This window comes from Equus przewalskii, chromosome 4 (assembly GCF_037783145.1).
Source record: "Equus przewalskii isolate Varuska chromosome 4, EquPr2, whole genome shotgun sequence".
Lineage (NCBI taxonomy): Eukaryota > Metazoa > Chordata > Mammalia > Perissodactyla > Equidae > Equus > Equus przewalskii.
In genome coordinates this window covers 74,085,622-74,635,864 of record NC_091834.1, presented here as the reverse complement: position 1 = coordinate 74,635,864, position 550,243 = coordinate 74,085,622, and the positions used below count along the sequence as shown (strand labels likewise).

At 38.7% G+C, this 550,243-nt stretch overlaps 4 protein-coding genes, 1 long non-coding RNA gene and 2 pseudogenes across 29 annotated transcripts; 5 read left to right on the top strand and 2 right to left on the bottom strand.

The window, feature by feature from the left end:
• Positions 1 to 37,562: 37,562 nt before the first annotated feature.
• ASZ1 (ankyrin repeat, SAM and basic leucine zipper domain containing 1) lies at positions 37,563 to 96,445 on the top strand. 3 transcript variants are annotated; one of them, XM_070616356.1, is made up of 13 exons: positions 37,563 to 37,709; positions 38,529 to 38,628; positions 40,096 to 40,218; positions 42,091 to 42,202; positions 78,796 to 78,907; positions 79,446 to 79,580; positions 81,697 to 81,821; positions 82,839 to 82,914; positions 83,943 to 83,999; positions 84,884 to 84,993; positions 91,455 to 91,560; positions 92,597 to 92,710; positions 95,999 to 96,445. In XM_070616356.1, exons 3-13 carry the CDS (start codon positions 40,140 to 40,142, stop codon positions 96,149 to 96,151), a joined length of 1,179 nt encoding a protein of 392 aa, XP_070472457.1. In that variant the 5' UTR covers positions 37,563 to 37,709; positions 38,529 to 38,628; positions 40,096 to 40,139; the 3' UTR covers positions 96,152 to 96,445. The 3 variants fall into 3 exon arrangements, with proteins under 3 accessions (XP_070472457.1, XP_008517805.1, XP_070472456.1); XM_008519583.2 differs by lacking the exon at positions 37,563 to 37,709 and adding an exon at positions 37,930 to 38,119; XM_070616355.1 differs by lacking the exons at positions 37,563 to 37,709; positions 92,597 to 92,710 and adding an exon at positions 37,930 to 38,119.
• A 29,386-nt stretch (positions 96,446 to 125,831) lies between these two features.
• On the top strand, positions 125,832 to 172,684 carry WNT2 (Wnt family member 2). Its single transcript, XM_008519584.2, has 5 exons — positions 125,832 to 127,158; positions 129,259 to 129,485; positions 134,759 to 135,036; positions 152,513 to 152,777; positions 168,104 to 172,684. Exons 1-5 carry the CDS (start codon positions 127,076 to 127,078, stop codon positions 168,331 to 168,333), a joined length of 1,083 nt encoding a protein of 360 aa, XP_008517806.1. The 5' UTR covers positions 125,832 to 127,075; the 3' UTR covers positions 168,334 to 172,684.
• A 6,226-nt stretch (positions 172,685 to 178,910) lies between these two features.
• On the top strand, positions 178,911 to 179,826 carry LOC103550609 (heterogeneous nuclear ribonucleoprotein A1-like; annotated as a pseudogene).
• Positions 179,827 to 206,921: 27,095 nt separating this feature from the next.
• ST7 (suppression of tumorigenicity 7) lies at positions 206,922 to 464,681 on the bottom strand. Of its 23 annotated transcripts, none has more exons than XM_070616362.1 (16): positions 464,294 to 464,569; positions 326,311 to 326,393; positions 314,324 to 314,483; positions 304,648 to 304,702; positions 303,886 to 304,001; positions 302,440 to 302,515; positions 300,248 to 300,316; positions 298,174 to 298,328; positions 295,874 to 295,971; positions 267,813 to 267,927; positions 244,134 to 244,206; positions 242,567 to 242,669; positions 227,225 to 227,375; positions 218,068 to 218,160; positions 215,174 to 215,313; positions 206,922 to 207,272 (listed from the first exon to the last, which is right to left on the bottom strand). In XM_070616362.1, the coding sequence occupies exons 1-16, from the start codon at positions 464,442 to 464,444 to the stop codon at positions 207,177 to 207,179; spliced, it is 1,734 nt and encodes a 577-aa protein (XP_070472463.1). In that variant the 5' UTR covers positions 464,445 to 464,569; the 3' UTR covers positions 206,922 to 207,176. The 23 variants fall into 23 exon arrangements, with proteins under 23 accessions (XP_070472463.1, XP_070472472.1, XP_070472468.1 ...); XM_070616371.1 differs by lacking the exon at positions 464,294 to 464,569 and adding an exon at positions 408,309 to 408,442; XM_070616367.1 differs by lacking the exon at positions 464,294 to 464,569 and adding an exon at positions 401,833 to 402,282.
• Positions 334,411 to 353,742, top strand: LOC139082895 (uncharacterized). Its single transcript, XR_011539239.1, has 4 exons — positions 334,411 to 334,718; positions 338,282 to 338,477; positions 344,022 to 344,242; positions 348,556 to 353,742. It is a non-coding gene; the product is annotated as an uncharacterized lncRNA (long non-coding RNA).
• A 26,738-nt stretch (positions 464,682 to 491,419) lies between the features above and the next one.
• On the bottom strand, positions 491,420 to 549,520 carry CAPZA2 (capping actin protein of muscle Z-line subunit alpha 2). The gene is made up of 10 exons (XM_008537009.2): positions 549,299 to 549,520; positions 514,955 to 515,018; positions 511,083 to 511,134; positions 509,543 to 509,606; positions 504,657 to 504,863; positions 502,989 to 503,068; positions 499,248 to 499,326; positions 497,021 to 497,092; positions 493,543 to 493,605; positions 491,420 to 492,846 (listed from the first exon to the last, which is right to left on the bottom strand). Exons 1-10 carry the CDS (start codon positions 549,335 to 549,337, stop codon positions 492,706 to 492,708), a joined length of 861 nt encoding a protein of 286 aa, XP_008535231.1. The 5' UTR covers positions 549,338 to 549,520; the 3' UTR covers positions 491,420 to 492,705.
• LOC103562071 (RAB11-binding protein RELCH pseudogene) lies at positions 529,394 to 530,963 on the top strand (annotated as a pseudogene).
• Positions 549,521 to 550,243: the final 723 nt, after the last annotated feature.

Here is a 550,243-nt window from a genome sequence, read left to right as displayed (position 1 = left end):
CCTAAATTTTAATAGTAGAGAAAATAAGAGCAAAGAGAGAAACCGAATTGCGCAAAGTTAGACGCCGAGAAAGAACTTCAGCATTTCTAACTTGATTTATTGCTTCAAATCCTGTACCCATGCTTTCCTGTCTCCAGTATGACACAAATGAAGCCTCCGTCTTCATTATTGACTTTTCCCAGCTATGTGATTGAACTCACTCCATCCACTTTCCTACCCCCACTCTGTTGTTTGCTTTACAGCTGCTAGTGTGACCCATCAAATGTAATACACACATTTTGAAATGAATTGGTAGTCACTTTCTCTTTGTTATCAAAGAGCATGTGACAATAAAGGGATTAAGAATTAAGTTCCAAAGATCATAGAAGCTGACTGAGTGATATGGCTCAAAGAGACCCCAGATATTTGTCAATGAATCCCCTTCCTCTGGAAAGAAGTAATAAAATCGTGACTGTTTCTTCAGTTCTTACTATTTGCTAGGCATCATCTCGTATAAACCTTACAACAACCATGTGAATAGGTATTATGCTCCCCAATTTTCAGTTGAGGAAACAGACAAAAGAAATTAGGTAAATGCCTAAAATGTTAGAGCTAAGATTCGAACTTCAGTCTAATTTCAAACCATCACTCCTATCAGTGTGTAATATTGCTTCTAATCAAATCATTCCTCATACATTCATATACTATCACTTACACACCAGCCCAGTCTTTCAAATCTTCACATTAGTTTCATGAAATTGTAATTCCTAGATCTATCCAAGACTGAGACAAGAAAGCAGAAATCTACAAAGTAGCTACTGAAGTTATATATTTTTAATAAATAACATTTAATTATAATATTCCATGTTAAGTGTGTTCACACGCATGCACATAGGAAGACCCTAGATTTTTATCATAAAAGATTACATCCCAAATTTGTTCTTGGTATAAGTAAGACTTCACCATTCTTCAGAACGTTAACACTGTTAGCAGACATGAACAAATGAACTAACTGGGACATGATGGTCAAGATTTGCATCTAGGCACATACCTAATGTGGGAATATAGACTCATGCACCAGAAAAGTGTTCAAATGTAGCTGAAGGTCATGGCTAAAATCCTAAATGTGGCTTTGAGATGTCAGGAATAGGACAGAGATCAACGGGCTGGGACAAGAGTGGAAGGTGGTAATAGGAAACAGCACAGCTCTTCTCTCCAACCTGCCCAATATCAGCTCATACAATTTTATTATAATATAATTGCTTACATTCGTTGAGCCCTTACTATATATGCCAGGTGCCGTGTCAAATACATAGTATGCTTTGCCTTTTTTAATCCTTATAAACACCTTCATGGGACAGGTAACTTCTTTAATATCCATATATTACAGGTAAAGGAACTGAGGTACAGGGGCCAGCCTGGTGGCACAGTGGTTAAGTGTGCACGGTCTGCTTTGGCTGCCCAGAGTTCACCGGTTCAGATACCAGGTGCGGACATGGCACCACTTGGCAATAGCCATGCTGTGGCAGGCTCCCACGTATAAAGTAGAGGAAGATGGGTACGGATGTTAGCTCAGGGCGAGTCTTCCTCAAAAAAAAAAAAAAAAAAGAAGCTGAGGTACAGAAAGTTTTGCAATTTTCCCAAGAAAGCTGCAGAGTTAATAATAACAGAGAAAACTGAGATTTGAACCTAAACAGCCTATTGCCTGAAGCCAAGCATTTGACCACTACCCATACTCCTCCAACAGAATTTCCTAATGTTTTAAGCATAATTGATCTTAAATATAGAAGATTAGGTGGCCCTTTGGGTGGCATCATTTTTTTTATTGTGTTAGAATACACATAACATGAAATTTACCATCTTAACTATTTATAAGTGTACAGTTCACTGTTATTAAATACATTCACATTGTTGTACAACCATCGCCACCATCCATTCCCATAATTCTTTACGTCTTGTAAAACTGAAACTCTAATGCATTATACAATAACTCCCGATTCTCCCCTCCCCACAGCCCCTGGCAACCACCATTCTACTTCTGTCTTTATGATTTTGACTACTCTAAGTACCTCATATAAGTGGAATTATACAGTATTTGTCTTTTTTGTGACTGGCTTATTTCACTTAGCATAATGTCCTCAAGATTTACCCATGTTGTAGCATATTGCAGAATTTCTTTCCTTTTTTAAGACTGGATAATATTCCACTGGGTGTATATACCACATTTCGCTTATCCGTTCATCTGTCAGTGGACACTTGGGTTTTAGCTATTGTAAATAATACTGCTGTGAACATGGGTGTACAAATTGTGTGGCATCATTTTAAAGGTATATTAAAAAGGAGCCAGAAGAGGAGGAGGAGGAAGAGAAGAAAAGGAAGCCAACATTTATTTAGTACCTACTATATGTTCGGCAATGTGCTATATACTTCCTACAAATGATCTCAATATATGAATGCTTATGAGAGACAACCTTCCTGTCATACGTTACTCACTCTGCCAGATGATGGCTGAGGTTTCACCATTAGATATTACTAAAGAAAAATTTCACTATACCTTACTTCTTCATCATGTTCAATTTAATTTGAGTGTGTTCCTCAGATTCTTTCCTGAGAACGAGCTTTAACAATGATAAGTAAGTAGTGACCATGAGTGCAGTAAAACCTGGAAAAGTAGAGGAGAAAGGAAAAAAGTCACCCCTATAAGGAAGAAAAGCTCACCAAAAAAGAGAAGGGCAAGGCCTTGTGAGCTTCATGTGCGTAAACTGGTTCTGCTTATAAATTTACCTAAACTAGAAGGGTAAGAGCAGCTGAGGCTCTTCAAAGTGTGCCGCTGTGATGACCAAGGATGTAAATACACGTTATAGTCTAACAAAGATGTTTCAGACCCAGAGAGAGGTGTCCTGGTAGATGATTAGGTCAGATTACCATTACTTTTACTGCTTCCAACATTATGTTTGGTCTGACAATTCTGTTTATAAACACACATGCAGACCTACTTCTATTTATATACATACATAACCCTTCTTCCCCACAATGTCCTTGAAGACAGGAATTGTGTCTTTTATTTTCCTTTTACTCATCTCTTATTTAGTAATATGGTATATACAATCAAACAACAATTTTCTCTTGGGGTTACTGACCTGAGTTAACATATGTTCCTAAAGGGAAAATCTGAAGATGTTCGAGAGATGAATTGTTAACACAAGAACTCAATACTGAGGCAGGTATACAGAATGAGGAAGCATCTCCCCCCTTCAAACCTTGGAATCTACCGGTGGTCATCAAAGTTCTCTGAAGATGGTAGCAGGTAGAGTGGAAAGAGCTTGGGCTTTGAGGCAATAAAGAGCTAGATTTTCAATTCTGGCACCACTACCTACTTAGCTGTGTGGTCTTGGGTAAGTTACTTAAACTTTCTTGTGCCTTAGTTCCCTGTGCTGAAAATGAGGTTAATAATACCCACCTTATGCACAGTAGAGAAAATATAAACAGCAATGTTGTATTATAATCATCAAAATTGCTAAGAGTCTGGAACTTAATTATTCCAACTACTAAAAAGAAAGGATAATTATGTAAGATGATAGAGGCGCTAATTATCACTACAATGGCAACCATATTACAATATGTAAGTGGCTCAAATTAACATGTACACCTTAAATCTACACAATGTTATATGTCAAATATAGTTCAATAAAAATAATAATAAAAAAACATACCCACCTCATAGGTTTGTCAAATAGATTGTCAGGTTCTTTCTACCTCAGCACTATTGACATTTGGGACTGGGTAATTCTTTGATGAGGGGTGGCTGCCCTATGCACTGTAGGATGTTTAGCAGCATCTCTAGCTCCTACCCACTGGATGCCAGTAGAACTACCTTTCCCCCCCAAGTTGTGACAACCAAAACTGTCTCCAAAGATTGCCAAATACACTTGGAGGGGCAAAATTGCTCCTGCTTGAGAATCACTGGATGAAATTAGTTAAATGTGATGCATATAACAGACATAAAAGGCTTAGAACCTAGTAGGCACTCAATAAATTATAGAAATTATAGTTACATATGACTGGTGATAAATCAGTGTAGCATTGCAAAATGGAATGCTATTGAAAACTAAACTCCCTAAAGACTGTCAGAATTCTCAGGAACATTGGATTCCGTCATTCCTTCTGAAGTTATTTGCTTGTATTTGGACTGGATGAAAAGGAGGAAATTCAGGGGTTCTTCCAATTATAAGATAATTTTGATTTGGAGGCAGAGCTAGATTTTTGTGTAGTGGAAACGTCCTTACTCTTTTTGCATTGAAATAACATTTGAAAGCTGTTTTTCAGTTCCTCTCACTTTCAGATCATCACCAGTGGTACAGTCTTAACAACTGTGTCCAGATGGGATGTGGCTCCCTGATGGGTCTTCTGTAACTTAAAGGTAATTCCTCATAAAAAATCTTAAAGATCCTCAGTCTGTACAAAATGGGGACTTATTAATGCTACTAATGAACTGGAGCAATTCCAAACAATATTCAGAGTACAACTTTGTCATGAATATAAAAGCTAATAAATCTGGAATTTTCTAAAACTGCTGTTCATGAAAGGTTATTTATATTGATTCTCTTTTCATTTTCCTACTGAAGCTTTTTAGAAGAAGAGAATTCATAGCACCAGATTAAATTTTCATTGGTGATATCATGCTGAAAGCCAGATGCTATTTATAGAATTAAAATTGTGGTTTTATATGTTTGAACTCTAAGAAGAAAAGTGGTGGGGTTTTTTTCTTCAGATGAATTCTATACTAATTTATATGCTATTTAGAAGACTTACATTTAGAAAGTCAGTCAAGTACAGTAAGTGGAACGTAGGTTATTCACTTATTTATAACTATTTTCCCCAAAATAGATAATTTGTAATAAAAACATGTAAATCAGGAGGACATTCGAAATAAAGAATAAGAAGAGACACTGGATGGGAAATTGTTATTGCACCTGGGAAGTAAAAGTAATTCTGAGTGTCTTGGCCCTCAAAGTCCAACAGGTTGTGTTATTCTCATGGTCTGATATCTGATAGAAGTCAAGATACAAGTTCACCGGGAAAGAAAAACCATCCTCCCTCCACCCCAATCCTGGAAGAGTTTTCCACTCAAAGGTTTGTAGAATTATCACTGAGTGACATCATGAACAGTATTTTCAGCTATAATTTTTTCAGAAACATTTATTTTATGGCCATTTCTTATGCCAATCCATGATTAAAGCCAAGGACGCAGCATGAGGTCAGCTACTCAAGGAAGGCTGTTCAGCCTGGGAAAGCAGAATTTGAGAATTCCCAGGTTCAGTTTCTTTTCCAATTTTCTTTGACTTACCTTGTATAGACAGAGTCTGTGAGATCTTGTTGTTTCAGGATACTATGCTGGCCATTTATTGATCTTCAAGCTCAATGTGATTGGTGAAACTATCGTAATTAATCCATGTGGTCAAAAGGACAACCAATTCCTGGTTCAGTGACTAGGGCTCATTGGCCTCCACAGCCTGGATCCCTGTGTCTCCCAGAGTAACTGGAACTTCCTCACTTCAAAGACTGTTGAGAAGCAATACTGATGAAATGATGGCAAAACACTCTGGAACTCTTATTTGCATGTGCAAAAATTACGTTTAAAGGTATGTATGAAAATCATCTAAATCCTTTCTGGAACAAAGCATATCATGCTAATTAAAATCAAATTGACAAATACGTATCATGATTTTCATCTAAACAAATTTGACTGTTACAAAGTTTTACCTAAAAATATAGAAATTGTAATATTTTTGTAATAACAAATTAAATTTAGCATGATCCTATCTTTGCAAGAAAAAATATATATGTTGCATATACTTGTTTGAGGCATAAATTACATTACAGATCTCAGGAAAACTCCGTGAAGTTGGCATATTTTATTATCATTGTCATTTCATTTTAAAAATGAAGAAACTGAGGTCCAGAGGTTAAATGGCATGCTCAAATTCAAGAAGTAGAGCCAGAATTTGAACAAACCTAGTGGTTTGGCTCTGAGCTGAGCACTTAATCATTGTACTCTGCATGTAACTGGACCATATAGAACAGTTCTGTTTTTTTAACTAACAAGAGTTCCCTTTTACAATTTTTCCACTTGATTTTCTGATTAGGTGAAAACAGGGACTTATCGCAAAGCAGATTTTTCTTTTCTTCTTTTTCTTCATTTCTTCAGAATCCATTGAGTAGATTCATCATTATAGGCATGTGAACTATGCAGGGAGGCATGGGGAAGAAAAAGGAGAACAAGATCTTTTCTTCTATTTCTTTTGAGATTCAACATAGTTAGAATCTGTTTGAATTGAGATGACCCCAGTTGAAATGCTCAAATATGGATACCAAGGAAAACTCAACACACCATGGGTGGAAAGGGTTAATGGCAACGCCAACTGCTTGGTAGGAGACTGGCTACCTTGCAGCTAAAACCAGAAGCTTGCCTTTACCTACCCATCATGAGAAGCTGGGTGGACTTTGCAACTACAGGAGAAACTTTGCAAGTCCAAGTATAATGTACATACTACTGGCTGAGACTAAAGCTGGGGAATGAGCTTCATCTTCCTCCAGGAACTGCTGTGACCTGTGCAGAGATCTGCTCCAACAGGGCAATAATCATAGCAGTGGACTGGGATGTATCAGACTCTGTGGGAGGACCTATTTTCATCAGTGACATAATGTTGTGAAGACAGATGCTCCTGCAGCAGAAAATAGTGTAGACATGTGACAGTGGTCCAGTAAGATCCTCCATGTTCTCCATCTCTTTGGTGTTTGTAAACAGAGATGACCCCTTTGGATAATGAAAACCCTGGGGTTCTTGGACAGTTGGGGGGCAAAGGAAATCCTTTTAAAAAAAGTTTCTGGACTTCTTGGTAACATCAACATTTAAAAGTCAAAAAGAGGGGCCAGCCCAGTGGCGTAGTGGTTAAGTTCACACACTCTGCTTCAGCGGCCCAGGGTTCATGGGGTCAGACCCGGGAGTGGACCTACACACCACTCATCAAGCCGTGCTGTGGTGCATCCCACATACTAGGTAGAGGAAGATTGCCACAGATAACAGGTTAGGGCCAATCTTCCTCACCAAAAAAAAGTTAACAAGAAATGTGACCTTATTTGTATCCCAAGAAGTAGGTGAAAGGAGACATACATGTTGCATAAAAATGTTTGCATAAGCATTGAAAAAAAAAGCCTAGAAGGATATATGTCATCATCTTATGCCATAAATTTCTAAACTTTTTAAATAATTGTTTTTCAAAACAAAACAAAAAAAGAAATGCTTCCTATGAAGTAAAGTGACTTTCTGACTCCATTCCACAAAAGTTTTTGAAAAGCCTACAGTGTTGCTCTATGCCAGCAAAGGGAAAAAGTGAACAAGACAGAATTCTGCTATACCTTTCAAAGGGCTTCCTAGATCTGAATTGTTACTAAAACTGACAAAGCGAAGCATTAGTTGCCTGAGCCCAAAGGAAATTACCCTCATCAATGTCTCTTTCATTTATTCTGGATTCTCCTTGGCCCTGCAAAATCCACCTAACTCCTTAGTCTCCTTCAGCTCCCTTTCTTTTGCCCCCACCTCGACCTGCATTCTGCCGCCATTGCTGGTTTTAGGACTGCAAACAAAATCTTCTCAGGAGATCATTATATGTAGTCACAAAGATGCCCTGTTGGGAGTAGAAGAAAAATACTTTCTTCAGATAACTTTAAACATTTGACCCATAACCAAATCCCTCCACTATTAGTTCATTAGAAGTCAATATTCTTAGAAATCCTATGAGTTTTATGTGTCCTTTGTAAGTGCCACGGTTACACTGCATTTCGTTTTTTGCATGTTAGGAGCAATAATTTTTAAAATGTTAGATAAAACACAATTTTTAGAACACATTTTCCTTTAAAGAAAAAAACACTAGAAGCCTCCAAAATGGAGGTGGCTCAGTCCTCCGGTTCTCCGGAGGACCGTGGGAACTTCCCATTCATCTGAGGCCAGGCTAAGGCAGGTGAGGAACAGCAGCAGCTTCTCACACCTCTGTCAACGCAGAGCCCTCCCCCAAAGCAAAGCCTGAGCTCCTCCTTAAGCCCCTCAGGGCCCACAGAAGTACTTGGCTCATTTCCTGTCAGACGACCTGCATGCCATCAACACTGCCCGGGAACAAAAACCTTGACCCTTCCCGCACCTGCCTAGTGCTTGGCACTGTGGGAACCCAGCAAGTGACAGCTCCCTGGAGGAGAGCCAGGCGGGGGAGAGCACCCAGTCCCACGCTGCAGGCTCGTGGGCAGTGGGACAGCACGGCTATGTTTTTCAAGATGCAATTCTGCCATGATTCTAATTGTCTTTACGAGTTCTTTTTGTTAATACCTATTAAGCAATAAAGCAAATGACTCTTGGAAATTATTTGTCTGGTCAAAAAGGGGGTAGGGAATAACAGCCTATTTGATATTACATTGTATCTTGCTTGCTTTCAAGAAAGTGAAGATAAAAGAAAAAAGTGATGCAAAATAAATTTAGATTTAAAGATCTGGGAAAAAATGTAGACCTCTATTCAATCACCCGAATGTGTTTGACACAAACCCAAGTGAATGTGAGGCTGGTAACAATCCGGATATTCAAGAAAAATGGACTATTTTCTGGAATCTGTTTCTGTGTTCACTCCTAATTAAATTTAAAATATCCTTTCATTTGGCTGTGAAGAAAACAAAGTTTAGATCGTCTTGTTTTAAAATGTATTGTCTATCAGACAGCATAGCATAGAGGTTTAGAGCTCCTCCACTGGGAGTTGAGATTTCCTCATTTGTAAAAAGAGGGAAGCAAGAGCTTTCATTACATAGGGTTGTTGTGAGAATGAAATGAGTTGATATAAGTAAAAAATGTAACAAACTACCCAATGTAGGATGAGTGATCAATAAATGGTGTGTGTGTGTGTGTCTTTCAAATTTCACATCCTTACATTAGTGACTCACTGAATGCTGAACTGGTTCTTCTGATTTTTTTTTTTTAGTTGAAAGAATAAAATGTGTCTGGAGTAATAATTTTTTTTTTTAAGATTTTATTTTTCCTTTTTCTCCCCCAAGCTCCCCGGTATACAGTTGTGTATTTTTAGTTGTGGGTCCTTCTAGTTGTGGCATATGGGACGCCACCACAGCATGGCCTGACCAGCGGGCGCCCAGGATTCCAATTGAAACCCTGGGCTGCCGAAGTGGAGCGCACAAACTTAATCACTCGGCCACTGGGCCAGCCCCCTGGAATAATTCTTTTAATACACTTCTCAACCAGTTTTATTTTTTGTTTATTTACTTCCTGCAAAAGTAAGGGAAAATAAAACTCAACAATAAGAAAACAAACAACACAATTTAAAAAATAAACCAAACATCTAAACAGACACAGTACCAAAGATCTACAGATGGCAAATAAGCATATGAAAGATGCTCATCATCATTTGTCATTAGCTAATTGCAAATGAGAACAACAATGAGATACCACTGCTCACCCTTTAGAATGGCTGAAATCCAGAAACTGACAATACCAGTCACTGGTGAGGGTTGCTGGTGGGAATACAAAATGGTACAGCTACTTTGAAATACAATTTGGCATTTTCTTACAAGGCTAAATATAGTCTTACCATACAACCTAGCAATCACAGTTCTAAGTATTTATCCAACTATTTGAAAATTTATGTCCATATAAAAATCTTCATGTGAGTGTTTATAGTAGTTTTATTCATAATTGCCAAAACCTGAAAGTAAATAAGATTATATTTCAGTCAGCCAATGGATAAACAAACTGTAGTACATCTAAACAATGGAATTCTACTCCGTAATAAAAAGAAATGAACTATCAAGCCATGAAAAGACATGGATGAGTCTTCATTCATATTGCTAGTGAAAGAAGCCAGTGTGAAAAGTCTACATGTTGTATGGTTTCAATTTATATGCATTATGGAAAAGGCACGACTGTACAGAGATGGTAAACAGATCAGTGGGTGTCAGGAGTTGGGGGTGAGGAGGGGAAGGGTAACACAAGTAAAGCACAAGGAATATTTTTAGGGCAGTGAAACTATTCAGTATAATACTGCAATGGTAGATACAAGACGCTATGCATTTGTCAAAACCCATGGAACTTTACAGCCCAAAGAGTGAATTTTAATGTGTGTGAATTTTTAAAAAATCATTTAGGAGACTGGGGATGGGGGGATCTCCAGAATGGAATGCAGAAGGTGACAAAAGAATCTAACTGTATTGCAAATGTTTGAAGCAATCTCACTTAAAGGCGTTATAGGGGAAGGTTCTGGACTACATAACTTTGGAAATGAATGCAGTCTGTAAAACTAAAGGTAAAAGAGCCTCCATAAGCACTCCTCTAGTTGAAAACTAGTATCCCACGGGGGTATAGGTTAACAATTCTGAAACCATTATACCTGTACACTGGAAATGAAAAGTTAAGTAAATAGATAGTGGATGGTGGAAGTCAGGTTTCTCACTGTTGGACTGGGAAGTTACAGATAAGCCAGGGGAAGAAGTTAGAATGATCCACCTGATAATGGATTAGAATTAGACACTCCAGTATAAACTCATGTTTAGCTTTATAAAGATACAGATGGTTACATATAGAAATATTTACAGACGTGTATGCACCCACATATTTTCTTGCTCTGTCAGCTAAGATGGCCTAGAAGCAACAACATCTCAACAGCAACCAACACACTTGGCACCCAGATCTTGGTTTCTAAGACCGTTCCTCAATAAAAGGAACCAAGCTTCCTTTCAGGACTGGGCAGAAAATGTACTAAATGAGCCTGGAGCATCTTGTAGTGCCAGAAAGTAAAGAAGCGCTAAAAAGTAAATAAATAAAAATAAACCCCACAAAGATGGGGGGTCTTTTAAAGGAACATGAGTCAGGTGAGAGAGCCCCCCAGTGGTCAAAGCTGGAACAATTTGAACAATAAAATAATTGTAACAATTGAATTATAACCCAAGTATACGGTAAATATCCACGAATCCATGCTGACATAAATAAATGATTGAATAAATAATGGAAGAGAATAGATAAATTTCCTGTACAGAAGAATTCCAAATAATATATGTAAATACTTAACTTTCAAGGAGGTAGAGCTCAACTCCCCACTCCTTAAGTGTGGGCTGTGCATGATGACTTCCTTCCAAAGAGTACAGTATTGACAGGAGAAAAGAGTAACTTTACAGAGAAGGAACCTGACAAACACTGTCTCAGCCAGGTGATCAAGGTCAACATCAGCACTGATAAGTCATGCTGGTAGCATGTACCCTTGACATTGTGTGATGAAAATGGCACTTTATCTTTGTGGTCCTCCTCCTCAAAACCCATACCCCTAGTGTAACCATGAAAAAACATCAGGCAAATCTCAAACTGTCAAGGTCATCAAAAGTAAGGAAAGTTGGAGAAGCTGTCACAGCCAAGAGGAGCCTAAGGAAACATGAGGACTAAATATAAGGTATTAACGTGGGTGAGATCTTGGAACAGATAAAGATCATTAGGTAAAAACTGGGGAAATTTGAATGAAGTATGGACTTCAGTTAATAATGTATCAATATTGGTTCATTAATTGTGACTAAAGCACCCTACTAATGGAGGATGTTAACAACAGGGAACACTGAATATGGGGTGTACAGGATCTCTCTGTAGAATCTTCACAATTTTTCTGTAAATCTAAAACTATTTTAAAATAAAATTTTTATTTAAAAGATAAGAGAAAAGTTTTTACTCCTCTTTGGTGCATTTTCCATGCAATGACAAATTGCTAACAATTTGAAACTTTAATAATGTTTAATATTTAATACTATCTCAAGCCCAGTCAGATCCTTTTATGTCATGTGTAGCATTTTCAAAATTAATACTCTTTATATTTATTTTTCTTAATTAACTATTTCTCTTGCAAGGTTGACCAAAGGATCTAGGGCTTATAGAATGAATTGCATAAATCTAAAAAATTGGCTTCAAATTGGGTTACACCATGACCTTAAAACTTTCTACTCCCAGTGGAAAATAAATCATGTAAAAGACAATAGTCAATGAATATTTCTTAAAAATAAATCAAAATAAAATGAAAAAAGCAGCTAAATTTCTTGTTCCCAAAAAGCTTGCAAGAAAAATAAAATCTTCATGTTCCCTTGTCAACTCAGGACCATCAAATTGTCCTGCAATATTCAACAAGCTGTAGCTATTATTAAGAAAATGGAATTCATCATCCATGCCAAAGTTTCAAGGTAATATTAGCTAGTCACTATGAAAGTTGTATGGCTTAAAAATAAAAGTGAATTTGACCATAGTGTAGTAAGAAATTTCTATTCCCATTGTATTATATAAAAACATTTGGATTCCAGAAAACTATTGGATTAAAACAGATTCAACTTGAAGGTGCTATTGTTTATCTTCTCTAGGAAAATATTTTACTTAAATAATTCTGTTCTATCTGGGTGATTCCCTTTCCATCTCTCCACTCACTCTGCTGTCTCATTCTTCTATAGTTAACATTACTGATTTTCAGTTTTAAATTTTACATAAGATTGCTATGAACTAACAAGATCTGTCACATTTCACTAAAAAAAAAGAAGCATTTTGGAAATAATAGTTGAAGTCATCCAGCCAAAGTTTTAACATCTCTATTGGAAAATGTGTAGTAAAATATGTTTTGAAAATGAAATTATTTTTCTTTGTGGAACAACTAATATTTTAAGACATTGAGGCATAAAATGATCATCTTTGTTCCTTGATTGCTCCTGTCTTGTTTTCCAATCTGAACCAAGCCCACTATGCATCCAGGATAAATTAAACTCAGGAAATTAATTAGTACTGAGTCCCGAAAGCGCTAAGTCTTTTACGGGTTTTTCCCCCATTTAATTCTCTCTATATCCGTATGAGATAATTATTATTATGCCATTTTACTCTTGAGGAAAATAGAATTTGAAGGAATACTTAACTAGCCTTACATCTAGTACAGGTAGTCCTGGATTAGAGCTCACTGATGCTAAGACCACTCTCTTTCCCTACATCATTGTCGGGTAACATGTTGTTCAGTAAACTGAAATCATTGAGAATAGGAAACTGTAGAATTAATTTTCTTTAATTTTTAGCAAGTGATCTTAAACTGAGAAAAAATTTTTTTTAAGATTTTACTGTGTAATACCAGTCAAATCATTTAAACTGAAAGAGTCGCCTGTCTTCTTAACATGACACACATTTTTGGCATTCAGCAAAGGAGACTGTGTGGTTGCTCCCTTGAGTCCCAAGAGGTCCAGTTTACAGAGCAAAGGGCAAGGAGTGAGAGAATCAAGGAGCAACACCCTCTTCTTACCCTTCCCACACTCAGAACAAGCCCAGTTAATTACCTCTCATTCAAAAATTCAGGCCAGAGCTCAAGCCAATGTCCAGGGCCCACTGTTGGCAGAAGGGAAAAGGTTAAATTATGGGTTTGGAGGGGAATGGAAGATTTGTTGCACTTAGACGTGGAATTCCCTGTGGTTATGTGTAAATAAGGATACATACTGGGTTTTATTTTGTAACATTGCACAGAAATATTTAAACTTACAGTTTGCATTTAGTATAAATTAATTCTAATTTCACCACTCCTTGGTTCCCAATTCATCTCCAGAGCTGCTTCTTAAACCACTCATATTTATGAGAGTACGTCAAATCCCTCAGGCATACGGGAGCAGGATAAAAGGTCCATACCTAATGTTGAAATAACCAAATTTTCTTTCTAACTACTGAATCACCACAAGTAACTGTGTCCTCTTCATTTCTTCCTCTCCTTTTCATGATAAAATAATTTCACAGAAAAGGTTGGGTTCATATTAATTTGGCGGAGTAGGGTATGAAAAACATTATTCTACTAATTAGTCTAAGAAAATGAAGTTATATCAGAAAAGAATACCTAAATACATACATTTCAAAAAGTAAGCAAAGGTAATTCCTATGATGAGTTCACGCTTCTAATGTGCTTCACTTCGACGCACTATATTAGAAGGAGAATCACATAGATACTCAATTTGTGTATTCAGAGTGGGGAGACCTCTCACTGGGCAAATTTAAGCTATATTGTCTAATAGAATGATTTAGTATTGATATCAATTTTAACCCCTATGGCAATGAATTCCAAATATTTTTGGGATCTTCATTATTTTTTGTCCCTAGCTTAGTTTCAAGAAATAAATTGTGGTAATTCTCACCCAGTGTTTATTCCTTTTACTAAAGCAGGAGAGTCACACAGAACACAATTCTCCTCTTCGTGTGTCTCATAGTACAGGGAAATATGCAGTTAGTCAGTCAGTCAGTCAGAATGAGTACTTTTTCTCCTCCCCAGTGTCTGGTTCTTTGATCTGACAAGTGTAAAACAAGTAAAAGTTAAATTATAGACATTAAGTTAGAAGTTAATATTAACTTTCAATCTTATATTGGAATAATATTCTGACCAAGGTAAAGCATTGCAATTAATGCATTATAATTACATACAGCACCATTTTGGCATATAACTTAATTTAACTCACTTTAGTGACTATTTATCAGGTGTCTACCATGTATGAGGGCCCTCACACGGAAAGTCTGGAGGGTCCTATGGCCCAGACCTCAGATGATGCACAGTTCCAGAGAGATGCTGATAAGACTGAAACCCTGGCCTCTTTGAATGTCTAACAGACTGCCAGCTGCAGGGCACCATATTAATATGTGGAAATAAGACACAGTCTCTGCTGTCAACAAATTTATCGTCAGCAGAAAAAAACCCACAAAAATATCTATTATATATGATAGAATGAGAGTCATTCTAGAGATGCAAATAGCTATGAGATTCAATGACACCCAAGTTATTTCCAGTTAAGAATTAGGATGTCTTCAAGAGGAGATATCATTGAAGATGGATCTTGAAAGATAAAAAGCCACTGACATATTAAAAATTAAAGAAAAATAAAGAAACAGCTTGTTACCATTGTAGATTTTGGTGCCACTTAAACTGCAAATATATTGAGTCCTCTGTTGTTCACCCAGTTTTTATTTAGCTCATTGTTGATGTGAATAATCACTTTATTATCTGACTATAAAACAAAAAAGATTTCCTAAGTTGCTAGTCCTTTCTTTAATAAATACAAATAAAATAATTACAAAACACACACACACAGAAAAGAAGCCATTGACAGCCAGAGATGGGTGAGAAAGGCATGAGCAGAGACAGGCATATTTGGGAACAACATTGTCTGGTTCTGTTTTAAAAGTAGAGAAAGAAGTGGATTGGAAAATCAGATTGCGACTACGTACATCGGAGTCACAAATAGCAGGATCCCACTCCTACTATTGTTGGCAAAAAGAACTCAGTATGGGATCTTGGGCAGGGAAGTAACATCGTTGCACTGCATTTTAGGAAGATACAACTGGAATAAATACACACAGTGGCCTAGTGGAGCAGGAAGAGATGATGTAGGAAATCAGTGAGGAGGTTGTCACGGCAACCCTAAGCCTGAGGATTCATCACTCTTTGACTAACCAGAAGAATTTCCTTTTTCCTCAGTCCTGAAGACCACTTCCTTATAGTCTCCCTCCGCTTGTTTCCCAAGCCATAAGCTTACCTTCAGGGGTGATCAGAAGATGTTCTTCTTTGGTTCCATATTTTGAAATACTCCTTGTTAAGACCAGGGGGATTCCTCATCAAAGGGAAAACGTTTCTTCCTCATCCCGCTTGGTTCCTTTTCGAAAACTAGATCTTATCCTATCACATATCCATTACACAGTCAGGAAATTCAATACCCATTCACAATACCAGGAAGCATTTAGTCTAAGACCACGAAGTGACAAACCTTATTGCTCCCATTTGCTTAATAAAGTTGTGTTAAAAGTGACTCAAGACAAGGTTTTTTTCCCATTAAATAAATGAAGAAGAGAATTAGCACTTCCCAGAATTAGATTATTTTTCTAGTTTTTCCTTTTATTAAAGAATCAGTTTTTTTCAAATGTACTTCATCTCCCAGGCTACTTCAATAAATGGATTAAACTTAGATAAATATACGACTTTGTAACAACAGCTAACACTTATAAAGCACTCAATGTGTGCAGGCATTGTTCTAAGCACTGTACCACATACCTTATAAAGCACTCAGTGTGTGCGGGCATTGTTCTAAGCACTGTACCACATACCTTATAAAGCACTCAGTGTGTGCAGGCATCATTCTAAGCACTGTACCACATACCTTATAAAGCACTCACTGTGTGTGGGCATTGTTCTAAGCACTGTACCACATACCTTTGCTTGACTATTCAAAAAAAAAAAAAAAGATTCTTACAGATGAGGGTCACAGTAAGAAGAGGAAAGAAGAAATCCCTAACACTTTGAATAAGCAATATGGGCATTTATCTTCCCAATGATAGAACCTATTCAGTTTTTCCCTGCTCCTGTGGTTCCAGAACAATGTCATTATTCAAGTAGAGAAGGCAAAAATCCAAGCTGCCGCTTGACTTTTGATTTAACAAAGGTTACAAGCAAGCTATCCTGAGCTGTTGAATGACATAGTTTATCATGCCATCTAATATTTTGAAAAGGGTGTTTTATTATTTATTAAACAAATTTAAACTTACAAGAGAACATTTTAATATACCTTCTAAAACTATATTTAAACATTCTCATCAGGTACATACTGCAAAAAAGAAAAACATCTCTATTGCATTGTACTTGGATTTCCTCCAATTATGTTTTAAGAGACCCATTCCTTGATCAATAAAACTGAAAAATATGCTTAACCACTCTGCGTATTGAAGTAATGACCGAATAGCTGTATTAAGATATGTATGGAAAATAAATGCATAAACATATCCATAATTGAATTAGAAAACCAATATAAAAGGAGTTTAACTAATCAGCAATATCCAAAATAAGAGAGGATATTTTAGACACAAGACCTCAAAATATAAAGAATATTCATATTTTTCAATATAATCACTGATTTATAAACTTAATTAAAAACTTGAAGTACTAATTTCATTTGAAATTCATTAAGCCAAATATGCCTGTAAAAAATTAAAATTTATACTTAGGTAAATTATTTTCAACACAGAATAATTAAAAGAGAAAGCTAAATAACTTGCTTTGTAAATATTTCAGAGAAGTATTTAAATTGTTAGAATCTAGTCCAGGAAGAGATGCCTTTATTTTCTTCTCTCTTTCTCACCTGCCCTCTGCTGGCAAAAAAGAGAAAAGTGAAAAGTCAGGAAGCTTCACACACAACGTACTGAAAAAGCATATTTTTAAACAACAAGTGTATAGTGTTACAAAATTTTTCATAAGGCCAGATTAATTTGCCATCCTATTATCTCATCACTTGTATGGGAGTTAAGATTGGAGTAAAAAAAAATAATGTTTGGAACTAGAAAATATTTCACTATTTAACATCGTCCAGGTAAATGACCACGTTAAAATAAGAATACAAAACATCTAAAAATGTCAGCATGAGAGACGCTTTCTGTCATTTCTATCCTCACATCATTACTGACAATGTCAACATGGACTGGATGAGAATTCCATTAGCAGTAGTCATAACTGGTTGAATGATCATATCCGAAAGGGTCTGATTACTGGAACACTATGAGCCAGGGGAGAGGTTAGTAAGAGTGTCTGCAGGGCCTTATCTCTAGTCCTCCATGAGTAACATTCCCATCAAGGCTGAGAATGAAGCTTAGTGAATCCAATCCATAAAGATCTCAACAGACTGGACATTGAACCAGTTCTACCAGGATAAAATAAAACAGGAATTACTACGCAGTTCTGAAAGTTACACAAGCATGAGGTTCATAGCAGTCCCATTTGTGAAACAGGCTTTGACATTTCAGTTATTAGCGAACTCTAAATAAGTCTCCAGTATGGTCAAGTGCCAAAAAAAGTTAACAATAAGTGTCTTCACTGAGCGCTTAGTGTGTGCCAGATCTATATTGAACACTTCACATATATTATAAAACCCCAGAATAATACAAATTTGGATCTGTGCTTGACTCCTTTATTGCCCAGCTCTAATTCTTAAAAAGGGATGAGCTAGAATTCTTTTTCTGGGGGAGAACGATTAGGAAATGAGAGTCTCTCAATATTTTAAGACTTTCTCAATATAAGATTTAATTTGTAATGTGCAGCATAAGCTTCAATATCTTTACTATTGTGCTTATTGTTAAAATACAGACACAGTGATGGTACAATATGACAGCCCTGCATTTTAGTAACTGGAAGTTTTAGACCCATTTATGGCCTTTTTTTTTTTTTCACTTTTTAAGGTTAACTTTTTTCGAAATTTAATACACAGGCAGAAAAGTGCACAATTTATATGTATACACTTGATGACTTTTTACAAAGTGAATACCCCCAAGTAATTACCACCAGATCAGAGAATACCAGCCAAACTGAAGCCTCCCCTCCTGCCATCTCTCAATCGTACCTTGTCCCCAACGAAACTACTGTTCTGACGTCTATCGCTATTAAATTTCTTCTGCCTGTTTTTGAATTTCACATAAGTGGAACTCTACAGTATGTACTCTTTTGTGTCTGGCTTGTTTCACTCAAATTATGTTTGTGGTCTTCATACATATTGTGATATGTAAAAGTAGCCCGCTCATTTTCATCGCTATACGGTATCTCATTGAATGTGTATACTTCATAAATTTATCCATTCTATCCTTAATGAACGTTTGGATGATTCACAGTTTTTGCATTTATTTTAGGAATATCTAGGAGTAGAAAATCTGGGTCATGGGTTTCGTCTATGTTCAGCTTTAGTAGAAATTGCCATGGTTTTCCACAGAGTTAGTACCAATTCATAATTTACATTCTACCTACAGCATATGGGAGTTCTAGTTTTTCCATATCCGTGACAATACTTGGCATTAACAGTTTGTTTGTTTCTTAATTTTAATCATTCTTATAAGTATATAGTAGTATCTCATTGTGGTTTTTAGTTGCGTTTTCTGATGATTAATGATTTTCTTTTTTCTTTCTTTTTTTTTTTTTTGAGGAAGATTAGCCCTGAGCTAACGTCTGCTGCCAATCCTCCTCTTTTTGCTGAGAAAGACTGGCCCTGAGGTAACATCCACGTCCATCTTCCTCTACTTTATACGTGGGACGCCTACCACAGCGTGGCTTTTATCAAGCAGTGCCATGTCCGCACCCAACCTGGGCCCACCAAAGCGGAACCTGCGAACTTAACTGCTGCGCCACCGGGCTGGCCCCTGATGATTAATGATCTTGAGCACATTTTGATATGTTTATTGGCCAATAGAATGTGTTTTTTATGAAACACTTGTTCAACTCATCTGCTCATTTTTTCCATTAGATTATGTGTTATCTCTGTCTTATTGATTTTCAGGAGTTCCTCATATATTCTGGAGGCAAGTCCTTGCTCAGAGGGAATATATTGCAAATATCCTTTTCCCTTCAATGAGTGAACTTTTCTGTCTCTAATGGTATCATTTGATGAAAGAAGCACTTAATTTTGATGAAGTCCAATTTATTAATCTTTCACTTTACAGTTAATTGCTTGTGTAGCCTTTCAGAAATGACAAGTGTCTTAAGGGCAAAATCTGGGCTTACTTCTCTAGCATCTTGTCCTCTCAAGTCTTGGCTGCTAATTATCTCTAGCAGGGAAGAAAGGGGGTAGGAGATACATGATGTTGTCTTCAAATATTTGAAAGGCTGTCATAGGCATGAAAATATTAGGCTGGTTCTGCATAGTCTCAAGAAATAAATAAGACCCTGGGCTGGAATGTAAAAGAAGGAAGATGTAGTATCAACATAAAATTGTATGTGTTCTGGGGCCGGTCCGGTGGCGCAGCGGTTAAGTGCACATCTTCCCCTTTGGTGGCCCATGGTTCGCCGGTTCGGATCCTGCGTGCGGACATGGCACTGCTTGATAAGCCATGCTGTGGTAGGTGTCCCACATAGAAAGTAGAGGAAGATGGGCATGGATGTTAGCTCAGGACCAGTCTTCCTCAGTGAAAAGAGGAGGATTGGCAGCAGTTAGCTCAGGGCTAATCTTCCTCAAAAAAAAGAAAATTGTATGTGTTTTGTGCATTCTGTCTATCACTGGAAGTGTTAAAGTACAGATTGATGGACAGTTTGTTGGAAATGGAAATTGTAATAGATAGCCTTTATGCCAATCGATACGGCTTTTAAGAGTGGGGCTACAGTGTGTGATCTAGAACAGTGTAGTTGCCCAAATGCCACCAGCTTAAAGAAGTAAAGGTTGAACTCCCATAATAATCCTGATTTTTCTCAACAGAATTCACGTCTATATAAATATTTATTTGCAACTATTTATATTTTCAGTCTTTATGAACTCCACCTTTTAAAGTAGTACAGTAATTCCCTTTACTTTAAATTTTCATTTTGAAAGTTTTTAAGGGAAAATATCTACTCCTAATATGCCAGGATTTATCAAATAAGATTCTATATATCCTAAGTTTAGCCTTCAGGATTTGACTCCAGTCCTTTTTCCTTTCTGCCTTCATCTATCAGAAGAATTCTCTACTTGTTAATTGATAACACTACAGCAAATGTTCTTCAATTCTCTTTTTATTCTGAAATGCCATTCCTGCACATTCTCCTATAGCGTTATGTATTTCTTGAAGTTCAGTGAACTATATGAATAGTTCAAGAGAGCACATACCACTAAGGTAGCAGTGTACTGTACTGCTTAAGCGATGGACCCTTAAACAATAGATAGACCTAGTTCAAATTCCATCTCTACCACTGACTAGAACATGCTACTTAAACTTTCTAGGCCCCAGTGTTCTCATCTGTAAACTGGAGATAACAATATTACCTACCTCATTGGCTATTGTGAAGATTAAATGAGATATTGCCCATAAAATATTTAACATAGTGCATGGCTGATAGCATACAACTTGTTGTTGTTTTTTGTTTTTTTTTTTTAAAGTACATATAATGGAATATTATTCAGCAATAAAAAATGAAGTTCTGATACATGCTACATGGATGAACTTTGAAAATATTATGCTAAGTGAAATATGTCGGACATAAAAGGACAGATTTTATATGATTCCACTCATAGGAGGTCTGAGAGGAGTCAAATTCATAGAGACAGAAAGTGCAATAGATGTTACCAGGGGCTGGGAGGAGAGGGGACTAGGGAGTTACTGTTTAACGGATGCAACATTTCTGTTTGGGATGATGAAAAAGTTATGAAAATGGATGATGGTAATGGTCGCACAACTTTGTGAATGTACTTAACATCACTGAATTATACTACTAAAACGGGGTAAATTTTATGTATATTTTACCACAATAAATAAATAAAAATTTAAAAAATTTTAAACAAGACATCATTTTTCACTTCCCATAATCTCTAGGGAAGGTCTCAGCGACTCTCATAGGCTCATATCCTACAAGGATAAATTTGGATTGTTTCTAGTCGTACACTTTATCTTACACTTAACCATACCAAAGTTCAAGTTTCTTTTTTCTGTCCTCTCTCCCAACATTTTGGACTTTAAAAACCTCTTCGTTAATTTTTTTCACATCCATAGAGCATTTGTTAAGTGATTGTGAGCTCAGAGATTTAATATAAGCGCCTGACCTATAAAATTTTTAAATTAACATGCACTTCTTACTGAGACAACTATCAAACTTTCCTTTTTAAATAAGTAACTGTCCCAAACCTTTGCTGTTTTATTCAGTTCCTAAACAAAACAAAACTTTTGCTCCAGCCCTATAGTGTATCTTAAGAAATAGTTTCTGGTGTGTGGGTGTTTTGGGGATGTGAGTGGGGGATGGTGGGGCACAGCAGAGAGAAGGAAGACATTGTCAAAGGCATGTTTTTTTCTAATGTTAATAAGTTACATCTACTTGTTCCTCTTTTTTCAGATAACTATTTATCATTTCACTGAACTCAACTTGGTGGGGTAGCATGATTTCCCATTACGTAAATTGCACCGTTCATCTCCAAATAGATGTTTGTTTAAATGCTCAACAATTATACCATTCACTACAAATTCTATCAGCTTCCCTGACCTTGAAGTAAAAGTAAGCAATCTGTAATCAAAAAGGACCTCCACTGGAACGCTTTGTGTGGATCGATTACACAGAAGTTATTTGTAATGATAAGATATACATATTAGTCACAATGGTAGTACATTAATGTGTGCTGGGAAAATGAAGTCCTTCATGAGCACCATCTAGCCAAATTATTTTGTTTCTTAATCTTCTTTAGTATTTCCAATTCCCAGTCAGACATTTAATAATATATCCTTATTACTATATATATTTTTTAAAATCTTGTGTGTACCTGTAATTTGCTTCACAAAAACTATATATTACTTCCAGTGCTTAACAGTCACCTGCAAAGCTAGAGGCTTTTCTGGAATAGAGAAAATGTATGATTTTCCATGGAACTTAGTTTTCTGTTATCATAAAGTATTCCAATTTTGGTTTTAATGATGTAATTTTCATTAAGAGTAAAAAGTACAAAATATTAAACCTAATTCTACTCAGAGGAATACATTCTTAAATTTCAGCTGCACATCCTTGGGCTTGCAGTTCACACGGCTGATTACAAAAATTTATCTATGTTCAGCTTTAAAATACTCTCAACGTAAAGAACATAGTACAAGAGCAACTGAGCCTATCCCGAGATGCTTTCACGCTGGGGATTTAATCCATTGCCCTATCCATTTACATGAGCAATTGAGGAAACTTCTGGGAGAGAATTTATACTAAACAGAGAGCTGAGGAAACTCTCTTGATCCAATTAAAAAAAAAAAAAAAGAAGGCAGTGTACTGTGGTGGTTAGAAAATGGAATTAGGAGTCTGTTTTAGGTCAGGTTCCCTAGAAGAACCTGAGATGAGTTTTATCGAGGTATTCTCCCAAAAGTGAAGGAAATAGGATAGGTCAGGAGAAATAAAAGTTTGGCTCAGATAGAACTAGTTTCAGTTTGATTTTACAGGAAAGCTCTGGAGCACAAATTGCACCACAGAATTAGCTTTGCCATGAGGCAAGTGGTCAGCTCTTTGTAACCCCTCTAATTCAGTCATTGGTCAAGACCTACTGGTAGGGTAGGAGGAGTCACAGTCTCCCAGGACAGAGTAATTCACTGAGTTATGAGCCCACAGCCATATTGGCTGGTGGATGGGATGGCCAACAGGGTAAAGTGGATCCAGTTGTGGCGTTGATAACTACTACATGGTCCAATTGATCAGGCTTTGAATCCCATCATGTAGCTATTAGCTATACAACACTTGAAAAGTATTTAAGCTCTCTGACCTTGGGTTTCTTATCTATAAAATTGGGTGGAATAACACTTATCTCTCAAAGTTGTTTTGAGAATTTAAAAAATGCATAAACAGCACTTGGGCTGGTGCTGCTCAAAGTGCTCAACAAATAAATCCTTTCAAAATGCTAAGAAGCTAGAAGGCAGGAGTGATGGAAAGAATAGCATGGTTCCTTTCATTAGGACAGGGCATTTGGCAAAGCTCTACAAGTAACAAAATATTTTTGGGGTCCGCTTCCAGCAAAGCACTACAAAATAAAGGTATTCTTGCCTGTTTTTACAGATATCCGTGTAATCACCAAGTCTCCAGTGACTCAGTGGTAGCACGCAGGGAAAAAGCCAAGGTGGTGGGGCAACTGCTGTGATTCTTATGAGAGCATCAGCCTTGTCCAGAAGATATGGAATAACCAGCAGCAGTCTCAGCACCCAGCAGAAGGGAACTAGAATGGGAAGAAAAGAGAAAATGGTTGAACCCGTGCCATAGCTGACCAAACTTGTTTGTGAGGACATGTGAGACACTTGGGGCAGGGCACAAGACACAGGTTCCATAGTAACAAGGGTGGTGGTGGTGGTGAGAGTTAGCTAAAGAAGAATAGCAAGAGATCCCCTCTAGGGACTACTGCTCTGTCATTTTTATTGATGTTGGCCATATTTGACTAGCTTATAGGTACAGGTCAAGGGTGACATTTATGATTGGCATCAACTTCAGTAGTCTTGCCTGGAGCAAAATCTAGGGTCTTAAGATATGTCATGGAATAAAACACAGATGACTGCTATAGGAGCTTATATTCTAGCAGAAGATAAACATAACACATAAGCAAATAAGATATTGTAGTATGTTAAAAGGTAGTAACTGCTATGGAATAAAAAAACATGGAGTAGGATAACGCACGTCAGAGGGTGAAGGAACAGGTTGGAGTACTAAAAGGGTGTTCATACAACATACAGCATGGTGACTACAGTTAACAATACTGTAGTATATATTCGAAAGTTGCTAATACAGTAGATCTTAAAAGTTCTCGGGCGGGCCAGGTGGCACTGCGGTTAAGTGGGCATGTTCCGCTTTTCGGCGGCCCGGGGTTCGCCGGTTCGGATTCCGGGTGCGGACATGGCACCGATTGGCACGCCATGCTGTGGTAGGTGTCCCACATATAAAGTAGAGGAAGATGGGCATGGATGTTAGCTCAGGGCCAGGCTTCCTCAGCAAAAAGAGGAGGACTGGCAGTAGTTAGCTCAGGGCTAATCTTCCTCAAAAAAAAACAAAACAAAACGAAAAAAGTTCTCATAACAAGAAAGAAGTAAAATTTGTAATTATGTGTGGTGATAGACGTTAAGTAAACTTCTTGCAGTAATCATTTCTTAATATATACATATATCAAATCATTACTTTATACACCTAAAACTAATATAATGTTGTATGTCAACTATATCTCAATAAAAAAAAATAGGGTGGTCATGATAGGCCTTAAGAAGAGGGCAAAATTTGAGCAAAGACATAAAGGAGGTGAAAGAATTAGTTTAGTGGATGTCTTGGGAGAGCATTTCATTCAGAAAGCTCCGCTACAGCAAAGAACTTAAGTCAGAAAACGATCTAGTGTGTTTAAGGAACAGCAAGGAGAGGAATGAGCAATGAGGAGAGTGGTATGAAATGAGGCCACAAGGGTAACATGAAGAAAGAAGCGATGTGTGCAGTAGGGAATTCAAAGCAGAAGGACAATTTGCAGGGTTGTTGCTGACCCTCTCTTTTGTGAGGACACACTGTCCAGATTAGAAGAAACCACCACCATTCAGTTGTTCTGTTATGGAGCATAATGTCTTGCCTGCACTCACCTTTTGTTGTGTTTTGCTTACCAGGTTAAACTCACCACTCTCTCTCCCATCCTCTTGTGCTAACTGCTACCCAAGTTGGTGACATCCTTGGGATTTTCCTACAACTAGGACATTTTTCTTCTTAGCCTTTCCACCTCTCCACTCTCCCACCAGCACCTCCACTTCCACGCTCTTCTGGTTCAAGCGCCTTCCTCTTACGCATTCTTCACCACACTGTTAAGTGGATCCTGCAGTCTGACTTTGGAGGCCACTCTCATTAAAATGTAAATGAGGGTATACTTTCAACCAGCAAATAACAGTTCATCTTTGCTATCTAAAAATGGAGAATTTGATTAAATGACTACATGCCAACAGATGATGTTTTAAATATGGTAAATACATTTCCAACATAATAGTAAATATTCCTTCTTTGTGTTTCTCAAAGCCTTTCTTGGTGTCAGACAATATTGGGACAGCTATGGAACAAAGAGACTTGGGTTCAAATCCAAGCTCAGACGTAGTGATTCTTGTTTAGGTAGTTAAACTTTCTGAGCCTCAGTTTTCTCAATTGCAAAATGGGGCTAACACATAATTCTCAGGGTGACTTTCCGACTTAAATTAAATAGCATGAATAAGGCATAACATACTGTAGATGCTCAATGGTAATTCCATTTCCACCTTAAACACGTTTTCCTCAGTTCACCTTGCTCATCACATTCAGCAGAAATCCATGAAGCTTCAGAAAATCTATTCTTTAGCTCATTGAATATTAATAATTCATAGGTATGGTCAATCTGGATACTATAAGAACATGAGAAAAACAACGGCCATAAAGCCAGGTCAGAGCAAGGAGACAGCTGCTTCTTTCTCCCAAAATATAATAAATACCGTTGCAAGAACCCTTGTTGGAAGATCTGTTTGTTCTCCAAATAACAAATTATGAGAGACATGTTTCTGAAATTTTTCTTGGAGGCCCTGACATTCCATCTATACTGCTGGTTTATTTTGATGTGACGATTCCAAACATTGCTAAGCCAAATGCATGCAGGTTATAGTTAGCTTAAATTACTGTATACATATAAACAAACATAAACTTTTTAAAATAAAAATGATATGTACAAGAGGTCATTTTCTTCAAGTTCGTGAAAACTGTTTTATGAGCATTCTACAGCAGCAATGACTGCATACATCCATTTTCTAGAGTTAAACTGGTATCTTCTATATCTCTGTGACACTGAAAAAGGAAAGCTATTTGACATGGTAGTATGCAAACAGGAAGTCTACTAAAGTGAAATAGTCATCTCAATTTTGTTTATTTGCAAAATATTGTAGAGATTTTAAAAATCAATGTTGCCTATTAGAATGCGAAAAAAATTAGTAAAGAATAAAACAATTTAATTTGATTATAAGAAACAAAATAAAGATTAATTCCAATAGGAAAAAAATTGATATAAAGGATATGAGGAAGTTCTTAATTTCTTTCAAGCAATAACAACAAAGTGTACAATTCATTTCTTGCATAGAATTTACAATTACTTAGGGTAATACATTATGCAAAATAGAGCCATAGGAAAAGCGTCAAAATTTCATAAAATATGGTAACTCAGAGGCCATTGTTGAGAAATTAAAATATATTTAAATGTTCAATTTTAAAGTTTTAAACCTTTGCCTAGGTGGGAAAATTTGTAATGTAATACTGGCTTCAATTCTTCTGTAAATTTAATTTAAATTTATTCTAAAGTAAAAACATCTATGCTTGCAGGTAGCTAATGAAGTAAGAATGGTCTTCTTCTATATAAATCTGAGTTTTGGTCTCAGATCTCTTTGACACAACCTTGATCTATTACTCCCAATTATCAAAGGCAAATGACTGCACCTACCTTTGTCTATTTCACACAGGATTTATGAAGAAATTACAGGTATGAAGATACCTAGAATTCTTTGAAAAAGTGACTTCACAAATTTAGGTTAACTGTGGCTAAATAAGAAAACATAAGGGCACTAGGAAATATTTATTTTATCTTTTAGGTAAGATTTTGCCTATTATAATAAACAATGTGTCATCCATAAGACTGTTAGAAAGTAACACGAAAGATCACTCATGCAAGAAGGCACAACTTTGAATCTGTCCAAGGCTTTATGTCCACACTGTCATGGAGTGGCTGAGAAGAGATGGGCTCTGGTGGCAGACCACCTAAGTTGATTTCTGGTTCTATTATCTTTTAGTTGTTTAAACTTGATCAAGTTTCATAACTTCTCTGAGTTTCTCACTTGTAAAATGGTGATAAATAACAGTACCAATTTGGTAGGGTTTTCATAAGAATGACATGGATTTGTGGCAGTCACTGTTGGCTGTCTAACCTTACACTCATCCTCAACCTCCTTTTCCCTTCTCTTGCTCTACTATGAAGTCTGAAAAAGTATACTTCCCAACCTCCCTTGCAACTTGGGTGCTAGGTGACAGTGCCAGTAGAGGTGACAAAAACAGAAATCTGTTTGAGCTTCTAGAAAAGCTTTGGCTTCCCTGATAAAAGGGGAGAAAAGTGGCTGGGAACATCCTTTCCTTCGTTTTTCTTGGCTTCAACACAAACACACTGCTTGAAGCTGGAAGAGACATCTTATAACTATGAGGACAAGGACAAGAAAATGGGACAGATGCCACCAGAAACCATTGTGCCACTGAACCAATGCCAGTTGCCAGACTCCTTTTAACACGAAAAAAAGAACGCTTTTTTTTAAATGACTGATAATGAATGGGGTTTCTTTCTGCTAAAATTATTCCTAACTGATACAGAAGTAATACATGTAAAATGCTTGGAGTAGTTCTTAGCCATGGTAAATGCTCTACAAATTTTAGCTATAAGTATTATTTTCCAGTTAATTACTTGTGGTATGTCATCAATTTAATATTCATTAATCTGTCATATGTTATTTGTTTGGTTTGGGTATCTTCCCATAATTTCAACAGTTGTAATATTATGTAAAATTCATTGTATTTTAAACACATGATAAATTTGATCCATTTCTTACAGCAATTAATCTGTCTAAAAGCCCACTTTATGCTGTCTACTTTAAGCCAGGAGTCCATTATATCTGTTGAGCTCTTCTTGGTATTCATCAATATGTTACTAATTTGAGTGCTCTTTAATCAAGGAAGTTTTAGAAATGATGCTCTAGAATTTCATCATTAGCTACCTTTTAATCCATTTTTTTAAACTTGTCTTTTTTTGCAATGTTTTTAGCACAAAAATGTTCAGGCATTTATGAGCTTCTACTGCTTCCCAGGAGTCTACGCTATGATGTTTTGTTGGAAGTAAGGGTTAACATATTCTTAAGGCACTCTCTTCTGCCATGCCATCTGCAGTGCAGTCGCTTTATGGGTACATATTAAAAATCAAGGAAGAAAAAATAAAGTAAAATGAAACTACCTGAACATTAAAAAACAATCTAGAAAGGCTGCCTTTATAAGCAAAGTAAATAATTGAGTAAATTTCCTAGTTAATGCAAACAAAAAACAGATATAAAATCACGGAAAATTATTCCAGGAAACTAATCATTCAATCGTGAACCTTTATCTAACTCTCTATTTACCATCCCCGTTTATAGATTATTGGCACTGTCTACATTATGAAGTGTAAACCAATGCTCTTGATTTCAATACCCATACATACGTCTATACACACACACACACACACACACACACACACACATCCCTGCTTTTCCATTCATTTTCCCCCGTTGGAGTAAATTTAATCAACATTCACCCAATTTTTCAGCCCTAAAATGTGGATGTCATCCCTGACCCCTCTTTCTATCTCATCCACTTGCCACCTATTAGCAGATTTCATCTGCTGTCTCCGCAAAACATATATATCCTGAATCTGGCATCTAGCTATCTCCAAAGATAACCGCCTTTGACTTAGTCTCCCATGTCCTTCTTCTACAATCATTTTCAAATCTGGGCTACATATTAGACTATTTGAAGAAATAAACACAACACACAAAAATTTTCATTAACCGTTACTTCCTTGTAGTACGTTGGTTAGTACTTCTTAATTCATTTTCATCATTTCTTAACGATTTTTTCCCTCTTTGTTTAAGGATTAGTTTTGTTCTCTAATCTAACCATATTCCTTAAGGAAGAAAATAAATCCAGATAAGAATCCACTCCTGTTTTAATAGCTTAACTTCAACGTTCTAGTTTTTTACTTTTTCCTCCTGGATACAGATAACTGCCCAAGATCCAGCCCCCAATATCTTTCTCCAACAACCTTTTCCAAGCTTGGCTACATATTAAAATCACCAGAGGAGCCTCAAAAAATATCAACTCCTGGGCCCTACTCCCTGAGATTTTGATATAATTGCTTTAGACTGGGGTTGTCTGGAATCATCTCCAGAGAATTCTAACATGCAGGCAGGATTGAGAACCTAGATGGTCGCAATAGACTCTCAGCTGGGGTTCCTGATTCTATTCTTGCTCCGCTACCAATAGTCTTTTTCTCCTTGTAGCCAGAACCACCTTTTAAGATGGGAAATCAAATCCTCTAACTTCTTATCACACTAGGAATAACACTTCAGAGAGGCCTTCTCTGAAATCCCCATTTCAAATTCCCTTTTGACTCCATTACTCTCTATCCCCTTCACTTGGTTAATTTTTCTCTATAGAACTTAACATTACCTAACATTTAATTATATAGTGATGTGTTTCTCTTACTAAATATAAACATTCTGAGGTCCAGGATCTTGCCTGTCTTCCTCACAACTTCCTCCTCCATACCTAGAAAACGTGGTAGGAACACAGTCAATATTTATGGAATCAATTAGTGCCAATATATATATATATATATATAATAATATAAAAAAATCATTTATCTCTCCCCTTGACTGTATTGTGCACATGAATTTTAGTAATTGTGCCTCCAAAATTATCTCTAAAAGAGGCAGTTAACCCCACTGGATCCCAGACAGGATTAAGAATTAGAATCCCAACAGAATTTTTTCAAATTATTTTTGAAATTAATACCTCACATATTACTATAGAAAATAACCAAGAATTGTAAAAATGTGATAACATTACATTTAAAACAAATTCCCCACAAAATAGAGCATCATCATGGGTAATGGTAAAATGAAAGATATTAGCTAGTCATCATTAACGTCTGAGTCAAAGCTTGAAAGTTAAAAAAAAAACCACCCAGGAACTAGGGAGAGCCTAAGTTTGAGTAATGTTTATTTCTCAGATCCAGCCGGTTTCCTGCCCTCTTTGTTTTAACAGTCTCCTGTCATCAGTGAACCAAGCAGAACACCATAGTCAGTAACAAAGTGGGTAAGTGGCTTTCTGACCCACTCCAGGAAGTCACCCTAGGGGAATTCCCAAATCCCTTCAGACAAAACCAAATTACTGATTTCTTATCTGGCCAGGAATGAAACCTGTGATTAACCTGTAAATGAATCAAGGTTTATTCCGTTTCGAGCATGATTTACCATCAGAAGATGAAATCTGCTTTGGAAAAGAGTGCTTCAGAGACAGCACTATAGTGTGAAAAACAAGTATCCCTCTAGGGAGAGAGGGCTTCTGTGGGCATCACACTTCCTGAGTTAAATCTGAGCCCCACTCCAGAGCCAGAGAGCCTACTGTGATTTCTGACCATCCCACTTAGCACTTGTATGATCTTGGGCTGTTTACATAAACTTTCTGGACTTCGATTTTCTCATACGTAAAATGGAGATAATAATAACACTTATCTCAAGACGTTATAGTGAGGATTATGTGAATTACTGGATGTAAGGTGCTTAGAAAAGTGTCAGGGCACAGGAAGTGCTCCGTGAGTGTTAGATAGTAACGACTGAAGGCATGGACTGCAAAGCTGTTTCCTGTGTTTGAATTCCAGCCATGCCAGGTAGGTGACCTTGGGCAGGTGACTACCTCTCTGTCTCCATTTCCCCTTCTGTAAAATTGAGATAGTATTTACCTCAATAAGTTTGTGTGAGTATTAAGTGACTTAAAATAGGTAAAGCCCTTAGAACAGTAACTGACATATAGGAAGTACTATAAAATGAATTTATTATTCTTAGTATTATTGCTATTATTTTCTTAGGTTACAAGTCAGTGCAAGATTTTTCAGACATTGATCTCTTCCAGGTCTCTCGTTTCTTTGATCATTATTTCTCAAGCCCCTTTGTTGCTTCCTTTACTTTGGTGGTTTCATAAAAGAACAGTAATTCCCTAAGGATATATTCCCAGCCCTCTGATCTCCTCATCCCATCTCTTCTCCTTTGGCAATATCATCGCTTTAACATATCTATTATTACCTCTCAGGAAGATGATTTCTAAAGCTGGACCCATGGTCCAGACCTCTCTAGGGAGCTCCAGACCTGATCTGGACATAGATGTTCCTTACGCATTTCAGACTGTCTCTGTGCACAAAACTTGTCTGTTTCCTCAAAATGTTTTCCTCTTCTTGTCATATTAGCTTTGATCCTCTCTCTCCTTCATCCTTTATGTACAGTCACCAAATCCTGTTGATTCTAATTCACAATAAATTTTTAATGCATCCTCTCCTCTTCATTTTTTAAAAAAAAATTTTTTTTGAGGAAGATTAGCCCTGAGCTAACATCTTCTGCCAATCGCCCTCTTTTTGCCGAGGAAGGCTGGCCCTGAGCGAACATCCATGCCCATCTTCCTCCACTTTATATGTGGGACACCTACCACAGCATGGCTGCCAAGCAGTGCCATGTCCGCACCCAGGATCTGAACTGGTGAACCCCGGGCCACGGAAGCAGAACGTGTAAACTTAACCGCTGCGCCACCGGGCCGACCCTCCTCTTCATTTTTCATGCTACTTCTCCAGCTCATAATTACAGTAGCCTTTCAATGGCCTCCTGAAATCACCTTCTGAAACTAATACCATCTGTAAGTCAGCATGAAAAGGAATGAATTACAGATATATGCTACAATGTGGGTCTTGAAAACATAATGCTAAGTGATATATATGGTGTACTGGGTGAGATAGTATCTCCCCAAAATTCCTGTTCACCCAGAACTTGTGAATGTGATCGTGTTTGGAAATAGGATCTTTGCAGATGTAGTCAAGCTAAGATGAGGTCATACTGAATTAGGATGAGCCCTAAATCCAATATGACCAATGTCCTTACAAGAAGAGGGAAATGTAGACACACAGATACTCAGAGACACAAAGGAGAATGCCTTATAAGTACAGAAGCAGAGATCATTTAAGTTATGCCTCCACGAGCCAAGGAATGCCAAGGATTGCTGGCAACCACCAGAAGCTATGAAGCGGCAAGCAAGGATCCTCCCCTAAAGTCTTCAGAGGGGGCATGGTGCTGCGCTGGTGACACCTTGATTTCAGGCTTCTAGCCTCCGGAATGATAAGAGAATAAATTTCTGTTACTATAAGCTACCCAGTTTGCGGTAATTTGTTATAGTAGTTCTAGGAAACTTATATATATGGTATGGATATATCACATTTTGTTTATTCATCAGTTGATGGATATTTGCGTTGTTTCCACCTTTTGGCTAATTGGAATAATACTGCTATGAATGTTTGTGCATATCTATGATTCATTTTGAGTTAATTTTTGAAAAGACATGTGGGTTAGATAGGTTCATTTTTTTTTTGATCTGTGGATAGTCAGCATCATTTGTTGAATATGATCCGTCCTCCATTGAATTTCTCTTGTATCTTTGTCAAAAATCATTTGCCCTTACTTGTGTGGATCTATTTCTAGGTTTTCTATTCTGTCCCATTGATCTGTGTGTCTATTCCTTCTCCAATACAACACAGTCCTGATTACTGTAGCTACACAATAAGTCTTCAAATCAAGAAGGGTAATTCCTCCTACTTTATTCTTCTTTCTCAGAATTGTTTTAGTTGTCTAGTTCCTTTGGCTTTCCACATAAATTTTAGAATAATCTTATCTGTCATAGTGTATTCAGGCTGCTATGATAGCATACCATAGACTGGGTGGTTTGTAAACAACAGAAATTTATTTCCCACGGTTCTGGAAGCTGGGAAGTCCAAGATAAAGGTGGCTGTGGATTTGGTTTCTGGTGAAAGCTCACTTCCTGGTTCACAGAGCATCTTCTTGCTGTGTCCTCACGTAGTGAAAGGGGGCTCTCTGGGGTCTCTTTCATAGGGGTACTAATTACATTCATGAGGGCTGTGCCCTCATGACCTAATCACCTCCCAAAGGCACCCACCTCCAAATAACATCATTTTGGGGATTAGGTTTCAACACATGAATGGGGGGCGGACACAAATATTCAGTCTATAACATCTATATTTACAAAAAATCTTGCTGGGTAAATCCCAAAGTTTTACAAATCAATTATTTGCGGATAACTTTCAAATTTATATCTCCAAGACCAGCCTTTCTCCTGTGCTCTGTACTTGAACATCCACTTGACAGCTACCCTTGAGTGCTTGGTTTTGAATACGTTAATTTTGAGATGCTCTTTTCATCTTCAAGTTTAACCTCTGGTCTTCCTCCACCTAGTAAACGGCACCACTACTTAGCCAGATGCTCAAATGAAAAACCTTGTCTATGAAAGAGTTTGAGTGCTTTAAAAATACACACGCACATGCATACATCAGAAAATATCTTTTGTCAGTTTAAAAACATTTCAATGTTCAATTGCTGTTAGAGTAAAATGCAAACTCCTTACTTAAGGCCCACAATGCCCTTTCATCTCACACCCCTTCCTTCATGAAGCTCCAGCCTCAGGCCTCCTTTGTGGTCCAAGCAGGGCAAGAACAAGAACGAAGGTGAAGTAAGTCAGGCACCTAGCGTGCAAAATATAAGAACTTACAGGATCCCGAGAGTGAATGCCTCTTAAATTTTCCTCCCTAGGGTCCTCACATGCCCTACCCTTGTCCCAGGCTTGGGTCCAAGCTTTTTCCTGCATTAGGGCCTTGGTACTAGCCATGTCCTCTGCCCAGAAAGTTCTGCTCTCCTACTTTTTATGGCTGGCTCCTTCTGGTCATTCATAACTCTACTCAGGTCTAACTACTTTATCTAAAATAATAATAATAACAGTAGCTAAAATTTATTTACCACTTACATTGAGACTGGGCCTATGCCAAGCCCATTATGTTATTTAATCTTGAAACAACGCTTTAAGGTGGGTGCTATCATTATCTCCGTTTTACAGATAAGGGAACTGATGCAGAAGAAAGAGGCTAAGTAAATTGCCCAAGTGCACACAGCTACTGATAGTAAACGATCTGTTTAGGAAATAACATGAGTGGTTTGATTCCAGAAACTAAGCAGTTGTTTATTTCCTTTGGGTCACCTACAATCTGCAATAGTCTTGTTTGTTTACTTGCTTATTATCTTTCCTCATTAGCATGTGAGCTCCATGAGGCAGCTTGGTTCGTCTTTGATGTTGTCTCCCCAAATCTAGTTGTGCCTGACTGTGCTCAATGATCCATAACGTTTATTGAATGAAAGCCTTTAGAAAGACAGATGTGGCCCCAAAATAACCAAACTACTGAAAAATACTTACCTGTGAAAGTCTCTGAAGTAAATATTTCAAAATCTTACATCAAAGATTCCCTAAGAAAAAAAAAATTATTACAAAACTTTCAAGACTTTCAAAGAATGGTGCATGGCTACATTCCTTCTAAATCATCTTGAAGTACATAAATCTGCCCTCTTCCTTGATGGATCTGCTTTTCTGTGGTGGCAAAGATAATGACTGTGTTTTCATGATTTTTCTTCTGAAAGTTAGATGCATAAAATTGAGTTTAGGCCTCTTTCAATTGGAGTTGTTTGCATTCGTTCCTTGTTCTCTGAAAGTTTGAATCATTTCTTCTTCCTATCTCTTTTGATCTACTCTTTCTCCTCCTCCAACCTTTCTCGACTGACTCTTTCCTTCAGGGCACCTGCACTATCTAGTTGAGAAAGTGTTTTGGTGTCCTGAATGTTCTAAATCTATGATGAGATCTGACATTATATGGAATTTAAAGGAAGAATTCTTGTGGCTCCTTTGTCGACTCCCCTTTGTCTGATGGCTTTCTGAAGGTGTGGGTGGTGGTCCAAAGGGATGTAAAGGCATACCTCCTTTTATTGCACTTCGCTTTACTGCACTTCACGGATTTGCGTTTTTTACAAATTGAAGTTTTGTGGCAACCCTGCATCGAGCAAGTCTATCAGCACCATTTTTCCAATACTACTTGTCTCTCTGTCACATTTTGGTTATTCTCACAGTATTTCAAACTTAGTCATTATCGTTATATTTGTTATGGTGATCTGTGATCAGTAATCTTTGATGTTACTACTGTAAGTGCTTTGAGGCGCCATGAACTACGCCTATATAAGATGGCAAACTTAATCTATAAATGTGCGTATTCTGACTGTTCCACCAGCCTGCCGTTCCCTCATTTATCTCCCTCTCCTTGGGCCCCCCATTCCCTGAGACACAACAATACTGAAACTAGGCCAATTAATAACCTTGCAATGGACTCAAGCGTTCGGATGAAAGGAAGAGTTGCATGTCTCTTACTTTAAATCAAAAGCCAGAAACTATTAAGCTTAGTGATGTTGCAAGCCAAGACAGGCCGAAAGTTAGGCCTTGTGTGCCAAGTTATGAATGCAAAGGAAAAGTTCTTGAATGAAATCAGAAGTGCTACTCCAGTGAACACACAAATGGTAAGAAAGCAAAACAGCCTTATTGCTGATACGGAAAATGTTTCAGTGGTCTGGATAGAAGATCAAACCAGCTACAACCATCCCTTAAGCCAAAGCCTAATCCAGAGCAACACCTTAACTCTCTTCAATTCTATGAAGGCTAAGAGAGCTGAAGAAGCTGCAGAAGAAAAGTTTGAAGCTAGCAGAGGTTGGTTCATGAGGTGTAAGGAGAGAAGTCCTCTCCTAAAAACTCAAGGTGAAGCAGCAAGTGCTGATGTAGAAGCTGCAGCAAGTTATCTAGAAGATCTAGCAAGATAAGTAATGAAGGACTGGCTACACTGAACAATAGATTTTCAATGTAGACAAACACCTTATACTGGAAGAAGATGCCACATAGGACTTTCATAGCTAGAGAGGAGAAGTCAGTGCCTGGCTTCAAAGCTTCAAAGGACAGGCTGGTTCTCTTGTCAGGGGCTAATGCAGTTGATGACTTTAAGTTGAAGTCAATGCTCATTTACTACTTTGAAAATCCTAGGGCCCTTAAGAATTATGCTAAATCTACTCTGCCTGTGCTCTATAAGTGGAACAATAAAGCCTAGATGACAGCACATCTGTTTACAACATGGTTTACTGAATTTTAAGCCCAATATTGAGATCTACTACTCAGAAAAAAAGATACCTTTCAAAATACTGCTGCTCATTGGCAATGCACCTGGTCCACCAAGAGCTCTGATGGAGATGTACAATGAGATTAATGTTTTCACACCTGCTAACCCAATATCCATTTGGGAGCCCATGGATCAAGGAGTAACTTTGCCTTTCAAATCTTATTATTTAAGAAATACATTTCATAAGGCTGTAACTGACATAGACAGTGATTCTTCTGATGGATCGGGGCAAAGTAAATTGAAAACCTTCTGGAAAAGATTCACTGTTCTAGATGCCATTAAGAATATTCATGATTCATGGGAAGACGTCAAAATATCTACCTTAACAGGAGTTTGGAAGTTCATTCCAGCCCTCACAGATGACTTTGAGGGGTTCAAGACTTCAGTGTAGGAAGTCACTACAGATGTGATAGAAGTAGCAAGAGAACTAGAATTAAAAGTGAATCCTGCACATGTGACTGAATTGCTGCAATCTCATGATAAAATTTTAATGCTGCTTCCTATGGATGAGCAAAGAAAGTGGTTTCTTGAGATGGAAACCACTCTTCGTGAAGATGCTGTAAAGATTGTTGAAATGACCAGAAAGGATTTAGAATATTACATAAACTTAGTTGATAAAGCAGTAGCAGGGTTTGAGAGGATCGACTCCAATTTTGAAAGAAGTTCAACTGTGGGTAAAATGCTATCAAACAGCATGGCATGCTACAGAGAAATTGTTCGTGAAAGGAAGGGTCAATCCAAGTGGCAAACTTCATTGTTGTCTTATTTTAAGAAATTGCCACCGTCACCCCAACCTTCAGCAACTACCACCCTCATCAGTCAGCAGCCATCAACACCAAGGCAAAACCTTCCACCAGCAAAAGGGTTACCACTGCCTGAAGGCTCAGATGGTTAGCATTTTTTGTCAATAAGGCATTTTTTAGTTAAGGTATATACATTATTTTTTAAGATATAATGCTAACGTATACTTAATAGACCACAGTATAGTGTAAAGACAACTTTTATATGCACTAGGAAACCAAAAAATTTGTGTGACTTGCTTTATTACGATGTTCGCTTTATTGTGGCAGTCTGAAACAGAACCTACTATATCTCTGACGTATGCCTCTATTGTGGCCAGTAGGAGTCCCTCTCCCAGGGGAGGCATGTTTGACAGTGGATTTGACAGCGGGCAGCGGAAGGGGTGACCGGGGCAAAAACCTAGTCTGACTCGGCATTAAATTTCCGTTCTGCTCCCGCCCTGAGTGCAGCATTCCTTAAAGAGCAAGAACTTCATCAAGCAAATACCCTAAAAAGAATGAAGGGTAAGTCCCTAAAAGGCATTGGAAGCACCGGCCAGCCAAGAGCCTGACTCCCAAAGCACGGCGGCTGGGTCAGCCGCGCCGCCCCGCAGACCCGCAGGTTTTCTTCCACGCGGGCCTTCGGGGTGGCGGGAGGGGGCGAGGGGCGCTGTGCGCGGCCACGCGCCTGCGTCCGAGGTCCCCAAACCCCCGCGTCGCCCGTCGCGCCTTCCCGCGCAGCCCTACGCGCTCCGCCAGTGCGCAGGCGCCAGGGGAGCGGGCGCGCGGTGCGGCGCGAGGTGGCGTGGGTAGGCAGCGGCCGGACAGGCATGGCGGCGGCCAGGTTCCGCGGCCTAGCAGTGGCTGGTGGTGGCGAGAGTAGCGAGAGCGAGGACGACGGCTGGGAGATTGGGTATCTCGACCGGGCAGCTCAGGTAGCAGAGGAGACCTTGTTTTGGCCGCACCTGATCGGACTCCCCTGGCCCTCGAAGGCCCGGCCTGTAGAGACCTCTTACTTCTGCGCCTGTGTTCCCCTAACTTTTTCCTTGTGGAAATGCAGGCCTTTGGCCTCCAAACAAACCCGCGAAGTTTTCCTCTTGTTTCCCTTCTGTGCTTTCCATCACACGCGCTTCCTTCGGTCGTCGATGTAGCTCTTGGCTTGGGTTTGGACCCATTCCGACCCAGTGCCTTTAAAGATCATTTTAGACGTGAATTCTTTACAAACTTTGTATGTTGCCCCTCCCCCCAAAATGTACCTATAAGCAAACATTGTTTCTTGATACACCGGCAGTGGAAAAATGTCTAACAAGGCTTCTTTATATATATAACTTTCTGCTTTTTTAGAAACTGAAAGAGCCGTTGCCTATTGAAGAAAAGAATGAAACATTTAAGAGAGCGTTGACCGCAGGAGATGTTGCATTGGTGGAGGAGCTCCTGGATTCTGGTGAGAGACCAGGGGTAGTACCCAAGACAGTTGTGGAAGTTCCCAAGTGTTCCTTATGTTGAAAGGTTTGAGGTGCTTTTCTAACGGAAGCACAGTGAATTAAGTTAATCTTTTAAGGGTCCCGCGTATCTTACTTGACTCTTGTGTTCCCTTTGCCTTATTTTCTTTCTCTGCCCTCCGATTTGGAATGCCACCCTATTACCTTCCGTCAGTTCTTCCACCTCCTTCAGTCTGACTAATCCTACGCTGCTCTGAGAATTTACTTTGTTCTCAGCGTTTACTTGGCCGTGACATTATTATGTGTTTTTCAACAATTATTTCTAGTTGTGTCCATTTTTGTGGATGTTCTTTCCTTGTGCTGGTTGTGTGTGTATGTGTGTGTGTGTGTGTGTGTGTGAGTAGTGAGGCCTGAGGTAGGAATCAATATCTGGATATCTATTTCAGCTTTATGCCTATTCAGTGTGGCTCCTTGGGAAAGCCATTTAAACTTCCAGACCATCAATTTCTTATATAAAACAACATAATTCTGTCCTGGGTCACACGACGTTTTTCTGTGGATCAAATTAAATACTATTTTTTTTAATTACCTTGACATAAAAATGTGAGTTGTTGATAATGATGATTGAAATTATCCAAAGGAGTAACAGGCATTTACCATCTAGATATAAAACATTCACGCACAAAATAGTAAATGAGATTGTATGTAGCAAAATGTTTTTCTTCTCTGCTCGAGTTGCTGCATGGTTTAGTGGAAAGTAAATCATTTTGGAAACAGTACAGTTCTGGGTTTGATTACTAGCCCTGCCACTTGATGGCTCTCATCATCACCAAGTTACCAAACCTTCCTAAGCGTCAGTTTCCCCCTTTTTAAAATGGGGATGCAGGGGCCAGCCCGATGGCTCAGTGGTTAAGTTCACATGTTCTGCTTCTTGGTGGCCTGGGGTTCGCCAGTTCGGATCCCGGGTGCAGACATGGCACCGCCTGGCAAAAGCCATGCTGTGGTAGTTGTCCCACGTATAAAGTAGAGAAAGATGGGCACAGATGTTAGCTCAGAGCCAGTCTTCCTCAGCAAAAAGAGGAGGATTGGCAGCAGACTTTAGCTCAGGGCTAATCTTCCTCAAAAAGAAAAAAGACATTTTACTTCTGTGAAACCTTTTCCAACTCCCTTAGAGAGAAAAAGGTAGCATGTAAAGCTGTTAAAATATAGATATTTTATATAATATAGAAAAACATTTGTCAGAGCAGGTCTCTTTGAACAAAGTGCCTATAGTGAAACTGAGGTTAGCTAATTTTATTAAAGTTCAAATGTATCTCTTCTATTTTTCTGAAGCCACTATTACCAAGAAATTCTCTTCTATTGTAAACTAAATCGTGATGTTACTATGCACGATCCTTTAAGCATATTTTGGTGACAATGATTCCTTTTTGGTAGAGGAGGCTTTTAAAAGCTTGTTTTTATATTGACAGGCATTAGTGTAGATTCCAGCTTTCGGTATGGATGGACTCCCCTTATGTATGCTGCTAGTGTTTCCAACGTAGACCTAGTTCGGGTCCTTTTGGACAGAGGTGCTAAAGCAAGCTTTGATAAGGGTAAGATATTTAAAATATTTAACATGTGAAAATTTACTTTGTATATATCTCTGTTTACAAGCCTAATTATCTTCTGTTTAGGGGTGGTGATACACACTTTCCATGCTCTGTTTTTGTATATTCACTTTAAAATAAACCTTTTCCTTGAAAAAAAGGTAATATTTAGGGTAAGATGTTTGAGATAACTGGTTATATATACTGTGATTTTCTTGATTCCCAAGCAGCTGTTATGCAAAGTGAAAAAGTTAAAGCAATTTTAAAAAACCTTCCTGTAGTTACATTTTGTAAATTACATACAAAATCAAAGAAGAAACCACAGATATTTTGAAACACTTTCTTTCCAAAGAGGTAGTTTCTCTTTATATTATCTTTATAACTGGTTATGTTATTATATATTATATACTTGTTATTATATAGCTAGAGGGTTTGGGTTATTTTTAGGGAAAAATGCATTGAAAGAAAACATCAAAAAGCTGATAATTTTGTGGAAAATTACTTGATAATCAGTCTTTGGAATTTAAAACTCAGCTCTGAATTATATCTGTTAAAGTTGTTTCAAAGATAGTTTATTAAATCCTTATGTTTCTGTCACTGTTCTTAAATAATTTCTACTCACTAGTGCTTCGAGTGCTTTTGAAAAATAAGAGTATATGTGCAAATCTAGTTTAATTATTGTTAAATATATATTAATATCATTATGTTGCATTACTGATTACTTAGTTTTAACATTTCCAATTTCACATTAATTTTGTACCTACATTAAATATTTTTAAAGCCATTTTTACTGTTTTCTCATTTATATATTTTATATAAGTTCCCATCTCATCAACAGTTTTATGTTTAATCTGCTGTTATGATAGATTTTTCTTTTTATTATGTCATTTAAAAATATCACTCAATGAAAGATATACTTAGGAATGAGAATTTTGAAAGTGTATAAAATATTCTCAAAAAAATTCATTAATAGTTTTCTTCCTCTGCATGTAATCAGAGGAATACCTTACAGTTATAAAACACTGTATATTTTTCACAGCATGTTCACATAAATTCTTTTATGTATCCCACAATAGCCCCATCAGGTAGAGAGGGCAGATATTAGCTTCCTATCTAAAATTAGTCTACTGAGATATTGAGATACTACTGGAGTCACAGTTTATCAGTGACAGAACTGGGACTAGACTCTGTATCTTTATACTTGGTCAGTATTGAACCACTAATGTAAACCGTGGCTGCCATGATCTGTTTTGCATTCTCCAATTCTAATTTGAGAAGTGTTTTTGTTTATTTAATCTACCCTGATCTCTGTTGATGCCATAGGAGCCAAGGAAAGAAGAGTTTTAGGAAACAGGGTGAGCTCAGAGAGATCGAGTAGAAAAGGACTGAAAAGAAACCAGTAGATGTGGCAGTTAGGTCATTTTCACTAGGATGGTTGGGGTGTAAGCCAAATTTCAGTGAGTTGTTGAATGAATGAGAAGTAAGGAAGTGATATCAGAGAATATCAGTTACTGTTTTTCAGCCATGAGTTCAGCAAAGCAAATTTTAATCAACCAAAAACTCTTCATCTCCGGGCATTATCTCTACACAGAGTCCATGCTCTTAACTACTTTCCTATTCTCTTGAAGAAAAGGGAATAGGGAAAGGAAAGTAAGATATGAAATGTAGATAAACTTTGGATATTAAGGCAATTCATCCCTCATCTCATTTTTTGATGAAGGAAAACATAAAGTTATCTACTGAGAGCAAGAGATTTGGGAGTAGGTTATAGAATTTTAAGAGTGCAGCAAATATTTAGAATCTTTTACATGGTAAGAGAAGTCAATTAAATACACTTCTTGATGTGCGGGGGGCTCCTCGTTTTTCTATTCACTATAGATAAGCAAACTATTTTGATAACTGCATGTTCTGCTCGTGGCTCAGAGGAACAGATCTTGAAGTGTGTAGAGCTACTACTTTCAAGAAATGCTGATCCAAATGTTGCTTGTAGGTAAGAGCCTTACTATCTGTTCAAAAATGATGGATACTTTTCTTTGATTATCAGCCTGTTGAACATTTGATAGCATGATTATTTAAAAATAAACAATGTGTGTTTATTTGGCTATATAGTTGTTGAATGGAAATAGGTCATAAGATCATGGTTCCAACTGTATAAAATTATCAAAGGAAGGGCATGTCATGAAGGTAGTCTCAACTTTTAATTTTTAGAGGAACGTGCTAACAATTGGAAGTGGGAGGGAAAGGAGTACAATAAACTCTATCATTTCCTGTGAATCATACACTGAAAAGAATATGATTGAGCTATAATAGTAAAGCCTCTTAACTTAGTATTCTCTTTATGTAACACTTACCTGCTAAACAGCTTTACACAAAAACTAAGAATTCCAAAATAATATATCAAAATGAGGTCATTTCGCTAAGACTTTTCTAATTAATTGTGTTATAGCATATATTTAATAGTGCCTAGATGCCTAGAAAATAAGCAGTAAATGTTTCTTGCATCTGTTGAAATGTCAGTATTTAAAAAAATGAATCAGATTGGTTAAAATTTCTAGCTAACTGACTTCTTGTCTGGCTCCATCTTCCTGTTAAATATCTTTTTGTTTTATTTAATCTTGAAAATGAAGAGTAGGAAGTAGTCTGTCCGACAGAAATATGCTTAGCATGAACAGAATTATTCATAATTCACTATTCAAATAATGATCTAGTGCCTGATATATAGAAATAACTATGCTTGACTCTGGAAGTTTTTTCTAGTTGAGTTTCCATGACACCTGGACAGAAGCTTTGGAAGGTACTGCACAGCTCTAGATAATTTCCAGATCTTTTTTAAGATGCAAAGATTTTGATTTAGTAGAGACGTTCTGAAGTAAGATCTGTTTTGTCTCCCAGTGGACATTTGACAATGTCTGGAGACATTTTTGATTGTCACACCTGGGAAATGCTACTGGCATCTAATGGATAGAGGCTGGGGATGCTGCTAAACATCCTACAGGACATAGGACAGCCCCTCAGAACAAAGAATTACCCATCCCCAAATGTCAGTAGTGCCAAGGTTGAGAAATCTAGTGTGAGAAAAGTCAAGGCTTATAGAGTAGATAATCAGTATTTAACAAATAAAGAGTTAAAAAGATCTGGGGAAAAAACTACCTGCAAATTTTTAGCAAATAAATTGACAGGAACTTTTATTCTGTTGTATATGGTATAATCCCTAGTTAGGTGTAACTTTTGGATTTGATTATACCTTGGAATTGTGAGCTCCAGGATGCCTAGCTGAGGTAAACTTCGATAGGTGCTGTAGTTTTGATTTGAACCTTTAGAAGTGGCTTATGATAAGATTTCCCTCTCTGGTCTCAATGGAAAATTGTTTTTTGCTGGTGCTCTTCAATTTTGTTTTTCTTAACCACTTCTACAAGGTATAATAGATAAGGAAGTCTTTACATTCCCAATTACTTCCTGTATTGTAAACACTGAAAGAGAAGTCAGTTAAGCCAGTGTCATAGGTTCTAGACTATTCTGTGTCCTTAAGAACTAGAAGGTATCTTTTAGATACATAGGGTATATCTGGAAAAAACATATTCCATTTGAAATGAAATAACACAAGGTTAGCATCTCAGGCTAAGGCAACCACACAATTTCGGAACTGAAAGCTGATGAATTTGAATGAGCATAAAATTTAGATTGGTTTGTGCGCAACTAAGAGAATTTTACAGCATGGTTGACGGAAAGAGCAGTTTGCATCTAATTAACAAATGTGAGAAATACCTAAAAAACTATTCAACTGCTTTTATTTTAATGCTCAAAGCATAAAGCAATAAAATGATTGAATTGTGTTTTCTCGTGGAAAATGAGGATCTTGACTGAGCAGAAAGGAGAGTAAGTTATGACGGAGTGCTTTTAGGCTTCAAATTTTATAAGGATGGCATTAGTGAACATGGGGATAGCATGCTGGCAGTGTAAAAGGAAAAATCTCAGGACACAAGGAGAAGGCAGTGAGATTGTGGGGAATTTTACAGATAATTCATTAGCAGTGACAAAAACCTATTAGACGATTGGGAGTTTTATTTTCTTGTACAAAGTGCCAAAAGATACCAGGGATACATGAGGGAAACTACTATTCATATATAAAGGAGAAAAACATATTTAAATGAATATTCTTTCAAGCTGTTGACCATAGCCTCTTTTGTTAACAGTTCTTTTGCTGAGAAAAATTACCTCTCAAGAGGAGCACGGGAGAAGAGTCAGCCATAAAACATAAATGGCTATGAAAGCTAGTCATGTACTTGCCAGTTGCAAGGAAAGTTGACCTGTAACTTTTAGGGTTTTTTTTTTTTTTTAACTTAAACGGGATCAGTAGTCTTGTTTTGTGAAGTGAAAGTAACAGAAAAGTCTTAGAGATCAACCTCTAAGTTAGACTGAAGTCCCAGTTCAGATATATAAGGTAGCATGGAAGCTGTTCTGCATTCTATGGACGTAACTCAAAAGACAAGGTCTTAGTGAGTATATAAAAAGGAGAGAAAAGAAAATGAGGATTTTACCTGTATTGGAAGCAAGATGATGCTAGATCTTATAATAGAAGTGAATCACTTAAATCAAATGTACCACTTGGTTCTGTTTGCACTAAAAGTGAATAAAAGAATGAAAATTAAGAGGAAACTGTTGAATTCCCTATACTTAATTAATTAGAGGTCTTGCTGAATGGTACTAAGGAAATTCTATAATATTTGGAAAAACTTTTTCAGCGTATAATTTACATATAGTGAAATATTAATATTTTCAGTGTATAGTTGGATCAGTTTTGACAAATGCGTACATTCATGGAACTCATACCCCAAGACGGAACATTTCTGTCATCCCAGAAATTTCCCACATGCCCCTTCCCAGTGCACTGTATCTTATTTCTACCACTGTAAATTAGTTTTTGCTATTCTAAAGTGTTATGTAAATAGAATTATGAAGTATTTTTGTGTGTCTGATTTTTTTCACTCAGGATAATGTTTTTAAGATTCGTCAGTGTGTGTATCAATAGTTTGTTACTTTTTATTGCTGAGTAGCATTCCATTGTATGTATATTACTTTGTTGTTGTTGTTGTTGTTGTTGGGAAAGATTAGCCCTGAGCAAACGTCTGTACCAGTCTTCCTCCACTTTATACATGGGTTGCCACCACAGCGTGGCTGACAAGTGGTTTAGGTCTGCACCCAGGGTCTGAACCCATGAACCCAGTCTGCCGAAGTGGAGCGTGCAGAACTTAATCACTACTCTGTGGGGCCAGCACCTATAATAATTTTTAAAAATGTAAGGAAGTCTTCATGGCCTGACAAAAATCGCTGACCAAATAAGGCAGAGAATTGATTGCCTTTGACATTGAAAGAAAAGACGGAATAGTATATAAAAAGGCTCTAAGATTGTTAGAATACTTCAGTAGGCACAACTGAAAGTGTGTTAATGCTCAGTGCTAAGGCAGCTTGAGAGCTGACCACATATAGCGGATGTGTCTCTGTCCGGAGCAGCTCCGAGTATCAGGTTCAAGCACCTGTAGTCAGTCCCGTGGCTTGTCTTCCCCAGTGGTTTTCATCTCACTCCTTTTTTGCACCCTCCCCAGGTTCCTTGTATCTTTTCCTCCAAAGTTTCCGTAAAACTATTAAGTCCTACCTATCCCTCTCTCTCCCTCCCCTAACTCTCTTTTCTTTTCCTTTGAAATTTTTTTATTGTGGTAAAAAATATATAATCTAAAATTTGCCGTTTCAACCATAATTAAGTGTACAATTTACTGTATTTTTCAACTGTAAACTTTCGCCTAAGGCATCTGAGGCTTGCAGTCTTTTTGAGCAATACTTGCTTTTCTAGACTGAGTTCCTAGTTAACCTAAATAGAGGTGAGCACCTTGCATCAGTTCTTCAGAGAGCTGTGACTACCTGCTTCTCTGTTTTACCTACTGAATCGCTGTTTGGGAAATCATGTTTAGTGTTTAGTGTTTGTTTTGCTTCAGCAAGCTGTTTGTGTATGTGTGCTGAACATCAGTATCACCATGTGCTCTTATATGATTTTCGGCTTTTCTTTTACTTCTTTATCCATTCTTGTTCATTGTTATGGTGAACATTTAACAAGACTCAAATTTATTATATAAAGATTATTTAAAAGGCAACTCTCATCTGCTTTGGAGTTTTATGTTGCTCCCAAATTTTATATGTAAGTAGACTTTCAAATCTGCTGATACCTTTTGATTCCTAGTTGTCAGTTTGCAAAATTTTCTTAGTTTCTTCCAACATTTCTTCTGTTTCATCTTGAAAATGGCTAATGAGAAAAACATCAATTTAATATGGTATCATTAAGGTATCTCCATCTGCTGTTAAGCATCATTATGCATCTTCTAAATTTTGGATTGATGCTTCAGTTCTGGAGAAGTCTCATTCATTATCTCTTCAAATATCACCTCTGCTCTTTCCTCTCTTTCTGGCTCTCTGATTGTATATCTGTTAGCCTTCTCACTGTATCATCAATTTCGTTCTTCTTTATTTTCCGTCTCTTTGTTTCACTGCCACATTTTGGATAAAAGCTTCTAATCTGCCTTCTAGGTCATTGAATCTCACTTCATTTGCTTCTGATTTATTGTTAAACTTATCAATTGAGTTCATAATTTCAGTTACTTTTTTATTTCTAGAAATCCTGTTTGATTCTTTTTAAAATTTTGTGTCATTTTTTTATAGCTTATTCTTCCCTGGAAATATTTTCAAGCTATAAATTAAAACTTCTTTAATATGGTGAACTAGATATAACAGTCTAGATATAACAGTTACAATGCCTGAAATCTTTATGGGTTTCTTTCTGCTAGCAACAATTTCTCATGCTTCTTAGTCATGACTAGGTGCTCGTCATTAGATTTCAAAGCTTACTTGTGGGAGTAGTGTGAGGCCTAGGATGATCCATCAGAGAGGATTTTGTGTATTTCTGTAAGTCGCCTAGGGCACTATCAGTCTAGGACTTATGTAATCTAAGTTCAGGAGTTGAAGTTCCCTGGACCATTTTGGTGATGTATACCTAAAGAGCTGGTTTATTTCTGGTTTGTCCTTACCCTGAAGGTGTAGCCCTTAGAATCCCAGCTTACTGTGTCTTGAGTATGGTTTAGTAAACCCTCTACTTTGTACGGGCCCAAAGCTTCGAATTTTGTTCCTCTTGATGTTCAGTGCTGCCAAAGCTACACCTCATTTTCCCCTGGGGTTCTTCTGGACTGGACAATGTCCTCAAGGCAAAAGCAACCACAAATGCTAAATTTATTTACCTCTTTGGATTTTGCCATCCGGATTTTAGTTCAGTAGTTCTTTATATCCTATTATTAGTTCTTCAGTTTTTAAGAAATTTTTTAACAATTTAGCTGTTTCAGATGCCTTCACAATTTTGGTACAAATTATCTAGCTTGCTGTTACTGGAAGTGGAAATCAGCATCTTCTAAATTTTTAAATTGTTTTTTACTTATATATCTTCTGTTAGCTCTTTAATACTTTGTATTCCATGCAGACTTCTATTAATATTGTTGAAAGTACCATTGATTTAATATTTAATGATTAGCTTTCTATATTAGTACGCATAGATCTACCTTGTTTTTTTATTATTTTTCCTTAACTTTTAAAATTCTTATTTTTCCTCCTGTAGGAGTAATGGTAAAACTTGACAACTTGAAAGCCATTTTTAAATTAACACAAATCACATCATATGTCTCTTGGATCTTGCTAATGGCAGTGCTTAGCACAGTGTACTATGTCTAGCAAATATGAGAATTTAATACTGTTTTATTCATTTGGCTTTAGAATTTGTTTCTGGGGTTAGGTTTTTTATTTTGTTTTTAAATGAAACATTTATTGAATGCTTTCTGAGTACCAAGCACTGTGTTAATTGCTCTTAAATATGTTATCCAACATAATCCTCACAACTCAGTGATAGATGGTATGTTATTTTTGCAGAACACAAAATTAGTGCCCAAGTATTTTAAGCCTTTGAATGTAGCAGAGGTTCAATAAGGGAATTTATAACAGTTTCATCCAAACAGGGTCTGCCATTGGAATGTATTCATCTTGTCTATATTTGGGATTTTTCAACACAACCAGTTTAAACAGCATTTCTTTTCTAATTGTTGCAAATATTTGTGTTAAACTGTCTTATATCTTTGGACTTTTTCCCCTCTTTCCCTAAATTATTGTAGGTAGTTGAATATTTTGACTTAAAAAGTCCACAGATTACAAAGCGAAGTATGTGAACAAAAAAACATTATCACTTTAATTCAGCTTGATCATATTTAACCCTGAAAACAAGGTGGCCTGCAATCAGATTAACTGGAACTTGGCAGTTCAGCCATAGTATGGACTTATCATTCCTTATTTTTCTTTTTATATTGATAATGCAGTCACAAATGATTATAACTTATTAAAATTTTAAAAGTCTGTGTTAGATTATTGGATACCTGATAAAATTTGAAACCCTCTTCAATCTAGCCTTAAATTTGGAGTTGTCATTTTTATTGTTAGAGTAGTAATAAGCCTTTAAAAAGTGTATATAGGGCCAGCCCTGGTGGCCTACAGGTTAAGTTTGGCATCCTCCACTTCAGTGGCCCGGGTTTGATTCCCAGGCACACACCTACGCTTGTCTGTCACTGGCCATGCTGTGGCACCAACTCACAAAAACAGGAGGATTGGCAGTTGACATTAGCTCAGGGTGAATCTTCTTCAGAAGGAAAAGAAAAAGAAATGCTACTCGTTAAAAAAATAAAAGTATATATAATTAACATTCCTGTTTTTAGGAATTATGTGGGTTTTTTCCCAGTTTGCTTAAATCTTTTCTTATATTAAATAAATATATGTTTTTTCTTTACATTCATAAGACAGTTCTTCTGGCAGAGAAGTCTGTTATATTCACATTGCTCAGTCATGAGATAGGGGTTTTGTAAAATGATGTGGCATTTTAAGTTTAATAGATATTTTATTACTGTTGATAAGACAGCACACATTAACTAATATCCAAGGTTTTGACGTAATCATTGTGTGATTGTTAACTTGTTGAATGTTATTGCCTGTTTTAATAAACAGAAAATGCTCTGGGAAAAATGTTGCTTTCTTTCTCAGAATATAAATTTAGTTGTAAATGTCACTGGAGCAGTTTAGTAGATTGAGGTGTATTGATTTGTTTTCTAGTTGTAAGTAAGTATGTGACATATCTTTGCTCTGAAAAATGTAGGCTGAAGTCACAAAAATATTTTCAGAAAAATTTTTTTAAATATCTTATTTAGAAAACATTACTTGAAATTATTATTTTGTGATTTTTTTCTCCTATAATTTTTTATAAATTGCCTGTCTATATCCTATGCTGATCTTTTTATTTACCTGTCTTTTTGAAATCTACATATAGGAGTTGATCTTGTCTTTGTTAGGAGTTTTACGTGTATGCAAACAGTGACTATATCATAGCGTTACCTCTCATGTTTAGGGCATTAGCATTAATATTGCCATTCGTATACTTGGAGATCTACTTGGTCCTTTTGAAAGCACAGAATAGAGAGGATAGAGGTGAGAAAAGCTAGTTGATGAAAGCACTTGACACTAACTGATTTCTCAAAACACATGTGCAAAAATCAAGACTTTAAAAAAAAAAAACAGCATTCAAAATTCTGACTTGTCTTTGTCTTATTGGTGTCTAGCACCAGTGGTAAGTCATATGCTGGCTACTAAAGCTTCCACCTGGAAGAGGCCCATGCCATTTCTTCTGTTTAACTGTAGTCACATGCTCGTATCTAACTTCAAGGGAGTGAAGAAGTACAACCTTACTGTGTTCACAGAAAGAGAATCAGCAGCGTTGGGTAGATAGCCTTATGATTGACCATGTTACCCCAAATCTATTTTCTTTCTTTTTTTTTTGTCGTCGTCTTCTCCCCAAGCCCCCAGTACATAGTTGTATATTCTAGGTATAGGTCCTTCTGGTTGTGCTATATGGGATGCCGCCTCAGCATGGCTTGATGAGCGGTGCCATGTCCACGCCCAGGATCCGACCCAGCAAAACCCTGGGCCGCTGAAGCAGAGTGTGTGAACTTAACTACTCTGCCCTGGGGCTGGCCCCCAAATCTGTTTTCTTCGTGGCCACAGTAACTATATTTCCTTTTTATTCTATGCTTAAAGCAATAAGTAATTTTGAACTTTAAACATAAATGTGTACCAAGAAAAATTTGTGTTTATCTCAAATTTTTCATTCCCTTTCATATATAATTTGTCCTTAATTTGTTTTAGTTTGTAATGTCTCTTAGAGTCACTGCACTTTTGATATTTATTATCCCACTTTAGGGGCTACTTTTTTTTTTTTTTTTTTGAGTAAGATTAGCCCTGAGCTAACTGCCGCCAATCCTCCTCTTTTTGCTGAGGAAGCCTGGCCCTGAGCTAACATCCATGCCCATCTTCCTCTACGTTATATGTGGGACACCTACCACAACATGGCTTTCCAAGCCGTGCCGTGTCTGCACCCGGGATCTGAACCGGCGAACGCCGGGCCACTGAAGCAGAATGTGCGAACTTAACCACTGCGCCACCGGGCCGGCCCCCTTAGGGGCTACTTTGATGGTCTCCTAATTGGTATTTTTGACTGTACTATTTCTGTACTTTAGTCAGTCTTACATGCTGTTACCGGTACAACACGTTTCTTTTGTCTGTTAGGTAAAATCCAAAACTCTCCATAATTTGATCTCGCTTTATTTGCTTCTCACTATTCCCTAATGTCTAACTTGTATTTCATTTATAGAATTTCAACACTATTCTTCAGATATATGGTCACTCCTGCCTCTCTCTTTTTCCTTTTGTTTTTCTTCAATTTGGAATCTCCTCTCCTCTCCTCACTGTGCAAATTATGCCTCAAGGGCCAGATTAATAGTCTATTAAGCTTTCCTGTTATTACAGCCTCAAGAGTGCTTTTTGTTCATAAGCTGTATTTTGGGTGGGTGACTACCTTGTTTAGCACATTTTTATACATCTCATCTGTTGTTCTCTCATTGTTTTCATGTATGAAAGTCTTGATTTCACTGTGAGACACTTGACTACCATGATACGATACATATTTTTTGATTCCTTCACAATTCTTTTGTGTGATATTTATCAAGTTCTTACTGAATTTAATAGATTTGAAATAGAATGATCATTTGTCTGTTTTATTTTCAAAACTTAACTGAATCATATAATTTGGGAAGTATTGAATATGTTAATCCATTTATACCAAAGAAAATATGAAGCATGACTTGGAGCTTGAAGATCTGCGTCCAAATATTCTCTCAACAGTTTGTCCGAGCTAGTATAACCGTTAAGTATTTTTGAAATCTTCGAGGCTCAGTTTCTTCAGTGATTGACAGATGTGATACCTAGCTAGCTAGCAGGGCAGCTATGAAAATTAAAACAAGATAATGAATGTGAAAGTACTTAACATGCTGCCATTTCATAGTATGTGCTTACCAAATACTACATTTGCTTAAATTGATAATACGTCCTGTGCTGTGTTATGAGAGCCACAATTTCTAAAATGCCCATTTCTGATCGATTTATAAAACTAAACTAATAAGTATATATACTATTTTTCTTTAAGCATTTATCATTTTAATAAAATGCACATAAATACATAAGTGTATTAATTCTCATCTGTTGTTTTGACTGAACATTAAAAATGATTATTTCAATATTAAAAAGTCTGTATTGTTGCAGTAGGTCAGGAGTAAATGAGAGTTGGGGATGTGGAAAGAATGGATATAAACTACCCTTTCTAGTAGCTTAGTAAGAAAGAGAGAAGAGATATAGGACGTTGGCTAAATGGGAATGTCAAGTACATTATTGACTTGAAGAGTTAGTCTTTCTACTCTCTTGTAACTGCTGAAAGAATGATTTTTTTTTTTTAAGTGAAACTGGAGTTTGCCTACCACTCCTCAAAAAGATTATCCAGGTAGCGAATATAATTGTTTCTAATGCTTTGTAATTAGAAATTATAATCCTTCCTCTTCAGAAGTCTCTTTTTGAACTTTGGTATTGATTAAGTTTAGGTCACCATATATATTTTTATAAAAAAATAATTTGAAATAAAAACCAGCCATATTTCATGTATTGTGACACATTTTTTTCCATATATTAGCATCTCTGAAATTGGTATGCCTCCTAAAATTGATTGTGTCTTACATCCAATGAAATATAGATTTGTTACTTATCTATTTTAGTAGTTTCGTCTTAATTTATACTTTTTGTATTCAGGGATGTCCACTGGTACTAGAAGTCTTGGAAGAAGTGAACAGTGTAAAAATAACATTTAAAACTTTCTCTCATGTTTTCCTAGCTTTCAAAAATTAAAATGTTTTTCTTACTTAAATATACTCTCTTTCAGCAGTTTCCCACCAGAATAGGTTACTTTCTTTATATTAACGGTCTGTGCTAAAGAATTTTAGAAGGATGGTCGCAGGTGCAAGTGAGGTATAAGACATAAAGAATTAATATGTTTCTCCATTATACTACCTTGTATACACATATAGATGATATTTTCATTAATAAACCTAATGCTTCAATTATATTTCCTTTTGAAAAATTTTCCCACATTCCAGTGTTGTGGCAATGACCTCATGAATACCTATAGATAGAAGTGAATCCATTCTTGCTAGCATAGTATCTCATGTTAATATGTCTCTGTGGAACTGTGCAATAGTTAGGACCTTTATTTAGTCAAGAATTTACTGGATCCTAATCTTGTCAAGATATTAATTTTTAATATCCATTGGTACTTATTAAAGCCAATAAAAGACTTACTAAAAGTTAAGAAAAACCATACAAAACTTCTGTGTCTCAAAGCTATAATTCATATAGTCTTTGAAAAGCCGTTTTGCCTAATGATTCTAATTTTGCTTTAAATATGTTTAAATAAAATAATGCAGTGTGCTTAAAGGCCCCCTTGTATCCTCCCCAGTCATATTGGTTTCCCTTCTTTCTTTCTCAGAGACAACCAGTCTTGTAATTTTTGTATATTTTTCCTGCCCAAGTTGGATTATATATATATGTATATATATACGTAGTCATCCGTTTGCATATATATACAGATATAATCATCCATCTGTCTGTAAACCTTATATAATATCATTTGGCATGTTTTTTATTCCACCTTTTTATTGAGATCTTATTTACAAAGTGAAATGCACAGATCTTAAGTGTACAGTTTGAAGTGTGACAAATAAATGCACCAATGTAGCTCACATCCTTTTCAAAATATATAACATTTTTCCATTACTTTATAAAGTTCCCTTAGTCCTTTCCAAAACAATCCTCTGAATCCTAAAGGTAACCGCTCTTATTTTTTTTCTACCCTGGAGTAGTGTTTTGTTTAATGCATCACACATTGTATACTTTAGTGTCTGCATTCTTTCACTCAGCATAATATTTTTGAGATACATCCATGTTTTATGTATCAGTTCATTTCTTTTCATTGCTGAGAAATAATCCAAAGTTTGAATATATCACAGTTTTTAACGTTTTCCTAGTTTTCTTTTTGTTATTGATTTCTAGCTTAATTCCGCTGTGGTCAGGGAACATATTCTGTATAATTTAAGATCTTTGAAATTTGTTGAGACTTTCTTACTGGCCTAGCCGATGGTTAGTTTTGCAAATGTTTCATGTACACTAGAAAAGAATGTAAGTTGGCAATAGTTGAGTCTAATGTTTTATGAGTATTAATGAGGCCACATTTATTAGTTCTGTTGTTCAGGTCTTCTAAATGACTACTGATTTTTTTGCTTGCTTGTTCTATCAGTACTGTGATTTATATTTTGGTCAACATTTACTTCTATGTTTTAAGGCCACCATATTCCCGATGCAGTGACCTTTTATTCTTAGGACGTTTGCTCATCTGTATATTTAGTAATGCTTCTTTATTATGATGTACTTTGTCTAATATTAGTATGGCTGTATCAGCTTTCTTTTAGTTAATGTTTGTATATCTTTTTCCATCCTTTTGCTTTCAACTTTTCTGTGTGCTTTTATTTAAAGTAAGCATCATATAGTTCTCTTTTTTAATCCAGATTGATTAGCAGTAGTTTCCTTATAATTGGCATATTTAGTCCATTTGCATTTAGGGTTCATACTGATATATCTGTTTAATTTAGTTAGTGCTCTTTTTTTCCCAAGATTGTTTCTGGATTAATCTTTTTATTATTCAGTTTCCTGTCTTGCTAGTTATTTGTTCTTCTATTATTCTTTGAGTGGCTACTCTAGAGATTAGAACACACATTCTTTACTTATTAGAGTCTATTATGAATTAGTACTTTTACCAATTCTTGGACAATGGCAGGAATCTTGGAATATTTTAACTCCTTTTGCCCATCCCACTCCCTGCCTTCGTGCTCTTGCTGTCATGTATTTTAAATCTATATGTATTTTAAACCTCACAATACATTATCATCATTTTATTATTGCTGTCAATTGTGTTGTTGTTATCAACTTTAATTTAGATTTACTCACATATTCATCCTTTCTGGTGCTCTTCGTTCCATTCTATATTTTCATGTTTCAATCAGGGATCATTTTTCTTCTGAAAAATCTTTCTTTAATGTATTTGCTGGTGACAAGTCTGTTTTTGTTTGAAAACCTTTTTATTTCACTTTAATTTTAAAAATTATTTTCATTGAGTGTAGACCACTAGATTAGAAGTTACTTCCTTTTGGTTGTTTTTTTTTTTTTTTAAAGATTTTATTTTTTCCTTTTTCTCCCCAAAGACCCCCGGTGCATAGTTGTATATTCTTCGTTGTGGGTCCTTCTAGTTGTGGCATGTGGGACGCTGCCTTAGCGTGGTTTGATGAGCAGTGCCATGTCCGCACCCAGGATTCGAACCAACAAAACACTGGGCTGCCTGCTGCGGAGTGCACGAACTTAACCACTTGGCCACAGGGCCAGCCCGCCTTTTGGTATTTTAAAGCTGTCATTTTGTTGTCTCCCGCCCTCCATTGTTTCTGTTGAAAAGCCATTTGTTAGTCTTCTTGTTGATCCTTTGACAGTATTGTATTTATTCTCTGGTTGTTTTTAAGATTTTTTTATTGGTCTCTTGTTTTGGACAATTTTGCTCCATATCACTAGATATAGTTTTTTTTTTAATTTGTTAAACTTGGGGTTCATAGAATTTCTCAAATCTGTTGTTTGATATATTTCATGAGTCTGGGAAAATTTTCAGCCAGTATGTCTTCAGATATTGCTTTTGCCTCATTCTCCCCCTTCTCTCTAACTGGGATTTAGACCCATATCACGTATGTCTCTTAACACTCTGTTCTTATTTTCCATCCTTTTGTCTCTCCGTATTTCACCCTGGGTATTTTCTCCTGGCCTATCTTCCAGGTTACTAATCCTCTTCTGCTGTAGTTAATCTGCTATTAAACCCATCTATTAACTTCTTAATTTCACTAATCCTATTTTTCAGTCCTAGAATTTCTGCTTGCCTCTTTTTTTAAAATTCAGGTCTCTAAGTTTTTCCCTTGGCTTCTATTTTGTAGAGCATATTAATTACACTTATTTTAAAGTGTGTTTCTGATAACATCTGTAGATCTGTTTTTGTTGTCTCTCTTTTCTTTTGGTCACTTGGTTCTATCTCCTAGAATGCCTAGTAATTTTTTATTGAATGCTGGATTTTATGTATAAATATTTGTATAGGTCTATTTGCTTCCAGAAAATATTTAATTTTCTTCTGACTGGCAGTTAAAATTTTGATCTACTCAGGGTTTGGGATGGTTCAAGGCTGGGTTTCATGATTAGTCTATGTCCCCCATAGCCTTACAGTGGTCTCAACTCAAACTTGGCTCTTTACCTGAGCCACTCTACCTCTGAGGGTCTTGAATGCCAAATTTTGTTTCCCCAGCTTTATGGGAATGCTGCAAGCCCTTCTTAGCTTTGCAGCCTCTTAGTAGTCCGTTTGTAGTCTTCCTCCCTCCCTCCTTCCCTACACTTATTTTGTGTATTTTAGGAACCTGCAATTGCTTTAAAGGTAAAAGCCTAGCAGAAGATCACTTTTCCTCAGGGTCACTTTTCTGCTTTTCCCTTTTTTCCAGACTCTTAATTCTTGAAGTTCTTGGTTGATAACCCTGAACTCCAATTGTTGTCTCTCTAACCCCATGAGAAGGCCTAGAGGTATTGCTTTTTGCTTATGCTACCCAGGAATTGGCAAATATCTCCAGTGAAAAAGTGGCAGAGAACGTAGGACTCAATTCAACAAATGCTTCTTTTCTCCCCAAGATCTTGGCTTCTTATGTTCTGGTTTTTCTGCACTGCCTTCAGACATGTTTTGTATTTTATCAGCTTTTACAGCCTTTGTTAGAGGGAGGATTGGTCAAATAAAATTACTCTGATAGCTGGGAATGGATGTCCGATTCTTAGCATTTTATCATTGTCAAAACCTCTTTTATCATAGTTGTTCCATTAATCTCCCAGCTAAAAGCTGATTGTTTTAAGCAGAACAAAAACAATAGATAATACTGAACTGTATAGTAAAAAATGTGATATGAAGACAAACCAATCATTTTACCCTTGGTACAGAGAAGTGACATAATATGTCATTATGAAGGTACATTTTTTCCCATCAGGTTGAGAGTTCTGTTTCTACTTTTCCTTGTATGCCCTCTAGTGGAGGTTTTATTGAAATAACCAGAAAGTAGGATGAATAAAAGGCTCTGTATCATCCAGGAAAAAACACTTGTAATTATGGTAACGTAATATGTATAAATTTTATTCTTTTTAAACAACTCTTGACCGTTTATTTTGAGGAAGTTCGGTAACTGAAGGAAAAAAACAACTTAATATCACTAGTAAATTCAACTGGATTTTGTTAGACAATATGTTATGCACAAGGAGATGTAAGATAAAAGACCTAGTCCCTGCCTCAAGAATTTAACAGTATAGTAGATGAGATTACAAGGCTATAGGCATTTATGACATAGTAATATTAGAGGTAGTAGAGGGTATCTCTCTAGGAATAGAAATTAGGAGAATTTGAGATGACAATGACAAGTGGAAGCTTCCTAGAGGTTTAGCTTTTGAACAGAGGTTTAAAGAATGAATAGGAGTTAGCCAACTGAAGATGGTAGAAAAGAATATTCAATGTAGAGGGGTGTGCATGTGCAGGCCAAGAAGAATGAGAGAGCACGTTTCATTCAGGCAATTCTAAGTTACGTAGCCAGATCATATGATGTTAGAATAAAAAATGCCTCAGAAGGGTCGGCCCGGTGGCGCAGGGGTTAAGTTTGCACGTTCCGATTCTCTGCAGCCTGGTGCTTGCCAGTTTGGATCCCAGGTGCGGACATGGCACCGTTTGGAAAGCCATGCTGTGGTAGGCGTCCCACATATAAGGTAGAGGAAGATGGGCACGGATGTTAGCTCAGGGCCAGGCTTCCTCAGCAAAAAGAGGAGGATTGGCAGTAGTTAGCTCAGGGCTAATCTTCCTCAAAAAAGAAGAAAGAAAGGAAGAAAATGCATCAGAATTTGGCAGTGGCTGGATAATAACCTGAGTAATCCATGCTAAAAAATATTAATTTCATCCTAAAAGCTATTGAACAATTTTAAGAAGAATGAGCATATTAGTATTTTATAAAGGGTTATTCTGACAGCAGGTTGAAGATGAATTGGGACCAAGAGGTCCAGTTAAGATTCTTTTGCTCTTGCCAAAGCCATGGATTATATATTCAGAATTGAAAATAGTAAGTAATTTTGCCTGAATTTGGAGAACATTAGTTCCACTCTACCTCAAGATAGTTTTCAAAATTTATTTTTATTTAAAATTCTTCTTATAAAAGGTTCCTGTTGAAATGTTTTAAAAATATGTAACTTAGAAAGTGAAAAGTCTTCTATTTTTCCTATTCTATAGCAGGTTGTTATATATTCTTGCAGCACTTCTTCCATGTGTTAGCATTTTTCTTTTGTTTTCTTTTGTTTTTAAATGGAATTATACATTATATACTGTATTGCAGTTGGCTTTTTTTAACTGAACACTGTTTTATGGACACTATACCTGCCAGTATGTATAGATATAGTTGTCTCTTTGTAATGACTGCATAATATTCCATTGTATGGATGTGATATCATTACATAACCTAGTATTTTATTAAAGAACATTTGGATTGTTTTTAGTTTTTTAGTATTACAAAAAAATGCTATGGTGAACCTGTCTGGCAACTCGGGTAGGTTTTCTATAGAATACATTCCTAAAGTAGAACTGCTGACTCAAAGATATATGTATATTTAGGATTGTGATAGCTGCTGCCACATTGTCTTCTGAAAAAGTTGAATCACTTTGTGCTACCTCCAGCAATATTTGAGAGGACCCACACAGTGATATCACTGGATTTTTTTCATGTTCTAAATTTTCCAATCTGATTTGTAAATAATGATACTTTATTTTAGTTTGCATGCTTTTCAATAGTACTTAATTGATGAGTCTTCCATGTTCTTGTTAGTCGTTTATAATTCTTTGTCTATTAATTGCCTATGACCTTTGCTATTTTTCTATTTGGTCATCCAGATATTTCTTACTGATTTATAAGACCTTTTTGTATATTGGATATTTTAGCTTTTTACTGTCACGTGTTGAAGATGCTATTTATAGCTTTTTATTTATGTATGCTGTTTTTTGTTGTTTTTTAATTTTTATGTTGTGATTTCTATCTTTGGAGAAAAATTATCAGAAAGCTAACTTCTCAAGAAGTTCGGGGCTCAGAGAGTGTAGCAGGTTACTTCTTTTAAACTTCGAAAGAATAGATTACATTAATAAAATTTAAATAGTTCCAGAGCATAAAAAAAGAGAAGCCTTTCAGTTCTTTTTTATAAAGCAACCATAACTCTGATTCTGAAATTCAGTAAAAAAAAGTTATCCGGAGGCCGGCCCCATATCCAAGTGGTTAAGTTCACATGCCGCACTTCAGTTCACCAGTTCGGATCCTGGGCACAGACCTATACGCCTCTCATCAAGCCATGCTGTGGTGGCAGCCCACATAGAAGAACTAGAATGACCTACAACTAGGATATTCAACTATGTCTTGGGGCTTTGCGGAGGGAAAAAAAAGAGGAAGATTGGCAACAGATGTTAGCTCAGGGCCAAACTTCCTCACCAAAAAGAAAAAGAAAAATTTATCCACTCCAACAAACTATAATTCAATCTCAATTATGAATATAAATATAGAAATTCAAATCCTTAATGAAGTATCAGCAAAATGAATGTTATCAGCAAATTAAATAATATACAATGATCAAATGGAATTCAGGTCAACTGTGGAAAAATGGTTCAATATTAGGGAAATAAATTTTATAAATAGGTTGAGATTTTTTTTTTTTAAAAGGGGGTATCATTATAATAGATGCCAGAAGGGCTTTTTTTTATAAAAGTTAAAATTGAATTTCAGTTTTCGTAACCTTAGTAAAATTCGATTAGATGAATAGTTCTTTAATTTCATAAACATATATCTGAAACCAAAGCGAGTCATATGCTTAATGGAGAAACACTAGCAGCATCTGCATTAACATCATGAACAACTCAAGGATGCTTATTATAAGCTCTCTTTTTGTCTTAACATTATTTTGGGAACTGTAAGGCAATTCAGTTATGCAAGAGAAGAAAATAAGAGATACAAATAATAATAAAAAATACCTAATAATGACAGAGCATTATTTCATGCCTAGTACTATTCTAATTATTGAACATTATCTCATTACCACAGATTATGATAATGTCACAAATAGGTGCCACAAATGTAAAACTATTACTATGCCCATATAAAGTTGTAAAAACTGAGGTAATGAGAATTTAAGAAACTTGCCTAAGGTTACACAACCAATAAATGCTGAAGGCTAGATTTGAACTTAGGCAGATTGACTTTACTTATACTTACAAATATGCTACCTATACTCTAAACAAGGAGTTTGAAAACCTCTAAGGTTTTATTGAAACAGAGCCATGCTTATTCATTTATGCATTGTCTATGACTACTTCTATGCTACCGTGGCAGAGTTGAGTGGTTATGACACAGCCCTATATGCCCCATAAAGCCTAAAATATTTACCTTTTGCTCTTTACAGAAAAAAAATTGTTGACCCCTGTTCTAAACCATTGAACTATGTTTCCTTTGATCAAGCTATTAGGCGTTTTTTATTATGAAAGGAGGGACAAAATTATAATATTTTAGATTATATGAATATATGCCTGGTAAACCAAGATAATCAACTCAGAAACTGTTAGAAATAGTAATCTTATAAAGTGAGATAGGTTTTTTAATAATATAAAAAATTCAGTTGGTTTCCAGTTTACAGCTTGAGAATACAATGATATAAGAGATCCCCGTCTCAAGAGCAAAAAGCATAATTATCTAAAGGTAAGTGTACAAGAAATGTGAAGGACCCAAATGAAGAGAAGTTTGAAACTACACTGACTAAAATAAAAGGAGATTGAATAGATATGTCATGTTCTTGGCTGAGATGACTCAGCATTAAAAAAGACATTTGTTTTTTATCTAATTAGTTTGTAAAATTAAACATCTTATTCAGAGTGCCAAGGGGATTGTTTTAACTTGAAATAATTCTGAGAAGAAAACATGACCAAAAAAAGACCAGGCATTTTCTAAAGAATAGGTTTATGACTTCAAGATGTTAAACTGAACATATGCTAAAGTCTTGCCCTTTCACAGCAAATTTTAGATATCCATAAAATTCTATTTGAAAAAAGAAAGGGAATTATCTCTGGAATTGGAAAGGAGCAACTCTCTAAAGAAAGAAACAGATGGGAGCCCTCTCTGCAATCCCTAAGAACTGCGTTACTGATAGGCCAGGCCAGGCTTGCTGGCTTGAGTCTTCTGTGCTGTAAAGACCCCCAAGCGTGGAAGACTCAAGCCAGCAACCCTGGCCTGGCCTAGCAGTTGACAGGCCAGGAGATGGCCGCACAACCACAAATCACCAAAATTAAAGAACGTAAGCAGCATAAACAGGGACAAGAAATTCAACAAAAGAGTAACTTAGACTAGAGAGAGTGGGAAAAACAGAAGACTCTAAAAGTTCTTTATTTCTCTGAGGCTTAAAAGAAGAGTTTGCCTCCACAAAATTACAGGTAGGAATTATGAAACAAGTACAGTGAATTATGAAAAAAGAAAGTATTGCTGAATATTAAAACTAAATATACATGAAGAATAGCAGATGGGACTCAGCTGAAGAGCTGATTAGTGGACTGGAAGATAGATGTGAAGAAATCTCCTAGAATACAACACCAAGTTCACAAAGGAAAAGGTAAGAGACACGGAGAACCCCACCAGAAGTTCTAATATCTGTCTAAGAAGAGTTCTAGAAGGAGAAAATGGAAGATGGACTATATTTGAAGCAGTACTTGCCAAGAATGCCTCCAAACTGAGCACACAAGGCCTTAGGATTGAAAGATCCACTAGACACAAAACAAGATTTGTATGCACACAGAGATATATAATGTATATTTTTTATTAAAAATTGTATAGACACATCAGAATGAACTTCAGAATATCTAGAATATAGGCAAAAATCCTAAAAGTTACCTGTAAAAAAGACAGTTTATCAAACAACTCCCATCAAAAAATGACCATCTGGGGGCTGGCCCCGTGGCCGAGTGGTTAAGTTCGCGTGCTCCGCTGCAGGCGGCCCAGTGTTTCGTTGGTTTGAATCCTGGGCGCGGACATGGCACTGCTTATCAAACCATGCTGAGGCAGCGTCCCACATACCACAACTAGAAGAATCCACAACGAAGAATATACAACTATGTACCGGGGGTGTTGGGGAGAAAAAGGAAATAATAAAAATCTTTAAAAAAAAAAAAAATCTTTAAAAAAAAAAAAAATGACCATCTGATATTAGACTTCTTATAAGAACTATATGTGGAAGAAGACAAATGGTCTGAGGAATAAACTTTGAACCTGTAATTCTTTATTAAGCCATTTTGTCATTCAAGAATGAAGGCAAGGGCCAGCCCGGAGGCATAGCAGTTAGGTGTGCACATTCCGCTTCAGTGGCCCAGGGTTCACTGGCCCAGGGTTCGCTGGTTCGGATCCCAGGGGGGACATGGCATCGCTTGGCAAGCCATGCTGTGGTAGGTGTCCCACATATAGAGTGGAGGAGGATGGGCACAGATGTTAGCTCAGGGCTAATCTTCCTCAAAAAAAAAAAGGTGAAGGCAAAAATAAAGACATTTTCTTATATATGAGAACTTAAAGTTATCATCTTCAGCATGAGTATTACTGACATTTTAAGTGACACTGTATTGTATATTGCAGGATATTTAGCAACTGTGGGCCTCGTCCAACAAATGCCAGTAGCTCTCTACAGTCATTTTGGTAAACCAGAATGTCCCCATGTATTTCATAGAAATGTGTTCCCGGTCAAGAACCACTGTTCTCCTAACTCTTAAAAGTAACATCTGAAAATTTTGCTGCAAAAAGAAAAATATGAGGCAAGCCTGGTGGCATGGTGGTTAAGTTCACCTCCTCCACTTCAATGGCCTGGGTTTGCAGGTTTGGCTCCTAAGCACAGACCTCCACACTGCTCTTAAAGCCATGCTGTGGCAGTGCCCCACATATGAAGTAGAGGAAGATTGGCACAGATGTTAGCAACAATCTCCCTCCAGCAAAAAGAGGAGGATTGGCAACAGATGTTAGCTCAGGGCCAATCTTCCTCACCAAAAAAAAAGAGAGAAAAAGAAACCCAGAAGAAGTAATAGGATGCAAGAAATAATGTCGAACAAAGAAATTAATAAAGATATTAGTAAATCTAAATAACTACCATCTGAAAAAAAACATATTTATGATAAGATGATAAGTTTTACTAAATTTCCATGATAACAGGTTTGGTAGTTACATGGCTGAGGACAGAATGAAGCAAAACAAAAGTAAACTTCTCTCTTCAAATGAGACCAAAGTTATTGATTAACTTTAGTCTTTGTTAAATGGTAAGGTTAAGGGTGTTTTGAAGAAGTTGAGAATGATTTAAAAGTAAGTACTAGAAGAAAGTAAGGAAGTTATAAGCTTTCAGATCAAGGGGTGAGGGCTGGGAGTAGGGAGTAGATAGAACAAATAGAACTTGATCAGTCTGACCAGGCTGAAAAGGAGACTTGGAAACATCTATTTACCATGAAATCATGGTAGATAAAAAGCACAAAAATATAGTGTCAGAAATAAGTTTAACCATGCCAAAAAAAAAAAAGGTAAGGGGCTGGCCTGGTGGCACAGTGGTTAGGTTTGCACATTCCGCTTCAGTGGTCCAGGGGTTCGCCGGTTCGGATCCCGGGTGCAGACCTACACACCACTTGTCAAGCCGTGCTATGGCAGGCATCCCACATAGAAAGTAGAGGAAGATGGGCACAGATGTGAGCTCAGGGCCAGCCTTCCTCAGCAGAAAGAGGAGGATTGGCAGCAGATGTTAGCTCAAGGCTAATCTTCCTCAAAAAAAAAAGTCTTAAATTTGTTTATTGGCAAGTCAAAACTGTATGAACAGCATGATATTGTTTATATTTTAAATTGTCATTTTTTTCTGCATACATATGTTTATATATGTAAAATTCGTTCTTTTTGTTTGCTAAGATCTGGAAAGACACCCAGCTCATATCAGTGATTATCTGTAGTGTTCTAAGGAAGAAGTACATATGTATGAATTAAGTAATTTTTAAAAATCGCTGCATCTTGTTATAAAGAAGACTACAGATATAAAATTAGCCTTATATTAAAAATAAATCACAGTAATTAAAGTGTAGTATTAGTGGAATGCTGTCTATTGCTGATCACTAGAAGTAAAACAAAATAGAAGATCTAGAATGAAATTCAAGAATATATGAAATTATCATATATGATTAATATGGCATTTCAAACTAGCAGGGAGAAAATGGATCATCATTTCGGTGCTGGGGATTTGAATAGCTATTTGAAGAAATAAAAAGTGTGGGTTCCAACCTCACACCAAAATAATTTCATATGCCTCAAAATACTTAAATGTTAAAAAGTACAAAGCCACACCTGCTTAATAAACACCAGATGAAAATGTGGATGAATATATGTTGGATTGGCAAAGGCCCTTATAAACATGATGCAAGGATATCTGGGAATGTGGCTACCAGTTTGTTCTCAACTCCAAGCTACTTGCCTTTTCTCTGCCTCAGGCTGAGAAGGCCTAAGGCAGATGGGTGCTGATGAGATATCAGCCTCTTGTTCCTATCCTTGCAAAACAGACAAGCTCCTTTCCTCAAAGGTGGGATGCCATCAGCAGTAAGCCTAGAGGGAGAGCAGCTCATCCTGTAAAAGCTTGACATGAGGAAATCTGTGGACCTGCATGAATGTGTTAGGTTTCCAGACTCCTAAAGACTTGGAGCTAAACAAATGGGCTGAGTAGTCTCTGTCCACAAGGTTGGGAGAGTTCAGGAAGATAGGAAAGCAGAGAGAATTCTCTAGGTACTTCTGGAGGAAGCTGATAGCCTGTGCTTAAACTATATTTCCACTGCACAAGGAACTTGTTAGATTTTCAAAATCTGTAAGGATTTCTGCCATTAAGAGTATTCCAACAACTGGACCTGAGCCCTAAAGAGCCAACAGAAAGTGAAAAACTTCCTAGCAGCTAAAGAAAGGATTGATAATTAAAATATTTGCCTAGTACAATAAAATTGCTGACATAGAAAGGTGAAAACTTGAATTAAAATTTAAGAGCACATAAGGAGATCTAAATGGAGCATGAAAAATGATCTCTTAAAAAAGTGATATTTGAATTCAAAATTCAGAGAAGAAAAAGGAACATCTGGAATATTGATAATAATAAACACATTCTGGAAAAAAGAAGTGGTTCCTGAATTGAAAAACTGTGAAGACTGCTTATTGAAAAAAAAAAGACTGCATATTGGAAAAATGCCTGAGTTGTTGGTTTTTTGTTTGTTTGTTTGTTTTCCTGAGGAATATTTCCCGTGAGCTTACATCTGTTGCAAATCTTCCTCTATTTTGTATATAAGCCACTGATGGGCCAATGGTGTAGGTCCGCACCTGGGAACTGAACCCAGGCCACTGAAGCAGAGTGCGCTGAACTTAACCACTAGGCCACCAGGGCTGGCCCAAAAAGTTCCTGAGTTGTAATTTGAACAGATGAGAGAAAAAAAGACATACCTAGGTGTATATTCTGGTTAAAATGTGTAAATTTCTCAAAGAGGAAATTTTTACAAGCTTCCAGGCAGAAAGAAAGAAAAATTTTTTTTGAGTTCATGATAGTTTATATCAATGTGAAATTCCAGTTGTAAATTATTTCTTGTCTGTCACCACATGGGTAATCCCCTTCACCCCTGTGCCCACCTCCCATGCCCCTTCCCCTGGTAACCACTGAATTGTTTTCTTTGTCCATGTGCTTGTTCATATTCCACATATGAGTGAAATCATCTGATGTTTGTCTTTCTCAGTCTTGCTTATTTCACTAAGCATAATTCCCTCCAGGTCTTTCTGTGTTGTTGCAAATGGGATGAATTTGTCTTTTTTTCTGGCTGAGTAGTATTCTATTGTATATATACCACATCTTCTTTATCCAACCATCAGTCAGTGGGCACTCGGATAGTCTCCATGTCTTGGCTATTGTGAATAGTGCTGCGATGAACATAGAGGTACATATGTTACTTTGGATTGTTGCTTTCAAGTTGTTTGGGTAGATACCCAGTGGTGGAATAGCTGGGTCATATGGTAGTTCTCTTCTTAGTTTTTTGAGGAATCTCCATACTGTTTCCCATAGTAGCTGCACCAGTTTGCATTCCCACCAGCAGTGTATGAGGGTTCCCTTTTCTCTGCACTCTCTCCAACGTTTATTTTTAGTTATTATAGCCTTTTTAACAGGCGTAAGGTGATATCTTAGTGTAGTTTTGGTTTGCATTTCCCTGATGATTAGTGATGTTGAACATTTTTTCATCTGTTTATTGGCCGTCTGTATGTCTTCTTTGGAAAAATGTCTGTTCATACCCACTGCCCATTTTTCGATCAGGCTGTTTGTTTTTTTGTTGTTCAGTGTTGTGTGAGTTCCTTATGTTATGGAGATTAACCTCTTATTGGTTATATGATTTGCAAAAAATTTCTCCAAATTGGTGGGTTGTCTTTTGATTTTGATCCTACTTTCTTTTGCCTTGCAGAAGCTCTTTTGTCTAACGAAGTCCCATTTGTTTATTTTTTCTTTTGTTTCCCTTGTCTGAGAAACATGGTATTCGAAAAGATCCTTTTAAGTTCAATATCAAAGAGTGTACTATCTGTATTATCTCCCAGGAATTTTATGGTTTCAGGTCTTATCTTCAAGTCTTTTATCCATTTTGAGTTTATTTTTGTGTATGGCATGAGATAATGGTCTGCTTTTATTCTTTTGCATGTGGCTGTCTGGTTTTCCCAACACCATTTATTGAAGAGACTGTCTTTTCTCTGTTGTATGTTCTTGGCACCTTTGTCGAAGATTAGCTGTCCAGAGATGTGCAGTTTTATTTCTGGGCTTTCAGTTCTGTTCCATTGATCTGCGTGTCTCTTTTTATACCAGTACCATGCTGTTTTGATCACTGTGGCTTTGTAGTATATTTTGAAGTCAGAGATTGTGATGCCTCCAGCTGTGTTCTTTTTTGTCAGTATTGCTTTAGCAATTCGGGGTCTTAGGTTGCCCCATGTGAATTTTAGGATTCTTTGTTCTATTTCCATAAAGAATATCGTTGGGATTGCATTGAATCTGTAGATTGCTTTGGGTAGTCTGGACATTTTAACTATGTTTATTCTTCCAGTCCATGTGCATGGACTCTCTTTATGTCATTATCTGTTTCTTTCAATAATGTCTTACAGTTTTAATTGTATAAGTCCTTTGCCTCCTTAGTTAAATTTATTCCTAGGTACCTTATTCTTTTTGTGTGTGATTGTAAATGGAATTTCATTCTTGAGTTCTCTTTCTGTAAGTTCATTATTAGAGTACAGAAATGCAACTGATTTTTGTAAGTTGATTTTGTACCCTGCAACTTTACTGTAGTAGTTAATTATTTCTAATAGTTTTCCAAAGGATTCTTTAGGGTTTTCTATATATAAGATCATGTCATCTGCAAACAGTGAGAGGGTTACTTGTTCACTCCCTATTTGGATTCCTTTTGTTCTTTTCTCTTGCCTAATTGCTCTGGCCAAAACCTTGAGTACTGTGTTGAATAAGAGTGGTGATAGTGGGCATCCTTGTCTTGTTCCTGTTCTCAGGGGGATGGCGTTCACTTTTTCCCCATTGAGTATGATATTGGCTGTGGGTTTGTCATATATGGCCTTTATTGTGTTGAGGTAATTTCCTTCTATCCCATTTTGTGAAGAGTTTTTATCATAAAAGGCCGTTGGGTCTTGTCAAATGCTTTCTCTGCATCTATTGAGATGATCATGTGATTTTTATTCCTCATTTTCTTAATGTGGTGTATCACATTGATTGATTTGCAGATGTTGAACCATCCCTGTGTCCCTGGAGTAAATCCCACTTGATCACGATGTGTGATCTTTTTGATGTGTTGCTGTATTCAGGTTGCCGATATTTTGTTGAGGATTTTTGCATCTATATTCATCCACGATATTGGCCTTTTTTGTGTTGTCCTTGTCAGCCTTTGGTATCAGTGATGCTGGCCTCGTAGAATGTGTTAGGAAGCAATCCATCTTCCCTAATTTTTTGGAGTAGCTTGAGAAGGGTAGATATTAAATCCTTTCTGAAAGTTTGCTAGAATTCCCCAGGGAAGCTGTCTTGTCCTGGGCTTTTACTCTTTAGGATGCTTTTGATTACTGTTTCAATCTCTTTCCTTGTGATTGATCTATTCAGATTCTCTGTTTCTTCTTGGTCGAGCTTTGGAAGGTTGTAAGAGTCTAAGAATTTATCCATTTCCTCTAGATTGTCCATTTTGTTGGCATATAGTTTTTCGTAGTATTCTCTTATAATCTGGTGTATTTCTGTGCTATTATTTCTCTCCTTCTGCTGACTTTGGGCTTTGTTTGTTCTTCTTTTTCTAATTCAGTTAGGTGTAATTTGAGATTGCTTATTTGGTTTTTTTCTTGTTAAGGTGAGCCTGTATTGCGTGGAATTTCCCTCTTAATATGGCTTTTGCTGCATCCCATGTGAGTTGCTATGGTATATTTTCATTTTCATTTGTCTCCAGATAGTTTTTGATTTCTCCTTTAATTTCTTCAGTGATCAATTGGTTGTTCAATAGCATGTTGTTTAGTCTCCACATCTTTGTCCTTTTCTCAGCTTTTTTCTTGTAATTAATTTCTAGCTTTATAGCATTGTGATCAGAAAAGGTGCTTGTCATTACTTCAATCTTCTTAAATTTACTGAGGCTTGCCTTTTTTCCCAACATATGGTCTATTCTTGAGAATGTTCCATGTGCACTTGAGAAGAATGTGTATTCTGCTGTTTTGGGGTAGAGTGTTCTGTATATGTCTATTAAGTCCATCTGGTCTAGCTTTTTTAATTCCACTGTTTCCTTGTTGATTTTCTGTCTGGATGATCTCTCCATTGATGTGAGTGGAGTGTTGAGGTCCCCTACTATTATTGTGTTGTTATTAATGTCTTCTTTTAGGTTTGTTAATAGTTGCTTTATATACCTTGGTGCTCCTGTGTTGGGTGCATAGATGTTAACGTGTCATGTCTTCTTGTGGGAGTGTCTCTTTGATCATTATATACTGCCCCTCTTTGTCTCTCTTTACTTGTCTTATCTTGAGGTCTACTTTGTCTGATAGAAGTATTGTGACACCTGGTTTCTTTTGTTTGCCATTAGCTTGGAGTATCATCTTCCATCCCTTCACTCTGAGCCTGTGTTTGTCATTGGAGCTGAGATGTGTTTCCTGGAGGCAACATATTGTTGGGTCTTGTTCTTTAATCCATCTCACCACTCTGTGTCTTTTTATTGGAGAATTCAATCTGTTTACGTTTAGGGTGATTATCGATATACCAGGGCTTAATACCGTTTTATCGCTCATTTTCCAGTTCCTTTGTTTCTTGTCCTGTGTATTTTAGTCTACCGATCGTGTTATGTAGTTTTTTATGTTGTATTTCTTTGTTTTCTCCTTATTTATTATTTGTGTCTCTGTTCTGCTTTTTTGTTTAGTGGTTACCCTGAGGTTTGTATTCAAGATCTCATGGATAAGATAGTTCCTTTTCTGCTGGCTTCTAATTTTCTTAGACTAAACCCATTCAGTCCCATTCCTCTTCCCCTAAGTTGTTTTTCTCACATCTTATTCCATCTTATGTTATGAATTTGTAGTTAAAATGACAATATTATCTTTGTTTCTGGTATTTTCCTTCCCTTTGTCTTTAATGCTATACTTGAGTATTTGCTATCCTGCTCTGATTCTGTCTACCTATTTAACTCCTCACTCTGTGCTTTGTAACCTTTTTCTCCCCCCCCCCCTTTTTTTTTTGAGGTATGAGGACCTTCTTCAGGATTTCTTGTCGTGGGGGGTTTCTTGGCTATGAACTCCCTTAAGCTTATGTTTGTCTGGGAAAGTTTTTATTTCTCCATCATATCTGAAGTATATTTTCACTGGATAGAGTATTCTTGGCTGAACGTTTTTGTCCTTCAATGATTTGAATATGTTATTCCAGTCTCTCCTAGCCCGTAAGGTTTCTGCAGAGAAATCCACTGAAAACCTGATGGGAATTCCTTTGTAGGTTTTTTTCTTCTGCCTTGCTGCCCTTAGTATTCTTTCTTTGTCATTCAGTTTTGCCAGTTTCACTACTATATGCCTTGCAGTAGGTCTTTTTACAGTGACCTATTGAGGAGATCTGGCAGCCTCTTCCACATGGATTTCCTTCCCTAGGTCTGGAAAGTTCTCTACTCTTATTTCTTTGAACAAGCTTTCTACTCCATTCTCCTTCTCTTTTCCTTCTTGAATACCTATAATTCTTATGTTGCATTTCCTAATTGAGTTGGATATTTCTCAGAGACTTTCTTCATTTCTTTTTAGTCTTAGTTTTCTCTTTTCCTCTATCTGGAACATTTCAACATGTGTATCTTCGATTATGCTGATATGCTCCTCTATGGTGTCCACTTGGGCGTTCAGGGAATCCATATTTTATTTCTTTATTGTGTCTTTCATCTCTAATATTTCTGATTGATTCTTCTTTATAGTTTCAGCCTCTTTTGTGAAGTAGCTCCTGAACTCATTGAATTGTTTCTCTACATTCTCTTTTACCTCATTGAGTTTTTTGATGACAGCTATCTTGAATTCTGTGTCCTTTAGAGTACATATTGCTACGTCCTCAGGACTGATTTCTGGGTACTTGTCATTTTCTCTCTGGTCTGGAGATCTAATATAATGTTTGATATTGCTAGAGGGAGTGGTTCTGTTCGTTTGCATCCTGCGGTTATTTGGTCACAGTTACCACCCATCGCCACTGGATAGGAGTCAGCAGCCACGTATTCTGAGCCCTCTGTGTTCAGCCAAAATCCCAGGGGTTGGAGCCGTGCTGAGTGTGTGGGAGGAGGGGCACTTTCTCCTGCATGCTCTCGGGGTTTTCTCCTCTGCTCTCACTATCTTCTCTCCTGGGTTGTTGGCTTGTTCAGGTCACCCCCTGCAAAAGCTTTCGCCCCAGTAGAAGGCTTCCCTTTAGGCTGCAAGGGCCCTTGGGAGTCCTTGATGTTCCCACAGACAAATGTCCCTGTTCCCGTTCCTTCCCTCTTGGAGGCCTCCTGCAATCCTGGATCACAGTCTTTAGAGGGAGGGCGAAGTTTTCTCTTACCCCATTCCACCTCCTCCAAGGGGGGCTCCAGTCTCTCTGCCCTGCATCCTATGGCTGTGTGGGTCTCCAAAGTCTTTGGTGTTGTGTTTGGTTGTCCTTTGTTGGATTATGGATTTTTTTTGTTGTATATTGGAGGGGAAGGATTTCTGAGAGACCTCACTGCCATGATGCTGACATCACTCTAAGAATTAAATTTTAACAAAGGAAAGTAAGAAGATGAGTACCATCAGAATTCTCATGTGCATAGCTGAAGCTAGAAAAGAATTAAATTACATCTTCACTTAGACAAAGGGCTGCAACCTAAAGATCTTATTCTCAGCCAAGCTATGTATGCCTGTCATAGTGAAAGAAAGATGTTCAAGGATATGCACAAACTCAGAAAGTACATTTCCTGAGTGCCTCATTTGAGGAAAACACTTGAGAAGGACTCTAACCAAACAAAAACAAACCAGAACAGAGACTTCATGAAGGTGGAGGATGAAAACAAGAGGAAGCAATGAAGAGGGATGAACTTTGATATATGTGTATTTAATGAATAATATTAGACTATCTGGGAATGTGAAATAGGAGTGCTAAATAAGGATTCTGGAAACAGACAAGACCAAAGTGTAAATAAAATTCTAATAAGTACTAAATTATGCCAACAAAATCTGAGAGCTATAGTTTGCAGAGAGTTCGAGGGCACTTAAGAGGAGGAAGGCAACTAAGAGTATTCAAAAGATTGTATCCTATTAGAGGAGAATCCCAGGAGAATGATGCCATGGTGGTGGAGGAATTAGGTGGTAGTCTCATTAGGAGAAATAGGTCTTACCTGGCTTACATACAATAGAGTCAAGTGTGTTTTACTAAGAACATAGGAAGATGGTAATATTTAGTGACTTTTTTTTTTAAAGGAAAAGCAGAGTCGTCTGCTTTTCAAGGGGAAAAATGTAGTGGATAACAAAAAAGAAGAAATATTGTCAATTATATCAGTCATTACACTAAATGAGAATGGATTGAATTTATCAACTGGGATAACTGGTTTAAAAAACAAAAGATAACTAAATGCTATTTAAAGAAAAGTTGAAGAAAAAAGAATATGAAAGTCCCTTTTCAGGTAAGGTTAACCCCATAGAAATCATAATTGTCAATATCAGATATTACTAATATTAAAAGCAATAAAAAGAATAAAGGAGAACTTTGTACTATTAAAGGCAAATCAGTGAAAATATAACATGCATAGACCTGTACACAGTAGACTACATGGCTGCCAAATCCATAAATGAAAACCTATTAAAATTCAAGGAGAAGTAGATCAAAATACACTTATAGCAGGCAATTTCAACACACCTCTCTCATTAGGCAGATATAGCATATGTAAATGTAATGATATAGATGCATTGAATAATATAATCAATAAATGTGGTGTATGTAATAGATAAGGAGAAAATCCTGCCTATATTAAATGTAAGCATGACACAAAACATAGAAGCAGACCGTTATTCTAGTTACTATGTGGGTTGGGGGCTTGATACAGAGACAGCTCAGGGTCATTATTCTCAAGGTACTTAGAGTCTAGATGACAAAATAGATGAGCTGAACAAAGACTTTTTCGCCTGATAGGTGAGCTGATAAAAATAAGCACCGAGTGCTGTGAGAACACAGTGGAGAGGGGGATTTATATCTGAGATGAGGTGGGGCATCAAAAAATTGGGGGGCATTTTGGCTTCTAAGATGAATTCCCAGAGGTAGATTATGGATAAGCCTTTGAAGAGAAGTAAAAGGACATTTCACCCAGAGAGTACTTTGAATATAGGACATCCAGAGGAGAGAGAACTTGGAATTCATGACCTGCAGATGTGACCAAAGTTTATTCTTAGATTGGAGTAAGACTGCAGGTGCTAAAATGGTAGAGAGGTGGACAGAAGACTTATCATGAAGATTCTCACAGGAGTAACCTTGGAAATTTTAAACAATGAATTGCCATGAATAGATTTGCAAATGTGAAGGAAAGACTGGAAACAAGGAGGCCAGTTAGGACGCTGTTGTGGTTATCCATGTTAGAAGTGAGGAGGACCTGGACACATGAAAGGAGAGAGAGAGTAACGTAGACAGATACAAATGATGGGAAGGAGGTAAAAATGACAGGAATGCTGACTTATTAGAAATGAAGGCTCAACAAGGAATCATGGACAAATTCCAGGTTTCTGGGTTGGGCAGTGCATTGACTGTGATGCTGTTCACAGAGATAGGTAATATCAGAGAGTATTGTGTGTTGGAGGGAAGATGGTGACTTCAGATTTGGATTTATATTGATTTCGAGTTTTGTTGGGGTACCCAGGTGGCAGTGACAGATAAGATCTGGAGCTCGGGAGCAAAGCCTGGGCTATTAGATACAGATTCAGCAGTCATCAGTAAACTGTCAGTTGACAGTGAAGTCATGAGAGTAGGTGAGGTCGTTCATGCATGGTGTTTGTGTAGAGAAAGGGAAGATCGTTGAGGACAAAAGCCTCTGAAATACATACTTTTAAGTGCTAGAAAAATAAAAGGAGTCCAAGTGACTGTTGACCTTTGTCAAAGCAATTGTGTGTTAGAAGGAGCAGGCAGAACAAAATTACAGTGATTTAAAGAGAGAATGGGAAGTAAAGAATTCTTTACTTTAAATCTCAGGAAATAAGATGGAAATTAATATTGGAAGCAAAGTTATCAGTTGCACAAATAGTTACTGTGTCACTTGAGTAGACCAGTTATTATAAAGTTTTATAACTTCCCTGAACAGTTCATAAGATTTTCCTAAATTCATAAGAGTTTGTAAAATTGAAGAGTTCATTTAGATTTCACTAATCTGTAACAGGAAACTACATATGTTACAAGTTTGTATAGATGTAAAACCACTGGATGCGTTGTTCTGTCCCTTCTCAGAATTGTCATGCAACATTATTGATGGTATCAGTAACTTTAATAACTGTTTAGAGGCTGAGTAATGTACCTTCTAGGTAATCTAGACTCTGTTACAGAGAGTTTGCTGTTCCATTCAGTAAATTCAACTTTTTTTAGAAGTTAGAAATCAATGCAACATTTTTGGGTAATGATCTGAATCTTCTAAGTAAGCAAACTATATTATTCTAGTAGTTTCTTATCTAGGAAGAAGTAGCGTCTGTAAGAAGGCATTTATGTCCATGTGAATGGACATAGAGACAGCAAATGATAGCCCTGCTTGTTTCTGAGATTCTAAGAGAAGCTGATATTTAGAAGAACCTCAATTTTCGGCACAATCTCAGAACAAATTGCAGTACCAGTTCAGAAAATCTCTGTTAAAATTTTCAGTAATAAGGTTCAATCAAATGGGACACTCACACTTTCATGCCACCTTCTGTGGATATTCTGTCAAATAGTGTCACTTCCTTGAGATTATACTTCAGCCAGCTTACTTTATTTGGGTTCCCAATTTTGCCATTATGTAGACTAAGTTTATGAAATGTATCCCATATTTCATGATCAAATACATAAAAATAGAGAGAAAAAGAGCTTTAGATTTCTCTAAATCAGGATAGATTGAAAAAAGAATAATTCCTAGGAGATTCTTTTGGAGGATCAACAACTTCAATCACACATCAACAGTGATCCTTCAGCAAAAAATTAGTTATTTCTGAATCTGTTTTCTCATCTCTAAAGTGAGAATATCTACTTCATAAGGTTGTCATGAGCAATGAATGAGATGACCACCTAGCACAGCACAGTTTTTGTTTCTCCAAATTAATAGACAGTCAATGCTGAGGTTACAAAATTTTGATGATTGTGTTTTCTAAATTGGTGTTTACTTGTAAGTTGTTTTTTATATGGGTTGAACTAACATAATCTAGACTTCTATAAATTATAAAGAAATGACCCTGTCCTTTTGAATTTTTAGTTCTGAGCCATTATGGTTTATCATGAGTTGGGGAAGTTGAAAGAATAATTGTAAATAATGTTATATGTATTCCATATGAAATATCCTACATAACCCCAGCCTTTACATAGAAAAGAACAACTAAATACTGCGTAAGTTATTATACTTAATTTATTTTAGTAATTTTCCAACAGCAGTAAGCATGTTAAAATATTGAAAGGTCACTCTAAAAGATTTTACTTAGTTATAAATAAAATACTTGTTACTCTGGATAGGTGACAAGGCGAAAGTAATCTAGGACTAAATAAATGTATAATTATATAAGAAAGACTGGCTGAGTTTTAGTATGTTTAGATCACTCTAATTCCATTTCAGTGTGATGGTATTCTACTTAAGATAGAAAAAGAATATTATTCTGAGTTCTTAGAAATACAAGAGTGAAATGAGAAATTGTATCAGTATTACTGAATAATATATTCAGAAAAATATTTTAAGCTGAAAATATTTTATGACATGAAAACAGGATTTTGGCAGTCTTATAACTTGTCAGATCTTTATAAACCTGTTTGATACATGCTAGCATTGCAGTAGAACTCGTAAAACTTCCAGTTTATGCAAAAGATGTATGCGTTCAGCTGTCTGGTTTATGTTTGTTCTGTAGTTAAATCAGCAGCAGCAGCTTACCTGATATGTAAATGCCAAGTGGACAGTGACTTGGTTTTATGTATTGCTGTATCTCTGGCACTTAGAATAGTGTGTGGCATGTGTAAGTGCTCAATAAATGTGTTTTGAATGAATGAATGATAACTAACACCTAGGTGTTAGGTAGTTCACATGTATTAAATTATTTAATCCTCATAACAACTTCTTGAACTATGTACTATTATCCCCAATTTATAGATGGAGAAACTGAGGCACAGACAGACATTTGCCCAGTGTCACAGCTAGTAAGTAGTGGAGCTGAAATTTGAAATCAAGTATTCTGATTCCAGAACTCATACTTTAAACCACTATACTATATTTCCTCTTATAATTGAGACATCTGAAGACCTGTGTTTGGGCTAGAGGCATCTGAATCCAGATCATTAGTGAGATGATGACTACAAGTCAAATACACACAAATGGGGTGCAGTTTTAGTAAATAGCAGTAGATTTCCCCGTTTTCATATTTTTGGTACTATTGTAAATGGTATTGTTTTATTAATTTCTATTTCAGGTTCTTTCTTTCTATTATGTAGAAATACGATTGATATTTTTATATTGACCTTATATCCCACAACCTTGCTAAATTTATTTATTAGTTCTAGTAGGTTTTTTGTAGATTCTGTCAGATCTTTTGTATAGACAGATCATGCCATCTGTGAATAAAAACAGTTTTACTTCTTTTTCAATTTAGATGCGTGTTTTTTCTTGTTTTATTGCACTGGCTAGAACTTTCAGTACATTACTGATTAGAAGTAGTGAGAGAAGACATCTTTGTCTTGTTCCTCATCTCAGGGGAAAGTGTTCACCCTTTCACCATTAAGTATGACGTTAGCTATAAACTTTTCATAGATGCCTTTATCAGGTTGAGGAAGTTCTTTTCTATTTTTGCATTGCTAAGAGTTCTTATTAGAAATGGATGTTTGATTTTATAAAATATTTCTTCTGCGTTTATTGAGATAATCATGTGGCTTTTCTTTTTTAGTTCAAATGTCAACGTAACCTCACATTCCTAGGATAGCTGTACTTGGTTATGATATATTATTCTCTTTTATGTATTTTTGGATTCTTTTTGTCAAAATGTGTTCACAATTTTTACATCTATGTTCATTGAAGATTATTGGTGTATGGTTTTCTTTCCTTGTAATGTCCCTCTCTGTTTTTTGTTATTAAAGTAATTCTTGCCTCATAGAATGAACTGGAAAGTGTTCTCTCCTTTTCACTTTACTGGAAGAGTTTGTGTAGAATTTGTTTATTTTTTTCGTTAACTGTTTGGTAGAATTCACCAATGAAGCCATCTGGGCCTGTTCTTTTCTTTGTAGGAGGGTTTTTTTTTTCTTTTTATTTTCAGATGTACATCATATTTCAAATTCTGTGTACATTACATCATGTTCACCACCCGAATGTAGGAGGTTTTTAATTACTAATTCAATTTTCTATAAATATAGGACTATTCAGGTTATTTCTTTAGGAGTGTGCTTTGGTAGTTTGTGTTTTTCTGAGAAATTTGTCCATTTCATAGTCTAATTTATTGATATAAATTTGTTCATAATAGTCCCTTGTGCTTTTAAATCTGGAGAAACTGTACTGATGTCCCCTCTCTTATACCTCACTGGTAGTTTGTGTCTTCTCTTTTTTTTTTCCTGATTAGTTTGGTTAGGTTCGTCAATTTTATTGATCTGCTCCTCTGAATAAGAGTGTGCAGTATGAAGGTCTAGGGAAAGATGGAGGGAACGGCACTTGCACAGTCCCTGAAAAGGGAAGAACTTGGCGTTTTCAGAAAGAAGAAACTGTAAGTGGGCAAGAGTAGAAGCATGGAGAGCAGTTATGAGGCTATTGCAATAATATGGGTCAGAGAAATATGATGATGACTTGGACTACTTACAGTGGCTAATGAAGTGATTAGATTCAGAATATATTATGAAGGTAGAGCCAATAGGACCTGCTGATGACTTATATATGGAGTGATGGAGAACAGTCATGAATGATGCTTAGTCTTAGGCCCGAGTTTTGTGGTTAATGATAGCTTTGTGAAATAGCAAAGATTGGAAGGAGCAGATTTGGGCTGTGTGAGGGAAGTAGGGTGGAGGGAGAGGCATCAAGAGGTCTGTTTTAGACTTAGTGAAGAATTTGAATGATTAGTTGTAGGAAACATTCCAGGTAAAAGAGGCAATGTTGACAACTACCTTAGCATATAACTTCCAATAAAACATTGAAATTGTGATGTACCAGGAAGTAGAGGAAACAGATAAATGTGTGATTCTTTTTGTGCCAAAGACATTGGTGTGAAGTGATTAGATTCAGGATATACCTTATGTTAACAAACCTTATAGAAAAATATCCTATTTATAGGTAGTGTATGTAATGTGAGTAACCAAGATGAACTTCCTTAGTGAAATCAAAACAGAATTCTGCAGTTATTTAATTTGTTGTTCTTTTGTGAACATCTTTGTTTATAAATCAGATATTTGAGGCAACTCAGGAAGATTGGGTCCAGAATCCCAGACCTCCTTTAAAACAGACCATGATACTAAGTTTAGCCCAAATAGAACTGATAGAATCTTTCTGGTGACCTTTGTAGTAGGTCCAGAAGCTGAGTAACTTCCAGAAGTAGAGGGATTGAATCTCTAATTTTGGGAAATGATACACTAGAGGGAAACCACTATGTTCTCCCAGAAAATAGTCTCAGAGAGTCTGGCTAACCTATTGGACTGATCTCTTTCTTGATTAGAGTAAGCGTCCAAGTCAGGGTAAAATTGTTTCAGTCCTAAACTAAAGTAGAATCATAACAGAATATATTAAGAAATAAGAGAAAGTTTTATACTTATGCTTTTATTAAATAAAATATAATAAGCATTTAGTATGAGCAGTCCTGAGAGGACAGGGACCTTATTTGTGTCATTCATTACCATGTTCCCAGCATAAGCATAGTGTGGGTACTCTGATATTTTACATGAATAGGTAAGTTAAGGAGACTTCATATCAGAAAGTGTGGCTTGTTTAGTGATTTTTTAAAAACACGTTTCTTCACTAGAGGGTGCTGTGTAAGCACTCAATACTTTTAAAAGTGCAGTCTTCACATTTATTTACTGAGAGACTGGATTTTTAAATTACCTGACTTATTAAAAGCTTTCATTTCGTTTTCTTTGCTTTCAAAACAGTACTGATGGTATTGTGTATGGTAAAATTCATGAAATTGAGTAGCTGTCAATGGCAGCATTAACACAAGTGTTTCTTTTTTTCCTCCTTTTTAGGAGACTTATGACTCCAATCATGTATGCTGCACGGGATGGTCACCCTCAGGTTGTTGCTCTCCTTGTTGCTCATGGAGCAGAAGTTAATACCCAGGATGAGAATGGTTATACTGTAAGAATCACTTTTACAATGTTCCTTTTTATTTCTAAGACATTGATATCTTCTTATTATCAGTAGTCCACGAAAAACGATTTTAAGAAGTAAAAATTACAGAAGGCCTGGGATATAATACTGTTTGGTGAAGAAAAGCCACAGCTGAAGTAGAAAAAGGGAATTATCTGACACTTGGTACTCCCCCCTTGACAAAGAAGCTGTAACACACAACAAAGCCTGGGCTCTAGAATACACACAGAGTGCTTTTTTATGGAAAACAGTTCAGTGATTGGCAGGTAAATCATTTTATTCTATAACATCACTTGACTGTGTAAAACGTTACTTGGTTTTATAAAATCAGTGAGCACTGGCAGTCTGCTTTGCGATTACAACTTTGGAAATATGTTTACGTTATATCGTGAAATAAAGAGGTTGGATCATCTCATTAATTAACCATGTTCACTTTTTTATTGTGCCATAAATACTGTTGAAAAGTTTTCCTCTTTGTCTCACACTCCCTCTGTTTAAAACGATCTTCGTTTTCCCTCACTTACAGGCATTAACATGGGCAGCACGTCAGGGTCATAAAAATGTAGTTTTGAAATTGCTTGAACTTGGAGCTAATAAAATGCTACAAACCAAAGACGGAAAGACACCAAGTGAAATTGCAAAAAGAAATAAACATCTAGAGGTATCCTACATATTAAATTAACTTTTTTATGGCATGTTACATTATTATTTGTAGAACTTTGTATTATTTGTTAGAATTCACAACTGTGATAATAGTGTACCTGGCTATTATTAAATTTTTAAATATGTAATTTTCCTCCAGCCAGGTAATGAAAACTTTATTTTACAACAGTATTCATCCTTTACCAAATAAGAGGCATTTGTAATGTAGTAATTTAAAAGCTATGTAAAGGGATAATAAAGACTTAGTTTGGGCCCTAGAAATAAAATTGTAATAGGTTATTTGTTTAAACATTTCACACTGATCCAGATTTTTAAAAATTAGTGTATCAAGAAAACTTGAGTAAAATTTGAAAATTTGAACATGAAATTAAAATATTTTTAAATTTTTATTAACACATATTAGACAATTTAAAAATTAAATCCTTTAAGCTACATTTACTCCTATATGTGTGACAAGGTATATAATAAAGTGATAACATATTTGAATATATGATCTATTGTCATTCAGATGTTAAAAGTCAATAATAAATATTTTTCATACATTACTTTACTGATATAAACCTTTGGTCTGAATATTAAAGCTTTCAGCCAAAGGTCTCTAATTTCTAAGCAAGGATCAAACATAATACAACTGTAAAAGTAAATTATATAGTCCAAGAGCTTCTAAAACTGAGTTTCTGAATTTAAAAGCATATGACATTCCAAAGTTTCCACCTTTAATAATCAGACCTTGCCACTTTTACTGCATGTAGGATAACCCTCTATTTTTTAAGCAATCGGATAAACATGCCTATCATTTTCTAACTCAAATCTGCTTTTCCAAAATTATTCTAGAGTAAATACTGATCGCTAAAACCCTATGAAACTTCCAAAGGAAATCTACAGTTTTTCTTCTAAGCTGTGAAAATCTGGAAACTTTTTATTAGTTTACTGCATTATTAAATGTAGAGTAGATGACACCACATTTGACATATTAAGAAATTTATGAACATCAAAGATTATTTGGAGTCATAAATTTTTTCTTAAAGTGAGATTTGATTTTATATTTTGGCTGATTATGTGACATAACTTTGACTTACTGAAAAGTTAGATTTTAAAACTAAGGAATTTTACCATATCTCTTTGAGTGTACAGTTGGGATTTGTATATATGTTTAGTCATGCTTATTACTTTATACCTACTTAACAGTGTATTTAAAGTACTACCTTAGTGCTTAATCTTTCTGAGTCACTTACCAAAATGGAATTTTTATTTTTGTTTTATATCTTGTGTGTGTGTGTGTGTGTGTGTGTGTGTGTGTGTGTGAGGAATTTTGGCCCTGAGCTAACATCTGTTGCCAATCTTCCTCTTTTTGCTTGAGGAAGATTGTCGTTGAGCTAACATCTGCACCAATCTTCCTCTGTTTTATGTGGGACACTGCCACAGTGTGGCTTGATGAGCAGTGCTAGGTCTATGCCCAGGATCCAAACCTGTGAACCCTGGGCAGCCCAAGCGGAGCACGTGAACTTAACCACTACACCACTAGACCAGCCCCTGTTTTATGTCTTACTGAAAATATTACTAATTATCTTCCTTGAATTTTTACCATTTTGAATTATATGTACTTTTGTTTCTTTTCTGATTATTATTTTAGGTCAAGGAAATATTTACTTGATTTTATAAAAATTATGCTCAGGGGCCAGCCCGGTGGCGCAGTGGTTACGTTCACACGTTCTGCTTCTTGGTGGCCCAGGGTTCGCTGGTTCGGATCCCGGTGCGGACATGGCACTGCTTGTCATGCCATGCTGTAGTAGGCATCCCAGATATAAAGGAGAGGAAGATGGGCACGGGTGTTAGCTCAGGGCCAGGCTTCCTCAGCAAAAAGAGGAGGACTAGCAGTAGTTAGCTCAAGGCTAATCTTCCTCAAAAAAAAAAAAGTTATTCTCAGAATAATAAGTTGTGATTACTCTGTCCTTCTCACCTTGCAAAAATTTCCTGTATGGATATAAAATGATATATATAAAATAATACATGTGAAATAACATACAAATAAAATAATCATTTAGTTTATGTTAAGTGTAACATGATAGTATATAATAATAACTATATTTGAATGGCTTGTTAACTTTTTTCAGATCTTCAACTTTCTTTCTTTGACTTTAAATCCATTGGAAGGAAAGCTTCAACAGCTAACTAAAGAAGAGACTATTTGTAAGCTATTGACAACAAAGTCTGATAAAGAAAAAGATCACATATTTAGGTAACATAGCATGTTTTTGTTCAACAGAATACCCATAAATGAGTAAAAAATGTACATGTTTTGATTATTTGTAATAAATGTGATAAATTACTTAAATATATGATATTTTAAACTTTTACAAGTGTTTTATGGATTTTACAAGTATTTTATGGAAATGTCTGGATTTTAAGTGCTTTGTTCTCCAGAATTTTAGAAAATTTTTATATATGTGTACTAACAGTAATGAGAATGATTTTTTACTTTAAATAAAATATCAACAATAAATTTATTTCTAAAAGGTTCTAAGATTATATTTTTGTTAGTGTTCAAACTAGACTGCATCTTGCTTTCTAATTCTTGTTAGCACATTTCTGGTAAGTTAAAATTTTTTTTGTCTGGGGCCAGCCTGGTGGTACAGCAGTTAAGTTCGCACATTTCGCTTCTTGGCAGCCCAGGGTTCGCTGGTTCGGATCCCGGGTGTGGACATGGCACCGCTTGGCACACCATGCTGTGGTAGGCGTCCCACATATAAAGTAGAGGAAGATGGGCATGGATGTTAGCTCACGGCAGGTCTTCCTCAGCAAAAAGAAGAGGATTGGCAGTGGTTAGCTCAAGGCTGATCTTCCTCAAAAAAAAAAAAATTTTTTTCTGAACATAGTTGTTCAATATACATGGCCACAAAGTTATTCTCTACTTACCCACATTTAAAATTGTTATTAAATTTTTACTTCCTGCAGTTAAAGAAACTTTCACGTACAGATATCTCACAAGGAACATACATGTCGGCAACTATTTTTACTCTTAGGAAAGATGAGCTATGTTTTACTATCTCTGTTTCCTCTGTTTAGGATATCTTCACTCAAGAAATCTGTCTTATCACTTTTGTATAACATAGATGTGTAAATTTGCAAATGTATTCTGCATAGATTCATTCTTACTCATTCTTATTCTCCTTTTTTCTCTGCATTATAAATATATATTTATTGTTTGTGCATTTATAGTCTGTTCTGAAATTGACATTGCTATAAATATGTACAGTTCATATACAGCATTTGGAGATCTGGAAATATTTTTACATGGTCTTGGACTTGAACATATGACAGATTTATTAAAGGTAAGATTTTCTATAGGCTATATTGACTTAATGTATGTATGTTTATTTGTTGGTTAACATAACACTAAATATTAATTCATAAGCATGCTTATGAAAGAGTACCAAATGCACTTTTCTCCATAATTTGTAGTAAATCCCATTTTAAACTTATAAGCATTTCAAAAATTTATTATTTTAGAAATTTACATAAATTAGAATCTGGCTGGATTTAACAGCTTTTACTCACCGCCTGAAGCTTCACAGAACTCCTCCTTGTACACCTAAGCCCTTAGTTTGTTTCTGCAGTTGCTTATCTTCCTGTATAGACTATTATTATAAGAGGCATGATTTTAAACCCAATAAACTTGATATCCTTCTTGCCCTAATGATTATTAACTGAAATATGTTACCTAAATCTCTCTCTTTTCTTTTCATAAGGTTGATAATAATACCTAGTGTATGGTTGTCATGAAGATTAAATTAGATCATATGCCAAGCACTGGTCTAGGTACTTTAGGCATGCATTATGGGATTTGAATAGGTGACGGTTATCAGCCGTTTAGCTGATACTGAAGCAGTAAACCACTGTTTAAGAAGGCTCTCCTTAGGAATATGCACATTCTGTTTAGGTAGTTCAGAATTGGACTTTATTGTACAATCTTGAAACTTCTTCCCGTTTGAGAAATATTGAGTAAAACTAAATGTTATTGATTTTAGTGTGATACAATTAGAAATTTAAAATATCCATAAAACAATTTCTGTCAAATTTTTGAGAGTGATTTATCTTTTTATGTAAGCAAATATAAGTTGTAATCATTTTCTTTGACTCTGGAAACCTAGCTATGTTTATACATTTTGGGGTAATTATACATATTATTGTTACTGCCTACCCAGTTGTGTAGTTCTATACCTGCATATCCTATCCCCTCTAGGAGGCTGAAAGTTGTTTAGGAGGGTAGCATATAACTGACAAACTTGTGTACACTTGCCTACTTTCCCTTCTACTGTTTTATTTATATTGAAAGGTGGCATTGTTTTCCTTTCTACAGGAAAGGGATATAACTTTAAGACACCTTTTGACCATGAGGAAAGATGAGTTTACAAAGGTTGGTATCAAGTTCAAAAACTCCAGACATTCTCTTTCATATTTTTAAAATTGTGGATCCTTTTATTTTCTACTTTTAAAATCCTAGAGCTGCAGACCGAGTGATCTTTTGCTAGGTCCTTGATTAGATATGATTGTGAATAACCATATCTAAAGTCTTCTGCTACAGTATTAAGTTCCTTTAAGAACATTTAAAGACTTAGAGGTTATTTTTCTTCAGGTTAGTCATGACATCTCAACTAAAACTGGTGCTTTATTTCTAAATGTGATATAGATTTGTGAAACAGTGTAAAATAGGTTGCTTAGGAATAAGAGGTGGGTTTTTGTGTATGTGGGTATGAACATGTATCATGAAAATACTCCCTTTTCCTGGATTCTCAAAATGATCAAGACTTATTATTTTGCCATCTAATATTATTAAGTAACAATTTGAAAACAGCTCTGGGAAATATTAGAGATATTTTAATAAATAGGATTCCTAAAAAGTATGATCTTCCTGCATGAATACATTGAAACTTGAAATCTTTAGTATCAGTAAAAATCAAATTACACTAGCTAAATTCAGGATAGAAAATTTCGTTAAAGGTAGAATACAGACAATTTGTTTTGCTTTTGAAAGATTATATATTAAAATCTAATGATTTGTTTTTAGAATCCATCACAATTGTTATGTATTGCAAAATATTGACTGTAGTTTCTGTATATGTAGATATTGTAATGATATAACCTTGTCAGTCAGTTACAAGCAAACCATATAATTTTTCAGTATGTTTGTTGTTTTTCCAAGATATGAATCAATCAAGTAGAAAATGTCTTTAGTAATTTTGGATATTAAATTATTCAAATATAACTGTGTTATTGCATCTTAAAATTATTTCTACTTAGAATGGAATTACCAATAAAGATCAGCAGAAAATTCTGGCTGCTCTTAAAGAACTAGAGGTAGAAGAGATAAAATTTGGAGAATTACCTGAAATGGCAAAGTTGGAAATCAGGTAAAATTAATTTATTGGTTTACATTAATATTCTTTAGAACCAACTGTTCTTTTTTAGTTTAATTTTGATAACATCTGAGTCATTTTATTTGATACCGTCATTTTCCTAGGGAAATGGATAGTTCATTTTGCAATTATACCATGTTCTGAAATGGGAGATTCTTTATCAAGTTAATCGTTAAATGTCATTTTATGAAGAAGAACAATGCAGCTTCTCGTTAAGTCACATAAATATTTTTTGTTTTATTTTTCGTAGCATTTTGCTAAATGAACTATATAAGAGATCCCATTATTTTAATAGTATAGCTCATATTCTCTTTAAATCATTTTAAGTGTCAAATTGAAAATTCAAAGTAGTGATATTTTTGCCTAGGGCAATAAGAAAGCATTTCTTATGTACCTCAGATGTATTTTCTCAGCTCTATTTTTAGCTTTATTCTTTAAGAAATTATGTTATCAATATATAAAGTTCACTTACAATTATTAGAAACTTGTCAAGCACTGATTATTAGTAATATTAGTAATCTAAAATCTATTTTGAAAATAATGGCATTTGATTTTATTAATATATTGCAGAGCAGTAAATGATTTTTTTAACTTTGTATTTGAAATCATTATAGATTCACAGGAAATTGCAAAGAAATGTACAGAGAGGTATCATGCACCCTTCATCCAGTCTCGTCCAGTGTTAATATCTTGCAAAACTATAGTATAATATCAAAACCAGAAAACTGACATTGGAACAACCCATATTGCTTATTTGTGTTTCACCAGTTGTACATGTGCTCATTTGTATATGTCTATCGCTCCATGCAATTTTATCACGCGTGTGGCTTCATGTAACCACTACCACAATCAATATACTTATCATACCATTACCACAAGGCACCCTCATACTACCCGTTTATAGTCAGACCCACTCCCCCATCCCTAACTCCTAGCAACCAATAATTTGTTATCCATCTTTATAATGATGTTACTTCATGAATGTTACATAAATGGAATCCTACAGTATGTATCCTTAGTTGATTGGCTTTTTTCAGTCAGCCTAATTTCCTTGAAGTTCATCCAAGTTAAATCCGATGATTTATAATACCAACAAATGCAGCAGTATCATCAGTGGTGTAACCTGCCTAAAACTAACACTGCAACTCTGGTAAACATTGATTGAATACATGAATAATAGATTTCACACCATTTTAGAATTTAGAGACGTCTTCCAGGAGATAATTTAGATGGTGCAGATTTCTTTAAAAACTTTATTGCAAAGTTAAATTATTTCCTTTTCTCTTAATATATTTCCTTATAACAAGATAATCTATATTCAAAATAATACCTCATCATTGTTTCAGAATAACATTATAGCTCTTAAATGTGTAAATACATTGTAAAGAATTTCGGTTGTGAAGACAAAATCAGCAAACCTTCTTGAATCTCTTTGTTCATTTTCTTTACTTTTTTAATTTATTGTTTCTATGAAGGAATATTCTAAGTTCTATATTACTGACTTGAAAATTAAAGTTTTTAATATAACTTATTTGTATGGTGGCAGAGTTGCCTGTTTGACTTTACTTTGTGGTATTTAATAGACTTAAAGAATGTGCAGAATCCTGAATGGTTCACTTATTAAAACTGCTAAATTTTTTAAAAAATAAAACTGGCAGACATATATTTCAGGAATTTGACCTTTTTATTAAATCATAGACTTTGTTTACATGCTGTTATGGAAAAGGTTTTACTTCCCATTTGTTCAAAGTCATTCTTTAAAGAAGAAATTAGTCATTAAGTCATAAGAAAACTAACAGCAGGAAAAGTTGAACTGATTGATTATAATCTTCTGGTAATGCGACTTCAACAATTTAGCTACTGACTTATTTTAAGATAGTTTTGTGTGTTAAATTTTCTAAAATAGTCTGTTACAAGAACACATATGCACAATACATTTACTTTTTCGTACACTTAGCCTTAGTATGTTTGCAGAATTAGAGAATACACTTTAAAGATATTAATAACCAGTCTATTACTATTTTGAGATATTTTGAAGAGAAGTAGTAAGCTTTCATCCATGTCTTTACATATTCAACATTTTCTGCCCAGATCCCTTCTCTGAGCCTGACAGCTACTTGAATGTATAAAAGGTAGCTCAAAATTATGGCTATTAAGGAAACTATCCTCCCAAAAGAAAAATCTGTATAGATACAAAATTTTATGTAAAAATATATCGTTCACGTCTGTTATTTATAAACATTCTAAAATTGGAAACTCTAAATATTTAACATCAGGGGAATAGTTGAATTATATTGCATCAATATAATTATTTTATTCTGTTATTAAGATTATTTTGAGACTTAATGTCATGGGAAAATACTCAAAAGTAAAAAGCAAATGTAAAATGGAGTGAGGTCTTACGCCTGTTGTATATATGCATATGAAAAATACTGGAAGAAAATGTGTACTACAAGAAAACATTCTGGAAGAAAATAGTACCCATCATTATCTTTGAGTGGTTAAGAGTATTGGTCATTTTAATTTTTGCCGATATTCTACAGTGAGCACGTAGTACTTTTATTTGCAGTACCTTTCAAGTATAAATTGTATCCTAATACTTGACTTCACTTTTTTAAAATCTGGCCTGTTATTTTAGTCAGCTTACACAAGGTTATGCTGCAGTAACAAATAACTTCTAAATCTAAATGACTTACAATAACAAAGTTTCTTTATTTTTTTTTGCGGGCATGGGGAAGGTGGAGATTAGCCCTGAGCTAACATCTACTGCCAATCCTCCTCTTTTTGCTGAGGAAGACTGGCCCTGAGCTAACATCTGTGCCCATCCTCCTCTACTTTGTATGTGGGATGCCTGCCACAGCATGGCTTGACAGGCGGTGCATAGGTTCACACCCAGAATCCAAGCTGGTGAGTCCAAGCGGAATGTGTGAACTTAACCACTGCACCACCAGGCCAGCTCCAACAGTTTATTTCTTGATCACCTATATCATGGGTCATCTGCAGTAGATATACTCCCTGTTATTTTTCTGAGAACAGGCTGGAGAAACAGCCCAGGACATGCTGCTTTTGTGGCAAAGGGAAAAGAGAGCTGGCAGAACTAGTCAGTGGCTCATAAACCTTCTGTTCAAAAGTTACACAGTCACTTCCAGTCATATTTTATTTGCGGAGGTAAATCACATGGCCAGGCCTCATGTCATTGAGGCTTGAAGGATAATCTTCCAGCTGAGAGAGGCCTGGTAGTATTTGGTTCAGTAGAAAAGACATGATTCAGTCTACCGTCCCTATACCGTATCTGCTTATTTTGAATTCTTTAAATAAGTATGAAATTATCAGCACTGCCATGCAGAAGTATGTAGGTGGTATACTGTACAGCTCTAGGGTGGGGAGTGGCGAGCCATTCACATAGTATGTGATAAATGGCACACTACAGAGGTGTGTTTTTTTACAACTTGCCTATCCATATTCAGTGGCCCTGAAAAGTATATATTGGAAGAAAGGTATATATTTTCCTTCCATTCATTAAGACTATGTAATTTTGTTAATATTATTTGCTTATTTGAACTGAGTTGTTAATGTACCAGTCTTTATTCAGAATAAGAGCTTATAAGTTTATATCCCACATATATATGTGTGAATTGCCTACCTAGAATTATATACCTGCTGTCAGTTGATATTTTGAGTGATAGTTCTCAGTGGATCTTAATTTCCTTGGGCTCATTAAATAAAAATATATAGGACATTAATGAGTTACTCATCTAGTAGTGATTGCTTTTATTTATAGTAAATAAAATTTGAGTATTTAAAGAGCACTAAAATCTAAGCTATAAGTGTGTCTTAGATAAATATCACATGGAAACAAAAATTAAGTAATGACTGCTGTTTGAAAAAAATGTGTTCAAGTTCTGTTCTTTCTGAAAAATCAAAAAGAAAAAGGAATAAAGAAGAATTAATTATATTTATTTTGAAAATGCTTTTATAAATACCACTTTTGCTAAATAGAACAAGAGCCTGTTTAAATTTTGTAATTTCACTATGCTTTTATAAAGCATCAGACACTTTTCACTTTTGGTGACTTGATTATATATGTTATGTTCATAAAGTTTAAATCTTTATTTTATTTGAACTGTTTATTTTTCAACCTGATAGCTAAGAAAAAAACTTGTTTTAAATGAAAATACTATATAAGTCCTAGCAATGTATCTTAGAGAAAAAGTTTGCTATTAAGTTTCATTGGAGGTTGACTTTCCTTGCTTTTTATAACCTTTCCTCCTGGAAACAGCATGAAAGAAACTTTGTATAGTATATAGTTGAAACTTCTACCTATAAGAATTTCATTTGGAGTCAGAAGTACCTTTTGGTCCCTTAGTAGTAGTTTTTGTGTGCATTTTTATTATAGTATATACTGCTATGTGACTCTCCAGAAAGGTCATCTCACACTGTTGTCAACTCTTGATATTAATGACCTACTTAATTTTCATCATTCCACTAGAAGGTAACATCTTATTTTTATTGTAATCCCATACTTATTATCCACTTAAATTTTGTTTTTTCTTTTTCTCTGAATTACCCATTCATATCCTTGTTCTACTTTTCTATTGGGGTTGTATAAGTTTCTGTGACGCTTTCTCTATAAATTGGCCTCTGTCACTGAAACTAATCTAGTCACCAGTGTCTCTTCATTGCCAGAATCAGTAGACTTATCTTAATTATTTAATATGCTTGACTTTTTCCTCCTTCTTGAATCCATCTCCTACGTGGTCTTTTATAACAAACCTTAATTCTTGATTTTCTTCTTCTCAGGCTACTTTACCTTTGATAGCTTTCTTCTGCCCCTGTCAACTCTCCCTTCTTCATAATATGTATCCTTTTTCTCCATGACCATGGTCTTGATTTCTATTGGTGACCAAGTTACAGACACTTCTAATACTACTGTGGTTTGTGCCTACATTCACAATTGAAGGAAAGACTGAATTTCTTTTAGAGGTTAGTGAAAATAAATATGTGATTTTTTGCCATCTGAGTTCACCATCTCCCTGAATTCTGTCTAGCCTCGTGAATCTGTGGACCTCAGGGTAAGTATCTCTACAAGATTGACATTTTCTGCTGCTTACTGGTTGTTGTCCCCTACTTGTCTACATATCATTGCCATCAGCATCATTATTAAGTTTGTTTGAATGCCGTCTATGAGCTAGACAAACTGCTAGATGCCTTTTCAGTCTTTCTGACAGTCCTTTTATCTCAATTCTAGAGATATGGAAATATTTGACTGAAGATTAGGCTTGCCCATGATCATAAAGCTAATAAGCGTGGAAGCTAAATTCAAACTCAGGTCTTCCTGACTCTGAAGTCTGTGTTCTTAATTATTATGCCATAATGTTTTCTCTTCACCCCACTCCTTTCCCCACAACCCACTCCCGAATTCACTTCCCTGCTTGGTGGCACCACCATTGAAACCAAAAAACTTAGACTCGTCTTAGACTCTTCATTTTCTTTTACAAGCAGTCTATCACCAACTTTTCAGTTTATCTCCTAAATGTTTCTAAACCACCACTCTCCCCTCTCCCCTCAGTCAAACTGCTGCTGCCAGATTCTTAGTTTAAGCTTTCCTTCATCATCTCTTAGGGGGATTTTTCTATTAGTCTCCTAATTATTCTCTCTACTTCCACTTTTAAGTTCCTTTAATCCACATCACTCCCCAAATAAACTTTTCTCATACAAAAAATCTGATTTTCTACTTTCTTGTTTAAAATCCTTTAGTAACTCTGCATTATTAAAAGAAAATTCAATCCCTTAGCATGTCACAAAAGGTCCTTAAAAATGGTGACATCCAGCCTCTTTTCTTACTACTTCCCATAATTGTGCTTTAGTTATACTTTGGTGACCTCCTACCCCATGCTTTTGCACCTGCTATTCTCTCCATGCAGAATCCCTTCTCTTCCTTACCTACTTGATGTATTTATTCCTAAGCTCCAGACTCAGTTCAAGTATCATCTCTATGAAATATTACTAATTTCCTATTCCTATTATACTAAGTTCATTGTCTCTTGAGTTTTAGAAGTTTCGACTGTGAAGTAATATTAACAACATCTACCTTACAGGAGTTGTTAGGAGGAATTAAAAGAATAATAAATGCAAAATAACCAGTGCAGTGCCTTCACATGATACTCAAATATTGGTACTTTTATATTCCTTTTTAATTTGTCCCTGTGAATAACAATGCTATAATTGTATGTTTGCCTCTCATCCTGAACTTTGGAGATCCTTAAGATTGGAGACTTGATTTTCCTTGTATACTCTATGTCTTTTTTGGTTGCTAGTACATATTATCTGTACTATACATATTTTTTAAAGAATCTAGTAAATATTATGACTAGACATTGAGTAACTAGCCCAGTAGAAGAATTAAATTGCTTGTATTAGTGATTCCTGTTTGTTTGTTTGTTTCCTCTCTTTAGTGGTGATGAGTTCCTCAACTTTCTTCTGAAATTAAACAAACAGTGTGGCCACTTAATAACAGCTGTACAGAATATCATTAATGAGTTGCCTGTAAATTCTCACAAGGTATTATACAAGAGTTATTAAGTGAAGTAAAGTATGTATTCCAAAGAACATTCCAGATAAGTTAATGATAATAAACAGTAGTGATCTGGTAAAATTGTATCTTTCTTCTACAAAATCGTTTAAGATCTAAATAAGTCAATTTGTTTAGGATTACTCCTTTACGCACTAGTTAATTGAAAAACTTTGTGTTCTAGCCCTCAAGACAAGCAAAATGAGTCAGAGCAAAAATTAAACTGATCTGTGTATGGAACTTACCGTTTGTTCTTAAAGGGAATTTAATTGTTTAAAATATAAAGTGACAGGAGACCCAAGTGAAAGCTGAAACAAAACAGTGTGTTGAGTGTTATTAAAAACCATATCAATACAAGGGTTTTTTAATGAAAGAAATTTTAAATAGGGAAAGTGTAAGTGACCTGTAAATAGAAGACTTATTTTGTAGAGTTTTTCATGTGATTTGCTTTTAGCTGTTTGTCTATAGTGAAAAAGTTTTAATACACTTGTTTTCATATGATTTTTATATAACACTATGAGAATCATGTCATTCTTAAAACCTTCATGAATTTATTTGTTCACCACAAAGATTCTTATTACTAGTATTAGTTTCCATAACATTAAATATGTAGTCATGCATCACTTAATAATGGGAATACATTCTGAGAAATGCGTTGTTAGGTGATTTCGTTGTTGTGTGAACAGAGAGTGTACTTAAACCTAGATGGTATAGCCTACTGCACACCTAGGCTATATGGTACGAATCCTCTGTGACCTGTGTCGTATAAGTGGTCTGTAGTTGACCGAAACATCATTGTGCAGTGCATGACTGGACATAAACATTTAGTAATGCATTCAGGAAACTGATTTGACTATTTATATAAAATTACTGACTTCTTTTTGGTGTCAGGATTTATCCTGAACAAAAACTGCTTTTCAGTTAATATAGTTTAATGTTTAAGAATGTTGTATAATTTTTGTGGATATAAACTTGTGAAAAATTGTTTCCCATTCTTTAAAGTGTAACTTTTGAAAATATTAACAGATAGTACTAGAATGGGCTTCTCCCCGGAATTTTACTTCAGTTTGTGAAGAACTAGTTGGTAAGGTCGAAGATTTGAGTGAAGAGGTCTGCAAACTAAAAGACTTAATTCAGAAGGTATATATTTAACATAAAAAGGGGAATAAATGATTTATAGCATAATATGCTAAGACAATGAAGTAATTCTGACAAGAGCAACTTAAGCTTCTTTAGACAAGTGGAAAAATGACAGTTTCCATAAGAAGAAATATACATAGGAAACAAATTTTTTTGGTCATTAAAGAAATGCATACTAAAAGAACAATGATATGTCGTCTTCATCTTGTAAATTACATGGGGAAAATATATTACCCTACCTATTACTGGTTAGAGTTCACCAAACTCATATTTTCTTGTGAGACTGGTGTCACACCCCTTTGAAAAACAGTTTGACAAGATGTGCCAAGGACCATAAAAATATTTATATCTTTCAATAGTAGTTTAATGATTCCAAAATTGTATGTACCATAAGTGTCCTATGCTAGAAGAATGATTTAATAAATTACGGTACGTCCGTTTGTTATAATGATATTCAGCCAGTTGAAAAAATAATGAAAATCAAATATCAACATGTTAAAGATATGAAGTTATATTTGTAAGTTTTACTTATATTTTAATGTGCAGATGAAAAATTACCAAAATGAAATGTTTATTAGCCCTGTTAATGAGGTAGGATTGTGGGTGAAATATTCCTTCTCTTTTCTAGACTTTCTATAATATCTTTTATTTTGACTTTTTTAGAGGGTATGGGCTTTTTTGGTTCTTGTTTCTATACTTACATAGAGGTATATATCTGGATTTAAGGACAGGTTATTTTTTCCCCCTTTAAGAAGATTGGCTATAACAAAATCTAAGCTTGAAATAGGGAACTCTGTTGAAGATAGGTAAAAAGGAAAACATTTTCACTCAACTAGAGAAATCTCTTCTGAGTTTTCCAAGTCTATTTAATAAATATATTTTATACCTATAAAGATTTTATAAAATATCTGATGTGTACATTAGATTATGCATAAATTTGTATAGCCTCAACCCATAAGTTGTTTAATATTTTCATTAATATTTTATCAAAAAAATTATTTTCCTCAAAATAAACTTTATGCACGTTCCAGATAATTTGTCATTCTAACTATTAACATATGTTCAATCAAAAGGAATCTTTTAAAAAAGTGAGCAGAAAATTGTGAAGCAAATTCTACAAAATAACAGGAGAATAAAGACATTTTAAACCAGTGAATGAATAATATATTCAAAAATTCTTGTAGAAGATGACTCCTTTCCACAGAAAGAGCCATCTTAAAAGTTGTATTCTCTGACAGTTATTCACTTAACAAACATGAGAATGCCTGCTATTTGCCAGGCAACTGCGCTACACATTAGTCTCCTAATTATTCTGTCTACTTCCACTTTTGCGTTCCTTTAATCCACGCCACTCTCCAAATAAACTTTCTCGTACAAAAATCTGATTTTCTACTTTCTGAACTTGGTGACAACATGAATATTAGAATACCACTCATCTTCACTACCTTCACTAATTCATTTAGAAGAATTGAAAGAAAATGGTATTGATTTTACTTAGCATGGTGTTTTTCATGGGGATCCGAGAGAAATTTGGAAAGATTTATATAAAGATACTTCCTGCAAAGCATCAACCTTTAATGTTTAGGAAATTCCTTAAAACGTCTTTGCCTCAGGATTGGTAATTATTTGGTTTCTCCAAGTAATTGGTAGGGGTGGAAGATTGAGATATAATTACAGAGACTAGATTTTTCTTAAAGGAATGAAATTAAGAAACATTGCTTTGGAGTGACTTGGACTCAGAAACATAAACAATTCAATCAGGTACCATAATATTTATTTTAATAATGTGTACCTATAAAGAGAAATTTCAGCTTTCTTTAGCTAAATGGAATGTCTTTGTTCTGTGGCATTCTCTACCTTTAATTTACACACTTTTATATAAGGACTAGCCTTGAAAACACATTTGTTGGTTTAAAATAATGGCAGATACAGTTCTTTGGTCAGGAAAGTCTTAATTTTAGAGCTAGTTCTTTGGTTTTTCTGGATTAGTCTTAAACAACTAGTAATCACCATAATGAGATTTGATTTAGAGAACTATGAGAGCTTCCAGATTTGAGAGTATGTTATCATGCCTGATAGCTTATGATATTTCAGAGTTTACCAATAATTGAAGGGAATTTTTTTAAAAAACAACATGTGAGTTATCATAGATAAGTGTATGAAGGTAACAAAGAGAGAGGGTGGGAGAGGTCAAGGCTGGACTTTAGCACCACATCACTCTCTTTCAAACCAACACACTGACAGGCTCCTGTCAGAAAGGGTCATTCTAAGTAATTGGTTAATAAAAGGAGTGACTGTCTCAGGATTCAGTAAATGGAGCATCAGTGTCAAAAAGGAATCTGTTGCTGAATGAAGCCATTTGGAAGTTAGACCAAGAATACAGTATTACTGCGATTGGCATTGAAGTCTGTTTTCTGCTATAAATTTAAAATTAATTTTGCAGGCTTTTTTAATTAAATATTTACACTGTAGATTTTAGAAGTAGTTATTCTTGCTAATGTTGAAAGTATTTATGTCACCACTCCAGCACAGGATGTTTCTAGTAAATATCACTCTATAAATATGCCTGATTCTTTTTATCTTTCAAGGATCTTTTGGTTTCTGCTGTTCTGCCTCTTCTGCTCCTCCCCCAACAACTCTCATCTCTCTCCTTCTGTCTCTCCCTCTGATACATACACATACATGCACGCACATGAGTTGGGCAGCCTGCTTTAGAAAGAAAGATCTCTGGGATTTTAGAAGCTAAGTCATATACTCTCATTGCTGAAAAGTGCTAAAAAACAGTGTGTAAGATTTTGTTAACATTTCTTCCTGCAATTATATTTAAATAAAGGATTAAACTTGTAGCATTAGCATCAAATCTTCCAGTTTTTAAATCTCATGTATTATAGGTATGCTGTAAGAATGGTTCACTTTTTTTCTAAGAAATCACTTGGTATACAGATTTAATACAGAAGAAAAAAATAAGAAGTATCATTCTTTATAGGTAGAAATAGAAACTTTAACATTAAAAGAACTTTATATCTTGACATTAAAACGTGTTTTTAAAATGTAATGATCTATGAAAGTGTTGATTTTTAATGTGAAACTTGTAATTTACTGTAATGGGACCCTGGGGAAAGAGTGTCTTTCATGTTCACTTTAAATCTTCCGTGGGAATCTTGCATTAACTACATCTAAATCAAGTGAATTAACATGGATATTATGATATTTTCAAAATTCAAAGACAGTTTTATTTTCAGTGTACTATACGTTAATTCTTTTCTTTTTTCCCACACTAAATATTAGCTGCAAAATGAACGAGAAAATGATCCAGCCCATATACCTTTAATGGAAGAAGTATCTACATGGAATAGTAGAATTTTGAAGAGGACAGCAATTACAGTCTGCGGATTTGGGTTTCTTCTTTTCATTTGCAAGCTAACTTTCCAGAGACAATAACCCTAATATTTGTTTTGAGTAATTATGTGTATCTTATTGAAATTACCTAAAAATGTTGCTTTTAACTATTTGTGGCACAGTATAGCTACATTCGTTGCCAATACTCCATAGGAAAAATTATGATAGCATAGAGCAGAAAGTTTTTCTTTAGAAAGTGCTTTGTCAGTTTGACTTAAAAATAGAATTTGTTATATTTTTATGTTAATTTTGGTCAAGCAGTAAATTATAAGTGATTCTTAAGTTTGATCCTTTGACTCTAAATCACATTCAAAATAAAAGTTTTATCTAATATTCTTTGACATTTAAAAAAGTGTATTCATTTGTCATGGTGACTCTCAGAGAATTTGTAAAGTGTTCATAAATTAGTAGCTTTCTTTTAGTCCTTGTTTTTCCCTTCCACTACTATATAATAAGGAATTTATTATGTAACTTTTTTAGTTATAGCATTATTAGGAAATTATTAATTTTCAAAGTATTCCAGAGAATGTAAAGAATAAAAATAAAATGTAAAATTTTTGAATTATGGAAATTATGGATTAAAAAACTAAGAAAAATTTTTTAAATGTAAATTTAAAAAGCAGAAAACTTAGAGAATAACATGGAAAGCAAAAGTACATTACAATTTTTTATGTAATGTACTTATGGGAACATATGACATGTACTATGTGTAACATTCTTAAGGATGTTATGAAAGTGAATGGCATTTGACATATAATTTCCCATATCAATCTAAAGAAGTAATACACGATTTCTTTGTTTTTTTTCAAAATCAAAATAAGGATATTCATATTTTAAAAGTGAAGGTAATAAAAAGGCAGGCCAACTTTAGCAGGGAATATAGCAGTTAAATCTTGCTTGACATAGTACCATACTCAGAACAGATACACTTGATCTACAGCTGTTAAAAGGTAAACATAAAGCAACGGGAAGAAATTGTGCAAAAGACGAACAGCATAAGGAACTATAATTAGTGGCAATTTTTGCTCTTGGTTATACCAAACAGCAAGACTCGAATCATCATTCTTTTTCTGAGAATGTCATTGGAAGGAACTGGTGTCTGACGTTTTAACCTAAGTGCCATAACAAGACATATTTTTTTCTGATATCCCTCATAAGTTGGTTCAGGACTTAGAACTAAACTGGAATATGGATAGGATAATGGGTACTTCTTTTAACACAGATCATGTTTCACTACTAGCACAGTGCTTAGACAAATAGAAAGTGTTTAATAAATGCTTTTAGTTTCCTTAAAAAAAAAACTGTAGGAAAATGACAGACATACTACCTGATTATCCACTTAAAATAGTCTTTCACCTTAGTTCATCTTAAAGATGGCCATATTTCTTCTCTGGGCTGGATGGGTCACTATTTTTTTCCTCTAACCAAACCAAACTATAAGCATCTCTCAAATTTTAGAACAAGCTATGAAAGTGCAAATTGATAAAATACTCACTTTCCTTACAATAGTAGCCTGACAATGGTAATCTGCCCCAATGTACTTCAAATATAATTAGCTATTCAGGGGAAAGAGTATTGTAAAGTCCATTGTACCTGCATATTCTGAGTATAATTTTCAGATTACAGATTGACAATAAATTGAGCAGCATTTGTTGTGATTAGTTAAATTGTTTCTTCATGGGTAAAGTATCAATAGAATAAGATTTTCCTCATGGTTTCAAGTTGGTTATTTTTTCTAGAGTAGAAGTCTCTTCCTACTCTATGATTATTTGACTTGATTACAGTGCTTTACTCTGAAGGGGTATAACTTCTGGAATATTCTTTCTTTTACAAGATAGCTCAGTACAAATCATTTTTCTTGTTTTCTCAAAACAAGTTCCACAGAGACCTCCTAAAACCACGGATAGAAATGCTGTAAACCAAGTTTTAATTCTGTGTCCTTGAAAGTAGTACAACTTTATTTTTTATTAACTGGTATTTAATTTTTAATTAGTTGGGATCAGAAATGTTCGTATGTCTTTGGAATCAACTTTGGAACCCAAAAAATCCATTATAAGCACCTGTTGGGATGCAAGTATCTTTCAAAGAGTGGCATACTTACTTGCCACTATCCTTAAGTGTGGAGAGAGGTGCTTAGTTCTGCCTGGCAACCCTATTACTTTTCCCTGATACATTCACTAACCTTTTCACATAACTATTTTATGCTTCTCTGTCCTCAGACTTCTAAGACCTCCTCCTCATCTCACTCTTAATGATGGCCTTGTTTCTTATTGCCCTGGGAAATGGAATCAGTTAAAGAAGAACTTCCACACTGAATTTCCTTTAGTTAAGAAGTCAACACACATTTTTTGTAAAGGGCCAGATGGTAAATATTTTAGACCATATGGTCTATGTCACAACTTCTTAACACTGTCATTGTAGTGCAGAAGCACTAGAGGCAATACGGAAATGAATGGATGTAGCCGTAGTACAATAAAACTTTATGTACAAAAACAGGTGGTTGCCCAGATTTAGCCCACCAAGTTATAGTTTGCCAACCCTAGCCTAATGTCGCACACTTACAACTATGAGTTAATTTTTGTTTTTATCCAGTCTGACAGTCTCTGCCTTTTGATTGAATTGTTTAATCCACTCACGTTCAACATTATTATTGGTACAGTCATGTGTCGCTTAAGGACAGGGATACCTTCTGAGAAATGCGTCATTAGGCGATTTCATCATTGTGCGAAAGTAATGGAGTGGAGTGTACTTAAACAAACCTAGATGGCATAGCCTACTGCACACTTAGCCTATATGGTACTAATCTTATGGGACCACTATCATATATGCGGTCCATCATTGACCAAAGCATGGTTATATAGCACATGACTGTTCGTTATTGGTATATTGGTATATTGGACAGAAATATCTGTCATTTTACTTTTGTTTTCTGTATGTCTCATATAGAAAAGTCTCTTTTTTTTTTTTTTTAAAGATTTTATTTTTTTTTCCTTTTTCTCCCCAAAGCCCCCCGGTACATAGTTGTATATTCTTCGTTGTGGGTCCTTCTAGTTGTGGCTTGTGGGACGCTGCCTCAGCGTGGTCTGATGAGCAGTGCCATGTCCGCATCCAGGATTCGAACCAACGAAACACTGGGCCGCCTGCAGCGGAACGTGCGAGCTTAACCACTCGGCCACGGGGCCAGCCCCTAGAAAAGTCTCTTTAATGATTTTGTCACCATATTTTTGAGTTATTTTCTTAGTGGTTGCTCCAGGGCTTACCATATACTTCTTCATTTATAAGGATCTACCTGGGATTTATACTAACTTAATTCTGTTGAGTTAGAGAAACATTACTCCAATATAACTCCATTCCATCATCTTCCATCTTTTTGTACTATTGTTGTTGTGCATATTACATCTGTGTATGTTACAAATCCAACAATAGTATTATAGTTATTACTTTATAAAATTTTATGTATATTAAAGACTGAGAAAAGAAAAATGATTAAGTTTATACTTATAGAGTGTTATATTTACATCCGTATTTATCATTTCTGGGTATCTTCATTTGTTCCTGTGAGTTCAAGTTGCCATCCTTACTCCAATACAACTCTGCTCCCACCCACCTCCTTTGTGCTTTTATTTTCAAATATAATACATTTTTATCAGTTATAAGCCCAACAGTACAATTATATATATATTCCTTTATCCAGTTGCTTTTTAGATCATTAAGAGGAGAAGAAAGATGCATTTATATTGTCATTTTATAATTACATAATTACCTTTATCACTGCTTTTTGTTTTTTTATATCAATTTAGATTTCCATCTGAGTTTACTTGCTTTCAGTCTGAAGGGCTTTAAGTATTTCTTATAAGGTGGATCTGATAATTAATTTTCTAAGCTTTTGTTTATCTGGAAATGTCTTTGTTTTGCCTTCATTTTTGAAAGAAAATTTTGCTAGATGTTAAGATTCTAGGTTGAGAGGGTTTTTTTTTCTTTCAGCACTTTGAATATGCTGTCCCACTGCTTTCTAGTCTGTGATTTTTATGAGAAGTCAGCTGTTGACCTTATTGGGATTCCTTGTATATAACAAGTCATTTTGCTGCTTTCAAGATTTCCTCTTTGTCTTTGGCTTTCAGCATTCTTACTATGATATGTCTGGGTATGGATCTCTGCGTTTATCATACTTGGAGTTCACTGAGCTTCTTGGATGTGTAGATTAGTGTTTTTCGTCAAGTGTGGGAAATTTTCTGGCATTGTTTCTTGGGATGTTTTTTCTATTCCTTCCTCCTCAGTTTCTGGTATTCCCATTACACGCATATTCGTAGACCCAAAAGTGTCCCACATTTTTCTCTTCATATTTTTTCATTCTGTTTTCTCTCTCTTCTTTAGATTGCATAACTTCTATCCATTCATCTGAAATTCAGGTTAACTGATTCTTTCTTCTACTAGTTCAAATCAACTGTTGAGCCACTAATGATTTTTTTATTTCAGTTACTGTACTTTTCAACTTTAGAATTTCCATTTGGTTCTTTTTTTATGATTCTGTCTCTTTATTGATATTCTGTCAGATCAGACGTTTTCTTCACACCTTGCTTTACTTCTTTAAGCATAGTTTCCTTTAGTTCTTTGAACACATTTATAATGGCTTCCTTGACGTCTATTAAATATGACATCTGGTCCCTCTCACGGTTTCTGTTGCCTGCTCTTTTTCTTGTGTATGGGTCACGCTTTCCTGTTTCTTTGCAGGTCCCATAATTTTTTGTTAAAAACCAGATATTTTAGATAATATAGCAATTCTGGAAAGCAATTCGTCTCTCCCTCCCCCATACAGGGAATTTTTGTTATTGTTGTTTGTTTGTTTAGTGACTTGGCTGGGTGAAGTCTGTTTCCCACAAAGTGTGAAACTCCTGACATTGCTCCTCAGAGAGTGTAGTCTTGGGCATGCACATAGTCACCCTGGGATGACAGTGGTTTTTGCATGGCTCTTTTTAACTGTCTCTTTCCCTGATCTCTCTGATAGGCTGTCTGCTTCATTTGGTATTACACCCAGCCCTTAGGTTCCAAAACTTACTGGTTGGTTGCTCTGGGTTTTTTTTGTTCCCCCCCCCCCCCCCAAAGATTGGCACCTGGGCTAACAACTGTTGCCAATCTTTTTTTTTTTTTTCCTGTTTTATCTCCCCAAACCCCCACTGTACACGGTTGTATATCTTAGTTGCACGTCCTTCTAGTTGTGGGATGTGGGACGCCGCCTCAACGTGGCCTGACAAGCAGTGCCATGTCCGCACCCAGGATCCGAACCCTGGGCCGCCACAGCAGAGCGCGTGAACTTAACCACTCGGCCATGGAGCCGGCCTACTCTGTTGTTTTTTGACATGCCCTGGGGCATGAAGTGCTCAGTAGTCTGGTAGAATTAAAATTGGACAGGGGTAGTTTATGAGGCCAGATTTTGAGGTTTATTCTGACTGGGGAGGACCCTTCTTAGCTGTGTCTTTCCCTTGTTCTCTCTGATGAACTAGGTGGCCTACAGTTTATCTTGTTACTCCTACATAAGAGGAGCTGCTGTCTTCAAGAGTGCCCTTAGGCTTGATTTTCTCCACATTCTCTTTGAAATAAAGTCACTTCTTTTGGGGAGTACTTTCAAGCTCTCCTTTCTTACGGACTGCTTCCCTCCCCTGGGCAAAATCTCTGTACCACTACTCTGGGTGCTGGGTGGGGCAGTAGCCTCTGGTCTTCTGGGTTTGCTTCTTACAGCTTTCCCCTCTGAGCGAGCTGGCATGAGGGAGAACAGGCCCCAGTATTCTGTCTTGCCATTCCTGGGGTAGAGTCCTCATCCTATGGGGCTCAGTGGAAGGAGAGAGCCCTCAACCTCTCAGCCAGACTCATCAGAATTTAGCTGCTTGACCTTACAGTTGGAGGGGATAAGAAATGCTGGTGGCTTGCCCTTCACATGAGATATGGCAACCCTTATTTGGGAGCTGAGAGAAGAGGGAGCCCCGTATACTTGGCCACTTCTGCCCAGAGTGGCACTTCTGCCAAACTGAGCTGACTGGGGTGCAGGGATATGGGAGGAAATGGGTCATGGCTCAATGTTCTTACTCAGTTTTAGTAGATTTTCTTGAATAAATGTTTCTTCATTTGTTCGGAGCCCTAACTCTTTCTAGAGACTTTAAATAAAGGTTGTATGTTTGTAACTTTCTATAGCTTTGCTTGTTTTGCTGTATGTCCATGGAGCTCCTCACACTTTCATCCCAGCAGTGAAACTCCTTAACCAATATTTCTAGGGTATCTGCTGTGTGCTTAGTATAGTGCTTGGCCCAGAACAGTGTGCAACATGTTAAAAAACAAGCAAACAAACAAAAAAAATTAGCTAAATATTTTTCGTGCAAGCTTTAAACTAGTTTGAGGTTAATATCATAGAATGCTGAAAATTCTAAGAGCACCCAAAGCCTATTGGAAGCAGAAAAGAAAGACCCCTAGGTTTGACCAGGTTACATAAGGGCTGGATAAATGATGAGTAAAGCAAGGCTACACTCTCAATTTTGAAAGCTTTCCTGTGGAAGATATTTCAGCTAATACCTAATTTAAATTAATTATATTTCTTGAATATGGGAAGCAGAATATTTAAAAGTCTAAAAGGGTATCACTCAAACATGAAGCCAGCTATAGTTTCAAGCACAAGAATCAAAATTGAGGTTTTATTTTTTTTTTATGGTACATTTTTATGGTGCCAACAGTTTTTTGATCTTAACCATTTAATGAAAGTTAATCTTTTAAGCACACAGATAACCTTGATGACTTCTGTTTCACACTCCGAGTCACTCTGTCACTGCTTAATAATCATTTCTAGCTCTGTGGGGGTGGAAATAGGGTGGGGATTTTCTTTTTGGCACATCCACTAGTGAGTAATACATTTATTTCAAGTGCCAATAAAAATGTTATACTGGACTTATGTGACACATTTGTTAGTTATTAGAGAGATTAATTCTAAACCATTTGAGCAGTGATCTATTATATTTCTCTACCTGTAAATTCAGATTATCTTCTCAGTATTCTAAATAGAATGAACAAATTTTTAATACTGTATAATATTTTCAGAGGGAGAGTAAAGTAAGGACATTTTCAGGAATGGCACGATCTCTGGATTTCTCTCACTAAGACAGTATTATTTACCTTACTCTTTTCAACTGATCTTTCATAATTGTTTCCATGAATTTTTTTTCTCTCTGGAATCTTCCTAACACTATAGTCCTTGTTTTGTTTTGTGTTTTTCCTTTTGAAGTCCGCGTCTGTTACTGTTACCCTCTCAACCCTTAAAGTTCCCCTCACCTCTACACTGACAGTGGATAGAGCAGAAGGTAGCCTGGGTTCTAGCCCTGTTGTCAATAACTTGTATATTCTCTGAGTCTTGGTTTCCTCATTTGTAAAACAGATTATCTTTAAGACTAAATGAATCAGAGTAATGCCATCCTCAGAAATGGATCCAATTTGGAATTCTGAAATTAGAGCAAAGCTGGTAGGGTCTTTATATAAGAAAATCAGTGCTTACTAGACAAATTAACTCCTCATAAGTGGTTTAGCTTTTAATCTTACATTCATAAATCTGATATGGGGATTGTTCTTAATATGGTTGTTGCCAATATTTTATAATAGTTTTGGGAAGCTTACCAGTAATGACATTTCAGCTCGTTAAACACTTACTGAAGCTTAGTATGTATAAGACACTATACCCATACATTACATAATTTATATGAGATCAGAAAACCCAAATACTTTTTCTCTTATTAAAGAGAGACCATGAGATTACTATTATTTTAAGTAAACTTTAAAACTTAAAAAAAAAAAAAACACTTTGTAAGACTATTTCATAGGAAAGGGTGTGGTTGAGCATTTTTTTTTAAGTTTCCACAGTTGAGAGTGTGGTGATAGATTCATTTATCTTTCCTTGTGGGAGTAGAACTCAACCTTAACCAATGCCCTCCTACAAAAAACAGCGACAAAGGGAAAATCAGTGAAGTTCCCAGTGTGTAAAATCTTTTAGAAGAGATTTAGACCAGATTTAAAGTAACCTTCTACTCATGATGGATTCAAAGTTCATTAATGTTAAAATAAGTTTGAGAATTGTATATATGCAATTTCCCCTGCCCCCAAAGTAAGGTATTAAAATAAGACACCTAGAATTTTCCAGTAGTAATACTATAGCTAACTATCCAGTTAGTGATACTATTACAATTAACTGTTATGTTAGTGGTACTATTATAATTAATTATCAAGTTAGTGGCAGTGTTAGAGTAACATGTGTTGTTAGCTGTCACATACCAAAATTGGACTTAAAATATGGAAACAAAAGATTAGAGATATTATTGAAAGCCCTTAAATCTATTTCTAGATGAAATAGGAATAGCAACATAGAATGAAAGAAAAATTGTGGATTTTGTTCTTAGTAAGGTTTTGTATCTTGAAGTCGATGCTGTGATGTGGCTCCCAGATCTCCCTTTAAGAATAAAGGACTTATTCCCCCAGCTGCTAGAGTACAGCTAGCAGACAGGCCTCTTTGGGAGTTTTCTCTGCTAGAGAATTGCGTCCCCAAAAGCGTCTCCTATTTCCAGGAATGAATAATGAACTTAAGGGTTTAAAGGCCCCAGTTTCATGGGCCTTCATCCCAACTCAAAGCAACTCTAAGGACTAGCCTGCTTCAGAGCTCCTGGTGGGCTGACTGAGGCCTTCATTGAGGCTCTGTCACAGCCCATCTTCTCCCTCTGCCCAATCCTGCTTCCTTCCTTTCTCTTGCACAAGCGGTGCTCTCCAGAGCACTCTTTAATAAACGTCCTGTATGCTAGTCTCCGCCTCTGTGTTTGCTTTCCAGGGAACTTAGCTTTGTCGCTGACCAGCAATACCTTGCATAAGTCGTGAAATATGGTCATTATTAGTAATCATTTTCTCTAGAACTTATTTTCCTAACCTGGAAAAGATCATTCTGAGATAGGGTTGTTGTCAGAGTGTTAAATGCAGTGAGAAAAGGGGTTGTGGAGTTTTATAAATAATACAGACTGTGGCCAGACAAACCTGAGTTCCAGTTTCAGCTCTGCCACCTATTAGCTGTGCAGCTTTTAGAAAACCACCTCAGTAAGCCCTCCAAGTCTCTGCCTTCTCATCTATAACATGAGCATAATGATAACAATCCTACTAAAACTAATTCTCCTTAATTGAGCATTTACTATATGCCAGTCAGCTAATTTAACAAACTTATATTTTAATAAACCTGTAAGGTTGTTATAAGGATTAAGTGCAATAAGATGTATAAAGGATTTTCAACAATGCCTAGTATATGGTATATACTGAATAAATGGTAGTTGGTATAATTCCTATTGTTATTATTCATCATGAAGCATTTGTTACAGTGCCTTGCACCAAAAATGATACTCTACATAGAGATAAAAATGTCAGATTTTTCTGATTGCTGCAACTATACTTTTGTTTCAGAGAAATATATTCTATCATATAGTAACATGTAGTTCAAAATAGTTAAGTTCTCTAAACTGACACAGATGTATTTGGAATCCACAAGACAACAGTTAATAGATCAAGCAGAGAATAACTTATCTGGGAAGACTCCTTGTTTCCCTTATCTCTTTAACAGATTGTACCACACTCAAATGCAAAGATGTGCAATCAGCTGCAGGTTAGGGAAAAAGCACTGTCAATAGAGCCAAGTTTATTAAAGCCTTTTGTGGTAGTGGAAGGAGCTAGAGTTGCAATTCTTAGTGTTCCATAGATGAAGACTGGTGGTAGTCTGAGGAGGTGTACGGTTCAATCTTGGTCAGACAGTCAGCTTGATACCTACCCTAATACACCTTCACCTCCTCAAATCACAGAGAGGACCTCATCTCACTGACATGTTTTATACACTAGGAGGGAGCACCAGAGTTTATCCACTTGAGAGGTATACATTTTCTCAGCTTTTCATTCATTAAATTCATCTGATTTTAAAAATATTTACATACTTCATGTCTACTTGAAAACTAATACTAAAAGCATGGAAATATCAGGGTTATTGCTAAATAACCTGAAGTGATTCCATTTTAAGCACAGAGAGGGAGCTGCTACCAAATACTTGAAAGCCATGAGATGGAGCCATACACTAAGAACAGTGAGGCTCAAAGAACCCTCTCTGTCCTGGAGCAGCTATACCAGCTCTGGATGGTCTAACTCTGCAGTGTGAAAAAAATAAAGCCCAATTTGATTGAGCCACTGTAGTTGAGTTTTCTGTTAATGGTGCTAAAGGCATTCCCAACTAATACAAGTTTTACTTAATGTTGCCTCAATCTGCAATTTGCTTTTTCCACCAACATTGTTTTCAGATGTATCCATGTTAAAAAATGAAGATGTAATTACTTCCTTTTAACTGCTCTGTAGTATTCTATGTCATCCCACATTTTACCTACCTGTTCCCCCACTGATAGAAATTTTAGTTATTTCTGACTTATTCTTCTGAACAACATTGCACTGTACCTACTTGTACGTGTATCTTCATGTACATGTGACAAAGTTTAACTATATTTGGCAGTGGAATAACTAGTTGTAGGGCACAAATAGTTTCAATTTCATTAACTATTGATGTTGCCAGATATTTCTGTTTGCTCATCCCAATCGTCTCTCCACCCTGCCTCACCCAGGGAAGCTGAATCTATGAACTACATCAAAGGACCTTTCAAATCCTGATTGAGTTTATCCAATAGGAAAGCCCAGCAGAATATCTGAGGGAGAGTGAGGTCCAGGTATTTATTCACCTGGCTCTACTCCCTGCACGATTGCTATCTGTGTCCCTCAACTGCGGGAGGCTGCTCCTCCTAGGACAACCTCTACAAGATTCACTCCTGCCTTCCAGGAACCTCACTCCCTCCCCCTGTACCTCCTGATCTGGGGGTGGTAACAGCTCCTCTGCCCACACCTTGAATAATGGTCTCTTGGTAAATCAAGCCTCCTTGAATTATCACCGTCTGTTTCCAGGTCAGAGCCTGACTGCATCACTGCTTTCTTGCTCTTCAAGGAGGCTATGTTAATTTACAGACCTATCAGCAATGCATGAGAGTGTTCATTACCCCATACCATACCAATGCTTAATATTAACTGACTTAGATTTTTTCCTATCTGATGGAATCAATAAAATTGATTGTTTTTGTTTTATTTTATACTTCTGATTACTAGTGAAATTGAGCTTCTATGTTTATAGGCCATTTTTTCCTCCCCGTAAATTGTTACCGTTGTTTCCTTTTTTCTACTGGATTGTCCTTCTTGACTTTTAGTCCTTTAAATATTTGAAATACTAGTCCTTTATCTGTAATATGTCCTGAACTATCCCCTGTCTACTGCTTATCTTTTGTCTATGGTGTTCTTTGTTGCCCAGACATTTTTAAAATCTACTTATATTTTCTTCTGTGTCAGAGTTTTACTTTTCATATTTTGGACTTTAATATATCTGAAAATTATTTTTATGCACAGTATGAAATAGGAGTTTAATAGTATTTGTTTCCTTATAGTGAACCAATTTTAACAACACCATTGTTGAATAATCAATCTTTTCCTTCTTGATTTGAATTGGTGGCTATTTCCATGCCTAATTTCTAATGACTTATGGATCTGAGTTTTATGTTCTATTTCATTCATCTATTTGCTGCCAATACTATCCTGTTTTAAATACTAAGACTTTAAAATATGTCTTAATACCATGTAGCACAAAAGTAATTTACCATTACATTTTAGTTTACTTATTGCTGCCTTAGAAATGTAAGTTATTTCCGTATTTGATCTTGAATCTAGATCAAGATTCTGAACTGAATTGTCTTATTCATTCTAATAGTTTGTCCATTGTTAGTTTTAGGTTTTCTATGTAGATTTTCAAATAATGAAAATTGTACCTCTCTTTCCCTTTCTTATACTTCCTATTTCTTTATCTTAACAGAACAGTTTAGTACGTCAGTCCTATAGTTAATAAAAGTAGTGATAATGGATGTTCTTGTTTCGTTACCTTGAGGACTACTTCTAATATTTTCTTATTAAATATGATACATTTGCTGTAGGTCTGGTAGATTTCTTTCAATTAATTAAAATTTTCTCTTATTGCTCTTATATAAAAAGTTTTTCCAATATAATTCATGTCAACTGTCAAATTTTATCAAACATTTCATTGTTCTTATTTTGGAATAATCATGTTTTTTTCCCTTTCATTTGTTTATATGATGAATTACGTTGACAGTTCTTTAAAATGTTGACGTATTCTCACATTTATTGGTCATGATTTATGTACACACATGGTTTGATATTTATAATATTTACATCTATATTCATAAATGATACAGTATTTCATTTCTTGTATTGCCCTTGTCTAGTTTTGTTATCAAGGTTACAGTTGCCTCATAAAAATGAGTTGTAGTTCTACAACTCCTTTTTTTTTGAGGAAGATTAACCCTGAGCTAACATCCGTGTCCATCTTCCTCCACTTTATATGTGGGACGCCTACCACAGCGTGGGTTGCCAAGCGGTGCCTTGTCTGCACCTGGGATCCGAACTGGGGAACCTCAGGCTGCTGAAGCAGAACGTGCACATGTAACCACTATGCCACCGAGCCAGCCCCTCTTAATTATTTTTTTAATTTTTTTTCTGTTTTTTCCTCCCCAAATCTCCCCAGTACATAGTTGTGTATTTTAGTTGTGGGTCCTTCTAGTTGTGGCATGTGGGATGCCGCCTCAACATGGCCTAATGAGCGGTGCCATGTCAGTGCCCAGGATCTGAACTGGCAAAACCTGGGGCCACTGAAGTGGAGTGTGCGAACTTAACCACTCGGCCACGGGGCCAGCCCCTCTAATTATTTTTTAAATCTTGCTGAATCTATAATTATTTCCCTTTTATCCAAATAGTGTATGCTTTTATGGTTTTTTTCTGGCACTATCTTGAAAGAGGCTCATCTATTTTGTTAACCTTTCACAGAACCAGCATTTGTTTTTGTTGAACTTTTCTAATGAATCTGTTTCATATTTCATTAATTTATGTTCTTATTCATTTTCTTAACATCATTCTTCTTTTATAATATGCCATTTTAAGCTAGTTTTCATCTAAATATCACTTTAGCTACATCCCGTAAGTTATGTCATAGTATTTCTATTCCATTTGAAACATTTTCTAATTCCTATTATGAATTCTTCTTTGATCAATAAATTATTTAGAAACATTTTAAAATCTCTAAACATGTCCATTTTTTAAAGTTATAACTAGTTCCTAGCTTAACTGAATTTTGAACTGAAAATAAGGTTTATCAAAGAGCGGTTCTTTGGTTTTTGCTAAGACTAGTTTTGTAACTCTTTATGTGATCAGTTTTTATAAGTATCACACATAGTTTAAAAGATTTGGTATTTTCTAATTCTGGAGTACAAGTTATCTATATATCAATCACATAAAACTTCTGTGTTGTTCAAATCTTACAGCCTTACTCATTTTTTTTCTCTTCTTGCCTTATCATGGTATAGATTGTAAAAATGACCATAAAATCTTTTCCTACCTTTGTCCATGCCCTTGCAGTGGGACATGTCCATCAAAAACATGAAGTCTCTTTCCTAACTCCTTGTATCCAAATTGGCCATGTGACTTTTTGGGGGCCATGGGACATTACCAAATGTGATGCAAGCAAAGGCTTTAAAAGTTCTTATGTGTTAGGATTTCCTCTCTTGCTGCTTTACTGATTTCCTATCACGTGAACAAGTTCAGGATAATTCAATAGACAATGAGATAAACATGGCTGAGTTATCCCTCAGTTTAGCAAACTCATAGACATGTGAGTGAAGCCATTAAATATGCATGATCCTAACTGAGACTAGTGGAAAAGTTGCCCAGCTAAACTGGTAAACTGCTGATCTGAAAAATAGTGAGAGAATATATGGCTGTTGTTTTAAGTGTCTAAGTTTTGATTGTTGTTTTAAGCTATGTGTTACATAGCAAAAGCAAATTGATACAGTCAGTTACTGAGAGAGATGGGTTAAAATCTCTCACTAACATTATGGATTTGTCAATTTAACCTAGTATTTCTGTTAGTTTTTGCTATGAAGATTTGAGACTGTATTGTTGGGTGAATTTAAACTTAAAATTGTCATTGTCTTCCAGGTCAACTATATCATTCCTCATTATGTGATCAACTTTTTTGTCCCTACTGATGTTTTTGCCTTAAAATCCAATTTGTAGAGGATCACAGAGCTGCCAGACATGTGAGTTAAAAAGCATATAGGACCTCCAGCCCAGCCATCTTTCAGATGAATCTGGTCCCAGCTGCTACCTGACTGCAAGTAGTACACCTATATGAAGATCCCAAGCGTGAACCACCAGCCTAAGTCCAGTCAACCCACAGAACTGTGACGGATAATAATAAATTGATGTTTTAAAGCACGAAGTTTTGGACAGGTTCTGGTTCAAGATGGCAACATAGGAGGCTCCTGAACTCACTTCCAACCATGGACAGACTGAATCTGCAGGTACATATAGAACAATTCCCTCTGAATGAAATCCAGAAACTAGCTGAATGACTCCTATGCATCAAGAAAATGAGAAGAAACCCACATTGAAACAGGTAGGAGAAGCTGAGGCACAATCTCACCATAAACCCCACTGTCAGCACAGTAACACAAAACCAAGAGGAAACTCACAACTCCCAGCTTCTCCCTGAGGAGTGAAGGTTTTGGAACCAACACTGGCACCCCAACTTTTAAGACTTCCACCTGAGAGAAGAGCCCCCAAAATATCTACATTTGAAAGCTAGTGGGGCTTGTGTCTATGAGACATACAAGGCTATAGCAAACTAAGAGACAGTTCTTAAAGGGCTCATGCAGGCTCACTTTAGCTAACTCCTCAGAGCCCACAGCAGAGGCAGCAGACTGAAACGTCCAGTTGTTCTCCAAAAGAGGCTTATTTGCTTATCTTAAAATCTTTAGCCTGAGGAGCAGGCTTTAATTCATCCAATCAGAGGAACATAAAGAAAAAAAAGAATGAAAAATAGTGAATATAGCTTAAGGGACTTATGGGACAACATCGAGGGGACCAATATTCACATTATAGGGTCTTAGGAGGAGAAGAGAGAGAGAAAGAGGCAGAACACTTATTTGAAGAAATAGTGGCTGAAAACTTCCCTAACCTGGGAAAGGAAAAAGACACTGAGATCCAGGAACCCTAGAGTGTTCCAAATAAGAGGAATCCAAAGAGACACACACCAAAGCATACTATAATTGAATTGTCAGAAGTTAAAGATGAGGAGAGAATCTTAAAAGCAGCAAGAGAGAAACAACGTATTACATACAAGGGAACCCCGCCCCCTCGGCCCCAATAAGACAATCAGCAGATTTTTCAGCAGAAACTTTGCAGGCCAGAAGAGAGTGGTGAAGCATTCAGAGTGCTGAAAGAAAAACACTGCCAGCCAAGAATACTCTACCCAGCAAAGTTGTCTTTCAGAATTGGAGAAGAAAGAAAGAGTTTTCCAAAAACGTAAAATCTGAAGGAGTTCAGCACCACTAGAATAGCCTTACAAGAAATGTTAAAGAGGCTTCTTTAAGCTGAAGCAAAAGAGCACTACTTAGTAACAGGAAAACATATGAAAGTATAAATATCACTAGTAAAGGTAAATGTACAGTTAAATTCAGAATAAAGTAATGTAACAGAGGTAGTTTAATTACTTATAAATCTAGTATGACAGTTATGCAAAAGTAGTAAAAATAACTGTAACTACAATAATTTGTTAATGGTCACACAAGATAAAAATGTAAATACTGGGGCCGGGCCAGTGGTGCAGCAGTTAAGTGCACACATTCCGCTTCGATGGCCCAGGGTTCACTGGTTTGGATCCCGGGTGCAGACATGGAACCGCTTGGCAAGCCATGCTGTGGCAGGCATCCCACATATAAAGTAGAGGAAGATGGGCACAGATGTTAGCTCAGGGTCAGTCTTCCTCAGCAAAAAGAGGTGGATTGGCAGCAGATGTTAGCTCAAGGCTAATCTTCCTCAAAAAAAAAAAAAAAAATGTAAATACTGTCATCAAAAACAAAACTTCATAGAAGAAAGTAAATATGTAGAGCTTTAGAATGCATTTGAACTTAAGTTGTTATCAACTTAAAATAGACTTAAAAATATAAGATGTTTTATGAAGGCTCACAGTAATCACAAAGCAAAACCTATAGTAGATACACAAAAGATAAAGAGAAATGAATCTAAGCATGTCACTACAGAAAATCAGCATCACAAAGGAAAAGAGCAAGATAAGAAGGAAGGAACAAAGGAATTTCAAAACAACCAGAAAAAAATTTAAAAAATGGCAATAAGTACATACCTATCAATAATTATTTTTGATGTAAATAAATTAAATTTTCCAATCAAATGAAAGTGGCTGAATTGATGAAAAAAAAAGACCCAACTATATGCTGTCTAAAAGACACTCACTTTAGGGCTGGCCCAGTGGTGCAGCAGTTAAGTGTGCACGTTCTGCTTCGGCAGCCCAGGGTTCGCCAGTTTGGATCCGAGGTGTGGACATGGCACCGCGTGGCAAGCCATGCTATGGTAGGCGTCCCACATATAAAGTAGAGGAAGATGGGCACGGATGTTAGCTCAGGGCCAGTCTTCCTGAGAAAAAAAGAGGATTGGCAGATGTTAGCTCAGGGCTAATCTTCCTCGGGAAAAAAAAAGAGACACTCACTTTAGCTTTAAGGATACACACCAACTGAAACTGAAGGGATGGAAAAAGATATTCCATGCAAGTGGAAAACAAAAGAAAGCTGAGTATGTTATATCAGACAAAATAGACTTTAAGACAAAGACTGTAATAAGAGACAAAGAAAGCCATTATATAATGATAAAGGAGTCAATCCAATAGGATATAACATTTGTAAATATTTATCCACCCAAAAGAGGAGCACCTACATGTATAAAGCAAATATTAACAGACCTAAAGGGAGAAATAGCAATAAAATAATAGTAGGATAGCCTGCTTAAATAGCCCACTTTCATCAGTGGGCAGATCATCTAGACAAAATCAATAAGGAAACATTGGACTTAAATGGCACGTTAGACCAGATGGACTTAATAGACATTCACAGAACATTCCATCCAAAAGCAACAGAATACACATTCTTCTCCAGCACACATGGAATATTCTCCAGGATAGATCATATGTTAGGCCACAAAACAAGCCTTAATAAATTTAAGAAGATTAAAATCATATCAAGCATCTTTTCTGACCACAGTGGTATGAAAGAAGAAATCAATTACAAGAAGAAAACTGGAAAGTCCACAAATATGCGGAGATTAAACATCATTCTACTGAACAACTGATGGGTCAAAGAAGAGATCAAAAGAGAAATAAAAAAATATCTTGAGACGAATGAAAATGGAACTGCAATATAACAAAACTTAAACTTATGGGATGTAGCAAAAGCAGTTATAAGAGAAGTTTCTAGTGATAAACATCTACATTAAGGAACCAGAATAATCTCAAACTAACTTTACACTTCAAGGAACTAGAAAAAGAACAAACTAAGACCAAAGTAAGTAGAAGGAAGGAAAAAACAAAGATCAGAGTGGAAATAAAATAGAGACTAAAAACACATTTGAAAGATCAATGAAACTAAGAGCTGGTTTTCTGAAAAGATAAAATAGACAAACCTTTATCTAGACTCACCAAGAAAAAATGAGATAGACTCAAAATCAGAAGTGAAAGAGGAGACACTATAACTGATTCCACAGAAATACGAAGGGTCATAAGAGACTACTATGAACAATTATATGCCAAGAAATTGTACAACCTAGATGAAATGGATAAATTCCTAGAAACATACAACCTACCAAGATTGAATCATGAAGAAATAGAAAATCTGAACAGAACTATTACTAGTAAGGGATTGAATCAGTTATCAAAAAACCTTCCAACAAACAAAAGTCAGGACCAGATGACTTCACTAGTAAATTCTGCCAAACATTTAAGGAAGAATTAATACCAATCCTTCTCAAACTCTTCCAAAAATTGGAAGAGGAGGGAACATTTCCAAACTCACTTTACAAGGCCAGCATTACTGTGATACCAAAACTAGACAAGGACATTATAAGAAAAAAAATTACAGGCCAATATCCCTGATGAACATAGATGCAAATATCCTTAACAAAATATTAGCTATCCGAATTCAACAATACATTAAAAGGATCATACACTATGATCAAGCAGGATCTATTCTAGGGATGCAAGGAAGTTTCAACACCCACAAAGCAATCAGTGTGATACACTATGTTAACAGAATGAAGGATAAAAATCATCTCAATAGATGGAGAAGAAGCATTTGACAAAATTCAACATCTATTGCTGATAAAATCTCTCAAACAAAGAGGGTATATAGGGGATGTACTGCAACACAATAAAGACAGTGTATGACAAGCCCACAGTTACCATTGTACTCGATGGTGGAAAAATGAAAGCTTTTCCTCTAACATCAGAAATAAGGATGCCCACTCTTCCCACTTTTATTCAGCTTTGTACTGGAAGTTCTAGCCAGAGCAATTAGGCAAGAAAAAAAATAAAAGCCATCCAAATCAGAAAGGAAGTAAAACTGTCTCTACTTGCAGATGACATGATAATATATATATAAAACCCTAAAGACTTCACCCAAAAAGTGTTAGAACTAGTAAATGAATTGATAAATTAAGAACTAATAAATAAACTTATAGGATAAAAAATCAATATACTAAAGTCAATTGCATTTCTATACACTAATAATGAACTAGCAGAAGTAAAAATTAATAAAACCCATTTACAATTGCATCAAAAAGAATGAAATACCTAGGAATAAATTTATCCAAGGAGGTGAAAGACCTGTACACTACAAACTATAATACATTCATGAAAGAAACTGAAGAAGACACAAATAAAAGGAAAGATATTCCATGCTCATGAATTGGAAGAATTAATATTGTTAAAATGCCCATACTACTGAAAGAAATCTACAGATTTAAGGCAATCTGTATAAAAATTCTAATGACATTGTTCACAGGAATAGAACAAACAATCCTAACATTCCTATGGAATCACAAAAGACTCCAAAAAGCCAAAGCAATCTTGAGAAAGAAGAACAGAACTGGAGGCATCACACTTTCTGATTCCAAGATAACTACAAAGCTATAGGAATCAAAAAAGCATGGTCTTGGCAAAAACCAGACACACTGATCAGTGGAACAGAATAGAGATCCTAGAAATAAACCTATGCATATGTGGTCAATTAATTTACAACAAAGGAGCCAAGAATATACAATGGGGAAAGGAGAATCTCTTCAATAAATGTTGGGAAAACTGGACAGCCACATGCAAAAAGAAGGAAACTGGATCACTATTTACACCATTCACTAAAATTAACTCAAAATGGATTAAAGACATGAATTTAAGACCTGAAACCATAAAACTCCTAGAAGAAAACAGAGAGAGAAAACTTATGGACATTGGTCTTGGTAATGAGATTTTGGATCTGACACCAAAAGCAAAGGCAACAGAAGCAAAAATAAAGAAGTGGTATTACATCAAACCAAAAGATTCTGTACAATAAAGAAAACCATGAACAGTGAAAAGACAACTTATGCAATGAGAGAAAATATTTGCAATCGTTTATGTGATAAGTGGTTATATCCAAAATATATAAAGAACTCATAGAACTAAATACAGCAGTAACAAAAAATCTGAATAATAAATGGGCAAAGTGCCTGAATAGACATTTTTCCAAAGAAGACATACAAATGGGCAACAGGTCCATGGAAAGGTGTTCAACATCACTAATCATCAGGAAAATACAAATTAAAACCACAATGAGATATCATCTCATACCTGTTAGAATAGCTATTATCAAAAAGACAAGAATAACAGGTGTTGGTGAGGATGTGAAGAAAAGGAACCCTTTTGGGTATGAAGGTTCCTCGCAAAACTGAAAGTAGAACTACTGTATGATCTAGCAATTCTTCTTCTGGACATTTATCCAAAGGAAATAAAATCACTATCTTGAAACGATATGCATCCCTATGTTCATTGCAACATTATTCACAATAGCCAAGACATGGAAACAACTAAGTGTCCAACAGCAGATGAATGGACAAAGAATACACACACACACATACATACACACAATGGAATATTATTCAGCTATATAAAAGAAGGAAATACTACCTTTTGTGACAACGTGGATGGACTTTGAAGGTATTATGCTAAGTGAAATAAGTTAGAGAAAGACAAATACTGTATGATCATATATATGTGGAATCTAAAAAACAACTTATAGATACAGACAACAGACTGGCAGTTGCCCGAGGCAGTGGGGCGGGAGTAGGGGTGGGGGGTGGAGGTGGTCAAATGGTATAAATTCCCAGTTATAAAATAAATAAATCCTGGAGATGTAATATACAGCATGGTGACTATCGTTAATGATACTGTATTGTATATTTGAAAGTTGCTAATACAGTAGATCTTAACAGTGCTCATCGCAAGAAAGAAAAACAATTTGTAACTATGTGTGGTGATGGATGTTAACTAAACTTATTGTGGTAATTATTTCATAATATATAGTATATAAAATCATTATGTTGTATACCTAAAAATAATACAATGTTGTATGTCAATTTTATCTCAATTTTTAAAAAGCAGTAATTTTGGGGATCGTTTGTTATGCAGCAATAGATAACTGGAAAAGTTTACTTATTGTATTATTTCTTTAGTGGCTAACCTAGAGATTTTATGTATTCTTGACTTAGAATATATATTAAATATGGTTTCATAATCATTTTTAATTAGTTCAAAATATTTTCTAATATTCCTTGAGACTTCTTCTTTGACCCATAGATGATTTAGAGATATGTTGCTTAATTTCCAAAAGTTTGGAGATTTCCTTGATTTCTTTCTCTTACTGATTTTCCATTTAATTTCATTATGATCAGGGAACATACTTTGTATGATTTCGATTCTTTTAGTTTGTTAAGGTTTGTTTTATTTCACAGCATATGATCTATCTTAGTGAATGTTCACTGGAAAAGAGTGTATATTTTGCTGTTGCAGAGGGATATATTCTATAAATGTGAACTAAATTCAGCTGGTTGATGGTGTTGTTGAGTTCTGTAGCTTGCTGGTTTTCTGTCTACTCATTCTGTCAACTACTGAGAGTGCTGACATCTCCAACTATAATCATATATTTGTCTTTTTTCTTTCAGTTCTGTCCATTTTTCCTTCATGTATTTTGAAAGTCTGTTGTTTGGTGCATACACATTTAGGATTGTATTTCTTGGTGAATTGACCCTTTCATCATTATGTCGTGTCTCTAATTATCTCAGGAAAATTTTCTTGCTCAGATATGTACTTTGATATTGATCTATCTACTTCAGCTTTCTTTTCCTTTTTTTTTTTTTTTAGGAAGATTAGCCCTGATCTAACATCCACTACCAATCCTCCTCTTTTTGCTGAGGAAGATGGGCCCTGAGCTAACATCCATTCCCATCTTCCTCTACTTTATATGTGGGACGCCTGCCACAGCATGTCTTGACAAGTGGTGTGTAGGTCTGCACCATTGAACCCCGGGCCACCAAAGTGGAACGTACAAACTGAACTGCTGCACCACTGGGCTGGCCCCTGCTTCAGCTTTCTTCTAATTAGACTTTGCATGAATTATCTTTTTCTATCCTTCTGCTTTTTGCCTAGCTATATTATTATATTTGAAGTGAGTTTCTTGTAGACAGCATGTAATTGAGTCTTGTGTTTTTATTCATGCAATCTTTTAAAATTTTTTATGCTTGAACCATATATATTTTATATAATTATTGATATGTTTTGATTTATGTCTACCATTTAATTATACTTTTCCTGTTTATTCTGTTTTTCATTCCTCTGGTTCCCCTTTCCTGCCTTCTTTTGGATTATTTGAACATTTCTAATTTACTATGTTTTTTGTTACATCTCTTTGTACAGTTTTAGTGTTTGTTATAGGGATTATGTTATATATACAAAACTTTTTACAGTGTACTTAGAATCAACATTTTATAACTTTAAGTGGAATGTAGAAGGTTATCACCATGTAAGTGCCTTTCCCCACCCCACTTGATGCTGTAGTTTGTGTACTACCTCTACATATCATGAAAACACCATCAGACAGTGTTACAAGTTTTGCCTTCAACCATCAAACATATTTTAAATAACTGGAGAGAAGTGAAAGTTTACAGTATTTACCCAGATATTTACCATTTCTCTTGCCTTTCCTTCATTCCAGATTTTCCAAGTTACCTTCTTGTATCATTTCCCTTTTGTCTTAAGAACTTCCCTTAGCATTTGTTTTAGAACAGGTCCAGTGACAATGAATTCTCTTTGTCTCCCTTCATCTGAGAGTGTCTTTATTTTACTTTCATTCATGAAGGATATTTTCACTGCATATAGAATTCTGGACTGAGGGTTCTATTCTTTCAGAGCTTAAAAAAATATTTCATTCCCTTCTGCTTTCATAATTTCTGGCAAGAAATCTACAGTCATTCAAATCATCATCCCCTGTAAGTAACGCATCCTCTGTCTCTGTCAGCTTATAAGATTTGGTCTTTGCCTTTAGCTTTCAGCAATTTTTTATGATGGGTCTTGACATGCATTTCTTTGGGTTTATCCTATTTGGGATTTGCTGAACTTTTACAGTCTCTAAGTTTATGCCTTTGACAAAATTTAGGCATTATTTCTGCAAATATTTTTTGCTGCAATGGACTGTTTCTCATCTCCTTCTAGGATCCCGTGATGCAATGTTACATCTTGTGGAATTCTTCCAGAGATCCCTGAGGCTTTGTTCATTTCCTTTCAATCTTTTTGTTTCTTCTGTTGTTAGGGTTAGATAATTTCTCTTTATCTCTCTTCAGATTCACTCACACTTTCCTCTGTCATCTCCATTTTGATATTGGCCTGATCCAGTGAGATGGATATGATGGATATTTCACCATCTCACTATAAAAGATAGTGAGTACATTTTTCAGTTCTATAACTATGTGGTTCCTCTTTCCATTTTGTGTTTCTTTGCTGTTATTTTCTATTGTGCATTTGTTTCAAAAATATTCATCCTTCTTTGAATATTTTTATAATAGCTGCTTTAAAAGTTTTTGATAATTTCAACATCTATGCCATCTAGGAATTAGTGTTTCTAGATTGTCTTTTCCTATTTGAGTTAGAATTTTCCTGGTTCTTTGTATGCCAAGTAATTTTGATTGTATCCTGAACATTTTGAATATAATTTTAAGAGACTCTAGGTCTTGTTTAAATCCTATGGAGAATGTTGATATTCTTGTTTTAGCATATAATCAACCCAGTTGGGTTCAGGACAAAATTCTGACCAGCTTTCTTGGGTTCTTGTTCTAATATTATTTCAGTTTTCAAAGCCTTTGTAGTGTTATTCATGCCTCCCTCACATATCTAAAACCGAGTGGTTTGTCTGGGACCTGGGAGGTGGTCTCTCCCGTAGTTCTTTTCTCAAAGTCTTTGGTGTGATCTTTAGAGTCAGATCCACACGTGCACAGCTTGGGAGGTAAACTCAGGAGTTCACATATAATTTTATGGGATCATTTTCCCAATTTCTTCATTCTCCAAGACTTTCCAAGTATTTTATGGCTCTCAAGGACTCCCCTGTTTGGTCCTCTAGCCAGATACTGTGGCTTTAGTTATCTCACTTTCCCATACACTTCCTGTGACTGCACTCATGTTTGGAACCACACAGCAGAAGAGAAAGAGAAAGAAAGAAAAAAGCAATGGAAGTTCATCCCACCTTCTTGGTACCAGAGTTCCTCTGTTTGGAGAGGAATTTTCCTATCTCTATCTTGAAGGCACATGTAGGCTCTTACTGCTGTCCTTGTCACTACTGCCAACATTAACACAGTACTTCCCAGGGGTCTGAGGTGTGAGAGAAACGGAGTAGAGATGCTGCAGGGATTTCTCACACTCTCTCTGAGTATGTTAAGAGTCCATTTTGTGTTCCTTGAATGCAAACTAGAGAACTTCTCTGGAGAATTTTCCTGTAGGTCTCTCTGTCCACGCAAGGTTTCCACTTCAAGGGTTTGGCTGCCTTGAGTCCAGGCTGCAGGATGCCACAGAGAATAAAATAAGAAACTCATCATCATTGTGTAGTATCTGAAATTTCAGTCTTCCTCAGTCCACCTGCTACCACTTTACTTTTCAGAGTCCTCAAACTGCTTCTCCATGTATTCTTTCCAACTTGTATAGCTGTATTCAGTCAGAGAGACAGGATAGAATATACTTATTCCATTTCACCTGGAATCAGAGTCCTCTCCTGCTTTTTGTCCTGGTGATTTCATATATTTTCCTTCTACATGTTTTAAACCTCACAAGATATTGTAATTGTTGTTCTAACATTCAATATTATTTTTTCCCACAAATTTACCCTTCCCACTGTTCATTCTTTCCTGCAATTTTATAATACCATCTGGTATAATTTTCCTTCAGCCTAAAGAACTGGCTTGATACTTATTTTCTCAACTTTCGTTTGAAAGTATCTTTATTTCTGTCTTCATTTTTGAAGCATCTTTACAATGATTACAGAATTCCAGTTTGGCAGTCCCCCCACAGCCCCCCTTTTAAAAGGTGTCATTCTACTGCCTTCTGATTTCAATAGTTTCTGTTGAAAGGTCAGCCATATCTTATGGTTTCTCTCATGAAGATATTGTGTCTGTTGTTTTGTGCAGCTTTAATATTTTTTCCATATCTCTGTCAGCAATTCACTGTGATGTGCCTAAGTATGGTTTTCCCTTTATTTATTCTTCATCAAGTTTGTAGAGTTCTTGAATATGTGGTTTGATTTCTTTGACCATTTTGGAAAATTCTCAGTTGGAAATATTTCTTTAGTCTTATTCTCTCTCTCCTCTTCTTCTAGATCTCAAATTACAACTAGGTTAGACATTTCCACTCTATATCTCTAATTTTATTTTCTGTATTTTATATCCTTTTAATTCTCTCTGTGCATTAATCTGGATACTTTTTATTGACCTCTTTTCTACTTTACTAGTCCATGTGTGCTTATAGATAGTTCCTCAACCCATCCATCTAATTCTTAATTTCAGTCATAGCTCCCCTTCTCCTCCCTCAGTTCTAGGATTTTTATTTGGGTCTTCCAAATGGGTTCCAGTTCTCAGCTGAAATTATCTGTTATCTTTTGAACTTTAAACTTTTAATTATTTTAGAGTCCTTCTCAGATAAATCAAAATTCTAAATTACTTGTGGGTCTACTTCTATTTTCTGTTGATTTGCTTGGTAGGTTTTTGTTTTTTGTAATGTTTAGATTTGATGCTGGATATAATGGATGAAAATTTGTAGAGACACTGAATGATATTATCTTCCTCCAAGGAGAGTTGAGTTTTCTTTTGGCTTGTAAATAGAGTACCCTGGGCTCACTTTGATCCTGTTAAGAGTTGGTTTTAGACTTTCTTGGGGCTGTTCTGTTTCAGTTTTCCCTTACTCATGAAGTGTTATTCCTTATTCCCAAAATAAGAGGAAGGAGAAGAAACAAAAGAAGAGCTCCTCTTTCAATTTTGAAAGGTATTTTCACTGATTATAGAATTCTGTGTGGACGATTTTTTCTTTCAGCATTTTAAAGGTGTTGCTCCATTGTCTTAGGACTTCCATTATTGCTACTGAAAAGTCAGTTGTAATTCATATTCTTGTTACCCTGTTTTTAATGTATCTTTTCCCTCTGGCTACTTTAAAGATTTTTCTCCTCATCTTTGGTTTTAAACAGTTTGGTCATGATGTATACAGGTGTGATATGCTTTGTATTCATTCTGCTTGGGGTTTTCTGACCTTCTTGGGTCTGTAAATTAATGTGTTCTATCTTATTTGACAAATTTGGTGCAGTATTTATTCAAATATTTTTGGGTCCCAATTTCTCTCTCCTTTCCTTCTAGAACTCCACTTGCACATATATTAGACTGTTTGGTGTTGTTCCACAGATAGCTGAGGTAAAATTTATTTAATTTTCAATATTCTTTCTCTCTGTTCTTCAGATTAGATGTCCTCTATCTTTAAATTCATTGTCCCTTTCTCCTGACAAATCCATTCCATTGTTATGCCCATTCAGTAAATTTTTCATTTCAGACTTTGTACCTTTTGGTTCTAGATTTTCAATTATTTCTTTTTCTTTTTTCTGAGGAAGATTCACACTGAGCTAACATCTGTTGCCAATCTTCCTCTTTTTATATATGGGCTGCTGCCACAGCATGGCCGCTGACAAGTGGTGTAGGTCCACACCTGGGAACCAAACCCAGGCTGCCGAAGTAGAGCATGCAAAACTTAACCACTAGGCCACCAGGGCTGGCCCTTCATTTATACCTTACAACTTCGATTTCTCTACTGAGATTCTCCATCTATTTGTTCATTGTGACCATATTTTCTGTTAAATACTTGAACGTAATTATAAGAGCTACTTTAAAATTTCTTTCCTGCCAGTTTCTACATCTGAGTCATCACAGAGTCAATTTCTTTGACTACTTTCTCTCTAGTATGGGTCACATTTTTCTGGTTTTTCACTTGCCTATTTTTTATTGTATGCTTGATACTCTAAATGATACAATGTTATCTTTCTTTAATGAGTGTTGATTTTATTCTTATAAATTCCCCTTGGCCTGTCTGGTTTGTTTTTATTCTTTGTTAGAGCATGTGATAGGGGAAACAAAATTTTGAATTTTGTCCTACAACATGCTTTTGCACTAAAGCATGACCCTTACTTTAAAGGGGTGGCCTTTCTAGCATCTCAAGTGAATGCCTGAAATGCTTAATGAGGTCTCTCCACCCCACTGAGCTGGAACTCCAGTGTCTCTCAACACTGCATGACATGAGGATGGCAATCTCTGCTAGGCCTTGTCTTGTCTATATTAAGTCCAGCTCTTGGCCAAGGACCCTAAGTGAATCTCCATGTAGACTTTTGGGGTCCCCTTTTTCACAGCTACCTATTTTTAGGTATGCTACCCTGCCAATTTCAGCTGCCTCAACAGCCCAAAACTCCAGTCTGCCCCTCCTTAATTAATTGAGACTACTGCTTTGCTTGGGTTCCACTTTCTTGCACCACAGAAAAAAGTGCCCTTCAGCAGCAAAACCGGGACGAGTATGGGATAGTTTTAGAGCACACCTCATATGTCTCTTGTCTCTCAAAGATCACAGCTATGTGCTGCCTATTATCCAGTGCCTGAAAAGATTTGCCTCATGTAGTTTTGTCCAGTCTTAGAGTTGTTTTTTCACTAGGAGAACAAGATAAGTACCTATTACTCTCTCATGGCTGGAAGCAAGTCTTTGGTGCACATGAATTTAATTGCACACTGAGATTTAAAGCACTGATATTAGAAATTTTCCTAAAAGCAGTTTCTGACAAAGAATTAGTGTGTGTGCTTCATAAAAATTTTAGGAGTGACTAAAATGGAAAGGGGGCAATGAAAAGCTTTTAAGCAAACTTCAAATTTCAAAGTTAACCTATGTTGTTATGTATATGATACTCTTTAGTTAGATACACTTAGCATGTAAAAAAAGTTTGAATGATGTATATTCTATGTTGTTTGATATGTAATCTATGTTGTTATGTATATGATACTCAGAGATTTAGAAAGAAAAAAAATATCTTTTTTTTCTTTCCCATCCTTGATCTGTCCTGTTAATACATAGTGTTCTCTCTTAAGGTCACTGAATCTAAACTGGAGATGCTGGACCTTTGAATCATTGGTTAGTGAGTAGCTAAACTAAGAGTCATTGCCTTAGGAAGAAGCCAGTTCAGACTGAAAGACAAATGACTATTTGGTCGAAGAAGTAACTCTCCATTTTTAAAGGGTGGAGATGGTTTGGTAGTAAATTAGTTCTCTCTCTGCCCTGGGAGATTAGACAAACAATGGATCTAACTAAGAAAATAGACTGACTCATTTGGCTACAATGCTATACTAAAGTTACAAGCAAACTAACAGTAATCTCCAGAAAGAGAATTGGGTTCTGTATACTGTAAATGAGTTTTACAGTCAATTCTGAGATTTCTCATTGAATAAACCAAAAATCAGACATTAAATTCATAGATCTAAAGGCACTCTGAAGCCTTTTCCTTACCTCATCATCTGCTATATAGCAAGGCTGAAGTCATATGCAATTTACTTCATTATTTATTAACCCTTCTTTAGAATGGTAGTTTTTATTGCAAGAGAAGTGACATTTGCAATAACTTTCTTCCCTCCTAATTTTCTTGAGCATTTCCCAACTTCTTCTAGTAGTGAACTTCAAAGTGAAGGGCCCATCAAGAGAACAGGTACAGATGAGGAGGGAGGAAAGTCAGACCTGTTGGGCAGGAAGAGAAGTTGCACAGGCTAATAATGGGTCATAAGTGAACAAGGGTGGAGAATGTGAGGGAAATGGAATCACAGATCTGGAAGAGACAAGTCATCTGGTCCAGACTCTAGACAGGTCAGGAAGGGGTGTTTGGGTGGGTCTTTTTTCACATCTGGATTTAGCTTCTCTTGAACTTTTTCAGCCTTTTGCCTTTCACCAAGACTCTGCAAGTCATGTGGTACTTCTCTTCCTGCCCCAGGATGAAGTCCTTTGGAGTGGATTTAATTAGTTTTGGGGATGGTCTGTTCTTTTTCCAGGAGGTCTGTTTCAGGTTTAGGTCATTCCATTGGCCTCACCAGCAACTGAAGGGCAGATCTCCTGGCCACTCAGTAATCCCCTGGGTGGAGAGGAAGGGCCTCTAAGCTGACGGTCGTGCTCCATATTTGTAACTCCCCTTAGCTGTGAGGACATGATGTGCTGAGGTGGGTGGAACTTTGAGTTGAGGAGTTTTTTAGGTAGTTTCAGGTCTCATTGTCCATGAGAGAAAAACACACAACTGCCTACCTTTCCCAACACACACATCTATACCCCTACATTATTCACTAGTAGAAGTGAAATTTTGGCAACTTATGGTTCCTCTGGGGCCACTAACCTCTTCTACATGTCCCAAGTGTCTGGATTTACTGTAAGAAACTGTGCACAAAGGAGGGCGGAAGTAAATTTTAGTTTATTCTGCTTCATCCGGGGAAGAGGTTTAGAAGCATAAGCATAGAGGTAAATGAGATATTTGTTGCTGTTTGGTGCCTATCACATCACCCCCCTCCCTACCTCCCCCCCCCACCCCCGCCTCCCGCGCCACCAGCGTGTGCACACACTGCGAGCAGAAACGCACCCCCCACACACCCCGCGCCCTCCCTCACGACCGGCACAGACTGACCAGAACTTCCCCTGGGTCGCGGCCCAGCGATACGAGCGGCCCTGGCGCAGAGCCCTGCTCTTCCCGAGTCGTGGGTGGCGCGGTGCTTGTTTCCCTCCCCTCCCTTTCCGGACCCAAACGGGGATGTATCTGGGTCAGCCTGGGAGGGGCCGGACCTGCCAGGGACCGGCGGGGTGGGGGTGGGGGTGAAGGGAAAGGGGCTGGCGATGACAGCATCTTTCAGGTTTTTGGCGTTTCTAAGCTTCGCCCCGTCCAGCCTCTCACCGCGCTCGCACCCGGCGAGGGTTGATGCTCAGCCAGTCCAGGCCGTAGGAGTGGGTGTGGGGAGAGCGGGTCCTTCCTATCTGGACCACCACCCCTCCACTCACTTCGAACAGTGCGGCGCCCACCCCCACCCCCACCCGCAGCCCCGCTCCGACACACACACACACACACACACACACACACAAATCCCGGTTCCCCAAGGCACGCTCCCGGGGCGGGCTGCGGGTCCCTCCGCCCCAGGAAAAGAGCAATGGAACAGTTCACGGCCGCCGCGAGTTCCTGGTCTTCCTTCCTTTCCGGTGATAAACGGCGGGGCTACAAGCCAGTTGCTGCTCAAGATACTCCACCCGCGGGCCGAGACTCTCTCTCTCTCGGCTTTGCGGGGGCCCAGATCCAGCATCAAGGGTCCGTTTACCTCCGCAAGGCGCAAAGGCTGAGCGCCCGGGCGGCGGGAGGCGAGACCAGTGCTGGGGCGCAGATCCCCCGGCGGGCTCCTCGCTGCCTCGGTTCCTCCTACGTGACCTTTGGCGCTCCACAGCGCATCTTCCCCGGACGCTTTGGCCGAGGACGGCTAGGGTGAGGTCCGGAGGGTCTTGGACCCTCCTGGCTCCCCTCCCTGAGAGCTCTGTGTATAAGCCCAGCACCAAGGAATCAAGGCCATAGGTCTTCATTGCCCTGAGGCCTGGCTCCTCCCTCCCCAACCCTTCCCTGCGCAGATTCGGCAGCCCCAAATTTACAAATGCTCGCTCTTCCTCTCGGAGTTAGGGAGAGAAGCGGAGCAATGAGTTGAAAATCATCTCTAGATTCTTGCATCTTCTCCTTCATTTCCCCACATTGCACGCTCAGGGTCTTCTGTTTAACAGAGGGTCGCCTTGACTATCTGAAACGCGCGGTCCTGTGGGCAGAGCCTACTGATGCTCTTTGGCTGGGAGCTTCCCGAAAGGTGCCTGCCTCCACGGGTGCTCGAGGCCACGCAGAGGTGTTCTTCCTTCCCTGCTTTACCTCACCCGCAGACATCTCTTGCCATCATTTCATCCACCCTCGTATAAAAACCCGCGCCCCCCCCCCACCTCGTCCCCGCGCAGCGCCCCCTCCCTCGGCTGCGCCCAGGCGGCGAGCTGAACGGACAGGGGCGCGCGGGAGGTGCGCAGAGCTCTCCTGCTGCCCGCGCTCACCGCGCCTGGGGAATTGGGCTGTGGGCGAGGCGGCTCGGGCTGGCCTTTATCGCTCGCCCCGCTGGTCGTTTGAAACTTTATCAGCGAGTCTCGCCACTCGCCGCAGACGCGGGCGGGGGGCGGGGGCGCGGCGAGGCGCCGGCTGCCGTGACGAGGCGCTCCCGGCGCTGAGCGCTTCTGCTCCGGGCACGCATGGCGCCCGCACACGGAGTCTGACCTGATGCGGACGCAAGGGGGTTAATATGAACGCCCCTCTCGGTGGAATCTGGCTCTGGCTCCCTCTGCTCTTGACCTGGCTCACCCCTGAGGTCAGCTCTTCATGGTGGTAAGTCCACGCACACGGGCGCGGGGGAATTTTGGAGATGGGTGTGGGGACCGCGCTGGCCACATAGAGCGTTCCCGGCGGCGCTTCCCCGCGGCCGCAGCAGTCGTGGATTCGGGCCCAAACCCCGGCTACTACCCTCTCATCGCCCCATCCCGAGCCCCTTCGCTTTTCCTCGGGAGTCTATTCCAGCTTTGACAACTCCAAAAAAACCCCACATTACCCCTCACATGAGAGCTCAGATGTCTGGTTTATTTGGATCCAGCTGAGCGACAGCAAAATCAGCCAATTTCTTATCCCGTTGAGAGACGCGCTAGCCGGGTCTCTAGCTCTCTAGCACAGACGTGTCTGTGTGTGTGTGCGCGTGTGCTTGTGTGTGTGAGGGAATTCACCTTGAAAACTACAACCGTCTCCTCCACCTCCCCCGTTCCCTCCCCCCAAAAAACTGCCTCAAGATAACTGTCTGGCCAATTCAGGCAGCCAGGAGCAGTAGAACCCAAAGCGTGTGATTTTCCATTATTTCTCGTCCTTCCACATTCCTAATGCTTCACCCCAGTGGGGCGGAAGAACATTTTGCTGCCTCCAGGTAGCGACTACAGCCTTAATGCGAAGCTCCAGATCCCAGGGGCTCTAAGATGTTACCCTGTTCAAAACCAGTCACTCCAGAGTAACGTTGCTATGTCCTTTGGACGTCGATCTGCAGTTCATTTTGCTTGGTGAAGGAACGTTGATAGTAACAGGTCTTATCGTTAAAAGTTCAAAAGAGAGATTCCTCTCCACCCAGCAACTCTTCTCCGTCTCCCGACCTCCTGATCTTGAAAAGAGATGGAGTTGAGAGCTCTGTACCTTGTACCTAAAAATTTGCGACACGTGTTAAAATACTGATTCAAAAAGACCTGTTATCGTGGGCTTTTTAAAGAATCCAGCAAAAGTAAGGAGTCTCAGCCAAATGAAAGACTAGAGCAGGGAACTTTAGGAAGATACTGGAGCTCTTCAAAAGAGCAAGGCAAAGCGTTGATGGGAAGAGGGGTTCAATCCTTCTAAGCCGCTTTGAACAGGAAGGCGTTTAAGCCTTGACATTGCTGACACAGGATCAAAGATTGATTTATCAGAGTGACCATTTTTCAATAAAATGACTATTTCTGTTTCCATGGGTGTATAAACATTATTTATTGCCCAGGCTTTTTGTCACATTGTCTCTCAGCTGTCATTTAAATATATTTTTTGGAAGTCACAGCTGTAACGATTTTATGATCATATAAAATAATGAAAATACAAGAAAAAGACATTCTCCTTGTTTGATCGCTTCAAAAGACACCTATGGCAGCTTGGGTTATATAAAAGGTACCTTTCTAAACATTTCACAACTAATAGAGAACATCTGGGTAGAGATGATGATGTAATTTTTTGTTAAAGTTTCTTTTCAAAAGTACTTTATGGAGCTATAACACTGTTTGATTCTTCCAAACATTTAGTGTCCTTAATAACAATAGAATTTTTTCCAAAGGTTCTCTATAAAAGCCAAAAAGAGCTGGAAAATGGAAATATTTAAAAGATTCTTTGGTAAGGAAAGAACAGCTTGTCTGTGAGGAGATACCATCAGATACCAACAGGTGTTGATTAGACAGATACAGACAGTTTCTTAAGACACTTAAACATTAGGTCAAATAAATGGGAGCGAGAAGCTTCTAAAGGTCAAGCCGAAGCCAAGTCCAGACACATTGTGTCACTGAGATCAGAGCCTTCTTGGGAAAAGTCTTGGAGTCACTCTTCCCAAAACATGTTGCCCCTCCCCCTTGTTCCATCCCCTGACTGCAGACCTTGCCTCTGCCACCCTGGCCAGAGCATCCTCTGGTGGCTCTGGCTTCATGTCCAAGAGACAATCATTACACCATTTAGGGGTAGCTTCTACTAGGTCACTCACCAGGCCTGTCATACCACTTCTCCACTGGACTAAAATTAAATAACCTTTGCTTTCTAATATCCCAAAAAGAATAAGGAATTCATCTTTGAAACGTATTTTGAACTCTTCGGTCTCCCCGGATTCACGGCAGCAGGCCCCGCTGTTTCTGCTGTCCTCACCTCTGTGCTGGCTCTTCCCAGGTACATGAGAGCTACAGGCGGGGCCTCCAGGGTGATGTGTGACAATGTGCCAGGTCTGGTGAGCCGCCAGCGGCAGCTGTGCCACCGACACCCAGACGTGATGCGTGCCATTGGCCTGGGCGTGGCCGAGTGGACAGCAGAGTGCCAACACCAGTTCCGCCAGCACCGCTGGAACTGCAACACCCTGGACAGGGATCACAGCCTCTTCGGCAGGGTCCTGCTCCGAAGTAAGTCTCCCACCTTCATGCAGCTCCCCAGGCTCTCCCCTCACACACCACTCCTTACTGGGTCTTCAAAGTCTCTGCTCATCTTTTCTTGCATTTGATTCAGTCAGAAGCTTGTTCTCTTGGGTAGCATTGTCCCTGTTTTGTAGAAGAGGACTAGAGAAAATCAAAGAACTTGTCTAAAGTTTTACAGGAGGCCTGACATAGATTAGGATGTAGTGCCCCAGGCTGATGTCCTTTTACTCTTTGCTCTGTCCATTGTGTCGTGTCACAACTCTGCCTGTCCCTTCAGGTTCAGATTTTGTCCCTAGGAGAAAGGAGGAAACAGCCAGAGGGCTCTTTTGCCATTTTTTCACTCTTCTTTCTGGGACTTGAACTTAAAGAAGGATTTGAGCTGAAGATCAGGATGGAATGCCCAAATCTTTTATTAGCCAAAGATGCTCATTATTACGAAAACACAATGTAAGGGTTTATGAAGAAGCAGAGACAAATCTTTGTTCACCACTTTTGACCTTCCATTCAGCTACTCGGCCTTGGGTCACTGTGTATCTAAATTCAACATTTTTTTCAGTAGATTGTAAATTCTGTAAGGCAGGGACTAGCCTGTCTTCCTTGCACCTTGTTTGATACCTTGTATGTTGCAGGCACCATTCAGTCATTGAATGGTTGAACGAATGAATGGATGAACTCTTAGTGAGTACCTATTCCAGATACTTTTTTTTTTTTTTTTGAGGAAGATTAGCCTGAAGCTAACATCCGCCACCAATCCTCCTCTCTTTTTCTGCTGAGGAAGATTGGCCCTGAGTTAACATCCATGCCCATCTTCCTCTGCTTTATATGTGGGACACCTGCCACAGCATGGCTTGACAAGTGGTGCATAGGTCCGCACCTGGGATCCAAACCGGTGAACCCGACCGCCAAAGCAGAGCGTGCGAACTTGACCACTCTGCCACCAGGCCAGGGTTTCCCAGTACATTTTAGGCAGGATTTTTATGGAGGGTAGGGGTGAAAACCAGGAATAGAACTTTTTGTCTTTGGGTTTTTTTTTTTTTCACTTACAAGGAGCATCAAACATTATCTAATTACATAATAAACTTCTTAAAAGTTCTGAATATGGGAAGTGGCTCCCTAGCTGGTACACAATCAGAAAATTAACTGAAGATCAGATTTTCAAAAATATCCATCCCCTAACCTGGCATTCTTATCAACATTCTTCAAGAAGTAGCATGGCCCATTTGTTTCTGGGAAATCCGACTGAAAACGTAACAGGTTCTGTGCGAACACCAGAAACAGGAAACTTCAACTTTTTTTTCCCACCTCCCCCCATTCCTAAGAAAATCATCCAGACTGTGCACTTGGTAATGCTTAACAGAGGGTGTTCCTATCATGTAATCATCACAGCCCTAGGGTTTTATGAGGCCAAATGCATAACTGAATGCTTCTAAAATCCCCCAAGGGCGTAGTACTCTCACTCTTAGTGTATCCCTAAAGTTAATTTACTGCGATATTCTGCAATTTAATTCTCCAGTTTAAGAACTATATTCTTCTGCATTCCTTTTGGAGTTTCGATATGACATCGCAAATTTTTGAAAGGTTAATAGTCAATTTCAGCTACATGGAATTTTAAGACTTCACCTAGATTAGCTCACCAGTGAATCAATTAAAGTGCTGGACCTTGTCACAGACAGTTTGCAAATATCTAGCACGAGAAATCTTTGGATGTATTATGTACAGGCTCTTGGTATTTAAAACGTATCAGGATTTTTCCTTTTCAAAGCGCTCACAACCATTTTCCAATGATTACAAATTAAGTGTACTTCTCATTTACAAAATGATCACTTCTAGATTCTGTCTATGGAAATCCATTAAGATGTCTCCAGATTGAAAAAAAAAAAAAACCTTTAGATCACAAATCAAAGGAAGCAATTTTGACCACTGATCTTAAAGATAGTATATCTCCCAAAGCTGGGGATTCATTCATAAAATACTTTAAATCTTGGCAGTGTTTGTTTCTTCAGGACTGTAGAGTTGCTGAGAGAGAAAAGGTTAGAACTAGAGGAAGCTCAACTAGTTTGACTTTGGGCCTCAGGTAAAGAAGAGTTTCTAACTGGTACTTCCTTCAGAGCTCTTTCGGATCAAGCAGAATGCTTTGTCAAAGTACTCAGAACTTAAAACACTCATGCTACACAATTTCTTTCCATTCTTCACAGAAGGCCAGACTTCTTCCTGGACATTTATGTAAATTTCTGTGACTGTCAATGATGATTTTGTGTTGCTTATGGGAGGGCTGAATTTGGCCTAAGGTGGCTACTCCTGGAAATAATCATGAAATTCCAATGAAGCTCTGCAAAGAGTTTTAAAATTAATTGCTTGGAGGGAAAATCACATCTTAGAGTTGTGAAGAACTATCCTTTGGATCCCTCAATGACCTTATAGATGAATAGGAAAGGCAAAGGGCAACACATTTACAGGGAGACCATAAAGTTACTAACATCTTCCATAGTTACAGAGAAATGGAGAACTTTTACCTCTTTTGCTTCAGAGAACTAGAGTGAGAACAATTTTTAGGAACCTTTGTAATTCATTCACTCAACAGATTATGACCACTCACAGGCAGAGAAACTTAGACAGAACTAGTAACCCCAAAAATATTCCTGTAAGAATGTACCTCCAGAATTCCAGAGTAAGCCTTAAAAAACAAAAAAGGTGACTAGGTCTCATACTTGTAAACGTAAAAATAAAAAAGGCAAGTATTTTAAAAGAGTTGAACAACCCATAACTTTCCAGAAAGCCTACTTCTAGTGTTTTGCCCTCCCAAGTAACAATCTGCCACCCCAAACAAAAACTGTGCCTATGCACTTGAGACATTGCTTGACTTATCTCAATCCAAAAATTAGAAAAACTTCAATAGTAACACATCAGGAAGTATAAATATCACCATTTATATTTGTATTTTGATTCATATTGTGATGGCTTTAAAAAGAATCAGTTTTTCTAAGAAGAGGCCCAAAATCAAAATTTGTTTTGTTACGAAGCCAACTCTTGAAATGTGCTACTATTTCACACATAGCATTTTCGTGATTCATCTAAGACACTTAACTGAAAACATCTTAAGGCCATATCTACATGATACCAGAACATCTGGAGGTAAATGAAAAGTCAATGTGCTAAATTTTTTATTTAAATAAATAAACAAACATCTAGCTATTTAGTCACGTGTTTGAATAATAAATGACTAGTATTTAGAAGGGCAATATTTTTGCTTTGGAAATTATTTATGAAATAGAGCAGATTTTAAGGGGTTTTTCTTCTTTCAGCCAACTAGTTAATGTAATTGTTTGCAGGTTATGCCAGAATGAATTCTGTGCCTAGACAATTTATTCCTCCATTACTTTCAAAAGACTGTCTGGTCTCTGACATTCTATCATCCACATCTTCCATACCTTTCCCCTAAAAGACCACCTCATAAAATTTCTCTTCTTTCTCCTTAAAAAATAAGTCTAGTGCTAAATACCTTCATCATTTGGAAACTTTCCCCTATGTGATATCTCTCATTGTGGGCACTGAACTCCAAATCCCAAACCAGGCGTTAGCACATCAATGGGATAACTGTGGACAAGGTATTTTCCTAAACTGTAAAATGAGTAGAACAAAATTTTATTTATCTGAAAGCCACTACCTGAGATGAAGCCACATTGGCATCTATTAGTCATCATCTTTTATAAAACATCTCAATTCCACTTAGAAAACCTGTGATCCTTATAATATGATCTGGGACTCTTTAAAACAGCTCCCATGACCATCATATTTCTCTCTGGAGAGTGCTACCTGCTACCTATGGCAAATATTCATATAATTGATTTTACCTAACTACACGGCATGATTGATTCCTCTTTTGATGGTTAGCGGTTTCAGGGGAGATGTTTTTTGAAGGCTGAGGTAAGTGCCATATAATATGGTGTAGATATGTTTTCCTGATTTTTAATAATGAGACTAGCAGAGCAAATATTGCAAGGGACGTATAATAAATTTTAGCACTGAATGACAAACGGAAACAAGCAGGGCTTCGATGCGAAAAGGTGGTTTGTTCTCCCAGCTGTGTGGTTCAAAAAGTCACACTCGTCTTGACATATTGAATCACCAAATGGCTCTCCGTTTTCTGCCTTGCATTGGCATTAGGTTGTTCAGCTTCTATTTTGATTGTTAATATATTTGCTGCAGCAACCATTAATAAAAAGGCATGCTAATAACAATGAAATATAGCTCCATTTGAAAAATGAGGTGCACACAGACCCTAAAGAGCCTTATATCTGTCACTATACCACAACACTGTGTTATGAGTTACTACAGATTATTAAAATAATTTAATGTAGTTATTGCACTGAAATATGTACCTTTCAGCCTGTAAGTGAAAGTAGCCTGTGCTCTAATAAAGAACAATTCTAAGAAAGCACCCCAAAGGGTTCTTGCCCAAGTCTAATTATAGGCGGTAAATTTGTTTCCTTCCAGAAAAACCAAAGAAAAGCTTTTCACTGTCTTTTACCCAATACCAGTGATTAGTGCAGGTGTTCCAGAAGAAAGTAAATTCACCTTAATAGTTAGACATAGTATGTAACTCAAGGATATTGCATATTGCCTTCAACAATCTCTCAATTACTTGTGAATGTTGATGCCAAGCCAAAGCTCTCCGGTGTTAACGCGCACGCAGGTCTGGTTACTGCCTGAATTCTCTTCCCACCTCAGCCCTTCGATTTCTTTGAATTCAGTATTTCGATCTTGATCATTTAAAAGCATATGAGTGTTCTCAGTAATGCCAGGAGGTTTGGAAGATTTTTTCAAAGAGAGCTGTAGTAGCATGAATACCACAATATGAAATTCAGACTGTATGTTACAGATAAAGAAACCAAGACCTGGAGGTGTTACGCTCCTCTCTTTCAGGGCATAGAGGATTCGAGGTTAAAGCAAAGCACACGTATGAGACTGATGTGAAGCCAGGAGCTGGGAAAGGCGGGCTTTGGCTGCATCTTCTTTTATAGTCTATATATGTGCTTTAACGATAGTTGTCATACCGATATCTAACTTGACAAAAGCTTATGTTAGATGGAGATGGTTCATACTAAAGAAAGAGCTTTGGCTCCAGAAAAGAAGCGTTCAAGAACACCAATATCTTTCTGTCTAATGGCGAAGTATGTCAGAGGCAGAACAAGCATTCAACAGCCATCATGTGCAGAACTAGCAATTCCAGACCACTTTTAAGAAAAGCATTTTTGTTTCAGGTAGTCGGGAATCTGCCTTTGTTTACGCCATCTCCTCAGCTGGAGTTGTATTTGCCATCACCAGGGCCTGTAGCCAAGGAGAATTAAGATCCTGTTCCTGTGATCCAAAGAAGAAGGGGACCGCCAAGGACAGCAAGGGCACTTTCGATTGGGGTGGCTGCAGTGATAACATTGACTATGGGATCAAATTTGCCCGAGCGTTTGTGGATGCCAAGGAAAGGAAAGGAAAGGATGCCAGAGCCCTGATGAATCTTCACAACAACAGAGCCGGCAGGAAGGTATGGACTGCAATGGTGCTCATTTTTTAGACTGCATGGCTTTATAAATCACTTAAGCCAAGCTTATCTTAAACTTCCCTAGAGTTGATAGAATGCTATATAGTCACAACTTCCCACTGTCCCCCAGCCCAGAGCTGTTTGTTCTAAAGAATATCGCCAACTGGGTTGAAATATCCCCACCCACACTCCACCTTCCTTCCCACAGCTGAACTGAAGGAGTCCATCCATTGCTTTTGGCATTGTGTAGAGTCAAGTGTTTTATGGTCCCTCTGGGTACTGTATCATCTAGACGGAAGATATAATCTGTGGGTGAGGATAGCGCTTCATCCCACATACCAATGGGACATTGAATTCTTGTATCTAAGGGATATCAAGACCCAGAACATCTTCACTCAAACTTGTGAAAGCAACTCACCAGGCATGGCTTATTGACTTCTTCTAGATTCAGGGATGCTCTTTTTAGAACCAGACTCAGCTCTCACTCAAAAAAGCCCCACCTTGGGGTTTCTGGTACTAGATGAGTAAGTGGACCAGGGGAAGACATGGCCCCAAAGGGTACTCCGGCACCTTAACCTCTAGTCCTGACTAACCTCCTGGTCTGTGGGTATCTGGTCTGTATTCACTCCCTAACCCCCATTTGTTAGATAAGGAAATAGGCTCTCAGGTGCTCAAGATCACATGGAAAGTGAGTAGAAAAGTCAGGATTAGAACTCAGGTTTCAACTCCCAGCCCAGGTGTGCTTTGGCCTAGGATTAAACCATCTCAATGCCAGTGTTCAGATCCATTGATGAGCCATGTGTTTCTGCACGGTGGCATGACCAGAATAACTAGAGAATCTGAATGCTGCACATTATGCCTTTGTGTAAAAAGAGTAAACTGGCTGGGCTTCTCAAATACTTAAGGTCAGAACCATTTTAGAATAATCTAATTGCCAATGAGAAGAGATAACCATAATTTGTCTTTTATCAACACAAAATAAAAATGTGCTTGATATTAATATAGAAAGAAAGATCAGCATAAAATTGAAAGGTCCCCAGGGGGGCTTTAATAGGAGAAAGAATAGAAAAGAATGCAGATCTGTTTGGATGAAAACTCTTTTACTAGGCTCATGGAGAGAACAAATCTCATTTAAAGGAAGTTGGAAGGAAAGAACTCTTGCTTAGCACATGGAATAAGATGAGTGTGACCTGAACTGTTTACAAATAGTACCTTCCTTGAACTTTAAAAATCAACATCCCTTATTTTCATGAGTCTATGAACTTATAGTGACTACTGCCAAGAATATAGACTATGGTTGTGCAATCCGACAACTATTGGTAATTACTGCTTGTGCAATGGTTTGGATAAAGAAAGATTTACATTGACCTTTGTTTTGACATTGATACCGCATGTATAAGTTATAAAGTGTGGTGTCTTTGATAGGAGTGTGCTGCTTAATTATTCAAGCTGGATATATAGTTAGATCTCTGATTATTTGTAAAGATAAAGGCGTATGGTCGTACATTGTATCCAAAAGAATGTCGCCTCATCAAAATAAATGTTAATTTTGCTTAATAGGTCATTAGATATTAAATGCTTCAACTCTTCAAGACAATAGATCTTAATTATTATATTGTAGGTTCTGAATAAACATGACTTTTCATGTAAGTCACATGATTCCTCACTGGGTAGAGGTGAACAGCTGTCAGGCCTCAGATATTCTCCTGCCTACTCTGCAAAACTTAGGAGGCTACTTTTGATTGGAATAAAAGTGCACACACTGACTTTTTAAAATGTGGCTTTAATTAATGGTGGGTGGGCAGACTTTTTCAAGGAGATGCATGATGTCAGTGAATATGAACTTTAATGAGAGTAAATGTATTGAGATAAACATGCGTCTCTAATTCTCTTCTTGCGGTCGTTAGACCCCCAGTCTCTACTCCCCCTTCGTACCAGCAGAAGGTCGGTGGAATCAAAATGAGAACAGGCTGGGCTTGCGTTTGAAGGCAGGGCTCCTGAGCTAAGCCTCCAACTGGCCTGGCTCTAGAAAACTCCAGCCTCCCAGGGCTGACAGCAACATCAGTTTATTTTTATTTCTTCTTGTGCTTTTCAGTATTTCCCAAATTGTCCAATATGAACATCTACTTTTTAAAATGGGGACAGGGGCCCAATACATTTTAAAAGAGAAACCATCTATTTCAAGATTGTTCTGTTTAGCCAGCGCTGCAAATCGGAATTCAACACTGCCATTTACAACAGGCCCTAATTTCTCCCTAATATTTGAGCAATTTAATTCATTTATTATAGCAGCTGGTTAGAGCACCCTCATGTGTCTCTGTACTGTAATATCATTTTAGGTCTTCTGTGCTGCTATATTTCATTTTAATCGCAGCTTCAATAGAATTTGTAATGGTGTCTCTTGCCTTCATGTTTACTTGAAACTCATCTTTGATGAGTTTAGTTTTCTACCTCCAAGCAGAACTATTAATAGGTCCTAAAAAGATAAATCCACCTTGTTCAACACAAATATTCTACCAAGAAAGACATTCCACAGCTTCTCTCAGCAGTTCTTTTCAGGTCTAAAGAAGCCATGCTATGAAAACTTCTAAATTATACTTGAAGATGGGTTTAGGTAAATTATAAGCGAAAAGTATTTGGTCAATATTCACCATTTGTTCCCTTTCAGGACCTTGAAAATGGCTTCTAAATTAGTCCACTCTTTCCTCAGGATGAAATAATCACAACTTCTTTTACCTTTCCTAAGAGAATCTGTATCAAAATAATCCATGTATCCAATCGAATACGGCCCTTCAATCGTTGGACAGTTCCATAATAAGAAATTCCATAAAAACACTTTGCCCTAAAGGTCTCTCTCACTATAGTGAAGATAGAACATGGCATTTGAATTGAGACCCACCTTGTTTTTAATCTTGCAATACCAGTGGCTTTGCTCATGAATTTCAGGCTTTCTCTTATGTACAAGGGTGTTATATGGTGCTGGGGTTGAGACACGTGTAAGGCAAATAGCACAGGACCTGGCATGTAGTAGGTACTCAGCAGAAGTTAGTTCCTTTCCCTTGAGTGAAGTGAAGGTTATCTGTAACTTAGGGAATAGAGCTAGGCACAAATCAAGTTTGAACTCCTACTTAGGATTCAATGTGATCACTCCATGTATCCATAGGTTCATCTTTGGTACAATTTAACGTTCTAATAAAAAACAGTAGACAGTATTTGCTAATGTACAAAATACTGTCAAATGTTTTATAATTTGATCTCCAAAAACTCCTAGAGGAATAAAAAACAGTATGAGTATTCCTATTTTTCAGATGAGAAACTGTACCTCAGAGGGATGAAGTGGCTAACGTAGGGTCACACCATCATGAAGTACTGGGTGTGGGGGTTCAAACCCAGTTGTGTCCACCCTTCGGTCCTTATCTACCTTTCCATCTTGTCTCTGTTGAGAATTTCTGAGAAACACACACACACACACATTCTTTCTTTCTTTTTTTTTTTTTTAAAGAAGCAGCAGCTGCCCTTGCAAAGTAGTTTACTGATGATTTTTCCCCTTTGTTGAGTGTCTTTATTTTACAAGTTTTCTAAAAGGAATACATATTATTTTTTAACAACAAGGAAAACATTGTTTTAAATGCCAAAAACATAACTGCTAGTCATTGTGAGTATGCCCAGAGCAACTTAGCCTTATTTGGTGGATTCACCAAATTTCAACTAGTGGCCCTATAAGTTTACGAGAACTATTCCTATGTGCTATTGGACTGAATTGTGTTCAACAGATAATTTTTTAAGGAATTACTTTGGGAAAAGTTCTGTTTTAGGTATGAAGTCATACACGGTAAAGAATAAGACAAAGAAGCCCTGACCGTGAGAAACGAAATTTTACTCAAGGAGACAAGTGAAATACAATTGGGAAGCAAGTTCTGTGCCAGGTGGTACAATAGAAAAGTCAGCCAGAGGGCCAGTTAGCTGAGGAGAGAAAGGCTGTGTCATAAAAGAACCGGGTGTTTGAACTGGAGATAAAGATTTCCCATGGTTGAGATAGGGAAAATGCTTTCCAGGATGAAAGGACTACAAGCCAAAGAAAGATACTGGAGCAGAAAGAACATCAAAGTTGAGGCATGACGAGGGCTCTAGGATGGAGCTCACGACTGACAATCGATAGGAGCTGAGGCTGCAAATTCGAGTGTCAGCCGGATCTGGAGAGCCTTGCATGCTGTGCTGAGACATTTGGATGTCGCTGTGAAGCAATAGGAAGGTATTGAACAATGAGGGGTGGGGGAAATTAAATACTTAAGTTCCATTTTCATACCTTGTTAATTTCTCTAAAGTCCACTTTGAAAGAGCAATAGATTTCAGAGTTCAAATCTTCTGTAATATGTCTGAATTAACTTAAAATAGACTTACTAGGAAAATTATGAGAAATTTATACCTCTCTGAATTTTATTTTCAGCCCTAAATATACATATAAGGACTGATGTAGATAGTGAGCTTCCTGGTATTTACTAATAAAAATTAGCATATGGCAACTGTGTTGATATTTATATTTTTAACATAATGTTTACATTATTGGCTACTTTACTCATTAGAGGTTTTTGCTATTGACGTCATCGTGACTGAGGCAATACGGAGGCTGGGGCTTTGGAATCAGAACACTGGCCCTAATACTTGAGCATGACTTTGGACAGGTTACCTAACAAGGATTGCTATATAAAATGCATACACATATGCACCAAGTTTTAAGCAAGCCTAAGAGGTAGGTACCATTATTATCTGCATTTTGCCTATGTAGAGACTGAGGTCCATGATAAGGTGGCTGGAATTAGCAAACAAGTTGAATTTTTTTGCTAGTTGGAATTCAAACTTAACTTGGCATCCTGTGTTTTATATGGGAGGAGTTTGCAGAGTGAGGGGATCCAGAGTTTCTAGCTCCACTCCCTGCCCAAACCTGCACCACTCAAGTTCAGTGCCATGGAGCGCTGGGGCCTGCCTCTGAGCTTGGCCCACTGGGGCACCAGGACAAAGCAGATGCTTTTATGTCCCATCGACAGAAAATGCCTCCAAAGTCAGCAGAAACAGATATTGTACAGGGATGTAAGTACAACCTTATAGGCAAGCAAATCTAGGGCTTAGTAAAGACTTCTAAGAATACATCCTGTGATGCCATCTAAGATACATAATAAATAACGGGTCTGAACCAAGAGAACTAGGCATGATTAAAAAGACACCACTCTTTTTTTTTTTATTGCAGTAACATTGGTTTATAACATTATATAAATTTCAGGTGTATGTTGTAATATATTTTGAATTCTGTGTAGATTACATCATGTTCATCACCCAAAGTCTAATTACAATCCATCACCACACACGTGTGCTTAATCACCCCCTTCGTCCTCCTACCTCCTCCCTTCCTCTCTGGTAACCACTAATCCAATCTCTGTTGCTATGTGTTTGTTTGTCTTTGTTTCTATCTTCTACTTATGAGTGAGAACATACGGTATTTGACTTTCTCCCTCTGACTTATTTCACTTGGCATAATACCCTCAAGGTCTATCCACGTTGTCACAAATGGCCGGATTTCATCATTTCTTATAGCTGAGTAGTATTCCATTGTGCATATATACAACATCTTCTTTATCCACTCCTCCCTTGATGGGCACCAAGGTTGCTTCCAAGTCTTCACTATTGTGAATAATGCTGCAATGAACATAGGGTGCATGCATCTTTATGCATTTGTGTTTTTAAGTTCTTTGGATAAATACCCAGCAGTGGAATAGCTGGATCATATGGTAGATCTATTCTTAATCTTCTGAGGAATCTCCATACTGTTTTTCATAGTGGCTGCACCAATTTGCACTCCCACCAGAAGTCTATGAGGGTTCCGTTCTCTCCACATCCTCTCCAACACTTATTGTTTCCTGTTTTGTTCCTTATAGCCATTCTGACGGGAGTGAGGTTAAAAAGACATCACTCTTAAAAAGTAAGGAATAACAATAGAAAAGAAAAGAATAAAACTGAACTACAGAGCCAGATTGCTTTAACCTCCTGTTCATCCTAACCTCCCTTAACTTAAGGTTGAGAATCTTTATAAGATACAACTTTCACTTAGTAGATATTTGTTTTCTGATTGATCTCTTTAGCTCATAAAATTAAATGCATTTTGAAAAATTAGATCAGTTCTGCAAGCCTCACCTCTGTCTTGTTAGACCCCAAAATAGTATGTGCTTGATACTATAGATCTTCATATAGCATATGAATCAAAAACTAACCAGAATTCAAGTCCCAAAGCAGAGAATAACTCTTAAGAAAATTGTTACAGTTCCACGTACAGTTCCATTATTCTTAGAAAATGTTTTTTAGACTAGCCTCATTAGTCAGTAAGAATTATTAAATGTATGGTTAGTCAACGGTAATGTTCTTGAATTCCACAGATATAAATTCCACACCTTATATTTCCTAGCTAAGCCCACCGCAGTATTGCTTTTAAAGAATGACAGTGCTTGAGAAATCCCAATGTCTTATTTAATAAATGATTGCATAAACAAGCCAACTGCACAGTTTGCTAATAAATATTCCTTGTTTTCCTAGTTCCAGAGCATGTATGTTTGAAAGATGTAAGTTGGTCTGATTTTCAGTAACTCTTAGAGACGTGGACCTGTCAAAAGGATTTAATTGTTAATAAATGTACTTGGCTTTCAACCAGCATCTGAAGATTAAATAATATGTTTTTAATGTGTGTTTCCCTCAGGAAAACTGATATAGGACCAGAAATATGTTAGTTGCTTTGTGGCATAAACCCAACTAAAAAGGGAAATACTCACATTTCTTTGAATGCTCAAGTTTAACTAAATAATTTAGTTAAAATACAGCATATAAGGACCTAAAACAAATGTGAAGCAGGATTTGTAAGGCAAGGTCAGTTGTTAAGTTGGCATACGTTTCACCTAGGGTAAGGTGGACTGCCCTTTTCCTGATAGGAAGAGGATTGGCACAGCATGATGTGGGGTCATAAACTTAGCAAAATGCAGGTACCTACAAGAAAAAGTTCTCAAGTTCTGCAAAGCAGTCTTACAAAGACATCCTGGCATTCCTTGGGCTCAGTCTTCAGAAAAGCTGACTTGAGAAACCAAAATTTCATTCTCCTTGAGAGAATTTTGTCTTTATAACTGGAAAAATAATTCTTTGTAGACTAACTAGATATGCAAACACTGAGTGTTAAAATTTTTTATAGAACCCACTGAACCCAGAGAACATGAACCCTTAGGGGTTAGCAAACCCTGGTATGAGCAACACTTGCAGAGTGATTTAAGGTACCATCTTGGTGTCACACAGGCTTGGGTTACATCCTGCCTTGGCCACACTGCCCGTGAGACCTGGGGCAAGGCCCTCAAACTCTAGGTGTCTCCATATCTGCACCTGTAAAATGGGGATGAAAATAGTATATACTTTATACGCTTGTGTGGATTAAATAAAATAGTGAGTATAAAATGCTTGTGTAGATTTAGCAAAATAATGAGTATAGAGTGCTTAGCATGGTTTGACATAGGGTAAGATCCTAATGAATGTGATGCCTCAATATTATGCTTCAGTAAGTTGAGGCAGATAAATATAAAATAGAATTGTTCTAGCCTGCACAATGTATGTATTTCCTCTTCCATAACTTTTTCTTTTTCTTTTTTTAATATTCAGACTTCTGTCTCTGTGGTATAGAACGCTAATATTTATAAGTTTCTTAAATTCTAAGAGTAGAAAATAGCTTCTCCAGACCTGAAAGCTTAAAATGCTCAAAATCAAAGGTTTAAGGGCCATCAAAAATCTGTTAAGGGCCAGCCTGGTGGCACAGGGGTTGGGTTCACATGTTCTGCTTCGGGGGCCCGGGATTCGCCAGTTCGGATCCCAGGTATGGACCTATGCACTGCTTGTCAAGCCACACTGTGGCAGGTGTCCCACATATAAAGTAGAGGAAGATGGGCATGGATGTTAGCTCAGGGCCAGTCTTCCTCAGCAAAAAAAGAGGAGTATTGGTGCCAGATGTTAGCTCAGGGCTAATCTTCCTCAAAAAAAAAAAAAAAAAAATCTGTTAAGATTTTAGCGCTGTAGCAATTATGAGCTTATTGAAGATTTTCTTTATTGATAAAAGTTATATATTAAGCTAAAAATGGTTTATATGAGGCTAAACACCAAAAGAGTACTGCTGTCCTTAGAATCAAATTTATTTGTCTTTTTTAAAGTAGTCATTTCAAATGAGCAAGTATTTATTGATGCCACAGAGTAACCATTAGATGGGATTAAGCAAATAGTGAGGGGAGAGGTGTTGATGAAGGATTGTGCTGGCCAGTCTGATGATAAAAAAGCCATGAGGGCTGTGAGATGTGAAAAGAGGAGCATGAGTAGGCTGAAATGGAATCTTGACAGCAGCCTGCTTTAAGAGTCAAAGAAGAAATAAGTAGAACAAGAGACTCTTTAGAAAAGGCTCAAGAGACAAAATAGAAAACAGGACCTAACTGTGTCAGGGGCTACGGCCTAAGTTTCTGGAAGAAGCGCTCAGCATCACTCACTGGAGAGAGACAGCAGTCATCGTAATGGATTCTCCCTCGAGTTCTGTCTTTCTGTTGTAAAAACAGCACTCTCACAAGTGAAAGTTACAAACTGAGCAGTGCAGAAATGTCTATCATAAAATGAGAATTTTCCTCCCTCACAATCCTTGTCTCCTTCCAGACCATTTCACACACAAATGGACTCAAGGCTGTGGACAGGATGCATACCATTTCACCTCCTCCTCCCTAAAACCTCATTAAAGTTATAGCAATGGAATAAAAATGGTTTAAATCAACAATAAAGAGAACGGTCAAAGAAATGAGAGAGCTCATCCAATTTCTGGAAAGTGAAAAGCAAATGAGGAAATTGTACCAGATAAAGCAGGATGGAGAAGCCTCAGTCTAGAAGAATGGAAGCAGATGGGGAAAAAGTAAAAGCAGAGGAGGCAACAGGAGAAGTGGGAACCAAGACACCCTGAGAAAATTTCAGTTACAAATGAGCACTAGAGAGACGCACAAGTCTGAGAATCGGAATTAACTGACAAACCCAAAGATGGAATTCCACACCCAGCCCCTCCCCTCCACCCTGAGCAGAACTCCTGAAGTCTGGCATCTAACCTTCCAAGCTTTCTGGAGTTGGAGTCTCCAGTGTGACAGCCAGTATCCTACCTACTCACTATAAAGATAACCTCTCTGGTCCACAAGTGCCACCCAAACAACCAGAGTTCCTAACTACCTTATTATGACTTCATTCTTAAATATGAAGAAACTGTCTAAGGTTGCCATATATTTGATTAAATTCAGTAGCACAAAAGACCAAAAACTGCAGAAAAAAAATGACAAAGGAAAAAAGCAGTAATTCAGGGATGAGAAGAGAATTTTTTAAAAACCTGATTAGTCTCCTCACAGAAATTCAAGGATATATCAACATCCATAAACAACAAGAATGGATGGCTTGAAAAAGTGACAACTAGAGAAGAGGAAAGAACTTAGAAAGCCAAAGAAATCTCCCAGAAAGTAAAATAAAAAGCCCAAAAGACAAATGGAGCTTAAGGAGATCCATAAACACCACCCCTTTCCCACTTGAGTTTGAAACCAACTGAAAAATGGAAAAAGGAGGTGGATAGATGGAGTAAGAACGTCTGTTGCACTACTGAAAAGAAGCTGCACTGAAGGATGTAGCTTCAAATCTTCAAAGTGCTTCCTAGCACTCCACCCTGAACAGGGCAGACTTACTCACCCTGTCCCAGGCTGTGCATCAGGGCCACTACAGGGAGCCCTTTCTGGAGAGTAGATGCTGATCATAACTCATCTTTTCCACAGGTTGGCAGATCCCCAAAGAGAAGGAACCTGGGTACGCAAGCCCTGCTCCTTCCTCTAAACTCATCAGTTGGACAAGTCACTTCTCCTTCCCTGGGGAGAAATGAGTAAGGGGATGGAAAGAGCCATGAATGTTACTCTAATGGAATTTCTTCCTCAAGAAGCTAGGAAGAGAGTATTAAAAATATAAGAGAGAAAATGTGAGACATGGAGGATTGACTCAGAAGGTTCAGCAACTGATATTAGAATGCCATGAAGAGACTAAAAAAAATGGAACAGAAGAAAATATTAAGACAATGTTTCAGGGCTGAAGGACATGAGTTTCCAGATTGAAAGGGCACACTGAGTGCTGAGCAAGAGCAATTTTTTTAAAAAATCCTAAATATATCATTGTGATATTTCAGAACACTAAGGATAAGGGAAAGTTTCTAAAACCTTCATAGGGGAAAAAAATACAAAGTGAAAACAAAAATCAGTTGCCAAAGAATCAGCCAGAATTTCACACTTCCCATCTGTAGTACCAGAGGCCAAAGCCTGTAGAGCAATACCTTCATAGTTTTGAGGGAAAATTATTTTCAACTCAGAATTCTATACCCAGCCACACTATTAGCCAAGTGTGAAGGCTGAATAAAGACATCTTAGACATGCAAGAATTTAGAAAATGTATCCCCCATTCACCTTGAAGGAGTTACTCAAGCAGGTGCTGCAAAGAGAAGGAATAAACCAAAAAAGAGAAAACATGGCATCCAGCAGAGCAGTATGTCCAATCTAGGAAGGCATAATGTTAGGTCTCCGCTGTGTAGCCAGTCCAGGTTGGAAGAAGAAGATGGAAGACCATGGAGTCCCCCAGGAAATGAGAAGAAGTGATCAAGTAGATGGAATGATTGTGAGAATGGAAAGCATTAGGTTATAATAAATGCAATTGGGTAGCAAGTAAAATGAGAAAACACCAAACTTCACTCCAGGAACATTCTTCTTTGGCACTGAGGTTGTGATATTGGACCAGAGATTATAAAATGCAGTCCTGGCACAGTCCTTGGTTGTGCAGTTAACAGTATTACATAAACGTTTATGGTTTTCAATTTTTAGAATCACTGTCTAGGCATTGTGGGAGACTGAACTATAGTTATGGAACTTGAATGCCGTCATCTTTGTCGCTATAAAAGGACAAGCACTGCTGACGTAGAAGGGGAGGAAGGAAGAGGGAGTGCAAATATCCTCATCGCATAAGAGATATCACCTATGACTTTTGCAACAAGAAAGGAGGTATAAGCTTGCTCCTGGAAGTTGCAAAGATCACCAGAATCATGATACAACCATGTTGGGAGCTGGGGTGACAGAAGTGAGGGCTGAGTTAAAATCTCACCCTCCCTAAGAAGTCTAGTAGGAAATATGGAGTGTCGATCGGTAGGTAGATAAACAGTGCTGTGCAGAGCTGCTGTACTTAGTCATGCCAACACTGCCTTGCACCCCTCCAGAGGGCTCCATTCGCCATACTCTTGCTGTGGATTTGTCCAGTAATTATGGCAATTTTCTGGTGGACGTCCAAAAAGTAAGTGTCTTATGGATGGGATGCTTTTTTCTATTCCTCACAAAGTCGCCTGTCAGCTAGCACAGAACCACTTGTAAAGATTTGGGTAACCACCCAAAGAGTTAAAAGAATTCATTAAAAGTGACCACTTCTGGGGCTGTGCAGACTGGGAGGTGAGGGGGGAAAAGAGGGAGGAGAAGATACAGCAGAGGGCCATTGCTTTTCACCCTTATCTTTTCTGGACTATTTGATTTTTTTAAAATCATGTGCACACGTTTCTTTAATTAAGAAATACGAAAGTAATAATTAAAAAACAAACACAAAAAGCCTCAGTCTGTCTGGCAGCCCTTGGGATGTCCCCAGGTCCTCTGCTTTGCTCACTCCCCACTTTACCGGGCAAGTAAAAGGTCTGCAACTGCTCCACCAGCGGCCTGTGTGGGGAAGCCCACCAGCCCCTCACCCAGCGCCTCCCTGAGACCCCGGAGGGGCAGCCCTTCACGCAGGACCCACCTGTCCAGGTTGATCTCTACTGGTCACCCCCGTCTTTCATTCCCTCCAAGGAAGCACTAGCACAAATTGCTGCTTGCCGCAACTTTTCCCTGGAGGCCAGGACGTTTTCGAGACACACGGTAGGACTCAACTTCTAATTCAATAATCAGATAGCCCTTTTCCTAGAAATGTAATGCCGCCCCCTCCACGGCATTTCTCACCTGCTCTGGTCCTCCGTGGGCCCCGGACTCTGGCCATGGGGCGGGGACTTCTTTCCACCTCCGCTGTGTTCCCGGTTTTGGACGCGGTTCTCAACCCTGGCTGCTTATTAGAAGCATTTGAGACCCGAAGTACCATCCAGGCTGGGCCCCACCCCCAGCCCAGGTTCTGACTGATTCAGTCTGCGGAGGAGCCGCGTCGGCGTGAGGGAAACGGTCCCCAGATGAATTTAATGCATAGCCAGAATGAGAACCACTGAGCTGCTCGCTCCAGGCGCCAGGGACAGTCCCCAATTCCTGTTCTTTCGCTGTGCGGAGTAGTTTGACTCTGTTTTTCCCTCTTTCTAGACCATGCAATTCCTCAGACTTCAGCCGGATTGTAAAAGAACCTTCTTTCCCTTCCTCCTCTATGTATACATATACACGCAGCCCTTTGAAAAGGGGACCATACCACATAGATTGGTCTGCATTTTGCTTTTACCACTTGACTTTCTTTTGTGCTGGTAGGACTGATCAACCTCATTATTCAAAGACCACATAATGTTCTGTTATTAAGGATACGCCTTAACTTGCTTAACCATTTTTCTATTGATGTAATTTGGGTTTTTTGTTAACATTTTGCTATTGCTAATTATGCTGCAATGAACATCCGTTCAAAACTTACGCAAATATTTCCAGAGTGGGATCACCAAGGTCAAACAATATGTATATTTAAAATTTGACAGGTATTACAAAAACGCTTTCCATTTAAATGGTGTAAAATTTACTCTCCCGCTGATGCGGGCTTGGCGAGCCGAGGAGTGGAAACAAAGATTTCTTGGACTCTCAAGGTCTGACAGTAGTGCTCTTTTATTTAGAGAATAGCGTGGAGTAGCAGGGGGACAGGACTCATGGGCAGTAAAGAGCTGCAAACATGAGTCGAGGGTAGGGCTAAATTTAAGGCATAGGTATGTGAGTTACCTCTTTAAAAGACAAAGGAAAGATTATGTGAAAATGTCATTAAAATGGTATCAGTGCAGGTGGGGTCTGGTTATCGGGTGGTCCTATAACTTTAGATGAGAGTCAGATCAGATGAGATCAGGACGTCCTCTGCTTCCTGGAGGATGATATGGATCAGTATGTGGGGCAGGACGCCTTGGGCTTCTCTCCCTGGGGCAGCCTTGGTCCTCCTCACCACCAACAGTTTATTAAAGCACCTCTTTCCCCAACTCTTACCAACATCAAATATTATCAATCTTTTTACTATTTGTTAATCTGCTAGACAAAAAAAAAAAAAAGTGGTGTTGCATTATTTCAGTTTGCATTTCTCTGATGACCAGTGAAGCTGAAAAGTTTTTTTGTCTTTTTGTTAGTCTTTATATTTTTTATGAGTGGCCTATTAATAGATTTTTGATAAGTATTAGTTTGGAAGATGCAATGTAATCCCCCTCCCACCACTTCTCTCGCTACCTCTTTTTCCCTCCCTTATATAAGTCTATAATATTATCCAGTCAATTCTTGGTTTATTCAAAAGAATGGAGGGAAACAGATAATGCATAACTCAAAAGTTGAGAAAATCACAATGTGATTTATATTAGGATCTTAAATGTGTTTTTAGAAAGAGCGCAGATCTGGGAGTGAGCCATATCTGATTCACATCCTAGTCTGCCTCTGTCTAGCTGGGTTACTCTAGGGGTTTTACTTTCCTCCCTGAGCTCTGGTTTTCATAATGATAGAATGAGAATAATAACCTACTTTGCCTACTTGTGGTAATAAGATAAGATAATGTGTGTCAACCACCTGGGTGGAGCCTGGCACATAGTAAGTGGTTGTTATTGTTATAATGTTATTATAAACATTTGAGTATTGGAATTCTTCTAAAGTAGGGCTCCTCATTGTGAGTTTCTCAGTCCTATTCCTTATTCTTACCTCACTGCTATCTAAATCAGGCCACCTAGGCTTAGGTCCTCTTCCCTCTGCCTCCCAACTGAGCAGGGTGTTGTCCTCTTCAAGATTAAGGATTTGAATTTCAAGTCTGCAAATCCAGTAAATAGAAGAGGTGGAGGTAGTCCCGAACAGTGATTTAGGACTGAACAGGCTGTGTGTTAATAATGCGGCGGGAGATGTGAGCAAACCCAACACCAGAGATGGTGTCTCACTTTCCCCCAAGGGGTAAATTGTCAGAGCCTGTGATTAATCCACATTCAAGAACTGATTGGCGCCATGCTACCAGTTGAAATACTTTCAGTTGTAAGTGCCGGGGGCACTAAATAATGAGGAAAACTTATGTTGGGTCACAGGAAGTCTGGAGGCGGGGCAAGGCCAAGGTGGGTTCATTCAAGCAGTTCAACAACATCTTCCAGAACCCAGTTCTTCCCATCTCCTAAGACCAATGTCTGCAGCTTGTTGCTCCTCTCACACTGGCTGCCTCATGTCCCAACGGGGCTGCTGCAGAAAATTGCATCCAGAAGACAGACAGAAGATGTTTCTCTTCATGTGTCCATTTTAAAGAGTGAAGAATCCTTTCTTACAAGTCCCCCGACAGATTATTCCTAACATCACATTGGCCCAAATTGAATCATCACGTGCCTGCTGCTGAAAAAAATCAGTACCAGAACAGTGAAATTACTATTATTGATTTGGGCTGTGCTGAGGTTAGAGCGAGGCCTGGCCACTTCTGAAGCACGTGGCTTCCCAACACCTGAACAAAATTTAGGCAGGAAGAAAGGGATGGCTGTTCAAGAATGCGTGATGACGACGATGAACAGTGTGCACCACCGCCCATGTATTTATAAGGATTCATAAGATGTATTATTAAGATCCACTTTTAAATTAATATGCAAATCCTTCAATTAATCATGTAAAAATACTGACTTTGAAGTTTGCAACTTGGAAACTTAGCATTAGATAGGGAGGGCAGTAATATTTCCTGTCACTTTTAAAGCTGGGAGCATTGCTTATAAATAAACAGTCCAACTTTAAAAGGAATATGCTCTGAAGAATGATTATTCATAGTCAAGTCCCAAGACTTCGGCATGGAGTGAGTTTTGTATGGCCCTCTTGAGAGCTTGGGAGGGAAATCTCCTGGACAGGTGGGACCCCCATGGGACAGAGTGGGGGAGCAAAGATGGCCCTCCTGGAGTTGTGTCTGTGACAGAGGCCTGCCGTCCAGGTCACCCAGTGAGCCTCATACTAAACACCCAGAATATAAAGATATGGGGCTGGGGGCACAAGAGGAAGTATAGTTCCAGAAAATGAGCTCATTCGAAGACAGCCTTTAAAGTTGCCCAGGTCCCTGTGACCAGGAGGACCAAACTAAAGAAGTTCCTCCTGCTCACTTCTCTGTCCTTGCTCTCCAAAGGCATCTCATGCTGAAGAGGATAGATTTCAAATATAACAAGGCACAGACCGCCATGAGGGGCAAAACAACAAACACCTGGGTGCCAAGGCCCAAAGTGAGAAGGGTGTGAGCGCATTCACAACCTAGAGCCACCATGACGTCTTCAGCTCTCAGATGCTTTTTGGGTCTGACTTTCTGGAATGAAGTACATTTCTGCACACTTGGTTCTACTGTGTAGCCTGGGTCAGAAACTGAGTCTGGAAGAGGCAAAACCAGATTCAAGCACCAGGGCGCAGTTCGCTGGAGAGAGGCAGCCTGGAATATTGGTCTACGGGTGTGTTTTGGGGGGAGGTGGGGGAGGGGTGAGCATGTGTGCTTTAGGGAGCTCCATCTGGGCTGCATGCTAGAGCTACCCACCCACCCCATCCCACACCCAGACCAGTTAGATCAGAATCTCAGGGAGTGGGCAGAGGGTTGAAACTACCACCTAGAGTTCTTAGAAGTAGTCCCTAAGAATTTTGTTCAGAGTACCACCTTGGAGAATGTCATCAAGGGGTTCACTGCCCCTTCTACCTGTGCCCCTGACCCCAGATACCCTCTGTCTTGGAGATGCAAATCAAGAGGATGGGGCCCACAGCAGGCAAATTTCTCCTCCTCTGCTCTGTGACTGACCCAAGGCCCAAACGCGCGTACCCTCTTCCCTACAGCCCTGTGTGTCACATTGCTTTGGGGATCCGATGGGGGCAAGCTTTAATCGTCAGTTGTGATCTCCCTTGAGCAACAAAAATTTCTGTTAATATTACAGTAATTTGGAAAACTGATTGAACAAGAGATTAGTGCCAACTGTTGGGGGAGGAAAAAAATGACAGTTGTTAAAGCGTGAATCATATGAAAAAGGAAATATGCTCTTAGGAAATATTTTGAAGAAACCCATTTATTTGCACAACCTCTGAGTTGGAAATACTTCAGAGTCTGGGTTTACGTCTGGCCATTCCACATCCTGGCCCAGAAGCTTGGGCAAGTCATCTTACTTCCTTGATCCCTGGTTTCATCATCTGTGAAATGGGAAGAACAGTACCTCAGGATTGTTGTGAGGACCATGAGTGCTAATAACTCTTCACTTATGCGAGTCAAGGAGAAATGGACCAGGGCAGGATAATTCACAGAATCACTTTGGCGATGGCACAGCTCTGCAGGCTAATCCAAGACCAAAGCAGAAACCTCCCTCGACAGTGCCGGGCCCCTGGGAGCCTCCGCTGTGCAGAGGCTGACAGCGCACAGCGAGGGCTCTTTGTGCTGGGAGCTAGCCAAGATGGGCTTGTCCTGCTTTCCTTTGCTTCCCTCTTAGGAAAGAACAGAGCAAGCTCTGCTCTGTCACCTAAGCTGAATGACTCAGCCAGAGCTAAGTGATCATCTCCCAGAATTAATGTCATCCTCAGGGTCACCAGCCGACTTTCCAGTGCACCCTGGCCCTGTCCTATATCACTTGTGTAACCTTGGACCAGTACACTAACCTCTCTAAGTCTGGCTCCTCAGTCATCTGCAACATAAGTACGGCAGGCGCAGGATGGTTGTGAAGATTCAGGTCATTGAGATGGTGTGTAGAAGGCATTAGTGCAATGCCTGGAACATGGAAAGCACCCCACAAATGGTAACAATCGCTAATATTGGCTTATTGAAAGATGTGGGCTTAGCAGTTACTTTGTTAATCTAATTTGAGTAATCGCATACACTTTTAATATAATAAAGCTGTATTTATTTGGAAAGTACTCTAATTCATTCCCTCACTCTTCCAACTGGCCCTGCAACTCTATTAAATTAAAATTAGTGAGGTTTTTGTTATACGGATAGCTAAATGGGGTTCGCAGGCAGGCACTGCCCCCCAACAGTCTATGCCCCGCCCGCTGTTGTACGGCTGAAGTGACCTGCAAGTGACCTCCAACACCTTCCAGTCCTAAACCCCAGGATCCGTGGCTTCAGTCACTTCGTGAGCGTTCAGAGGTAAGGAAAGTTGTAGCACGAGTCACTCGCTTGCGCCCACCTGCACTGACTTTGCCATCCTTTCCTGCAGGCTGTAAAGCGGTTCTTGAAACAAGAGTGCAAGTGTCATGGAGTGAGCGGCTCGTGCACTCTGAGGACGTGCTGGCTGGCCATGGCCGACTTCAGAAAAACGGGCGATTATCTCTGGAGGAAGTACAATGGGGCCATCCAGGTTGTCATGAACCAGGATGGCACTGGTTTCACTGTGGCTAACAAGAAGTTTAAGAAGCCAACAAAAAATGACCTTGTGTATTTTGAGAATTCTCCAGACTACTGTATCAGGGACCGGGATGCAGGTAAGTTCAAAACACTTTATTCACAACTCCTAATTCTTCCAAGGACCAGTACTCCACAACTTAAATGTAGTTCTGTATTTTCAGCCTGCCAATTCTATAAGCGCAGCCTGCTGCCTTCGGGTTCAAAGCTCATGTTCTTATCAGTCGAATTTCAAGTGCACAGAGAGCTCTCTTAAGCAACTGGAGAAATGGGTTGATAATGTGCAGATTCTGCAGAAATGGGAACCCAACAAGAATGTATGTGGCAAAAAGTCAAAATATGCAGATTAGCAAAATTCTTCAGCCTGGACAGAACTCTAATTAGTGGACTAATGTACGCTATATATAGCAACCCAACATCTTTCCTGTGATCCTGAAGCTGAGAGGAGCACAGCTTTGCAATGTACCGGTCCCCCTTATAAATCCCACCTCAGTGACTGTGGAAGAGGGTGTCCTCGGGACTTTAAAGTTAGCCTGTTCTGTAGTCTGCCATACCTCATTGTTTACTCTTTCCAGTAAGCTCAGAAATTGCCAAATACTAGGAAGCAAGAATTCATCCCCACTGGCTCGGCTGTTGGTGGGCAGTGGATGAGAGCTGTATAAGAGGCAGTTCCTTTATTAAAGCCACACCCTTCCCTTGCAGATGTCACCTCCTCCATCTTGAATTCACTCAGAGCCCGCCTCACCACAGCTGTTCCCACCTGTGTGTTGTATGCATGTGCTGTTCACCTCTCACCCCTCCTGGTCAGCACTGAACTCCAGGCTTAGCACAGTCTTTGCAAAGACTTTGGTACAAAGTAAGAATTTGTACAAGCCTCCATGTATAGGAGGTGTTGGGGAGTCCACAGCCAACTTTGACTCAAGCCAACTTGTCAGACTTAGTAGAAAGCAAGGGACTCCATTATCAGGAAAAACATCCTCGAATTTAAATTTTAAGTTTGTTTTTCATTCCAGACTAATTGCAAAAGAATAAGTAAAATAGTGCAGATGGCAGCCAGGTCCTCGCATGAGGTTGACCAAGAGTCACAATTACCAGGGAAGGTCACCAGAAGTCCAGAGCCTCTCTGTGTCCCCGAGTGGTTGACTTTCCTTCATGGTTTGATGAGCTAGTTCTTTGCAGCACTTTAGCAGGTTTGCACATGCAGCCTATGGATGAATACCTACTGAGCAAGAGGGCCACGTGCTGTGCCCTGCTGCATTCCTGGCATGCTTTGGGACCTCCAACAAGTCGTCCTGCCTGTCAGGCCACAGTATCGACCCAATTACCATGAAACCTGTGCTTTGATACAGGATTGTCCCAGAGGTCCGGCTCCCCTCTGCTGTTAACTAGCTGCTTAGCCTCAACCTCCTCACATAGGACATGTGGATATCAGTATCATTTTAGGAACTACATATTGACTCCTGTGAGCCAGGTACTGGGCTCCAATCACTGCATACTCGGTCTTATTCAAACCTCAGAGCCGCCCTATGACATCAGTGCGTTGGAACTGGTTACTGAAAAAAAAAAAGAATAAGAAAAGGGTGGCTCCTGGTTGATGAACACCAACCAAGAACCAAATTCACATCTTATTTTTTTAATTAATTAATTATTTTTTTTTTTTGAGGAAGATTAGCCCTGAGCTAACATCTGCTGCCAATCCTCCTCTTTTTGCTGAGGAAGACTGGCCCTGAGCTACCATCCGTGCCCATCTTCCTCCACTTTATATGTGGGACGCCTACCACAGCATGGCTTGCCAAGCAGTGCCATGTCCACACCTGGGATCCAAACCAGGGAACCCCAGGCCGCCGAAGCAGAACGTGTGCACTTAACTGCTGTGCCACCGGGCTGGCCCCTCGCATCTTATTTTTTGAAGTCAGATAAGCAGCCCTGGATATCATCATCCCAATTGTATGGGTGAGGAAAATGAATGACCAGCTCAAGATCTCATTGGCCTTGGAGGGGACGGAAGTCCAGCTGTCTGACCCCATGGCCTGTGCTCTTGACCCACTTGTCCCTGCCTATCTCCCAGGGCATGTATGTGAAAAGGCCTGTGAAGCAAAAACCTCATTTCAGATGTAGGAGGACCTGCTTCCCCAGGACATCTTTTCTGGTGTTTTGGATTGAAGCAGTTTGCACAGTGAAGTAAACAGTTATGCTTGATGACCATTTACAGCGTCATGAATATTCAATGACATAAAGCCTTTACTTTCTCTTCTCCACGGAGCAGATTCTGAACCTAATCCCTGATGCCTCTTCAGGATACTAGTTATTCTTGCACACTTGGCTTTTTCCACTCCCTGTATTAGAGCTCAATTCTGCTTCTTGATCCTAAACTAGCAACCATATCTGCAGTACCTGCCAGGCCTCAGGGCTTGATCTACTGTCTCTCGTTGATTCTCATGGGAAGTCTGTGAAGTGGGTACATTATTATCCCATCTTATGGGAGAGGAAACGGAGGCTCTGACAGACAGCTTACGGATTTTGCCCAAGGACTCTTGGTTGGTAAGAGGCAGAGCAGGGACTTGAACCTGAGCCTGTCCATCCTTTTAACCATTTTTCTCTGCCACCAGATGCACCAGGCACAAGGCACACCGCTGCAGATGTGGACTTTCTGAGGGAAGCTATATAATTTATTCACTCTCTTAAATTATTTCTATTCTCTTTTAGGCTCATTTTACCTTATATGACTGAAAAAGATGTGAATATAGTTCTTGGTTGGTGTTGATTAGGCAGGAGCCACCTTGTTTTTGTTTTTTTTTTAAATACCCAGGTCCAATGTATTCAATAAGATTTCGATTAAGATTCCTAGATTATTCATAAATTATCTGAATTGACTTAATGCCCATTTTAGCTGAGCCTAAGAAAATGCCAAAATCGTCCATGCAAACTTTGCAATATTTCTTTTTAATTCTGTTGGCCATCAGATGATTGTTTTAGTGAAAATATGATTCAGGGTGTTTGATATCATGTAGGCAAAAGTTCAGATGGTTGACAGAGGATTTTTTCCGTTCTTGGCATTTGGAGTAAGGTACAAATAGGCATGTGTATGGGATGCACATTTCCCTGAGAAAGCCTGCTTCCAGCCACACAGCTGCTGAGGGCCTTGTAGTTGTCTGTGTGATCTATGGCCTTCTAAAGATGAGGCTTTAGCCTGGTCATTTTCTTCTAGAAACTTCTGTAGTATGCACCCTAGCAAGTTAGTCAAAACAGTCATAGATGTGTGTGGTTCAGAATCATCCTGCAGTAGCTCCTAACTTCTGTTTGTGGAGGGAGGGAGATGTGACAGAATCTGAGACCCCGCAAGAAGGGACGATCCCTGCCTCTAACTCACGGAGTGTTAATGTTTTTAATGGTTTCCAAGAAAGGATAAGCTCAAAAACTGATTAAGGAAGATATTCTTATGGCAACACCACCAAAGGACGTTTCCCTCTAGTCTTCAGTTGAAGAAAGTGAGTGCTCTGATGTTCGGCTATAAATACTCCCCTCAGATTTGAAGAGTACGTACAACTGTGTGATGCTGTGCATGTGACATTTTGCAGGCTAAATTGGAGGCTAGATCTCAGAACTGGGCTTTCTGCAGTGGGTATGCTTGTGGTTCTGTGGTTATCTACTCTGGTTATTGCCCCAGGCATCCGTAAATCAAAGAAGCCCTTAAGTTAGAGATAGGTTCATCTCTGACCAAGGAATGCCGCTCTCCTCTGCAGAGAAGCGTCTGCACCTAATCACAGGCCACTTTCACTGGTTATGATGTAAAAACCCTGACCCAGGCCAGAGGTCACCCCGAGGTCTCCTCATCAACAAGCAACCCTCCACCTCTTCTCCAGTCAAGTTCAAAAAACAAATGGAGTTCAACAGTCGCTTAACTCGTTGCCTGCTGAAAGCTGGATACCTGGCTGACAGCTGCAGGCTGGGAATGGTGTAAGCGCTCAGGTATCATGGGTTTTCCCACATAAATCACATTTAGCAAACAGCTCAGGACCCATGGGAACGCAATCCCAGCCATGGTTTACAGAGATTTACGTTTTAGACATGCCCTGTGGTATGGCCTGGTTTGCAGAACCTCTGAACGCTGTGATTGAGACCTGACTCAAAATACAGGAACAACATGTCGGCCAATAGCAATGGGTGGACTTGATTTTGATATTAACTGTACAGTTCCCACAAGTACATCTTAGGTCCCTCATTTCTTCATGAAACAAATATTGATTGAGCCCCTGCTATATGCCAAACACTGTGATAAGCCTCAGGAATGCAAAGTGAGGAAGACAGACTCAGCCCTTGTCCTCATGGCTTCATAGGCCTCCTAGTCCTTGTAGATGGGCCAGGTAGGCGATGGGACCCAGGCTGGGTGCTGAGTGACCCTGGAGCCCGAACAGGAAAGTGGTGTTTCTTAGGTTTCAGTCCTTACTCCATTGCTCTATCACAAGGTCTTACCTTATATTTGTCATTTTGAAAATTAAAGAATTTGTTATTCATTCCTTTCTGCATTGAGATTTGTTGTAGAAATTCAAGAACTGATATCTAAAAAGTGCTGACACTGCTAGACTAGGAGAGAATGATATGAAAAATGTATTGGTGAGGCTTATGTCATCATTTTCCTAGGCAATTATTGGTTATGTTGGATAATTAATATTAATTACTATCCAGTGGACCCTCTTTCTAAACTCTTTGTGGCGTATTGTGCAATTAGCCCATCCCGCCTTCCAAAATACTCTATTTCCTTGACCTCTGTAACACCACATTCTTCTGATTTTCCTCCTGCCCTAATAGCTGGTCTTTCTGAATTTCAGTGGTTAGCTTCTCCTCTTCTGTTTCTAAATTTTGAAGATCTTCAGGGCCCAATCCGGGCCCTCTTCTGCCTCTGTGCTTTCTCCCTGGGTGGTCTCCTCCATTGCTGTGGCTTTAACTGCTATCTCAGTCCACATCTGTGTCCTCTCTCTCATGTTGTATCCAACTCCCTGCTTAACAGCTCCGCTCGGATTGCTCAAATTTTTATCAACGTGCTTCTGTTCAAAACTGAATTGATTTGTCCCACTCCCAAAACCTGTTTCCCTCAGGCTTCCCCTTATCAGAAAATGGCACAGCCATCCACTCCGTTAGTGAAGCCATAAACCCACAAGGCATTTGTTACACTACTATCTCATTTCCATGTCCAGTGCATCGCCAGGTCCCCTTAAAATGTATCAAGGACCAATCTCAGACAGCCTTGTTCTTTCATTCGTAGCACATGCCACAGTTGTAGTTAATTTGTTTAAATATTTATTTGTTACCTGTTTGTCCCACTGGACTCTGATTCCATGATGGCAGGAACTCTGTTCACCACTGGATCCTCAGCACCTAGTATATAAGCATGTGTTGAATTGACCTGAGTGGCAAGTTATAAACAACATAAAAGGGGTTCACCATATTAGATGAATTCTTACATTGCTGCTTAAAGATAACTTGGCTTCTTTGACAGGTAATTACTAAGCACATCTTCACTCATCGCTGAATCCTTTATAATACACAGCCTATGAAAATTCCCATTTAAGCTTGAGTTAAGTGTTAAATGGAATTTTTCCTCATATTCAAGTGCATTAGTGGACCATTTACAGAGCTTAAGATGTTGCTGGCTGCCCATGTCCCTGGATGATATTAAAAGTCTCAAATAAATGCAGACTATATTTATTGCTTTTAGCTGCCACCAAATACTCAGTACTTTTACTCTTTGGGGCCTTTTTAATTTACTACTATCAGTAGGATTACTGGTTAGTTCATCTGATCTCATTGTTAACATAAGCAAAATACTTTTCACATCCAATGCTGTTTTATCTATAGGCATGATCTGTAATCTGCATTACCTTTCAGAATATAGACTTGCTAGAATTTTTATACTTTCAAGATATACTACAAAGTGCCCTAATTTGAATTAACAATGGCAATCAGATGGAATTTTTGAAAATTGCAAAAAACCCCGAAAATTTCAGAAAAAAGAGAAGGAAATTTTCATTTTCTTACGTTGAAGTCTTTGACGTAACTTGAACTATTAACAAAGAATCTATCAAATACACCTTTTTTTGAAATAGAACAAATTTCTTTCCAATTACCATATTAATATGCTGCAACAAACGAATGAGGTTAAAGTACTTTAAAATAATATGTTTGCTTACTTCATTTAAGCTTTCCCCATGAAACCTATTTTGTGCTGGTGTGGTAAATCTCTTCTTTAAAGCTATGCAAATTTCAAATTCCTGGTTAAAAGTCCTGCATTAAGGTCAGCAGACTTTGGTGATGCCCATTGCTACCTAATACTATTTCTACTGATTACTAATTAGATAGCCATGGATAAATTAACTTCTCTGGGGCTCTTAAGATATGTATTTCACCTGGAAATTCCTAAGGTTCCTATGAATCAATAAATAAATGAATGAATTGTTGATTAATTTTACTCTAAGTTTGCAATAACAGAAACTGAACTTGATGCCACAAACTCCTTTGAGTTGTCATTTTGAATTTCTATCATTTAGAAATGTGCCGTATTTCTTATATCAGGTGAGACAATTTGAATAGAAACCAGGCTTTTCCCCATCTACTCTCACCATAGTTCCCGCACTGGGGGACTGCTCCCCAGAGAAGTGTGCCCTCCTTTTGCAAGGGAAGGCTGATCTTAATTTTTAAGAAATTGTCTTTAATTTAATATTTAATAAATCAGGAAATATATGTTGACCACCTGAGCACTATGCAGTATATAGAAGAGAGGTAAGACCTGACCCCTGTCCTCAGGGAGAGAAGAAGCACGAGAAATCATCAAACATTTCAAAGCAATGTCTGAGCCCCATTGCATGCCATGCACTGTAGGACTTAGGAAGGAGCCGGCTGGGAATGGAGCAGACACGGAGAGCCCCAAGGAAGGTGCTGGATAGGGCTGAATGTTGAGGGATGAGAAGACTCAATCTAAAGGAGTGAGAGGGGCCTGGCCTGGTGGCACAGCGGTTAAGTGCACACGTTCCACTTTGGCGGCCTGGGGTTCACCGGTTCAGATCCTGGGTGCGGACATGGCACTGCTTGGCGAGCCATGCTCTAGCAGACATCCCACATATAAAGTGGAGGAAGATGGGCATGGATGTTAGCTCAGGGCCAGTCTTCCTCAGCAAAAAGAAGAGGATTGGCAGCAGTTAGCTCAGGGCTAATCTTCCTCAAAATAAATAAATAAATAAGTAAAGGAGTGAGAGGAAAGTCCAGTGCATCAGATGAGACTAACTCTTATGAGGAGTCTACACGGCTGTGACATCAGAAAGTCACTTCAGTGGGACGGTAAAAAGATGGCCTGATTAGAAGGTACAGGTGGGAAATAAACAACTTGGGTAGGCTAGTTAGTGCCAGATATGGAAAGCCTTGAAGAGTCTGACCTCAACAACTTTAATTTCATGATAGGATTTGCTAATTTAGCGGGACATGCTTTCCTGTGCCAGTCAGACCTTTCCTAGTTATTATGAAAGCATTGAATAAAATCACCTGAGATCAGTGGAGGTATTGTCTTTCTGAGATTCAGCTTTGCAGTCCTTAATGCAAGGGAGGGGTAAGCCTTGCAAGTAGATGAATGTGCGGTCTCTAACATTTGCTCTTTAACATTCTTTTCTTCCCTCGATAAATCTGTGTCATTAATGACAACATGTAAGTCAACCAGAGGAGAAACAGTCTATTGGATGACGTGCTTACGTGAATCTTGCTTTATGCCCTAATGGTCAACATATGGGCTTCTGTCAGCCTGGAGTGGCAGGAATTTCCAAAGACACAGGCCCATCCACAGAGAGGGAGCGAGAGCGCGAGAGCGCGCCCTTCCTCCATGTCCCAGAGGCATGGGTCTGGGAACTATTAGCAAAAGCCCTCCGTCCTCCTCTGCTGTCAGGAAGATGCATGTCGGTGGAGACAGAAATGTTTTTGCACTGGGAACCCTGACTCCATTATGAATTTTATAGCTCTGGGGATGGGATGCTCGATTCTGTAAAGTTCCCTCAGTGGTGCCCCGCCAAAAGTGCGTTAAGTGGTCCCAAACTTACGCAATTGAGAAACTCCAATTCTTCATCCTCCTTGTTCCATGCCTCTGTGAGCCCTTGTGCGAGTCAGGGCGAGGACACCACCTGTGGAGAGGAGAAAGGTAGATCTGGCTGCAACCCACACCTTCCCACGGCATAGACATTACAGACTGCCTGGATCTTACGGACACTGAGTCTAGGGCGATGACCTCGTGACCGTGTGGTGTGAAGAGGACAGAAGAAGGTTGGGCTCGCTGAGCCTGAGTCTGCAATACTCTATCTGGGGACTGGGATGTGTACTTAGGCGACCACACATCTGGGCACACTTCACAATGGAAGGCAAAGGGAAGTCAGGGAAAAGAACTTCCAGCTTGTCACTTCTCTTAGGTGAACTGAGTAAATCAGAATGTGGTAAGAGATAACATTATAAAGCAGCATGGATGATTTTTTTAAACAAACGTTAAGTGTGAAGCAACTAGATATGTATGTATCCTTTTAACATTGTTAAGATATGTTAACATATCAATTTGGGAAACTAAAGATAGGGCCATTACTCAAAAATACTTTTAAAATTTCTCCTTTGAAGTATTTTTAGAGCCAGCCACACATGCTTTTGTAGATATGTACGATACAAATATTTGACTCATAAAGATCAATTTGGTGTTTGGAAATGGCTCAGAGTGTCTTAAAATGAAGTCTGGAGGAGAGTTAGGTAAGTGATCAGGCTATGACATTCCGTTTTTGGTGAGTTACAAATTGATGCTACAGACTTTCCTGAACCAGAAAGTTCTGCTTAGAGAGGGCTCTTCCTAGAGTCTTCGGCCGTGGCCCCATCAGTGACATACATTAAAACCACCTTGAGGTCACAAGTGTTTTGGACATGTGCGTCTTGGTTTTGCAAAGTAATTGGACTCATTCCTCTAAAAGGTGACAGGAATTCAACGGGAATACCAGTACAAGAAAAATGCAGTGTAAGCTACTGACACCATGTTAACTAGCCTTGTTCACTTTGTCATGTAACCTTAGGTGTTTTAATCTTCTTCGGCATATGCACTGGAGACAAAGGTCCCCTCCAAAAAAGTTACATGTCGGGACCTTTGCAAGTTCTTCATTTGATGAAACAGGAAATATGCTAAAGCCCCAAACATGTTCTGTTACCCATGAGCCTACTGTCTGGGGCCTGGCAGGGCACCGGGATGGAGCTCTCTACCAAAGGCTAAATATCACAACCGTCAAGAGCTTGAGCTCTGGAGTCAGATAAGCCTGGTTTCAAATCCTGACCCTGCCACCTGCTGGCTGTGTGATCTTGGGCAAGTCACTTGACCTCTCTGACCCTCCATTTCCTTATTTCCAAAATGGTGATGGTAATAGTACCTACTTTATAAACTTATGAGAATTAAATGAGATAATGCAGGCAAGTGCTTATCACAGGGCCTAGTCCATGTAAGTACTCCATAAATATTGGTCCCAATTGTGAAGAAAAAGGAGAGAAAAAGGATGAAAAAGAAGGTAGAGGGGAGAAAGAAAAGAAGAGTGAGAAAAAAAAGAAGAAAAGAAAGGACAGATTAGTTCAACTCTATGTCTTTGAAGATGTGAAAAAGAAGATTGCTCCTCTGGGCTCAGGGGTGATGGGTGTAGCTGGATTTATTTCTCCAAGTTCTCTTCTTGTGGCTCAGAAGGGGCGGGGCAGTGACGCATTAGTTGATAAGTCAGTATATTATTTAGAAAAAGATCTAAAAGTTTATGTCCCACATATTCAGAACTAAAGTGGGCAGATCATAGAACTCAGTGGCTCCCTTTCAGAAAGCATGCACGCATGCGCACACACGAATGCATAGTTTGAGTCTTATCTTTCAAGAATAATGGTGATGCTTTCTGTTTTGGAAAGGCTAATAGAAAGCCCCCCAGACAGCATAGCCCTACTTCTATCAATAATAGTGAGTCCTTATTATAATTCCTATAAAGGAAAGCAATACCCGTAAATTTTGTGTAGCTTCTGCGCTCGGGAAATGCTGTTTTCTGGGTTTTGAGCAAATGGCAATGAGTGTCAAAACTGCCTTTCTGCCCTGTAGTCTGTCATTAGATCTAATGAGATCCAAACCCCAAAACAGGGCCAATTGGTAGTCCATCACTGTGCAGCCGCAGCCTCTCCCCAGACTTCAGAGCCTGCTCTTCCCCTCTCGGTGGCCCCTTCCAGGTGCCGCTGATACCTCAGAGGGGCCCATTACGGCTCCAGCCTATGATCTCACCACTGTTCTGACATCAGTGGCTCTCAACCTTCAAACACCCCTCTCATCTCCCTTTTCTGGGCCCTCATTATGCCTTGTGGGCAGCCAGAGGAGAGTGGTACGTTCAGGTTAATCGTGTTTCCCAGCATTCTACCACCAAACACCGAACTCCTAAGACATCCGACTCATTGCTGGAGTCTTTGTCTCCTTCACTGAAACCTCTTCTGAGTTAAGCACTTGTCGGTGGCCATCGCTCTGTCTGCTCCTGTCGGAGTTTTGACCGTGTTGAGGTCACTTCACTGAGCAATCCTTCTGTTCAGAGTCCTGTTCAGTTTTCTGTATTCGGAGGACAAAAACCACCATGATCGTTGCTCAAGGCTGAGTTAGACCACCAACTGAGACCTCCTTAGGCTTCAAGCCACTGAAAAAAGACCAAGTTCAGTGTTGGTAAATGGCCCACAGCCTGATTCAGGAAGGAGACACTTTACTTCCTGGTCCTGGTCCCCTGTGGCCCACAGCCCAGGAAGGATAAAGGATTCTGATTGCATGATAATGTATTCGTATGTTGATAAATGCATGTCGGTGGAAGTGAAGAATGTTTATTAGTGTGCAGGGCTTATGAACAAAACAGAAAAAGGTCAAAATTCAGAGTCGCCTCTGGGATGGCAGTGGGAGTGCTTTCCACACCCACTGGGGGTCTCATTTCCCACCCATGGCTTCACTTCCCACCTCTGGGCAAAGGATTTCCTAATCTGCGTCTCTGTCCTGACCCCTCTCCTGAGTCCCAGAGAAGATTTCCACTGACCATTTCTACCTGGTCAACCCACAGTCACAGCAGACTCAACATGTTGAAAACTAAACTCATTGTCTTTGCTCAAAGCCTGGCCCTCCCCGCTTGTTCCCCACCTCAGGAAATGTCACTAGCATAAACCTAGTCACTCAAGCCAAAAACCTGGGAGTACTTCCCAACTCTTTTCAACCTCTCAGCCATCCATCCCGTCAATCACCATGTCCTGCTGCTCCTGCCTCTTCAACTTCTCTCGGGTCCATTTACCTCTCCCATTCCCACCACTACTGTCTTCATCCAGGCCACATCGTGTCCTGCCCAGAGACTGTATGGGTCTCTAACTTGTCTCTTTGCCCCCACCCTGGCCCCCTTCAATCCATTCGACCCCAACTCCCATAGTGATCCTGCTGAAACACACATCAAATTATGGTGCCTTTTTGTGTAAAAATTCTCAGTAGCATTCCATTGCCCTTGGGTTAAAGTCTAAACCCCTTAACCTGTTACATAAGGCCTTTCACAGTGCAGCCTCCACCCACCACTCCAGCCTCTTCTCTTGACACCTTCCCCTTTGAATGCTACATTCCAGCCATGTTGAACACCTTTCTGCTCCTCATACATCTCCAGGTCTGTGTGTACGTGGCCTCTTCCTCCTCTTTCTCCCTCTCCTTCTTCTTGATTTTGAAATATAAAATGCATACAGAGAAGTGCATATATCACATGCGTACAGCTCAGTGAATTATCTCAAATGAGCACACCCATATAACTTATGCCCAGATCAAGAACCTAAAGAGGACCAGTATTCCAGAAGCTTCCTTCATGCTCCTTTTCACTACCCTCCAAGAGGAATCACTACCCTGACTTCTGATAGCATAGACTAGTTTTTCCCACTTTTGTACTTTATATAAGTGAAAACCTACTGAATTGTGTCAGATAGCTACTACTGCGTAACAAACCACCAATAAACTTAACAGCCTAAAATAACCTTGAAGTCCCACTTTCAGCCTCATCACTCCTGCAGCTTATGCTTTTTCATCCTCTTCATCACCACACTTCTTGAAAATTGCCTACACTCACTGTCCACTGGTCCTCTCCTCCCATTCACTTTTCAATCCACTGCATCCATCCATATCATTCCATTGAAGCAGTTCTCATCAAAGGGCATCAGTTACCTCCTCACTGCTGAATCAAAGGAACATTTTGCAGTCTTTTCCTACTTCACACCCGCCACCACCCACCCCCCACTTCAGCGAGTCACCAAGTCCTGCTGACTCTCCCTCTTCCACCCATTGTGTATTTACGCTACTTCTGTCTCCACTCGTTATTTCTTGCCTGGACTAATTCAACAGCCTCAAGGATATCTCCCTGCCCCAAGCCACTCTTCTAGACTTATCATTCTGACATGTTCTTTCCTGATTAAAAATCTGGACTGGCTCACCACCTATCGTACAATAAAATCCAAATGGTAGCAAGGCAGGAAGACTCTTGTGCCGGTTGCTCCAACCTCCCTTTCCATGCTCTTTGCCTAACACACACCTGTGCCTCAGCCACAGTGAATTTGCACAGTCTTGTGAACTTACCCTCTGAATTTCTGCCGGGAGGTGCTCTCTTGCCTGAAATGCCTTCCACCCCATTTTGCCCTGCAAATCTTCTATTCGTCCTTCATGTCATATCTCTGATGCCACCTCCTCTGTAAAACTGTGCCATTCACAACCTTTTTCGAATCCTATTTGCTTACTATTAATATTGATACTAATAAATATCATTAATATAATGTGCTTGGTTCCCTCCCCCTAGAACACAAACTCCTCAAGGCAGGATCTTAGTTTTGTTCAGTGATATATCCTGAGCTCCCAGACTGTGGGAGCACATGGTGGACACTCAAACACTTGTTAAGTGAATGAATGGCTAACATTTATTGAGCACCTATTATACCAGGCTCTTTCAGACATCATCTCATCCCATCCTCACCACCACCCTATGAGGAAGGAACTGTTTTTATCCCAGTTTTGCATGGGAGGAAACTGAAGCTTAATGACGTTAAGTAACTTGCCCAAGGTCACACAGTTGATACATGGCAAAGCTAGGATTTGAACCCTAATTTGCCCAAGCCCTGAATAACCTCACTCTCCTGTCTTTGAGCTTTGTCTGCAGTGGTGCTGTGCACAAAACTCTACAGTGGGTTATAGCAGGTCTTCAGCAAATGGAACCATTATCTTGAAGTAGTGGAAATCTCTCTTTACCTGTTTATCTCTTCATTATATTATGAGTTCCCTGAGAGTAGGAACTGAATCCTAATTATTTTATTTTCCCACCGCCACCACCAAAAACTCCAAGCAGCAGGCACAGTGTTTTACACGTGTTCACTACATGTTTATTGAACTAAATAAATGGGTATGCTATTAAGAGGCAGCATTGGCAGTGAGTTCTTTTTGCACACTCAGTAATTCTGAGCATTGTCCTGATGGTTGCCCTGAATCCAGGCCCAACTGCTGCCTCTTCTAATCCTTTGCTTCTTCAGCACGATGTAGGCTCTGGGCCATCCCTGGCTGACCCACCCACCACCCTGACCCCGGCCCTTTGCCATCCTTCCTGTCCTCGTGAAATTCCCCTGCTTGTCTTCCTGCTGTCAGTGGCCTGATCACTCAGAGAGAGTTCTGCCCTACCCTCTTCTCTTCTCGACCCCGTGCCCTGCTTGAACCTGGCTGCTTCCCTGGTCATTCTTGAGAGGCAGGGCAACATCACATTTATATAGATAATTGGAACACAGTGTGGATTGTGATAAACACAGAGAGAGTCACGAGGCACTGTAGGAGTTATAAAGAGGGAGAAATTCCTAGTTAAATGATGGAGGAACGGAAAATGAATTAAGTCACTGTCTTTTTCAACCTGATAAAAGTTATGTTTTGTTTTTTTTAATAAAGAGTTTAGCTTCTCTAGGTTTGTCAATTATTTAGAACTGTTGATTACAAGGAATAGAAACTGGAGTGGTTTAAGCTAAAAGGGAAATTTATTATAAGGATACAGAGTCTCTAAGAACCAAAGGTCGGAATGCAGCCAGGCCTCAGGGAGAAGTGGAAGCAGGACAAGAAAATAGTCCAGGATCTGGGCAGCATTCTCCTTCCATGTCTTCTCCTCACTGTCTCTGTACATCTGCCTTGTTCTTGTCTCTCTGTGGAGCTCCTCTAGTCCTCAGACCTCACCATGGTACATGGCTGCCAATGGCTACTGAGATTATACTTGGCAAGACTGTCTCCATCAAAATCACAAATCCCCAAGGAAATCTACCTGCTTGGCCTGGAGCAAGTCAGGTGCCCACCCCTGGTCCAATCACTTGCCACCAATAAGTGGGGTAATGTCATTCAACATGGCTATGAGATGCCCATCTCTGTGCAGAAGGAAGAAGCAGGAAGGATGATTGTAAGCTGAGCAGACTCTCCAAAAATGTCCCCTACACTTGGTTCTGTTGTCTGATAATGCTCTTGTAAAAGAATTCTGGGTGCTTACCTGGGGATAGAACAAATTAAGAGGCTTCCTGTCTTTGAGATTCTTTTTTCAGAAACAAATATATGAATATGAATTGCAATTTAGTAAACATCACCCTAATTAACTAAAACAGTGTTCCACTGGTCATTCCTAACAGGGTTTTTATGCCAGCTTTGTTCATAGAAGACCTAGAATCTTGACTTCAACCAGATGCCTCACACACATCTAGATGGCCCACTAGACTGCAGTACGAAAGATTAACCAGGCTGGGCCTTGCTCCCTCCTCAAGGTCTTACACAAATGATGCCCACACTTCCCCTTCAACAACCAGAATTCTCCTCTCTTCTAATAAGCCAGTGGAATCAGGACTGGGGAGACAGAATCCCCTCTCTTTGAGGGTTCCACACCCCTACAAGTTCTGAGAGAGCTAACTTTGGCCACTGCTTCCTTAACATGGTTTGAGGTCAGGACAGAAGGGACTAGGATAGATTCTTCTTTCATTCTCATCCTTGCCCATTCGGTGATCCATCAATCCAAGGCTAGTCAAGGATAATCTGAGAAGTTGATCTAACTCAGAAGTGGGAACGCTGGAGTCAGGTTGCCCAACGCAGATCCAAAGCTTCACAACATCCTTCCTGGTTTTGGCCTTTTGGGCACCACTGCACTCCTTGTGGTTGGCTCCCAGGGTTGACACACGCTACATGGGCCCACAGAACTGGTGGTACAGCCCCAGGCTGTGGTGAGGTGGAGTCAGGGCCCCGTCCCAGAGGATGACCTCCTAACTCTTCTCCTCTCGAGGCATGTTGCAGTCCACTTGTACCTTTTTGGTGACGCCTCCCTGGCTTATCTTCTAGGCTCCCTGGGTACAGCAGGCCGCGTGTGCAACCTGACTTCCCGAGGCATGGACAGCTGCGAAGTCATGTGCTGCGGGAGAGGCTACGACACTTCCCGTGTCACCCGGATGACCAAGTGTGAGTGTAAGTTCCATTGGTGCTGTGCTGTGCGCTGTCAGGACTGCCTGGAGGCCCTGGATGTGCACACGTGCAAGGCCCCCAAGAGTGCCGACTGGGCGTCTCCCACATGACCCCAGCGAAGGTTGCCATCCACCTCTCTGCCTGCAAGGACTCCGTTGGCTCTGCAAGGACTCTGGGTCTTTGGGTTTTCTCGGGGAGGTATTCCTAAGGCATGTGGCCTTTGTCTCATCAGAAGCCCCTTCTCCCTCCCTGGGGGCCCCAGGACTGCGGCCACATGCTGCACATACAGCATGCCCTGTTCTCTCTGACTTCCAGCATCCTGGGGCACATCTTCTCCTGGTCATGACAGGCTGTTGGAAGGCAAGAGGGGTGGGCCCAGCTCACTGTCTCCACCCACCGAGAAGGTTTGCCTTTCTAGAGCAGTTGGCCAGAGGGGAATAGTGTCTCAAAGGAGCTTTTTCTGTATCTTCCAACAAATGCTCACAGTTAATAAATTCCATGCTTCTCTCTGGAGGGTAAAGTAAAGAAAGCAGGATCAGCTGTCACTGAGTTAACTTTAATTCTTGAAAAGACCAAGCAAGGCTTTTGCCTGATCAAGTGATTTTCACGGCCACCACCTTCAGGGGTAGTTGGTAAGTGCCTGGAGAATGATGGCTTTCAATAAATTTTAGGTTTAAAATGCATGTTTTTCAAGGCATTTATTGCCATATTGAAATCTGATGTGACCGGGTGGGACTGCTGTCCTTGGGCAAGTTTTGAATCTTTGCAATAGCAAAAGCCGCAGAAAGTGATTCCTTTGCGATACTGTCCCCTCCATATAAAGAAGCTTTAGGGAATGAGGCTTTCTTCTCACTCAGGATCTGAAGGGATTTAAAAAGAAGATTGACAATCTGGCAGCATCCTGTATCTACTGGGTGGAGATGGAGGAAAATACCTTAGTGAGTGGAAGACAAGAAAATGTGTCTGTGCAGATAAGGAAAACAAGGGGGAATAACATTCCTATGTGGTATGGTGCATGTGACCCGTGGAATTTTGTAACTGAAATGGTTTTGAGAATGACAACTTCAGGGCTGACAAGATCAGGGAACGAAAATGCTGACAAGAGGTTTCCAGAGAGTCATGCCTGGACAGCCTTTACCATAAGCAGATGCCCAAAAGAAGTTGACTGTGTTTACCATCATTACCCTTCAAGCACATTTTAAAGACCTGTCATATTAAATTGTGTTCATCTGACACTTACAAGACGACGAGATATCATAGCCTAAAGCAAATGACACACAGACTTGCCTGTAAAGTCGGTAACCCTAGTATATTATACTGCAAACAAATCGTAACTTGGAGACTATATTTAAGGGACCCAGCTGTAATTGTGGGAACATGAATATGCAAGTTGTAGTTGGCTTCTGCCACAAGCCAAAAGATGACATCTAGGGGAAATAGAGAGGCCGCCTGCCCCATTTTGGATAAGAAATGAAGGAAAGGTGAAATATAGGAAGCTGCTTCTCATCTGCTTCTACAATTAGGTTCTTGTTCTCAATGTGATGCCTTCACAGAGTTACATTAACTAACAGGGTGTTTCGTTATGTGCATCTCGTGTCAAATTATTGACATCTCCTCATTTAATACTTTGGCCTTCAGGTTCTCTATCCTTGCTTTACAGCAGGACATTTAGGCTGAGGCTCTTGGAAAGCAACATGCTGGAGGATTTTGTCATAATTGATATTTGCCCCCTAGCCCTCTTAAAAATGACAGCATTCATCTCTTTTCCCTCATTCCCAAACCGCAAAATTTCTTGTCTAATTTTTCCAAAGTGGCTCGTTCTTCTTTTTATTCTATGGATTAAGAGGGTGGAAACAGTGGAGCATGACAGTAGCTGCTCTGAGCTCTGTGTGGGCCTGTAGGGTGAGTGGGAAGGCCGGGCAAGAGGGCTCAGTCTTAGTTACACTGAAACTTGCTGTGAATGTCTTCCTGCAAGGATGAAGGGACTTTCATGAGGATCCCAAAGCCATCCGCCCTTCTTCCTGCTGGACGAACTGTGAAACCATAAATCTGTGGATATATTTAGACATGGAAATTGACTTAGAGGACATCTCAGCTCCCTCAATTTGTATCTGTGGAAACTGGGACTACGAGAGGTGCAGGGATCTGTACAAATATCAGCCTTTACCCCAGCACTCCATCACAAATAGGACCACACTCCAACAGTGTTCAAGAAAGTTAAGCACTTTATCTATTAAATGAAACTAGTCTGTCTCAGAAGTAACTCAGTGGATTCTAAATAATGTTAGCATCCAAAGGGGAGGTTCATTGTCTTTTTATTCCTGGGATGTTTAGATCTTTCTTTCTATTCTGAAATGCATCCTTCCTGATAAAGAGCAAGGAGACAAGGCATATCCATGTAGAAACCTGCATAAATTGTCCTAATCTGTAAGGGAGACTCTGGCAACCATCTCAAGCATCAGTGTGTATGGCCATTGTGGAGGGCATTATAAGAGAGTGAAATATTCTTATCTGCTTTTATTTCTGAAAGAGGAAATCGCCATTATTTGAAAAAAAAAATGAAGAAAAGAAGCAGGTGAAGATAATTTCAAATTCATTTTATTTAGGGCTTGGTGGAGGATCAACAATCCATGATTCTAAAATGTACTAAACTCTTGATTATCTGAGGCTTTTAAGGGAAGGCATGGCATGAATTACCCAAAACAAAATAATAAGAGAATCTATTCAAGTCAAATCCCCTTACAAATTCCCTCTCAATAAAAATCTTATTATAAATCGAAGCTTTCTAGGCCCAAGATGATAGCCATTAATTTTCTGCATTATCTGAAAAAGTTCCACACAATCGGAGATCTTGACTGGCTCACAGGAATTTTCTTCAATAAAGATATAATCTGCATGTGACTCTGAGACCAGCAAATGGGTTGTTTTCTTCAGTACATTTGCCTCCCTAAATCAGTCTGTGGTACCGACTGATCTTTGTCTGTATTCTGTGAACACAGTTTGCCAAGGCACATTCTAGTTACAGCATCCTGGACAGCCCCTCAGGCTCTGAAACCGTCAATGCCCTGCCCGAAGAGACCCCCCTCCAATGGCTTAAGTTTAAGCACAAAAGCCCCAGTGCCAAGACCACCCTCAGTTCTGGCTCTGTGCTCCTTGGGGCTGGGGGCCCTGGCACGTTATTGGACCACAGATGCTTCAGGGTGGAAGTGGGAGAGACATAGGGCATCTCAGAACACTGACTCTCTCATACAGATGTCACTGGATTGGAATGAGCATCCCAGAAGGACCCATCAGATGGCAATTTAATCTGCATGGGGCCAGATGATGGGAGGGGGAATGAGAGGGAAACAGCCAGACAGCTGTTGCCAAGTGAGTGGCTGAGCTTGGTCATGGCAGAGAGTGGCTTTTTCAGCTCTTGTCGGTAACCTCCACTTTTCCTCCTGCTGTTGCTTCCCTGTCCCCTCCCAGCACCTACTACCAGATGCATAGGGAGACCCAGAGGCTGAGGCCTCAGGCCACTGCTCAGATCCCCCATACCTGTTGTGTAGCTCTGCTCCAGGCCACCAACGTTAATTTCAATAGATGTTTTCAATTGTCATAACATATTCCTTTTTCTTGGAGTTTTTACAAAGCTTGAAAACATGAGGTATCACGTTTCTTTTTCAAAGAAGGTAGCTTTACAGTCAGAAAATCCAGCTTCACCTCAGCATTTCCTAACCCTATGAATTTACTAAGGAATCTTAACATCGACCCTCTGAGACCTACAGCGGGCCTCTCTCTCAGAAGCAGCCAACATGACCATGCTTGCGCTTGTGCTTGGCAGCATTCTCAGGCCAGGATATTGTTATTCCTTCTCCTTTCTTAAAGGCTGGCCCGGGGCTGGTGTTGTTTCGCTCAGGTGAAAAACATTCATCTCCCCTCTTGCCCACTCTCAAAATAAAGGCTCAAAGAGGTGTCCAATGGACCAGAACCATTCCTTTGTGTCTATTTACTATACTTCAACCTGGGTTCCCTTATCTTCAGAGCAAAAGTTGTACTCTTAACAAATAGACCTCGCCAGTTCCAAAGCTGGTAAATGCTTCTGTCAGGCCTGTGCCGACTTCTGAAAAGCAATGCCCGGGTGTCAGCTGACAGCTCAGACATGCTTCTTTCGACCTTCTCCTTACCTAGGCAGAAAAAACTTTCACTCATCCATGAGAATGTTCTTTACATTTTTCTGGGGATCAGCAAGGTGACAGGTGGTTTGCAAAGCCCAACATGATCATTATTTTTCTAAATCATAGTTGTTCCAGCTCTAGTTTTTTTTTTTCCTGATATTCACATGGATTCCTGTTTAACCAAACCTCCCACTTCCACAAGCTAATAAAAGTGTCACGCAGATTGTTACAAAGAACTATTGTTATTTACAAGTCTACATTTTCTGTGAAATCAAAACATAATAAAGAGAATTTTCAGTGTTGACTTTGTTATTTTAAACTTGTGACAGTCTTGCCAAACCCTCTGGTGAAAAGAAATCGCTCAGGTTATGGGAATTATTCCCGTGTCTCTTCTCAGAACGATGCTTAACACAACTTAATCGAAAGGGGTCTCTCAAGTTTGTAAAGATTTTCAGGGACGGCAATCGTCTTACCTTACTGATAACTACTCCTGTGAGTTCATGGGTGTGGCTTATATTCCAGACCAAGAAATTATTCCAGATTTTTACCCTGTGTTCTCCTGTGGTCGCCATCTAAGTGTTTGCCCTCTCTCGGTGTCAGCCTGCTTTCGCACCATTTATAAATTCAGTGTCTCTTCACAGCAGCTAGACCCACCCTGTTGACTTCTCTGAATTACTGCTTTCAATGTAAGTGCTTACTCTTGGCTAAAATGGTATTTTCTCAGCTTGATTAAAAACATACAAGATCCCTCACCCCTTTATTGAGATCTGTGCATCCTGATTGTGTGTGTTACTTATATACAAGCAGTGAAAGCTCAGAAAATGGAAACAAACTCTCCCCCAGCAAAGGAAATCCACCCCGATTGTCTCTTCCCTGATAAACTATGTTTTGGGGTGACCTGACTAAGCAAGTTGCTGACTCTGCACTTCAAGCACCCCAAGGTGGCCCCAGAGTCAGGCTGCTCCCTGTCCCTCTAGGATTCCATTGTTCCTTCCAGAAACTACCACACTGGGATGATCTGAAGAAGAGGTGGTGGGTGACACGTGTCTGTGTGTGCTTTTCAAAGGGCATTTCCCCAAAATATTTTTGCCCAGACATTGCCCAGTCAATGAAATTTCCCTTTATCTAACCCTTTGTGTGAGAGGGCCGCCCTGCACATTGTAGATCTTTAGAAGTTACCCTGGTCTCTAACCACAACATGCTAGAAGCAACTCCCTTGCTCCCCAGTTATGACAACCAAAAGTGTCTCCAGACATTGCCGGATGACCCCAGTGTGTGTTTGTGGGTGAGGGACGTGTGAGGGGTGATAGTGAAACCATTCCCGGCTGAGAACCACTGGTCTAACACTTTGAGTTAAGTCCTCTTTTAAAATACAAGCCATATATACCCCTGGCATTTTCAGTTAGGAACACCTCACTGGGAGTATTACTTAATGAGATTAATTCTCGATATTAATGTATCAGTCTAGCTGGGAAGGAATCTTGTGGAAGGGGTGTAGTCGTTGAACCCTCAGCCTCATGGGGCAGAATGAGACAGGCTGAGACCTGAAACTCACTTGGGCCTACACTGTATCCAGAGAGTGTGGGAAAGCATGAGGCCCCTGGGTTTCCGAGGATGGGACTCAAAGGAAGGATGAAAGGTTAGCAAGGAGAAACAATAATGTGGTTTTGGAAGCTGGAGGCAGAATTCCTGTTAGGAACTCAGTTTCACAACAAGCAGTGGGGAAAAAAAAGCCCCAAGATGTGGCCTGGAAGGTGGAGGAGTGAGAACGTTATAGCTCTGCATGAAATAGTTGAGTAATGTTGAGTTTGTCAGAACAGAGGAGAGGGTAATAATAAAGAGGAGTTCTGCAAAATGCAGAAAGTCTGAGTTTCAAGCAAAGAGAACGAGAATTTCCAGTTTAAGGCCCAGGTGGATATCATCTGCAGGTTGGTCACTGAAACACACTCCCCACCCGCCCCTCCCCACGCTTTGAGTTGTCCCTATTGCAGGCAACACTGGCATTGTGGGGGTGGTATTTTAGTGGTGTGAAGCAATCAAAGAGCTGTCCAACATGCGCAAACCAAGGTGGGAAAGGGACAGCACATGCTGGACACGAGACGGGGCAGATGGAGAAGGAAAGAAGCCTGGGTGCAGACAAAAGAAAAGGTAACCCCAGGTGGCTGGAGAACTTGGGGCAGATAACAACTGGCTGAAAGAAGGAAGCAGAAAACCTGTCTTCTTTCACTTGATGATGTTTCGTGGACCAAACTGAATTTATATTTTAGGCTACTCAAAGAGGTAAAGGGTAGATGGGAACCACTTAGATGAACAAAATGATTCTTTATCTGTTCCTCTATGCTCTTATCTAGTTCTAGATAATATGGCATGATTAAAATCTGATCAACGTGATCAATTTACCATTTAGGCTATTTTTGGACACTTAACTTGCTTTTGTAATTTCCGAGTAGCAACTGACCCTGTAAAAGCCCCTGTAATTGAATCACAGGCTCTGGATTTCCCCAGACAGTCAACCAAGTGCTATTTTAATAGCAGTCCAGGCTCTCCTAAGTTCCACAGATGAGAGGAATCACGTTACTGACTGTAAAACCAACGCAAACAATTAAATGAGGAAGATGCATTCAGTATCCACTCAGCCGGATTGCTCACGCTGGTTACTTCAGCAGAGGCTGGGGAGCTTGACAAACCCATCTGAAAATGTTTAGGGGCTTCATGTCACAGGTGGAGGTCGCACACCAGCCAAACAAATAGCAGGAAATACAGAAAAGGAAGTCTGAATTGGAGTCTCCAAAAATCTGCCCGCCCGTAGAAACTTTGGCATCTGCCCCTTGATCATTATTCTCCGATAGTAATGAAGACTTCGTGAAAGACCTTGAACTCACAGTCATCATTGTGGACTCATGCTTAATCAAGACAAATATTCTCAGACTGAGAGTCTGACTAGAAGGAGAAAGGAGGACGGGTTTAATTTTCCGATATGTTGCTGTGACTATAAACAATGCCTTATCTTCTCAGTAACTCTCATGAAATAATAAGCACTTGTGTTTTTTAAAGTATTTACAGCAGCCCTTGGAGACTATTAGAATCATGATTCACAGATGAGAAATTTCCATCTTCTACAGGGTTTAGTAACTGGAGTAAGAATTACTCAATAGACTGTCTATACAGACAAATGAATTTGAATGCTGCTTCTGTCTATTAACCGTGCATTCACTGGTGATTCCTTAATTTTTTCTGAACTAACTGAATGATTGGGTGAAGATGACCCCTCTGGTTTGCATATTGTAGGCATATAATTAAACAGTTTCTGAAAATTACATTGTTCTGTCATATGGATATGGGACTTCAACAAAGCAGTGAGGTCACGTGACACTTCCAGCATCCTGAGAGTGATGATTCATGGAATCACAGAATGTCACATTCGGAAGGAGTAACGCACATCATTTATTCCAACCTCTGCATGTTATTCATGGGAAAACAAAAGAAATTTCATGGTTCAGACTGTGTTGTAAGCAAGACACTCTGAATCATCTTCAGGAAAGAATAGTTAGTATTCATTCAGTCTGTGAGTCAACCACTGTGCTACCTACTGGAAGTGCAATAGTGAGTAAGACCGACGTCCCTTGCTCAGAGCCTTCTGGGAGGGCTAACATGGAACACGGGTCCTCCACTTCTTATTTTACAAGCACTTTCACATGCATGATTGGATTTAGTCCTTAGAACCACACTTAGATATAGATATGATTATCCTCTTTTTTCAGATGAGGCAAGTTTGAGAGAGATTTAGTAATTTGCCCAAGATCATAAAAAGGCTTATAAGAGGCAGGGCTTGAACTCAAATATTTGTCTTCTAACTCTCCCTCCAGTGTCCTTTCCAGCCCGCCAGAGCTCCCTCTGATTAAAACTCAGCGAGAAGTGTTCTGTCCAATGGAGTATTGGAAATGACTGAGTTGGTTCCATGATGATATTTTCCAAACAAAAATGAGGACATGTGGACTGCCAAAGGATTTCTATGATTTCTGATTTCATTTGTATGCAATCCAGACAGCAAATCATATGTAGATACATATTTAGCAAAGTTCTACCAGAAAGTGACTTTTAGTTATATATTTAACAAAGCACTTTTATTTAAAATAGTTTTGAGATTCTCCTAGAAAATCAGAGATTTCTGTTCATAAGAAATCTACTTTCTCTGTCATGTGCAGAATTAATCCACAATTACAGATGGTTCAAAAATATTATGTATCAGTCCAAACGTGGTATGAATCATGATTTATTTAAGAGTTTTCACCAAACCCCTACCTAATGCTTGATTAATCGGATTGAATTAACATGTCAATAATTTTGTAAAATATTTTTCATAATATAGTTAAAATTTTCTTAGCAACAATGGCTAAGAAATATTTTTCAAATTATATTCAAATGCAACAATGTATTTTACAATATTTTTAAAGGTACAAGGTGCATATACATATGATATTAACATCTATTAGCAATAATATTTTCACCTGGTTTAACATGAAGTATGGGTGGTCTTTCTCGCCATAGCAAACTGGGAAGATTTGTATAATCCTAGATATTAGATAATGTTTCTAAGAACAACAGGTGATCTTTCCTCTACCTTCTGGTCTAGAAACAATCTAGCAGGACTAGAGTAATACATGTTGCTATCACTGACCTCCAATTGACCTCTAATCCACTGCTCGCTCAGTCCAGTTTTGTGGTTAGGATTGTTGCGGATGGTGGCCAAATTAGCAAAAGGAAAGTTTCTTCAGAATGTAAAGGAACCAAGGATAAGTTCTTATATGAATATCTGAGGAGTGTAGGAGAGTGAGAGAGAATCTTCGTCTAAATGGAATCTTAAACAATGGGTCAGGAGAGAATTTTTATTACAAGTTTACTACAATTATTTTATTACAATTATTCTAAAAGTATATGGAATAGATTTACACTCATGTTTACTCATGATGAAAAAGAAAAACTGTCCCCAGATATGCATTTTAATTTGTAATATAGCTACTAAGAAATATGAGATTACAGGCCCTTAAAATAAATAAATAAGTAAAATCTAGGGAGTGTAAACCCACCCAGAATGTGATTCATTCTTTTGGAGCAATAAATAGAGTGAGATGATGTCCAAAAGTAATTTTCCTATTTCTTGGACATGTAAGTACTTTTCCTTATAACAACTGTAGCAGAATCAGATCCCTAGGTAGATTATATTGACAACCATGAGGGGGAAAAGCTCACCCCCAAATGTCATTTTCTTTTCATTATCCTTGAATGGGGCCTAAAATTCTCACCTTTACCAGTGCTGCCTGGGGATTAAGAACTATCTTCTGAAATTTTCTTTTAAAATGCATGAATGTTATTCAGCTTTATTCCCTAATTCAGCTATTACGTATTCAACAAATATCTGGCACAATTTGCCATCTACCAAATATTTTCTTGAAACAGCATTGAATAAGGTAAATGAAATAAATGAGACCTCTTCTGGTAATGTGGAAGACTAAACATCTCAAGAAGAAGCCTCCCGCTGCAAATGCTCAGAAATTCTACAAAAGATAAAATAAGCATCCTCTGAAATGTGTGTGTGAGCTTCCCCACCCACACCCTCAAATACGGGAAAGCTCCAAAGGCCAGAAAGGAAGAGGAAGCTGAAAATTCAAGCTTTGGCGCCCTATTGGAGGTTTACTAATCTCCCCATGTAGAAGATTGGGTATTAAAGGGCATGCCAGTACAGGAAATAAGGTCTTGGGCCTTTCTGAGGTGAGGAAGTGGAATTAAGACACAACACCTCATCCCTTCCCGCATAAAGTCAGAACCTTCAAAGGGCTGTACATTCAATAAGGGCAAAATCTGACCACCAGCATAGGGGATCAGCTGGGAACTACAGTTTGTTGTGAAATGGGATTAGGGTAGGAAAAATAAATAATTAAAATAAACTTACAGCTCTGACCATTTACAGCTATAAGCCTCTCTTCATCTTAGTTTATGTTAGAATTTACATAACTTGTACGCTCCAGGAATTGTCTAGCCAAGAAATTAGCCTAAAACAAAACAATAGTTCTAGATGGAGGTGCCTAGCAGATCCAAGAACAAAACTTCTTTAAGGGTCACATTTTCAACCAGCCTGTAGAGGATTCTTTCAGATGAAGTTTCACCAAAGCTGTGTTCATAATCTAAAATTATAAAACATGCCACAAAATAAGCCACCGAGATCGAGAGTCACAGGAAAAACAAACCACAGACTTAGACTCCCAAGAATATCAGATAAAAAAAATTATTATACACAGACTGTAAAACAAATCTGTTTAGGAATGATAGAAGAAAACTCAAAATGGATACAAAACATGAATAAGATACATAACACTTAAAGGAAAAAGACTAAGCTAAAAGATATTTGAAAAGGGACTAAAAAGAATATCCAGGAATTAAAAATATAGCCACTGATATTAGAAACTCAGTGATTTTCTTCCTGTGGCCACAGCTGAGGAAGCATCATTAAAGTCTTTCCTCCTGCTGCCATCATGTATAATTCGGAGTCTCCCAAAGAGCCCAAAAAACTGCAGAAGCTCTTCATTAAAGGTTTGAATTTAAAATAACCAGTGGGGGACTGAGGAGCCATGGGGAATGCTCACAGATTGTGTGGTAATGAAAGTTCCAAACCTGAAGCACTCCAGAAGCTTTGGGTTTGTCACATATGCCATTGTGGTGCAGACAGATGCAGTCATGAATGAATACAAAGCCACACAAGGTGGATGGAAGAGTCGTGGAACCTAAGAGGGCTGTCTCAAAAGGTTTCCAAAGACTGGATGCCCAGTTACCTATGAAAAAGATCTTTGTTAGTGGCATTAAAGACAAAGCTGAAGAACATCATGTAAGAGATTATTCTGAGTAGTCTAGAAGATTGAGGTGATTGAAATCATTACTGAGTAGAACAGTGACAAAAAGCGAAGCTTTGCTTTTGTAACCTTTGGTGAACATAACTCAATAAATAAGACTATCATTCAGAAATACCATACTTTGAAGTAATGAAACCCCTGGCTAAGCAAGACATGGCTAGCGCCTCAGTCAGGTCAAAGTAGTTCTGAAAACTTTGGCAATAGTTGTGGAGGTTATTTTATAGGGAATGACAACTTTGGTTATGGAGGAAACCTCAATGGTTGTGATGGCTTTGGTGTCAGCCACTGTGGTGGCAAATATGAGGGCAGTAATGGATTTGGTAATAACGAAAGCAGTTTTCCAGGTGGTGGACTCTACAATAACTTTGGAAATTACAACAATCAATCTTTAAATGTTGAACCCGTGAATAGATGAAACTTTGGAGGCAGAAGTTCTGGTCCTTATGGTGGTAGAGGCCAATACTTTGCTACTCCACAAAACTAAGGTGGTTGTGAGTGTCCCAGCAACACCAGTAGTTATGACAGTGGCAGAATATTTTAATTACTGCCAAGAAAAAAAATGGTTAGCAGAAGAGGATAGCCAGAGAAGTGACAGAAAAGCTACAGGTTACAAGAGATTTGTGAACTCAGTCAACCACAGTGGCAGGGTCTAATTGCTACAAGAAGAGATGTTTTAGGAAATGCTCTTATGGGCAAAAAAACTAAGGACTATGTTTGTGACTAACTGAATAACAGATATTTTAGTTTCTGTTCTGTGGAAAGTGCAAAGCATTCCACAAAGTTTTGATGTAGGGTGTTTTTATTTGTTCACATGTTGTTAATTGCTAAATGTAATAGTCTGGTCATGATGCTGATAAAATGTTCTTTAAAAAAAAACTCAGCAGATGTGGTGAACAGGAAAGTAGATACAGCTAAAGAGAGGGTTAGGGAAGTGGAAGATAGATCTAGGGAAATTACCCAGAATGCTGCCCAAGATATAAAGAAATAGAATATATGATAGGAGTTAAGAGACATGGAAAGTAGAATGAATCAGTCCATCATATATTTTATAATAGGAATTTCCAGAAAGAAAGAAGAGAAGAAAATGAGAAAGATGAGCATTTTCCAGAATGGATGAAAGATATAAACCTTCAGTTTCAAGCAGCACACATTCCAAGTAATATAAACAAAATAAATCCACACTAAAACATATTGCAGAGAAAGTGCAAGGAGTAGAGGCAAAAGAGAAGATATCCAAAGCTATCAGAGAGAAAAGAAAGTTACTTACAAATGAAAATAATCAGACCAAACCAGACTTTTCCAAAGCAATGATGGAAAGAAAAAGGCAATGGAATAATATTTTGAAAACCCTGAAAGAAAATAATTATCTGTAACTTTATATGCAGCTGAACTATCATTAAAGAACAAAGGTAAAATAAAGACACTTTCAGACAAACAAAATCTACCAAGAGCAGACTCTATCTATAGGAACTTCAGGAAAAAGGAGATATATTCCAAAAGTAATGCAAGAGGACATGAAGAACAAATAAACGTTTACACATGCAGTTAAATTAACAATACTAAATATGTAAAAATAACTAGTAATTACTAATTTCTGGTAACAAAACAAGGCATAATAGAGTATCGGCAACAATATCAAGATGGAAGGAGAGTGTTCAAATTTAAGCACTTTAAGTTTTTTATATTGTTGAGAAGGAGGGTAGAAATATTCATAAACTTTAGACATTGTTAAGTAAGCATGTTAAAATTTTAAGGATAATTATTAAAACAAAAAATGCATAATTTCTTACCCTGTAAAGAGATAACAAATCTTAAACTCTCTGATCAATCTAAAAGGAGAATAAATTTGTAGGTGTGGATGTGGGAGGACTGAGACTGAAAGTGGAGAAACTGGTTAAGATTCTATTGCTCATCATAACAATAAAAATACCTAGGAATAAACAATAGTGACTGTGCAGAAGTGTAAGAAAAACCTACAAAACTTTAGTAATGGAAATAAGAGATATTCGGAATGAATGGAGAGACTACCACAAAAAGATTTAATATCGTAAAATGTCAACTTTTTACTAAAATTAATCTATAAAGCTACAATTCTAATACAAGATCAGCCAAGGATGATTATGATTGTTTCTTTTAGGCAGGCTCTCTCTCCCTCCCTCCGGCCCTTTCCGTGCACCAATTTCCCTTCACTTCTCACTCTGGATTCAACCATAGAGCACCAGGTATGCAGCAGATATTCAATAAACCAATATACTTTTAAAATAAAGAGTGGATAGATATGATTCAACTGTTCTGCAAGCAATTCCGATTTCTGTTCTCAAGCATGGTACACACTATGTATCAAGATAATCCCCAACTTTGAATCCCTGCCTAAGTATATAAACCAACCTCTTACCAGGGGTGTTTTGTGGATTGACTACAACTGTAAAATTACTGTAGAAATTTCCCTGAGAGACAAATAGATGACAGTGTTGACTTCTTAGTGTTAATCTGATGAATAATAACCCATACTAATTAAAATATAAGGACCGAAGACCATTAAATACTTATTAAATACTTTCTAAACACTTCTTAAAGTCAACGAAACTGATTTTATATAGTAATTTCAATACCTCCCTACTTACCATGTGGCTCAGGAAGTGTCTTCAAGTAAATATTTAGGTGACCCACTCATTAAAGCATCTGAAATTCATACTCTGGTTAATTTTTGTAGATGATGAAAAAGATCTCAAATGCCTAATGGTCCCTGAGAGCTGGTTGTCTTGAAACTGTAGGGGAGGAAGACATTTCCTCTACCCTCTCTGGGTTCGTCTGGCCAGAGAATGAATTAAATTCACATGAGACAGAATAGCAGGAGAAAATTAAACAAAGCTTTATAACATATATAGATGGGAGAGGCTCAGGCAAGCTGAGCAACTTGCCAAAATGGCTGAAGCCACCACCTTAAATATCATATCCAGCAAAAGACAAAGGAGGATGTTGGGGGTTACAGGAGGTTACCAGACAACCACAATAAACAAATGCAGATTTAAGTCCTTGCCTTTCCCATTGATTAAGAGTTTCTAGAGATAAGGTCATCCCCCCTTCTTCCTGGTACAGAGAGGGAGATATCTTTACAGATGGAGATTTCCTTTACAATGTAAATGTCTCTTACAAAGGGTAAGTAAATTCTCCTTTTCAGTTGCTTTCCTGTCTGCAAAGTAACCAGCCCCAAGTAATCATCATGCCAGAGAGACTATCTTGGGGTGGTCAATTCCAGGTCCCAACAAAACACATAAATATTAGCATGTTACTAAGAATTGTATTGTTCCTACTCCCATTACAAATGAATAATTGGAGCTTGAAAGCTAGTATAACTGGTATAACACCCTTTATCAGCTTTACACACTTTTCCCCAATTTATTGCTTGTTCATCCATGTATCCTAATTAGCAGAAATCCAGGATCTTTCTCTTGGGGCTCCCACTTCAAATTGCCCAAGAATCCCAGGGACTCACTGAATCCAAGTGGGTCAGTACTTTTGTCACGGAAACCAGAGTGGGCTCCCTCCTGGTAAGTTAAATCAGACTTTCCACCAGAAGTAGTTGTCTCACAAAGTAAAGTATATTTGCAGCAAATAGGAGACCATGAGGAATCACTTCCAGAGTCATGGTGTCCTCAAACAAAGGGAAGCAGGGACCTTTTATTTTGGATGGGGAATGAATATTCAAAAGGGAGGGGAGGGTATTTGCTTGCACAGGCTCAGTTGGAAAACATGCTTCCACATACACTGCAAGTTACCGTAATAAGGCCTATGCTCCTCCTGGAGAGATCTTAGCATTAGAAATAAGGCAAAGGGCCTAGGCATGGCTCTTGTGGCCAGGCTCGGTCTGGTTCAGGGTGGTTGGTGATTGTATCTCCTTAACATAATAAAAGAGAAAAAAGACAATTTGGAAAAACAGTTAAATGCTTCCAAACTTACCCTTGAGTTCCTCAGGGCAACTGGTCAGTGAAACTTCAAACAGCTTAACTAGAAAGTCCCTTTGGTCTACAGGCATCTTTGCTTCCGTGACTTTTATAGGTAGGGTGCCATCATTGAACACCACTCCTGTGGAGTTGCAAGGCTCCAGCCCACGGATCAGGTGATACCCTTCTTGGGCTGGATCCCGGCACAATCCACAGCTCTCGCTTGGGCTCCAAGAGTAGTTTTCACTCACACATTGAGCCATTGTTTTAAAGAGGGACAGCATGTCTTGGTGGCTAGGTCCAGAGGTTACTCAGCCATATCAACCATGCTTTGTTGGAACCTCTCTTTATGGAGCCTGGATCACCAGAAGATTCTCTCAGAATGAAGACGCCTTTGGGGCTCTTGGAGTCCTCTCAGACCAGCAGGTATTTGTTAGGGCCACACTCTTAAAAAGAGGTTTCTCTAATTTCAACTCTCAGGAAGAGGAGCATGAGGTCTCACACTCCTTTCCTACCAGAAGCCTCCAGGGCTCTTTTTGCAAACTGATAAGCCACAAGAATTTTTAAAAGATTCTGTTACATCCTCTCCCTAGGGCAGGGAGAGGCCGGTACCCTTACATTAGCATAACTAAATCTGGGCATGCAAATGATTCCCCTCTAATGAAATTCTGCTCCAAACTGATTTGTGCCTTCGTTTCTATACCTAGTAGTTAAAATACCCATATATACTAGCTTAAAAAGCTAATCTGTGCCCTCTGCTTTCAGGGGAGTTGTAGTAGGCTAGAACAGGCCAATGCTCCTACTGTGACAACTCACGAATGTTCCTTCAGTCAGCCTCCTTGCCTCTCAGTCACAGACTCTCTTAGCTGGAGCATCTCAGTCCTCTAGGTTTGAATTTTGTATTAAAGACACTGTTTTTAGGTACAAATGGCCATTTTTAAACATATACCAACCACCCCTTAGGGAAGAATGAGTTTAGGGAAGAATAAGTGATCTGTTGCAACACTAGAGGAAAACTGTGTTGACTGTGCAAGGGGAGCTCCACTATCTTCATATTTGTATAAGGGAATTTCAAGGTTCTTTGGATTGTACTTTTCCTTAAGTCCTGACTTTAGTACCTACCGTCTGGGTGAATTGGGGCTCTACGGGGCTTGGACAACTTCATGTGCTGCCCTTCTAAGAACTGCAGTCTTAGAAGAGCCATCCCTCTCGGAGAGCCCCATGGTACCCGCATAAAATTAATGAGATAGAGTAGCAGATTCTTGCTCTTCTTAAATAAGTCCAATTGAAATTTTAAATATGTTTTCATTGTTTGAGGCTATAAAAACCCAAAATGCCTAATGGGCTGTGCCTCTACTGGCAAGCAGGGATCTTGTCTTCTCTGGCCCTTTTATCCTGCAAGATGCTCATCATCTTCTTCAATAGGGTAAACCAGTTCTGCATGAATTTTCTTGTGCTGACAACCCCTGGGACTAGGGGTAGTGAAAATCTCTGGGGTCAGTGGAGAATGCACGTGAGAAGGCATTCAAATAGTTAACCAGAGGTGCTGACTTTAAAAAAAGACTAGGCCCTGGTCACTCCCTCCACCCCAGCTCACCCTACCCCCTGGACCCTCCCTGACCTGCCCACCCCACACAGGCCCCACCCTTGGCAAAAAACAAAATAAGATTAGGTCCTATCCCAGATTAATTGAATCAGACACTCTGAAGACAGGCTCAAGCGTTGGTATTTTTAAAAGCTCCCTTGGGGCCGGCCGGTGGCGCAGCTAAGTGCCCACGTTCCCCTTCCACGGCCCGGGGTTTGCCGGTTCGGATCCCGAGTGTGGACGTGGCACCACTTGGCAACCCATGCTGTGGTAGGCGTCCCACATATAAAGTAGAGGAAGATGGGCACGGATGTTAGCTCAAGGCTAATCTTCCTCAAAAAAAATAATAAATAAATAAAAATTAAAAAATAAAAGCTCCCTAGGTGATTATGATAAATACTGAAGTTAGAGAACTATTGATAGCCATCATCCCAATAAATCCTCTTAGCCACACTGTTAAATAACTTGGGTAAAGTCAAATATATAGCGAATAACAGCAGATTGATAGTCGTATCCAGTTCCTAATCTCCAATCTAGTATTTCCCTGACTACGCAGTAAGTAGTTACCCCTCAATTCATTCTAAATTATCACATTTACTGCTGATAACTCAGGCTGAGACGGGAGAGCATTGGGAATCCTCTGCTATCACAGTGTGTTGGGGGAATAGGGGCAGTGCAGGGAGGCAGAGGCCACATTCTGAAAGGAAAAATTCCCAGAATTTCTATTTCTGAAGGCTGTATCATTATTCTGCCAATTATCTAGGCCCCAAAACTTGAGAATTATCTTTGAGTCTGTCGACGCAAATGATCCATAACTACCCTATAAATCAAAATTGGGGTGACTTTCTTATGAGCCACAGCGAGGGTTGTAACCCTGGAAGGCCTTAGAAGGCGTTCTGGAGAAGCATGGGTTTCAGTACGGTTTTATATCTTTTTAGAACAATGAACATAGATTAAACACAACTAGGATACATTTTCATCAAAATTGCAAAGAGGTGTTCAGTTGCAAATTAGCAGGTCAACATGATGGTGATGTCAGGAGAGGGGCTAATCCGGGCATTACCAATAGGGTGTAGGAGGCAAAGTATGCGTTCTTAAGAGAGTGCATTCTCTACGTGAGTGGTTAAGCAGATGTACAACATATGTCTGATAGGCCATAAGTCAGGCTTTTTAGTTCAAGCCAACTAAGTTTTGAACCTATTTACCCCATATACCTCGACATGTGAAAATGTCTTGTCAAGTCCTACTTTTCATACAACATCTATGTCCAACCATTCCCCTTCAGTCTTTCATCCAAATATTCTCCCCTTCCTTTTCTTTCTCAATGCCACCACCCAAACCAAGGCCTTTATCAGCTCATTTCTAAATTATCATAATTAGTCCATAATGAGGCTCGCTGGCACCAAACTCTTCTCTTCAACCCATCTTGCTCACTCACTCTTTCCAAATAAATCTAAAACGTTTCCACCATTTCACTGCCATTTTCCAAAATTTTCACTGGTGCCCATTGCCTAAAAGACCCAAATCCCTTACCCCTCCACAAATTAGACAAAACTTACCTTTCTAAATCTATCCCCATCTTTCTAGTCAATCTACTCAGGGCTGCTTAGAGGTGCCAACCACATTTTCAGGAAACACTATGCATCCTGTGATGGGAAGAGCTTTGCAATGGAAAAATCCTGTGTTCAGATCCCCATTCTGCCCTTCACGTGCTGGATAAGCATGAGGAGGTTATTTAACGTTTCTGAGCTACAGCTCCTCCTTTGCCACAGGTGAATAATAGCACTGATTCCATAAGGTTGTTATGAGGATGAACCAGTGAATGGGTAAAATGATACAAAGTGGACGCTTGGACATAGTAGAAATTATTACTACTTTGTTTAAACTGTTTCCCTTGCTTGTCGCTGCCCTATTCCCATTTTTTCTAGGGCTGGTGAACCCTCCTAGGGTTTGGAGCTCCTAGGGTTTGGAACTGAGAGTGTTCTCTCTCAGCTCCAAACCGACCCTTCTGTGCTCAGCTAGGGCCCTGGGGATAAGGCTGCAAACCACATTTCTGCTTTGCCCGCTGCTCCTTGATAGGATCTTCCAGAAGGAGGCACTAGAGGGAGACTTTAAGGCTCAAGGAGGAAGAAGGGACGCTCTCCTTTCTGTTGGAAGTTCCTGTGGATGTTATTTCAGGAAGAGTTCTTCCTGCAGCAGCAGCTAGTTCCAGTTTGTGGGTTTCCCCCACATCCAGAACCAGCCTCACTGTGGCTCTGAGAGACCCCAGCACCGTCTGGGCAGGACTCCTGCTTCAGCCCTGAGACCTCTTCTCCAAATTTCTAATTTCTAATAATTCCAACCTCTTCCCTTTGTTCCTCTACTCCTATGGGTGGTAGCTGCTTCCTGCACTTCCGTCTCTGTTACACCTCAGGGTTTCCTTCATGTTCTCTAGAACCTGGTTATCAGTTCTTTATATTAAATTGTCTCTGTTACTATAACGAGTGTGGCATGTGTTTCCTGACTGAGCCCTGGCTCATTTCCTTTGCAACTTTCCCCCACTTCCACGTTGAATATATGCCTAACTGCAGGAAAGTCTCCATGGTCATGCCATCCTATTAACTCTTACAGACCCTCAGACTCACCACAGATGAGGGTGGGATGATCTTGGAACCAAATTTCTAATATGACTCTCTTGTTCTCACAATCAAAGAAGCTGAGTTTCAAAAGTTAGCATTAAAAGTATGGCCTCCACCTGTGTCTCTCCTCTACCTTCCATGACAAGCCTCCACCTGGACCATTCACTTAGCACTCAGTCATTTCAGGCCCTGCAGCATCTCTTAATTATTGCCTTAGAATATCACTTAACCAAGATTCTTTAACTTAGCTTTAGGCATTTTATAAAGGAACACTACTGTGTGAGCCATAAAGCTCCCAATAGTACTTGGCTCTGTGTTACAGACAATATGTATGTGTGGGCACATAGGGAGGACGCCAAATGAAGTTTGGTGAATGAATTATTTAATCTAGAACTTTGAGCACACAGAAAAGATGATATGTTCTAGGTGATTGCTAGCAATGACCAACATCTGAATCCAATAAGATCTGAGAAGAGAAGTTTTATGGCATTCATAGATGTTGAAAGGTTTTCTGAGTTGTTTTCTCCTTCGATGCAGCAAAACAGAAGCTTTAATAGAATTTTATAAGAGTGCATATGCTACTCAGACAGGAAGTTCACATAAATTCACAGCACAGTTTTATCAGGTAATGTTTCCTCATTGATGGAATTTAATATTAAAAGCTATAAATAAAGTCTTAATGGGACAAAACATTTTAAAGAAGTAGTCTAGCTTGCAAATTTCCTTCCACAAATTTGGCTATAATAAAGTAACCTCAAGTTATACAAAGGGGAGGGTAAATGCAGCATGGGGAGTGACTGACCCAATGGGACTTTTTCCCCCAGCAATTCCTGGGGCAGTGCATGGCTGTGACACCCTGCCACAGGAACAGCATCCAGGACTGTGGGAGTGTGACCTGATTGTTGCCATGATCTGCACCTTGTCTACATGCTTTCCCTACAGAGCCTCAACTTCTCTTCCAAAGAAGGTAGGCTCTGCCTTGGGATCAGGCCGTAGAGACAAGTCATGTCAACATAGGGCTGCTGGAGTGATGAAAAGAGAAGGGGCTGGGGCATGCCGAGGAGCCAGCCTCTCTTGCCAAAGAAAGGCAATTGAGGATCAATTAGGTAAAACTTAACTTTGGCCTGTGCTTCCTAACTTCTTTATATTGATTTGGAAAATTTCGCTGGAAATAAATTTGGGGCTCGTAGTAGCCAGACAATTACTTTCTTTATCTGCTTTTGAATTTTTGCCAACCCTAGAATTTAGGGATAAAGTGTCCAGTGGACAGGAAAGCGTTTGGAGAAAAGATTTAGTGCAAACACGTATTAAACATACTGTGTGCCAGACCCGGGGGGACTCACTGAAGAGCCCAGGGCAGTGGTTCCCGATCTTTGCTGCATAGTAGAATCAGGTGGGCAACTTAAAAAAATAACAAACCCTAAAACCCAGGTTACACCCTACACCAATTCAATCAGAATGTCTGGGTGGATCAATAGTTTTTAGATTCCACAAGTGATTTCAATATACAGTGAAGATTGGGAACAACCGGTCTAGGGAAAAGAGAATGAGTTTTGGAGTAAACGAGACCTAGGTTCATGTTCTGGTTCTTCTCCTTACCAGCTGTGTGACCTTAAGAAGAAACATAACCTCATTGAGCCCCAATTTCCTCCTTGACAAAGGGAGATACTAATACCACATTGAAGAGTTGTGGTAAATGTTAAAGGAGATGCTAAGAACAAAGAGCATATGTTACTCAATAAACAGTTCTTATGAAAGACAGAAATGAAAGTAACCAATTATAATGTAAGGGCGAGTGAATTAAGAGCAAAAAGTAGTGCACTAAGGGAGACAAGAGGAGCAACTGCTGGTTCTGCCCAGACAGGGTCAAGGAAGGCTTCGTAGTAGAGATGGCCATTGGTCCAAGCTTTCACTTATGGGAGGATTTGGATTGAAAGAAAATGAAGATAAATATCTTTCTAGTTGAAGAGACAGTAAGTGGAGGCATGGGATGAAGAACAGCAGGTTCAGGGATCAGCGAGAAGACTCGTGTGGCAGGAGCAAGGGGCACAGAGGGTGTGGTGGGAAATGTGTCAAGGATTAATGAAGGGCCATGAATGCCCTTCCAAGGAGTCTGAGCCTTTCTCTGCACACAGTGAGGAGTTAGTGTTATGTCTTAGGCAGAAATGGTATGATTAAACGTGTGTTTGAAGCTTGAAAAGACGGGAGCTTGGAGGTAGGCAAACCGGGAAGAGGGTAATGGCAAGTGATCAGGGAGGGGGAGTCAGGACCTGAATTACGAAATGGACACAAAACGGTATGGCCCTGTGGCCATATGAGCTACTGATTAACTGTGGGAATTCAGTCTCCAGGGTTTCCATGCGCGTGACTGGTTGGTGGTGTCATTTACACAAGATGGGGAATTTTTAGGGGAAAGACACTAAGTTCAATTTGAGACATGCCAAGTTTGAAGTGAGATGTCCCATTGGCAGTTGGAAATGTAGGTCAGGAGCTCAGAAGAGATGGGGTGGAGCCAAGGTGGGTGGAGAGAGTGACAAGCACATTGGTGAAGATGTGGGAGAGAATGATATGCCCTGGGAGAGAGTGCAAAGCAAGAAGGCCCTCCAGGACCAGAATGAGAACTTTGGGAGAGGCTCACATTGAAATGGTGACAAAGGAGAACAGAGATCAGAGAGCTTCAAGGGGAATATGGAGGAAAGATGTCTTGAAGGCCAAAGGAGGAGAGTTCCCAGGGCTTTGTGGTAAATTGGAATTAGGAATTGGGCAGTCATTTTCCTTTGAAAAAAGCAGGTTCTATGAGAATAGAGTTTGGAGGGTTGAAGAAGGAACCAGAGACAGAGCATTGAATATAAACTAAAGAAGGGGATGGGAAGAGGCTGAATGGTGGCTTCAGGGAAAAGCAAGATTGAAGATGGGATGGTTTCTGCAAAAACATTTGACCATTCACTTAGGTCAATGAAAAAGGGACCTGAAATGGAGACAGTAGAGAAAGAGAGGAAAAATTGATGAGGTAAAATCCTGGAGGAGATTGGAGCGAGGAGAGCAAGAGTGCAGGTGAGAAGGAGAAGTTAGACTTGGGAGAAGAAAATGGAGAGGAAGAATTAAAAAATACTTTTTAAATTACAACGAGGGCCCAGCTAAGACATGAGACAAGAGAGGATATAAATAGAGAGAATGATATGCCTGAATGATAAGAGGCTCAGCAGTGAGAGTGGTGTGATAAGTGAGCCTTGAAGATGGACAAGGTGAGTGCAGTGGAGATCAAGGGTTGAGAGAAGCGGTGGTGCTGGTCATGCAGAGTGCCAATGGCAGAGCACGGGATGCTGGCTGAGCTGAGGAAGAAATTTGAAGGGAACTGGGAACATGTGAGATTATGTAAGAGTAAAGAAAAATGGTCTTAGTGAATCCTAAGAGAAGGCTTACTGGGAGAAACTAAAGGGAAAAAATAGGAGCCTAAGGAATTGTTTTCATGGAAGGAAAATTAAGACATCCGGGTTTTGGAAATGAGGCAGTTATGAGGATGAGTCTATGGTTTGGCTTTGGGAGTGGAGTTCAAAAATCAAAACAGAATGAGATTATGACTGGGAAAGAATTTCCTAAGCTATAAAATATTAGTGATTTTTTTATATATTGTTTTCATTATTTTTGGAATAGATGGGTCAAGGAACTGTCGGGCTGACATGGTGCATTAGTCATCCATGTGAACACTGAGGTTGCCCAGGATGATAGCAAGGGAAGGAAAAGGAGGGGAACTTTTTGTTTATTAGGGAACAAGGAAAAGTCTCCAGATATCAATGGATGAGGGGGAAGAGGAGGGTACATCCTTGTGTTGGACATGGACATAAAAAGAAGGATGGTTTGTTTAACAAAGGTGTTGCAGAAACATCTGGGAAGCAGCACTGTGAGGTGAGAGGAATACTCCCCCTTCTCCCAGGGCATGGGAGAACAATCTCTGCTTCATGGACCTTGAAGGCAATGCAGTCATCAAGACTGTTCAAGACTCTTTTGGTGGTAACAAACAGAAATCCACTCAAACTAGCACACCAAAAAAGGGCAGCTTGCTGTAAGGATGTAGAGATCTGACAGAGTCCCCAGACAAGAAGCGAAGCGCCCCAGGCTTCAAACTGACATTTGTTTCTAGAAAGATATTGGAGACCAAGGTAGCTACTCTCCACTTTTCATTCTTACTGATGGCCCCTCTGCTTCTTTCTGTGGTTCAGCTTCCTCTTCCCCTTTCTGAGCATCTTCCTTCACTTGTTTAAATTTCGCATGGCCCAATATGACTGCTGGCTCCAACTCTTCATCATGACCTCACAATTCCCACACCCTCTCTCTCCTTCTCTCCAAACCCTTCTCATCAGGCATGTCAAGGGTCTCAAGCTAGGCTCTAGATTGGTTCCCAAGGGGTCGGGTGTGTTCTTCCCTGGCAGCTTCATAGGGTTCAAGCCCACTTAGGAGAGGATGGAGTAGTGGATAGAAATGTTGGGCATATGTCGCTTAAGAGGAAAGTTAAGACTTCATTAAATCCAGGGATGGAGGGGCCATAGGAAGTCATGCTTGAAAAGTCCACAGTGAGAAAGACCTAAGGGAAGGCTGGCAGAGATCAGAAAGCCCAGGAGGGGGATGAAGTGCCTGCATGGAGGGGACTACTTCTCTGTTGTCATAGCAGATCAAGAAGGCAGGAGTTGGGCCACAGACTGAAAGGACATGGTAAAATGTGTGTGAACACTGCATAGGTTGCTAGCCCATGTTAACCCCCAGGTTCCATTCACGATCTTGAGGGAACCAATTGGTACTACCCCAGGGCATAGTCTGAGTGAAAGTCCTGGAGCTGAGCAGAAGCTAGGATGGTTGGATTTCTTAGGTCTTTTGTCTTTCCTTAGAGGAGAAAAGATGCCAGGTAGGGAAGACCTGGCAACCTCTGGAAGACCTGGAATTGGAAGACCTCCAAATTCAAAGACTTTAAGGATCAATCTTGGGAAAAGCTGAACTAAGGCAAATCAAGAAGTCAGTTGTCCTCATAGTGTGAAATGGTAAGTCAGCCATTGGTCCTAATCCTTGCTTGTGCTTGGGAATGCCACACACACATTCAGATGTTTAAGCCCATTGAGGTTATGTACCCGGAAGTATGTAACAGCCAGGTTTCTGCACCCATGGCCAGTGGGTTGTCCAGCATCCTGCCGATAACAGGCCAGCCTGTCTCAGGGCACGGGGCTGCTATTATGTGACTGCTTGTTCCATAGTTAGTGCTTCCAAATATCAACATAGAAAAGAATGGGATATTTGGAGGCAGAGATAAGAGAGGGAGGGAGAGGCCTGCTGGTGGTAAAAACACGACATGTGGAAGGAATGAGGAGAGAAGCAGCAGAAACTGTCACAACAACAGTCTGGAAAATGCACAAGAGCAAACACACTGGTTCTCAAAACACTGTCCATTTTCCACTAAAAGGAACCAGAGTTCCTTTTAGGGGCAAAGAAAATACAAAATAAGCTTAGAGTATCCTGTTGTGCCAGAGAGCAAGGAAATGATTGAAGAACGATGGGGACATGTCAAAAAGACAGAGGCAGACTGAACGGGCTCCTTCTAGCCAAATGTGGCACAATTTGAGCATCAAAATGGTTATTGTAACAGTTTATAACCTATTGAGTAAAATAGGAATTCATGAGTCCTTTCAGATATAAATAAACACCCTAATAAATTGAAAGTTGATGAGGCACGGGACATTTACATAGTGTCAAAGTTCCTCCTCACAAAGTGTTTATTAATTACAAGGGAAAGAGAGGAGAGTCGCCTGGCAGATACACTTTCATCAAGTGACCAAAGTCTTCATTGCCAGTAATTGTAAAAATTGAAAACATACGCTACCCAATGCAATGAGAAGAGCACAGCATTACTTTTGGAGCAGTCCTGAGAAAGACGCATAACCTGAATCTAATCATGGGGAAATATCAGAGAAGCCCAAACTGGAGGACATTCTACCAAATAACTGGCCCTCAATCTTCAAAAGTGTTAAGGATTTGAAACTCAAGGAAAGACTGAGGATCTGTTTCAGAGTGAAGGAAGCTAAAGGGACATGACAACTAAAGGCTGTGTGTGATTCTGAAGTAGATCCTTTTGCGATAAAAACAGTATTAGGAAAATTGGAGGAATTTGAACGGGACCATCCACATGGAGGGGGATGCTGCGCTCTGCTGGTGTCAGTTTCCTGGTTTCGATGGTTGCGCTGCCGTTAAACAGAGGAACAGCCTTGTTTGCAGGAAATGCACACTGAAGTATTTGGGGGTGATAGGGCATCATGTCAACAACCAAATCTCAAAATAATAGTTTTTCAACTTCACTTCCAACTTTTCTTAATTTTTTGTTTGTTTCAAATGTTAAAAAAATATAAAATATAAAAAGATCAGTCTCTCTGTTTAAAAAAATGGAGCTTTATTTTAGAGTATATAATGGGTTGAATGGGGGACCCCAACAAAGTATATTCACATCCCCCAAACTGTAAATGTGGACTTATTCAGAAAAAGGGTCTTTGCAGGTGTGATCAAGTTGAGGATCTTGAGATGAGTGCATCCTGGGTTATCTGGGTGGGCTCTAAATCCAATGACAAGTGTCCTTATGAGAGACATACAGAGGAGAGACACACAGAGAGGAAGAGCATGTGAAGACAGAGGCACAGATCAGAGTGATACAGCCACAAGCCAACGAATGCCGGGAGCTGCCAGAAATGGGAAAAGGCAAGGAATGATTCTCTCCTTGACCCTCTGGAGGTAGCACAGCCCTGCTGACACCTTGATGTTGAACTTCTGGCCTCCAGAACCGTGAGAGAATGAATTTCTGGTGTTTTAAGCCACTAGTTTGTGGTAATTTGTTATAGCAGCTCTAAGAAACTAATATGGAGTACTTCTCTCATTTTCCTGGAAACAGAAAACTAGGTAAAGACTGAAAGCAAGCTGTGCTTTGATGTCCTCATCAACTCAGGCTGCATAAGCCAGAAGGGGGACATTTACCCTCTCAATGGGGCATGCTGCCCTCCTGAGAAAAATGACTTTCCAGGTCATGCCACCACCAAATACTGCATCTGACCTTCACCTTTGACACGTTGGGTGTCCAACTTCTAGGCTTGTTTGGATTCTTCCTTAGACAGTGGCTCTCAATCAGGAATGACTTTGACCCCAGGAGACGTTTGAAAATTTATGGACACATTTTTGGTGGTCATAACTGCAGGATGGGGTTGCTACTGGCATCTAGTGGGTAGGGACTGGGGGTAATGCTAAATCTTTGATAACGCACAGGACAGTCCCTCACCACAAAGAATGATCTGACGTGAAATTTCAATGGTGATGAGGTTGAGAAACCCTCTTCAAAGGGAACAACTTCCTTTTTTGTTCTACAGAGAATACTCACACTCCTCTGTCAGGGTAGGAACAGGGAAGGTAGGAAGACGCATTCCACAAACACTTTTGGACTATTTTATGCCATCGTGGTAAGAACAGATAACATGAAATCTACCTTCTTGAAAACCTTTTTGGTATACAATACAGTATTGTTAACTATAAGCACAATGTTAGTCAGCAGATCTCCAGAATGTGTTCATTTGCATAACTGAAACTTTATACCTTTTACATGGCAGCTCCCCATTCCCTCATCTCCTGACAACCACCATTCTACTTTCTGCTTCTATGAGTTTGTCTTCTTTAGATACTGCATATAACGAATCATGCTATGAACAGCTTATTTCGCTTAGCATGATGTCCTCAAGTTTCATCCCTATTGTTGCATAAGACAAAATTTCTTTCTTTTTAAAGGCTGAATGTTATTCCTTTGTATATATAGACCACATTTTCTTTATCTCATCTGTCGATGGACATTTAGGTTGTTTCTACCTCTTGGCTGTTGTGAATAATGCTACAAGGAACAGGGGAGTACAAATATCTCTTCAAGATCCTGATTTCAATTCTTTTGGATAAATATGTAGAATTGAGATCGCTGGATCATATGGTCATGCTATTTTTAGTTTTTTGAAGAACCTTCATACTATTTTCCACAGCAGCTGGACCACTTTAGGTTCCCACCAACTGAGCACAAGGCTTCCACACTTGTTTTCCTTCCTTTTTTTTTTTTTATAATGGTCATCCTAACAATTGTGAGATGATATCTTACTGTGGCGTTTTTGTATTTTTTTTTATTTCATTGGTTTTGACTTGCATTTCCCTGATAGCGATGTTGAACATCTTTTCATATACCTGTTGGGCATTTGTATGTCTTCTTTACAGAACTGTCTATTCAAGTCCTTTGCCCACTTTTAAATCAAGTTTTTTGTTTTTTTCCTATTGAATTGTATGAATTCCTTATATATTTTGGATATTAACCCCTTATCGGTTATACGGTTTGCAAATATTTTCTCCCATTCTGTAGGTTGCATTTTCACTTGGTTCATTGTTTCTTTCCCAGAGTGGAAGCTTTTCAGTTTGGTATAGTGCCCCCTGCCTATTTTTGCTTTTGTTGCTTTTGCTTTTGGTGTTATGTCCAAGAAATCATTGCCAAGACCAATGTCATGAAGATTTTCTCCTATGTTTTCCTCTAGGAGTTTTGCAGTTTCAAGTCTTTAATCCCTCTGAATTGATTACTGTGTATGGTATAAGGGTCCGATCTCATTCCTTTGCATGTAGATGTCCAGTTTTCCCAACCCTACTTGTTGAAGAGACTGTCCTTTCCCCATCCTGTATTCTTGGCATGTTTGTAGAAGATCAGTTGAGGGGCCTGCCCCGTGGCCAAGTGGTTAAGTTCGCGCTCCGCTGCAGCAGCCCAGGGTTTCACCGGTTCAGATCCTGGACGTGGACATGGCACTGCTTGTCAGGCCATGTTGAGGTGGCGTCCCACATGCCACAACTAGAAGGACCTGCAACTAGGATATACAACTATGTACAGGGGCGATTTGGGGAGATAAAGTAGGAAAAAAAAAAGATTGGCAACAGTTCTTAGCTCGGGTGCCAATCTTTAAAAAAAAAAAAAAGAAGATCAGTTGACTGTATATGCATGGGTTGATTTCTGGCTATTTATTCAGTTCAATTGGTCTATATGTCTGTCTTTATGCCAGTACAATACTGTTTTAATTACTGCACCTTTGTAATATATTTTGATATTAGGAAGTACAATGCCTCTAGCTTTGTTTTTCTTTCTCAAGATTGTTTTGGCTATTCAGGGGCCTTTGTGGTTCCATATGGATTTTAGAATTGTCTTTTCTATTTCTGTAAAATATGCCATTGGTATTTTGATAGGGATTTCACTGAATCTGTAGATTACTTCAGGTAGTGTTGACACTTTAACAATATTAAATCTTCCAATTCATGAACATGGGATGTCTTTCCATTTATTTTTCTTCTTTGACTTTTTTCCTCAATGTTTTGTGGTTTGCAGTCACAGGTCTTTAATCTCCTTGGTTAAGTTTATTTTTTGGATAAATGAGATTGTTTTCTTAATTTCTTTTTTTGGATAGTTCATTGTTAGCCTTCAAGACTATTTATATGTCTTCTAGTTCCAGAGGACTGAGGTTTACAGTAGGATATGGGCTACAGATGGGGTGTGGGGAACAAGCAGAGGATCTGGGATTTCTCAGGAATCCCAGCCTCACACCTTTCTTTAGGCTGATCTTGCTCTTTATCACTCATACATGGAAACAATTTTCAAGTGACTTCTGTAAATTGGTCTGAACACACCTGATGAAATATTTCAATTCCAACTATCAAATTACATTATGCAAAGGGTACAGGTGCCCCAGCTGTGAAGTCTGGGAGCTTAAGTTCTCACATGATACAGCTTGGGAGGAAAACACTTCTAGGACTCTAACCACCCCTCTCTCCCTCCCTCCTTCCTCCTTCCTTCTGCTCAGCATTGACTGACAACCACCAATGCAAACACTGGACTAAACATTGGGAATACAAAGATGTATAAATTAATCTGATAGGAGGATAGAGAGAGACATTAAAGTATGAAGTTCTGAGTGCTGTCATAATGGTGTCAACACAGGGCGAATTTTTGAAAAAGCTTTCTGTACATGACAGGCCCAATCAAGTCAGGATTCAGATATGTCATAGGAGAGATGGAGAAAACATCCTGGAGAGATAAAATTGAAACAAATATCTCAAAGCTTGGTTCAGTCCTTTCTGTGGCAGAAAACTGGCTGTGAGATGTGTGGAACTCTTAATTTTAAAAAACCCGGTGTGTTTTTCAACTACCTGGTGAGACCCTTTCCAAACTAAAAGACTTCTAGAGATATTTTTGAAGGCAAATGTACATATGAGTCCTAAAAATCTACATGTATGAAAACATTTCTTACTGAGACCCAAGTGGAACTTGTTAGTCTTGCTGTGGATGCGGTAGGGCCCCTTGGATTTGAAGCTGTCAGTGGATGTAATCACAGTGGAGCAAGACAGAGAAATTGGGGCCTGGGGCAACTGTCATGACTCACATTCTCGGTTCTTATTTGGATCATGTTGGAAAAGCAGGTGGATTACCTGAATGACCCTTTTAAGACATGTCTTTGGCTGTGCTGACCAGTGATGGTTGCACAATCTCATTTGACACTTTGATTAAAGTACATGATTAAAACACCTACTTGCCTACAGCTTGGCTATTTTTAGACTCTCACATTTTCTGGAGTTCAGGACCGTGTGCAAATATGGGCAAAGATACTCAAAGGACTTGAGGAGAGAGAAAGGGGACCTTTGTAGTCCTTGGATATGAAATTGCAAAGCAGTGCCATGTCAATTGCCAATACCCCTGCTGGTGACAGCTGCAGGCCCATCAGAGCTGAACCAGGGACTGCTCAGCTAATTGAAGTGCCCTGTAGGTTCTCTTTGCCCTCAAGAACCTTTCTGATAAATAGCTCTTGACCAGCTCCTTATATGGCTACAGACAGCCCCAGGAGGTTGAGATGTATTTTGAACACAATCTGATCCTCATTTCTCAAGGGTCTCAGGCTTTCGCCTCTGCAGCTGAGGGAGACGGCAGTGGGCTCCAGAGGCTCTCGTGCCCTGGCCCCATGACAGTCATTTCTCCTCTGAAGATTCCCCTTATCTTGAAGAAAAGAGGTGCCTGTCACTTGTCACAGTGTGTTGGGCAGTGGCTAAGATAGTTTGAAAGAAGGCCTGTGGGAAAATCAGAACTGGCAAACTTGCATAGGAGAAAGTGGCTCTTGATTTGTTCACCTTTTGAGAGCCTTTAGGGCCCACTGAGAATAATTTCATAAGCCCCCTTGGGTATGACATGCTGGCTGTCCAATTTTGTTTGTTTATTACTCAGAAGAACCACACAGAGGAGAGGGTTACTGGTGTTGCTTGGTATCAAGTGTCATGTGAGAACCCCAACCCAGGGACTGCACATGAGGACATTTCCCAGAGAACTGTGGCCCTCACCATAGTCCACAAGCATGAGCACATTGGATTTTTTCTTGTTCATTGACGGAATTCAATGCATAATATATGTTGAATGAATGAATGAAGCAAAGAAAGAAGATGGTGGCTCATTAGAACTTTGTGCTTAGATCCTGATGCAGACAGAGATAAAAATATGTTCATCGTGGATTTTACTGAAGTAACTAAAAAGATTACATCCTGTGAAATCCCTAAAACTGTCCATTAGTGATGCAACAACACAGATGTTTAGGAGCATGCTAGCCATAGAAGACAATAACTTGATGGCTGTAGAGGAGAGAGACTCGTTTTGATGTTAAGGTTGCGGAAGGAAAGATACTGTGGCTTTTTGTCAATGGTCTTGATGGATTCTGGCACCCTCATCTTCTGCCTCCCCTAATCGGTGTGGCCACTCATGTTCCAAACCATCGCTGGCTCCACAGAAGGCCACCAGTGCTCTGTCCCAAACAGTTGCCATTTTCTAACCTCCCTCCAGAAAACTCTAGAGAAAAATACTTTCCACCTTCCCCCGGGAGACTGTTCCTACTGGAGAGCACATCTTCCCTGAGGAGTATGAAATAGGAAGGGAAGAAAACTTCCAGCAAAAACAAGGAGCCAGGAGTGGACAACTCTCTCAGGCTCCACTCATGGCAGCCCATATTTAACGTGGAACTGTAACTGTGGAGTGAGAGCTATTCAGAAATGTATACCCAGGAGTGTAACGAGCTGTAATATATGAACTGATTTTGGAGTAACATGTAATATGCTTAACATAACATTGTAACCAGGGGAGCCATTTTTAAAGAATAAGACAACGAGGGAGAATAAATATCATTAATAAAGAATGAGTGACGTGGGAGTTCCCAGTGAACAGGGGATTTTCTCACTCTGACATCAGATTCTAATCGCAGAGGAACCATCTTAGTTGTCACTAACCAGCTTTAAAAAAAAAATAACGTAAAATATAATTTGTTAGATATAAGACCCGAAGGCCTTGGGGTTGGTGAAAAACCCCACTTGGTGGAGACCCCAGGAGAGTGATAGTTACTGACTGCTCACCACAGCCAAAAAAAGAGCTCTTAACAGGCTCTCTCAGGTACCGTCACTAGGTTTTTCTTGGATGACTGGAGAGAAAACAGAACACTTGAATTATGACCACTGCGCCAATCCTTAATTTCTCCACTTTGTTCAGCTGTGTTGGTATACATGGACAGTTTAAGGGCCCCAGGACCCTCCTGGAGGTCCACGGCCAATATTCCTGGCCAGCACCAAGGGGACTCAGGAGAGCACACGGAGCACCTGATGCCCAGTGAGGGAGCATGGCATCATTTCACAGCTGCATGCAGCCTGGGTTCCTCTCCAAATTCTGTGTGGCAGACACTCACCTGGTCAGGATGGGTGAGATGCTCAGAGGACCACATGCCTCCTTCATAAGATCCTCTTTTTGATTTGGCATTGGTCTTGTCCAATGTTTTTCAAAATAAATGTTATGAGGTTACTAAATATTCTTTACACAAGGGGAGGGTGTCCTGTGATCTCATGAAGAGGAGAAGTGCTGGGTTAAGGAATTTCCTTATTACGGGACTTCTTAGGACTTCTGATGTTGTGAATTTCCAAGAGAATGGTAAAGGTTGCAATGTATCCCAAAAAAGCATTTCAATGGACAAACATTTCTCAAAATTCATTGTGAGAAACCCTGGTCTGTATGCATTACAGGGTTCCTCTTCCAGTTTCAAGTCCACACACAGCATTCCTCTCGTTTTTATGCTTATACCAGCTAATCTAGGAACATTAGTTCCCTATCTCCTGTTATAACCCACATGGCTGGAATATGAAGAAAAATGTAAGGTCCACGTTGTCTTTTGAGATCCGCTCAGACTCTGCATCTTCCTGGGGTATTTGAGGTGGAATGTCCCCAGGTGCACTTTTCCACAGGCCTGAAGCTCAGCCGATGAGTAATCTGCTTCCAGCTGGAGAGACTAGGTAGGCAGGAAGTGAGAGGCAGGAGAGTGAGGGTCCCGTGGCCAACTTCGTCGAGACCAGTGCCCAGGTGCTCAGAGGGTCAAACCCAGCTCCTTGACTCAGTAACTGCTCAGTGGGGACGACATTAGTACTCATGTCACAGAGTGGACTGGAGAACTAGAAGAGGTTATGCACGTTGAGCACCTGGCATGGTATGTGGCACACGATCAACATGAACCATGATCATTTGGGAAATGTGGGATAAGAAGAATTAATATGTCCCAAATAAAATGATAATTTGGCAAAGTTTTCACAAAAGCTCCTCATTAAGCTGCTGTTCCAAGAATGGAATAAATACATTTTATTTCATTTTAATAATTTTTTTCCTGGACTTCCATGAAATGATGCTCACTGCTGCATTATCATCATCCTCTTCTCTACCCTGTCTGTTCTACCTTCCTGCCAACATTTATTGAGCTTTTATATACTAGCATATAGAGTAGTTCTAGATGATGAGAGTGTGAAGATGATCCCATAACGTGGAACTTGAATTCTTTGTGGTCCAGTGGGTGGGACAGACAAGTAAATGTAGAGATAAAACAGTGTGATAAATGCTGCAATTCAAGGTAGAGTTGGGAGAACAAGACGATATCCCCGCATTCAGCAGGTCCTCAGTAAATTTCAATTGCGTAAAGGAATGAGTGACCAAGTGAATCTAATTTATACAGGATGTGAAGGAGGTTATCTTTGATTTGAGGGGCAAAATATCTTTGAGGCGTTAATTCACATTTTCTCCTTGCATTCTCCCTTTAGTCATTTCAAGCAGGAGTCCCGAGTTTGTAGTTCTTTGCCCCAGAAAACTACCAGGGAAGCAGCCTGACAGAGCCTGTGTTCGGAAGGGCCTGCTCCCACTGCAGAGATGACTTGGAAGGAGAGTGGAGAAGCTGAGAGGCCTACAGGGCTGGTCTGTGGGCCCACAAGCAGCACCCGGAGCTCAGAAAGGGCAGCAGGGAGACTATCATAGGGAGCTAGGCAGGGGGTGGGGCCTCAGGTTCTGTGGCGCATGTATGCCATGGATGCAGAGAGCCCCCAGACTTCAGGGACACTGCTGGCCTGGATAATGGTGCTGTCAGAGGTGACCAGGACATGAGCCTTCAGAATGCAGGTTTGTGCTATGGGGGCTCAGAGCAGAAAGTAGGTGGTTCAAAAAAAATTTTTTTTTTTAATTATATCCCTCGCATACCCTCTAAAATTGTAACCTACCACCCTTTCCCGGGAGAAACACACACCAACTTGAGGTTTGCTTGCCTTCTGATGATGGTCAGTTGAGGTTTTCAATTTCAAAGGTTTTCTTTCTAAGGTTGACCGCACACAAACTTCAAGGCTGAGGACCCCAGAGACTGTGAAATCGACTTGAGCCGGACATAGGAGGAGACACGCTGGAAAGAGGGGAGACCCAGCTTTCTTTCCGCCCTCTTTGCTGCTGCTGGAGAATTACAGATATTACTCTGAAGGAGATGCAGATATTACCTACAGTTGTCTGTCCCCTGAGCTCCTGCAGCTCTCCAGAGCATTCCTGAGAGAGGGCCAGTCCACCTCTGTTTGGACATTTCCTCGTCAGCCAGTTGCCCTCTGTTTCACCTCAGTCATCCTTGACCCTCAAAAGCCAGAACTGCAGGACTAGTTCCTTCAAGCCCCTGTCTAGCCCCTGCAGCCCCTCCTTTCAATTTCAATTCCTGGGACTCAAGCTGTCACTACTGCAGAGCAGAAGCCAAATATGTGATGTGAATGTCTTAGAGGCGCCCCATCTCCCTCATTTTCAGCACTTACCTGGGGGTACCACTTACCTGTGTCTACTCAGCTCCCTGGTGACTCAGCACACAGACCTGTTTTAGCTTCATGAAGTGCATGGTCATGGGGCAAGAAGAACAATCTGAACAGTGGAAGGAATATAATTGTGTTTTAAATATTGTAACACGGCCCCTGAAGTTTCATATTGAAGAATGGTGGAATTTTGTTAAAACAATGATGGAAAGAGGGATCAAAAGTTTACTTAGGGGGCTGGCCCCATGGCATAGTGGTTAAATTTCCGCGTGCTCTGCTTTGGCAGCCTGGGTTCATGGGTTGAGATCTTGGGTGCAGACCTACACCACTCGTCAGCCATGCTGTGGTGGCAACCCACATCCAAAACAGAGGAAGACTGGCATGGATATTAGCTCAGGGCTAATCTTCCTCAAGCAAAAAAAAGAGGAAGATTGGCAGGGGATGTTAGCTCAGGGCGAATCTTACTCAGCACAAAAAAGAAAAGAAAAGAAAAGCGTTTACTTAGAAGTCATCCATGGATATGAGGTATCAGGGTTTACTGTATTTGGGGGCAGGTAGTTGAATATCTTTAATGTCTTTTTTTTTTCCTTTTTCTGCTTTTTCTCCCCAAATCCCCCCAGTACATACTTGTACATCTTAGTTGTGGTCCTTCTAATTGTGGCATGTGGGACACCACCTCAATGTGGCCTGATGAGTGGTGCCATGTCCATGCCCAGGATCTGAACCAGCGAAACCCTGGGACACGGAAGTGAAGCACATGAACTTAACCACTTGGCCACGGGGTCAGCCCTTTGATGTTTTCATTAGATATTGCAGAGAGCATTAAAAATAAATTCTCTGAAGGTAGTAATGGATAACCAATTATTAGGAAATGCCCAAAGTGATCACTCCTGGATAAGAAGAAACCAAGACAGAAATTTCTAGAAAAGAATGAAAGGAAAACTTCATAGCAAAACCAATGGGACAAGAAAGCTACACTTAGAGAAAAGTTTATAGCCTTAAATACCATCCTTCTTAAAATAAAATAAAAATGAACCAAATACTCACCTAAGGAAATTAGAAAAATTAGAATTATTTTAAACAAGAGAAACCAGGAAAAGCAAATAAAGATGAAAGCTGAAAATAACAAAATGTAAAGCAAAAAGTATGGTTAAATGTCTCAATAAATCCAAAACTTGTTTCTTTGAAATAATAGATAAATTTGTGAGGCCGATTATAGGGGAAAAAGAGAGAGACAGCAAAAATATACAAAATTAGGAATAAGAAAAGAGAAATAACCACAAACACAGAAGAGATTAAATATATAAATTATATACCCATGTAACTCTGTGGTAACACATTTGAATGCTTATAGAAAATGGTAATTTCGTAGAAAAACAGACAATCAAGTAAACATAAGAAGCGGCAGAAAATTTGCATACACACTGATCACCACTGTAGATAGTAAAAAGGTGATCAAAGATCTAGCATTAACAAAGCACTAAAGTCAGATGTTTCATGCCTGAGTTTTATCTAATCCTCAAAGAGGAGATAATTTCAGTGTTTAAATTATTCTGGGCCATAAAACAATATGGAAAGCTTCTCAATTCTTCTTTTCACTTTTTTAAAAATTTGACATTTTGCTTCTTTTTTTTTGCAGGGGAAGATTCGCCCTGAGCTAACATCTGTTGCCAATCTTCCTTTTTTTTTTCCTCCCCAAAGCCCCAGTGCATGGTTGTATATCCTAGTGTAAGTCTTTCTCATTCTTCTATGTAAGTTGCTGCCACAGCATGGCTACTGACAGACAGGTGGTGTGGTTTCACAACCAGGAAACGAACCCAGGCCATCAAAGTGATGAAAGCGCCAAACTTTAACCATCAAGCCATCAGGGCTGGCTCCCCAATTCCTTTTATAAAGGCAGAATGACTTTGATACTAAGTACTGATAAACAAAGTTAAAAAAATCCTACAGATCATTCCATTTGGTCATATTGTATTATTTCCTGTACACACTGCTAGATTCAATTTGCTAATATTTAATTTAGAATGTTTGCATATGTATTCCAACATACACATATAAATTGAAGCTAAGGGATACCTGTTGTGCTGCTGGTGGGATCTTCAGAGAGGAAAGCCCATCAGAATGGATTTTGATGCCCCTCATATAGAAATACAAGCAAAAGACAGGAAAGCAACTGGAGTTCCAGTTGCCATCTCAATTAAGAAGTCAGGAACCATGGACCTTCAGCCAGCGTAAGAAGCTTGTGAAAATGATCATCTTAGAAACTGCTCTCTTCTATTGGTTGCTCTGCCTCTGCCTCTCCACAGATTTGCATAAAACCCTTAAGTGCCTGAATGCTAGTCCTCAGAGGCAGCAAAATAAGGCAGGAGCACGGAAGACAGCACCTCCCCGGCATCCAGGCCCATGGAGGTCAGAACTCCAAGAGGCATCACGGTTGCTCTCAAGAGTTGGTTGAAGAGAGAGGAAGCTGAAGAGAGAGGCAGAAGAAGGGGAGCACTGGGGTCACAGCCTCTGTCTGGAGAGACTCTGGGTTATAAAGTGAAAGGTTTATTAAGTTCACACAACTTGCATCCCTCAGGTTTAGAGAAGATATCTCCCTTCTCCTCATGTGATTAGCTCCTCCCTACTCCTCTCCATTATCCCCTCTTGTGTCTCCATCTGTCACTATCTTTTCTCCACCTTCACCTCTCCCATTCACTCCTTTTACCCTTTGAAGTCTAACTTCTGCCTCAGTTCTCCATAAAACTGCTCTGAAGTCCTAATTAGCAAATTCCCAGGGTGCTTTTAAATCCTTTATTACATTTCTTTACTGCATTTCCTGCAACAAAGGTCTCTAACAACTCACACTGGACCATTTCCACTGGCCATTGCCTATGAGCTCTCGAGTCTCTCATTTAAGGCTTATCTAGAGTCCTAACTCAGACAGGTCAAAACCTCTTTGGACTTTGGTTTCCCCATTTATTAAATCAAATAATTGCATTAGATAATTACAACTTTTTCTCCCAGCTCAAAATTACAATTCTAAGCCTTCCCTGGCCCTTCTTTGCTGGAACCAACTTCTCTCCTCAGAAACATGCATACAACTTTATTTGTACCCATCGTGTATTGCATCAAATCGTTCAAGAAATCACTTGAGCACCCACTCCAGGTCAAGAGTTGTGTTGGGGGAAGAAGAGGCAAAGAGGCAACAAGGCGGACACAGCCCCTGCCCCCAGGAGCAGCTCTACTGGTGTGGGTATAGGGGTCGAACCTCTTCCGAGATGCTTTCCGAAGAGCAGGAGCCATCTGCACATCCCTGTCAGGGCTTTGCACAAAAGAGGGAGAAGCAAGAGCTGCCCAAAAGCATGAAAAACCCTTGTGCGCCTAAACATGACCTGCCCCCTTGCCTTTGCTGTTGGATGAAGACCAGGAGCTGGCAGGAAGTCCACCAGGGAAGGAGCCATGGCATGGTGTTTTCTCCACACGCTGCCTAGTGTACCGCTCACTGGGGAAAGAGTCAGGATTCTAAAGAAAAGGGAAACAAACTATGTAAGGACAGCCCGCTTTTTTTAAGCACTGGATTGAGATTTTAAATAGAGGTACTTTTCACTTCAGATAGAGGATTCAAGGTTATTTATTTTTCTTCTTTTGCCTAAGTAAAGCCAGATGCTCGGCAGGTGTGAATCATGTAGAAGGCTTTAAAGGTGGCGAGGACAAATGACTGTTTTGGTTCAGATCAGTAAAATACTCAAAGAATGCTCACACTCAAGCATCAAGAATGCAAACATGATAAAAACAACAAAAAAAGTACTCTTATGAGAAAACATTTTAAAAATGGCAATGTTGGAAAGTGGTCAGGTTCTGCACCAGAATGTTGGGTCTGTGGCTTCTTGTTAAAAGCTTTCTTCTCACAACAAATTTTCGGAAAGCAAAACCAAAATGATTCCTAGAACTCTAGTGTTGAGTTTGATTCAATGAGTAGACCTTCTGAACTGCAACAACCTGTTATGACACACATGTCTCATTTCATTCACGCTTCCTGTCATTTGTTTTGGAAGCTTTTTTTGCGCATTTGGGCTATGAGGACACGCAGTTTGGGGCTGAAAAAGATGGTACTTTCAAGCCAAAGCGATTCCATTCCCGAGTCACTAACTGTAGGGCTCCTAAGGGCCTGCTGAGAGGAGTGCCAGCAGCACAGAAAACCATCGTGTGGGCTTCAGCAGACGTGGGTCGTCAGTAAACTAAATATAAACCTGTAGGTTTACTTGGGACACCAACACTTTCAGGGTTGGAAGACACAGGAAGACACACCTGGTTGCTGCAATACACAAAAGTTTATTTTTGACTTTTTTTTCTTTTCTGAAGGCAAAATATAATAGAACTGAACATCAATGAATTTTGTACAACAAAAACAGCTTTTAATATGGAACAGACAGTCCATGAATGTTTTAAAATCTCGGAATGGCTTCCCTTTTTCAAAGTCATGCTTTCTTGCAGTCCATGAGGAGTTGGCACGAAGAGATGGTGGCAGCTCGCTGGGTGAGGTGAGGGGAAGGGCAGGTGGGCGTCCCTAGATCCGCGTCAGCTGGTGCCACAGACTGGACGGGAGGATGCTTTCCACTTTCTCCATGACAAAGTTTAAGGGGGCAAACAAAGTGCTGAGGAACTGCAAAGAAACCAGAAACGCAGGGAAGTCAGGAAAGATCTCGGTGAAGGCTGTAAAACAAACCTCTCCAACCCATGCCTGCATCTAAGTCTCTGCACTGTGGAACTCTCAAAAGGCTGCAAGTTCACATTTGTTTACAGGAAACATTGGTGCATGATCAAACCCGCATTCCAGCCCCCGCCCCCAGTGCTGACAGGTAAGGGGAGTGTCTGCCGACAGCCCTCTCCACTGCTCTGATAGCTGGCCCACGGTTCCGAGGCCTTCCGACTAACTAGTCTTCAGGATCCACTGGCTGCCCATGCAGATGACTAATGCCATCAAAAGGGATTGGTAGATGGTGGCAAGTGGGCAGAAGAGTTAAAAAAGTGGGGACAACTTAGACCACCTACTTGCCTAGCTGGGGACAGAACTCACTTTAAGTGGAAAAGACAATTTTAAAAAGTTTGTTATATGGTTGTGAATTGCTTTGGGATCCTATTGTCTCCCAAGAACCTGTGCAGCTCATGCTCATTTCTGAACTACCTGCTTGGTGTGGTGCATCATGGGAGCCTGGGGGAGGACAGCAAACTGGCCAGTCCCTGGAAGACACGTCCTTGTTGAAGAGGTGCTGATCTGAGGAGATCTGTGGGGTCTCTTTCATTTGGTTACTAAACTCCTTTCTGCTTTTCATGTAGCGAAGAATGCTCGTTAACTGTGTCTTTTAAGAAAACCAAGTACCTTGCCTGAGATACACCTAACATAATCTCAAATCTATCCTGATTATGTTTTTGTGAAGACTCAGCTTCATTCCACAAACCATCCAGCATCTGGCAGAAGAGGTGCCCTAACCAAGCCCAGCACGAGAGGGGTATTTGGACAGTTTCCTTGCTCGCTGTCTGTTCACAACCAAGGTATCATCTTGCTAGGGTTCAATACCTGGTTCTCATACTGTGGAGTCCTTTGTCCTTTGTCCTTAGCACAGCACTGTCTACTCCACCAAGAATTTCCCACAGAAGCACAGTGTAGGACACAAGGACACATGCAGAGGGAAACATGGTTCTGTAGTGAAATTATTAGACAGTGCACTTAATGAAGTTAGAACGGGTGCCTCTACTGGTCCCATGTTCCATGGACTGCGGGTTTTCAAGAAGGGGTATGGTAGGCAAGTTTCACAAATTCACTTGACCTCAGAATCTTGTCTTTTTTTTTTTTTCTGCTTTATTTCCCAACCCCCCCTGGTAAATAGTTGTATATCTTAGTTGCAGGTCCTTCTAGTTGTGGAATGTGGGACGCCGCCTCAACGTGGCCTGATGAGCGGTGCCATGTCTGCGCCCAGGATCTGAACCCTGGGCCGTGGCAGTGGAGCGCGCGAACTTAACCACTCGGCCGCGGAGCCGGCCCCACCTTCTTCTTCTTCTTCTTCTTCTTCTTCTTCTTCTTCTTCTTTTTTTAAAGAACCAGTAGAATACAAACTTGGAAGCCCTGTCACACATTAGAGCTGGACCATCAGGTGTGAGATTTGTATAAGGAAACTCAAGATAGTATAAGATTTGGAATCCTTTTCTATGTTGAGTCTTTTACATCAATTAAATATATTTACTCAGTAAGGCACTTAAGTGCTGGGTGAGATATAAAGGAGTCTAGGACAAAACTCCCACTGTCAGCAAGCTCAAATGCTGCGGGAGGCACTAAGACCTGAGCACAGCCAAGTAATAATACCAGAGAGACCACGATGAAACAGAAGAAAGAAGCACAAACAAAGCACCAGGAAGGTTCAGAAAAGGGAGAGAATGCATTGTGTTCAAAGGATCAGGAAACACCTAAAATGAGGCAACTGAAATAGACCCCAATGGATGGCTGCGATATCAAAGATAGAGATGGGGTAAGGATGGTAAGGAAAGAAATATGAGCAGGTGGGCCCTCCAGGCTCAATAAACAGAACAGAAATGGGAAAGCAGCTGGAATGACCAGACGATAATAAATAGTTGAGCTGGCTGGAGAGATAGAGGCAGAGTTCAAAAGTGCTAGGAAGAATGCTAGGGAGGGCCTTAAAGGCTAGGCTGGGTTGCAGTTAAGAAATAGGAGCCATGTTAGTACTTGAGCAAAGGTGGATGGCTCTTTCCTCAAGTGGGTGTTAGATATATGGCAACTTCTGGTAACCTTCTGAAATTATCCTTTGGTGAGTGCACAGAACCACTTGAGATGCTCACCCTACAGAACGGACTGCCTATCCTTTTCAGTTTAGAGTTGAATGCAGTTGGAAGGCATCATGGGAGATACTGGGCCCAGGAATGAGTAAGTACTTCCCAAACTGCCTCTGAAAGAGTTTGTAAAATCCTGGTTATGAGAAGATAATGTGGAACAAATCTACTGATTGCATTAACCCAACATGATAACATTATAAAATTAAAAATATATATAACACACACACACACACACACATATATATCTTTTTACTCATTTATATGTAATCAGAGACCACCAAGGCTCCATAAAACACAGCATTTGCCTCTAACACTCAGTTCCATAAAGAGAAGCGAGGTGTTGAAGTGGTCTGGATAAACCAGATTCTGACAAGGGTTGGAAGATGGGGCTCAAGGAACAAGGTGATATTGTTGGTGAAGTTATCATATCCTAAAGACTTGACCAAAAACAGATTTAGAACTGCCAAAGTTGTGACTCATGTGGGAAGGAACCAGTGAAGTATTAGCATGAACCAGTGCAGTTAGATGAAAGGCATCACTCAAAGTCTGCACTCTAGGCGACTTCATGCACTAAAACGAGGGGATATCAGGGAGTCTCAGCTTGGCAGCAGAATGAATGGAGATGTTGTTGCAAATTGGTTCAAATAAATACCTGTTTGTTTGTTTGTTTGCTTTGTTTTGGGCACTGACCTCATTTTGATAAAAAGTGGAAAAGTGAGGCTTCTGGAAATCAAGGTGAGCCTCACCCTGTTTGATGCCTGTAATTGCCTCTCTTCCCACACTGCACAGCAGGATACAGTGGGCCCTGCCTTCCTCGACTATACCTGCCCTTCTCAACAAGGTTCCACAAGAGAGTTAAGTCCCAATGCCTCCAATATACATGATGATTTACTGCTCTCCCTCACATCTAGAATGTGTTATCCTTGGGAGAAGTGAGAAAAGAATCCCTTGAACCTTTTCACCTCAGTTGAGGTGTGCATCCCTGATTACTAAGCTACCTTCCTCCTTAGCACCCGTTCCCACATCCCCCTCCCCACCCCTCAGCCACAGGGAAGAGGCAGACAATGTGACGAGTCATCTGATGCTGCTAAGCCCTTTCACTTAGTAACCAGATAAAGGTCAGTGGCTTTCATCAGGAGGTATTAAAAAAAAGAAAGTTTGGTGGAACCTGCCTTGCTTGGGATGCTGATTTACATTTCTTCACGTTTGAAAATCAGTCAATACTCTGGCCAGAGACTCAACCAATGCATACAGAGAAACAGCAGTTTCACTCATAGACTTGGGAAATTTATTGCCTGAAAAGTTAAGTCTGAATGAGCAACACCAGGCAACCCTGGAACAGCTCATCTATCTCAATGTCTAAAACTTCTGTCCAGAGGGCAGAGATACACGGTCCAAAATGCACCATAATTCAATCAGTGTCTTGTGGTGAGAAAAAGCAACTGAACTAATAAAAAAGAGAGAGTGACACTTCAATCGCCTGATCCTCCTTTTCCCCAAACACCATTATTTAGAAGAAGGTCATGGCTCCCAACGTGCTTCGTTAACATTCAAAACGCCTCTGCTTATCTGAATAAGTTCCAGGTGCCCTATTGCAATGAGACAATTGACATTTCACTGTAATCAATATCAGACTTCAAAGAGGTCAGGGCCTATAAGTGAAGATGAGAGTCAGAAGTCAGGGGGCTCCGTCTCAGGGAAGGAGAGAGACCAGAGGAGGAAAGACAGGGCCCTTCAAAGCAGAAGGGGTCAGAATGCTGACATTCCCACATTCTGTGAGGGGCTGGGTTTGGAATGATAACTTCTTTATATGAGCAACCTTATCTTGGTAACCAAACATTCTAGGAAGAGTTAGTCCTAAGTCATTGAGGTAGATTAGATTAGGGAGGAAAGCCAGTTGAAGCCTCTCATTTTACTATTTTCCAGTGGTTCACACTCCACTGTGGCCTGCCTTGCTGGCTGCATATCAACATGTAAACACGCTGGAGAGTTCCCAAGCTGCTTGTGGCCTGGAGGGTGGCAGTGCAATCTCTCCGCATCTACTAAAAGTCATTATCCCAGGGCCGTTATCTCAGACGAGGGCTGAGAAAATCATTTTCACAAGCTGCAAATGGTCTGCAGGCAGCCTATAGAGTGGCTGTGGTAACCTGTGGGGGCTTCATGAGGGGCCTAATGAAGTGGCAAGGGTGAAAATGTGGAGAAGACTCTGGGGGCGGGGTGGGGGGGAGCAGGCGAGAGATGGGGCTTGTCTCCTTCAGGCCATCCATCTTCCTTCCCCATGAAGTCCCTCCAGACATTTTGGAAACTGCTAAATCTTAATGAAGAGCAAGATGAATGTGATCCTCCAGACAGAGGTTTAAAAGCAAATTTATCTAAACTACATTTGAAAAATATGAGTAACCAAGCAAAACACCACACCTTGGTAGAGAATAAAATACGAAGACTGTAAAGGCAAGTTTATATTTTATTCAATCACTTGATCCTAGACGCAAAACCAAAGCTTTGGAAACATTAAATGAGGAGAGTGGCCGTTTGTCTAACATAGGTAATGAACACACTCTCCGATGTTCTGGAGGCTGTGCAGCCGTTCGTGGAGAACACCCAGTCATATGCTATGTAATGTCCTCCATTCTTCCCAATCTGCTCCCTGGTTAAGGCAGTTTTAGGCAATTAGTCATTTCATTCAGTATAGTGGTTCTCAGCCCTGGCTGCACCCCCACATCACCTGGGGACCGTCTGAAAACTCAGATACCCACGCTGTGCCCCAGATCAATTAAGTGAGAGTCCCCGTGGGGAGGGAGGACAGACATCAGTAATTTTTAAGCTCCCTAGATGATTCCGAGGTGCAGCCAGGGCGAAACCACTGATTCCTAGAAAGCTTTCGCCTCACCAGCTCTGACAGCACACCATCTACCTGCAAAAGGCTGCTCAAAGTTTTGGCTTTCTTGAGATTGGTGTTCCTGAAAGGAAACGTGGTCCTCAACCCCCATCCTCAGAATCTGCTGGGGTCCTTACTAAAAACAGATTCCAGGTGCTAGCACTCAAGATTCTGGTGGCGGGGCCAGGTGAATTTTATGCACGCTAGAGGCTGAGAAGCTCTGTTCTGATGCAAAACTCCCACCAAGTGCTATTTGTTCATATAATGAAGAATACTAGGCCAATGACAATGACTTCTACAGATATGCTTTAAAAAAAAGTTTAAGAGAGGAACATAAAAGGAGGAACAGTAATTGTCTAATGTTGTAAATGTATTCTTATTTTAAATTTTACTAAGTTACACTCTAATCTACTCAGACTTTTGGCAACTACTTTTACTTAGAAGTTGACTTGAGAATAGAAGAAAATAATAAAAAGCATGGGTCCATTAACTAGGGAGCATCCAGGGAGGCAACTTGGGTGATACTGGGTTTAGAAATCATATCATGTACAGAAGACTTAAGGAAATTTAAGATATTCTGCCTAGGGAACATAGAAGGTAGAAAGTTAGAGGTGAGAGGTGGCCAAGAATATATTAGCTGTCTTAAGAATTTGCAAGAGGAAGTAGACTTGTTCACTATAGTTTCAGAGGGTAGAACAGGAACAATAAGTGAAAATTACAGGGAGGTAGCTTTTATCAGTATAAAGAAGAGATCCGAGTGATCCAAAAATGAAATGGGCTTCCCTGTTGAATAGGTGAACTCCCCATTGTGAAAGTATTGAAGATGAGTCCAGATGACCTCCATCATGTTACTGTTGAAGGCAATCTGTTTAAGGTACCTTTCAATTCTGAGTCCATAATTATAAAAGAAGAGAAGAGATGCTAAGCTGTATCTGATTTTTACATTGATTCTTTCTGCAGAAACCACTACCATTTATTTATTTAATAATCATTTATTGAAAACCTACTATGTGCAAGTTACTGTGCAAAGCTTTGGGGATACAGAGATAAGGAAGACATAGTTCTGCTCTCAAGGAGCTCACATTCTAAAAGGGAGACAGACAAGTTTTCAACAATTATAGTACAATACAATAAATGTGATAATATAAGTATTCATGGAATACTGTGGGATCATGGAGGAGAGACATCTAACTCAGCTTAGGAGAAACTTAGAAAGAAAGCTGAGTATAAAAGAACAAAGAGGCATTAGTAGAGTGGACAAGTCAGGGTGGTGATGGGAAAGGGCATTCCATGCAGCGCAAACAGCACGTGCAAAGGCACTGAGCTACACAAGAGCCTGGTGCATCTGGGAATGGTGAGTAATTCACTATGGCCCAAGAGTAGTGTCTGTGCAAAAGTTGGGAGGGATGAGACTGAAGAGGCAAGCAAGGCCAGATCATAAAGGACCTTGCATGCTATGCTAAAGAGCTGGGACTTTATCCTGAAGATGGTGGGAAACCACTGGAGAAATCCAAGCAGGGAAGTGACATGCTTAGACTTGCAATTTAGAAAGATCATTCTTGTGTCAGTAGGAGAAAAAGACTGGCAGAGGATAAGACTGGAAGCAAAGAGACCAGTGAAGACTCTTGCAGGAGGCCAGGCAAGAAATAATGAAGATCTAAACTAAGAGAGGCCACGGGGAGAGAAGGAGGGGAAGAAGACGTGAATTATATTTACTGAATGTAGTGGCTTAAGAGGTTAGGCCCGACAGGGTGTGGATGCCAAGACAGACGGGATGTGGGGAGGGAGAGAGGGAGCTTGGGAGGGCTGCTGAGTTTCTGGTTGAGCAACTGAGCGGATGGCAGTGCCACTGGCGGAGGTCAGGAATACAGGAGGAAGAGCGGTTTTGGTGGTGGGGGAAGAAGGGTGATGAGTTCAGTTTTGGAAATGTTGAGACTGAGGTGCCGGTGGGATTTCCAGTTCATCTTCAACACGCATGAAAATACTCTTGCAATTCCAGTCCCTGAACTCTGCCGAGCAGAAAATGTCAATCATCTGGAAAGGGATTAAATCAACCCAGCCAAGTTAGAAATCATGCTTTCTGACTCCATTCGCCTTGAAATCAGAATGGAGTTCCAGGGGAATAATTGATACACTTTTCCTTATTCCTTCTGTTTGAAACTCATCTGTGGCAAAATCAGTAAATTTATCCTCACTGCAAGTGCAGTTTGAAATGGTCAGTTTTCAACAAGGAAACAATGGTTCTTGGCTGTCAGTACAAATGGCTTTTCTTATTAAAGCTCTTCTCCACACCCCTTCTTAAAGACTCTTACTGGCTTTCCATATTTCTATATGTTATGTCTGTATACTTTTTAATACTACAAGCCCTTCACACCCTCTCACTTCATTCTCCAAACAAGCCAAACGTTTGTAGCCATTAAAATTTTTTTATTTAAATTTTTGAACATGTAAATCTCATCCTTCTTGAAGGAAAGACCCACAATTCTAAAGATGAGAAATAACGTCATTCAATTTATACAAAACTGAACAATTTCCCACACGTTTTTCATTTGCTAGGATTCTCTTAATTATTTATTTAATCCTTTTAGATCTCATGCTTTTTTTGGAAAAAGAATTTTTTTTGTGCGAAATGAGGCAAGGCATGCATTAACAAACAACCTACACTTTCTCATTTGACCTTCAACCTTTCGATCCCACTGATGATAATGAAAATTAAACAGTGAGCAAATGATCAATAGAGGCACGTCCATTTCTACACGACACTCCCTCAGCTCTCTCCTGCTGCCCCCCCTTGGCTTTCCCTGCCCCTCCCAGAGGCCTTCCTCTAGGCAAATACTCACAGCTTTTGCGAAGACCCCCATAAGTTCTGGGAACTGATGTGTCAGGAGGGCCAGCATGGCTGTGAAGGAACACAGTCCAGCAGTAAAGAGAATAAAGAAGGGAAGCTCTTTCTTTGGGTAAACTGAGACTTCATGGAAAGCTGTGGAGAAGATCAAAAGGGAATTATTAGGGCTGGAATAAAACGCATTCTCAGGGAAGTTTCTACACATGGGACTGACTCTTCAGAGCTTTGGCTGAAGCCTGTTGGAAATGAAAAGTGCAGGCACTTGAACAAACCAGAGCCAACACTTGAGCCAGCCTCTGGCTGCCTATCTGCTTCTCCGGAGTCAATACTCAACCCTCGGCACTCTACCTAGGGGCATGATAGGGCTAACATGGGAATGTCACACATTCATGGGCAGGGACAGTAACACCAGCTATGCCTAATAAACAGTATTCCTTTATCAAAAGCAGACAGAAAAACAAACCTTTATTCCAATTATAAAACACATGTTCATTGTATAAAACCCAGAAAATCCAAAATCAAGTATACTGGAAAAAAAAATCCTCTCTCTAGATTTTCACCTTCCTCTAATTTTTTAATCATTATATGGGTGATAATAGTTTATCTTGTATTTTTTTCCTGGAACACTCTAAGTATGTCGATGGAGGGTGCCGCCTTGCCAGAGACATTCAGCTGGGCCACTCAATCTTCAAGGGTTGGGGAGCAAGGCTGTGAGGGTCATCTGGCAAAATTGTAGGAGATTCTTGATGACAAATATACTTCCAATAACCACCAAAAAAATAAATAACTGGTGCTCTTTAGAGCACCTTTCATAACTTTTAAATTTCAAACATTGAGTTTGGGGAAACCACAAAGCTGTGGCAGAAAAGCCGAGGGAATGGACTCCCCGGCTTTCTGCTCGAGGTGTGGCTGTCTGTGACCTGGGCCAGTGGGCGTGCTGATCAGGGGAGAAAGGGGCTGGCCTGTGCAGAAGAAAACACCAACTGTGGGGGCCCAGGTGGCGGGGAGCCATGACAATGCATGTGAGCGATACTCCACTCAATCAAGTGCTCCAAGAAGGACCAAGTGCTCCATTTTCCTCAGGAAATCCAAGATCTAAAGGCCCTTCCTCAGCCATGCAGCTCGCATGACTTAGAGCCCTGAACACTAATCCACTTTGCTGAAACTGAGGGAGGAGAGGAGCAGGGAGGGACAAAGCACAAATAAGCAGGTGCACCTGAATCCAGGGAAGTCTCCCCACTAGGGTTCAAAGGCAGGATGCGAGTGCGCAGGGCCGACTGTGGCAACGACGACACTTTCAATGTGCAAAATGTGGGTAGCATTTAAAGTAACCGACCCTCTCTATATCCTCACCATCCTCACCATCAACCTCCAACCCCCAAAGGATTGCGAGGGGAGATCAGACTCGGACAACTGCATCCAATTAAATAAGTGTGACCTATAATTTTCTATTTCAGGCTTATAAAGATTATTCCCATAAAATTTCTTTTAAGAACTGTAATCTTGTCCTAATAGTGAATCTATCTCCATGGAAACTTAATTGGACTCAATTAAAACATTTTAAAAGTGTACTTTTCAGAAAACGGCCTTTCTTACCAGAAAATGGAAACTTTAACAAGGATCTCCCTGAAGGGGGAGTCAAAAGGTAAAGTATGGGCCCGTAACAGGGATTTCTGGAATCAAACCTAACGTAGTGTGAGGCACCAGACCCTTTTCCACAACAAACCTCAGACAACGAGGAAGAACGCATCACTGGGATCTCCCAGTTCGCTAAGCCACAAATCTAACGTTGGGCCTGGAAGCAAGGAGACAAGTGCGCTCCCTCCTGCTCCTTCAGTCTGAGACAGCCACTTGTTTTGCACCCAGACCCCACCATGTTGGAGATTTATGACTGGCTCCATAAGGTTGGCATTGGACAATTTACTATGTACCCAGGGCTCCAAAGTTACACTATTCCTCTGGAAAAGCATTTAAATATGTTATAGCTATGAGCTATGATATAACTGGGGCTGGTAAAGAGGAGTGGGTGGCAGGAGAGAGGATGGGGAAGAGAGAATAGCCAAATTCGGAGCTTATTATCTGAGGGAGAAAAATATGTCCTAAGTCAGGGCCACATGAAGAGGCTGGACACGATCCCTGTACACAGTACGACTTGATAATAACTAGTTAGCAGGAATTGTCAAAACAATGTTGTATTACAGTAAACCAAATCATACTTTCCACATGTGGTGTAGGCCAGCAGACTGCTAGCTCATAAAGTAGTCGAGGGCAGGGTTCCCCTCTTTGTGCTGGATACAGCGCTGAGGTTGCACGTGTGCTCTGCACATGTTACATCAACGCACTACGTGCAATCCACGAGATGCTCACGGGAAATCCCTCTGGCCAAGAGCATTGCATCACCACAGAGAGCACCCGCCCTTCCCCACGACTCCGCCTCTGGCAATGATGCCAGCGTCCTGGTGCTGCCCTCCCATCCGTGACTCATCTGCAGCTCCCTCTGAAGTCAGTGCTTCCTCTTCAAACTCCAGTCTGTGCAGACTGCATCTGACCAGCTAGGGAGCTCAGGAAGAACTGTGCACAGTGGACCAGCCCAGCGAACATCAGCCCCAAACTAGGGGTCTCTGTGCTCAGTCCAACCAGTATATGATGTCTCTTCATTTAAACTGCAGTCCTCTGGGGTCTTTCCCTTCGACGAATTGGGAAAGACTTGCAGGGGCAGGAAGCCAAACCCACTCACATAACTCACTTTAATGCATATGCTATCAAATGAGGACAGGGTTTGGGAGGAGAGCAATAAAAGGCAAGGGACATTATAAACATTTCTCATCCCCACCTCTTCCCATCCCCACCCTCATTGGCTGAAGAGGGGAATGCAAAGGTGAGACTTACAGGGCAGCAGCTCTCGGTCTGCTGTTTCTGTACAGATTGGGTAAGGATAAAACAGATGCCCCTTTTCCAAGGGATAGGGGATCATCCGAAAAGCTGAAAAGGAAAGACATTACATTAGAGGTTCAATATTTGTCTCATATCTTCTCAACTTCAAAAAGGGACTTTTGTGCATTTTTATAACGGTGAACACTTCTACAAATAACTCCCAGAAAGGATGCAAGACTTACCCAAACTCTGAGTCATGTGCCAGATAAACTGTCAGAGATGCATTATGATGCATGACTCACACGTTAATCTCACACTATATATTCTGGGCAAACCTCACAAAACTGGGCGGGGGTGCAGAGGAGTAGGGAAGCCATCAATTCCAATGCCCAGGGTTTCCTCATCTACAAAATATTATTAAAATGTCATAAGCACTAATTCACTATAGCTCAACTGATGGTAATAATGCAAACCTGGATTGAAATGCTTCCCCAAGAAGCAAATGTGGATTGACTTGTTGGAGCCTGTTACAGATGTACAAATATGAAAGGCATTCTACCACGTCGATTTAAAAAATACATCTAGGTGGATCAGAATTCCAACCAAGATGGATAAAAACAAAAATCTAAAAATGTATGACTTGGGAGGTATTTCTAAACTTTATGAAACTTTTAAATCTTCACTATCACGTGGGGAAAAAATGGATCTGGAGAGATTGATTATCTGTATTTTGATGATGTCAGGCCACCTAAATTCTGCTCTTGTGGCATCAGATGATATTAGGTCTCACCTTGAATTATGGCTTTCCAATCAATCCATCCCTGCTCATGATCACATGTGTTACTCTCCCTGTTACCATGTCATCAGCATGTTAGTCTCACGGTTCCTATGAACAGTGCTCACGGAGGTAATTTTTCTTCAACAGATGTCCTTTAACTACAGTACGCTGTAGATATGAAATACAAAAACTATACCCTACACTGGGGGTGTAAGATAAAAATCCTTGCCTTCATGTGTGTCAAAGAGGGGTGGTGGCAACACAGCAAACTTTTCAGTCTTAAATGCTATATTTCAAGGAACTGTAGTTACATCTCAGCTGTGTAATTACCTAAGCCTTCTCAAAATGCTGTCAATGTACATATTTATCTTTTGCATACTTATTTCAAACAGGAATCAGAAACAAAGAATGTTCTCCCTCACAAGAAATGACAGGGTTCCATTGTAACCAGCATCAGTGCACATATGGTATTTATTCTGGTGTCTGAATATTATTTAAAAGTAAAAACATTATGTATGTGATTCCAGCATTTGGAATGCAGTCAATCTACACCACAGTGGTATCACTCTGAGGTTACAGCACATTGCCACGGAGAATATAAATCACTATAAACGTGGGATTAGAGCAGAGCCAGTTTGCTGGCAGTTTGCTGAGGTAAAAATGTTATCAATTTTCCTCTTGCAACAGAAACCTCTTAAACAGAGATTAAAACATTAAAAACACCCGAGACTTTAACTCTTCTTAAAATAAAAGGCTCACCCTAGTTCAATCAGACCTTTTCTTTCACGCAAACAAAGATGACTTTTGCCCGCTAAAACGAGCAAGAGACGAGCTCCCTGCACAGGTTGTTAACACACAAAGATCACTCGAAGGAACCATCATCTCTCTCCATAGAACTAGGCTTGCAAGAGAAGAAAAAAATCTACAAAACCTAAAAACCCTTTTAGTGCATTTATAGGATACACTGAAATCTCTTCTGGGAAGCAGTGCATTTAAATTTAAACTGCAATACGGCAGGATTTTAATACCATTTCCCATAAATGATGGCTGCTATGAAAGCATTCCAAAAATGTGGAAAAACCTACATGGAAGTTTCTTTTTTTTTTTTTAGATCCAGATTCTCCACGTGCAACAGGGCTGCTGCAATTAAGAATCTGTTCGGGTTCATATGATATAAATAAACTCTTAGTTTTCAAAGTGGCTATAAATTTGAATGCTAAATTTTATTCAAAATTGAAGTCAGTTTGCACTTCAGGGAACAATATTTTAAATGAAATAAAGGAATGCAAGATCTTGAGAGTGTTCAACCATAGAAATCAAATGGTTGGTTGGTATCTTTTCAGTCAGATGCCAAATTTTTTTCACTCTAGTATTTGGCATGCATCCAGAATCTTGTGCATCAGGTTAGTCTTTTTTCTTCTTCTAATCAGTTCTGGTCTTTTTGGAGAGGGTGGAGACATTGATTATATACAACTTAAAAAAGAATACACACATACACATGCTGCATGGTCCTCCCTCCACCCAACACCCATGACTGTAAAGATGCTTATGGTGTTCTTAAAATCTCTCTTTCTCATTTCAGTTGTCATGTACGTCGGGTTCATAAAATCATACTAAGAATTTTGGCTTCAATAAACAATAGCAAATACAATTTCTGTTTGCAATTTTATCCTTTACCCACCCTGTTGTGCATGGTCCAGCAAAGTGTGAGATAAGCAGAGGAGGTCTGGAGAAAACGGGAAGAGGCACTGCATAAGCCTTGCCAGCTTCACCTCCCACCTCCTGGTCCCCTTCACTGCAAAGACAACTGTTCCACGAGAACCTTGTGCCTTCAGCTGCATGTCCAGAAATTTTGCAAGTGCAAGTAGTAACACACTGATTTGGCAGCAAATAAGGATGGAAACAAGGTCATCTGATCTATTTTACGAATTTGATCTATTTCATGAGTGACTACAAACCTCCTAAAAATCCTCATCAGAAAAAACACACATTTCAGAAGACATGTATTTGGTTCAAAACAAAACAAAACAAAAAGCTGGGCCACTCAGAGTTGATACATGGTACACAAACGGCATCTCTGCATTTTCCTCTGTGGGCCATCTCCTGCCCTTCCTTGATTGCTGTCGCGCCTTTGTGGAAGGGGTGAAATGGAACTGGGAATTAGTTAATGGACACCTCAGGCCCTCCACAGTGAGGTCCGAGGCATTACACTGCTGCCTTCTATCTCTGACCAGACACATTTTCTAGGCTCCAAGTCTACTGGTGCTGTGCCCATCAGTGACCTGCCACCTATACTGAAGAAAGAACCAAAGAATGGACAGAAGGATGGATACATAAACTAATTAATTCCCAATTTTCCCAGCTATTTCCAATGACCTTTCCCCCTACCCACTACATAGACAAGGATAGAAGGTAATGTTTGATATTTGGCTTGTCTATGTTGCCTTTTCAAAGAGGATCTCAGAGAACTTTATACAGGGAGATTACATGTAACAGTGAGAACTGGATTTGAATCCCAGCTGGATCTTGTCAAAATGTATGGGCCTTCCTCATGATGAGGGATGAAGGTGAGCAACGCACATACTGCTCGGCACTGACGGAGCTCACCCAGGCTAGGAAACAGAGGATCCAATACCACGAAAGTAAGTGCGAAAGCTCCCCCATGCTGTGCACATCGGAGAGGGGAGCAGTGGAGGTGACACCTAAGGATGAGTCGAAATTGACCAGGTAACAACTGTATGACTTTGGGTGGGTCATTAATCTTGACCAGGTAACAAGTGTATGACTTTGGGTGTGTCCAGTCTGTCCATCTGTAAAAATGAGAACACCACGGACCTCAAGAGGCTGTTAAAGGGACTAAGTGTGAGAGCAGAGATCAAGGTATCTAAACACAGTGCCTGACTGCTCAATAAAAGTTAGTTTTCTCTTTACCTCCCTTTTCTACTAAACCCGAAGTTTCTACTTTCTCTATCAGGTCATACTCTAGCGTGTAAGTAAAAATGGTGCTTGTTTGTAAACAATTAGAAGTGAAAACAACAGAACAGAAAATTATCATCAAAATACAAATTTTATGTTCTCATTTTGACTAAAATGTAGGTAACGGGCCATAAAGGCTGTCTGTCTTTTGTGAGGCATTTGGGCACAACAATAAAGAAAATTCAAAAGTCAAAAGCCTGGGTTCTGATCCATATTCTTTCACTATCTAATTATGTGGGGTTGAGTAGATCACTTTCCCCTGGTTAGATTGAATGATGTTCCAATCCAATTCTGAAGGGAAGTTCTGGAGTTTTATAGCAGATTCACTAACTTGTAACATTCTGTTCCTGCTTGTACTAGTACTGTTTGTAGCCACGCTATATATTATATACATATGTGTGTAGTGTATGTATGTATATGAGTATTTACACACACACATATTCATGTTTCTCTCAAAGCATTTCAAAGTCTTAATCATCTTGGTACCCCCAACACAATGCCTAGCACAAAGGAGAAACTCAGTAAATATTCACTGAATAAATAAATGAATAAATTAATGCACAATCAGGAAGAGACAGAATTTTCCCTTTAAAAACTCAGGTGGATCCAAATTATGGTCAGTCACTGAGACTGATAACTGAGAGGAGCAAGCTGGTTCTACTGGGCAGTAGGTGGGGAGGCATCGTGCAAGATCTGGAGACCGGCTATTGGTGGAAGTTAGTCATGACCAGGGGACTTCAGCTGACCATCGCTTTCTCCCAAATTATAAAATTTAGCCCTAGATCTATGGGGTGAGGGGTGGGGGAATCTCTCTTTAGCAGTCCAAAAGGTGCCAGCTGTTCGAAGGAAAGGTTTGGTTAGAGGAAATGCCCTAAGGACCATATTGTACAGCAAGCAGCATTTACCATTAGGTTCAAAGAGAATAAATTAGAATCATAATCTCATCCTATGCTTCAACAATGGGCCATTTTCTCCTCTCAAAGGAAATACTCTGCTTTAGTCCCCCTAAAAACACCACCTTCAAGTCTTATACATTATTTAGTGAATTCTTTGGGGAAAAAAATCTCCAAAAGAAAATAAAGAGTCTTACTTGGTCAAGTGGAAAAAATTGAAACAAAGAAAGGCTAAGTGATTTACCCCACGGCATACTAGTCTTCTGATACGTAGAACTAGAAAATTAAATCTTAAAGTTCACAGTTGTGGCCAGCAGACTACCCTGTGTCATGTGTTATAAAATAAACATAGCCAAAACAGAGCCTTGAAAATACCAAGGCAGGAGGGAGATAAGGCCACATCAGTAATTAATACAGGTAAAACAGAAGATGTGCCACTTCAAATAGGGCCCCATAGGGTGCAATACCATTGTAAATAAGACAGTTCAAATGAGGTCCCTTATTCATATTTGCTTTTTATATTCAACTCATACCTGCAGTGGTGTGCGTGTGTGTGCGCACGTGTGCATGCATGCGTGCACGTATGGACAACCAGAACCGACAGTGTTTAACATAAGTATAATTCAGATAAGGTGGCAGCTGTGTAATGAACTAAGGAACATATTTTTAAATCTTGTAAATTAAAACTTTTCTCCTTTCTTGATTATCTTGACTTTGAGGAACATATTGTGTAATTTCAGGGGCTGAGGCAGTGATGAATCAAACATTTTAGAAACCTTTGAAATGCTGATGTATTTGTGGTTGAGGACTCAGTGTTTTTTTTTTTTAAACCACCATATGTTTCAAACCCAAACAATCTCTGCCATGAATCAGCTGGACTTTGGGGTTTTATCAAAAATGTGAGTTATTTAAGCCTGATTGGTGGGAAATTCATTTAATCCCACAAGATGACTAATGCTCCAACATAATAAACTCATTAAAAAGCAAAGCAAAATATAGCCCATCTCCACCCCTAACCAACACTTTTGACAGAAGTAAGAATTTTTTAATCTCTGAAAGACTAAAATAATACTCATTTTTTTAACATGGAAGGTGAAATTGGGTACTGTTACCTTCCTCTCTGAATTGCTTTCCTAATGAAAAGGGGAAATTGGAAGGGAGTTGGGGAACGGCCTTAAAATTCAGAATGAAGAAAAAATGATGTAAAGGAGAAAACCTAAACTATGAGGCTGGAGATGTCAAAAGGCGCCACCACGTGGTGCCCTGGAGGAAGCGCAGCTTCCTGCGCTCAGGGTAAGGCTGTCTAGGGGAGGCCCGCTGACCTCTTGAGAGGGAGAGGGAGAGGGAGAGCGAGCGGTCCACGTACTGCAGCTGCCCTCAGCGCAACTGCCCTGAAGCCCACCAACCTGACCTGCGGCGATGGCATTGAATATCATCAGTGCTTCACAGTTTTCAAAAACTGGGTAAGTTAAGTAAATACCACTGTGAGCAGCCGAGTCCGAATTCTAATCCAAGTTTTCTGATTTAAAATCCAGAGCCTCCATTTAATTTAACTTAGAATGCACACAGATCTAGAAGTGATATCAAAAGATTGCACACAATTGTCTGAAGTTGGAGTGGTAATTCTTTCTTCTAAATTGCATGACAGATTTATAGCTTTATTTTTAAAAAGGACCAAAACTGTTCGTAACGAAAGAGTCTTTTTCTAAATATATACTATTATATACACATACACACATATATACACATACATATTTATGCTTGTAGAAAATATAATGCTTGCCGTATAAAATTGGAAAAATACAAATATGAAGAAAAAAATCACTTATAATCCACTTAAAGATGTATTTATTTCTAGTCTTTTCCTTTGTTTACATATAAAATTTATTTTTGTAAAACTGGGCTCATTCTACATTTAAAATGTTTTAATTCAATATTCAATAACAAAAATATGATTCCATATAGAATCATTACCTTTCTAAACCCTAGAGAAGGAATAAGTATACCCCAGTGCGTAAGTAGTGATGTAAATTGAGGGCTTCCAAGCAAATGCTTCAGAGATGACTGATCCTCTTATCCTTAATCTATTCGGGAAAGGCCTACACAGCTGCTATTACAGGTGAGAGCAGTGTAGAAAAAGTGAACTTGGGTTTACATCCTGGCTCCTACCAACAGAGGCTGCAGGACATCCAACAAGTCGCTCATCTCAATGAATCTGTTCCTCTCTTGAACAGCTGAGATGGCCCCCTCTCAGAACATTATCAGGAGTAGTACATGAAGGAATGGAATCACAAACCCTCTGTACACGCAGTTATACAAACATTCTTCAAGGTTCTTAGTATTCTCCCAGGCAGTTAGTACCTAGGAAGCACTCTCACGGTTCTCTTTTCAAAAACTGAACAGCAGTGTAACTTCCCTGGAGTGATCCTATTTACCTGTAAGGATCAAATGCAGAATTTCCTTTTCCTATAGGTCCCTGACTGCCTTGTCATAGTGTTTTATGTCTAAAAATTCACCTCCTCTTTTTATTCTAATAAAGTGTTCTGCCCATCTAACTTGAGGTAATTACATTCCCCCAACATTGCTACCCTGCATGATTTTGGAGCTCACTGTGTCACTTCACATTTCTTGAAATCTCATTGTCCTTCCCAGTCGATCCAGAGCATCTCCCCACTGTTATTTGATTATACAGGTAACTGATTTCTAAACAGAATTTCCAGTTATTCCTCATGGAATTTTTATTTTTTTTATGGTTATGCCATTCCTAACACCATGTCTCTATCACTTGTTGCCCCATCCCTCTTCTCATCCTTTCTATTGGACTAGTAACTTTCTTATCAATCAGATCCAATTGATAAGGTTCCATTACTCTGTTTCCAAGATGCCAATCTACAACTATGTTCTTATTTGGCAGGCCAATTTGTTCATTTAATTTTTCCACAACTAACACTAGGAAGGCCTCTCATGTTCAATCTTGTTGGGCTTTTTCTGTCTCTTTCTCATGTTTAAATAAAAATTCCTTTCGTCTCGTCTGGATAGAACACCTTAATTGCAACAATAAGCCCCAGTGAGACAGGACTGTATACATGCCCACACACGCCCTGAGTAGAGTGTGCTCTGTCTTAGCATATCCAAATACCAGGACCAGGACACCTGCAGTGTTATTCCACTTAGACAGTCGGGGCGGGAGCACTGATCAAGTCAACATCCCTCAAGGTACAAACAGTAAATTATTTAAGTAGACCAGCTGTTAATTCTCTAAAGAAATATTCTCAAAACAACTAAACAAAAAACTTTCAATCAACTTGGGTCTCACCTCTGTCAACCTACTTTACCCACTCCTCCTTGGCTGCCCCCCTCCCTTCCTGCACCAGTTTGGACTCCTGCTGGGTTAGGAAAGGGCAGGAAAAGGCAAGAGCAGAAGATCATCAAAATGAAAGTGAGAGCAGCAAAGATTAAGCAGAGTGAAAGGTATTAAAAAGACATTCGTTTGTGAGGCTGATCAGAGTAGGAATGAATTAAGAAAAAATTATCAGAAGACTCTAATATTTGTTTTGTTTCCCCATAAGAGGAACCCCCCGCCATGCTACATGTTGCACTTGCTTTGCTTAAATTATTTATAAAAGAGTATCAACACACATGTTGTCCAATAATCCATAGTCTTGGGCCTTTTCCCCTAATTTATATTCTCCCAAACAGTCCCACCACTTAGCATTTCTTCACACAGGGTCCTTGCTTATAATACTGTCCTAACTCTTCAAGGCTTGGTTCAAATCTCATATAACCCATAAGGTTACCCATGACTGCTCCACCCCATAGACCTCTCCCTTCTGAAAAATCCCTGGGCAGCTGATACATGCTGCTGGTTACTCCTCCCAACTAGCCAAGATGCTTCTTCAGGGAAGGGAGTATGTCTCACCCACCATTAGAGCCTCTTCTCCTTACACAGAATGATGGTACCTAGCACGTCCTCAGACTGATTTATCCCTACACCCATCTAACAGGCATTTATCCATTAACACACAGATGCTACATCTGCCACGAAACACTAGGGTCCAATGGCCACCGCTCTGGTTCTGAAGCATAACTGCTGCTTCTTTGTGTTTGGCCAACCTAGCTCCAGCAGAGGATAACTGTGGCTCTTTAGCTAACCATCCCAGAGAGGCCATCCAAGTGGTAATCAGAGCCCAGCAAGAGGTCTAACCCCATGCCAAAGATTCCCATGATGCTGAGGGGCTGTCCAGGTCTCCAAAGAGAGTTTTCTAGAACAGTCCAGATTCATCCCTTTCATTGTATAAACTTGCCTTTTTGAGCTGTAGAGATAGCATCACCAGAGGAACACCCACCACCACTGGGGAACTGGAGAGCCTAAGTAATTAACCATCTCTCACTGATGGACCATCGCAGACAAAAAGAGCTATAGATATGCAAACTTTCATTATTCATCATGAATACTCAAGGAAAAACAGTTTTAGCATCTTTTCATGCTCTTAAAAAAATGTTTCAAAGAAAGAAAATTACTTACTGCCTTCCCATGTACAATGCAAAAGATTCAAAGCCCCTTCCACCCTCTTCCAGTGTGCCAGATGAAAGAAGGCATATGCTATTGCTTCACTGTCCCCTCTCTTCAGGATATGTTCTGGGGGTAGGATTAAGCTTTTCATTTCTAGTAGGTACTGAAATAAAAAAGGCAGGAGACAGATGTGTTAATACACAGTAATTTGGAATTCAATATTGAAAACAGAGAGGTTGATTTCTCTAAAGTCACCACTCATAAGCATTTCATCAAACCTGCAACCTCATTATTGCTTTTGAAGGCAATTACTCAAACATCCAGCAATTCAAATTTTGCCGACAGATAATTAGCCTTGTACTAGGTTCCTACAGTGAAGATCACAGGCTTTCAAGCTAAGATGCTCTAATCAAAAAAATATACATAAACTCAAACAGCAAGAGGGAAAATTGAGACAACACAATAATTTGGTATAACTTTGTAACCAGAATGAAAATATATATAACAAACACAAAAATGTTAAGACGTCATATGACTAAACCAATTGCACTACAGACTTGACCAGAGATTGACCAGCACAGTCCATTATTTTTTCTACACAGATCTATCAAGGAGAAAGACCTAGTCCTGCAGAAAGTGCCACCCATCACTGCTACGATGCTGGAGGGAGGAGGGGTGGCAGCCTGACGATAGGAAGACCCAAGGGAGAGGAGCAGTACGGACCCCAAACTACAATGTTCTTTAAATCCTTTCCCAAAGCCTGCAGGGTTCTCAGTTTACACCTCTTCATTCCTATCTTCTACAAAGGAGATGGGAGTATAGAGCAAAAATGGATATTCTTCTTGGGGGCTCAGAGAAGATGAAGTTTCCATTTGCATTCTTTTGTTCTTACTATAGAGTAGAAAGGGAAGCAATTTAGGATGGTATTTCATATTTGCAAATGTCTTTGCTGGCTGCATTCTTCCCTGTGCTCCACTCCTCATTATCTCCCCTCCCAATTCATCACATACACATACACATACACCACCATGAACCACCATCACAACAACCCATTCTTCTCCTGTAAAATGGAGATTAGCAGCCAATGGAGGGATGTGTTTAATTAAAATGGGACACACAGCAACAGGAAAAGTTATGAGAAGAGATGTTCAACAATTTTAATGTCAGAAACAAAACCATCTGTAGATTCACCTGTTGGTGGAAATTCATGAAAGAAGGTGAAGAATGGAAGAATCCTGGTATACAGAATGGAGATTATGATACACTTATCAATGCTTCATTCCCATCTCGCTGTGAATTTATCTGCTTTGGACACCAGGGTGCAGTTGCCTTTAAGCTTCCTCTCCCATTGGCAAACTTGGTGTCAAGGTGTACAGCCCAGCAGGCACTGGGAGGACAGTTTTTTCACTCTTGTTCAGCAAATGAAACTTTTCTTGCTCTGGGTCTGATATTTGAAGAAACCTCCAAGTCTCAGACCTCAAAGCAGGAGAGTAAGGAAGTGAGAGAGCCCACCCAGAGAACGCCAGAGCACGGTGATATGGCTGTCACACTTCAGGGGGTGGGTGGGATAGAAGGCCCTCCTTCATGGAAAGACCTCTTCCCAGGCTGGTCCTTGAAAGGTGTTTATTATTTTGATGGGAACTCCTCAAGCATGGGTTCCAAAAGAACTTTTTGGTCATATGCCTTTTTGAATTCTACTATTTACTGCTTTCCTCCTCCATCTTCTTTGAAAACAGTACAGTACAAAAATCTTTTGGGAAGAATACGATTTTGAATTACCTAGTAATCTAACTAGCACTATACTTAGAAGGAATATCAACTATAATATAAATACACAGGTGAATTTTATGCTCAAAGATATTTGGCTATCCTCTTGTGATTTTCTTACCTTAATAGAAGCCACCGTACTGTTTATGTTGTTACTGCACACAATGATCTTAAAAGACGTCAAGGCTATGAGTCGTGAGAAAGATATATAACTTGTAAAGTGCTATGAACTGTATTAACTGTTTCAGAGTAAATTAGAGGAGGAAGACCATTTGGTTACTCTTAATAATCACCAGGAGAACAAAGGAAAGGGATAACTTCTTGCCTAATGAGAGCACTAGAATAAGATTTTGATTTCTGAGTTTCTAATAACTATTTATAACCACCCTGCCTACCAAATAGTCAATTTTTAAAGAAGGGTCATGCCCTATGAACTCTGAAACAAACTAAATATGAAAACCACTAGCTCACGTGTCCCAGGTATACAGAAACCTCTTCAAGTTGCTGTATAGAAATTAAAGTGCAAACTACCATTCCTTTTATTTCTATGATTAGGAAAGGCTTTCAAAGTCATTTCATTAAGCATCTATGAGAGGACTCTTCTCTTGGCCTAAGGAACATTCAGGAATAGAAGCACCTGAGAAGAGCCTGGTAGCCACCCACATTTGTGGGTAGAAGTCAAAACAAACTACGAGGGGGCAGGGTAGAGGAAATGTGGTGGCGGGGGGATTTTTAGAAAATTAGCTACAAAGGGATACAATAGATCTGCACTGTCCAATACAGTAGCCTCTACCACATGTGGCTATTGAAATTTAAATCAATTAAAATCAAATAAAATTAAAAATTCAGTTCCTCAGTCCCACTAGTCATATTTCAAGTCCCCAAGTGCTGACATGGTTAATGACTACCATATTGGACAATGCAGAGACATTTTCATTACCACAGAAAGTTCTATTGGACAGCACTGCTGTAGACAACGGAAGTTTCCAATCTTCAAGTAGCTAAAGCAATTTTTAACATGAAAAAATTTTACAGATGCCCATGATAGGAATTATAAGTATACTATCTATTGATTGAAAATAGACAATATGGCAAAAAGCTACAATAAATGTAATAAAACAAGAATTCACTTAAAAGCATTGTTGGCCACCAGGGCATCTACATATATTTGGACTATAGTTGTACACATGTGTGTGAGACAGATGGTTTACTCAGTCTGCAGGCTGAATGTGCTACATATGGCTTCAAGGACATCATCCATAGCCCTAAATGTGAGCCGTGAGGTAATGCTCCATTTCTCCTCTGAGCTCCCTCTCATCTTTGCGTATATACTTTTCACACACCACCTTATATTAGTTATCCACGTGTCTTTCCCCGCAGCTGAATCGTAAGATCCTCAAGAGAATGAATCTCATTCCCAAGAAGTCTCTCAAAATGTGCATCCCTGACCTCATCAGCCCCGTGAGGCTAACCAGAGCAACTCACCAAGGAAATGGAGCTGCCTTCTCGTTGTATCTACTTCATGGCAGAAATAGGTTATGCCTATGAAGGAGATTTATACTCCTGTATAGTTCCAAACAAAATGTTGGCTCTAACCAAATGATGAAGGCTAATAAAAACAATGTGTTATGTTTTTGGCCAGGCTTAAAATGGCTGGCAAGATCAGTTCTCAACATGTGCAACATTTAAATTAGAAAGGCATGGAACAACATTTCACATCTTACTTGTCAGGAGAAAAATAAATGGAAGAGGGCAGATCCCTATCCACAAGTATGCAGAAATCAATTAGAATAACTGTAGCCTGCAAATCAGAGAACACTCACTCCCTGCCTGTCTGTAATAATTATTGACTTCTATTAGCTAAGCCAGCATTCTATGCTCTGTTGCCTGCCATCCTGCCTCTAACTTCCTTCCCAGATTCTCAAATCACATTGATCTTAAAGCACAGGTTTCTAAAAGTTTCGGAAGCAACTCTTCAAAATCCATTTGTCAGACCTTGTTCCTTACGCCCAATATAGGAACATATAAAGTCAGGACACAAAGAGGAGCTGAGTAGTGCCTACTTATGGAGGTATTTGAGCAGAGGCTGGCTCACCTGTCAGGAAAGCTGCAGGAGAGATTTCGCCCATCAGAGGCTACCCCAGGCGACTGCTCAGGTCTCTTCTGCTAAGGTCTTAAAATTCTATGGTAATTTAAGTAAAAATGATCCCAAAGTTATCCTTCATATAGATATTAATGCCAATGAGTTAATTCATAACCCTTTTTTGGATTTTTAATACCAACAATAGAAGTCATATGAAAATCATTAGTAAAAATATGGGAATAAACAAAATATGAAAGAACATGTTAATTAAATTACTGCACAGTTAGATAATGGCCATCAAGTTGCTCCCCAAATCATGTAGTGGAAGAATATTTATTAGCATGAGGAAATGTTCATGATATATTACTAAGTGAAAAAAACATATGTATACCATACAGATTATAATTTTGGTAATAAAAATGTATATGTAAGCATTAAAAACTTTGAAAGGTCACAGACTGAATGGTAATGGTAGCTAAACATTTGATTTTATAGGAGATTAATTTCTTCTGTGCTGTACAAGTTTTCTATAAGCATTATCATCTACACGTATGTGCACGTGTATGTACGTATATATGTAATACAAACCCATGTTCTAGACCTGCGTCAAAAACACAAAAAGTGAACCACACAAACCAACCAGAGATAGCAGTTCTTTGTATGTCTACAGTGCTTTGGTGGAACTGGCTCTGAAAGGGGCTGTAAGCTCAGAGAGGATATTTTTAAAACATCAGTAAAGAGTTCAGAGAATAAAACTAGTGCCATTTGGAAGGCATGCTACATATTCTGAGTGTCAGTGTTGCCTACTCCCTGCACTCAATAAGACACACGCTGGAACAGGACAAAAACGTCAAAGGAACAATGGCTCACTCAGGTCATGCTGCGATGGGAAACGAGGTGCACAAGGCACCCTGCCTCCCCTCCCCTCTTCTGCCCTCTGCCACTATGGGCCACTGTTTGAATCCCAGCTCCGCTATTCTGCTGTGAGACCTTGGACAAGTTATTTAATCTCTTTCAACCTCAGCTTGCTTATCTGTTAAAATAGAATAACAAAAACACACACCTTGCCAGTTTTAACTTTTGAAGATTACATAGGACAATATATGTAATACATTCACACAGTACCTGGCACATAAGCATCCACTAAATAGTAGCTATGTTTGCTAACAAAAAATTGAAGTGTCCACATTATTGCGGAGGTAAGTTGTGTTTTTTGTGTCTGTGTGTCCCACAGACAATTGAGTCTCTTTCTAGAGATAATTCAGCAATTTTATCGTAGAAGCAGATCAGCTGAAGAGAACTGGCTACCAACGGTCACCAACTGACCAATATGGAAACAAGCACAAGGCAAAGCTGACCCGACAGATTAAACCCAGTGATCTGTAGTACCACTCAGGGATCCTCTTCACAGGGTAACTGCTTCTTGCTGGTTCACTTATTTCTTCATCAGTTACTTTGCTTCATTAAAAAAATATGAGAGTGCCCACAATGTATCCCAAGGAAAGATATGGGAGTGCCACTGTGTACCCCAAGGGCACAGATAGGGCAGTACTCACAGTGTACTCTTATGACACACCTATGGGAGTGCGCATAGTGTACCCCAAGTGCACAGGTATGGGAACATCCACAATTTAACTCCAGGCATGGACATGAACCAGGTCAGGTCCCTACCCTGGTGATCCTTAATCTTTGTAGGAGTATAGGAGTGTGTGTGTGTGCATGTGTGTGTGCGTGTAGAGACAAAGAAACAATAAAATCCAACATGAAGGCTGCCTTAGTAAGAGGTATATACTTAGTACTAAGGAAGCAAATGAGGAGCATTGTCTCTGAGAAGGCTTCAGAGAAAAAGGAAAATATGAGTCAGTCTTATTAAATAAACAAGAGTTTACCCATAAAGATGAGGGGAGAGGGAAGCCACTGCAAGCTTGGGCAGTGGGACCAAAGCATCAACCCGCATAATGTGCTTATAATCTTGAGGCGCTTGAGTACTAGCATGATAGTAATTGCCAACATTGACTAAGCACTAACAGGTGTTGAGCATTATCTCAGGTACCCTTGCAACAAGTTGAGGGAGCCAATATTACTATTTCTATTTTACAGATGGAAAAATGGAGGCTTCGGGAAGTTAAGCAGCTTGCTCAGGTTTGAATAAGTTGTATGTAACAGAACCTACATTGGAACTCAGGTTTTATGCTACTCTCTAACGTAGTGAAGCAGGAAAAGTAGGCTGTGAAAAGCCTTCCATGATATGCTCCAGAGTATGAACTTAACCCTGAGTTATTCCACGGTTTTCAAACTTTGAGATACAGAAAAATCTGTTCAAAGGAAAACAAAAAACTTAGAATATGTGAAATTGATGTAAAACAAAGCTGTGGGGGACCCTGAGAAAGTGACTTAAGAAAGGTCTGAGGAATCCTGATGGCTCCTAGGAAGACTGTTTGAAAACCAACCGCTCAGTAGACAATTGGGAAGTGAGTGGGTACAGTTTGTGGTTTTGAATGAAATGGGCAAGTCATGTGTAGGACCAATGGACAGAGAAGAGATTGAAGTTAGCCAAGTCTAAGAAAGCTCTTGTCATGGTTCAGGTGAGGGGGTAAAGAAACCGAGGAGGGAAACTTCCCCAGGACATGGTCCTGGCTGAATCTGAGGGCGAGAGAAAGAACCAAGAATGACTGTGAAATTTCTAGTTTAGGAAACTAGAATAACGTGAGATCATTAGCTAAGACAAAGATACCAGGAGAGGAAGAGGCTCAGCAGTGGGAAGGTTAACAAAAATAGTAGATGTGCCTGCAAAACATCTCTGGAGTGAAGGCCTGAAGGCAGCTGGCTGTGCAAGCCTGGAGCTTGGGAGAGAAGCTGGAGACATGGACTTGGGTGTGCCGGGAGAGGCAGAAGCTGAAGCAGTGGGAGCACATGAGCTCTCATAGGAGAGCTTCAAGCAAGCAAGGAGAGGGCAGTGAATGGTGCTTCCCAGAGAACCTGGCTGAGCGATGGGCAGGGGAGGAAACAATATAGGAGAATGCTCAGAGATGCAGGATGACATGGAGCCAGCCAAGATGACCCCGAGATAGAAAAAGTGGTCAGTGGGACCAAATACTCAGGAGAGAGAAAACAGGATGAGGCTTAACAAGGGGTCAAAGGAGCCGATGACTGAGATGGGAGTAGCCTTAGTGGCAGTGGCCTTAGCAGGAGCAGCTACAGTGCTTTTTGTTAAAGAGACCACTTAAAAACTCTCTATTCCTGAGAATGTGGCTAAAAACTGATTTCTCTACACTTTCCTCTGGATCATATTTCCATAATACATTCTCCTTACTATAATCCAAAAAGGCTTTGGAACAAAATATGACTCAATTCAAAGAAACGTATATTGAAATAATATTTCTGAAATGTACTATCGATATACGGTATCACAGACAATCTGCCAAGGTATTTTGAGTTTCTGCTGCATCTTGAAGCATTTTTAAATGCTAAAACCCACTACACGTTTTGTTTCCTAAATTGGATTAAAAAGCAATTTTACACTCTGTCAATCAGCTTCACCAAGATATAAAGGGAGGATTGCCTTAGTGTTTGCATGAAATAGAATTTCCATCACTATAACAAGGTCCTGTGGATATTCCATTAGCATATACAATTATCAGGATGTTTCACTTCACAAGTGTCTTAAAATAGAGTTTCTAGATTAACATTAGATGAGCTTTTTAAAAAAAAATTGTAAATTTTTACTGGAAATGCATTTTTGTCATAACATTCTTGATTTTTTCCTATTTTCTCATTACTTTCCACACTCCTAGACTTATAATTTAAAAACTAAATATTAGGCTGGGTCCTCACTTCGATATTCTTTCAAGCCTGGGCTGCCCTGTTGGGAAAAAGAGCTTTAGGAGCATGGTGAGTCCCCTTCCGCCAGCACCCTAGTGGACTGCCCTCCGCGTGGGCCCAGTGACAAGAGCCCATGGTTTAATAGGGCTGGGATTTCAGGCAAGATGAAGATGAAAGGTTTCCCCCATTGGTGCTAATTTTGCTTGATTTTTCTCCCTCAACAGCTTCATTCACAATACCCAGGCACCCCAAGCAGCTGGGGCTCCCTCAGCCCCCTGCTGTGCTAAGAATAGGTGTGGGGCCTCCTGTTCTATGGGTGGGACCTTGCAAGCTTGAGGTTTTCCTGTGATGGTGATAATGGGTCACAGGCTTCTGTTATTTTCCAAACTGTATGCAGAGGTGCTGTGGGGTTGCTGGGCTACCCGCCTTCTCATCTCAGTTTCAACCACAGCAGTTCTGCTTTTATACTTGCTTTGCTCATTAAGGTGTCACACAAGATGGCATTTGGAGGGGAAAAAAATGTTTACTGCATAAAAAGAAATGATAAATTGTTATTAGTTGTTTTTGGTGGCAAGGAGAAGAGGGATGGCCATGCTAGAACAAGAATATAAGACAGGTTGGAAACGGGCAACTCTTAATCAGCCACAAACAAAGGACTTACCAAACAATTACAAATGGGGAATTCCTCAAGACAAGAGCTGTACCCAGGACATGCTAGAGCCTCCCCTCAAATATGGAGGCCTGTGGGTATTCAAGGGCAGGGGCACTGTAGAGCCACTGTTACACTCTCTGGTAGTTCTTCCTCAGACTAGGGTGGTCCAAGAAGCACCTGTTAATGCATCTTTCTAGGCATCTCTATTTCCACCCAGCCTGCCAGTGTAGAAATAGAGCTGAAGGGACAAGAGAAGAGATGATGAAGGGGCCAACATGTATTAAGTACCTACTAGGTACTGGATGAGTTACACAACGTAATTCCACTTACTTTTCATCAGCCCTAGGAAGCCTATATTTTTATCCCCATTTTATCAAAAAGGAAATGGGCAGGGAGCTAATTACCTCCCCACTTCCCATAGTTCCCTCTGGCCCATGGACAGAAAGTAGTGGGAGTCCTTGTTCCAAACACTTTTGAACCCTTTCAATGATACCTCACAAGTCTGCCTACCTTTATGTTGCTACTTATTGCTTCGTCATTATAATTAATAAGTTTTCCCAGTAATAATAGGAAGTCTACACAATGGGCCTGACAATTCAGAAAAGAATAACTACACATGGCCAACAATGTTTCACCTTACTAGTAGTGGCAAAGAAACACAAACTAAAAGAACAGAATTACATTTGTACCTAATAAAATCCTAAACGTTTTTTGTTTCCCTTCTTTCTTTTCTTTTTTGTTTTAAACAAATTGCTCAATGCTGCTGAAGGTGTGATGAAATAGTAGAGTCACCTGCTGATGGGAGTGTAAACTGCTACAATCTTTTTTAGCAATTTGGCGATAAATATCAAGAGCCCTAAAGTGCTTCCATATGTTACTCAGTAATTCCCATTCTGTATATCTATCCTAAGGAAATAATTCTAAAGACCAAAAACACCTTTATGCCCAAAGAGTTTCACTATTAGAGTTGACTACAACCTGATGTCTACAATAGAGGACACAAGAATTAAATTATTTTCTTTAACAAATGGTGCAGGCAAAACTGAAGATCCAAATGCAAAACAATAAAATTGGACCCTTATCTTACACCATACACAAAAGTCAACTCGAAATGCATTAAAGATTTAAATGTAAGACCTGAAAATATAAAGCTCCTAGAAGAAAACGGGGGAAAACTTCATAACACTGGTCTTGGCAACAATTTCTTGGATATGACACCAAAAGCACAGGCAAAAAAAGCAAAAATAAACAAGCGGAAGTATATCAAAATAAAAAGTTTCTGCACAGCCGAGGAAACAATCAACAGAGTGAAAAGGCAACCTATGGAATGAGAGAAAACATTTGCGAACTATATATCTAGTAAGGGGATAATATCCAAAATATATATGGAACTCTTATAATGCAATAGCAAAAACAAAATAAAATTGATTAAAAAATGGGCAAAGGTGGGGCTGGCCCAGTGGTGCAGTGGTAAAGTTTGCACGTTCTGCTTCGGCGGCCTGGGGTTTGCTGGTTCAGATCCTGAGTGCAGACATGGAACCGCTTGGCAAGCCATGCTGTGGCAGGTGTCCCATACATAAAGTAGAGGAAGATGGGCATGAATGTTAGCTCAGGGCCAGTCTTCCTCACAAAAAGAGGAGGACTGGCAGCAGATGTTAGCTTAGGGCTAATCTTCCTCAAAAAAGAAAAAATGGTAAAGGACTTGAACAGCCATTTCTCCAAAGAAGACATGGCCAACAGGTAGATGAAAAGGTGCTCAATGTCACAAATAATCAAGGAAAGGCAAATCAAAACCACAATGAGATATCACCTCATACCTGTTAGGATGGCCACTATCAAAAAAAAAAAAATAGAATATAACAAGTGTTAGCAAGGAAGTGAAGAAATTGGAAGCCCTGTGCACTGTTAGTGGGAATGTAAAATGGTGCAACCACTATGGAAAACAGTATAGAGGTTCCTCAAGAAACTAAAAATAGTACCACCATATGATGCAGCCGTCCCACTTCTGGGTATTCATCTAAAAGAACTCAAAACAGGACCTTGAAGAGATATTTGCACTCCCATGTTTATTGCAGCATTATTCCCAACAGCCAAGAGGTAAAAACAACCTAAATTTCCATCAGTGGATGAATGGATATACATACACACACAATGGAATATTATTCAGCCTTAAAGAAGGAAATCCTGTCCTATGCTACAACACAGATGAACCTAGAGGACATTACGCTAAGTGAAATAAGCTAGTCACAGAAAGACAAATACAGCATGAGTCCAGCTATATGAGGTATCTAAAGTAGTCAGACTCACAGAAGCGGAAAGTAGAATGGTGGTTACCAGGGGCTAGGGGGAAGGACAAATGGAGAACTGCCCTTCAGTGGATACAGAATTTCAGTCACACAAGATGAAAAGGTTGTAGAGATCTGCTGTAAACAAGGTGCACACAGTGAACAATATTGTACTGTATACTTAAAAATGTGTTAAGGTAGACTTCATGATACGTGTTGTCTGTAACAAAAAATAAGGAAGCAAATCATTCAGAAAACAGTTACTGAGAATATTTTAAAGTGTTTGAAGGCACATGTATTTTAAGGTACAAGGACTTAGACTAAATTTAATGTTAAGTTAGAAGATAGACTTTTTAACTTCAAGGAACCATGAAAATCTGATGATCCTCCCCCAGAAAAAATAAACATATCCCCAATACCGAACCATAAAGCCCAAGTTAAGAGCCCCATGTTAGTTTTTTTAAATATGAATATGCTGTTTGACTATGATTCCTTAAGTATTAAAAATGCATAGATAAAAAGGCTAAAAGACAATAGTCTTAAATATGACTGGATGCTGAGATTATCAATGATTTCCTTATACTTTAATATTTTAAAAAATCATTTTTAGAATACCATTACAGAGGGAAAAAAGATATCTAAAACTTCTTATAACTAACCAATAATTTTGTCTTTTTTGGGAGACTTGTCAGAAAATGAAAATTTATCTTTAGCGTCCTGAAGGAGTTAATGTAACATCCTTCAAACCAAAATTGCGCCTCTTTCTGGGGAAAGCTTTGCAGTGTAGATGCAGTATACTAAGAGTACACGGCACCAATGGAAACTCAGATCTGTGTAGAGTGATGAAGCACTGCTAGAAGTGCCCCCTTCCATGTAAACCTCGACATTGCTAAGGAAGAGCAGTGAGTTGGGAAGCATGTTTGCAGGGAGAGCAGAATTAAAAGCTAAAGCGAAAAATCCAATGAACTATAACAAAACATAGATGAAAGTATAGAACCGAGATGAGCATATAGTTCTTCATTTGTCCAGCAACACATGAGTGTTGCTTTAAAAAAGGGAGAATACTCCCTTTAAATTCAAAGCTCCTATTTTAATCCCATTAAATGGAAAACATCCTCTAATGGTTTAGAGGTTTCTTTGTCTTTTTGAACTGAGTACCTAGTTCTTGAAAATCACCAGCATCATCAAGATCCTAACATCCCTAGTTGCCCTCAAATAGGAGTAAACAGGGAGTGCATAATCAATGCAGTGTAGTGAGAGACCACAGAGGGGAGAGACTGATTCTGGGATGAGAAAGACACAGGCTTCTTGGCGTTGATTTTTAATAGCAGGGGTGAAAGAAGAGTAGGATTTCCTCAGAGGAAGCAAAGAGGGAAGGGGAGAAGAATGGTTCTGGAACAATGAACAGACTGTTAGAAGGAGCTGGAAAAAATGAAAAACAAGTTGGGTCAGATTACGAAGGGTCCTGAAGAACCACCCAAGGAGTTCATACCTTCTCCTGTAGGGCTGGGGACACAGCTGCAGTTCCTCAGCGGGGAGTAACACAATTTGATTTGTAATGATGAGTCTATGGGCTGCTTCCTCCTTAAAATCTGCTGCAATCTAAAGCTTCAGAAATCCTCATGTTTACAATCTGACTACTTAGACGCTCTCATTCAGAATAGAGACCCGTGGCTTTTTACTATTTTTATTTACTTCCCAGTCTTGCCTTGCGGTTAGGAGAGAGACACACTCCCTACTCCTCGTGTTTGCAGGTGAAGAGTGTTCCTAAGAGTAATGAGTAAATAATATTTTTCATTGGATGTTGAAATATTAACTACGTATTTTTGCTTAATGGGATGCCAGATGGAACTAAGCTGGAAATTTATGGAAAGCAGTTCTCAGCTATCATATGTGGTATTTTTTCTCCTTTGGGCAGACTATAATTGGATAAAACAGCACGTAGATACTGAAAATTCCTGTGATGGGTCACTGACAACTTCCTGTTATAAAGAAAAAAGGCCATGGAAGTGTTTAAGATACAACAATATCTTGAAGAAATCTGAATTGTCCACAAGGAATTGAGTGCCTTGGGAAGCAACGTGCCTGCCATCATTGAAGGGTTCAAGCCTAGGCTGGTCTGCCACCTGGTGGGATGGGGGGCAGTAGAGGGTGACGTTTAAGAGTTAGAGAACCTAGAATCAGTTCAGGCTCTGTCATGTACTTGCTGTGTGACAGTGAGCACGTTACTTAACCTCTCCAAACTACAGTGTCCTCATCTCTGTAGCAGGAATAATCGTATGACACACCTTTCAGCGTTCTTACGAAAAACAAATGAGATGGCATATGTAGTTCAGTTAGCATTGTGCCTGGGGCATAGTAAACACTCAACAGAAACCAACAATAAAAATAATTATCATATTATCATTATGAGGAGAGATTCAAGCTGAGGAGGGGAGGGTGTCCTAGATGACTTTTGATGCCCCTTACACCAAGAGTCTAAGAGTTTACATCCTTCATTGACGTTTCATTAGAATTAAGGCTATCCTTTGCCTGAAAAGGCACCAATGTGTGTGTGCATGTGTGTGTGTGTGTGCGTGTATGTGTTTACTAAAGCACCAGCAGGCATTACAATAAACAGCAGAACACGTAAAAAAGATGTTTATAGCAGCCTGCATTTAGTACACATATACCAGAGGTTTGTGGTTAATTCTGAACATATGACCCAGTGCCTCACAGGGCCTTTTCCCCACAGAAATGTCAATAGATGAAGAGGATCTGGAAACAAGTTTCCCTCTTGGCACAATCATCAACAAAGCAAAGTGGTGGAGAATCAGTTTACCTACGTTCCCTATCTTTTCTTCATTTAATGGTTAGAAAGTTAGAGTGAAATCAAGTATCTGAAATGTTTCCACTTTTAGAAGAATTCTATTTTGCAGGCAGAGTGCTAGTTAACTGAGTCAAATTCTTCCATGGTAGTGTTAAACTATTTCCTCGAGTTTTTAACACTCTTCTAGAGGCTCAATCAACCGTTTAAGGCTATTACCATACTATTAAATGGCAGCTTCAATTAAAGTATCTAACCAGCGAGTACTGTACCAGTTGTCTATCTTGTGCCCCAGAATTACAAGGCTCTGGTTGGTATAACTGGAAAAGTTAAGACCCAGTTGCCAGACTTGAGGGACCACCAAGAAGTCAAATATCAATAGTTTTAATAAGTTACAAACATATGGTGCTCAAGTATTTTCAAAGAACTTTGGATATATTATCTCACGTGATCTTTATCACAGAAGATAAGTAAGGCTTACATTTTAACTTTGAGTTCAGAAATGCTAAGCCCAAGTCCCAAGGCTAATAAATGATTTAAACCGAAGTTTTTGTCTCAGAATCTAGGACTCTATTGTCCAATACTACTTCTAAAAGAGCCTCATTTATGCTCATAGAATAGCTCTGTAGTTAGAGAATGGCATTCAATAAATATTAATTGATGACTTAAGTTTACTGTAATTCAGGACAATATTTTCATGATTGGTTTTAAATTTTAATCAAATTTGAATGAACATTTTTAACTTAGCTGAAAAAATATTAAATGAAAAGATACATCTTATGCCACCCTATATATAATACCTAAGTTTACAAATACGATGCTGGTCATTTTCCACTAGAACTAGAGTGGATAAACGCATCCTTCTGCAACTGTGGCACAGTGCACCACTCTCCAATTTCCGGTTTTGTGAAAAAATGATCACGACCTGAGTAAAACCTCAGGAATAATATTAGGTCACTTATCTCTGTCACTATGGATAGCAACAAAATAAATTAAAGTAGGTAACTCCATAAATCAACACACACACACACACTCCACCTTACCCTTTGGTTACAGTACTGCAACAAAACAAGAAAACAGCCTTCCCTTGTCATTTTTCACCAATGAAAGTCTTCATCAGACATTTGCCAAGAAAATTATGCCTTGTAGTACCTGATGTGAACTGCAGGAATAGGTTTCTAGAGGTCAAAATGTGCTTTATAATATCCAGAAGCTGAAAATGGCCCTGAGTGACATGCCTATCAAATAGCAGGTACACAAACACAGGTAAATCATAAATACACATCCATCTCCTGAATAAAAGACTATAGAAATATCCTCTACCATGATTTGACTCTCTTAAAATCAAATTCAGAAAAAATATATATATTTATAAATTGGTAAATCATGTGGTTAACACTCAAGACAAATATTTCCTACTACGTATACTGACTAAAATAGCACTCACAAGTCAAAAGGAAAATACTTCATACTCTGAGGTTTTCCCTATTATTTTCTTGCCAATACAGTACTGATGGCTATCATTTATTTAGAGACATAAAATGTCACATTTGTCAGTATTCTTTACCACTTTTATTCACAAGGTTCATTTCCCAAGTTGGGGCTAAGTAAGACTGTAACTGGTGTGAAATTCCTATCAAATGCATCAACACCGTTGGGATCTCCATATTTTGTCAATTTCAGACACCCTGACCTGGCCTGCCTAAGCTAGATCTATCCATTTACCCTTATTACATGAAGCCTGAAAATCAGCCCCAAAGCCTCTTGAATGTAGTTTTTGCTTAAAAATGGACTAATAACCATAGACTACAGAGGGCCTCAGCATTCATTGGTTGCAATTCATTTTTTTATAACTGGGTGTATTCAAGAATGACACTGTGGTCACCGAACACTTTCTCTGCTATCATAATGAGCTCCTGTGGGGATTCCACAGACTCACTTTTGGCACGTGAGGATTGAATTCCACAGCTCTATGAATGGCCTCTACCGCATTCATCTCTGCTGTGCTCAGTCCACGCCGAGATGCAGCCTCGGGAGAGAATCTGAAAAGCAGAAAGACAAACAACATCCAGTTGGGACCACTGCTTGGGCATCAACCTAGAAAGGCATCTACACATCAAGGGCCCATAAAACCACAGTGAGTCAATGGCATGAGCTCTCCAAACCTCCACTACACCGAACCTCTGAGTGACCCCTCAGTACGAGGCCAACAAAAACCCCAGCAGAAGCAGAAAGCGTGCTTGCATCTAATCGCGGCAGGAATTAAATTCAGCTGTCAAATCTCTCTGTCTAAATAGCTAATCTAAATTTTCTATGAGGTACCTGCTTAGGTCAGGGGAGGAGGTAGGACTGACGAGGGTAGAGAGTGTAGGAAAAAGAGAAAACTAGGTTACAGAAGAGCGCACTTGGTTAAAAACAGAACTGGGGAGAATTTTAAAGGAGGCTCCCAACCCAATGTCAGTGCTGCGATGGAGGGTTAAGTCGTTGCAGCTTCAGCAGCAGGCGAGCCTGCTTGGGGCCGTTCCGGCAGGGGGGGTGTACACGCCCAAACTGCGGGCGAGACACCTGCCCAAGTGAATGAAAAAAACCAGACCATGCAATCTCTTTCTCACCTCACACCCAGGGCTAACTCCAGAGCTGTGCTTGGCAGGCAGACACCACAGGGGAAGCTGTGACAACCCTGGCCCTGCCCTCCCAAGCTGGAGTCGCTGTGTAGGGAGAAAAGATGTTGCAGTAGGTACTGGCGATCTACAGGATAAAAAAGAATGAAAGAAAATTACTTCGGTCTTGAAGTGCACACACACTTAACAGCAATCCTGTCTGACATAGCAGAGGCTGTTTTCTTTTCCTGTTATCTGCTTTTCAATGCTACAGAGGAATTGTATCAGGGAAGTGTAGACGTTTATGAACTCAAAAACAGTTAAGCCATCTATTGCCTTTCACCTGCCAGTCATCTTGGATGTTTATGGAAATTCTCTATGCCATAGTCACCTGCCTGAATAAAATGGGAAAATGTCCCACTGAGAAAGCGATTCAGACTAAATGGACCCTGGGTGGGGAGTTAGTTTGGAATTGATGAGGCAAAGAATGGGAGATGACCATCCCCTCTGCCATATTACATTTGTTACAACTCTACCCAGTCTTGGACTGCTGAAGGAAGAGGAATTTGCAAAAAAAATGAATAAAAGGAAGGCATTTTGTGTAAGTCCCAAGCAGGCCTTTTAGTATCTACTGTCTGGCAAAAAAAAAAAAAAAAAAAATTCACCTCAGAGGTATGGAATTTCACATAAATCCCTCTTTAGGGACCCATACACCCTTGCAATACCTGGGGATACACATTCCCTCCTTCTAGTAGTGAAAGAAAAGATCAGCAGGTTTTGGAAAATGCATGCTCATAAGCAAGGGTCTCACAGACTAAGAGAAACTTCCAGAGAAAGCCCTCAGAGACAACACATCTCTTTAGTTGGGTCAGGCATTTAGTACCACACAAGTTATTATTCACTTACTTGTCAGAGACAGCTCTTGCTTTGAGCAAGGCAGCTGTGTAGCATATTGTTGCCGACTTTGGTAAGCTTATATCTGTTAGAGAAAAAGAAAGTAGGAACTCTGGTAAGTTTGCAGAAACAAAGAGCAATGATTTTTAATACACTAGCATTTTAATCATGTATGTCTAATAAAGCATAAATTAAGAATATTTTAACATACAGTACACAGCTGCTCCTTATGTATCAAAGTGGTATGTGAAACTAAGGATAATTCATATTTTGTGAATAATTCATATTTAAAATCCACCAGACTAACTCTTCAGCAATCATCTTCTATTTTAAAATACAGATTTTCATATGCTGAGTTTAAGTAGAGAATAGCTATAAATATATAAATTTAAATATTACATGAATACCCTTAATATCATGAAAGGCAAAGACCTCTTTGTCACTTATAAAAATTTCTCAACAGGCACATGAAATACTAATGTGAAGAAAAAATACTACCTGGATTTTTTTTTTGTAAAAAACACAGCTAAGTAAATTATTCTTTAGTGGTTAGATTTAAACCAGATTTCCATTCAATTACATTTCAAGAAGTTCATATTTGGTTTTTTAAAAAAAAAATGTAACATACATATTATATAATTTAACACATATAAGAAATCTTTATATATTTATAAGGAGATATATATACATATATATGAAATCTTTAGAAAACTATACAATTTTTGGTCATTCAAACCCATGGTAAATGCCCTTTCATGTGAAGCCTAATTTGTTTCCCAGAAAAACAGCTCTTCTCAGTTAGTAGAGAAAATTCAGATGGAGAGGTGGGAGCAGGTAACAGATTCATATAATGAGTTTACAGGGAAATAAAAGTACAGGGTACAACTCAGAGTAGATAATCTCAAAGCAGGTAGTCCCTTTGGGGGAAAAATTTGTTTTTAAATTATGGTTCTATTTCTTCCCAGAATAGTATTTCTTTAACATTCAACCAAATTTATACTACGACATAGAAATACCTTCTTAATTCAGACCAGGTAAAAATACGCCCTTCCCAGTGCTACAAAATTCACTCTAGGTTAGAGGAACTCTTAACACCTGGAATGCCCTGCAAGTTTCTTTGCAGGGCTGTTGTCAACTTAGAAAGAATTACATGACAGCAGGAATGAAAAGTCCCATAATTAGCCAAAAGACAGCAGCAGAAGAAAATAATTTTGTAAAAGACCAATCTCTCACCTAATAACAAGTATTTACGATCAATTCCAGCATGAGGAATTTCTCTTTGAGGGAAACGTCAATGACATTGATAAAATACAAATAATCATAGAAAATACGAATACAGAATTGAAAGGGAAAGGGTCTTTGTAACCCTGATCTCACAAATTATATTCAAACAAAATTTCATCACCTAGGAATGGTATAAAATGGTGTGCTTATGACTAAGAAGAAGAAAAAGAATATCAGACACATGGATTTGTTGTTGCTTTTCCAGCATCTAAACATTTAACCGCTTCCCAGTGTGGAAACTCAATCCAGGAATCAAATATCTTGTTTACTAGGATCCACTCATTAATTGTTATTGGAACATAATAAAAAACTGCAGATAATACATTCTACCTAAAAGGTCAGACTTTTTTTTAAAGTACAGACCTTTTAAATAAAAGGTGTTCCTTCAGTGTCAACCCAGCACCTCTCTATTAAGAAGGGACCAATGAAAAGTCCTAGAAAGGAGTTGAGGCTAGAAACAATGGTCATAATTATTTGAAGGTGGCAGTGCAAGATGGAGCCTCACTTCATAAACTAAAGAAAATCTGTTGTTAAGGATTCAGCTTCTCAATGAGAAAGATTAGACCGTGTTTTGATGGTTACCAAATCAAACAAGCGGACACATTTACTGAATTGGAAATGCGGAAAAGGTACAATTGATGTGTTCCAGCAGAGTACTAGAGATGCCTAATCAAGGGTGATCCTTAACCCAGACCCAGGCCCTCTCACACCCACAGACAGGACATTCACAACTAGAAAGATGCAACAGAATTCTGCAACATTACGACTACTATAGTACACTTGCCCCATTTAAAAAATTTTACCTCTACTCCTTCATTGTGTGTAAAGACGGTGGTAGATGTGCACAGTCATAATGCTTAAAAAATAAAAAACCAAAAATATATTTTAACCAATATCAAGTGGGGAAAGGGAGAAATGTAAATACCCCATTCCCTACTAGTGGTGTGTTCATTCTATTTATCTTTTCACTCCAGTAAATTACTTTGCTTTCATTGTTTAACAAAAATAAAAATAGCAAAAAATTCCTGCGCAACTTGTTTATTTAGATATTTTCAATTTTTTCTTTTAATTCTGTCAAAGTAATACATCTATTTGGTAATGGGATGAATCACTCTAAAGAAACTGATCCTAAATTTCCCTTCAGGTAAAGCATCTTGTTCAAATAAGGTTTTTGTTTACAACATATTTTTTAAAATGATTCTTATCTTTGGCAATATAAATCAAAAGCTTTAACATTTTGCCTACCAGCAATGCCACTTCTGAGAGTTTATCCTAAGGGAAATAATCATGACTGTGCATGAAGATTTAGCCTTAAGGATGTTGATCACGACATTGTTTCTAATGGTGGAAAACTGAAAACAGCCTAAATGTCCAATTATAGGAGATTGGTTAAGCTGTTGTACATCCACAGGGTGCAATCCTATGCAGTTATTAAATCACACAGTGGCAAAGTATTTAATGACCTGGTGAAATGTTGCATTCTTGTGCACACATCGATAAGTAAAACAAGTTTACAGAAATTATGATTTCATATTTTTTTAAAAAGCATTTATGTGCACAGAGATAAATAGACTGGAAATTATATATACCAAATATAAACAGCGTAGGATATAGACAATTTTTTTCTACTTCTTATCTTTATTTTATTTTAGTTTCTACTTATCTTTATTTCTTTTATTTCTTATCTTTGTTTATCTGTGATTTACATGTAATAAGTGAATTTTTCAAAGATAACAATGATGCTAAATGGAAGACTTCTACAAATTGTCTGAAGCAAGTTCATGGGCAAATGCATTGGTGGAGCCAGACACAGACAGCACAAACAGATAAAGGTAGAACTTATACAAAGTGCTGCCAGCTGGCAGATCTATCAGATGTACTTACATACCTTTACAAAAGTTAGGGTGTTCCTTTTGCAGGGCACTCTCATTAACTATATTTCATTCTAATAACTGCCAAACATCTAAATCACAGGTAGGAACTGCATGTTTTGGCTCAATTTTCAGAAAAATCCATATACATTACCTTTATGAGAAAGATAATTATTATGGGTTGCTTGCCCCATGAACACTACCTATTTCTTAAAAAAAAAAAAAAAAACAAGGCTGAGACTTGGTTGTCGTTGCCTATTATATTTTTGAAATTTATTATTTTGAAATAATTACAGGCTCACAGGAAGCTGTGAAAATACTACACAGAGATCTGTGAATGCTTCCCTCAGCTTCCCCCAATGACGACATCTTACATAACTGTAGTAAAATATCAAAAACCAAGAAATTGACATTGGTACAGTGCTATTAAGTCAATTAGAGACTTTGTTCAGGTTTCACCATTTTTTGCATGCATTTGTTGTGTGTGTAGTTCTATGCAATTTTATCCCATGGCCAGACTCAGGCAACCACCACCACCATCAAAATACACAACTGTCCAAAGGAACTCTCACGTGCTTCCCTTTATTTGTACCCTCCTTACCCACACCTGTCCCCTGGTGACCACTAATCTGTTCTTTATCTCTGTAGTTTTGTCTACCTACTGTGATTTTATGCTTTCATCACTAGGGAAATGGATAAAAATGATAAGGGGAATAGAGTGGCAAACAGTAGTGATGAAAATGGTAGTATCAGAAGTTTGGAGCAGGAAATAACAAATTAGCTGCTTTCCAATATTGCTTGTAATTTATTCAGAAGTTTTATTTTGAGGAAAAGGATCTTAAAATCATTCTAAGTCTGATTTTGTATGAACAGACTCAATGCAGTGCCTTTCTGTCTTTTGTAAGTGGCATGTAGCTACCATTATTCCCAGAAAGCCCTCTTAAGAATTAGAATCATGAAGCAAACAAAAGGAAAGGAAATAATGAGACATCACATAATTCCATTACTCATTGCAGAAACAAGGAATGCTAAATAAACATTTCTCACTTAAGCAAAGATGAACTGCTGGTGTTAGTTTAGTTTTCTGTCCCCCTCTTTGCCATCTTGTGTTTCATACAGGTCCTTTTCTGAAAGGGGAAGAACTTTCTCCAAGCATCTTAGGCATGTAAAATCAAATTATCATAAAAGTCTTTCATTAAAATCTACAATCTTGAACTTCATACAATTGGAATCATACAGAATGTGCTCCTTTGTGTGTGGCTTCTTTCACTCAGCATGATGTTTCTGAGATTCATCCATGTTGTAACATCTATCAATACTTCATTCTTTTTTATTGCTGAGTAGTATTTCTTGTGTGGTTATAACACAATATGTTTATTTTCTTGCTAATGCTATTTGGATTGTTTCCAGTTTGGGCTTATTATGAATAAAGCTGTTGTGGCCATTCTTGGGTAAGCTTTTTCTAAAAAAATAAACTCATTTCTCTTCGATATATAATTGGAATTATATATATAAATAACTGAATCAGAAGATAGATATATATTTAAACTGGTAAACAGTGCTCCAAAGTGGTTGTATGCAGTTTGCAAAATAATATGCGGTGATAGAGGTCAGAAAAATAGTTACTTCTGGGTTGGAGGGCAGTCAATGGTGGAAGTGGATATGAGGCAATCTTCTGAGATGGTGGAAAGTTCTAGCATCGTGGGTGGTGATCACATAGGTGTATACATAAGTGAAAAGTCATCCAGCTCTACACTTAGGACTTGTGCACGTTACTATATGTAATTTATACCTCAATAAAATAAGATTTTTTAAAAACCAAACCTTCAATCCTGTGCCATCTGAAGCTGTCTTCTCTTACTTCAATCTAACTTATATAACATTTTACTCGCCTTTTATCATTCTGACCCCTCCATTCCCTCTACGCATGCTTATCTAAAAATTACTTACTAGTTTTGCCTAGTAAAAAGAGAAAATAGAATCTGATTATTTCTTATTAGCCTTTCAAGTATTAAGATGGTTCAATACCTCCTCTAAATCTAACCTTTTCTAGAATAAATACTTCTAGGTCCTCAATGGACATAATCTTCAGAATTTCTCACTTATTTTTGTTATGAAGCCATGGGTGATTTCAAAATATGAGAATTAGAAATGAAAATAATCCTCTAAGTCCCTGAAACCTGACCAGGGGGGAGCCCAGGGAAAATGTGCAGTCTCAGGCACTACGGCCACTACACCCCTTTGAAAACCAGCTTGGACGGCCCTGCTGCTGAGCATCTGGAACCCCTAATCTGTTTCAATGATCCTGTGGTCAACAAAATCCCCAGATCCTATTCAAACTGATTTCAGCCAAAAACAGGTCTTCTTTTACTTAAGCCATAAAAATTTTTGAACCTATAAGCAGGATTTCACTTTTGTCTCTATTAAATTTTAAATCTTAAAATGAAATCTAAACCACTAAATCTTAATGGTTTCAGAGTATCATTCCAACCTATTGGTCACTGTGCTGACTGCGTCTCCCACCCACAGCTTTGCTTCATACAATTCATACACATACCTTTCTCCCCATACAATCATTGTCATCATCAAAATTACTGCTAACATTTAAGGGCTTATTAAGTAAGTGCCAGGCACTGATGTTAATCACTTACACATTATCCCATTTCATCCTCAGAGCAACCCTATGAGATAGCACCTACTATTAGCCCTGTTTTATAGACGGGAAAAGTGAAACATAGAATGGTTAAGAAATATACCAATATCACTTAGTTAGAACAAATATGAGCTCCCCAGAACATTATGATTTTTAACTGTGCTTTGTTGTCTACAAGGCCTAACTTAAAAAAATACTGAGGGTGGCAATACCAAAGAGAGAATCCAGAAATGGTATTCTATAGATGACCCTAAATTTGCAACAGCCTGCAATGATATATGTGCAAACATTTACTAATGGTTATAATGGGCATTATATTATACCATTTATATCATTAAATTATACCATTTATTAATGGTATAAAAGGTATTATGACCACATTTCTCCATGTTACCTAAAAAGATAGCATTCAAAATATTATCAAACATTTTATTTAAATAAAGACATAAATACTTCTATGGCATTTTTCTAATTCAGAAATATGAAGAAAAATGGCCATTTAAATTAATCGGAAACATTTAAATACTATTGTATAGACTACAAATATTTTCACGTCCACTACCTCATCTATTTTTTTTTTTTAAAGATTTTATTTTTTTCCTTTTTCTCCCCAAAGCCCCCTAGTACATAGTTGTGTAGTCTTCGTTGTGGGTCCTTCTAGTTGTGGCATGTGGGACGCCGCCTCAGTGTGGTCTGATGAGCAGTGCCATGTCCGCGCCCAGGATTCGAACCAACGAAACACTGGGCCGCCTGCAGCGGAGCGCGCAAACTTAACCACTCGGCCACGGGGCCAGCCCCTACCTCATCTATTTTTATTAGGCACAACTTTCTCAGTAAATCCATGTTGGATCTTCAATCATCTCTTTCTTTCCTAAGTGTTCATAAACCACATAATCATCTCTTTTCGAATTTTGTTGGGATTGATTTATTTGCTGAAATTCTAAAGAAAAAAGAATCAAAAGTATTGAGGGGAAACAGAAAACAGGAATGAACAGCTGTATGTTTTTATCAAATTATTAACGTATTACTTTCTTCTCCAAATCATAGTACTACAAGATAGATCAAAGAATTGGACAACAGCACATGACTGTGAAGGTCATCCCTCAAAAATCTTTTATTTACAGATGAAGAAATACAGGTCCAGAGAATCCAAATGATATACTTAAGAGTTGTCTAACTAATTAGTGACCGAACAGGTGATACTGCCCAAGTGCTACTTGCCTTTATTTTCATTTTCTTATACTTTCTTCATCATTTTCCTGGGAAAATAGCTTCACAATTAAAGTCTTGAGACTTTTGCTTCCTCTAGAGTTTAGCCAACACCTGCTTACAGGTTTCTATCTCACTTTTATGTATCTATTTAGCTATTTGTCATTCTGATCTTTTCACATACTTTAATCATTTGTTTTTCCTTTACATTTTTTTCCATTGGGAATAACTATAATTTCATCTTTTGGAATCTCCCATCCTTCTTGAACAGTTTTCCACTTAAAAAAAAAAAATCCTCTGTATTTCCTATGCCAAACAGTGTCAGCACAAAGTCATTTATTGAATCTCCATTTATGGGTTTACATTTATCTTTCCTTTGAATTGAAAAAGGGTGTAGCTTTGGCTTTTTATTTGTTTTTAGATTCAGGGAATATGTCTATGCCTAATGTTCCCTTCTTTTACTATTATGAGCCACAAGATAACATGGTCTCCTTCTCTTAAAGGTCTTCCCTTTTGGTAAGAATGAAATCCAGGGTATTAATTACTCCCAGGGTTTGTCTACTTTAGTAGTAATTAAAGTGTCAGCAAGGCAAGAATTTATCAGATGCTTTGCTTTTAGCAAATGAGACTTGTAGATCTATACAGGCAGGCATTCACATCATCTACTCCACGGTCCCCAAATACACAACCTTTAAAGACTAGGTGGGCATTCCACCTGTTCCCCACATTCTATGTTTTTTCTTCTCGTGTCATTGTTATGACTCAGCAGAAGTAGATAGCTGTTGATGGATTACATGAATCCTGCCAGGCTTTTAACCCATGTCTCAGTTACATTCCCCTGAAAGACAGATTATCTAAGAGTTATGCTGGGTATACACAAACCTCAATTTTCTGTAGTTAAGACATCACAGGAGAGTGAATGAAATTAAGTGGCATAGTTTAAAATAGGAAGTTTTAATCACCTGGGAAATAAAAAAGTTTCTACACTGGGATTCCCTTTTGTTGTTTAAAGAAAAACCAGGAGGGAGAGCCAAGATGGCGCTGTGAGTAGTCCTCTTTGTCTCTCGCCCTTCGAGTCTACAATTATTTGGACACTTATCGCTTGACAAAGGATATCCAGACAGCATCTCAGGACGTCTGAGACACCCACGCAACTATACATCGGAAGGCGGATGGACTTTCCTCCGGGAGGATGTGGAAATAGGTGAAAACTCTCCGACCCTGACGGGCAGCCTAGTACCCGCAAGCGGCTTTCTTCCAACGGACGCCCCCAGAGGATCCACACACATCTAGGGCAGGAGTGAGAACACAACAGAGGAGCGACGGTGGAAACAGGTGACCAGAACCCTACCTAAACCCCCCGCAATTACTCCTAAACGCAGAGGGAAACTTTGGAGTTGCACACCTGAGCCCGCGGGGAGAGTCTCTCCCGGCCATTGGCGGGGAGACCCAGCCTGGTGCTCGGGGCACCCGGAGGGTCCCAGAGAGAGACACGGAGGGCACGGAGGTCTCCCAGCTGCTGTTGCCCGCCCCGTGGGACTAGGGATTGCCGGAGATCTCGGAGAGGACCGGGGCTGGGGGAACTTTCAAAGGCTGGTTCGGTGACCCGGAGGGGAAGCACCGGAGCTCCGCCCGGGCAGCAGACAAAACTCTCTGTCTGCCATTAGCAGAGGGGCCATGCTGAGCACTCACGGCTCCGGGAGAGGCCCGGAGAGAATCCCAGAGGGCGGGGCGACCCCCAGCTGCCGTTGCCCGCCCCGTGGGGCTAGGGATTGCCGGAGATCTCGGAGAGGACCGGGGTGGGGGAACTTTCAAAGGCCAGTTCGGCGACCCGGAGGGGAAGCGCCGGAGCTCCGCCCGGGCAGCAGACAAAACTCTCTGTCTGCCATTAGCAGAGGGGCCACGCCCAGCATTCAGGGCTCCCGGCAGAGGCCCGGAGAGAAGCCCAGAGGGCGGGGCGACCCCCAGCTGCCGTTGCCCGCCCCGTGGGACTAGGGATTGCCGGAGATCTCGGAGAGGACCGGGGCTGGGGGAACTTTCAAAGGCCAGTTCGGCGACCCGGAGGGGAAGCGCTGGAGCTCCGCCCGGGCAGCAGACAAAACTCTTGGTGTGCCGTTAGCAGAGGGGCCACGCTGAGCATTCACGGCTCCGGGAGAGGCCTGGAGAGAATCCCAGAGGGCGGGGCGACCCCCAGCTGCCGTTGCCCACCCCGTGAGGCTAGGGATTGCCGGAGATCTCGGAGAGGACTGGGGCTGGAGAGAGTTCCAGAGACCCAGCTTAGTAGCCTAGGGGGAAACCCTACAGGCTCACAGCAGCCTTAGGGAAAGCCTCTGCACAGCACCAGTAGAAGGCACCCAGCCGCCAGCCACAAGGCTGGAAGACCCCAGGGCAAAAGCAGCATAGCTAGGTGTACTAACCACAGACTGTAGAAGATGCCAATAGCTCTCCTGCGACCCATAGAGGACAAGTGAGATTTGGTGGGTGCCGACAGCAACGGAGCGACAAATATAAGTGATCCCACCCTTGGCCGCTGGAAAAGCCCATAACACCGTTGCAGACCCCAAGGAGAGAGCGCATCTAGGTGGGCAACAACAGTAGGCACCTGCAGCCTGAAGCCCCCCTGTGACGGCCCCCACGGCAGAGGAGGGAATCCAAAGGGCCACTGTGGCTACGAAGAGGGGCCCAGGCCCAGTTAGCAATTACGGACAGGGTTCCTGGTTGGTGAAGTATAAACAGCTGCTCCCCCCACCGCAGCAGCTGAAACAAGTGAAAGGAGCAACTAAACTCTATCTCCATGCGGAGGCACAAATCAACATCATCAAGCAATATGAAAAAATACATTAAATCTCCAGAACAGAAAGAAAGTAACAAATACACAGAAAACAATCCCAAAGAAAATGAGATATATAACCTAAATGATGATGACTTCAAAACAGCCATCATTAGGATTCTCAATGAGTTAAGAGAGAATTCTGACCGACAACTCAACGAGTTCAGGAGCTATGTCACAAAAGAGTTTGATACAATAAAGAAGAACCAAACAGAAATATTGGAAATGAAGAACACAATAGAGGAGATTAAGAAAAATCTAGATGCTCTGAACAGTAGGGCCGATAATATGGAGGAAAGAATTAGCAATTTGGAAGATGGCAATATAGAATTGTTGCAGGCAGAGGAGGAGAGAGAAGCAAGACTTAAAAGAAATGAAGAAACTCTCCGAGAATTATCAGACACAATTAGGAGATGCAACGTAAGGATTATAGGTATACCAGAGGGAGAAGAGAAGGAGAAAGGGGCAGAAAACCTATTCAAAGAAATAATGGCTGAGAACTTCCCAAATCTGGTGAGGGAGATGGATCTTCAGGTGACAGAAGCCAATAGATCTCCAAACTTTATCAATGCAAGAAGACCAACTCCACGGCATATAGTAGTGAAGCTAGCAAAAGTCAACGACAAGGAGAAAATATTAAGGACAGCCAGGCAAAAGAAACTAACCTACAAAGGAACCCCCATCAGGCTATCAGCAGATTTCTCAGCAGAAACTTTACAGGCTAGAAGAGAGTGGAATGATATATTCAAAAATCTGAAGGACAAAAATCTACAGCTGAGAATTCTCTACCCAGAGAAAATATCCTTCAAATACCATGGAGAAATAAAAACTTTCCCAGATAAACAAAAATTAAGGGAGTTCATTGCCACAAAACCTCCTCTTCAGGAAATCCTCAGGAAAACCCTCATTCCTGAAAAATCCAAAAAAGGAAAGGGGCTACAAAACCAAGAGCAGAGGAGATAAGTAGAAGGACAACAACAGAGAGTAGCAGCTCTACATCAGAACAGATTAAACCATGGGACGAGAAACAAAGGAAACTGAAGAAAACCGGAAAACAAGACACAAAATGGTAGTGGTAGGCCCCCACGTCTCAATAACCACTCTAAATGTAAATGGATTGAACTCCCCAATCAAAAGACACAGAGTGGCAGGATGGATCAAAGAACAAGATCCAACAATATGCTGCCTCCAGGAAACACACCTCAGCCCCAAAGACAAACACAGACTCAGAGTGAAGGGATGGAGAACAATACTCCAAGCTAATAATGAACAAAAGAAAGCAGGTGTCGCTATACTAATATCAGACAAGGTAGATTTCAAAACAAAACAGATAAAGAAAGATAAAGAGGGACAGTATATAATGATAAAAGGGACTCTCCACCAAGAAGACATAACACTTATAAATATATACGCACCCAACACAGGAGCACCAAAATTTGTAAAGCAACTCTTAATAGAACTAAAAGAAGACATCAACAACAATACAATAATAGTAGGGGACCTCAACACACCATTAACACCAATGGACAGAACATCCAGACAGAAAATCAACAAGGAAATAATAGAATTAAATGAAAAATTAGACCAGATGGACTTAATAGATATATATAGAACACTTCATCCAAAAACAGCAGGTTACACATTCTTCTCAAGTGCACATGGAACATTCTCAAGGATTGACCATATTTTGGGAACCAAAGCAAACATCAATAAATGCAAGAGAGCTGAAATAATATCAAGCATCTTTTCTGATCATAATGCTATTAAACTAGAAATCAACTACAAGAAAAAAGCAGAGAAAGGTGCAAAAATGTGGAGACTAAACAACACGCTTCTCAACAAACAATGGATCATTGAAGAAATTAAAGAAGAAATCAAATATTATCTGGAGACAAATGAAAATGAGAACACGACATACCAAATCATTTGGGATGCAGCAAAAGCAGTCCTAAGAGGGAAATTCATCGCAATACAGGCTCACCTCACTAAACAAGAAAAAGCTCACGTAAGCAACCTCAAACGACACCTAACAGAACCAGAAAAAGAAGAACAAACAAAGCCCAGAGTCAGTAGAAGGAGGGAAATAATAAAAATAAGAGCAGAAATAAACGATATTGAAACAAAAAAGACAATAGAAAGGATCAATGAAACAAAGAGTTGGTTCTTCGAAAGAATTAACAAAATTGACAAACCCCTAGCCAGACTCACCAAGAAAAGAAGAGAGAAATCGCAAATTAATAAAATCAGGAATGACAGAGGAGAAATCACAACAGATACCAATGAAATACAAGAGATCATAAGAGAATACTATGAAAAACTATATGCCAACAAATTGAACAACCTGGAAGAAATGGACAAATTCCTAGACTCCTACAATCTCCCCAAACTGAATCAGGAAGAAATGGAGAATCTGAATAGACCAATCACAAGTAAGGAAATAGAAACGGTAATCAAAAACCTCCCCAAAAACAAGAGTCCAGGACCAGACGGCTTCTCTGGAGAATTCTACCAAACATTCAAAGAAGACTTAATACCTATTCTCCTCAAACTGTTCCAGAAAATTGAGAAAGATGGAGAACTCCCTAACACATTCTATGAAGCCAACATCACTCTGATCCCCAAACCTGACAAGGACAACACAAAGAAGGAGAACTACAGGCCGATATCACTGATGAACATAGATGCAAAAATCCTCAACAAAATTTTGGCAAACCGATTACAGCAATACATCAAAAAGATTATACACCATGATCAAGTGGGATTTATACCAGGGACACAGGGATGGTTCAACATCCGCAAGTCAATCAACGTGATACACTACATCAACAAAATGAAAAACAAAAACCACATGATCATCTCAATAGATGCAGAGAAAGCATTCGACAAGATCCAACACCCATTTATGATAAAAACCCTCAGTAAAATGGGTATAGAAGGAAAGTACCTCAACATAATAAAGGCCATATATGATAGACCCACAGCCAACATCATACTCAATGGACAAAAGCTGAAAGCCATCCCTCTGAGGACAGGAACAAGACAAGGGTGCCCACTTTCACCACTCCTATTCAACATAGTACTGGAGGTGCTGGCCAGAGCAATTCGGCAGGAAAAAGAAATAAAAGGAATCCAAATAGGTAACGAAGAAGTAAAACTCTCGTTGTTTGCAGACGACATGATCTTATACATAGAAAACCCCAAAGAATCCACAGAAAAACTATTAGAAATAATCAACAACTACAGCAAAGTAGCAGGGTATAAAATTAACGTGCGTAAATCAGTAGCATTTCTATACACTAACAATAAACTAACAGAAAAAGAACTCAAGAACTCTATCCCATTCACAATCACAACGAAAAGAATAAAATACCTTGGGATAAACTTAACCAAGGAAGTGAAGGATCTATACAATGAAAACTACAAGACTTTCTTGAAAGAAATAGGCGATGACATAAAGAGATGGAAAAACATTCCTTGTACATGGATTGGAAGAATAAACATAGTTAAAATGTCCATACTACCTAAAGCAATATACAGATTCAATGCTATCCCAATCAGAATCCCAAGAACATTCTTCACAGAAATTGAACAAACAATCCTAAAATTCATATGGGGGAACAAAAGACCGCGAATTGCTAAAGCAATCCTGAGCAAGAAAAACAAAGCCGGCGGAATCACAATCCCCGATTTCAAAACATACTACAAAGCTACAGTGATCAAAACAGCATGGTACTGGTACAAAAACAGGTCCACAGATCAATGGAACAGAATTGAAAGCCCAGAGATAAAACCACACATCTATGGACAGCTAATCTTCGACAAAGGAGCAGAGGGCCTACAATGGAGAAAAGAAAGTCTCTTCAACAAATGGTGCTGGGAAAACTGGACAGCCACATGCAAAAGATTGAAAATTGACCATTCTTTTTCACCACACACCAAAATAAACTCAAAATGGATCAAAGACCTAAAGATTAGGCCTGAGACAATAAGTCTTCTGGAAGAGAATATAGGCAGTACACTCTTTGACACCAGTTTCAAAAGAATCTTTTCGGACACTGCAACTCCTCAGCTGAGGGAAACAATAGAAAGAATAAACAAATGGGACTTCATCAGACTAAAGAGCTTCTTCAAGGCAAGGGAAAACAGAATTGAAACAAAAAAACAGCTCACTAATTGGGAAAAAATATTTACAAGCCACTTATCCGACAAAGGGTTAATCTCCATAATATACAAAGAACTCACACTGCTTAACAACAAAAAAACAAACAACCCGATCAAAAAATGGGCAGAGGACATGAACAGACATTTCTCAAAAGAAGATATGAATATGGCCAATAGACACATGAAAAGATGTTCATCATCGCTAATCATCAGGGAAATGCAAATCAAAACTACACTAAAATATCACCTTACCCCCATTAGATTGGCAAAAACATCCAAAACCAAGAACGACAAATGTTGGAGAGGTTGTGGAGAAAGAGGAACCCTCATACACTGTTGGTGGGAATGCAAACTGGTACAGCCACTATGGAAAACAGTATGGAGATTTCTCAAAAAGTTAAAAATAGAAATACCCTATGACCCAGCCATCCCATTACTGGGTATCTATCCTAAGAACCTGATAACAGATATCTCAAGAGTCCGTTGCACCCCTATGTTCATCGCAGCATTATTTACAATAGCCAAGACGTGGAACCAGCCTACATGCCCAGAAACTGATGACTGGATAAAGAAGATGTGGTATATATACACAATGGAATACTACTCAGCCATAAAAAAAGATGAAATTGGCCCATTCACAACAATGTGGATGGACCTCGAGGGCATTATGTTAAGCGAAATAAGTCAGTCAGAGAAAGACGATCTCTATATGACTCCACTCATAGGTGGAAATTAGTATATTGAGAAGGAGATCTGATCGGTGGTTACCAGGGAAAAGGGGGGGGTGGGGGGAGGGTACGAAGGGGGAAGTGGTGTACCCACAACATGACTAACAAAAATGTACAACTGAAATCTCACAAGCTTGTAATCTATCATAACATTAATAAAAACAAAAAAAGAAAAACCAAATTCTACTCTTTTGTACTTAGTGGTTGGAAAGCCAAGCAAATATCTCCCTAAAGGATAGCATTCTGCAGCTTCACAGTGTCTGAAGTCACCTCACCAGTCCTCTAGAGTGGCACTCCACTCCTTCATGTCTTAGTGCTTTCACACTGTGTGTTTATCTGTCAACTACTTCAAATCAGAACAGGGCAGAGTATTAATCCATTGTGCCACTCTCTCCACTTTGTGGTCAGACTGAAGCCCTTCCTCTGCTGAAATTGCCTCCAGGTCTCTCCATGGCCTGTAGAATAAAATCTAACCTAGATCCAAAACTTGTCTAGGTCTGGTCCCTACCTCACTCACCCAATGCATCTCGACCCTTTGCTGCAGCTCTCCTCAATGCCTTTGCTCTGGGGGATACTTGGAGTTCTCCACATAAGCCATGTCAATCCTGCCCCTAAATCTTTCCATTTTCTCTCTTTGCCTCCAGCACCTTCACTGTCTGGCTCATCTCAGACCCCATCTCCACCAAGAAGGCTACCCTTACTCCTCCTGGGTGAAGCGTCTCTTCCATCTTGGGTTAAACTCTATCGCCGTCTTTACACTTTACAGTAATTGTCTGTTCTCTTATATCCCTCTCCTACTTACATGGTGTGCTTTAGTAGTAAAAGCTGTGTTTCTTCATCACTTTGTACCCACAACACAAAACAATATCTGAAAACATAGTTGGTGGTCAGTGTTTGCTGAATGAAATCCTAAGTTAATGTATTAACATCTGAAATCACTTGATATTAGCTTCCTTCAATATGCAAACATTTATATATAATATAGCCTCTGGGAGCCAAAAGTGACCAGTGTTGATGGGTGTTTGAAGAGGGAGTCAGAAACTTGTTATTTCTCAACATGCTGTACACATTCTAGTAGAATGTATGAAATTGTACTGGTGCTCTAAATCTAGATGTCTATCTGAAACAGCAGTGGAATGAAAAAGTAGGGCAGCAAGAAAGCAGGAGTAAAAGCTGAAACAAGGTTGAAGAAAAGAAGAATTTTTGGCCAGAAGCAAGGAAGGCAAACCACACCTCTTTTGGCTCCCAAGGACCCTTTATGAGAATGATGCTGCTGAAAGAAAAGGTCATCTCAGGGAGAATGACTCTTAAGTTTTCAAAAGTCATAAATGGCTCATAATAGCAAGTTTGAAATTCAATGTAATAATCTTGGGAGAGATTCATGTAATTATGAGTAAAACTCTCCATTTGAGGTGTTTCAGAAAACCATGGGGCAAAACTTTAGACAGAACAATCTTTTCAGTGATCATCTTTTTTACCTAATTTCCTCTTGTTCATCTACAATATTAATAATCAAGACGTAATTAAAAAAGGATCGTTACTCTTCCTAAGTATGAGATAGGTCAATTGAGGGTCAATTTCATATCTATAATTCTAAAACCTGTTTTCAAGTGTAGCACCAGCAGATAAGTGCCAGAGAGCCTCACAAGGAGGACACTGTCATGAAGCATCTCCATCTAACAAGTCACTCATTCACCACAGATGTTATGAATGTCTAACTAGCACATGAGTGTGGAGAAGAGGAGGACACAGGGCTTGCTCTCAAAGGGTTTCTTTCTCTGCACTTCCCACAACATGTTTCAAATAGATTCACTGAGCACTGATTCATCCCAGCTTGACTTACTATAGGTTGGTTTTTGTTTTTGTTGTTTTTAACATCTTTCTCCACTAGACTGAAAGCTTCTCGGCAATACAGAATAGATCATATTCATCTCTGAATCTGGAAGCACCTAAAAGTTAGTTTCTTCAACATAAGAGTTTGATAGATCCTTGCTGAATTTGAAAAAAATTAACGTAATTACTCTGTAATCATTTAAGAGGATGGAGTATCAAGTGTCCCTTTCCTTCGTCAGGGAACAAGTTGATATACTTGAAGTGTGTATTAATCCAACATATGTGGCCTTGACAGATGCTTTTGGAGCCACAAACTGATCAAACAAACAAACAAAAACTAAAAACAATCAAACAAAAATGCAGCCCATTTCTCCTTCCTAACCTGTTTGTGGACTGTGATGTATTATTACTGTCCCATTATGTGATGCTGTCCTCCATGTGGCTGTCTTCAATAAAATTTCTGTTTACTCCTGTTTATGATGTGAAGCAAAGAAAACAACAGAAATGTAGAATTGTCCTTGGATTTTTTTTTTTAGTTCTAGACAGCGTGAAGTCTTTTTGTCCCACCTTCAAAAAGCCACTCCAAGGTCCCCTTTCAACCAAAGGGGAAAACTTCACTGAAGAAATAAAAAGGATTGATATACCAGAATCTCAAAAAGATGTGCCACCTGGGAGTTCAATGATTCAATAGGGAAATACTACATGACCTTAGTAATTTGGAGCCGGGGGAGGGGCAGGCAACACAGATTCAACTACACCCAGGAAAATTCATTTTATGCTACAAAGCCAAACACCAGATGTTATTTGCAACTTTTGGATTGGATTACCCCAGAAAGTCTGTGTCAGAGGGCCCTTCTGAGGCTGGCGCCCTGGAGCCAAACACGGCAGTTTACGTGATGGTAATGGTGGCTGGGGAGGGATGTCACCTTGGTAAATTATGATAACTTGGCAATAAGGACTACTAAAGCCATAAATTTAGTGGGTTTGTTCATGTGCCAACTATGTGAATTACAGATGTATGCATTCATAAAATGTCTTCCATCATCAGAGACAGTAGAAGCTTCTTATGCATACTGTCTTTATTGAAATAACATCTATTATCAGAACTCCTGCTCATTGCATGTATAGTATAACAGTCAATCATTTTGTAACCTCAAAGGCCTAGTCCTCCTGACAGATCTACCTCTTGGTTTCCAAGTCAGCAGGGCACCCAGTGCAAAGCTATACAGGGCCATCCTTTCTCAGTGACTTGTGCTTACTGGTCTGAAGCCATAACCCATGACATCAGTGTTAATAATTATTTTCTTCTTTGAAGCGGCAATGTGATTCATTTACCCATCTTTTACACAAGGATCCTTTTTAATATCTGCTTGATATCCTTGATCTTTTCCATAAGAGCCAGCCAGGGAAAGGAGCTGGACTAGGCTTGGAGTCTGCCGCTAGGGAGTGACTGCATTCAAACCTTCTTTCTCAAATGCAGCCTAATTTTGTAGTAGATTTGTTTCAGAAGCGGCTTTTGCCTGTGGCATCAAAACTCACATCTATATACTTAACTGAAAACGCTGTTTTGGAGGTCTGAACAGCTGACACTGACAGCCTGAATACAGATTTTATTCACTTATCCTCCTGGTATCTCAAATCCCTCTTATTCTTGCCTAGTCCTCAAACGTAAATGGAAAACAGCCTACCCAAAAGAGAGGGTACGCAGTGAGCATTTCAAAGGAACTGTGAGGATAGTTGAGTAACTTGTGCTAGTTATAAGGCCTTGGGCAATGAACAAGGTTTATGAAATTTCTACTTATAACTATGTGCTGACTCTGCAAAACAATATCAGCAAAAAGCTTATTCTCTGAATAGTCTCAGCATAGAGTAATTCCCTAATGCTTTCTTTAGAACTTCTGTTTTCAATCTACTAAGATGAAAGTATTGCCCCCAATGTTAATAACATGTCCAGTTCTTAAAAGTATACCCTCTGCACATTACCAGATGGCAGATAATAATGCTAATTTAGGATGGGCTGGATGGCATCAGTAAAAATGGTCTTGATATAGTTGTTGCATTTATATAGCATTTGTGACTATAAAAAAGGCCAGCTATCGCTCACAGGGAAGTTTCTGCCCCCAAATTTAGGGCAATCAACAAATGATCCAATGGAGTAAATATCCAAAAGAGCTTGGATTTGTATTTCCATTGGTGCAAATTGCCCCAAGGCTGAAATAATTTGTCTTTTAATCAGGAGTGAAAATCCCTGGCATTTTTTTCCTCAGCTTTCCAAAAGTTTAAGAATTATTTATAGATAAAATTAAGCATTTCCATTCTTATCAAATATTTGTACATATGTCCTATTAGAGCCATAATTAATTTTAATAACAGGCCATAACACTATCTTTGGGGAGAGGGGCACAAGACTGGGCTCTTATTCTCTCATTTTAATTGGCATTTTTATATATAGCTTTCTATTTGAACAAAATTAACTGAGAACAGTGGTGAAGTTCAGGAGTGGTAATCTTGGCTCTTTATAACAGCTAACAGTTACTGAACTCTTACTGTGTACCTTACACTGCTCTAAACACTTAACATGGATTAACTACTTTAATCCTCACAACAAATTCCCAACTGTGTGATCCTGGGCAAGTTACATAGCCTTTCTAAGCCACAATCCCATTTCAAGAGAAAGAAACAAAGGCTTAGCAGGTTAAGTAATTTGCTGAAGTTCACTCAGTTAGTGAAAGGCAGAGCTGGGCTTGATCTCAGCAGGCTGGCACCAGGGCTAGGACTCTTCACCATTATCCTTGACTGCCTTTGGTGTCCCCAGGGATCACTAACTACAGACAGACAGAACTAGACGTTCCCAAGGGTACCTTGTAGCACTCACATTCACATTCACTTGCTCTATGAGATCCTTCTAAAATTGAAATGTGCAAACGATAATGAATAAAAAAACGTATGAATTCTTTTCCACATTACCACTTTAATCTTTTAGACTTAAGTTTTCAACCTAGGTGGCCTATAAATTTCTTTGAAAGGCAATCCAAAGCTTGTAACAACTTTAGTAATGGCTTCTAAAAGAAGGTTCTGATGACTTAATGATCTTAAAAAGATTTCTGTCTTTATAGCTAATGTATGACTGAAGAAGAGAGATGATAAATCTCAAAGTAAATGAATACCATGCATTAAATCCCCTTTGTGACTAAAGAAATCAGGCACAAGTTGATTGAAAATGGAAAACTCTATTTGGAAGACAGTTTCAGAAAGATAAGCAAATACAGATATACCCAGTTCTCAAGGAATGATTAAAAAGGAATCTTAAAACACAATTTGGCATCATTGAAATTCTGCACCACGGCTCCAGCCCGCCTACTTCATGCCTTTGTAAGAGGAGAGAGGGAGGCAGAGTAAGTCACTTCAGCAAGGCTTACATTTATGAAAAACACATGCGCTTTCAGAGCCAAGCAGATCTGGATTTGAATCCTAGTTCTTCAGTTTTCAAAGAATGTGGTCTTGAAAGTTACTTAAACTCACAAGCCTCAGTTTCTGCCTCTGCTAAAATGGAATAACTACCTCCCTGCAAGGTTATCGTGAGGGTTACAGGTAATGTGTATAACTTCTTTGGCACATGGTAGCTTCTCAATAAACTGTAGCTAATAATAACAACAAGAATGGTGCCAGTGACAACAATTAAAAAATACTGCCAACAGCAGAAACAGTGGAAGTGTGATGGTTAAGACCATGGGCCTGGAGTCAGACCACTTTAGTTTTTATCCCAGCTCTCATTTCCTCATAGAATTCACATCTTACTGAACAAGGACTGTTCTCAGTTTCTCTCTTTGCTCTCACATCTCCAAGGCTTTACTTTGGTATCTTAGGCTCTTTATTTGAGCAAGTTACTTAACATCTCTCTGCACTAGTTACCACAGCTGTAAAACAGGGCAAATAACACTACCTACCTCACATGCTTATGGTGAGAATAAATGAGTTCAACCACATAGGGCTTAGAAACATGACTGACCCTGACACATTATAAGAACTCAATAAATGCTAGCTGTTACTGTTGCTGTTATTTTTGTCAGTTCATGAAGGACACTCCAAAACAAGGACCAACTTCCTGGATAAAAACTGCCTACCCATAATTTGGTTAACAAATTGGAAAAAAGGATAAAAACTCCTGAATAGAGCAAGACAGCAATTTAGGTTAATGGCTAGAATAATCTAACATGAGAAGTTATCTTAAGGGCAAAATCAAAATTAGACTGAAGATGATAAGGAGGTATGACCAATTAACTGGTAATCCTACTAGGGATCCAGGGTACCTCACTGTAAAAGACGTTTGTGAATGTCACTTTAAAAAAGACTCAAAGCCCCCCCAAAAAAATGGTGAAGAAAAAGAAGAATGAGGCAAAGGGAATACATGTTGCCTTTCTCCTTTCCTCAGAACATGTTGTTTTTTTCCCCTTTGCCTTGCCACATTTCTAAATCCTTTCTGCAAAGGTCAGGAAAGCAGCACTAATCCTATTGTGTCACTCCCCAACATACTACTTAAAAAATTCAGCCACCTAGCAAATGTAATAAAGAAGGACTGCTGTACCCACAAACCATCCAAGAAACAGCAACCCAACCAGAGCATTCCAATTTGCAAAGATAATATAATCCTGGCTGCTTTGGGTGTGGCCCTACAGAGACGGATAGAGAGGCTGGGATTCAAAGTGCTGTCTCCAGCATCTCATGGATCAGAATGATGACATCTGAATCAGGGTGAAGAATTGGGTGCCCCTAATTGCTGTCTGTACTCCAAGTCGTCTAAAGCACCCACTTCCTCACACAGGGCCAGATAACAGGGCAACAACTCGGTCGAGGTCCTTTGTGTCTCCAGGAAAAAGCAGCAGGGATGAACTCGAAAGAGTCCATTTTATGGTATGGAGTGAGGAACAAGGGGCAGGCCTTTTTAATAGTCTTGTGTGGTTGCAGCTCACTCCTCAAGAACAGTAACTTCAGCAGCCACTTCATTATATTTCTACTGTAAATGACACAGGCCTGAGCCAAGTCTGCACCAAAACACCCTCCAAAATTCAGTTGGGGCTAGGTCATCTGCAGTCTATTGACAAATGCTGAACTTGAAACCCCTAACGAGGCATCTCAGCAACAGCATGTGTCCTGCCTCTAGTGAGGTTCTTTTTCCATGAATAATGAATAAGGACATCATCTCTGTTGCCAGGTGTACAACATAAACAAAGCTCAACACAAGGGCCTTGGTATGGTGAGTTTATTCATTTGCAACAAAGGAATTTGCAAAGTGCAAGCCAAGTTTTAGTGGAGGGTGGGACAGACTATTGTAACAAATAACGCAAACATATATTATCAGAATCTAATAAATCAACTTTCAGTTGTTATGGAACAGAGGCTATGCAATGGGATAGACTGAGATGGCGGAAAGCTCCAAAATTCGTTCATTTCTTTATTTTACAATCAGTCTTATACAAAGCTGATTATTTCTGTAATGAATGAGATATTCATGACAGGAGACTTATGGGACTTGAGATCCCAAAAGCTCTATTGGTTAATCCTTTTTCTTAAGCCTTGATGTATCAGGTTGGGTACAGTTCAGCACTGGGGATGAAAACATTAGAAGCTTGCTATGGCATTAATGGCTACAGGGTGGCATTTGGAAAAGTGCATGGCCACCTGAACCCATGTGCATGGTACTGGGTTCCTTTGGTACCAAAAGACCCTCAATGTATGAGCATTTTGCTTATGAGGTAGCCTCATGACTTAGACTCCCAAAGTCAGCCAAACAGTGAGATTCTAACATATAAACAGAAAACAAAAGTCAGCTGACATGAAAGCCAAATAGTTCTTATTTTGTTTACTATAAAGTGAACTACAAATACTTTTCTCTCTTTCTAAAATCAGTTCCATACTAGGTAGCATATATCTTGTCACATAGGGTGCTCATGTTTGCACAAGCCAAGTGATGCCATCACTGGCTGAAAGCTTTTAGTTTCCATCAATTTGAGCAAGAATTAACAACAAAATAAAAAAAAACAGTCTCACAATGCCTCACTTCCCCTAACTGTAGGGGGTAACAACGCCAACCTATTTCAAAGATTCCTTAGGAAGAATTGTGGGTCAAAAATCACACCCAGATAGTATAGTTTCCTCTATATGTCTGATGAATTCCTGGAAATTCCCGAAATGAATAATTCTTTAAATGCACTAAAGATGCTTACTAAAGAATGAATATTTTATAAAGTAAAAAATGTAATATAAGTAATCACTCCCTAACATTCATTTTACAAACAAACATGTTTATTTTGGGGAGAGAATTAATAAAGTAAGGCAGAAGAGTATGCAGTTCTGCAGAGATTCCAGTAGCTAGGTCATGGCATGCACTGATGTGGATAATTTTTGTACAATTAGTCAAATAGTGAATTCACGGATAATGGCAATATGAGTAGAAGTGTTTTCAAATCTCTAGGATGCCAGTTTATTTCTCTGGTTTATTAAGAACAGGTAAAATAGAATAAGCTCATGGGTGAGTAACCAGAATGGCAAACGGACTTCAAAGTCCCTCATGTAAAGAAATGAGAATATCCTGCTAATGAGGAGAAGACCTGAGATGAAAGGGGCATGATTTTATCTTCAAATATTTACTGAGCTGTTACAAGAGGTGTAGCAAGGGCTACTAGCTGTTCTATATTGTTTCAAAGGATCAACACAACCAACAGTTAATGGTCACAGTCAACCAATGTAGGGTCACAGCAGTGGCTCGAACAGTCAGCACGGTCCCTACAGGCTACGTGCTGCCTGCAGAGGTTCTGAATGATTCCTGACCACAGAAGTAATAATGCAGAGCATGTGTAACTCTTGTTGACAGGGAGAGGGTGAGGGTACCTTGTTGGGTGGAAAAGAGAAAAATGCAGCACAGGCCACTTGACATTTCTGGCCCCTACTAACCATGAAATTATGAGATTCTATAAAATGCCATCACAAAACTGTAGGTGAAAATTCTGTAAGAGGATAGTTATCAAACTGCTGTGCTATTTGAAATGATCCTTCCAATCTAATGATTGAAATACATCAAGAAGAGAGGAATACTCAAGTAGATAAAAATACCCAAGGACTTACCATCATACTTTGCTAAGACTGCCTGAACATCAGCATATGCTTGTAGTTCCAGAAGGGCTTCTAAAAGATTTTCATGGATGTTGAACATGCTCAGCAAGGGGAACTCCTTCATTAACTAGGAAAGAAGAAACCAAGGAACAATTAGTACATATTTCTTATTTTTCTAAAAGTATAACTAACACTGAATTGCAACATTTATGTAATATGAAAGTATAATATAATTTTCAAGAGTATAGTTAATACTGAATTATAAGCATTCACACCTATTATTATTTTGTAAAGCATTAAATGCTTAAATTTTTTCCTACTATTTTGAAAAAATGGCAACTTTGAATTTGTGAGAAGCTAAGGTGGGAGAAAATCCAAAAAAGAGGTGGTTCATAAAAACCGAGGAAGATGCTTAGACGTAATGTTCAATAACGTTAAAATGCCATAAAGGCCAAATACGATAAAGGTTGGAAACTCTCTCATTTGTGTTAACAGTTGAACTTCATCAAGAGCAGTTTGGATGGATGCCAGAGAATAGAAGGGTAAACAAGTAGGGACTACTCTTCTGAGCAGCCTGGTGACAAAGTTAAGGAGAAAAAGTAGGAAAATAACTAGAAGGTGATAGAGGCTTCGAAAGTTTGTAGGTAGATAGAAAGTGGTGGAAAGGAAGTGGATGTTCAGGAATTCCTCCCTGGCGGTCTTAGTAAAACAAGAGTCAAGATCATTTTCTGCAACTGAGGGAATAGGTGGCAGGGAGGAAGTTTGAAGATGGGAGTGAAAATTGTAGAATAGCCACAAAGGTGAAAACTGGTTAGGGAAACTATCAAGGACTGCTAAGGCCATCTTGAGGACCTAACAAATTGAAGACTATGAATTCACGGAGGCTGCAAGTGGCATGTTTGTCAAGTTTTAGCAAATAGTGCTCAGCAGCCCAGGTGCAGTAGCAAAGATGTCAAATGATTAGGTTGAGCCTGAGAAGATTGAATTAGATTCAATGAAAAGTCAAAGGGCAAGAGAGTTGACTAGCGTGGGGAAAGAATTATTAAAGGAAGGGCCTAAAGGTTCTAGACAGGATGAGGAGGAAGACAGATTCAAAGGGAATTAAAAGATATAATATTGAAGTTCCCTGGAAAGCAAAGAAAAGAAGAAAGGACCAAGAATTTCAGAGCAAAATCTCATTTTAGAGAAGGGTAAATCTCATCTGAAAGATAACCAGGTTCTTTATAAAGCAAAATCTTATGTACATACATACATACATATACATATGCACACATACACCCACACATTCATGGATATATAGGTGTATACATGTATAAGCAAAATCTCATATATATACACGTGTATACACGTATATGTGTATATGTATTGTGTGTATATCTATTGATGTAAACATCCTCTATTTAATTTCCTACATGGATAACTGTTTTGCATTATAATATAATGACCTCTAAAAAAGTGAGAACTCTTCTTTTGATGTCAACATCTTTAAAGCAATTGTGCTGAGAGAAATACTACTCAAAAATAGACTAATTTAATACTCAAAAACAGGCTAATTCACCATTAAGCAAGAAACCAGTGGACACACAGCATTGACTATCCACTTCTTCCTACATTAGAAACATTTGCCATATTGTTTTGTTTTTTAAAGCCAAGAATCATTTAGCATATCTCTAAAAATAAATAATTTTCTGCAGCCCCAAAGAGCATCATATTACCAATGAAAAACACCTATCAAAATGATTATGTGTTTAATAAGACCGAACCCCCTAGAGACAGCCTGCAGTATTTTCATTGCTAGTAAAGGAAGTGAATAAGACTATACTACAAATTTTGATGTTCTGTAACCAATAAAAGCATTTCTTGTTCTGGTTCACTTTGATTCTGGTTGACATCACCCTTTGATTTTTTTTTCTCTTTCTAATTAGAGCTTGTTAGAATTAAAGCTCTCTGTCATTCAGCATTTGGCAACACAATAAAGACATTCTCTAAACTGTAACATTTAAACATTTACCATTTTTGACCAATTCTTCAGGTAAAGGTCAAACTTAAGGACACAAGCCATATTCTGTAATTTTAAAACTGCAATACTAAATAGTAGTATGCTGAAGCTTAAAAACTGAGAGGGGAGTCTTATTAAAATTCAATGAGATTATGTGTGCAAACACAGGGGTCTCGTCTTGTTTAAACAGAATTGAAGTAAGATGCTAGGAGTTTGGGCAGCAGTGCTTACATTGGAAGCTTGGACAGAGTATACCGTGTCCAAAAACATAATCACCAACAAAAGGATTTTAAACATGGCAAACAGCAAATGTTAGAGAGGTAATCAAAGTCATATGACAATGTGGAAATTTAGCTCTCCTTGTTTAATATAAACAAGAAGAAAAAGTGAACCTCCCTGGGCCCCATCATACTCCAGCTATTGTCTTGCCCTCTCCAGCCCTTCACAACAAGCTATCTTAGAAAAAGCCATCAACACTCTACTCCCTTGGCTCCTGTTACTCCTCACCACACAGCTACAATCTGGCTTCCAGCCGCACAATTCCTCTGAATCTGCTCATTCCACATTTCAGGTGACTTAAATTGTTCCCATGGATACCCTCCAGTCCTTTTCTTGCTTGACCTCTGCAACATTTGACAGTTTGATGACTTTCTCCTTGAAACTCTTGTCTCTCTTGGCTTCTTCAGCACCATTCTCTTCTGGTTTTCTTCATACTTCTCTCCTAGCTCCTTCTCTAGTTTCCCCCTTGTCTCCTATTTAGGAGTAAGCAGTCTCCTCAGTTCCATCCCAATGGCTCTTCTCATAAACACTCTGATCTCTAAGGCGACTTTCATGTCCAAGGTCTCGGTACCACTGGTGGATCTTTGTGAGGATGGCTCCCACATCCTCACACCCTGCTCTGACCTCTCTCCTAGGGTATTAGATCAATTCATAAACTATCTCCTTAACAATTTTATCTAATACACCTAATCCTGGGCTCATAAATTTCCCACCCCCAAGCCAACCCTTCAAATCTGTTCTTCCCCCTTAGTATTTCCTATCTCAGAGAAAAGAACCATTAACTCCTGTTACCCTCTTCATCCTACCCACGGCAGCCAACTGAGAGGTCCCCAAACCCCTGAATTACTAACATATAAAAGTGCCCATAGCTTTCATCAAGTTTGCAGGAAGCTCTGTTATGCAAACAAACAAATAAAGAACAAACAAGTAAACACCTTAACAATCATTACTGTTTCCTCTTTTCTCTGACCTTATGGCCAGTAGTTTAGCTTATGCCCTCATACTTGGTCTATATTGCTCAAATAACATATTTGTTCTGCTTCCCTCTGGATCACCTCTTTCCAGTCCACCTTTCACGCTGCAGTCTTAATGGCTTTTCAAATACATACACTTGAGTCCATCATACTCCTGCTTAAAAGGCAACCACTGACATTGCTGGATCTATCTCAAGGAAATAGGCAAAAGTGAATACAAATTCACAAACAAGACTGTTTATCACAACATTATTTATAATGGTGAAAATTGCAAGCAACTTAAATTTTAACCCATTATGAGGCATTTAAGCATAAAATACAGTCATCTTTTGGGATATTCTAAGTAGTCACTGGTAGTCAAATTCTGAAATAATTTTTAATGGCATGGCCTGGGAAATGCTGACACATAATGTTACATTAGAAAAAGCAGGATACAAACTATATTTTACAATAAGGTCATGCTTTTCTTCTGTATCTATGCACAGAAAACACAGTTGGTTAGAAATATACCAAAAGGTTTTAACAGTGGTTATTTTCGGTTAGTGAGATTAAAAGTGATTTTTATTTCTTCCTTTGTATTTTCAATATGTTCTAATATTTTTAAAAGGAGTATATGTACATTCTATAAATGGAGTAGAAAAAACTATTTTTAAGAATATTGACTTCTCATCAAATTCGGGATATAAAATCCTTAGGATGGCAAACACAGCCCCTCATGACCAGTCCCTGTCTACTGTGCCAGCATCATTTCTAGCCACTGCACTACACACACCATGCTCCCGCCATAGAACAGCTTTCAGTCCCTTAAATAGGCCACATTCACTTGTGTTTCTAGCTCCATGCTCCCCCTCCCTGAAGTATTCTCCCTTATGCCTCCTTGGGCAATCTGGCCAGCTCCTCAACTTCCAGGAACTCTTATCTGCCCTTTGACTCCCGGTCTCTTATCCTCCTTCTGCCAGGTTAAGTACTCCTGCCCTGAACTCTCAGAGCACTTGTCAGAATGGTCTACTGGTCCATCCTCCCCAAGGGCCTGGGAAGAATGTGAGGGCAGGAACTCTGTCCTATCGATAGATTCTTGGTCACTCTCTGACTCATCACAGGTGCTCAATACATACTTCATGAATGCATGCATTTCAAAGGCTCTTTAAAGTTCTCTTCCTTGGGGTACATATTATATGTGTGCTGCAACAGGCCTACTTCAGTTCCCTGGGTTACATATCCCTGAACATGTTCCTCTACCCTTTAAAATCTTCCAATGACTTTCTATTATCTACATTTTGGAAAAGATATAGCTAGAACCCATAAGATTTGATTCAATGTATGGAAGAATTTTCCTACACTTACAGCTGTCTGTAAATGGATTAAATGGTCTAGAGAAGTCTCCATCACTGGAACTGTTCATATGGAGAGGTTGGTTGCTGAACAGGCATGCTCAAGAAAAGACCCAGGACCTTTCAAATCCTGTAATTTCAGGGAAAAACTTTCCAGCAACTAAGCCTAACTCTCAGGCCCTCTCTCAGCTCAGTGCCAGACGTCTCTTGCCTCTCCTGTCTTCTACAGGATTAAACTCTAGCCTTGTCAGACCAGACTATTATATACCATTCCCAGAATTCTTTCTACAGTTACTAGCCACTGTGTTTCTGCTCAAACTGTTCTCACCACCTGGAATACCTTTTCCCTTCATTTACAAGGCAGCCTGTCAAAATCACCCCACACTCCACAGCCCAAATCAAATGCCACCTCCTAAAGTCACAGCCTCATGGAAAGTGAGAGCCAGAAGAGCCCATGGAGATCATCCAAACACCCTCCTCAGTTTACAGACGAGCTCCCTCCCACCCCTGCTCCACCAAATAACAATGAACCTGCAAATTTAAGTGATTCAGCCAAAGCTAGTGCTGGGACTATGATTCAAACCCAGTCATCAGTAATCATTCCAAATTTCAACACATCAGAACCCCCATCTCTGGTCTGCCAAGTCCAGGAGAACAAATCCATTCTGCTTATGCTTCTCTGCTACAACACTTACGAACCTGTGTTGTATTGTGTTTACATGAATATATGAAGACAGCTGTATTACAGAGGAAAGAGCCCTCGATTTGGAGTTAGTCCTGAGTTTAAATCCTACCTCTACCACTTACTACCTGGGTGACTTTGCACAATTTACTTAACCCCGCTGAGCCTAGGTTCCCTCATCTCCTGGGTCTCAGCTCACATGGCATCTTCTCAGACTCTCTCTACCACCCTATCTATGTCTTCACCACACTCACATCACCATTTCCTACTGCTTCTATCACATTCTGAAATCATCTTGTTTATTTATGTGGCTGAATATCAGATAATTTAAAAAGCAGAATGAAAAAGAATTAAACAGAATCATAACAGGCAATATTCTTATTACAAGGGTCAGCAAATTTTTTCTTTAAAGAGCCAGAGAGCAAATATTTTGGGCTTTGTGAGCCATATGGCCTCTGTTGCAACTACTCAACTCTGACACTGTAGTATGAAAGTAGCTGTGGACAGTACGTAAATGAATGACTTAGGCTATGTTCCAATAAAACTTTACTCACAAAAACAGACAGGAAACCAGATACGGCCCGCAAGCCTTAGTCTGCCAACCCCTGGTTAACAGGAATAAATTTAAAAAAACAAAAGGTCTTCATATAAAGAGTTTCATGGTGATATTACACCTGAAAAATGTAACATCTCTCACACACAGCTGGTTTGGCAGACCATAGTAAAATGAAAAAAGGCCTGCCCTACAACGCAATACTTCCTCTTCCAGCTCCGTTCCCTAGAGACCATTCACACAAGTTTCCGAGGTGTCACACACTGGGACATTCACACAGGATGGGGAGCACTCTCAGAAAGAGTGGAATGGGTAGATCAAATGGGGAATACTCGTATGGCAAATGCTATTCCTCAGGCAAAAGGAATGAGTTAAGCTTAATAAATCTTAATGTAGACAAATATCAAGCAGTTTTGAGTGAAGAAACACTCTGTAGAGAAATATGCTGTAGAATATACCATTTAATTTAATTTGTAAATGCACACAAAACAATTCCTCATGTCGTTTATGGGTATATATTATGGAAATGTACGAAAGCAAACTGAAAAAACAAACTTGCTGGTGCCTCAGAGAAGGTGAATGGTGTGAGTGGTGTTCACATGGGGTCTATAGCTTTAGTTTTATTTCTATTCAGAAAAGAAGGTGAACAAAGATGACAAAAATTTTTAATTATTAATCTATTACTATTTATTATTATTTATAATTAGTTTGGGGTAGTATGGTTCTTTTTAATATTATTATTCTTTTTTTTCCTTCGTATTTTTAAAGTTGCTTCCTCAATCAAAGGAAGTCTGTTAGTTGTAATTCCTCAAGTCATGAAGAGTTCAATTTTCATCACTTAGGACTTTGATTTGTTTTCCTATTTTCTTTTCTTTCTTTCTTTTTTTTTTTTTGAGGAAGATTAGCCCTGAGCTACATCAGCCACCAATCCTTTTCAATCCTTTTTTTTTTTTTTTTTTTTTTTGCTGAGGAAGATTGGTCCTGAGCTACCATCGATGCCTATCTGCCTCTACTTTATACATGGGACACATGCCACATTATGGCTTGATAAGTGGTGCATAGGTCCACACCCAGGATCCAAACCAGCGAACCCTGGGCTGCCAAAGTGGAGTGTGCAAACGTAACTGCTGTGCCACCAGGCCAGCCCGTTTTCCTATTTTCTAATTGCCTTTCAAGGCAAAAATATTTCTTCCCATTGTGGGTTTGACTTTGTACCTCCTTAAAGTATTGCTAGAGTCTAAAAAAAGGTCAATGTCTGGCTAAAAAACATTTAGAGAATTTCCTCAATTCTAATATACTAATTCTAATACACTGCACTTGGATTCTATAATGAAATCAAGATAATAATTGCTAATCTCAGATGAACCACAGCTTAGAGTTTCAGTTAATTCTCCTCTGAGTTCCAGAGAGTAGTTTCACTGACTGATGTGGTATGGGGAATTATAAGAATTATTATTTCCTCTTGAAGGATGCTTCAGAGTTAAACTGACTATAAGGTAAGTTCCTTCCCAAGTCTTAGCATCAGGGTTGGGGTTGGGGTTAGGCTTAGACAAGACTATCTAATAAGAAAATTCTTCTGTCATAAAATTCCTTCTTGTTTCCTTTCCAGAACCACAAAGATTCCCATGACACATTGTTTCAAAATAAAAGAGAAGGCATTGGACATGGCAGTGGGGCTCCTAGAAAGAGTGCATCATGGGAGAGGTGGCACATGATAGAAGTCAAGAGCACCACTGCCTTAGGAATCAGATAGATCTGGGTTCCCATCCTGGGACACTGGAGTTTCTTAGCACCAGGTGAGCTGATTTCTCTCATCTACAAGACAAAGGTAACAGCTGGTTCACAGCACACCCAGACACAATATAGGGGCTTGAAAAACTCTAGCCATTATTCTTACATAATGTCAGGAGAGGAATACTGCATTTTCAAAGTGCTATTTATTTTGCTTTGTGAGATTAGATTCCTTTTTGGTTTTAGTTGTACAACATAGCATATCCCAATTTATTTTAAAATATAAAAAACATGGCTTGGTGACATAATTAGCCTTTCTATTAAGAAACTTGAATGAAGGCATATATGATAAATATAAAGGCCTGTTCTCTATAAGCTAAGTCATTCTAAATAAATCTTTAAACTCGTCCACTATCTAGCATAGTTCTGTTTATTTATTGCCAACTATCTCCTCCATGCTGGTAATTGCTTTCTCCTGGCAGTAAGAAATTTATATGCCCTGTTTTGCCCAAATATTACAGCTCACATACAATGAAAATACTAACTCTCCTATAATTCCTCTAATACCTATGGGGAAGAACATGGGATGGGCCAAGGATAAAATTTCAGTTTCAATTTTACATCATCTGGCTATTGTCAGTTCAAGTTTATTTCAATGGAAGAATTTGAGGCACTTCTGAGGTTAACATTTATGAGCTCAAATAAGAAAAAAAAGGAGAGTTAATTCACTGGATTTGAAATACTCTACGGACATAATTTAGAACTACAGTCTGTATGCTTTTTCTCAGCTGACTTACAGGATGAAAACAACAGTTTAAACTTTCAAGTCTGATTTGTATCTACTTAAACATTTTATTAGTTTAGCTATCCATGCATTGCTCCTTGAGTGAGAAAAGCGACGTGAAAATTCTTACATATTTTAAAGCAGAGGTAATTAAAAGAGATCCTCAGCCAGATTCCTACTGAGGTCAACGCAAGCCTGGCCTAATTAAAGTGTATAGAATTTGGCCTGGATTACATTCAAACAGCAGATACTATTTTGTTATAGTTGCAAGTTTGACATTATTTAATTACAGTTTCAAATAAAGGCATAAACAGAAAATAGAAAAGACATTCTGTTTTGCATGGTTATTATTTTGTCAGTGAATTTTACTGACACTAAGGGCCATGAAAGGAAAGAATGAATTGTTTACCAGAGTCCTCAGAGGCCCATGAGAGTTCCATTTACACAGACCGCTGTAAAATGCAGTCCTGAGAGGCTTAAACGCACATTAATAAGAAAATGTCATTTTCAGAGCTAATCTACAGGAAAATAGTAAGCCACATCTTGAAAAGATCATTGATCTAACATTATCAATACATGACCCGCATGGACAGTCAGGTAAATCACCAGTTAAACAGGTCTTCATTGAACTGAGCACATGATGTAAATACACCACCACTGAGAACTGACGAGAGGAGTGACGGTTGTGGGCATGATGGTGAATCACCCAATGACAGCTTGGTGTTGCCCAAAGACTCAGAAGGCTGGAAGCTTACTTCAATAATTATCTACTTTTCTTGTCAAAATTATGCTCACTTCATTCCAGAAAGGGAAATTTTTCTTAAAAATTTCTAGTGAACGAGACAAGCTTTGCATTTCTACTGATCCTAACAAAAATATTTTCAGTTTAAAACTTGCTCTTCCATTTGTTCCTCAATCAAAGATAAAACAAGCACAACTCCAGTCAGAACTTAGGAAACTTCAAAGAATCTCTTCTTCAACCTCTCCGCTCGTCAGTGACAATCCTTTACCTCACCTCGAGACGCCTAAGAATTTTTCTTTCCAAAGGCAAGGGTCTCATTGCACCATTATTTTATCTATGCTATTATCTGTGTAAAGTTTTCCCACTTTACACTCTCTGGGGAATTGCAGTTTCAAGAGCCCCAAGGGGGAAGTTGGGGAAGAGGACAGGGAAGAAGTCAGGATGAGAAGACTCAGCCTGTCTTGGGGAAAAGAATGATTTATAGTCTCCTTAAAACTGACAGGTAACACTTTGAGTAAAACATTTTCTTTATTAGCTTAAACAGCTTCAAATAGGGCTGTGCCCTAGCCCAGAGATCATGAACAAATCTGAACAATTTGATGCATATTTCAAATGGCTTGGAAGCAGGCCTAGTAAAGGAAAACAAGACAATAAGCATCCTTCCCTCTGTGATGACATGGCATTGCTCTCCTGTTCCAGGAGTGGCCTCAATGAGCAGCTCAACATACCGGCCAAGAATTACTGTCAGAAAAGACTTTTTATTCCAAAACCACAATAACTAACTGTGTTTGGCAGACACTGTTCCACATTCACATGGGTAATGGTAAATAACTCTATTCAAGAGATTAACTCATTTGGTTATCTGGGGCATAGTTAACACTCACCCTGGCAAGCATCTCACAACAGGCTCACGCTGAAAGTCAACTATCATGAAAGATTCTTTCATAGCAACATGCAGGTCAGTACTTCAACCTCTGACATTCATCCCTACACTGCACTATAATCACTTTACCTTCCAGTGTTCTCTTTCCTCCCCAAGTCTTTCTGCTCTACCCTCTTGGAACCTGAGTCCATGATATACAAATTCCCCAAAACATCCATAAGCTATTTACAGAACACAAGTCTGAGTTCACTGATTCTGTTGCAGCTGTTAACTTCCCCTCCAAAACCTGTGTCTACCAGGCAGGTTGTAGTGCTGGCTGCTAGTTCCCCAAAGCACATCTAGACCATTACCACTCAGCCCTTAGGCAGCAGTTCCTGCTCCTCTGAAGCTCATGCCATAATGCTCCAGCACCCGCCACCATCCTTTGATCATGTTTTCTACCAGGAAACAGACTCCCACACACTGAAGATTTTGGAACCTGGCTCCAGATTCTTACCTCAAGTCCTACCTTCAGTGTGGATGATTACAGTCCACGTAAACATCTCATCTAATATCCTAGACTTCAACTGTTTTACTGTCTCAAAGAAAAGACTGTCCCTCCACTGCAATTAAGTAACTCAAGGTCATAGCCAAACTCCAGACCCTGGCATCTAGATGTGCTCCATCTAAAATATGCAACTCTCTGACCATACTGTACCGATCTCCAGCTATCTTACACCATTACTCACACTAAATGTCTTCAATTTCAACAAGACCACCAGTGCCTTATCCTGTCCACTAACTTTTTTGTCCTTATCTTTCTCAGGCCACTCTCATTACTCTTTTTTTCTTCTTTTAGCTTCTATGATATCACACTCTCTTGGTTTTCCTCCCACCTTTCCACATGCTCCTTCGCAGAAGCCACTGGATGGTTCTCCTCTACCCAGCCTGTCAATGTTGGAGACCACTGGGGCTCACTCCTTAACTTTCTTCCTTCTCTATCTACATCTCTACATACATGATCTCACTCATACCATGGCTTTAAATCCTACACATATGTTGATAACTCCCAAACTCCTCACTCCTGAGTTCCAGGCACACATCCAATTGCCTTCCAGAAATCTCCACCTGGAGGTAAAATAGGCATCTCAAACTTAACATGGTCAAAACAGAATCCTTGCTTCATCCTGAAAACCAGTTCATCTCCTAATCACCCTCTTTTCCATAAATGGCATGACCATCACGAGCCTGCTCAGGTCAAAAACCTGTGGACTAGTAGGTTTTCCTTGATTATACAATTTCTTTCTTTCCACATCCAATCCATTCAGTAATTCATCTTTCAACTGGTTATTGATAAGCTACTATGTGCCAGGCACTGTTCTACTGGGATATAGTAGTAAACAGATAAAAAAATTCTTGCTTTTCTGAAAATGACATTCTAGTGAAGAGAGACAGAAAATAAGCAAATAAATATATAGAGAGACTGTCAGGTAGTGCTCAGTTCTAAGGAGAATAAATAAAGCAGGGAAGGGGGTTAAGGAATGCAGGCAGATGCAATCTTAAATAGAGCAGACAGTGAAGGCAGGAGAGGGAAGGTGGGACTGCAAAGGCAACATTTAAGCAGAAACTGAAGCAGGTGAGGGAGTAAGTCACGAGAGCATCTGGAAGAGGAGTATTCCAGGGAAGCCTTCCAGCAAGTAAAGATCTTGAGGTGGGGGTGAGTCTGGGATGTTCAACAAACAGCAAAAAGTCAGTGTGATTGGAGCACAGTGAACACAAAGCAGAAATGAAGGTGAGATTATATAGAGCCTTGTAGGCCACTTTTACAGTTTAAATTCTGAGTTCGATGAGAGATCAGTGGAAGGTTCTAAGGCAAAGAATGACGGGGTCAAACCTATGTTTTAAATGGTTCGTTCTAGCTGCTCTGTGAAGAGTAGATGCAAGGGGACAAGCACCGAGGCAGAAAGACCAGTTGGAATGCCATTATAATCCAAGTATGAGATAATGATGGTTTATATCAAGGAGATGGCTGTGGACATAGGAGGAAGTGGTAGGGTTCTAAATATGTATATATTTTAAAGGTAGAGCCAATAGGATTTGCCAGTGGTCAAATCCTGTTGATTCTATGTCCAAGTACATCTCAAATCCATTCACTTCTCCACTGCCACCCCCAATCCCAAACCCTCAGCAGCTCTTGCCTGAACTACTATTATAACTGTTTACATGGACTCCTTGCTTCCATTTTCGCCATCCATTCTCAACAATGTACCCAGTAATCTTATAAAAACATTAGTAAGATCAAATCCTCCCTCTGTTTTACATACTTTAATGGCTTCCCACTGTACTTACAGTGAAATCTAAACACCTTACTTTTTCCTGCAAAGCCCTGAATGTCCCAGCTCCTGTCAGCCTTTTCAAATCCATCTCATTCCCACCTTCCCTTCACTCACCCTGGCCTCCTTTTCATTCCTGCCAAACTCCTTCCAGTCTCAGAGTCTCTGCATTAGCTCTCCCTCTGTAATGTCTTCCCCCAGATCTTCACATGGCTGGCTCTCTCTCACCCCTCAGGTCTCAGCAAGGTTACCTCCAGGGAACACCTTCCCTGAGCAGTTATCTAAATTGGTCCCTCTCCAGTTATCCTCTACCAGGGCAGCCTTTTTAGTTCCTTTGTAGCACTTACCATAATCTGTAACTGTCTTTATCATCAGTGTCCCTTCTCTCCATTATAACTGTTCCATTACAGCCATAATTATTGGCTGTCTTGTTGTCCACTATGTAGTTAGTGCCTAGAACTGGGGCTGGCATCTTGTAGACACTCAACACACACCTATTTTTAGAAAAGACCAAATCCATCATCCCTTGTTACTTTCCTTCCTTCCCTCCCCTTTCCAGACTAGAGCCCATGGCTCATCACCTTACCACTTACTTGACAATCCCTCAAGTTCCTGACTCCTTGTCTATTTCATTCACAAAGCAACACCTAACCTCCACTCAACCCAGATGTCTATCAATTCTGCCCCAACATTCAGGCTAAAGGACACAACTGTGAGGTTTGGAGGAACAACTAAAATACAACTATCTCCAACCTCTGCTGGGCTGATGCTGCCTAGTAAACCTCTAGTATTTCCATTCCACCACTCCCTTTATACTCCTAGCCCACCTCCTCCCAAGCTCATTCTCGTTCATGACTTTAGTCATATTCTACGCTGACCATTCCCAGAACTTCCTCCAGCCTAGGTCTCTCTCCTGAGCTCAAGGTCTGTATATCCCACCACCTACTAGATATTTCCATTCGGATGACCCACAGTTACTGCAAAAGTAGCATACCTAAAATTGAAATAATTCCTCCCTATCCTCCCATCCCCCCAAAACCAGCTACTTATACTACAATCTGAATCCCCAAGATGGCAACATTGTCTCCCCAGTTTTCCAAGCAAGAAATCCAGAAGTCATCTATAACTTCTCTTTCTTGTTCTCTCTCACACAGAATATCCAATGCCCTGAAAGTAACATCAAAAACAAAAACAAATTTATCCAATCAGTTTCCAACTTCTCTCAATTCTACATCTTAAATCTCTCAAACTGGACCTAGAATCCACTTGGGGCTGTCCTACCAGGACCCATTAAATTAAACCCAGAGCATTTGAATGTGAGTGTATCTCCATTACTGAAGGATAGAAGGCAAGATTGAGAAAAGAAACTACACAAGACAGGAGTGACATTTCTCTCTTTCTGAAAGGGACATATGCTCAGATGCAGCAGCATAAAATGAACTCTTATTCTTTAGAGAAGGGTCTAAATAAATTTCCTTGCTTGAAATCAGGGATGCATGAGTGTGCCAGACAGAGTTATTTATTAACACATAAACTCTGCATCTACTCGAGAAGTCTTTATGCTTCCCACATCATTGTAGTAAAAGAATTCAGGAAAGGACTTAGAAATTGAGATGGAAGACTGAACAAACACATCTACCTCCTCTCCCTACCACAAACCTACTGAAATGACAGGAAAGTAGTACAAAAGGAGGCAAATCTATACCTGTGATGAAAACAACAAAGGGGGTGGGAGGAATGGCTGGGAGAGTCGCTGAACAAGAGATCTTAACAAATATCTCCAAGACAAACTGCAAATGGAACTTAATATTAAACCACAGCAGAAGAAGCTGAGGAAGCTGCAGCTGTTCTGAGAAGAGCCCCAGAGAGCCTCCAAATTTGGAGCCGGCAGAGACAGAGAGCGGGAGTGGGTTGATGAGCAGTAACCAAATGTAAGTAAACACCTCACTATAGAACAGTTGGGTTGAACAACCCTTTTCATCCCTCTGAGTTTAACGGAAATGAAATGACTGTCTAACCTATAATCAGACAAGTGCTCACTAAAGAGACAGAAGATTTACGCAGGGTGGAAAAGAGCTTTTAATGTGGCACTCGTAAGTTTTTAGTTAAGTCCTCTTATTTTTGCATTTGGTAGGATGTGGATGGGAAGTGCTCTTGTCTACTCCCCACCCAGGCATCCCATTCCTCCATCCATCCATTCAATGACAATTAATGGAGTAGCTATCGTGTGCCAGGGAACAAGATGAAGTTCCTACCCTTGTGGAGTTTACTTTCTAGTGGAGGTGGGGGCTAAAGACAGTAAAAAGGAAACAAACAAATAAGTGAAATAATTTCAAAGGCAAAGGGCAATAAAAAAGAAGACAGTAATATGACTGAGAACCATAGTGTGCGTGTGTGTGTGTGTTTGTGTGAGTACTTGTGCATAGTGCTCCTTCAGCTGGGTGTCATGGGAAGCCTTTCAAAGATGATATTTTAGCTGAGCTTAAATGACAAAGAGCCAGCCACATGAAGATCTGGAGCAGAGTATTCCATGCAAAGAGAAGTATCTGTGCAAAAGCCCTAAGGAAGGAAAAAGCAAGCCTGGCACACTCAAAAACAAGCCTAATGTGGCTACAGCCTGGTGAGTGAGAAAAATACCAGCATGACGTGAGTTTGTAAGAGTAAAGAGTGAGCAGATCATGTAGGGTCTCGCAGGCCTTGTAAAGGGTTTGCATATTATTCTAAATGCAATGATAAATCATTGAAGTTTTTTAAGCAGGAAGGTGACAAGTTATGAGTTTTAGAAAGTTACTTGGTTACTTTCTGCAGAAGGGACTCTAGAAGGGCAACACTGCAAGCCTGGAGACCAACTGCATAGGTCAGATGAAAGAAAATGGTGACCTGAATGAGGATCACAGCAGTGCAGTTGAAAAGAGGTGAACAGACTGTGTACACATTTTGGCAGTAGAGTCAACAGGACTTTTACACGTTAACTGAATGTGGAAGGTGAAGCAAAGAGAGGAGTCAAAGGTGCTTGAGAGTAGGAAAAGAGGTGGTAACTACATCTACTCTACCTAAGCAGTAAAAATTTTTCTGATGGGAGAGTAGAGCAAGATGCTCTACTAGAGACTAAGCTTGTATTTAGAGGGCTCAATGAGACTCAGGTCTGAGAAAGGTATCTTGTGCACCAGTGGAGTCTTGAGTCACAAAGGTAGTGTCCCCAGTCCATAGAGAACAGGGAAGTCTATCAGGGAATCTGCTCTTAACAAGCAGGATAGATGACTGTCCTAGAAGAAGATATATTCAATGCTTTTGCATTGATTATTAAAAGAGGAAACCCAAGAGACCCAACTCATTGGCCTCCCTGGTCATCACATGCATTGCTGGCTTTTCCTGCTTTATGGTTTCTCTTTCCTTCTGATGCAGGTCAGCTGATATGTCTGTTTCCAGTGATTATCTCTCTGTTCCCCCTAAAAGTCAGCACCTTCACTGGCTCCTGGTCACAGAAGCAGCCCAGCCAGAGATTCAGACATCAGTGATCCCTGTACATCTCAGAGAAGGAAAAGCTGCTTACAAATTTCCACGGTTGCTGTGTGAGTCTAGAGACGGGGCAGGCACGTGCTAAGTTAACTCTATCATTTGGGAAGAAAATACAGATATTGATAAGCTTAATAACTAATTGAGAAACATAAATATAAGTATGGATCTTAGTAAGTAGTGACCATAAGAAGAATAAAATAGAATTTTTAAATGTTGAACCAGCAGATCTATTCAATGGAAGAGAAGAAAGGAAAAGGGAAAAGTACAAAGATACAAAATACGAAAGACAGGAAAAATGACCCTAAACAGAATAATAATGACAATAAACATAAATGGGAAAAATACAAAAGTACAAAACTCTCAAATCTGAATAAGGACAATATTCAGCAAAAATTTTACAGATCCAAATGGTTACAGAAAAAAAAAGTTACAAAAAGTTACAGAAAGCTTGATTATAAAATTTGGAAATACATCTATCAGGCAAATACAAACCGAAATAAGCTAGAATAGACCATCTTAATACAATTTAAAAAGAAAAAATCAAGGCAGAAAAATATAAGAGACAAATGAGGGGCATTATATACTCTTAATGATATGTCAGCAAGACAGAATAACCATCAACATAAATGCATTTAACAATACAGCCTCAAAATATATAAAGCAACAATTAACCAAACATGGAAAAAAGCAGGTAAATAATCAATTAGAAGTAAATATTCTATCATATCCCTCTTAGAAACTGATAGACCAAGCAGACAAAATAAGCTAAGATATAGAAGATTCAAATAACATGATTAGTAAGCTCAAGCTAGTAAATACATATAGAATTTTATAACCAACAGGGAACATACTCCTTTCAAACAGATAAAACATTTGTGAAAATTGACCACATACTAGGCCTCAGAGGAAGCCTCTGTCCAAATCAATATCATATGATCTATGTTCTTTACGCATAATGTAAAAAAAATTATAAATCAATGACAAGGTGGCAAAAACATACTATATGGGAGAAAATGAAAATATAAGTGAATAAAGAAATAATTAGAATCAAATGGAGCTTACTGTTCAAATTGAGAAACTGGTAAAAAGTCCACAAATACAGAGGATGGAGGATGGGGAGGAGGAGGAGGAGGAGAAACAAAATAGTACAAATATAGGCAGAAAAAGCTAGAATAAAGATGAAAAAGTTGAGAAAATAATCAAAACAACATCCTAGTTCTTTTAAAAGATTAATAAAATAGACATACTTTTGTCAAGACTAATCAGGGAAAATAGAAGTAAAAAGAGGCAAACAATACAAAATGAAAAGGGAGAAAAAAAACTAGACAGAGTACTTTTTTAAATTATGAAATAGCATTATAAAAAGCTACATTCAATAAATTTGAAATACATATAACATACATACAGTGCTTAAAACAGCCTAGTTCTGAGATACACGGGTACAGTCATGTATTGCTGATAAGCATTAGACATTCATAGGCAGCCATCCTGGAGTGTGTGCTGGCAGGACATACTGAAATCACTCACTCACATGCCCAAATATCCAGCAATCCCACTCCTGGAAATACACCCTAGTGGAAGCTCCTCACATGCCTAGAAGGATATTCATTGCAGCACTGCTGGGCTAATGGGAAGTTGGAAGCAACCTGGGCGTCCTTACTAGTGAAAGGTTAAGTAAAATAGAATAGAGCATAATACGGAATACGATTCTGCAGTTAGAAACTGCAAACTACACACTAGAGGTACACAGAGCAAAACTGAACAGCCTGAAAAGTAATGTTGAGTAAAACTGGTAAGAAAAAGAGAAAAATCTATAGACATGCAAATTAAACACATACAAGCCACTGCATTATATATTTTGCAAGACTGTTATGGTCTTGGTTTCTCTGAAATCAATTAGGTTCTATCTTCACAGGATTTTAAAAATGAGTTGTCCTATAATGGGAGTTCCTCACCATCTACATTTTAAAAGAGACTCCATCAAACCCAGAAGTCCCATTATTTTTCCTCTAATTAATGGTTTCCTCACCTCAACAAAGCAAAAATTTGTTATGGCCCACAAAACAATCAAGAAAGCCACTATTTACGATAAAAATGATTATCTGCTCTCTCAAATATAGCATGTTCAAAACTGAACTCCTAACCTTTCCCAAAAAACCTGTTCCACATGCAGGTTTCCACATCTTAGCTGATAGGAACTCCTCTCCTTCCAAGGCAAAATCCTTAGAACAAAGAGAACAGTTCAGTGGTTACCAGGGGAAGGGGACCGGGGGTGGGAACAGGCAGTGCAGGGAAGCACTTACATGGTGACGGACAAGTAATAACGTACAACTGAAATCTCACAATGTTGTAAACTATTATGAATTCAATAAAAAAAATAATCCTGGGGCCAGCCTGGGGGCACAGCGGTTAAGTTCACACGTTCTGCTTCTCGGCAGCCCAGGGTTCGTGGGTTCGGATCCCAGACATGGCACTGCTTGGCAAAAGCCATGCTGTGGTAGGCATCTCACGTATAAAGTAGAGCAAGATGGGCATGGATGTTAGCTCAGGGCCAGCCTTCCTCAGCAAAAAAGAAGAGGATTGGCAGTAGTGAGCTCAGGGCTAATCTTCCTCAAAAAAAAAAAAAAATCCTTAGAACCATCCTTGACTTCTCCCTTTTTTTCACACTGTACATTGGTTGATTAGCAAATTCTCTTGGTCCCACTTTCAAAATATATCTAGAATCTGACCTCTTCTCACCACCTCCTCTGCTACCACTCTGGCCTGAGCCACTAGTGTCTTTCACCAAGATTAATATAAAAGAATTTTGCTTGACCTCCTTTCTTCTCCCTTGCCACACAGCAGCCTGTAAAAATTAAGACTGGACATGTCACTCCTCTGCCCAAAGCCTTTCAAGGCTCCACATTTCACCCAGGGTAAAAGCTGAAGCCCTTACTATGGTCCACAAACCCTGAGTGATCTGTACCAACAACCCTCGCTTCCCCTTCACTCCCCTGGGATTACTCTGTTCCATCCACCCGGGACTCTTTTGCTATTACTTGAGCACACCACGCACACACCTGCTTCAAGGCCTTTGGTAAAATGTCACCTTCTACATCACATGTACCTGATCATCCTATCAAAATTGTGACTTCCATGGCCTCCACACTCTGCCCACTGGCTTTCCTAATCCTCCTTATCCTGCTCTACTTTATCATTTTTCCACAGCATGCCTGGGAAAGGAAGTCAAGAACAGGAGTTTGGAGGAGGGAAGCTAAGCCAATCTCCCAAACGACAGGCATCTGTCTGGAACTGCTCATGGTCCAGCCCATACACTGAAGGCTCTGTTCATCAGTGGATACCACTCACCACATTGAAAAATGTGGGTCCACGTACAAAAATCCTGATAGTGACAGTTCAGGTTATCAGTCGTGTATTTACTATGCCACACATAAGACTTTCATGTACGTGACAATACCTAATGGTAAATAAAGCAATGCTATTTCTAGCTAAAACTCTCATCCACATCAGAGATTATTTAATACCTGCTCTTCACTTTATATAATGAATACAGAGTACAATGCTGATAAAACTGTGCTTCATTACTACTGATGCAATAAGTTAAATCAATAATTAATAAATCCATTATTTGCTCTTATTAATTAAGCTTTTCCTTTCTATATAAGTCACTAATTGCCAATAATTTACTAAGTCAGTCAACTTAAACAACACATCAGGCAAATCATGATTTAAAAAAAAAGCAAGGATTCATATAAAGTCGAATTTTAAAGATGAGTGAGTTATTATTTTTATTGCATTTGCTTTTAGGATTCATTTTTTTCTTTATTTCTAAGTATAGCAAAAACAGAATCTGGAAACATGCCAACAATCACTTCAAGAACACTTACTATGAATTAACATATTTCACTGTATATTTTGTCTTTAGTTCAATGATACATCTGGTTATCCTAAAGCTTGAAAGCAACTGTATTCAAGTGACACTTGGTTGCCTGACTGTATTAAAATACTACCCTTCCATCCCCCATAATGGTACTTTACTTCCTTCAACAATCAATTTAACATCTTCTAAATTAAACCATCAACCAAGTTATCCATAATAATCCATGACAATTTTAAGAAAAATAAGTAAATGTTGATAAGTGGGAAATAATGTGACTTGTGGAATGGAAAGGCAGAGAGAAGAAAGGAACAAAACTAGAAGATTAAGAAAAGGAGGAAAAAGAGAAAAAAAGGAATAGAAATTACCCTCCAAAATAGTCATTTATTTTCCTCCTAAAAAGATCTTTTTACCTCTGCAAGAAGAACAAAATTTCCCCTGCAGAATATTCCCTAAAATAAATTTTAAAAACAATTTGGGAAGAGCAACTAGCTCTCTTTTACAAATCACTGATTTCATGAAGATTTCTCCTCATAAACATAAGTAGGCAAAAATGCAAATCAACAGTCCTTAATGCTCCAAAGGCCTTGATTAGTCCCAGAGGTGTCTATTTCCTAAAGAATGCCTTCATTAGAGGTGCTTCTCTTCACAAATCACCTAAAGGGCATCCTCTTACTATTAACACTATTAAACTACTGCTCAAAGGTCAATTGTTCACATCCTAGGACACCTCTAATGACCTAAAACGGATACATAATGAACATCTACAATAATTTTCTCAATAGAACTTATTTTAATTTACATTAATTAAAAAATAAATGTTATCATTTCTAACGAAGGTAGAAAATCAGTAGTAGTAAACCAGTAACATAGAGACATCATAGTCAACAAGAAGCTGGGCATCAAAGGTCACAAATGCAAAGTGCTATCTGGGAATTAGTATGCCACAGCTCTGATTCACCTTTTCAAATATTTTATTGACTGTGTCTGTCTATAAGATACTACTGTTCAGTGTGCTGGAAAGGACACAAAAGAAAACCAAACATCATACCAGCACTCAAGAAGCTCAAATCTAGTGCACTTCAATTATACTTTTGTACGCTTTTAAAATCCAGCTCAAAAAACTCTCTCTCTCTCTTCATTTAGCCCTAATCTCTCTATACTGAAGGGATCACACAAATAAGTGATTTGAGATAAAAATTAGGAATAAGAATAAAATAATTGTGAAAAAAGCATTCAAGGAAAATGGCATTACATTACCTCAAAACTTGTATATTTTCTTTAGTGAGGGAGCCCCCACAGAAGACGCTCAGAAATTGAGCATCCCCATGAAGCCTTAATTCTTGCATGGAAACTTAGTTAAGATACAAATCAACTTTGCTCAAAATCCTCACATGATCAGGTTTGTATTTGTAGGAGCAAAGAGAAGAGGGTAGAAAGACATACATGGAACTCGGAGTGTTGGCAACCTCAGTGAGATGGCACTGTAGACATAACTTTCTTATTCTTTGACTTGTTACAATGACTACAAATTATTTTTGTACTTTAATAGGACACCCATGTTGTGTGTGAATGAAATGAGTTGGTATATGTAAACTTCTTAGCAGACTGTCTGGCTCATAGTAATACTCATTATGTAACTTGATAATAAAAACTGAAAACCCTCCAGTTCTCAACTGGGAATCCTAGAGAAGATGCTGAAAATGCAGGAAGGATACAAGCCCAGGGATGAGGTAACTATAGCTTCCTCTGATTATTTTTTATAAAGAGTCATGACTAAGAACACAAGAAGGATGGTTAGCAGTTATAATCTTTACTCCCTAGGCTGAGAATAGGTTTATCATGACCAAAGGTATATAAAACATGTCTTCAGCTGACCTGATATAGTTAGTGACATTTAGAAAGAATGAAATTAAATACAGAGTATCTATATTTGCTTTTATATATGACCCGATATTGCAGGTTGAACTGTGTCCCCCAAAAAGATATGTTGAAGTCCTAACCCTCTGTACCTGGGAATGTGACTTTATTGGGAAACAGGGTTTTTGCAGACGTAATCAAGTTAAGATGAGGTCATAAATCCAATTCTAAATCCAATATGAATGGTGTTCTTATGAGAAGATGGAAATTTGGACACAGAGACATGGATACTCAAGCAGAACGCCATGTGAAGACAGAGGGGGAGACTGAAGTGATGTGCATACAAGTCAAGGAATGCCAAGGACTACCAGCAAGAAAAGATTCTTTTCCAGAGCCTTCACAGGGAGTATGGCCCTGCCCATTCCCTCTGAAATCAAATCAGTTGATTTGAAGTTGATCTCAGACTTCTGACCTCCAGAACTCTGAGAGAATATATTCCCCTTTTTTAAACCATCCAGTTTCTGGTACTTTGTTACGGCAGCCCCAGGAAATGAATACACTTGGTAATAAGTCACAGGTGGGTTTTAAGCTAAAATTTTAGGTGGGTGGATTTTTTCCTTGATATCCACATTTCCCTGTGTCTACCCCATTTTCCACCCTTTTGCATTCACGATTTTGCTTTTTTAAAAGTAGTTTCAGTATTTATTTTTAAATTTTATTTTTATCATTATAAAGAATAAGAATAACACACTTATTATAATAATTTAACATTAGATAAATACATTAGATAAATTCAAAAAGTAGAAAGTTATAATTTTACTGCTAACAACTTTCTATTTCAAGGTTTTTTCTTATGCTTATGTAAGCGGCTCTCAAGGAAGCCCTGGGGGTCCCTGACACCTTTTCAGAGGGTCCTCGGGTTAAAACTATTTTCATAACAATAATATGTTTTTTGACTTTTCACTCGCACTCTCTTGTGAGTACACACAGGGGCGTTGCCACAGGCCACATGCTGAGTGATATCACAACAGACGAAATGCAGAAGCAGATATCAGTCTCCAATCATCTCCTACTCAGCTGGACACTAAAGAGATGTGCAAAAGTCAAAAGACAATGTCACTCTTCTCACAAACTTTTCCATTTGAAAAATATAGTTATTTTTCATAAAAATGTTATTTGTGTTAACATGTAATATATTTGCAATTCTTATTTTAAAATGAATAAATAAATATTTCAAAAATTTCTCAGTTTTAGTTTCAAAAATGGTAAACAATAGATAAACCCACGCAAACAAAAGTTTGGGGTGCTTAACAATCTTAAAGGGGTTCTGAGACCAAAAAGTTTGAGAACCCTTGGTTGATATCAGCATCTATTTTTAATTGAAAAAATGGAATCAAACTATACCTAATATCTGCATCTATCCTTTTCAGTTAACAATGTATCTTGGACAATAATGATAAGAACAGTAACACTAACTGAGTACTTATTATTCATAAAGTCCTGTGCCAAGTGCTTTGAATAGTTTATTCCATTTAATCCCTATACCAACCCTATGAGGTAGGTACTCAACTAGCACCCTGGGCACTTCTGATGCAGATGACTGGTAGACCACACTCAGAAATATTCATCACTGGTTGTGTAACCTTGAACAAGCACCTATGTAGAGGGTTGTTATGAGAATTAACTGAGTTTATATTTGTAAAGCACTTAAAATAATGCCTAGAACACAGTAAACACTATAGAAATGTATGTCAGCCATTAGATGGATTTAAAACTCTGAGTCTGAGTGTGGTCATCCAGGGTTGTAGATGGAGACAGAAAAGAAGAATTAGGACTGGCCAGGAGCCACTGCAAATTTTGGAAGTCAGGAAGATGAGGAGAATCCAGGAGGGAGACTGTGAGATTTTAGGAGAACTAAGAGATCACAGTTACCTAAAATCAAGTAAATAAAATGTTTCAAGAAGGTTGTGATGAGCTGTGTCAAATGAGAGGCCAGGATATTGAAAGAGGTAGTGCTGCAGAGAAAGAGCAAGCGAAACAAGAATGAGGGAGAATGACTCAGAAGTCTGCAGAAAACTACAAAAAGGAGGGGAAACAGGTGATGAAGTCTGAGAGCCTATAGTCAACTCTCAAAGGAGCTACAGATTTTAGGGAAGAGAGGTAGACAATGATCTGGAAGCACGCATAAGGAGCAAGGAAGATCACTAGCCCACACCAAGCCTTCACATTCTCCTCTCTCTCTTTCCCATCCGTCCAACCAGGACCCCACCAACACCTTCAAGTTCATTTACTCTTCAAGCTCTGGGATGCCTCTTCAGGGAACCTCATCTAAGACAAACCACCCCCTAAACCAGCCAGTTCCCCATCAAGGGTTCTAGTAGGAACTGATTAACTCTAGGGATGCTTTAGAGGCTTGTGCCCACAGGAGGGGGAGTTCAGATTTCTAACAAGTAAAGTGAATAAAAACCCAATATCTGCCCTGAAACAGATCTACTCACCTCAGGATTCTCTAGACCAGTGGTTCTTAACACGGAACAATTTTGCCCCCAAGGGGACATTTAGCAATGTCTAGAGACATTTTTTTTTTGTCACACTGAGGAGCAACAAAGGGACAGGTTGCTACTGGCATCTAGTGAGTAAAGTCCAGGGATACTGCTAAACATCCCACAATGCATAATACAGCCTCCCACAACAAAGAATCACATAGCCCAAATTGTCAATAGTGCCACGATTGAGAAACCCTGCTCTAGACCAAGTGACCTGAGGCAAGAGGAGCTTTTGGGTTCTTTCATGGGCAAACAATCCCATCCATCTCAGTTACCTATACCAGTTCTGACCCAATATGGCTAAGGGGCCAGATCAAACAGTCAGCCTTATGAATTCTATTCCAAATCTACTCAAATAGGGCCAGCGAAAGATAGAGGAAAAACTTGAGGCTAGCTAGCTAAATGGTAAAAGTTAAAAAGAAAATGACGGGGCCGGCCCCGTGGCCGAGTAGTTAAGTTCGTGCACTCTGCTTCAGCAGCTGAGAGTTTCTCTGGTTCGGATCCCGGGTACAGACATGGCACCACTCATAAGGCCATGCTGAGGTGGTGTCCCACATAGCACAGCCAGAGGCACTCACAACTAGAATATACAACTATAAACTGGGGTGCTTTGGGGAGAAGATGAAGGAAAAAAAAAATTAGCAACAGATGTTAGCTCAGATGCCAATCTTTTAAAAAAAAAAAAATCTCAAAATACTTAAAAAAAAAAAAAGAAATTATGTATCAAATGTTAGAGGCAAAATTACCAAAACTGAGAACAAGCAAAAAGACTTTTCTTTAAATTTAAGAAAGCAGAAAATGCAATTCTTTTAATATGAATAATAAATAATACCTTACAGTAAAGTTCAAAAACCAGAATGTTCTCTTTGCTCTACCCACTGCCAAAACACTTCTTCAGTACGATGCTTCCATATTCTTGATTGCAAAAGGAAGCTAACTAAAGTGAGTTTTTGGGAAAACATTCTGGGAATTCAAAATAGTGAAGGTGTTGCTTTAAAAAATGAGAAGCCATGAATCTTGACATTTAAGGAGCTGATGTGTTCTTATCTCATCAACATTTCACTTACAGTATCAATATTTTATTAGACCCATAATCATCTACAGCTGGCCTTTCCGGAATTTTCCTTCATTCTCTTTCAGGATATCTCACCAATTAACAGTTTTTCCCTTCCTTAAGGGGTTTCCAGAGAAATTTTTTGAAGAGTCTACCTTCTACATGGAAGGCATTCTGCCTCCAGCATTTCTATTTCCACTTTAAAATCTGCTCCAGGAAAGATTCACCTAATGCATATAGCAAGAGGATGGCTGTGTCTTAATGAAAAATTAGGTCCTCCTGCCTAAACGTTTTATCAGCAGACTGCCTGGAATCTAGTGTGCTGTTTTATCACAGGAAGTTTTCCAGCAAGATGGTTTATGTGCATGTTGTTAAAGGAGCAAACCTATAATAGAAGTCCCCGTTTATGCATGACCCATGACCTGAGAGGAGTCAGGCCCGAGCAACAACTGTCTCCTGCAAGGCTGAGACCAGCTGCAGCTTTAACAGAGAGAGGGGTCCTCAACCTCACCTTCTCCACTTGGGGTGCCAGGAGGTTCTGAAGGAAAAAGCACTTTGAATACTTCTCTTCAAAACCCATTTCCACCATGTCTGACAGTGTCCGGATAGGACTATTATAACAGTAGGGCCCGCATCTACTGGATGCTCTATAAACCCAGTCAAAAGGCAACATGTATCAGTATTCTAATGAGATGACAGATTTTTTTTAGAAAAGTAACCCAAGAAACAAACACATATAAATACAGATACACACACACACATATAAACATATATGTGTATGTGTGTGTGTATATACACATATGTAGAGAGAAAGACTGCTTGACTAACTCATTCACTCAAAAACAAAAAGTCAGAAATACGCCCAGATATCCATCAAGGGAATGGTCAAGTAAATTAAGGCATACTTACAGAATGGAGAAAAAAATGGAAAAAAATTGTAAGAATGTCTATTATATGTTGGTGTTTTCACATTCTCTCCCATTCCATTCTCCCCATCACTCCCTCAAATACCTTTTTAGGTTAGAGTCATTATCCCCAATTTACAGAAGATGAGTGAAAAGCTCACAAAAGGGAGGTTAGTTGCCCTGAGTCACAAAGCTAGTGAAGAGCAAAGCTGAGATTCACATCCAGGTTTTCTGACTCCCGGCCCAGCATTTATTCCACTGCATCCCAGACTTTCCCTCAAGATCTATATTTGGTCTAGGTCAATACATGGAATTGTTAATACAAAACAATGCTAAACAAAAATCAAACCACAGTAAAGAGGTATTTGTTTTAATCATATGAAATTTTATATGTATATACTAAAAATGATGATAATCAGAATGAGACGGATAGAAAAAACTGGAACTAAAATCACCCGAGTTTGTTTTTCCTAAGAAGTTGTTTAAGCATATTATAAAGAAAATCACCAAAATCGGCTCCTCCATGCATGCCTGTCCCGGCTAGCTAATTAAGGTTAAGATGAGGCAATAAATATGAGACACCTTGTAAAAGGCTGAATGTGGCTGGACCAAGTTAAGATATACAAATATCCCATCCTTCATAAAATTCTCAGCTCATTCAGAGCCAAAGGGACTGGCAGAGTTTCTTTGCTATATCGAATGATGGAATTTCTGCAAGTTAAAAAGCTTGAAAGCAAGTTCATGTCTCTGCAGAAATTTACTTTTCTTAAAATTAGCACTTACACTATATAACAAACATTCTTTAAATTCTTCCTTCATCCAAAAGAATTTAATCCCAGGAGATCCCCTTTGGGAGCATCTATTACCTTCAGTCAAACAGAGTTATTTCAGGATCTTCTTCCACTTGTTCCTCTCCACAGGTCTGGGGGCTATAGGGCTATTTAATGGAGTAGCCAGAACCCATGCCTGGGTCTCACTGGGGTCTTCACATTATGCTATAGCTTGCAGAAATAACCAGGGGTGGCCTAGAGTGCATGCCCCCGCCTCCAAAGAGTAACTGGGAATTCACATGAATCACTGCCGTTCCAGAGACAAACTGAGAAAAGACTCACCAGGTTGACAAAGTACTGTTGTGAAACCCAAAAGCCAAGAATTGGACAAGATGCTACTTATATCTTGCCCCTTGGTTCTTTCATTTTTATAACAGGCAGTTAGCTATGTCTGCTAATCCACAAAGACAGTAGAAGAATGAAACGTTGACAAAGGTTTTCTGAGATGGTTTTTAAAAAGAAAATGGCTTATAAATACAATTTACACTGCTAGTTCTTTATGAAAAAGCATTTCTTATTTTAAAAAAATGTGGAAGTAAAAGTTCCCCCACTGTTTTCCCTTAAAACCACTGTTTTGATTTAAAGTTACATAATAATCTCTCTTGGTTCTCCTTTGTTTTAGAACTTTCACCTATTTCCTCTCTTCTTATGTAGACTACTGCTAATAAAATATCCTGATTCAAGAATCTAGGAAAATGCTCGAAATGACTACAATAAGATTAGATCATAATATTACTCAGTTTGAGGGTAGCAACTCGACCCATAGTTTATTCAAATCTTCCTAACAGCTACAAAAAGAAGTCAGTCAGCTTAAATGGCTGATCTCATTCTTGGCTTCTGGCTACAGCCCCAAAAGTTTAATAATAATGGCATCTATTGAAATTTCTTTAATATACCAGCCACTCTATTAAAAGCTTTGCATGTATTATCTCATTTAATCTTTGCAACACTCCTAAGTGGTAATTGTTATTATTATTGTATTGTTATTGTTATCCTCATTTTACAGATGAGGAAACACGGCACAGAGAAGTTGAGTAACTTGTCCAAGATCACACATCTAGCAAGTTGGGAGCTAGAGATGAACCCCAGACAGTCTGGCTCCAGCACCCATGGGACACCATCAGTGATACTCCCAGCTATGGCATTCAGTGGGCTCCTCCTTCTCTAAGTCAGGTGCATTGCCACTGATCCCAAAGACAAATTAAAACTCACATCTCTCATCATTTTCACTGCTTCCCTGGTCCTCCCGAGTCTTCTGGCACACATTGCTAGCCTTCTTTTGATGTAGACCAAGACATTGGTGTCTCGTCCTGAAGAGGGAGATATAAAACACCAAAATTTTAAAAAACATGAGCTTTCAGCTGAGCAGCAAGAAAAAATTGCAGAGGCCCATTTGCCACACTTTTAAAGGAAAATCTCAGAGAGAACAGACTGCTCCTTGGCTTTTCCTTACTGCCAGGAGCACTGACAACTTTGCTAATACTAGAACACCATACACAGTAAAGTCAAAGTACTTAGACTTCCAAAGGTCAAATCATGTGACTGATTACCTAATTCATGCTTTTGAGTTAGGATGTTGAATACTTGATAAATAAAATCATCTGCCACAAAGTGCTGGGAAAATGAACATACCCACATTGCACATGGTTTACAAGCAAGAATTCCACATTCTTCAAGTGTGCATGCTTTTGGTGAAGATGCAAAGAGGTGAATCTCAGGTTGCATCCTGATGAACTATTTTTTTTCCTTCTTGACATTAAGTCTGGAGAAGCCTCATCTTGAACTTCTGTTTTATATTATTCTTTCCCTAACACTAGTGACATCATAATCATCTCCAGGTCCCCAAAGCAGTCGATTTTAGATGGCAATATAACACATTCCAGATATGACAATAGAGTATGCAACAAAATGAAAAACTATCCTAGTGTTAGAGAAAGCATTGACAAGTTAAATAGTTATAATAATAGTCACTAAAATGGCTCTTAAAAAGTACATTAACAACTTCTCATCTTAATCTTTTATTTAATTATATGTCTTTTTGGATATGTTTCCAGACCAGTGAGAACATGCATGTGCTTAATCCTCAATAAAATTACCATGCTTTAGAAAAATATGACACACCTGTTATAGATTAAATACATGTATAATATGCAACTATTAAAAGATGTTAAGACTGAAGTCCTAACATTTCAAGTTTTAAACAATGAGAACAAGATGTGTGCTGAAAATTTGCCAAGTACCTACAAATTATTTTAAAGATGTGATTATAATTTTTGGATAGCTTTAGGCAGCAAGTTGAAAGGATTTAATTTACAGAAGAAAAGAAATAAAGAAAATTTCTTGTTATATTATTAAGTTATGTAATTTTATGTATTAATCCTCATTTAGTTCACAAAATATTTACTACATATGTCTTCAAAATTCACTTTATACATAATTTTTTTTAAAAACCAAGATTTAGATCGTGATTAGAGACTTGATTAACATATACACTTACTGCAAAATAAAAATTAAAACCTGTGTATTGATGGGTTGTGTATACACAGGCTACAATGCAAAGGTCTCGCTGTATCTTAGTCATAGGCACTAACGCACTCAGTGTCTGCACCAAATCCAAATTTAATACTAAAATTTAATTTTATAATCTCAAATATAAAGGAGATACACCCCTACTCTCCAAGATGCAGGAGGGAGAAATGAGGTAAGAGAAATTCCACTTTAAGTTAAGGAAACAACCCAAAGTTTGTTTGGACAATGAAAACATTCCCTCCCCACAAGGATTGCTAAATTTCTGCTTAAACAACCAACAAACTGACAAGTCAAGGGGCTCAGGAAATTTCAGAAACCATTTTGTTGTCTTGTTTTTATACCATTCCCCCAAAATATCACTGACTCTGAGTTTAGTGTACTGAAGTGAAAGGTCTCATTTTAAAGAGACATTTATCTTAAATAAAAGAAGCCATTATGTTTAATATAGAAAAGATAAATAATCAGGAACTCATAGCTCTTTCTCTCTGGAAGCAAACACCAATGCTTCCTAAAGAAGAGCTAATACTGAGAAAACCACCAATAACTGTTGTCTTCTTAAGTGTCCTATTTCAACCCATGCTGTAGAAGACCCATAAGATAAAACCTTTGATAACACTAACTCTAATTTAAATCCTGTTTCCAATTAGGACTTAAAGTTATGGGGCAGAGAAGCAAATGATAAACAGAAATATATAAGAATTCTGGGGAGAAAAAAGGTTACCATTAAAGGTTATTACCATTTATTTCTATTAGAACTCTGCGGGCAAGAAAGAGAATCTGAACATTAATGTGAACAGTAAGGAAGCCATAACTATGTACTGTGCTCTCATGGAAAGGAAAAAATTAATAAAAACAAAGAAAAGTAAATACCAATATTTATTTTCATCCAGAAGAATCACATTTTGAACTGGCCTAAAAATTTGCTCTGATGAATCATGTTACGGTTCTGATCCCCCAACACGTCAACCTCAAGGGAACCTTACTATGTTGGGCTTCATACTGGGATCCATGATGCTGTAGCTGCTGAGAACGCCGGTAACAGCCATCTCCAGCCTTCAGGGCCTGCTTAAACAGCTTTTCTGCTTCAGCAATGGTTGTTGCTTCTTCTTCAGCCAAGAGAATATAAGCAGTTGCACACCTGTTCATTCAAATAATAGCCACCATCAATTACAAATCCAAGGACATCCTAACAGCTGTGGGAGTGCATGCAGAAGGGCAAGGAGTTACATCAAAACATGCAGAGTGGCCAACTGGTTCATGCACCCCTGTTCATAGTTGTTGACACAAAATAATGGTACAAAAGAAATGTCTGTATTTTAGCTTGAGAGGTAGAATGCGTAGTGTTAGGCACATAGGGCTCACATATGGACTCTGCCCCTTATTAGTGTGTCATTTTGGGCAAGTTATTACTCTGCCTCCCTGGTGGAGAACAACATAGAATCTATTTGTTCACAGTGTTGCTGTGAAGGGTAAGTAAGGTGATGCATGTAAAGTGCTCAGTACAGTAGCCAGCATGTGGTACATGCTCAACAGATGTCAACTAACGATGGCAATGAGAATAGCTGTTAAATATCTACTTCCAACACTCAAAGTTAGAGGTACTATATATAAGTTTACTTCTGTTTACTAAACACAGATTCTCTTTAATCTAAAATTTTCTTCAGAATGAGAAATTCATTAAATCAAGTAAGTTACTCATTGAAAAAAATAGCACTTCAACATCTCATTACAGTTAGCACTGATTCTCTATGTCAGAGAAGAACACTAGAAGAACCTGCAGGTAGTGTTATTTCTGAAAAGCTCAAAATTTGATTCAGCCTCAGCAGTGAACAAGAGTTAAATCTCATGTCTTTAACAATAATAGCTACCATTTGTTGCTTAGTGTATCTTAAGCACTGTACCAGGCACTTAACACATATCGTCTCACTTAAGCCTTTCAACAACCCTCTAAGGTAGGAAACCAAGAAGGATAAGCAGTTAACTAATGAATAAGGGGAACTCTGAAAAATTTAAACCTTCCAAATCATGTAAGAACAACCCAACTGCCAGAGAAAGGGAATGTAATAGGGAAACAGTGAGCCGAGAACAGACCACACAGGTCCTAATCTGCACAGATCCCTTTGCTTTCCTTCTTCTCCGCTGCCTCTCTTGTGGTCATTTCCCTACTTATCAGAATCTCCATCAGACCACAAGAGAGAAAAATAAACAGAAAGTGAAACCAAATGCTACTTAGACTATTCATAAACTGCTACAGCCAGCTAGGAAAAGGAGGCTGAACTTACAGTTAATGTGACGTTTAGGGTTACTAGTTAATCTTAGCTTTGAGGAGGGGTCTTCTAAATTCTTTAGCCAATCCTTCTAATTTCAGGCAGGATTGATCAATGGGGCTTTCAACTGAATGTGGTGAGGTAGGGAGAAAAATGCCCAGAAAAAAAATCATAAAACCAATTACTATGGAGGGCAGCAGATATGACTTGGAAGAACAATAATGATGCTGAAACTGCCCAGGGGTTCACTGGAGAAAATAACTGGGATAGGCATCAGGAAGGAATACTTAAGGCTTCAGATGCCAACATATAAATATGGGTCAAGGGTAATGAAGTGAAAATTGAGATTATAATACTGAGTGGTAGACATAGTATCAGAGGAATTAGCTATAAGACTATAGCTGGTGGGCTAGGAACTCAAGACAGGTTGGGGCCAGCTTGCTTGCTTTGTTTATTTATATTTCAAATAGCTTTCTTAGGAGGAGAGGCAGAGTAGCACTACCGGCCAAGAAAACATACATCTATGTGGAAACTCATGAATCTGGGGTAGAAACATGCTAAGAGCTTGTGAGTGAAGGAGAAAGGAAAGAGCAATAGAAGTGCTAATGGTTGGGGAGTACAGAACAGACTGCTCAGCTCGATGGAAGATATAGATGATGCATCCTTGTCACAACACAATACACATACAGAAGCAAGAAAGTGTGGTGATGGGGGTGTCAACCATCCAGATATCTGCTAGAAGAAGTCTCACTTGGTTATAAGTAGGGCACCCGACAGATTCTTGACTTACTTTGGTAACAATTTTATCTCCCAGATGGTAGAGGAAGCAATTAGGGGAACTTCAACTCTGGACCTAATTCTGACCAAGAAGAAAAAAATAGTTGGTGAAATGAAAATTGATAGGAACATTCAGAGAGAGTTACTGTCATTCTGGAGTTCAGGGTAATCAAAGAGGGTAAGGTGGACTTCAAAAAATTCAAAGAAAAGAGGCATGATTCAATGGCATGAGATTCAGAGGGAAAAATGGTTTAAGAGGGTTGGGCAGCTTCCAAATGTCCAACTGTAACTGCAATCACAAACGATCCTCTTGGGAAGAAGAGAGGGGTGACAATTAAGTCACCAATACGGCTGCACAGAGATCTCTCACAAGGTCAGAGTTTAAAGGAGATGGAAAAAAAGATGATAAGAGGGCATGTAATGAAGGACTATAAGAGAGTGTCATGAGCTAATAAGAATAACGTCAGGAGAGCTAAAACTCCAATCTAGCCAAAGCTTGAAAACAAAGACAAAAGTAAACAAAATGCTAAAGACAACCATCTATTCCATGTTTTTAAATTCTGTTTAAGGCCCTATCGCCACACTATTTCTCCAAAACCATCACAAAAATAAATAAGCAAAAAAGACAAACAACACAACATCAAAACAAGGAAAGTTTAAAGTTAGTAGCAGCAGGTAATAAAGAGAAAGCAAAATTCTCTAATACCTATTTTGTTCCTGGCTTCTCCATCAAGGAGAATGATTGTCAGACTGAAAAAGGGAGAAGAAATGAAACTCTAAATAGGGGAAAAAGATGTAAGATAGCAAATTACTGATCTATTCTAAATGAATTATCGTACCAGGATAGGCCAATCCCAAGAAGCCAACAGACCTTGTAGGCAGGCCATGGAATTGCTCTATGTGGATAGTTAAGGAATCACGAAGAATGGAGAGGTACTAGAAGATGAGATGACAAATGTAGTAAAAATGTACACCAAGGGGAAGAAGGCAGACTTCTCAAACTACAGAACAGTGATATGGAAAAATATTCTAATAGATTATTAAAGGGATGGTTTCCAAGCATTTTAAAAAGGAAGTAGTGAACACTAGAAGCTAGCTTAAATTCACCAAAAATAAATCAATCAGGTTGTGCTAGCTTAATTTACTCTAATAGATTGACTATACATTAAAGATCCATAGCTACAACTGGCATTCTTAAGATCAAAATGCTGAAGTATAACTGGGTGGCTTAGTAATCGGTTGAACAATACCAAAGGATGATGATTCATGAGGACATGAACCTGGAGGGTTGTTTCTATATATCATGTCACAGGGTTCTATCCCTGATCCTGATATTTTTATCAGAAACACGGATGACATACAGAAGGCAGGCATATCAAATTTGTAGATGTCAAGAAACTGGAAAATAAATATGTTGTATGACAGAACCAGAAATCAAATAGATCAACAGGTTACAATGGCAGGATTCCCAACTCTCAAGCGAATCTTTCTTCTAAGACCTCTGAAGAAGATTCTGTAACCTTCTTCAGAAAAATCATAAAATAGTTTAACAATGACCACTTGGCAGGGAGAGTGTCGAGGTGATTCAAGCACCAGATGGGTGGTTGAGCTAAATGACCTTTAAGGTCTCTGCCAACCCTGAGCTTTTATGACTCCAACTTTAAGAATCTTTCTCATTTTCTGAGATTTCCAGAACAGATTTCCCAGCCTTCCTTGGTAACTCATAGAATGTTTAACGATGCTAAGGATGGCATTTCCTCTTATCTCTGTGTTGATCTTGAAATATTTTTAAAGTGTAACTTTTTCACCTTACGTTTTTATTATGTTCTCCCCACTAGCAGAAGTTCTACCTAGAAAATGTGATGGCACAGTTGACATTACATCTGGGAAAATTTCCCTGTCAAAATGTTTTAGATATGTAAAGAACTCTATTTATTTTATGTCCTCACAATATCCCACAGATAGCCCTTGAAGAATTTAATTTACGGTCAAATAGCAAAGCCACTGAATTGTTCTTTAAAATAACTAAAACCACCTTCACATAGATGTCCTTGATAAAAAAATTTTTTTTTATAAATTAATATCCCCCAAAATAATCCTCAAGTTCAAATGAATAGTTTAATATGAGTAACCCATCAGCGACAACTGATTACATTCAGCAAAGGATGAGATTTTCTTTTTAAAAGCAAGATTTTCCCCACTTACTCATTTATCTCTAAGGCTTCATGAGCTGCAGAAATCCTAGCCTGGGGGTTTCTCTCTCTCCAGGCTTTCTGCATTACTATTTTAGAAAAAAAGAAGAAAGCAAGATAATCAATACACATAATTAGGAAGACTCAATACAAGACAACAGTTAAATTAATAACTTTCAGCTTGAACTACAAGAGAATATTTCACTTATCAAGAGGGTCAGCCCAAATCTCCAAAGTCACACAAATACATTCCAATTTGCTATTCCATTGTCCTTCAATTACTGATATCAAACCTTTCTTGTGCTCATGAAACTACATATCTAAATATTATAGACTAATCCATAGTTTATAACCTTAGACTTAACCTTGATTAAGATGTCTTAATCAAGAAAAGAGAAGGCACTCTAACAGAAACTTAATATTCCTTTTTGCTCATTAATGACATTTGTTGTTAGAGAACATACATTATTTTATACATTTTGAGATGACATTGCTACTAATCTCTTCCTTCTACTTAGACACAACATAATTTCTATTGGTCATTTTCCCAAACACTTGCTACAAGCTCTGGATATTAGAACATTTTAAAACTATTTGAAGAATTATGAGTTGGATCAGGAAAAAAAGCTGGAGGCTTTTGTTAACACATGTACCTGCTCCCAAAGTTTGCTGCAAACCCAGTTTTTATATATCAGAGAAGTTTGTGAATATATTGTGGGAAGCTCAATGCTTAGAATATTTATTGTACTAGGATGTTCTACCATGGCAAAGTGCACCTCTTAAAAAAGAGTAACAGTCTCCTTATCTAATTTGTTTTACAAATTTCTGTCTCCTAACTTAGTTTCTCAGGAATATGAACATATTCTTTTTAAAGATTTTTTTTCATCTAGTTTCCTTAAGCTTGGAACATAAAAAAAATATCAGTAAGGTTATTTGGAACTCAAGCAGTATCAAATGCATGCTAAACTAAGTCTTTTCCAGGATGGAAAACAAATATGGATTCCAATAGCCAAGGCCATGCCCCCATTCAATGCTAGTGAATCTGTAAACAGGCATATAAATCACCACAATATATTTATTAATCATTTAGATTCACTAAATCCCAACTTCTAACTAGAATATAATCAAAGAGACATGAGCTTTCACTCTATTTCCACCAAACATTTAATTAGCTTCACATAAGATTCATATTTCTTCAAAATATGTAAATCCAACTTTGGTATATTTTTTAAAATGATATTTTAAATTATAATAAGGGGACTCATTTCTACATCAATACTTCAATGTGATAAAGCCTTTACTTAAGTATCAGAATTCTGGGTTCTACCAGTCATCTTCAATTTAATATTTTATTCATTGAGGTTTCCGTAGAGCAGATATTCTAAAAGTAGCAACCTTGATACTTAAAACAAACCAAGAAGGTCTCCCACTCAGCAACTATCTGAAGGATTTCTCATACTTGCATCTGCGGGGCGCAGATGGTCCGAGTCACAAGTAAAGAATGTCTGGTGGTCCTGGGCAGAGAGATTCATGTCATAATAAGTCAGAGGCTCTCGTCCTGTCACCCAAGTGTACCTGTAAAGAGGAAATAAAATGGTCAGACACTTTTGAGAGAGAAAAGCAAGATCTACAAAATATTAAGCTGCATAGAAGTTCAACTATAAACCATTAACTGAGTACTAAAACAGTTTTACCAATAAATAAAAAAATATTTTAAAAAAATCGTTCTCATCTCCCTTTAGGAGGTATATCAGCAGGAAAGAAGTTCAACATTTTCCCCTATATTTTTGTCCTAAAATTTTACTAGCACTAGCTAATGAAAACCTCCCTAATTAGTATTATGAATAGACATTTCCCAAAAGCCATGAAAATTCTGATTTGCCTAATTACTCTGCAAAATTAAATTTCAATATAACTTTTGTGGTATCTTTATAACCATATTCCATGTAAGCTTCAAAATATTTTGATTGTATAATATATAATGAAAAGAATAGCTGTAATAGAAAATTTCTAAAAACTACACATTGTTGTACATTATCTGAATTCCAATGCTAAAATACTTATAAAACAGAAAAATCAAAACATTTAAGGAGAGTATCAAAAAATGGAAGCACTGAACAGACTGTTACAATGACCCTTAAATGAACCAGCAAAAACATTTGCTGCTGTCTTTGCTCTCTGAACTAGACCCATTTGTTTCCCAAGCTGTCAAAATGCTTACCGATTATATTCAGCGCCCCTAAATAAATTTAACGGATTTCGCCATACTTTGCATTCTGCAATAAAGAAAAATATGAAAATGTTACACATAGTTCAGACACATTACAAGCTAATTAATTCAGCAAAACACCCTTCCTGGCCATTTGATAAGATAATTTTATTTTCTATCCTCTACATGGGAAGCGATGTGGAAAAACTCTGGGTGGTTAATCAGGAAATGTAGCTCAGGCACCAGAACTTTGGAAAGTTTCACCTAATCTCTCTGGGCCCCAGTTTCCTCATTTGTTAAATCAAGGTACATGCCAAAACCAGCTAGTTCATGACTTCTACAGTCATTTTAAGAGGTCTAAACAGATTCTATGAATTTACTTCCAACATTAAAGGCAGCAGATATAGCTAGAAGTAAAACTACTTTCTGTTACTCTGCAATATATCTTACAATAACTTCATATATGACAAACGAAACTTAAGCTCTAGAGTATAACATGCAAAAAGGCTTAGATTTTTAATTAGGGTCTATGTTAATATTGATTTTGTGATAATTCACTAGATTGATTTTACATCGCCATAAAGGAGTGATAAAATTAGTAAAGGTACCATTATCGTAGAGAGAAATGTTACAAAAATAAATTGTTTTAACATTGTTTACTTATGCAAATTCATGTATTAATCATCACGTTAACACCATGTTAGCATGTACTAATAAATTATACATCTTTGTTACACAAGGACCACAGAAATTTAGAACCACAGAACTTTAACTTAAAAAAGTCAATCATTAGCTTTTAAGACTGTGTTATAATAAGTGTGCGACTAATAAGCTACAATTTTTCTCAAATAGCCTATGATTAAGACTTTCTACTGATGCAGAATACTACATTTCTTTGGATGAATGTTTTATTAGAAAATAAAATCAGCTAATAGTACTTAAAACATCCATGTGTGTGTGTAGTCTGTCAAAAAACACACTCAAAGACATATACACACAAAAGAGAGCAATTATTGCAGAAATCAAAAGACCATTAAAGGCCATGGGTGATTCTTTAAGATTCTACCCTCAGTCTTGTTAGACTCAACATCCATCCTTCCACCCACCCACCATTAAATCCATTCAATGAGCACTGAGCACCCAGTGTGGGAAACAAACAAGTAAACTATCAATTACAATACAGCGTGAAAATGAAGAACATAAAACACCGTGGGAACACTGTGTGCAATCTCCATAAATTTTTGCTAAAATAGTGAATGAAGGGTCTATATAGAACAGGAAGATATGTTTTTATTTAAAGAAGATAAATTTATCTTTAAATTAGGGCATGATTCCACTGAAAAAGTGCTCCATTTTTATAAACAGTAGCCCTAAATTTTCTGTCACTTAGCTTAACTTGCCACTTAGGAAATGATCTTTGCTCAGTTAGTTCAGCATTTTTGAATTTTTTTCTTGAGAAACTGAAATTCAATGGCTGTCACTTCATATGGCACTAACTAGAGGATTATTCCTCACTTAAATAATTACTTTTTTTCCAGATAGAAAGCCCTTTAGAGGGTTCACTAACGCACTTCAGATCACGGAATCACAGTGGTGAGACAAACAAGCACGATCGGGGTCCTTACGGCTATTATAACTCTTAGGTCCTCACCACCCCCAACCCTTCCTCAGAGCATATCTTTCAAGATTCAAAGTGCTCTTCTTAAAGCTTCATGAATATTGCAAGGTTTGTGTTTAGCATATAATAAATGTGCACAGAGATTTATGTACAAAGGATGCTCATGGTGGCATTATACAATAAAACAAGGGAGATCTCTCTCCCCCACTGAATTTCATCTGAAATATTAGTAAAAAGGTTATAGCAAATAATTTGTCTCCAACAAGTACATTATTATATTGCCTAGAAGGATAAGCACCATTCAAATATCAATTGAAAATTCATAAAGCAAATTGCCTTCACTTAAAATTTCAACTCTATTTTATATTGCATGCTAATGAAAGTATTTCTAAATAAAAATAACTCCAAAGAGAAATGGTGTGTATAAAGTATTATTGAGCAGTATCTAAAGATGCTATATTTATTTATGAAGTGCTACAATATAGCCAGCAGGGGGTGCTGCAAACATTTTGAAATACAGTTTTCACGCCTTCTATCTAGAGAAATGAACTTATAAAAAAAATCATTGTTAACATTAGTGTCATAAATGTGGTCTGTATTCAGTTTCTTCAATTATCACTGAAACTTAGAAATGAGGACCTAAGTAATTGTAACAGACGTGAAATGTTCTCAGTGAGAAAAAATAAGTAATGAAGACATATATAAATGTCTTCATTAGCTATATCCTTTAAATTAAAGGTGCAGGGCAGGCATAGTTTTCTTTTAAGATGAATACAGGGCAAAGTTTCACCTTAAATTAGGTCATAGCTAAGTTAATTTCTTCTTTGCTGCTGTGCCTCATAATCTTATCTTACTACAAAAACTCTCTCAGTCTGGAATCATTCTAGAGAACACACCCCATAAATATCAGACTGCCTGATGGTTTCGTGATATGGACAAGGGTTGTAAATGCCAAATGTATTACAATATAAAGATTTAAGTCAAAAATTTAAACTCAGGTCTCCAGAGGGTAAAAGTTTTTCCACATCAGGTCCAGTTTCTTATCTTATTTGTGCCTTTGAGGAATAAATTCCTTATTTAAGCCAGAATTAAAATTTTACCTCCAAAAGGAATTTTCCCTTCTCCATTAATTGACTGGGACTCCAGCAAGGGCTTGCTAACATCACTAATAGTTTAGTTAAAAATATGCCCCTGGTGCAACACACATGCTTTCTACAGTTCCATCTGCAGCAGCCCGCAGTGGAGTCTCTGCCCGCAACTGCTGACAGAAACGTTCAGACCTCAGCACACGTGCAAGAATGCAACTCAAGAGAAAAAGAAGCAGTAAATATTGGAATAGGACCTGTTTAGCTCCCAAAGTCTGTAGAACAGATTCCCTCCTTTGTCATAAAAGGATGATTACAAGTTTCTGTATGGGATACAAAAAATAATGCTGACTACTATCATGGACTTCCAAACTCAAACTCCAATCTCTTCCTCAGTCTTCCCTCTCACCATTCCCTATTAAAACTTTCAATCTCAGTGATACTTATTCCATGTCTTTTCATACTCAGTTACTCATCTAGAACATGCAGAATAGCTATTACGCATTAGTCCTGCACTAGGCCCTGCGTTACAAAAACAGATACAGTTTATGATCCAGAGGAGCTTACAGACTTACTGGAAAAATGAAAAGGGCATTGGAGCACATCTGGTATCCAACTGAAGAAGCTCTAGAGAAGAAATAAATGTACCAAGACAACCACACACTTTCCCTTTGTCACAGTTCTCAATGAAAAAAAGAACTTAATTCTCAGAAAAACCAAAGGCTCTAAAGTCACAGGGCTTTTAACTACATGGAAAATATTATTCTAAATCCAACCTACTCAAGTCTGAAACCTTTTTTTCCTAAAATTTAAAAAATAAGAGGGGCCGGGCCAGTGCGCAGCAGTTAAGGGCGCACGTTCCACTTTGACGGCCCGGGGTTCACCGGTTCAGATCCCGGTGCAGACATGGTACCGCTTTGCATGCCATGCTGTGGTAGGCGTCCCACATATAAAGTAGAGAAAGATGGGCACAGATGTTAGCTCAGGGCCAGTCTACCTCAGCAAAAAGAGGAGGACTGGCGGCAGATGTTAGCTCAGGGCTAATCTTCCTCAAAAAAAAAATAATAATAATAAAAATTAAAAAATAGAAAATAAAAAAAAGATAGAATCCCCACTCCTTAGGGTCTTCAAATATATAAAATTACTAATTCATAGCCTAGGAAGACTTCTTATACTAAAAAGTTACCACCTCTTCCCAGAATCTAAAATTTGATAATGATTATCATCTTATTTTTACTATTATTATATTATTACCGTATTATGACAATCACATATTATTATTACAAGCAGCAGCAACTTTTATTGTAGCTATAAGCTTGATTTTCACTGAGCCTTTCTATAAAGTGGCGTAAAGCTCAAGTCATCTATCTCCCTTCCATAAGTAAGTGAGAGGCAGAAAGTAGGCTCTTTTTACAGAGTAGAACACAGAAAAGCTACATAATTTCCCGAAGGTTCATGATAAATGAAATTAAGGTCTGGTGTCCAGATGGCCCAACCATTACCCACTATATGCAACAGACCTGTTACCCTGCAATATCATATTTTAAAAATCCTGTGACTTCATCAATTAAATTTTCTACTAAAGAAATAGTTTTGAAAACTCCTCTGGGGTAATGTTAGACACTTTTTAATAATACTTTTAAAGATTTTAGTCCCAAAGTACAACAGAAAAGGACCCTAACTAAAATTTCATCAGATATATTATGAGAATCAATATTAACCCCAAGCCAGTCAATTTCTGATATGTGATTCTGCATATATTTATTAGCTTTGATATCTCAAAAATAAATACCCAATTCTCTACATCACACAGGTCAATTTTAAGCAATCACTCGAGTAACAAAATATCTATTTTCGTTTTCTTTTAAAGATTTTATTTTTCCTTTTTCTTTGCAAAGCTCCCTGGTACATAGTTGCATATATTTCTTTTTAGTTGTGGGTCCTTCTAGTTGTGGCATGTGGGACACCGCCTCAGCATGGCTTGACAAGCAGTGCCACGTCCACGCCCAGGATCCAAACCAGCAAAATCCTGGGCCGCCAAAGCAGAGCGCACGAACTCAACCACTCAGCCACGGGGCGAGCCCCCATTTTCTTAAATAATTAAGCTTTACCTGTTTTATTTCAAAATAATATTTTGAAAATACTATTTGAAGTAACATGTAGTTAGCTTTAAATTCAACAAATATGTGACTCCCTCAAATTCTTTTATGGAATGAGAAAAGGTGTAAATAATTATGAGCTTTAAGATTTTTATTGATCTGCTTTATTCAAGATAGTGTACCACTGTCTTCAAGAATATTGCCAAATCTTTAAACATCTCTCTCATACATTTCTCATTGGTCATTTCTGACTGAAGTGAATAAATTCTACCAAATAATGTGGAAATGGTGAAATAAGTTTATTAAATAATGTTTACCAGGGACCAAAAGTGTTTTAGGCATTTTCACCATTCAACTGGAGATCTAATCTATACTAGAACAGAAATTTTAGTGGCAAAGGATTTTAAAAGATGTGGTAAGCATTGGCTAAGAGAATGATTTTCAACACTAACATAGATTTTGGCTACTATCCCCTGATTGACACTATTACAGAGCAACTCCAAAGGTCCTTGACATGTAGCAATTTGCAGTTTTGTTGAGGAACATATTTGAAATGAAAGCACTGAAAGGGCTTGGGTATAAAAGTGAGTCACTGAGCTAGCGAGCAAGCCTAGCTGAACTCAGCCATATCTCCATGTGGTTGTGCCATCCTCCTGATCACATTCATAGAGAAGTCAGTTCATCTAGAGGACACTGCCAAATGGCTATCCTCTGACTTGATATTTCTGCATGACCTCATTTTAATCATCAAACTATTCTGTGGAGTAGATAGTACTGTTATTCCCATGTGTGCAAATTAAGATACTAAGGAAGGTTAAGTGGCCTGTCCAAGGTCACACACTGTAAGTGATGGAGCCAAGATCAGGGCCAAATCTGTCTCACCCAGAGCCTGAGCCCTCAACATCAGCAATCCTGCCACTGAGCTGTTTCCAAAGTAAGTTCGGCTAATGTCATTTCAGAAATAATGTCATGTACTATAGTATAGGGTTTTAACAAAATTATTCTAATTGTTTAATAATTACATTAGTCTTGAGTTTATAGACCTCACAGAGGGTCTAGACTAAATTTTTAATTAGTGTTTAAGATATTGGACTCTGAAGTGATCCAATATTAAAACTATACAGCTTTCTACAGGGAAAATTATTTGCTCTGGTGTTACGAGAATTCGAGGATCTACAAAGGTCTTTGGATACATCTTTGCATTCTACCTGAGCTTACTGTCCTCCATTGCTTTTCTTTAATTTATTATCTGTATTTAATCAGTGCTTGAATTGCCTCTAGTGATATAATGAACTTTAATTTAGAATTCCAGGTGGAATTCTTATAAAAAGTTTTCTATAAAAAAGATATACATATAAACTTATATGTGTGTGTAATATATATCTTATATAGATTAAATGAGGTTAAGATGAGATTTGTGACAGAAAACCAAATGACTATAACCAGAGTTTGTCTAAAGATCCAGTTCTATGCAAGAGGCTATCAAATGGTCTCAGAGAATTTAAACTTGACTTTGGCAAGGATACTTCTCATGTGATGAAGCATCCTGTTACTTTCTAAATATCTTGAAGACAGTGAATGCTGCAAACCTTTGTCTTTACGGCATCTTATTTGAGAACAGGGCAAACTGTCAGAGGTTCCCAGAAACCCAAATTCAGAATGTTACTGGGCCCTGAGAATCCCTTCCCTTAAGACAAGGAGAAGCTGGCCATGTTTTAAAATCTCTATGCATCATCAGCTCATAAGCTAAGCTGAATTAAGAAGTGGCAGCAATAAACATAGTGACATGGCAAATACATCAACAGGGTTTATCAGAAACTGTATATTTATGAGAAAAAATAGCACTTTAGCTTCCAAATAAAGAAAAACAAGTGAAATGTTCATAAATGTTAACCTAAGCCAAACAATCTGAAATTTGACTAGATTAGGAAGCTGCATAATTAACTATATTACTTCTCCAGCCCACAAAGATTGCCGCAAATTTTGAGAGGGTCTGCACTTAGGTCAATGAGGACAGATCCAAAACTTAAACGATATTGGAACAGTCTGCCTTGTAATAATCACAACCTGCTCACTCTCCATTCCCCCACCCCAAACTATTCCTAGGTAAGCCAGGTCTTTCAGCTTTTAGCCAAAACAAGAGTCTTTAAGGAAAGAGCAACACTATGAGTTTTCATATACACCAATGCTTATAACTGGTATTTTCAGTTTATTTTTAGCTTTTTCAATGATTTTCTCAAATAAGCAATGTCATTAAATTGCCTCTGCCAATGTCCATGGGACTGTGTTAGCCATGTTGCATTTCATGTAAGATCTGGCAAAGAGCTGTCTTATGATGCTCCAAGAAAATCAATAGATTCACCCTTCTGTTATTAAGGCAACAGTCATTGTGTTATTATTATTAAGGCAATGGAAATTTTTTAACAAATTCCTCTATTTTAAGAAAATGTATTGATTACCTCAGCTTTGGACTTTCTTTTTCCTTTATACTTAGCTGAAACCAGACTATGAAATAGAAAGTGCTTAAGGGTAGAAATAAACACAGATAATGTACTTTTATAATATTTTTCTTATCCAAAAGTAAAAATCACCACCAGAAAAAAGAAGTGGAAAATGGTATTAGTTCCAAGGTGTCTGGTACTTCCATACTAGCATATATGTTTGCTGATCTGAGTTAGCCAAATATCAGAAACCCAGATGTCAAGGAGAAGTGGGTAGAATGAGCCCTGATAGACTTAGATAAGATAATTTCCATTTTCCTAAACGTAACTATTTGAACATTGTTATGATCATGGTCAGATCATAAATGATGTATCTATTATACAGAAAATGAATATAAATATTGTGTGCATAGTAGTAGACATTCAGTAAATACTAGTGGAATTGAATTAATAATATTCAAAAGCTCAGTCTTAGCCAGTAAAAATAAAACTGGGAATTTCCATGCTTATTACTGTAGAATACATTTTTTAAAAGGGCTTAGGTTCTCCCTTTAAAAACTGCTGTAAAAACACTAAGAATAGCATCAAGATTTATACAATGCATAATGCTTATTCACGGCATCCACGAAGAGAGACAGAAAAATAATAGCAACAATGAGAAGAGTATGCACTCTTCATTGCATTAAGGAATGATGTCAAGAGATTTAAATCGGGTAGAGAGAAAGAGAATTTTAATGAAAATAAAAATGCATTCACAATAAAAAACAGCTTCAAATGAGGCTGCTTTCTGTTTTCAACATGCTAATTTTCTACAATGTTCTGTGTCATTTAAAGACTACAGTAATCAGACAAGAGCACATTTAATTTGTAGCGTCTTCACAGCAGATGCAAAGTGATGGCAATTACCCACAACTGCTTATGTGATGACTGAATGATCAAGATTCTTCATTAGAATAATATGCCACACTTATTAGAGTAGCTGATTAAAGTAATGGTTCACTTTGCTCAGATCTCTTTCTGTTTCTTTCACAAAGTGGATGAGTTCAAAAAGTCCCAGACAATTTTTTTACCTGCGTGGTGCCATCTCTCATGCATGTACCCTTTAGGATGAAATAAATGCGAACCTAGAGGCGCCCATTGCCACTCACAGTTGGCTTGCAAAGATCTATTGAAGGAACATTGAATCGACATCAGTAATAAAGCATACATACAACGCTCCTGGATCCTTATCACTTGGCTAGACAGTTATGAAATGCAGACTGAGTTATTCTAGGGAAAAAGAAAAAACATCTAACTCAGCTCTTTAATTTCTTCCTCTTCATCTTGCAAGTCTCAGAACTGGTGCCCTCTCCTTCAAGAAGTATACGCCTTCTCCCAGTTTGGGTCAGAAACCCCTCCGTTGTTCTCCACAGCACTCTGTTTCCTTCAGACACTTTCCACTTTGTCTCCTTCAATAGGCATGAGAGTTCCATGGGGACAAGGCCTTTGACTTTTTTAATCACAATATTCAAAAGAACCCATACAAGGCCAGGTTGATATTAGGAACTTTGGAAATGTTTACTGAGTTGATAAAGAAAGAAAGCTAGGAAATTATACTCTTCCCCCTTCTTTTATGAGTGGAGAAAGTACTTTTATGAGTGGAGCCTTGCCTGTGCTCATTCATTCATTCACTGAGTTTCAATGATATAGACACTGTGCAAAATGCTAGAGATACTGTAATACAGCAGTAAGTTTAAAAATTATACACAGTGCAATTTGATAAATGCTGCCAAAAATAAAAATATTAAGAGTCAATGAAGGTTGAGAGATATTGTGCAACCTATCAGAGAAGGCTTCCCAGGAGGTAACATTTGTGCTGGGTTGTGAAAGATGAACAAACATGAGAGAAAGGGAGACAGACTTCTAGGCAGAGGGTCACAAGAAAACATGGTATGTTCAAGAAGTGAAAAGGAGAGGAAATGGACTGTGACAGAAGCCAACGTTGGCAAGACAGGTTAGAAGTAGCTTATGCTGCACCAAGGAAACTGGAATCTGGGCTTCATCTTCAGTGGAATGGGAACCACTGAAGCCTTTCAAGCAGAAGAGTAATGTGATCAGATCCAGTCAGACACAAGATTCTGCAATTAGCATGGAAGAAAGCGGATACATTCAATGAGGTTTGAGAAACTAGGGATAAGGACGCTGGAGACTCAGGCTGGGAACAGTGACCTAAATGGCCATTAGGTAAATCAAATGGATGAAAAAGTAAAGCCAAACAAGACAAACCTTCCCTTTTCCTGAGATGCTTATACTCCACTTCTCTGGTAGACACTGTCAACTCCTTGGGAAAATAAACTGCATTTTTCTCTGAAGTCTAATCTTTAAATAACATTCGTACAGTCTTATAGTCACAATAATTTAGTGAGAGTAAGCAAATAATGTTGGAAACTGAAGGATTTTCCATACCTGAGACGCTTTGCCTATTGGAATCCGAGTCCCCATTACTGGAGTTAGAATTGTTGGAGGAGTTGTTGTCAACCCCTCCCAGAAGGGGGCGTAAGTGGCTTACTGAGACTTGCTCAATGAATGACGTTCCATACTTGCGAAAATACCACCATTCAAATATCTAGAACAGAAAAATAACTGTGATTATGGTTCTTGTTACTGTTTATGATTTTTGTACACATGCCCATAAAATACATTGCATTTACTAATTACATCCACCTTAAATACTTAAACAATTCTTATTCCAAAAAATTTAATTTATTCTAAAAATTAAAGTGTAATAAAATTACAACATCAATTACATTTTAAATTCTCAATGTTGTTTTCTCTACTTAACACTGGTTTTCAAGAAAAATCTGTAATTACAATCACGAATAAAAGAACACTGTTAAGATCTGCTCAATATTATTTTTCTCCAAATTTACTTAATAGTCTAATAACATAATCACCATAGCTGAGAGACATCTCCAGAAATGTACACAAATAAGCCAGTTTTAGAAGTATGGCTTATAAAATATTCCAATTCTTGGCACTTTACATTCTGATAAATCCACACCTGCATAAAATTTTTAAGATAGCAAAATTCCACTAAGAAAAAAACAAAGCATCTCCTTAGAGAAATGCTGGTTTTACAAAAGGAGTGAAAGGCATCCCGTTTCATGTATGGATGGTACCCAACCGCTGAGAGACTCAGCAATGTCCCACCTGTTAAGAATTGCTTTATAAACACAAGCATCTGTTATACGCCATTAATGTTTCCCAGTTCACAAGCTTAGCAATCGTTATGTACTGTGGATTGTGAAGGAGAAAAGAAATAACTTTCATTAATAAAAGGAAAGAAGCAATGATGCTTACATGACTGACTTAAATCAGGACTTCCTAGAGCACTGGGAGAGCAAGCTACCTCCCTCACCCCATCTAACCTGATCCCTGCTGCCCCTTCAGTGAACGCTTTCCCACCACTGCTCAAAGTTGCTCTCTCCCACATCCTTTCCTCTTCTCCCTGTCTGATTTGGGATTTGTTCCTTAAGTAGTCACAAATCATTATACAGAAGAAATTTAAGAATCAACTATATCCCAGAATCTCATAGGTTAACTATACTATATTTTTATAATATAATATAGAATGTGGAACTAACATAGAATTATGTTTATCCTTATTTCATAAAAACAAGATTTTGTTATCTACTCTGGAATGGATTTGGGGCTATTATTTAAAAATTGATGTTTTCTCTCTTATGCTCTATCAAAAATTCCTAAGAAAGACAGAAAATGGGCCGGCCAGTAGCACAGTGGTTAATTTTGCGTGTTCCGCTTCAGGGGCCCAGGGTTCACAGGTTTGGATCCCAGGTGCAGATCTATGAGCTGCTTATCAAGTCATGCTGTGACAGGCATCCCACATATAAAATAGAGGAAGATAGGCACAGATATTAGCTCAGGGCCACTCTTCCTCAGTAAAAAAGAGGATTGGTGGTGGATGTTAGCTCAGGACTAATCTTCCTCAAAAAAAAAAAAAAAAAAAAGACAGAAAGAACATCTGTGAATGACCAGAAAGAACTATCAATCAAACTAAACGTTTCCATTTCTATAATAGGATAACTTGATTTAATTCCAACCACTTACCTCTAACTATACGAATTTTCAGAAGTTAAGACATTTAAGTAATTTTACTGGGCAGACAGGGGAGAACATAATATAGCTAAGAAGGAACAGGGCTAGTCTACAGCATATGGAATGCTAGGAATAAGAGATCTTACTTGCAGAAGGAAGAAAGTTCAAAAATGGTAAATTTACGAACCATGGATCCAGAAGGGAGTTTGTAACCTCAGATAAGTTGTTTAATCTATTTGAACATCAGTTTCTTCAACCGTAAAGTGGAAATCATATGTCACAACCATACAAAACATCTAGTTTCAAATCCCACGTAAAAGATCTACTTCAATGCCTGCTGCATAGATGGTTCTCAAAAGTAAAGGCAAAGCTATTATTTATTATAGTGATGATGTACACACCTCCTATGGGCAGCACAGCCCACATACTGCTATGACGCGCCCCTCTTTTTGCCAGTCTACAATTCAGGCTGGGACAGCAGCTTGTCTGTTACTAAGTTGTTGGCTGAAAGCCTTGGAAATCATTTTGAAAAGGGGCACTGCTCACCATTCAGTCCTGATCACCCATCAAAGCCCTCAAGAGGTTAGTGGCTTTGCCTTTATTAGAAGAGAAGGAAGGCTCTGAAAGGACCAGAACATTGGTCACAGAACTAGCAATGGCTCTCAGTCACTTGTGGGGAGAGCTCTCTTTGCACCAAGTCTTTGCTCTGCTTTCTGTATTATGCTGCTTGGGTGCCTGCCAGGCCTTAGTTCATTACTTCAGTCACACAGCACTAAGGGCTCCACATCAGGCATGAGCTGTGCTCCAGGGTTACAAAGCACAGATGTGGCCCCTGTTGCCATCAGTACATGCCACAGACACACAATGCCTCTCACAGGTTGCTCCTGACATGGTCTATACCCATCACAAAAAATACCTTAGGACTCTTCAGAATTCTGAGTTCCTCCAGCATCATCACAGAACATTAGCACTAAAAGGGACCTTAAAGGACCATGTACAGTCTCCATTTAGAGATGAGGAACAAGGACCGACCAAAGTCACACAGCTAAGTAAGTAGTCACTTAGCCTGAAGCCCCAGCTCTGTGCCACTAATCTTCCCAGGGCTGTATAACAAGATATCTTTTTATAACTCTCTTGCTCATTTAGACAAATACAGACAGACGTAGCTTATCATTTCCCTTTTCAGATCTTCAATTCCAAATGCCCCACAAACTCCACTGCACCTCTGTGCTTTCTTAGCTATCAAAACCAACCCAGTAGTAGTCTACCAAAGGGGACCAGATAATTCATCCTAAGGTGTAAATGATTCATATTAATGGCATATTTGTTTTATAACAGAAAAGTGACTTTCCGGGGCTGGCCCCGTGGCCGAGTGGTTAAGTTCGCGCGCTCCGCTGCAGGCGGCCCAGTGTTTCGTCGGTTCGAATCCTGGGCGCGGACATGGCACTGCTCGCCAGACCACGCTGAGGCAGCGTCCCACATGCCACAACTAGAGGAACCCACAACGAAGAATACACAACTATGTACCGGGGGGGCTTTGGGGAGAAAAAGGAAAAAATTAAAAAAAAAAATCTTTAAAAAAAAAAAAAAAAAAAAGAAAAGTGACTTTCCACCTACTATTTCTAATGCTGGAATAATAGACTTCAGTAAAGATTGGGATATTCATGTAGCTGTCTGGGGGGAAAAGGAGGGTATTCTCAGGCCTGTCTTATCATCTTATCACAGTAATAGATGGCTTCTTACCCATCATGGTCCTTCTTTATACTAGTGTCCCCTGTACCCCGGAGCAGAGGCTCCAATATGTATTGAATGAACAACTAGTAAAAGGAAGTAGAAAAGGACTTGAAGCCTTCTTAAACTTCAAACCAAGTCTCTAATTTGGGATCTTAGGATAACAATCTGCCCCTTATCCTGAAACATGACAGGCTTTGGGCCAGTACCTCACAGTATTTTTAAAGAGCTGCATAGATCCAAATGGGCAGATGGTGTTATTTAACACGCACATATTTGGTGTCACTTTGAATTCTTCTCCCTGGTGCATAACCTACAATGTAAACAGCAAGGCTCTCATAAACAAATTCAGATTTTAAAATTGGTCCTTGGACATGCAAATAGCTTAGCAGATTCACCACAGTGGAACAAAACACTTTTTAATCTGACAAATAACCATAAAATTAAAATATAAATTTACGCATTTCATAGTCTTAAAAACATCTCTCTCTAGTATTTTCTTCCTACTCATGCTCCATCCCAAAGATTTTACAGATCAAGTAAGATGAGAACTAAAAAGCATCAATTGGGGGGCCGGCCCCATGGCCGAGTGGTTAAGTTCCTACAGTCTGCTTCAGCGGCTCAGGGTTCGGATCCTGGGCGTGGAGATGGCACCACTCGTTAGGCCATGTTGAGGTGGTGTCCCACATGCCACAACTAGAAGGACCCACAACTAAAATATACAACTATGTACTGAGGGGATTTGGGGAGGAAAAGAAATAAAGCAGGAAAAAAAAAAGGTTGGCAACAGTTTTTAGCTCAGCTGCCAATCTTAAAAAAAAAAGAAAAAAAGCATCAATTGAGTTTGGCATTTAGGAAGTCAATAGTGACCCTCCCATCTAGCTGAAAGGTAAAAACCCGAATACACTTCATGATAGCTGAGTCGTGTACCTTTGGTTGGCACTCCTGATTCTCTGGGACTCAGTTATCTAATGTATAAAATAAGGTCACAGTAAGCACTCAGTTCATGTTGGATGGATGAATAGATGGGTGGATGGGAGGATGGTGGATGGAGAGATGGATGGATGATTAGAAGACTGGATGATGTCTGGAAGGTTGAATGGATAGACGATAAGGACTGGGCTGGTCATTTAATGGGATATGCTCTAAACAAATGACAAAACCAATGAAAAGTTTTGTGTTCATTTTGCTTGTTATAAAAAAGATGGGTCTACACAGATTTGTGGAATAAGAAAGAATCTAGTGGAAAGAGAGAAACTGGAGATGCAAAAGAGTACGAATGGCTAACAGGCATGATACCAAGAGCCCGAGAAGCACATCTACCCTGCCTTTGAAAACGTAACCTACCATTTCCTGCTCTGAGACAGGAAGAAAGAGGAGGACAAATGAATAGAAAAATACATTCTATTTTGGAATGTCGGGCATGCTATGAGCTGTTTCACAAGTAAGAAAGCAACAAAGGAATAAAAAGTGGGTACCACAGATCTCGGTGGAGATGCAAGTAAGGTTTATCATCTGTGAAGAAGGGAAGTGGGGATGGAATTGGGAATGTGAGGGTGGAAGAAGTGGTTTGGATCTATATCTTACAGGACAGAAGGGCCACAAGCTATACTCAGGACTCAGATCACACATAAAACAAAGACCCATTTGCCAAGGACCGAGTTACCAAAGCCTTGTGACCTCCTCAATTACTATATGACAGAAGTGGAGAGGATGACCAAGGAGCACTGGGGCTGGGAGCTGGAGGTGGAGATTCAGGTTTGCAACTGGCTTAAGGTGCAAACTTGTCTCATCTTCATCAGCAGAGAAGGAACAAAAATCTGGCAAAAGGATAACAAATATGGCCCTTCCATCCGCCTTGCAGACCTAAAGGCTCAGTCTTTCCTAAAGATGCCTAGATTCTTCCTATCCAATAAGACCTCCTCTTCTGGAACCACACGTTCTATATACAAAACACTTCCCCTTCGTGAATCAAGGACTTCCCTATAGCCTGTTCACACTCAGAAATACTTCAAGATTCCCACATAGCAGCACTTCAGTAATTCCACACTAACTCCATCAAACCCATGGGAAATACAAAGATGTCACAGCCTGAAATTGGCTAAGTGCTTCCTACGGATTACAGCTGATGATGATATCACAGGAGGATAAATACAGTGATGGCAGAGATGGAAGAGGAAATATGAAACTCCAGCAGTCTACTCCTAAATAGAAAGTCTGCCACATTGACACCTGCTCTAAGTCTTCAGAAATATATCTGATAGTAAACAGTTTTTTTGGCAAGAGGGGATCTTCTGGGCTTAAAGGAGATAAACCAAGGCAGCTGGCCTGGGGTATTGTAATATCCACAATCTTTTTAGTTTCCTGTTAGAATTCTCACGTATATTCTTTTCTCCATATTCACTGACCCCTTCAAAGTCCCTCCCAATTCCTCATAACAGACTTCTTTTTACACTTGGCCCCTGTATGTTTCGTATAGGAATACTGCAGAGCTACCTCCACAGTGGGTCTTGGCCTCCTGCTTCTTTTGTCTCAGCCAATCCTCCTCAGCCACCTGTTCCCCTAAACAGTTGAGGGGGCTGTGTGAAGAACTAGAGTTCATGCCCTTCCAGCCCCTTTCCCGGCCACCTATTGCCAAGGCTTTAAGAAAAGAGAGAAGGCAAAGAAGTGAGGTTCTCTTCAAGATGGACAGCCAATGATCCATCCCCATCTGTGTCTGTATGTTCACAGGATGAGATTTTCCACTGCAGCCTGGACGAGAGGGCCACTCTCCAGGGGTGAAGTCATGGAGACCACTGACAATTGAAAGAAGCCAGCCTGTGCCATTTGCCCCAAGCCCTGCTAGCTCATACTGTGCTGGCCGCTATCCTCTGGGCCTCTCTTCTAGAGATTCCAATTCAATTGATGGTGGTGGTACTCATTTTAAACAAAATCCATCATTTTAAACAAGCTCCCAAGATAATTCTGACTCAGTCAGTTAATTCATGCACTCACTGGATCTCTGTGCATTCAACAAATATTGTTTAAGAGTTCACCCAGGCATTATACAGTCATATACAAAAACACAGATATGGTCCCAGCCTTTGTGAAGCTTCCATTCTAGAGAGGACACAAACAATAAATGACACAAATAAAATTATAAATTGTGTTAAGTGCTGGTCCATGTTTTAGACTGGTCAAATCTGACCTAATCCATGCCCCAAGTGGAAAAAGAAAAAATGTTTCCTCCAGAAAAGAGAAGGTTGCAGTCTTCCTCCCTCCTTTCTTTTCTTTATCTTTTCCTTCTCTCCTCCCCCTTTTTATCTACCCGACCCATTTCTGTGAATCTGTTAAATTGAAAACATCAACTGCTAGACACTGCTGCTACCCCACCTTCCTAGTCAACACCTTTACGAGAGGCTGAATAATGCTGGGACAGAGCCGTGGAAACTTAAATTCTAGTCCTCATTCCGCCCTTACCTAGCAAGGTGATCTAGGCAAGTCATAAGCTTTCTGGATGCCTAGTCCTTCCATCTTTACTGGTTTAAATTGGATGGCTTCTGAGGTTCCTTCTCCAAACCCTGCAATTGCATGATTTTTAAGCCTCTCAATTTGTGCTCAAATGGAAACTAAAAAAGCCAAAAGGGCAGTTTTGTCCCTTTATTAGCTTGTTCACCTTCTTCACTCTTGCCATGTCTAATCATTAATCTGATTAGCACTCAAATGTTGGTGTCCACAGCCAGACTCTGACAAGCTTCTATCTACTCTCTTGCCTGGCACTTGGTTTCCTGAAAAAGACCATTAATTTTCATGGTGACCCCAAAAAGCTGTAATTTGATAAGGCTGAATGAGCCTTAGTTTCTTCCCATTGTCAGCAGGCTCCCCTACCATTGGCCCCCATGGCATCTCTCATTCTGGAACCTAAAGACAATCTGCTTCATAATGGACACAGCCTGATACTTACACGCCACCTCTTACACCCAAGAGCCCTTCCAGTCAAGTTTTCTTGAGTCATTTTTTACTCTTAGCTCCAGAATCACCATCATTTGGGTGACCCACATACCTATCAATTAAAGCGTTACCCCAAGAGCAGGTTAAGTTCCTTAGATGGATGAGAAAGAGTTGAAAGGAGCCATAACAACCTTCCAGTCCCACTCCCTGACTTTAGAACAGGAGGGGATGGAGGACACAGTCAGAGGGATCTGCATTCAAAGCACCATTTGTCTGTTAGGTAACGTTGGCCAAATTATTTAACCTTTGTGTCTGTTTACACTCAGCAGCATAAAGGCACTTAGAATTTCAATAAGAATTAAATGAGATAATATATGTAAAGTGCTTAAAACAGTACCTGGCATAGAGTGGGAAACTCAATAAACAGACCTTCTGTTACAACTGATTCCTACCTAATTGTGGTCTCTTCTACTTCTTTCCCAAAAACATAATTCTTTTACATCTAATCCACAAACTAATTCTTTTATACACTATTCTGATTTTCTCCCTTTTTTGTTCCTGATTCTCACTTTTTAAAATTACGTTATGGATTCTATTATCTCTATTTCATATATATGTGTGTATGTGTGTGTGTGTAAAATGTAAGTGCAGGAGCATGTCCATATACATGTTAATGGGGATACAGAGATCTATGTATGAATGTCAATACAAAACACTACATTTTCTCCATTCTACCAAGATTTTGAGAAAATTAAGAGGAGTGTTTTCTCCACAAGTCCACCATACCACTCTCAAAAGCAAAAACAAAATCCAGAAATTTTCTCCATTGAAATAAACACTGTCCGAAGAGGCTACTGCAAGCAGACTGGACATGTCCTTGCTAGAGCAGATAAAAGACTAAACTGGTGGCTTTGGACTGTGACGACAGGTGCAGTTCCAGTGGCTTGTGCCAATGGGCAGAAGAGCAGCTTGTAATCAAGAAAGGGAGAGAGCTGCCTGGAGGAGAATATGGGCACAGGAATCAAAAGGGAAGAGTGAGAGGTAGGTGGTAGAATAAACTCATTGTTGGCTTTCAGCTTGTGAAATTAAGAGCTGGCAGTGATATCTAGTAAAATACACACTGATTAGTCCTCATTTATTTTTAAGCACATTAGTGTAAACGACAGCAGCATTTGCCAAACACAATTTATTTCTATGTATATTTGCTCAGCTAATTGACTTTTCTTCACAGGAGAAATACTAGGGTGTTATTTTTGTTTGTTTTTTCCTCTCTTCTCCTAAGACATCACATTGTGTGATAATTTCAGTCTCCAGTATAGGAATTCTGAGGTCTCCAAACAACCAGTTTCCCCAGCGGCAGCCCTGTACTTTGAATGTTCACTGCCTGGCTCTCTTAACGCTGCTCAGGGGAGAGTAGTTAGGTAATCATCTCTCTGGTGCCAGGAAACAAATCGCTAAGCAGTTCTACGCACGCAGCTTTTTTGCAAAGCACCTGATTCTTTACCTCAATGTTGCCTCTCCATGAAACGCACTTGGCAGAAAATAGTGGCTGAATAGAAACCTCAATCCTGGGTACATTTCAAGGGCTAGCAAAGCTGAGTGCCCAAAGGCTGGACAACGTCAATGTCAACAATCTCTAAAGCAGAATCCTAAAGCTATCAAGAACTATTAAACATTATAGTTACTCTGCCCTTAGTATAGACCAAGCATTTTTGAGAAAAGCCTTTCAAAATCTTCACATATCAGAAGTGTTCCTTTGCCTAAAGTTTCACATCAGTCAGGCGTATCCTCTGCTTCCTGAGAGTGTCGCAAGGTACACACACCATCAGACAGCACAGCAGGGACCATCAGGTTTCAGCAACTGCACTCCACAGGCAGGGAGGAAGCCTCGCCAATGTGGAACTGCAAGGACGGTCGTGGTCTAGGAAAATCCCTTTATTCAGAGAATAAGAGAAGCAAGCTGACGGGCCTTCACCATCCCAGAGTTAGAAGGGAAAACAACTGTTGGGCCTAACTTAACCCGAGTGAAAGGAAAGAACCCACCCTCTGGTAACTAATTTACAGCCTATTGAATAACACCAAGATAATGCTAGAATAACATCCAGACCTGCCGTTTGTTCAGCAAGCTAGAAAAACAGATGAGAACTTAACCAGAGAGGTGGTGCAATGAGTGATAAAAGCACAGGCTCTGGTGCAAGGTTGCCTGGGTTGAAAACCTCTCCACCACTTGCCAACTATGTGACCTAAGCAAGTTATTTACTTGCCTATTCTACCTGTCCAGCTTCTGTATAAGTAAAACGAAAACAACACTGGCAATGGCCTCATTGTATTGTTCTGAAGAGTCAATGAGTTAGTCAGTTAGCACACGAGGTGCTTAGATCAGTGCCGGGCACAGAGTGAGCATTATCTAAGTAGGTAACGTTCTTTAGTGAACATCCCTGAGAGAGGAATGCACAAACAAAACCTACCTTTCTGCATCAGAGTGAATTATTGGTTTCAGTATGAAACTGCTATTCAAATTACATCCAAAAAAGTTCACTTTTTTCCTATTTGTTGAATCAAAAAATATTTCGAAGATGTTTTAGAAAGAAAATATTAGAATACTATTTTAAATGTAAAGGACAATTAGTAGATGGAGACTTGTAATACCTCCTCCTCCCCCCAAAAAACACACATGCTAAAAGGCTGCCATGTTTTCAGCACATACTTATTTCTCAAGCATGTGAAAGCACTTTCCAAGTTTAAAGTTTCTTCAGTCCATTAAGAACATCAAGGTAGGAACCTGAAGACATAGGTTCCAGGCCTGGCTTTGCTACAAACTAACAAAGTGAGCTTAGACAAATCACCTTATAGCTTTATGAACAACTGTCTATAGCATGCTTATTTTTCTCATGTCCCCAAAGAACAGGAAAGACTTCAGAGATACAGACTGGCGTGCAGATCTGCATTTGAGAGGCAATATGGTACAAATTACTACAAATTACTACGCCTTATTTCAACCCATTTGAAAGAGGAGCTTTAATATGCTCCCGTCACCTTGCTTGATCTCGGCAGCCAGCACTGGGCTTTCTATTTGGATTTCCACTTACGTAACTATCTTGGAGCGGCTCTTGCTGATGTTCTTCACATTCCTGATCCAATAATATCGACTTCAAACATCTCCTCCCTTAACTCCAGCAGCCCACATGACACAGCAGAGCAAGATTAACCTGAATATGCTCTGACCACAGAAAGATGCTCCCACACACCCACCATCCCTGTCACCTGTTTGTAGGTTTGTGCCCTGCATATATTTCCCCACCTTTTACTCTGCCTCTCTGTAAGTGCAAGCTTCTGAAATCCTCCATTGTTCTAGGTTCATCTACACCTTTTTTTTTTGAGGAAGATTAGCCCTCAGCTAACTACTGCCAATCCGCCTCTTTTTGCTGAGGAAGACTGGCCCTGAGCTAACATCCATGCCCATCTTCCTCTACTTTCTATGTGGGACGCCTACCACAGCTTGCCTTGCCAAGCGGCACCATGTCCGCACCCGGGAGCTGAACCGGCGAACCCAGGGCCGCCGAGAAGCGGAACGTGCGAACTTAACTGCTGCACCACCTGGCCAGCCCCATCATCTGCACTCTTGCTCCACATTTTTGTGCCTTTCTCCCCTAAAATTTTTGTTCTTCTACTGATCTTCTCCTAACATCAACTCTGTGACATCTTTCTTGTCCCTGTTTCTATAATAATTAGCAATCACAGCATTATATGTAGAGGAAAAAAATGCTTTCTAAAACTTCTTTTGCCTTAAAGGTCATTTTATTAGAGTCATTCCACTGAGTTTAGATGGTCTTTCTTAAGGCCACTTAAATTAAAGCAAACTACTTCAGGTGTTACAATTTATCGTCCCTGTAACTATTTTAGAGCATAAGGTAATGGATTCATAGCAATGACTATCATATTGCTTTTTGCCTATTCAGGATTTTTTTAAAGGAAGCAATAGGGAAATAAATGTAAATTTTAAAAGAAAAAAGATGAAGGGGAAAAAACTTAGACCTGCCACATCCATGTCAATACATTTAAAGAAACTGAGCTGTATTTCTACTGATCTTAATTACATCCAATAATACATTTTGAAAAGGGTAATGAAAAACTTTTTACTTCAACTGAGTCACATTTATTTTATAGTATCTTAGACAGTAAAATCTGACACATGGGACTGGCCCAGTGGCATAGGGGTTAAGTTCACGCACTCGGCTTCGGCAGGCCCAGGATTCCTGGGTTCAGATTCTGGGCACAGACCTATGTACCACTCATCAAGCCATGCTGGGATGGCGCCCCACATAGAAAATAGAGGAAGACTGGGACAGATGGTAGCCCAGGGTCAATCTTCCTCACAAAAATTTAAAAATTAAAAAAATAAAAGAAAGATTTGACACGGAATTGTGTCTTCCTTTATTTTTCATTTTATTTACATTTTGTTTTTTTCCTTCAACAAAAGTAATATTTTTTCCAATATTTTAGAAACCTGGCTAGTGGAAGGCCTCTATAAGTCCCCCCACCCAACATATACACACATGCAAGATAATCACTGTAGGCTGCTGGTGTATATTACTCCAGATTTTTTTCCTGTACTTACACTAACATGTATATCAATAATAAATATGTTTTTAAATAGATAGGATTCCACCACTTACCAAAATAAGCCCTGATATTAGTGAGGAAGTGCCTGTCAGGGCCACGTAGAACTTCGGTGTTAATGTGTTCAAAAACATGCTCACTGAAAAAAAAGAGAGATGGAGAAGAACAGGGAATGCATGAGTATGTCATCAGTAAAACCGACTCTCATTTTGCTTTCTGGTGAAATCATTTGTTTCTGATGACGAGAATTATTAGAACCATAGCAAAGTACCATTAAAATGGTTCAGCATTACACAGGCTTGGAATACTAGGTTCAAGTCATATACCCTAGAAGAAAATAACTACATATAAGAAGAAAAGCACAGTTTCTTAGTTTCTGCCTCCTAAAGCCATTGTTGTGAGTAGTTTTCATGGATTCATAACCACTGAGGAGTCTAATGAAAGCTAGTTACTAAACTGTCAGTCAAAAACAGAAGATGCCCTTATAAGTTTTGTGGGAGCCACACATCAGAGTTCTTGATGAACCAACAAGCAGTATCTCAACCTTAGAACAAATGGAAAATAATTATATTAAAGTTATTAAAGATTGTAATACTATGGTTACCTCTAAAAAGGAAGGACAAATTGACAAAAGTTAGCATATATTAGTAAAAGTTTTTTCAGCTTACTTAAAAGGCCATTAGACTGCTCATCAAAATAACTGGATCCAATGAAAAATAAAACCACTAAAAATAAAACTGCACTGTCAGGCTCCTTCCTGACCAATTCCTGCTACTCTGTTTATATCAATTATATAGGTGACCTGGTTGCCCATTAAGTAAGTTTCGCTTACACATTTATAAGTATATTATAAGTCATTATCATTTATATCTGGATACTGCACAAAACTTTGACTATTACCAAAACAACAAGTGACCTAAAGGACCTTTGCACACATATTACACTTCTTTACTGAATTTGTTTGTGGAAGAGGATCACATCCAGTCCAGTTTTAGAATGAAGGACGTTAGAAGTAGAAGTCTGATCTCATTAGGGAAAAAGGCTTTTGCATTTGTCGTGAGCTCAGCCCAGAAAGCAAAGTCATCAACATGAACAGAGAACGTAAGCTCACTCATTCAACAAATACTTCCTTCTGTTTATGAATGAGACCATGGACAAAGAATGGACGTATGAATCAGACACAGCTCCCACACTCGAGAAGGCCACTGTCTCGCTGGGAAACAGACAAGTAAACAGGCAATTACCGTAAAGTTTGACAGATGCACAGACAAGTCCTGTGCACAAGATTTTATGAAAATGCATAGAAGGGATGCATCTCAGGCTGGGGGTCAGGAAGATGTCCTGAAGAATAAGCAGAAGTTAACCAGACCAAAGAAGGCAGGAGGAGGGACAGAAAGGCAATGTGAATGGAGGAAGGAGCCTGCTTGAGGCACTGAAGAAAGAGCACAGCCTTTCTAAGCAGTTGCAGGGGTTGAGGAGGGAAGGCTCATGAGCTATGGACCCTCAGCAAAGATGCAGATGTGGAAGGGTGAACTGTTTTCCATCCTTCCTGGCTACTGAGCATCCTCTCAATAAGCCCTTCTCCCCCTGCACCCACTCTTAAATGAACTAGTTTGACTTGAGGTCTGTCATTTGTAATCACAAGAGTCTGGACTAGCACAATGTGCTCAGTCAACAGTCACTATTTGACTAAGTGGACTCTTTCAGGGAGGTAGAGAAAGGCACGGAAAGAGCAATAAGCCTATGGCTGTAAGGCAAGAGGAGGTACAGTTGAGCTGGCTTTGCTTAGCACTAAAAAAACCAAAAACGTAGTGATTTGTCATTTCTCACACAACAGTCAGTGGAAGGAAGCATATTTTTAAAAAAGGAAAAAAATCAAACAGTCCTAGCTACAAACCTAGAACTTGTAACTGCCAGCTGATTCTGAGGTCCCTTAAATTTTCAAAATTCCCTTCCTCACACTATGAATGATCCCACATTTCCCATTATTTAAAAAACCAGAGTACTTGCTTTGTTATTGTGTAGTTACAAACACTCGTATCTGTACCATATACTTTTCAGTAATTTTCTGAGGACAAACTGAGCATAGAATTTAATGAAATCCATTTCTAAAAAAAAAGAGAAAAAAATATGCGTGAATTAGAAGTGCTTAAGTAGCCCTGCTGTTAACTCCCAGCAACAAAAGCACAAAGCAATGGAGGGGAAAGAGATTCTGCTGAAAATCACTGATCCACTGAGGGCAAAGACTTAAGAATTAACTAATAGTGAAAAAAAAATTGTGAGTTTTATTTTTGTTTTTTGCTGAAGAAGATTCGCCCTGAGCTAACATCTGTGCTGATCTTCCTCTATTTTGTATGTGAGCTGCCATCACTACATGGCCGCTGATGACTGGAGTAGGTCCACACCCAGGAATGGAACCTGGGCTGCCACCAAACTTAACTACTAGCCCACAGGGCGAGCCCCTGTGTGAATTTTTTAAAGAGAGAAAAATAAACATTCTACCCATTCAGTTTTACTTTTTATATAGCAACAATAATTAATAATTAAAACATACTTCTCTATTTTATCCAGTTAAAGAAAGCTACTAGAGTTGGGAGAGACAATGTCACGCATTAAAAGAAACAGAGAGGGGCTGGCCCAGTGGCACAGTGGTTAAGTGCACACATTGCACTTCAGCAGCCCAGGGTTCACCAGTTCAGATCCCGGGTGCAGACACGGCACTACTTGACAAGCCATGCTGTGGCAGGCATCCCACATATAAAGTAGAGGAAGATGGGCACAGATGTTAGCTCAGAGCCAGTCTTCCCCAGCAAAAAGAGGAGGATTGGCAGCAGATGTTAGCTCAAGGCTAAACTTCCTCAAAAAAAAAAAGAAACAGAACACAGAGAATGAGAGAAGCAGAAATAGAAACATTCAGAGAGTGGGAGATGCTCATTTAATAACCTATTAATCTTAAAGTCTTTCTGGATATTCTGGCTAAAATCATTAAGACATGGCATTTGGCAATTCTGGGCATAAATATCAACACTTAGTACTCGCCATTTTAATCTATCTATGTATTTAAAGTTTATAACAAAAGCACTTTCACCTATTAGAGAATTTAATCCTCACTTCAGATCCACAAGGTCAGTATTATTCATCATTTTATTTCACAGGTGGAGGTTGGGCAAAGGCCTACACACGTCCCCAAAGGTCAGGCTCGTGGAATCCCTGGGTATACATGGGGAGATTGCTGAAAAGCATTAAGGAACAAAATAGCAAAAGGAAAACAGTAGCTTTTCTTAGAAGGGGATAGGAAGCTCTAAATAAAATAAAAGATACTAAAAGATGGATGTTTTTAACACTGTACTTATTTTTACCTCTGACCTTTAAAGATAAGTCCACTGTGATCTTACCATCAGTGTATGTAGCCCAAAGGTGGAAAGGCAGGAAGTCACCCCAAAAGAGGGGAGCACCTAGTTAAAGACTCAACTGTTAAATAGAGGGCTGCATACCGCAGGCCGGGCTGCCTCAGAAACCAAGCAATACCTTTCCTCGTTTCATCAGGGTCACCAGCAATTATTTTTGAAAACATATGAAGGCCTAATAAAGTACCTAAAAATTGCACCGGAAAACTGCATGGTGTTTTTTGAAACATAAACTAGATTTTCCTGAAATCTACAGACACGTTAAAGTTACCTCCATACCTACTGGGGCTAGGCAAAACAAATTCAAAAACAAACAGGTAAAGACTAATCTAGCTTTACAAAGAATAAATTCATAAAACGTTATTAATGTCCTATTTCAACCCAGAGACAAAATTAATAAATCAGCAAGGCTTTTCATTTGATCCAGCTGGGCACTCCTAACAGGACACTGCTCAGAGAATACTGCATCAGTTGTTAAAAGGCAGCCTCAGGGACTACCATCACGGAGCACTCTGAAGATGCTGAACTTTAACTTGGCACAGTCTTCTCATTTCATTAATGAGCAAATAGGAAGGAACTGAGTATGGCCCTGAGAAGAAACTTGGTAGGCAGTGTGGGTACATGGACTGAAAATTACATGACCTTTCTGGATCACGGAAGAGAGGAGATAAGAAGATAACACAACAGTCAACGTTGGGAAGAATCACTCCTGTGAGCAGAGAACTAGAATCCAGAGGGCTTACTCAGGAATCACGTGGAACGGCCCTGTGAGGCTGAGGAGCCAGCCACGTTTCTGGCCTTCGTGACACTAAGAGCCATCGTCATATTCTTCAGAGAACAAACAATCTCCAAATGACACTCCTGGAAAAGACCTTCTGTAAAACAGAGTGAGCACATAACCCTGGCATTTGTCTGCTCAAATCTATCAGAGGAGCCCTTGAATGAAGAGGCTAAGGCAGCATCAGTGACTTGGACGCACTGCCTAGAAAGAACTGAATTAGGAACGTCAAAGTCTACAACACCCAAAAATATGGGTCTGCTTTGTCCTGTGTTCCTTTCAATGTCTTGCTAAAATATGGCATGTGAAACAGAAAGAATTAAAAAGTTATAAAATAACAATTAGCAATCACTGAAAAGGTTAGAAAAAAAAAGTTTCCAGGAAGAAAGTTTAAAGAAACTAAGCATATTTAGGCTACATGGGAAAAAAAACTGAAGCAATTTTACGTAAAGGCATTATGCATGGGAAAGGGACCAGAGTTAGGAGACTTGGTCTCTAAACATGAAACCAACTGGGATGCTGTGGCCCCAGGAAAGTCTCACATCCTCCCAGAGCTGCTCTGAGGCTCAGATGAAATGTGCATTCCCTCATAATTTCAGTACATACCCGGTGAGTGCCTACCCTGGACCAAATGCTGAGGCTACATCGGTGTGGAGAGCACTGTCCCTGCCCCCAGAGGACCCACAATCCAATGGGTGGCAGAGGCAAGTAAACAGATAAGCAAATATCAAAGACGACGCAGGAGGGCATTATGAGGACACAGGCCACCCAAAGGGATTAGCAGATCAAGAAAAATTTCCGCCAAGAGAAAGCAACCCATTTGAGAGTTGTAGGATGAACTGGGAGTTATCCAGGTGAAGTTACCTGTGGCTGTTGAGGAGAAGGGGCAGTGAGAGGTAGAGCTGTAGAGCATTCTGTGCAGAAAACTGCGGGCCAGGGCCTGAAGGTGCATGCCCGTGGAAGGAAAGGGAAGGGCAGAGCAGGCGCTTCAGAGTTACATGTGTATGTTGAGGCAATGGAGGGAATTACTATTAGATATGTGAAATTACTTCCTAAAGTGCCTGGTATACAAATACATGGGATATCAATTGACTAGTAGTGAATGGCTATTCTCAGATGATACACATTAGAATGGGTCCAAATTATATATTTCTAAAAATTAGAGTGTTCACTGCTGTCGGTCTTCTCCAAAATTATTTATGGAGAACTTCTAACAATTTTATGCAATGATGGCAGATGTGCAATGTGAGTTAACTAAAAAAATACTTAAGGAACAGACGACTCTGGTTTACTTACTTTTCTTAGTAAATAAATAAAAGTAACATTTATCTCAACACAGGTGAAAATCTTTATAAAAAGTATTGGCGTACTTTTGCGGCTGTTTCATTGTACATAAAATAAGAGAAGAATATGTACCTTACAGGGTTGTTGTGAGGACTAAATGTGATAGTGTAGATAAACTGCCTAACACAGCAGACGTCATCAAATAACATGTATTATTATTGTTATTTATGTGTATGTTACTCTTCGTTTTGTGATTTGGCATCTTATATTTCCATGGTTGTAGAAAGCAGAGGAGACTGAGCTGAATGTGTAAATAATACGAGTAGAAGTAGCAGCAGTCATACTAGCATATACTGAGCACCTTTACAGGCCAAGCACTATGGTACAGACTACAGCCCGAGAAGTAATTCCCCTGTGCTGTGATCTGTTCCCATGCTAAACATGGATGCCCTACAAAACAAGTGAGGAGCCAGTTAATAGAAGGGTGCTTTTAACTGGATTCTAGTACCTTGAGGCGGTACTAAAATCGTTGGGTAAGTTTGAAGGCATTTTAGAAAGCAAAGAAATTACTGAATCCCAGAAGTCTACCACGTGATCCTAAATGTCTGATTTCTGCCTTACTAGATGCTGTGGGAACAACCCATTCAGCCACAAGCCACATGGGAAACACCTGTAATCCCGTTCCTTAGTTTTTCTTCAGTACCCTTGTGGCTTAGAACATAAACTATATTAAAGCCTAAACCATAACCCAAGCTCACTGGTTTACAAATATTTTAATTGCAAGGGACGAATAATGTAGGACACAATAGCTTCCAGGCCCTGAGACAGGGACATCAAGGTGGACTAGGAAATTCTTCAGTTAATGCAAAGCAAGATTTACGATTTAGTTTCCGAAAGTACACAGAGTCCCATGTCTGTAGAAAGTGCATCAAGACACATGTTAGTCTTGAGGAACCTTCTATCAAACTGTTATCTCAGACCTCCAAAGTGGGCTAGAGAACACCCTGGAATAGTTTAATCTACCATTAGCATTTTTCCTTGTGAGAATAGGGAATACTCTCTTCTTTCATTTTATTGTTCTTTCAACCCTGCTAACCTCTCTCTTCCTTCCTGTCAGCTTCCATTAAGTAAGGCTGTAACTTCACTTCTGCCCTTCCTCATTCACCAAAGGGCAAGAGAACGAAAAATGGAAGCTTTAATAACGTGCACACATGCTAATTGTGAACAGATTTCCAGATTGTACAGCTTTTAAAATTACAGAACTTGCCCTTTTTCTCAGAATGACACTGTGATGGACAAACCCTAAGGTGACCTCCAATGATCCCTGTCTCCTAGTGTTCATCTTTATGTAACTCCCTCCCCTTGAATGTAGGTGGGACACGTGACTTGCTTCTAACAAACAGCTATGTAAGATACCATATTGGTGGCGAACATGCCAGAGATTCTCCTTGCTAGTTTAACGAAGTAAGCAGCCATATTGGGAAGCCCATGTGGCAAGGCACTACAAGCAGGCTCTAGCTGCTCAGGCCAACAGCCAACATGAAATTAAGCCCTCAGTTCTACAGCAATGATTTCTGCCAACAGCCTGAGTGAGCTTGGAAGTAGATTCTCCCTCAGTTGAGCTTTGGGATAAGATCACAGTCTGGTCAACACCTTGATTATGGCCTTGTGAGACCCAGAGGAAAAGACTCAGCTAAGCTGTGCCTGAACTTCCGACCCACAGAAACCGTGAGATAATAAATGTGTGTTGTTTTAAGCTGCTATCTTTCTGGTAATTTGCTATACTGCAATATATAACTGATACAATCATGTATAATTCATGAAAGTGAAAATCAATGTGGACATCTGATAACACCGGCCAACTGCAGTGTGCCCAGAAAGAGTGTTAAGATATGCCAACTCTATCTGCCCCAAGAGTTTCTTTCTCAACCACTCATAAGGAAAATGCAATTTCAACCTCTGCTGCCGTGAGAACATGTTATTCCACCTGCTGATCTGTAGTTCTCTTTGCAAATCCAATAATGCTAAAGTAGAAGCTAAGAGGAATTTTTTTAATATGGAAATCACGTATCCTCATTTCACTCCAATAATTGGTTATTTTTTCTTCTAGGCACATTTTAAACATACAACAGTTGAATGTTTCCAAAAAAAAAACTTAGTTTTACATTGGGCACAGCATCAGTTCAACAGAAGGTTAAAAGCACATCGTGAGTACTTTTTCTCGTTGGTTGCTTCTGCTTCCCCTCTCCTTGCCCTTCACCCTGGTCACCTTGGACCCTGGGACAGGGTCTCAAGCTTTCATGCATCACAATTCCCTTGATAAATCCTGTGGCATTTATCCTTGTGAGGAAAAAGACATGGAAGTATATTTTTAGACCTGTTCCTATGGCAAGAAACCCTCATAAATCATTCTGTCTCCTCTTCTCTCTACCCTTGATGTTGCCTTGGCAACGTTACAGGTATACTGTTTCGCTTTGCTGGACATCTGGCTCTACTGAGGAGTGGAGCTGAGTACATGCTTTCTTTCTTTTCTCAGCTGTAATCTGGGAAACATTATCAGAGTGTTCAGCCTTCACGGCTCCATGAAGGACTGTCCAAAGCCCAGTCACACACAAACCTCGGTAACCCCTGAGGACAACTGAAGCAAGATCTCAGGTTATCTGTTCCTTTTTATTTATAAGCAGGCTGATAATGAGGAACTATACCCTGGTAAAGAACAGGAGAGAGGCTTGTCTTATATTTTTACCCACCTAAAATATGTTTTAATTTAGGGCTGAAGACCATTTTATGAATCTTTCTGTTTCTCATAAACTGTTTAACATCAGGAAGAAAAGACAAATCTGTCTCTAAGGGGAGAAAATCTTCCCGAGGTTATGCTGCAAAGAGATAGAAGCCTTAGGGAGACATGGTCCTCCGGGCTCCAGCTACCTCTAGTCTACAAGCACCCACTATGCCTCGATCCTCCAGCACCCAGCACAGAGCCTGGTCCCCAGAGGTACTGTGTGTTTGATGAACGCTGAAAGACTGCATAAGGACAGAGTGCTGGGTGATAAGTTGTAACAGCCATTTCCTAGGACTTCTGATAAGAAGCTTCGTATATCTGGCAAAATTGAAAGTCTTTGCTGGCTTGGACCTTGTCTTTTGGGGGAAGGGGTGTGTGTGTGTGTGTGTACGTGTTTCTATCCCCAGGGTACCTGTACTGTGTGAGATGCTTACTAGGTAGACTGAACGACTACTACTCGATAAATTGAGAAGATCCCAGATACGTTTATATTATCCTCATACAGCAAGACCTTGGCTATATAGAAGCCTCAGAAATGAGTCATTTTGGATAGTTATGGATTTATCCTATTAAACACCAATGATGCTTTTCTTTTTAAAACAATTTTACAAGGAAATCTTTCCAAAATGCATTACATACTTGACTGCATCCTTAAACAAAGCATCCTGAACATATTTCAATCTTTAATTGATGGCTTTAAGTCACCAAAATGAACACAAATTATAATACTCTACTAGCATGCAGCAATGTTTTCAGAAACTGTTAAAGTACTTTATGCCATTTCCTCCAAAATTAAATGATCCTAGACTGATGTGTTTTTTTAGTCTTTTTCATAGTATTTTTGTCACTTGACATGCTATCAGGTATTAACTATTATTTGTTGTTGTTGTGTGCCTGCTTCAAATTGCTTTCTCTCCTTCTTAATATGCTACCTAAAAATGTGTTGTGACTTCAAAGGCAGGTAATCAACTTTGGTCATTCAATAAATATTTATGTTTAATGTATGCTGGGCATTGTGTAAAATGTTAGGAATATAAAGATATATGATACATAGTTCTTGTCCTCAAGGAGCTCTCAGTTTTGTGGAAGAGGCAGACATGGAGACAAATTAACAGGCAATTATCATTCTGAGTGTAGCTCTGGAAATACAGAGTTGGTACCCCTAACTCAGCCTTGGGCTGGGGTAGGAGACAGAATGTACATCAAGGAATGCTCCTATGAGAAGGCTGCTAAGCAGAGCCCCAGAGGATATGCATTGGAACTATGTAAAACAAGACCTGTGGCCTCCTGTTGGTCTCTTTGATGCTCATCTGTACGTGCCATATACACCAGTCTTTTTTTCTTAGAGCTTGGTGGTTTGGGGAGTTGAAATGACTGGATTGCTGAGTTCTTGAAAGGTGAGATATCACTGTAGTGAGCTACAATGCATGCTTTTATAGGACAGCTGTAATAATGTTGTAAAAGAACACTGGTTCTTATGTTCACACTAGAGCACTCCAAAAGGCTCCTCACAGCATCAGCCACACAAAATGTGCTTGGACTTTACCATCATCTTAAGGAGAATTTGGTCATCAACTTCTGGTTTACCCCTCCTTTACTGAAAGTTGTTAAATAAATATATATAGAAGTCCTTAATGGTTTGATTTAGGAAGATAACATGCTGCAAAGATGAATGTAGCAATTCATTACCTAATGGGCCAGAATAGAGATAACTACCTAAAGGGTTCAAAATACTAGTGGCAATCAGCTGTTGAAAAGATAATTGTTAAATCTAAGGTGCATGGAAATAACTAAGAAAGGTAAGAAGAATATTAACAAGAATAATGGAGTAACCATCCATATTCTAAAACATCTTTTAGTAAATGCTCTGTATTTATTAATATTAGCTAGTTCATTCATTTATCCAAAATGTACTTAGCTTATAAAAAGTACAAGACACTCAACTAGACACTGGAGTTGGAAAATAAAATGATAATGAAACTGATCCGCTTGAGAAGGGAAAATAAGATGCCCATACAAATAACACAGGACAGAATAGGAAGAGAAAGAAGAGAGGTACAAACAAAAACTAGAGGGAGAAAGGTAAAGACAAAATCTAGAGGAATAAAATATTACTTCCCGCTAGAAGGGTCAGAGAAGTTTAATGTATGAGATGTCTTTCCTTCTGGCTTTGAAAGAAGGATAAGCTTTGGAGAGGAGAAAAGAGAGGGAATGGACTGCAGACAGACATTACAGCACACACAAAGGAACTGGGTTGGAGTACAGGGCGGATGATGAGAAGCAGCGGGAGAGAATGCTGCTCAAATGCCAGGCCAAGCAAACCAGAGTTTATACGGCAGACAGTGAGAAGATACTCACCATTCATGAGCAGAGATGTGACTAAAGCAGATGTGTCTGGTAGTAATGCAGCAGTGGGTAATACGTACAGCTTTGGGAGTTATTTCAGAGGGGAGCTCCTGTAATACCAGTAGAGTGGGAAATTGGGCATATCAGATGGTGCAGAAGTAAATTCAACAGGATGTGGTTCTTTACAATGTGACATAAAGGGTGAGAGTCTGGAGAAGTGAGGCCAAAGTCAAATTGCAAGTGATTACAGACAGTTAGTGAGTGGTAAGGAAATCATAGCAGCAAGCACAGGCTACTCTACAGGAAGTCTGGCAGGAAGAGAAGAAAGTTTATCATTAAGTGCAACTTAAGTTAAAAGAAAATAGAAACAGCACCATATGAGTTAGTAAGTGACTTAGGAATAAAACTGAACTGCAACAAGATCAGCCCTCCTAAAACATCCAATATTGGTTCAATCTTATACAAAACTTTCAAAGACATACGGTTAACCACTGGAAATGTGTGTGCTTTCTCTGAGATTCTTCTTTTTATACAGAATAATTAAAACAGAGTGAAGCAGTTTACTTGACAAGATTTTGAACCTGACAATTACACATACGTATATTCCTGTTTTATCAGTTGAGATTAAATGACAAAACAAAAATAAATTTATTTTCTATTCTATTTATTCTGATTTTTGCACTTTCCATTAATTTACTTGCTCTGTTTTGAAACCGTCTGCTAACTTACAGCTGAAGAGTTTGCCTCAAAGGAGGATAATAGTTTGGCCAGAAAAGCAACCATGGGCTATCGGGTAGTAAACTCCAAATTTGATTTTAAGTAAGGTATTTCTTTTCATTATATACTCGAAAAGTTCAATGACTAATTTACTTCTCTTTTGAGTGAAAAGCTGCCTCACAACAGAAGGGCTGCTGGAAGCTGTGTTAAGGCTGTTTCCCTATGGGTGAAGGTGCATAACCCACAGAGATAAGAAACCACAGAGGAAACCACCAGACAGGCCAATATTTTAGTATTCAGCTGCTCCAACTGCCTGGTTGTCCAAAATAAGCCCTAGGCTTCATTATTTTCAATTCCAGTAACTAGATTTGGCTTTGCACTTGCATCAAATGACTGGTTACTATTCCAGAGAACACCTGAAATTATCTCCCCAGGTACAGGGCTGGCAGAGAATTATAAGTGGTAAATCACAAATGCATCTGGCTTTAAGCAACATCTACAGGTGACAGTCAATGGAAACTGGGCACTGGTATTTTGAAATACTGGTAAGCTAGTTAAAAAAAAAAAAAATCTACTAAAAGATGCATCTAATTCCAGATGCCCTATGTGGTCCCTAATACAAATGCTCCCAATCTCTGTGGATGGCTTTTTTCTCCCTTTCAAATCTATTCTTACTATTTCAAATAGTTGGTTTTGTTTGTTTGTTTTTTTAGGAAGATTAGCCCTGAGCTAACTGCTGCCAATCCTCCTGGTTTTTTTTTTGCTGAGGCAGACTGGCCCTGTGCTCACATCCATGCCTATCTTCCTCTACTTTATATGTGGGACGCCTACCGCAGCATGGCCTGCCAAGCGGTGCCATGTCTGCACCCAGGATCCAAACCGGCGAACGCCAGGCTGCCAAAGCAGAAGGTGAGAACTTAACCACTGCGCCACTGGACTAGCACCTCAAATAATTTCAGAGATTGCCATCCCTTGCTGTGAGTGACCCATTCATCTGTAATGTAAAAAGAAAGAAAGAATTGCATGTTTTTTAATTAGCAATTCCTAGATCCTTAGGGCCCAGGCAGTTTACTTCCAGATGGATCAGTAGATGGCTAAACCCCAGGATTAATGCGGCCGCAGTCCTGGGTCTGAATGAGTCAGCGAACCTCATATCAAGAAACCCTGTGCAACAAACTCAGAGGACACCTCTGAGCAGTTCCATTACAAACGGGTATTACCACTAGGAGGCCAACCATCACATCACTATAAAAACAACCCTATTTTAAAGGAAAAAAGTGGATCAATTTTCAAGGTTGTTCTTCCAATATATTTTTTAAAATATAGAAAAAAATTTTTAAATCACCCTTCCCAGCCAAAAAAAACCCAAAAACAAACTAGCACATACAACACTGGTAATGATAACCTGCACAGGCTAAGGTTCCCTAGAAATAATTGCTAAGATAAAATCATGCAAACTGACAGACATAGAGACTAAAGCACAAAGAAATATTTAACGTTACTCAGTAAGCAGGTACAGTAAGTGATTTGCAAAAATCCCACTTTCAGTATCATTCAGATCATTATCCACAAAATGTCCAACACCATGGTTATGGGGAGAAAAAAATGTCTTTATCAGGCTATAGTTTTAAATACTTGTTTCAGTTCAACAAACATACACTGTGGAGAGAAAGGCTGACTAACACTTACTCTCTACTGAGGGCTATTATGTGTCAGGCACTGTTTTAGGTGTTTAACGTATTTTTAATCATTTGATCCCCACCGGAGCCCTGCAAAGTTTTGCATTATTTCTCCCATTCTGTGAGGATGAAACTGGGGCTTACTGAGGTTAAATAACTCGCCCAAGGACATGTAGCTATTAAGGGCTGAACAAGCTCTGTCTGACCCCAAAGCCAGTACTCTCTCCCCTGGGGATATACCTCTCTTTTGGATAACTGACACTACTTTTGGGGAGACAAAACAGAGATAAATGCCCAAGTTTCAGGTTTGCTGCTTGAGGTTTCCAGTGTTCACTGCCTCTTTTGAAATGGCAATCTGGTGCTTGCTTCAGAGGCAGGCCTGGTGGCTGGGATCAGGTAGCCCTCTCGGATCTGAGAGCAAAGGGCTGCCCCGAAACCACAGCCTCAGTCTTAGGACACACAGGCCCTGCAATGACTTCCTCCTGAGTTGAGGGTGAGGGGGAATAGTGGCTGATTACTGAGCCATTCGTTACCACACAAACCTCATGCGAAATGACTGTGACTCTCCCCAAAGGCTATCATTAGCAATGAGGGATGATGTCTGCACATTCTGATGCATTCTATTCTGTATTCTATTTTATTCTGGATCTTATTCATTTATCTTACTAAGGGTCAAGATAAAACCCAGGGCCAGATATTTCACATAGAGAGAGGCAGCACTGTCTACGGTCAGGACATACATAAGGACAATGAAAGATTTGGCTCCTTTCTCTGATTCTCTTTTAGGCACCATTCGGTCTTTATTTTTAGTATGAACATTTTCCAATGTTATTAAACATTCTTTGAAAACATGATTTAACAGCTGCATGATAAAATTTCCTCTTGAAGTCGTTTTATAATTTATGTAACCACTGCTGTCAATGGAAATTTAGGTTGTCTCTAAAGTTTTTGATATTTCCAATGCTATTACAAACAACAGTAACTATCCTTGTACATAATACTTTGATGACATCTCTAATTATTTCCTTAGAATGAATTTCTAGAAGTAATATTAATAGGCTAAAGGTTACAAGCATTTGAAAATCTTGATTCATATTGACAAATTACTTTCCAGAATGGTTGTGCCACTTTCCACTCCAATAGTGTTTGAGAGCACCTGCTTCACCAAATTAAGTATTCTGTGTTGTTAGATCTCTACCAAATTAGAAAAGACAGAGGGAGGGAGGGAGGGAGGAAGAGAGAAGAAGGAAGGAAGGAAGGAAGGAAGGAAGGAAGAGAGGGAGAGAGGGAGAGAGGGAGAGAGGGAGAGAGGGAGAGAGGGAGAGAGGGAGAGAGGGAGAGAGGGAGAGAGGGAGGGAAAAGTCATTTCTTTGATTAGTAGCTAAGCTAAAATTTTTTCATGTTTATTTTCTCTAGTTTTTATTCTTTTGGGAATATCAGTTCATGTTATTTACTGATTTTCCTATTGGAAGGTCGTTGATTTATAAAAGCTCTTTCTTTAGTAAGTATGGTAACATTTTATCTGTCATAGTTGATGCAATTTTTCCCTATGTTGTTTTTTAATTTTGTTTCCGAGTTTTACTTTATTTCCAAAATTTTAACAGAACATTTTCTATGTAAAAATTGAGGGCTTGGGAGGAAAAAAATTACTGGGGGAAAAAACACTATATACAATTAACTAGAAAGTAAGGGTTACTGGAAGGTTCTCTTCTATCTTCTAGTTGTCTTTGATCCAGAAAGTGGAAGGAACACTCCAGAAGTATTTGATGACACGAAGAAAAACAAAACAAAACAAAAAGAAACCACTACATTGAATACACTGAGTTTCATGGGCTCTAGGCAACTGCACAGCAAGTAGCCAGAGCAGACGCCTGCACACACACAAACCATAAATATTGTTCACTAACAGAACAGAACATGCAGAGGCATGTAATTACATGAGAAGGCATGACTATTGGTTTAAGTGATTCCTGCAGGATGAAAAACAGACCCAAAACACAGAAACCACTAAAATGAGCTATTTCTCAGGCTTCATCACAGACAAAACCAGATTTAGAAATGATTGGAGTATAAGATGAGACACATCAACAGCTGCAGAGAAAATCAAACAATTTCTCAAAACAGGCAGGCAAGGGCCCTAGCTGCTGAAAGGAAGTATTCAGAAAAAAAATCCTGCTTGCAGACTATCAGAGTTAAAAACATTCTAAACTGTCTACCTTGGTTTAGTATGAAAGAGAAGCTCTTTCTCTTGTCACGATCACTAGGGACTTGATGTATTCCTTTTTTTTTTTTTTTTTTCCTTTTGGTGTTTTCCACCTTCCTTTCTTCTTTTTCTTATACGGAATTGCTATGTACTTGTCTCTTATTTCCTCTGACTTCCTTAGGAATAACCACCATGACTGACTTAAGCAGTACACAGATGGACACACCCAAATTACAGAGAACAGGTACCTACTGTTCCAAAACCAGGAAACAGAAAAAAATGACAGCCTAAAACTGATTTGCTCCTAAGATTTTTGATCAAAGTAAAAATATAAAATTTATCTGTATTCCCACCAAATTAAAAAAAAAAAACAGAGCATGCCCTGGCTCCAGAAAATTATAAAAACTTTTATAACTACAATTTTTAAATAGCTGACAATTTTCATTGGCACTGTAACTTTCTTTTCTCTGACAAATAATAATAATAATGGCAGCAAACATTTATGGGACCTTCATAAGACTCCCAGCAACGGGTTAAATGCTTTATATTCACTGTCTTTGTTAATTTTTACAACTTCATCAGATAAGTGTAATTATTCTGCCCATTTTTACAGATAAGAATAGTGAAAATTAAATCACTCAAGTCATTTGTCCAAAGCCACACGGCTACAAAGTGACAGACCCACAATATAAATTCAGGCGTAACTGGCTCTGAAGCCTAAGTTGTTCACCACGGTTCTAAGAGCATCTTCCACTGGATGGAGCCCACAGCAGCTCTCACCCAAGCCTCCAGTTGGATCATTCCTTTCCATCTGTGCTCCCCTCAGTGGTCCAATGCTCCCTTCTCTTGCCTACACTATCCTACCCTCTAACTCATCTCCTTGCTGCCATCTTTCAGCACTCAGTCTAACCTATCCCCTACCCTGCCACCTTAGTCACCTTTTTAACACATGGGAGCTGATAGGCTCCAGTTTAAAGATCACTAACCTAAGGTATGACTAAAAACAGATGAAGAAACGAGTGCCCAAGGATAACATTCCTTAGGCCATATTTCTAGGTACAACAAAATCTCCTGATTCCTTATCCTGTGCCAAAACTATAATTTATTACACAGTGTTAGAGCAGAAAGTATCATCTCTGCTACTGAATTTGGGATCTCAGACTCAAGATTTGGACGTCTGTGACGGTTTACCAAAGGCCTATATCCTCTACATATATGCTCAAAAAATTCTTGAGCTGCCTTTTTAACATGATCATCATCATCATCATTATTTACTATATAGAAGATGATGGGAGGAACCAAGGTCAGGAAGCAGGCAATCAGTAGCTCGCCTCGCCTTGTAGTGCTGCCTCCAAATGCTCACAAGGAAATCTCCACACCTGGCCTGTTTCTGTGCTGAGACACAAAACAGACACAAATATTTACTTTCTTCTTTCTTCCTTGAATGTTAGAGGAATATACTTAATTTCATATATATAATAGAGAAGTAAATATATAAAGTTATGCAATCATATATAACATAAAATATATATCATATAACCTTATATCATTACATATTGTTTGCTAGTAATTTTATATAAAATAATCTTAATTCTCTGAAAGTGTTGGGCACTGCCCCATTCCTATACTTGTTCTGATTCCTCCATGGTTCTTATTAAAAGAACCATAGCAGAAAAATAGAAAGTGTTCAACAAATAGTTGATCAATTCCTAACTTTCTAAGTTGTGCAGAAATATATCCTGTCACTAGATATGTATGGTATTACAAGCAGAATAAGTGACTACTTTAACCAACACACCAGGCCATCTACTTTAGGGATCAGCAAATCAGGGGTTGGCAAACTACAGCCCACAGGCAAAATCCAGCCCACCATCTCTGTTAAGTAAATAAAACTTCATTGAACACAGCCAGGCTCATTAGTTTACATATTGTCTACTGCTGCTTTCATGCTACAACAGCAGAGTTGAACAGTTGTAAAAGAAACTCTATGGCCTGAAAAGCTGAAAATATGTACTATTTGGCCCTTTACAGAAATAGTTTGTCTGGTCTACATTAAATAAAAGCAGGGCTTCTCTGCTATTTTCTACTGGCATACTTCTAATGGCAGAAGAAAATTAAGTATGTTCTCCATGGGAGTCATGAACCCCAGTTTGAGAAGCATAGATTTAAATGACCATTTGCCCTTTCAAATCCTGCTGGGAAGCCATCAGTACTCCAATGATACTGCCATTCCTCAAACCTTTTTTAAAATCGTAATTGTAGCTGGATGTACTTTCTTTTCAATAATCTCAACTCTGGTAAATACTAGTACTTTTAGAGGGTAAGTTTTGTTTTTGGTAACATACAAAATTTTGTATGGCCCAAACTAGCACCAGAATTAAGTAGTCAAATTGGATATTTCTGGGTTTTATCACAGCTAAACTGCAATTATATATTAATGAAGCTGATTGTTTTATATGACTTGTCAACTGATTCAGATATCAAATATAATAGTGAGTTTTGTGTGTGTCAACTTGGCTAGGCTACAGTCTCCAGTTATTTAACCAAACACTAATCTTTGGTATTTTGTAGATGTGATTAAAGTACACACGCAGTTCACTTTAGGTAAGGAAGATTATCCTAGATAATCTAGGTAAGCCTGATTCAATCAGTTGATGGAACTGAGGCCTCCCTGACAAAGGAGAAATTCTGCCTGTGGATAGCAGCTCAGCTTGTGCCCAGGAGTTCCAGCCTGCCCTTCCTGATGGCCTGCCCTAGGGATTTCAGACTTGCCTCGCCAGCCCCACAATCACGTAAGCCAACTCCTTACTTCTCTCTCTCATTTTAGTTTAAAAAGCAGATTATAGGGGCTGGCCCGGTGGCGCAGCGGTTAAGTTCGCACGTTCCGCTTCTCGGCGGCCCGGGGTTCACCGGTTCAGATCCCAGGTGCAGACATGGCACTGCTTAGCAAGCCATGCTGTGGTAGGCGTCCCACATATAAAGTAGAGGAAGATGGGCACAATGTTAGCTCAGGGCCAGGCTTCCTCAGCAAAAAGAGGAGGACTGGCAGTAGTTAGCTCAGGGCTAATCTTCCTCAAAAAAAAAAAAGATTGTACAACTATGTATAGTTTGACCCTTTTGTAAAAAAATTCATAGATTATACATTTGCTATCCATGTAGGTACATAAACATGGGTACAGTTTCTGAGCACAGAAAGAAATGCAGAAGAATACAAAGCAAACGTTCCAATATGCGTTGTTGCTGTTTTTTAATCAGTGGGAGAAAAGATTTTCAAAACATGACATAAAACTAAAAACTATAAAGTAGTTATCTTTGGAGGGTGGGATTACATGGAACTTTCATTTTATACTTTTACATTCTCTATAGTCTTAAATTTTTTACACATACATGTATTATTCTGGTAATCAATAAAAGTATATATAGTTCTAAAAACAACCAATATATGCTATTTTTTATTTCAATGAATAAGACATTTTCTAAAGCAGGAATTCAGAGCAATTTTTTAAAAGAATATTTCAATTTATTTTAGTTCAAAATGAGATATTTAAGGATAACTTGACAGATTAATAGCAGCAACAACAAAATTCTCTTTATTAAGTTTTCTAGGAGAACTAAATAGGAAAGCTTACATATGTTTACATGTTTCTGAATTCCAGTTTTAGAAAGATGGTACATGAACAGTGAATGATTTTTAATGACTACAATGCTACAGTCACAAAATCTTGTATGGATTTGTTTCAGTGCATTTACAATTGCAAATGCATAATTCACACTGATTTATTCAAGAACCTGAAAGACTGTTCCCAAGACCTAAAAGACTGTTCCTAAAAGAGGAGAGCCATTTAGGAAGCCAGCAACTTTGATTTAACATGCACAGTCTGCACGGAGCAGTGCCACCCACCCAAGCACTATCACCATCCTTCAGTGTCGCAGTGGGCTGGTGACAAGACTTAATTGCTGAGCTACAGCTAATTACAAGGCAAATAAAACACTAAGAGAGAATTCACCCCAACCAAGTAACTAACAGAGTAGACATTAGTTATCTTAGAATGCCCTGCATATGCTAATTCAAACTTTATCACCCATAAAGGCATTCATACAACCATGACTCTTTTGTGTTCCATTCTTTTTCAAGCTTTATAATAGTAGGAATGACCCTGGTGCAGAGCAACTATCTTGCTACCATGTAGCTGGCATTCAGCTTTTTCCAGCTGGGCATGAATTTCTAAGCCTCACCCTGGGCTTTAAGCAGCATTGTTTAAATAATGTAAATTACTCTGTGGTAATAAGTTGATAATATATAATAAATCCATTAGAAAGAATGAAAGTAACAGAATAACTAGAATTCACAATGCTTATATTATATCCCAATAAGCGCAATTAATTTGTATCACCAGATGCTGGATTAATTAACATATTTAATCAGCAATGTTCCTAAAACTAAGGTTGTAAAAACAATGACTATAGTTCTTGAAATCCTTATTTTATCAACCATACTGTTAAATTGTTGAAATGATGAGTTGCACCTTCTCAACATTAAAGATCTGCAAACTATGCTTTGGATTCTGTGTCAATGTTGTATAAAACTATTACACAAACAGCTGCAACTAAGAGTTCTCCCCTGTTTTTCAATCCCATCTAGCTACATGGAACACTTATTCCTAGAAAAGATCTAGGAGTCAGATTTGCTTTCTCTTGAGCCAATAGTTTAATGTCTCTGAGCCAATTTTTCTCATCTATAAATTGAGAGATTTGGACTGTAAGGTCCTTTTCAACTCTAAGACAAATGACAAATCTCTAATAAATCTAGCACAGGATTTAAGCTAAAGATCACAAGTTTTTGCAGCTCATATCACGAAGGGCTAATCTCACTAATAAATAAAGAACGTCTAGAAATCAATACCTCTTTCACAAGAGAACTCAAACCCACACTGAGATAGCCCCTTTTCACTGATTAGACTGGCAAATATCCAAAAGTTTGACAGCATGCATTTTTTTCAAGTTTACTTAAAAGGAGGCAAACCCACATGCTGTCTATAATAATAACAGTTATTGTTGTTATTCTTACTACTATCACTACTACATATTATTCACTGTAAATTGTTAAACTCTAAAAATCTAATCTGGAGTTATTACAGCTTGCCTTACAATACCCATTTAACACAATGTCTGCAGCAGTATAAAAGCAGAGTTGCTGGATTCCTAAGTGCGACTTCTTCTCAGGCTTGAGGGCAGACGTTTAGGATCTTGAATACACTGGTGTGCTAACCATACCGTGTCGTAGATGTATATTTTATACTTCTACCTTGCTGGAAGGATGTTACAGAAAATAATGAGGCAATATTTATAAATCACTCAGAATTCCCAATAAGAAATACTTTTATACTAAGGGATTTTTGTATATATGTTATATACACACACACATATATTACATTAGCTAAATCCTGAATTGATAATCTGGAAACAAGAAATCTACTTTCAGTTTTACTACAGATTTATCAAGATATTTTCTGCATCTTTGTTTCAAAATCTATTTTTAAAAAGGGATCTTCTCAAATTGTCTCATGATTTCTAAGGAAGATGAGGAGGAATTAGTTACAGGAATCCCCTGCAATTTATGGAACAACTGTTCTAGAAAGCTCTAAGGACTGGGAGATAAGAGGATGAGTGTCCTTCTTCAGCTCTCTTTTCACACTGGCTCAGGCATCTCCCCACCAGAGAGGCCTGGGAGTGGGAGACAGTACACAGCAGAGAAGTGCCCAGAAACACACCTTTCTTTCCTTTACTTCTTCCCAATGTCCAAGGGAGTGGCTACAGGGGACAACAAGGGGCTACATGGAGAGAGACGCTCAACTTCTTGGTCTTCCCATTAGTCTGAATGTCTTAATTTGGGAGCAAAGAAACATATAGCCCCTACATTATCTAGCTTCCATTCCAATCCATCTCCATTCACCTTTATACTCCTTTATTTCTGTAGGTAGGACTTCTGCCATGAAGCAAAGTAAAAATCATCACCATAATGAGTTCAGTGGGCATACAAAATACATTAAAAACAAAAAATTATAAACCTTTAAACTATGAGTGCTTATATACTTAAGTAACATGAATGATACTAGTCAGTATAATTTTTCACGAATAGAATATATTTGAATAGATTTGCAACATGTTTTACAGTAATTATTTTCATCTTTAGTCTTCATAAAAATCTTCAGGAAAGGATAAGAATTATTCTCACCATATTAGCACACCACTGATATCACCTTCACCAAGGGATAATTTTGAAATGTCCAGTTTCTTGGAATTAAGCTAGAGAGAACGAACTACTTGTGATTTAAAATTACTAAATTCATTCAACAACTCAAATTGTGATATCTTCTCATAATGCAGCTGCAATGCTAATTAATTTGAAATCATTCTATAACTGTACATCTCTACCAAAAAGAGTACAAATGCAAAAAGACTATTATTCACCATAGCATCACTACTTACTAGTAAACAAACATGTCAGCTCACTGATTCAAACAGCTCACTGTCAGGAGAAGCCAAATTTCCAAATTTTGGAGGAGTTCTAACTCATTATATATTTATTATCATCATTATATATTTATTATCTGGTGCTGGTTTCCTTAACTTTATCTGATGGCATTACAAAGGTTTAGGAGGCTTAATCTCTCAAAGCCTTATTAAAACAAAAGCCTATTACTCTATCTCATTATTTGAAGTCACAGTGTATCTAATGACTTTTCTTTTCCATGTACCAGTCACCTGGCCATTCACGATGTGTAAACTTCATTATCTTCTGTCAGACTGACTCATGGTGTGTGTGTGGCAGGAGCCTAGAAACAGTTTTGGTGTGGTATACGTTTCCTAACTGTCAAAGCACTACCCATGAGGGGAAAGAGACTAGCCAACCAAATTAGATATTAGATTAATTGCATATAAGAAATCATGTAACAATATCTATTTAATATACCATTACAGGACAAATGCATAGAACTGGTTTAAAGTAACTAGTGTGATTTTTTTCTTAATTTCAGAAGGATTAAGGTCAAAGATCCAATCCACTGATTTGCTGACAAGAATTTTAACTATATTTTTTCCATAGTGCTTGAAACAATACTTTTTAAAAAAAATTTCATGTCCTAAGAGAAAGCTATCGACATGGAAATGGAAAGAAAACTCTCAGATTAGCTCCTGACTGAATCCTGGAAGCTGAGAAAGTATGTGTTTTATTTATTTGCTTAATGAACATTTGTATAAAGCCTATTATAGGCCAGACACTTCTAAATATATTATAAATATTAGCTTATTAATCCTCATAACTACTCTATAAAGTAAGCACTACTATTGTCCCCATTTTGCAGATGGGCAAACAGGCGCAGAGAAGTTAAGCGACTTACTCCAAGTCATACAAGTAGTCAGTGGTGGAAGCAGGATTTAAACCCAGACAGTTTGTGCCCTGACCACTGACGACTGCCCCCCACAGAATGGTGTCTCTCTTCAGGAATACCAGTGACATTTGGCTGCTTTAGGCAGTTATTATTCAATAATTGCGGACATTTCCAGGGGGATAGAAGGATGAAAACAAAGGCAAACAATATATCGTCCCCATAAAGTATATCTAGGGTACTTTTATCATTCATCTGAATAGAGTGCTACCATACCATGTCCCAAGGTTCCTTTCACTGAGATCATACATTTTTTCCCAAAAAAAAAAATGTTATATAATATACTACAATTTGCATTTTCACTTAATATATCAAGGACAGTTTTCTATTTCAGAACATCCAGACCTACCTCATTCTTTTAAAATGCTACACAGCACTAGGGTATATGGAAGCCAACAGATATGGTTAAATGGCCTACTGATTTCTCCCAGTTTTTATAATTGAGTTTCTTCTGCTTTTTTTTCCTGGTCTCATTCCAGTAACCTGATTTTTAGTCCCACCCTTTTCAGTCCTGTTCTTCAAAGACTGAAGCCCAGGCTCAATGCTCCCTAGTGGGTACCAGTACAGCCTGCCTGGACTTCTGAGCATCCTAAGCCTGAGATTTTTAGTTACTGTGCTCCCCCTTTCTTTGTCTCAAACTCCCTTTTGCAATGGCCTACCACGTGCTTTACTGCCCGAGCACCTCTTTGGTCTCTGGACTGGATCTTACACACTCCACTTCATTCATCCACACCTGAACCTGGACCAGTTGCAGTGGCTGTGTCTCTCTTTCCCAATTCTGGCTCCTGCCCACCTGCCTTGCTCTGCTAGAAGGAATTAGCTCTGCCTGGCCAGATCCCAAGAAGTGACAAATCAAACTCAATCAATAGGTGGTAATTAAACTTCTACCTCAAAAGCCCAGAAGAGGCTGTCAATGGGATTTCTCAGTGGATCCCTGCCACTAAGAAAGGATGCAGTTTTATGTTTAGTTTTAAAATTTGAACTCTCTCCAATAGATTCTTAGAGAAAACGATAAAGAGTGAACAAAAGCAAAAATAAGAGTTGTTTTAAGGGGAAAATGGCAATGAGGGCAAAAGATAATCTAGGGAGGACTTGGCATTTCTGAAATCAAAACGTCTATTACTAAGTGGATCGTGACTATCTTTGTTTCTAGGTAAGCTGAATAGAAACACTAACTGAAAGATGTAGGTCATCTTCAAATCTAATCTGCTCTCTTGTTTTTCCCTTCAGTCTAGAATTTTTAATTAAGCCATTCAGAAGATATAATATTAGAGAATGACACCAACTGAGGGGAACAGGGTGAAGAGTGAGGGCTGAGGATGACTTCAGTAAGAGGCTGTAAGTGTGAAAAGTGTTGCTTTCATTCATGGATTTCTACTATATTTTTTTTAGGAATGCACTAATATGAATACGATTTTCTCCCCCACATCCAATCCACATCACTGGCCCAAATAATTATTCCTCTAAGTAATGTGAGATTGAAGAAAACATTTCTCCTGTTAAATAAGAACTATGCTGCTTATGACATTAGCACATATGCTCTCACTTTAAAAATAAGTGGCTGTTGAATTAATCACTTAAGTGTATCTAATAAACTGTTGAAGAGTATTATCCTGCTGGAAAATTCTCACCCCTCACTCTCACACCACTGGAGATTTCCAGTTAGGTCTAAAGACCAGCAATAACCACAGATATTCAGATGGTCAGGAGAGTTTCTGGTTGACCTAAGGTGAAAACTATTGCCAAGGAAAAGCAAATGGAACATAGTTTAGTATATTCTGCCTCTTTCACAGTCTGAACAAGACAACTGAAGAGTAAGACATTTCATGCAGTTTGCTCAATGATAACTTTTTAAAGATCTGATTACCAGATCTTCACCCAACTGGTGTGCTGATTGGGTTACCAAGATCCCAGCCCTGAGCTACTTTGTCTGTTTACCCCAGTTTGCCATTCAATTATTATTACTTTCTATGCATTCCATGATGCGGAAAACGTTGGGAAGCCCTGAATTAATCTTTGTCAATTGGGCTATCTAGGTTTTACCTGGACATAGCCCATATTATCATATGGTGTCTTTGAAGAACGACCTAGTTTCAGCTAGAAAAGATCTCAGATCACCTCTTACCAAATGGGACTCCTCCCAATGTAAGTTCCAAGGGATATTAAGAGATGTTAGTTTAATCAGGAGAGGGATAATTTGAGAAATACTGGGTTAAAGTTAAGCAGGTTTTTTAGTGCAGGATGTCTCAGAAGCTTCTACATGCTGAATACACTGTGACTCTCCAGAAGGGGAGGATAATATACAATTTATGTTTACTTCAGCGTGGAGCCCTTAGAATACCTTTCTTTTCAATTGTGGTAAAATACACATAACAAAAACTTATCATCTTACCCATTTTTAAGTGTACAGTTCGGTGATATTAAGTATGTTCACACTGTTGTGCAACCAATCTACAGAACTTTTCATCTTGCAAAACTGAAACTCTATACCCATTAAACCACAACTCTCCATTTCCCCCTCCTTCCAGGCCCTGGCAACCACCCTTAGAATATCTTTCTGTTTTGTTTTTAGTGCTGTCGAGTGGATTCCAATTCGTAGCGACCCTATGTGGTTCCCTAACTGGGAAATGAACCCAGGCCACAGAGTTCACTGCCAAATCTGAACTACTAGACCACCAGGAATATCTTTAGCAATAATTCACAAAACACACTTTGGAAAACGCTACTTTATCTCTTAGAGTTCACCCACTCATTTTATATGTGAGAAAATGGGCCTGAAGATGTTAAGTAATTTGTCCAACGTCACAAGTTAATATTGAGCCAGGTCTAGAACTCAGACTGCTGGACTTTCAGTCTGACCTCTTTTCACAACACTAAGAGCAGACAGCTAAAATATGCAAATATTATCCAAATTCTACCACCATATGCTCTGAAAATACCTGGTATCTACCAGGTCCATTTTAAATAAAGGACTATTTGGTAAAAGAACTTTCCCCAAAGTCACACTAAGTTCGTGATTCTCCAAACTAGGGTGTACCTAACATCAGGAAGCCCCAATTTAAACATGCCATACCTTCCTGGAGCATCAATTTTACTTGATTAAATGATAATTTGAAATTTGATATCAAGATAATCATGGATATATCGCAAAGGCCAGGTGCAAAATTAACCTAATTTAAAAAGACTCAAGGGAGTCCTGGTTCAGCAGTGAGCTACTTTAACCTGTAGCCTCAGCTGCTGAGGGCATCCACTTCCATATCTGCCTCCAGGGCATCTGACAGAGAAACACGACAAGTGGTGCATGGAGGGGAACAGCCTAAAACCTATAGTAGGACCCAGTTCAGAAGGGGCACCCTGGAAACCCATGAACCAAACTGTGCTTCCACATGCACCAGGAGGGTTCATGTCAATTCTGATGCTCTTAAGTAACTGTGTCTTTCAATGATTATCCAAAGGTTCCAGAGAAGGAACAAGCTGGAGGGTCTTCCAGCAAGGATAATCAGCCAAAAGAACACAAAAAGGAGTGATACTGTCTATCGCTAAGACATCAAGTTTAGGAGGAAACAGGGGAGTTAGAAGCAGAAAAGAAGGGTTGAATTACATATCAAGCTCCTATTTGGAAGGCCACAGTGGGATGGCATTTAAATTCCAGTAGCTACTTCCTCTTTCTGCAAATTCTAAATCTATAAAACTGAAAATAGTTATACTGTATGCCCATTCATTTGTGCAATGTACTTATTAAAATTCAACTATACCGAATGACATTATAAGAGTGAAAATGAAAAATATTTTTCCCCTTTCTTCTGAAAATTATCCGAAGAGGGAAGGGACAATCTTTTCAAAAATAATTCTGCAGAGGCAGGAAGAATAAGCTATTTTCTTTTAGATCTCGAAGTTTTTAGCTTTCATCCACATGTTATTGCCAACATTCTAAGCTTTAGAAATTACTAGTAGATTTTCAAATATAAAATATATTGTGATAATATCCTTGCCTTTATTTTAGCTGTGCCTAAGCAGCTGGCTTAAGGGAGCTGGCAATCCAAGAGCAAAATGTAGCAAAATGAAGCCAAGCACCTCCTTGACTGGCATCACATGACTGGGCAAGATCAGCTTCAGTTCCACTTGGCGTTTCCTTTTAGCCTGGCTGAAAAGATCCGTTCTCAGAATATCTGCATCAGTATGTTAATCCTGGCACTAGGTTCTGGGTATTCACTCTTCCCTCAGCTGCTCTTTGCTTCACATTGTCTAAAATCATGGTTCCCCACCCCAAAATGAAAAGCAAAATGGTACATTAGTCAAAGACACAGAGAATGAGCACCATGTAAGGTGAGAGGCATGTGCAATGAATATTAATGTAACCCAAGCAATTATAATCATTACAATGGGAGCTGGCACGCATTAGTTACTAACCACACAGAAAAGGCTACAGTCAACGTTGGTCAAGTTAGGAAGCTTGGCTTTAGTTACTCAGAGGAGACCTTCATTAGAAAAACTGGATTTCCAACTCTCCAAGACAGCCAATTATTTTCAGCAGCATTGCTAAATTCTCAAAATAAATTTGAATTTGCATTAATTGAAGACACACAAATATTGCAGATAGGAGGTAGTAAAGTAAAAAAACACAGGATGAAGCAGTTTGAGAGAAAATTAAAATCATTCTTAGCAGTTGCTGGTTAATCTATAAACAACCGACTCTAACAATATTTCAGTAAGTGGGATAAAATAGTAATAGTAATAAAAACAACTTAGTACTGGATTGGAACCACTACCTACCCTGAGGCATAGAAAGAAAATCCTTTTCTAAAAGGAAAGAACAGTAAAAAAGGAAAAGGAAGAAAGAAAAAGATATTTACTATGCTTAAAATATGCATTTACAGTAGAATAGTAATTTACTTAAATGAGACCAGCATCCTAAAATGTGAACCCTACAATAATATATAATGTTCCCTTTTACTCTTTACAGCATAAATGAGATTTCCAAAGAGGTCTAAACTATATAATGTACTAAATCTTTCTATATAGATTTAAAAACAAAACAAAAATAATTTGTAAGCATGAAATAGAGGACAAAGCAGCTTTACCAGCTTCAATACTCCATACACCGTATCCCAGCTCAGCCAACATCATATCAATAAACACGTGTTGGATGCTGAATGAAATGTCACTGTGTAGAATTTGAGGGAATTTAAGAGAATTTATTGGAAGCCTCCTTGCTACTACAGTTGAGGAAAAGTACAAGAAATAGGTAATTGCTGAATTATCTGTTACGGGTCTGACAGGGTCTCTCTTTGATCAAACTTTAATCAGGGTCCTCCGAAGCCTCTTGCCAACTAGGCTTCGAGTTTTGGACCTGCATGTCTGCCTTTGTATCGCTCAATTTAGCAAGCATTCTGTTAAAGTAGGATTAGCCAGAATCCCCCACCCTCGATATCTGATCTCCCTCAATATCTGACCAAATTCCTCATCCTCCACCATCCCCCAAGTGACATCTGATCACCCTGGCCTGCCTTCAGCAAGAACCCAGTTAGGTCAGTTTAGCAAAGAATTACCCTACCCTCTTAGTAATTTTCCACCCACCAGCTCTCCCCCTACCCCAACCCTGCTCCTTGGCTATAAATTCCCACTTTTCTTTGTTGTATTAAGAATTGGGCCCAGATCTATATTGAGGTCTCTTCCTTCCTATTGCAATAGTTCTGAATAAAATGTTTTACTACTTTAACTACTATCCAGCTCTAGTTTTCTTTGACAGGTCTTACTCACTGTGCCATTCTGGGGAACAGTTTGGCAATTCTTCAAAATTTTAAACATAAGAGTTACCACAAGACTCAGCAATTCCACCTTAGGTATATACCCACGAAAATGGAAAACATACGTCCTTTTTTGTTTTGTACAGAATTTTTTGTACAGAAATGTACAATTCACAGCAGTATTATTCATAAAGCCAAAGCAACCTAAATCCCCATTCAAATAATGAACAGATAAATAAAATGTGGTATATCCATACAATAGAATAATACTCATCAATAGAAAGGAGTGGAGCTCCGATATATGCCACAACATGGATGGACCTTGAAAACATTATGCAAAATGAAAGCAGCCAGTCACAAAAGGCCATATGTTGTATGATTCCATTATATGAAATTTCCAGAATAAGAAAATCAATAGAGACAGAAAGTTGGTTAGTGGTTTCCAGGCGTTTGGGGGAGGCGGAAATGAGAAGTGACTGCTAATGGGTACAGAGTTTCATTTTGGGGTGATGTAAATGTTCTAAAATTAGATAGTGATGATGGTTGCACAACTCTAAATATACTATGAAGTACTGAATTACATATTTTTAAAGGGTAGGTTTTACTGTATGTGAATTATATTTCACTAAAGTTGTTATAAAAAACAAGTCATTGCCACAGGTTTGTTTGTTCAATACATATTTGTTGAGGGCCTACTATGTGCCAGGCACTGGGAATAAAGCAATCCACAGACATGGTCCCTGACCTCCCAGAGTTTAGTCTTGTGGAGGAAAGCTGGGTTTAAATCTTGGCTCACTACTTCCTGTAATCTGGGAAAGTATCCTACCTCTCCATCTATTCTCCATTCCACTGGCACATTGGAAGGGCTCCCTAGATCTTAGTTATTATTTTTAAGTGAATATAAAGGCAAATTATAAATGCCAGGAGAGAGAAAAAATATAAATACACTAGGAGGGCTTAGATGGGGAGGCTGGAGAAGGTATCTCTTCAGGAAATGACATTTGGGCTGAAATCTAAGGATCAGTTGAAGACAGAAAAAACTTAAAGAACAGCAGACAAAGGACAGTATGAGTACAAAAGTCTTGAGGCAAGGCGGAGCCTGGAGCATTCCAGGAACTGTGTGGTTAGAGGACACTAAGTAAGTGAGCGAAAGATAAGCAAGAGTCAGAATGTGCTGGGTCTTGTAGACCAAAATAAATATTTTGGATTTTATTCCAAGTACAACAGAAAATCACTGAAGGCTTTTAAGCAGAAGGATGACATGATCCAAATCACATTTCAAAAAGATCAGTGGCTGCTGTGAGGGGGAAGAGCATGCAGTCAGAGGGCTACTGCTGTGTTCTAGGGGAAAGATAATGGTGACTTGGATTACACTGTGGTAGAGATCCCAATAACCTTGACTGGGCTGAGACACAGAAATGCAAACAAGGATTTGCAGCAGAATCCCTTCCCTTCTGTCCTACATACGCAGCCTGCACTGGAAAGAACACAAAAGGGAGAGTGAACATGATGTAGAAGAAAGTGGACTACACCAGCCTTGAATCAAAAAGCTCTCAAATTCCGAGTTCTACTCCCAACTAGCTATGGAATCTTGGTAAATTCTTCCTCCTTGAGTCTCAGTTCCTTATAAGTATAATAAGAAAAATGGCTCTACCTCACAGGATTACTCTAAGACTTCATTGACTTAATACATGTGAAAGTGCCTGCAGAGTATCAAGCAGTGTGCTCCATAAGTGCTAGTCAACTTAAGAGATATGCTCAAAACAAAAACAAAATCCAGATTGTGATTGCATAGTTACTTGTTCCTCTTTAAGGCCCAGTGATTTTTTGTTTTGTTTTGTTGTAATGAGCTTGTGTTAAGCTTCTTCAATATACTCTGGCCTGTACAGAACCCAGCAGGGATCCATCTACCTCTGGTCCACGGCACTTACTTTTTGAGAAACCCTTACAGTTGCTGCAGATAACAGTCCTCTTCCATAGACACATCTCTGTGGAGCGAAAGGTAATTAAAGAAGAAGCACCCCAGGTCAGGGAATGTATTGACCTGGAGAAAAGTGGTAAACATTTTGCTATGTAACAGGTTTATGAAGCAACCAATATGAGGATTGATTTTAGGAGACACTATGGCAAAGTTTATAACAAAATTATCCTGTTTATGTTTAAACTTCTGCTGAAATTAATAAATTATACCCCACCTGCAGGTGAAAAACACACTACTTTTGGTCTTGCCACTGCTGAAGACACCACTGTACACATTAGAGTCACCACCTTTCCTGAAGCACATTTGTAGTAAGGGTACACTTGGGACTTTTCTCAAGTTAATTAAATGGATGTGAAAAGAGCAAATTCTTAGACTTTTCTGGAAGCCCCTGACAGAAACCTATAGGGAAGTAGTTTTTTAATTACCTTGATATTTCATTAATGTTTTTGCTGACTTTTTATAATAATTATATCACATTTCTTCTTAAAATTTTTCTAAGAAAGTATTAACTAAAGGAAAAGCAAAGGGATATGTGTTTATTTACCAGTACACTGAGTCAGATGATGAAAAAGAAAATAACCTTTCCCATGTATATTGTCCCATAAACTTTTTTCTTCAACAGAAAAAGACAGATTTTATTTTATAGTTTAATAAAATGCCATATTAAAAAGCCAAAGGTAGCAAAACAAAAAAACCTTTAAATGAATGCCTTGTTATGTTGTCATAGCTATTATTAATTATTGAATAAATATGAGGAAATCTAATTATTTCCCTGAATAGGGATTTAATGCTCTGAAAATTATTGTACTTCAAATCTTATACACAGACACTGATAAAGATTAATATAAATAATACCTTTGGGAAATTGCTATAAATGGCACACAATTGGCATAAAATTATATCCCCTGGGTGAAGGAGACACTGGAGGATAACAATATCACAAGTATTTTCCAAATTACTGTGTGTTTTTAAAACTCTAGCTTCCCTTAAAGAAGCAAATAAACTGTTTCTATAGAAAAAGAGAAGAAACAAAAAGAGCAGCACATACAATTGTTTTATGCAAATGTAAATATAAAAATCTTTCTCCATTGCCTCTCAACTGAAGGAAACACAATGAATGAAAACAAAGCTTCATCATTCTGAAAACCTTTTATCTTTGCCCTGGGCTTAAAGCAAAAAAACAAGAATGAAACTGTATTTCATGATTTACGTAAAATCATCAATCATATTATAAAAAGAACCTTATCACCCAGATTTTCCTTCTAATTTAATTCTGCCTAGCACCTCGAAAGAGAACAGAGTGAAATTCAAAAACAAAAACCAAAGCAAACAAACCAAAAAAGCAACTACTTACGAATCAATTTCCAGTTTTTATTTTGATTGTGATACCTTTCCATGTATAGTACAATGCCCCTATCACAGTGTGCTAAAAAGTCAGTATTTTAAAATATCATTAGATGGTACTGGCCCAGAGGCATAGTGGTTAAGTTGCCAAGCTCTGCTTTGGCATCCCGTAGTTCACAGGTTCAGACCTCAAGTGCAAACTTACACTTCGCTCATCAAGCCATGCTGTGGTGGCATCCCACATACAAAACAGAGGGAGATTGGCACAGATGTTAGCTCAGGGCCAATCTTCCTCCAAAAAAAAAAAAAAATATATATATAAATATATATATATATATATATGTATCATTATATATAGATTAATGAGAGAGTCTCGGCAAAAGTCAAAACCAAAGGATTTCTTAACTTTCTCTTTTCTTCTTCTTGAAAGATGTAAAAAACTAAAAGAAAACTGCCAGCATTTTGTGCTCCACTCTATCTCACTGTCTATGTGGGAGAGGAAGGCACCAAATATTATAACTGAAGTGACAGAACTAATCCATTATTTTGACACAGAATAGATAGATTAGGTTGCTCATAAACAGTGCTGGCCAAGCTCAAGACACACCATTTCTTCCTTTGTCTCTCATCCTGAAAGTCTATCCAATGTCTGATATACAGAGTACATAAACATTCACTTTTTCCCTACAAAGGACCTAAATTTAATTTACTTTACCTATGATAAATTAGCATAATTATATCGTTTGAAGAGATCTCAAAAGTTTATTGTATCCTTGAAAATTTAGCATATATAAAATATATTAACATTCTAGAAAAGCAAAAGAGAATAATTAAACACATGAACTGCTACTGTTGCTTACCATTCTAATAGAAAGCTAACTCAGTGAAATACATTCCACAGATTGCTATGAAAGTATGATTAAATTTCTTATCACGATGAGCAAAAGACTAACAAGCTATCACCTTTAATTAACCAATATTGATTCTGATCGCCATGGTAGCACATGTACAACTAGAATGAGCTCTCTGCTTGAAGGTTTAAAAAGTATAAGATAGAGTCCCTATTGGCAAGATTACCTACCATCTATGCACTGAATTATGTTCTCCTAAAATTCATATGTTGAAGCTCTAACTCCAATGTGATGGTATTTTGAGATGGGGCCTTTGGGAGGTAATTAGGTTTACAGAGCTCAGGAGAGTGAAGCCCTCATTATGAGATTAGTGCCCTCATAAAAAGAGACATCAGACATCTTTCTCTCCCTCTCTGCCATGTAAGGATACAGCAAGAAGGTAATTGTCTCCAGGACAGGAAGAGAGCCCTCACCAGGGAAGTAAATTGCCCAGCATTTTGATCTTGGAATTCCCAGCCTCCAGAACTGTGAGAAATAAATTTCTGTTGTTTAAGGCACCTAGCCTATGGCATTTTGTTATGGCAGCCCAAGATGACTAATACTCCACCAAATCAGCGACGAAGAAGGTACCCTTTTGAATAGAGGACAAACCAGAAATATAATCTGAAAACATGCTTGTATTCTTAAGCTTTGTTGTACATATTAATTTACCAAGTGACAACTAGTGTAACTACTGTTTATTTTCTTTTTCTGGCATATCAATAGCTACAAATTTCCTTTCAATGTCAGTGTCACCCTCCAGTACCCACTTCTATGTAATCCTCCACCTTTGCTATGCCTATGAATCCAGACCTGCCATTTACAAGTACTACTTCAACTTATATTCTATCTCTGTACCTTTATAGATATAAAATTCAAACTCTCTGACTAATGTTTTCTAGAACATAGAGCATTTACATCTAAATTTTTCTTATCACTCTATCTGGGATTCAAATCATTGACATTGTTCTTTGGACATCTAATTATTTTCTACGATAAATCATTCACGTCAAATTACTTGTAAAAAGCATCATAAGTTATTTCTACTACCCTCACTCTCCTGCCCCACAAAAGTTGCAGAAAGTAAAGTTCAAATAAATTTCAGCAAGCCGGCCAGTGAAAAAGCTAGGCTAATGGGGCTTGAATCTTGTGAAACCTGCCCTCCCTGCTTCCCCTGTTAGTGAAGGAGTCTTTAGAGCTGAATTGCATGAGTGAGACTAGGAAAAAAGCCAAATGGTCAATCTGATTCCCTACCACCCACTCACTTCAGGGACCTGAAACTCTGTGTCCTAGAGTTTCAATTCCGTGAAACTTATAATTGGCTTCACAAGGGCAGGAATTAGATTTCTTTTCCTACTTATTTACGGGAAAGGCAATATTACATTAAACATTATCATAATTATTTTAAAACATCCTGTAAAACTATCATTTTAATAGAATTACTTTCATTATTGCCTATTAGCTTCTACATATACTTACTATTGTTGAAATCATACTGTGGCTTCTATTCTATTGAACATTACACCTTAAATGTATTTCCCAAGTATTTAGTCTTCAGACTTTTCACTGTAATGATTTGATGAGATTCTATCATGTTGATAGAGCATCACTAATATATAAGCTCCCTTCCAATAAACATGAGGTTATTTTCAATCATTTGCTATTGCAGGAAACAAAAGAATCTGATTATTATGAGCATACATATTTCCTTGGGATAGATTCCTACAGATGGAATTACTAGGCCAAAGGATTTAAGCAATTTTCTCACCGTTCCTATGGTATGCCTTTTTTTTTTCAAGAGGGGCTGTGCAAATTTAACTGCAAATTTGCCAACATGAGATGTTCTCTTTTGTGATGGGAGGGGGGATTACTTCAATAATTATAAAATATCTATGTGCTATAAATTCAAGCAATATTTTTGGTCATGAAGTATCATAAACATTTTTTCATGTTCACTTTACTAACTATATTCCCCTTTGTGTAAATTATCTGTTTTGTCCACTAATCTATAAAAGTTTCAATGTTTAGAGGATAAAAATGAACCAGCAATTTATACTTTTTAGATATTCTTTTTCAGTCATGTTGGTGAAACTCTATTTCCCAACTTTGCTATTGTCCTCTTAGAAACCTCTATCATCGAGCATACATTTTAAATATTTTTCAAATGTATCTCTTTCTTTATTTTTTCGATTCCTTTAAAACTAAAAAATATCTCCTTTCACAGTTCTCTTATATATTCTCTTCTATTGTCTTTTGGTCTTTCTAGAACATGATTTTTTTCATTAATTTCATTAATTCATCAAGTTCACTAATTTATTTCAAATTTATATTGGTATATGGCAAAAGAGGTTTATGTAACCACTTTTTAAAAAAAACTGCTATTCAGCTTCCCAACACCACTGTAACCCTTCCTTTTTTTGAAGAAAACATATTATATTGTTTATATAATGTTGAATCTATTTCTAGACTCAAGTATTTTTCCATAGATCTGTGTTTATACTTTTTTTTTAAATCATTATTACTCATTGCTTTTATTTTGGAAAGTTCTTTGAGAAGCTCTCAGTTTATTTTTCCATTAGATCATCCTTTCAAGATCTTCCCCCAAAATCCCAGAATGATTTTGGCTGAAATGATACCATATGCATAAATTAACCTTGAAAGGTCAGGGGTTGTATTTACAAACTAAAATGCTGCACACACTTAGAAAGAATGCTTTGGCTTCCTAATACTTGTTTTTAGTTTCTCTCAGGATGAAGAAGCTTCATGCCCATTTCTTGGGACTGCTGAATATAACAAGTTCTCCGTATTTCTACTTCCACACCCAGCCTTTACTTAGTTCAGAACATATCTCAAGGCCCACCGTGTCTCCCAGCTACAGAACACCTGGAAAGAAGCAAGATTTTCCACTCAGCCAGAATCATGAAAGAGGTAGAGGGAAATATTCCAGGATTGTAATTAGAAACTTTTCCCTTATACAATGGTGGTGCAGTCATGAGTTATCTATATTCTGCTTGCCTTGTTTGCATTTCCTCCTTCAACTGATTCCATAGCTTTCAGGTCCATTTTGACCTCCATTATCCATAGGCACTTCCTCTTTGACCAGCCAGTGTCTATCCCCACTTAAGGTCTGGCTCTACTGGACCTGTCCTCCCCTGTCCAGGATGCTTGGCTACCCCTAGACCTTCACACCAAAGGATCCCACTGCACATGCATCAACTGGTTACACTGATTAAGCAGATGTGAAATTTCAAAACTAAATTTTAATACTTAATCAAACAAATCCTGAAAATCAGTGGAAGCCTACATCCCTGGGTCAGAAATAAATTAAAATATAACTAACAATTAGTTGGCATATATGAATTTGATTCAATATCAAGAGTACAATCCACAGTACTTCTGACCAGAGGCACCAATTCTATGAAATGAAGTGTCTGAGGGATGACATAATTCCCAATTCCAGAATAAGTCTAGATCTATATGTCTAAAATTAGCAGGAATTTTATATACATACATACATATGTCAGAAGTACTACACATACACACATACACACACAGACGAATGAAACTTTGCCATGATTTGTGTTCATTCTAGCATGTGTTAGACAGGCAAAGAAACATTTCTAGACTTGAATATTCTTCCTCTTTTTCCTCTAAATAATAATCTATTTAAGAGCAGAAATTATATTTGGGTTTTTTTCATAACATCACACAGCAGTGGTAAAAATATGGCCAATCAATTGGCTTAAAAGCAGAGTTAAAATTTTCCTGTATTGTAATTTCTCATAAAATATAGGATAAATATGAAAATGGAATTTATAATTCTTAAGAATTTCTATTTTTTGATAGTTGGCTCCCTCTTAAGAATTATGATATTCAATTTGACCATAATGAAGCAAGAAATCAAAGCAAATTTAGCCTTCAATGAAGAAGCACAATGTACCTTCACGAAAAAGAGGTCTCCATTAACAACCAATAGAAAAGATGTATCATAACTGCTATTAAATAGAACATATTTTAAGTTTCCCATAGTAAGTGCTTTTTATGCAAATTTACCATTAATGTTTAAAGACAAACAAAGCTAAAGAAAGTTGAATGTTTATGTTTTACTGGGAAATAAAAACAAAAAATACCATCATGCAAACTTTATGGGAAATAACTGCTCTTCTTAAAAAAGAAAATATGGAAAAAGGGTCAAGCATCATGGCAGAATGAGCTCTCCCCTTAGCCTCTCCCCTCTAAGATACAATGAAAAGGACATTCATACACCAACAGAGGACATTCACCCAACAGAAAAGATGTCTGAGAGACCCACACAGTCATACATCTGAAGGTAAGGGTGCTGGACCCACTGGAGGAAGTGGTAGGATAAAAGGAGAATCTTCACTTCCTCCTAAAAGGTAGTGACCCTGGGACTGATCCCAGTTCTGAGAGGAAAGGGGGGAGAGGCAGCCCTCCACGGGAACACAGCCATTCTCAGAGTTCACTCACAGTACATGGGAAAGCCCCACACAGAGGTAACTAAGCTATTGCAGAGGTATCTGCATCAAGCTAGCACCCCAGGAGAGCAGATACAGAGGGCCCAGAGAGAATATCCCCAGGATCACCCAGATGAAAGAAAATGTCCCCTGCCCCCACCAGCTCAGTGGTCAGCCAGGGCATGCACAGAGAGAAACCAGCCAGCAAGTAGGGTGAAGGAGCCATGGATCACAGCGGGTTCAGAATTCACAGCTCCTGACCACCACCCAACAGCAGCAGATGGAAGCTGTGACCAGATACTATCACTATGCGGTGGCAGAAATCCATGCTGTCTAGCAGTATGAAAAAATATATTAAATCCCCAGACCAAAAGTAAAAAGACAAGCACCCAGAAATCAACCGTGAAGCCACAGAAATTTATAATCTAAATGACAGAGAATTCAAAACAGCTATCATAAAAAAACTTCAATGAGTTAAAAGAAAATACAGAAAGACAGTTTGATGAAATCAGGAACTTCTTCACAAAGGAGACTGAAACTCTAAAGATAAACCAATCAGAAATGTTGGAGATGAAATACACAACGGATGACATAAAGAAAAATCTGGACTCCCTAAACAATAGAGCTGATATGATGGAGGACTGAATTAGCAATTTAGAGGACAGAAATATAGAAATGCTTCAGATGGAGGAGGAGAGAGAATTAAGACTAAAAAGAAATGAAGAAATTCCCCAAGAAATATCTGACTCAAGCAGGAAATGCAACATAAGGATTATAGATATACAAGAGGGAGAAGAAAAGGAGAATGGAACAGAAAGCTTGTTCAAAGAAATAGTAGCTGAGAAATTCCCAAACATGGGGAAAGAGCTGGAAATACAAGAGAAAGAAGCCAATAGGTCTCCTAACTATATCAATGTAAACAGACCTTCTCCAAGGCATGTACTAGTAAAGCTGGCAAAAGTAAATGACAAAGAGAAAGAATTAAGGTCAGCAAGGCAGAAGAAAATAATTTACAAAGGAAGCCCTATCAGGCCTTCAGCAGATTTCTCAGAAGAAACCTTACAGGTTGGGAGAGAGTGGAATGATATATTCAAAATGCTTAAAGATAAAAACTTTCAGCCAAGAATACTCTATCCAGTGAAAATATCCTTCAGATATGATGGAGAAATAAAAACTTTCCCAAATAAACAAAAGCTAAGGGAGGTCATTGCCACAAGACCCCCCCCTACAAGAAAGCCTCAAGAAGGCCCCCATACCTGAAAAAAAAAAAATAGGAAAGGGCTACAAAACCCTGAGCAAGGAGATAAATAGGTAGGCAAAATCAGAAAATCACAGCTCTCTATCAGAACAGGTTAGTAAACGCTTAATTATAACATTAAAGATAAAGGCAAGGAAACCACCAGAATAAATATAATCTCGTCACTTTAACCCCAATCTCACAAAACAAGATGGAATAAGATATTACAATAATAACTCAGAAGGGAAAGAGGAAAGTGATGGAGTCGGCTTAGTCTAAGGAAATAAGAGTCTATCAGAAAATGGACTATCTCATTTACGAGATTTTTTATACAAACCTAATGGTAATCACTAAACAAATAATTAGAACAGGGACACAAATGATAAATAAGGAGAGAACTAAGAAAACTACCATGGGGCCAGCCTGGTGGCGCAGCAGTTAAGTTCGCACATTCCACTTCAGTGGCCCGGGATTCACTGGTTCAGATCCTGGGTGTGGACCTAGGCACCGCTTATCAATCCATGCTGTAGCAGGCATCCCACATATAAAGCAGAGGAAGATGGACACAGATGTTAGCTCAGGGCTAATATTCCTCAGCAAAAAGAGGAGGATTGGCAGTAGAGGCTGGCTCAGGGCTAATCTTCCTCAAAAAAATAAATAAAATTAAAATTAAAAAAAGAAAACCATCATAGAAAACTACCTAACCAGATTGGTAGTCCAAAATACATGGGATGAGAAACAAAGAAAATGCAGAAGAACTGGAAAACAAGTGATAAGATGGCAGCATTAAGCCCTCATATATCACTAATCACTTTAAATCTAAGTGGATTGAATTCTCCAATTAAAAGACACAGAGTGGTGGGATGGATCAAAAAACAAGACCCAACAATATGCTGCCTCCAGAAAATACATCTCAGCTCCAAAGACAAACACAGGCTCAAAGTGAAGGGACAGAAGATAATACTCCAAGCTAATGGCAAACAAAATAAAGCAAGTGTTGCCATACTTATACCAGACAAAGTAGATTTCAGGATAAAACAAGTAAAGAGATACAAAGAGGGGCAGTATACAATGATAAAAAGGACACTCCACCAAGAAGACATAACACTTATAAATATTTATGCACCCAACACAGGAGCACCAAAGTACATAAAGCAACTATTTACAAACCTAAAAGGATATATTAACAACAACACATAATAGGAGGGGACCTCAACACCCCACTTACATCAATGGATAGATCATCCAGACAAAAAGTCAACAAGGAGATAGTGGAATTAAACAAAAAACCAGACCAGATGGACTTTATAGATATATATAGATAGATAGATAGATATAGATATAGAACATTCCATCCAAAAACAGTAGAATATACATTCTTCTCAAGTGCATATGGAACATTCTCAAGGATAAACCATATGTTGGGGACAAGGCAAGCCTCAATAAATTTAAGAAGAATGGAATCATATCAAGTATCTGTTGCTACCATAATGCTACGAAACTAAAAATCAACTAGAAGAAAAAAAGCTGGAAAAGGGACAAAGATGTGGAGACTAAACAACATGCTACTGAACAACCAATGGATCACTGAAGAAATTAAAAGAGAAATCAAAAAATATCTGGAGACAAATGAAAATGAAAACACACCATACTAACTCAAATGGGATTCAGCAAAAGCAGTCCTAAGAGGGAAATTCATAGCAATACAGGCCCACCTCAACAAACAAGAAAAATCTCAAATAAGCAATCTTAAACTACATCTAACAGAATTAGAAAAAGAAGAAAAAAGAAAGCCCGAACTCAGGAGGAGAGAAATAATAAAAATTAGAGCAGAAATAAATGAAATTGAAACAAAAAAGGCAATAGAAAGGATCAATGAAACAAAGAGCTGCTTCTTTGAGAAGATAAACAAAATTGACAAACCCTTAGCCAGACCAAGATAAAAAGAGAGAAGTCTCAAATAAATAAAATTAGAAATAAAAGAGGAGAAATTACAACAGATACCACAGAAATACAACAGATTATAAGAGAATACTATGAAAAACTATATGCCAACAAACTGGACAATCTAAAAGAAATGGATAAATCCTTAGACTCTTACACCTCCCAAAACTGAATCAAGAAGAAATAGAGAATCTGAATAGACCAATCACAACTAAAGAGATAGAAACAGTAATCAAAAACCTCCCCAAAAATAAAAGTCCAGGACCAGATAGCTTCTCTTGAGAATTCTACCAACCTTCAAAGAAGATATATTACCTATCCTTCTCAAGCTACTCAAAAAAATTAAGGAAGACGGAATACTTCCTAACACACTCTATGAGGCCAACATCACTCTGATACCAAAGCTAGACAAGAACAACACAAAGAAGGAAAATTACAGGCCAATATCACTGAAGAACATAGAGGCAAAAATCCTTAACAAAATATCGGCAACCGGAATGGCAACCCGAATACAGTAATACATTAAAAAGATCATACACCATGATCAAGTGGGATTTATACCAGGGATGCAGAGATAGTTCAACATCTGCAAATTAATCAATGTGATACGCCACATTAACAAAACTGAGAATAAAAACCACATGACAATCTCAATAGATGCAGAGAAAGCATGTGATAAGATCCAACATCCTTTTATGATAAAAACTCTCAATAAAATGGATATAGAAGAAAAGTACCTTAACATATCAAAGGCCATACAAGACAAACCCACAGCTAACATTATGCTCAATGGGGAAAAACTGAAAGCCATCCTTCTGAGAACAGAAACAAGACAAGTGTGCCCACTCTCACAACTCTCATTCAACATAGTACTGGAGGTTTTGGCCAGAGCAATTAGGCAAGAAGAAGAAATAAACAGAATCCAAATAAGCAAGGAAGAAGGAAACTCTCACTGTTTGCAGATGACATGATTTTATATATAGAAAACCCTAAAGAACCCATCAGAAAACTATTAGAAATAATCAACAAGACAGTAAATTTGCAGGGTACAAAATCAACTTACAAAAATCAGTTGCATTTCTATATTCCAATAACGAAATAACAGAAAGAGAACTCAAGAATACAATCCCATTTACAACTGCAACAAAAAAGAATACAATATCTAGGAATAAATTTAACCAAGGAGGTGAAAGACCTATACAATGGAAACTATAAGACATTACAGAAAGAAATCGATGATGACATAAAGAAATGGAAAGATATTCGATGCACATGGATTAGAAGAATAAACACTGTTAAAATATCCACACTACCTAAAGCAATCTACAGACTCAGTACAATCCCAATCAGAATCCCAATGACATTTTTCACAGAAATAGAACAAAGAATCCTAAAATTCATATGGGGCAACAAAAGACCCCAAATAGCTAAAGCAATCTTGAGAAAAAAGAACAAAGCTGGAGGCATCACAATCCCTGACTTCAAAACGTACTACAAAGCTATAGTGATCAAAACAGCATAGTACTGGTACAAAGACAGGTGCACAGATCAATGGAACAGAATTGAAAGCCCAGAAATAAAACCACTCATCTACAGACAGCCAATCTTCAACAAAAGAGCTGAGAACATACAATGGAAAAAAGAAAGTCTCTTCAATAAATGGTGTTGGGAAAACTGGACAGCCACATGCAAAAGAATAAAACTGAACCATTATCTTTCACCATGCACAAAAATAAACTCAAAATGGATCAAAGAGTTGAAGGTAAGACCTGAAACCATAAAACTTCTAGAAAAAAATATACACATTACACTCTTTGACATCAGTCTTCAAAGGATTTAAATTTTTAGAATATCATGTCTACTCAGACGAGGGAAACAAGACAAAATAAACAAGTAGGACTTATCAGACTAAAGAGCTTCTGGAAGGCAAGGGAAACCAGGATGAAAATGAACAGACAACCCATCAACTGGGAGAAAATATTTGCAAATCATATATCTGGAAAGGGGTTACCCTCCATAATATATAAAGAATTCATACAACTGAACAACAAGAAAGCAAACAACCCAATCAAAACGCAGCCAGAGGATATGAACAGATATTTTTCCAAAGAAGATATACAACTGGCCAAGAAGCACATGAAAAGATGTTCAACCTCACTAATTATTAGGGAAATGGAAATCAAAACTACAATGAGATATCACTTTACACCTGTCAGAATGGCTATAATTACCAAGACAAAAAGTAACAAATGTTGAAGAGGATGTGGAGAAAAGGGAACCCTCATACACTGCTCGTGGGAATGTAAACTGGTGCACCCATTCTGGAAAACAGTATGGAGATTTCTCAAAACATTAAAACTGGAAATACTGTATGACCTAGGTATCCCACTTCTGGGCATTTATCCAAAGAACTTGAAATCAACAATTCAAAGAGCCTCATGCACCCCTATGTTCACTGCAGCATTATTCACAATAGCCAAGATGTGGAAGCAACCCAAGTGCCCATGAACTGATAACTGGATGAAGAAGATGTGGTATATATATATATATACAATGGAATACTACTCAGCCATAAAAAAGGACAAAATCGTCCAATTCGCAACAACATAGATGGACCTTGAGGGTATTATGTTAAGCGAAATAAGCCAGATAGAGAAAGACAAATAGTGTATGATTTCACTCATATGTGGAAGATAGATAAACAGACGGACAAAGAGAACAGTTTAGTTGTTACCCGGGGGGAAGAGGTTTGCAGGGAGCACAAGGGGTGAAGGGGCACATTTATATGATGACTAACAAATAATAATGTACAACTGAAATTTCACAATGTTATAAACTATTATGACCTCAATAAGAAAAAAAATGAAAAGAAAATATGTTACTGATTTCCCTGTCTTATTTACATAGATAACCTGACTGGCTAAAGAATAATCTATTCTCAAAAAGCAAAAGCAGACATGTTTCCAACCACCCACTCACACAAGTTAGTCAATATTCTTGATACTCTTGACACCCACTTGCAAATACAACGATAAAGAATTTAAAAAATAAAAATTTATGAAAAATGAGCTTGCTTTCTAATGACAGCTTACATAAATCCTGAAATCTGCGGCCCACACACAACAGCTGTTATCCTAAGTGAGAGGAGCCAGGAGCACTGCCTCAAAGCAATTATGGTTCTGCAAAACATCCTGCTTTGAAAGGATCACTGTAGCCACCAGACTCTACAGATGGTAACAGGACTTGAAAAAGAATCAGAAGGCATCTTGACTCTTAACCCTCTTACTTCATAGTACATATGGTTGGTCCCAACAAGCTAAGTTACAGGCCCATGTTCAGATACCAAATAGGGACAAAACTCAGGTTTCCCTACTCTTTTTACTACATCACTGTCTTTTTTCAAAAGGATTCTGTTAAGAGGAAAAATAAGTCCCAACAAAGAAGTCCCTTGTCCTATATTTAAATTGATGATTTAATATGGGTTTAAAATAACATAATAACTAGTTGATGTTAGAGGTCTTCAATTGGGCTATTATTTGCTAGGTTTAGGCATTTGAATAGACACTTTAGCACATAACTCAACAAACAAATCTCCTATTAGGAGAAGCCCTTACTCAAACCATGTAAACAAATATCTTACAACTCTCTAAGGCTCATTTCTTAATTTTTAAAAAATTCATATCAATTAAACACTATGGAAAGAGCATCGATAATATCCAAAACATAACATTGGACACTATATCAAAAAGAAGTAGAAGAAACAGTCCCTGGCCTAACAAATTTAAAATTTTATTTTTAGTTTTATCCTGGGCCAGCAATCATTCATATTTAAGGGCATAAGAAAGGCACTTTCAGAGATATTAAGAATAAATGTACATATATACAAATCATTATGCTGTACATCTATAACTAATACAATGTTATGTCAAATACATGTCAATAAAAAAAGAATAAATGAATACATAAGTATAACGAGACAAATTAGTGAAATACAGCTGTAAACATGTTTATGAAACGCCTTAAATTGGCCACAATTTAAAATAATTATATTTTAAATATAATTATATTTTATTTTATATTTTATTTATATTTATATATATTAAAAATAATTATATTTTAAATAGTCTACCTTTCAAATCATTAGAGAAAATAAAATATAAGAATCAATGAAAACTAAATCTACTGCTTTAGATCATCCACAAGTGGATGATAAGCATCCCCTCTATTTTCTTCATCCCAGATACTGACACTATGTTCAAAAGGGCCGGATCAAAGTTAGAACCCTGCAAATACCACCAGAATCCTCCCCCAGAGTGACTCTGTTGTAAAAGAATTTCTTATATGTGCAAAGCTCTTTCCAATTTACACTTTCTTCTATTTTATCTCATTTAATCTCATATGACTCTCACAACTCTGAGCAAAAAATAGACTCTTCAGTAATGCACTGAAACTTTGTTCACCTGGCACAAATCAACATCCCCATCTCACCTGGCTCGTTAAGATGAAAGAAAAAGTTCGACTGCCAATTTGAACAGAAAGAAGGAAGAGTACCAGAAAGGCGGAGACTTAGAATTTACCGTAATATGAACAGCAACAGAACCTGCTATTTTATCAGATAAATAAGTTCCCACTACTCCACTGATCAAATTGGGACTTCAGTAGCTTAGGCACAGCATAGTGGTTGGCGCATGGACTGCTTAGTCAAAATGATCTGAGAGCGAATTCCAGATCCTGCAACGGCGAGCCGCACGATCTGGGGTTCTTTACTCACTGTCTCTACACTTCAGCTTCTTCACATACAAATTGGGAAATAATAACAGTACCAACATCTCACAGAGGATTAAATCAATCAAATTTCCCCGTTGATATAGTGAATTACTTTTTAGTAATTGAGCAATTACTGGGTAAATGTCAACCACTATTATATATAATTATGATTACTACTATTAAACTGTTCAAGGCCATATGACTAATAAGAGGAAGGGTAAAAATGTCAACTCAGGACCAATAAGTGCGTGTCTAGGGTACCTTGTTCCACATCATCACTAAATAAAATACCTAACATTCCTAATTCATCTGCTTTTCCTTGTATCTAGTGGATAGTTCTTCATCTTTGCAAAGGAATATCATGAGGTGGATATATTGCTAAAATCCAAATTTAATTGTCTGCTGCATTTCCCTGATACGGCCAGCAGAGAATTTCACAGCAGTTGCAGGCATCAGAAATACTGGTTGTTTTAAAAAAATAATTAATGTGCCAGGAAAATGCTCACATAGAACTTAGCAGGTGAAACCATTTTGTTCCTCACCCACGAAAACATATTTGCCAAATTACCAAATAAGTCAAACCAAACCAAAAAGTACAACAAGGTTCCCTGCCCTCAAGCACAGCACATTTATAGCACAGACTGAGTGTCATAAAGGAATGACCAGACAAAGGCAAAGTTCACTTATACTCTGTGTTCTTGGTGTCCTTTTAAGAAGATGAGGGAAACACACCAAGAATAAATGTCACCTTCTAGGCAGACTACAAACACAGCTCTACCCTCCTCCACCTTTAACAAGAGACATGCATCCTGTCAGACACATGAAGAATAGTTCCTGGACTTCGAAGCGCTATAACAGACTTGCACTGCAGCACCTGAGGATCGAGCACAATTCCAAAAATGCAAAAAGCCAGCAGAGAGACACAGCATTACAAGCAATGCCTCCACTTTACTGTGTTCTTTTGTCTCATTTTCTAGTTTTAACAGATGTCACTCATCCTAAAGGGATGTGTACACAGGTTTTAAAATACAATATGTAGATAGCGCTCAGTGTGAGGGGAAAGTTAGCTAAGGTCAGAACTATCTGGAACACTGTTTTGGTACATCACTCTCCCATATTACACCTAACAATCTGTACTCCCCTGTTTAGTTACTTCCCACCAAGCATACACTATGAGGGCAGCTGATCTGTCCTACCATTGTGTCCTCAATATCTAGTCCTTCCTGGAACTGGGTGCTCAATAAACGGTTGCAGAGTGGATGGATGGCTAGAAGGAGGTGACCTGCTGAGACACGAGGGACTGCCAAGAGGAGGGCTGAGTTGAGGGCGAAGCAAATTTGGCAGCCCAAAACTGTGGTAAGAGGGCTGTGCATATCACTCCCCAGTTCCAGCTGGTGCTGCAAGGCAAGATCCGGAGGTGGCAGCTACAAATGGAAATACAGAGAGGCTTCAAAGGACCAGGGCGAAGATCCCAGTGAGGAATAGTGTGAGGAGCTTAGCCGAGAGAATCTACCTTTACTTCTCGTATCTTCCAGGGCACAGACAAGCACTGCAAGAGCCGAGAGCCCAACAGACTAGGGCTTTTTCTGCTATTGTTCAGACGCCCCAATCATTCTTCTAAGGCTGCCTGGAAAAGATAGCGGCTTTTACAAATTATTTTGGTTTGAGAAGAAGATTGTTTCTTTTGTTAAAACACTGTGTTCTGGAAAAATTGTCTGACTTTTTCCTGCATTTAAAATTTCTCTGCAAAGAACAGAAAATAACGTAAATGCTCAACAGGAAAATGATTAAATGCTCCATGCCACAGAAGAGTATACAGCCATTTAAAATGTCGTCTTTGAATAATAGTAAATAAGATATAGAAAAGAGTCACAACAGAATGTTAAGTCAAAAAAATGGAGGATAGAACATTGCACACAGACTGTGAAGCATCACACTAAATAGATTAAAAAGACTAGAAAAATTATTGCTTCTCAGTATTGGGATTACAGGTAACCGTATAACTTTCTGTACTTTCCAAATTATCTACAATGAAGATATTTTACTTATAACAAGAAAAGTTATTCATTATTAAAAGAATAGGAACGGATGAGAATAATTACTTCCCTGAAAAATTAACTGCCAATGTCAGATGGAAGATTACAAAGCTATACCTTCAAAAACCTTTCTGGTGGTATATACAGAAAAGAAAATCAGCAGAAAGCGAAACATACCAATTAACCTGTTTCATTTGCTATAAATAGGGTGCAGGTGTTAGTATAACAGGTCCTAGAAGAACGATAACCTTTACAGTTAAATTACACACCTACAAAAAGGAGAGTGACCCTGGGTAAAATTTAATTATGGCCCTTTAAATTGCACCATACTAATAAATGGTGGCATTTTTTTGTTTTTAAATCTTTGCTTTCATATCTGCCCTGTGAAATATTCTGGGAAACTAGATCAGAATCACAAGGCCTTAGACACTAACGCTTTTACTTGAGAATACTGCATAAATTATTGATGACACAGAGACTGCACTGTGTTCAAAGAGTCTGCAGCAGATGAAAAGCTTTTATTTTGGTAAAAAGCAAGAGAATGGGAACAAAAACATGTGGGTGGCTAGACTCTTTCCCTTGGCCTTTGTTGTGTGTCCTTCTCTATTTCCTTCAGATAATTTCCTATGTCAGTTAATGGCACTCCCATCCATTTAGTTCCTCAAGCTAGAAGGTCGGGAGTCATCCTTGATTTCTGCATCTACCTCACTCGCCACACCCAACCCAACAAGCCCCACTAGTTCTACCCTCTAAATACATCCTGAAGACATCTTCTCCCTCTCTCTCTCTCTCTCTCTCCACCCCAGCCTCCCTGAACCACACTACCATCACCTCTCATCTTACACAACAGCCACCTAATTGGCCTCCTGCTTCCACTCCTGCTCCACCATCACAGCCACACTGCTCTCTTTTCTGAAATGGCAAGACCCAAGCTCTTTCCCCTACCAGAGCCTTTGCACATGCTGAGCCCCTGCCTGAAACACTCTTCCTTCACAAGGCTGACTTCCCAGAATCCTGCACCTTAACTCTCAAGTCTTCAGAAAGGCTTTCTCTGACCACCTTATCTATAGTAAGAGCCCGATTATTCTTGACCTCTGCACTCAGTTTGGTAAATACGGAAATAGGATGTATTTGATGTCTGCTTTATCTATCAAACAATAAGCTCCATGAGGGCAGGGGCCATTTCCATCTTGTTCACTGTTGTATCTCTAGCAGCTAAACACAAGACGTTTTAATGAATTGAAGAATACTTTGTTTCATCTGTAATTTGTGGTATTTCTACAACTATATTAGAGCAGAACAGGGAAAGTAAATCCCTGACTTCCAGGCCAATTTCTTAAGTCGGCTTGTTTACTTCTGCATTTGTTTTATCAGCATGCCCTCTCAAGTCAATTTCTGGAATAAAAATTTGGCAGGGAGACTTCTAACCATGAAAAACATCCCCAGCCTCCAAACACCTGGTATTAAGCTGGCTAACCTATTCTCAGATGTCACAGACTTCACATTACATCTATTTAATCCAAATCCTTTATTTATTTATTTATTTATTTATTTTTGCTGAGGAAGATTAGCCCTGAGCTAACATCTGCTGCCAGTCTTCCTCGGTTTTTTTCTTTGCTTGAGGAAGATTAGCCCTGAGCTAACACTTGCGCCAATCTTGCTCTATTTTTTGTATGTGGGTTGCCACCACAGCATGGCTTGATGAGTGGTGTAGGTCAGCACCTGGGATCCAAACCCACAAACCTGGACTGCCCAAAGCAGAGCATGCCGAACTTAACCACTACACCACAGGGCCAGCCCCCTCAATGCTTTAATTATTGCCAGTCTAGGAAGTTTTCTGATAATGCACGGAGTATAAAGTGCCAGACACTAAATCAATGTAAAAACATATTGCAGCTGAACATGCACATTTGCATGGTTTTAAAATTTTCATAGAAGATCCTTTAAATATAATTCTACCATACGACCATATGTACACCATATCACAGGGCTCACCACACAGAGGGCGAGCTTCAGTTCTGGCAATCAAATGCTCTACTTGGTAAAACCTCTCCCTAACTCACCTCATAAACAACACTAAGATTGTCACATGCCTTTAATTAAATTGTTGTGATGAAACACACAACTCTCAGGTTCCAATTTTTTCCCTTGCAGTAACGATTATTTCTAAACCCTCTTTATTTAAATGTTTGTAATATTCAACTTCTCACTTCAACGAGGGCTCTATGTAGAAAAAAAAATGAGTGTCAGAAATAATTCTGAAGGATGAACCCACAAAGTAACACAAAAAACAGGTGGCTTGCTTTTTGTTAAATGACCTATGTCAGTTTAGTATTTTGTTCAATCTACTCAATGCAATTTAAATCTAACATCATGTAGTACAAATATTAACTACCCCAGAAAATTTTGTTGTAATTATGCTTATTTGTTTAGTGTTTAATATATGACAGTCCCTTTATATGCACTGTCATTCAATCCTCCCAGCAACACTAGTAGGTAGGCACTAACATTATCTCCCATTTCACACATCAGCTGGAGTTTCAGAGATAAGTAATTTGGCAACGGTAAGCCTGAAGAAAGTGGCAGGGCTGGGTGTTGAACTCATTAAGTCCATGCACTTAATAATTAACCTATAGCACTGAATAAATGAATGAATGCTTCATCCACCAAGTATTTCTGAGGTGTCTTCTAGGCTTTTCTCCAATTCTAACTGCCATTCTTCCATTTTTAAATTCAAAATGCCTAGGTGTTTCCATTACCCATTAGAGCTCATATCACCATTAAGTGACTAAGGAAACATTTACTTAGTATATGGCACATTCTAGGCCCTGTCCTAGGCACTCGTAAAACAAAGAAGAATAGCAGAAAGCCTCATTCCTGGGGGACTAACTAGAACCTAGTGGAAAGGTTCAGTAATTACCATATGACAGGTAGCATTCTGGGAAGCAGCGTGCAGTGACCAACCACTTCCCCGAGAGAAGCTAAAAGGATTTTATAGAAGAAGTAATACATGAGCTGGGATTTCAAAAACAAGCATCGATTCCCCAGACATAAAAAGGAAGAAAAAGCATTTCAGTTAGTGGAAAAACACTTTGTAGAGGTGTGAAACTATGAGCATATAGCCTATTAGGTAAAAAGCAAGACTTTAAAGAGATGCTGAGTTGTCAGTGCCTCAGAGGAGGGAGAAAAACTAAGCCTCGCCAGACAGGCTGAATGCAGATGGAAAGGGTCTTACGTGCCATACTTAGGAAACGGGGCACACCCCACAGGTGATGAGGAGCTGTTAGAGAGGCAGAGTGGGAAAAGCACAGATTCACAGACATGGGTTGGACTCTTTCTCATGCCACTTATGCGGCAGCTGGTTTTTAGCAGAGTGTGTAATATGCCTGAAGCACAGCTCCCTGCAAAACACAGATAATATATCCCTCATGGGGTTGTTGTAAGGTATAAATGAACGCCTTCCATCTATCTATATGAAACATCTGATACGAAGCAACTGCTGAACACACGCTGGTTCCTTTCACCACTGGAAGTTACAACCACTCTCGGACTTGACTTCCCTTTAACCGAAAGGTAGAAATCCTAAAAGAGTGGAATCGATGGAAACTTGAGAGCCAGGGAAGGCCCTTGTATTCCTTACTCTTAGCACAGAGCTTGATACATGTTTGTAAATAAATGTATTCATTCCACAAATTTTATTGATCACCAGCAATGTGCAAGGACTTGACATAATTGCTAGGCATATAAAATGAACCAAGCAGACAAAAAAAGAAAAAAATTCCTGTCTTCATGGAGCTTTCAGTTGGGGGTGGGAGAGCAGAAAGTGGGGGATATAGATAATATGCATTAATAAATAAGTAATATAATCTATTAGAAGATGATAAGTGCAATAGAGGAAATTTAAACAGGTTAAAGGAAATGGGGAGTGCCAGCAAGTGAAGTAGTCAGGGTAGGCCTCACTGAGAAGGTACCATTTGCTCTAAGCCTTGAGGAAATGAAAGATTGAGCCATGCAGATATCTGGAGGGAGAGCATTCCAGGAAGAAGGAAGATGAAGTAGAAAAACCCTAAGGCAGCTGTGTTCCTGGTATGTTAAAGGAATCGCGAGAAGGCCTGTGTGGCTAGAATAGGTCAGCAAAGGGGACTGTAACAGAAGATCAGATAAGAGAGGTAACAGGGCCAGATCCTATAAAGCTTTAACTCTGAGAGTGAAGGAAAACTACTGGAGGGTTTGATCAGAAGAGAAGACTGCCTGTAGTGTGAAAGGGCTCTCTCTAGAACACACTTGCGAAGCAAGGGTGAAAGCAGGCTTACCAGTCAGGAGACCTTTGCAGTAATCTAGGTGGAAAATGGTGTCAAAAATTCTGACGGTAAAGCCAATAAGATTTCTTGACAGAGTGCACGTGAAGGATAAGAAATAAAGGGGTCATGGATAACTTCAAGGAATTTTTGCCCCAAGCAACTGGAAGGATGGAGCAGTCAGATCTGAGAAGGAAATAAATGGGTGAGCAGCAGGTGTAGGAGGCACTAGAAATCAGGTGTTTGCGGATATATTGAGTTTGACGTATTCAAGGGCCATCCAAGTGGAGATGCTGACTAGGCCACTAGATGAACAGCTCTGGAGTTCAGAGGAGAGGTCTAGACTAGACTACAGGTCTAGACTAGAGAGGTCCAGACTAGGTCTAGAGGCCCAGAGGTAAAAATTTGGGAGATGTCTGCATACAAACAGTATTTAGAGATGCAAGAAACAGATGAATAAACATTAATTGTAGCCACAGAGCTCTGGATTTGATTCTTGGCTCTGACACTGTGTGACCTTAGACAAGCTTCTTTAAAACTTCTCTGAATTCATTTCCTGTTGTGTGAAATGGAATGATAAACCTATCTTAGAGAGCAAATGAATTAGGAACACAAAGTACCTAAATAGTGCCTGGTACATGTCAAGCTCTCAAATGGTACTGGGTTTATCAGGTTTTTAAGCAAATGAGTGATGTTATCCAATTTGTCTTGTTAGAAAGATAAGGCTCCTCTCTCCCTCTTTCCCTTTCTTCCACCTCCCTCATGCCTGCTTATCCCTTCCCCTAAAATAAAACATTCTATCAGATACGTAAATTGAACCTACAACAATCCCCTTTCCTTTCTTTATGAAGACAAGGAAAGAAGACATCTGAGAGAGAAGGACAGGGGAACCATGGGCATTAAGCATCCATCCATGGGCTGTGTACTCTGAAAGAACAAAATATGCTGAAAAATAAATAAATAAACAAGAGGCAGGTGTGGTCCAGAGGTACAGTATTATAAAGTACTTTCTTCAGAGTTGCTGCCATCACCGATAAGAGTGTGGTTTTTCTATTACCCTTTCAAAACCTCTTTTTAATTTAATTTTATTTTTTTGGTGAGGAAGTTGGCAAAAGATGTTCGCTCAGGGCCAATCATCCTCTTTTTGCTTGAGGAAGATTGTCACTGAGTTAACATCTGTGCCAATCCTCCTCTACTTTGTATGTGGGACATCACCACAGTATGGTTTGATGAGCAGTGTGTAAGTCTGTGCCCAGGATCAAACCCATGAACCCCGGGCCACCAAGGCAGAGCATGCGAACTTAACCACTATGCCACCAGGCCGGCCCCTCAAAACCTCTTTGGCCCTGAGAAATGCAGACCCTGAGAAATGTAAATGTAATTAAGAAAAGCTGGCTAGAAAATTAAAAAACGCAGACTGGCACCTTCACCCTCAGGCAGAGTAGGCACTAATACTCACTCAACTGGAATCTCTGCAACTATGAATGGGAATAATATTTGCTATCTCACAAGGGGTGTGGCGGTGCTATTTTGCAAGTTTGGACTTAAAAAATAATAGCATTAATAATAAAATCTGACAAACTCAAATAACATTTATGAAATATTCTGAGGGACTTTAATAAATAGCAACATTTATGTATTACGATGGTGTAGACAATCACTTCCTCATCTTGGGAGGTGAGGTCACGCTCCCTTTAGACCCCACTCACGAGAAGCCTTCATTGGCTAAAGGCAATTAAACACAGGAAACTCCCTGGCCTCCTCTGAGAGATCCTGTTGACCTGGGAATACAGAGGCAGTTATCACGGAAGTTAATATATCTTTAATCAAGAAAATATTTCTTACTGGAGAGCCACGTGCAAGAGAATGAAACTACACCATTATCTTGCACCATACACAAAAATTAACTCAAAATGGATTAAAGACCTGAAGGTAAGCCCTGAAACCATAAAACTCCTAGAAGAAAATAGAGGCAGTACACTATTTGACACTGGTTTTAGCAGCATCTTTTCAAACACCATGTCTACTTGGGCAAGGGAAACAAAAGAAAAGTTAACAAATGGGACTACATCAGTCTAAAAAGCTGCTGCAAAGCAAAGGAAACCATGAACAAAATGGAAAGACAACCAACCAACTGGGAGAAAAGAATTGCAAATAATTTATCCAACAAGGGGCTGATTTCCAAAATATATAAAGAACTCATACAACTCAATAAAAAAAAAAATTCCCGATCAAAAAATGGGCAGAGGATATGAACAGACATTTTTCCAAAGACGATATACAGATGGCCAACAGACACGGGAAACAATGTTCAACATCACTAATTATTAGGGAAATGCAAATCAAAACTAAAATGAGATATCACGTTACTGGTCAGAATGGCTATAATTACCAAGACAATAAAAAACAACAAATGTTGGAGAGGATGTGGAGAAAAAGGAACCCTCATCCACTGCTGCTGGGAATGCAAACTGGAGCAGCCACTCTGGAAAACAGTATGGAGATTTCTCAAAAAATTAAAAATAGAACTACCATATGATCCAGCTATCCCACTACTGGGTATTTATCCAGAGAACTTGAAATCAACGATCCAAAGAGACTTATGCACCCCTATGTTCACTGCGGCATTATTCACAATAGCCAAGATGTGGAAGCAACTCAACTGCCCCTCAGTGGATGAATGGATAAAGAAGATGTGGTATATATATATATATAATGGAATACTACTCAGCCATAAAAAAATGACAAAATCATCCCATTTGCAACAACATGGGTGGACCTTGAGGATATGATGTTAAGTGAAATAAGCCAAACAGAGAAAGACAAAAACAGTATGATTTCACTCATATGTGGCAGACAACAAATATATGGATAAAGAGAACAGATTAGTGGTTACCAAAGGGGAGGGGGTTGGGAGGTGGGTGAAAGGGGTAAAGGGGCACATATGTATAGGTGACGGACAAAAATTAGACTCTGGTGGAAAGCCTGATGAAGTCTATTCAGAAACTGATAAATAATAATGTACACCCAAAATTACACAATGTTATAAACCATTATGATCTCAATAAAATTACCGGGGAAAAAAACCAAAATATTTCTTGACCTAAAAATTTAATTGGTCTCAAACATATGACTCCTTCAAGAAGAACACAATTTTGTTAGGCCACAATGAAAAAACTGAAAAGGAATAGTCTCAGACACCCCAGCAATACATACCAATGCTTGCTTCATTAGTCACTATTTTTATCAACACCAATTTCCAACAACAACTCTAAGACTATAAAGCATAAATAATTCATCTTTATTTCCCTGCTGGGAATCTTAAGTCAAAACAAAATATTACTAAGACTGAATACATTTTTGTCCCCCAAATTGCTGTAATCAGACATGAGAAAGCAGAGCTGTGTAACAGCAAGTTGTTCCAAAGACTGATTCTTATAGCAAGCTTCCATAATAAATCATTCTTGAATGTCTAATTCCTTATGGATTACTACGATAATTCCAAAACAGGTTAATTTTTTTGTGTGTTGCAATGATGGTTCAAAACATTACTTATCCCACCCCTAAATAGTTATATTGAAAATTTCAAAAGTATAAAAGAATTATTTACTAATTACTGTCATTCATGAGAGAATATATACTGAGTGGTACCACTATGCTAAAATATACAATACACTTAACATAAAAGCCCTATAGGTTATGCCAAATCACATTTTAATATTTAATTGTATGCATTTTTCCCTGAAAAGAGAAAAAAATCCATCAGTGGATCAAAGATTCAAAAGTAAAGAAGAAAAACATAAAAGTCCTAGAAGAAAATATGGGATGTTTTAATAACTGTTTAATGTTGGAGAAGGGAAGGGCTTTGTGGGCAAGACACAAAACAAAAGCCATAAACAAAAAAAAAATTTATAAATCTGACTATATCAATATTAAAAATATCTCTATGAGAGAAGAATGCCAGAAATCAAGACAAATGACAAACTGGAAAAAATTATTTGTAAAATATACAGCAGAAAAAAGATTAACCTTCTTAATATAAAATAAGCACTTATACATTAATTTAAAAACTAATTTTTATACATATTTAACAATGTTCAACCTCATTCATAATTAAAGAAACACAGTTAAATGAAATTCACTTTCATCCATCAGGTTGACAAAGATTAATAGTAACAATAATTGCAAAAAATTATCGTGCTTCCTATGTACAATCATCCTCATTTTATAAGTAAGAAAACTATGTAATCTTCCTAATATCACAGAGCTGGGAAATGGTAGAATTGTCACTTTTTACGGTCTGTTCAGACACAGTATAGGAGAAAGTGAGGTGAGCAGGTATCTTCTCACACATTATTATAGATGATGTCTTAAGGAAGACTCCTGGGGGAAAATGTCCTATACCCCATGACTATGGCCCCTGAAAGTGCTACATGATTTTCCCTCATGAGACAAACATCTTATCTGTCATTGAAAAATTGAAATGTTGTGTTTCTATGTCCCTCAGTATACCAAATAAGGGAAAAGACAAGATTGGATGTCACATCACCCTTCCTCCCCTCTGTTAGAGTTGCACAGTCATCCCACAAGAACTAGGCTGCAGGAGAGGGCACTCCCACTGCCGTCCCACTCTCATCACTGCCAAAGGAACCACACTGGCTCTCCAACCCACATCATCTGTCTAACTGAAGCCTGGCAATCAGGAAACAATGTGTGGCATTGTATTTAATAGGGAATAAAGAGAGTGACACTTGGTCTCTTAGTGTCTTGCACTTTCCATTTCACTGTGACTAAAAATCAAGGTACAATCTAGCCCAGACAGAGGCTATAAAAACAGTATACTTTGGATGGCTTCTTTGGAGAGTAATTTGGCAATAAGCATCAAAATTTTAAATTCATGAACTATCTATCTACACCACTTTTAGGAATTTAGGCTGCAAATATACTTGTGCACATTCACAAAGACTGTGCCCTAGACTGAATGCCTGTGTCTCCCCCAAAATTCATATGTTGAGTCCCAAACCCTAAGGTGATGGTATTTGAAGGTGGAGCCTTTGGGAGGTGATTAGGTCATGAGGGCAGAGACTTCATGAATGGGATTAGCGTCCTTTTGAAAGAGATTCCAAAGAGTTCCCTTGCCCTTCTGTCATGTGAGAATACAGCAAAAAGATGGCATCTATGAACCAGAAAGTGGGTTCTCCCCAGAACCTGACCGTGCTAGTGCCTTGATCTTGGACTTCCCAGCCTCCAGAACTTCAAGAAATAAATTTCTATTGTTTATAAGCCACCCAGTCTACGGTATTTTGTTATAGCAGCCCAAACAGATTAAGACAATTTATAATAGTCAATCCTGAAAATAACCTAATAGTCCACCAGTAGAGGACTATCTAAATAAATTGTGGTACAGTCATATAAAGGAATACTACAAAGCTGTTTTTTACAAAGAATGCAATCAATCTAAATAATAGTCTCTACATCTTTTTTCAATACTTGGTTAAAAAAGCAATAACTCAAGGAATATAAAAGTATGGATAAAAAAGATCCCATTTGTGTAAAATAAAATTAAGAGAAAATATATACACGCATTTATTATCCAAGAATATTTCTGAAAGGCTACATATGGCCACCCACATTCCTTGGCTCATGGCCCTCTTCCTCTACCTTCAAAGCAAGCAACAGCAGGTTGAGTTCTCACATCGCATCACTCTGACTTCTTCTTCTGCCTCCCTCATCCACATTTAAGAATTCGTGTGATTATACTGGGCCCACCTAGATACTTGAGGATACTCTCTGTATTTTAAAGTCAATTCATTAGTAACCTTAATTCCATCTAATATCTTAATTTCCCATTGCCATTCATGGTAACATATCCACAGGTCCCAGAGATTAGGACATGGACATCTTTGGAGGCCATTATTCTGCCTACCACAGGCATAGGCATGCAGTTTAAGGGAAAAGGAAAAGGACTTTCATATTTTTCTTTAAGGGAAAACATGCTTTGCCGAAATAGCCTACACAACTATTTTAGGAAAATAGGGACATATGTATGCAGACAGAAGGGACATTAACATGTGAGAAAAGTGATCTTTTTAAAAGATGATATATATGGATATAGAGTAATAATGCAATGAGAAACAACACATAAGAAAATGTTTGGAAAAGAAAGGACAATCCAGTTAGCACGAAGCATTAATCAAATTCTGCCAGTAGTAACTGCCTTTTTTTTTTAAGATTTGCACCTGAGCTAACATCTGTTGCCAATCTTTTTCTTCTTCTTCTTCTTCTCCCCAAAGTCCCCCAGTACATAGCTGTATATCGTAGTTGTGGTCCTTCTGATTGTGCTATGTGGGACTCCGCCTCAGCATGGCTTGATGAGGGGTGCCATGTCCGTGCCCAGGATCCGAACCAGTGAAACCCTTGGCTGCGGAAACAGAGCGCGCAAACTTAACCACTCAGCCACCAGGCCGGCCCCAGCAACTGCTTTGCAGACCTTCATTCTTTGCTAATACCAATTCTTTAAAGTATCCGTACCACTATCTCACAGCTCTGGCCAATTTAGTGACTGTAACATGAATCCTTGGCACATAAGCATCTCTAAGCTTCACCGGAGGAGAAAAACAGAACACTCTAGCAACAGCAGAGTTTGCAATGAGTAACCAATCTGCTTGCTCACCTACTAAAATTACATTCATCCTGAGTGTAGAAAAAAATGAATATGCAATAAAAATTCAATCCTGCATTTCAGAATGACACATTTCTAAGCCCTTTAAATGGAAATCAGCTAATACACTTGCATACACCCATCACCCAGACTTTCTTGTTTATGTTCAGAGTCTTTACACCACAACGCAGATATAGTCCTTGAAGTTCCCCAGAGAAATTCTTGAATATTACAGAAAGTATCTTCTACTGAAGGTAATTCTGACTCAATCCAGAGAAAAGGGAAGGAGTGGAGTAAGTAGTGGAGGAAGGAAGAAAGAAGAGAGGCAAAAAAAGGGTGAATAATAAGGTTTGATAGTGTGTGTGTGTACGTACTTCCGTGAACTAAGTTCTATAGAACAAAACCAGAGAAAAATATTCTTCAAGACACTAGATTAATTCAGAGTTTATATTATAGATCTTTTCGACAATTATATTATTGCATAGGCTCTGTTAAATGCAAATATGAAAGTCTAACTACATCAGCAAGTTTTCCTACCAGTGATGGTTTCCCAAAAGGAACTGGCACCTATCATCACTCCACAGTGACAAGTGACACTATGGCAGTCTGGGGTCACTCTTGTTCCTAGATAGACTAACACGAATGTCTCCCAGAAGGCTACTGCAAGAAATTATTTCCCAAAGCATCCACTTACCATTAACTAGACAGCTTAAATGTTGGGAAGTGGTGAGCTAAACTTTATTGTCATATATTGGATTCAACCCTATCTAGAAATAACTTCATGAAATTCAAGATTATGCTATTTGCCATATAATTAAGTCTCATTTGATGCCTCCCTCACACACTCAGAAGCGTAGGCTAGCAGTAAAGTTCCTATAAAACAATTTTAAAAATCTTTAAGTACAAGAGTGTGCTGAACATGTCATGGACAATTTTAATAGTTTCATGAAAACTAAATAAAATATTCCACCCATCTCCAATAGGAACATTTGAAAAGATCACAGCACTCAATTATCTTGATTCTGAAAAAAACTGTCTACTGCTAACTCTGGTAACTTCAACCAATGCAAGAGGTCATGGTCAGAGGCTAGGATCAGCCTTTTTGGATCAGTCTTTTACCATAGGCTTGTCTGTTTTCTACCTCATTCTAATCCATTACATTTAAGTGCCTTTCTCAGTTTAAATGGCATCATAAAATCTTTTCCTCTTCAGTTTGAAATTGGCTCTTCTCAGAAAGCTTTTGTGGTAGGACTGTACATTAAGGGCATAACATAAAAAGGCAATGCTGTGTATCTTCACACAAAATACAAGGTCACGGGACCTTGCTCCCAAATGCCAAATTCTTTTAATCACCAGCATAAAATACCAATGTTTAGGGGGGAGGCTGCCTCACAAAACATGGCACAGGCAATTGCTCTGGCTGCCCATGTGGCTTCCATGGCAGCTGTTCAGGGCAGAGCCGCTCTCTCCTCTTGTATTGCCAGCATTCTTAGAGCCAGAATGTGGGATCCAACCAAGAGCTTTTAAATCTGGATAGAAGGAGGAGGAAATTTACTATGAGGTGACTTGTTGGCTTTTAGGCTGAAGTATTGAACAATGGCATGAAAAAAAAGTCTGACACTGTTGTCACACCTATTCCTACTTGTACGAAAGGATTTTAAACTGAGGATTGGATTGGAAGATTGAAGCAATTGGGATTTTTCCACCAAATTCAGGGCATCTTATTATTATTGGAACCATTGTTTCAAAATACAAAATGGGCAGCCAAACCCAAAAGTGTATGAATGTGATGTATGATTGCCCCAGGGAAAGACATAATTGCCACCTAAATGCTCCTGGCCCCGCTTCCTTTCTCTTTTCAACAGGGTTCTCTGAAAAGGCAGCTTCAATGATCACGTCTCATTTTCACAGTGGCTGAGAAGGAAACTAAGAATATAAAACCTAGCACAGCTGGTACTTAGCCTTATTTCTACTATCAATTTTCAAAAGCAAAAAAATAAATAACAGTCCAGTCAGCTAAACAAGTAAAATACCCAGTATTATCCTATACAGATTCTACTGATTCATGATACGTGTCATACTGTCACTTACTCTAAACATGATGTTTTTTCGGGCCCCACACAAAACAAATGATAAAATAAAATATGCTGCATCATTTGGGCTGACACCCAGCCATTGATAATGCTGACCTGACTGCCGCAGAGGACTGTTCACTACCAGGGAGGTAGCTCGTTGCAAGAAAGGCCAAACAGAAATTTTAGCACTTCAGGAGTAAGGCGTTCTAATAAAACACAGGAAAGTCAAGTCCTAATGTGTGGAATGAGCTTCCCAAACTGTAATAAACAATTCCCAGAGAAATTTCTTAAACAGCAAGTAACTATTTTACTTGTTAGTCTGGGACCTTCCCAAACGCAGTCCGGGTCAGAAAAAGAAAAACCATATCTCAGGCTTTTAAAGTTAATACCCTAAGAAATCTCCAGAATGATTTATGAAATAGGCATGATGCTGTATATTTCTTTGTATGCTTCTCAAGAATTCTCAATCATCTGTTTGTTCACACAAGTTAGCAGAAAATATCTGATTCATAGTAGATCCTGAACTAACAAATTTTTGGATAACTGTCTATTCTACAAAGAATTTACTCAGAAGAAAAACAAAACTAACCCCAATTTTTTGAAGCGACAAATTAGAGCACATTCAATGCCAAAGGAAAGGAGAAATTAACTCCATAAACATGATTCAGTTTTATCTACTTAAAAATGTCATGTAGATAAAATCCTGAAAATATGTGTGAAAAAACTGTTCTTGTCTTGGCAGCAATAGTTAGAATGGAGGTATTTCCTTTATTAAAAATGAAAAAGCCTAAAAAAATAACTTTAAATAATCAAGTTGCTGTAAAGAGAAAGGGTCTGAAAACTATGAAATTGAAAGACAGTTAAAATTTCTACTATATATGCGTGTTTTACTTTAAGCAAATTAGATGTACTGAATAACATTTGAATTTTCAGATGAATTATTTGCTTTTTAAAGTCTACCCCTAAAAAAAAAGAAAAACTAAAAATAGAAAATGTTGCTTTCATTCATTTGAAATATCCTACTGACAAAAGAAATCAATGCACAATTTCAGGAAACAAAGGCGAGGCATACTCTGCATCTCTGAATTATTGTTCCATTCTGTCACGACACACAGCTGGTGTTATGTAGACTCCAACTTCCTCAACAAGAGAACCTGGAAAAGGGCAATTTAACATTAAAAGCAAATGGACTATAATCAGGTGTACAACTGGAGATTACCTAGCAGATGAAGATCCTAGGACTTAGGGATATGGGTATTTTATATCTACAACACCCACCTTTCCAATCCTCTGCATGGAAGCAAATGTAAGCACAGAATGTCTTTGCTTAGTGAAAGCTTGAAGAGAAACTAGGCATGTTGCAACACCACAGTAAAAGTCTTTCCTAACATGCACAAATTCTGGATACAGTAGTAATACTGCTGCCTGTGCCCCCTTACATAGCCAAACAAAAACATCTCTGAAACACGCTAGTATAAAACCTAAAAGAAATAAACCCAAAAGTAAAGTCACAGGTCTTTTATTTCTCTATTATTCCTCCTGCCCATCTCAATTAAGAATCAAGAAGGGTTTATCAAATGCCACTTAATCCATTTAAATGGAAATGAAATAATGCAATGCATGCTGTACCATCTATATTAAAGCATCATAAAGCTTTAGAAAAAAGAATTACAGATATGCACGACTTTAAGAAAACCTAACAAACATATAAACCAGATAAATTAGGGAATGATTACTTGTATTTAAAAAATTCTCCTTAAATATCAAGCTTGACATAAGTTAAAATATAGTAACACTACAAAGGTATGGATTCCATTTACATTTTCATTAATAAAGAGACAGATACTGACATTATTGTGTTTACTTTAAAAGCAAAACACTGAAAGAGACGATTAAGCACATATATTAGGTGAAGTAAGCATAAAACTCGAAACCATTAATGTTTTTGTCTTTAAATAACTCCTAACACATCACAGACTTTCATACAGAGAATTATTAAATGGAGAAATTACTTTTAATATTTAGTTTGGTAGCCACTAAGATGAGTAAACCCAAGTCCGAGGGAAAATGCAATGGAATTAGAAGGATAAAGCAATAACAGAAAAGACTCAAATATAATAATATCTAATAATAATAGGTAACATTCATTGAGCCTTTACTAGGTAATAAGCATTTTATGGTATTTAAAACTCACAACAGCCCCAAGACATAGTTTATACGTATGCCCATTTTACAGAGGAACAAAGTGAGGTGCAAAGAAGTAGGTTAATCTACCCAGGGTCACACAGCTGGTAGAATGAAAATTCCAGCCCAGGAAGTCAGACTCCAGAGCATGCAAGCCAGGAACCATGCACCTTCCATTATAAAGTGCAATGAGTACTCAAAAATGCGGGATGCTTTTTGGCAGAGGCCAGTGATTAAGGGGGCAGAGGGACAAGGGAAGGATAATGTTGGAAAAGGAGAATAACTGTTCTGTGTATAAAAGAGGTGGCTATGATGATGCTCATGTGATGAAGGTTTAAAAAAAAAAAAAAAAAGCGGCTGAGAATCATGTTAGGAGAACCAGGGAAATTCACGGAGTAACTGGTACCTGAGATGAACTTCAAAGAGTGAAAGAGTGGTTGAGGTTTGAATAGCTGGAAATAGGGGTAAGATCCAAACAGAAGGCCTTGCATGAGAAAAGGCACTCAGGAAAAACCAAATAATATACACAGAGTAGTAGTGGAAGTTAAACTGGGAAAGGAAAGTTGGAACCATACCGTGGCTAGCTTTGAACACCAGGGCAAAAAGTTTATATTTAGTTCAAAAGCACTGAAGAGTCACTGAGAGTGTTTTAAACAGGTGTTGGGCACTGAAAAACATGATCAGCAAGGTAGCTGACATAAAAGAATACAAACTGTGTCATTCCATATATATTAAGTCCCAGGCAAAGCTAATCTGAAATTATAAAAATCAGAAAACGATTGCCTAGTGGAGAGGGAAACTGTTTGGAAGGGGCACAAGGGAACTTTCTGAAGCAGTAGGAATGTTCTATATCTTACTTGGGTGGTACTTAGGGAGTCTGTAAAATCGTCCGGACTCACTGAATTGGACACTTAACGTCTGTGCATTTTATTGTATGTTAGTTATATTTCAATTTTTTAAAAAAGGCAAAAAATTCACCTGTAGCATGGACCTAGGCATGGAGGAAGGTGAGCTAGGAAGACAAGTTAAGGGGACCCTTACAGAAACCCAGGAGAACCGTATCGGAAGTGAAGAGACCCTGGATGTAAAGAGAAGGAAGAAGAGGACTGATCATACGTAAATGTGTATGTGCAAAACATTTATACAAAGCAATACCAATGTCAATAAAGTACATATGCATGAATTATAATTTCATTCATCTTGTCCCCTTAGAATGTAAACTGCCAGATGGCAGGGACCAAACTTAATAAGTTTTTCACTTAAAACTATTTTTTCTCACACTTTTTAATTCAGTTGTGTTTGATGCTGCCATTTCTATCCTCGATTATACTCTATTTTATATCAAATATACACATAGTGTGTAGTATTTCTGGTAAAGAAAACTTTAAAAATAATTAAACTATTGATTGCTTATCACGTGCCATTAAGGGCTTGTCACCCTACCTACCTATTCCATTTAAGCATTACAACAATCCCATGAGGTTACTGTTATTTCCACTTTACAGATAAACAAATCGAGGCTGAGAGATAAGACGCCCAAGGCAACATAGTAAAACTAGGCCCCCCTGTCTTTTTGTCTCAAAATTGTGCTATACAATTACACCAAATATAGCTAACAAAGTAGGGCTCCCGGGGACCAGCTCAGAAAAAGGGTGAGAAAATCAGCATAGATGAACTCATAATCCATTAAGTATATTCATCTTCACAGCTTTCAAAAGACTGAATTAGTTACCTGGGGATTCTAACAGGAGTGCTATTTTATAAGCTGCCTAAAACAAGGGTGGGGGATTTGATGTTTGATGCATCTCTGGCTTTATGAAGTTTGAAAATTTTGGAAATTATCAAGACTAATGTCAAATAATTAGAAAAGGTTCTTAAAAATATAAAGTCAATTCAAGTTCAATTTAATTTTTAAAGGTGACAAATGCCATCCTGAATTTATTTTAGAGAAAGGTTGGCTTCAAATCTCTTGAACTCATAAAGATCCATAGATTTATCAGATAAAGGCTGATAATCCAACAGGAATATAGAACTAGTTTCAAAAGAAGGGGGATCCTGGGGCCAGCCTGGTCACGTAGTGGTTAAGTTCATGTGCTCCGCTTCAGTGGCCCAGGGTTCACAGGTTCAGATCCAAAGTGCAGACCTACAAACCCCTTGCTCATCAAGCCATGCTGTGGCAGCATCCCACATACAAAAAATAGAGGAAGATTGGCACAGATGTAAGCTCAGCCACAATCTTCCTCAAGAAAAAAGAGGAAGATTGGCAACAGATGTTAGCTTAGGGCCAATCATCTTCACCAAAAAAAAAAGAAAGAAGGGGGATCTTGTTTCCAAACATAAAAATCCGTAAGTTCAGAACTTTCTAATTAAAGAAATGTAAATATTTAGGCAATAACTGGAGTGAAATTACTTCTACAATGCAAGAACTGGAGTGAAATTACTTCTACAATATAATAAAGTGATTTCCTAAGACATAACAAACGAGAGGAAGAAGTAGTTCTTCCTGTTGAGAGAGCAAATGTTTTAAGGGACATCCAAGTAGCATTTCACAGAACATAATTTTAAGTGTTCTAGGTACAAACCATTCTTTCTATTTGTTAAGACAAACTCCCAAAATACTTCTTCATGCCACATTTGTTTAGTGAAGTCTCATTTTTCAGGCTAAGACTTTTCACAAGTTCAAATAAGTCCTCCAAATTCAAATTAATGAAATTTTACTAATACCACCACTTTTTCATTTTACTATACTTTCCCTAGGAACATATATTCAGTGGGTGAGATAAGTTAGTCTACTCCAGATAAGTATTCCTTTGTCAATGAAAGAAACCCTAACTATTCTTTTAATTTCATAACCCGTTTTACCATTGCTAGGAGAAATTAAAGAAAACCTAAATGAAAAGTTATTAATAGACCACGTTCATGAATTGAAAGACTCAATATTGTTAAAATGTCAACTATCTCCAAATTGCTTCATAGATTAAACACACTCTCAATCAAAATCCCAGCAGACCTTTTTGTAGAAATTGACAAGCAAATTTTAAAATTTCTATGGATAGGAAAGGGCCAAATATAGCCAAAACAATTTTGAAAAAGAACAGACCTGGAGGGCTTACACTACCTGATTTCAAAAGTGATCATAAAGCTATAGCAATCAAGACTACGGTATTGGCCTAAGAATAAACACGCAGACTTCCAGAATAAAATAGAGAGACCAGAAATATAGGGTCAATTGATTTTTTTATAAAGTCAAATCAATGGGGAAAGGATTATCTTTTCAAGAAATGGTGCTCGAAAAACTGAATTTTGGTGAAAAAAAGCAAACATCCACCATTGCTGTACCACACTATATACAAAAATTGACTCAAAATGGATCATAATACACACAGAAGCAAAACACCTGAAACATCTGGAAGGAAATATAGGGAAAAACTGTTTATGACGTTTGGGTAGGCAAAAATTTCTGATATAGGACACAAGAAATTGAAAAACTAGACTTCATCAAAATTAAAAACTTATTAAGAAAATGAAAACCTACAGACTGTAAGAAAATATTGTCAATACATTTATCTAACAAAGCACTTGTATCAAAATATATAAAGAACTCTCAAAATTCAATAATAAGACAAACCACCCAATTTTTAAAACGGGTACAGTATTTGAACAGACACTTCATCAATGAAGATACACCAATAGCCAATAAGCACATGAAAAGATGTTCAACATTTTTAAGAATGAGGGAAATAGAAATTAAAATCACAGTATACCACTACACACCCACTAAATTAGCTAAAATTAAAAAGACTGACAATGCCAAGTGTTGACAAGGCTATGAAGCAGTTGAACTCCCATACATTGCTGGTGGGAATGTAAAAAAGTATAACCATTTTGGAAAATAGCTTGGCAGTTTTTCAACAATTACATTTCTAGGTCTTTACCCAAAAGAAATGAAAACGTATGTCTACAAAGAGAACCATACATGAGTAATTATAGCAGCTTTATTCATAAGAACCAAAAACAGGAAATAATTCAGTATCAATGGGCAAATGGCTGAGCCAATTATGTTATTTCTACTACTCAGTAATAAAAAGAAATGAACTACCAATAGCTTCAACAACACGGCTGAAAGCATTATGCTAGATGAAAGAAGTCACACACAAAAGTAGTAGACATTGCATGATCCCATTTATATGAAATTCCAGAGATGGAGACTGACTGCACAGCAGCATAAGGGAATTTTTTGAGGCGATGGAAATGCTCTATATCTTGATTGTAATGATAATGATGGTTACATATACATATACATTTGCCAAAATTCATCAAATGGATTTTAAATGGATACATTTTATCTTACATAAATTGTTCTTCAACAAAATTATTTAAAGAAAAAATGGTTTCCCCTGTCATATTCTGCATATTATAGAATGTCAATTCCAATGAGAACCATTTCTTTTTTATTCATGGGCACTGGTGTCAAAAATAATCTCATCTGCATTGCCTTCTCCACTGAATGAGAAACATACAGTATTACTATTATTACCCTCTCTGTTGTCCCTCTCTCACTGCCTCACCTCCCAAATCCAGTTGAACTTTAAATTACTTGAAAGCTTTTTGCTCTCTTATCTCTTATCATAAGCTACTCCTCTGCATTCAATAAATATTTGTGAAATTTAATCAAACAGAAGGTCTCCATATCCTCACTTTTGTCAACTAGTATTATTCTGAGAATAGACTAGAATTGAAGCCTTTAAATGTCCTAGGGTTTTATTTTTTTCTTTCACTCATTTTTAACAAAACCTTTTATCAAACAAAATATTATACAAGAGCCCACTATGTAAAACAGACATAAATTTGTAATTTCAAATTTACAACATTTAATTAAAGTTAACCAATGAGAACATAAATTCATCTATCAGTAGTACCCAACATATCAAAATTAGTGACTTTTAATATGTGAATGTATCTATTGTTCTTTGTTTCAGTTTTTTAGTAATTAAAAATGAAATTCAAATCAAATATTAAGAGCAGGGGTCAGCAAACTGAGGCCCATGGGCCAAAGCATGCCCACCACTTGGTTTTCTACGGCCCTTGATCTAAGAATGTTTTTTTTACACTTTTAAATAGTTGGAAAAAAACAAAAGAAGAAGATTTTTTTGATATATGAAAATTACATGAAATTCAAATTTCTGTGTCCATAAATAAAGTTTTGTTGGAACAAAGTCACACTCATTTGTCTATGGCTGCTTTTGTGCTACAATGATAGAGTCGAGCAGTTGCAAAAAAGACTGTATGGTCCACCAGTCTAAATAGTCACTATTTGGCTCCTTATAGAAAAAGTGTGCAAACCCCTGATTTAGAGAATCACAGCAGCACCTCTGGGGAACTAACTTCGTGGAGTAGAGTTTGGAAATTACTTGTAGCAAACTGTTTTTTCCAAAGATGGCCACTACAGTATTTCCCATCCTACTTGCTCTTCTGCACTGTGACTTTGCCACTCTCTCACCCAGAGAAGAAGTCTAATTCCCCGCCCTTCGAATCTGGGTCAATCTTAGTGACTTGCTTGGCCAATATAACATAACAGAAGTGACTTCTGAGACTCCCAAGATTAGGTCATAAGAAACCTTGCAGGTTCCTCCTCAGTCTTCTGGAATGAATGCTCCATCATAGGACGCTTCCTCTGAGAACTTAGCACCATGCTGTGAGAAGCTTGAATCTCATGGAGAAGCCAAATACAGGTATTCCTGCCTACAACCCTAACCAAGCCTCAAGTCAATAACCAGCCTCAACTGATATCTATGTGGGAGAACTATCCTGGACCTCCAGCTCAGGAGATCCTTTAGATGACTGCAGCCCCAACAGACATCTGACTGCAACCGCAGTAGAGACCCCATATGAGAACTACATATGAGTCCAGTCAACCCAGAGAACTGTGAAGTATAATAATAAATGCTTAAGCCACTATGTTTGGGGGTGGTTTGTTATATAGCAATAGATAACTGGAACACCATTATACTAAAACAACTCTAGGAAAGTTTCAGTGAAGAAACTCCAGACTTGAGTCAAGCCCATGCTTGGACTAGTCATACATATCTCCTGGCCAAACTCTACCAAAGCCTCCAGCTAACCCTAGGTGTTCTAGAAGTAGCCAGGGATGAAGGAAGTGGTAAATAATACTCTAATGGAGTCACTGTGATCTCCTAATCTATATGCATTTCAATCAGGCTCACTACTCCCCAAAATATGCCAATAAGCTTGAATCTTAACAGTCTGAAACTCTCACAAAAACATGAAAAATAATTTTTCCAATTCCTAAAATTAACTCAGGATTGGTAAAGAAACAATTCTCAGTTTTCATGCTATAAATAAACTTGTGCTTATAATACCTCATTATTTTTACTTAATAATCTTAAAAACTGTAAGTGAATTTAGATGAGATGTCATCAAGTTATAAATACAAAGCAAAGTATGGCAGTTTACCTCTAACATATTTGGACTTAGTAACGAAATCTTCTGTTTGTGGCACCTGCTTCCTGCTCCAAAGGGTGACAGGTAAGAGCTGTCCACTGACACATGTTTCTGATATGTGCCAGTTATGTGTGATAAACCCTTCAGACTAGAAAATTTAATTAAACTCAATATTAACCCCTATAAAGCTCACACATTGTATTTTCAATGATATTACCTTAAGCCACAGAAGATTCAAACATTAAAGAGTGAGTGCTTAGTATATATTAGCTACGCTGCTACATTCTCAGGATACGTCTTCAATTGGTGTAAATTGCATTCAGAAGAGACCAGAGGTGGCTCTGAATCATTAACCCATTGACACTACTGAGAACCATAATGTGACAGAGAATGGTGTATCTGTTATATCTAGAGGGATATTACTGGAATTCTTAAGATTCCTAATTTTTTTAATTCAGTAATTAATTGCAAGTTTACTTAAATATTTATTTATGTGACTATTATTCACACTAATGTGGAAAACACTTGCACAGATAAAGTGCTTTAAGTGTAAAACATTCCCACCTTTAGAGGCTTAAGCCAATTCTACAAGAGTACTGTGACCAATGAGTGATGCCTACCAAAGGAGTGACTAGAAGTGAGAAACACACTGGGCATTTGCCATCTCAACCAGTTTCACGCAGTCTCCTCCCTTCAGATCTCTTATTGGGTCCCTTCAAAGATCCCCATGATGGAACTTCCACCCAGTCTTCGGAAGTGACATGTCCCTTTCTTTAACCAATCTTTCCTACTGCTGGAGTCTACTCTCCACAGATGACCCTTGATAAGCTTCACCCTGGGGCAGATGTCCTGGCCCAAAAAGACAGATTCTCCTAACACCCACAGTTTATTGTATAAGCCACACTTTGAGCTAGAAGAGCTTAGATGGTAGATGGCCAAAGCGTGGCAGAACATAGTAGAGCCATAACTTGAATCCAGGCAATTGAGCACCAGTCTCTGCACTTAGTCACTACATCTAGTATGTGGTTGCTACCAATTCTACAACATGTGTTAAACTGTTTCTTCTTCTTTCAGTTCATCCATTACTAATACAAGCAAAGTCTCTATAGAGAAAATCTTACAATTTACTATTCTAGCACAGCAAATGTGACTACAAGACTTTTAAATAATTCAAAACTTGCATATTTTCTAATTAAAAACACATTTATAAGCATGTTAATGAAGGCTTTATACTTACTAGGGAAAAAATGGTAGGATATCAGCACTATTCAAAAAACAATTTAAAAAATAACCATACAAGGGCTGGCCCTGTGGCCGAGTGGTTGGGTTCGTGTGCTCCACTCAGGCGGCACAGGGTTTTACACACTCAGATCCTGGGTGCGGACCTAGCACCGCTCATCAAGCCATGCTGAGGTGACGTCCCACATGCCACAACTAGAAGGACCCACAACTAACATATACAACTACGTACTTGGGGGCTTTAGAGAAGAGAAGGAAAAATAAAAAATAAAAAAATAAAATCTTTTAAAAATCACCATACAATTCATATTCTTGAGTTTCATATGGTCTCATATTGAAAGTTTCATGGTATTTGAACATAACTTAATGCAATGACTATTATTAATGTTAAAAATACACATTAGCAGTGAGTTTTCCAACTCAGAATCCATAACAACAATGAATCCTATTCACATCCTGTGTAACTCCATGGGGATACTATGGGGAAAGTTTCCATATATGGCAATTTTTCTCCATAGACTCCCCACAGTTTATACAGGATATGAATCTGGTCCATTGTGACAATGAAAACAACAGATCACTGAAAACTCATGTGTAATTTCTGCTGAACAAACTACAGACTAACAATTAGGGAAACCAGTACTCAACTGAAAATAAGTAATCTGAGAATTTAAAAATAACCACTGAGTATTTTTATTCCATTTCTGTACTAGCAGAATAAGTATATAAATATCCAGAAGAAAAAAAATTCCTATCTTATTTATTTTAAAATATTCTCTTGATACTAAAAAGTACGATGTCAACTATTAACAGGTAAGAAACCCAAAAGGAAATTTCACATCAGAACTTATGTTGTCAGAAGGAAAGAAAAGATGATACGGTAAGACAAGTCAAAAATGTTATATGAGCTTTAGCTTCCCAGGCTCCTGTATGACCATGTCTCAATGTAAATCTCTGTAACCTATAATTATTTTTCCTTATTTATGACGTTAGTAGTCTGTGGTGTTCTTCTTATCTAAAGTCATGTAATAATATTTTTCTTTTACATTCAATGCTTGAGTGCAGACTTAGAGGTAAGTTTTTGTATGTCTACTTAGCTATTTGCATTTTTGCTTTAAGTAAGATGAAAGCATTTAAAATCCAGTACAACTAATTACTAACAGCCAGATTAAAGTTGTAGAAAAGGAAAATGGCTGTTCCTAAATTACCTAGTTTCAAGACAAAACTAATAAGAGGGGAAACAAAAGATTGTACTAAAACATCAAACACTCTAACAGCAAAAACATCAGTCTGATACAATTATTTAATAAGAATTAGAGGTTATAATGAAAAATGGTCCAGCTGTGAATAGCCGTCTTTGAATGACCACAGTTACTATTAACATCTCAACTGATTCAGAAAAATTACACCAAAACAATAGACCCAAATTTCATCTCACGTTTGAGTGGTTGTCAAGAATGACCATGAAATGCACATAAAAAGGGAGTGTGACTCATTTGTTTCTCTATCAAAAAGATGCTTGTTTAATTATACAGTTCTTGGTGACCTAATACAGCTGGAGTATATTCATTTGACTATTTTCCACAGAATGGCTCAAAATTTGAGATAATTACATTGTTCTTAGAAACACAGTACCACACTCACTATAAAAATTGAGAAGCTGTCAGTTCCAATTTAATGCATTCATCAGTAATGAAAATAAAAGGCAACAGCTGAACTTTTGATACCCATCAAAGATAAATCACAGAGGCCATCACATGTACTGCAAATCCTTTCCAGCACCTAGCTACCTACCCAAGGTGATGTGGCATCCAGAGAACAGCAGGGAAGACTTGTGGGTCAGCCGAACCAGAGCTAAAGAAAACTGACACCCTGACACACGTGTCCACCGTTTCCTCATCACCACTAAGTTCACTAAATATACATCTTTGTTGGGATTATGGTGATTTATTTTTCCCTTTCACAGATGAACTAGATGCTCTTTTTAATTTATTATGACAATAACAAAATTTGCAAAGGAGGGATTAAATGACACTGTGTGTCCCAGGGGAATGTTATTTCTCAAAAGGTAAGTTGTTGCTCTCTTCACTGGACTAATAAAGCAGGTGCTTTGGAAGACACTTTAATGTTAGACCAGGGCACAATTCCCACTACAGCACATCTTAAACAGTACCCTTGAGACCTGACAAAGTTAAACATGGGAAGGGAGAAAGGAGGAGGACTGAGCTGGATAAATGCTAATTCAATAATGTTCATCATACTTTAAGTATTTACTCTTTAGAGAATAACCGGCTTTATTAGGAAGGATGTAATCAAATGGCAGCAGTACAAAACCAGTTTTCCTTACTTCACAAAAAAAGATGAAATTTTTCTGTTCCTTTATAAAATTTTAAGAGAAAACTAAATTTTTAAAATTTTTGTAGAATTCAACTTATCGATTATAAAATATCATTAAATCAAATTAACTACTCAAAATATGAATTTTAACAATGACTTCCCTCAACAAAACTTTACTGATAGTACTTTCTTCTTAAACCTAAATTATTCTGACCACAGAAACTGAATTGCATTTCCTCAAAACAGATAAAGAGTAGATATACAACTCCCATTTTTAGACATGGGAAATTTCAGTAAAGGAAAAGCTCAGTGAAATATATCAAGATGGTAACAGAGTTACAGAAGCTAGACTTCCTGCTTTTTAATGATTAATCTACACACAACACAGAAACCTTCCATTTCAAAATGGGCCCAAAATAGATTGTGGCCAATCTACACAACTATGGGAGATTCAGATCCACTAAGTCAGAAAGAAATGAGACTTGCACATTGGAGATATTCACTAAACAATATCAGGAGACATTCATTAAACAATATCAAAATATATTCACTAAAACGATGTCAGACAGAACATCTATTAATTCTGTTGCCATAACTATGTAAGTCTTTACTTTGACGAACAAGGGTCTACTCTTTCAGGTAAATTTTTTGTCACTTTTAAGGCTCTTTGTGCGTGTGGCGGGGGGGGGGTGCTTTTTGGTATTTAAATCAAGCAATACTACTTCAGTGAGACAGAACATGTTATAATGCGATACACAGGTTACTGCAAATTCCTGACCTTAAAGGTCTGAAACATAAAGCCACCTTAATCAATCCAGTATTTAAAAATGAACACAATGACATTTCCTTCTCTTATAGGCAGAGAGCAAAGACGAGAGGAAGAAAATTTAAAAGAGCCATTTACATGTGACTCTATGGCAACAGAAGTCAGAATAATGATTATCTTTTGATGAGGAAAAGTAGTATCAACTGGGATGGGTCATCACAAGGAAACTTTCTGGAGTAACAGAAATGTTCTGTATCTTAATCTAGGTGGTAGTTATATGGGTGTAAACATAAGCAAAGATTCACTGACTTGCACACTTTGACTTATGCATTTTATTGTAATGTAAACCATACCTCGATTTAAAAAATCAAAGCATCCAATAAGAGTAAGGAACTGCAACCAGAAATCAAGGATAAGCATCACGAAATCAGAATATGTTAGAAAAAAAATTGATCTTTTTAGGATCTCCCACAGCATTGTACACAAGGCAGATAGTTAAACAATTATTTAAGAATGTAGTAAGAATATCCTAGGTGGTTTGGAAGATCCCTTCTGAACTAATTAGAACTTCAAATGTGACTATTTTTCTGAATATTCTAAATACAGATAGTTTCAGCCTATAAAACAGCCTCCAAAAGGTGGAAATTGAAGGCCTAGAAAGTTATGCCTCAAAACACAAAGAAACTACACTTGTCTTAACTCTAAGCACAGATTTAAGGCATCTACTTATCTAAAGAACATGTAATGATCACTGACAGTACAAACCTATCTATGGGCTTCTAGTGATAAACAAGAAACAAAACTTAATAGTCAGTAAAGTCAAAAAAGCGCCAAAAACCCACATGATGATTTTCTGTCTTCTGAATGGTATTCTGTCTGTTCAGTAATCTGGTAGCTACGGAAACCAAAAGCAACCAGCAGTTTTCAAACATACCACATAGCACATGGATGATATTATCAAAAGATCAGGTTTGATGATCAAGAAAGCTGTGTCTACTTGGCAAACCTAGCCAGACAATGTTTGAGTCCCTAGTCCAAGAATTCAAAGACTCGCATGCTGAGTTGCAACTTCCATTTTCAGCCAAAGTGCTAAGACTAATTTTTCTTTTGTAGATAAATATTTCTGTCCATACCTAGGTTCCTCCATAAAACAAATTCCATGACTGAAATGAAACAGTAAGGTCTTTGCCACTTAATAACCTGTTTCTATTTCTTGGGGGACAATAATTCCAAATGTAACATTAAGTGAATTCAAAATATATTTTTAAATTACTAGAAAATAATATTGTTACATGCTGAATGGGACATTACATCTCATTGTTGTTCTATCTTGACTTGATTAGCCAGTGTGGTAATCTCAGAAAAGGGAAGCTTCTGTGTGAAACAACAAAAATAATCAACCCTTTAAAAAAGCCAATCAAGAAACAAAGAACTGAGGATTATTAGCTCTCCTGGAATACCGCTATTCTGGAATAATCATCTGCTGTGCATAAATAGTCACACTGATCACCTGAGATGAGAAAGAAAAGGTCAAATTAAAAATTCATAAGAAATGTGTTTCCTAAATTCCTGCCCTAATCTCCTTCTCCCCAAAAAGATAGTGTCTTGCCAATTTCTAATGTTCTAGGCCAGCAGGTTGAGTCTCTTTAGAAATTCCTAACTGTCACCTTTGCTTGTGGATAATGAAAATATATTCTGCAGAGCCTGTACAACTGCATTGACAAGTTACATTATTCTACATCCAACATTAAATAATCCTCAAATTACTTAGGCTGGTAATCATTTTTCAAATACCAATTTTAGCTGTCTACAAGTGCCATCCAGCCCAGCCCATTGTGCAGGGCCTGCTCTGCACCAAAGCAATTTCATTGTATAAGTTTTAAGATAGATATGATGCTGCTGGACTGTAATGCTAGCCAGCATATCAAAATTGAAGCCATTGTGTAAAAAGAAGAAAAATTCATCTTTAAAAATAAAGCTTATTTCTTATTTAAAGAAGAAATTCATATATCCTACATACAACGTCCACTCCTATGTTTCTGTAAAAATATGGAGGAAGAGGGTCTAATGATACCTTTTTCTCCTTTTAAATAAAAAAATTTAAAGCTCTTCTTTCCTTTCAATAAACACTATCATCTGAGATCCTCCCAGTATCTATTTTAGGGTTTAAGGACCATTACAGAACCCACAACAATAGATCAGTGACAGACTCGATCCTATCAATTAACACATTCTAGGGAGGCTGCCTGGATTCCTGTCTTCCTTCCTCCCTCTTGGAGGCCTGGTTTTGACCACATTGACATCCCTGGCCTTAAGGATGAATAACCCAGTTAAGGGGGAGTCCCTTCCCTGAGACCAATTCCTTTGTAATTAGAGCCAAAATACAAAGGCTGTTAATGACCTAAGGCAAAGTGATATGAACTCCAAGCCAATGAAACCATGACAGCAAGCAGATTTCTAAATAGCAAAGAAGTGGAGTCCATTTACTTACATGAAGATTCAGTGCCAAACATGGCTGGCTCCAGAGGCTGCTTTTAAAGAATTAGAAGAAAGAAAAAGAAAAAAAAGGAAGAAAGGAAAATCAAGGAGAGAGTACGCGTGAGAGTGAAGAGAGGAGCCGCTACACAACAGGGGTCATGAGGACAGACAATGCAGTCCAAGCTGCGTCCAGCTGCCAGATTCTCCTCTTACAAGCTTCAGTGCTCTCCCGTGTGACTGAAAAGCAAGGTCTCCTACAGCACCAAAAACCGAAGAGCTGCTTTTGAAAATCCAACAGGGAAAGGCAGGCCGAGGTGAGACTTCTGGGATGCAGTGAGGCAGAAGTAGGTAGGAGCAGGAGCAGGACTGGGAGCAGCAGCAACAGCGGATACTGCAATCCCCAGCCCTGTTGGAGCAGTAAGACAATAGCAGGGCTTATGCATACACTGATGACGTCAGAGACACTGCACAGACCGACTGCGCTGCTTGAGCCAGAGGCTCCAGGGGCTTCGGGGGAGCAAGCGATTCAAAGGGGAATTCCTTTGTCACAAAACGCACAAGACCAAGAGCCACATATATATTCAACCTCCTGATGAGATCTCCATCCTGTGAAACCAGGCACTAAAAGAGACCTCCAAGAAATTTAAATATTGGCTTTATAGCAACTAACCACAAAGATATCATGCAGATCAGGCTTCTTAGTTTTATGCAGTCAGTAGAACTTTCCAAGGGAATTAAGGATATCGGAAATGAAAAAAATAACCTACCTTTAAAAATAACTACAGAACTCATTTTTTCTCTAGGTTTATGGTAGACTCACAGATCTAGAATGTACAATCAATCACAAAAGTGTGAAAATATGTATACTATTACACACACATTCTGGATGTATAAATACACACACAAATGTAACAGTAAAAGAATATGAGTGCTTAGAACACTGCTTGGCACACAGCGGGCACTCAAATGTTAGCAATTACATTATTAGTTATTTTGCAACTACTATTCAAATGTGAAAAACACTAATCTAGGAATATATTTACGTACATATACTTCTTCTATCCTATTCCTTTGCCTTATTTTTCTTCATTTTGCCTTATAGAATTCCTGTCCTTTTCCAGGGTAACTCAGTCATGTACATCTGTGTGCAGGTGAGCATCTATGACCAACACACACATTTCTTTTTAATTTACCCACACAAAGAACTAATTGAAGATATTACTATTTTGTCTCTTCATTCACTTGACAAAAGTCTCCCTGCATTACCTTTACTCTTAGAAATCTGGTTTTTTAAAAAAAGCTGGAAGTGTACAGACTTTCACTAAAATGTCTATCCAACACAAGCAAAGAAAGAAGTTTGGTAGGTTGGTTTGTTTTGTTTTGTTTTGTGTTTGTTTTTATTTTGGTGAGGAAGATCGGCCCTGAGCTAACATCTGTTCCCAATCTTCCTCTTTTTGTTTGAGGAAGATTGTCACTGAGATAACATCTGTGCCAATCTTCCTCTATTTTCTATGTGGGATGCTGCCACAGCATGGCTTGACAAGCGGTGTGTAGGTCCATGCCCAGGATCTGAACTCGTGAACCCCAGGCTGCCCAAGCAGAGTACACAAACTTAACCACTACACGACCAGGCCAGCCCCAAGAAGTTTGGTTTTAATGTATTAAAAATACTGAAATGCACAAAATACATGTATACATGTATATTCCCATAATTCCACACTTTTTAAATCATATAAAGTAGGAAATTCAAGAGCTCAAGTTTCTTCTCCATCCATTCATCCAAGGTACATACTTTTTCCCACATTTTCTCATGTTTACAAAGACGTGTCTTTATATAATACAGTTTTTAAACATTAAATTCTGATATAAATGTGGCATTGCCAATTACCATCTAAAAATATCATTAACAGCTTTTCTGGTCAGTATATAGATCCATCCCATCCTTTTAATGGGTGCGTAATATTCCATTGTATGGATATAGCATGATTTATTCAAGGTAACTTAACCTTTATCTTACTGAAAATGCTGAACCATTATGAAAAAAGTGCAATGAAGCTACATGAGATAAAGAAGAAATATTTTGTTGTAGGAAAGAATAAGAATAACTAATACTTATTGAATATTTACTATCTGCCAGGTAATATTCCAGGAATTTTATATATTAACTTATCTAATTTTCATAACAACCTTAGGAGGGTTACCATAGTTATCCACATTTTATAGATGATGGAATAATTTGCCCAGGTCACACAGGTAGTAAATAATAAGCTGGGATTCAAACACAGGTAATCTGTTTCCAAAGCATATGCTCTTAACTACTCTTCCATAAAACCTCTTGAAAAATGAATAATTACCAAAGTTATATTTTAAGGATTCAAGTAAAATGAAGTGAAAATAGAAACCAAAGGAAAATGTGGAGAAAAAAGTCCTTAAAAGAGAAAAGTCAACAGAGAAAACCAAAGAATGACAGAAAAGACTATACTGAAAATTGCAGAAATTAAGGAAAACACATCCTTCCCAAAATAATTGGCCAGGTCAACAACCAGTGAAGAATATCAATAATGGGGTTGAGATAGAACTGTAGGAAGTGGGAAAGGGCAGCACACTTCAAAAGGATTGAAACCAGAATATTATCTTACATAAGATCTATTTTAAATTATATCCGAGATGTTGCACATGAATAATCCACACAAATGGTGGATGGAGGTGGCCATCAGAAAGGCAAGAGAAAAATCAGAATGAAAACCGACCCGTGGGTAAGAGCGATTTTGCACCAGAGGCCTCAGACGACACGCGATAACTGCTCTGCCGACTCGCTGACGTAGCTCCTTCTTATGCTCGTACACCAAAGTGTACATATGCATATATAAATGCATTTTCCTGAGTGCCTATATTTATTTCTTGGCTCAGACTTCTAAGAGTAAACTAAGGGCTACAATATTTTTCAGGAAATCTACTTTTTAGATAACTATAACAGGATCCTCATGTTAAAAACATTAGGTACCTCACTTTTGATCAAAACTGGACACAAACGACAACCTCTGACTCCTATTAAGGTCTCTATAACCTCTGGAGGCCTCAGGTATTTCTAAACACTTTAGAAGGCTGGGATCCATATCACTGTAGATCCATCTTTGACAAAACAGTTTCCAAAAATTTAGTTCGCTCCAGTTCTCTCCTCCAGGCAGCTGGCACGAGCTCAGAGAATGAAGACAAATTTTTATGTGTTGCCAAAGGAAAATGTAACAAAGGAAAATGAAGGAAGAATAAAACTGATCTGATGTACCCCCTGCCCCTCCAAAAGAATCACATGATACATTCCAAAACCAAAGTGATCTTTGGATTATCAATTCTAATTATGCCTGCCTGCCTACCACCTTGCCCTTCCATTAGAAGAGAGAGTATCGTTAATTTCAGCATAAAATTAGCAATGAAAGAAAAGATCAATATTCAAAATTATTTAGTCATCAAAATAAGTATTGTTAAATTAGAATGCTATTGATAAAAAAAAGATAATAGTGAAAATGTTAAAGTCGGTCAACGGCCACTTTTAGAGGAAATCCCATTCATAAATTCACTCAACAACCATTTCCTGGGAGACTAAGGTTTTGCACTCTAGAGGTATAGCCATGAACAAACACCCTCCTTTATGGAGCTTATATTCCAGTGGGTGAGACAGGCAGGTGGCGGTATGTGTCATAAAGAAAGACAAGGGGAATTAGAGTATGAGGAGTGGCTAAATGGGAGGGTCATTTTAAGTAAAATTGTCAAGTAATACCATCCTAAAAAGGTGACATTTCAACAGAGACCTGAAAAAACTGAGCAGAAACCAAATGGGAAACATGGAAATCACACAGAAAAAAGAGCACTCCAGAAAAAAAGTTAAAATAAATCTATTCTTTTTTTTAATATATTTTTTATATTTTTCTTTTTTTTTCTTTTTTTTTTTTTTGAGGAAGATTAGCCCTGAGCTAACTGCTGCCAATCCTCCTCTTTTTGCCGAGGAAGACTGGCCCTGAGCTAACATCCATGCCCATCTTCTTCTACTTTATATGTGGGATGCCTACCACAGCATGGTGTGCCAAGTGGTGCCATGTCCGCACCCGGGATCCAAACCGGCGAACCCTGGGCCAGCGAAGCAGAACGTGTGCACTTAACTGCTGCACCACCAGGCTGGCCCCCAAAATAAAACTATTCTTGAATTAAGAATCAATTTTCTACTGAAGATATCCCCTTCAGTGCTACGATGATGTCATTAGCACAAAAGTGCTTGTGCTGAACTGTGCTGACAGCAAAATAAATTCTTTTCTAATCCAAAAGAATTTACTCTCCCATGAACTGAAGACATATGCATTCTTCTCTTCAAAGTTTAATAGACTAAATATACCTATATTTGCAAATATGTAAATGTTTATAAAAATCACCATAGAAAATAACATTCAAAATAGTTCTACCACATCAGACAACTAATTTAATTAATGTATCAATGTAGTAAAAATTTAAACCACATATTCTCTCTAGACAATACATAATAACTAATTTTAAAAGTGTCATATCTGGAATTTCTCTGGAGCCATCCCCTTTGTTCACATTAAAGTTTTTTTTTCTTAGTATTCCTCTTTACGTCTATTTAGCATATTAAAGTTCTCTCTCTCCTTTTTTTGTTTTTTTAGTGAGGAAGACTGGCCCTGAGCTAACATCTGTTGCCAATCTCTTCCTTTTTTTTTCTCCTCAAAGCTGCCCAGCACATAGTTGTATATCCTAGTTGTAGGTTCCTCTAGTTCTTCTGTGTAGGATGCTGCCTCAGCATGAGGGGTGCTAGGTCGATGCTTAGGATCCAAACTGGCAAACGCCAGGCCGCCAAAGCAGAGCACAGAAACCTAACCAGTTGGCCACAGGGCCAGCCTCTAAAGTTGTTTGTCTTTTAGACTATCATCCATATGTTTATAAAGCATTACTTAAAAACAACAGAGAAGTGTTTTAATGGCAATATATAAACTATTGCAAAATGAAAGAATCAATGGTTCTGTTCTTTGGCAAAAGGTACAAATTTATAATTAAAAGCATACTCATACCAAAGCTGCCTGGAAGGAGTTTAGAAATTTGATTTCTTTGCAAATGGCCATAAAGTGTGTTCCTTTCTGCTTCAACATAGTACCAGACATACAGTGAGCCTTCTAAAAGACAAGTATATTTTATTTCAGAGGCCTGGAACAAAAATTTTGGTACACTAATCTTATGAAAAAGAGAAATGCAAAATACACAGAGACAGAGAGAGAGATGCTAGTATACTTGCTTTAAATGAACTAAAATAGGAAAAAAATGGATCTATAGAAAAAAACATATTTGGGGCAATTAGTTATTTCAAAATGTTTTATCTTCAAAAATATTCACTACAGAAGTCCTCTACGTAGCAAGCTCCTAAAAGTTGCATTTTAAATTATCGATTTCCCCACAAAAATTTGATTTGCACACCATAATTAGCTGTCTTGCCAAAGGTCCATTCATATATTAAAAAGGATCATTTATAGAAAATATGCAAGTAGAGCTTAATCTAAACACACACTAACTGGGATTTTGTCATGATACTGGTTATGGAAAGTGGGTCTCTGCTGTGGAGGAAAATCTCCCAAAGCTTTTGTTCTCTAGTTTAAAAGGAATCTGTCAGAAAATAGTGTCGCCATTACCCAGAAGTTCAAATTTTGGGTAATATAATTTTTAATTAGTTGCACAAATTTGGGACAAAGACTCCCGTCCTTACCTCCTTATCACCACCTCAACTCCCAACCCACCTTAGCCCCGTCTAATGTAAGGGAATCCCCCACTTACTCATCAAGCAGCCACCACCCACGGTTAGTCTAACCTTCACTTTGTTCCTGAACCTGTACCAATTCACAATTCAGTGAAACTGAACATCGAGAACAAGGCTATGCAGCTCAAAAATGGAAGAGGCTAGTCATCCATCAGAAAAATCTGGACACCTTAACACTCAGAAAATTTAGGATAAAAACTGAAATTCTCCAATTCGCTTCACTAAGTTAACTTCTTCTAAAAGACTGGGCCATACACATGCACAAAACTGCCACAACGCCAACGTTTTACAGAAACCAGAAGCTGTCTGTACACGATAGGTGTATTTTATTCTCTGAGTGGCATAATCTGAACTCAGATGTTTGTACTCTAAACCTTCTGGCCCAGAGAGGGAAAATGTGCATCAATTATAGGTTGCAGTTTATTTTAAGTCTGTTTGAGTATGACTCAAACTGAAATAGAAAAAACAACAAGGGTATGTCTGAGAAATTTCCTTAAGTGCTTATCCTAAATTAATCACAATTTGTATACAACAAATTCATATATACTCGGGAATAAATACATGCATAATATTTTTTAAGGTATAAACACAACCAACATAATTTTTAAAATATAAATTCAAAATATTATATTTTAAGTAATTCTATATGGCTGGAAAATATTTTAAATTTAATTTACCTGTATAATCCATAACAAAGCAACAGGCAGGGAACCGGGCACCTTCCAAAGTACAACTCTATCAGACACGAAATGAAACAGCTCCTAGGACAGGCAAACTGCTCCGGGGAAAGCCTCCTGCCATGTGACACTCAGCACACGCACACTTCTGCTTATCTTGACTCAAGCTGCAAGGCTGTGGCTCTGCTCTCCTTTGCCTGTTCTTTTAAAATCATCCTTGGAAAAGTCTCTCTTAGAAAAGAACCGTTATTTCTTCCCATTTCATTCCTGTATTATCAGCTTAAAACTAGGAAAAAGATAAATTCTTTTCTTTCTCCAAATAAAAAGAACACAAGATACCTATACTTCATTCTAGTGTAGTACTCAATGTTACAAACCCACAGAACCTGAAAGGAATCAGCATACAAATTTTTAGGAAGAATACAATTTTGTCATTATGTTAATTCATTTGATAGGATGCAGATTTGATCCATTTGAAATACAGTTGATCAACTTGTAAACAAACCTAATAAAGGTGATGAAAGAACAATCCTTTAAAGCATATCTAAAACCAACTCATTTGTCTGAGTCCTGAAACTGACATCAGACAGAAAGGCCATATGGTCATTCCTGAGACACACTCTATCTGGTGTAATCTTTTTTTGTGTGTGTGAGGAAGATTAGCCCTGAGCTAACATCTGCTACCAATCCTCCTCTTTTTGCTGAGGAAGACTGGCCCTGAGCTAACATCCATGCCCATCTTCCTCTACTTTATACGTGGGACGCCTACCACAGCATGGCTTGTCAAGCAGTGCCATGTCTGCACCCGGGATCCGAACCTGCGAACCCCAGGCCGCCAAAGAGGAACATGCGCAATTAACCCCTGTGCCACAGGGCCAGCCCCTGGCGTAATCTTTAATGTCACACTGCCATGTACTCTGAGCCATCTTTTCCTATATTGACAATTGTTTTAATTTTGAGTGTGTCCTGACTAAAACTTTAAATAAGCTTTACCAATGGCTACTTCATCTCGATACAACAATTCTTTACCTTGCCCAGTAAATAAATTTTAAAAATTCTTATCAGCTTTCTTTTTTTTTTTTTTTTTTTGAGGAACCTGAATAGTTGGACAATTTCCAGTTTAGAGATATATTAAATATTCTCCCAAAGTGCAGGTATTGGTTTGAGAGTGGTTTTGTTGGAGTAGTGGGATGTTTGTTTTGCTTTTATTTCACTACTTTCCTTTCCACTGAATAAGTTTCGTCTTAAGATAATTACAAAGTTGACAATACTATAAAATATAATTCTAATTTTCAATACAATATCAAAAGTATGTTTAGTACAGAAATCTAAAAATTCTGGGCTCAGGGGAACGGGGGACGGAGGAGGGCGAAAGGGGCGATTAGGCACATATGTGTGGTGATGGATTATAATTAGTCTGCGGGTGGTGAACATGAGATGATCTACACAGAATTCGAAATATATTATGATGTATATGAAAAAAACAAAGTGAAATATATATGGGAAAAAAAGAAAAGCACTAGAACTGATGACAGAAAAAAATGTGACATTATATGACAACTATGAAAAGAAATGCTTTCTTATAGCTAATTAATAACTAACTAGAAAATATTATGAAAAAAGGTACTATCCACAAGAGTAACAAAAGTTTTAATATTACTAGTAATAATCTTCAGCCTGTGAAGATTTTAGTTAAAATTACAATGATTTAGACATCAAAATAAATAAATAAATAAATAAAAATTCTGGGCTCAATAGCATCATTTAACAGATCTCCCTGATAATTTTACAAAATAAAAGAGAAAGCATCACTCCCTCAGCCATCTAGTCAGCATTGCATTTCCATAAGCAGATCCCATTACACCACCATTCTGCTAACAGTCAAACGCTGTTAATTTTCATCAACCTCACCTGTCACTGTTGCTAAGCAGACCTGTCTCACTTCTTGGGCCCTAATTCTCTTTATCTTAATCTAGAGTACAGACTGGGAAGCTTTCCACGAGCTATAAAAATTTGATATCGTTTCTTCCTGGTAATTAAGATGTATAAATGGTTAAAACATCAATGCCATGACTGTTTTAAAATGGTAAGCTCAAAATGCCTAAGAATAACTGTCTTAATTTCCACACAACTTACAAGTGTGTGGAAACACTGATAGCCATTATCAGATGTCATATGAAACGACATTTTATGCCTTTCACAATTTACTACTCTTAGCATGGATTTTTAAAGTTCTTGCCTAATTATTTGAGTTGCATTATTTTAAAAGCAATTGTTTTATTTTTATCCTTCTTTATATTTTATAATTCTTGTTTAAGTCACAGATATTCTATTAACAAAATGAGAACATAATGAAAAAATCCAAATTAGAAAGTATAAGATAGATGGATAGATGAGTGGATAGCCAGAAAACCTACAATCTCCAATCAAGTGATTTGCCACACCTAAGAAAGCCAGCAGAGGGCTGGCCAGATGGTGCACAGGGTAAGTGCGCACGTTCTGCTTCAGCGGCCTGGGGTTCACTGGCTGGGATCCTGGGTGCAGACACGGCACCGCTTGGCAAGCCATGCTGTGGTAGGTGTCCCACATAGAAAGCAGAGGAAGATGGGCATGGATGTTAGCTCAGGGCCAGTCTTCCTCAAAAAAAAAAAAAAAAAACAGCAGAGCAGTTAAGAGCCAGGCTTTGAGTCAGACAGAGAAAGTTCAAGTCATACTTTAGCCACTTACTAGCTTGAAGATCTTAAGCAAGTTTTTAAATCTCTCTGAGCCTCAGTTTGCTCATAAATTAAGTGACAAAGGGCCTAGATCAATGCCAGGGCCACGATAACAGCTAATATGTAAACAGCAATGTGGACCAGGCATTGTTCCAACTCATGTATTAACTTATTTAACCCTCACAACAACCTTCCAAGGTATTAGCCTCATTTTACAGATGTTAAATTATTTAACTTAACTAAGGTCACACACTATACATAGCAGAGCCAGGATTCACCCAAGTAGCAGAGCTCAGGCTCCTTGTGCTTAATCCCTGCACGACACCGCCTCTATAGAGCAGGCGATCACATAAATGGGAGCAAAACAAGAAAAATCAATTCCAAAAGCTAGGCTCTTTCTTTCCAGTAAAACCAGTCCTGCAGTTTGCCAAATATTTTAGTTTAGAGTTTATAAAAATTCCGGTTTTTTATAGTCTATGTTCAATTTTAACATATGGAAAAATTAGACAGAGAAATAGAATGAAAGGGATAATGTTTAAAGTCATTGTGAGAGCTTAAAATGTGAGTTGCATTAGCCAGTTAGGCAGAAGTAAGTACAGAAAGCTGTAACCATAAAAGGACCTGTACTACTCCCCACACTCCCAGCAACCGCTAAGTCTGTCCCCCTCTACTTTTCAGTTCTCCAAATGTCACAGTAGATACTACTTGCCCGGCCTCAAGAGTTTGAGCAGGTTCCTCTGACTGTAACTTCAAAGCTCACTCAGAAGGGGAGCCTTCAACTAGATCCCCCTACCGCCTTCTCCAACAATCTTTCTATCTCCATCTCACCCTCAGCAAAGCACGCCCAGATGCACCCCCATCCCCAGCAACAAGCACATCACAGTCCTCCCCAATACGTAGTAATAAGTTACCAGAGTCAGAGATTCTGCTCAGGTCACCTGTTCTAGCCTATGGGCCAGGGACCACTACCCTAACTGTAGCTAACTACTCAGCAGCACCCTTGAACCCCATCCCAGGTTCCTGAGACAATTTAACCCTCCGCAGTCCAGGCTGAAAGAAGTAGAGTTACTGAACCAAGAGACCTGAGGTCTAGGGGCCCGCCAGGTGGCGCAGCGGTTAAGTTCGCGTGCTCTGCTTCGGCAGGCACCAGTTCAGATCCTGAGCACAGACCTATGCACTGCTTATCAAGCCATGCTGTGGCAGGTGTCCCATATATAAAATAGAGGAAGGTGGGCATAGATGTTAGCTCAGAGCCAATCTTCCTCAGCAAAAAGCGGAGGATTGGCAACAGATGTTAGCTCAGGGCTAATCTTCCTCAAAAAAAAAAAAAAAGAGAGAGAGAGACCTGAGGTCTAGCCTTAAGACTGCTACTCATTCCCCTCTGATCTAAGTCCTGGACCCTCCATAGGTGTCCATTTCCTCACTGGTAAAACAAGGAAGTTGAACTGGATGATCACTAAACTCTAGTTCAACTCTAATGATCTAGGATTCTACTTTATACCAATTACAGCCGGATGAGGAAACTCAAGTAACTCCCTGAAGGTAGCTGCTCCTCCTCCTCTAGCCCACACCATCCGCTCTTCCATCCTCCTGGGGCTTTAGGAACAGCCACACCTCAAGGGTGGGAAAGCAGGGAGCCAGGGTATAAATCCAGTGCATTTACCTTGAATGGCTGATGCTCCGAGGGAGCATCCAACTGTTTACAGGCACACTTTCCTCTCTAGACACAGCCCTAGTTATTCTACTCAGCCTAGGGGTGAGGAGAGAAATACAAACATTCACAACACACACATAGAAATAACTGTTGAGGGCCCTGCTTACTGGAGTGTTCACGGCCTGGTAGTCACTCCTATTAGGACAATGAGGCCTGGGTGTCAGCAATAAAGCTTCTGAAGGAGACCCTCCTTCCAGGACATGACTGAGATAGTCTAGACAGGGAGTGCTGAGTTTTCTGTAGATGACAGCTCAGGAGCTGAGACACCGCTCTCCTCTCTCTCCCTTTCAGGCTTCCTTTCCTATCTGGAGCAGTTCCCGTGTGTGAGTCCACAGCCCTCCACCCTCCCCAGAGAAGGAGAATGAGCACGGTTCCCACTTCACTCTTCCTTCTTAAACCCCAAAACCATAACTTTACCATAATATCTTACATCATATTTATTACTCATATAATAACTCACTTTGTTGCACATTCTAAAACCTTAGAATTAGATTATAAATGCTCACCCTGTTTTTCCACATTTCAGAAATGATAAAAAGGGGGTTTCCCCCCAGTCTCTATTCTCACCCTCCTTACCAACAACTCAGAGTTAAGTCAAAAGGCCTTAATGTTATGCCTCATCCCAACTTCCCCTTACTCTGAAATCAGAACAAACTTTACCAAAGATGTTGCTGTTCTCCCAGGCTTCTGACCACCCACTCCAGCCTGCAGTTTCCTCAGCTTTTCCTTTCACATTCTGTCATCCTTCATTGGCTTTGCTTACAGAGCTCCAAGACCGCTATCCCATAATGTGAGAAGACTCCACAGCAAAAAGGATTCTCTGAATGAAGAAGATTCTAACAGAGTGAGCCCACCTCCTCCCATGAGTGAGCTCTAACCCCCACACCTCCAAACTTATAAGCTAAGACAGAGGAGCATCAAGGACCAACCAGGTAACAAAAGAGCCCTATGAAATAAGAAGGGAACTCAAATGCTCAACTCAATACCACGACCCAGCCCAGCGATATGCATGCTCCAAAGCAAAGTTCAGAATCATCCCCAGAAAGCACAAAAGCACAATTATGACCAAAGCATGGTGCAACTTGATAGAAGATCTACTTTACCAAACTCCAAACCTTCAGATAAGGGCTCTCTCTAGACAGACAACCCCTGTTTATTATGCTGTAAAAGAACGGTGGTAATGGTGGCAGGATCGAAAGCTCTCAGCGGCGGCAAACTCAGACTTCTTATAAAGTAGCAGGGCCACTTCTTTCTTACATGAGCCACAAGAGAACGGACATCCAGTAACCACAGCTGGAAAGAGGGGGGAAATAACTTTTATAAGAGGTGGAGTATAGTCTCTCAACCACTGATGTTTTTCCTCTGTCAGAAGATGACTGTAAAAAGAGACATTGGTTTAAATGTTTAAGGGCAACCAATAACAAAGAATATATATCAATTAATCTTGATGGAAAATTAAGCCATGAGAAATAGGATTAAAGTTATTAAAATGCCTGGTAAAAACATGAAAGATTTTCTTCCCACAAATATGGATCTAACAAGAAACATGTTTATTCATTTTACACTTTGAAAGTGAGTGTCATTTTATAAAATGTATATAAAATTATATACATTCGAATCAAAGCTCTAGTGGAAAGATCACAATCAAAATCCAGGTTTCTACCACAGAGAGGTACCCAAGCCAGACATATCCCTCTGTAGAAAGCTTCTTTAGGCAGACCACAGACCTTCCTGTGTGGTTTTGGTCTGTTCACCTGGCTGGCAAAAGGAACCACTAGAAAATAAGCAAAGGAAGTCAAGAAAAATAGTCATGAATGGACTATTATAGTTGTCCCAGAGGCAAAAAAAAAACAGTGGAAAAATTCTTCAAGAAAGCTGGAAGTATTCAGCTAGAGTTCTTGGTAAGTAAAGAAAGTCACAAATTTCCATGGTACTCGAAAATACAAATCATTCTTGATGTTCTGTAACAGGGGTCAGCACACTTCTATAAAGGACCCAACAGTAAATATTTTAGACTTTGTGGGACCATCCAGTACCTGCCACAACTACTCAACTCTGCCACTTTAGTGCAAAAGTAACCACAAACAATACATGAATGAATGAGTACAGCTATGTTCCAATAAAACTTTATTTTTAGACTGTGAAATTGGATTTCTTATAATTTTCATTATCATGAAATATTTTTCTTCTTTTGAATTTTTTCAACCATTTAAAAATATTAAAAAAAAAACGCATTGTTATTTTGCAAGCCACACAAAAACAGGTTTGCCTATCCTGTTCTACAATCTTTACTGTAGTTGATCTAACCTTTCTCTGAAAGAGCTCTGATCTTCATTTAGATCTCTGCCTCTGACATGACTCACAATGGTAATGGATTCGCCCCAACAACTGCTTGATGGATCAAGGCTGGGAATTCAAGAAAACTTCCCCGACAGCTCTCTTTATTTCTAATGATACTATGAGCAACACTTAGTCTTGACAGCCCACATGACTTTGTTCACTCCCTATCACATTAGAATCAGTGGTAAATGCTAAATCGACTTGTGAGAAGTCAACTACTTTCACAGGGTAATAAAAACATTTCCAACCCACAGACATCTCTAGCCCTCAAGAATTCTATGAAAATGGAAATCGCTGGTTAAGATTTCCAAATCTTCTCAATTATACTATCAGCCAGGAAACTTTATACAAAGTACACTCGTAGTACAAAACGCAAGTAAAAGTCAGTTTGGTATGAGAAGATCTGGCCCTGTTCACCAACGACAGCTGACAGATAATTCTTGAAAACAAGAAACTTCGATTTCACTCCTAACGGCACAGTTAACTACTTTGGCTAGCCATTTCAGATCAGTACTTCATGTATGAAATTAAGAAATAGATTTAGATTATTTCTGAGGTCTTTTCTTGCTCTAAAAGGCTTGTAACGAGCTACACTTATCATGATATCTGAGCTAGCCCACTGAGAGTTTCAGCACTTACCACTTTTCATTATCCTTAAACTAAGAGGAAGATAATTTCCTCTCTGCTCTTTTATCTCCAGCTTTTTGAAAGGCCATTGAAAATAGATTTCTGATCAGGACAACTGCTGACCTCTTAGAAAGAATCCAGTCTTAACACAGATATAACTGACTCAAGAGAAAATGTAATGCAGTAGAATGCTTGGAAGCTGTTTCTAGAGACAGACCTTTGCACCTGCTGCAGCTGTAAAATGCAAGCTGTGGAGCTTCCTCAGAACGAGAGCCTACAGTCAGCTCCTTCAGCTACCACAGAATTTGTCTTCAAAATTGCTTCAGTCCTCCACAATAATCGCATCCTTGACCTACAGGAACCACACTGCAGTCTGACTCTAGAATCAGGCAGCCCTGGATTTAGCCCCTGCCATCGATCCTTATAAACTGAAAGCTATTCACCTCTAAGCCTCACTTTCCCATCTGTAGAACCAGGATGCTGTTGTTGGCAGCAATCGAAATGATATATACATAATGGTCTATAAATATTGATGTCTTTGGGAAGACATCTGCCACACATTGATAGGTTTGAAAAAAAATAATTTACAAAGAAATAGGAATAATATGATAGCATTTTGGAGTTTTTTTGAAAAGCAATCAGTGGAAAAAAGGAAAGAAATTCTGACACATGCTACAATATGGATGAACCTGGAGGATATTACACTAAGTGAAATAAGCCAGTCGCAGAAAGACAAATATAGTATGATTCCACTTATGTGAGATACCTAGAATAGACATATTCATAGACAGAAAGTAGAAGGGTGGCTGCCAGAGGCTGAGGGGAGGGGAAAATGGGAGTCGTTTAACGGGTATGGTGCTTCAGCAAGATGAAAAGAGTTCTGAGGGCTGGTTGCACAACAATGTGAATGTACTTAACACTACTGAGCTGTACACTTAAAAACTAGTTAAGATGGTAAATTTTATATTATGTATATTTTACCAGAATTTTAAAAATTTTAAGTAAATTTTTTAAATAAAATAAAATTTAAAACACTTTTAAAAAGTATATAGTGAAGGCCAGCCACAGTGGCCTAGTGGTTAATTTCAGCACATTCGAGTTCAGCAGCCCAGTTTGGTTCCTGGGCACGGATCCAGCCCATTCTGTTCATGGCCATGCTGTGCTGTCAGCCCATGTAGTAAAAAATAGAGGAAGACTAGCATGGATGTTAGCTCAGGACTAATCTTCCTCAGCAAAAAGGAAAAAGAAGAAAGCATACAGTGGATATCTCTGGCAGAATTACTGATGATTTTTACTTTTTACTTGATACATTTCATCACTGTTGCAAAAGTGGGCAACCTCACTATGAAAAACATTCAATACAGAAAAAAAAAAAGGCATTTCATTTTATATGTGAAGTAAGCCTAAAAGCCCAAAAGCTGTGAAATCTACCACCTAAGGGTCCAATTAGTCTTAACATACATTAAGATTAAATACAGTAACCAGGAACTATACATATAATTAGGGTCAGAATGACTGGCTAAAAGAATAATAATAGATTGGTTAGAATAAATTATATTTCTGTTCTTAAATTTATAACATTAGATGGCATTTACACAAAGTTTATCTAAATTTTACTTTTGAATAAAAAGGCATTATAAAAATAAATAATAAAAATTTCATTGTTGGGGGCTGGCCCAGTGGCACAGTGGTTAAGTTCACATGTTCTGCTTTGGCGGCCTGGGGTTTGCTGGTTTGGGCCCGGGTGTGGACATGGCACTGCTTGGCAGGCCATGCTGTGGTAGGCGTCCCACATATAAAGTAGAGGAAGATGGGCACGGATGTTAGCTCAGGGCCAGCCTTCCTCAGCAAAAAGAGGAGGATTGGCGGCAGATGTTAGCTCAGGGCTAATCTTCCTCAAAAAAAAAAATCTTCATTGTTAATTATAGTGCCTAGCAATGTTTGTTGAGTGAATAAATGGATACACTTGAGTAGGAAGCAACTTCTTGAATCTCAGAAAATGCACAAACCATTCAGAATAGACATTTATCTTACGCTGCTACCCACTGGTGGCAGCATTCCTAAAACACAAGGACAACAGCTAGGAAAGAGTTCACTGCTGAAACTTTAAAAGATGTCAGCAAGAGGTGACACACTTCTAACAACCTTTCTCCTTTGAAAGCTTTTATTATTTCCAAGAAAATATGGACTCTGTCCTTTAAAAAGGCACATTTACTCTGCCATACATCAACTGTGAAAAACATATAAAGTGGGAAAATCACTGGAATTAGAGCAAGATCTACTTTTTGATCTTGCTTTAAGCAACACTGTACCTCAGTTTTCTCAGACATGAAATATGTGAACCTCTCAGCAACCTATTACCAATACTTCATGTCTGAGGGCACCCTGAAATGGTAAAATGTCAGGAGATAGCAGTACTTATTATTAATTAAATTACTATTATTGACTTTTTTGTTTAAATAATAAAACATCTCTGAAACATTTCTCTTTATGATCTATGTATTATTTACGTTAAACAAATGCATCAGCTTTTCAACATGTTAAATACCTAAAGACAATTTTTTAAAAATTAAGTGCCTAACTAAAGATAAAAGAATAACAAATATCTGTTCTTTGACTGAGTCATCCTTTACATGATACTCCATCTTCTCAATTCAATTCGGATTTTTTCCCAGGGCTTTTTTTTTTAGCAGAAACATGCCCTACATACTTTTCATGAGCATAATTTATTTTTAAATTGATGTCTGGGAATTCTGCATACTGTATCTTAAAACAGTGCTCCATGTTAGTCATTGTTTCCACAGTCCACTAGCTCTTAGGCAGGAAGTGTGATACACAAAGAAGGAACTGAATCTCCTGGGGGCTATCAGTAACGTCCTTTAGCATTTCATAAAAATCTGATACACAAAACTCATGGTGAAAACTGGAAATGTTTTATATTAATGGTAGCAACCACTGTAAAGATGGAGAAGAAAAACAGGGACCATTTATGACTCATTATCATAGGAGATAACTGAAGCGAAGTGACCTCAAACTGGGGCCAGACAGGATCAACAGCTTTTGCATTTTCCTGCTCTGCACAATGTTAAAATAATATCAGATTTTATATTCACATAATATTAATTACTAACATCAAAAATTGGTCCTCATAATAAATCATGAATAAATGATGATCAAATAAAACTGGGGAAATTTTTAAGTTATTTTGTCAATATTATAATGTATTAACAAATACACATGCCACTTCAGTGAAATTAGATTCAACAGACATATGTCTTGGCATTCCATCGAGAATGTAAAAGGTTCAGGAATGTACGTGTATGTGTGTGTGTGTGTGTCTGTGTGTGTGTGTCTGTGTGTGTGTGTGTGTGTGCGCGTCTCCTTAAAAAGAAAAATATAGGGGCTGGCCCCATGGCCGAGTGGTTATGTTCGTGCACTCCACTTTGGTGGCCCAGGGTTTCACCAATTTGGATCCTGGCCACGGACATGTACCGCTCATCGGGCCACGTTGAGGTGGCATCCCACATGCCACAACTAGAAGGACTCACAGCTAAAATATACAACTATGTACTGGGGGCATTTGGGGAGAAAAAAACAAAAAAAGAAAAAAAGAAGATTGGCAACAGTTGTTAGCTCAGGTGCCAATCTTTAAAAAAAAAAAAGTATACACTGAGGATAGATGATATAACAAGGAACAAAACAGAGGCCTGTGAACTTCCAAGGATCATACAGCAGCAAAACACTTACCATCCATGTTTCAAAAATATCTGAGGAAATCAAAGATAAAACACATTAGGTTCCCATACACTATTTACCAAACAGACCCCTAATTTACTTGAATCAAGACTTTACAGAAGTACAAATTAAAGTTTCATAAATGTTTTACCCAAAACAGTCCATGAAAGATGTCATCTTTTTAATTGTTTACTGTAACTTACACACTTTTTTAAATTAGGTACTACTTTTAAGTTATACTAAAGCACTTATCTGTAAAGCATTACAAGATAAAAATAAAGGCTCACAGACATTCCTCAACACCAGACATAAAGCATAAGTACACTAAATGTAAAATATGAGTATAAAAAATAAGTTTTATTTCTATAATCAAAAGTATACTTTTAGATACTTATCAACTAGAATCAATGCCTATTCAAAGATAGATTTCTTACAGGTGAACAATCCATTTAGGTCATTTGGGGGACACTTCCAGATTCTATATTTTTCTCCCTGAACACAGAACAAGAACTTGGTTGCACAAGTACCCTAAAGCCACTCAAAGAATTAGGGAAAAAGTATGTGGGAGGCATGGAACTTCTGAACTTGGAGTCAATGCCTGAGGACTGAAGCGTTCTTTTTTGGTAGTTCATTTCAGTCCTAGAGTGTAAATGTACTCGTATGAATTGACAGAAAATATAACTGCAGGAATTATATATTATCCTAGGAATGCTTGTTTTACATTTTCAACAAAAGAAAAGGCTTTCAAAGAAAAAGAAAAAAACCCAACATTTATTGAGTTGTTTAGTATGTTTCAGAGACACTGAAACATTATGATAGAAACTTTGATATATATTACAACATCACAATCATATTCTCCATCTTTGCCATAAAATCATGACGGATTCATCGATCAAAAGAGCTCTAAATTATTAAAATGCCTATCTTACCAGAGTTTAAAAAAAATTTCTAGGGGCTGGCCCCGTGGCCGAGTGGTTAAGTTCGCGCGCTCTGCTGCAGGCGGCCCAGTGTTTCGTTGGTTGGAATCCTGGGCGCGGACATGGCACTGCTCATCAGACCACGCTGAGGCGGCGTCCCACATGCCACAACTAGAAGGACCCACAACGAAGAATATACAACTATGTACCGGGGGGCTTTGGGGAGAAAAAGGAAAAAATAAAATCTTTAAAAAAAAAAAAAAATTTCTATAGATTGTTCATTTCTTTTCAACCTACAGGAGATATTTCTGAATTAAGAGATTCAACAAGCTGAGTATTTCATCCTTTCTCTCCAGAGATCAGGAGCAACACAATGAAATGATAAAATTCTGAGCCAAGTGGATAACACAAACATCAACAAACACATAAATACAGAAATAGATTAGTGGTTACCAGAGGGGAAGAGAGGAGCGGGGAGGGCGAAAGGGGTAAAAGGACACATGTGTATGGTGACCAATGGCAAAGGCTTTTGGTAGTGAACATGATGTATTTTGACTTCTATATAGAAGTCAAAATGTAATGATGTATACCTGAAATTTATATATTATAAACCAATGTAATCTCAACAAAAAAATAAATTAATAAAAAAAATAAGGTCAAAGAACTCTTAACTATCTTCCTAGACCTCTGATTGTCATTGTCCAAGAAATCATTGTCAGGACATTGGATTTTTTCCTCCTTAATTTAACAATTTTATTGTCTCTATTTTGCCTAAAGGCAATAATTTTCCATCTGGATCAACTTATTCTGTCAAAAATATATTATCCATACTATTCAATATTAATTCATATGAATGTAAAGGAATGAATGAACGAAAGAAAGAAAGAAATGGCCAAATCTTTGTAGAATTTATAATGGGATATCATAAAAGTCAGTCTTCTCAATTTAAAAAGTAGACAATACATAGTAGCCATATCATCTTGAGAGACCCCAATCTCAGATTTGTAGAGACAACTGAAAATGGAAGAGACATCTCTAAACAGATGGTAGTCACCCTGCAAAGACACCCTCCACGTCACATGAATCAAATCAGCAGCAATTATGACCTATAAACAATGCATTTAGAACCTCTAAGAAACACTGCAAAAGCCCTGCAGTACACCATAGGGAAAAACAAGAGCACATTCTAAAAAATTAATTCAGTAAACGCATCTGGTATTGTAGAAAAAAAGAATAGATTTTATGTTATTATTGATTTGCACAATTTCTTCATTCAATGGTTCATAATGAGGAGATTTTGCCTTTAACACACACACCTACACACACACACAATGCAACCCTTAGGGAACTAGCAGAGCTTCTACATACCTGGTCAATTTGAAATAGACTGCATTAAAAATATATCATGCTATCAAAGGAAGTTAATTAACAAAGCTTGTAAACATAATCAAATAATGTATTAAAAACAACAATATTGTTTTAGAAACATGAAATCTCTCCCAAAAATATTCTTACTCAATCTTTAGCTAAAATCACTTAAACTTCAATGTTTAAGAAAGTACGTTCACAAAACATGATGTCTTTTCAGGTTTCCATATACTTCTATTATATTTTGTCTTTAGGCAAAATAGAGTCATTATATTTTGCTAGAACAAGATACAGATTCTGCCATTACTGAGGGGAAACATAAGGAAATTATCTTTTCCTTTTTTAATATAACCCTTATAATGACATTAATGCAATTATCAGTCTATCACCCATAGTTACAAAAAAAAAGCATAGTAACACTAGACTGTATCAAAAATGTCTCAAAGTGGTCTTAGCCACATCTTTTCAAATACCATGTCTACTCGGCTCAGGGAAACAAAAGAAAAAGTTAACAAATGGGACTACATCAGACTAAAAAGCTTCAGGAAACCATCAACAAAATGGAAAGACAACTCAGCAACTGGGAGAAAAGATTTACAAATCATTTATCAGACAAGGGGTTGATATACAAAGTATATAAAGAACTCATACAACTCAACAACAACAACAAAAAACAACCCGATCAAAACATGGGCAGAGGATATGAACAGACATTTTTAAAAGGAAGATATACAGATGGCCAACAGGCACATGAAAAGATGCTCAACATCACTAATCAAGGGAAATGCAAATCAAAACTACAATGAGATATATCACCTTACACCAGTCAGAATGGCTGTAATTACCAAGACCAAAAACAACAAATGTTGGAGAGGACATGAAGAAAAGAGAATCCTCATACACTGCTGGTGGGAATGCAAACTGGTGCAGCCATTATGGAAAACAGTATGGAGATTCCTCAGAAAACTAAAAATAGAAATACCGTATGACCCAGCTATCCTACTACTGGGTATCTACCCAAACAACTTGAAATCAACAATCCAAAGTAACATATGCAGCTGCGTGTTCATTGCAGCACTATTCACAATAGCCAAGACATGGAAACAATCCAAGTGCCCATCGACCAATGACTGGATAAAGAAGATGTGGTGTGTGTATATATGTGTACACATACACATACAATGGAATACTACTCAACCATAAAAAGGACAAAATCATCCCATTTGCAACAATATAGATGGACTTGGAGGGTATTACGCTAAGCGAAATAAGCCAGACTGAGAAAGAAAACACCATATGATTTCACTTATATGTGGAATATAAACAAACACATGGACAAAGAAAATAGTTCAGTGGTTACCAGGGGAAGGGGGGTAGAGGGTGGGCACAGGGGTGAAGAGGAGCACCTATGTGGTGACAGTCAAGAAATAACGTACAAATGAAATTTCACAATGATGTAAACTATTATGAATCTCAATTAAAGAAAAAATTTTTTAAATGTCTCCAGTTACGATGACAGTTACATAGGATGTACCTTCTCCCAAGCTTGGCCCACAATCAATCTCGAAGGCTTGTAGGCTCTGTTAACAACCTACATTGCTTGCTTCCAAAAGCATCATTACCTGATCTCTGCAATTTTATTACCTTTACTAACTATTAGTCCTTTCTGTAACTCACACAGAGAATAAAAGCCTCTCTTTCCAGCTCACTTATCAAGTGAATGGTTCCTTTCCAGAAAAACAGACACCTGAGCTCTAGGGACCATAACAGAAAACAGCTCTAAAATCATTCAACTGCACTTAGCCTTGGTAGTTTTCTTTTCTACTATGTTCTTTAAGGGAAAAAGGTGGCCGTTAAATTTGGAAACATATTCTATAAATACATGCATTCTTCTACATAATACAATAAATAGTTTGACTGATTTGTCTTTTAAAGGAGAGAGAGATGAATACTCTTTGGGTGATGTTTCAGCTTACGACAATTAGACCTCCTGCTTTCTTCCATTCATTTGCAGCAGAATAGTTTTTCAATCATCCCTGTGGATTTTTATGCACACTACATAAGGTGCCAGTTTCATTGCTTCTGCTCTAAACAAATGTCAAATAGTTTTTTCAGTGTTTTCCAACATCAACATTCAAATGTTCTATTAATTGATTGGTGCTGAAAAGGAGTCCTAGATTCACAACACCATAGGTTACCGAACAGAAAAATCTCATAGCCAGAAGAGTTAGAGAACATATTCCAGATGTTTGAATTTTTCAGAGAAGAAATAACCCTTTGGATGCTAGGATTTCTAAATTTTTAATACCATCAAAAAGACCCAGGGGTCTGCCTGGTGGTGTAGTGGTTAAGTTCACACACTCTGCAGCCCAGAGTTCATGAGTTCGGATACCAGGTGTGGACTTACACACTACTCATTAAGCCATGCTGTGGCAGCATCCCACATTCAAAATAGAGGAAGACTGACACAGATTTTAGCTCAGCAACAATCTTTCTCAAGCAAAAAGAGGAAGATTGACAACAGATGTTAGCTCAAGCCAATCTTCCTCATCAATAATAAAAAAAAAAATCCAATAGCATTTCTCAATGAGCATGCTATGGGTATTTTAAGCAGGATAATACTATAGTTAACATCCCTGAGCCCAGGCATTAAAGGCCAGTAGCACTGACCAGTCACTGTGACAACACAAAGCCCACACACACATTTCTACATGGCCCCTAGTGAGAGTACTGCCCTCCCAACCTTAGCAATTTATTTCCCTGCCATGTTAAACAAGTCATACAAAGCTCTGAAGAAGCTTTTCTTTTTTTTTTTTTTTTGAGGAAGATTAGCCCTGAGCTAACTACTGCCAGTCCTCCTCTTTTTGCTGAGGAAGACTGGCCCTGAGCTAACATCATGCCCATCCTCCTCCACTTTACATGTGGGTTGCCTACCAAAGCATGGCATGCCAAGTGGTGCCATGTCCCCCAACCAGGGATCCGAACTGGCGAACCCTGGGCCGCCAAGAAGCGGAACGTGCAAACTTAACCACTGTGTCACCGGGCCGGCCCTGAAGAAGCTTTTCTTAATAACTCAATTTTTTTGATAGGGTACAGAAGTAACTGGAGACACAAATGAACATGATGTAGGCATATAGGACTAACCTCTAAAGGAGCTCTTAACATGCTGCTTGAAAAAGTCCTACAGGTCACTTTGCTTTTTGGTCACTTGTTTCTCCCTCATAAAAGTACTAAAGTTGCCTCTAAGCCTGTGCTGTCCAATATGGTAGCCACCAGCTATGTACGGCTATTTAAATTTAAATCAAAAATTCAGTTCCTCAGTCACACTAGCCACATACACCCAGCAGATGCTTTATTATAGAACATTTCCATTATCACAGAAAGTTCTATTAGAGAGCACTGCTCTAAGGCCTCCTAAGTATACGACAAGGCAGCTCATTGCCATTTTGAGGGTAGTTCACAAGAAAGACATAGAAATCTTCAGTGGCAGTAACAGAAAGCACTTATGTAGTCACAGTTCATCTCCAAACTTTTTTTTTTATTATTGTTTTTTGAGGAAGATTTGCCCTGAGCTAACATCTGCTGCCAATCCTCCTCTTTTTGCTGAGGAAGACTGGCCCTGAGCTAACATCCGTGCCCATCTTCCTCTACTTTATATGTGGGACGCCTACCACAGCATGGCTTGCCAAGCGGTGCCATGTCTGCACCAGGGATCCGAACCAGTGAACCCCGGGCCACCGAAGCGGAACATGCGCACTTACCCGCTGCACCACCAGGCTGGCCCTCCAAACTCTTTTTAACATTTGGCTTTGGAACAAAATTCCAGACATGAGCAACATTAAAAACAGAAAACTTCAATATTAGACCAAGTTGATTAGTATCTACAGAAAGGATTAGCTCTCCTATAATATCTCATAAACAAGCTGTCCTACAAGATAATGTTGATCAGTGAAATACTAGTAGGAAGGCACCTAACCTTTCTTTCTTCTCCAGATATCATCTACTGAGGGCCAACCTTTGTTTTTTTAACAAAAGAACTGTCCAGGGGCTGGTGTGCCCTTCACAAGGCTCTGTGTAGCCTTTGAGGCGACAGAGGTATAGATTTGCTCCTATTTGCTATTTTGCTCCTCCCAAATTCAGAGCTGGTCCATCCTCTCTTTTATCTGTCACTGGGTACTCTTCCTCACAGTGTTTGTAGTTTGCACACTTACCACACCCTGGAATTAGCCCAAGAAGTGGCCCAAAAGGCTGGACTCCAAGTATCTAAGATGTTTGGTATGTAAATTCTTTTTTTTTTTTTTAAAGATAAAGGATCTTTTTTTTTTACATCATATAGCTTTCAGATGTACATCGTAATATGTTTCAAATTCTGTGTAGATTACATCATGTTCACCACCCAAAAACTAATTATAGTCCATCCCCTCACATGTGAGCCTAATCACCCCTTTTCCCCTCCCCACCGCCTTCCCCTATGGTAACCACCAATCCAATCTCCGTTGCTATGTGTTTGTCGTTATTTGTATCTTCTACTTATGAGTGAGATCATACGGTATTTGACTTTCTCCCTCTGACTTATTTCACTCAGCATAATACCCTCAAGGACCATCCATGTTGTCACAAATGGCCGGATTTTGTCATTTCTTATGGTTGAGTAATATTCCATTGTGTATATAGAGCACATCTTCTTTATCCATTCGTCCCTTGATGGGCATCTAGGTTGCTTCCAAGTCTTGGCGATTGTGTATAATGCTGCAATGAACATAGGGGTACATGTGTCTTTATGCCTTTGCATTTTCAAGTTCTTTGGGTAAATACCCAACATGTAACTTCTTCAAAAAGCATTTGATAAGACTATAAAACTATTTTTCTACCTCTCTACTATTTGAAACTCTAAGACCAGGGCAGTAATTCTATTGTAATTCCTTAAAAACCAAATTTTCCAAAACTTCTGGGGTACTGAAGTTTATTAACAGGCCTACTATTAAAAGAGGGGGAAGGGTGATATTTCAATCTCAAGTAATTTGGAAGGCAGTAGGGCACACGCATGCCTGAGTTCCATCCCTGTTCCACCACGAACTGACAGGTTCCGAGACCTTAGGCAGATTGCATGGTAAACCAAGGGTCTCATCTGTAAAATGGATGATAAGACATTACCATGCAAAGTGATTCTTATTAGCACATAGTAGGGGCACAAAGAATTTTGTTAATGTTACTTTTGCCCTTGCTGTTCCTTCTGCCTAGAACACATTTCCCCTGGTAGTTCACATAACCAGCTCCTTCTCACTCTTTAGGTCTCAGCTTAGATGTCACCTCATTAGAGAGGCCCTACCTACCCATTCAAGTTCAATATATGACCCTGTTATTCTTTATCCTAGCCCCCTGTTTAGCTCTTTTCTGGTACTTCTCATAATCTATGAGGAATTTACACACTAGTTTAGTTCTTCATTACCAATTTTTCTCATCAGAATATAAATTCCGTGAGGACAGTATATCCTGAGAGAATAACACAGTGTATAGCACATAGCAGACTCTCAACAGATAGTTGAGAGGGCCAGCCCCAATGGCCTAGTGGTTAAAGTTTGGCATGGTCCGCTTCAGTGGGCTGGGTTCAGTTCCCAGGCATAAAACCATACCACTCATCTGTCAGCGGCCATGCTGTGGTGGCAGCTCACATAAAAAACCAAAAAAAAGAGGAAGATTGGCAACAGATGTTAGCTCAGGGCAAATCTTCCTCAGCAAAAAAAAATAAGAAATAAATAAGTAGTTGACAGATAAATGAATATCTGGATTAAACAAAGTTAACTGTTTTCTTCCTACAGGGCTTCTCATACTTTTCCAAGCAAATATGCACTATGACTCTTCTGGAGGGCCACAGGGTTTGTAGTATTTCTCCAACTTACTGGCCATAGGACCCTTTTCTTGTAGAATATCTTCATATCTCCCAGAAGTAATGTTTTAGGAGACACAAAATGGAAAAAAATTAGCTATAGATACGCATTCAATTGTGTCCTGGAAAGTGTAAATAATATCCAAATGTCATCTAGGGATTTTATCCACCTAGCTTAGCAAAAGAGGGTTAGTTACTCATTTGCACCATGAGCAAACACCGAAATAACTGACCAGGTGACATACCACACCCATATTAGAATACGTTAAGGAGAGTTTAATAAACGAACTACTTACAGTGATGTGGAAAGAGCATAGGGTAATTACAAAGGATACTACAGTTCCCTGGGACCATTACCATCCCAAGATGGAAAGAGCAGGAGTTACCAGAACCAGGAAAATGGAAACCACATAAAGAGTGAAAAGCATATAGAGATACTGTGGCTTTGGTAGAAGGGCACAGCCAGATGACTCACTTTCCCTAGGTCCTCCAATCTCCTACCATGCTTTCTTCCCATTGGCTAAACCCAACCAAAAGACAGAAGACAAGACCTGTGACTGAAAAAGTCCCTATTAGTCACCTCCCTATTAGGAGAGAATGTAAGGGTATAGAAAGGTAAAAGTGAATCTGAAGGAGAAAACAGAAGATGACTGGTACATTATGCTATCTCCAATCATTTATTTAAAAGGGGGAAAGGAGATATCACATATATTCCCAGAATCAATTTCCCTACAGGGAAACTACTGTTAACACTCCATGTTCAAGAATTACATTCTTATTTCTCTTTTTGACTGTGGTCTCTAAGACAGATCTCCATGTTAAAGTATTCCCTCTAACGTCTTAATGAATTCCTGTTTAATAGCCTTTGGTATAAAAATATCACCAAAAGGGGGCTGGCCCCGTGGCCGAGTGGTTAAGTTCGCGCGCTCTGCTGCAGGCGGCCCAGTGTTTCGTTGGTTCGAATCCTGGGCGCGGACATGGCACTGCTCATCAGACCACGCTGAGGCAGCGTCCCACATGCCACAACTAGAAGAACCCACAACAAAGAATACACAACTATGTACCGGGGGGCTTTGGGGAGAAAAAGGAAAAAATAAAATCTTTAAAAAAAAAAAAAAAAAAAAAAAAAAAATATCACCAAAAGTTTTCTCTTATTCTAAAAACATAGTGTCCACTGGTTCCTCCTTATTTGGAGGAAAATATTCCTTCTCAGATATATCTAGTATATTCTATTATAAAAATCAGGCTATCTTTCCCCAAAGAATTACAGTTGCTTCCTTAGTCAATCATTCTATTATTTATTATGTACAAAAATCACTGGTCATTTAGACAGTATACATTTTGGCAAATAATTACGTCCTTAGATTTCTTTGATACCTTTGTTTTTGTTGTTTTGTTTTGTTTTGTTTTGAGGAAGTTTAGCCCTGAGCTAACTGCTGCCAATCCTCTTTTTGCTGAGGAAGACTGGCCCTGAGCTAACATCGTACCCATCTTCCTCTACTTTATACGTGGGACGCCTATTACCCCATGGCTTGATGAGCGGTGCCATGTCCGCACCCAGGATCCAAACCCGCGAACCCCAGGCCGCCAAAGTAGAATGTGCACACTTAACTGCTGTGCCACCGGGCCAGCCCCTCTTTGATACCTTTGGAAAGACGTCTTTGAATCCCAGAAAGTTAGCATATTTACTAATCAAGTCCAAAACATCCTCCTATCTATTTCTTTCAAAAGAAAATTTAGAACCTTGAAGACATTATGCTAAGTGAAATAAACCAGTCACAAAAGGACAAACACTGTATGATTCCTTTTATATTATGTTCCTAAAGTAGTGAAATTCACAGGGACAGAAAGTAGAATGGTGGTTTCCAGGGGCTGGGAAGAAGAACGGGGAGCTTTAGTGTTTAATGGACACAGAGTTTCATTTGGGGAAAATGAAAAAGCTTGGAGATGGATGGTATTGATCATTCCACAACAATGTGAATGTCCTTAATGTCACAGAACTGTACACTTAAAAATGGTTAAAATGGTAAATTTTATATATTATATATATTTTTTACAATAAAAAAATTAAATTTAGACCATCTACTTTAGATTAAAGCAAAAACTCATTTACTATCTCTGCTACTTGCTTTTCCTATCTGAAAATACCTTTTACAATATAATCAAACGGTACCACTGATTCCTTAGCCAGATTTCTGTCTTCAGTGTATTTAGAACTCCTCTTGTTTTTGGGCTTAAAGTTTCTACAAGGTAAGGCTCAATTTTATCCCTGATCCTTCTAAGCAAACTCTATTTCCTCTTTCCCTGGTATCCATTCTGAAAATAGAAGCTTATGTAACCCCTCAGAAGCAGTCTTTAGATTACTACGTGCCTGGCCCATGCAAGGTACTGAAGTTTCAAAGATGATTAAGTCAAGATTTCTGTTGTCAAGGAGCTCAGTTCGTGTAGGACACAAAAATGACTGGATAATATTTCCTATTCCCCAATTCAAGCAGGTAGTCAGCCCTGCTTATTGCCTCAGAGGAAGTATGTGTCGGGGGGAAAAAGTAGTAGCCTAGGAACCTTTCAGGCTTTTTCAAAACAAAAGACAAATTACTTGTAATAGCCCCAAATGGAAATCACCAAATACATACATCAACAGTAGAATGAATAAACAAATTATGGTCATACAGTGGAGTACTACACAGCAATGAGAATGAACAAACTGTTGATGCAACATCATAGATGAAACTCACAAATAGAATGTTGAGGGGGGAAAATCCAGGCAAAAAGAATATATACTATGTGATTCCATTTATGTAAAATTCAAAACAGGTAAAACTAATACATGGTGAAAGAAGGCCAGAGAGTGGCACCCTTTGAAGAGGGGGTCCAGCTGAGCATTAGCAACGCAAACAGGCATGAGGAAGGCCTCTGGAGCACTGGTAACATTCTACCTCTTGAACGGGGAGCCAGTGCCGTGGATGCGCGTCCTTTCACGAAAATTCATTGAGCTGTAAACTCAGGATTTCTGCTCTTCTCTAGATATGAGTGTTACAGTCAATTAAAATTTTACTTTAAAAAATTTCTGCTCTATTTTGGGGGGAGATAGTCAAAAGTAAAGTATATAGTATGTCAATGGCAGTAAGAGCAATAAAAAAAAATAATAAAGCAAGGAAAGGGAACAGGAAGTGCCAGGGTATGCAGAAAGGGATTTACAAGTGTCAAGGATCAAGGAAGACTGAACTCAGAAGGTGACATTTGACTAGAAACCTGAAGAAAGTGAGGGTGTGACCCATGCAGCTTTTTAAGGGACAAGTTTATAGAACAGACAGTTCAAGCTAGGCTTATAGACTGCAATTTATATACCTTCCTTTCTTATTTTAGTGCAATTCTAGATCAGCATAACATTTTTTAAAAGATTGTTTTCTCATGTGTGCATACAACAAAACAAGACTAAACCCTTAGAGGAAGAGGATTCTTAAGCACAGACACAGCCAGCATGCTGAACAAAAGTCAAAGGGGTGAGTTTACCCAGACCATAACGAAACTGGCCCAAACTGGAGAAGGGAGAAAGTTGAAGGGGAAATTACTCATTTTCACTCACTCACTAACTCACTCTACAGTGAGGTCAAAGATAAATAATCACCAACCTCCCCACCACTGAAGACACCACACACACACACACACACACATGCACACATGCTCATAGAGTTTTCTATCAGTCAAGGATTACCAGACACAAGAGGAAAATTTCTAACAGGTGACAAAAACAACAAACAAAACACTTTTTTAAAAGGCATATGGAAGAAACAGAGACAATAAAAATAGAAAATATTTATCATCAGAGTGATAAGAGATGATATTAGATCCTTGGACAAGAACAGATGAGCTTTTTTTTTTTTGAGGAAGATTAGCCCTGAGCTAACTGCCACCAATCCTCCTCTTTTTGCTGAGGAAGACTGGCCCTGAGCTAACATCTGTGCCCATCTTCCTCTGCTTTATATGTGGGACGCCTACCACAGCATGGTTTTTGCCAAGCGGTGCCATGTCCGCACCCGGGATCCAAACCAGCGAACCCCAGGCCACCGAAGCGGAACAAGTGCACTTAACCGCTGTGCCACCAGGCTGGCACAGATGCTATTTTTAAAAAGGGCATGACAGGGGCTGGCCCCGTGGCCGAGTGGTTAAGTTCCCGCGCTCCACTGCAGGCGGCCCAGTGTTTCGTTGGTTTGAATCCTGGGCACAGACATGGCACTACTCATCAAGCCACAGTGAGGCAGCATCCCACATGCCACAACTAGAAGGACCCACAACGAAGAATATACAACTATGTACTGGGGGGCTTTGGGGAGAAAAAGGAAAAAAATAAAATCTTTAAAAATAAAATAAAAAGGGGATGACAGAATTGTACACTTACAATGGGTGAACTTCTTAGTCTAAAAATGATACCTGAGTGAAGAGAGTAAAGCCATGACAAAAATTCCCAAGATGCAACCTGATGAAAGCGCTGAGAACAAGAGCTGCATCTGCCGCAAAAAGTAGATACTAGCTACATGTGTCTACTGACCGCTCAAAATGCGGCCAATCTGAGTTGAGATGTGCTGTAAGCATAAAGTACACATTGGATTTCTAAGTCTTAGTACAAAAAAAAATATTGTAATTATCTCATTATTAATTTTTTATATTCAGTAAACGTTGAAATGATACTGTTTTGGAAATACTGGGTTATATAAAATATATTATCAAAATTAATTTCATGTTTTTCTTTTAAATTTTTTAATGCGGCTTCTAGAAAATTTTAAATTTCATATGTGGCTCACATGTGGCTTGTGTATTCTATTTCTATTGGATAGCACTAGACCAGATTATACATTCGCTGAGGACAAGGGTTGTATCTAGATAATTTTTGCGTCCTCTAGGGAGCCTAAAACACAGTAAGTATTTGCTGAATAAATTAATAATGTATGCTTTCACAGTGTTAGTCTCCAAGTGTGTGATTTTGAAAATGTGCATTTCAGAAGTGCATCCTGAGGCAAGGTAGATAGTTAATTCAAGTAACTTGAATTGTCTTTTGTTACCTTTTGCTGATTATTTAAAAGCATTTTTGGTATACTTGATAGAGCACAATTTATTCCTCCCATACATTATTAGAATACAATGATCATTCTAATCACTAGCCTCAATTATTTCAACAGCTATAATCAGAGATTTCCAAAACCAAGCAGTGAAGAATGCCTTATCTTTTAAATCTTGCCCTCTAGTGATCATATTATTAGAATACATTTGTCTACAAAGATCAATTTGATTTACAATAAAACAAAGTAAATTTAACTATGAAATCTGCACATAACAATATGTTAAAAGACCCAGAAAAACACAGTAAAAATTAAATGTTGCAGATAGCTAAAATATTGGCTTCAAGTGAACCAGTTTAATAAAAGGAAATTGAAGAGAAAATATCCTTCAGTGTCATTTTTTAAATATCAATGAATACTCCATTTTATTAAAGTGGGCAAGCTTGCAACCTAATTTCCCACCAATATCACTACAAATATACCTAAATAAATACTCTGACAACGAGATTCATCAAAGCAACTAATGAAGTTGGGATATGGACTGATTCAGGAAAATACTCATGAGTCCTTCTATAGAATCATACAAATTCCTCATATGAGCACATTGGATTTTTACAGGTCAGAACAGGAATTAAACAGCCAGTACCCCTAAACCAGCAAAGGGGAAAAATAATACATAGTATTAGGACTGGCTAGGGAACTTTTGCAAAATAAGAAAAGAGGAGTGTCATGGTGGGTGATTCCTGGTACCAGATAGAGACCAACTCCAGAAGTGGAAACAAGAGAAGCCCCTGGGTGACAGGTTTCCTGTGAGGTCTGCCTGAGCAAGTAGTAAGGTCATAACGAATCTGCAGAACTGAGCGTCAAGAGTGATCCTATGGGAAATAATCTGTACAAAGTTCAAGGGGTGGTGCAGAGTCAAAAACCAAAACAGAGGCCAGTTTTCAGTGACAAAAACATGGGACTAGGCGTAGAACATCCAAGGAGGAGCAGTTTTCTTGCTGCAGCCTTGAGCAGCCAGGCCAGTGACACCACAGCAAGCCCAAAGGCCAAGGAGGTTGCATGACAGTATGCACACTCCCAGTGAGCCACTCCTGCCAATGGCCTCCTATCCCTCAACCATATCCTCGTGGGGACTCCCTCAGAACCCAGTAAGATGCCTAGGAATGAAAAATACCAAAACTACCAATTCCATTTAGATGGCTCTACATAACACACTAGCACTCATTTCTAGCTTATAGGCCTTCTCGGGGTGACTCTGAGGACAATGAAGAAGAGAGATTCTTCAAATACTTCAAATACTACATCTGTTCACTCTGAAAGAGGAGAAGGCCTAGGCTCAGAATCTATATAAATTTCTGGGCAGTGGCTAACGTCTCGCTGAATAATCAAGGACTAGAGCAATACTAAAGGATTGGTGACTAGGAGGTTGGAGATTGAGGAACGTGGACAGACGCGATTTGAAAGGGCTCGGAAGTTGAGAATACACACACAAATTCTCAGAAGAAACTCTTAACTATCTCTCTCAGTCTCCTTTGTTGGTTCCTCCTCTTCTTCTTAACCTCTTTGAGGTAGAAAGCCCCAGAATTCAATCTAGAGCTTCTTCTCTTCTCTACCTAGCCTCATTCTTATTTTAGTAATCTTATCTAATCTCAAGACTTTAAATAATACCTATATACTGTGTTCAAAATCTCTCTCTTTCTATCTCCAGACTCAAATATCCAACTACCTACCTGACATCTGCATTTGAAGGTTTGAATATCTCCAACTTAACACATCCAAAACTAGTCTTCTCAAACTAGCCTTCCCCATCTCATTTGATGCCAACTGAGCTGGGTAGATAGATGCTCTCTCCAACAAATCTGACACTCAGCAGTGATTAAAAAAAAATACTGAAGTAGGTGGAATTCATTCATTCTGACAGTGGCATCTGAGAAAGCTATCCTTTAGTTTCTGCTACCTAGATCCCTGGAAATGCTCTACATTTTGTCCTTTCCGAAATCTAATTCTTCAGCTTTTCATTAGATTCTGCAATTTTTCACTCCTCCTTATGATGGCCAGGATCAGTTTCTGTTGGTTGCAACTAAAGTCCCACCAGCTCTACAACCACCAGCTCACTGGCTGCTTTACCACAAACAACTCCCAATTTGTCACCAAAGCCTGACCTCTAACCTGTTCTCCACTTGTAGTTAGGACGAAAAAGCAGAGTCATCCCACTTTCAATTATAACAGACTCTAATCACACATGCCCAGAACTGTTCTGTATGTTATCTGAGACATCCTAAGAATTAAAATTATCTTTCACCAAATTTTTTGTTCCCAAACTGGTTACGTCCAGCTATTCACGGAAATCCCAATGAGTGGGAAATCTCTAACAGGATTCCCCCTGCAACTCATCTAAAATAGTCCTGTTCCACAAATTCTCATAATCCCTTCCTCTGATCCCACACAATCTCTATTATAGCAGCAAACCTCCGTCAGACACAATTAATTATTCATGACTTCATGAAAGGAAGGGGCCATGTCTCCTCATCTCTATATCCCCATGTGAGGCAGGCTTGATAAATGTATGTTGAATTTTACCAGAAAGCAATACAGAAAATGCTTCACATTTTTTAAACAACCACCATATTTGAAATGATATGCATTCTGAGTTGAATATGATGTTGGTTATCCACTACTAATATATCTGAGTATGAACTGTGTGCTAAGTCTTTCTGATCATATTGAAAAATAAGAGGGAATTATACACACGCCTACAAAGTGCTTTATTATCTTGATATTTCTAACTAATTCATGAATTTGCCTAGGTCAAATTTTGTGTACATCTTAAAAATAAGAAGAGCATATTTACTCGCATAATTCCTCCCATCTCATTCTTTTTTAGTAAATATCTTATGTTTAAACTTGAGAATTATATAAATAAACAGAATGGTCTAAAAGGACTTTAAAATTCCAAAAAATTTCTGCCTCTACTCTCCAGTTTAACCTTAAAATATCTATAAATATATCTATAAATATAGAGATATTTTAAGATATATCATATATATAATATACAAATGTATCTTAAAATATAGCAGGTTGAGAATGAGTATCAACACCACATACAGAAGTCTCAAAGGTAACAAGATCTGTTTTTCCCTCAAACAACATAACTTTATGTAGGAAAGCCTGACAAATGCATGGACAAACACCACCTAGTGGGGAAAAGAATTACTCCAGATAAACAGTTACCATTGACAGTAGATCTAAATTAAATTACCCACCAAAATCTAAATCATGGACATTTGTTGTTCAGGACCCAATTTTGTTAAAATGTTTAATAACCATGTGGCTACTAAGTCAAGAGTAACACAGTTTTAAGATAAAGATTAAGACTAAATGGTCATTAGGACAGCTCAGGTTCTGCTGTTTAAACATTCTTGAATGAACCTCTTAAACCTGAAGTGGAACGAAGTGAACTAACATCTGTATTGAGCACCCACTCTGCCATGTGTTGGGCACATTTACATATGCTACATATAATTTAATCCCCAAGACAACCCCATAACAACAATAAAGAAGCTATTAAAATCTCCACTGTACAAATGAGGAAACTGAACCTCAGATATTAAGTAACTTATCTTAAGTAATACAGACATTAAGTGATGGAGTCGCCTCCCCAACTACTGCTCATCTATTATTGGATCCTTGGGAAAAATAAAGCAATACAATAGGCGAAGTGCTTGCAAACTCACTGAGCACTTGGTCCAGGCCATATGTAACTGACTCCAACATGGACAACAGAGAAGCGCTGCTGGATAACAGACAATCCCTCAGACTGAGATTAATCAGACTGCTAGCTAAAAGGGAACAATGCCCATCTTAGTCCTGAACATAGTGAAGTGTAATAGAAAGATCATGGACTTTGGTGTCAGGCCTAAGTACAAACTAGTGTTAGTAAACTAATATTAACTGAGCGCCTCCTATGCAGCAGAGCACAGCACTGGGGCTGGGGACACGAAGGTGTCCACAGAAGATATGACCTGCTGTCACAGAGCCTAGAGTCCTACCCTTGAACAACTTTCAGTCTAGCAGAGGAGATGACAGACGAGTAGGGCCTTTTGGCACACCGGGAGAGACTACTTAATCCATAACCTGGTTTGGGACAAAAAGGAGTTTCTTAGAAATTTTTTTAATTACATAAAGATTGTCCCCTTCACAAGAGAGGCTTCTATAAATTATTCATCCCAACTTTCAAAATTTTCTCTCTCCCCATTTCTCTCTCCTCTGTCTCGCACATACACACACGCAGCTGAAATGAATATGTGCAAACTGGAGCTTGCATTCAAACTTCTGCTTTCCAGCAGACATGCCCTGTGCAACGAGGTTAAATTCTTCAAGTCCTTACATGTTCACAGATTTAAATCAATTCCATTGTAAGAACTGAAGGACATAAAAAATAGATGATAGCGTAGCTTAATGAAAGAGGACAGGACTTTGCGGCCAAGTCTACTGAAATTCCAGGTCGATGGTAATTGATTAACAGATTATTTGGATTTCTTTTTTTTTAAAAAAAAAAAAAAGGTAAGAAGAAGGAGGGGAACAATCCTAAAGATGGGTCTGCCTCTTCTCTTTCTCTTCCTAAGTAACTCAGTTGTTTCTATACAGTTCTAAACTCACAGAGAGGGCCAAGCAAGGTAGGCATCTACACCGGGGTGATGACACACACTGGGGGGTGGTGGTAGCACAGATGCCCAAGGTGGGGGAAGAGGGCATCTACACATGGCAGCAGCCCTGCTTGGGGTGTCAGAGCCCAAGCAGAGGAAGGAGGTAGTGGCCCCACGTGTGGTGTTAGAACTGAGGTGTGAGGAAGACATCCCCTTGGGGCAAGTGGGGAGGAATGTAGACGTATTGAGTATTGGAGCCCAAAAGGGATGAGCATAGCTTCTGAGGAGGACTCTCAACAGGTGGTTTCAGAACGCAGGTGTGTGAGAGCCAGAGTGAGGCAAGAAGGGATATTAACAGATACTGGTTACATATCTACCTTATACTGATTACATACATATTTAAGGATATGGGACCTAGGTTTCTCACTGTCAGGGAAGGAATAAATATGGAAAGGAAGAAAACTGGAATGAATTCTGGAGGGATTAGATTGGAATTTGAGGTATCAATGTGAACTTATGATTTCAAGAGAGATGGATAAGGAATAAATAATGAAATACACATGTAAATGTGCACATATCTATACATGTATATATACATATATTCCCTTGCTCTGTCTTCTGAGAGGACTGGGAGCAGCCACATCACAATGGCAGTAAGCACGACCTTGTACCCAGATCTTGACTTCAAAATATTTTTCTCCACTAAAAGGAAAAAGGGATTCTTAGAGAAATCACTCATTCCAAGGCTGAAGCAGGTTAAAAAAAATAAAAAATAAAAATAAGTTGAGACTGGAACGTCTTAAAAAGTAGTCAAGTCCTCAATAAATTACAGGGACATGTCAAAAGAATACAGAAGTCAGCCTGAAGGGGCTCACACAGGCCAAATCTAGGACAGTTTGAATATCAAAATAATAATGATAGTAACAAATTATAGCCCACTAAATAAAACAGGAAATCAGGAGTCCACATGATATAAAGAAATAAATGAATACATTAAAGTCTGACGAAGAATTTACATAGTTTCAAAGCACTTCTCCACAAAATACTAACTAGAAAAGGATTAAGAATGACTTTACAGTAGTGAATCCTTGCAGACATCACTTTAATCAAGTGATCGAAAGCAGCACCTTCAGTAATGGGACAAATATAAATCCTGTGCCACCTGATAGGATGCAATGAGAAAAAAGAGCATTACTACAGTGCTGTGATATTCTGGCCAAGGATGCATACATAACCTGAACTTGATAATGAAGAACCACTAGGCAAACCCAAATTGAGGGGCATTCTACAAAATAGATGACATGTATTCACCAAAAGTATCCAGGTCATGAAAGCCAAGGAAACACTGATGAACCGGCCCCATGGCCTAGTGATTGAGTTTGGCATGCTCCCCTTCAGTGGCCCAGGTTCACTGTTTCCGGATGTGGACCTATACCACTCAATGGTGGCCATGCTGTGGCAACAACCCACAGACAAAATAGAGGAAGACTGGCACAGATGTTAGCTCAAAGCGAATCTTCCTCAAGCAAAAAAAAGACGAGAGAGACACCGCAACTAAATGTCATGCATTAATTGCAAACTGGATCCTACTGCTATAAAAGTGCATTATTGGAACCACTGTTGAGACTTGAATAGGGTCTGAGACTAGATGGCGGTAGTGTGCCAATTTCTGATTAATTAAATTGATTAAATATTAAAATCAATTTACTTAGATGGTTTTACTGTAGTTATGCAGAAGAACATCCTTCTTTGTTGGAAATACACCCTAAAGTAAAGTACAGGGAATCGACAGCAAGTTTACTCTCCAATGGTTCTAGAAGAAAAACAAACTGTACTGTACTTTCAAGTTCTAAGTTTGAGACTATTTTAAAATAAAAATTTTAGTTTAAAAAAAGGTGAATAGGACTGCTAGAGAGGTCTCCACATAGACTGTTGTTCCTTGTGACCAACACCAAACAGAAGGGCTCAGCTTATAGAGGAACAGGCACCGAAGGGGAGAAGACCTAGGACATTCAGAGTCCAGAATGCACCAGAACGTAGGAGTCAGACTCTGGAAGCAACAGTCAGCTCCTCAGGAAACACATGACAAGGAGATTAAGGAGCCAATGAGATAGATAGGTTACATGGAGCATTTAGAATTTGGGGTATCTTGGAACCATTTGTGTTACTGAATCAAAGTGGGTTCCCTCCAGGCGAGTTAAATCAGACTCTACACCAGACGTAGTCGTCTGACAAAGTAAAGTATATTTGTGGCAAATAGGAGACCACGAGGAATCATTTCCAGAGTCATGGTGTGCCCAAACAAAGGGAAGCAGGGACATTTATTTCAGATGGGGAGTGAATATTCAAAAGGGAAAGGTGGGTATTCGCTTGCACAGGCCCAGATGGAAAACATGCTTCCACATACACTGCAGGTTACGGTAATAAGGCCTAAGCTCCTCCTGGACAGATCCTAGCATTAAAAATAAGGCAAAAGTCATAGACATAGCTCTTGTGGTGAGGTTTGGTCTGGTTCAAGGTGGCTGGTGACTGCATCTCCTTAACATAACAAAAGGAAAAAAACAATTAAATGCTTCCACACTCACTGTTGAGTTCCTTGGGAGAACTAGTCCGTGGCATTTGGACTCAGGTAAAATAGAGGTTTCCAACTTGCAGATGAATCAGCTGGTCTCCACGATAAGAAAAGTGAGGAATTTTTAAGATGATTAAGAATATGAGCATGATGGAAATAACGATGTTACATGAAGTAAAGTATACTTTGAGTGGGCCATATAACATAAAGATTGGTATTGAGTATCAGGCTAGAAAGGTTCACTGGAGCTAATGGAAGAAGGCCTAGAATATTAGGTTTAGATGTCCCCATTTTATTTGCTGGTGACAGAAATACATCAAAGGATTTGAAAGCAAAATCCCAGTATGCAGGAGAGATTAGAGGCAGGAAGATCAGTTGGGAAATTATTATAAAAAGATTATAAAAGCAGAAGTAGGAATTGAAGAGAGATTCACAAGGCACAACAAATTTGACAGGATTTGCCAACTAAGCACATGTAAAGGAATGACAGATGAAGATTATCATGAGCCTTGAAAGTGATGGCATTTAATTTCCCCCACTCAGACAGGCCCAGTGGCGCAGCGGTTAAGTTCACACGTTCCACTTCTCAGCAGCCCAGGGTTCAAAAAAAATTTCCCCCACTCAAAAATCCTTACACAAAGTTCTAGTTAACAGCTTTTTCTAGGATCTAATTAGTCCATTCTATGTTTGCTCTCCTCTGTCACGTTTTAAGATGTAAGATTCTCAGGTATCAGAAGAAAGATTCATCCTCACTAACCCCTGTGGAACCTGGTGCCTCCAGGGAAAAGGAGACCTGGAGACATCAGAGAAGTTCACAACTGCTATCAGGAAGCAGTCTCTCCCTTTCCTGCCAAGAGACACACTGTTGCACATATACTGACCCAGCCTTCCTGACTTATTATTTCTTTCTTTCTTTTTTTTTTTTTTTTTGAGGAAGATTAGCCCTGAGCTAACATCTGCCACCAATCCTCCTCTTCTTGCTAAGGAAGACTGGCCCTGAGCTAACATCCATGCCCATCTTCCTCTACTTTATATGTGGGATGCCTGCCACAGCATGGCTTGTCAAGCTGTGCCATGTCTGCACCCAGCATCCAAACCGGCGGACCCCGGGCCGCCGAAGCAGAACATGCACACTTAACCGCTGCGCCACTGGGCTGGCCCCTATTTCTCTCTTTGAAGATGTCTGCCAATAGCCAGTAAGCCTACTTGTCTTACCAAAGGATGTAAGGCTGGCAAGGAGGGCCCAACTGAATTAGCTGAATGACTCAGCTAAGCTTTTGGCACCAAAAACTGATTTTGCCCTGCTTACCTGACAGGATAAAACTTATCGATGCTGAAGAATGTACCAAATCAACAACCATTAGCCTGTCAAAGGGAATCCTGGAATTGCCAGCCCATCTACCAAAGCTGTGGCCTCAAGATTAAAGCCCCATTACCATTCAGGATTTGGTGCCCTCGTCAGCTGCACCCCAGATTAAAATCTCTAGGACCAAGTGAAAGAGGCATGTTGGCCCTGACTTAGCAGCCAGGTGAAGACAATGGTGCAAAGGAGTTGGGGCTGGGAGGATTCACCAAACCAAGCCATGTAAGTTCTAGAAATCACTCCAAAAAGTCAAAGAATCACAAAGAAAAGACCTGGATATCTGAGTATCAAGTCATATGAGAAGGTGCTATTCCAGCAGGAAGGGATGTACCAATCCCTGATAAGGAGGTGGCCTTTCTCCCACCTGTAAAAGAAACATATTCCACATACCGTTGTAGAACAGACCTGCCCTGGCAAGAATCAGTCCCACAGAAACCACCGGCGCCTCGATGGCTGTCTCTTTGAAGGCCCTGCCTCCTATCCATATTCTTCTTTCTGAAGGATAGCTCTTGGCCAGGGGCTGCTGAGCATCAGGAAGAACTGGGCACACTCCTGGATTCCAAAACCAGCCATTCCTTCCTTGTTTGACAGCACAAAGGTGTTAATGTTCACATGTGCATAGATGTCATCACCTGTCCACAGCCTGTGAAAGAGAATTTAAACTGATACTCTACCCAGATCGTCACTCCACCACCCCCAGCAATCCAAGAGACTCTCCTAGTCCACAGTTCCTCGTTTTTTTTTGTGATGCAGAATAAAAAATGGGCAGAGAAGGACTCGGGCTGAGAGGCAAGAGAAGATCTGAGAGAGTAGGAGGAAGAAAAAGGCTTATTGGAAATAGGTTGTGTCAATCTCTGCAATAAAGCATTGAGGCAGAAGAGAGTAAGGAGGCTAGAAACCCAGCTGAGTGGGAACAGGAGAGGGCACTAAGGAGGGTGGTGAAATATGAGGAACAGCAGACAAAGGGGACTCTAGAAATGCTGCCGGGGTTAGGAACCATATCTCCATTAAGATATAACAGTATAGAATGAAATCCCTTTTCAATCATTTTTGTTATTGTTGTTGGTATGGCCTGTGCTGCTTCAAAAACACCACCATTCTGGGACTAACCTGTCTGATCTGGCATAAATGAGATTTACAAGGCAGAAGCTCTTTGGGTGCCTTTCTTCCTCTCCACCCCTCTCTCACCTGGATGGAGTTCTCTAGCAAGAATTGCCTCCAAATCAGAGGCATGCCAATAGCCAGGAAGCACCCCACCAAGAGAAACACACCAGAAATCCATTTATTGAAACTCACAACATCTGCATATTTTGGAATACAGTCACATTTTCTAAGTAGTTTGGAATTCGGAGTCTATACCCTACTATCACTAAATGGGTTCCATAGAATTAGATTACTAAGTGGAAAGAAAACTGTGAATGCATCATGTCCACAGAATCAGAATGCTAGAACTAAAAGGGCCTCTCAAGAACAGAGTCTAGACATTTTTAATGTTCCTCAGACTATTTGACATCATGTAAGCAAAAGAAAAAAAGAAATTAGTCGGCAGCTAAAGCTTATAACTAATGATAACCATCATAATCTCGGATTCCAAATTTTTGTTTTCATCACAAAAAGTCTTATTCTCACTAGCTGACTTTATAGTGGAAGAAAAACTATAAATATCCATGAGTCTATACCAATATAAATAAATAAGAACAAACCTCCTATGCAGAACAATTCCAAATACTGATGTAGAGACTCTACCCTCAAGGTGGGTGAGAGATTGAATACAAAAACAGGCAATGACCAGACCATATATAAAAACAGAACTCTGACCCACTTCCTGCAACACCAGTGCTGAAAGCCAAACCACAACTTTCACAGTAATCAACACAGTCAGGACCTGATCAATACCTGACAGTTTCCCTAATTTTTGTCCCCATTTCTAATCTGGAATCAATCTGAGAAAGCCAAGTAGTCTCCCCTAACCAATGACATAGGATGCTCTGCTTCTGGTTAGCCCAACTCCAGCTTCCCCTTGCCAAGAGCCTCCAGGCAGGGCATACCTGATGCCTTCCCTTTCTGCTACTGTAAAGCTTGCCTACTTCTCTGCTTGCCTTTGAGTCTCTCCCAGAAGCAAGTGATGGTGGCTGACTGCTTTGCTGTAGCAAGTTCTGGATAAATAGCCTTTACATGTTCTCATTTGGATGGTCATCATTTATTTCCTCCAAGGGAAGCAAAACTCTTAAATCCTTATGTGTGGGCTGTGCAAAGTGACTTCTATTCTAAGAGTACAGTATTTGAAGGGGGGCTGGGGAGTCACTTTACAGTGTAAAGCTTGACAAACACTACCTCAGCCAGGTGATCAAGGTCAACGTCAACAGTGATAAGTCCATTGATAGTATGTACCCTTCATATGTGATGAAAATAGCACTTTACCTCTGTGGTCTTCCTCCCCAAAACCTATCCCAGAAAAATCATGAGAAAAACACCAGATAAATTCCAACTGAGGGTCAGTCTACAAAATACCTAACCAGTACTCCTCAAAACTATCAAGGTCATCAAAAACAAGAAAACCATGGAAAACCATTAAGCCAAGAGGTGTCTAAGGAGACAGGACTACTAAATATAATATGGTATCCTAAAATGGAATCCTGGATGGTAAAAGGACATTTGGTAAAAACAGGAAATCTGAATAAAGTATAGACTTCAGTTAATAATAATGTATCAATATGGTTCATCAATTGTAACAAATGTACCATACTACTGTAGTAACAAATGTACCATACTACTGTAAAATATTAATAATAGGGGAAACTGGGTGTGAGGTACATAAGAACTCTCTATACTTAGTACATAATATTTCTGTAAATCTAAAAGTGTTCTAGAAATATAGTTATATAGTTTATAGTAAAAAGAGAAAGGAAAAAGAATATGAAGGCTTATGGCAAAATGTTAAATAATGTTTAAAAATGCACATAGTGGTCACCCCATATTATTTCCCGTCCTCTTCTCCATGAGTAAAATATATCATAATTTGAATTTTTGTAAGTTTTTTCAATCCTTCACAACGAACTCCAATTTAACCCCAAGAAATTCTCACTTTTCTCCCTTGTTCTCTCTCCCTTTGGCCACACTGCAGTGTTCTGAAGGCACCAAACAGCACAACATTCCTGAGTTAATACAGTTCCATTAGCCAGGGGGTTCCTAGAGCGAGGTCCAACTCAACAACTACCCCAGGAATTTAAAGCTTTCTCTCATCTCCTTGTTTGGTATTTGTCTGCTTCTTCAAGCTCTACACATCTTACTTTGGATTAGCATCAGTTGTGTACCTGTTTCTCTTTCCCTCTCTGCACTAGTACCTTGAGGACAGAGACCACATCTTGGTCATCCTTCTCTTCCTCCACACCCACACCATATACTGCGAGTCGTCAATAGTATGACTCAATGAATTTACTATTTGATAGTAAGAGACTAGAGGTTGAACCTAAAGAGTCCTTTTCTACAGTACAACAAATCAACAAGAACGAGATCTGGGTACAGATTAGTGGATTTGCCTTTGTGTTATTCATGAGGTTTAAGCAGTTCCAGGAAAACTATGAAAAGGAGTTAAGGTAAGAAATGGAATATAAAAAGCTTATTCATTCTGACCAAGAATGGAGTTCCTAGTGCTACCGTCATAAATTTCTCCTCAAAATTTGAAGGAGAACAGAAAACATACAGAGGACAAATATGTAAGTAACTACGAAGAAGGAGAACAGATGCATTTAAAAAAAGTCTGCTAGTCTAGAAAGTGACTCAAGAGAACAAGCTGACTGATTCAGGCACTGAGAATTATAGAACAAGATCAATATTGTAGTAGCAGCAACAGTAGCTACAACTGAACATCTAAAATGTATTTAGCACTTACATTGTACCAGGCACTGTGCTAAAGCTTTCCTCATATTATCTCATTTAATCCTCATAATAATCCTATTATCCTCAATTATATATAAAGTAACTAGTGTCAAGATCACAAAACTGGTAAGACTTGAACCCACACTGACCTTGTGCTAAATTGTGGTAAGGGCACCACCACATTTTATCACAGTCAGTAATGCAGGAGTGCAAAGCTGGATGCAGCAGAAAGGCCCCATAGGCCTCCTATAAAACTGACTGGGCCAGCCAGACCTGCAGACTTGCCCCCAAGGACAATGACTTGCACAGGCTGCCTGACCAAAGCTACTCTTCAACATCCCTGAAAACGGGAACCAGTGAGAAAGGATGATGAGACAGCGGTCCTACACACCAGAAGCCAGAAGTAACAACCGTGTAACTGGAGCACTCACAGGCAGGAGTGGGAATTAACGCTGTCACTTAGGGGCATAGGAGCCCTGCTGGACCCTGCCAGCTCAGAGTTGTTACTACTTATTCATACCAACATATCTTTAGTCCTGCTCCTCCAGAGCAGCATAGCCCGAGAAATCTAGGTTTATTTGAGTTACTTTGTGATCACTGGCAAAAAAAGGAAGTAGGAATGATAGAAACTCATAAATAGGAAAGTGAATCCCTCGATATTTTGCAACACTTTATCACATCATGAGTGCTTTGATTTACTACACCCATCTTATTTCTAAGAAAAAGTAACATATGATACATTAATTTGTTACTGATTTCAGAATTTTTACCACCCCATTTTGGATAATTTGCTACATCATGTGGCAAGAAAACTAGGACACGGAATCGTGTGCATACAGCACTGTTGCAAGAAGCAACAGTTACTTGTTCTCCAGGGTCTCTAAGAAAAGAGGAGTGAAAGCGATGTGCCGAGACTGGGAAAGAGCAGTTTTATTTAAACGCAAGGTGAAAATAAAGTCATTTCACAAATATACTTGGGCTTCCCGCCTAGGAGAAGTACGTGAACTTTGTCTAAACTATTTAAAATCTTCAGTAAATAAATCGACTTGAAAAGACTGACATTGTCTAACTGCCACTTTTCAGTCATCTGATTGGCTAGTTGATGCTAAAAAGAGATTTCTATAAAGCTAACTATCAATAGCATTCACATATCAATAGCATATTTTTAATGAAATATAACATTTTATAGAGATAATAAGTGATTGCAACAAAGGAATGTAAATTCATTAATAAGATACTGTCAATGTCTAAATATTTTTATATCTTCTTTTGTCTTTGCAAGTGTTACAAACAGAAGAATATACATTAAAAAGGACTTTATTTTACTTGTAAGTCATGTTTATTCCTAGAAAGTGAGCTAGACGTGAAACAGTGGATGGCCATAATGTTAAAGACACAACAGGGAAAAAGCCCTCGTCTGTGACCACTGCTACACAACTCCTCTGACCACTGCTACACAACTCCGCCTCTGACCACTGCTACACAACTCCATTTCCCTGGCTAGTCCCAGCCTGCAGCACGACACTTACTAATATCATTTAAGTTCTCCCTTTGGACTGACAATAGTAAATCTTTGTTTTCTCATGGTAGCTGGACCATTTTCAAGCAAGCCTTGAATTTAGATCTCCTCCAGCTTGAACAGTAACAGGTTGTCTGTCTTATCTTTTTTAAGTATCTTATTACTCCTCTCCATCACATATATTCTCATGGTAAAAACTAAAAATGCTCATTTTTAAGAATTAAAGTTCCTTTAACTGTCCTTTAAAATTTACCGGAAATTGTACATTATTTTCTGCAGGCAAGCAAAAAAAAAAAAAGGTTGTGTAAAACCCAAACATTTTTAGGAATTCTTTTATAGCCAAAAGCAATTAATGTCTGTATATCTTTGCTCAAGCTTAACTAATGTTATGTTGTCATCGCTTCTGTACTTTCCCTCCAAGAATCTGACTGTTCAAATAGTGTAAAAGAAAGAAAAGGTTTATTCTTAAGATAATGACTTTCTCCAACTGATTACATTTGCTATAAGATCTTTTTATATTGCATTTTCAGACTTTTACTGAACGATAATGAACATACAACTCCAAGTTTAGAAAAAAAACTGAGAAGCAAGTTTCTAATATTTAAAAATTGTAGTTTTATCATTCACACATCATCTCTCAAATATAAGGGTGCCATTTAAAAGATTCTCTTTGCTAAAAGAGCCGAATAAGCTAAGAAAAAATTTTCTCTCTAAACCATAATGTCAGGTACTCTGAGCCTGAACTGAGAAAAGTATAATTTATTTTGTCTTATTTTAAATAAAAGATATCAATGATAAAGGATAGGAATTCCCCTCTTCCTCAGGCAAAGCCAGAGGGAAAAGTACAAAGCAGATCACAGCATTCTTACTATATGACACTATAGGAATCTAAATGTATGTCACAGAAGGGGCACCAAATGAGTAAGTGGGTCTAATAAATTGCAAAACACCCCAAGAGCATCATTTTTTACTTCTATTAGTAATGCTCCATAAACAGCATATATCAACTATATGAAAAAGATCAATTTGGTAGGGAAGTAAATTTCATTCTCTAATTCCCAAGAGATTAGAAACTGGAAAAGCTTAACAGAGGGAAGAACTGTAAGCATTCTGCTACTAGCTATTGCTAATCAAGTAACATTTTAGAATGGAATTACAACTGACTCCAAAACAAAACAAAACAAAAAACCCTGACTCTAGATCACACATAAATCCAGACCCAAAGTGCTTATTTTCAAAAACCACTTTTTTTTTTAAGGCTTTTATGCCTCAGAGTGTTTCAACTGTTTGTGCTATTTTAAATTGTTAAACTTGTTTATAAAAAACAAATAGTCCTTGTTCATTGAGCTAAGAGATTCCTTTAAAGTCCTCAATAGGCTTGCTCAAAATTTCCGAAAGACTAACACTCAACCAAGATCCACTATTAGATTTTAAAGATTTTATTTTTTCCTTTTTCTCCCCAAAGCCCCCCCGTACATAGCTGTATATCTTTAGTTGTGGGTCCTTCTAGTTGTGGCATGTGGGATGCCGCCTCAGCGTGGCCTGACAAGCAGTGCCATGTCCACACCCAAGATTCGAACCGGCGAAACCCTGGGCCGCCGAAGCAGAGCACACGAACTTAACCACTCCGCCACAGGGCTGGCCCTAAGGTTTTAAAGTCACCTTCGAAATAAAATCAGGGTTCTCCACAGAGTATCCTTGTAACCAGTACACTTTAAGTTTCCTAAAATTTAGAGAGGAAAAAATGCTTTCTCAGATAAATGTTGCCTGATTTTGCTGAGAGATTAAGTAACTGCAATTAAACAGTGACTCCTCTGGCCACAGCCACAGTTAACATGAAGTAGCGCTCGAGCTAACCGAGCCTGTCAGTTTCTTATTTTAGCTCAGTAGGTAGTGCAGGAATGCCTGCTATATTTGAACGACTGGTAACAGTAACACATGAGCAACTGTCCTGCTCCACGGTAGCATTAAAAATGAATTTCAATGCTTATTCTCTCTCTTTTAAAAACTCTTTATAGATATCTTTACAACATCTCAAATGTAATAAGGATATTGGGAGAGCGCGTTTCATATTTACAACAAACAGACGTCCAGTACTGTGGTTACAAAGAATCCAATAACTCATCATCCTGTTTAGAGCAATTCTTGGGTATTCTTTAGAAAGAATATCCGGGATAAATGAGATCTTGTTATATATTCCAATCTGTCATTTCACCGGGACAGACAAAGCCTATAGAATACAAGCTTCTAGAGAAACAACCTACTATAATGCCTTAGATTGAAATAGCAGTTTACAGTCCACAAAGCACTTTCTCATTTTACCATCTCATATGAAGTTGCATTCCAGTCAAGGGACCAATTCTATCACCAGGCTGGAAAGCCAAAGGCAACTATCTCAACCATACAAATATTCATTGTACCTATTACAGTCTATTTTAGAAGTATAAACACTCCTTAAGTTGTGGTATTCGTCCAGTTGCACACTTTATGCCAATCCCATTCCAGCCCCACATCTGGACAATCACTGAGCTGTCCGGAACCATCTGACCGGTCACGTATATACCACACTATCCCTTCTTCCCCTCTGGTTCTCCTGCTCTGAATTCCTCCATTAGCTCTACCTCAGGCAATCACCTCTGAATACACAGGAATGCTCTTTTTCCTCCCTTGTCTTTGAACTCTTGCCCCAACTGCCTCAGAAGAATCCTTCTCTCTCTCTGAGTTTCAGTTGCAAGGCAAATAATAAGCTCAGCCTTGAGTGCTGAGTGTTAGCAATACTCCCTCTGAACCAAGAGAAAAAAAAACCTTAGGTGGTGAAGTGAAATAAGAAAAGGACCACCAGTGCCATCAATCTTGGAAAGCCTTAAAAACACTCAAAGTAATCCATAATCCATGCATTCATCTTTTCAAGCATCATCACTGAGCAATGACCAGATGATGGAAATACAAAGATGAAAACATCACAGTCCCTGCTGTCAAGCTCTTCTAAGTATACTATAGAAATAACCCCTTCCAAAAGTCTCCACCAAGGTCTTGTCGTAATTAATAAATTTGGCTACTTTCCCATCAAAATACATTTTTAAATGTGTTCACTTGTATTGCTTCTTTGAATAGTACATCCAGTATTATAACAGTACTCACTTTGCTTTGAAAAGTTTTTATTCCACATGTACAAAGAGAGAATCAGCTATATAACTATTTAAACAGGATATAAACAGACTTTTGTGGACAAGCCCGGGAAGCATACCAACCAATGATAAAGTAGGCAGCACAGAACCTGGCTCATGTAAGAACTCAATAAAAGTTAATTCCTCATCCCTTCCTAGTTCTAATCAACACGTTTACATTCAATCTTATTTTTAAGATACGGCTTCTACCACGCACAGCCTTTGCTCATATGGAGCAAAATATACCTGGTAGCATTTGTGAACAAGGCAGTATATTAGAGGATGTTAATTGTTCAGCACAGAAAACAAGTGCAGAAACTGGGAGGAAAATAACTGACATGAGATTATATGTCCAAATAGTAATTGATAAGAATAATGCAACTTCAATTTTACAGGCACCTGCCTCTCCAAATGAATGAATAAACAAACCAGTGGATGAATGAATTAACTAATGACTGAACACAGTTCAGAGTCAGTGAAACGGGCTAGAACAACCAGGTATACAATATATAGCTGCTAATAGTATTTACTAGCTATGCTCAGGGCTCAATGCTAAAAGCTACCTCACTTAGAGTTCAAAATAAAACTAGGAAATAGAGATTACTGTCCTCATCTTATAAATGAGGAAAGAGTCTTTTACAAAGTAATTTGCCCAAAGTTTACAGTCTACAAAGTACTTTCTTTGTAGTACATAGTACTTTATGGAGAAAAAATATGCCAGAAAAATTGGCGATAAAGCAAATTTCTATAATGCTAAAACTATTTTCATCCTGGCTTCTCATACAAACTTAGAAATGGTTTCTACAGTTAGTGGGAGGAATATGTAAATACACGAACTTAAAATTGTGCTTAATTATTTCTAATCAATTCAAATTATGCTTCTGTGTGTTAGGTTTCATAATGCCTGACAATATTGTTCTGAAAAATTTCTCAACCAAATCTTCCTTCTATTACCCTATGCTTCCCTACATACAAGAACTTTTTCCATGTCGTAAAATCCTAAGCCCCATCCTCACAGGTAATATGAGACCCTAAACTCCACAAATCCCTATGTTTGAAGTTCCAGTTTATGTTACACAAACTGGCTCCTAATGCTATCAAGTTTTGACTCTTAACATTCTTTATAATAAATTTACTTTACAATATGGACCAGAAGGATAGCCTTCCTTAAATTCTACCCCTAAAAAATGGATCAAAGCATACTAATATTTTGGAACATCAGTAGACATTTCAGGGTAATCTTTATACATTACAGTCGGTAAACACAACTCTTCAATCTCTTAGAAACAACTACGTGATAGATTCCAAAATCATTTCCTAAAGGACAGTATTACTGGTGAGTCACCACAACCAATTGACATAGTTTCTCATTCATTTAACAAATACATACTGAGCACACGTTAGGCCCAAACACTCACTGCTCAAGATCCTGGGGATACACATGTGGAAATCAATAAACAGAAACCTCATTAAAATAGAGTGGGGGGCTGGCCCTGTGGTCAAGTGGTTAATTTCACACACTCTGCTTCAGCGGCCCAGGGTTTCCCTGGTTTGGATCCTGGGCACAGACCTGGCACTGCGCATCAGGTCAAGCTGAGGTGGCGTCCCACATAGCACAACCGGAAAGGCCTACAACCAGAATATATAACTATGTATTGAGGGGCTTTGGGGAGAAGAAAAAGAAGAAAAAAATAAAGATTGGCATCTGAGCTAATATCTCTTGCCAATCTTCATTTCTTTTTCTTCTTCTTCTCCCCAAAGCCCCCCAGTACATAGTTGTATATTCTAGTTCTAGGTCCTTCTGGTTGTGCTATATGGGATGCCACCTCAGCATGGCCTGATGTGCGGAGCCAGGTCCATGCCCCGGATCCGAACCAGCAATAACCTGGGCCGCAGAAGCAGAGCACACAAACTTAACAACTTGGCCACAGGCCAGCCCCACAATCTTTAAAAAAAAAAAAATGGAGTCAGGAGGCCAAAAAGGGGGAATTCTCATGCCCTATGTCCATGGCAGAGCCCAACAGAAAGAAGACTTTTTCTTTTTGACCTGCAAAGAAGCTCAGCGAAGGAGAGACTATCACAACTCACCCAACGAAAAGCCACCACACCTCGAAATCCCAGTCTCCTTCAAGGGACTCTTGGTTTACAATAGCCCTCCCAACTTCCTCTTCCCCTCTATACAAGTTTCTCCTCCCCTTGCTGCTCCAGGGCTGGTACATGGCTTGCCACGGTTGCAGGACCCGAAATGTAATTCTTTGCTGATGCCGAATAAACCCATTTTTGCTGGAGAAATAACTGGCTGTCTATTTGTTCAAGGTCAACATTTTGATGGTCCTTACAGAGATCCAGAAAAGACTCTTGATGATTCCAAGGCTGGTGAGCACACAAGTGAGTTACTGACAACTGAGCCCACTGAGCTCACTGCTTCTCTTGCCCACCCTGGAGTTCGAGGGTTAAGTCTTTTTACTGGATCCGAACTTCTGCCTTCTTTGTGTTTGAGGCTCTCCAAGGCTTTATTCCAGATCTAGTTCAAGGCCTCGTCCTTTTCTGGTTAAAGCCTTGTTTGTCTGCAAGAACTCACGTGGCACTTTGGCCTGACTCTTTGGTCCAGGCTATTCCTTGGAACCGCGCTGGCCTTTGGTCCAATTCCTTTTGAAAATGGACTGTATCTACTGAAACTGTGCTAGCCTTCAGTCTGACTTTCAGACTGTTTCACTGGAACTGTGCCGGTCCAGCCTTTGGCCTGACTCTCTTGGGGACAGACTGTTCTTTTGGAACGGGGTAGATCAACCTTCAGTCCACCTTAATGAACAGGACTGTTCCCTTAGAACTGGTTGGTAGTAAGCCTGCAGGCTGTCTGAGCTGTTCAAGCTGTTTGAATTGCAAGCTGTTAAAGCTGTTTGAGCTGGTTAGGCTGTTTGAGAATTATTCCTGTGCTCTAGAGAAAAACCTCTAAGAAGGGATCCCAGTTACCTAAATATTTTGAAGGCACGCCCCCCTACAGGGATTCTGGCCAATTTTATGTTTAAAAACTGGTCATTCCTCATGTGCGTTTCTAACTAAATGGACCAATCCAACCAAAAGTAATTTAGAACACCAATGGCCATTGTGGGGACCTTTTGAACTCCTCAAACTTACTTTTCTTAAAACTGAATTTGATAACCATAGCTCTATAATTTCCACAATTGATTGGAACATCTATTTTGATTGCTATCTTGAGGCTTACAAATGTTATCAGGAGTTTAAAATTGCCTCTCTGCAAAATAAAATGTTAAGATTAATTGAAGTGAAACAATTAAAAAAAGATAAAGTGGCTCCTGAGGCCTCACGTTCCCCTTCCCGGCTTCTTTGTCTCAGTCTCCGCTTCCAGTACCCTCCACCTCCTTCCTGTCTGTACCGGGTCTACACCTCCTCCATACCCTCAGTTCCCCCATACCAACTCTCGCGCCAAACTGCCCCTTTTCCCTGAACTTCTCCCCACTCTCTCTTCCTCTTAACCTATCAGAACTTGTCCTTTTAAAATTAAGCCTTCTGAGGATCCAAATGCTAAACCCTTAATTTCTTACACTCCCTGGACTAAAGCTAAAGTGAGAGCCATAGCGAAAGATTTTCTTAAAGAAACAGAAGATCCTCACAGATTTGCTGAGGAATTTGATATAGTCATTCGAACTTATCATCCTGGTTTCTCTGACTCATATCAGTTAGTTCATATGCTTGTCAGTAAAGGCCAGGCCCAGGGTTGAATGTAAACCACTAACTGAGAAAATCCTGAAAGGTCTCTAGAACTACAACCAAGAGACCAGCTGCTGACCTGTTGTATGATGTGTCCATCACTAAACGACTTCATCAGGCAATTCCTAGGGCTTTCCCAAAGCCCAGTGACTGGAACAAAATTCAGGCTTATGCACAAAAACCTGATGAATCTGTTTGTGACTATTATAATCAACTTTCAGACTGCTTTTAAAGAAAATTCTTGTCTTCCTTCAGATGTAGATTCCACCCGGGTAGCTTTTAACTCTATGTTTATTAAAGGGCTGAACGGGGACCTTCCCTTCTAGTAAAGAGGACCAGGATGGAAAGGGAAACTATGTCCTCTCGAGATTTAGTTAATCTGGCAAACAGCTCTCTCATACCTAAAAGAAAGACTGCTAAAATTCTTAATCTTCAACTCCAGCAAATGAAGGCCCCTAAACAAAACCAAAAACCTAGTTTCTGCTCTTATTGCAAAGAGCCAGGACATCGGAAAAGAGATTGTTACAAATTTTGGTGCTTCTAGAAGGGCCTTCAGCCCTCTAACCAGCCTTTCCAACATCCTCCAAATTCTCAGTGACAGGGCTCGGAGGAACTACGAGGGCTCTTCTCAATCTTCCCTCTTGACTGGCTTGGAGAAACATTTCTCTAGATTGGAGACATGTCTCTTTCTGTCCTGACACCTCAGCCACAGTGTCAGCGCTCAACCCCACTACTATAAAGCAGCCCCTGCCTTGGAGTACTAAAGCAGTTCAAAGAGCAGGATTCCTAATAAACATCAAAACGCTCTTGTCTCTGAAGCTAGTCCCTTCTGTTTAGGCCCTTTGAGAGACACACCCTTTTCTCCGTAGTTCCTCCACCCCATTCATTTATTAGGCTGATACTTCTTGGAAAACTATCATGCTGGATTTCTTTCTCTCAAAAGGGGGAAATAATTCTAGAATTTGACAGTAGCCATCAAAACAGTCAACCAGGTGAATTAAAGGACCCTTTTGACATCTTTTATTTCCTCCATTTCTGATGATACTAGAGCTGATTCTGGAAACTCCGATCATTTGTCCCTATTAAATCAGCTACCACCCTCCTTATGGGCAAAATCTTCAGCTGATAGTGGTAAAATTCACAGTATACTTCCCATCAAGATTCAAAGAGATCCCTCAAAACCTCTCCCTAAAATTAATCAATACCTATAAACGAAGAAGCTCTTCAAGGTATAAAGCCCATAACAGAGGATTACAAGGCTCAAGGCCTCTTTATCCCTTGTACTAGTCCCTGTAATACTCCTATTTTATTTGTGAGAAAACCCACTGGCCAAGGGTGGAAGATTGTTCACGACCTCCAAGCAATAAACCATACTGTTATCCCTCAAGACCCTGTTGTTCCTAACCCTCACACACCACTAACATCCATTTCCACTGGAAGCAAATTCTTTACGGCAATTGATTTATGCAGTGCATTCTTTAGTATTCCAGTTGATGAAGCCGGCCAATATCTTTTTGCCTTCACTTGGGAAGAAAAACAATTCACCTAGACAGTAACGCATCAGGGTTTTACTGAGAGCCCTTTTTATTTCTCATGAATCCTGATGGCTGATCTGGATGAGAGGAAGTGCCCTAGGTTCTACTTTGTTGCAATATATGGACAATTTGCTTCTTTGCTCTCCCTCCCAAATTTCCTCACAGGAAGACAGCATCCGCTTGCTAAAGCTTTTAGCCTTAAAGGGACACAAGGTGGCCAAAGAGACATTGCAGTTGGCCCAAACCTAGGTTCAATATTTAGGGCATCTTATATCAGAACAAGGGCTACATCCTGATCCAGATAGGCTTCACGGTGTCCTAAGTTTCCCGAAACTAAGCATCAACTGTGAGATCTCCTCAGGCTAACTGGTTATTGCTGAAATTGGATTCCAAATTTCTCTTATGGTCAAACCTCTGTATGTTTTACTAACAACCACCCCAACCCAATTTTATGGGAAGAACAGGACAACACAGCCTTCAAAGCCTTTTTAAAGGAGAGTTTGACGAACCCACCTGCCTTTGGACATTCCAATTATCAGATTCCCTTTTTCCTTTTTGTATATGAAAAGGAAGGGAATGCCCTTGAGGTACTCACTCCAAAACACGGGCCCACCATCAACCCACAGGGGTCAGCCACTGGACCCTGTGGCAGACATACCCCCCCTTGCCTTAGAGCCATGACTGCCACTGCCCTTTTGGTTAAGGCCACCAAGGAAAAAGATGTGGGATCCCCTTTAACCATTTTTGTATCTCATGCTATGGAAGCCCTCCTGAATTCTCATCACACTCAACATACTTCAGTCAGCCACCTCACCTCCTACAAAATCCTTTTGTTAACTGCTCCTCACATAACTCTTTTACACTATTATAACTTTAACATGCTACTCTTCTCCCCTCCATTACTGATGAAGTCCCTCATGACTGCTTAATGCTAACGGATCACCTCCTGACTCCTCGTGCTGATCTGTAGGAAACTCCTTTGGGTAATGCCAACTTCTCATGGTTTACTGAGGATTCTTATTTAGAGGTGACAATGGCAAATATTGTACTGCATATGCTATTGAAACTCCTTTTGATATTGTTAAGGCAGCACCTTCACCTATGGCTACTTCGGCCCAATAGGCTGAATTATATGTACTTAGACAGGCTTGTACGTTAGCCAAGGGCAAATCTGCCAATGTTCATACTAACAGTAGATATGCTTTCAATGTAGCTCATCATTTCAGAATGCTGTGGAAGCAACGTGGCTTCCTTACTGCCAGCAAAAATAAAATTTAAAATGGGCCCTATGTTCAGGAATTATTGGATGCTATAGTTTTACCAGCCACTTGAGCTATTATTAAGATCCCAGGGCATTCTAAACTTGATTCTCTGGAAGCTAAAGGAAATCACTTTGCTGATATTTCCACAAGGAATGCCACCCTTAAAGGAACCAACAGCAGCCAAGCCTCTGTCAGTGTCCAAAGGGATATTCCCCAAATGATAACTTAGAAAAGCTGACTAGAGAGGCCCAACAACTGGCCTCAGAAAAGGAAAAACAAGATTGAAGGTTCATCAACTGTTGGTTTGATAAAAAGATAAAGCTCTGGTTTGGACCAAATTACAATCCAGTCCTATCAGAGACTCTAAAATTCCCACTCCTCACCACTGTACATGCATCAAACCATTGGTCTACTGACAAAATGACACCATTCATAAATCAATATTGGTGGGGAAATATTAAAAAGGCTGCAAAAAGTGCTTATCCTACTTGTCCCATTTGTCCAAAATACAACCCAGGGAAGCCAGTTTGTACTGCTCCCAGACATTTAAACTGCCTAATGGACCATTTGAGGTTTGGCAAATGGATTTCACACAACTTCTCCCATCTCATGGATATAAACACATTTTAGTCATGGTTTGTAAGTTTTCTCACTGGACTAAAGCCTTCCATTGCAGACAGGCTACTGCCTTTTCTGTGGCTAAAGTCATTTTGGAAAAGATTATCCCTACCTGGGGAACTCCTCTCAAACTTCATAGGGACCGAGGAACCCATTTTACTGGTCAAGTACTTCCACAAGCCTGTGCTGTTTGGCCAGTTTTACAACACTTTCACTACGCTTACCACCCTCAATCCTATGGTTTAGTCAATGCCTTACAGCGTTACTAAGACTGAATTGGCAAAATCTGTAGAGAACCTCCAAATACCTTGGCCAAAATTACTGCTGTTGGTGCTTCTCAATCTCAGATCCACCCCCTCTGGAACTCATAAACTCTCACCCTTGGAGACAGTCACAGGACGCCCAATGCAGTTGGCTCCTGCCTCTTTTGACCCATACCCGATAAAAGGAGATATACTCCAAAATGCAAAGACCTAATTGCTTCTAATGAAAATGACCGTTTTCTGGTAGAGCTGTCTTTTCATAGAGCACTCCAGGGAGAGAGAGACCTTAAGCATCACGCCTTGCAAACTGGAGATTTTCTCTATTGGAAAAAACACCTCCAGAAGGACTCTCTTCAACCTCACTGGAAAGGCCCCTACCAGGTACTGTTATCTAACTCTTGTGCCGCAAAACTCCAGGGAATAGACTCTTGGATTCACATGACACACCTGAAGAAAGCACCAAACCCTGACTAGACATGCACATCATCCGGTGACTTAAAAGTAAAGATTTCTCAGAATTGAAGCAGACACCATCCAGTGAGACAGCTTTCTCGAATGTCTGGACCAGGCCCGTTGGAATTTTGTCTGTCAAACCTTTGATGATGACATAACACTTCAGATGATTTCCAATGCCCACGACTTGATAACATGGACTTTAGAGTACCTGAGCGTTCTTTTTACTTCTCCTTGTCACTCAAATGTGGCCACAAGAGGTTTCTAATCTGTGCACCTTCCCTCTGACATGGGACATGACACCCAGGAAAGGTCCTTCCTGGCACCAAGAGACAAAAGACTGCTGAAACCAGAATAACCTGACTCTTGATCAGTGATTCTTTCAGAGAAATATCTTGATCAAAAAGGAAAAATGTGGAAATTGATAAACGGAAACTTCATTAGAATGGAGTCAGGAGGCCAAAAGGGGGAGTTCTCATATCCTATGTCCATAGCAGAGGCCAAGAGGAAGAAGAAAGACTTCCTCTTGTTGACCTGCAAGAAGCTCAGCCTATAAGAGACTACCACAACTCAACCAATGAAAAGCCACTACACTTCGAACTCCCAGTCTCCTCCAATGAACTCTTGGTTTACAATAGCCCTCTCCACTTCCTCTTCCCCTCCATAAAGGAGTTTCTCCTTCCCTTGCTGCTCAGGACTGGTACATGGCCTGCCATGGTTGCAGATCCCAAACTGCAATTCTTTGCTAATCCCAAATAAATCCACTTTTGCTAGAGAAATAATTGGCTGTCTGTTTGTTTAAAGGAAAAACACAATGAGACAAAACAAGACAAACAAGGTCCCTACTGTCGTGGAGTTTACAGTCACATGGGGGACAACTACGAAAATGCAATAAATAAATAAACAAGAACTGTATCAAACAGTGCTGAGTGCTATGCAGATAATTTAAATCTGGTGATATTACAGTAACTAGATGGTCATTTTAGACTGGGTCATCACTCAAAGCCTCTCAGAAGAAGTGAATTTAAGCACAGATGTGAACAGTAAGAAGAATATTGTGCAAAAATCAAGTAGGAAAGCATTCCGAGTGGAGGGCACAGCTAGCGCAAAAGCTATGAGGGCAGGAACAAACAAGGTATGTTTAAGAATGAGAAAGAATCACATGTCTGGAGGGTAATGACCTCGAGAAAGAGTGGTGTAAATTCAGATACAAGGGGTAGGAAGGGGTCAGATCATCAGACTGTGTGACCCAGGGTAATATATTTGGATATTACTTTCAGTGAGATGGAAAGCCACTGAAGGAAGCCACATAAAATCTGGAGTTGTAGTCACTAAGAATTAGAGTCCAAACTGGAAAAAACATATACATCCATTGAGTCCATGTATTTGCTTGGTTCTACCCTCTGCATTCAGTGAAATTTATCCCAAGGCACTGAAACGGAATCCTAGAGCTAGAAAGAATTTTAAGGAATATAAAGCTATCATTGTACATGTATGGAAACTGAGGGCCTGAGGAAAAAAGCATCATTCAGATTGCTTCATTAATGGCTGAGAGAAATGTCTCCAAAAATAAGTAAGGGCAACTAAGATGTCTGGAATATATCCTAAACTCAAAGCTGACGTTAATCAGAAAATTGTCCTTTTCATGTGTTCGTAAACTAGACCACCATGAATGAGATGCATACGACCCATCATAGAATTTACGTTTTTGTGACAGCTTCTGACCTCGATCTAAAGCTGAAAAGTTAAATGAAGCACATACCTAGTAATGTCTTTAACCAATTCCATTGTTCCAAATCCCAACTGACAGTACACTACAACTTGGAGATTCATTCATCCAGTGAATGGTAAGGAACTAATATGAGCAAGGAATTATACTGGAAAATGAAGAACTCAGAGCCTAGGAGAAGCTATAAAACATGTATACAGCAAGACACACACACACACCTATAACTCATGCAAGGTAAAAACTGTCTACATGCTTCTCAGATAATGTACTGTGAAAGTTGGAGGAAATATCACCTTCAGTTGAAAGCATCAGAAGGCAGCATGCAAGTTAATCCCTGAAGGATGGGTGGGATTCACAAATGGGGAGAACATTTTAAACAGGCAGAGCAGGGGCAAAAGACCTAAGTAAACTGGAACCAGGCACTTGAGACGAGAAATCCAGAGTATTAACTAAATTTAGAGCAACTATTTACAATACTAAAATACTCAAAATTGAGCTGACCTAAAGTTATGTATCATTTCAGTTCAGTGATGTAAGATCTGTATTTATCATCTTAACACAAAATAAGTTTTATAATAGAAACAACCTTAAGCCTAGGTCAGACTATTGCATTTGCTTTCCAGATGGAATGAAACATGATTTCAAAGGTCTTTGAAAACTTGCTTTTCAGGAAACAGAAAAAGAATCGGAAAATCATTTAAGTTGCTTGGTGCAAAAATGGCAAAGGTGCACATTCTAAGAAAAGGTGTTATCATGCAGTGAGTTTTTTTTGTTTTTTTTGTGTGTGTGTGCCAGGAAGATGGGCCCTAAGCTAACATCTGCTGCCAATCTTCCTCTTTTTGCTTGAGGAAAATGGTCCCTGAGCTAACATCTGTGCCAATGTTCCTCTATTTTGTATATGGGATGCTGCCACAGTGTGGCTTAATGAGCGTTGCATAGTTCCACACCCAGGATCCCAACTCATGAATCCTGGGCCACCAGAGTGGAGCACGTGACCTCAACCACTATGCCACAGGGCCACCCCAATCATGCAGTGTTTTAAATTCAGCATCTAAAACCTCAGAACAGAGGGTAGATGAGAAAGTGCTATCAACACCACAGTATAAAGTGTTTTTTTTTTTTTTAAAGATTGGCACCTGAGCTAACAACTGTTGCCAATCTTCTTTTTTTTTCTGCTTTTTCTCCCCAAATCCCCCCAGTACATAGTTGTATATTCTTTTTCAGTTGTGGCACGTGAGATGCCGCCTCAGCATGGCCTGAGAGTGGTGCCATGTCCACGCCCAGGATCCAAACCAGCGAAACCCAGGGCTGCTGAGGCGGAGCGCGTGAACTTAGCCACTCGGCCACAGGGCCGGCCCCAGTAAGTGTATTTTTTAAAGACTAATCTATTCTATTGTTTTTCTTGAATAATATCCTGCATGACTGCTCCTATCTACAATTAATATTCTGCCCTTCTGGAAAAGCATTGTTTTAGGATATTAATTCACTTGAAAACTGACAAGTAGTAATATAATTCAGGGTTTTTTTAAATCTTGTTAAAGTTCATTCTATTTTCAGTAAATCATGGAATTATTTTAACACTCTTATCAACTCAAGGGCAGAACGTCAAAAATCAATTTTCAAAGCTAACCAGTGGGTTCTATTCTTAATATGTTTGTTTTCTCCCTTGTCCTTCTTAAAATTCATTTTTCATTGTAAGATTTGGTTACCTACATGAAGTTTTCTCTGTGTGGCCTAAGAGAATACTGTGGAATTCTTTTAACTTTATCCCTAAATGGCACAAGCTCAATGCACTGAAGGTCAAGCAAACCCAGATGCTGAGAGTAGGGAAGTAGCACAATGAAACTAAGGCACACCATGAAAAGAACCTTAGAAGTATTTTTACTTGGAAAATTATACATACTACATATGTATGTAAATTATACATACTAGCGTTGTTCAATTAAAGTCCTTTTCTTATATTGTTTTAAATTCCACATGATTCACAGTTGTCTGAATCTGACCTGCACTTCCACATCCTCGTGCATTTGTTTGGGAGGCCCACCCTCTGTGTCCCCAAGTCAGAACCACGGACTTCTCATCCTCAAGGCTCAGTTGAAGAGAAGCCTCGCCCTGCTCCACTTCGCATTATAGGAAGTTGCACCCATGTTGTAAACCCCTTATTTAGCCTGAGTTTTGCAAACTTGTGTATCTTTCCCATCACAGCACCTGTCACAGTGCCCTATGCATAGGAGGCATTCAAGAAATTTTAAAAAACAAATTGGGTTAAGCACATTTACCACAAAATATGATCACATGAGATTAGATATATCAAAGTTGTCACAGGTAATCAAGCTATTGAGAACACGCCAAGTAGATATTCAAAACAACTCTGGAACATTTTTTACCAAATTCCACAATCTTACAAGTGCAGAGCTGGGCCTGTGTCATGGAAGCCCTGACTCCTCCTGCTGTCTCACCCGTCTGCCTCACTGTGATAGCGTCCTCAGCTTCCCTGAGGAAGGAGGCCCGCGCCACCCGCAGCTCCCTAAAAGCAGCTCTAGACTCGGCTGCCTCTCCAGGGACACCTTCACCGTCACAGGAAGAGCAAGCACCATAGGTTTAGGAACTGCAAAATGAGTCCCATGAGAACCCACTTGGATTTCCCTGCAAGGGGAAGTTCCACCATGGGAAGGCCCAGTGACCCCACTCCTCCTACCTTCTCACAGAAATAGCAGAGAGGTGGCTGCTCTCGGTGTGCTTCTCCTTTTACCTTCCTTTATGACTAAAATGTGCATAAAACCACACTGAAAACAGAAGTCCAAGAGTCACTAGGGAAAACAGCCTCAGGCTCCCTCTATCACGTGTCTGGTGAGGTTCAGCCCAGATGGCACGCTCATCTTTATATTTTCTCTATCTTTTATAAGCTCAGTGAGAAACGGCCCTATACAAATCAACAAAGGTGTCTGTGAGACATGCTGGATTTAAAGCTGCTGGGAGATCTAAGTATTTTCTTCCTTGAAAACTACACATTTTCCCAGTAGGTATTTTGCTTCTTGCCAGTTCTGCATAAAGCATTGGTATGTGGCACTTAAGGGCACATGCACACATATACACACACCAGGGATTATTCAACCTACTTTAAGAAAGTGGTAAACAAAATGCGTGTTCCAAAATAAAAATTTTTAATGTGTATTAAATGACATGCATTTTTTAAAACCCTACAATGAATTTTTTGGAAGAAAAAATCAAACTCATTTATCAATAAATATAGGATTACCTTACCACATATATTCAAACAACTTCTTAAAGTTAGAGGACTTCGGGATTAGAGGGTATCTTGGAGGTATATTTGCCTAACGCAAGGAAGACAGTATTGTGACAAGCAGCCACTCTAAGAGATGAACAGCCAGAAAGCCACGGTCTCTGAGATAACTGAATCCAAGGGCTGAGCAGCACCTATTAAAGTAGTAAGATGACTCTAAGGTGCAAAATCCTATCTGCCTCCAAGGGATACTATGAAATAAATGTAAATAGAACATGAGTTTAAGTTAAAGTAATCAAGATGTCTGAGGCATAGTGTTTAAAAGCAAAATTGTCTAATAAAATCAGTATATTATCTCAAGTGTTCTAAAAATTGTTTTAGTGCAGTTTAAACAACACACAGGAAAACGCATTTCCAGACGTGGACTCCCAGAGAACGTAAATCACACACTAGGGAGAACATACATATATATACACACACGTATTACCTATACATACACATATATATTCAGGACTGTAAGGACTTCCCAAAGCACTGTGAAATTTTTTTTTTAAAACCCATCTAACTTGAGTCCAACATCTATTTCTAGACTTCAAGGACTGCAACCCCTCCCGCAAAATATACTTCGTGCTTCTGAATTGTCTCTGGCGTGTTACACGTGGTGTGGGTTTTCCCTGTGGTTGCTTTTCCAGGATTCAGTTGGCCGCTCGCAGGTTTGTTAACATCCTGTTCCAATTACCCTCTGCAGTTCCGACCGCGGACCCGAGCCTCGGGGGCTCCCGCGGATGTGGAGCTTTCTCTAGGCTTCTGGACGGGACGAGCGAGCAGAGCCTCATGTCGGGGGAGAACGGGGACAGAGCCCTGAAAAGCCCCATACATTCCCGACTCCCCTCTCTCCTTTTGTCCCGTTGACACTCGGTTTGCTAACCTGACACGTCATCCACACCCCTGATGGCACCTTCGGGAATCCCTCTCCCAGTCTAATCAGCGCAACGCGGCCCTCCCCGCCAACCCGAGGGCTCAAGCCGGGGCCGCCGGGGGGCGCCTCCAGGCAGTCCCGGGGCCCGGCCGGGGTCGGCTCCTTTTGGGGGCCTCCCCGCAGGCAGCGTCCCCGGGGCGCCCGCGGCCGGCCGGGTCCCACGGCACTTCGGACGTTGGCCACGCCAGCCGAGGGCGGTGGGGAAGGCCACGGGCCGCCTCCAGGGAGCCCTCGGCGGTCGCGCGCACACCCTGAGGGGCGGCCGCGGGGACTCCCTCCCTGCCGACATGCGTCCGCCCCCGTCGCCGCCGCCGAGCCCGGGAGGGCGGCCGGCCCGAGCCGAGACGCTGTCGCCGCCTGCTGGGCCCGCCTCGCGGCGTGTGCGCGGCGCGGCTCCTCGTCCGAGGGGCCGCGGGGCCGGGCAGGCCGCCGGCCGCCTCCGCACGCCCCGGCGCCCCCGCCGCCCGGCCTCGCCACCCGGCCCCGCCACCTGAGGCACCGCGTCCCCGGCGGGCGGCCACGGGCAGCCGGTGCGCGGGCCCTGGCGCGGCCCCGAGCGCGCGCCCGGCCGCCCGCCCCCGCCGGCCGCGGCCCCGCGCGAGTTGCACTAACTTTCCGGGGCGGGGGAGGGGCGGGCGCCGCGGGCCGGCTGCCGGCCTTACCTGTGCTCAAGTTGTCGTTGATTTTCAAGGGCACCCGCAGGATGTAGACAAGGAAGAGCACGATGAAGAACCACACGGTCCAGAGATAAGTCCACGACCAGACGATGCAGGACTTGAGCTGCTCCAGAAAGCCCGTGCCCGCTTCAGCCATTTTTCGGCGCTGCTCTCTGCTGCCGCGGCTCTCGGTGTCTGCCGGGATGATTCACCGGCCCGGAGGCGCCGCTCGCGCCGCCGCCGCCGCCGCCGCCGCTGCACGGGCGCCCCCGGAGCCCGCCCGCCGCCCGGCTCTCGGGCGCGGCGGGAAATCGCGCGCCGACCGCGGGCGCGCTCGCCTTCGCTTCCCTAGCCTTCCTGCTGAGTCTGTGAAGGCCCCCCAAGTGGCCTTCGTGAAGGGATCACGTGGCCCCTGCCCCCTCGCATTCCGATGCCATTTATATTGATCATGGTAATATTTAGAAAGACAGGCGAAGTGGCGCGCTGAGGGACACGGGACATACTAATGATAACTCACGTATCTTGAGGGTTTCCTGTGTGCCGGGCGCTGTTCCAAAATCTGTATAATCTCTTTTAATCCCTTCAGCAATCCCCGATATATAGATAGGGAAACCGAGGCACAGAGCGATTGGGTAGTTTACCTTAATCTCGAGCCACAATTCGGTTGCAGTATGATGGATGCCGGGGTCCAAGGTCTTGAACCTAACACTCTACTCTTTTTCTGTCAGAATTCAGGCTCAGAGGGATGAATAAACCCGGGCAACTAGAAAAATAGAGATGTGCTCCTGTCACAGGTTAATAGGCCTGAAGATAAATCACTCTATTAAGCAAGATTTGGATTTGCACACTCTATTTAGCTTTGTTTTGTCTTCCTTGGAGCAGCACAGAGGATTTCCAAAGAAATATTGACAAGAGGAATGTTTATCCTCCAATTTTTGGGGCAATCACAGTTCGAACAACTTTTAGCCTGTTTTTAATATAAACAATTCTCCGGGATAATTTTGGCTTATTCTGTCCTGGCTACTTGAAACAAGACGTACGTTATAAACGTTTTTGTCTGTGCTGAATAAAATGCGTTGCCTTTGCCAAATGAAATTCTAAAGTTTGTTTCTCTCCATAAATAATTTCACTTTCTGTGTGTTATACGGTAAGGAAGCAACTGCTGGTTATTCAATCTACGGCAAAGACATTTTTAGAATTCTGAGCATTCAGCGGAATCTTTTATTATAAATTTTGTTTTGCTTACCTGTAGTTTCCTCCATACTAAAACAAGCTCCTTTAATTTTTTACATGTAGGACCTGCTTATGACGTACATAATAGAACTATTTTTACATTTTCACTAATTTCAAACTCACTCTCAGCTACTGGTTTCAGATACGGACAAGGAGAAGAGAAATTGACACATACATACTTTTTATAGTTATTTATGGCAGCACATGCCGCAATTTTTGTATCTAACAATGATGCCTGGATTCTCAGAATAAAACAGCAAGGACAGGAACCATCTATTTTGTGTGATGATGAAGTAATCTAACCAGATTCTCTGCAATAGGATTGCCTATTTAGTTTAAATGAACATCCTGGGGCCGGGCTTTTTGCTATAGTGAACGTGAAAAAAGGGACATAAATATGACTCAGTTGAGCCTCAATCTTCTGATAGTCTGCTAGGCGCTCCTGGAGGGTCAGCCATGTCTTACTCATCATTGCCTCTCCTTGGTGTGCAGCCTGGGATGGGGGTTGGGATTGGAGACATGGTTTTTGTGCTTGGGCGCAAAAGTGAGAGAGCATGGTCTCTTGGGAACTGCGCTGCTTCAGTATGACTGGAGTGCAGGCTCCATGTGGACTGGTGTCAAGAGAAATAAAACTGAAGATGAGCTGATTTTGAAGGGCCTTGTAGAAACACTAAGGTATTCACAGTTATTTTGCGTTGCACACACTAACTCAAATGACCAATGCAGAGATTTATGTAAATGGGGATTAAAGAAATGTTAAGAGGTAGAATTCACGGGGCTTGGTGACCAACAGGCAGGCTAAAGATAAAGGGTAACAGCTCACTCTTGAATGGGGCCATTCATGAAATAGTGACAACCCAGATATGTCTAGGTCCCTCTTGACCATCTCCCCATGGAATGGCCCACAGTCACCCCACTCTCATCACATCAAAAACTGAACTCAATACTTCCTCACCCCCAACTGCTCCTCTTCTAGACTTCCATCAGGGAATGGGCACCACACTTCCAGCTCCCTAATTCAGAAATCTGAGGATGATCCCACTCAGATTCCTCCTCTCACTCACCTCCTTCTTTCCAACAATTTTTTTCTTTCCAATTTTTTCTGTCTCAGATCTGTCACTTCTCCCTATTCCCCTGGGGATAGTCTTTAGCCTTTAATCTCTCACAGCCTGACCATCTCTCACAGACAACCAGGCAGCAGGCTCCCTGATTCCCCCACAGCCAATACTACCACCTCCATAATCATCACCACCACTACCTCCACACCACCTGCTCAATCCACCTTCTTCCGCACTTCTCTGCCAGAGTTACCTCTTAAAGCACAAACCTATCTCACTCCCTGCTCAAAATCTTTTAAGGCCCCGTCCACTCCACTCCTACTCCACCCCAAAGCCTACCTAAAGGATAAAATCTAGATAGTAGCCAAAGCCCTTTGCAGGGCACTCCTACCAACCTATGCAGTCTCATATCCCACCCTAGGCACTCTTCACACCACGAGCATTTTGCAAATCTGCCATTCTCTTCCACACCTTTGGACCTGCACCACAGCACCAGCCTGTAGTGTACTTCTCTCTGCTGTACTTCCCACCCAACCTTCTCTCCCTGCCACAACTGCCTGATAACAGCTTATTTAGAGATGCTCTTGAAATATCACCTCCTTTGTGACACCAGCTGCCCCCTGCCCCCCAGAGTTCACTGTCTCTTCCCTGAGATGCAGCACTAGGAAGCTTATGGTGGGCTGCTAAGGCTTGGAGCCAGACAATGAAGGGCTCTATTCCTGATCCTGCCAGTCACTAACTGGGTGCTCTTTACAAGTTACTGAGTTTCCCTGAGCCAGTTTCTCCGCCTGTACAATGGGTTACACTTGTACCTATTACATACGTTGTTGGAAAGATGCAATGAGATGCATACCAAAAATGCTTAGCACAATGCCTAGTCAATATCTTTCCTCTCTGTTAGCAAGTTGAGGCCTTTAATGTTAAGTAATTTACTATTGTTGTTTATTTTAGTCCTCTTTACCTTCTAGTACAAATAGTGCTGTGTTTGGCACACAGTATGTGTTCAATAAGTATTCATTGAGTGTTGTCTGAAGCAATGAGAAAATCAATTATATCCAAAGAAGTTCCAAGTCTTACGAAGATTTGGACTTGCATTTAATTCAGGGGTAAGACTGAAGATTTGCCCTTCCGCCATATGGTGAGCTTCCTTGAAAGTTTGTTTCAGGAATTGTAACCACCTGTGGATTATATAATAGGAGTTAAATGACCATTAATTTATGGGAATTATGTCAAAAACAATATACTCCTAAATTGCTCTTAAATTGGTTTATATGTTTGGTTAAAATGTATATCTTGGTCTGATAATTCCTCTTAAATTAGTTTATATGTTTGGTTAAAATGTATATCTTGGTCTGATAAAAATATCTGAACTGAATAAGAAACCAATATATTAGGGAAGAACTTTAAAAGTTCTTTAAAATTACTTCTATATTGTTTCTTTGTTTTGTAAGTGGTGTTTACAAGTATTTAAGTGTATATTGGCTGTCATAGTTTTATACTTTAACATATAACATACTTTATATGTTATAAGCTTAAGAATCTATTTTTGTAAATGATTTTCAGAGTTCATCTTAGATTTAAATGAAAGAAATATCTGTTGTGTCTTTTTGGTTTTTCTTTAAAATAAAGAAAAAATCTCACCCACATTCACTGGCTAAATTTATGAATGAGTCAATATCCTGTGTTCATGAATAACATCCTGACTAACTAGTTAGTCTTATTTAGTGACTTACCTAGAACTGAATAAGTGCACATCCAACCTAGTTTAGTTTTGAGAACCAGTAGAGTAGACAAACAGGTTTGGAAAGGAATTCACCATTTCTAACTTCTTCAAGACAACATACTTTCTCATAGAGTATTGAAGGGATGGAATTCAACTATCCATATATAGTTTAAAGATTATTTAGATAGCAAAAGGCTTGGGGAGAACATCCCCACGATGTAATACTGCATGTAGAAAGAAGAGTGCATTTCCATAATCGACATACACACATATTGTAATCTTACAGTGAAAGGTTCACAATGACTAGGTTTAGAAATTATATGATGAATTGTAGTCACAGTTACTTTCGTTCCCCCATTCCTTAAAAAAGATATCTTAGTTTCTCTGTAATGCCTTTCACAGACATGTCAACACTCAGTGACAGTCCTTAACATCCCTGATTCGTTTAAAAAATCAAAATTACTTTTAATAAAGTATTAATGAATAAATTAATAATTATATATTATATAATAAATAAATTAATAATTAATAAATAAATAGTTTTAATAGAGTACTTTTTTTGATATACAGAATAATTCTGATAACAACAATGCAAAATAGAACAAGCAGAGCCTTGTATAAAGAATCTGAAGGCACCCTAACCCTATCTTTACCCTAAAAACCTGCTCCAGCCAGTGAAGGACGGTTCCTCATTTTTAAAGAAAAAGAAAAAGAAAATTCAGTCAACACAGCCTTCTCCTTTTTTCTTCTTTTAAAGATTGGCACCTGAGGTAACATCTGTTGCCAATCTTCTTTTTTTTTACTTCTTCTTCTTCTCCCCAAAACCCCCCAGTACATAATTGTATATTCTAGTTGTAGAATTGTGTACTGTGGCTGTGCCATATGGGATGCCGCCTCAGCATGGCTTGATGAGCGGTGCCATGTCCACACCCAGGACCCGAACCAGTGAAACTGTGGGCCACTGAAGCAGTGTGTGGTGAACTTAACCACTTGGCCACAGGCTGGCCCCAGCCTTCTCCTTTATTGCTGAAATATAATCAGGAGAGGAGACCAGAGGAAGATGAATGAGATTAAAAAAAAAAGTTTTGAGATAGCAGAGATCAGACGTATTCAACAAAAATGAGACCGGAAATACATATAAAGGAACTCTCTGAAGCTCTATCCGATCCTTTGGTTCCTAGGTGAAGCAATCATGAGAGGCAACGGTATTACTTACTCTCTTTATTCTTGACTGTGGTACTCAATACCTTTACTCTTGAGAAGGTACTCTGAGATGGGCTAGGTTTTCAGTTTCAGCCGCACATTAAATAGTGTAGAAACGATGACAGTATACTTTTCTTTTTATTCCTTTTTTTTAGGAAGACTGGCCCTGAGCTAACATCAGTGCCCATCCTCCTCTACTTCACATGTGGGACGCCTGCCACAGCATGGCTTGATAAGTGGTGCCCGGGTCCGAACTGGCGAACCCCGGGCTGCTAAAGCAGAGTGTGAACTTAACCACCACCAGGCCAGCCCCTTTTCTTTTTCTTCTTGATACTCAAACCCAAGAGATTTTTTTTATTACAGCATTTTTAATCAAAATAAAAATCCCTTGTCTGAAATTTTCTATATTTGTAAAACATCATCAGTTATCCCAATTTTATTATTTTATTTTAAAATAGTATATTTTGGGCACATGGCTGGCTAAAATTTCAGGAACTAGAGTCACATCTAGATATCTCTTTGCTAAAAATTACACTATTTCAAAAATACCCAGCACTAGTGATAACCATCATATAAAATAATTCCAAGACAAGTACAAAAATATTATGCTGTGTATTTCCTTGCTATGTGCAGGCCATGTTATTCTGAGGTTTTGGCTTCAAATCGCAAGGTCATGCACACAAACCTCCAAAGCACCTGACAGATTTAGATGCATCAGTTAAACAATCTGTTGCCTTGAAAAAAATCCAGAAATCAGGTTAGATAGATGTTACAGAATTATTGGTAGAATTAAGAAAAATCGAATAGTTGTGACATAAGCTTAAATTTGTTTTTATTGACAGATCAATAAAAATTCTCTTTAAAAAACAAAGAGCATTTATTGTTTAATTTCTGAGAATTGATTCCATTCTTTATATGAGATGTATTCCCTTACACTTTATCAGTTACATTTCATTTTGTTCTCATTTCTAATGTGCAAGCCTATACTTAGGCATGCAAATTAAAGTGGAAATTTCACAATCATCTGGTATATTTGGCCTATGTAGAAACCTAATCTAAAAAAGAGAAAGAAAGAAAAGCCAGATTATTTTTATCTTAAAGCACGTTTCAGGCTAGTATTAAGTGATATGCTTGCCCACTCCAGCTAAATTAATTGTATTTCTAATATTAATTCTAACCTCTCATCTTTACTTTGCCTCGCAAAAATTATTCCAGGTTTTCCTTTTATTCTCTCTTTCAATGCTGTTGCACAACTGCTATATTTAGCAGCTTATGCACATTTAACTATAATGGGATTTATCTCCCTGTTAATAATGACAGTTAGTGAATATGAGCTATAATTGAAGCTGTGGCTTCCCTTGAGTTTTTCCTCCCTCTCAAAATTATCTTTATAATACTATTTTTACAGTATAATTTTTTTCTCTTTCATCAAAGTTTGTCATTCTACCTTTGAGCTGAAGATGTCCACATAATCAAGCCAATTTGAATTAACTTGTCAAATCTGACTGATTGGACAAACTGTAGGAAATAACTTGCTATAGCCTAGATTTAATTATCTGCACTTCCATTTCTCATGTGCATTTCATATTACACTTTTATTCCAAAAGAGGCACTGATCTTGGGCTACTATGTTTAGACATATCTATCAAATATTATTTATACATTAGTTCATTGGTCCATGTTCTCTTTCTTTCTTTTTCTTTTTTGGGCAAAGAAGATTGGCCCTGAGCTAACATCTGTTGCCAATTTTCCTCTTTTTGCTTGAGGAAATCTAAAATCTGTGCCGATCTTCCACTATTTTGTATGTGGGACGCTGCCACAGCATATCTTGATGAGCAGTGTGTAGGTCCACGCCCAGGATCTGGCCCTGTGAACCCCAAGCCGCCAAAGGAGAGCTGATGAACTTAAAACCACTATACCACCAGGCCAGCTGCAGTCCATGTTCTTTTATTGGATCTCTTCCTGGGCCTAGCACAGGCCTTGTATGCTGAATTGAACTGAAGTGATTATATTGAAGTGGGGAGTGAGGGGATAGGCTTGTTTGATTTTTTGACCTCTCAAACAAGTTGGATTTCCAGACTTACCAAATTTAAGCCCTGTGTGATTCTCATGTAAGAAAGGACCAATGCATGTAAATGACAGGGGAAAATATTTCCAGTTGAGGAGATAGCCTCTAAGAGACCCTCTAGCTAGCTGCCCATGCCTGAGATCACCAAGAGTATTCTCACAGAGATCTGGCTGACCACCAGCCTCATCTGGACACCAGGAACAACATCTGTGTTTGTCCTGTAGAAAGGGATCCTTGCAGAAGGTGGGAGGCTGCGTGAGCTTTGCTGGGACTTTCCCAATTTTAAATCTGAAAGTCCTGAGCCCTGGGAACCCCCTGCATCACAGTTGGCCTAAATGACCTCTGAATTTTCTTTCAACTGAGAAAGATTCTAAGATGCAGGGCCTACCCTCCAACCCTGGGAGGTAGGAGGACGTTTATTTTCCCCACCTCCCAGTGGGCCTTCTCTCTTCCTCAGCTGCCTGGGCCTCCACTTCCTTCCCTTTCTACTTTCAAAATCTGCTCTCGTAACTATCAATTTATTTATGCATAAACAAAATGTATGTTAGCTCAAAAAGTTACTCTTCTAAGTGCTATGAACAGATACCAGATAGCAAAGCCGCAACATAAAATAATGCTTCTCAAGTGTTTTCAGGCGTCAGCATATCTCGGGACTCAGGGGACCCTTACTGAACCTCAATATGCTGGTAAGTTTAATTCCATCACACAAGGTAAGAATAAATATATGAGTATATTATACATCTCCAATTTAAAAAAATCATAGTAAGAGTGTGTATCCTTAAAAAAAACAAGCAGACAAGCTAAAAAAATCTATAACTTACTATTTCTCTTATTGCTAATTTACTACTTACTCATCTGTTTTATTGTTTACTAGGACTCTAGAAAACAAACAACAGCAATAGGCAAAGGTTTAATAAAAATGCATGGGAAAGAAACAACTTTGAGAAAACCATTCTCTTTTCTGCAAGTTAAGATTGCCATTTTAGGCTAGTTCACAAAACACTTGAGTTCCAAGAAATTATAGATGGAGAAAACTGAGGTAAGCAAATGAAATTTCAAATTCAGATATTACCCAGCAGTGGTGGGATTTGAATCATGATATAGTAGAAGCAACGTGAAATTCAGTAAATAAATATGTAGGTTTAGAAAAGTGTTCTCAAAACTTTGGCCAGCAGTGAAAAAAAATTTAAACTCACTCCCAAAGTACGCATATCTATTTGTTTATAAGTTAGTGTGTTCCATGATAGCAATATACTACATACACAATAAAAATAATGATACAGGCATTTCAAAGGTGACTTGAATATAAAAGTTTTAGCATTTCCCCCCCAAAACCCAACAGATTGTCTATGTCCTTCTGGACGGCCTGCACCCCACTTTAAGGATCAGTTCCTTGGAGAGCTTATACATTGACTGTTACTTCATTGTTGCCAAGTTGCCTTAAATCCCATAACAACATTGCTGCCTCTCGCAGCTAATACTAACATAAGTCTGGAGTAGATCTCGTTTTGCCGGCTCCTCTGAGCACCCTGAGCAGTACCACTCTCATCAAAGGCTCATCCCATCCCTGCACAGCCTCCTTGCGATGGCTTCAGTTCATCAGTATATAACTGCTAACGTCTCAACCTCTACGGTGGCTGTACATTTCTAGCAGTGCCCTCAGCCCATGGATAAGTCATTGGCTGTAAATAGACACGAGGAGGAAGGGAGATTTTAACTAACTCCACAAAAGTTTTATCTTTCTTTATCTCAGCTCACACTCAGCAGGCATTTTTTTTTCAATGTAACACTGTTATGATAATGGCAATTTACTTTGGCTTTAGAATTTTTATTTTATTCTTTGTTTAGATTCCAATTCTTTAAAAATGTAAGAAATTCTCCTTTTTATCTATATCTTTCCCTCTATTTTCTTGAACATATTAATCATAGTTCTTTTAAAGTCCATATCTGTTAACTTCAGTATCTGGATCACCTGTGGGTCTATTGCTATCGTTTATTTGGGGTTTTTTTCTTCCTCTCTTGGCTTTATTTCGATATGTGCATGAATTTTTTAATGGATGGTTAACATTGTTTATAAACAGAATTATAAAGGCTGCTCCAGATGACTTTATCGTCTACTAGAGAGGGTTTACCTTTGCCTCTGCTAGGCAGAGGGAGGGTGTGAAAAATGAGTTTTCACTTATCAAACTAGTGGCACTCAAGATACGAGATTGGCTAAAATATTTTAAAGATACACAGCCCAGGGTATCAAAAAGAAACAAAGCGGGGAGGATGCAAAAAGCATGATTCCTATATGGTTCTAGAACCTGCTGATAACTGGACCGTGTCTGGTTACCTCATGCCTTCTATATGGTTAACTGAATCCTGTTTCTTTCATGCAGTTTTTTCATGTATTAGTGGCCGAGCACCTAAGATTTCAGAAAGTGGAGATTGTATCCAGCTTACAGAACAAGTTATATAAACTCTTTTAGCATCTGTTTCTAATAAATGCTTGAACGCATGTCTGAATTTGGTCTGAGACTTACTCTCATTTTAAGACATTACCTGGTAGCTAGATGTTGAGGCCATAAGAGGAGAGGGGAGAAGACCTATAGGTTTGTATAACTATTCCCAGCCATTGATATCAACCAAAAAAAAGAAAGCCAGTGTTTGCACATGACCAAATTGGCTTTGGTCAGTTCACAACTTGAGCCCAAACAATCACAATAACATTTGGAAAATAAAGAAAATTAGATAAAAATAATGAAGAACCGTGACCCTATACACCTTCTGTTAGTTAACTTTTTAGTATATTTCCCTCTATCAGTTTTTCCATGCATAATTTTTACATTGTTTTTATCATTCTCTAAGTTCATTTCTACAGGCTGCTCTTATATACTAGTAGTAAAAGATTTTTCTGTGTCAGTATATATAGTCTTCAAAATCATCCCATTTAATCACTGCATGATATTTCATAAGACATAAAATTTTTATTTTTTTATTTTATTTTTTTAAGGAAGATTAGCCTTGAGCTAACATCTACTGCCAACCCTCCTCTTTTTGCTGAGGAAGACTGGCCCTGAGCTAACATCCATGCCCATCTCCCTCTACTTTATATGTGGGATGTCTACCACAGCATGGCTTGCCAAGTGGTGCCATGTCCGCACCTGGGATCAGAACCAGCAAACCCTGGAGCCGCCGAAGCGGAACGTGCTCACTTAACCGCTGTGCCACTGGGCTGGCCCCAAGACATAAAATTTTTAAAGCATTCCATGACTGTACTAATAATTTGCTATTTTAAGTAATTCCATAATGAATATCATTGCATTTATAACGTTTTATTTTTAAATTAGGGCTATCTGATTGGGATAGATATTCAGAAGTGGATTTGGTGGTCAAAGTCAAGGACATTTTCAAGTGCCTTGACATGTGCTGCCCAGTTGCTCAGAAAAGCAATTATTAAAAACTCCGCTCATCCTGATGTATAAAATCCTAAATAGCCACAACTTTAAGTTACAGCATGGTTTAAAATGCTTGTGCCACAGGCATTAGGAGTTTTGCCCTGTGATTCAGCTAAATCAGATCTGCAGCACATGTAATCCTGCTGGTTGGATAGTTGCCCAAATTTTGCTGTAAGTAAAATTTTCTTTTCCATTTGTTTACTCAAAGCCACGTAACGGACCTTCTAAGACAACAATGAAGAAATCTGACTGTGGACTTCATGAGAGGAAAAAGTTTCCATTCTAAGTTTCTCATAAACTATACTAGAAAATAATTTAATCCTCAGGGAACAGCAGTCATCTTCTATCAATCTATTAGAAAAATTCCGAAATATGCAAACTTGAATCACCCTACACTGCAGGCAACGCTGAACTCTGCGTCATCCAAATGACACATCTTCCCCTTGGAAATTACATTTTACTCTCAAGAGTCTTTATTCATCTGCTAGGAAAGAGTCAATGAAATTTCCCTCTGAGGAGCAAGCTTTCACAGAAACAAGTTTTACTGGTTCAACCGCCCCTTATCTGTATTAATTTTCTAGGGCTGCCGTAACAAATGACCACAAATTTGTGGGTTAAAACAACACAGATTTCCTCTCAGTTCCGGAGGGCAGACGTCTGAAATCAAGGTGTCAGTAGGGCTGTATTCCTTCCGAAATCTCCAGGAGAGAATCCTTCCTTGCCTGTTCCAGCTTCCGGTGGCTCTTGATTCCTTTGAATAGATCGATATTTTCAACTGGTATCATTTTCCTTCTGCCTGAAGAAAATCCTTTAACATTTCTCGTAGTGCAGGCTGGGTGGTGATGAGCTCCTTCAGCTTTTTATGCCTGAAAAAATTCTGATTTCACCTTCATTTTTGTAAGATGTTTATAATGGATATAGAATTAGAGGTTGACAGATTTTTCTTTCAGTATTTTAAAGATGTTTCTCCACTGACTTCTCACTTGCATTGTTTCCAATGAGAAATCTGATGTCATCTTCATCTTTGTTTTACCATATGAATGTTGTCTTTTCTCTTCGGCCAACTTCAAGATTTTCTCTTTATCACTGGTTTTGAGCAATTTGGTTATGATGTGACTGGGTGTAGTTTTCTTCATGTTTTCTGGGCTTGGGGTTCATTGAGATTCTTGGATCTATAGGTTTATGTATAGCTGTCATCAAATTTGGAAAATTTTTGACCATTATTTTCTCAAATATTATTGCTGTCTCCCACTTTCTCTTCTCTCCTTTGGCCACCTGAAGTTATCCCATAACTCACTGAGACTCTGGTCATTTTTTTTCACTTAAGTTTCATTTTTGGATATTTTCTATCGCTATGCCTTCAAATCCACTGCTCCCATCCAACGTATTTTTCATTCTGGACATTGTAGTTTTTCACCTCTGGAAGTTTGATTTGGCTCTTCCTTAGCTCTTCCCTGTCTTTCATTAGCCTTTTCAGCACGTGGAGTACAGTTAGAACAATTGTTTTAAAGTCCTTGTCTGCTCTTCCAACATAGGGCTCAATTTCAGGTCCGTTTTACTGACTGCTTTTCATTCTCATTATGGGTCACATTTTCCTGCTTCTTTGCATGCTTGGTAAATTTTTATTGGACACCAGACATTGTGAGTTTTACTTTATTGGATGCTGGATGTTTTTGTATTCTTGACCTTTGTTCTGGGGTACAGGTAAGCTACTTGAAAACAGTTTCATCCTTTCGGGTCTTGCTTTTAAGATTTGTTAAATGGGACCAGGCTGTGCTTGGTTGAGGGCTAATTATTTTCCACCACTGAGTAATCTCCCCGATGCTCTGTGAATTATGACATCTTCCAGTTTGGGCTGAGGGGCACGGGCGATAGTTAAGTCCTGTGTCCGCACCGGGTAATAGTTCCTCTAATCCTTAGTTTAGGCTGTCCTCTCCCCGGCACTGCGTGGTTTCCTCACACCTGCACCCCTCAGTACCCTGCCAGCCTTTGCGGAGGCCCCTCTGCAGATCTCGGGAGTTTTCTCGGCATAGCTCTCTCCTTTCCAGCATTCTTTCCTGTGAATTCTAGAAGTCTTGGTGTCCCCAGACTCTCAGCAATCTCTCCTCCGTTCAAGTGGTCTGTCAGGCTCTGCCTCGGTCTCCCTCCCATGCACTGTGGCCTCTCAAGGCAGTAGGCTGGGACAGTCGTAGGGCTCATTTCACTTGGTTCTCAACCCTGAAGGATCACTGTCCTTTATTGCCTTACATACAGCGTCTTGAAAATTCTCTCATGTTTCGTCCACTTTGTTGTTGTTTCAGGTGTGAGGGTAAATGGACTCACAGTCCATTAAGACGTCCCCCAAATTAATAAGGTTTATAACAGGATGAGGCTTTTAAGAGAAGTACAATTAAAGTATAAGGACTCAAAAAAGAGAGAAACTAGTTTTCAGAAGCTTTTTTTGGGAGGGGATAGCCCCTGGATCAGGCCTTAAAATGTGGGTGGAACGGGGACTTGTAGAAAGGACATACAAGTAGAAGGAAGAGAAATGAAAAGAAGCAATTCAGCAAAGGGGTAAGTATGGGTGAAAGTGAGCCTTACAGGATGGACAGTTTTGTGAAAAATCTTCCCAGGAATGATTCTATATATTTCATAACTTATAATAGGAAGTCTTCTTGTTCTATGCAGGAAATAGTCTAGTCTTACATTTCAAACAACAATCCTTTATGGACTGCTGGCTCTGCACGATGCAGTTACGCTGCCTTCTGCTCCATGGTGCTGGTTCATTCATCAGGGAGGATTTACTGAGTGCTGGTCAGTGTTCTAGGTGCTTGGGCTTCCTTGGCGAACAACACAAAGACGCCTGCCCTTGAGGAGCTTACATCCTAGGACAGGCGGGCACAGGAGCGCGGGAGGAAAGGGAGACAGCAAACAATCATCGTGATATAATTGGACTCTTTCCACACACTTTACTGTCTCCATGTCTTTCAGTCAGCTCCATAAGGTAAATTGTTTAACTTGCTGACTGACTTGTGTATCAGCCTGTTTCTTATAGATATTCATGGTGCCCTGAGGAGGTGGAAAGAGCAGCTTTTATGAGTACCTAATAAAAATAAACTGAACACTCGTAGGCCTATATTTAGAACTCAAAATAGCTTTATGTTATACTCAGATGAATAGGGCTTTCTGAGTGAACAAATAGGTGGTGCTAATTGGTAGGTATGCAATGGCTGGAAGAAGAGCATAGGTCCACCCTGAACCCTCCACGGCGCCGGCTTCTCAGTTGGAGGCTGCCCGACATTTGGTAAGGGGAGGCACGCTTAGGCATTTTGTTTCCGTCTCTTGAAGTTACAACTAGATGATAGAAAAAATGACCATGGCTACCAATGAAATGTGCTAAAAGGAGGCACCTACCTTTCACACGTTACGTGGCCACCTCCTTGTGACTGAGAATCTCAGGGCCACATTGCCCTTCTGGACATTATATCTCAGAGTGGGATATTCCTGGAGATCTGCAGGTTTTTAAAGACCTTCTTTTAAATGTTTTTTTTCATTTACATCATAATCGTGAAAAACTGATGGGCATGCATTCGGGGTGATCTGGACAGTGCCCCATATTGCACGATTCCTGGGGCAATGTCTGCACTGTGCTGATTCCTGCTCCAGAAGAGCTGTTCACAAAGACGGCACTGTGAAGGGCCTCTGGAGTGGTGCAATTCTGGGGTTCTGCATCCTGTTACCACCTTCAAACCATCTATTGCCACAGGTTTTAGTGCTGCATTTGCATTCGATTCATTCATTCGACAAATGATTACTGAGAACCCTCTATGGCGGCCCCATTTTAGGTGCTGCGGACTCAGGCTTGTTGTTGTTAAGATAATGTTCAGCCGAACCAGCCCTGATGGCCTAGTGGTTAAAGTTTGGAGTGCTCAGCTTTGGCGGCTCGGGTTCAGTTCCCCGGCACAGAACCACACCACTCGTCTGTCAGTAGCCAGGTGGTGGCAGCGGCTCACATAGAAGAACTAGAAGGACTTACAACTAGAGTATGCAGCCATGTACTGGGGCTTTGGGGAGGAAAATAAAAAAAAGAAGAAGAAAAAGAAAAAGAGAGGAAGACTGGCAACAGATGTTAGTTCAGGGTGAATCTTTCCCAGTAAAAAAAAAATAAAAGACTGTGTTCAGCTGATATAACGGAAAATCTAAATGATAGTGGTTTAATTGAACAAGGGGTTTCTTTTTCTCACATAACAAGAAGTTCAAAGTCTGGGGTTCACGAAGCTGTTGGAGGAAGTTATCCAAGTCCAGGTTCTGTCTGCCGTCTGCTCTGCTCTGCTTTTGGTACAGTGTGCAGCTTTTCTTCCCACGGCTGCAAGACGGCTCTGCATCTCTAGGAAACGGATCCACATTCCAGGGAGGAAGAAGGCCCGAGGGCAAAAGGCCAAAGAGAGTGAATCGCAAGAGTTTTTTCCTTTAAAGAGCATTTTCCTAAGCCCCAACCCGCTACTTCTGTTTACATAGCATCACTTGGCCACACCTGGCTGCAGAGGAAGCTGGGTAAATGTGTATTTTAACCAGGCATCTTGCCACCGCCAACATACTTTGGAGTCTGTTAGGAAAAACAGAAGGAAGAGAGGGAGGAAGGAAGGAGGGAAAGAAGGCGAAAAGAAAAGGGAGTAGGGAGGAATGGAAGAAGGAAGGAGGGGGAAGGAAGAAAGCATGTGAGTAGGCACGCAGAAGTATCTGTCAGAGTGGTGAAGAAGACAGATGAGATGTCTGCCCTCATGCAGCAGACACTCTATTAAAGGAGACAGTTGACAAACTTTTCTTTATTATCTTCAACGACTTAATTTCTATCACATCCAGATTAATTTCTAGTCACATCCAGATTAACTTGGTCTCATTCAGAATTTTCCCCCTTGGGTCTCATTACTGTTAATTCTAAACCCTGGGATTATGCTGTACTTCACCATTAAATGAGGAGATAGTAACTATCTTGCAGTTTCTGTCTGGTCTGTGCTGGCCTTGGCAGTATTGTGCAATTGTCTAATCCTCGTCTTTTGTTGTCAGCATCTACTCCACGCTGGCTGAGATGCCTGTGATCTCTAAATGCACAATCTAAGCTTCTTTCTTTTTGTCAGCTGCAAAGCTTGGAGCTGCAGCAGCCATTTTGTGACCATGAGAAGCCAAACAAACAAACAACAACAACAACAAAACACCACATGCTACAAATGGCAGAGTGAAAAGATAGAAAAAGACTGAGTCTTTGATGCCATCACTGAGTTGCTGAACTAACCCTAGAATCACCTACATCTGGACTTCTTAAATAAACGATAAATGTCTTTATGGTGTAAGCCAGGGTTCTGCAAATTTTTTCATTAAAGGATCAGGTAGAAAGTATTTTAGACTTTGTGGAACAAGAAGCAAAATAGATGGTATTTTGTCGGTATTTATACATGAAGAAAAAACAAATCTTCATAATTTTTTTTACTGACAAAATTCAAAATATAATAAGTGAGTACAATACAGGCCTACTAATGAGATGAATGGAATTCCTTTGGGGGGAAGTAGATAACATTTACTTAATTCGGGTTAGTCTTCCCTGTCATCCTGCTAGGTCTCATTGGCCCACAAAGCCTTCTCTTGTTTCTCTGAAACAGTGATCCCCTTTCCCTGGAACTCACGAGAATGTGTTGCCCACAACTCTCTTTTGCCACTTATACACTATCTTCATCACGTCAGATACCTTTTCACATGGGGATGCAAGTTAAGAGCACAGGCTCTGGATCAAGACTCCCCGGGTTTGAATTCCAGCTGAGCGACTATTAGCCATATGATCTTTCACTATTTACCTACCCCATCCAGAAGTTTCAGCTTTCTCAACTATAAAATGAGGAATAATACCTACTTGATAGTGTTGTTGCAACAATTAAGTGAACTAACAAGTGCAAAGATTTGAGGAGGGCATGGCTTCCTGGAAAGCATCTGATATATGTTATCTTTTGATTTTTTTCCAATCATTTAACAATGCAAAAACTCTTCTTAGGTTTCCTTCTGTACAAGGGCAGGCAATGGGCTGGATTTGGGCCAGGCGCCAGAGTTTGTGGACCCCTGGTTCAAGTGCTGTTTGTTAGGTGACTTGCTGCTGAGAAGATGACTGACTGTGCAACAGGAGGCGGTGGGGTGCAGGACCCTCCACATAGCACTCAACTCTCTTGTTTACAGTCTTCTCTATCTCTACCAGTGTGCCCTCGCCAGTATCCCCCTCCACATACACACACACACACACATACATGCACACACACACAGAATTTACAGGTCTTATTTGGCATCAAGGGCAGGAAGAAAACCTGGCTCAGTTACTATTCTTTCAATACATTTGCTATTGTGTTAGAATTCTCAGACCCAGGCTTTTTTGAATGTAAAATTCAAGACTTTGTTCTTGTTCCCAATTTCCTCTCTTTTCCCTTAGACAATTGTGGCTTCGCGTCTTCTGTTCTGAATAAGATTTGGGGAGGGAGGGATGAAGGAAGAGGAAGAAACAAAGCAATGAATACATCAAATATTATCCCACTCAATATTATAAACAAGCTAATGAGAGACCGTTAGCAGAGACAGGAATGGAATAAGCTCCTTGGCTAGTTAAGATCTCAGAGGTGGGCAGGGAAGACTACTTCAGACGGGTCATTTGAGAAGGACCTCTCTGAGGAGGTGTTACTTGATCTGAGACCTGAAGAAAAGAATATACAAGCCTTGTGAAGGGCGAAGCAGGGGAAGTGAGGGTGAGCGGAGAACCAAGAGAGAAGGAGCAGCACGTACAATGGCCTGGGGGAGAGAACACTCACTGCACTCCAGGAACAGAAAGGAGGCCTGTATGGCGGGCCAGGAGGGGAAGAAGAGAGCGGGACGATGTGAGACTGAGGCGGCAAGCAGGGGCCTTGTTAACAAGGGATGTTGGGGAAAGAACAAGATATGCATTATGAAAAGATCACTCCACTGTGGCTATATAGGAAACGGACTGGAGAGAAACAACAGTAGAAGCAGAAAACCAGTTAGATGGTTTCCACGGTCTAGGTGGTTTGTATTAGGGTGAGGACATTGGGAATAGAGATGGACTTACTTAAGACATATTTTGGAAGTAAAATTGACAGCACCTGTTGTCAACTGGATGCAAGGGTGAGAGAAAGGGAGGAACTGAGGAAAAGGCCAATGGCTCTGCCAACCCAGTGCAGCTCATTCCCATCTGGGGGCCTTTGCAGGAGCTGTTCCCTTGCTAGGAATACTCTTCCTGAGTTTTTTTACTCCTTCTTCCTTCTTATCTTAGTTTACATGGATCTCTTCAGAGAGGCCTTCCCCGTTTTGTTTTCTTTAAACACTTACCACTATCTGGCATTTTCTCGTTTGCTCCTTAGGGCCTCTCTCCTAGTGAGTGAGGACTTTTACCATCTAATTCACTGCTGCATCGCCAAGTACCTAGAACAATGTCTGGCACTGGGAGGAGTTGGAGAAAAGTTTGTTAAATGAATGAATTATCATTTTAAAAAACAATTTAACCGCAAAAGCAGGGATCTACAAAATTTTTTTTCTATAAAATATGTTGGAATATTACTCAGATCAGGGAACACTAGATTATAGGGGCCATGAACTCCTTTAAATTGTATGAAGTATGTGTACGTTGATAGAGCGAGCAAAAGAGAGAGAGAGAGGTATGGACGTGCAGATACACATGCATTTTTCTGAGAAGAGCGATCGTAGCTTTGTACAGATTTTCTTTTAAGATTTTATTTTTCCTTTTTTGCTGCCCAAAGCCCTCCACCCGTCCCCCCCCCCCCCCCCAATAGTTGTATATTCTTAGTTGTGTGTCCTTCTGGTTGTGGCATGTGGGATGCTGCCTCAGCACGCCCTGACTAGCGTTGCCGTGTCTGCACGCAGCATCTGAACCGGTGAAACCCTGGGCCGCCAAAGCAGAGCGCCTGAGCTTAACCCCTCGGCCACGGGCCAGCCCCTCTTCAGATTTTCAAATGAGTGCTTGACTTTAAAAGTAGTTAAGAAATGCTGTTCTCTTGGCTTGAATATACTTAAACTTTTCTACAAGCGTTAGTGGGCAATATTCTAATTTATTGCTAAACATTTCCACATCACAAGTGCCCTTTCCTCGGATGCTAACTGAAAAGTTTCTTTCCCAGAATCAGCAGTGTCCTTCCGCTGAGTAACAGCCAAGTCATGACAAGCCCAGGTGCTCCACGTGGTCAGACACAGCGCATGGTGGCCTCATTTCCGCCTTTCAACAGCTTCTGAAACTGCCCTTAGCCTGAAATGAGAACAGTGACACCTTCTGGTTCCTCTCAAGAACTGCTACCTACAGCCCTCGTGAAAATTTCAGAAACATCCCGCTCAAACGTATGCTCAGAAACACAAACTGCCTTCCTTTTCAAGCAGAATTTTGAAATGCTCAGTGAGACACATAGTGATAGTATTTCTGACCACAAAAGATGCCAAACATAAAATTAAAAGATAAAAAGATAAAAAGAGAGAAAAGTATTTGTAATTGCTACTAACGGTTTCTCATGTGGTCAAAAATGTTACGTTTTGGGAGGAGAAATCCGTCAATCTTTTCCTTTGTGACTTCTGGGTTTTGTTTGTTTTTCTAGGAAGGTTTTCTCTAACTTAATATTATTCGTTCCGAAAATGTTCACCATTTGGTTTGGCTAGATCTTTAGCCCATCAGGAATTATTATTTAATATCACGAATGGGATGGTGTTGGGGGTGGGGGTCCACCTTTCAGGACTAGGTTAAGTTGCAGGTGACAGGAAACAAAATAGCAGTGGCGTAAACAAGATAGAGGCTATTTCCCTCTCAGGTGAAAGTCCAGGTGGATGGTTCAAGCTGGCATGCTGTCCCATGTGAAGGACAGGTTTCATACACCATGTGTGCTGGGACCTGCTGGCCTAAGATGGTGGTATCCAAATTTCAGGCAGCAGGAAGAGGGAAACCAGAAGGCAGCACGGAGCTTTGGACTCCTAGGGAAGTTCCCAGAAGTCACCATACAACCCTTTTGCTTATTCAGTTAGGCAGAATTTAGTCACATAGCTCTAACGGAAGCTGGGAAATGGAGTCGTTATTCTGTGAGAGCAGAGAAGCAGCAATAAAGGGATATTGGGGGGCAACTAGCAATTTCTGCCACAGATTATCCCTTCCACCTATGCGAATGCATCCTCCTTACCACACAGAGGGGTATGTTCACCCCTCCCGAAGGGAGACACCCTCAAATACTTATCCGCTTACCACAGTCAGCTCAAGTCTGAGACATCTGGGTGAGTATGCAGTTATCTTCATCACCACAAATTTACCTCCTTGTTGCCCAGCAAATCACAAATTAAAGATGTTATCTGCTCCAATACACTCATTATAAAATGGAAGTATAGGAAAAGAATAATCACAACACAAAAATGGAACATGGGAATCACATATCAGCATTGCTTATCAAACACCACTCCGCAGGGATTTCAAGGTCTCTCCCCTCTGGCTGTAGATGAGCTCCTTGGTTAGCTTATGGGGCAGTCCCTGACTGCTCTTCGGTAAGAACCCTTGTCCACTCTTCCCAGGAAGTTTCTTCCTTCTCCATTATTCTTCTGGGCCACAAATGGGGCTGTACAGCCTTCAAAGCTCACTGCAGTTGATTAGGGTGATCACACACAGCAGTTCGTTAGCACAGTACCTGTCACCTCTTATCAATGTAATTATTAAAGCTCCCTTTCTTTCTCAAAAGGACTCTGGTTTGGGTAATAAACTACATAATCACTGCATTCTTGAATTCAGTTCACAAGGAAATGAATCCTGCCAACCACATGGGCTTGGAAGAGGACCCCAAGTCTCAGATCAGATTACAACCCCAGACCATCGTCTTGATTTCAGACAGGGGAGACCCTGAATAGAGCACTCAGCTCACGTGGACTTCTGACCCATAGAAACTGTGACATAAAACTTGCAGTTTTTAATGCTAACTTTGTGATAGTTTGTTACACAATAGAAAACTTCTGAGACAATGGGCTTGGGTAGGACAGCAATACCCGTCTCAACTCTGCCTTCCACTGTACGTCCCGAGGATGTTCACTTAGGATCTGCAATCTATAAATTACAAGTGACAGAATGAATGATCCTGACAGTCAGGTTCAGTGGACTTAGGAACATTTTCGATCCATAATTAGTACACAGCAATCGTCCCCATATTTGATATCGCCAGAAATTCGACTTGGCTCTCCTTAAGCACCTCAGACAGGGGAACGATTCAGTAGAGCGGATAACCCCTTCCTTACAACTTTCACCTCAGCTTGTAGATTAGCTACGTTCAGCCTCAGGGCACAGGTCACCGTTCTGAATCTTCCCTGCCATCTTTCCTATTATTAAAGCCATGTCATTCTACTTTCCAAGGTGTGTAAGCTAGAATTTCAATATTTTGTCATGGCCTAACAAAGGTCACCAGCTTTGAGCCTGCAACATCTTTGCCCTACTGAATTCTTTTAGCCAGTGGAGCATACTCCCTTCCTCTAGGGTTATTTTTTAAAAAGATTTTATTTCTCCTTTTTCTCCACAAAGCCACCCGGTACCAAGTTGTGCATTTTCAGTTGTGGGACCTTCTACTTGTGGCATGTGGGATGCCGCCTCAGCATGGCTTGATGAGTGGTGCCATGTTCGCACCCAGGGTTCAAACGGGTGAAACCCTGGGACGCTGAAATGGAGCTTGTGAACCCAACCACTTGGCTACGGGGCCGGCCCCTAGGGGGTTATCTGTTGTCACAAGGATTAGGAGGTGTCACTGGCATTTGGTGCCTGGGGTCAGAGCTGATAAATACACCCGAGTGCAGTTTGCACATTGTACTGTATTCATATGTTGATGTACGCTGCCTTTAGCCAATGCTACATTTTAGGTTTTGTTACTTGTAGGACACCACTTCTAGTACCAAATTCTGTGCAGGATGAGAGGCAGAAGTAAGTGATTTTTTAAAAATGCCCTGAACAGCAGTGGCTTAAACAAGATGCAAGTTTATTTCTCAACAAAAGTCCAACGAGGCAGTCCAAGACTGGCAAGGCTCTCCATGATGTCCGGGACTCAGGCTTCATAGAATCTGCTGCTCCACTTTCTACTGGACTCATTTATCGGGTTGTGGGTGCTCATTAGACATTAGCAAAATTAACCATTTGTCAAATAAGTTGCAAGTACGTTTTCTCCTCTGAGTGGTTTGTCTTTTGACTTAGGTTAGAGCATTTTAAGCCATGTAGACAATCTTTATTTTTATGAAATCAAATATATTAATTTTTATTGTATGGACTCTGAGGGTTTTGTCTTAGAAAGGTCTTCTAATACTCCATCATTCTAAAATTATTTAAAAACTGTTATTTCTTTAAAAACGTTTGAGAATTTATAACATTAGATCTTGGATCCAATTTTAACTTGGTGTAAGGTGTGGGGTGTGGATCCAATTTTTTTTCCCAGCTGGCTGCTCTATTGTCCCATTACCATTCACAGAGTAATTAATCTTTACCCTACTCAGCTGAGATGATGCCTTTAAAATCAGGACTGCGTATAAAATTTTACAAAATGCTTTACCAAGAGGATGATGTGTTTCTCTCCTTTAATATGCTAATGTAGTGAGCTACGCGACTAGGTGTGCTCACAAGGAACCACCACTGCATTCCAGAGATAAACCCTACTTGGTCATACCGGAGTATGCTTTGGTTAACACCGTACTAAGGAATTGTGCTTAACTTTACAGAGTTCCATCGATAGTTTTCCTTTCTGCTGCTTTTCTTATTTAAGGTTATGCCAGGCTCATAAAATAGATTTCCATCTTTTTCTGCCATCTAAAATAATTTCTACAACATAGAAATGATCTGTATATGAAAAGTTTGATAAAATTCACTATAAAACAATATGGGTCTAATGGCTTTTTAAAGAAGTATTAATAAATGCCCTATTCAATTTTTCCTACGATCATGACCTTTGCCATTTTACGACCTTCACTTGAGTCGATTTTTGTACATATTTCCTTTTATAGAGTTCCAAATGTCGACATAAGTTGTATAGTATTTTAAGTTACAAAATACATGAGACACTAAAAAAATTGAGAATGTTGTAATGAACACTTGAACACTTGTATGCCTAAGACCCAGGTTAAGAAACAAGTTTTCAGATACAACCAAATCCTTCCATACTGTTCCCCAACCCCATTCCCTGGTTCCTCCCACACACACACTATCCTGAATTTTCTACTCCCTTGCACGTTTTATACCTTAGCTGTACAGAAAACAAGAAAATACGTTTTAGAGGTTTTTAAACTTACACTCAAAATTGTACTTACCTTTCTGCAACTTGTTTTTTTTCTCTCCACATTTATAGCATGTTGCTATGTGAAGCTCCAGCTCATGAGTTTTTAAAAGCTGTAAACTATCCCAGTGTTAACAAACCACAGCATCTGCTTGATTCTCGGTCGCTGGACGTTTAGACTGGCTTAAGATTTTGCAAATACAAGTCTCTGGCATTTCCTTTTTATTTCTCTTTCTCCCTCGTAAAGCCCCAAAATAAGGGGGAAATGAGTGCACACAAGCAGGATTATCTTCTCCTTTTTAAAAAAAATTTTGGTTTTTCCTCATTTGAGATACTTTCAGTGTCCTGGAACACTGGTCTCCTCTATTTTCCTGTGCATTCTAAAAGAACAGACATCTTCCCTAAGTGTCTAATTTATTCCTAAGAGATCTGTAGCTCCTTGGTGTTTCTCTTTAGCATTCCTTTGGGAAAAAGAGGCCGGCCCTGATTTTCAAGTAGAAGTCTGGAAGAGACCTGCATCAGTGTTCAGAATCTGCTAAGTTGACAAGTTTGCAGCACAAAACTTAAGCCAAAGGCGGCGTCAAAGATTTTTACTGTTTAGTTAATAAGACTTTTAGGGGGATCCTTTTAATAAGAACACCTTGGATTTTTATTTGGTTTAAGAGCTGGGCTTTACAAACTTCCCCAAGAAACCATCTTCTAAGACATACCAACCAACTTTTCCCCTAAGAGTCTTCTATTAATCAGAGCTTTAATTTCATGTCGTGAGGATTCATTATCAGAATGACTGGCTGATTTGACATCTGTGATATGTATGCTCTCTGAACAGTTTGCATGAAAAGATGTTAGCTTTCCAAGAGTCACACTACAAAAGAATGAAAATTCATAGTTTTTAACACTATATGTTAAAACTGGCACAATTTTCTTAGATTATACCAAAACTGGGGATAAAAATGTTTTAGTATTTTATAACCATATTCTAGTTTTATAAGAACACTTATTTCTAATTTTACCCTCTGTGTTGATTTCATTTTGTACTATGATGTGTAAAAAAAAAAAAACTTAGATTTAGTTTTCAACTAGATAACGCCATTCAACCCATGACATATCAGAGGGAGCTAAACCTGTTATCTGTATTTTGATACTTCACTGAGACAGAACAGGATTTATTGCCTACCAGTACATGCATATTTACAAAAAACAGCAGTGTGCCGAAATACACTTTAAATTCATCCTTTCCAGGGAGCCTTTCTTGGCTTGGCATCCCTTTAAAAGCCACCTAAGTTAGGCAGGAAGTTTATCTTGTAAATAGTCTTAAGTATTTTATATGTGTTATCCATACCAAACCTTCCTAAACAGGTTTAAGGTGTACCAAGATAGTAATCCCCTCAACGCTTATGGGTCAGTGGGCCAGCAGCCTCATCCGTTTCTCCCAGAATGCCTTAGAAATATCATTTCCCATATACACTATGAAGTGAAAAATCCTGGAAAACTGCTATAGTCTCATGACTATTTTGTAGACTCCTTTAACAAACAGTTTTTTATATTTTCCTGACTCCACAATGCCTAGAATAGTCCTCTGAACACAGTGTGATTAATCTTGAAGGACTTGACGTTAATTTCTAATACCAAGTAGACCTTAAAGTTTAACTGGTTATTTTAATTTTACTTGGTGAATATTTGCATATTTTCTAATACCTAGCACTACCAGCCAATCCTACAATAAAGCTTTGGTGTAATACTCAGAATGCCCAATTTGAAGATTCCTATACAGACAGTCTTGCCTTTCAAAAGTTTTCAGTTTCAAGACTGAAAATACTACAATTCAGGAATACCAAGTACACTGTGATTCTGCTTCTAAATAATCTACTGTAGAGGAGTGAACAGAATACACAGGCTTCTCGGGATATTTCCTAACATGAATGCATTACAGAACACCTGTGTTAACTGCTGGCCAAATGTTTTTATATTTTATACCCACTAGCCGGCAAAGGCACAATCTGGTTCTCAGTATGGAAGATATTTTCAAAGGATCTTGTATTATTTCAAAGCTTCGGGTGTGATTAAAAGTGAAAAACGACTTGAACCACAGAAAGGGACACCCAAATCCTACAGAATTACCTATAGTCCTTAATTACTTTCCTAAGAATTTTACTTTTCAAGAATGTTTGTAGTGAACCAGAACATCCAGGACACCTCTTTTTAATGCTCCTGTTCCCATTTTAGTTTCCAAAATCCCCAAAGAGGAAAAGCCTCACGAATGTCTGTATCGCATATTTATCTAACTCATACACATGTGTATGTGTAATAATTGTATATCCAGGAGCCGGCTCCGTGGCCAAGTGGTTAAGTTTGCGCGCTCTGCTGCGGTGGCCCAGGGTTTGGATCCTGGGCGCGGACAAGGCACTACTCGTCAGGCCACATTGAGGCAGCGTCCCATGAGCCACAACTAGAAGGACCTGCAACTAAGATATACAAGCATGTAGAGGGGGGCGGGGAGGAGGGAAGTTGGGGAGATAAAGAAGAAAAAAAAAAGACTGGCAACAGTTGTTAGCTCAGGTGCCAATCTTTAAAAAAAAAAATAATTGTATATCCAGGTATAGTCTGGAAAAACAGCACTCTTGTCAGAATACTTACTTCTACTGTAATTCTTGATTTCAATATCCACAGCAACTCCAGGCTTCATGATTGCTTGAACTCCTCTCCTCTCCTACCTCAGCCAGTCACTCCCTTGGTCAAACTTGTCATTACTAATAAGTATAATTCCTAAAGATTTCAATTTTAAGTATGTCACTCTAACCACCACTTTCTACATTTTCAGGTCATTCCTTCCAGTACCCCAACTCTAAACCCACCTATAATCCACTGACTGTGCCACATTTTCACTATCCCTCCCCTCCACTCCTATCCTCACCCCTGCTTACCTAGTTTAAGTCCCAAAGACTATCACTACAACCTTGCCCCCTCTTCATGTGGTCAGTCAGATCCTCTTGGCAAAACCACAACCTTGGTTAAACTCAATTTATCTACTCCATGCCTGCACCCAGGCAGCTTTACATGGCTGAAGAAAGAGAAATAGCCATACTCACTGGTCTCACTTTAAATTCACTATCACTAACTCTGAGTACCCTTCATTTTGCCTGGCTATCAAACTATGTTTCCCAGGTCCATTCACTCTCCCATTCATCTAGCCCAGAGCTGTCCTCTACCTTCTATCTCCAGTATCAAACTGCTACTTGATATTTTCTCTTGAAATCTAAAACTGACTCCGGACCAGTCCTCCCCTTTACCCTGAATCTTCCCCAATTTCTTAACTCCAAGATGTCCTTTACATTTCTCTTTATCTCACATTCCACAACCCATTTTTTAGCAAATCTTGTTGATTTTACCTTTAACATATATACACAACACACCACCTCTATGGCCTACAGTTAAGATCTCAGGCCAAGCCAGCATTCTCTCTCAAGCAGATTACTGCAGTAGCCTCCTAATTGTTCTCCCTAATCTTGCCCTTGCCTCCACCGGTCAGCCTATTCAACGCAGTAGACGTTAAGACTCCTATTAAAACCACCTCTCTGAGCTTTAGACTGTTGCCATTCTTCTTCCACTTAACAAAATGCTATTCTTAGACCGTAAAAGACTAGTCTATTGCACAACCATCATTTCAAACCGTGTTCTCAATTATTTTGATAAATATTACCTTTCACATGCACATCACCTTAAAAACAATTTATAAGTATTTTCAAGAAAGCATTCTAGGCCATAAAACAGAGCCAAAGTAATTGACCTTCGGGGGTACAAACCCAGATAGCCCAACTGATACAAGTGAGCTAATCAATTAAAGATCCAACTAGTACTTAGTTCAGAATCATCATACTTTTGAAAATGTCTTTTTAAAAAGGGAATAGATAATTAACATTGCCAATTCATTTTCTTTAGTAATCCCAATACGGCAAAATTTGTATTTTAAAACTAGAGAAAACCATTTAACCAAAAATGTCTTAATTTTATATTATATTCTCAATGCTTTCAAAGGCCAACAGTGGTTTTTAAAAAGAAATTAAACAACATGCTTTCATAGAGAGGGTTTTTAAAATCTATACAATTCAAGCTAATGAAATATTTTATTGTACATGATAAAAGTGGTGTTTTTAAAAAAACATTTCCAGGCCCAGACATCTGCAGGAGTCTGTGAGGAAAGGATTCCACTGGAGTATAATAAGCAATACTCGATTGAATGAAACCATAAATTTACCCCACTCCCTACAGTAAATACTAACGTTCACCACAGGCTTGAAATTCCTGTAGCATCAGTAAATGTCTTTTTTAAAATATTACAAACATGCTTACGATGCACAGGCAGATGGAAAAATTTAGACTGTAACTGCACACCATATGTACTCCCAGCTTTTCTAATTTACAACTAGTTAAGAATCACAATATCCAAAGAAAGTATTTTAAAATAGTATATGACTCACTGGTAAGTGATTTTCTACTCAAATAAATAGGAAATTTTTCATTTTAATATCACATTGAATTTCAGTACTTTTCAATCCAAGAAAAAAAAATAAACTGAGACATGGTCATGAGTTCAGGATTATATATATTACAATTTGCCTTGTTATAATACATTTGTGGCTTTATGATAAAAATAACTCAGGGACATACGGAATTCAAGCTAATTTGCGTAACTGTCACAAGAAAAAAAGCATTAAATGCATTTCTGAAATAAGTATTTTCATTTAATTTCAGAATCTCAAAACAGCATTAGACCTTGGCCTTGTTTAAAAAAAGTTTAGTTAAACACTAAGCTAGCTAAATAACCTTCTTGAAAGGTTTAAACACAATTCATATAGAAAATGCTCTCCCTCTAATCTCAATTACATAAATGGAGGAGGTGAGGGGGAAAAGGTAGACAATTTCTTTAGCAGCATATATGGCTAAATCCATCAACCACCTTAAACTAGAATGTCCATTATTGACCCCATTAAAAAGAACTGGGCGAATATCAAAAGTTACCCACTTCATAAACCAAAAAACAATTTTAGGGTTATGATAAGTAAAATATTTTTGAAACGCTTCAAAAACTTTTAACGCTATTAACGTTAAACTAGAGGAATCATCTCTTCATTGTAAGAAAGAAAGGAATAACAGAAAGTAGAAGACATTTAAACTAAACTGATTTTCAATCCTCTTTGAACAAAAGAAATGAAAAATAATGGTTGATTAGCTAAGCTTTGTGCTCTAACCAAACTAATTAATTACAGTGATTTTTTTTTTAAACGGCAACAGCCCATCTGACTGGGTAGCTTGACAGTTCTGAATACTTTTGCAATGATTATTTTTTAAAACGCAAAGACACTAAAATGATCCGGTCATGCAATGTTCATCTTATGCATTCTGCATCTCTTTGCCAATCTTGTAGCTAAGGATCTTGTTCCAATCAATCTTAGTGCGTGTAACTGGCAACTGTCGACGTAAGGCTTTGAAAGTAGTGTCCGACATTGTCTGATAATTCTCACTGATGGCAGTCTATAAAAAACAGTAGTTATAAGTTTAAAGACATAAAAGGAACAGAACAACTTGTAAAACACATAGATGTTTTAGGAAAAACATTTTAAGCATCCTGTTTCAATGCTTTCAAAAAGTCAAACAAAAGCCTATTTTAAAAGCTGTTTAAAAGCAGCTAAAAGAAAAGGCTTATAATCATTTTGAACAATTAATGAAATGAAATTGTAAATCAGATTTAATATTTGTACGTCCTCATTCGGGATCTATTTTAATTTCACTCAGAACAATCGTATAAATTCCTATTTGCAAGGAGTGGAAATGTGTCCAATCCACAAATGAAATGCTTACATTCAAGGGTATAGTTTAGAAGCTGATAAATAATGTAAAAAGTAGAGTACAAAATAAAATACAATCTGAGCAGATAATATATCATCCAAATGCTTTGGGAAACATCTCCTAAATTAAAGTTTCCAATCAGAAACAAAATAACCATTTAAAATCTTTGCATATTTTGACCAATACTCAGAAATTACAGTTGGCTAAAACTAAAATTTTGCTACATTTTCACAACTTTGCCCTGGAATTAAAAACACACGCAAAAGACTATATTTTATCATAGTGAAACAATGAAAAAATTCAGGCTTATGACTGCATTAAGATTTCAGTGCCATTATTTTTAAGTAAATATAGATTATATAATATTTTTGAAAATCATACCTGGTATTCATTTTCTGCAGCTTCTACAATCTTTATAAATTCTTTTGCTGTTTGCACCTCATTCTGAATGAAGAACAAAACCAAAAGTAAATAAAGTAGTAATTTAAAACTACACCACTATTATTTTTAAATAGGTATGTCAATGTGTGTATGGTTAATTATTTGTTATAATTTAATAAATAAAACAGTTGGAAATTATGACAAACAGGAAATACTGTAAGATCAATTATTCTAAATCCAAGGGGAACTAGGCAAAAATATTTTAAAAGTCTACAGAATGAGCCTGGTCTAAGTGTTTCACTGGCTAAGGAAAGTGAAATCCTAATAGTACACACCGATGAAAAATTCAATTGTAACACAACACACATTCCAGTAGATAATCCTTACAGATAAGAAGTTAGTCATAGATTTCTAATTAATGATTGTATCTAAATATTGTTAAATATTTACTGAACAATATTTATCACCATAACGATACATTAAAGAAAGAGTACCAATTAGGAAAAACATTTTAAAGTTTAAGCTGAATTTACTGTAGTGATTAAATATTTTCTGGAAAAATCTTAACATTCCAATATATTGATTTCTTTGCTTCTTTCCTAATAGTACAGTTAATGAAAACCTAAACTTTTTAATAAAACAGTGTTTACGTCAATTTCTGTAATTTGCTGTTAGTGCCATTAAGTTGATTCCAGCTCCTAGCAACCCTGTACGCAGCACAGCAGAACCGTGCCCCGTATTTTTGCACCACCCTTTCACCTTCCAGAGCTGTATGAGACAAGGCTCTGCTGCACTTGTAGGGTTTTCACAGCCAGTTTTTTTTTTTTTTTTTTTTAAAGATTTTATTTTTTTCCTTTTTCTCCCCAAAGCCCCCCGGTACATAGTTGTGTATTCTTCGTTGTGGGTTCTTCTAGCTGTGGCATGTGGGACGCTGCCTCAGCGTGGTGTGATGAGCAGTGCCATGTCCGCGCCCAGGATTCGAACTAACGAAACACTGGGCCGCCTGCAGCGGAGCGCGCGAACTTAACCACTCGGCCACGGGGCCAGCCCCTCACAGCCAGTTTTTTCAGAAGTGAGTGGCTAGGTCCTTCCTAGTCTGTCTCGTCTAGAAGCTCTGTTGAAGCCTGTCCACCATGGGTGACCCTGCCGATATCTGAAATACCAGTGGCATAGCTTTCAGCATCACAGCAACACACAGATGCCAAAGTATGACAAACGACAGATGGGTGGTATGCTCCCTGACCAGGAAACGAACCCAGGCAGTGGTGAGAGCACAGAATCTTAACCACCAGATCACCAAAATTCTCTAATACCTTACCTTATACATATAACTTATATATATTTACACATGTATAAATTTCTATAATGGGTGCATTTTTTCTCTGTCCAAAAACAATAAAACAACAATAAAAACTCTGTAAGATAAAGTGAAAAATGCATTCCTAAAAAGCTCAGCACAAAATGGCACAATCAAATTTAATTACCATGACCATCTCTCACAACTCCAGTCTATAATTTTGTAGGTAAATCTCTCTTAGGAAGAGTCTTTGCTCAGTGTCAAACTCCCCAAAGAAGACAGACCAAGTACCCTGTTACGCAAATAATATTACATGCATGCTCATAATATAGAACTATACTAAATACAATGTCTCATGAAAAACCAGAAGGTTTCTTTTACGCAAATTTTGCAAGAGTACCACTTAGCAAAAAAGCAGAAATCACCTAAGCGCTAATGAAAAATTTAAAAAACAAACAGCTTTCTTCTCTTCTCAGGTAGTATCTGGCCTAACACATTCACACATGTTTCTTAATAAGTCAAATGCTTTCTTAAATTAAAAATCAACTTTTCTTTAATATTTGTAGGTTAGCTAATTTTGTATATTAGCAGTTGATGTATATAATATACTGGTACTTTTAGGTATCCAACACAAACGTTTATGGGAAAATGTCACTGTTAAATTATTAATATCCTCGGGGCAAAAATACTCCAAAGAAATAGTTGCATGTGCAATGAAAAGAATATTTGAAAGAACTTTACAGGGAAATAAAACCAAGTTCAAAGTTTCCTGAATTTCAAAGCTGAACTTCAGAAAAACTTCATTAAATCATAATCCAAATAGACAGAGGGGGAAAAAAAATACAATAGAGTTTAAAAGTTAAGTACAGGATCATAGACCTAAATTTAATAGCTAAAACTATAAAATTCTTACAAGAAAACACTGGAGTAAATCTTCATGACCTTGGGTTAGGCAGTGGTTTCTACTAATATACCAAAAGCACAAGTAACAGAGAAAAAATAAATTGGACTACATCAAAACTAAAAAAACCACTTTTGTTCTGCAAATGGTACTACCAAGAAAGCGAAAAGACATAGAGAATGGGAGAAAACATTTCCAAGTCATATATCTGATACAGGACTTGTATCCAGAACATATAAGCAACAACTGCAACTCAACAATAAAAACACAAATAACCAATTAAGAAATAGACAAAAGAGCTGAACAGACATTTTCCCAAAGAAGATATACAAATGACCAATAAATACCAAAAAAAAGAGGCCCAATATCATTATCCATCAGGAAAATGCAAATAGAAACCACAATGAGGTACCACTCCATACCGACTAGAAGAGCTATAATAAAAAAAAACAGACAAGTTTTGGTGAGGATGTAGACAAACTGGAACCCTCATATACGCCTGATGGGAATGTAAAATGGTCCAGCCACTTTGGAATCAGTCTGGCAGTTCTTCAAAAGGTTAAACTCAGAACTACTACATGACCCAGGATTCCACTGCCACGTATATACCAAACAGAAATGAAAATATATGTCTACACAAAAAATAGAATACGAAGGTTCATAGGAGCAAAAAACAGAAAACACAGATGTCTATCAAATGATAAATGGATAAATAAAATGTGGTATATGAATTATTTGGTAATAAAAAGGAATGAAGTACTGATAAGTGTTCCAACATGGATAAGCCTTGACAACATTACTCTAAGTGAAAAAAGCTAGTCACAAAAGACTACACATTGTAGGATTCCATTTGTATAAAATGTCCAGGCCAGACAAATCCAGAGTCAGGAAGTAGATTCGGGGTTGCCTAAACTGAGAGGGGTTTGGGGGAAGGTCTTTCGGCAGGGAATGGAAAGTGACTGCTAACAGGCACGGGGTTTTTGGAGGATGAAATGTTTTAAATTAGACTGTGGTGATTGTTGTACAATCCTGTTAAAATACTAAAATGCATTGAATTTCACACTTTAAATGGGCGAATTGAATGCTAGGTGAGTTATATCTCAATAAATGCTGCTTAAAAAAACGTTAGGTACTGATTTCCAATTACTTACCATCTTTAATCTATTTGAAAACACTTTAATCTGAAGCAGAAGTATTACTTAAAATGCTAATTCCAAAACTGTTCTGGTTTTCTAGAAGTATTAGGTTGTTTACATTTTATTTTGAAATTAATTACTTACAGACACCGTTAGGGAATCTTGTATATCTTTATGACTCACTAGCTGAACATTACCATCTTCATAATAATGAACCTATAAGAAAATTACAGAAACCACATTACAGGAGTCATCAATATCCTCAAGGCTCCAACACTCACATCAGTGCTGATGACTACCAAATTTAGCTCTAACCTAGACTTCTCTATGGAGCTGACCTTTCAAGCTCCAGGAAGACTCCTCCTGCCCCGAGTCCAGTGAGGAGACTAACAGTTCCTGCAATTACTCAGGCAAGCCCTCCACTGACCTGACTGCTGAACATTTTTTTTTTTTACCTCTTAGATATTCTACTGGTACCTAAACTCAAGATTTCCAAAATCAAGCTCACAATATTCCCCCACAAACTCTGCTCCTCTTTTGTGTATTTCCACCAACCATTTAGTTCCTCAAATTCAAACACATGAATTTGTTCAATAAACACTGAGTCATTACTACTCATGCCTGCTACTACAGAAGGTTCTAGGGACATATAACTTTTAAAAAGACAGTCCCTAAACCTCATATTTCAACACAACACAGTGAGAGGTGTGTACAAAGTACATTAGCAATACTCCAGACTCTCTCTGAGACTCAAAAAAGGACTTCAGAGAGGAGGCAACACTGCCCTTGACTTTAGCAAAATGAGTATGACAATGACTAAACCAGGAAAGACAAAGCAATTGAGCTTAGAGAAGAGCATGCTTTAGGAAGCCTTAGAGGGACTTATGGTTGGAAAGTGTGTGGGGTTGGAGAGAGGAAGAGGGGGCTGGAGAAACACACAGGTAGGGGAGAAGTCAACTTTGGGCCTTGTATGCCATGCAAACATGTCGGACTATCTAGTAGGTGAGAGCGTGCCGCTAAAATGGTCTTAAGTAGACAAGTAACATAAGTGGATTTAAATTTTAAGAAATCATCTTTCTTGATAGCAATGTGAAAAATGGATCTGAGGATGGCGAAAAGTCAAGCAATCCAACAAAATAAAGTAATAATTATATACTAGGCATCATGCTAAGTGCTGAAGATAGAATTGTGAACCAGACAATCCAGGCTCTCAACAAGCTTTGGTTCAACAACGGCACCATTTTTGAAATTATCCAGGTGAGAGCTACTGAGGCCTAACTGAAGGAAAGAATAATATCAACAATAATGGCTACCATTCATTAAGCACTTCTGTCAAGCTACGTTCTAACCATTATGCTCACATTAACTAATCTTCAATCACATAAGCTATTAATTGTTGTTGTTTTCTTTAGCCGATGCTGTTTTTAGCTGATGAGAAAACAAACCAAAAAAAGCTTAAATGACTTCCTGATGTCATACAATTAATAACTGGCAGAGCTGGGATTCAAACTCAGGCAGTCTGGTTTCAAAACCCATGCTCTGAACCTCTATTCTCTAGCCCATAGGGGACAGTCACACCAAGACATAAAAGTAATAGGATCTAAGACTAGAAATGTATATTAGAGTCAGATGATAAAGCAGCAGCATCTGATTCATCTTTATTCCTTTATAGCCCTTACACCTTATATACCTTATACAGTGCAATACCTTTCATGATAACTGATCAACAAATGTACCAAATAAATAAACAAACCATGACAGAAAAAGATTAGTGAGTATTTTCCTCTGACTTATTTAGTAATATTTATATTCAAATACCTGGTCTTAGTTATCAAATGTTCTTCCCTATAAACATTTGAGCTTACACTAAGAGTCAAAGAATTCCACTCTAGCAGGTTTCATATAAGAAGCCAAATATGAGCACAGAAGATACTTAAAAGATATATGCAATATGTACATATATTAATATACACATATAATAAATATATTTATACATCTGTACTCACATATATTAATATATTTCATCCAACTCCACTCAATTCAGAAAACAGAACAGTACAACTCAAACTCAGAGGATACTTGGATGAACAAATTGTATAAAGAGCAGACCAAATGGTAGTATCTAATTTTAGCTGTATTTTTAGAATCTGTCAGCTATCCTTGCAAATTTGTGATGATTAGGGAATGAACTGCAAAGTTATTTAAAAGATGGCATCAGCACTATTTGTTTTTCCCATTACCTCAAAACAAAGGTCTGGAAAAGAAATGGTTGTGTTCTATGAAAACGTAAAGTTAACCATTTAAAAAATGTAAATATTTCTCTGTTCAGAATCATCCAGAGATCAGTAAACAAATTCTTTTTATTTCATACCTGAATTTTCAAGATGCCAACCACCTGAGCGGTTGAAGGAGTGATTGTAAACTTCCACTCTGACCTCCAACGACCATTCCTTAAAAATAAAAACAGCAGCTGTAAATAAGGTAGGGAAAATAATTTAAATAAATTTTAAGTTCCAGATTTAAATTTAACGCTACAATACGAGAGAGTGTGGGGGGTGGATGCTGGACATTCATTGTTTAATCAGTGAAATATTCAAAAGAATTAAAAGGTTAAGCTCAGTTATGAGCTACATTTAATTTGACTTCACCCTACTGATAAGAAAGGCCCTATACAATGGATGCAACTTCAGAATTCTAAAGCTAGAGCTTAAAATACAGTTCAAAGCTAAATCATATAAGCTACTTTTGGAGAAAAATTTTAAGCTACTTCCTCAATAGACTCACCTATGCTTTAATTAAGAATAAACTGAATAAATGTTCAGATTATCAGGGGCTTTCACAAATACAGTCAATGCAATTTAACATCCAGTGAATGATACAAAGTATCAAATAATTTTAAAAGAATGGACAGTAATGCAACAGTCTTAAGGAGGTTTTGATATCTGGAAAGAGAAAGGCTATAAAGAGTTATAAGCGTCAGATTTTTTTTTCCTTTTCCAATTTTAGGTTTAAAGTTTCCACATAAAAGGCACATCCTTCTCCCACTTCCCAAATGATCTTTGGGATACAAATTAACATGTATTCATGGTCGGAAATTGTGACATTACAAACAAGCAACAGGTATGTTATTCATTTTTGTCTCCCAGATAATGAATTTTATCCTATTTTTGACTGACAGCCTTTTCATAGCAACTCCTTTTCTTTGACCTCTATTTGCTCTTTGCATGCTAAAGACATATTGTGATATGCAAATTTATACCTGTTCAGTTTTTTTTGAACAGTATATATTTCTAAAATAGTCACAGGGCTAATGGATCACCATACTAGCTTTTCTATAAAATTCCTCCTGGGTTCCTTTCAATACTCTTACAGTCTACACAATCATGAAAATGTGTAGAATAATAAGTACTCTCAAACCTAAAGTTAAGACAACATTTGAAAAGTACTATAATTAGAACAATATATATGGTTCTACAAAATAAGAGAATTTTATAACATGTCTTGATTTTGAGTGACTCATTCAAAATTATCCATTGGAAAAAGAACCTAGGTCTATTCATTTTTATTTCATGACTGTAAAAGAAGTTATTTATTTTATTTATGTATTAGCATCAAGCACCAGTGAGTTCTAAGCATATACATTTCTAATGTATTATGACAATAAGTATATATCACCAGTGATTGTGAAAAGAAAAAAGAAATTCCAAATGAAGTAATGGTACCAATCTGAGAACTATTTCAAAAGATCCTTCCAAAGGCATTACTGTATAGTAACAGTGAATGATGCTGAGTAGATAGTACCCTTTCATCAATGGAGTAAACAGTCAAGACATCCTAGCCTTTAATTACATTCTTCCCTTCTCTTCTATTAATGCTGTAATTACAAATGTGTGTTTCTGGGCCGGCCCAGTGGCTCAGCAGTTAAGTGCGCATGTTCCACTTTGGCAGTCTGGGGTTCGCTGGTTTGGATCCTGGGTGCAGACATGGCACCCTGTGGCAAGCCATGCTGTGGTAGGCATGCCACATAGAAAGTAGAGGAAGATGGGCATGGATGTTAGCTCAGGGCCAGTCTTCCTCAGAAAAAAGAGGAGGATGGGCAGATGTTAGTTCAGGGCTAATCTTCCTTGAAAAAAAAAAAACCATAAACAAATGTGTGTTTATTCAACTTCTAGACGTTAGGGAAATAGTAGAGACCAAGAAGAGAACGGCTCTAGTGAAATCTAAGAAATGTCCATGACTAGTATCTTCTGATTTTTATTCTATCTGTATTTCAGGTAACCTGAAGTTCATTTCTTTGTACCAAAATATTTATATTTTATCAAGATTATTGTGATATGTGATGCTTAGCACTTTGGAACGTCATATAAAATTTATCTTTTCCAAAAATCTAGAAGTCATTTTCAACTTTAATGATATAACGTTCATAGTGGTAGTTTAGAAAAAAAATATTCACATATGTAAAGCAAAATAGTGAGAACAGAAAAATCAAGGGCAGATATCATCTTCATTTTACATACGCTAAAGCTCAAATAAATTGTATTTTGGAAACTAATTAGTAAATTTACACTAACATCTCCAATACAAATTTTTATGTTCTGGTTTGCTTCTTTTGGTGAGGAAGATTTGTACTGAGCTAACATCCGTTGCCAATCTTCCTCTTTTTTTTTTGTTGGCTTGAGGATTAGCCCTGACCTAACATCTGTGCCAACCTTCCTCTATTTTTTGGATGTGGGGTGGCTCCACAGCATGGCTGGTGAGTGGAATATGTCCATGCCCAGGATCTGAACCTGCGTCCCTTGGCCACTGAAGCAGAGCACATGGAACTTGAATCATTCGGCCATGGGGCCAGCCCCTCTTCAACACATTTTAAAGTAAAACAGTAACAAGAATTTTCCTGCACTTCAATCTCAACAAGATTGATTTTATTATACATATCCTGGCATAAATAGTATAAATTAATTGTGATTTTGTGAAGATTTATTTCTTTAGGATACTGGCAGATTAATGCAACAAGTTTTTAAGCCTAAAGTGGAGAAACTACATTCACATTAAGTCTATAAAAGTAACTTTGTACTCCAGAATCTCTAGGAAACTGTAGCTTGTCATTAAGCCATATGTTTACACATGAAATTGATTTTCCTTCAGTGATAATGGATCTGCATTCCTGCAAACGTTCTTGGTTAACTTTGCATTTATTTCTGAGATGGTTAAGTAGTGGAGCAACCTTGGGCCACAGACCAAACTAGTCTATAAGAATTACTGATACTTGTTACTTTACCCTCAATAGCACCACCAACCAACTTGGCTAACAAGTCAAAGATAAATATACTTAAATTATGACCACACTTACTCTGATAACCTTAGCATGTATAAACAAAAAAAGAGGGATAAAGATTTCATTCAATTCTGAACTTACAAAGTTTTCAAACAGCCTCAGAAGTTTATAACAAGAGCTATCTCAGAAAACAGTCTTGTCTAAGAATAAAAATGCCCAACAACTTGTCAAAGGTCCAAGATTAATAGAGCAAGTCAATGCTTTGGGTGGCTGGATTTCTTCAAGGAATAATCAAATGATTTATACACAAAATTATAAGGCATGATTGTAATTTGCCTCGCTGTATAAAACATGTCACTACCGCCTCACGTTGGCCAACCAAGCACAAGGCAATCCACATGAAAACATCTAGTTCAGAGCCCCCAAAGTTCATATACAGTAAAGCATCATTCTTCACTTCACAATTACCTCAGTCCTCCTCCCCCGTCCAAGTCTCACTCAGGAACAAGCCCTTCTCAGAACGAACATATGGGCCTGCCAACTGGTCTGCTCACAGGCACACATGTTCCCTTATGATGCTGCTTGCTCGTCTCTAAAAACACTTGACACTCTCCCACGCTCTTCACTGAGTGTCAATGGATTTACTGCTACCTTTAAATGATTAGGCTGATATGGACCAGATACCTTTCTTACATCAAAAGGAGAGGTTCTATATTATGTTTAGATTGCCTCTTAACCAATCACACACAAACAAGGTATATGTCCAATCAATAAAGCAAGAACTACAAAGAACATAAACAATGTCAAAATGCCCCAATACACAAAATTTTAACTTACCAGAAGTTTTTTGCTTGGAACTGATGGCTTTCTATGCATGCAATAATGGTTTGCTGTCCATCTATTTTTTTACCATATACCTTATTGGCAAAACACAAACACAAAAGTGAATTTAAGGCCACAGAATAACCAACTTTAAACATCTATAAAATACTGAAAATTTGTATAGCACTTTGGCAAAAACATTTAAAGAATTCCAATAAAGAGCTCAACAAGTACTCAAGTATATACACCTAATCACAGGCTCTAAGGTGGAGCAAAAAAGAGCTCACAATTAATAAAGCACAACTTACTGAGTAAAACTATTTGTACTCTAAAATATTCATAAACATCCTAGATACACCATACTTTTCATTCCAAACACAAGAATCATAAAATGTGTCGATAATTTATTTTAAATACATAGATATCAATCTGGCTGTTTTCATGCAAATAAAAATTGGACCTATATTGTGATTATCTCTGTTTATGCCACAATCTTAGGGGTTGCCATTTCTCTAGTCATTTTAAAAAGTACTAGGATAGAGGTGAGAATGCTATTTACTTATAACTGAGAAAGGTCATTAGGAGAACGCATGTGATGGTATGATAATATTATTTCACCTCTTACCCACTGCTTTAAAAGTGATAAATAATTTGTGACTTTCAATCCCCCAGGAACAAACGAGGACTCTCTAACTCAACCTAACCACCAAATTCTTGAGTTATTCCTCCAAAGTAATCCTAATCAATAAGGTTCATAATTCAAAGACCTTGTAAAGTATTCTAGGTTATGTTGCTATATTTCTCAAATAAGTATTAAGAGCTAGATACTTAAGGGGAGCATATGAATTGTTGTCCTAACTAGGAAACTTCTGAGAGTGAAATGGGGTGCTATTGGTAATATTAATAATTATTGGGACAGCAGGTATAAACCAGGATGAATGGCCACCTTAGGTTGGAGAGGTAGGCAAAGGCCAGGTCCACAGGGCCTTGAAAGCCATGTTCAGAAGCCTGGACTCTAAGTGCAAAGGGAAATCTCTGAAGGATTTCAAGCAGGGGATTTTGATCTGATTTGCATTTCAAAAGATCACTTTGGCTATGGAGAAGATCACAGAAGCACACACTGTGGGGGATTAAAAGGCCTATTGGAGTAGAAAGAATTTTATGAAAAGAAAAAAAAAGCACTCCTGTTTTCTACCATATTTCACCCTGAAAACATAAAAATAGGTTAAATCTATGAAAGAACCACATTTAACAACATAAGAAATTTGATTATAAGACACACGAGGATATGATTCCACTTCTAAATAATTTTACCTCCTCTAAGATCTTGTAACTTAATGAAAAGAAGTTTGATCTAAACTTACTGAGATGAGGCATGAACATAAGATTAAACAGTCTCATCATAGCATGCGCCTCTAATCAATGTATGAGAATTCCTACTTTAATTCAAGGTACAAACATTTTTCCATATCATATATATATATATATAGCATAATACATCTACTATTTAGAGTTTCCTGAAAAAAAATAGTAAACATTCTTAGAAGTATTTACTTCAAGAAAATAAAGAATGCCAAGTTATAAAGTGTCAGTTCTATAAGTTACTATAAATTTCAGGAGATCATAAAAACACTGTCATATTTACATAAGACAAAAGAAAAGAATGTCCACATTGAGACTTACAGTGCAGACCCCATTCGGATAATGTTCTTTTACGTAAGCTCGCAAAGCAGTTTCTACTGAAGTTCTCCATGATTCAACTGCATTTTCTGCTTCATACGGTCTTGGATCAGTTGCTTCCTTTCTTAAGTGATCAAATTTGAAACAGATTCTGTTTTTTGGATCCAAAAACTTTCCATTTCCCAAGTCACCATGTTCTGTTATCAATACCTTCAATGATGCAATGAATTTTGGGAAAGAAAAAGTATTTAAAATAGCATTTAAGTACTGATATATATTAATATACATTGACTTAAGCCATTTCCTTAAAACCACAGAGTAACTCTACCCCAAGTAACTGGTTTAACCATATGGCACAACTATAATACTTCAAATGAGTAGGCTATAAAGACAATGAAGGCTACTCTCATCCAGTTTAGATAAGTGGATCTTATTTTCTCCCAATACAGTTTCCAGCTATCAGGTGAAAAAACGGCATCTTCTAATATGCTACTGTAGTTTGTTTTGTTTTGTATTATTTTTGGGGAACTATGAACAATTTACTATTTGTACTATCAGTCTTCAGTTCCTCAACACTAAGGAACTGGTAACGACCTTCAATGAGGATGGTTACAAGAAAGGTTTCAGTCCAGTGAGAATCCTCTTCAGTGTGTCCTACATTGCTCCTGGGCCCACAATCTCATCTGCTATAAAGAGCCTGCTTCTTGGTTTTATAAGCTAATCACGGACAGTTGTTTTCAATTGACTTCCAAATTTTTAAAAATACTATTCATTTATGTACATTTAAATTATACATGTGTAAATTTAACATTTGTGCTTTATTTTTAAAATTTCCCTCTGTTTCCTTCTCTAGCAACTCTCCCAATCTTTTGACTGCTTACCTATGTCAGGACTTCCCCAGCCCTCCAATGTAAATCATGCAAACACAGGATGTATCCCTCTGAATTGTTTTGAGTCATATTATCCTACACAGATAAATATATACACATCTACATATACATACACACATACAGGGTTTTTTCAGTCACTGTTTTACAAGACTGGAACCAAAATGCACAGGCACACACATTTTTCTGCATCTGGCTTTTTTCAACAATACCTTATGGAAATCCTTCAAGGTCAACTGGTATAACTCTCACAATTCTTTTTTAGATTTTTTTTTTTGAGGAAGATTAGCCCTGAGCTAACTGCTGCCAATCCTCCTCTTTTTGCTGAGGAAAACTGGCCCTAAGCTAACTTCCATGCTCATCTTCCTCTACTTTCTATGTAGGACGCCTACCACAGCATGGCTTGCCAACTGGTGCCATGTCCATACCCAGGATCCGAACCAGCGAACCGCGGGCCGCTGAAGCGGTAGGTGCGCACTTAACTGTTGCGCCACTGGGTCGGCCCCTCACAATTCTTTTTACTGGTTGCACAATATCCCATAATGTGGATATAACCTAATTTATACTGCCATTCTGCTATTGATGGACTCTCTCTTTATTTCCATGCTTTCTTTTTTTTTTTTTAAAGATTTTAAAATTTTTTTCCTTTTTCTCCCCAAAGCCCCCTGGTACATAGTTGTATATTCTTGGTTGTGGGTCCTTCTAGTTGTGGCATGTGGGACGCTGCCTCAGTGTGGTTTGATGAGCAGTGCCATGTCCGCGCCCAGGATTTGAACCAATGAACCACTTGGCCACCTGCAGGGGAGCGCGCGAGCTCAACCACTCGGCCACGGGGCCAGGCCCTCCATGCTGTTTTCTTTTGAGGGGAGGGATGGGCATATTAAAAATGTTGAATTAAGTACTATTGTACATATATTTTAACATACTCATGTTTATATTTCCATTGGATGCTTCTATTTCTCTTTGACAGATTCCCAGCAGTGGGGATGTTAGGTAAAGGGCCTACATATTTTTTAATTTTAATTTTTAACACATAATTAGAGTGCTTTCCAAAAAATGGCTGTGACAATCCACATTTCTATAAACAATATATGAGATAGGCTTCCCTTCACGTTACTACCATCAGTAGGCACACAGCTCTTTTTTCAGTCTGATGGGTATAAAATAGATCTCATTACTTTAATTATATTTCTCTACTGACAGATCTAAATATCTTTTCACGTTTGTGGTCCATTTACTCTTCTATGAACAAATGCCCTTTAATATTTTTCATCTGGGGTTTTTTTTTTTTCTTATTAATTTATGAGAGTCCCTTGTTTAAGGTATCTTTTCATTCAACAGTTAAAACAATTATTATATAGTAAAATGTCCATCTTTTCTTTTACAATTTCAGGGTTTCCAGTTTTATTTCAGATGGTCTCCCCTGCCCTTATATTGTACATGTACACTCTCCTCCTACAATTTTAGTCACTTTACAAATTTTTAATCCACCTGAAATTTATTTCTGTATATTGTATGAGAGAGAGGTCTAACTTAACTTTCTTCTTGATAGAAATCAGTTGTGCCACTATCTGTTATTATATGTCTGTCTAAATTATAACCTTGTCCTGTATAAAAATTTTTACTCTTTGGGACTAAATTCTGGTTCTGTACGCTGCTCTACTGATCTATTGCCTACTATATACAATACCACCTGATTTGACTTTACATTGGTTATAAGCATCTCTGCTATTTAGTAAGGTAATTTTCTCTCTCACTATTCTTATTGTTCTTACATTTTTCAAGCATGTATTTTTTCACATAAACTTTACGAAAATTTTGACCAATTAAAAAAACTATCAGGATTCTAATCAAATTGCATTAAATTCATATTTTAATTTTTTAATTTTTAGTTTTTTCCTTCTTCTTCCCAAAGTCCCCCAGTACATAGTTGGATATTTTAGTTGTGGGTCCTTCTAGTTGTGGCATGTAGGACGCCACCTCAGCATGGCCTGATGAGCGGTGCCATGTCCACGCCCAGGATCTGAACCAGCAAAACCCTGGGCCGCCAAAGCAGAGCACAGGAACTTAACCACTTGGCCATTGGGCCAGCCCCATATTTTAATTTTTAAATAATTTAACTTTCTACCTTAAAATGGAATGTGGTATGCCTTTTCATTGTTCAGATCCTGTTTTATGTGTTTTACAAAGACAATAGCCATATCTTCACAATCCTATGCCTTTCTCGGTAAGATTATTCCCAGGTTAATGTTTAGTTTTACCACTATTTTAAGATGGAACTCCTCCCACTCCAACTGTTTCTAGTTTACTTACTTGCTGTGATAGAGAAAAGTTAACGAGTTTTGTATACTTACCTTAAATTCAGCCATCTCACAAAATTATTCTAAGTCTAGTAGGTTTTTTCGGTTGGGAGGTTAATTTTACTAGTCTCTCTCAGTATTTCTAAAGATATAATCATATCACCCAAGAGTTTTCTCTTCTTTTCCAAAGCTTTAAAAGTTCTCGTTCTCTTTTCTTATTTTCTACACCTTCACTTATGATAAATGATAATGGTGATTAGTAGACATACTCGGCTAATTTTCTAAGTAAAATTACTTTAGTGTTTTGTAGTTTATGATACTTACTATTACTTTTTGTTAAACAGTCCATTATAGTTAAGAACCTCTCTTCTATCCCTATTTAAGGTTTTTGTAATGAGGACTGGCTGCTGGATTTTCAAGTCCTTTTTCACTGCCAACTGATGTATCATAAGGTTTTTCTCTTTGATTTGTTGGTTAATAGATAAGACCAATATATTGCCTTACAGGGTACCACTCTCGCATTCCGGTAATAAAGTCTATTTTACTCTTGGCATATTATTCTTTTAATATATTTCTAGATTCTACTTGCTAATACCTATTTAAAGTTTTTAAATCTATAGTCATATGTAAGATTAGTGTAGAGTTTGTGTTTTTTCTTTTATCTTTATTAAGTATTAAAATTATACTAGGTTTGTAAAATGAATTTGGAAGCTATCGAACATCTTTTAAAGATGTATTTCCTGGAGCCAGCGAATCTTCTTTTTAGGGACTGATTTATCTTAAGAAAACAACAGTCAATGTGCCCAGAGGTACAGAGATGTTCAATACAGCATTGTTTATAACATTAAAAAAAAAATTCAAAAAACCCAAATCTCCTGAGAGAGAAAGAAAATAAATTTAGGAGATTCACAAAACAAAAAATTATAAAGCTTTATAGATACATGCGTATACACACATGCATATCTATATATATAAGCTTATGTTCCCTTCAGTTACAAGTCATCTTCTGTCTAGTCTCTTTCCCCTGTAACTACAAGACTACATATTGCATAATGAATAATGTCAAATGCAAATTTGATATAATTAGCCACTAAGAACTAATTGTTACCACTTTTTTATGCTCTACGTACTAGTTCCTTTTTCATATTTTTTACATAAATTGTGTTTCATGTAAACACAACACGAATTAATACAGTGTTCAATTATTTATAACTCTAAACCAAAAAAATAAAAAATAAGAACGTAAGTAACTTTTTGTGGCTTTTCTTAGCTTAGCTTAGCTTAGCAATTCTAACTTGCACTTTGGAAAGAAAAGATTTAATATTTACTAAATGCTAAGTTACTCACACGAAGCACTGTAGAATTCCAGAGCAACCAAATTATGATATAAATCTTACTAACATATATTTTAGATTTTGGATTAATATAGGATTGATTTTTCCCTATAAAAAACAAGAAAGTAGATTTAAAGCAATTATTTTCTAAAATCTTAAAAGAATTACATTCGAATACTTCCAAAAGGGACTTTCTGCTAATAGCATTATTGGTCTCAACAAAAGAAATGAAGTAGCCCATAACTGGCTATGATTAAAATGAACACTTTTTTATCTTTAAACACACCACTTCATAATTCTTGCAGGATACATCAACCATTATAAATGAGATAAAGAACAGCCAGAGCTTGTGTTTATGTAAAACATACCTGATCTTCATAACCTTCAATTTTTACTGGAGTGAACTGGTCCAAGTTATACTGTGCAAATGCACTAAAAAAGAAAAAGGCCAATTACTTAAAATTACATATTTAATGGGCTTAAAAAATCACAAACGATTCATTTGTCGATAAAAGTCTCCTATACTGCACATGGCAAGTTAAACAAAATTATAATTCCCCATTATTGATCTTAATATATTAATTATACATATTATATAGATATGGCTATTTTAAAAACTGATGAGTGATATCCAGCTTTTAATGTTTAGCAAAAGAAAATTAAATCAGTAAATATAATTGATCTTTTCATTCAAAACCTTGAAAGTAAAGGTTAGCCATCTGTAAGCTATATAACAAATTATTCAAGTATATATTTAGCATACAACATGCGAGGAGATAGAGAGCAGGTGCTGTGAGATGGAAAGAGTCATGAGATAGATACTATGATCAAAGGGTTTACAGCAGAGTAGGAGAGATAATAAAGATACCCGTAACACAAAGTAGAAAGTACCATAAGAGAATAATCAATAAAGCACCATGGAGAATATATATACATTTTTAATCACATTCTGTTAAGGCAAGGGTAAGAAGAAAAGAGAATAAGGAGTGATTCCAGAATGGATATGATACTGAGAAATGGCCCTGAAATAATGGGTAGGCTCTCTGGTCTTGTAGAAATTAGGGGGTTGGGAAGAAATGAATATTTCAATTAGAGGGACTAGGATGAGCAAAACAAATGAGAAGACAGGTTAGGTCCAAAGTCACAGAGAGAACCAAGCTCAATGCCTGGCACATAGCAGGTGTTGGGTTATATTTACTGAATTGAACTAAAAGAGGCTGAATGACGGAATAGTTACTTCACTTGGGAGGCAAAGCAGAATCACAGAGACTTTTAGAGAAAGGAGAACCTAGAATTACTTCTAAAGAAGATTAGTTTGACAATTGGGAAGTGGAACAACTAGAGCCAGAAACAGAAATTAGGCTATCCTTAGGCAAACGTCCATGTTAGAACTGCTGAGTCTGAACTAGGAAATGGTGACGAGATGGGTTCAAGAATAAAGCCTCTCTCCATACTCTCATATGAGTAAAGAACAGTCATGTGTCACTTAATGACAGGGAGACATTCTGAGAAATGCATCATTAGGCGATTTCATCCTTGTGTGAACATCAGAGTGTACTTAGACAATCCTAGATGATATAGCCTACCACACACCTAGGCTATGTGGTACTAATCTTATGGGATCACCATTGTGTATGTGGTTTACTGTTGACCGAAACGTCATTATGTGGTGCATGACTGTATTGACCATATAAGCCACTGCCAAACACACACAATGAATAAAGAATTTCATGTTATAATTGTGTCCATATGTCACTCTGTGATCAAAAATATTTCTCCTCTAGCCTAGGACATATAGATAATTATACATATTTGAACTTGATGTGCAAATATCTATTTCAGGCATTTTAAACATTTTTTCCTATGCCACCTTAATATATAATAAGTATTATATAATATAATACTTACTGGGCTGCTCCTTCCCTGAGAAGATTATCATTATTGAGCAGTAACCGAACATCTGCAAAACAAATATTATGTTTTCTACATTACTATTTTTCTATGTTTGAAATTTCTATGTAATGAATGCAGGTTATTTTGGTCATGTATTAAAACCTCCCCACCACATGTACACAAGATCAAAATACCACTCTGATGATCAAAATAACCACAAAACACACCATGGTGTTAACGAAAAGAAAAAAAAGATTTTGGTTAGGAAATGGGACAGAGAATGAAATAGAAAAACACACTATTTATACCCTTAATAGTCAATGCACGCAGACTGTATTGTATCTCCAAAGAAGTAAAGTGGAGATAAACTACACCAAAAAGATAGTGTGATAAGATCTATAAAAGATTTAGCACTATTGTCTCTTAGTTGACAATACTATCATCAGCTTCAAATAAATGTGCTCTATAGAAAAAGTGATCAAACAAGAAACAGCTTGTGAACAGAGTACAGATGGAGGCATTTCTGTCCTCACACAGCTCATGTTCAAACAAATTTTTATTAGAAAATCCAAGCACTTTGTAAAGGAAAAAGAAATCACATAATTTCCAAAAAACAAAAAATTCTATTCTAGTCTTAGTATATTTTCCTTCATTATTTTTCCTAGGCATCTGAATATTTTATACAGTTGCTATCATAAAGTACATACAACAATGTATCCTATCTTTTTCATGAAATGAAAATAATACAAATAACCTAAGCATCTGCTATCAAGAAACAGGTTAAATATGATACAAACAGACTCTAGTCCTTATAACAAGCATAAAACTGGGCTGCCATTAAAAATAATGTAGACACGTATTTATCAACATGGAAATACATTCATAATAAAATAAACAAGAGGAGGAAAACTCAGCATGTACAGTATCATCCTAGTTATATAAAGTTAGATATATGTGACTAAACTGAGAGATGTTGGAAGTATTTCATTCAAACAGTGGAGAACTAGAGGGTAGAATTTTGTGTGATTTTTAGGTTCTTTTTTGCACTTTGAAAATTTTAGAACGACTATAAATCACTTTTACAAAAATAATAAAACTATTCCAAAAGAAAAAATATTGTCTATTTACACACCTGTTTTCAGTAGTAGGCCCCAATTTAAAAAACAATCTCTTTTGTGACCGCTAAAATAATACTAATTTGATTTCTAAATTAACTGATTTTAAACAATGGAAGCTTCTATGTAAAAAATTATTTTAAAGAATACATTTACAATTATAGTTATCCCTAACTCACAAAGCAAACTGGTAAGTTCTATTTGATAAATATGATTCTTGCACTTTAATATTTGAAACACAATCATTAACAGTGGTATTGCACAGTGAGTGGTCTTGCATGGTAGTCTATCTTTTCCAGTTCTAAATGGAAAAATAATTTAAAAGCAGGATCTAGTTGATCCAGTTAGCTTTACTATGAAAAAAAAGTTCATTCTTTTATCATAAGCAGAGTACAGTAGAACAAATAGAAAGACAGAGAAGAATTTGAATAAAATAAACTACTACTCTTAAGAACGGATTAGGCTGTGGTTCCAAGACAGGCTACACATCAGAACCATAAGGCGGTGAGTGGGAGGCTTTAAAAAAAAAAAAAAGGTATATATTTCAGAGCTCTAGCCTAGATCTACCAAATCAGTTTTCTAAGAATGAAGACCAAAAATCTATGTTTCAATGATTCTGACGTAGCCAGTCTAGAAGAGCATTTGGGAACCACTCAACTGACAAGATTTTACGACTTTGCAATTCTAAAATTGCCAGCTCTGGTGGTCTAGTGGTTAAGATTTGGCGCTCTCATTGCTGCTGCCAGGGTTCATTTCCCGGTCAGGATCACACTACCCATTGGCGGCTGGGTGGTGTTGTAATGCTGAAAGCTGTGCCATCAGTATTTCAAATACCAGCAGGGTCACCCATGGTGGACAGATTTCAGCAGAGCTTCCAGACTAGACAAACTAGGAAAGAAGGACCTGTCCACCCACTTTTGAAAAAAAGCCCACGAAATCCCTATGAATAGCAAGGGACTCTTATCTGATAAAGCCTAAAGATGAGAGAGTATGATGCAAAAAGAATGGGCAGGGTTCAGCTCTCCTGTACACAGGATCCTAGGAGACAGAACAACTCAACAGCACTAACAACAAAATTCTAAAATTTGTGGCTTCTCTTGAAATCACTATGATGTCAATGTTATTAACTAAAATAGCAGCGAAAATAATCAAATTCATATGCGATTACCCCTCAAATATTGAATTCCTTTTTAATTCAAATACTCTTTTCTCAGTTTAAAACTTATATCCCACTTCTACTCCACAGTTCACTCTCCACCCCAGGCCTACTGAAAGGCTCATCCTGAATGCCCAATTTTATATACCTCAACACAGAACCTAACACTTCAACATCGATTTCCAATGAGAAAGCAATTTCTAGGGCTCAGACATTCTTTTAGGACTTTTCTGGTCAACAAATTTGTAGGGCATTTAATTCAGGGTAGAATAGAAAGCGAAAAACTTTTCTTAGAATTATAATTTATTCTTGGCTCTATGAACCATACAGGAGTTTGGGGGCCACCGACATCAGTGCAGTTTCACCATTAGCAAGTTAAGTTACAAGCCAACTTACAAGCCTAAGGAAAGGAGACTCTCCATTCTTTAATGCCCCAACCATCAAGTGTGTTAACACACAGTTAGGTTACAGAGGCTGAATATTAAAACAGAAGTTAAACCCTGCAGGAAGCACAAATATGTTTGAATTCTCCCCAACTTCCCAATTCACTACTTGAGATTTTATATTTACCTAAAAAGGCAGAATTATTTTATTCTAGATTTTATACAATGTAGACTTGCCATTGTTCCTCTAAGTGTAGCTCAGTGTTAAATATTTAAATACATAAGAATTACCATATGCAACTGTACGTACTAAATCATATATTATAGTTTGTGAACGATTTAAGGGATTTTCAAGAGTGATTTTCACTTTATACAATTTTGCCTCATTTTTTTGACTTTCAAACTTAATCTTTTCTGAGGTGAGATTCCACTATATCTTACACTTTGAATGAAAATGAGTGACTAAACTTCTTAAAAACCTGTTTAAATAGTTTACTCTGGAGTAAAAGGTTATGAAAAATGAAATTAAAAGAGTCCTGTGTAAATTAGTTTTAATTTAAGACATGGTAAAGGTAAAAAATAAATACATTTGAAGTAGAAATAACACATTTAAAGTACTTCTGGTGGTTTATTCTTAAAACTACTTAAGAAAAGTTTTATAAAAACATCACCACAGGCCATCTTCCTGGCGATTGTTTTAACCATGTCATTCTTACTGTTAAAGAGAAGCTATTGTTACAGTTTTTACAGCAAACAGGAGACTGAATAAAAGTTTAAATTTCTGGTCTATGAGTGAATAATTATAAAAATGCCTGCCAGTGAGGTTTAAAGAAAGGCATACTGTGAATTAATTTATGAGATATAATTTAAATAACAAATTTTTACATGTGCTGTCATCTTCTGCATATGGTGAAACAATGTTTTTTCCACCATTTTTTGGCTGTTCATATTAATCTAGTAGGTTTTTCTTGAAAAGAAATACAAAAATGCATGTCACAATTCCAAAAAAATAGTTAAAATTTTGTCTTGTTACACAATATTATTCTTTCAAGAAGGTTAATTTACTCAAACACAATTATCATATATATCATAAATACATTATATTCTAGCTATTACAAAATCCAGATTTTCCTGCATACTCCCCTTAGCTTAGTTATTTTGGTTATGTAATTTATTCTTTAAAAAAGGAGTGCTTGATATATCAAGCCTTACTGTTATGAATTAAATACTCACCATTAAACACCTCATTAAATTCTCCAGGAGGGGCATGAATGATGAATTTTGCTGCTATACGCACCTAAAATAGAAAGGAAGATATAAATGTTCCATAGTATAGGCCTCTGCTAAAATAACCAATAAACATGCAAAATTATACTACTTCAAAGTTCTACTGAAAATGGTTTGAGAGGATTTTAAAGACAGTGACTCTTCTTCACTCAAACATCTTAAGTTTATTACTGTTTTAATCATTTACTATAATCACAATGTATAGGCTGAATGTATATTAAATATACAATTAATGCATTTAAGGATTCACAGCTGCCAACATAGAAACATTTTCTTATAAGCAAATTTTTCTTTTAAACTAAAATGGAAAAGAATTATCAATCAAGAAAATTTGTATGTGTAAAGAAATAATATGCATTTAGGTACAATGAAGAAAAGATATATATTTATGTCTATAAAGTCACAAATCAGTGAAAAATGTAGAAAGAAAGAGGGGAAGAAAGGTCTACATTATAGTTTTTTTTAACATGAGACCTTACTGGATGGATCTTAAGACATTTTAATTGAAAGATAAGTAAGAGCTAAAATCTCAACAGGTGTACTGACAGGCATATTTTAGGAGAATAAAGGCTATGTTTGATAAAGAGATTAATCACTAATGAAAGCATATCTGAGAGGTTAAGTGAAATGCCCAATATTATAGTTTAGTGAAGAATTCTTGAGTGTTTATAGCAGTTTTCCAACAACTACACAATAACCTCTGACGACGCTGAGGGAGCGTTCCTGCACGTGTACTCCTTGAACAAGCAGCAGCAGCATCAGTGACCTTGTCAGAAATGCACCTTCATGGGCCCCATCCTGACCGAATGAATTAAGACTGGAAATGAGGCCCAAGAAACACTACTAAACAAGCTTTTCAGGTGATTTTTAATACATTTCCAACTATTTGCTGAATTAAGGAACCACTGTTAGCAAAAACAAAAGCCTTGACTTATTTTCACATTTCCCACTTTATTACTAGCCCTGTCATTGCTCTGATGTGGAAACTAAAAATAATGGAACAAAAAGGAAACAGTTATGTCCATTTGTGTATATATGTTATGTGTGTGTGCATGCATCTAAGTAGACACATGGTTTTCACAGAAGAGAGCTGAAAAAGAGGTATATATAGCTATAATGAAGATGTTTCCAGTTAGAGGCCACATATGTGACATGGCCTTAAAAGGATTTTTAGAAAATGTCAATTTAAAATGAAAAGAAACTCTCTGTAGTCTGGATTACTCAAAGCTTGAGGCAAAATCTATGCTTGTTGCTGGATACCACTGAGAGATAATAATGATGAAGATATAACAAAAATGAGATTATTTAAACTAGTGTTTACCAAGCACTTTACATGGATTATGTCATTTACTCTTCACAGCAACCCTATGAAGTAGTTACTATTATATTTGCACATTTTTTAGATGAGGCAACTGAAGCAGAAGAGGTTCAGTAACTGTCAGTCTGATTCCTGAATCTACACTTTTATTCACTGTATTATACTGCTTCTCAGATTGAAAAGTTTTAGTAGAATGGGAAAACTTCACAAAAGAGGAACATGGCAGAATGTGATAGCGTAGCCATGGAACGACTGCCTCAATATAAACTTTTTTGATATTTAAAATGTCAATAGCAACAACTCAAGTGAAACAAATTCCTTGAAAGATACAAAAACCAAAGTTCACTCAAGAAGAAACAGATAACCTCAACAGTCCTGGATTTATTAAGAAATTGCATTTGTTGTTAAAAGCCTTCCACCAAATAAAACTATCGGTTTTCTTACACCAAACATTTAAGGAAGAAATGATATCACTTCTACACAAATTATTCCAGAAAACAGAAGTGAACACTTTTCAACTAATTTTAAGATAACAGCATCATCCTATACCAAAGAGTAAAGTATTACAAGAAACACTCAAAATCTCTCATGAACATAGAAGCAAAAATCCTCAATAAAATATTAACGAATTGAAGGGCTGGCCCCGTGGCCGAGTGGTTAAGTCTGCGCACTCCGCTGCAGGCGGTCCAGCGTTTCGCTGGTTCGAATCCTGGGCGCGGACATGGCACTGCTCATCAAACCACGCTGAGGCAGAGTCCCACACGCCACAACTAGAAGGACCCATAGCGAAGAATATACAACTATGTATGGGGGGCTTTGGGGAGAAAAAGGAAAAGAAATAAATAAAATCTTTAAAAAAAAATTAACAAATTGAATCCAGCAATATATAGATAACACACCAAGACCAAGTGGGGTTTACCCTGGAAATGTAGGGCTGTTTTGATATTTGAAAATCAGTGACAGGAATTCACAATATCAACTGATTAAAGATGAAAAACCTTGGATCGTCTCAATAGACGCAGAAAAATTTGATAACATTCGACAACCAAACATGATAACAACTCTTAGCAAACTAAGAAAAGAATGTCTTTAATCTGACAAAAAATAGCTACAAAAAAGCCTACACCTAACATCATCCTTAATGGTCAAAGACTAAATGCTTTCCCTCTAAAATCAGGAACAAGACAAGAATGTCTGTTCTCACCACTAAGACCTACGCTGAGGTCTTAGTGCAGTAAGGTAAGAAAAAGAAATGAAAGGCATTTCATAAATAAAATAAGACTTTCTATTTGCAGACAACATGATTGTTTACAATGAAAAATCATCAAAGATCTAAAACAAAAAAAAGGGGCCGGCCTGGTGGTGCAGCAGTTAAGTGCGTATGTTCTGATTCAGCAGCCCAGGGTTCGCCAGTTCAGATCCTGGGTGCAGACATGGCACCACTTTGCAAGCCATGCTGTGGTAGGCGTCCCACATATAAAGTAGAGGAAGATGGGCACAGATGTTAGCTCAGGGCCAGTCTTCCTCAGCAAAAAGAGGAGGATTGGCTGCAGATGTTAGCTCAGGGCTAATCTTCCTCAAAAAAAATAAATAAACAAAAAATTAAAACACAAAACCCCAAAACCCACCTACAGAATACTTATGTATAAATCTAATAAAATATGCGCAGGGCTAGTATGCTGAAAACTACACAAAATACTGGTGAAAAGAAATCAAAGAAGAGCTAAATAAATAAAGATAGATTTTATGTTCAGGGATGGGACGACCCAATACTGTAAATATAATAATTTTCCCCAAACTATTCTACAGATTCAATGGAGGCTCAATGAAAATCCTAGCAGGATTTTTTGGATACACATCAACAAGCTGATTCTAACACTGATGTTCTATATTATTGTTTTCCTATGTTTGAAGAATGCAATGAATGCAGACTATTTTGGTCATGTATTAACATCCCCTACCCCTAAATGCAAGCAAGATCAAAAAATCACTCTGATGCCCAAAATCACCATGAACACACACCATGGTATTTAAAAAAAACATTGTGGTTATGAAAGAAGAGAAGGAATGAAATATATTCTATTTCACACCGTTAATAGTAAATGAAAGTAATAAAGGCAAATGAACTAGAATTGCAAAAACAATTTTGAAAAAGAACAAAATTGGAGAATTCATACTATCTGATTTGAAGATGTAATATAAAGCTATAGTCATCAAGATAGGGTGGTACTGGTGAAGGGACAGATAACCAATGGAACAGAACTGAGAGTCCAAAAACATACCCATATAAATATATATGGCCCAAAGACTTCTGAGAAGGTGCAAAGGCAATTCCATGGAGAAACGATATCCTTTCAACAAATGATATTTGAACAATTAGTCATCCATGAGCAAAAAAAATGAACGGCAATCTAAACCTCACACCTTATTCAAAAACTACCTCAAAATGGATCATAGCTCTAAATGTAAAATATGGAACTTAAAAAATTTTAAAGGCAGCACAACCTGGGGTTAGGCAAAAAATTCTTAAGATATGATACTAAAACCATGATGCATTAAAAAAATAGATAAACTGAACTTTATTGAAATTAAAAAATTTTGCTCTGTTAAAGACACTGTTAAGAGAATAAAGAGACAAGCTACAAACTGGAGAAAATATTAGCAAATCACATATCCGACAAAAGATTTGTATCCAGAATATATACTCTCAACACTATTAATAGTAAGAAAACAGTAAGCAAAAGACTTGAACAGACACTTCACCAAAGAGGATATACAGAGGACAGATAAATGCACAAAAGGATGTGCAATACCATTGATCATTAGGGAAATGAACACTGAAGTCATGAAATACTACTATATACCTAACAGAATGGCTAAAATAAAAAAGACTGATAATACCAAGTGCTAATAAGGACACAGAACTGGAGCTCTCACATATTGCTGTGGCAATGCAAAATGGTACAACCAGGATGGAAAACCGTTTGGCAATTTCTTATAAAGTTAAGCACACACCATATGACACAACAATCCCACTTCCAGGTATCTACCCTAGAGAAATGCAAACCTATGTTCACACAAAAATCTACTCATAATTGCTCAAAACTGGAAACAATCTACAACTCAAACATCCACAAATGAGTGAAGGGATAAATAAATGATGGTGTTTCTACATGATGGACTACTACTCAGTAACAAAAAGGAACAAATTATCGTGAATACACACAACAACTTGGATGAATCTCAAAAGCCTTATTCTGAAAGAAGGAAACCGGTCTCAAAAGGTTACACAGTAATAACGCATGATTCCACATATATTTCCACATATATTTGACATTCTCAAATAAAGAATATTATAGCAATGGAGAACAGATAAATGGTTGCTAGCTCCTGGGAGGAGGGATGGGGAAGGGTGTGAATACAAAGGGAGAAAAGAGGAAAAAGAAGAAAACGAGGGAGTTTTTTTTGGGTAATGGAACTGTGCTATATCTAGATTTTGATAGTGGTTACATGAATCTATATAGGTGTTGAAAGTCATCAAAAGAAACCCAAGGGGGTACTTTTATATATATGAGTTTTCAAAATTATTTTCTTCTAAAATGTTTAAAGGTACCATTCAAATGAAAAGGCAAAATACAAAAAAATAATTAATTTTAAACAGGCAAGAGTGGAGTATGGCAGACAGTGCAAGATAAATATACACTGGAATCTATTATGATTATGTAAATAATCTTCATGTCCTTCATTCCCTTCTGTGCCCTTCTCCCTTCTATTAAGGTAGAAGTTGTTAGAAAGCATTTAAAACCAAGTCTTAATTACTACCACAAAAAAACCCCTGATAATCTGCTGATGAATTTATCAAATATTTCTTTTGAAAGCTTTCAGAATTTTGAGGTAATTGTTTTTAACACTCCAAATGATTCATACACTGCCTATAAAGCTGGCAAAATTAAAGTACTGATAGTAAGCAGTGTGTGTGTGTGTGTGTGTGTATAAATACATAGCCAGCATATTTAGTGATACAATTAACTAGCTGTTGAGCTTTAAAAATTTTAGTTGTTTCCAAAAAAGAGAGATGCCATTTAGAATTTTAGTCAGTTCTATTTTGTGTTTTCACCAAGAAAGCAAAAATGACCTTTATTTTTATCCTATAGACTTATTTGCCCTTGCTATCGCACTACATGTATACAGTAACCAAAAGGAGTCAACGAACTGCTCACAATATCTAAGTGACTGCTGGGTCAAAGAAGTACCACCAAGGGTTGAGAGGTCATGAGAGCTGTCTGGCTGAGAACCCAAACCACCACTTGGATTATGCCAGGTATGCATAAACTATTTTAATCTGGTTTTTGTGAATTTCACCAAAGAAGGAGGATCTGATTTTTTGATTTCTCAGGTGCTACAACAAAGCAAGCGTTGTCTGTCACAGTAAAGGCTTGACTGTCTTCCTAAGAAATCGTTCAATTATCACAGTATTTAAACACTGCTACAGCCTCAACATTTCCCTACATCCATCCTTCCTAACTTCTTTTTTAATTTAAAAAATTATTTATTCTAGCCCACTTCTAAATCCAAGAAAGAAAAAAGGTCGTACAAGTTAACAAGAAGAGGTCCCAAGAGCAGAATAGATCTAAAATAATCGAAAACATATTTCCGCAAAGTTTCTCTAGTACACACGGAGCTATACTTTTAATAGTACAGCTTTGTTGGAAGAGCCCAGTGAATGAATAGATACATTCCTGGGCCCACTGCTAAATCCTCTGCATTAACCACCATCTTCCTCCATGTGATTTTATTCAAAGTGAAGTCCCTCTAAATTGGGGTCAGATTCAGGGAAGAATTATTACTTTTATTGTATTCCTAAGCTGCAATTCTAGATTTTCGGGGGGAGGCGCCTTGGTTTTGTTGGGAAGCTATGCCTATATGAGAGAGTAACTCTTATCTATGCTATGTAGTCTATGCTATTAGCAGTTGACAGGCATATCTCAGAAAAATAGCACCAAGAAGTACAGTTTAAAAAAGTTAACCTACTAATGTAGAGCTTAAGGTATTAACCTGAGCTTAAAAACTGAAAGAGCTATATTTTTTCTTTCCTTTCTCTTGGATCCAAACATCAATTTTTTTTGTTTTTTGGTTTTTTTGTCTTTTTGTTTTTGTGAGGAAGATTGGCCCTGAGCTAACATCTGTTGCCAAACTTTCTCTTTTTGCTTGAGGAAGACTGTCGCTGAGCTAACACCTGTGCCAATCTTTCTCTATTTTATGTGGGATGCCGCCACAGCACAGCTTGACTAGCTGTGGTAGGTCTGGGCTGGGTCCGAACATGTGAACCCCTGGCTGCTGAAGCGAAGCGCGTGAACTTAATGACTACGCCACCAGGCTGGCCCTTCCAAACATCATTTTGTATAAAATATATACCACAATTGACTATAAAATTACTTATACAGAAGATAAAGTAGCGTACTCAAAAGAATGTCAAAAATCTTAGCATACATAAACCCCAGGGAAAAACAACTTCTGCCCACTGACTGTCTGAGATGACATAAAAGTACTTACTCACTGTCAAACTTTTTTTCTGCAGTTTTCTTATGGGCTTTCTTCTCTTTTTTTGTAAAACAAAAAGCATTCTACAATTTAAGCAACAAATTAAATAATGATAGTAATGAATAGTAACAGAATAAAATAAGAATCCACGAGTCCTTATTAACATAAAGAAATGAATGAACAAATGAGGGAAAAGGGAAAGCTCTTCATTATGGTAGAATTTCGACTAATAAATGAAGAACCAATGATTAGAAAATCACCTTGGGTGACCACCACAGTAACTGCTGCAGGCAAAAGTCATCAATGGATGCCAAAATTAGCGGGTAAAAGTATGCAAAACAACAGGACCATGTAAATATCCTACTGTCGTTTCACCACACTTTTACCCACTATTTACATGGTCTGAAAGTATCTTTCCACATGATATTTAATTACAAAGGGATTAATAGTAATTTTACATTGAAGAAACCTGCCACCCACTACCTTTGCCAAATGATCAAAGTTATCATAAGTAACAGGAAAAACTGACAGCATGCGCCTCCTAATAGGATATACTGAGGACACAACATCACTTCTGTGCCCAAAATTCACAGGCTGAATCTAATCATGAGGAAATGGCGAAACAAACCGAAATTGAGAGTCTACAAAATAACTAGTCTGTATTCTTCAGAAGCATTAAGGTCATGAAAGACAAACACTGCTGAGAAACTGTTCCATATTAAAGATCAAAGAGACAGTATAACAAAATTCAGTGTGATCCTGAATTGGATCCTGGAGAAGCAACTGGTGAAACGTGAACAGAGTCTGTAGAGTAGATAATAGTGTTGCATCAATGTTTAATTTCTTGATTTTGATAACTGTACTGTGCTCATGTAAGAGAAAGCCCTAAACACACTAAAGTATTTAGAGAGTAGGAAAAAAAATTCCTTCTCTACCCTGAGGTTGTGGGGATTTTCTCTTATATTTTTTCTAACTTTAAAGTTTTGCTTTTTGCATTTAGGTCTTTAATCCACCAGGGACTAATTTCTGTGTGTGATGTGGGATGGAGATCCATTTATTACATTATCGTATGGATAAATAAAACATCCCAATAGTATCTGTTAAAATGTACTTCTTTTCCCCACTGGAGCAAAATAAATAAACAAAAGAAAAAAGAAAAAGTGTCTTGTATATTCAGTACTATTTTTAAAATATGAGTTACTTCTTTATTTCAGCCAGGGATATGAAAAAACACGTTATACATTTTAATAAATTCCAAAAAGCCTTCTGAAAAGTGTCTAACAGAATTTAGCAGTCATCATTCAGGTAATAATCACAAGAATGTAACTTCCTCAAGGAATTTCTGAATATTCAACAATAACAGTAGGCAGCAATAAGAGATGCTATCCTGGGTCCGGCCCAGTGGCGCAGCAGTTAAGTGCGCACGTTCCACTTTGGCAGCCCGGGGTTCACCAGTTCGGATCCTGGGTGCGGACATGGCACAGCTTGGTACACCATGCTGTGGAAGGCATCCCACATACAAAGCAGAGGAAGATGGGCATGGATGTTAGCTCAGGGCCAGTCTTCCTCGCAAAAAGAGGAGGATTGGCAGCAGTTAGCTCAGGGCTAATCTTCCCTTAAAAAAAAAAAAAAAAGAAGTACCATACAACCCAGCTATCCCACTACTGGGTATCTAGCCCAACAATTTGAAATCAACAATCCAAAGTAACATATGCAGCTGTATGTTCACTGCAGCACTATTCACAATAGCCAAGACACGGAACCAATCCAAGTGCCCACCGACTGGTGATTGGATAAAGAAGATGGGAGATATATATATATACACACTCATACACACATACACACACACACACACACACACACACACACACACACACACAATGGAATACTACTCAGCCATAAAAAAGACAAAAGCATCCCATTTGCAACAACATGGATGGACCTGGAGAGAATTACGCTTAGTGAAATAAGCCAGACTGAGAAAGACAAACACCAGATGATTTAACTCATATGTTGAATATGAACAAACACATGGACAAAGAAAACAGTTCAGTGGTTACCAGGGGAAGGGAGATAGCGGGTGGGCACAGGGGGTGAAGGGAAGCATTTATGTGGTGACAGTCAAGAAATAATGTACGAATGAAATTTCACATTCATGTAAACTATTATGAACTAAAAAAAAATTTTTTTTTAAATAACAGCTGAAAGAGTTACTTAATACAAAACAAAATTCCTGTAAATATACTATAGTTGTGTTCACCATGTTATGGGCAAATACGTTAGAATCTGTTTTCAGAAAATTACATTAAAATCTCCTATTGAACTTACTTAAAAAAATTGGCTAAGTTTCCATCTTCTCTGCTTCCAAAATCCCAAATGTCTAGCATTAATTAAGTCTGGGGAAAAAAAGAAATTCGGAGGAAAAAGAAAAAGAAAATCAAAAAGGGAAGAGACTTTTGCCTACATACTGCTGCTGAATCTGAGTGCTGAGAATAGTGCCTAGCAAATGGCAGGCTCTCAAATATTTGTTGAACAAATAAACATTCAATCTCCCTTCAAGGCAGGATCCCTGCTGCCTCTGCACTCAGTAGATTCAACTGCTGAATAAATCTATAAGCATGAATAAACTCTCATTTTGTTAGAATGGTCTGAGAATGGGTGGCACAGCGGTTGTTTCCATGTTCCGCTTCGGCGGCCCGGGGTTCAAGGGTTCGGATCCCAGGTGCAGACATGGCACCACCTGGCAAGCCATGCTGTGGTAGGCGTACTACATATATAAAGCAGAGGAAGATGGGCACAGATGTTAGCTCAGGGCCAGTCTTCCTCAGCGAAAAGAGGAGGATTGGCAGCAGATGTTAGCTCAGGGCTCATCTTCCTCAAAAAAAAAAAGGAAAATAAAAAACCACAAAAACTTATGGTAATATAAGGAAGCAGTACAGTTCATGATCTCTGGAGCCAGACTGACTGGGTTGGGTTTTCATCTCCACTACTCAGTAGCTACGTGAAACTTGGGTGAATAAATAATACTGGCTATTATTATTAGCAGTAATAGTAGTAGATAATAAGTATACTTGCATTAGTATAGTTCCAATATTCTTAAAAACAGCTCTGGAACATAGACATTTTCACATTACATGTTAGTTTCCTTATGCCCTACAGTGGCACAAAGATGGCGTATGCTCACACTTTCTGTGTTGTTTGCAGTGCATTCACTTCCCACATACTGACATCCTTTCTCCTCACTTGGAAACCATCCCTTCCCTCTCTGTTTGACTCCGCTCACCTCAAAAACCAGCGATAGCAACACAGGAGGAAAACGCTAGTTTCCTCCTAGCTGTATGGGGGCAACATGCAGTTTAAGATCTGGGTTTTTATCTCAGCTAAGACAAATGATCTGTACTCAAGTGTTGAGTTTTTTAACATCTATAAACCACCATTTTTTATAGGTAAATTAAGGGAGATGAAATATATCATTTCTTAACTTTTTAAAACTCTTGCCTCTGTTAGATAAAACAGGATATTATCTATAATTACTCTCCGAGATAGCTGTTATTACCTTCTATTGCTGAAGGAGAAACAGAGATCCAGAACTGGGATTTGAACCAAGTCTTCAGATGAAGTCCAAGGCTTTTCATAGAGCAGCCTCCCAATACAGCATAATCTTTCTATGATGGTTCAGAAAACAGGTTGGGAACAAAAGAAATCTCTGGGTAATCTCATCTACTTCTGCTGCATCTATAATCATCCCGTAACAATAGCTCTCAACCTCTCTCAAGATCAAGATTTATTTTTCTAAGTGTAACTTATTTATTAGAAATCTCCAACAAAATGCCTCAAAGATACCTCAGTCTATCTCCCCCAACCCAACTCCCTTCTGTTCTTAATTACTGGCATCACTTAGAAATCATTGCACATTTTTTCCTCTCTCCTAGTCAGTCATATGATGAACGGGTGTTTGTCTCTCTTGCTCAAATCCAATTCCCTTTTCTTTGATTCCATTCCATTCAAACCCAAACACTTTGTTTCTGGATTGTTACAATAGTTGCCCTGCCTCTAGTCTCATCTTTCCCTAAAATTCATTTTCCACCCTGCCACTGATTGATATACTTCAGTGCAAATTCTGATCACATTTTTTTCTGCTTAAAAGCATCCAATGGTTCCCCACTGCCAATAAGATAAAGTCCAAAGTCCTTAGCATAACATACAAGGCTTTTCCATATCTGAAGCCTGTAAAATGTAATTGTTAACAGCACAAACTAAAATAAGACTGAATGGACTCAGACTACAGCTCCACTGTCTATTACCCGTATGACCATAAGCAAATAAAATTCAGTTTTCTCACTTGCAGTAAATGAGATAATACACTTAGAAAAATGCTTGGCACAGAGTAAGCACTCAAATAATGGCTTTTACCTTTTTACTCTTTCTGCCACTTTCTAGCTCTTATAACCTACCCACTCTTTTTTTCACCCCACTCATACACAGTACTGCAGCCTCATCACTCCATTCAGACTTTCAAACAAGAACTGGTGTCTTTCATGCCTCCACATCATTGCATGTATGTGATTTGGCCATCTTTTATCTACTGTGGTAAAACTGTACACAGCAGAATATCTTAAACTTTGCAAATTATCAGAAGAAAAGGTCTCATAGAAAGGAAAAACGCAAAAGATTATGTGGTATTAAAAATTTCTTGATGTATTATTTAGTACAATAACCATTAGCAAATACTTTGATAAAGAGTTAGTACTACTGAGATCTGTGGTATAAGGCCTAAAACTAAGGCCCAGTATTATGCGTGCCTTGACATCTGGGGAAACCTGGGAGGGCCTGAAAGCCCTAACTGCAAGTTCCCATCTCCACTCTGCTCCTGCAGACCAGGTCCCCCAGCCAGACAACACTCTTCAGCACAGGGAACGGGCACAGTTCCTGCTTATTCCTGAGTAGCAGGCTTCAGTTCCCTGCCAGCCTGTGGAATTATTCAAACAAACTAATTACGTCCCCTCCCCTAGGGAACCAGGGATAACTCCATCCTCTTGATATTACAAAGCTTGCTTCCCCAGCCTCTGCTTATTCACTCTGTTCCCGAGTGCAACTCCCATGTGGCCCTGCATTGTGTGCTGTGTCTCCCTCTCCTGGGCTGTTGAGTATACCGTGATTAACAAACTGCTGTTCACTGCATTTGTCCAGTGGCAGGTGTTGCGTGTTCAGCCACTCTCATAATCCTAAGGCAGGAACCTCTCCCTCACCAACAGAGTGAAAAGGAGGCGAATAAAACAAGATCTCACTTATCTGGGAAGCTTGAATTTAAGACATGTAATCGGGGACTAGGAAGCAAGGAACTCAGTTATTTAAAATATATTTTAAGGGGCCGGCCCAGTGGCGTAGTGGTTAAGTTTGTGCGCTTCACTATGGTAGCATGGGGTTTGCAAATTCAGACCCTGGGCGCAGACCCAGCACCACTTGTCAAGCCACGCTGTGGCAGCATGCCACACAAAACAGAGGAAGACTGGCACGTTACCTCAGCAACAATCTTCCTTAAGCAAAAAGAGGAAGACTGGCAACAGATGTTAGCTCAGGGCCAATCTTTCTCACACACATACAAAAAATAAATGAAATAAAATATATTTTAAGCAAGGAAACAAGCTGATATATAGTTCAAACGTTAGAAGGGGATAAGAGAGATTCTTCACAGATTTCCTTTATTTTTATTTCAGATATAAATTTACAAGTGTGGTTATGTAGTTTCTTACCCTCTAATGGACTTGACGGGAGGAGGGGAAAAGGTTGACAGCTTTACTTACAACATTAAAAAAAGGGGAAGGATCTGAGCCAACCTGACAAAGGCTGCAGAAAACAAAGTTCTTTTTTTTAATAACATTTTATTTTTCCTTTTTCTCCCCAAAGCCCCCTGGTACATAGTTGTGTATTTTTAGTTGTGGGTCCTTCTAGTTGTGGCATGTGGGATGCTGCCTCAGCATGGCTTGATGAGTGGTGCTATGTCTGCACCCAAGATCCAAACCAGTGAAACCCTGGGCCACTGAAGCGGAACACACGAACTTAACCACCCAGCCACGGGGCCGGCCCCCAAAGTTCTTTATAGAAACAAATAAAATTACAAATCAAGTCCTGAAATTCAGGAGCTAATCAAACCTCTTGAAAAGAGAGCTCTAAAATTTTTTTTTAGAATTTTTATATAAGAATAACTACAAGCTTACATCAATAACCTTTTCAGATGAAAATACTAAACAGGATTTTGAATTATGGAATGACGTAAACATTTCAACACCTCCAGACTTACTGCAACTCTACTGAGTGATTAAGTAACTGGGAAAAATCTTGTGGATGTGGCCAGTGGAGTGGAAGGAGATGAATTAGAGACTCTTTCACAATTTTAGGCTACCTTCCTCCACTCTTCACTGATCCTTGGTCTATAGAGAACTCCTTGCTAATTCAGAAATTAGAAGATAAAACTAGTTTATTAAATACAGTCACGTGCCTCATAGTAACATTTCAGTCAACAATGGACAGCATATATGAGGGTGGTCCCATAAGATTAGTACCATTTAGCCTAGGTGTACTGTAGGCTATACTATCTAGGTTTGTGTAAGTAGTGTACAAGAGACAGAAGTTTTCCTCTACTCTTCTAAGTCCTTTTGGCTGGTCTAAGAATTAAGCTGACAGACATATTAACAGGAGAGCAACAAAAGTTTAATAACAGGTATACACATGAGAAATCCAGGAAAACTGAGTAACTCACCAAAATGGCCAAAGCCCTCAGCTTAAATACCATCCTCAGCTAAAGAAAAAGAGGAGGTTGGGGGTGGGGAGATTCAGGGACTTTTAAAAGGAAGGAAGGCAATTCACAGGTAGGTGAAAAGGAGCAAACGTTTGGAGAACAAGTGTTTGGCCACACAGAAACAGAAGAACACAGAGGGGAGCCCAATAAACAGGGTTTTCTAGGTTCCTCCCTGTCTACCACCTAGTCCATGTTATGCTAAGGTGGTAGCTCACTTCATGAGACAGGTTTTTTAATCTGAGTTCTTTCAGGTAGTTAAGGTGAGTCTTCCATTTCTTTTTTTTTTTAAAGATTGGCACCTGAGCTAACAATTGTTGCCAATCTTCTTTTTTTGTTTTGTGCTTTTTCTCCCCAAATCCCCCCAGTACACAGTTGTACATTTTTCAGTTGTGGTATGTGGGATGCCACCTCAACATGGTCTAATGAGCGGTGCCCTGTCTGTGCCCAGGATCCAAACCAGTGAAACCCTGCGCTGCCGAAGTGCAGCGTGCAAACTTAACCACTCCACCACGGGGCTGGCCCCGAGTCTTCCATTTCTTAGAAATAATTAGCCTAAAATAATCCTCGTTTTAGACCCATAAAGAGACACATTTTGGGATGGCAAATTTTGTTCCCCTTCAGTACACTCTATGATGTTTGCACATCAACAAGATCTCCTAACAATGCGTTTCTCAGAATGTATTCCTGTCGTTAAGTGATGCAACACTGTAGTGAGAAATGGTCTTTGATGGAGCAAGTTAGAAAAGCTGAAAGTGAAAGAGACTTCCTCAAAAATAAATACTGCCATTTTGGTAGTTTGTGACTCTGTTCAACATTCTTTGGATCGGAATCCCCACAAATACTTGAAGAAAGTGGACAGAATTCAACTGTAAATTGTTAAATTGTCAGACAAGGGAAAAACAAGGATGGTCATCTTTCAATATCAGATGAAGCTGATTCCATTATTCTTAAAGAGAACTCCCCAAATCTTTCCCTATGAAAGAATATCTTCTCCGAGTAAAAATACAGTTCATTTTGATAAATCTCATAGAAAACTGTCTCCTGCTTTCCACCAAGTGCTACTTTTTTCTTGTGGATGTTGACAGAGGATCAGAAGTGTCTCAGATTGCAGACAATGAAAAAAGCATTACATTAATCCTGGGATGCTGCCACAAATTGCTCCTCACGTGCTGCAGGCAACAGAGAGGGGTTGATGCCCCTCATATTGTGTACAGCATGCCTACATTCTGAGCTTACAGATAGAAATTGGCTTTACTGCATACTTTTCAATTTGATCAAGGACAGATGATGAGCAAAGCAAACAATACTGATGGGCTGTGTGGCACTGGCACATGTGGGACCAACACATGTAGAAGCTAAACTTTTATTACCACAGCAACGGGAAGAAATTTGTCACAATACCCAGAAAGATGACTCCTCGTGGCAAAATCCTGTGGAGCAGAGGCGCCTTACTTTTCTAAAGAAGTTCCCAATTCCTTGGTTTTTTCAGTGTTGTAACCGATGCAAATAGAAGATAAGGCACGTTTGGTATAAGAAGCTGTGATCAAAATCCTTGGTATCATTTTGGCATACACTGATGATCCAGACAAATATCAACAGAGTATTGAATTGTTGCTCTTGGCCTTGGGTGATCCCTCAGAAGGAATAGTGAGTACAAGACATCAAGTGTTTTTACCATCCTATGCTACCTGGACTACAGAATTTGGAAACGTCCAATCTTACCTTATACGTAAACGGCTGAGTAACACTGAAATACTTCTCAGGGAATGAAAACAAAGAGGAGGGCTGGATGCACATAAACGCAAGTAGCTTTCTGCCTTGCAGTCCTTGATTCTGTCACTCTTTGCATTAGTGCTACGAAATGCACCTTTCTCAAGCAAAGCCAAACCTCATAATGAAATGCCAAAGATGGAAGCGACTAGATTCCCTTGGCCTACATTGCCTCTGTCTTTCACTGGCAGGGATGAGCATCTGGCAGCGCTACTTCACCTTCACGACTACCATCTAGAACATGAAGGTACGGCAGGGTGGGGGAGTCTGCCACAGGTTGTCAATCGACTGTTGCCACAATTTATAGAAATCGTTGGGAAAACTGTTACTTTAATGACCTGTGTCTATGAATTCTAGAGATCTTTCCTGATGCTTTGTGCTGAACATTGTAAACTGGCAAAATTTTTACAAGTATTAAGGTAAAATTTTAGTTCTAGAAGATTTTAACGCTACCTGAAGAAAACACTGATTTCTTTTTAGCAGGAAATGGAGTCCTCAACAAAGTAGCTATAAATATAGTAGGCTGACAAAAATTTTAAAATTTTTAAAAAGGCTTGAGTAACCAAAAAAAAAAAGATGCAAAGTATACAAAGCAAACAATGCATGTGCATGTAAGCACATACACACCACAGAAAATAGCTAGCCAAACCATTAAATTTAGAGGTAAACAGCCCTGCACTCTACAGTAGCCCAAAAGTATATTGCATGGGAGATACTTATCCTAAAAATCATTTGTTATCTTAAATTCAAATTTAACCAGGCATCCTGCATTTGATCTGAGAACCATGCCAACAACTCCTCTAATTTCCATATGTTGGACATTATCCCAAATAGTTATCTCCTCCTTGATCAAGGCAGGAGACATTAGGGTAGAGATTTCCCAAATCTGGATGCCTGTTAAATTTGCCTGGAAAGCTTCTGAAAAAATACAGATTCCTAGTTCCACTCCAGGCCTAGTGAATCAATCTCCAGAGGACCAAGACCTAGAAATCCATATTTTAGAAAATCTCCCCAGGTGATTTTGATGGGTGGCCAGATATTGTACCCACTGCCCTACAAAGGATTGTATATGCAAAATTTGAGGGTTTTGGTCTTATGAAGAAAGGAATCACAGATTTCACCTGAATCTCAAGGAATGCGATACCAAAAAGTGTAACTGCTCAGAGACAAGTAGTAAAGTTAAAAAGAGCTGTTATGCATTCTTCAACTTCAACTAAAAGAAGCATTTAACATTTTTTCCCCTAACTCTCTAAAAACTGCATATGCTTTTTTGAAAGTTACAAGTAAAATAAGAATAGAAACACTATTTTTAAACTCTATCATATTTAAATAGTTTATGACAAAGTGATCACTATTGCATATGTGCTAAAGACTAATTGATTTTGAGTATACTTAAGAGTGTTAATTTGTTAAGTTTTCCTTACAAACTTTTTCCCTTATAATTATCATTCTGAAGAGTAATTAAAAACAGGGCCCTGGTGATGGCTGGGTACCCAGAATATGAAGACACTAAAGTAAACTGTTAACATCACACAGATAATAAGGAGCTGCCAGACTCCAGTGGACAAAATAATGCAGAAGTGACATCAGCATCACAGCAGAGTGAGCTATTCCCTTACGCTCTCCTCCCTAAGATACAACAAAAACGACATTCATTAACCAACAGAGGAAATCCACACAACACAACAGATGTCTGATGAGAATCCACACTGCCATACATCTGAAGATGGGGGTGCTGGATCCCAAGAGGCAGTGGACGGAAGTAAGCACATCCCCTCCAGTTCTCCTCATTGGCAGTGATCTAGGGTGCAGGACCTCGCACTGCAGCTGGTGCATGACTCTGAGATGAGAAGGGGGGAATAGTAGGAATGCTTCTGCTCTCGGAGTTGCTTCCCAGCCTGTGGGAACGCTCCACACTGAGAAGGCTAAGTCAGCAGGGGGGTGCCGCCACTAAGCTGAGCAGCCCATGGAGGCCACCAGTGAGTGCAGAGTGGGAGCACGGGTGGGAAAGAAGGTACCCCTCCCCCTCATCCCACCTGGCACACGAGCTTGCTGGTCAGCCAGGGCAGGGGATCCTTGCCAGATCACCTGTGCCTGCATGTATGACGCAGCAGCAGCCAGACACAGAGAGCCCTATCAGCACAACTTCCTCAATGGACAGGCACAACTGCCAGGAGACGTGGTAAGGTCAGAAAACAGCTCCTGCCCCACCCAGCATTGGCAGGTGAAATCTGAGACCAAATAGTACCACTATGTGCCAGTAAAGGCCCACCACATCTCACAGCATGAAGAAATACATTAACACTCCAGACCAGAAGAAAAATGACAAGTGTCCAGAAACTAATCCTGAAGTCACTGAAATTTACAATCTAAGTAACAGAGAATTCAAAATAGTTATAAAGAAACTCAATAAGTTACCAGAAAACTCAGAAAGACAGTACAAAGAACTCAGGAATAAAATTAATGAGCAAAAGTAATTCTTCACAAAAGAGACTGAAATTTTAAAAAACATTAAAACAGAAATGCTGGACATGAAGAGCACACGAATGAGATTTTTCAAAAGTCTAGAATCCTTAAAAAACAGGACTGACATTATGGAGGACAGAATTAGTAACTTAGAGGACAAAAATATAGAAATGTTTCAGGTGGCAGAGGAGAGAAAACTAAGACCAAAAAGAAATGAAGAAATTCTCTGAGAAATATCCAACTCAATTAGGAAATGCAACATAAAGATTATAAGCATTCCAGAGGGAGAACAAAGGGAGAAAGGAGCAGAGAGCTTGTTCAAAGAAAGAATAATACCTGAGAACTTCCCAAACCTGGGAAGGAGCTGGAATGACACATAAATGAAGATAAGAGAACTCCTAATTACATCAATGTGAAAAGATCTTCTCCAACACAAAAACCAATGACAAAGAAAAAATATTAAGGGCAGCAAGACAGAAGAAAATAACCTACAAAGGAACCCCTATCAGGTTGTCAGCAGATTTCAGAGCAGAAACTTACAGATTAGAAGAGTAAAATGATATAGTCAAAATACTGAAAGACAAAAACTTTCAGCCAGGAAAACTCTATCCAGCAAATTATCCTTCAGATATGATGAAGAAATAAAAACTTTCACAGGTAAACAAAAGCTGAGGGAATTCATTGTCACAAGACACCCTCCCGATAAGAAATGATCAAGAAAGCCCTCATACATGAGGGGGAAAAAAAGGCAAAGACTTACAAAACCTTGAGGAAGGAGATAAACAGACAAAAATCATGAAATTGCAGCTCTCTATCAAAACAGGTTAGCAAACATTTAATTATAACATAAAAGACAAAAGGAATGAAAGCATCAAAAATAACTATAATCAGGCTGGCCCTGGTGGTCTAGTGGTTGGGTTCAGTGCACTCTGCTTGAACAGCCTGGGTTCAGTTCCTTGGTGCAGACCTACACTGCTCTGTTAGCAGTCATGCTGTGCTGGTGGCCCACATAATAAAAAAACAGAGGAAGACTGGTATAGATGTTAGCTCAGGGTGAATCTTTCTCAGGAAAAAGACAAAACAAAACAAACAAAACTATAATCACTTCATTTTAATCACAAACTCACAACACAAAACGGAATAAGTTGTGACAACAATAATTTAGGTGGGGAAAGGAAAGGGATGGAACCTGCTTAGGATAAGGAGATAACGGGCTATCAGAAAATGGACTATCTCTTCTATGAGATCTTTTATACAAATCTCACAGTAACCGCTAAACAAAAAATCAGAATAGAGACACAAATGATAAATACTGAGAAAACCATTAGGGAAAATTACCAAACTGAAATGGCAGTCAGAAACACATGGGATGAGAAACAAGGGAAGTACAGAACAACTGGAAAACAAGAGATAAAATGGCAGTATTAAACCCTCATGTATCAATAATCACTCTAAAAGTAAATGGACTGAATCTCCAATCAAAAGACACAAAGTGGCTGGATGGATTAAAAAACAAGAACAATATGCTGCCTCCAGGAAACACATCTCAGCTCTAAAGACAAACAAGCTCAGAGTGAAGGGATGGAAGACGATATTCCAAGCAAATGGCAAATAAAAGCAAGCAGGTGGTGCCATACTTACATAAAGTAGACTTCAAGATAAAAAAGGCAATGAGAGAAAGAGGGACAGTATATAATGATAAAAGGGACACTCCACCAAGAGGGGATAACACTTATAAATATATACGCACCTAACACAGGAAAACCAAAGTACATAAAGCAACTATTAACAGACATAAAAGGAGAAATTAACAATAACATAATAATAGTAGGGGACCTCAATACCCCACTTACATTAATGGAGAGATCATCCAGGCAGAAAGTCAGCAAGGAAGGGGTACAATTAAACGAAAAACTAGACCAGATGGCCTTTATAAATTTATATAGAACACTCCATCCAAAGCCAGCAGAATATACGTTCTTCATATACGCACATATGGCATATTCTCAAAGATAGACCATATGTTGGGAAACAAGGCAATTCAATACATTTAAGAAGACTGGAATCATATCAAGTATCTTTTCCAAACAAAATGCTATGAAACTAGAAATCAACTAAAGAAAAAAGCTGGGAAAGTGACAAACATGCAGAGACTAAACAACATACTACTGATCAACCAATGGATCACTGAAGAAATCAAAGGAGAAATAAAAAAATATCTGGAGACAAACGAAAATACATCATACCAACTCATATGGGATGCAGCAAAAGCAGTCCTAAGAGGGAAATTCACAGCAATACAGGCCTACCTCAACAAACAAGAAAAATCTCAAATAAGTAATCTTAAACTACACCTAAGAGAACTAAAAAAAGAACAAACAAAGCCCAAAGTCAGAGGAGGAAAATAATAAAAATTAGAGCAGAAATAAATGAAACAAAAAAGACAGTAGAAAAGATCAATGAAACAAAGAGCTGGTTCTTTGGGAAGATACACAAAATTGACAAATCCTTAGCCAGACTCACTAAAAAGAAAGAGAGAGAAAGACCAAATAAACAAAATTAGAAACGAAAGACGAGAAATTATAACAGATACCAGAGAAATACAAAAGACTATAAGAGAACACGACATAAAACTATATGCCAACAAATTGGACAATCTAGAAGAAACAGATAAATTCTTAGATTCATACAACCTCCCAAAACTGAATCAAGAAGAAACAGAGAATCTGAATAGACCAATCACAACTAAAGAGATTGAAAACGTAATCAAAAACCTCCCCAAAAATAAAAGTCGAGGACCAGATGGCTTCTCTGGAGAATTCTACCAAACGTTCAAAGAAGATTTAATACCTACCCTTCTCAATCTATTCCAAAAAATTGAAGAAGACGAAACACTTCCTATCTCATTCTATGAGGCCAACATTACCCTGATGACAAAATCAGATAAGGACAACACGAAGAAGGAAAACTACAGGTCAATATCACTAACGAACATAGAGGCAAAAATCCTCAACAAAATATTGGCAGACAAAATACAGCAATACATTAAAGAGATAATACACCATGATCAAGTGGGGTTTATACCAGGGATGCAAGGATGGTTCAACATCCACAAACCAATCAATGTGATACACCACATTAACAAAATGAGGAATAAAAACTACACGATCATCTCAATAGATGCAGAGAAAGCATCTGACAAGACCCAACATCCATTTATAATAAAAACTCTCAATAAAATGAGAATAGAGGGAAAGTACCTCAACACAATAAAGGCCATATATGACAAACCCACAGCCAACATCATACTCAATGGGGAAAAAAATCCCTCTGTGAACAAGAACAAGACAAGGGTGCCTACTCTCACCACTCTTATTCAACACAGTACTGGAGGTTTTGGCCAGAGCAATTGGGCAAGAAAAAGAAATAAATGGCATTCAAATTGGCAAGGAAGAAGTGAAACTCTTGCTGTTTGCAGACGATATGATTCTCTATATTGGAAACCCTAAAGAATCCATCAGAAAACTATTAGAAATAATCAACAACTACAGCAAAGTTGCAGGATACAAAATCAACTTACAAAAATCAGTGCCATTTCTATACTCCAATAACAAACTAACAGAAAGAGAACTCAAGAACACAATCCCATTTACACCACACAACACAAGGAATAAAATATCCAGGAATAAATTTAACCAAGGAGGTGAAAGACCTATACAATGAAAACTTTAAGACAGTATTGAAAGAAATCAATGATGACATGAAGAAATGGAAAGATATTCTATGCACATGGATTGGAAGAATAAAAATAGTTAAAATGTCCATACCACCTAAAGCAATCTACAGATTCAATGCAATCCCAATCAGAATCCCAATGACATTCTTCATGGAAATAGAACAAAGAATCCTAAAGTTCATATAGGGCAACATAAGACCCTGAATAGCTAAAGCAATCCTGAGAAAAAGAACAAAGAGGGAGGAATCACAATCCTTGACTTCAAAATATACGACAAAGCTATAGTAACCCAAATAGCATTGTACTGGTACACAAACAGACACACAGATCAATAAACAGAATTGAAAGCAGAGAAATAAAACCACACATACGTGGACAGCTAATCTTCGACAAAGGAGCCAAGAACATACAATGGAGAAAGAAAAGTCTCTTCAATAAACGGTGCTGGGAAAACTAGAAAGCCACATGCAAGAGAATAAAAGTAGACCATTATCTTTCACCATATGCAAAAATTAACTCAAAATGGATTAAAGACTTGAAGGTAAGATGTGAAACCATAAAACTCCTAAAAGAAAATATAGGCAGTACACTCTTTGACATCAGTCTTTGAAGCATCTTTCCAAATACCATGTCTACTTGGGCAAGGGAAACAAAAGAAAAAATAAACAAATGGGATCCCAGCAGACTAAAGAGCTTCTGCAAGGCAAAGGAAATCAGGAATAAAATGAAAAGACACTAGGAAAATATATTTGCAAATCACATATCCGACAAGGGGTTAATGTCCAAAATATGTAAAGAACTCATACAACTCAACAACAACAAAACAAACAACCCAATCGAAAACGGGCAGAGGATATGAACAGACATTTTTCCAAAGAAGACATACAGATGGCCAACAGGCACGTGAAAAGATGTTCAACATCACTAATCATTAGGGAAATGCAAATCAAAACTACAATGAGTTATCACCTTACACCTGTTAGAATGGCTATAATTACCAAGACAAAAAAATAACAAATGTTGGCGAGGATGTGGAGAAAAGGGAATCTTCATACACTGCTACTGGGAATGCAAACTGCTACAGTCACTAAGGAAAACAGTATGGAGACGTCTCAAAAAGTTAAAAATAGAAATATCATATGACCCATCTATCCCACTACTGGGTATTTATCCAAAGAACTTGAAATCAACAATTCAAAGAGACTTATACACCCCTATGTTCACTGCAGCATTATTCACCATAGCCAAGACATGGAAGCAACCCAAGAGTCCATCATCTGATGAATGGATAAAGAAGATGTGGTATACATATACAATGGAATACTACTTAGCCATAAAAAAGACAAAATCGTCCCATTTGCAATAACATGGATGGACCTTGAAGGTATGATGTTAAGTGAAATAAGCCAGATAAAGACAAACATGCATGATTTCACTCATATGTGGAAGATCAACAAACATGGATAAAGAGACCAGATTAGTGGTTACCAGAGGAGAAAAGGGGTTGGGGGGGTGGGTATAAGGGGTAAAGGGGCACATATACATGGTGAGTGACAAATAATAATGTACACTTGAAATTTCACTATGTTATAAACTGTTATGACCTCAATAAAACAGAAAAACAAAACAACAACAACAAAAAAACAGAGGGGCCGGCCCCGTGGCCGAGTGGTTAAGTTCACATGCTCCACTGCGGTGCCCCAGGGTTTCACTGGTTCGGATCCTGGGTGCGGACATGGTACCACTCATCAGGCCAGGCTGAGGCAGCATCCCACATGCCACAACTGGAAGGACCCACAGCTAAGAATATCTAACTATGTACTTGGGGGCTTTGGGGAGAAAAAGGAAAAAGATAAAATCTTTAAAAACAAAAACAAAACAGAGTCCATATCACCTAATCTAAAACTAGGTCATCTACTAATTTCAACATCAGCTTTTCTTTAAATATGTTTTTACTATTTATTTAAAATATTAAGAAACCCATGAATCCAAAGTAGGCATTATCATTAATATGAAAAATTAAACTCCTAAATTTTTTCTATCTTAAAAAAAAAGTATCTCTAAAATGCAATAGTAGGGCAAAAATGAAGTAGTAATACATATTCTTTTTCTTTTGTTTCACTACCAAATTTTCTTCAAGAATAATTTATACTTACTGTCTTCACTTCTTATCCTCTAGTTAACATTTATTGAGTACCTAACACAATGAGACTCAACCCTGGTGGTACATTCAAGTCATCTGCCAAGTTTTTTGAGTTTTTTTTTTTTTTTTTTTACAAAAAAGTAGAGGCTTCAGGCCTCACACATGAATGAAGCCTGTGCATCCACGTTTGTTTATAATCTCTCCAGTTGATTTTTACATGCAGCTAGAGTTGAAAACCACTCATCTAATATATGCCAGGCATTCTACTGGAATTACAAAAATGAATAAGACATAGGGCCTGCCCCTGAAGAACACAGGAAATAACAAGATCAGGTAAACCTACTAAAATTGGTAAACGTTATAACAAAGGTATATACAAACTGCTAAGAGCACGGGGTAGGCAAGCATACAAGAGAAGAGGGAAGTCTTCGGGTCTGGTCTTTGAAGGACAAGTAGTTTACAATGCAGACAAGACTAAAAGGCCATTTCTGGAAGAGGGAAAACATATACACACTTTTTAGATTCTGGTAATCTGGCTTTTCTGTTTCCTGCTCCAAACTCTATTAAACTTGCTCTAGAGGCCACTAACGATCTCTAGTCCACCACTTAAAGAGCTGACCTTATTTGCACCAGTTTTCCCGTCTGTAAAATGGGGTTAATAACAAGGTTACTCTGACAATTAATTGAGAGATTAACATAGTAAATATTGGCATGCAGTAGATATAATTTGTTTCTCATCCCTTTCTCTTAAATCCAAAGGCTTTTCTCAATCTTATATTCCTTCTTAATCTCTCTGCAACCCCGGCACTGCTCCTCTGGAAATTCTCTTTAGGTTCTGTGACATGAGCACCTACCCTGTGCTAGATATACACTCCTACTTCAAGGGTCACTTCACCTTTTTGTTTCTCTCCTCTTATTCCCTACAAAAGTATATGCTCTCTGCCCTCTCCTCTTTGCCATGAAAACTTATTCTCCTAAAAGGCGTATCCCATCTTGTGGTTTTAACCCACAATGAGAGAATTTCCAAACCTATACAAAATCTCTGAGCCTGACCTCTTTTCCAGGCTCCATTTCTACATTTCCGTATCTCCTAGGCATGTTCACATAGACATTCTGCGAGCATCTCAAAGACAGTATAACCCAACCAAACTCATCATTATTCCTCCCAGCTGTGCATGCTTTTTCCTGTGTTCTCTAGTTGTTAGTGACGGTACCACTTCCCAGTCGTCCAGATTTTAACATGAAGTTATCTCTGACTCTTCCCTTTCCCCTACATTCACTCCCCAAGTCCTGTTGATTCCAACTCTGAAATCTGTTAGCAATTGTTTTTATCTCTGTTTCTTGTGAAACTACATTAAGTCAGGTCCTGACACTTAACCCAGGTTCCCAAGTGTTCTCACTAGCTCCAATCTATCTAGATTCTGTGGTTCTCAACCAGGGGCAATTCTATCCCACAGGAGACATTTCTGATTGTCATGACAGGGGCCGGGGGTGAGAGTTGCTACTGACATCATGTGGGCCAAGGATACTGTTAAACATCCTACAACGCACAGGACAGCCCCCTACAACAAAGAGTTATCTGGCCCAAAATGTCAACAGTGCTGAGGTTGAGAAACCCTGTGCTGTTTAACAGCACAAGTCATCTTTGCATCTCTTACTTGCAAAGTACCTGAGATAGAACTCTCACTCTCTGCTCGTTCCCAGTTTCCTTTTTCTCTTCCCACATTGTGATCTCTGGCAGGAGCTTGCACCCCAACTAATGTTGCAACGCATCCTTCTAGGCAGAAGTAATTTTTCTGCCTTTTTAAATTCCATGAAGTTATTACTTTTTGACCCTGTGCAGTACATATGTTACATATGTCTGATCCATCTTTGAAACTTTAGTCTTGCATTGTGTATACAAAACAGGTGATCAAATCACCAAACTTCAGTGAGTCTAAAACTTAATCAACGGTGACATCATTGCTATTCACAGACACTGCAATTCTCTTCTTCCCTGACCCCTCTGAAACTAAGTTTACAGATGTAACTTTCTTTAGCTAACTGAAATCTGAGCAGTCTGAGCAGAAGTGTAGTGAGTCTCTAAGTGTGTGTGTGTGGGGAGGGGAGAGCTTTAAAAACCAGTGTGCAGGGGCTGGCCTGGTGGCGCAGTGGTTAAGTTCGCATGTTCTGCTTCTCGGCAGCCCGGGGTTCGCCCGTTTGGATCCCAGGTGCGGATGTGGCACTGCTTGGCACACCATGCTGTGGTAGGCGTCCCACATAGAAAGGAGATGAAGATGGGCACGGATGTTAGCTCAGGGCCAGACTTCCTCAGCAAAAAGAGGACTGGCAGTAATTAGCTCAGGGCTAATCTTCCTCAAAAAAAAAAAAAAAAAAAGACGGGGTCAGCCCCCTGGCTGGTTAAGCTCGTGTGCTCCGCTTCGGCGGCCCAGGGTTCGGATCCTGGGCGTGGACATGGCACCACTCATTAGGCCACGCTGAGGTGGCGTCCCACATGGCTCACCTAGAAGGACCCACAACTAAAATATACAACTATGTACTGGGGGGATTTGGGGAGAAAAAAGCAGGAAAAAAGAAAAAAACCCCGAAGAGGGGCAACAGATGTTAGCTCAGGTGCCAATCTTTAAAAAAAAAAAAAAAAGAAAGAAAGAAAAAAACCAGTGTGCAATTCACTGCATTTCCTTCCCCCTGCTGAAGGGACCATGGGGAAAAGCCTAAGTTTTTGTTGTTTGGGATAAATGTGACATGTTACATTTTGTAAATTTAAGGTGTACAGCATGTCACTTCGATACATTTACATATTGTAATATGGCTGCCACACAAGCAATATTTATCACCTCATTATAGTACAATACTATTGTCTATATTCATTACACATGGCTTATTTACTACTCATTACAAGTTCATACCGTTAAACACCCTCAATGTTATCCTCCTTCCCCCAATCCCCTGGTAATCACCATTTTATTCTGGTTTTTTTTTTCCAGGTTTGACTTTTTTGGAGTCCACATATAAGTGATATCATACAGTACTTGTCTTTCTCGGTCTGACTTATCTCATTTAGCATAATGTGCTCAAGATCCATCCATGTTGTCACAAATGGCAGGATATCCTCCTTTCTCGTGGCAGAATAATATTCCACTGTGTATATATACCACATACTACCTATGTTTAGACTGAAGTCCTCCAACAGCCTGAAACTCTACAACCCTATGTGACTGCTGAGCAGGGTCCTTTCGCTGCTGACCCACACTAGACATACACACAATGAGTGAGGAGATGCCATACAAAGCCCCCTCCAAACCCCTCATGCTAAGATTTTAGGTTGTTGTTGTAGTATATAATCGCTTATCCTGATTCACAGAGTAATTAATGTAAGATGCATAATTTTATGTGCCACTAAAAAAGGAAAAATGCTACCAATTAAATACCATAAGCCATTGATTGTACAATGCAGCCTGATTTTAGGGATCTTAAAATAAGGAAAATTATGAATACCGAAATCAATGAAATATGGTATATTTGGTAAATGAATGAATGTGGAGGTAGTTTTCAAAAATTATTTCCATTCATTGTCAAAAGAACATTACGAACTAAAATGTGCAAGAAAAGTTCTCAGCCCATTAGATTCACAATGAAACATGTAAATAAATATCATAAAAGTAAGAATGTAAAGATTGTACATCTAACCTTCAAAATAAAATTTGTGAAATTCTCTTTCTTTGGCAACTATATGTGGTTCTATGGAACCCCTAGTTTCTTTGATAGGCATGAATCTCCTGCAACAAATTACTGCTTCAGGCAATTAGGCTTTTAGGTCGGAGCACAGAACCATAGATCAAGTTTTCCCACCATGCTTTTCAACCTTAAAAATTACTTTGTACTCCCTGCTCTAAGTAGTTTTTTTTTTTTTTTTTTTAAGATTTTATTTTTCCTTTTTCTCTTCAAAGCCCCCCAGTACATAGCTGTATATTTTTAGTTGTGGGTCCTTCTAGTTGTGGCATGTGGGATGCCACCTCAGCATGGCTTAGATGAGCAGTGCCATGTCCATGCCCAGAATCCAAACCGGCGAAACCCTGGGCCGCCAAAGCGGAGCGCATGAACTTAACCACTCAGCCACAGGGTCGGCCCCTTCTAAGTGTTTCTATATCCCATGTTCTTACACTAAAACACAATGTTCTATGTATATAACTATTCTTATTTTATGTAGAAATGGCTCCCAAATGTGCTGAAAACACACTACAAATTTGCTTTAATGTGCAGTCTGAAAAACTCCACTAATGCTACAGCAGCTATCAAGTTTCCGCTTGCTGTAGGAATTTTTACATTTTACTGATGCAATGACAGAATTCATTCATCTACAAAATGAAATTAGGAATGAATATTTTCTACATTAATAGCTTACTGGTTGAGTTTGCTTTTTGGTTAATAAGAAAACTACTGATTTTACATTAATTATGATGGAACATAAAATTATGATAGAATATACAATGGCGGCTTACATTGTTTTTACATACAAACAAAATTTCTGAAGCCAAATTATGATTGTGTAGGGAGAGAAGTGTATCAACTGCCTGTAAAGAATATTTAGCATGTGTAAGTGCTTTGAACCCTAGCCAATATCACCACCTGCACCTCAAAGAGCACCAGGAATTTTATTTGACTCTTTAAATCTTTAAAATCTATAGCACTATTTAGAAGAGAAAAATTTAGGCACACTAGATTTTTCCTCAAAAACTTGCCTTTATATGCTACTTTTGCTTTTCATAAAAGTGTTAATGTTTTCTCTTAATTTCGTGAATTTGTGATCCCTTTGTTTATTCACTCACTGAACCATTCTATTCATCACATCCATCATAAAGACAGATACTAAAAATGACATTATTTCTGCACTTAGGAATTCCACTGGAATAGGGGAAAAAACACAGGCAAACAAATAACAATTATGCAAAACTTTATTTAATACTATGTGTTATAGCATTCAGAAGTGAGGTTAAACTAGCCATGTGATTTGAGCCGAATCTTGAGGGATGAGTAAGATTTTCATCTTTCAAAAAAGGAGCCAGACCAGGGAGCAGTACCACCACACAAAGTGGCTAAGTCATGAGCAGAGAAAACTACGATTTTATTGTGTGTTTACTACATGCCAGGTGCCAACCATTTATACTTACAGCAACTTAATAGAGAAGATACTTTTTATTATATCCCCACACTTCAGAGGAAACTGAGGCTAAGAGATTAAATAACTTACCCGAGGTGCTAGACATGGACTAGCACGCAGGTCTCTGAATTCACAGCATGATTAAACAACAGTACATAATGGAAATGTCAGAACTATTTAGGTTAGAATGGAATACAAGCCACAAATACCATTTTCAGGAGTTGAGCATCCTTGTAAAAGCAATGGAGGATCCAGCAACTAAAAGCTTGGGAGTAGAAAAACAACATATTGAAAAACAGCTTAGTACAGGAAATTGGAGAGATTAGTCTAGAAAGTTTATAATAGAAGCCTACCAGTGGCAAATTTAACAGAAGGGAAAGACCACATAAGAGATATTCTTCTAATCCTACTTTTCCTCCTTTGGCTTTATTCCTTCCTCAACTGTGTACTCACAGAACAGGTAGAATCAATTTTCATTCTGTTTGTACAGTAAAATGTTGTTACTAAACAACAGTAGTTAATAACATAACAATAGTTAATTTAATAATCTGGTCAACTAGGAGATAAACCAAATATCAACATAAATGAACTAACTTTTAGAGCAAGAAATAAATTATCTGTATAAGACACATTTTGATGATGGAACTGTCAGATTTAGAAATTGATTGTAAGGTACAGGGCACAAGGAAAAAAATTTAAAATAATGCTGAAGTTAAAAACAAGAATGACTGGGGGCCAGCCCCGTGGTCGAGTGGTTAAGTTCATGCACTCTGCTTCGGCGCCCCAGGGTTTCGCAGGTTCGGATTCGGGGCACAGACACGGCACCGCGTGTCAGGCCATGCTGGGGTGGTGTCCCACACGCCACAACTAGAGGGACCCAAAACTAAAAATATGCAACTATGTACCAGGGGGCTTTGGGGAGAAAAAGGAAAAATTTTTTAAAATCTAAAAAAAAACCCAAGAATGACTGGAGCCAGTCCGGATGGCCTAGAGGTAAACGTTCAGCACTCACGGCTTTGGCGGCCCAGGTTCACTTCCTGGTTGCAGAACCACATCACCCTTCTGTCAGCTGCCATGCTGTGGTGCAGCTGCTCACACAGAAGAACTAGAACGATTGACAACTACGATATACAACCAAGTACTGGGGCTATGGGAGGGGAAAAAAAAGAGGGAGACTGGCAACAGATGTTAGCTCAAGGCAAATCTTTCCCCACAAAAACCTGGAATAACATGAATAGAGAAATAAAAAAATGAGCGGGAGATACACTTCTGTCTTTCTTTGTGTAGGGAGAGAGGAAAGGAGAGTTTATGAATTTACTTTTAGGCAGGTTCCATTTGGCTACATCTCATTAACTATCTGCTGTGAACAGGACCAGCAGACAGAAATATACTCCGAGAGAGAAGTTAGGGCTGAGCTATGTACTTAAGACACATCAACAAAGATATAAAAGTTGAAGCTATGGTAAAGGAAATTAGTCAGAGAAAGACAAATACTGCATGATTTCACTCATATGTGGAAGATAAACACATAGATAAGGAAAACATATTGGTGATTATCAGAGGAGAAGGGGGTGGGGGGTGAGTGAAAGGGGTAAAGCGGCACACACGTATGGTGACGGATGGAAACCAGACTATTAGCGGCGAACATGATGCAGTCCATTCAGAAGTTAAAATTTAATAATGTAAACCTGAAATTTACACAATGTTATAAGCCAATGTAACCTCAATAAAGTAATTTTTTAAAAAAAGTTGACACTATGGGTATGGATCATTTTAATCACTGGGGGAAAGTGGAAGGGGTTACAGGAAAAAAAAAGATCCTTTCCAGCCAATAATTAAGTGTCTTCCTTCTAGAGCTTGAAGTGACTTCCTGGATTTTCTCATCTGGAGAGGGGTTTGAGAATGGTTCTTTTCATTTGAGCCTTATGCCACAATTTCATATAATTTCAAATTCACAAAAATATTTTACTGTAGAATATAGCTGACACAGGAATGGAAAACATAAACTCTTTTTGGCCTAGAGTTTCTATAACTATGTAAAAAAGTCTGTGGGACACACTACAGCAAATGAATAAAGAACATCATTGTGCTTCCTCAGATAATTTATTTCCTATTAACCCAGTAGCCAAAGGTGAAAAGGTAACTGAATTTCATAGTGGTATCCTCAAAAAGCAATTATACATGATTTTAAAAAGCAAAGATATAATTTTAGGTTAATTTCTAAAATGCTTTACCCTAGGGCATATATGACACTATATCAGTAGCGTAAAACTTTTAAATGTGTTAAACAATAATAAACTTTGTACTAAAAGGATCAAAACACAAATTAGATTTGGAACTCAACACTACTTTATGTTTGGTATTTACAATTTTTATTAAAAACAAAAAGAACCATTGTTTCTCCTTTTCAAAATAAGCTGTCAAATTGAACAAAGATATAAACCCAGAAGAGGATCTCATTATTAACTGTTTAAGGCAGCGTAATGTCACAACAGCATCAACTTTGGATTCAAACTCAGGTTTAAATACCACTTTTGCTACTTCCTACTTAGCTGTCCTTGGGTGAACTACTTACAGCTTTTGAAATACTACTTTACTTATCTGTGAAATGGTAATAATAAAACCCACCTCAAACTCACAATAAGTTAACAAATGTACTGTCTAACTGAGCCAGGCATATACAAAGTATGGTACTACATAAGTCTTAACAGATTCCCTTCCTCAGATCTGCAATCAACGGAAATTTCAAGAGCTTAAAAGTATCAAAAGCACATTTTTGAAAATTATAAGCAAGGTGGCAGGAGTAACATGATTTAAATATTAGTTTTAAAATATCACTTTGTGTGTGTGTGTGAGAGGAAGATTGGCCCTGCCCTAACATCTGTGCCCATCTTCCTTTTTTTTTTTTTAACATGGCATGCCTCTACAGCATGCCCTGACCAGCGGTGCGTAGGCCCACGCCCAGGATCTGAACTCACCAACCCTGGGCCAGGGAGCAGAGTGCATGAACTTAACCACTATGCCACCGGCCTGGCCCCTAAAAATATCACTTTTAAATTCTCTTTACTTCTGATTTCATACCCAAGGTCCTCCTCCCAAAAGAGTAAAAGAACATTTAGATAGCCAAAGTGACAAGAGGGTTAGAATGTCACTTAACCAGTAACTTGAATTTAACTCAAAAGTTTGGTCAGTATTTTTCTTAAATCACTAAATATAGCAATGAAATCTATACTCAAACTATCTACAGAATAGTCTTACAAAACTGGAAATAAAAACAAAAACACCAAGGGGCTGGTCCCGTGGCCGAGCGGTTAAGTTCGCGCGCTCCGCTGCAGGCGGCCCAGTGTTTCGTTTCGTTAGTTGGAATCCTGGGCGCGGACATGGCACTGCTCATCAACCACGCTGAGGCAGCGTCCCACATGCCACAACTAGAAGGACCCACAACGAAGAATACACAACTATGTACCGGGGGGCTTTGGGGAGAAAAAGGAAAAAATAAAATCTTTAAAAAAAAAAAAACAAAAAAACCCCACCAAATTCCTTCAAATTAGAATTTTCATTCATTTACTCTTAAAACATTGTGTTGGGCTAGCTTAGAGAATAAGACACTCTCCCTCCTCGCCCCACCCGCCCCACCTTTATGGAGCTTAGGGCCCTGAGAGAGCCAGATAATAAGGAATCTTGCCATATCATTTTGAAAAAACTTTGCTATTTTAGGCCTTTACAACACATGGCAGGTCTATATTAACTCCCACACTAAGTACTCTCTCCTCAGCTAGATTTTCTAGCCACTTGAGCTAGTAATCCCCGCTTAAAAACAGTAGAATATGACACAACAATCTCTTTAGAAAACTTTTTAGCACTAGTTAATTTTAAATGTGTGTGCTTGCCCGCGTACATTTTCAGTTACCAACTTCCGGTTATTTACCAATATTACACACGTGAACACTGCACAGTAACTTTTATGTATACAGGGATCTGCCTACCAAGTCTGTGGATTATGGAGAATCTTGCTGCTCTCCCCATTTTGTCGATTTATTATCCATTTCACCAAAAAGCACGGACAAAAAGAAAAGATTCTGTAAACTGAAGATGAGGCTGATTGCTGCACAATCACATGTGAAAGGAGATTGAACATTACATTCCGGCGCCAAGAACACAGGATATAGAAACACTTAGAGCAGAGTTTCAACTAAAACATCCTTAGGCTGACATTAGGATTTCTTCAACTCCATGATGTGTTTGTGCTTCATACATGGCTGTACTGCTTTGCAACTTAAAAAAATGAACACTGTTAAATTAAGAGCGGACATTTCGAAAACTATCTTATTCACGGGTTATGCCAGTTACTTCTGCGTCTGAGAAATGTCAAGGTCCTTTCCAGGAAATACTCAAAATTAGTAGTGTCTACCCCCCCTCACTGGGGAGTGGGGCCTCACAGTAGCCAAAGGAAACGACGAATTAAAGAGAACTAGTTCAATGATCAGATTTCTTACTTTAAATGCCTGAGAACTTAAGTCGTTCATCTGGTTCCGATGCTGTCACAGCAGCTAAGATACAGTAAAAAGGAGTTGCACAATCTCCCCTCTTCGGAAGATCTCCTAGCAGGACGATGGGGCGCCACCAAATCTGCCCCCGGGGGGCTGCTGCCAACCTGAGCAGAAGACAACTACCACAGGGGGAGGGGGGGTCTTTTTGTGAGCAACTCCGCTGCCTCGAGGGAACACGGGAACTGCAAAGCCCACAGCTAAAGCCGAAAAAAGAAAAGAGGGGGAAAAAGACAGAGAGACTTCCACGGGGAAAGGACGAAAAGCGCGGAGAACCAGGAAAGGCAGCATTTTGCTTCTGAGAGGAGGGAGGAAAAGGGAGAACCGAAGGTCTGCTTCCTAAGCGATTTTTCCCCTTAGCCCTCACCCCGGCTGCACTCTCCGGCCAGGCCGTGGGGCCGGGCACTGCCCTTGGGCCGCTCCCAGGCCGGGACCCACATCCCTCTGCAGTCCCCAGATGCGGGCGCAGGGCCCCGAGGCCCAAGCGGAGGCAGAGGGTCCCCGCGGCCGCCGCCCTCCGCGCGCCCCGCCCGCCCGCCCGCCAGGCGCCGCCGCCCGGCTCTCGCTTCCTATTTTCGGAGCACACACCCTACAAGGAGCGAAGCGAGCAGGCCCGGCGGAGACCTGCCCCCGCGCGGGGCCTGGGGTGACTGACAGGGGCAGGCACTTGGGCGCAGCGAGAAGAGGGGGAGGAAGGGCAGCCGAGGGCACAGACCAATGCCCTTCCCCGGCGGCCAGACGCCGGGCTGATACGCCCGGGCTCTGCTGGCTTCCTGACCGACGGGCTCCGCCGCCCCCGCGTCTCTTACCTTCTCCTCATCAGACAACTGCTCCTCCAGATCCGCCATTTTCCTTCTGGCGACAAACCGCGGCGGCGGCGGCAACAGCGGCCACCTGACTTCCCCCTTTCCGTGCGGTCCTCCGCGCCGCGCGCCCCCGCCAAGGGAGGGACCCACAGCCCAGGCCGCGGCGCACGCGCCCTGGGAGCCCCGCCTCCCTCTGCCGGGCCCACGGGGCGGGAGCTTGGCTGTGCGCTTGCGCAGGCGCCGCGGAGGTGGGGGAGGAGGAGAGGGTAAGGGGAGGGGCAGAGGGAGGAGAAGCGGGAAGGGGGCAGGGAGGAGGAGTCGCCTACGGCCGCCCGCTGCAGGCCTGTCAGCGTCCTAAGTAGTATAGGATTCTTTCCGCACCGGTGACCATATGGACGCAGTCTGGGACGAGGACATTCTAAGTCCTTGATTATGTTCCCATCAAGTCCTGAACTCTGCCTGCTAAAATGTGAAAAAGTGTACAAATAGAAGCTTTTTAAACATTCTGGTTTTAAAAAAATTACTAGAAAGATACTCAGCTTTCATTAAAATATGCACACACAACCCCGTCCCTAACTGGAAGATTGTTCTGGGTATATTCATTTATTCATTAGAGAAATATTTGTTGATCCTTTATTGTGTGTCTCTGGAGATATACAATGTTAAGCAAAAACCAGAGAAACTTCAGTTCTTAAGCTCATTGTCTATTCCTTAAACAAATATATATTGAGCAGTTGGGGAAGGCACAGTACCATTGCAGGGTAATACAAAATTATGTTAGACATGGATCTTACCCTTCTGAATAGGGTTGCCAGCTTAAATACAGACAGTCCAGTAAAATTTGAATTTCAAATGAATAGTGAATATATATATATATTTTTTTTATTTTTCATGTGGGACGCTGCCTCAGCGTGGTTTGATGAGCAGTCCCATGTCTGCGCCTAGGAT

Bases quoted from the DNA above. Each gene is read 5' to 3' on its own strand.
- ASZ1 (XM_008519583.2), top strand. From the start codon at position 38,015: ATGGCGGCGGCCAGGTTCCGCGGCCTAGCAGTGGCTGGTGGTGGCGAG. The intron at 38,120-38,528 runs GTAGCAGAGGAG...CTGCTTTTTTAG, and splicing joins ATCTCGACCGGGCAGCTCAG to AAACTGAAAGAGCCGTTGCC. The intron at 84,994-91,454 runs GTAAAATTAATT...TCCTCTCTTTAG, and splicing joins ATGGCAAAGTTGGAAATCAG to TGGTGATGAGTTCCTCAACT.
- WNT2 (XM_008519584.2), top strand. From the start codon at position 127,076: ATGAACGCCCCTCTCGGTGGAATCTGGCTCTGGCTCCCTCTGCTCTTG. The intron at 127,159-129,258 runs GTAAGTCCACGC...GGCTCTTCCCAG, and splicing joins GAGGTCAGCTCTTCATGGTG to GTACATGAGAGCTACAGGCG. The intron at 135,037-152,512 runs GTATGGACTGCA...CCTTTCCTGCAG, and splicing joins ACAACAGAGCCGGCAGGAAG to GCTGTAAAGCGGTTCTTGAA.
- ST7 (XM_070616361.1), bottom strand. From the start codon at position 464,444: ATGGCTGAAGCGGGCACGGGCTTTCTGGAGCAGCTCAAGTCCTGCATC. The intron at 267,928-295,873 runs GTGAGTTTTAAT...CTTCTTTCCTAG, and splicing joins CAGTGAAAATGATGAGAGAT to TTAATGAAGGAGTTCCCCTT. The intron at 214,368-215,173 runs GTGAGTATTTGC...ATCCCTTTCCAG, and splicing joins TGGGGGTCTTCGCAAAAGCT to ATGATTGACATTTTCTGCTC.
- CAPZA2 (XM_008537009.2), bottom strand. From the start codon at position 549,337: ATGGCGGATCTGGAGGAGCAGTTGTCTGATGAGGAGAAG. The intron at 509,607-511,082 runs GTAAGTATTATA...TTTCTTTTTTAG, and splicing joins CTCAGGGAAGGAGCAGCCCA to TGCATTTGCACAGTATAACT. The intron at 497,093-499,247 runs GTATGAAATAAA...ATTTTCTTATAG, and splicing joins TTGGCATCTTGAAAATTCAG to GTTCATTATTATGAAGATGG.